The 495,967-nt window shown below is 34.3% G+C and overlaps 1 protein-coding gene, 1 non-coding gene and 2 pseudogenes across 3 annotated transcripts; 2 read left to right on the forward strand and 2 right to left on the reverse strand.

Moving 5' to 3' along the window:
• The first annotated feature begins 15,552 nt into the window (after positions 1-15,552).
• On the forward strand, positions 15,553-484,576 carry Kcnh7 (potassium voltage-gated channel subfamily H member 7). 2 transcript variants are annotated; one of them, XM_042699490.1, is made up of 16 exons: positions 15,553-15,628; positions 17,331-17,561; positions 314,802-314,957; positions 335,165-335,593; positions 340,081-340,101; positions 349,161-349,375; positions 412,011-412,436; positions 424,064-424,463; positions 432,360-432,559; positions 453,548-453,800; positions 456,049-456,254; positions 458,082-458,181; positions 470,511-470,774; positions 475,658-475,826; positions 482,623-482,815; positions 484,310-484,576. In XM_042699490.1, the coding sequence occupies exons 1-16, from the start codon at positions 15,553-15,555 to the stop codon at positions 484,574-484,576; spliced, it is 3,606 nt and encodes a 1,201-aa protein (XP_042555424.1). The 2 variants fall into 2 exon arrangements, with proteins under 2 accessions (XP_042555424.1, XP_042555425.1); XM_042699491.1 differs by having other exon boundaries at positions 470,523-470,774.
• Positions 114,822-117,654, reverse strand: LOC122124964 (annotated as a pseudogene).
• Positions 118,517-118,623, reverse strand: LOC122124976. Its single transcript, XR_006150707.1, has one exon. It is a non-coding gene; the product is annotated as a U6 spliceosomal RNA (small nuclear RNA).
• LOC122124974 lies at positions 441,160-441,302 on the forward strand (annotated as a pseudogene).
• Positions 484,577-495,967: the final 11,391 nt, after the last annotated feature.

The following is a 495,967-nucleotide window of genomic DNA, read 5'->3' on the forward strand; positions in this document are numbered from 1 at the left end:
AAAGACCTCCCATGCTCCTGGATAGGCCGACTTAATATAGTAAAGATGGTGATACTTCCAAAACTAATATACAAATTCAATGCAATTCCTATTAAAATCCCAATGACGTACATCACTGAAATACAGAAAACAGTCCAAAAATTTATATGGAACAACAAAAGACCTAGAATAGCCAAAACAATTCTAGGGGATAAAGACAATATGGGAGGGCTATCCATGCCGAACTTCAAACTCTACTACAGAGCTATAATCACAAAGACAGCATGGTACTGGCACAAAAACAGACCCGAAGACCAATGGAACAGAATAGAAGATCCAGATATAAATCCACAGGCCTACAGCCAGCTGATATTCGACAAAGGAGCCAAAGACATACAATGGAAGAAACACAGCCTCTTCAACCGCTGGTGCTGGGAAAACTGGGCAGCCACATGCAGAAAACTAAAAGTGGACCCCAGCCTATCACCATGCACCAACATCAACTCAAAATGGATTAAAGACCTTAACATTAAACCTGAATCTCTGAAACTACTGCAGGACAGAGTAGGAGAGACACTTGAACTAATAGGCACAGGAAGGAACTTCCTGAACAGAGTCCCAGGGTCACAACAAGTTGGAGAGAGACTCGACAAATGGGACTACCTTAAAATAAAAAGCTTCTGCACAGCTAAATCTATCACAACTAAGCTAGAAAGACAACCAACTAATTGGGAAAAAATATTTACCAGCAATATATCAGACAAGGGGTTAACATCCTGTATATACAGGGAACTCAAGAAACTAATCCCTCCCAAACCTAACAAACCAATTACTAAATGGGCAAGGGAACTAAAGAGGGACTTCTCAAATGAAGAAATAAAAATGGCAAAGAAACACATGAGGAAATGTTCATCATCCCTGGTGGTGAAGGAAATGCAAATAAAGACAACCCTGAGATACCACCTTACCCCAGTCAGAATGTCCCACATCCACAAATCAGCCAACGACAAATGCTGGAGGGGATGTGGAGAAAGAGGAACCCTATTACACTGCTGGTGGGAATGTACACTTATACAACCACTTTGGAAAGCAGTCTGGAGGGTCCTTAGAAAGCTAAAGATTGACCTCCCTTACGACCCAGTCATACCACTTCTAGGCATCTACCCTGAACAACAGGAACCAATATACAAGGACACGTGCACCTCCATGTTTATTGCAGCACTGTTCGCAATAGCTAGGATATGGAAACAACCTAGGTGCCCCACCACAGATGAATGGATCCAAAAATTGTGGTATCTATACACAATGGAATATTATGCAGCCATTAGAAATGACAAAATAATGGCATTTGCAGGGAAATGGATGGAGCTAGAAGGAATCATGTTGAGCGAGGTAAGCTAAGAACGAAGAGACAAACGGTACATGGTCTCCCTCATAAGTGGATGCTAAACCCAAAAGGTTAGGTGATACAACAAAACTAACAGGACTTAAGAAACAAAGAACTCCCGCTCATCTGGTTGAACCACTACTAAATATCCCCATGCTGCTGATCACAAATATGGTATATAACATGTGAACACTGTTATATATTACAGACTGTGGTAGACAATTTGCTCCAGGGAAGTTAGAATGAACTTGTGACTTTGAAATTATGTAATCATTTAATCACAATCAAAAAAAAAAAAAAAAGAACCTCGGGGAAGGGAGGGAGGGAGGGGATGGTAGGGGGAAAACAATGGAGGGGGTAACAATGTTCAAGAGGAAGTGTACTCATTACCTCACTCATGTAACTGTAACCCTCTGTATAGTAGCTTTACAATAAAAAAAAAAAAAGCAGACTCCATGAAACTCTAGGGCTTCTTGGCACAGGCTGAAATTTTCTTAATAGAGAGTCAGAAACACAACAAATCAAAGAAAGATTGGACAAATGGGATTGTATGAAACTGCAGAGCTTCTGCAAGGCAAAGGACATAGCTAGCAAGATCAACAGAAAGCCCATGGACTGGGAGAAGATCTTCACTAGCCATACAACAGACAAAGGTCTCATATCTAAAACATACATAGAACTCAATAATTTAAATCCCCCAACAACAAATCCTCAAAGAAACAACTGTCCGATTAACAAATGGGCTAAAGACTTAAAGAGAGACTTCTCTGAAGAGGAAATAAGAATAGCCAATACATATGAAGAAATGCTCAACCTCTCTAGCCATAAAAGAAATGCAAATCAATACAATGCTTAGATTGCACCTCACCCCAGCTAGAATGGCTATAATCAAGAAATCTAATAACAACAGATTCTGGAGGGGATGTGACCAGATGGGAGCCCTATTGCATTGTTAGTGGGAGTGTAAATTTGATCAACGATTTTGGAAAGCAATATGGAGGTTCCTCAAAAGACTCCACATAGAGCTCCCCTATGACCCAGCAATCCCACTTTGGGGCATTTACCCAAATAATCACAAACAAGAATATACTAAAGCTACCAGCACAACTATGTTTATTGCAGCATTATTTACCATAGCTAAGATATGGAACCAACACAGATGCCCCTCAGTAGAAATTATTTTTATTTAAATTTATAGGGAATTTAAATACTTAGAAAACTGGGTCACTAAAATCTTATATAAATGTTACTAACAGAAAATTTTCTCATGGGAATTATTTGAAAACATGTATGGAATGAGGCCATATCATAAGGCACATAGATAATTATTTGGAAGTTTTGTGTGCAATAGAAAACTGGTGATGTTTCAAATATCAAATAAACTTGTTAAACTCTAGTTACTTTCCAGTCATAGATGGCCATGAGCAAAGAGTCATAAAAGAATATTTGCTAAATAAAATTTTCAAGAACATGAGAAATGTCCTAGTTTAATACAAGACAGAACTACAACTGATTTCTTTTCTCTCTGTTCTTTTTGCCTCCTATTTTTCTTTGTCTTGTAACTCTAAAATTACCTCAGATAGTAGCTACAAGCAAGGATCTGCAATAACTATTTTTCATCCAGACTAGGCAGATTCATACCATAGTAAAAAAGCAAAGTGAAAGAGAGAGAACAACACTGTTTCTAAACGCTTAAGTTCTTCTCCCTAGGATTCCCTAACAGACTCTTATATGGTAGAAGACTGACAGATTTCTATGTGAAGCATGGTAGTATACAGCTTCCTGTTGCATGAAGCCAAATCTAACCTTGGCACATACACTTACACCCCAGGAAGGGAACTACCTCTTCCACAATTTACTAATCTTGTTTCAATGCCAGAGCCAATGAGATAACTTGAACTTCCCAGGAGAATAACAAGGTTACACTGTTTAGTATCAATATTAATGTTGAAAATCTTGGTGAAACTGTCAGACTCTGGAAATATTCTTAGTGATTATCACAGAATCTTTCTTACCAAGGAAGGTACAAAATACAAACACAATAATGCCCAGGGTGATTTCTTTCATGGACTCCTTAAGCAATCCTATTCAAAACAAAGGATTCTCAGCTGTGTAATGTCTCCTTTTTCCTAGTGTTATTTTTACTGTGCTTCATAATGTGATGTCTGCCAGAATAGGGTAGGAGAAACCCCATTTGGGCCCATAATGGTGCATGACAAAATATCATGAAAAAAAAGTGGAAAGATTTGAAAGAGGAGCTTCTGACCTGAATTCATTCTTTAGATTAGAGTCGACAGAATAATGAGACATGACACTGAAATGATCAGCCAGGGAAAATGATCCAGTATTAGTTACTGCTATGTGACATTATGCAGTGAAATAACAATTCAAATAAAAATGGTAAGAAATTGAATCTTAAAAACACAGTAAAAGGGATGTATTTAGTCAAAGCAAATTATTCCTAGTGTTTAAATCTATCTAGGTCTAACAATATTAATGAGTAATTCAATGGAGGGCAGACACCATGGTTTTGTTATTCAGATTAACTTGCTTTATAAAATATATTAACACAATTCAACAAAAGAGTTGAATTTCAAGCACAGGGCTTGAAATGAAAGATTAGTGTTGTATGGATTCTTAAATGTACTTGGTCCAAGACAAGATTAAAATAGTCAATTAGAATAAATTAAAGATAGAAAAACAGAAATTTATCTTAGAAAAGATTAAATATGTCCACATTGGAAAATTCACATAAAAGAATTTTAAGATTCAAAGTGCTGAAAAGCATTACTAAAATGTGCTTAAATGTGCAGCATGGCTCAGATATGTAGTGTTGGTTAAAAGGAAACATTCAAATTAGTTATCAAATTTAGAAGTTTAACAGATTTGGGAGATAGAGTATCTTTCAACAGTTAGAAAGGGCATGAATTCACATATTAGTTACAAGCCTAGTAAATTAACTGAACTGAATGCATTTTATGACCTAAAACAAATGTTTTCCTGTCTCAATTTTCTTAGCTATAAAACTGCTCTGAGACAAATGACAGTTTTTGTTCCCTAGCTTTTCTTACTCTGTGAGTGTCAAGTTCCTTTCAAATGCCATACAAAAGCACTTGAAGAAAACATTAAAGAGTAATCATTACAATCCATGTAATAAATTGTATGAACCCTGACTTAAATAATGATCAAATGTAAGTATGATTATCACTCTGTGTGTGTGTATGTGTGTGTGTGTGTGTGTGTGTGTGTGTGTGTGTGTGTGTATGTAGATACTGGAGCTTGAACTCAAGGCCTGAGTGCTATCCCTTAGCTTTTTTGTTCAAGTATGACACTCTACCACTTAAGTCTAAACTCCATTTCTGGTCTTTTGGTAGTTAATAAGAGATAAAAATCCCACAAAATTTCCTGTCTGAGCTGGTTTCACACTTTTACCCTCAGATCTCAGCCTTCTGTGTAATTAGGATTACAGTTGAGAGCCACTGTGCCCAGCCGATTTTCTTTGATTTATAGTCAAGCATAAGGTATTTAATTGAAAATATATTTCCATTTAGTAGTTTCAAGGTGTAATTGATTTTATGTCACTATGAGTATGTTGCTTTACTGTGTATGTGTATATGTATCTGTTTCTGCATAATGTCATTAAAATGGATTCAATTTCATAGTAAATTATTTATAGACAACTGTAAATTCCAAGAATATGTGATCATTCCTGAATCAAGAAATATCCAGTTTACTTAGATGTAACTTCTTATTGGGATTTGGAAATTAAATTGTTCTTCCATGTTCAAGTGGGGTGGGGTGATAATGGGTATTCTGGATGGTGCCTGTGTTAAATGGTTTCTGGATTCAATAGAGGTAAGGATCACTCATTTTCCTCTTTCCACTGTTCTGTTTTCTTTTGCCCTTCCTTCATTTTTTCTTTCTCCTCTTTTCTCACTTCTCTTCATTCCCTTCCTACCTCTCTTTCTTCCTCTCATTTTTCATCTTCTTTTACTCCTATTCCTAAATCCTATCTTTTCTTCCTTTGTCATAGCTGCCCCAATTGCCATCTTTCTATCTCCGGGGTCTCCTTTCCGTCTACCCATTCACATAACAACACTTATTGGACACCACTATATGCCAGATGGCAGGCTCAATATTAGGAATCCTGAAATAAATAACACATGGTCTCCAAGGAAATGAATGTGCATCTAAAAGGAGGACAGGAATATCTAAAACTTGTTAGTAAAATAATACAGAGGATAATGGAGAAAGATGATAAGTTAGAGAGATAAAACTTGTGTAGTCTTTGATTTCTATCTTCTCATCACTTGCATGAATATAATGTAGGCAACAACTCATACTGTGGTCTACTGTGGTAGTTGTTACCACTACTATTAGGAATTGCTCTCTCGGAAGCCTGAATTCCTTCTTCCATTAGTAGTTCCTCCACTGTCATTAAATGTTCATTCTGAAGAGATTTTTAATTTGTCAAATGCAAGTGAACACTTACCTAGGTTCCTCAAACCTCATACTTTCCCAAGGAAGGCTTGTCTTTTCTGCTGGAAATTGATATCTGAATCCTTGGAATTTTCTCCTTGATAGGATTATTTTTATATGCCTGAGGCCTTGGGTCATACTTCTTCAGTTTGATATCTAAGGCCTACACCAATCAGATGGGCTGTAGATACTTTATTACCAATCTCTAATAAAAGCTGTATCTCAATGTAATCTCAATGAAGTGACAATTCACATGTAGGTAGCACAGCAGTTTGGGAGAAACTAAATCAGTCTCTGGGTTGGCCATCTGAGAAGCTATAGTTGGAAATTTTTTTTAATAAACTTCAGTTATTAAAGGGTACTGAATGAAATCAACAAAGATTTGTTGATTTCATTCAGTACCCTTTAATTATAAAATTCTATATAAAGTATAACAAAGTTAAACAAAGTTGTGGGACATGTTGTTTTAGTTACTAGTCTTTTGTAACCAACAAACATCAGAGTAATTTTTATTTTCTACAAGCTGCATGTAGTAGCAATGGGATAAAGACAAATAATAGCCCTACGTATTATTTTTTTACAACTAGATGAACCTATAATGATGTCAAAATAAAGCAAACTAAAAAATCTTAATCTGTCTGCATTTTATTTAGTATCAAAACTACCTTAACACAATTAACTTAAAATTTTATAAATTTTGATGTAAATATTCTGAGAGTGATGAAAATAATGCTAAATTCTTCAGTAAGATACTTAGACTGAAAAAAGTTCTAAATCACTTAATTATTACATTATTTTCCCTTCACACAATTGCCAGAAACATTTAAGCTTTTCTCTGATAATGGGGATTTTCATACTAAATCAACATTTCATGCTTTTAAACTTAGATTGAATGTGTTCCCTAAAGGCTCTTCAATCTCTCCCACAAACAGGAATCATAAATTGGCCCCATCATTTTGTACAAAGTGCTCAAAGACGTTGCAAACTCAGACTCAAAAATAATACTTCCTTCAAAACAAAGGACAAACTTAACAACCCATAATATTTTTATTAACAATTATTTACCATAGCCAAGACATAGAATTAACCCAGATGCCCCTCAGTAGTTGAATGGATCAAGAAAATGTGATACACACACACACACACACACACACACACACACACACACACACACACACACTGGATTTCAGTTCTTCCGTGAGAAAGAATGACATTGCCCCATTTATAAGGAAATGGAAAAATTTGGAAAAAAATCATATTAAGGGAAGTAAGGCAGATCAAAGAAACAGACTCCATGGTTTCCCTCATTTGTAATAATTGGTATATGTCTAGCGCAGTCCTATCAGAGGATCACAATGTACATATGACCTTATAAAAATCATTTTATAATGAAAATGAACTCCAAGATATGGAAACAAGTTTTCCCCCCTTAGTGTACTGTATGCATTATTTCTTTTTTTTTTTTGTTCTTTGTTTCCTTGGTTTACCCCTGTTGTCACTGTATTTTAAATTTCTGTACACTTTGTATTGTATAAAAATTATCTGATTTGTGGATGGGAATGGGAATCACAGAAATGGTAAGACAAAGGACAAAGGGTGAACCAATGCAGCAGTGATACTCTCTAGATACTATGTTGGAAATGAACTTTACAACTTGTAGGGGATAGGAATTGTGGGGGAAAGGATAGTGGGAGAAAACAAGGAGGGGTTAACAATGTTCAACAAGAATTGTACTCATGTTCTTAGACTTATGTAACTGTAACCCCTCTACACATCACCTTTACAATAAACAATAACAATATTTGATAACTTAATATACATTTACTGAGTGCTTATTTAAGATTGATATTATGTTTAAAATTGTGAAGATTATTATAAAACAAGATTCTCAATGTCATGTGTTATATCATCACTTTGCTATATATTAACTGTGAGATTCTTGGTTGTATTTTCAAGTTAAAATGAATGATTACCACAAAAATAATTTTGATACATATAAAAATAAATATGTCAACTAAAATTATTTTAAGATGTATTGATTTAAAGGAAGTTTATATACTGTCTTAGCCTTCAAAAAGGCAAGATAAGTAATTTTTCCATTTTTGTTCAAAGTACAGAATTACTTTAAAATTTGAGTAAATAATCATCTGCTAGACAAATATTTCCATAATAAACTATCAAATGTATACTTAGTGCACCTATATAAAATTTTATTTTAGCAAACTTATGTTTTCAGGTTTTATTGCACAAATTATGAGAGTTCAATTACGTCACAATCTCATTTGTCAATTATATGAATTATCATCTCCCAGAATCAGTAGAATATTTTAGAGAGTGGAATTATAACACTTCATTTTTCATTGAAGTTTGACAGTATAAGTTTTATATGTTATTAAAGCGTTAAGGTAAGCATTAACAATTTGTATAAAATTTTATATGTAAAGTATGTTCACATAATATGTCTGTGTTAAAAGTAAATAGCAATCATCTGTATTAAAATTAAAATATACATATGCCATCAGTAAATGATCTATATTTTCAAATGAAATATTCATAACTTAAGTGAATATGCTGTGTCAATACATTGTGAACTCTCAGTGGATATTTCCATGATAATTTCACTGGACATGATTTACCTGTTCCATTAAATAACTCACTTCTCTCTTCTCTCTCTCTTGTAGACAGACAGACAGATACACACACACACATACACATACACACATACACACAATCTCAATCTGGATTCATGAATTCCTACATATTAATAGTGTTAATTTAAAAACAATTGAGTATTTATAATGTAGGGCAGCTGATATTTAAATATTCTCTCTATGTTAGATTTTGTGCTAAGTATTTCATGTTTATGTTTCTATTTCTTCTGCACACAAACTACAAAGTTAAAGTTATACTTAATGTAAAAATAAAGCGATAAATAAAATAGTTTGTTTTATTAGTTTCTTCTATAAAGAACAATATTAGATTAGAACTCAGTCTTTTCTTTGACATTTTTCACTCTTCCAAACTGCTAAGAAACCTTGTTGCTTTAATAGTTGTGTTCAAAAAATTTACCACTAATGAGATTCTAGAGCTACATAATATAATACAAATCTGCCTAATTCATAACTATAAAGTCAGATGTTTCTTAAATTAATTGTGACTCCATTTGTAGTATGTAAAATATACAAATCTACATTAGCCTTAGAATATGGCTCCATCAATGTACCCATTGAAACACCTCATTACGGTCATCACACAAATATATTAGCTTTGACAAATCAAGAAAATGTTACATAAACTTTATCAGTTTATATTCTAAACCAACTTAAAATGTTTTCGTTCTCTCTTAATCAAAGAATACAGCTTAAATATGTCATAATTGTAAATCACCCTCTAAAAGATTTAGGTAAAATATATGAAGTTTCAGTTGTTTCTCATAGAACTTTCAAAGCAGGTTTCATTAACTTTGTAAGCTTATATGTAGAATTTCAAGTATACAAAATACATTGACTTATTATTCTGTGATAGGCAGCACTAAAAATATTTACATAAATTTTAGAGAGAAAAAAACCTTAATTTTAAAGCAACATATAATTTAGGTGATTTAGGAAATTAAGTCTAAATTCATCCTGCATCTTTCCAATAATTAGATTTACTAAGTTGTAGGATTTCAACAGTTGTATGTTTTAATCAACATTTGAACTTCCCCCAAAGTAAAAAAAAGTTCGTTATGAATTCTTAAACAACATAAAACCTAAGGTTAGCTTTTGCAGAAGATGAAGATGTTAGGAAAGATAACTTATTACCAATAAGTACTCATGTTAATCACCCACTGGTTTGATTCTAATATTGGCTAACTATAGATTAATATACTTTTCCCCTCTGTACCATTGTATAATGTATGAACATAATTACAGAGATAATTTAGAAAAAGGATGCTGTTAATATTCTTTTCATATCAATCAACTATAATACATAGATTATAGCATGTTTCATGATTTTACATTGAATCATTAAGTGAATTAATCATAGAGCTAAATGTGACTGGACAAAAATGTGAAGCCCACAGTGATTATTCATATAATAAATACAATGGAACTCTCACTAGCATGTGATTGTTTACCCAGTCCTAACAGAGTACATTCTGAAAGTCATAAACAGAGAGTATTTCAGAAACCTGAAAGCTACTTTTACTCTTTGAGAAAGTGGAATTCCAGTATTTTAATATCAGTAAAGTATTGAACCTATTAATAGTACATAATGAATCTAAGTGTTTCACATATTTTGTCATATAAAAGACAATCATTTTCTTTAAAAATATATTTGGAAATACTTATGACTGTAAAAGCAGTATTCAATCATAATTTACATGATTTACAATTGACTTTATGGTTAATACAGTTATAACAGTAGGTTATACAGTCAACTATTATATTAGTAAGTCATTCAATTTAATTACAATGAAACTATGTACAGGAAATCTTAATCACTACCCACACAGTGTGCAGTTTGTTCAGTTTTCTCTTGATGCTTTGGAAGAAAAGGGTGAAACTGGGCTTATTTAAATACCACTTTAAACATCACACAGTGAGAACAAAGAAGGAAATTCTTAGGAAAGGATCACAATGGCTCAATAGCTATGTGCATATGACCATATAAAATGACTTAGAAACATAGGTCCAAAGAAACATAGGTCCAATGGTTTCCCTTATCTGCAATAACTAGTATATGTCTAGGACAAGCAGAAGAGGTCAAAAGTTATGTACATATGACCATATAACCTGATGCTGAGTGAAATGAACACCAAGATAGGGACACAAGAGATTTTATCTTTCTTTTTTTTTTTTAATTTAATTTTATTTTATTTGAGAACATACTGTACAGAGGGGTTACAATTACATGGGCAGGATAATGCATACATTTCTTACCAAGCATTGCAGTCTCCTCCTTTGTTTACCCTTCACCTCCCTTCCCAGCCTCCCCCCTCCCCCCACCCAACCCTTCCCCCCTCCCCCCCCCCCACCGACATTGTAAAGCTCGTTTTTGATATGACATTTTGAAGAGATTTTATCTTTCTTGTTGTTCTTTCTAATGTACTTATACTATATAATTTTTTTTGTTTCTTTGTATGTTCTTACCCCATGGTACAACCCCTGTTGCCACTATATTTGATTCTGGTGTACTGATTCTTTTATATACATTTTTTTCTGATTTGGGGAGGGAAAGGTAAATAACAAAATGCTGAAATAAGGATACAGAATGACCCATTGTAACAACGAGATGTACAAGAAATGTTGAAAATGAACTTTACGACTTTGCGAGGGGGTGGGGGTGAAGGGGTGTTGGGGATGTGGGGAGGAAAGGGATGGTAGGGGAAAAACAAAGGAGGGCATAACAACGCTCCATAGGAAATGGACTCATTGCCTTGCTCATGTAACTGTAACCCCTCTGTACAGTATGTTTACAATAAAACTGTATATTATAAAAAAAGACTAGATTGTAAAAATATAATAAAAATAAAATGATGGTTATCTAAATGAACTCAAAGCAAGGGGAACAAGAGGTTTTTGTTTTTTTTTTTTGTTTTTATTTTTTGTCGGTTATGGGGCCTGAATTCTGCTGAACTCTGGGCCTGGGAGCTGTCCCTCAGCTCTTCAGCTCAAGGCTAGCACTCTACTACTTGAGCCACAGCACTACTTCTGGCTTTTTCTGCTTATGTGGTGCTGAGGAATCCATCCCAGGGCCTCATGCGTGCAAGACAAGCACTCTAACACTGAGCCACCTTCCCATCCCCCAAACAAGAGGGTTTTTTTTTTTTTTTTTGCACTGTTTTCAGGTTTGTATTTCTTTTATTTCCTTTGGTTTATTCCCTATTGTCATTTTTTTAAATTTCTGTACTCTTTGTCTTATATATAAGTTTATCTGGTTTGGGAAGGGAAGGGGAATCACAGAAACAGTGGGACAATGGGTGAACCAATTCAACAGTGATACTCACTAGACACCATGTTGGAAATGAACTTTACAATGCTGGGGGAAAGGGAGGGGAAAGTGGGAGAAAATGAGGGAGGGATAAATAAAATAAAATGTACTCATCACCTTTACAATAAAATTTAAATTAAAAAAGAGGAAGAGCATGGTTGTGTTGGCAGCTTTACTGTGGCCTTTTTGTGATCATTTGGATAAGTGCCCAGGAGTGAAAGTGCTGGATCTTTGGGAAGTTCTATGTTTAGTCTTTTGAGGAGCCTCCATACTGCGTTGCAGAGTGGTTGAACCAGTTTACATTCCCACCAACAATTATGCTTATTGTTTATTACAGTATTATTTACCATAGCTAAGTTATTGACCCAGCCCAGATGCCCTCAGTAGATGAATTGATTAAATATATATATACATAATGGTATATATACATAATGGAATTCAATGTTTCCTTCAAAAAGAATGACATCACCCCATTCAAAAGGAAATGGGAAGACTTGGGGAAAAATCATATTAAGTGAAGTAAGCCAGACCCAAAGAAACACAGACTCCTTCATTTGTAATAATTAGTATATGTCTAGGGTAGCAGAGGATCACAACAGCTCAATAGTTATGTATATATGACCATATAAAATGATACTAATCGAAATGAATTCCAAGGTATGGAAACATGAGATTTTTTTATTTGGTTTTAATATATTGTGTGAAATTATTTATTTTTTCTTTTCTTTTTTCTTTCTGCTATTCTCACTGTTTTTGCTTTTTAGTACCCTGTGATTTGCATATATGTTTATCTGATTTGGGGAAAGGAAGGGAAATAACAAAACTGTGAGACAAAGGACAAATGGTGAACCAATGCAACAGTGATAATCACTAGACACTATGTTGGAAATAAACTTTACAATTTTGCAGGAGGGGAGGAAGGGAGGGAGGGAAAGTGTGAGAAAAATGAGGGAGGGGGTAATAATGTTTGACAAGAAATGTACTCATTACCATACTTACATAACTGTAACCCCACTATACAAAACCCTTACAATAAAATAACAACAAAAAACAAAAAAACTAAAAAGATAAGTAGAAAGAAGGACATATTTTACACATGGGGTGAAATGGTGCTGTGTTTTTCTCTGGGTAATGATAGCTAAGGTTGGTGAATGTGACTTGTCAGAACCTCTTGCCTACGTTTGCATTTCTATTGTCTGGCTGGTTGTAGGCAGAGAGTAGTTTCTAATAGTACTGGAGAGTCAGCACCATGGAGAGCTCCACACATTCATCACTTGGAAGAGGAATGTTCTCAAGTTCAGATGCTGCTAGAGAACTGAATAAATGATCTACTCACAAAGAAAAAGAGGAGGGGAAAAAAAGCAGATGTTAGAAAAAAAACATACTTTTTATATTCTGAGAGAAGCAAATAAATATGCAAATTCAGGAAAACTCAAGTTATCCTAAAAGCCTAGGCTTGTCATAGATGGCTTGGTTGTAACATAATACTAATAACCAGAAAATTCCATATTCTTAGGCAATGTATTCCCTTTGATGCACTTTCATTAGAGTAAGAATTGTCTGGAATCTTGTTTTAGTTGTGTTTTCTTTTTTTCAGCATATGTTTTCTGGAATGTTAAAAAAAAGTTTGTGTTTCTTTCCCTCTTATTTATCACAATCCACATGATTCATCTTCCCAAACTAACTCTGTGTCCTGGCCCTTCTCAGTCCTATCCTTATGCACACACACACACACACACACACACACACACACACACACAAGTAATTTCAAAGTTTAGGCTTTAGCTGAGAAAATAGGAGAACCACCAACTGAAGGCACAGGGGAAAAAAATAAAGGGTTGAAAACCCACCTCACCTAACTGCCCTAAAATGAGACCAGAACTTCATCATGCAATTATGTTTTAATAGAGAGGTGTGGAACTCTATTTCAACGGAAAATAAGACATTTGTACTCGTTCTACTTCTGTCCTGTGAATTGAGAAATACCACTTAGAGAAAGATGGGTGGATAAGTCTACTGAGGAAGGAGGTAACATGAATGGAGAAGAAAGAAGAGAAAAAAGGAAAGAGGAGGAGGAAGAGGAAGAGGAGGAGGAGGAGGAGGAGGGAAAGGGAAATGAAGGGGAAGAAGAAACACCCCTCTGCCTATCAATGCTCGCTGGAGGCATTTGATGTCCTAACTCTTCAGGACTATCTGGACAGCAATGAATGCTCCACGAGATTCCCGCGTTAGCCAGTTTCTGAGAAGCAAGAGCCAAGAGGACTTTATTTTGCCCCTGGAATCTTTTTCTATTCTAAAAGGTAACCTCCCTTAGAAAGGGCACAGGTCGAAGGAGTTGTCTGGCTAGAAGATTCAGAAGATGCATAGCTTGGGAGGTCACTTCCAGGCGGCCAACTCTTAGCTCCACCCACCTTTTGTTCCTCCCCCTCTTCCCCCAACCCCCCAGCCCCTGGCGACCTGCCTCGCCCATCTCAAACTCTCTCCTTGTTTTTTACAGGAGCCTTTTACACAAGCCTGGCCATTTCTCATCGTTCTCACATCCCCGGGTCTCTGGAGCCCCTGTCACCTCCAACCTTGCAACTCTCCTGGGGACTCACGCAGGGACACTGGGCATGCTCTGGCGGTTTGGTCAGCTCTCGGTCTCTCCAATGTGGGAGCTGAGTACCAATTCGGCCCTGGCTTCATCGCCCACCTCCAGGAGCACCCCGAGACGAATCCTGGGCTCTCAGTTGGCTCAACCTCAATCTTCCACCTCTGGAGCGGAGCGCAAACAGACCTTAGAAATACTCCTCCTTGAAGGGCTGTTTTCACACCTGTCAGTTATTTGGTCGCTGAAGGTGTTTGAGCTACAGCAGTACAGCAGCAGCCCGAGGAGCCCGGGGATGATGCCCTGTGGTTCATAGCCGCACCAGATCCCCTTCCCAGAGTGGCTGTTTGTCACTGAGTTTTGGAGATTTCTTGGCTGGCTTTCGCTAAAGCACGCTTGAGTAATCCGAGCTGTGGCGGCGCCCAAGCACCCGGGATAAAGGCTGTGTGTGTGTGTGTGTGTGTGTGTGTGTGTGTGTGTGTGTGTGCAGGGGGAGAGGGCGGGGATAGAAACGTCAACCTTCCTCTCCCCCACCCCAACCCGGCCCCAGCCTCTTTTCTTTTCTTTTTCCCCTTCGTAGAAAAGCCTCACAAGTCCCCCCCCCCTTTCCCCAACACACACACACACACACACACACACACACACACACACACACACACACACACCCCTTTACCCTCCATCCCAGCCATCTCGGGGCTCTGGGCAACAGCCAGGTTAAGCCCATTTGCACTGGGAAATTGGCGCTGCTTGGAAGAAGAGAAACGGATCGATTGCCCTTCTGACTCCCCCGCCACCCCTGCCCACCCCGCCCTCCCACCGCACCCTCCCTCCCACGGCCCTCCCCCGCGCCGCCTCCCCTCACCCCGCCTCCTTCCCGCTCCCCACCCCCCCACCCCCTCGAACCTCTCTCGCCCGCGGCAGTCCGGTGCGAGGTCCCCTCCGGAAGGTGAGCGGAATGGACTGGATTCCAGCGAGGACAGCGTGCATCTGGAAGCGGTGCTAATGGGAAGAGATTTCTGCTTTCCAGAGAGGATGCGCTGCCACAAAGAGCGGCTGGCGCGCTGGCCTGGGCTCTAGCCGAGGAGAGATCCCGGGAGAAGTCCGGAGCTCGCGGGGGAGCGCTCGCAGGAAGACCCGGGGCAACATGCCTGTTCGCAGGGGGCATGTGGCACCGCAGAACACGTTCCTGGGGACCATCATACGGAAATTTGAAGGGCAAAGTAAGTTGATTCGTTCCCTCCTCTCTTGCTCGCTCTCTGCTTTGATAGTGCACTTGGCATCCGCTGCTTACAAGCTGGGGAGACGGGAGACAGGCAACTCCCGGGCTCTGGCAACTTAACAGGCTGTGAAACGCAGCCAGGAGGTTCCAAAGGCAGCGCGAGCGTTCGCTCTCTAATATTAATTTTGATTTACATTTTAGATTACGGTCTCCATTATACAAGGCAATTCGATCCTAGGCTCTTACTGCTCCATTATCTGTCTTGCTACTTAATGCCCTACTATTCTTACTATCTTAAAGGGAACGTGCTTGTAGAAACAGGGGGTATATTTTGAGGCTGTTTTATTGTAGACTTTTTAAAGTCAGAAGGGGAGCCGAGCCATAGTGTGGAAGCACGGGCAGTGTAAATGGAAATAGCGATGTAAATAGCTCATGCAAACTGTAACAACACCACCGCCGCCGCCGCCGCCGCCCCCCCATCCCCCCCCGCCCTGGGCAAATTGCAGGGCTGTAGAATGACAGGGATGCGTGCTTGCTGTTAGCTTCTAGAAGGTAAAGTTTATATTGAATGAATGCAAATATACACAAACGCAATCATTTGGGAAAGCAATATCTCCACTGTGCCTGTTTCCAATGCAAATAGCTGACTATAAGAAGGAGCATTCCCATCTCTTTTGTCTCCCCTTTAATTTCCCCATCTAGAAATTTAAAAATCGAAAAGTATGAAATATCACAGAGACCAAACTGGAAAAAAATCTGATGTAGACTAATGACCAGGAATTAATTATGTAAACATGTAATCCTTTACCTTTGTTAATTTACATTTCACATTTTGTTCATTCTCATGAAGACACATCTGTGTTATGTACTTTGAAATTTTATGGCACTGCATTTAGTGATGTGACAATCTGATACTTTGTTAACCATATAAACTTGCATAGCCTGCTTAACATTCTTTCTGGAAACAGCAAATATTATCTGCGATCAAAATTGCTAAGATCTTTACATCTAAATTTTTACTACTGCACAAAATTTCAAGTTTCTCTTAAAGTAAAAGAAAAAAGGGGGGATGTTAACACAAGGCTTACTACACATGTGTGCAAATATTTTTATCTTTTAGAAAATATACATCACAAAGAGGTGAATCTTTGCATTATTAAACTGCTGGAAAATGTGAAGTAGTTTCATAGCTAAAGCTAGTTGTCCTGTCATTTGTTAATATGATGTGTAGTATGCCTTACAGGAACAGAGAAAAGGCTACATCCAAAAATAATAACTACTTTAAAAAAGTTGTATTTGAAGGCCAAAGTTGAAGTGAGAAATGTGACAGCTAAAAGATGTTTCTGTCTTTTGCCTTAGATAATTGTTATTTTACCATTAAATAGAACTCTGGAAGTGTCAGTGAATCAGCTGTTTGAGTGTCCACTAGGACCCCTTGAAGAACTTCAAAACTAGACTATCAGATTTTTTTTTTTACAATTGCTTAGTGGTTCCTTAATACTTACTGTTAAGATTACTAAGAACTGCTAACTTTATAGCTTTCAGGATATCTATTTTGTGTGCTTATTTTTTGTTCAAAGGTCTAGCACTTGGTAGAAACACCTGCATTTAATCAGACTCTTTATTATGCAACAATTTGTTTCAGTGTTCATAAGAATCTTGTGAAAACAGTTAAATGATGGCTTACTATTTTCTTATTACAGATAAAAAATTTATCATTGCAAATGCCAGAGTGCAGAACTGTGCCATCATCTACTGCAATGATGGGTTCTGTGAGATGACTGGTTTCTCCAGGCCAGATGTCATGCAGAAGCCATGCACCTGCGACTTTCTCCATGGGCCTGAAACCAAGAGGCACGATATTGCCCAAATTGCCCAGGCATTGCTGGGGTCAGAGGAGAGGAAAGTGGAAGTCACCTATTATCACAAAAATGGTAAAGTTTATCTATTTAGTATTCTGTGCATTGAATTCCATTGAAAAGCTGATTTGATTATTGAAAGTTCATATACAGAGAAACCCCATCTATTTCATTGTACACATATGCTTTACTTACACTGCTTTTCTATATAAGCTGTATGGATATTGATATTCTCCTTAGTGAACAAGGGTACTCTGAATTCATCCAAAGGGCAATAACAAAGCCACTGAGGACAAAATGTCACAAGTCAGTTTTGCACAGTTTTTTCTAAAGAATAATATAAAGATAATACTTTAGTGATTGCACTGATGTGCATTTAGAAGAAAGCATAATTTCATTTGCTTCAACTTGAATTATTTCACAAAGTTGTGGTGAGAACTGAATATGAAAACTATTAGTTTATAACTATTAGTTTCTTATCTCTAGATGTTGATTCACAACGCTTGTTTCCTTTCTTGTTTTTTTAAATATATAACATTTACTTAATATATAAGAGCTTCTGAAATTGATAGAGTAAAGTTGTGTGAGTTTTTGTCTTAAAATAAGAAATAGAGAATATGTCATAGTTGTTTATAAAAAAAAATATAGAAAAGGAGCTATAACTCATGATACTATTAGCACTCACTTTTAAAACTGCAGCAGACCTGGCATTTAAAACTTAAGGTCAACCTTGAGGGATACATTTCCTTCTTTCAGGCTTGCCATGGGAGCAATATGTTAATATGTTTCCATTATATATATATATATATATATATATATATATATATATATATATATATATATATATATATATATAACACCAAAATATCTGTGTGCTCCAACTTAGGGCTTAGAGTTAAAATACTTTTAGAAAAATGTTTGACTATAGTTAATTTTGTCAAAATCACATCATCTATTAGATCTGATGACAGAAATCAATGAAGCAGCGGATACCACTGTGATTTTTAGCAAACTCTTAAGTTTTGATAATTGTGTTCTGTGCCAAATAACCTATGTCATACAATGACTCATCATTTGGTAAACTAGAGATAAAATAGCAAAGAACATAGTTCTTTCTCTTATTTCCTTATAAATTAAGTGCTCCATGATGGAAAATATACAACTCTGAATTACTAGAACTTGATTGGACAACCAGCTATGACTGGAAAAAAAAACAGGTTTGTATAAATGTGTGCTAACCTTAAATGAAGTAAATTATATGATGACCAAAAACATAGAAGTTGTTTTAGTCCTTCTATTTTTTATTCCTTTCCTAATAAGCAGTGTTTACAATGTATAAATTGTAGGACTGTTTTTTGTCTTGAAAACATTTATTGGACTGAGGATCTAACTACACAAGTGCACCTTAATCTCTTTTGTCTATCTGATGCAGTCACTGGGCTTTTGAAATAGTTTGAATGTTTGACATTACTTCCTCATCTGACTTAGTTATACAATGTCAACAGTGTATCATGGTTCTTAAAGGTCTGCTGCTCTATTATTGGTCATTATGTCTTGTAGACAATTTCAGAATGTTTTCAGCCTATAGAATTGAAGTATAAAACAAATCTGAACTGCCCAGTCCACTTATATTCTAAGTATAGTTTTTAAATAAAGTGTTTTTGCAACTTTGAATTGATAGTTATGTGAAACCTTGCTAGTCCATATAATGTAACTGTAAAATGTAAAATGACCTGAAACAATTTAAAGATTAATGAATGTACACAGAATCACAAACATAATGATAAAAAATTTCTGTAGCAAAGATGTTAGTAAACTGACTAATAATTTCTTATTTGTGCAGATTAGAATTTCCATCCTTTCATGAAAGAGTAGCTCATTTGGAAGCTCAGTTAGGTATAGACGTATCAAACTTTGGTGACATTTTTGGTTTGATTGGAGTTCTGATTGATGGGATTCAGATTTAAGTATTTGGATATCTTTTGCATTACAAAACAAATATTGTACAGTTATCTGGGATTGATTTGGAAAGCATGAAGTGACTAGAGATCCCCCAAAGAAAAAATGATGAGTTTAAATAACTTCCATAAATTGTGAAAATATGCTGATACTTTCTTGCTCTGAATATAACTAAGGTTTTTTTTTATTTTTTCTGATAGATCAGATATCTTGAATAGAATTATTAGAGGATATTGGTTTTGTTCAATGCAATTGTAAAACAAGTCAGGACTTAAATTCAAATGCATTGACCTCCATTGACCTGCAGGCCACACAACATACATTTACATAATCATAAAGAGAAAAACTTTCATCACTTCCATTCATTTGTTTCCCAAAGTTTCCTTAATAATTCAGTGTTGATTTTCTAGTTAGACAATTTTTAATTTTTTTAAAATTTAATTTTTTTTTTTTGTCGGTCATGGGGCTTGAACTCTGGGCCTGGGCACTGTCCCTCAGCATTTCAGCTCAAGGCTAGTGCCATACCACTTGAGCCACAGCATCACTTCCTAATGTTGATTTTCTTAGTTCTTCTCAGTGCTTGCTTCCATTACTCCAGTATACAGAATTTCACAAAAATATAACAAAGTCATTTAGTGAACATAAGAAGCAAATTAACAAAAACCTGAGTGTTTTGCTTCTACCCTTGTGAATCATTTACAATGGAGTAGCAAAATTCTCAGCAGACATTAAGTCTGAAAACTTATTTGGTAAAGTGACCCTAAGGTTTTATAAGTAGCTTAAGCCTGAGATTTATGCAATGAGTCCCTATTGAGTCAGTGCACCATCATGTCATCCATTGTTCTGCCATAAGTAATCATGTGATTGTGCTAACTATATTTTAACTTGCTATTTACCAGAATATCAATTTTTAAAAAAAACTGAGCTACAGTATTCACAGTAAGAATATTTGACAGCCCTTCCTTTGAGAATTATATTATACAGTTTAAGTCATTATTGCATAAATCACTCTTGGCAGCTGTAAAATATTGCTTAAGGTGATAAAAGTATAAATCTTTTGACATAAAACTCTAATTATACAAAACTATAATTATGCTGAGACTTATGTAAGTATGGGCATATATTTTAATGCAGTAATACAATCATTTAAAAACAATTTTGGGGAGGAGAATGAGAAATAGCAAGTTTCCTGTCATTAAACAATTTATAGTTTGTAGATGATAAGAACTAGAAATAAAACAGGATAGCATAGTTCAGTTAGTCATCTCTTAGTTTGTTTTTCCCTTGACTTGGGGTGCATCAAGGTATAGAGCTAGCTAACTTCATGAGCTTCCAGAATCTCTCTGCCATGTTTGTATATGTGACAGTAAATTTAATTACTAAACAAACTTCAAGAAAAATCAAAGCAGGTTTTTCCCAACAAAATCAAAGACTCTGGCTCAAATGGGAAGGAAGATGTAAACTGGATATTATAAGCAGGATAAATTATATTACTCAAGCAGAATGTGAAATGTATGGTTTATAGAGATCAGGGACATTATGTTTGCAGATGCAATCTGAAGGTAATTTTGTTAACAAATATAGTACAACTTTCCCTATCTTTAGGCTGCTTTTAAATAACTGAAGAATGGAAAGAGGGCTGAGGAAAGTCCTTGTCTAATCCTAACTGTATTAGTGCAAATTTCCAGAAGCAATATTGGTTTTTTTTTATTTACAACTTTTTATTCTGAGAATACTATGGAAAGATAATTTTTAAACTTGTTGGTGTTGATGTTGGTGGTAGTGTGTGTGTTGAAGATGTATACTTAGTGCTCACTTTTTCTGGTAGTACACCGGGCAACTGCAGCACAGAAGCTGAGATGTAAAAGGAGATATTTCATTCTCAGGACATTTGTATTTTAGAATAATTCATGTTCACTTCCACATTCTAAAGCCTAATTGTTTCCATGAAATCATTCTCAAAAACAGATCATATTAATTATAAAACTAAGAAACTTTTAAGAATAGGGAGAACTTATGAAATTCAAGGTGAATTACCACTCTTCTTCTACTCTTTATTGTTAAGATAAAGATGTTCATACACATTTCTTGTCATCATTTGTTACACATAAAAATTTCTGAAAGAAGCAATGCAGTTCAAATAAACTTTAGTCATACATATGTATCTATTATAATAGCTTTATATAATCTTTATGTCACATACTATATGCAGCTCTCCTAATTCTTGGATTGAGTAGTAGAGGTACAGATGGTAGTTTTAAAGACAAGAATAGAAATATAATATATGTATGCGTAATTCAAGCAATAGGGAAGATTTCCAGGGAGTTTGTTGCTTAGAATTTGTTTTAGTGTCACTTTAAATTTCAGTCTATACTTTTTTTCTGTCTTCTTCAATTGGATATTATAAGAGCAGTAATCCTAAAACTCATTTTCTTTCAAATATCTAAATTTTATAGCATCTCTGGTACTCTGGACAGTATGTTTAATCAATTGTACTAGTTGGTAAAATAAATATTTTCAAGAGTTAGTCTTCCTCACGTGTTCAAATTTATTTCATCATTATTTTAAGTGAATATTCGTTGTCCTGAAAATGGTTGTGATCTCTGTTCATCATTCCATGCACCACCCTCCAGCACCATCCCTTTAAGTAAGTAGCTCCCACACTAAAAAGAAGTAATATTTCTGGTGGTCTGAGAGATAAATGCCTCGCTATTTTTATATCCAGAGTCAGTTTAATGAGAGGGGCAATTGATAGGGAACAGGAAGAACTTGCTTTCTGCTGGCTTCAAGGAGTTTTCATTTGTATTTGTTGTTGTTGTTGTTGTTTGTATTTGTATTTGTTGTTGTTGTTTGATATAAATAGTTGCAAGATCAGTAGTTTGCAGCTAGTCTTCCAAGTATGTCTATGGTTTGTTGAGCAACAAGGAATTAGTTTTGGAGTATGAAATATTGGACTTCATCTGTCCATATCAACAGAAATCTTGGGGTAATTTTCTCCCCTCCCACTTTTAAGCCACAAAGATCACTAAATTCTTTCAACACTTACCTCTGAAGTATCCCATAAGGTTCCTCCTGATTCTCTGCATCCACTGTTAAGTACTCTGAGTTAAGTCATCTTGATACTTTTTTCACTTTATTCTCCCCAGTGCCATCACAGAGGGAATCCTGAAGCCTGAGAATAACCTCTCATTTTTTACTCTGATTGAATGTGTTACGTTCAGTATAAGACACAGTAGTATTTCTGGTACAGTTTCTTGCCACAATGTATTTGATGTGTCTCAATTAGTTGAATAAATGGCAAAACATTTTTTTACCTATGAATCTTATGTTTCTATCATATTTTTCATATGAAGGCCCAAGTTACACAGTATGAATATTTTATACCTAGTACCACATCTTATCATTCAGTTTGCTTGAAAATTCCTAACCCACAATGAAGCTTGAATTCAGGGATACAGAATAATGAAAGTGTAAAGTCCAAAGAAATTAAGATAATTATTAATAAAATACAAATTATTATTGTTCAATAAATGTACTCTCTGTCTCTGCTGTGTTGCCTGCAGTTAGCAACAGTACTGATCTACTAAGAAGCAATGGAAATAGGCCGCAATAACACATTAATCTTCATAGTGAGAAACTATGTCCTATTATTGAAAAGTTAAGAAAGAAACTTGTCCCAGGTGAGTTGTGAGAAGAGTATTAGGCTCCTCTTACAATGACTGAACATTTTTTAATATCCTCTTCTTTTTCCTTTAATTTTACTTTAGATTCTAGTTTTAAATAGAAAAGTGCTCTTTCTGTGACAAGACCAGTCATGGCTGAGTCAGCCCTCTATGGCTTTTTCTAGGTTGAAGCTATTCTATTTGTATGCATTTCCACTATTTCGTAGAATGTCTCACACTATTTTTTACAAAGAAAAAGAGAAGAAAAACAGAAGTGAATGATATACGGTATAGAGTGAGTTATATGTAATGGATAGTGAATAAAATGTGATATTCAGTGATTGGTCGGAGGAGGGTAGAGAATGCTGGGAAGGATGGCCGTAAAGTAGCTTGAGTCAGGTGAATCATGCCAGGCTGATTGGGATGGAGTTTTGCCTTTGTTTTACCTGAGTTTTCCTCCAAGTAATCAGAAAACATTATTGCAGTGCATGAGCTTTATTAGTGTTGTCAATTTTTCTTCTTTTTTTCTTCCCTCAACATTATCGAGTGTTTAAATTAGCATTATTTGTTGGTTCTGATAAAATGTTAATTCTGTATGCAGTTTGAAACATCATGGGCTTTAAGAAACATATAATAATTTCATGGGATTAAAGCAACTTGGAATATCTGTCACATTCACACAGTTGGAATATCTGTCACATTCACACAGACCACTTGCATCTACAGTAAAAACATCTTTTTGAATTTTATTCAGTGAAATTGTTTTGATAAACCAACATATGCACACAATGAAGATAATTTAAATATAAAATTAGTGGTGGTTTTGTAGCTATTTTCTCAAAAATCCAGTCAAGGCAAACATTCACGACAAAATAAATAAGGTATTTGTATGTATGTGGAAAAAATTGTTTTGGAAAATATCACATTTGGTACTCACAATAAGTATTTGTACATAGTAATTAAGATCATATCAATCAGCCAAAAACCCACATGAGAGCTATGCAATATTACATAATGAGTAACTAATTTTAAATCATGTTTATATTTGTATTTTTACATTAGCTAAAATTTCTTCTGCTTGTTCAAAAAGCTGACATATAATACCTATTTTACTTAGTAATACCAATCAGCTGATATTTAGCTGTACATTATAATGTGTGGGTGTACCTTCTGGATGCTATTTCTCATTATATTCCGCTATTAAAAACAGATTTTCTCCCAAAGATAAATGCTTTTTGACTTCCAGTTCTGTGACTGGTTCATTGCACAAGTTTCTTCAACTGATTTTTGTGGTAAGTTTTACAGAAGATAGTATCATATTATCCCTATCTACAGATCAGTTCATTTTAGTTTGAGAGAAGGAAAATATTAATGATCACAGAATAAGGTATCTAAGATCTGTCTACACTTAAAAACTCTATATTATTGCATCCACATAATGGGATTTTAAAACTTTACTATCTACTATTTAGCTTCAAACTAGTTTCTAACATAGGCTCTATTGGTAACCTGAACAATAGATATGATCAATGTAACTTGCAGGAGAAACTAAAATAAGGTTCATCATAATTGTTTCATTTAAATATAACTTTATCAGCCAAAATCAATCTATGTCAGTGTATTCAATTTCAGTAGAATAAGGAAGGTTATTACATACAAGTTTTGTATAATCTTTATTAGAGACACTCGTGAAAGAATCTTCATTTTGGATTAGAAATTGTACATCAGTTTAGATTCGAGGACATTTTTAATTAAGGGCTCCATGTATGTTAACTGTGTAGTACTTGTTCAGGAAATCAGGAAGGGATTTCAGATTCTAATGTGATGCATTGGCAATTTTCTTTCTTTTTTGAGTCTAATATGCATTTTTAATAAATAAAAAGTAATAAGAAAGGAATAAGCTAACATTTACTTCACAGTTTTTTGACTTGAATTTCTTTTTTTTATTGTAAAAATACCATATAGAGGGGTTAAAATTACATGGACAATTAAATCCCCCCCCCACGCCAAAGTTATAAAGTTCGTTTTTCGACATAATGACTTGTACAGCTCATTGTTTCAATGGGTCCGCTTGTATCCCTATTTAAACGATTTGTTTTTCCCCTTCCCCTCCACAAATTATATCGACATCAAATACAGTGAAAGCAGGGGTTATACCGTGGGGGAGGGACATACAAAGCAACAAAGAAACCATCTTATAAATATGTTAGAAACAATTGCATGAAAGTAAAAACATTTGAATACTTATCTTGGGGTTCATTTCACCTAACATGTGATTTGACAGAATTCACCACTAGTATTTAAAAGAGAATTATAGACAACCACTGAATAATTATTAAGTATTATTTTTAACACAATATTTAATAATATGTCTTTGCTATATGTTATATTCCATATCTTAATTATAATTATTCCTGGTGTGTTGAAACACTTCCACTTTTCTTCATCTTTGGCTAACCATCACACTCCATACTTGCATTTGACCTCCTCACAGAAACTATCTCCCTTAGGATTCTTCCTTGTACCCTCTGGGCTCCTTCATCCTGGATAACCTTTCTATGTCCTTCACCAGTACTTCTACATTGTTAAGCAAACTTCTGTGCAGTTTTGATCACCACTCCTTCCTAAGCTCTTCTCTAAATCCCTCAGAAACTCAGTTGTTTCTATATTTTCTTTCATTCTATTCATGTCATCATTATAATACTTAGGAAATAATGTAGAAATTTACTTCTATGGCTGTTTCTCACACTGAACACTTAACATTTTGAAGGGACTTATTAAGACACTTAAAAAAACCTAGAGGAAACAGAAGAATAATTTTTTTAACAAAAAATGTATATATAAGATTGTCCAGCTACACAACTATTTTTAGGTGAAAATAGTTGTAAGGTGGCTGTGTCTAGAAAAGTCATATTCATTCATTCATGCAACATCTTAAGCCAATTATTTTGGGAGAGATGAGAACTATAAAAATTAATAACTTGTATTGATTAGTAGTTGAAAAAGAATGTTTTCAACAGCAAAAAAATATTTCTCTCTATAAAAACCTAACCACTTCATAATCTAAGAAAATGAAATGTGGATCATCTGAAGAGTCTGGACAGATCGTGTATACCATCAGCAATTTTGAGGGGTTAATAAAAAGAAGAGAGTCTCCTCATGTCCCTGTGGCAAATTTGCAGCTTGAAAGAACTCGTAATCCTCCCTGCATCACCTTAGTTAAATACACCGGATAAAAATACTCCTGAAATCTTACAAACTGATTTCTTTTTATTCTGATAACTTTTTCTTCCAACATTTTCTATGTACAAGACATGCCTCATCTCTATACTGGTTTTTCATGACAATTATTTTTTTCTTTATATTGCCACAACCTTTGAGTCAGGGGATCGAGAGTGTAAAGCCTGTGTGGTATCAGAAGACACTCATCAGTTCTAACATGTTCAGCATTATTTCAACTCCCCCGCAAGGATTTCGTATCTCTGACAGTCTTTGTCAAAGCAATACAACTCTACATTTGGAACATTGGAAAGAGAGAATAAAGATCTATAACCTTGAAACCAGGAAATGTGAACCATTAAAATGATGTTATCACATTATACCATATGCATTTTTCTGTAATGTTTTCTACATTCACATGTGTGTACAGATATGCATGGGGCATTTTTATCAATACCTGAAAAATGGTATGCTGCATAGGCTAGTAGATGATTGTTTTCCTCACTGACAAATGTATGCTAAATCTACATATAATGTAAAACCTATATAAATTATTTTAGCATTCACAAATAATTTCAATAGATGAAATAGCATATTATCCAAAACACTTTAAGGAACATGTTATAATTTCCAACTTCTTACTATTGTAAATGCACTAAAAAAAACCTGTGTCTGTACTTCTTCTACATTTTCTTCATGTATATGTCCTGCCATTGCTGGATAAAAGAGTAAATGTATCTTAAAAGCATACATGTATTTTTGATACATTTTGCCGAATGATACACTCCTGAAGGGAATTCATGTAATTACAAATTTCATACGCAAAATGAGACTTCTCATTCCATTTTGTATTTTTGTCAATCCCATAATATAATACCTTAAAATTAACTTAATATATTTCCTGAAAATGTATGTGCACATCATTTGAGATAATGTATTTTCATTTTAAAGAAACTAGTGTCAAATATTGTTATACCTAGGGAGCAATGTAAAGTTTTTGAATGACAGTACTTGTAAAAATTGTTCTGCACACACACATGCATACATTTACACACACATTTTTCATCTTTACATTAAACATTTCCATTTTGGTAATGTTCTAGCAATTAATCAAATCTAAAATTCATGAACATAATTGAATTTTCACTAATTTAAACAATTTACAAATTATTGTTTGAAGTTTTTATATGAAATAACTTTGGATTTTATTTATTCATTTACTTTTATTTTTATTTTTGCCACTTCTGGGACTTGAGCACTGGGCCTAGGCTCTGTTCCTGAGCTTCTTTTGTTTGAGACTAGTGTGCTCTACCATGTGAGCCCCAGTGCCACTTCTGGTATTTTCTGAGTAATTTATTGGAGATAAAAGTAGAGTCTCAGTGGGCTGGGAAGGTGGCTCAGTGGTAGAGCGCTTGCCTTGCATGCATGAGGCCCTGGGTTCGATTCCTCAGCACCACATAAGCAAAAAGAAAAAAGCCGGAAGTGGCGCTGTGGCTCAAGTGGTAGAGTGCTGGCCTTGAGCTGAAGAGCTGAGGGACAGCGCCCAGGCCCAGAGTTCAAGTCCCACGACCAGACCCCCCCCCCAAAAAAAAAAGAGTAGAGTCTCACAGACTTTCCTGCCCAGACTGGCTTGGAACAGCAATCCTCAGATCTCAGTCTCTTGAGTAGCTAAGATTACAGGGATGAGCTACCAATGCCCAGCTTAATTTTATTATTTCTTAATGTAATAAGTTTATATATTTGACCACAATTAGAGTGATTAATAGTATGACAATAGTTTTTCAATAGTTTTCATTGAATATATAAATTTTCTGTAGAACATTAGTTTTTCTCAGATGAAAAATGATTACCATAAAAGCAAGTAAACTTGTAAGACATAAATTTTCTGCTAGAACAGACATAACAGAAATCAAATGTACTTACTCACCAAAAGTGACATTCAATGTTCAGAATTACACAAAAATATAAGAGAAAATACGTAAGAAACAGAAACTTCACCTTATCTTGACTAAACCACAAACTTTATCCAAATACTCCAGTATAATACTATTAAGAAGACTGCAGGGAATGATCATTCTATTCCTCAACTGCCTTACTTTCACAAGATGTGTAGATCTCAGGTAATCTGATCTTTCTAGCCATGATGCTGTTCTCAGGTGTTCTCTCCAGGTGTTCTTTCTAACGAATGTCACTTAATCAAGCCTCAGTAGGATTTATGCATTCCCAGATGGCTATTTTCAGAATTTCTTCCCTGAATGAGGAACTATAGAAAAATGCCATTAATGATGCCCAATTTCAACTCTTCTATTAGTCAGTATCTGTTCAGTTCACCTTCTAAAGCTGCAGGACTAATATTCATGCAGTTTATAGTTTTAGAGTAAACAGGTATTCTATGGAAATGTCATACTCACCAGCACTCTTTATTTCGAATATCTTTCCTGGAAATCACACATAATGTGACATATAGAAAATTGTAGGTTAGTTATTGGCTCATTTGGTGTTACAAGTCGCCTCAATGATGAAATTCCATTGGAAAATACTTTTTAAAAAATAGTTTTTTAAAATGTCACCAATACTGACCAAGTTCTCTAAATTCTCAAATAACAGTTTAATTATGTCATCTTATATTGCATCAATTTTAGAAAATACAATTAAGTAGCTGTTAGAACTATATCTCTGCTACTCAAATGAAAATCTCAAGTATAAAAGAATAAAAGTGCCTTGATAAAAGTATTTTCTATAGGATATTTTAAGAATCACAGGTTCCATATATTTCAGATATAAAGAATTAAGGTTAAACTTTCACCTACAGAAGAAATACCTGGAAAATAAACATAAAAGCAATTCCAGAGTTCTCATTTCACTCTAGCAGTAGGTATATGTGCCTACCTCTGCTAAAAGTGCCAAGAAACATACACTCAAAAAGGTCATACAAATTGGTATAGCATTGATACCATAATATAAACACAGAGTTTTGTGGCTGCTCATACTATTGTTCCTGAATTAAAGTAATCAACTCTCCCATGTCTCCAAATATAGTTGACCATAATCCAACTTAAAGTCAGACTACAGCATTGCATTCTTTTGGTTGATACGTATTTCTTTACCTAGACATATGTACAATAGTATTTTCTAAAATATTAACAGATTGGTTTATTCATCTGTAGCAACTTTTATAAGTAATTTTATGCTTGGGAATAATTGGATGATAGTGTTTGGTATGATAATAAAGTATGCTAGGATATGTCATGAGTGTAGCATGTATACTTTAAGTATTATGAACAACAACTCATTTTTGAGTACTTATAATGTGTCCCTTTAAAAAAATAATTAAATTTAAGAAGTAGGAATTCCATTGTTCTCAATTTAAAGATGATAAGGATGAGGCTCAATAAATTGCTATTCGTGGGCACAGCTCTTCTTTTCTAAAATGTTTATTGTAGTTTATTGTAAAGGTGATGTCATAGATGTCCTAGCTCTTCTTTTAAAGCTTGTGCTGCCAGCATACCAGTCCCCTACTGCACACTGTGGGCTCACTGATACACACAATGTACAAGTGGCTGGACATAAGTTGAATCTTGGGAGAACAGTGTGGGCCATTTCTGCGTGTTAAACATTTATATATTTTAAAGTTAGAGACTTCTTTTTTTTCAATAACATTACGGGACTTTTTTTTTTTATTATGAGAATACCATACACAGGAGTTACAATTACATGGGCAAGATAACGAGTACATTTCTTGTCAAGCATTGTCGCCTCCTCTTTGTTTCCCCTTCCCATCCCTAATCTTTGTTTCCATAACTACCATTACATAGGATTTTGCAAGACAGCAAGTTTCAATTTTAGCACTTTATTCTTGTTTTCCTCTTCATATTAGTGATGATAAATGGCTTTGGTGAATTATTTAAAATCTCTCTGCCAATATCATGCATAGAGTAGCTGTTGGACAAACTATTACAGCAAATCTGTGATCTGTCACTCATTTGATAAAATGGTAGTTTCTAGCCTTAGGAAAGAACACAGCATCAAGTTTCAGATCATGGATGTCACAGTGAGATGGCTTGAGTCAAAACCAAAAATATGCATGCAGTATGTGTTTTTCTGAAAATTGCCTTACTACTCTGTTCACAGTCTCCTCATCTGTGAAATGGACATTTTGACCACTGTAGAACAAATGTGGCAGTAATACTCACTAGACATTATGTTGAAAATAAACTATACAACTTGTGGGGGGAAAAGGGTCGGGAGGGAAAAACTAGGAGAAAATGAGGGAAGATGTGACACTGTTAACAGTGAAATGTAGGGGCTGGGAAGGTAGCTCAGTGGTAGAGCACTTGCCTTGCATGCCTGAGGTCCTGGGTTCAGTTCCTCAGCACCCTATAAGCAAAAAGCAAAAAGCCGGAAGTGGCACTATGGCTCAAGTGGTAGAGCGCTAGCCTTGAGCTGAAGAGCTGAGGGACACCGCCCAGGCCCAGAGTTCAGGCCCCACGACCAGACCCCCCCCCCCAAAAAAAAGTGAAATGTACTCCTTTCCCAACTTATGTAACTGCAACACCTTTATGTATCCCCTCTAAAATAACAATAACATATATAATAAATGAATAAATAAAAAGATTCTCTCTTATCAGTGTATATAAAAATAAATGTGATGATAATTACAAAAGAATTTTCAGTAATGCTTTTTCCGTAGTTAATTTAGCATGTGTATGCAAGGGAAAATATTTTAATACAAAAAGTAAAAATTTATATGAAATTCACATGCTTATTAGCTGTTGTGGTTGAGTAAGTAATATTAATTAACGTCTGCTATCAATTGAAATTTGGAAATATAAAATTCCGGAGATATACGTGGAAGATTATGACCTTGAAAATTCTGGGTGATTTCCTTCAATTTAATCTTATTTCAAAATGTAAAGACTTATTTTATGTATGGTTAGTCTGAAAAGGTTCACAATCTGGGGCTTTTTAATAGTTCACAGAGTACATCTTTCTTTCAGCTCTATTGCAACCGATTCTAGTAACAGTGTTTCAGGAACAAGTGTGTTTAGAAACAAAAGTTCCTCAAATGCCACACTAATTTATAAGTTCAGCTTACCCTCATCCATCCAGAATTTAGTAAGAATCAAGATGAATCTTATTTACAGCAAAGATGTGTAAATAACTGAAAGTTATCTACTTTTAGAAAATATGCAAAGCAAAGATCCAAGAATCATAGCTATGGTGGCTGTATAATCTATAATCCTTGAAGGATTTCATTTAATTAATATCTAGCAAGAGATTAGAAAAACAATATAGGATTGTTACAGGTGAACTAGATGGGTGAACATTCCAAGTATTATCTATATCTGATAGTTGTACCACATTTTCAAATACTATAAAGATACAGATATAGATATAGATATCTTATAAGTAGTTTCTACCTTTTCTGAAGAGTCAAAAAATGTAGCCACTCATTCTTGCAATACTTAAAATGCTTTCTGTGTCGACAGTATCTTGGAATCTGGAGAAATGAGTCAGAATTCCTCCAAAGAATACAGTGCACCTGCTGACCTCTTTGAAATAAGACTGCAAATGAATCCTTCTATAAATACCATGTTGATGGTTTTTTGTAAAAGGAATTAACTTTAACCATTTTGTGAACTATTGTGAGCCAGAAAAGGTAAAAGATTGAGTTTATTGTTAAATGCCAATGTTCTATTACAGAATATCTTTTACTTTCAAAAGGAACTTTATCTAGCTTCCATCAAAGAATGGGCACACGGAGGCAATGTGTAGAGCCATCTGATTTGAGTTTCTTTATCAGCTTTGGCTGTATGTATTGGTTTATTTGTAATCATATCATGTAAAATTTGTCTTATTGAGTTGGAAGGCTATTCCCAGAAATGTTGAGACAAATAAAAAGTTACCCATGTTCTAACAAATTCATAAGACATGAATTAATTAATTCAAATTTTGGAATGCAAAACCAATTTATTTGTCTCATGATCTTGAGTAGAAATCCCTTTGTAGACATCAAAAAGCAAAGTGAGAGTAGATTAAATTGTTTTTACAAAGGGAAGATAAACCAAATTGGTACAGCTGGCATTCTCATATTGTTTGTATTTTAGCAGACTCAGTACAAACAAAAAGGAAATTATCTTTTGAAAATTGGAGTTGTAAACAAACTTAATGTTTGTAGTGTTACAATTCAAAAAGAGGGGAAAGCTGTGGATTACAATAGTTATAAATATCTTCCTTACATTTGAGCTTCTACCAATTTTCCCTATAAATTAGCTCTAGTACTATGGTCAGTATACATTATGGGACATTTTAAAAGGGATGTAAAGAAAACAAAGTGAGGTAGGATATGCGAAACTTTCCTTATGTTTGATTTCTTGTTAACTTATGGTGTCTTTTGATTCTGTATTTACTGAATGAATGGTCATGCATTAAAAAGTGCTTGAATGGCTGGACACAAATGTCTCATGTCTGTAATCCTAGCTACTTAAGAGGCTGAGATGCAAGGATCAAGGTACAAAGCCAGCCCATACAGGAAAGTCCATGAAACTCTTATCTCCATTTAACCACCAGAAAACCAGAAAGGTAGCTATTGATCAAATTGATAGAATGCTAATCTTAAACAGAAAAGTTCAAGGACAGGAATAGGTTTTGAGTTCAAGCTCCATGACAAAACAAAAGAGAGAGAGAGAGAAAGAGAAAGATTGAATGAGAGGGGGGACGAGAGAGAGAGACAGAGACAGAGACAGAGACAGAGACTGAGACAGAGACAGAGAGAAAGAATCCAGAGATAAAAATCCCTGGCAATTTCAAAGTAAATGTATACAACTACCTTGCAGAGGACAACTAGTTTAATATGCTTCTAATGAAATTACAAGCAAGAGCGATTCATGTATCTAATGCCATTATTAATACTTGATATAACAAATTATCTATTAAATGATAATCTATTAAACATCAAATAAGTACTTGTACCATTAGATGAGTTGAAAAATATTATTATAGTGAATGTTGCTGTAATCTTCACATGGATTCAGCTATGATTTCAAGTTGCCACATCTTTTTCTCTCTCCACATTTGTCCACACTCTCACACATATACACACCTCATACTGCTTTTATATAGCTACTCACTTATTTTGTTGAGAAATTTCAGTTTGCCTTCAGAGATGCTGACCTATCATGCTTAAATACGTTAAAATTTTACTTTCTAGTGAATAAAATATTTTATGAAATTACAGCTTAATCATCAAATTTTGAAAATTTTACTTTGAAATAATTCTATTTAATGGCATCTTCTCACGTAAAATCCTCACAATCATTCTACTGTTGTCTGTACCATAGTTTGTCTTTATCAATTAGGGATTTAAGCTAGTATATATATTGTCATTTATTACAGCTTCTGTTCAATTTCATTTAGTGTGAATAACTTTGTAGGACTTGTCATTTCATAGCATTTGCTTGAGGGAGAAATTAATTTTATTTTACTGAATGTTCACTTTAAATTGTTTATTCTTCTCAACTTGATATAGTGCATATATAAGTATCATTGTCTTTTCAGCATCACAAAATGTGATGTAAGTTTCTCTCATTATTATTGATATTAATGTCAACCATATTAACTTTAGTAATGTCATTTTTTACACATTTTGACAAGAAAATTGAAAATGAAGATGGAAAAATACCTTTAAATTTCATTAGGAGAACAAATTAACAAAGCATACAAGACTTCTTTACTAAAAGAATTATAATCTTAATTAAGTGAATTTGAAGAAGATATAAATAAAATTAGAGATAATCTGTGTTTATGTATTGAAAATCCCAATGTAATAAAGATGTTCAGTCTTCCAAAATTAATCAGAAACCATAACCCCATGATAGTATAATTAATTTATCAATTTACCACAAAAAATAATGTATGGACATTATTAATAACTAAAATAATCATGGAAAAGGACAATGTGGGAACACCAAAGCAACATCCTTTTAAGAATATAAGCTCCAGCAATCATGGCAGTCTGAAAGGCATGGGATACTTAACTCCAAATTAACAATCAATCAGAACCAAATTTTCTTCATAAATGTAGGCAGTTCAGGAGAATAGATAGCCACAAGTTTCTGGAAGCTCCTGATATGCCCGAAATAATTCTGAAGTCGCTATATTGCTTGTGGCCAGGGGAAGGAGAGGGAAGGAGAGCAAGGAGGAAAGGGAAGAGGAGAGGCAAGTGGAGGAAGAGGAATAGGAGGAGGAAAAGGAGGAAGAGGAAGAAGGAAGAGGAGGAAGAGGAGGAGGAAGAGGAGGAAGAAGAAGGAGGAGGAGGAGGAGGAGGAGGAGGAGGGGGAGGGGGAGGAGGGGGAGGGGGAGGGGGAGGGGGAGGGGGAGGAAAGAGAAAGAAAAGAAAGAAAGAAAGAAAGAAAGAAGCAGCAATGGTAACTTAGAAGCTTCAGGTCATTTGTTTAAGCTGACAAGAAACTGAGGGGTGAGAAGGGTGAGTGTTAGGGGAGCCTTCCAAATCAGGGAAGACACATATCTGAGCACAGAGCTATAGACAGAAAGAACAAATGTGGGACATTATTTTTACTCCTAGGTGCCAAACAGATCTTTAGTAATGAGCAGGCACTTTGGGTAGGGCAATTTCTATAGATTTCTGCTTGTAGTTTTCAATGCTGTTATGGAAAGGAGATTTTAACAAGAGACAATTTCTCTTTGATGCAGATCTAAAGAATTTTACTAAAGTAAAGCATGAAGAAAGGGACATGGACTAATAGAAATGTAAGATGAAATTCTAAGTAAGGTTTTTAAACCTGTAGAGCACCATTTTGTAGATATTTGAGTATATAGTCAGGACCATGCACACATGCTCATCATGTATGCACCAAAATTCTGAATCAGAATGGCACAATTTTATTTGAAAACTGAAGTAAAGTATGTTAATAAAGGTATTCTCCAAAGATGAAATGTCCTTAAAAAGTTCGTTTATGGCCATTGGAACTAATAGACATGTTTGAGATATAAAGTTAATATTTTATTGACTTTTGATCCGTTAGGGTCAACCAGCATTTCTCAATGGAATCTTCTTAGATCCCCTTTGCCTTGCAATGTGTATAAGCATAACTGTAATCCATCTGGTCACACAGACCCAAATGTTGTTTTTCTCACTTTCTTTTGTTCTTTGTTTAATACTTTTATAATCTGCTCCCAAACTATACCTAAACTGAGTACACACATGAATGTGATACTTTTAATGGAAAAATGTTTGTTCACACAGTTAAAGCAAGAATGGCATAGCAATTATATTCTTCTCTAATAAACCGGGAAAACGTATTGAGAGCACATCTGTATATTTCTTGAAGCAATCATTGGATTTATTTTTTTTAATATTTCCCTTCTGATTACATCCCTTTGGAGTCTCTAAAATTTCTTTATTTTGCTATTACGTATTTAGAATAATTTGAAAAGTTAGATACATATTCTCCGTTATCACCTTTATATTTAAAATATTGGAAGAGTCACTTATTCTGTGAGAATCTGAATTTCAAAGTGTAAAGACAAACTTACCAATTTTCAGAGGTTCAGAAAAAGAAACAAAACACAGACAGAAAAGGAGGGAGGATTCAAAGGCAGGAAACGAAACACGCCTTTCAAAAAAATAAATAAATATATGGTCCTAGAATGAAGGGAGTAAGGTAGAAAGACTGCTTCAAGGTAAGAAGAGACTTGTATAAGAAAATATAAAAAAAAAATATAACAAGAAAAAAAAGATGGCTATTTCCCTCCTCCTAAAGGAAGAGTGCTACTGAAATCTCTGACAAGCTTAAGACCAAGAGGGTTATCTGAGACCAGAGACAAGGATCCTAGAAGGATGGATTCTGTAGTGAGTAGAATATTTATTCCTTAGATCTATTTACTGTTCTATTTGGAGCTGAAGCAGGAGTGATGAATAATGGATTGCAGGACACTCTAATTGTCTCTGTAACAAAGGCAGAAGCCCAGGAATTCATTACATCTCATTGTGTGAGAATCATATATTGACAGTTACACAGATGAAAGAGCTCCCAGTCTATAGATAACAGATCTTTGTTCCAAGCAACAGATTTAACTTTCCCAGAAGCTAATACTTGAAGAGTAGTTTGCCTTCTACACCTGTCTATTTGGTAAATTAATGAGATTCTGTTGGAAAACAAGATAGTAACAATAAGGTCATTTCCATCATTCACTCAATTTAAAACGGCATTCCCTTATCTAGAATGGAAATGTAGGGGAATATCATTTTTAATATTCTAAGCTAGTGGACACTTCTATTAAAGTTTCTAGGATATGTCCCAATGGTTTTTGGATCCGAGAGGCCCACAAAAGATGTCACTGTTGTTTTTAAAGTACTATGTGATATTTTTTTCTTTCTTTTGTATGTTCTTCCCCCATGGTATAACCCCTGTTGTCACTATATTTGATTCTGGTGCACTACACCTTGTATTTACATTTTTCTAATTTGGGGAGGGAAAGGGAAATAACAAAATGCTGAAACAAAGATAAAGGTTGACCCATTGTAACAACAATGAGATATACAAGGCACTATGTTGAAAATGAGCTTTACAACTTGGTGAGTAGAGAGAGGAGTTGGGGAGGTGGGGAGGGAAGGGTTAGTTAGGGGAAAAACAAAGGAGGGGGTAAAAACGCCCAATAGGAAATGCACTCATTACCTTACTCATGTAACTATAACACTTCTATACCGCATCTTTACAATAAAATAAAATTTAAAAAAAAAAAAAGATGACATTCCTACCCTAATTCTTGCTGGTCTCGTTTTCTTTCCTACTTCCTACTTTCTTTATTTCCTCCCTTTTTCCTCCTCAAAGCTCTTTGTTTTAGAGAGGTAAAAACCAAAGCCCTGGGAAATGTTTGACATTTTTACATCTTCAAATACTTAAAAGAATATATTTCCTGTTACGAAGTGAAAGCATTGTTATCATGTTCACTTTCTCAAGCAAGAAATATTATTACAAGATCAATAAAGCTTGAGTTGCCTTTTCGTGGAGATAAGGAATACCTTGTCTGAATTTCAAGTTGGCATTTCTCACTGAGTTTGCAACAAATCATACAGCTTTTGATTTCCTCATTGAATTATATTTTTTGCTCTGGTGAGTACTTTTAACACAATCTTTAATGACACCTTTTTAAAAAAATTCAATATAACACATAAAATGCATGAATCTATAAATTGATTTAAAGCTTGATGAGGGATGGGGCAATTTGTACTCTATATTCAAAGATCAAGACATCACTGCTTGCTATAAAATTATATTGTGATGTTCTAAGAGGGAAACTCACATCTTCTCTAGTGCATACAGGAGCATTAAAAATGAAATAGAATTCAGGTCTGTTTGAGTTGTTTAATCTGATTTACTAGGCTTTATGAGTTCATGCAGGTGGTTTTGGGTAATAAGCTCTTGCAAATAGTTTTGGAAAATAGTTTATGTCTATAAGTTTGTTAATGTCATGAAGGCAATTCGTGTTTGCCATGGAAAAATATATAAGTGAGGATCATACATTCTCATTATGGCTGTAATATCTATGTTGTCAGAAATTACAGAAACTGACTTTAAAAAAAACAATACTTAGCAGTTACTCCTGTGCAAAGCACCATGACCCTGCAAAGTGTAGTCTCACACAATACTCTGTGGATTCCAGTAGTGGTTTGGAAGAACCTGGCTGGAAGAACACTGACATAAATCTAGTTATATTCCTCCTGCCTGCTTTGTCTTGCTGATCACATTCCTAATTTGCTGAATTTTGTTGCAAACTGCAACATTTCAGTCTTAAAAATGACATCTTAGAGAATATATGTGTTTTGTTAGAGTCATGGAAACATGCACAATTCCATTTGCTGATACTGCATTGGGTAGCAGCCTTTAGTAAGTTGACAGCTTCATTTTTCAGATGTTCTGTTGAGGTATTTCTGGTGTGTGTGTGTGTGTGTGTGTGTGTGTGTGTGTGAGAGAGAGAGAGAGAGAGAGAGAGAGAGAGAGAGAGGTGTGTGTGAGAGAGATTATAAATAGAGTTGAGAATTGTGTTACTTACTTTAAGAATTTGGTGTCCTTAGTCTGCTTTTTCAAATATTTTTATTTTATTTGGATTTGGAACTGAATCATCAAATTAAGATCAGAAACATTCCAGAAAATTCAGCAATGTAGTTATTCTTTCCAAAGTCACTGTAATGCTGTTTGAGAAATCTGTGCACAGGGAGGGAAACAGTAACAAAATAGTCTCCAATGCAAATCATTCTATTCATTTCATTTGCAATCTAACGAAAACTTTGTATCACTACAAATAAAATACATATCGTGTATCTTAGGACATAAGGAAGTTACCATTTGGTAGTCATAATGACCTAGCTGTTTTTTGTTTGTTTGTTTGTTTTTACATTCATGAGGAGTGAAATATTCATCAGTCTGTAAAGCATGAGCTCACTAAACACCAAACTGACCATCAATCACTGAATTTTCTTCATAAATGTAGGTAGTTCAGGAGAATAGATAGGCACAGGTTTCCTGGTATGCCTAGAATAATTCTGAAGGAGCTGAATTGTTTGTGGCCAGTGGGATATGGTGCAGCCAGGGCTTAGTGCAGAGAATTCAGAGTGCTGAGTTGAATGCCTGTTTTCAAAATTTATAGATGGATTAACAGCTATGGCCATAATGAATATAATGTCTAAATTATCACCTATGCAGATACCAGAAACATTTTTCATTCTATGCCTGCCCATTATGTATTATTTTTATTACCCATAAGGATGTTCTTTTGTATCAACAGTCACTAGAATGCCTACTTGACATAAACTTCCATTGAGAAAGTTACACATCATTTATGACTTAAGTCTTTATTATCTCCTAGTTTTTAGAATTCAGGTATTTATTACGGTGGATTTTCAAAATTCTTTGAAGTGGGAACTTCTAGTGGCTATACAGTTCTTGAGTAAAGTTTGTGTGGTTAATATACTTCACACTTTTGCCCAGTCTGACTGTGAACACACAAAGGTCTTTTACTAAATTTCTAAGAGTAATAGTAAAGAGATCTATATTTTCACTGGCTGCTTTCTGATTTCTTTTCCTTCCATTTCTGTGACTTCTCCTTAATTCTTTTGGTAATCTTCACCTCTCTGTCCATCAGTAAGTCATAGAAATTCTGATTCCTGATACTCTAATGAAACTATACTGACAAATGTGTACAGAGCTGTCTGTAGTGGAAGGTTGTCTTTGGTCAATTCTCCCTTTTTAGCTTCTTGATAATGTGATGTGTCTTCCATTTGTTTCTTTGGTTCCCATTTTCTGCTTGTCATTTGGTGTTGAACTTTTATTGTTATTATTACTATTATTACTACTTTTGATTCTCAGCCATATTTGTACCTCTCATATATAAACTGTAGGACTTTTTCTTTGTCCATAGATAGGTGTTGTATTTTATAACGTTTAATAACTATTTCAACTTCACTGCAACGTTAACTTGGCACAAACACATTTGTCTTTCTCACCTTAAAGGGGGCTCTGATATGCACCATTCTTTTTGGCATGAAAGATTAAAATCTCCATGTCCATGATTTATTTTTGTCTTTATTTTAGCCATTCTTTGCATTAGTGCTGACAGATGTCAATCCTTCCTTTTGCTTTCTTTATCTCTAAATCCAATATATTTGTCTAGACCTTCAATACCTCTCTAGATGATTATAGGAGTCTCCTTATGGTTCTCACTCAGCCTAGTCTTTATATCCCTCCAGTTATCTTCTATCTCCCTACTTGTCTGTTCCCACATTAGCCCTGTTTTCATTGATTCCCTTTTATTTCAAAACATTTCAGACTTCCCATTTATGACTTCTTCCTCTCTAAAGTCTCTACGATTTTGCCAAGTTTCCAGAATCCTTTATAACTACCTCTGCTTTGCATCCTGATGTTTCTTAAACTTTTTAACAGTGACTGGAAAAATTGCCACACACACACACACACACACACACACACACACACACATACACAAACACACACAGAGGCTTCCAAGTTTTCAACAGTATTTTTCCAGTTCAAGTTTCTCAAAATCATGAAGACTTCCCTGCCAATTGTAATGGTTAAAAATCCAGTTTCCTTGAAGAACGTTTCTAAATAGTCCAACATAAGTTATATACAAGCATCTGCTTATATTGTAATGTTTTGGGGGGGTCTGGTTGTGAGGCCTGAACTCTGGGCCTGGGCACTGTCCCCCAGCTCTTCAGCTCAAGGCTAGTGCCCTACCACTTGAGCCACAGCACCACTTCTGGCTTTTTTCTTATGTGGTGCTGAGGAATCGAACCCAAGGCCTCAGGCATGCAAGGCAAGTACTCTACCACTGAACCACCTGTTCCCAGCCCTTTATATTGTAATTTTTAATGGTAGTAAACTGAGTCTTTTCTTACTAGCTTGTAAATTCATTAAGAAATCACCATGTTCTCTACGGGACTTTAAATGATCAGGTCTCAGGTACTGGATTCCTTTTGGCAGAAGTATAAATTCTAATTCTGCTTTTCATAAGTCATGTGATTTGGGCCAAAATCATTAAGATGTCATCCTCAACAGTAAAATAAGAATTATAGAAACCACTTCAACATATTGCCAAAAGAATGAAATTCAATGGCTTGTGAAAATTCCTGGCATATGCTTGAAACCTAATGAATGCTTATTGTAACATACTTTATCCTCAAGCACAACCTTTGCATAACTTTGTCCTGTTTGTCTTCTATTTGTCTTTAAGATTCCCAAATACTTTTTCCCAGTCTTCCTTGTTACACTTTTCCAATTATTCCAGTTACTTCCTACATGCATTTCAAATTTTATATTTGAAATAAAGTCTAATAAAAAACAAAGTTGAAAGTATTCCTCTCTGGAGACTCATGATTCCCTTTGTAATACTAAATGCATGACTAATACTCTAGACAGTAAAGAGTTATAAATATAGCATCTACTATTTTATTTATTATGAAGAAATCATTTTTCATAAGTTTTACTGTAACTAGCTCTGAAAGCTAAATATACCAAAATAAATTGACTTTTAAATTGTTGAAATAATAAAGTAATGCTTTGAATTAACTCTTCAATTTTTTAAGGGTGAGAAGTTGATCTTTAACATAACTAGTTTATCAGCCAGTTACAATTGTGGGTTTTCTTTTTAATTTGTCAGGGGAAGCATTTATATTTTAAGATAAACTAGGACACTAAGTTTTAGAGGCACATATTGCATCAGATTTTAGAACTAAATTTAAATTCATTTTCAACGTTCTGCACACTGATATATGCAGATTCAAAGGAAAGTGACACACATAGAATCATGTCTTTTAAGTGTTTTAAATTTAAAAAAGTAATATTCACTCACCAGCTCTCCCATGAGTGGTACTTGCTGTCATAATTTTTTCACTTAGATGGCATAAAATAATGGAAACTGATAGTAGAAATGAAGAATGCAAAGACAGGTGAGAAAAATAACCATGAAACATGCCTATAATGCTATTTGTGCAGGCATAACTCTCCCCTTTAGCAAATGCAGTTCCCCCTTTTTCCTATTTAATTTGGTATTTTTTAATATATTGTCCTGAGATGTGGAAACAGATTTCTTAGGCGACCTACTGGCACCTGCTTGTGTTTTTATACATACACTTACTTCCCTTTCCTCCATTTCAGAGGTATGTTCCTACTATAATAAATTTACTTTGTATGTTAAAAGCCTAACCTCCATTCATTTCACTGCATTCAGTTATATAAACAGTATAAGATAGATGTACTCTAGTTGCTATTATTATATTATGAATGCATATTAAATTAACAGTAAGTGAGAATGTGTGATCCACAAATGAATTCTGAAATGCATAAATCGATATCATTCAGAAATGATAACTTTTGTGGAGTAAATAAATCATTTGTTATTTTTCTAGCATTAGGTTACTTCATTATATGTTAATATGAAAAATTTGAAGATAATTTGGCTTATGTATTTATTATCCTCAGAATAACTAGAGATATTTTTGTAAGTCATAAAAAGGGATGGGAGTTGGAGCATACTACCCAAAATAGATCTTTGTAAAGATTAAAATTTCTTATTATGCATCCCCAAATGATTCTATCAAATTTCTTTCTGATATACAATCTGACTTAGTTTCTTGCTAAGAGGAGCAATGATAGTCATTCCAGGAGACCTGAGCTCTAAATAAACCTTTCCTTTCAGTGAGGTTAAATTGCATATCAATAAAGCTTGACCTTCTTATTCTAGGATAAGAACAAGAATTTTTTTAAATGTCATTCCAATATTTCTTAGTGTTGGAAGTTAAAGCAATAAAATCTTCTGGGGAAAAATGACTCTTGACAAAGTCATATCACAAAAACACAAGAAGTTTAGGAATGTTAAAAATTGTTATGTAAGCCAATGTAAACTTTTACTTTCTTCAGATTGTTTCAAGAAAAGAGAGGTAGAAGAATGAAGGGGAAAAAGAGGGAAAATGCAAGCAAGAATTTATTGTATATACCACTGAATTGAGAAATACAAGGAAAAGGATGGGTCATAGAGGAATGAAGATGTTGAAGAGATGACACATTTAAAGCTGTATTCTATACATAAAGTACTTTGTTAAAAGGCAAGAAATTAGATAAATAACTTAAAAATTAAGATAACTAAAAGAAGAGGTAGTGTGAGAAGGGTGAGCATGTTAAATGGGTTGACATAGATCAAGATGCACTGTATTCATAAACTGCTTTGGTGAATAGCAATTCCTTTGTACAGCTACTCAAAGAGAATAGAAATGATTTTTGAAAAGAATAGAGACAGTAACCATATATATTTCTCCTTTAACCTTATTTTTTCTATAAATACAGTTTTATACTGATTTAATGCCATATAATCATAAATGCACTGACAATAATCACCTTAAGAAAAAACAACTCTCAGTTGATGGATCTCAAATAAACAAAACTCCATTTAAATCCTGACTATGATTTCTGTCCATAGAATTTCAGTTGTTAATGGTTTAGAAATCAGAAAATCCTGACAAATCACTGTTGTTTACATAGCAGCCTAACTCTCCTGATGCTGTGGTTAACAGAGCAAACACTGGAATGTCCATGTTAAAATTAATGTCATGACTTAGGCAAATTGCAATCACTGACTGCCTCTATTTTGTCATTGGCAATCCTTGTCTTGGTTGTACCCTATTGAAGAGCTACATGTCCTTAATACTAGAAATGAATTCTGAAATTTTTGTATGCAGAATATAATTAGGATTCATTTATTACATGCATGAAGGTATGTGTATGCATAGGTACCCACAAATATATATGTATGTATATATATATATATATATATATATATATCTGTGGATATGTATCTGTGAATATGTGTATGCATATGTACATCTATACCATAACAGAAGTATGCTAGAAGAATGGAATATGAAGAGTGTGAGTCACATCTTTAAAATCTGTTAAAATTTGTGTACATGGTTAGCTTTATTTTGTTTAGCTGGTATTTACCTGTAGATTGACACTTTCTAAATATGAAACAATTAAATACTCAAAAATTAGTATACAAATTGAGAAAAAGTAGTCCAAAAGAACTGGAAAGTCCAAAGTCCTTTCTTATTTCACCAGGAAACACAGTTCTACTGCTTAGTTATTAGCTCCTTTTACTTGTCACCTGATGATTTTCTCCCACCTATACTATAAAGTTGAGCACAGATTGGCGTTGGTAAGGTCTGGAATATATTACCCATGCTCTGAATAGATTCTAAAGAAAGTACAGAACAGGGGAAGAAATTTACTACAAATAGAAAATGTTTTCAAGGCCTGAAGCACATAAATTATTGAAAAATCATTTTCTACAACACTTTTTATTTCCAGCATGCAGAGGAACATTAACTTTGTTTTACAAATAAAAATCAGCCACAAATTTCTTTATAGAATTTACCTTTCCTATGATAAGTAAAACTTAGAGGTCAAAATTTTTAAAGGTTTGATTTCTTTTTTTTCTTTTTATGTAACATGAGGTAGTGATCCATTACATTTCTATTACTATTTCTGTATTTGTACTGCTAAATTTCTGCACCTTACTTTCTATTTCTAAGCCATACTTTTTACTCTTCCTACTTACTGATTTTTACTTAAATTTTGCATAAATAATTTAAGCATAACTTGTGCATTGGTCAACAGCTACTTAGGTATTATATTCAGCTTAATAGTTTATCTTCTTACTAATTTTCTATTATGCTTTAACGTCATTTAAAAATATTCTTTATTTGAAAAATTCTTGTCCATCACAGAGCCCATTGAGCCTTCCCCTTATTAACAGTGGTATGAAAACTACTGGAATCATAAATTATTTTGCCTTTTTTAGGACATTTTATCATCTTCAATTATCAATAATTATTCAACTGTTATCTTTATAAGGAAGGAGATGAGATACAGTCATAAAATTAAATGCATATTATACAAAATTAAGAAAGTTGAGGGAAGAGTTGGGGTTGAGAAGGAAGGGAAGAATGATGGAAGGGGTGATATCGATTAAGATTCATTGCATCCATATACTGTTTTATTGAATAGAGACACATTTGTACAACTGTTAAAAGATAAAAAAAAAATAAAGAGCAAATAGCAGAACTGAGGGCTAGAAGGCCAAATATTTTCTTTTGTATTAACATTAATGACAGCTATTGGTAATTGGCTGCTCTCTAACCATGAAGTATCAAGATAAGGAAATGTATGAACAACAGTAACAATTTGTGTTATTTACCATTCAAAGACATTTACTATTTCTGGTATCATAGAACAGAAAAAAAATAGGAAATTCAGTAAGTGGTGGTTGTTAAGTAATATCCCAAAGTCACTCTGTTCACAGAGATATATGAAAAATGAACTATTATTTTGAAAATAATTTTCTAAATTCACATAGGTCTTTGAAGCAACTAGGAATCTAGATATTTACTTTATCTTAGTCAACAATTGTTTCATAAATATAGTATAATTCTAATTTTATTAACAATGATAGGCATACTCTTTATATCTGAATGGGGGGTGGCAGTCTGGGGGATTGATCGCAGGGCCAGGGCACTGCTCTACCACTGAGCCACAGCTCAACTTCTGGTATTTTGCTGGTTAATTGGAGATAATGAACTTTACATCTCAGGGGAAAGGGAGGTTAGAGAGTAAAGTAGGAGAAAATGAGGGAGGGAATAACATTGTTCAAAAAGAAATTTATTCCTTATTACTACCTATTACTTACTACTTATTACATATGTAACTGTAACCCCACTGTACATCACTTTTACAATAAAATTCAAATTTGAAAAAGAAACAAATCCCACAGACTTTTCTGTTTATACTGGCTTTGAGCTGTGATCCTCAGATCTCATCCTCCTGAGTGGATAGGGTAATAGGCATGAGCCACCAGTATGTGGCTTACTTTTACTTTTTAAGATTGACCTTACACTATTTTAATTTTCAAATACTTTAGAAAGTCAATTCCTTGCTAATATGTGAGATAATTTGAGACATGGAGGAGGTAACAAGTTCAACAAGAAATGCAATCATTACCTTACTTATGTAACTGTAACCTCTCTGAACATCACCTTGACAATAAAATTAAAATTAATAAAATAATAAATAATGGTCAGCATTTACATATTGAGTGTGTCATTGACCACAGGGCCAATCAGTAGAGCACAAACACACATAAAGTCCATAGTGTCTTTCAAGTACAGCTTCCACTGACCTTCAGTGTTCAACAAATTCTCCTGTTGCTTTATTGCTCCAAGTATTGTCCTGAAAATCATATGCCAAAATAAAAATGTTTGGTCCATGTGCTAAGAATCCAGAAATAGTTCTTTCATTAAATAAAATATGCCAATATTTTGTTTACTAGATAATTGACCTATAAATAATAATCTTTGCAATGTGCAATTCTATAATACCTCGTAGTAGTGGAATGTGGCAGTAGAAAGAGCTTAGGCTTCTCCACAGGCAAAATCAGATCATTTTCTAGGAAACTGACCTTTAGAAAATTATGTGCTCTGTCATTTCTCATCTGCAAAACAAGGATGATAACTATCTGAGAGAAGAGAGTTAATCCATGGGACAATGTAATTTAAAAATGGATCATTGTGATAAACCAATTTTTAAATATACCTGTACAGTCATAGTAAACATTGTGATTGGTGGCTATTCCAGAATTGTGTCTAATTCTAATTGTTACTGATTTCTTTTCTCGAATTATAGTTACAATAGCACTGTATTTTCAAAATAGAAATCTTTGAGATCTAAGAACAAAAAATATGATACTAAATTACTTTGTTAAAGAATATATGCTGTCTTTGTTAGACATGCTAAATTGTGCAATATTTTGCACCTCATTTAGACACACATTTAAATATAGCATCAATATTACATTTCAAACATATCACTGAAACATAAAATATCACATTAACAATTATGTGTACTGGAACATGTTGCAGTAATATTATTTTGGATATATTAGGTTAAATGATACATGTTCTTAGAGTTTGTCTTTTTCTTTGTACTTGTTACTGAAGCTACTAGAAGATTAAAATCTCACTGATGGCTTACTTTGCATTTTTGATTGGATAACATTGGTATGGGGAGATGACTGAAGTAAAATCACTTAACTCTAAGTTAAATACCCCATGGAGAATTAGTTGTAAGTCTCAAATAAGTGAGGCTTAGAGTATGACCTGGGAGAGAAAGAGTAGCTTGTTGCAGAATGGAATGAAAGCTACATGCTCTGGAAGATTTTAATAAAGCTGCTGCTTTGGAGTCAGACTTAACAACTAGTTTTCCTTCAGCTGGAGTGCCTCCAAGGGCTCAGGCATATCCAATCCATTTGAATGCTGGTTTGATGTGGGCTCCTCACTCTTTGGAGAAAAACAAGGTAGAAATGAGTTGGAATAGGAGATAAATCTCAAATTAGGTCCAGAAACCACTACATCAACACCAACTGCCTAGCATTATTAGTACAAAGCTCCGACAACATGCCCCATGTATGGATTTGAAATTCAGAGGGGAATGCCGACAGTGCTGAGGTTGAAGCTCTCCAGATGAGTTTACCGCACACTGACTTTACAAACTACTGTCCTGGAATATAAAGTATTCTGGCTAACTGAAGCAAAATTTGTTCTAAGAAGTGGACTGAGATTTCAATAATTTAACAGATATTTATTTATTGAAAAACTATGAGACCTTTGAGAGGACTTGAGGTTCCATGTCTCCTTCTTTCAGCAACTTAAAGCATTAGTATTCAGTATAACTGAAAAAAATCTAAATGACGAATCTCCTTGTTTGGAATTTCATTAAGTGAATTCTTCACGGAATTTTTTTGTCACCCTTTAACAGTTTCTGTTTTATTGTGGTACAAGTACATTTAATCCAATGTCATGCCCTCAGTTTACATAAGGTGCACAGAAGTTTGCTGAATGAGATACTATGGTAGTTTAAAAACATCCTATTGTGCTTCATCCATTTGTGATAAAAAGTGGTCATGCTGCCTGTTGAGAATGTGAGAATGGTTATGTAACATTTTGTGGTTGCTTGGCTATGACATCCGCGATAAGGAAGAACTGTATTTTAGCAACTTACTTCTGAATGGTAATAGTTTTAATTTACTCTAGTTTTGATTGTGCATGTTAACAATAAAAGCCAATAATGATGCTGAAAATTGCTTAAGTATTTAAGTTAAAGTGTATGAGAAGATTTATGTTTAAAAGAACTTGTCTTTTATAATTTAAATTTCCATCAATTTATTTTCTCATTTGCTGTTCATTTATGCTTAGAACGTTTGTCTTTTGTACTATAAAATATTGTGCATTTCTCTGATTATTCCTACCTTCTCCAAGTTAACTCTAAATACATTAATTAAAATGAATTTCTTCTTTAAATATTGAACAGTCTTTGTTTCTCTTCTTGCATAAATACATGCATAAATATGTTAAGGGAAAAATACAAGCATTGTGTTAAATTAATAAAAAGTCATTATCTACATATGGTATATTAGTATATTTGCTGTTTCTTAAAAGGAAGGGAAATTCAGTAAGAGATTTATGCTAACATTTATGTAAAGTCTGTCTTTCCAAAATTACTCCTATACACAGCTTTTTGATCTGATAGACATAAATGATTGCGTTTAGTACTCAGCATTTAGAAGACTTGCAAAGAGCTTTAAACATCATGGAGTTATCAAAAAGACGAGAACATTGTCAATTTATTAACCATGTTCCCATGCACAGTTGCCATGTTTTATAATTGAAAGAATAAGTAATGATTAATAACATTGTAGATTGTTCTATTAGCCATAAGACGTGTTTCCTCTTCCTCTATTCTATGATGTCCAAGAAAAATAGAAATATGCTTTGTTGTATGAATCAACATGGCTTAAATGAAGTATAATTAGGGATTAGGTCTTCAGATCTCGTAGAAAATTTCTTAATTCAGAAATGATGAATAAATTAATTTTAATAATACTACATTCACTACAAGGTTTTCTTGTTGTTGGCATTTCTAGGGTTTGAAATCAAGGCATCCTGTTTATAAGAGAAGCACTCTATTGCTTCAGCCATGCCTCCAAGCTATAGTACAGGTTGTAAAATAGTAACAATGTACATGAGTTTTACTTAAAAATAATATCTGGTAAAAAGCCCTATGACAGTTCAATATTTTCTTCTTTGTATCTGGTCAATTTTTAAAACTGGCTTTAAAAATCTCATTCTTAGTCTCCCTTCTTTCTGGATCTTCCCAAACTTGGCCAGTGGGTTTAGGCATGTTTGTTATGATGGCATGTTAGTAATGTATCTAATTCTCCTGTAAAACACAAAGCATGCACATTGATATTTTCTTATATTGAAAGGCATTGAATTGTTTCTTAGCATTTACTGTATAGATGTTACTGGGTAGATGTGTAGAGCAAAATTTTATTTTTTATGCAACCCCCCCTTACCGTTTGATATCCTATAGTAGAACAGAATACTGATGTGTAATTCATGAATCCTTGGATTTTCTAATGTTTTTGGAAGGAGAACCAGAATTGGAAATTGGTCTGTCCAAAATAAAAATGTCCCCATGAAAAGAGTTTTTCATTTTCACCTGTGATTTTCTATCCATCTCAAAATATCATTTTAGTATTAAACTAGTAAAAAGGGGAAAAGGGGACTTGATCATTTGCCTATTCTCAAAAATGATTTTAGATTAATTATACTTTTATGAATATATGTTTTTGAACGGAATAATTTGACAAAATAGGAAGAGTACTATTCACAGTAACAAACAAATTGGTCTTCTAAACATTTAAGACCAGTTATAGTGAATGATATATCTATAGCATGCTTTTATAATATCAATGCAATAATTACAAAACATTCCATAATTATGACTCCCTTAGCAAAGATATATGGAGTTCAACAAGAATTATCTAAACATTAAGACAGGTGAAATATATTTACCTATTAAGATATTATATAGATAGATAAAGATAGATTTTTTTTATTGGTAGGTGGTGGAGCTTGAACTCAGGGCCTTAGGGAGCTTTAGTGCTCAAGTATAGTTCTCTACACTTCCTGTGTGTGTGTGTGTGTGTGTGTGTGTGTGTGTGTGTGTGTGTCTGCGTGTGTGTGTGTCTGTATGTCTGTGTGTCTCTGTCTGTGTCTGTGTGTGTGTTAAATGGAGATAAGAGATTTTATGGACATTTCTGCCTAGGATGACCTGAACCACAAAGCTTCCTGAGTAGCTAGGATTACAGGTATAAAACACTGGCTTACACCCAGCATGAAATATATTTTAAATAACAGATTCAAAGAGAAAAACAAACACAATTTGTAATCCATTGAGACCCCACAATAAGTACATTTGAGCATTGAATTTGGCACTGCATTTCTTGACAGCTTAAGTAAAATGCAGAAAGTGCCAGTTTTGTTAAAAAGAACACATCTGGTTCTCAGGGGAAAGACAGTTTTTTGTACTTAAAAATAAAGGGTATTTCTCAAGTAGAGCTTTAGGCAAAAGATATTTGACAATAGACATATAACCAATTCTACTCCAATAACATCCTGTCAGCAAATCTGATGTTTCAACTCATTTCGTATAAGATCCATCAATGACAACGAACAACCAAACACTAAGATTCTAGCTTGCTGTTAAACTGAGAATTTCCAGCAAGATCATGTTTCTAAGTAGCTTTTACATTTCTTTCTTCTCTCAGTCAGAGACAATCAAACATGCTCTTTTCTCCAGTGTTAATGATTAAATTGCATTTTGTTTTTGTTGCTTTGCTTAATTGTTTTTATATACATATGAAAATTCAACCAAGAATTTAGCAGTATTAATGCTGAGTGATTAGAGTTTGACTATATGTTTTACTGGGTGTTGCGTATCCATGCTGTAAATGAAATGTTATTTCAGTTCTCCCCCAACTTTACCATTTCTTTGTTTATATTTCTATAAGTATTAGAAAATATTGAACTGGGTGCTTCTTTTGGCTAGAAGCCAAAAGTGTACATTGCCATAGTGTACATTAATACAACATGTAGATTAGTACAAAACACCTTGGGCACTGAATAAGAAAACTAATAAATGTATATTTTGTCCGCTACTTATTGCCCTTGAACACTATTTCTATAAGAAGTAGTCTGTTTCTCAGTCATAAAAATGATATCTCCATGAGGCTGTATTTTAGAAAATATTTGAAAGATGGTTTTATTACTGTTGCTTAATATTTTAGGAAGTAATGGACTCAAATACTGACATCACTGGTCAATATTTATTGCTATTTTGGTTTGAGACAAAATTTCATTTATAATGCATTTGGATTAGGTCTGACACTTGAATTCTGGACAGGAGAAACAATAAAAATCCTGAAAAATGAACCCTAGGAGTTTGCCCAATATTTTATCATGTATATATGTAGAATATATAATGATTATGAAATATTTAGGTATAACTTGCTGATTTTTATGTGTATAATTTTAGAACTCCTGTGATGTTTTATAAGAATATAACAGGTCAAGGTTTTGGCAAAAAAAATGCTTGTGTGAAGTTGGCCAAAAGCGATTACAATATTTCCTTCAGTGAATTTCTTTGGCAGAAAAATCACAAAGAAAAACTATGCAAGATTGATTAATGTTTAGAATTAATAACTTTATGCTTTTCTTAACATATATATTGGAAGGATATGTGAGAACAGACTGAAGTCCAGAGCATATTACTACAGCTATAAGTGGTGACAGGTGATGAGTGATGAGGATTGACCAAACTTTTACAGTCTCAGCATATGAGGGATTTACAGTACTCTATAACAAAGTGAGTTAGATATTTGACATATTGCCCATTATTATCCAAATAGATTGTACCATCAAGGTGAATCTGTACCTTAAATAGCAGTAGGTCCTGTGGTATTTACCTAGAGTTTTACTCATAGAAAACTACCTATATTGTTGGAATGATGTTAATTATCCTTTGGTTTCGAAGAGCAATTCTCTTTGCCAAACCTTATTGGCTTTCAGTTGGTTCTATAGAAGGAGGTTTACTCTGGCTCTTGCACAATCTTATCAAGAGGTTTGGATTATTTTTAGATACTTTACAGATAGTCAAAAATGAAGTTAAAGTAAAGCAAATAATTTCCCTACTGTTACTCACCTACTCAACTGTAGCTACAAAACCAAGGCTCATGAATTCTGGTCCAGTCTAAATCATAGATGTTATTAGTATGGGTAAACTTATCCTACAACTTTAGCTTTTCTGCTCATTCTGCTTATTCATTCCTTGCTTTTGTGAATCTTCAGATTTGCATGTGGAAGTAGCATTTTTTCTTGGGCTTTGTTTCCTGCTTTTTGTTTGTGTTTGTCTTGTGTACTGTGCTTTCTTTTACTTCATAGATACAAACACTCAACAACTCCCTGTGATTCTATACACAGAGTATGTCCATAATCTTCTCTGATCATAGAAAGGGCACAGGCTGCTTTTTCTATGGCTGAAGAAATAGAGAAAGTCAGAGAAAGGAGTATATAAATACCTTAAACTTTGAAAAAGAATACCTTAAACTTTGAATCCTGTGCTGTACCCTCCTTCTCTAGCTGTAACACAAAGAATGAGGAGTAATGACCCCGATGACCACAGTAGCTCTCAGTGACCGAGTCTGAATACAGCCAGACACCAGCTCTCAGCTCTTCTTTCTTTTCATTTGCTCCATAAAGAATTCACAACTATTGGTTTAGTGAGTATCTTAGTGTGAGTCCTGGATATGCCAGCAGCCACTGGGTCAGTGCCAGGAGTATGAACTTTACTGTATGTTAACCAGTGGAGCACCACTGGAATTAGATTGCCTTTTTAAAAAGGACTTTCCCTGAAACTAAGTAAGAATTCTTATGCTGGTCCAGTGTAGTTGAAATTTCTCATTTCTTATTGACCTCTCCTTTCTTTACTGTCCTCTCTCCTTTATAGCAAACTCTTCTGCAAGTATAAAGTTTGAAACAATTTCATTTCAATGTATGCACTGAATTTTAATGAAAGAATGTTATTAGAAATTAATTGTATTATCTACTAAGTGAACCATATAACATTGAATCATTGATAATATGCATGACAAACCTTAATCTACAGCCAATTAATGAGTCCTTTTGTATTAATGAAATGAGTTAGCTGTCAGAGAGTATAGATTCTGTGGTTTCTTATTCACATCAATGATATTAAAACTAAAGTGTGTTCCTAATTATTAGGAAATGCACCAATTAGCAAGAGTACAATGAATATCTAAAGAAAATTTAATTGTGGAATTTCACCAGCTGTATGTATTTTACTCAAGGCCATGAATCAGAACTTTTGAAACTGATAAAATTGAGAATATCTGTAAATAAAAGTGGTGTGTTTCTATACATATTAATAAGATCATCTTCCATATCAAATTCTTTGAGGACCTACACTCTATAACAGTTACATCATCATATTAGTAATAGGAACACACAAATGGTACAACAAAACTTGGTTGAGTAAGCTTAGTTACTAGAGAAATTTCAGGAATTAAGTAATCCTTTGTGGGATTCTATTATTTTTTTCTTTTGTATACATGCCCCTCAACTGTCTTTATTCATATGTTCCTAGGAGTGATTTCAGTTATATGTTAGAAGCAAAAGAGAGATATTTTTTCCAGCTTGCCTGTTGCTTATAAACAAGACTAGAAAATAGTTTTGCCTGCATGGTGATCTAATATGTGATACATCCGAGCAACTGTCAGTTCATAGGTGATGTAAATGATGTGCCTTTTATACTACCACCATCCCTGAACTGAAATCCTCTAGGTGGAATTTGTGCAGATCCCAGTGGTTTTTCTGAGTAGTTTGTTGGAGATAAGAGACTCAAGGACTTTTCTGCCAGGGCGGCTTCAAACCATGGTCCTCAGATCTCAGCCTCCTGAGTAGCTAGGATTACAGGTGTGAACCACTACTAACACCTAGTAGGACTTTTAATAAAGTTAAATCAGCTCACAGGAAAGACATTACCTGACTCCTTCTCTTCTTCTGAATGATGTCCAAAGGGATTAGAAGTTTCACAACAAAAACAAGGTTAAGGCTGGTATTATGGTTCATGCCTATAATTCCAACACTTAGGAGGCTGAAGCCAAATGATCATGAGTTTTGAGGCCAGCCTATGCTACATAATGACTCCCTGTCTCAAAATTAAAACAACATCATAAGCAACGATGTTCACTTGTGTGTCATGCTAAGAAGAATAACCAAAATTTCTGAATTTTCACATCTTTAGAGATAACCATATATTTATTGCTTGTTCTGTTAATGCAGTATATTACATTTTTATTATTGTCATGTATCTTTGGGATAAATCTCATGTGTACATACTGAGTGATCCCGTCAATGTACTGTTCAATTCAATTTGCTAGGTTTTCATGTACGTTTTTTCCATCTATTTCCATAAGAAATATTGACTTGAAATTTTTTTGTATTGTCCTTATCTAATTTTTCAACATGTTAACACTAACCTTTTGTCATGAGTTTGAGAATGATACGTTTTTGTCAATTGCTTATGGAAACTTTTGAAAATATTTTTGTATTAATTTTTTTGAAGGTCAGCCATGGGGCTTGAACTCTGGGCCCGGGTGCTGTCCTTCAGCTCTTCAGTTCAAGGCTAACACTCTACCACCTGAGCTATAGCACCACCTCTGTTTTCTGGTGGTTAATTGGAGATAAGAGTCTTATGGACTATCCTACCAGGGATGGTTTTGAGCCACGATCCTCAGATCTCAGCCTCCTGAGGAGTTAGGATTACAGGCATGAGCCACTGGCACCCGGCCTTTTGTATTAATTTTTTCAGATGTTTGGTGAAGTTTATCAGTGAAGGAAGTATTGTCTCAGCTTTTCTTTTATGGACATTTTAAATTCATTATTTTACTTCCCTTGTAAATTTTCTATTTATATTTTCTATTTCTTCTTCATTGTCCTTGGCAGGTTCATGTTTCTAATATTTATTCTAATTTGTAGTGTATAATTATTCATAGTAATTTCCTATGATTTTTATATCACTTTTTAAAATGTTCTTACATTTCTTATTCAATAATTTTTAAAAATCTTATAATTTCTTCTAAAGAAAACTGCTATTCAGGAATACATTATTGAAAAACCATACATTCTTAGTTTATGGTTTCATTATAATATTCTTAAATTTTCAAAGGATATTTTGTGGCCTATATGTGATCAGTCTTGTAGAATGTTCCCTGTGAGATGGAGATATTTGTGTATTTTGCTATTGTTAGAATGAGTAGTCTAAACATATATTCCATGTTTTTTGATGTTGGTATGTCTGTAGTCCAATACTTCTTAATTAATATTTTGTCTAGAAAATCTATTTATTTTTGAAAGTACAGTGTTAAATTCTTTCATTTTTCATTGCTGCCTAGTTCTCCTTTATGATTATTAAATAAGTTTTATCTACCTAATTACTCCAACATTGACTTCATATATATTCACAATTATTATGGCCTTCTTTGTTTCTTATGACAGGTTTGGACATGTAAATTTTATCCAAGTATTATTACCTAGATCTATTTTTCTGACTACTAACAAAGAATAACCTTTGGCTACTGTTCACCATTAATATTTTTATCATTATATTTTATATTTTATTGTAAAGATATGTATCATTAAAGCTAAAAGGTCTAACAGGTAGTATGCAGTTGATTCTTTCATTTTTAAAATACATACATACTCTCTGTTTTTTTATTGTAGAATTTAATTCATTGAATTAACAATTGAATTTACATTCAATTAACATTGAATTTACAAGAAGTGTTTAAGATAATGATTTAGGATTGTCATTTCATTTTTAATTTTTTCTTTTATAGCTTCTTTTGTTCCTTTTTTTCACTCTTCCTATCTTGCTTTGTGATCTGATTTCCTTACAATGGATGTTTTAAATCTTTCTCTTTTATGAATCTACTATAAGATTTTCATGAAGATTACATAAAAATTCTTCAAGCATATCCAAATAGTTGCTGTCAATCTACTAACTTCCCTTTGACTACATATATAAGTAATATATATTTAACTTCTCATTCAGTTTATGTTATTCATATTGATCAGCTTTTCAAGACTCTGACAAAAAAATAGAAGAAGTCAGCTTATAAGAAGGAGAGGCTTATTTTGGCTCATAGTTTCAGTACATGGTAAGCTTGCACCTTTGCTTTGGACCTGAGGCAAGGTAGAACATCATGGCAAGACAGGCATGATGGAAGAGAGCTGGGCTGGAAATCTAGCTCAATTAGTAGAGTTCTAACTGTGAGCGAGAAAGCCAAAAGATATGTGTCCCCTGAGTTCAAACCACAGTATAATAAAATTAAAAGAAAAACTTCCCCCAAATTATCAAAGGTTAAGGATTTTAAATTCAAGTGTGTTGAATTGGGCTATTGATTATATTTAGAATGTTTAGTTAGTTCAATAAACAGAGTACCTTTTTAACTGTATTTAAAATTTTAAACATTTTTGAATATTCTATGCTAACAATGAGACTTATGCAATTTTTTTCTTTTTTTTCTTTTTTTCTTTTTTTGTGTCTAGCTGGGAAAGAGAGAAAAAAGAGCTAGAAAAGAGAGAAAAGAGCTAGAAATGAAAGCATCTGGGAAAGGTGGGAAAGAGAGAGCTAGGAAAGAGAAGAGAGCTGGGAAAGAGAAGAGAAGGAAAGAGCTGAGAAAGAGCTAGAAAAGAGCAGAGAGACTTATGCAATTTTTAAATATATTTAGTTTACAATATAAATACAAACCCTAAAAGCCATAGCTCCAGGGTTCAATGTCTGGCTTAATAACTTTCTCATTGTTTGCCCTTGGAAAAGTGATCTATGATTGCTTAACCTGTCTATAGACTGGAACACTAGTTTATATGTGTTCTAGTGAGTGGGAGCTGTTATAGATGGGGTTCATAGAACAATGATTGGAATAGAGAACATGTTCCAAGAATTATGACTTCTAATTCTCCAAGTTTCCAGAACCATTAAGAAAGCAGTTTGGTAAATAATTGGGGGAAAAGAAACAGTCCAATGAGTGATATGGTCACCACTTGGTGTTTATTCCTAGAAGGAAACTGGAGTAAAACTGTACTTACAATCTTTATATAACAGTTGACCCTCACAAACCAAACAAAAATTCAAACTGCCAGCAAGACCAACATCCCCTTAAATGTTCCCCTACCAACAAAAATTCCCACATCTACCTTAAAGAGAGTGGAAATGGAAGCCAAAAGAAAAGACACCCAAAATGGAAAAGTTTTCCTTTTGAATCCACTCATTTTGAGTGTTTAAAGTAAGTAAGAGTGAATGCAAAGTAAGATCAATGAAGTAAATTAGAACACCTAAGAAATAGTAAATTATGGTCAAAATCAATAAAGTCAGCAAGATGACTTTTGATATAAAATACTGAATGGTCAATATAAAAACTACAAACATAAAAAGCAAAAGCTGCAATAATAGAACAGAAGAAAAAATAGAACAGTAAAACCATTATTGAAGTGTTTTATTTTATTGAAATCTATAAATTTTAAGGATGGATATTGCCAGCTCTTGTATTTTATCTCTAATGTGACTCATAGCCTTCAAATAAACGACCTTTCCTGTTTTATTGTTGTTTCCATTATCAGCTTTTTTTTTAATTCAAAAGTAAAATCGATGCACTAGTGACAGTATTTTTGGTGGATTTTAAAATCTAAAATTAGGAAATAGTACAGTCACTGAGTCCAGACCAGGCTGTTCCAGCAGCTTGAGAGCTCCTGTTGCAAAGATCTGAGATAAGGCTCTCTCCAAACAACCTCACCTCTTCTCTTCGTTCATCTCTCCTCCACCTCATGGACTGGTTGTAATTACTATAGAGATTTGAGCAGTTACAAACATTATAATTCCCAGTGGTCTATATTCTAAATTAAAACTTTTTCAAAAATAACTGTAGATAACATGAGACAATTTTATCAAAGATTTCATTGACCCTGAAGTACTTGCTGAAAATATCCAGAACAACAACGAATCCAGATTACCACTGGCTTCTGAGTTACTGAGAAACGGAAAGGAATCCAACACTTATTTGCTATATTGCTGCATTTGGGTCTCATTGAAATCATGGGGCAAAGCACATAATGCTGTATGTGTGGATGTGATATAGGAAGCTCAGTGAGAAAGGATGACAACATTGATAGATTTATAAGGTGTTTATTGGAAATCCTCTGGCTTAGATTTTAACCACTACTTTATGGAATTATGAACAAATTTTATTTATCTTTTAGTGCCAGTATTGGGGATTGAACTAGGGGCCTGGGTACTATCGCTGTACTCCTTTGCTCATGGCTAATACTCTGCCATTTGTGCTACAGCTCCATTTCTAGCCTTTTGTGGTTAATTGTAGAAAAAAATGTCTCAGATATACCTGTTAGTGGTTGGATTTTAACTGTGATCCTCAGATCTCAGCCTCTTGATTACAGGATTACAGGGATTACAGGTGTGAGCTACTTAACTAATTTTTTAATACAAGATCATTTAACAAGAAGTTAACTCTATAAAAGTAAAAGGAGAATGCATTTCTGGTAAGAGTTAAATAAGAAATATACATGACATTAAGTCTCATGTGATTATTATTTACCCAACAATTCAGAAGTTGACATAAAAACACTAATTGATCATCAATATAATGGAGACTACCACAGTGTCACTCTGACACTTAGTAATTCTGGAAAAGTAGACAAATTATATAACAATTGTAGCCTCCATTTCCTATAACCAGTGAAGTCATCCAGAGATTTAATTTAATAATGTTACAGGTGATTGCTAATAAATATGAGTGTTCATTAAATGAATACTAACTTTTCTACAATAGTGTTAAGCAAAGTATTATCTTTGTGTTATTAAAGATTTATGTTACTTATTTACATGTGCTTATATTCTATAAAATACAAACACTAGAATGTAGATAAAAACAAAAATTAAGACAAAAGCAGAATTTTACTTAAATTGAAAATGCAAAGGAGTTCCTGACTCTTATTTCTTTAAATGGTATCTCCCTATCTTGTCCTAAGATGTACCAGTTACAAAATCTTTGCACTGCAAGTAGAATGCTCTCAATGCCTTCCAAAAGGAAAAAAAATCAGAGGTCAGGAATCATTGATGAATAAGCCATACATAAGTTTACATTTCAAACTGAAGCAAGCAGACTTAGCTCTCTTCAATGTGGAATCCTTATGTTCGAGGCTGGTCTATTAAAATGTGGAGGCCTTGCTAAGACATAATGACACCATCTTTTGCAGTCATCACTTTACATACGTCATTGTTAGGGGATACTGCTAAAAGGCTGGGCAAAATATACTTAAAGCAGGATATTTATTCAGTTTAATCTCATGTTGTCTTTTCTTCAGAGAGTTGTTTGCGGAGGCATCAGACTGGCAAATATATCTTGTCAACATGTGCTCTCATTTTCAACGTCGACAATAATCGGAAGCAAACGTTGGAATTAAGTGTTATACTTATTGAATCGGGATGTACAAGCACATTCCATGTGCTACACAAAAGCCTTCTTGAAAACATGGGAAAAACATTATTAGCCTGAGCCAAACATATCCTGACAAAGATCATGACATTTTTTAATATTTGAAAAAATTTCCAGCACTTACCAGTTTAGCAAATGTTGAAGCAAGTGAATAAATATATTCTTTTAGTCAGGTCCATACAAAGGAGAGTCACTGATAACTACCATGGGATAAATAATTTACTGTAGAAATTAGATCATACACATTCGTGGAAAGAGCCATGGAACAAAAGGCTAGGCATGATAGTGAGATCATCGGAGAAGCAATCTGAGAAACCAAGCACTTCCAGTTGCCAGTGGGACTGCCAAGAAAGGCGGTGTGAGTATCTGTTGGAAACTATTGCCTCTGATAAGCTGTGAGTCCTGTGAATCCACACTGATTGCTGGTTCTGGCCACTATTAAAAATAGGGTTAGTGTCTGGATGCATAGCACAGACTTGCAAAGCACCAGATAACTTCGTTTTCTATTACAGCAACATCTGACCAGTGGCCTTCAGGTATCAATGAATATTTGAATGCTACACTTTTACCAACAGTTCTCACACATTACCCTTTTAGTCCTTTCTGGAAATTATATGAGGAAGAAGATTTGAGAAAACATATAGTCCAGCTTTACCAGATACCAACAGCAAACATTTTATGCTATTCAAAACTAGCTATCATTTTTTTTTACCATTTGCTGTTAGCCTTAGTAAAGATCTTTAGTCTCCATTGAAGCATCTAAACTATTTTATTCTCATAATAAAGGCATAGAAACACATTCAAAACCATTTGTTATTCCCCACATTTTGTTAGCATCAATTAGGATGTACAAGTCATTTTGGCATGTCCATATTTGTATACAATGTACCCTGATCAAATTTTCATTTTTCTTCCTACTTTCTAAATATAGGCATGTGAAATACCATAGAAAACTCCTTTGTGCAATTGATAAAAATGGATAAAAGAATGACACAAATGTAAAACAGGCTCTGTTGGAGTGCAGGATCCAGTGGGAGCTGAGATGAATGTGGGTGAATGTGGCCCAAATACTTTATATACATGTATATGAATAAAACATTAAAAAAATTTAAATAAAACATTAAAAGCTATTAAATTGTCTTAAGAAAAAGAGAAGAAGGATGAGGGAGAGTGACTAAAAGGGAATGTTTGTTTGGGGCAATTTGTATGCTTGTATAGAAATGCTACAATAAAATACCTCCAGACAACAAGAAGATTCTAATAAAATACAAAGTAATTTTTTAAAAGAAGAAGGAAAAGAGGAGGAGGAGGAGGACAAGGAAGAGGAAGAATTATCCTGGAAAACAAGAATTTAAAAGCGGTCCTGTCGGGCATATGGATATCAGTGGGGGAAGGATAGGGCAAATTGAGCAAGTGATGGAAGACAAATAAGATCATAATACATGATATGTGCAAGGGAATAGAACAATGAAGCTTGTTGACATTTGTTTAGAAAGTGCATATACTTTAGCAATATTGAATTTTTCATTGCTCTCTCCCTCACCACACCTGCCTTTTTATCATATAACAGCTTTCAGTGACATTCTTTATTCCATCTACAAACATTGATATAATATATTCAAATGTCATAATTCTCCATCACTCTGTTTCCTTCCCCCCTTTCTCTTTATCCCTGTAATAGTCCAGATGTAATACTCTTCTATCAACTATTGCACCAGTCTCTCCAGTGGTTCTCTGGATTCTCCTAATGATTGACCTAGACCATAGAGGCACTGAAGACTGAACTCTAATTTTATCTCCCACGTTACTTCTTTTCTCTCCCTCCCTCAGCTCTAGCCACTTCCAGTTTTTCCCCTGGTAGACCTGGCTTCTTAGATTCTGTGAGCTAGCTGGTCTTGGAAGACTTTTCTCTGAAATAGCCATGACTCATTTTCTCACTTCACTTTTGTCTTTCTTCAAAACTCTACTTCTCAGCAAAGCTTTTCATGATTATTTAAAATTTCTCATTTCATTTAATTTTTATCTGAAATGTGAAAGAATATTTATTAAATTTACCCAGCTATGTAGTTTCTATCTATGCAGGGTGACGAACAACCAGTCATAAAAGAACATTTTCTCAGCCATATTTTAAGAACATTATTCACCTCCCAAATCCTTGAGTTAGTCACATTTCTAAGAGATCTACTGGAATAAAAAATGCTTGAGCTTAATGCAAGCAGTCCATAACAGAATGTCTTCCTTAATATATAAGGTAGCTTTTGAAAACAAGGGCCTGCAAGACTGGTGCCTCCAGAGTGAAATGCAAGGAATGAATAGGAAAATGAAGACATTCCATTATGGACTGCTGTCACCCTGGAAGGGAGGGTAGGGGAAAAACAAAGGAAATGGTAACAATGCTTGATAGGAAATGTACTCATTACCTTGCTCAAGTAACTGTAACCCCTCTGTACAGTATTTTACAATAAAAATGTATTTTAAAAAATCTATATAATGAAACCTTAAAAAGAAAACTCACTTATCATACTACTGCCTTGTTTCCTTCTACTATTTTCTTTAGGTTCTCAGGCCAATTTTTATTTTCTTCTTTCACTTCATTCATTTTTTTGCTTTTCATCCTGTTGGTACATGAGAGTATTGGTGAGGAAAGTTGAGAGCTTCTAATAAACATGAAGATTTTTCATAATAAATAACCAACTTAGGGGCTGGGAAGGTGGCTCAGTGGTAGAGCGCTTGCCTTGCATGCCTGAGGCCCTGGGCTCGATTCCTCAGCACCACATAAGCAAAAAGAAAAATAAATAAATAAATAACCAACTTAGTGTCAATACCAACCAGAATTTGGCCTCTGGTTTTATTACTTAAAGCATCTTGACATAATCAAAATGTTTTATATTGGCTAGCTCCATCTGTTGTTAATAATAATAAGAATAATGGCATATAATAACAACTGGTTCTATAAAAGAGGCCTTTATGAGGAATATATGATCCTGAACACAAAATATTTACACAATGTAGAAGAACTAAGATAGAATCTATGTTGTCAATAACATTATTTACAGATGTGGACATAAGCCTAGCAAACAATATCTCAGGAATATAAGAAGTTTGAAGCATGAATAATCTTTATTTCAACTCAAAAATCGAATCCTTAAAATGTAGATAGAATATTTAAATGGCATGTTTAAATAAGTTAATATATGATAGATCCTTGAATTTTTTTCTTGACTATTTGACATCATCTTGAGAGCTTATGGTGATTATTAGGCATGATCCATACACCTTCTCAACCCTTAAGGAAATCAAATCATATTGATTCTACAGAGTATACATCTCTGCATACTTTATGATTTTTTACCTTAATAAGTAGTTAAAATTCATGTCTGCATTAAGTCCCACCCTTACATTCATTCTTACCCCAAAGGTAAATTGTTTGAGAAAGCCACACCTTTTACATACAAGTAACCTTAGGTGAGGTTACTTACAAAGGGAGATACTGTTTCTCCATGTTTGAGATGGGCAGGGGGCGGGGGGGGGGGGGGGGGGCGGTGAAGCAGGTATATTGATTTGTTTGTGATGGTACATATCTGTCATCCCCGGATCAGGAAGGCAGGAGGCCAGTCTGACAAAGTTAGTAAGATCTTCTCTTATACAAAGAAAAACGGTAACTCACTGTGGTTTTGTAGAGGTAAGAGTTTTGTTAAACATTGTCATAAAATTTAGGGCATTGTCTTATTCTCTTTTTCTTAAACTTAAATATGTTAGTAACTTAGGGTTTAATTGATTTTCATTATATATTTCATCTCATTAGAAAATAACTTCTTGTAGTTACCAAAAAGACTAGGAAAAAACTTCAAATATCCTTCTCTGAACTACACGTTCTGTAAATGAAAGCACATCCATGAAGTGAAATACAATATAAGCCTTAAAAACAACAACAGGAAAAAAAAGAAAAAAAGGAAAAATAACAAGAGGGAAGAGGGTGAGCGCATATAGTCACTGTATTCAATATACTCTATGTAAAATGAATAAAGTAACTGTGGATAGGGACAGGAGGGAGAAAATTGGGGAGAACTAAGGAGGAGGTAACACTGTCAAAAAGCATTGTACTATTCATACCCTCACTTACATAACCCCTGTATACAACTACTTAATAATAACTATAAAATTTACAAAAAACCACTTATACATAAATCAACTCCCCCCAAGAAAAAAATTTAACATAGCTTTTTGATAATTACCTGAATATACATTGTCATAGAAGTGAAATGAAGTATATAAACGGCTGTGTAATGAGCTATACTTTTTGTAAAGATCAATAATCATTTATTTCAGTGGATGGTTAACTATAATAGTCTCTAATAAGAGAATTATTTGTTTGGAGATGAGAGAGAGAGAGAGAGACAGAGAGAGATGGAAAGAATGAGAGGGGGAGAAGACTAGATTTGTGTTCTTCTTTATTAAATAAACTCATAAGAAATCTGTTTTATTTTATGGTTTCCCAATCTTTGGATATATTTGCATTATTATTCAAATGTTTTTGTTTCAACAATAAAGGAGAAACAGACATGTATATGCCTTGGTAAATGCATGCAGTAGAAGAGGGAAGGATGAAGATTTAAAGTCATTCATTGTCTATTAACGTTGTTGCTGTTTTGTTCAATTAATCAAAGAAATTAATATATGTTGGATTTAAAGTAAAAGATGGAGGGCATATGTGAGTAAGGCTAATTTAAAGCACAGTGAACACAATCACAGAAGAGAAGCAATATAGTAAATTTTGAGAGTGAACCCTGAGGAAATACCACCGGGTGATAAAGTTTTCATCCACCAGGTGGCATAATCAACCTAAGACAGTTTGGATGCTATTAGAAGTGGGTTAGAGCCAGGAGGGTAAAAAAGAAAGACTTTCACCATCCTGTGTATTTGCGTGTAGATTCATAGGCACATTCTATCTACCACAAATTAAGGAAAGAATGTACCTAATGTTTCTCTAGGTCTGGCTTACTTTGCTTAATTTTTTTTTCCAAGCCTATTTCCTGATGAAGGGTTCTTTCAGATGGTTAAGTAGAATTCCGTTGTGTATACATACCACATTTTCTTGATCCATTCCTCTGTTGAGGGTCATCTGGGCTGATTCTATATCTTGAATATGGTAAATAATGCTGCAATGAACATGGTTGTGCTGGGGTGGCCTTGTTTGTGTTCTATTGCATAAATGCCCAGGAGCTGAATTGGTCAGTCACAGGGAAGCGCTATATTTAGTCTTTTGAGGAACCTCCATACTGCTTTCCAGAGTGGTTGAACAACTTTACATTCCCAGCAACAGTGTAATAGAGTTCCCTTTTTGGCACATCCATGACAGCACTTTTTAGTGTTAGTTTTCTTGATATTGGTCATTCTATCTAGGGTCAGGTGGAATCTCAGCATTATTTACTTTTGTTTGTTTTTGTTTTCCTTTTATGTCATTTCCTTTATGGCCAGAGAAGTTGACCATATCTTACGGTGTTTATACACTTGGACATGATAAATTATACAGACATTCACACACAGTGAGCCCAAAGGAGAATATTCTTAGAAGAGGAACACAAAGGTGCAATACTTGTTTGCATCTGATCATATAAAATAATATTTATTGAAATGAACTCCAGGAAATGGAAATGAAATTTTATTTCTTTGTTGCTGTTTTTAGTTTTATTTTTATCTTGGTTTTCTTTACCTGTCTTTGGGAAGGCAAGGAGGGGCCACAGAATTGGTGTGACAAAGGTTGAACCAATGCAGCAGTGATATTCACTAGACACTATGTTTAAAGTAATCTATACAAGTTGTTGGTGGGAAAATCAGAATAAGCAAGTGAAGGAGTGACACTGTTCAAAAACAAATGTACTGTTTATCCAATTTATGTAACCCTAACCTCTCTGTATATTACTTTTATAATAATAAAAATGCATGAAATTTTGTGTAAAAGCTTTTGGATTAAGGAATGAAGGACATCCAATGTTATGACAAGAATCACACATACAAGTTCTTACATTCATAGTGTTCTCCAGAAAAAAAAGTTATAGTTCTTTTGGCATGTGTATAAAATTATATTGTCTTTTGTAAATGCTATTGTTTTCCTTAATATTGGAAATCAGAATTGGCTTTAAATTGTTGACTCCTTAAAATCTATGAGCAAAATGAGAGAAATTAGACGGCATATTAAAGCAGTTGATTTAAATTGCAAAGATGACAGCAGAGTTTTGGAGTTTAACTAATACTTGATTTAAATAATTGGAAGAACTAAATTCCAGAAAGATACTCCATGCTCTACACTAAGGTACTTAAAATTATCTAGAATGGTGGCTCATACTCATAATCCTAGTAAGCTGAGATCAGTAGAACCACAGTTCAAGGGAAAATTTAAATGGATCTAGCAAGTAGAGTGGAATGGTTCATGAATGTTATTCCAGCTACTGGGGAAGTATAGAAAGAAGGACCACAGTCAGTGGCTGACCCTGGCAATAATAGTAGGCCTTAACTAAAACAACAACCAAATCATGAAAGAAAAAAGATAGGGATATAGTACAAATTATCATCCACCTGCCATGATTTCAAGCACCAGTTTTGAAAAAAAATAGAGAAAAATAAAAAGGCAGTGAGTTGATAACTAACTACATATTAAACACACAAGTCCTGTGAATAAATTTAATCCAGAAGAAATATGGCACATGTCTATTTCAAAACATGCTACATAGTAGTATCTTCCATATGTCTTGTTACCAGTTATGCAATAAAGTAAACATGAATTGTATCACTTTAATTTCTATCAATTCTATTTGCATTATTTGCTATTTTTAAAGAGATGTATCATTTGATATTTATTCTGTACAATGAAGAACCTTGTGAAATTATTCATGAATATTTCCTTGTTATCTACCTGCACTAGTTTCGCAAAATGCACTAATAATAAGATGATGAAAAAAAAATATAGTAGTCCTTCCTTTCCTTGTGCAAGATAACACAAAAGTACTAGATCTGGATCTAGATGAAACTAATACTCCAAGATGCTTCAGCTTGGGAGTGGGACTTGAACACATTAGCCTTCTTATTCTCTAACAATTCAAAAGTAGGTCTAGGGAATCTTCCACATGTCTAGTATAAGTCAACTTGATAGATAAACAAGAATGAATAAAACAAATTAAAATCCATTATTTGGAGGAAATTGCATGATTGATTTCTGTGTCTGATAAGTAAGTTGTAGTATTATAGCAAATAAAGACTAAATGCAAACAACAACAACAACAACAAACATTGTAGAAAGACCTGAAATGAATTTGAGGAAAACAACTTGGATTCAAATAGGGAGACATATTTTATCTTTGATATTCTGCTTTTCAGATTTTTTTTTTAAACCAAACTCCTTAAATAAGAAGGGAAAGCTGTCTTTTCTATGTTTGTATTCAAAATAAAAACTCAATCAAAATTAGCAAAGATGCTATTTTGAGATATGTTAAGACATAGCATTGGAAAGCCAGAAAAGAGACACACACATATGACAGGCTAGATAATCTGAGTGCTGTTCTATAGGTAGCAATAGATAGAAAATAACCTTCACATATACTAGATATTGCAAATAAGGGAAGCTAGTCCTATGTGATTTTTTTTTTGTTTCTTTTGTATGTTCTTCCCCCATGCTATAACCCCTGTTTTTAGTGTATTTAATTCTAGTGCCCTGCATCTTGTATATACTTTTCTAATTTGAGGAGGGGAAGGGAAAAAATAAAACGCTTAAATAGGTATACAGGTTGACTCATTGTAACAATGAGATGTACAAGAGACTATGCTGAAAATGAACCTTACAACTTGTCGGGGGAGGGGAGAAGGGTTTGGGGAGGTGAGGTGGGAAGGGATGGTGAGGAAAAACAATGGAGGAGGTAACAATGCTCAAAGGAAATGTACTCATTACCTTACTCATGTAACTTTAACTATTTTTACAATAAAAAAACATATTCTAAAAAAAGAATCTCAGCAGTATATCAAGACTTCAGATTTGAAAAATTTGAGAAACAACAGGATAGTTATAGTTGAGAACTGAAGGATGAAGATAATAAAGGTCAGAAGAGGTTAGCCTTCTAGGGAGGAAATTCCAGTCCATGATTGGGTTCTATTATGTGCTTGAAGTTCTGGAAGTTCATTGTCAAGGATTGCGCAAGTAATGAGAAAAGATTTGTAGGCTAAAAAGGCTCAGAAATTCAATTATATGAATGTTTATGGAGCACCTACTAATGCTGCATACCCTGGTAAGTGCTGCAGAAATAGTGTTGGATGGAGAGAGGAAACTCACCCCCACCAAAAAAATGGAGACACAAATAAATAAAAGGTGACTTACTGACAAGTAACTCCGAGAGTTGAAGTAGGTTAATATGAGAGAGAGCATCTATAGAGGTAACTTGGTATACATCATCAAAAAGACAGATCAATAGGTCAAGAAAGAGTTGGGTCTGAAAAAATCTAGGGGAAAGCCTATTTTAGTCAGAGGAAGATGTAGAGGGAGCTGTAGAAGAGAATGCTGTCCAAAAGGACTGAGAAGGAGCAGCAAAATAGAGGCTGAAGGACTAAACAATAGCTGTGCAAGATGACAATGAAAATGAAGGATGGTCACCTTAGTCCGATTAAAATACCCAATATAATATTCTCAATTATGTGTGTTAATTGATTACTTTAGAGAGGAAAGGAAAGAGGGGAACTAACATTTATTATCACATAGATTTGCTGCTATGATCATTTCAGTCTATCTAGTATCAATGTTGTTCTCATTTCTATTTTATAGAGGGAAAAATCTAAAATCAGGGATCTGAAATATATTTTACTAAATAGTGAACTGGACTATGAACTCATTTTTTTCTGATCATAAAACTCTCAATGATTACAATATAAATGGACAGTACAGTGAGTACATGTTTGGAGTTGTGGTAAAGTGAGAAACAGTTTGGGGTCAGGAAATTAGAACCTGAAGGAAAAGATTTGTAGCAGCCATTTAATTCATTAGTTTATATGTTTTCTTTAAAAATAATGCTAAGAATGTAGCCAGATGTATATAGATCTAGGAAGAGTCAAGTGAAAATTCTGAATTTTACTATACCTTTAACTAGAGATTGACAGATTACAGCCTGCAGACCCAACTTATTATTTGTTTGTGCAATGGGAAAACAACCTTCTCATCCGTTCACGTAGTATCTATGGCTGGTTTTGCATTACAATGGCAAAGTTGAGCAGTTCCATAAGAGATAGCCTAAGTATTTCCTGACTAGTTTGCCTTAAGAGAAAAATGAAGTGTATTGTATGGGCATATACAAGGTGTAAATAAGTTTAACACAGTTATTTATCCAGGATGGATTTATAGGAAAGAAACTAGTCTTCCAGAAAATACTAGCCTAACCCAGGATAGGAAAACCAGGTGCGGATGTGGCATTGGCAACTGGACGGCAGCGGAAAATGAGGAAGACCACAGGCTGCCCAAGAGCTCCTGATTAAAGGAAGACAGAATAGAGAAGTCATCAAAGGAAGACAGGCAGGAGAAAATGGAAAATTTCATTGGATATAGTGAAAGGAATTGCACATAGCAGAGTGGAAAGAAAGTAGACTTCACATCTCACAGATCATTGTAGATAGCAATTTGTGGTACTGAGAAAAAAAAATTTACCTGGTGTCTTATTTTCCTGTCTGTAAAATAAGGTAATATGCTTGCCTTCAAATCAGTTGATAAAGTGAAAGTGAGATTCCATGAATGTATCTCTGTATTCAGAGTATGTTCCGTGTTTGTAGCACATTTAAGTTTTTGTTATATTATTTTTCATAAAATTTTCAGTTATGCCATTTTAAAGTGCTATATATATATACATATACATACATTAAGCTATCATTGAAAGAATTATGAGCATATTTAATTTTATCTATAATCAAAAGTAAACCTTTAGCTTTTTTTCCTCTTTGTTATTATTCAGTAACCTTTTATATACTTCCTTAATAGACATAAAATTTATCATGTACATGCCCAAATAGGAAATTTGCTAACAAACATTAACTTCCTTGGTATTGAAGAATAAAGTGATGTATGATCGTTCCAGATGTATTTCTTGTAATCAGTATAATTTTCATGAAATTATAGAACATGATCAGATTATGCTCTTCTGAAAGATTATTATCCCAATTTTACATTTATTTTTATTTTTAATAAATGCTTCAATCCCACCATTTGTCTTTCTGGTGCTATCCCAGGTCAGGTCAGAATTACATTGACATAGCTGTCTACCGAGTCACTGGAGTTTTGCTTCAGATTTTTTTTTGCTTTCTTTGCTATTCTAATCCTCACTGGTCATTCTACATAATTTTTCCATATTGCTCACAAAACGAATGCCAAAATTAAAATTAAATAAAAGTCAACAAATTAATGCAAATATCAAGGAAGCTATTGCATATACTCACAAATGGTCATAATGTACAACTTAATTTGAGTGCTTTACACATGCACACACACATCAGTCTTACTTGTTAAATTAAGGGAGAATTAAGTGTGGGATAGCAGATAATTCCATATGGCTAATAAAATCTAAATTTGGTAAATTTAGCTATATTGCTAGTAAATAGACCTTCTATTACTACAAACTTGAATCTTGAATTTCCCTGATAGGAGAGGGATAGGTATTCTAGCAAAGCCCTCCCTGTGGAAACAATAAAAGACTGCAGAAAATGTTCCCTATGATGTCTTCATTCTTCAAAACCCATTTATCCTTAAAAATCATGAGTAGAAAGGAAGCCAGTTAAATAGCTGCAAGTTATTCTGAATCCAAGTAATTAGTGTTTCTCCTATTCTATTTTGGTATCGTATTTCCTGAAGTGCAGTTTTATTTGTTTGCTTTCTTTTTTTTAATGTTTTTTATTGTGAAAATACTGTACGAAGGGGTTACAATCACATGAGCAAGGTAATGAGTACATTTCTTATCAAGGATTGTTGCTCTCTCCTTTGTTTTTCCCCTACCATCCCTTCCCTCCCATCTCCACAACTACACTCCCCCCCACAACTAAACTGTAAAGTCATTTTTCAACATAGCATCTTGTACATCTCATTGTTGCAATGGGTCAACCTGTATGTCTATTTAAACAATTTGTTTTTTCCCCTTCCACTCCCCAAGGCTCTTGAATTTGAACACAAGCCTTGAGGAAGCTAAGCAATTGTACTACCACTTGGTTTACTCTGCCAGACTCTTTGTATTACTTACTTTCAAGCTAGGGTCTTGGAAATTTTACTCATCCATCAGTAAGAATGATATATCATTTGCAAAGAAATGGATGAATCTAGAAAAAAATTATTTTAATTATGCCAATTTCAGAGAGACAAAGGTTACAAGTTTTCTCTCACATGGAGATGATTATATATATATATATATATATATATATACACACACATTTATGTATATAAATATATGCATGGTTACGGTAACTAAAAAGTATGTTATGTGCATGGGAGAATTCCAGTGGTGTAACTCCTTTGAAAAAGTAACATAGTCTAACAAAATGAGTACCATGAATTGAGATGTTGCAGGGATAAGGTGAAGGAGAGAGGGGTAGACAAATGAAAAGAGGAAAGGTGCAAAATTGTAGTCATGACAAATAAAATTAAGAATATTAAAGGTATGGGTGGGGATGGAAGAGTTGGAAGAAGTGAAATTGTTGAACAAGATGCATTATACTCTTGAAGTATTATGTGGAGTTACAACCCTTTGTACTACTTCATAAATACAATAAAATCATGTTACAAAAAATGATAGGGTCTTGCTTTGTGCTTTGGCAGGTATGCACTACAGTCTCCCTATTTATGCTTCCCTTTGTCACTAGGATGTCAGACATATCCACCACTATATCCAACCATTTTTGTCTTCTCCATAGCTTGGAATTACAAGTTTGCTCTACCATACCCAGCCTTTGACTAGTAGAGATAATGATTCATAAATTTTCATTTTTATCTTGATGAACCTCAAATCCTTGTCCCTGATTTTCATCTCCCAAGTAGCTAGGATTACAGACTCAGCCTACCACACCTAGATTTGTTGACTTTTATTGTTTTTGTTTTATTTTTGACAAATGTCTCCTAGCCTTTCAGATATATTCAGTGGACTTTCATGTTTGACCACTTCATTGAAAGTGGTATTTGTTCTGTTGCTAATCTTTTATTTCTTATGTAAACATGGTTTAGTTGCAGCCTGGTATCACTTTACTTGGTGATCTAGTGGCTTTGAGCTTTCCTAATCTTGTTGTATATATACTTTGATACCTTTAGAACATTTTGGCTGAACATCTTAAGAAACTGGCAGTGTTTTTAAGTTTATGACTGAATTCTTTATTAACCGCTTGATTTAATAATTCAGTTATCTAATGTAATCTATAAAATATCTTCATATAAGTCAAAGCTAGTTTTTAAAAATATCATAACTAGTTTTAGAAATGAGCTAAAATCTCTCAACTTAGTATTATATTAAATATGCAACCACCATTAATTCAATTTATGTCGCTAGTATGCCTTCTTTCACACCCAAAAGATATTTATGGCTCTCTTCCCTTTAGCTTCCTCTCATGAATTTAACCATGAATTTAATCAGTTTAATACTGACTCTATTGATAGCCATTAGGCTGCTGGCTAAGTTGTGACTCTCTGACGAGTCTATCCATTTCCCTTTTGTAAAATGATGACATAAACCTCACAAAGTTATTAGGAAAATAAAATCACACCATTAATATATGTAGAGTTTTAGCATAGTACTTAATTTGAGGAGTTACTCAACATACATTTATCTCCTCGATTTCAATATTTACTCTATATTTAATGACACTAAGAGAGTACTATATTTGGTGATTCTTACTGAATAAAAGACCAAAACGTCCAAAGGAATCTTATTAGAATCTTTTTAGAATTTCAGGAACATACTTAAGAGATATTATCTTAATGATATAAAAATAGAAATTAAGAATTATGAAGTCCTGGATGACTGTCGTTTTTAAATGCGTTTATTGTAAAAAATACTGTTCAGAGGGTTTGCAGTTACATGTGTAAGATGATGAATACATTTCAAATCAAGCATTGTTACCTCCTCCTTTGTTTTTCCCCTACCATCCCCAACCCCTCCTTTAACTCCTCCCCCCTCCCCTTCCTATCCCCCACCCCAAGTTGTAAAGTTCCTTTTCAACACAGTGTCTTGTACATCTCATTGTTGCACTGGGTCAACCTGTATCCTTATTTCAGCATTTTGTTATTTCCCTTCCCCTCCCCAAATTAGAAAATATGTATACACAAGATCAAGGCACGGACATCATATACTGTGAAAACAGAGGTTTTACTGTAGGGGAAGAACATACAAGAGAAACAAAAAAAATCACATAGTACATTTTAAATGTTTAAAACAATATCAAGAAAGAAAAAAACACTTGTGTCCTTATGTTGGGGTTCATTTCACTTATCATCTTATATGGTCATGAGTACATAACTTTTGACCTTTTCTGCCTGTCCTAGACTTATGCTAGTTATATGGGGCCTGTTTCTTTGGGCCAGGGTTACTTCACTTAATACTTTCAAAGGCTATATGGTGAACCATGGTCCCATCTTTTCTCCTCTCTTCTAATGTGTCAAGTAACCTCTCTTCCTTTTCCTTTTTTTTTTTTCTCCTTCTTTTCCTTCTTCCTGTTTCTTTTGCTTGCTACCCACCTCCACTAACACTTTAACTGATTTGAAAACCTTGCCTTCAGATGAAATCTTAGCTAAGCATTCAAGGATACCTGGCTCAGTGTTGAATTAATTTAATTACAATTCCCAGAGAGAAACTGGTTTGCCCAACATCACTGAACAATCCAGTGGTTTGACCTCTCTCATGTGAAGATAAGCATTGAGGCTGTGTACATATGCAACCAAATATTAGCCTCCGGACAGAAGCTATAGTGTGGCAATATCATAGGGCAGACAAGAATTATTTTCCAGCACTTCTCAGAAGCTTGGGAAGGTAGTATTTGTGCAGGTTATGTCTACCTAATAAATGACATAATACTGAATTTATACCTCATTTTATTGAATTTATGATTTATTCATAACTTTATTAAATTAACTCATAATTGAGTTAATATAACCAGGTGCCGGGGGCTCACGCCTGTAATCCTAGTTACTTAGGAGGCTGAGATCTGAGGATCACAGTTCAAAGCCAGACCAGGCAGGAAAGTCCATGAGGCTCTTATGTACAGTAAACCACTAGAAAACTGGAATTGGTGCTGTGGCTCAAGTGGTAGAGTGCTTGCCTTGAGCTGAAGAGCGCAGGAACAGTACCCAAGCCCAGAGTTCAAGCCCCACAACCGACCAAAAAAAAAAAACATTTATCAGGAACCAAACATTCTTCAGTGCACTGTCTGTATGCCCACTGTGGAATCCTCTTAGTTGAACTTAGTAAGAGGAGGGTTAAGTAACTTTCCCAAGTTTACAAAGAAAGTAAGTAGTAGAGCCAAGTATCAAGCTGCAGCATTTTCACTCTGCCAAACACAAGCACCTCACACTATGTGGCAGACAATTTAGACCAAGTCTATTTTAACATCTTGGTATTTTAATACTTTGCCACCATTATTTAAAAAATAATAAGGAAACTGAGATATGTTTCATTGAAATCATTTTGAACAGCTATATAGATAAAGGAATAAAAGAATAAAGCTGGAAATAAAAGTAAGGAAATCAAATCAAGGAAGTCAAATGCTTTTGTTGTAACATCTTTTTCTTTATCTCTTTTCATATATTTCCCATTCATTCCTTTTCTACTTGTCCATCTTTTATACTGATAGCCATTTTTATCCAAATTCATTTGATTTTCAGTGTTGTAGTTATGCATGTAGGAACGAGTTTACTCAATTCTGTAACTACAAATTGTAAATTAGCAATAACTTATCAGAAGACATCATGTTAGTAGAAATGGAAATAGGGTCAACTACAAAAGGAAAGTTCTGTTTTTCTAACAAATAATAAATCATACAGCAATGTCTTTTCAAAACTCAACACATCATATAAAACACAAAGACAATGAAATGAAAAGTATAACATTCAAATTGAAATTAGATACAATATTAATAAAAACAACACAAGCATTTTTTTACTATTTATTTTTTATTGTAAAGGTGATGTACAAAGGGGTTACAGTTACATATCTAAGGTATTGAGTAAATATTTTTTCAAGCAATGTTACCTACCTCCCTCGTTTTCTCCCATTCCTCTTCACCACCCAACTCCCCATAGGGGGTACTCTCATCTTGAGTATCTCCGTTGCATTGGTGAACCCTTTGTCCCACCATTTCTGTGATTCTCCTTCCCTTCCCTAAGTCCAATAAACTTATATTCAAGACAAAGTATACCAAAATCAGAAACAGTTACCATGGGGAATAGACCAGAGAGGGGAAAAATGAAAAGCAAAAGAAATAACTGAACACAGTACACTAAAAAAACAACAAAAACCTTCTTGTTTACATATTCTGGAGATCAATTCAATTAGTATCATTTTATGTGGGCATATGTACATAGCTATTAGGCTATCATGAATCTCTGCTAGGACTATCTTAGCTGTCTACAAATTATTACAAAAGAGGGAAACCACGGAGCCTATGTTTCTTTGGGTCTGGCTCACTTCATTTAATGTAATTTTTTCCAACTTTTCCATGTCCTTACAAATGAGACCATTCCATTCTTTCTGATAGAGGCATAGGATCCATTGTGTATATATACCACATTTTCTGAGCCATTCATCTACTGGGGTGCATCTGGGTTGATTCTATATCTTAGCTATGGTAAATAATGCTGCAATAAACATAGTTGTGCTAGTATAACTTTGTTTGTGATCATTTGGGTAAATGTCCAGAAGTGAGATTGCTGGATCATAGGGGAGCTCTATGTTTAGCCTTTTGAGGAACCTCCATACTACTTTACAGAGTGATTGAACCAGTTTATGTTCCCACCAACAGTGTAGTTGCATCCTCTTTTGCTGACATCCCCACCAGCATCTGTTATTTATTTATTTATTTTGATAGTGACCATTCTAACTGGGGTGAGGTAAAATCTCAATGTAGTTTTGATTTTCATCTGACCATTTCATCATGGTCAGAAATGTTGATAATTTCTTTATGTCTGTTAATTATTCTTAGTTCTGCTCCAGAGAAGTCTCTTTTTAAATTATTTAGCCCACTTATTAATGGAGTAATTGTTTCTTTGAGGATTTGTTATTGGGGGGTAATTTTTGAGCTCTAGGCATATTTTAGATATGAGATCCTTTTGTGTTGTGAAGCTAGTGACGATATCTCCATCAACACAGACATTTTCTTAACTAAGAGAATACATTTTTTTAAAAAGTTATATGTTTTCTGATGTAGAGATAGCATAAAATAGGAGAGATAAGTTTTAGGAATACAATATACAGTTTTAGGAAACAGTATAGTAACAAGTATTAGGAGTTGGAAATATTCATTCATTCTTCCTTCCAATTTTGTATTCTAAGAGAACTCATTTTAGTTGTACCTGCCTCTAATCAAGGTCAGTCCAAAGGCTAAGGAAAGTGAAGGATCACAATTTTGAGGCCAAATGGCAATATATACATGGACCTCATTTATAAAAACAAAACAATTTACATCCTAAAAGCATCATTTCTATGGCAGCATAGGGTGGTGTGCAGTACCAGTCACTGTCACATCCTTACAAAGCACAGCCTTGTAATCATTTTAATTTTCAACAATGAATAAATGTTACAATATAGATTGTACAAGCAGAGAAAAGTTTGAATCAAAGAAATAATAAATATTTATAGTGATGTCTCTGCTAGTTGTCATGGTCTGGTAAAACCATTTTCAATACATATATTAAAATGTCACACTGTGACTCTAAATGCATACTTTTTCATCAATTGTAAAATAATAATATTGACTGTACTGAAATTAAATGTATATGAACAAATGTATATGAACTTGAATTGATACATATATTACTTAAAGACATAGATAAATGCATATACATGAATGTTTATAAATAAGAGGACTCAAGAAATTTATCAGTATTTGCAATAATTATCTCAAGTGACTGCCTGTGAGTTCTGGGGCTTGAGCTCAGAGTCTGGGAACTCTCCCTGAGCTATTTTTGCCCAAGCCTAATACTGTACCACTCCGGCCACAGTTCTACATGTGCCTTTGACAGTTAATTGAAAATAAGAATTTCTATTTTGTATGCTTTGATATTCCTAACTTTCTATTTTTACATATTGAAAGCTGATTGCCATTGGCTCACATGGTGTAATTCTACCTACTTGGGAAGCTGAGATTATGATGATTATGGGTTAAGGCCAGTACAAGGAGTAAAGTTTGTAAGACCCTTTCTCAACACATAGCTGAACACATATAATCTTAAACTATGTGGGATACTGAGACTGGGATGATTTCATTTTCAGGTCATTCTGATAGAAACATCCCCCATGATATCATCTCAATGGAGGAAAGCCGAACACCATGTGTTCCTGTAATTCCTGAAATGCTGGGAAACCTAAAACAGGGTATTTGTCATTTAGGTGTATACTCCATCAAGTAGCAGCTTAAAAATCATCAGCAAATCATGTGGACAGAGCTGTGGCTTAGTGATAGAACCATACCCAGAAAATGTGTCGCACTGAGTTTTAACCAGAGGAATGAAAAACAACAACAAAACCAAAATGTTTTCAGGGCCATAGTCAACATTGAATTTGTGTTTCTGGGCTTTCCTTTACTGCTTGACTTGTCACAGCATGCAAACCAAATGCATCCACATGCCGATTCATCTGGGGAACCAGCTTTAACTCTGCACATTTGGCTCGAAATTTTAGTGCTAAAGTTTAAAGAAACCTGTGGTTTGCCAGGCCTACATATTCAGAATAAGAGTTATAATCCTGATAATCCTTCTCAGGATAGAAGTGTTCAGATTGTCAGCACTGAGACCAATGTTCCAGCCACCGCCTTCTAACTGCTATGCTTCCAAACTACCTTTGATTGATGAGTATAAAATGAATTATAAAACCTGAGATGTAAAAGAATAGTTCAAGAATACAAGGTGAAAGGATATACCTTTAAAATGTAATTAAATTCAAAATGAGAGTAAAATTAGATTTTTGTAGAAAACTGAAAGTTAATATTTCTTCTTTGTCTAAAGTACTGTGCACTCATTTTCCTTAGATTTGTATCTTATCATACATTCTTGTTAATTCTCTCCAAAAGGAAGCCAAGGTACAGAGCTATGAGTATTAATTAAATTAGCATCTTACATAATTTTATTAAAACATTTCCTAATGAGAAAAATTCCTTAAAATATTTATACTCAGGTTTTTTAAATGAGTTGTCTATTTATAGTCAGAAACTGATTTATAAAGTATTTTTGCTTGTGTATTTATAGAGAGACACAATCTGCCATTTATTCTATCATCTTATTTCTATTGTAAATAGTGGAGGATAGTTGGGACCAAAACTTTTATGAAATGTTGTTACTTTGCAAAATTGTCTTATCTTATGTAATATTTTTAATGCTAACCATAAGTTAAAAAGTAATTATATCTTCAAAACTAACTTTTGTTTCATAATTTAGTTTTGTTTCCTTAGTTCTTTGCTTTTATTTCTTGAAGTATTGTTTGTTTTACTATCTGAATCATAAGTTAATATAATTCTTATTCCCTCTTTCATTCACTTACCAAAACTTTTAGTTGGCAAATACAATTTTCTAACACCACCCTTCCTTATAATGATATAATTACTTGGAGAAATAAAATTTTGTGACTACAATATCTATAGGACTTTTAGTTTCCTCTGTAATATCTTTCATTGTGCATAGAATTTTGCTATTGAAAACACAGGCAATTTATTTTTACCATGCTAAAGGAATAGTATGAAAACATCCATGACACATTGAGTTAGAAATCTTCTTTTGCAGAAAGGAATTAGTTATAGGTTCTTCAAGTTTGTAAAGTACTGGAAACCCAAGAGTCAATTGTTTGTACAGCAATAAAGCTAATTAATAAAAGCTTACTAAGTTAATAAAATTTCAAGATAATTTTTTTTTTTTTTTTTTTTTAGTTTTTTTTTTTTTTTTTATTGTAAAGCTACTATACAGAGGGTCACAGTTACATGAGTGAGGTTATGAGTACACTTCCTCTTGAACATTGTTACCCCCTCCATTGTTTTCCCCCTACCATCCCCTCCCTCCCTCCCTTCCCCGAGGTTCTTTTTTTTTTTTTTTTTTTTGATTGTGATTAAATGATTACATAATTTCAAAGTCACAAGTTCATTCTAACTTCCCTGGAGCAAATTGTCTACCACAGTCTGTAATATATAACAGTGTTCACATGTTATATACCATATTTGTGATCAGCAGCATGAGGATATTTAGTAGTGGTTCAACCAGATGAGCGGGAGTTCTTTGTTTCTTAAGTCCTGTTAGTTTTGTCGTATCACTAACCTTTTGGATTTAGCATCCACTTATGAGGGAGACCATGTACCGTTTGTCTCTTCGTTCTTGGCTTACCTCGCTCAACATGATTCCTTCTAGCTCCATCCATTTCCCTGCAAATGCCATTATTTTGTCATTTCTAATGGCTGCATAATATTCCATTGTGTATAGATACCACAATTTTTGGATCCATTCATCTGTGGTGGGGCACCTAGGTTGTTTCCATATCCTAGCTATTGCGAACAGTGCTGCAATGAACATGGAGGTGCACGTGTCCTTGTATATTGGTTCCTGTTGTTCAGGGTAGATGCCTAGAAGTGGTATGACTGGGTCGTAAGGGAGGTCAATCTTTAGCTTTCTAAGGACCCTCCAGACTGCTTTCCAAAGTGGTTGTATAAGTGTACATTCCCACCAGCAGTGTAATAGGGTTCCTCTTTCTCCACATCCCCTCCAGCATTTGTCGTTGGCTGATTTGTGGATGTGGGACATTCTGACTGGGGTAAGGTGGTATCTCAGGGTTGTCTTTATTTGCATTTCCTTCACCACCAGGGATGATGAACATTTCCTCATGTGTTTCTTTGCCATTTTTATTTCTTCATTTGAGAAGTCCCTCTTTAGTTCCCTTGCCCATTTAGTAATTGGTTTGTTAGGTTTGGGAGGGATTAGTTTCTTGAGTTCCCTGTATATACAGGATGTTAACCCCTTGTCTGATATATTGCTGGTAAATATTTTTTCCCAATTAGTTGGTTGTCTTTCTAGCTTAGTTGCGATAGATTTAGCTGTGCAGAAGCTTTTTATTTTAAGGTAGTCCCATTTGTCGAGTCTCTCTCCAACTTGTTGTGACCCTGGGACTCTGTTCAGGAAGTTCCTTCCTGTGCCTATTAGTTCAAGTGTCTCTCCTACTCTGTCCTGCAGTAGTTTCAGAGATTCAGGTTTAATGTTAAGGTCTTTAATCCATTTTGAGTTGATGTTGGTGCATGGTGATAGGCTGGGGTCCACTTTTAGTTTTCTGCATGTGGCTGCCCAGTTTTCCCAGCACCAGCGGTTGAAGAGGCTGTGTTTCTTCCATTGTATGTCTTTGGCTCCTTTGTCGAATATCAGCTGGCTGTAGGCCTGTGGATTTATATCTGGATCTTCTATTCTGTTCCATTGGTCTTCGGGTCTGTTTTTGTGCCAGTACCATGCTGTCTTTGTGATTATAGCTCTGTAGTAGAGTTTGAAGTTCGGCATGGATAGCCCTCCCATATTGTCTTTATCCCCTAGAATTGTTTTGGCTATTCTAGGTCTTTTGTTGTTCCATATAAATTTTTGGACTGTTTTCTGTATTTCAGTGATGTACGTCATTGGGATTTTAATAGGAATTGCATTGAATTTGTCTATTAATTTTGGAAGTATCACCATCTTTACTATATTAAGTCGGCCTATCCAGGAGCATGGGAGGTCTTTCCATTTCCTAGTGTCTTCTGCAATTTCTTTCTTTAACTTTTTATAGTTCTCATTAAATAGTTCTTTTACATCTTTGGTTAGGTTAATTCCTAAATATTTTATTTTTTGGGAGGTTATTGTGAATGGGGTTGCTCCCTTTATTTCCCTCTCTTCCTGTGCGTTATCAGTGTATAGGAAGGCAACTGATTTTTGTGGGTTTATTTTGTATCCTGCTATTTTGCCGAAGTGACTTATGATTTCTAAAAGTTTGGGGATGGAGTTTTTGGGATCGTGGAGGTATAGTATCATGTCGTCTGCAAAAAGGGATAGTTTCACTTCTTCTTTCCCTATGCGGATCCCTTTAATGTCTTTTTCTTGCCTTATTGCCCTGGCTAAGGGTTCTAGGACTATGTTGAAGAGGAGTGGAGACAGTGGACATCCTTGCCTTGTTCCTGTTTTTAGGAGGATTGGTTGTAGCTTTTCCCCATTAAGTATAATATTGGCTATTGGTCTGTCATAAATGGCTTTTATTGTTTTTAGAAATGTTCCTTCTATTCCTATTTTCTCCAGAGCTTTTAGCATGAATGAATGTTGAATTTTATCAAAGGCCTTTTCTGCATCTGTGGCGATAATCATGTGATTCTTGACCTTGGCTCTGTTGATATGCTGGATTACATTTATTGACTTACGTATGTTAAACCATCCCTGTGTCTCTGGGATGAAGCCTACCTGATCATAGTGTATTATTTTTTTTATGTGTTTCTGGATTCTGTTAGCTAGAATCTTGTTAAGGATCTTTGCATCTGTGTTCATCAAGGAGATTGGCCTGTAATTCTCCTTTTTGGTTGGGTCTTTGCCTGGTTTGGGGATGAGTGTGATATTGGCTTCGTAGAATGAGTTTGGGATAGCTCCCTCCTTCTCTGTTTCTCTGAAGAGCTTGAGGAGTATGGGTATTAGTTCTTCTTTAAAGGTCTTATAGAATTCTGCTGTGAATCCATCTGGTCCTGGGCTTTTTTTTGTTGGAAGACTTTTGATAGCTTCCTGTATCTCATTATAGGATATTGGCTTATTTAATTGGTTAACTTCTTCTTTGCTCAGTTTGGGTAACTTGTATTTCTCTAAAAATGCATCCATTTCCGCCAGATTTTCTTCCTTTAGAGAGTATAGCTTTTGAAAGTAGTCTGTTAGAATTGTTTGGATATCTTGGGTACGTGTTGTGATGTTTCCCGTGGCATCCCTAATCCTATTAATATGGGTTTCCTCTCTTCTTTTTTTAATTAATCTTGCCAACGGGCCATCAATTTTGTTTATTTTTTCAAAGAACCAGCTTTTTGTTTGGTTTATTTTGGTTATGGTTTTCTGATTTTCTAATTGGTTAATCTCTGCTCTCAATTTGGTTATCTGGCTTCGTCTAGTAGCTTTAGGTCCCATTTTTTCTTGTTTTTCTAGCTGTTTTAGTTGCAACATGAGATTATTTACTTGGTCTGTCTCCATTCTCTTGATGTGGGCACTGAGGGCAATAAATTTGCCCCTCAGGACTGCTTTTGCTGTGTCCCACAAGTTTCTTTGTGAGGTGTTTTCATTTTCATTGAGTTCTAGGAAATGCTTTATTTCTTCTCTGATCTCTTCTGTTACCCAGGCCTTGTTAAGGAGTGTGCTGTTCAATTTCCATGTATTAGAGAAATTTCTGCGGTATGCTTTGTTATTGAGAGCTAGCTTGATTCCACTGTGGTCAGATAGGATACAGGGGATTATGTCGATCCCTTTGTATTTGCTTAAGTTCCTTGAATGAACTATGATATGGTCTATTTTGGAGAAAGTTCCATGAGCTGCTGAGAAGAATGTGTACTGTGTTGTTTTAGGGTGAAATACTCGGTAGATGTCAGTTAATTCCGCTTGAAGTATGGCCTCACTTAATTCGGTAGCTTCTTTGCCAATCCTCTGGTTGGTAGACCTGTCCTTTGGTGAGAGTGGCGTGTTAAAGTCTCCTAGTATTATCGTATTGGGATCTATTTTATTCTGTAAGTTTGAGAGCATTTGTTTAACATATCTGGGTGCACCGATATTTGGGGCATATAAGTTGATGATGGTTATATCCTCCTCTTGGATTGTTCCCTTTATTAATATGTAATGTCCGTCCTTGTCTTTCTGTACTGATTTTAATGAAAAGTTTATTTTGTCAGATATCAGGATAGCTACACCTGCTTTCTTATTGGGGGAATTTGATTGGTAGATCCTTTTCCACCCCTTCACTCTGAGTTTGTTTGTATGTTTGGCTGAGAGGTGGGTCTCCTGAAGGCAACAGATGGATGGGTCTTGTTTTCTGATCCAGTCCTCAGTTCGTTTTCTTTTAATTGGCGAATTCAGCCCATTTATATTAAGAGAAAGTATAGAGAGATGCATTGTTGTCCCTGCTATTCCGTTTTCCTAAGTTTTTCTTCTTTCCTTTCCTCCTGTGCTTGCTCAGTTAGACTTTGAGTAATGCCTGTTTGGGGCAGCTCCCAGTTCCTGGTTGCTTTCTTCAGGTTGTGTCCCCCCTCTTAGAATTCTTTGTAATGCTGGCTTAATGTTTATGTATTCATTTAGTTTTTCTTTGCTATTAAAAGTTTTCAGTTCTCCATCGAATGTGAATGCTAGCTTTGCCGGGTATATCAGTCTGGGTTGGCAGTTATTGGCTCTCAGGGCTCGTATGGTGCTTTCCCAGGCTTTTCTTGCATTCATTGTTTGTGTGGAGAAATCTGCAGTGATTCTAATTTTTTTCCCGTTGTAGTATAGCTCCTTCTTCATTTTTGCTGCATGCAGGATTGTTTCCTTATTATTCAGATCCATCATTGTTACTATTATGTACCTAGAAGTGTTTCTCCTGGGATCTTGCTTGTTGGGTGTTCGATAAGCTTTTGTGATGTAGTTAAGATGGTCGTTTTTGAGGTGGGGAAAATTTTCATTGACTATCTTGTTAAATAGGTGTTGCATTCCCTTGCTCTGGAATTCCTCACCTTCGTCCACTCCGATTATGCGAAGGTTAAATTTTTTAGCATTATCTGCTTGCTCTTGAATTTCCCTTTGGTTTAATTTGAGTGATTTTTCCATATCTGTCACTTTTTGGTCCAGTTGGTGTATTCTGTCTTCTGTATCTGACACTCTACCTTCCATTTCATTCACTCTGTTGACCGTGGCTTCTATTGTGGTTTGCATGATGGAAATGGATCCCTTTATGGATTCAATGTTGGTTCTCAGAGTACTGATCTCACCTCTCAATGAGGTGATATCAGTATGCATTACCTCTAATTTGGCGTTTATCTCACTTCTTACTGAGGTTTGTGCAGCTTCTATTTTTGCATCCAATTTTTGTTTGATATCCTGTATATCTTTTGATAGTTCATCCTTGTGCTCTTTCAATTTCTGATCCATTTCTCGCTTTATTTCTTGAGTCATTGCCTCCAGCAACCCTTGGATGTAGTTTTTGTCTTCCATTCCTGCTTTGCTCCCACTGGGGCTCTCCCCTGCGTGGCTGCTGGCTTTTGAGGTGAGCTTGCTGTCCTGGGTAGTGGTAAACCTTGTGATTTTTCTCTGTGATTTTCGCATGGGGGTTCAGGAGACTGCTCTTCAATCTTGTTTTGGTGTGTCTGTCTTTGCTTGGTTGCTGATTCTCTATTGGTAGAGAGAGTCTGTGTCTGATCTGGATTCTGTTGGGAGCCTATTTCCAGCTGCTATTCACTTAGGATTCTCAGCTCTCTGCTGTAGCAATTCCCGCCTTTGGAAGGGTTGAGCAGCCTAGACTGCTTGTGTTTGCTCCTGCGGGTGCTCTTGGGAAGATCAGATGCTCTGGATGCACTCTCCCAAATACTGGAGTCTGCTATGGGCTCCTGATGTGTTTTTGTTTGTTTTGGGCTGGTTGTGGGCTTGAACTCTAGGTTTGGGTGCTGTCCCTCAGCTCTTCAGCTCAGGGCTGGCACCCTACCATTTGAGCCACAGCCCCACTTCTGACCCTTTTTGCTTTGTTCAGGCGCCGGTCCCCTGGCCTGGTTCCGGCCCCAGCCTGGAGCGCGCTCGTTAGGCCTGTGCTAATGTGTATACCACCTTGGTTATGCAGCCTGGAGGACACAGTTCAAATTTCTTCTACTGTTGGTAGTCTTGACCCAGGGGCACTGTTCCTGGCTTGAGCATTTAAGCTCCCTTCCCGGGGTGCTCTTGCTCTGGCCTGGCCAGCAGAGTGTGCTCCACCGGCTGGTGGGGCTCTTGAACAGTTCCCAGTTTTAGTGGGTCCTGTGGTCCGGGTGTTGGGGTAGGGAGTCTAGGTCAGGGTCTGGGGATTCCCTCCAGCTCTGGTCTCCCTTGATGGATTCCCTGTCCCCTGATGGGTACTCACCCTGTAGGTCGTCAGTTGTTGTTGCAGTCCGTCAGTTGTTGTTGCAGTCCGAGTTCAGTTGGGGTGGTTGCGGGCTGGGTTGGGCGGCCCCCCGCCGGGTCGTTGCGTTCGCGACAGGTCCCTTTGTGGCGCTGCTGGTGCCGGGCGGCTTTGGCGGGATGGAGCCTCTCCGCTCCGGTGGAGAGTGATGGGTGGGGTGGGATCCTCCTGGAGACTCCCGGCTGGTAGGTTTCTCTGTTCCTGGCGATCCGCTGTTCTGCAATCCGGTACCTGGTGATCTGCAAGCAGCCCCCTGTGTCTCTGTGGCTCCGGCAGCCCCTGCCGGGCCGGCTGGCCGGCGGCTTGGCGCACTGCCGCGCGGCCAGTAAAGGTTGGGGGAGGGGTCTTCGCTCTTCTCTGTTCTGAAATTCTTCTTTTCCTCTCTTTCTTTTTTTGTTATTTTCCACCTCTGGTTTTTCTCTGAGTGTTCGTCTTTTTGTTGTTGTCGGTCTCTTGGGGAGATTAAAGGTTGGAACTCGAACTCTCTTTTTGGTTGGAGAGAGCTGTGGCGTTTCCCTACTGCCCCGTCGCCATCTTGAGAACCCAGTCCTCAAAATTTCAAGATAATTTTATGAATTTTGGCTAACGTGTTTCTTCTTTTAATTCCATTTTTAATCAACTTGTGAATATCATAATCTTTAAATTACAAATGTAGAAAGTAGAACATACTGGTTTTAGATTGTTTGAACTTTTAGTAGTTCCAATAACCTCCTTTATTTTTTATTTTATATACATCTATTTACTAAACATATCTTCCATTTTATTTTCTGAAAATTGAAATTTGGAAATCTAGAAATCTGGTATTGTAAAGGTCATGCATATGAGGTCTTTGCACTCAACTTTATTTGCCCTGCATATTCTTATTAAGATTCATCCAAGTTATACATAACATGTACCATCATTTCATTCTTCTTAGAACATTGACTGATACAGCAGATTTCTTCATTCATCAATTCGAGAGCATCTAGCTTGATTCTACTTTTGGGGCATGATGACTAATACTGATAAGAAACATTCTTGCATAATGTTTTGTGTGGACATAAGTTTTCCAGAAGCTGTGGATATCTATCTATCTATCTATCTATCTATCTATCTATCTATCTATCTATCTATCTATCTGTGTGTGTGTGTGTGTACATATACACATACAGGTGTACAACTGCTGGGTCCAATGTGTTCAACTTTTTAAAAATCTTTAAATCATTGTACAAAAGAATTGCATTTAAAAGAACAGTTTATGAATACAATACATTCGATCAATTCTACCCTTTTTAACTTTCTCACCTCTCTTCATTTGTCTACCCCTCTCTTCTTGATCCCACTCCACCTTTCAAGGTTCCATTTTATCTGTATTTATTTTATTGAACTTGGCCTTTGCGATTCTAAGGAATTACACTCTGAGTTCTCCCTTGAATCTACCATGTCAATTAATACAGTTGTGTGCACTGCCATATCACCCAATATAATAGCATATATTTATAAACTAATTATAATATCCACATATGAACAAAAACCTGGAGCTTTTGTCTCTCTGGACCTTACTTCACTTAATTTCATCCAGATTTTTCCATTTATTTGAAAATAAGACAATATTCTTTCTAATAGGTAAGTAAATTCCATTGTATATTTTATAATTTTGCACCACATTTTCTTGGTCCATTTGTCCTTTGAGGGATCTCTGGGAAAATTCCATACCTAGGCTATGGTGAATAGTGCTACATTGACCATGTTTGTGTTGGTAGCTTCACTGTATCCTGGTTTATAATCTTTTGGATAAATGCCTAGGAATTTAATTGTTGAGTCATAAGACAGTTATATGTTTAGATTTCTGAGGAAACTCCATACTGCTTTCCAGAGTGGTTGAAGGAGTTTATATTCCCAGCAACAGTGTATTAAGGTTCCCTTTGGCACATCCTTACCAGCACCTGTAACTGGTTTTTTGATAATGGTCATTCTAACTGGTGTGAGGTGGATTTTCAGTGTTCTTTGACTTGTTTATCTTTTATGGATAGAAATGAGCATTTTGTCATGTGACTGCCATGTTTTATTCTTATGAGACATTTTTCTTTATCTCATTAGATTGTTTATTAATTAAGTTGTTGGTTCTTGAAGAGTTTCATTCTTTAAGCTCTCTGTATATACTGAATATTAAGCCATTGTCTGATATATAGCTTGCAAAAATCCTCTTCCATTAATGTGTTGGCTATATCTTTCGTCACACAGAAACTTTTTAGTTTGAAGCAATCCCATTTATCAAGCCTTTCTTTGATTTTCTATGCTTCTTGATCTTTACTCAGAAAATTTCTATCTGTGCCTTTTCTTACCTATGAGTTTCATGTTTTAGGTCTTACACTGAGGTCTTGATTTACATTGAACTGAGGCTGGTACAAGGTAATAGAGATTCAGTTTCAGTTTTCTGCATTTGGATATCCAGCACCATTTGTTGAAAAGGCTGTCTATCTTCCTGCCTATGTTTTTGACTCCTATTATCAAATATTAAAATTTGCTTCCTCAACTATTAAAAGGTATACTATACCTTTAACAAATTATCTAATTAATAAAAGCAGGTATAATTTGTTTTATAAAGAACTTTGAGTAGGATAAAAAAAGTAAACAAGTCAAATTGGTACTTAAATACATAAACTTTTAGCATAACAGATCCAACTTCTGTGAAACTATATGATAGTGATATACTTTAGAAAAGCTTATGGGAGGGTAAATAGTCACTTAAAACATGGGAACAATTTGTGTTTTTAGAAAATGTGGAAACTGTTATCTTTATATTTTTTTTCTTTGAGTCAGTCATTTTTCCTCAACTGTATTGAGTAGGTAACAAATAATGAAGTGATATATTATTAAATTTGGATTCACTAACTGAATACTTAAGGTATTGATTTGTTTTGGAAGGGAGAAAAATTAGAGAGTCAAAATACTGGGAATGTGGTAGCTAATGTTAAATTTAGTTTAATTGTCATCCAATTAAACATCATTACTTAAATATCATCCAATTAAATAGGCATTGTTTAAATGTCATCCAATTAAAAATTACCATTATTTAAATATCCAATTAAATGTTGTAATTCTTTAATCATTCTCTACTACTTGTTCTGTTTCATCCAACTGGGATTTTTAGAACGTGCAGGTTAAAATAGATTCCAACTGAATCTGATCTGGGGGCTCTGGTGCTAACTTGACCTTAGTAACATTTTTGGCCACTGGAGAGAGGGAGGGAAAGGAAGACATAGTTAATAAATACTCTTAGAAGAGACTGTATACAATACCACATAAATTAGATAAAGTAGAATGTAAAGTAGGAAAATATGAAACTATTTCATTTACATGAAGCCAAATAATTGGAGTAACTGGACAAATTTAAAATAAGAGAGTGCAATGAGGCAATCAACTGAATGTGGTAGAAGGGTGCATTAGAATATAATCATCTTTTTAAACAATTAGAAAGTCCTGGTTCAAGTTCAGAATTCATGTGGCTAGTTCCCATGGCTTTCGTACCCTTCAATCATCTCTTTCCTTGTTTCATTTCTAAGTCTGAATAAATATTAATATTTACATCATAGAATTATTATCACAGCAATTACATGTGGTAATATATGTTGTCATTTTCAAGGGCTGTTTAGACAATATCCTGAATTGTATTTACAAATTCAAATAAAACAGACCTGTATTATAAGATAAAGGACATTCCTTGTATCTTGAAAAGAACATTTTATTTTCCATTATTGTCAGTACTTGAGTGAGCTCCGGACTTGGTAGAGTAACTGACTAGCAAGTCACTCTTATATAAACCACGTCCCTAGCCCTCTTTAATGACTAATTGAAAGAAGTATAGTTTATCTCATAAAAAAGTGAAACTCCATAACTTTTACTCTTTCTCATTTCTCTTTCCCTGTGAACTCATGACTAAGCATTGACTCTTCATGTTAATGAGTGCTTATGCCATTTTTTATCATATTTTTGGCCCAGCATGACCAAAAACCCAATTACAACAAGCTACTCATCATTTCACAATGTTGAAGCCAGAGAAAATTCAGCAATGATAATAACATGAGAAAACAAACACCTAGATATAAGAAAAAGGTAGCAATGGGATTTTTAGAACTTCAGAATAGGAAGAAATGTGATGCCTATGGTTGATGTATGAAATTTATCTAAGATGATATGATGAATTGTTAGATTTGGATCCTATGTGTTTAAGATAACTTATGAAACTTAAAGTACAAGTTTTTGAAAAATCCAGTTCTAGACTTTGTGTTGATAATGCACAAGAAATTAAGTTTTGAGAGGAGGTAAAAATTAAGAAAATGATTTATGAGATAAAAACAAAGTCAATTATTTTCTCTTATTGCTTTATTTATTTATTTAGTCAGTTGTGGGGCTTGAACTCTGGGCCTGAGCGCTGTCCCTCAGCTCTTCAGCACAAAGCAAGCACTCTACCACTTATTGGAGATAAAAGTCTCACAGACTTTCCTGCATGAGCTGGCTTTATACCACGATCCTCATATCTTGGCCTCCTGAGTAGCTAGGATTACAGAGCCTGGCTATATTTATTTTTTATTATCTTGAAATAATTGTACAATGGGCTTTATTTACAACTTGCCTACAGTGTACTTGATCATATTCACACTAGCTATATTATTATTTGCTAACTTCTTACTCTTTTTTCTTCAATTCAACAGTTTTTGGTGTGTTCATCATACCATTTTCATGCATACATTCCTATTATACATTTGGTTATTTTATTAATTGATTTTTTCAATAATATTTCCCAAAAGTGTTAGTATCATATTTTTATAGATTGTGAAATTAATGTTTGAAGATATTACACATTTTTGCCAAGTTATAGGGTCAGAAAATTCAGAAATTCAAACATATGTGACTCTTGGACTCAGAGTCTTACTTTTAAAACCTTGTACTCAACTGAAGTTAATATGAAATCTTTGAACTCTAGAATAGAAGTATGTAACTATATAGAATGAATGAGTATATATATGTTATCCAATAGTAATGCTTAAAAATCCAATGTTTTAATTAAGTAATCTAAACATTTCTAGCATTCTCAAAATTTCAATTCAAAATTAGTCCATTCAGGTTTAACATAATAGAAAAAATAAGTGACTAGATACTTAGGAGAGTTGGGGGAAAATGTGTAAACAGACTTCCATGAGTTAAGTCTTAAGAGGTGGCACCTGTGAACATCCATGGTTGTCAATTTAACCAATCAATTGTTTCATGAAATCTCACTAAAAATTCACAGCTTACAAGTCTCTTGTTGAAAAATGAGAGTATTACTTTGCTTTCATATTTCATATTTCCAATATCCCAAAGGGTTAATTCCACAGCAGTATACTTATCTTCAATATTAATTTGTTTATAAGGACAGCTGCACCTTCTATTTTGCTTATTTGCATCCTAACTTTGTGTATTTATACTATTTGAATATTCTTCTGCAGATGTTGTTTTTACTGTTTAGCTTCAATACTTTTAACCATTTGAGTTTCTATTTTATTCCCCATAGGTCTACAAACATACATAAAACATACATACACACACATATATATACATATATATAAGAACTACTTGAAAAACTGCCATATATTCAATGGATGTATGCATCTCATCTGTTTGTCTACACATACAAATGTATTATATAAAGTACAGTTATTATGAAGACTTTTTAAAACAAATTTCTCCCCCTTTTTCTTAGAGATGACTTTCATCAGTAAGGTCAATCAAAGACTCTAATAAGCTGGTTTCAATAGTCATATGTGGGCAATAGGACTGATCACTTGGTGAAGATTGTTATTTTGTGCATATTCATTAAATTTGTTTTTATGCAGCAATTCAACTTTATAAATGATTTCAGCCAGAAAAATCTCTAATTAGAAGAATTAATTAGGACTTGGAAAGGTGTGCAGATATTTGTGGGCATTTAGAACAGTTATTTTTCTCAACCTGTTAGGGAGCTTACAATGCAGTTTGACTATATACATCAGATGGAAATCAAATGCAGTATTCCAAGTTCTAAAGTCACAAAAAATAGAGGTCTATTTTTGAAGTTAGCACAAGGTATCTTACAGGTCACAGAATAGCTCTGTGTTTCCTGTTGCAATTTAGCAACTGCTAAAAAGACCTTAGACACATTTAACAGCCACATTGAACTCCATATAATGTTAAAACAAGTGAAATAAGTGTAATCTATGACAGCTCTTTTCCCTTATCACAATGGTGCTTCTTTCCCTCTCAGTTACCTCCATCAAATTCCTGCCACCAGAAACCACCAGGAAGCAGCTGCTCTATGTACAAACAAAAGAAGCTGTTTCTATAGCAACCATAGAACCCTGTGGAAATGCGCTCTCCCTTTAGCACTTACCAAGCTCTCCCCTTCATCCCTTCCTTCTTTCATTTTGTGCACCAGCAGACTGCATTTGAACAGAAATGTCCTTTGGGATTTGACTGTATGTGGGGGACCAGGGTAAATACTGAAGCCTGCAATCACTCTGCAAGAACTGGAAGAATTCCTCCTATCTGAAGCACAGCATTCATAGAGCACTAGTTACTAGGAAATTTAAGTTCTGACTCTTCTTTATCTTCATAAAAAAATTCAACTGACCTTTCTCTTTTAGTGCTTGATGAAATAAGGATGTCTTTTTCTCTTCTGTTTTCCCATTAGTTTTTCTTTCTGGTCCACATACATACCCATGAGTCAATGTAAAATGATCGAGAAAGTCTTCAGACTTGGTTGATTTCAATGTTAGATAGGATATCTTTGACTTTAGAGATATATGCAGGATACAAGATGCTCCAGGCTATTGGATTTCTATTTTTTTTTGGATGGGATAGACAATAAAGACATGGTTTTTTAATTTAGGTCATTCCTGAGAAGAACTTTTCCCAAATAATTAGATTTTAGTTATCTTACTCCAAATTTTCTTCATACTTTTATGCTGATGAATTTATTAATTTTATCTTAAATTTTACTTTCAAATGGCATTTCATAGTCAGCTCACAAATTATTCATTGTACCTCCCCACCAAGTGGCCCTTAAATAATTTAGGGACATAAAATTCATGTTCATTAAATAACTTAAAAGAAACATCTTAACTTGGATATTTTTCTATTAACTTGCTACCACAAAGCATAGCTAATTTTTTTTAAAACAACTTATCTATTCCACACTTGACTGAGATTAAAATGTTGAATAATGTAAGAAAATGTTATAAAATGATACTTTATCTTAAACATAATATTCTGGTGTTTTTTAATTTAATTTTATTATCAAGGTGATGTACCAAGGGGTTGCAGTTACATATGTATGTATAATAGAGTATTTTTCTTGTCAAACATTGTTATCCCATTCCCTAAGTTCCAATACTATCCTGAAATAGGCTTTCAAACTGAGGTTAAACTGTATTCGGATTTGTCCATTTAAAATTAAAATCTTGAATAAAGAGTATTACATAGGAAATACTATCTAAATGTTTGAAAGTAAAATGTCAAAAATGAATGAACATTTATATATTAATAGGATGAGTCAAAAGTCAGGACAAGCTCAGTTTAATCTGTAGGTTGCAATATTTGGTAGAAGTACCTTTCAAGCTGGGAAACTGGTTAATTAATGAGTAGTTACCATATGGATGTGGGCCTTAAATTGTATTCATAATTCCAAAAAAATGAGAGAAATGTAAAGAATGAAATTGCAATGAAAAAAATCCATGGAAGAAAGATGTTTAGAACACAGAAAATTTACGTTCTACCTATCAGGTAGGAAGCAATAGTAGGACTCCATGTGATGTTGATGTGAGTGTATGAATTAAGTACTCTTGCCTCTTAATACTGACAGTAAAGACAGATAAAACTTCTGTGAAGCAGAATTCTGTTATTGCTTTTGAAATTTTATAAATGAATACCCTTTAACTGAGAAAAATCTAGTTTCAGAAATATATTTTTCAGGTACAACTTGACATGTTAGGAGCGACAGATTGCATAGCTATTCACTGGAGCAAAAGAAATGCCATTCATACTTATGAATACAGTATAAGTTAAATATGTATTTACAGTCTAGTGGTAGGAGAAAATGCATTATGATAGAGAGGTTTTTATAAACTATAAATGGATGAGGCACAGTCCCAGAGTTCGATCATTGACCGGAGCTTAAACTCAAGGTCTAGACAATGTCCCTGAGCTTTTTTGCTCAAGGCTAGCTAGCACTCTACTAATTGAGTCACAGCTCCATTTCTGGCTTTTTGGCTGGTTAATTGGAGATAAGAGTCTCATAGGCTTTTCTGCCTGGGCTGGCTTTGAATTGAAATCCTCAGATCTCAGCCTCTTGAGTAGCTAGGATAAAGGCATAAACTGCTAGTGCCCAGCTCAATCATCTACCTTTTAAATCAATAAAACAATGCAGTGAGCATTCTTCGTTTGATTAGAAATATGACCATGAATTTATGTTTTAATATCAGAATATCCTCTGAAACCACATAACACACATAATATAAATTATCTTGAGAAGTAACTCAGTATCTATATAACTGGAAAGAGACCTCTTTGAAATATGTTATTTTTTTATTTTATTTTATTGTAAAGTTACAGTGTTACCCCCTCTCTGGTTTCTTCCTGCTTTCCCTCCCACCCCCAGTCTGAAGTTGTAAAGTTCATTTCTAACATAGTGTCTAGTGAGTATCTTGTTGCTTTGGTCCACCCCTTGTCCCACCATTTCTGTGATACCCCTTCCCTTCCCTAAATAAAATAAACTTATATACAAGACAAAGGGTCAGAAACAGTCAGAAACAGTCACCAAGGAGAATAGACCAGAGGAGAAAAAGAAGTGAAAGACAAAAGAAATAACTGCAAACAATACATTTAAAAAGAAAACAACCACAAACATTTCTCTTCTTTCCATATCATGGAGATTATTTAATTAGCATCACTTTACGTGGTCATATATACATAGCTACTGGGCTATTGTAAAGCTCTTCTAGGACTATCCTATGCATACAAAAAGCTATCTACAAATTCAATTTTTAAACATTACTTAATAAATAGTAAATGTATATAACATGATCTGAAAATGATTTCTGTCCAATTAGCATTGCTTCAGTGTTGAACAGAAAGAAAACCAAAAGGATCAAACAGAATAGACTTAAAGAAGAGCAATGCCAACTAAAATAAATAGATGGGAACCAAACTCTAAACTAAAGATAGACTGACCAGGCTCTTTTGTTTTTATTTTGATAAGTAACTGAACTGCTCAGATTCTGGAACGTGAACTTTTTTTGGGGGGGAGGGGGGTAGGAGGGAGTCTGGTCGTGGGGCTTGAACTCTGGGCCTGGGCGCTGTCCCTCAGCTCTTCAGCTCAAGGCTAGCACTCTACCACTTGCGCCACAGTGCCACTTCCGGCTTTTTTCTTTTTGCTTATGTGGTACTGAGGAATCAAACCCAGGGCCTCATGCATGCAAGGCAAGCGCGCTACCACTGAGCCACCTTCCCAGCCCTTGGAACATGAACTTTTAACAAGAAATTTTGACAAAGAGCTGTTCCATAGACTTAGATTCAAAAAGTTAACTGAAGGAATTCCATTTTTCATGTATTATTTTAGACTTTATTTTACCTTATAAGCAGGTCTTTCATAGTTCACAAGTACATTCTCATAGCTGGATTTCTATTGTTTGCATTTACACAATCTTTTTTCCATTAGTATGCTTTGACAAAATACTGTACATAAACAAGTTAAGAAAGAAACAATTTATATTTGCTTGTGGTTTCAAAGGATTCCATCCATGGTAGGCTGGCAGCGTTGTTTCTTGCCCATAGCAAATATGGTATATTGGAGAACAATTGCTTGCCTAATAATAGTCAGGAAGCAAAGAGAGACAGAGTGGGTCAAGAGAAGACAGAGCAAGGAGTGACACATCTACTTCTTCCAAAAGGGTCTTTCTCTGAAGGTTACTATCACCTCCAAATCTACTATTTACACTATCAAATATGAATCCATTGGTAGATTAATGCTGATTAGTTAAAACCTCCATAAACCAATCACTCTTCAATGCCCACTGGGGACCAAGCTTTCTACACATAAGCCCTTAAAGAGGACACTTTATAGGCAAACCATGACAAGGGACATGCACTCCTGAAGATGAAATTTAGTAGCAGAGTGCTTTTCTACTATATGCAATGTCCTGTATATGATCCCAGTGCTCAAAAACAATAAACAAATAATGCTACATGTGCAATGTGGGTACTGGTGACTATAAATGATACTTTTCTATCAAGGAGATTTCATGTGCTTTTGACAAACACACACACACAGACAAACACACAGACACAGACACAGACACACACACACACACACACACACACACACACACACTTAAAAAGAATACATCAGTGAATGAGAAGATAGATGCTGGAACCCAGTGGTTCTGGGCCAGTTTGTAAATACTTGAGAAGCTGTAGTAAAAATTATACCAAGGCACAAGATGAAGGTTAGAACTGCAGAAAGAAACCCAATAGTTCCTGGGAACATGGTTTACTATAAGGGTCTCTGGTTCCAGCTGCTTCAGCTAATTGTAGCCATCAGACAAGCCTACTTATCTTCTGTCTTGTGAGCATGTTTCTTAGATTTCTAGTTGTAGTCTGATATTTTTGCACCTATGTGTCTTTGGTAATTTGATTGAAAGATAGAAAATTTATATAAACTTTTAAGAAAATATAAAAATATAACAAAATATAAAAGAATATAATAATTAAAATATGTAATATATAAGAATTAAGGGAGAATATTAAGGTTTTTTTAATAAAAGGAGGGGAAAAGGGAATAAAAAGGGTATGTTTAATATGAAAAATTGATTGTTCTGTCATCAGGAAATAGAAAAATCCATTATTTTTCATTTCTTACACTTTTAACTATACTTTCGTTTTTTATGTAGTCAACCAGCTCCACAAAAGACATTAAGATTGTCAATTCCAATTTGTAGTAATCTATTGCCATTAGTTAGAATAATGTATTGTCCACAATATAGTTCAAAGACATATCTAGCCCTAATGAAGATAGCTCTCAAGCAGATTACAAAGAAAATAGCCCGTGTTAGAAATCCTGGATAGGAGACCTTTTATTACTTTTACTTGGAAAATTTCAAAAAAGACAAAGATAAAAAATGTGCACGCTTATCTTTATCACTTGCAGTTCTCATATTAAACTTAATGTCAGAAATAAACTGATGGAAATCTCATATTTAGATATGTAAGAAGAATTATTGGACTTACACACCAAAAAGGATTCAAATAGTCATGTCTTAGTAGAATTATGACATTTATGTCCATATCATTTTTCTTTCTCACACCCTAAATTTAGATCTGATCATGTTTTCTTTCCATTCTTTAACCCTGTTTTCTGAAGGGTAATTTCATTGTTGCATTTTAGTAGTAGCATCCTCCTGTTCCATTTAGTGCCCTTCTGCATTTTCACTCATTCATTACCTTTTTCCTACTTACAACACATAAAGTTATATAAATATGTCAGCGTGGTGACATTTTGATATATTTTGAATTTCCTTTTACAGCCTTATTTGATGTTTATATGGTTATATATGCCTAACAATTTAGAAATGTAACAGCTTTAAAAATTATGTTAGCTGACCAAAAGAGGTTGGTTGCCTTTTTGACCATTTAAAGGAAAATTATTATAGCTAGAATAAACTTGATCTATGAGCTTTCAAAATATGTTAAACTATCACAAATTTGAAAAATAATAAAATCGAGTTGAAACTGTGTTTCCTTAGAGATATTTATGAGTACGTCGGGTATAAGCAGACATGTGTGTGTATTTTATTAAATAATATGTAAGTAGATTTTTAAGGCATCTCTATGTAAACTTATTATTTTCTGATAGTTTTGGTCTAGTGCTTGCAGTTTAGTTAATCTGTAGAGGGGGTGATTATTCATGCTTACACATTTTTTAAATAAAAAAAGGAAATTTAGGTCTTATTTTGAAAAGCATTTAAGTATCATTTTTTAAATTTCTAGAACTTATAATAGCACATTATTATTCTTTTTTCATGTAGAATTGTGTTTATTTGTTTTTTTACTGTGAAAATACCATACAGAGGGGTTACAATTACATGGGCAGGGTAATGATAACAATGTATCTTAGTACTTTAGCTAGTATAATCTAGTTGATCCCTCAATGATTACTAATTTTATTAATAGATAATTGGAAGGAGAAAGTATAATATTCTAGTTGTAAAATATTGGTTAGGAGACTACTGGGAGCAATATGCCTTTGGAAATAATTTTCATCTTAATACTTACAGTAAATATTGCAGCATTCTGTTTTGAAATTTATAGACATGTTAACCATAAATATAAAGCATCACTAGCTCTTGTAACTGTCCCTATTATTCTTTTACAAAATGAAACTTTCAGAGACATGATACTGACTATAGATTTTTGAGTTCTTGACTTTCAGTCCTCTGAATTGAGATTTACATGAAATCTTGCAATTGAGTAATATATCCCTGGGAATTATTTACCCATTTGCAATGTTGAAAATGAAAGCAACAGAAATACTAAAGAATGTAAAAAGCTTACAAACACTGCCTACTGATACGAAATCTTCTTTTAATATCAGACATAAATCATATAATACACACCTACAACCTTAAGGTATCTTTAGTAAATTTTTCTCATTGATCCTATTAATAGTACTAGTCACATAGTTTACACAAAGGTAAAAAAGAAATCTACATTTTTGTCCTCAGAAATTAAAGTCACTGACACCCCATAGTTGACAGAGAATAAATATGCAATGTGAAAACCAATAAGTTCAGTAATATGGAATGCTTCTGCAGCAAATACTATCATTCTAGGTTAATATTCCACTAGATACTGCACATAATTCAGGCTCCTGGACATTTATCTCTATTAAACTAATATCTCTTATCCCGTTCCCTTCCCTCATCAGTTCTGTGGAACATGGACAGACCTCCAGTGCCTACATGTTTCCTCCCAAATTTCATCTTATCTGATTTCTTTAAGTTCTTTGAAGTAGTTCTTTGAGTAATTTAAAGTTTTAGATAATGAAAACCAACAGTCTATAGGTGTTATTTTTAATGAAAAAATATTTATTTTGTATAGCCTGAGTGGGAATAACAAAGGAGTACATCAGAATGGTTATAGATGCAGGATGCTTACGGTTGAAACCTGACCAAGTGGAAGATTTTAGAAAATGAGTTAGAAATTAAACTTTTAGTATTACTTCTGTACTCAGAATGACATTCAATGAAACAAGATTCCTCATTCTCTTATGAAAGGTTATTTGTGGGTCAGTCAGTGTGGCATACACCTATAGTACCAAGCAGCAGGGAGGCTGAAGTTGGAAAATTTCAACTGTGAGAAAAAAAGAAAAGGAAGGAAAGGAAAATATAGAAAGAAAAGAAATATAATTATAAACTTCAAAGTTATAGAAATGAAGAAAAGCCTGTCATTTGGGAAATTGCTCCTGAACTATAGAAAAAACAGATGGATAAAAGGAAGAGAAGGGGGCCGGAAGTCAGTGGCTCATGCCTGTAATCCTAGCTACTCAGGGGGCTGAAAGCTTAGAATCACGTTTCAAAGCCAACCCAGGCAGGAAAGTTTGTGAGACTCTTATCTCCAATATTAACCACTCAGAAAACCTGAAGTGGCTCTGTGCCCCAAGTGCTGGAGCGCTTGCCTTGAGCTGAATCGCTGAGGGATAATGCCCAGGCCCAGAGTTCAAGCCCCACGACCAACAAAAAAAACAAAAAACAGAAAACTTCTGAAATAGAGTAGACTATTCTGGATAAAACATAGGTTAAACATGCTTCTCACATTTACTCATATCTTTACAATTTTCTAAATATATTAAAGTTACTCAGTTTTGTATCTAGTTTCAACTTTATAAGGTGGAAAGAGCAGAAGTTATTATGAATTTATTGCATAAAATTAACTATGAGACAGTGATATTATGACAAAAATCCAGGATTCATGGCTCCAACAGGCTTTCTTCAGACAGTCCTTTTTTTTTGACTAAAAATCAAGTTTCTCTATTTCACAAAAATCAGGTTTCTCTATTTCACGTGTGTGATATTTTTCTTTTTTGTACGTTTTTTATTGTAAAAAGAGTGTATAGAGGGGTTACAGTTACATGAGCAAGGTAATGAGTACATTTCCTATCAAGTATTGTTGCCTCTTCCTTTGTTTTTCCCCTACTATCCCTTCCCTCCCATCTCCACAACTACACTTCCCCTACCTTGACTTGTAAAAATGAGATGTAGAAGACACTATGTTGAAGACAGTCCTTTCAAGGGAGCTAAAATCTTCCAAAATATCCATGCACGCGCGTGCACACACTCACATGAAATATTAGAGTAAGTTCTGAATGAATAATGTATAAAATACTACGTGTTGAAAGTTCCATGACTTCTATTGAAGGTAGTCTTGTTGATCATCTTGTGATTATTTTAGGACAGATCTGAACACCACTCACTTTCTCCCAATTCCCCTGGAAGTTATAAGTATTCTCTCCATACCCTCATCAACTAATTCAGTCCTGCTTCCTTTCTCCAAGATCTTTATTCGTGCACTTATTTGTTGCTCAGTTGTGGTAATGAAGACCCATATATGCTATTTCTGGATCCACTTGAAAGGAGTTGTATATTTTTTAGGAAAGCATAAAATAATGGAATAAACAAATTTGAAAACAAAATGAGTTATGGAGAAAAGCACTGGAGAAGAAGAAAAGATCTGCAGTAGAAATAAGCAGAAAGAAGGCTCATTTCATCCCCTGGAAGCAGAGAAAGTAACAATGGCTTTTAGCTTGTTGACTCCTCTGTTCCTCAAGGAGGAACTAATCTTTTCTTTTCCTGAAGTTTCAGCAATTTAAATTCAATGAGTTTTAAAGGAAAAGATACTGATAGTTTTGGGGAGAAAGAAAGAGATTATCAGAATTATAGGAATATTCAAACAACCAAATTGTAGATAGGGCAGAAACAGCTTCAGAAGCAATTATATTCACAAACTCAGATCTAACATTCACTTTTTTTCTAATATCTCATCTAAGTGAGAAAGGATTTTTCTCATAGTAAACTATTAAATTAATACTTACAAGTTGACAGGTTAAAATCAGACTTCAAATAACAGCGTCATTCTACACTTTCACTCAGATTTGAGCAAAGACTAGCCTATTTTGTGCCAACCTGTGATGGTGAATAATAATGAAATTGTTTTAAAGTGTTTAAAGAGCTTACTAGAATCTCTGAACCGATAGTTCTTGTTGAAAATTTGATTTTGTCTTTGGGAACTCCCTTCTCCAACTGATATTATAATTAGTTTTTTAGTCCACATTAAACAATGTACTACTTATAAATGGAAGAGTAAGACTTAGTGTTGATTTTTATAAGAAAGTTTTGTTAGTATACATATCTAGAAATATTAAGCATGCTGTTCAAAATGATTGGATTCATAAATTTAATAACACAGATATTTATAAGAAAATTCTTACAAGCCGGGCGCTGGTGGCTCACGCTTGTAATCCTAGCTACTCAGGAGGCTGAGATCTGAGGATCACGGTTCAAAGCCAGCCCGGGCAGGAGAGACCTTGAGACTCCTATCTCCAATAAACCGCCAGAAAACCGTAAGTGGCGCTGTAGCTCAAGTGGTAGAGCGCTCGCCTTGAGCTGAAGAGCTGAGGGACAGCGCCCAGGCCCAGAGTTCAAGCCCCATGACGGACAAAAAAAAAGAAAAAAAAAAAAAAAAAATTCTTACCAAGCAGATGCTTCACTAAGATAGAATATTGAAGTTGAGCTTATTAGTATGCATACCAGACATTCCTGGTGTAATTAAGCTTTAAAGACAAGTGATTTGCTACTCTGGATCGCATTAACACTAGTGGTATATGGCTCAAGAGACATCATTTAGAAGTATAATGAAAATGGGATCATTAATGCTGCTTTGCCCCAATTCACTTTTAAAGGTAACTAAATGATTAAACTTATCAAACCTATGAGTCACAGACCTTAAGGAGATTCAGTTTTATTGCATGGATTTGATCATCCAGTCAAAATAAGCATTTTCTAAAAGTTAAATTAATAACATGATTCTATTAACTTGTGTTGAATTACTTCCAACGTAAGAGGGAGCTGAGACTGATAAAAACGTACATTTAAAATAGCTATTGAATAAAGATATAGGGGCACTGTTTTCCCCCTAAAGCACAATATAGCAGCACAAAGTAATATGCATGACTTCTAGACAATTTTAAATATATACACAGGTTCTTATACTGAAAAGCATTTGCATTTTTTGCTTTAGATTCCCAAATGAAGTGTTGTATTTTAAAACTCTGGCAGGGGTTGTTAAACATGCATAATAAGTATTTTGCTTAGTGAACATAATCTTTTCTTATTTTAACATTAAATCACTGTCACACGCTAATGAAAGCATTTTGAATTTATTGTTGAATTTTCATTAAATATTATATACTGTTATATAGTGTGTTATTTTTTAGATTTTTTTTGTATTGGTAGAATGCTTTAATAGCCAGACTCAAAAATACATTTTGGTAATATTAGTAACAAATTTGAGAACAATTACTATGAAAGAATGCTCATTCTAATCTAAGCAATTACTGACCCATTTTAAATTATTTTAAATTTAAATTATTTGCGAATTCTCTAGTTTTACACATGTAAACCTTTTCTTTGCTCTTTTGTTGTTTGATTTGTTTGAGTGTTCTGTTGATTAAACCTAGGGCATTGTACATCCTAGGCCGTCCTCATATAGCCACACTCCACACCTCTTTTTTCTTTTCTTTTGATTCTTTCTCACCCCACCTTCATCCTTCTTTCTTTTTGTCTTCATCCTTCTCTTTCTGCTCTCATTCCTTTTGTGTCTTACATTTGGGTTGTGTTCAACATCTCAAGAGCAACCATTTTATGTGCCCTTACGCTTCCTGAGAAGGACAAGCACCAGATATATGTTGTCTAAGAAACTGGACCATGAAGATTCAATTTTTAAAATCATTGTGCTCATCAGTGCAAATGGACTTTGATTTGTTCTAGGATGAAGCATGACCTTGGAAAATGACCTATCAAGTTAATTCCCTCAGTGCCAGGCTGGATTCTGTCCCCTGGCCCCCTGTCACCCATGTGGTTTTTCTTCTTAGGGGACATTTCAGCTCCTTCTCCCTGTTTATGAAGTGAGATCACAATTCTCCACCACTGACAGAAAGGGCAACTCAATTTATTTCTCTGACTGGGGTCACTTACCTTTCAATCCAAATATCCTAAGATCTGTATTCACCTCATTAAGTGGGATACAGTTTAATAATCTCTTTAAGGATATAAATTTTCCAGTATGTAGAAGATGTTAACGCTGGAAGTCCAGAAACCTAAACCAAAGGTTTAGATTCCCTGTGGATAGGAAAATATTACTTTTTTGAGGAGATAAGAGTTTTATTCTTGGAAGAAGATCCAAGAATTTTATTCTTTCTGAGGAATTGCCATCAAATTGTTTTATATTTGAACATTCTTTTTGTCATCCTCTGTTTCTTTAAATAATTATCCACCTTTTCTTCTTAATCTGTTGGTCTCAAAATGATTTCATAAAGCTGTCCTTAAATTCTCTCCTGTGCATAGTAAATCATGAGTGTTCAAGGCTTAGCTAATAGACAATAAGGTTTTGATTGCTTATTTATCTTTCATGTTTTTATAGAATGTTCTGAATCATACAGTGTTCTCACATTAAATATACTTAGTAAAACTATCAATGGGAATCAATGATAAAGGATTTAGTACAGAAAATAATCCTTACAAGATGCAATACATGTATCTAAAGTATTATCACACCTCTGGATATATATATATATATATATATATATATATATATATATATATATATACATACACATAATACACATATATGTACATATGTATTCACTTATTTAACTAATCAAGATTACTAAAATTACAATGTCTTCAACATGTTTGGCCTAGTGCTTATATCAGAAATCAGCTGCTTTTAGTTTCACTAAACAGCATATCTTATAATAACAGTACATTGTGTCTACTTTTATTGGACTTTGTTCAAACTTTATGTCTCACCAATACTTTTGAGAACCATTACTCTCTCCAGGGAGTTTACTCTGGCTTTTCTATTAGCTCAAAGTCTTGTTTCCCTGGAACATCCTCATTAAATTTCTACTATTTTATTCACTAAGTATTTACTCAGCTCTTAGTAGGTTATTTTTATAGTTTTTCTCGCATGTTAAAAGACAAGTGTTATATATAATATCACCAGGTTTCCTTGTTGTACTACTTCTAGCTTTAATTCATCCAAGTACAAAAAAATAGGAAATATGTCTTATTAGGGAATGGTAAGAATTCACATAAACTGTATGGTTAAGAGAATAAAAGAATGGCTAATGTGGTATGATGTCTGTTAAGGATTAGATTATTGGAGAAACTGATAGTTTGTCTCTATTTGTCTCGGTAGAGAAGATCGTTAGCTGCTATTTACTTGTGCTATATACACATGTTCCCATTCCTACTGTGAGAAATCTAGAGTAAGATGTCACATGCTCTCAGGGCATAGAGGAGAAATCTTTTTACATCATTCTCTGTAGCACATTTGTGAACCCTGAAGAAATAATCATCTCTGCAACTCCAATTTATTTTATAACAAATCTGCCACCTGAGATCTAGTCATTTAGTGGTCAGAAGCTCTTGGAGGAGGTTGGGAGGAGAAATGTCTAACTCTATACTATTTTCAGGGAAATTTTGAATTGTCCTGTATCCTTCACCAAATTTAAATTCTAACAATAAAGTGACTTCATTTGATTAAAACTGCAGTTTTAGAAAGGAAAAATGCATTAGACTAATTGGGAATCCTGAAGGGTAGTCATTAAAATCAGCTGCCTTTTCAATACTGAGATTTGTCTGGAAGCCTTTCTTTCAAATTGTACTATTTCAATCATGTCTAACATTTAAATCTCCAAATACTGATATTCCCATTTTAATTTTAGCTGGCACCAGAAGGGTATGGTAAAACAGCAGATGATTACCTCAATAATTTATTCCATATTTTCTAACAGCTCTACAGATTCAAATGAAAAATAATAATCTAAAAATGAAAAATGTACAACTAAAATTAAACATAGAAAATATTCTTAAACCAAGAGGGATTTTTTTTCTTTGTAAACTCCCAAATGATGGAAAGTAAATTTCACAGCAAAATGTAAACAGGACCTGATTTTACCACTGCTTATATTTTGATGACTAACATGAGCGTGGAAGGAATTGATATTGGCTCAGACCCTATTTATTTGATTTTATGATTAGTTATCAAAGGGATTAGTTGATATTTGCTTTTGATGTTGTGTTATCTAAGAACAAATCCCATTTTAGAAACATGTATATATTAGATGGTTTCAGTTTTGTCTAGTTAATTTTCTACTGAAAGGAACAGATGGAAATTTTTATCTGGTAAAATAGAAAGACTGCATTGGAAGAGGTATTACATCAGCAAGGTGAATTTATTGAGAGGCTAATTTATGAAGTTCTGGGACTATCAACAAATAGACACAGTCATTACTCTAACAGAATTTATAGTCAAACCTGAGACCTTTACTAGAGTCTGGCAGGGCTTTCCTTCTCTGTTTGTTGTTCAGAACAGATTGACCTGTTGAGTTCATGCTGTTGGAATATTGATTTCCCTTCAAAGTATATAAAATTTGATCAGCCTTTTAAAGTCTACTGAAGAATGAAACTAGGTTTTTTTAGTTTCACTTACAACTTATTTATCAATAATAATTTGTGAAAACTCAGATTTTTATCAGAGTGAAAAATGTCCATTAAAATTAAAGTAAAATGTCAAACATTGATTTTAAAATATGACTTGCTTCTCTTCATTTATCTTCAGTTAGATTTGTGATAAGGCTAAGATCCTAATTTATATGATTCAACAAACCATATATGCATGAGACTATTGCTCTGGCTGCAGCATGTACTATGTATTCCTAGATTGGTTTGATATTTTCATTTAGATGTACCAAAGACCAAGCTGGTGGTTTTATTTCCAAAAGTGTAAGTTGGCTACAGCCAGTAGTTGATATTGCATGCTATAACAAAAGTAATATACTAAATATCTTTATAACACGATAGTGAAATTGTAATATTTGTCTGGATGCATCTTTTTTAATTAAAATCTCTGTCCATAATTATATCTTAGAAATATTAAGTATGAGATATTTAAAAGAAATCATCTGCATTTATAATGTCATGAAGGATTCCAAATAAATACTGCTTAGGAAAGCTGCAGTAAGACAACATGCTACATTAGATTACAGAAAATTGGTAATTTATTTATTTCGTGTGTGTGTGTGTGTGTGTGTGTGTGTGTGTGTGTGTGTGTGTGTGTGTGTGTTGGTAACTAGGCTTGAACCCAAGACCTCTATTTCTTGCTCTGGCTAGCATTCTCCTACTTGCGCTATCACGATAGTTCAGTCTTTTTGGTTTATTAATGGCAGATAAGTGTCTTAAGGTTTTGTCTACCCAGACTGGCTCTCAAACATAGACCTTAGATCTTCCTAAGAGATACAATCTTCCATATGAGCCACCAGCTTGCAATTGGAAATAATTGGGGATTTATTTGCTTAATATATAATAAATACATTTTTAACATCAACTATGTGGAAATTATCCACTCATCAAATGCCTGTTGTATGTTCATTAACTTCAGTTTTTCACTAGATGCCTTAATTATTTCTATATTCCTGTGCTTCCACTTCTGTGTATGAGTGGATTTCTTCTATTTCTGCTTTGTTTGTTGGTTTGTTTAAACTCGGGCATGATTACATTATCACTTGATTCATATCTTCAGCCCTTTTACTTTAGATTATGTTTTAGATAGGGTTGATTTTTGCTGGGATGGCTTGGGACCATGATATTCCTAATGCTTTCCATATAGCAAGGATGTTATCACACCTGGCTCTCCCATCTCTTCTTATGAAAGCAAGTGCCAATGTCATTGATTTATTTTCTATGATGTTACTTTTATTCCCTTTTATTTTTAATTTTTCTTAATGCCACAACTATTGTATGGTAGGTATATGGTGTCTTGACCTTTTACAACAATTTAATTTCTCTTATTCTTAATTTTTATGTATATGTATAAAACCTTATTGTTGTAAGATACACAACAAAATTTACCATCACAGCCAATGTGAAGTATACCAAATACACTTTCAGTGCTATTGAATGCATTCATATTATTATACAGCCTTCATTACTTTCATTTCCAGAACTTTTTCAACTCTTAAAACTATGGAGGTTCCTCAAAAGACTAAACATAGAGCTTCCCTACGACCCAGCAATTCCACTTCTGGACATTTATTCAATAGAACACAAACAAGGCCACACTAAAGCTACCAGTACAACCATGTTTGTTGTAAATTCTGTGCCTTAGTTAATTTAAAGAATCAACCCAGATGCCCCTCAGTTGACAAATGGATCAAAAACATATGGTATATATACACAATAGAGTTCTGCGCTTCCATCACAAAGGATGATATTACACAATTTGCAAGGAAAAGGAAAGAATTGAAAAATTATATTAAATGAAGTAAGCCAGACCCTAAGGAAACAGATTGCATAGTTTTCCTTATTTGAAGTAATTAGAATGCCCCTATAAATCTATACGAAAACACAATGTATGGTAAAAGACAGAAAACTACACTTGAATGTGGTAAATTAAACAGGACTCTAAGCATGCACACAGTGAGACCAAATGAGGATAATCTTAGGAGAGGATCACAAAGGCTCAATAGCTATGCATGTATGATAATATAAAATGATCTTTATTGAAATGAACTCCAAGAAAGGCAAACCAGAGGCTTTTCTGTTATTCTCTTTTTGCTTTTTGGTGTTTTTTTTCTGCTTTGTCACTATTTTTGATTTTTTTTATTGTCTTGTGTGTAAGGTTATCTGTTTGGAGGAAGGTAAGGGGCAGCACAGAAATGGTGGGACAAAGGATGAATAGATGCAGCAATGATACTCACTAGACATTATGTTGAAAATGAACTATATAACTTGTGGGAGAGGGATTTGGAAGGAAATAAAAAACTGAGAACCAAGAGAACAGGTGTTAAAAAAGAAATATATTCATTACCTGACTTATGTAACTATAACCCCTCTGTACATCACCTTTACAATATTAAAAAAACCCACCTCTACTGGGTAGCTAGTAAATATAACTTTCCAGTTGTACTGGTAACCAAACAACAAGCTGGTTTCCAGAGAGAGGACCTCTGGTTTCCCTATCCTCTATCCCCTGCCTCTGCCCCTTGTCACTAACCCAATTTCCCACTGTTATTCTGTCATTCTTGTAATGTTATTTCACAAACAGACATAGGCTGAGACAGTATGCTGTTTGGCTATACTTATTTTCAAAATCTATAAAAATGATGTATGAATTCTTTTTTTTGTTTTTGGTCCGGTCCTGGGGCTTGAACTCTGGGCCTCGAGCATGCAAGGCAAGTGCTCTACCACTGAGCCAGCTTCCCAGCCCTTATGTATGCATTCTTTTGTCACGTGTTTGTGTTTTTATTTTTTTAATTTTTATTCAATATAATATATTAAAGATTTATCAATATTATTGAATGAAACTAAAGTTGAAATCCTTTTACTTATACAAGATGTGTCACTGTGTGACTCTGCCAAGCCTATAATAATGTGTCTATTCTTCTGCTAGTGAATTTATGAACTATTTCTTGTTGTTTTTGTAAACATTATATCTATTAACATTAATACAATTATTGTATGTTGGGAAATTTCTGGAGAGCATTTACTTAGGATATGCTTAATCTCTAGTTGTGAAGTATAAGAATGCCAGTTTGTTTTCTGTTTACTTTTTTTTTCATCAATTTCTGAGTATTCATCGATCTATATTCTCTCAAACACTTGTATTTTTTAACTTCTCAATTTTTTTCCAGTTTAAAAAATATATAATAGTATTCTGTTTTGGTTTTGTTAGTTCTGTACTTACTAATGCTGCTGAGCCCCTTTTTTGTGTTTATGTTTGATTTCCTTTTGGGGAAAATAACTGGTTCTTTTGGTCATTTTATATAAATATAGATGTAGACATTGGAACATTAATTTTAGTAAACTTCATATGTTGCAAAAAATTAATCTCTTTTGAAAATATTGGTAGCCTTCCTTTCACTGTGTGTGTGTGTGTGTGTGTGTGTGTGTGTGTGTGTGTGTGTGTGTGTGTGCGTGTGCACGTGTACATGTGCACTGGTCCTGGGGCTTGAACTTATGGTGTGGGCACTGTTGCTGAGGTAATTTGCTCAAGGCCATTGTTCTACCACTTGACCCAATCCTTTATGTCTAGCTTTTGGTGATTAATTGGATGGATACAAGATTCATACAACTTTCCTTTTCTTGCTGGCTTCAAACTGCAATCCTCAGATTTCAGCTTCCTGAGTAGCTAGGATTTACAGGCATGAGTCACAGACAGTACACAGCTATTTTCACATTTTCAATGTGATTTACTTCAATGATATATTTTGATTATCAAAAGTTCCTAAAGACTTTGAATTTTTCATACTTAAGTATTAATTAAGTTCATCTAGAATTTACTTTTATGTAACTCATGTTAAAAATTTTTATTTTGTCTTATGTAAACATAGTCTTATATAAATTCCAGACTAGGAGAGATGGAGGGGGTGAGCTGAGTCAGGGCGTATTGTATGTATGCATGGAAATATCACAATGAAACTACTCCTGGATCATACAACCTAAAAGAATATTTCTGAAGGGAAAGGAATAGACCATCAAGAAACAGACCCATATATTTACAGAATTTTGATGTGAACAAATAACAAATCTAATCAGTCAGAAAGAATGAACTATTTAATATTTGATTCTCAGAGTATTTATTTTGTCATAATTAAATCTCCTCCTGAGACAGGACGATTTCTTCCTGTTTTCAATTTTTTTTCTTTCTTGGCATTCTCTTCCTTTAATATGGCAGTCACTGTATTGGTGACACACACTTTGTATAAATGGCTATTACGTTTTTTATAGTTTATTGTAAAGATATTGTACAGAGGGGTTGCAATTACATGAATAAGGTAATGAGAACATTTCCTATCAAGCATTGTTACCACCTTCTTTATTTTTTCCCTACCATCCCTTTCTTCCCACTTTCTCAACTTCTCCCTCCCCACCCCAAGTTGTAAAGTTCATTTTCAACATAGTGTCTTGTACATATCATTGTTACAATGGATCAACCTGTATCCTTGTTTCAGAATTTTATTATTTCCTTCCCCCTCCTCAAATTAGAAACATGTATATAAAAGATGCAGGACATCAGAATGAAATACAGTGTAAACAGGGGTTATACTATGAGGGAAGAACATACAGAAGAAACAAACAAAAAAAATCACAGCCACAAAGATAAAACCTCTTGTGTTGCTATCTTAGGGTTCATTTCACTTAACATCATCTTATATGGTCATATGTGCATACCTTTTGACCTTTTCTTGTCTAGTAAGATTATCCTAGACGTACACTAATTATTGCAAATTAGGGAAGCCATGGGACCTATGTTTCTTTGGTTCTGGCTTATTTCACTTAGTATATATATATATACATATATATACATATATATATGTATATATATATATATATATGTATATATATGTATATATATATATATGTATATATTACATTTTCTTGATGCATTCATCTACTGAGGGGCATCTGGGTTGGTTCCATATCTTAGTTATTGTAAATAATGCTGCAATAAACATAGTTGTGCTGGTAGCTTAAGTATGGCCTTGTTTGTGATCATTTGGGTAAATGCCCAAAAGTGGAATTGCTAGGTCATAAGGGAACTCTATGTGTAGTCTTTTGAGGAAACTGAACAAGTTTACACTCCTACCAACAATGCAGTAGGGTTCCCTTCTGGCCACATCCCCTCCAGCATCTGTTGTTATTAGAGTTCTTGATTATAGCCATCTAACTGGGGTGAGGTGGAATCTCAATGCTGTTTTGATTTGCATTTTTTATGGCTAGAGAGGTTGAGCATTTCTTCATGTGTCTATTGTCCATTCTTATTTCCTCTTCAGGAAAGTTTCTCTTTAAATCATTAGCCCACTTATTTATTGGGCAGTTGTTTCTTTGAGGATTTGTTGTTGGGGGTAAAAGTCTATTTCTAATGATAGATTAGTGAAACAATAAATACCATTATCATTTACAGATAAACCAGTGAGCTCATTGGTGTGCATTTGGAGAGTATCTTACCCTTTTCATAATACTTTTAAACTCATGATCAATATAGATTATTCCAAAGACTATAAATAAAACTATTATTTTATATAATTTTCTAAGTTAAAATGCATAGAATATACATAAACGTGAGCTGTTTGCTTTTCTGTTAAGTCTTTTACAACTTAAATACAGACCATCTATAAACATGAAGATTTTAGAGAGGAGAAGAAAGTACAAAGGGAAACTAAGCAGGAAGGAACATTAATCCTTGAACCCAAAGTCACTCATCTAGCAAATCTTATTAGCAAAGGGTGAGCAGCTTGTTCCAAACTAATTTAAAAATTATAAAAATGGAGTAGCCCCATCTGCAGCAGTGCCTCAAGGATACCAACTGGGAGATTACAGAATTAGAGTTTGAGATTTCAACAAAACTGACTCCAGTTTACATAAATGAAAAGAAAATTGTTGAAAGAACATTAGGCATTCAACAATTCAACCTTGGTGGTATTTACTTTTACACTACGGTTTGGGTAAAATTCAGCACCCAATATCTTCAGGTTTTGGGTTTTGTTTTGTTTTTGTTTTTGTTTTGTTTTGGGGTTTTTTTTTGTTTTTTTCCCTTCTCAGTCTCTGCTCTTGATTCTTATTTTAGGGAGAGAGTTCCCACATGCTCTGGTTTAAGTCATAGTTCCCATCTGCATGCACTTATGTGAAATTAAAAGTTATATTTCAAGTTTAGAAAATAATCATGAACAAAACTGTGTTAAGGGAAATTGAAATTGTATATGAGTATTTTCTCTATCTAGCCAGACCAAATTAAACAACACATATATAATTTCGGGATGACCCAAAAGAATGGATCTTAGAATATTCCCCCTAACTGTGCTATAGCCTCACAATGAGCAAAGAAGAAAGGAAGAAATCATGATAGAGCTTCAGTATAAGCATGTTTTTATATTTTAAAAAGTGGTGCTGATCCTTAATGGTTAAATTTATTATGAAGTGGGGTTCTATTATTAATCAGGTGTTCATCTACTGTGACTTGTGCTTATTCAACATTCTAATGAGGACTTTAAATCCCAAGTTGGAATACTTCTTCAAGTGGAAAAAATAAAATCCATAACATACAAGTGTTCTTTAAGTGGTTTTCAGAATATGAAATCATAGCTTGACATATATATACTTGGTGTTCTTTAGTAAAACATTAAATAAGGCCCTAAGCTGATAACTTCTAAAACGTGACAAGTGTCAATAATATATTGGAGTATCTATTACATTGTAGTTAATTTTATACTACTAATTTGCTATTGGTAAAAAAGTGGTAGAAATATCTAATGGCATTGTAATGGAAATTTTTCCATTGAAAGTTAATGGACTTACTGAACCACAGTTGTTGTTTTTTTTTAAATCTCTAACCTAGAACAAGGAAACTGAGACATTTGGAAATCTGATGGGACTGAACGTCACACCAATGCATATCTTTTGTGAGAATGTACAGTGATGGTAAAAGAATACTAAATGAAAATTGTGTGCTCAGGAAGTAATTCATTATTATTATTGTCCTGAATATTAAATTATTTTAGTTTTTTCAACATGCCCTAGAAGTTTAATACAAGGCTAATTCGTAGTGAGTTCAGACATAAAAGGATAATTGGAAAAAAAAATCTCAACTTCAGAACTAAGTAAATTAGACTTAAAAAAGGAAAAAAAATGAAAAAGTATATTTATTATAGTATGAAAAAAGGAAATAAATAAGCTCAAAAAGCTTATGAATTTAGTTTGGTTTCTACATAAATATTAAGAGACATATTTTCTTTCTCATTTGTATGCATGATAATTTGAACAAAACTAATTCCAAGGTGATACATTCTTTTATACATCCTCTAAAATTTCTAAGTTGAAAAAAAGTTTAACTGCTGATTATAATCACATAAATTAAATCCTTACAATGTCATATATATATGTATATATATTAACTTGTACTTTAACCTTAATAAATGATTTAATGTGTCTCTTGTTCCTCTATAAATTATCTCTGGCATAGTTATGTCTTGTAAATTCATTCATTAAATATGATTTTAACTTGGGAAGCATTTTATAAATGCTCTGGTATACAAAATCTGTGACTTGATAATTTTTTTTTCACTTTAACATGAAGCTTATTTAGTCTAATAATGTATTATTCTTTTCTAAAACTATCAAGAATTACTCAAGCATATATTTCATTTAATATACAAACTATAACCTATATATACATATTTTTGGGTCCATTCGTGGGACCTGAACTCTGGCCTGGGCGCTGTCCCTCAGCTCTTCAGCTCAAGGCTAGCGCTCTACCACTTGAGCCACAGCGCCACTTCCGGCTTTTTTCTTTTTGCTTATGTGGTGCTGAGGAATCAAACCCAGGGCCTTGAGCATGCAAGGCAAGCGCTCTACCACTGAAGCCACCTTCCCAGCCCCTATAACCTATATGTTATAGAGACAAACTTCATCTAGATTTTACTCTCCTTGCATGCCATCCTATTTTCACCATCTTGGTTGGGCGCTTGCCTGAAGCTAATGTGCTTTTGTGTTTTGTTTATTCTTTGGCTTTGTAAAGGTTGGTTTTCTGTCATTTATAATTCTCAAATTTTTACTATTATAGTAAGGGTTTAAATCCAGAGCTGGTTTGCCTTTTAATTAACTTCATTAAGATTCCTAGGAACACATAAGTCCCATGTGGAAGTTACATGTTTAAAACGAGAGATGTACTTCTTTGACAGTCTTTCTAGGTCAACAGTAGTATATAATTAAGCATACTCATTAAGAAAACTTATCCATTTCTATCATTTCACTTATTTCTTTCTATCTTCAAGTTTTACCTGACTCTCAGTAAGGGATGCTCTCTTCTCTCCATTCAATCCTCATTATCATCTTTGGTTTCTTAAAACTTCTTTATTGCACATTGCTTAATTTTGTCTTTGCTACCAATTTTCCTTTGCAATATGTTGCTTTTTGGTATTTTCTGTCAAGTTTGGTATACCTAATTTACTTCCTGTCCAATGTAATTTCAAGTTATTTGTTATGATGCTTACAGTCTATCTAGCTCACTAAATGTAAACCTTAAATGGAAAGAGATTTTTGGTATTTATTCACTAATATATCCATCAATCTGGAAGAACACCTAACATGTAGAATTGTGTGCTCCAGAAATAGCTGTTGAATTAATGGATATTTGCCTTGCTTTTGGTCATATTTCCATATTCCTTAGCAGGCTATTCAGTGTGTATCCAAAAAATTACCCCATAGTCTTTCCCTCAGAAAGATTAAGGAGGGTATATTGGCTTTAGGTTTGTTAGTATTCCTTAGTAACATTACATCTTCTTTACTCATGATTGTATTTCCAGAATTTATAGGACACTTTAGAATGTTTTATAGAAGGAAAATAATTACATAGAAACTCTATTAGAAAAAAATGTCCAACTTAAATTTTGGGGGAAAATGATAGAATTAGAAGGATGGAGGTAGATGCCTGCTGTGCCTGCTGGATCAAGTGAACCAATGTTAATTTAACTATGTTAATTTTCTTCCTACTCAGTCCTATGGCTTTGGTATGCAATATTTTATATACATATGAAAGGATTATATATTAAGCAGCTTACTTACATGCAAAATTATATATGTATAAGATGCAAAAAGAATTGGAGAAAGGGCAGTATCACATGTCAGAATAAAGATCATTGTTCCAAGTTAAAGGTAGAGAACATGAGAAATTCAACCTGTGTCTTACTGTGTACCATATCAGACATGATACTTAACACACATTTCAGAGAACCTATCATAAAACTTTATTCATGAAGAGTCCTACAAAATGCTCTTAGTAGCTTGTTATACAGGACTTCCCTGAGGGCTATGAAATAATGAGGCTGCAAGGGCATTTGCATTTCCTTTGTGAAAGTCTAACAGACCGTGTTGAGTGTCTTTTAAAGAATTTTTAGAGCAAAATGTTTTTAAATTGATTTGCAAAGATGATCATTTCAAGTTAACTCTCAGACAGTCAGACAAACCATAGTATTTCTAAATTTTAGAGGGGCCTATTAAGAAAGGTGTGAAGGAAAAAACAATGTTCACAGGGAAGGCAAGCACACTTTATAAATGACTTCTTTTTCAGGGCTCCTGACTGAAGTATTATTAGTTATTTTTAAGAATCATGTAGATCATGAAATAAAATATTTCTCCTTTAAAAAGAAATTATAACTATAATGACTTCTATAATTGTCAAAATTCCATTCTACAATAGATTTTATAATCATCAGATACCTGATGGTTGTAGCTTTTCATCATCTCAGTGTAAGTTCATATTCTGAAAAGCTTTTATATTCAGTCTTACTGATGGGAAGATTTCAATTAGTGAACACACAATCCCCTTGAACTAGCTTATTGGGTATGATATTTAGTTCAATTGCCCCCCACCTATTTATTGTCATTCCCCCAAATTCCAGCTGTTCAAACCATACCCAATTAGAATATACAAATAAAACTTGTTTAAAATACCAACAATAAGCTATCAACACAGGATCACTTTGCACTTAAATTACAGAATAGGCATTTTTGAAAACTGTTGTAAATAATTCTCAGCAACTAAGATACTGGTTTCTTTTCAAGACTGAAGGATCAAAGTTTTTGATTTTTTTTTCCTACTGTTTTAACCTCATTTCTATTTGAGCCTCAAAATCTAACACTAGATAAATCTTTTTGAGATTCATAAGTTTCATTCATCCAAAAGTTGTTCATATTTCTACCATTTTATTTTAAACCAGAACATTTATTGTATGGCTAATCTTTTAAATTCTCAAGATGAACCGGATGCTGCAACAGCTGCTCTCTTGGGTTTAGGTGTTGATCCTTCACAGAATCCATGCCTGAATCTACGATAGACAATTTTTAGATGCCTCATCCAACCTGACCCCGTAGTATTTCGTCTCTTGGACTTGGTACTCCGGTTATCCTTTCTCTTTGCGTTTTGCAGGGTAGCCACATTAGCCACATGTCGGACTTCTGAGGTGGTAGGCCTTAGAACCGCAGTGGCGGCACAACGTGTGCGTCTTATTGTGAAACTTTCCAAAGGATGAGGTTCCCTTGTCATCTCACCTCTGTCCCTGAGACCAAAGAGCTATTCCTACCAAATTTTCACACATTCTTATATTCAACTCCTCTTCCATTCAGTCAGCTATGCTCAAGAGGTAAAAGTTTCTAGGTGCCTAAGGCTTATGGCAATAATCTTAGCTACTCAGAAAGATGATATGTGAGGATCACAGTATAAAGCTACCTCAGGTAGAAAAATCTATGACACTATTAACTCTAACCAGAAAAAGCCAGAAATGGACCCTTCAGCAAGACAGCTAAGAGACATTACCCAGACCCTGAGTTGAAGATTCAGTACCAGCACACACACACACACACACACACACACACACACACACACACACACACACACCACAAATTAAGTTTTAAACTTAAACATCTATATTCAGTAAAATATTTTCTAGTTATTTCTCTGTACTTTAGACCTATTCTTACTCTGAAATGAGTAGAAAAAATGATTTTTTCACCATCTGGTGCTGATAATATCAAGCATCATGCTAACTAAAAAGTAGAGAACAGTCTTTTCTTTTTCTCTTACCCTATCTTCTTTTTTTTTGTTGGTGGTTGTGGTGCTTGAATTCTGGGCCTGTGTGCTATACATGAGTTCTTCAGCTCAAGGCAAGTGCCCTACCACTTGAGCCACATCACCACTTCCAGTTTTCTGATGGTTAATTGGAGATAAGAGACTCACAGACTTTCCTACTTAGGCTGGCTTTGAACCGGGATCCTCAGATCTCAGCCTCCTGAGTAGCTAGGATTAAAAGTGTGAGCCAATGGCACCAGACTTACCTTATTTTATTCTGTTTTGAGTATTTTGAGGAGGTTTCATTGAAAAACCCAAGTTCTTATTTAAAATGTTATCATTTAAATGTTCAATGCTATCTTTGCTATCATCATCATTTGTCTTTGTAGAAATCAGGATAAGAAAAGATAATTTACTATTTTCTTCTATTAGACTGTAGGAATTTATTTGTATTTTCCTAATTAAAACAAATTCCATACCTGCTTATGCTTATCATAAGCTTAATTATGTTTTCAGGGCCTTGACAATTTTATGAAGTTTGAATTTTCAACAAATCTGGGCTAAATTTCAAGTTTATTATTTTGAGCACATACCATGTAAAGCTTGTCCAAGCCAGATGAGGCTGAGGTTGAGTTTTATGGTTCATTTAAGCCTAGATCTCAAGGAAAACCTCAAGAGATAAGCACACACAGAACTTAAACCTATAAATATTTCAAAGACAAAAATATTTTCTGACCTCTAACACAAAGTCTTTTTTATATATTATCACTTATTACTATCCAAATCCATATTTTTTACAGGTAAGGAAGCAAATTACTATATAAAGATTATGAATCTTGGTTTAACCTTACTAGGAATGGATCAAACTGAAATGCAGAGTGTTAGTTTTGTCATTATTAAATCCATTTACAGAAGTATTAATTTCTTTATATTACAGCTCTAGCTTAAGAATCTGAAAATGAAACTATTATAAGAAGGTAGGTATAAGGAAAATAATTGTCTAATAGTTGATTTTAAAGATATTCAGATTTAAGATTAGAATATCTGCACTTTATATTTATAATATAGCAACTTTTTCATTTTATATTAGTTCCAAGTATCAGTGTATTATCTGAGCTCAAAGTGGCTAACTGGCTTGTAAGTAAGGAAGAAACAAATAAAAGACGGAACAAATGGTGAACAGAACCCATTCATTTAAGTGCTCTTCCCCCTTCCTAACTGCCAACCAGATGTGGATCCTGGGACTTTTTATTGAAATTACCTACTAAGATTGTAATCTTCAAAGTAAAGGAACCTCTAGGGTAGGATACTAAACAACATCAGTTCATACAGGTTTTGTCTAATGTTTATGATCACTTTTCAATGCTATGCAATAAGTTCATTGGTCAGAAACTCTTTACAGGTAAATATTTATTTTATCAAGCTACAGTATGCAAGGTAGATCAAATATAAAAGTGAGTCTCCTTAAAGACAAGCCCAGATTGGTCTGACAAATGCCTGCTAAATTATTATGTATATCATGATTGTTGACAAGACCCCTGCATGCTGTTTTTTCTATGATCATCTAGAAACTCAGCTAGTCAAGCTCATATTAAGTCAAAGAGTTGTGGAAAGATATTCTCAAAGTTCATTGTTTTAGTGACTTCCAAGGATAAAACATCTTCAAGCATTTTGGTGACTTGAGTATCAAAAAGTAAGTAAGGAAAAAAAAAAAGATTGTGATGAGCTGTACTGACTCTTGATAAAGTGCTTGTTTCCTTGATTATGGGAATCAGTCAAAGATTAAGTGGGGTCCGAATATCAGCAGGACACACCAGTCTCTTTTCTGAAATCATGGGTTACAGTGGTAATTAAAAGTTCTGTAAATTAGAATAAAATTGCATGTGTGGAATTTAACTTGTCAGGACTGAGCTAGTGAGACTATGGTGATTAACGACAGGAGGAACTGGGAATACCTACCTTGTAGGGAAGCATGCTTGCCTGTGGAGAAGTTAATTACTGTAAGAGGCAAAATAACAGATCCATGTTAAAAAAAAAAAAAAAAAGGAAAAAAGCTCTTGCATAATGTTAAAAGGTTTTATTGGCAACACTTACATGTCTATCAAAAAATGGATATCTCTTTAATACTCTCAATAAAAATGCTACCAGGATTTTGGACAATATTTTTGAACTATTATGGTACACTCAATAAAAAATGCTATCAGGTTTTCTTGACAGTTAGTATTTGGGAATTATTTGTAGTGTATTTAGTACAGAAGACCCTATATCCTTTAGAACCTCTGTGTTTTGGGAAACATTTTTCATATTTGTCATAGTTCCACAATCTGATGAATGGATTTAGGTAGAAGAATGAATTTGTTCATGATTCTTTATTTATGGAGTAAAATCCCTATTGGGATTTCTGGGTCCTCAATATTTTTCAGGGGGATATGAATTCTTGAGCATTGCTGTGAATATAAGCTGTTTTGAATGAATAACATCACCAGAATTTAAATGAATGTAAAGTTTATGATTTTTTAAAAAATGAATCATTGCTTTCTCCACTAGTATAAATATTTGTAGAAACATTACTAAATGTCCTTACCTTTTAGGTGTATTGTTTTTTTTGTTTTGTTTTGTTTTTTTGGGTCCGGTCATGGGGCCTGAACTCTGGGCCTGAGCACTATCCCTCAGCTCTTCAACTCAAGGCTAGTGCTCTACCACTTGAGCCACAGAACCACTTCTGGCTTTTTTCTTTTTGCTTATGTGGTGCTGAGGAATCGAACCCATGGCCTCAGGCATGCAAGGCAAGAGCTCTACCACTGAGCCAACTTCCCAGCCCTTTTTTTTTTTTCTTTTTTTTATGGAACGCTTCACGAATTTGCGTATCATCCTTGCGCAGGGGCCATGCTAATCTTCTCTGTATGGTTCCAATTTTAGTATATGTGCTGCCGAAGGGAACACTAGGTGTATTGTTTGATAACGTGTTGTATGTATTATTCTGTGATTAAAGTTTTATGCATGGCTTAGAATATGCCACTTCAAGACTACATTATTTTTAGTTATGAGATTTTTCATAATCTGTATTTTTTATTTTAATTATTGTTATTATTTCCCATTGGCTCTAGACCACTAAAACTAGCTTCCATTCATGTCCATTAAGTACAGTGTTACTTTGTTAACATGTATCACATACCTCTAATGTGTGTATGGATATGTGTGTGAGTGTGTATGTTTATGTGTGCATGCATGTGTGTGCATATGTTGCTACTGGGACTTGAAATCAGGGCCTCACAGTTTTGCTTGTTTTTCTCAAGGCAGACACTCTACCACTTGAGCCACACCTCTACTTCTGGCTTTTTGATCACACATCTCTAAATTTAATACAAGAAATATAACATCTGGTATTTTTTTTAACAGACTTGCATCCTGCTTTTAATTCTTAAATAATTTTTACTTAGCCTATGATTGTATATTCTGTCATTTTTTTCAGTTTACCTTTAATAAAATTCTGCATTAAATCTTGATTTTGAAAACATATCTTGCTTGTTTTACTCATTTAATGTATTCATTTAATTATTGTTTTATTTCCTTTTCACTTTCTCATCTTCTTCATGATGTTATCACTTAGGGATTGTTTTATCCCTTTTATTTAGTAAATTCATGTTAAGAATAAATGCACTATACAGATTTCAAAATGTTGAAAGTGGTATACAGTAAACCTCTCATTTGTGGACCTTATCCACCATTTCCTCTTCTCAAAAGTTACCAATCTAACAAGTTATAGAGAAATGCACATTGTAGTATCTAACCAAGTGTGCTGCAGTAAATAATACCGAAGAGTAGAGATTGAGAGAATCAACAAATAAAGGAGAATGAAGCCCAAAATAGTGAAAGAATCACAGAAGCAAATGTATTCCCAATACATGATAACTAAAGAATCACAGAGTGTCTGGAACTTGTATCTGATTGTAGGAAACAAAAAACAACATCCCATTTTACTTAGGACCTGAATGTGTTATTCTTGAGATATGTCTTAGTCTCTTGTACTTCGAATCCCGATAACAAGATTTCACTACTTGAAGTGATTGTGTCATGGCTCTAATTCTTGTTGTAAGTGCTATTAAAACATTTCACAAGTTAGACATATATTTTTGTTGAATTTCAAATTCATCATCAATTTTGGATAGGTCTTTTAATATCTGCTTCTTTCATCCACAGGATTAGAAGGATATCAGATGGGTTAAATACTCTAAACTTATTTCAATAATAGATATAAGGTAATACTTAAATTATAAAAACAAGAAAAGTTGTTCTATAGTCAACCAAAGGATAGGAAGAAAACTGTGAAGTGAAGTAAGGGGAAGATCATTTTGTAATCACTAACTACAAAATCATAAAGGAAAGATGCTCTCATTAAAAGCTAAATTAAGCCATTTCCCTCTATCATACCAATTATAACCATAGCTGAGGGCCACTTTGGAGTGACTTGGAGATTAAATATTTATACAATACTTGGTGAAGGGTTCTTTCATTCCTTCAAACAATGTCTCTGGTAGAACCAAACAAAGCAAAATTTTGAGATATGGCTTTCACACTCAGAACTTTCTAAGGCCCTATTTGGACTTGAAGCAATCTCTCCTCCTTGGGTCAACATTTAGAATTCTTTATGCAATTATTTTGAAGACATTGTCCCATATCATGTTATAAAGGTATTTTCCAAACAAAGCCCTCTATCTCAACCATCTTTTACATTCACAAATATATGCATAACTAACATAACTGCTTAAAAGGAAATATGATATAACTACAAGAAAACATGCTTTTTGAAGTTTAAAAGGTTTTAGCATCCTATACACATCTCATATTGCTTGATAAAGGCAAGAGTATATTTGTAAATGTTTTTAATAATGTGTGTCTTAAGAAATAAAATTTTATATTTCTACATAATTGCAAGCTATTGTTATTTTACTCTATTAACCCTTCCAGTTGTTTGTATATCTTAAGCAGAACATGTTATTATTTGTTATAAAAACTGAAACTTCCATACTTGAAGTTGAAAATCTAAATTCAATTACCAAGATTTGAACTAGCATGAAACTAAACCCTGGATTTGTTGGTAAGACAGTGTTGATAGATGAATAAATATAACAAAAGATATAAACATAACATGTTGACTCATAATCAGTACATAAAATAATATATTCTATATTAATGTCTGTTCTATTTAATATAGTAATTGTGATTTTTTTATTTTAACTTAACCTGAAACTAACACATATGATGCATATAATCTATAAAATCAGTACGGTATGGTTTAAAACTAAACACCCTTCCTCAAATTGCTTCTTTAATTTTTTCCCTTCAGAAGACTTGCATATTAACACCATATGCTTACTTAGGAGTGAAAAATTACAGCAAAGTCTTTTTGCAATACATCTTGGAATCTACATTTATCTCCAACTTTCTTTTTCTGAATCATGTGTTTCTGCTTCCTGACTCTAGGTTGGGGTCATTGTACAGATGACCCAACTGGACCACTGATACCTGACTCCGGGGCAATGATGCCTTAACTAACCACCTGTCCCCTAGTCATTATTTTTGTGTACCAACCACTGACCCTGAAACCACCCCAGCTACTGACATGCTGTAACTCGTTTGGAAATCCTGTCATACTATCTCTCGGGAATTGTTTTGTGAACAATTTGGCTCCTCTTGTCTAGATTAGTTTCTGCAGTCCAGTTAATTTTCCCTGTACATAATGCTTTAGTGAATAAGCACTTTGCAGACTCAAATTAACACACAGCCCTTTACACATAAACTGCTACCCTAATGGCAATATTGCATAGTAGTGTCTTCATATTAAGTATGATGGTACCTTTTGATGTGTCTATTCAATTTATATTCTTTGTAGTAATAAATAAATAAATAGTTTACAGATTAGTGTTTTGATCCCTCCTTGAAACTAGCTCAAACCTTATGGGAAAATTAGAGGAGGTTATCAACTTCCAAAGATCAAGACTCACACAGGAAAATAACTAGGCCTGGGGTGCCCTAAGTGATGTGCTAGCTTATAAGAACAACCTTTAAAGATGTCAGGGATGAGAGTCATCTGATGTATGGACTGAAAGTAAGATCCAGAGAAACTCATCCCAGTAGTTCATAATAGTTCAAAATGTTAGTAGAGATTTAAACTAGTAAGAAGAAAAAGTCTGACTATCAATTTGATAATGTAACATTGAGAACTGATGATGACCTTCATCATCAAAACAATTGCAAAGACCTGTCCAATTAGCCATGGTAGCAATACTCGTAAAAGGGGCTAGAGAGCTGGCCTTAGGAATAATAACATCTGATAGGTGGAACAGCCATGTTTCAGGAATGTGTACATGGTTCAGAGCTCTTAAGAATAGGAGCACAGTGAGTTTAGTGAGAAGGAAAATGAGGGCTAAGAGTAGGAGTGTGCAAAGGAAGTTTCAAGAAAAGAATTACAAAAGTAGGGATCAAGATGGAAGTTCATTTATAAGAAGCAGAACACATAGGAATGAAAGTGTCTAAGGATCGAAGAGAAGGTGCCTTCTGGAACTTCAGAAGGCTGTGAGACTAGCAGGCTTGAGGAACTTAGGGTGAGTTCTCACATCATTAGGGTTAGTATTCTGAAGCAAAGGCAAAGCCAACTGTGTTTCAATGGAGATCTATTGAGGAGGGCTCATGGACCAGAAATCAGGCTCACCTGGAATATCCTGTGAGAGGTGTACACTTCTTAGACCACAGTGAGTTTGCAAAAGAGCTTACCCTAGTTCTAGGTTGATGCTGGTAAATACTTTAGTAATCAAGTTCTCAAGAAAGGATTGGTAATTAAAATATTAATTACAGCCTTAAATATAGAAATTCTTTTATTTATTATCTGAATGTGACCAATGGCTTGGATATTAGCCCTTAAGTTTATAATTTCATCGAAAGATGGCATAATATGAATAACAGAATAGAGCTCTTTTTTTCTTTACAGCTACTTTCAAAAGCCAATAAGAGGCATTATCCTCATTTTATGGATTAATCTCCAAAGGATTAGAACTTGCCTAAATACCAGAGAGATATTACTTGGGTAAAAAATTACACAAAAGGTTTACGTTTTGATTTTTAACATTTGCCCAGTAATTTTCCTTAGTATCAACTTAGTTCCAGTGTTTCCTTTAGCTTCCTGTTCCCTGGGTGGAACTAGGTCAGATTAGGCAGCATTCGGCATAAAGCTCCGAGTTCAGAAGCCTCCTGACTAAATTTGAAAGCTTCTGTCAGCAAGTTCTGGAAAACCAAGGAAAACTTGTCCTTTGCAAAATGTCAAATTAGGGCACTGATCATCTTAATGGATGTGGGCTGAACTATTCTGTGCTGAGGAAATTTGACATACTTCTTGGCAGTTAGCAAGGAAGAATCAGTAAAGCCTGACTCAACAAGAGTTACACACAGAGGAAGCGGGTCGTTGACAAAATAATTAATAATAATAATAATAAAACATAACAATAATAAAAAGGGCTTGTAATATGTGTGTGCATGTGCACGGTCATGCCTCTATCAATACTATACTTTCTGTATATACAGAATAAACTAAGCATGGATCAAAAATATTTCATAGATTGTCAAATTGCAACTTACTGACAAAGATGACCTAAAAATTCAATCATTTAAAAAAAAATTCAAGCCTGGCACCAGTGGCTCACGCCTGTAATTCTGGCTACTCAGAGGCTGAGATCTGAGGATTGCGGTTCAAAGCCAGCCCAGGCAGGAAAATCCATGAAACTCTTATCTCCAATAAACCTGAAGTGGCACTGTGGCTCAAGTGGTAGAGCCCTTACCTTGCGCTGAAGAGCTGAGAGACAGCACTCAGGCCCAGAGTTCAAGCCCCACGACTGGAAAAAAAAAAAAACCCAACCCAGCAAGGAATCACTATCTTGGTACTTGTGTCTTGGTATTTCAGAACTTAAAACCAGTGAGACAGACTAAAATACCCAGAAAGGAACCCATACACCCACAGCCATCTGATTTTTGACAAAGGAATCAAAAGTATATGCTAAAATTAAAAAAAAAAAAGGCCAGACTCCTCAACAAATCAAGTTGGAAAAACTGTATATCCATACACAGAAGACTGAAATTGTATCTTTGTCTCTCATCTTGTAGTATTCAAAGTAAATCAAAATCCTCAATGTAAGACTGGAACCATTGCAACTTCAATAGGAAGGAGTAGAGAAAACACTAGAATTTATCGATGTTGGCAGAAACTCCCTGAATAGAATTCTAGGGAGTAGGAGAATTGATAAATGTCATTTCATTACATGAAAATGTTTCTGTGAAACAAAGAATCTAGTCACTATGCTAAAAAGAAAGCCTGAAGAACTGAAGATCTTTGCTACTTACGTATGGAGAATAGGAACTATATGTAGGTATTGGAACCACACATCATCTTCATCATCCTCACATTCAGAACACAGCTTTAGTTTTTAAGCCTGGATTTCTTCAATGCATTTTTATTGTTATTGTAAAGATGATGTACAGAGGAGTTATAGTTGTATAAGTTAGAAAATGAGTACATTTCTTCTTGAACAATGTCACCTATTCCCTTACTCTGTTCCAGTTTTACCCTTCCTTCCCCATCCAAAATTTGTATTAGCTCATCAAGTCCAGTGACTATCACTGCTACATTTGCTTACCCTTTGTCCCACCATTTTTGTACATTCCTTTATCCGCCCAAAGATAGATAAATGAACACACAAGACAAAAGGAAAGGAAAATAAAAACAACAACATTAAAAAACTGTTTCCATTTCCTGGAGTTTATTTCAATAAATATTATTTTTGATCATATACACATAGCTATTGTTCCTCTCCTACGAATATGCTCCTTTGGTCTCACACTATGTGAATGCTGAGACTTGTATAATTTATCATGTCCCAGTGTATTTATTCTACCTTCCAGTGTGTTTACTTGTGAATTTATAGGTACAACAAATGAGGGGAAACCATGCAATATGTGTTTCTCTGGGTCTGGCCTACTTTGCTTAATATGGTTTTTTTCCAAGTCTTTTCATTTCCTTATAAATGTTACAATATCATTCTTTCTGATGGAAGCATAGAATTCCATTTTCTGTCTGTCTGTCTATCTGTCTATCTCACATTTTCTTGATCCATTCATAGAGTGAGAGGCATCTATATTGATTCCATGTATTGGCTGCATAGAAAAAGCAATCCAAAATTCATATGGAATAATGAAAGACTCTGAGTAGCCAAAACAATCCTTAGCAGGAAGAAAGGCTGGAGGAATATCAATGTCAAACTTCAAACTCTTATTACAAAACCATAGTAATAAACACAGCTTGGTACTGGCACAAGAACAGGCCTAAGGACCAAGGCAACAGAAAAAGAGACCCAGAAATGATCCCATGTATACATATATATATACATATGTATATATACACACATATATATGTCCATACATATTATATGTGACATGAATGACAGCAGAACCTTGATGTCTTCTTCAAGCAGTTCTGACGATACTGGGAAGACTCTTACTTTTACTCTGCCCTTGCAGCTATGTCTCTTTTCTTCCTTCTTGCTCTGGAGCTCTCACCTTGCTCTGTGTTAGTCATAAGCTTGTTCACTCTGCTCTGATCTGTAAGCATAGCAAGGGCTTCTCCGAAGCCATTAATTCACCAGTTCTTATTAAAGCTCAGAACTCCTTCTGTTTGGGGAACTATCATTTTATTCCCATTTTATTGATTGAATTAAAGAGATGTCATTTGCCTTTGATTTATTTCACAAAATACCAGTTATGACTGTATATAATGTGAGGGTATTTGTTGTCCTTCTATTTGTCCCCAAACAACAATCATGTTCACATTTTTTTTTCTTGTGACAAAAATGGTCACATTACTTTTCATATCTAGAAACAGAACTTCAAAGTTCCTCCTACCTGGGCACTTGATTTCAGGATATAAATTTATAGAGAGGTGGAAATCGGCTTCATGAATCACTGGGAAGTTGTACACCTGTTTTTATAACTGTTACCTAGAAAATAAGATTCTAGATCTCATGCAAAATTCTTTCTCAGAGTTTGGGGTACCTTCTTTACTGAAACTCTAATTATTTTGTTGTTAAATGCGTAGATCTATGAATATAGTTGAGTAAAAATGGACTCTTATCTCCTTAGCAAACTACTTTAGTTGCCAGCTCTTCAAAAGAAAAAGCATGGATCCTTGTGCTGTCCTTGAGCTCAAAGCTAGTACTCTACTACTTAAGCACAGCCCTACTTCTGGCTTTTTGGTGGTTAAATGGAGATAAGAGTCTATGCACTTTCCTTCCTGGGCTGGCTTTGTAACACAGTCCTCAGATCTCTACCTCCTAAAGGGCTAGTATTACAGGCATGAACCACTGGTGCCTAGCAGCATATGAGTCCTTTTGAAAAGTATTTAATTACCAATAAAGATGAGGAACTATAACTAAGGTAATTAAAACAAAGATAAATAATGGAATTCCTACAAAGTCTATGGGATTGGATTTGGTTCTATATTCCTGCTTTGGGTTTTTTGTTTGTTTTTAGAAGCCCTTATGCTTTTTCTGTCATTCTTTCTTTCTGAAGATGTTCTTAATAATGTTCTTAATCCTTCTCTGAATGATCTGTGATTTTTATTACCTCAAAAATTATAGTAATTCTTGTATTGGAAAATATTGCATCATCTGTGGTGAGTGAGCTGTTCAGGTGTTCCTTAGCTATAAATGGATCATTTATCTCCTGGGTGACTTCCAAGCAGCAGTCTACTATAGTTTCTCACCTTCAGTGAAAAGGGTAAGTCACCTTGAGGCATTTATTATGCAGAACACTCTTCTTAAAACTCTACTTTGATATAAGTCATACCTAATAGATTCCTCTAGACAAGCAGGCCTCAAAATATGTATATTCTTTGATGTTTGAAGCTTACATATGATATGTAAATCATTTAGAGTTCTCAGTGTGGTATATGTAGAACATAACTTTGCTTCTTTTACTGAGAAAATCATTTCATTGAAGAATTTCTTGTTGGTATCAGGAATTTCAGAAAGTAGGGTATTCTTTGCACTTGGGATGTGCTGCTGGACCTATGGAATAAAAAGTGGTACTCATTCTTCACTAATTCATTCTTTATCTGGGCTGGTCTTAGCTAATAGGCAATTTGCCCTGATTTATTAGATTGTTTGTTTCTTATTATTATTAATTACCACTATTATTAGTCATGACAATCAGTTAAACACACATTGCCCATAATGTCCTTTCTTTTCAGGGGTAGTCATTGGCTCAGTCCAGTTACCAGGTATTCCCTGAGGTGTATCAGTCCCAGTGATCTCTACCATACCCATCTCAATGACTGTTCACAGGCTGCAAAATGATTGGTGGAATTTCTATCAAGTCTTGCTTGCCTAGACACAACATAGCCATTTCTTTGTTTTATACCTTACTCATCATTTTCTAGGAATTGAAACATATATTCTGTTGGACTTAGATGCCAAATATCAGGCTTAGATGCCAAGCAATATAAAATAAAACATTATAAATAGGAAAGGATCATAACTACTTAAAAAAATCCCTATCAACACCTGAATCTGTTTCTTTACCCTGGGATCCTTCTCTTAACATCACCTGATCTAGTGTTTATTTTATTTGTTAATTTAAGAATTCTGATAAGAATGAGTGTTACCAAGATTTTTTTTTAGTTATTATGACTTATGGTATACAATTTATCTGTCGACTCCTAAGAAACATTGACATTTTATATTTAAAATAATGATCTTGAAATTTAAGAACAAAATTACTTTCTAATTATATATACAGTGAAATTGAAAAGTCCATTTAAAAATGTAAAGCTCTCAATGTGTGTTTAATTTTCCCTTGAGGTAGACTGCAGGACTTTCATGTTAAAGAGGAATCATAAGCAGGATCCATTTTTTATTGTTTCAACATGCATGCCATCTCATATGGAGAGATTGAAATAAAACCAAACATACAGAAGGACATCATGTTGCCTAATGATTCCAGAACTAACTCTATATCAATATATGTGACTACCAACATTTCTTGTAGGAAAATGTTCATTCATAAAAAAATAAAGATCATAATCTAAAAATAAAAAAATAGTTTCAATTATTAAGCTTGCTTTATAGATGATATGAAACTTTATTTTAAAAAATAAGAACCACCCTGTATCTTATTCATCTTTTTTTCCATGTCCTGTGAGGGTAATAAAACCAAAATTTTATATTTCACAGATCCAAAAATGGATCTATCTTTACTCAGAATTATGTTTATTATCATGAAACACAAACTTCCGAAGAACAACAGTTCAATGATGGAAAGGCATTATCAAAAAATTACTTAACCATACACATACACACACATCTATCTATCCATCTATCTATCTATCTATCTATCTATCATCTATCTATCTATCTATCTATCTATCTATCTATCTATCTATTTATCTGTCTATCTCTATCTATATTTGCTAAATTTCCAAGTTCAAAGCTTCATTTTATTAATTTGAAAACTGAGGAGATGAACAAGACACATTTAGTACTCTTGAGTGTTTTCAAAGTGATGAAGTATGAAAAATATTTGGTACATGAAGAGACTGGAATTAATAAAAATTTTAATATTTTTATTCTAGAGGGTGAAAGGAAGAGGGAAACTCTTACGCCATCTTACATAACAATTGGACCCTTCCATCTTGTTCTGCTCATTTTCCTTTCAAAAGAATTTCAGATTTAGATCACTGCATCAAATGTTCTTTCTTTTCAGGCCAGCAGGAGGTTGTGCTGATGTTCAACAAAAGAAATGTACCAAGGAGCTAAAAGGCTGAATGTGTTAGCTTACTCTGAGTTCAGCTGTGATTGAAAATGGCAGCATAATCTCAGGGGCTCACAGGATAAATCTTTTACTTTATAGCCATGTTGTACACATACCCTTATTCTGTTTCAGCTCTGCTCCACATCATCCTCATTCTGGCTTTTAACTGAAGGAGTAGGCACCATCAGGTCAAGCCTACCTCTCCTGGTTGAAGGAAAAAGACAAAAGGCAGAGCCACATGATAACTCAGTGTTTTTGCTTGGAAGTAGTATGCTCCCTACTCCATTGGTCAGAGCATATTATGTGGCCAAGTGAGCTTTCAACAAGGTGGGGAGAAATAATCTTGCAATATAGAGGAGTAAATTTTTGAACAATAACATAATCTAACAGACTGGGCAAAAGAATTTAAGACAAGAAATTGACAATAGAAAACTCTAGGCACAATTGTCAGCTAACTGTTTGACTTTAATTACTGGCTTCCATATGGGATTGACAATCCAATTGCCAAATCTGTTTTGTTAAAATTTCTGATTCTGCTGGGTATGGGTGGCTCAGGCCTATAATCTTAGTTACTCAAGGAGGTTGAAATCTGAGGGCTGCAGTTTGAACCCAGTCCATGAGACTCTTATCTCCAGTTAACTACTAAAAAGCCAGAAGTAGAGCTGTGGCTTAAGTGGTGAAGTGCTAGCCTTCAGTAATAAAAGCTTAGGGTCAGTCCCAAGGCCCTGATTTCAAACCATAGGACCAGCAAAAATAAAATAAAATAAAAATGAAACTTCTGCTTCTGAAGATGAATGATTGTGCCAGCTCACAGTTATGTAAGCCAATCCCACCTTGTAAAAGTTCTTAAATCTCCAGATTTTAATACTATGTATTTTGTAATACATCAAGATGAAAGGAATGGATTCCAAGCGTTGCTAAACATGCCAAAAAATCCAGTGTTACCAATGGATTTAACTACTTGAAAAAGACTCTGAAAATATCAAAACAGGACTTGAAGGAAACTATGCATCATTTCTGAATAATACTGGTGGAGTAGACAAAGCCTGAATTCATGGCTTTGGAGTGACAGAAATCCTTATCTGTAAAATGTCATAACAGAAGTACAAAATAGTTTTATGGATTTCTTTCCCATATATGATCATATCCTGCTAGTCTGTCAGTAAGGCTTATGAGGTATATACTAAAAATGACATTTTTTCCTGCTACAAATTGAATGTATTTTATATCTACAAATGCAGATGATTGGATTCCCATTTTCTTTCCATTTTACCATGTATCAGTATATTTCCATCTGATAGATCCTTATAATGTGGCTTTAAAATCATCTACCTTTTGTCTTTGGCCAGTAACTAAATACAAATGAAGCCCTGCTGATACACATGGACAATCAACTCAAATGAAAGATATCTTCTGAAGATAGATACAGAGGAAATAAAAATGTCTGGTATATCAAGTGCCTGTTTATGTTTATTTTTCTATTTAGAATTTTTGGGCTTCTAAAGTCCTCAGTCACTGGTTGCATTCAGTACTACAACCTGCATCAGACAGAGACTGCCCCATCATTTGTTCACGGTTCCTTTATCTCCCAGTATTTGCTAAAGACAATAATTTGCTACAGAAAAGGAAAAAGAAAATCTCCTTCTTCCTTAAAGTCAGTCTAAATGGTTCTATAATCAATCTAAATGGCTCTGGGACCTTCCCTTCCCAGGGTACCTTGCCCCCAAAGCCACAGCAGTAGCACTGACTTTCTCAGAGCTGAAGACAGAGACTACAGAACCACACGGCTTCCTCATTTATTCTTCTGCTTATTCTGTCTTTGATGCGAAAACTCAACTGTCTTAATTCTGCCAACTCTTATGTAATTGACAAAATACTGCAAGCAATAGAGCAAAAATACCTATAAGTACCATCCAATTTTACCACATTTATACCTATAGGTACCATCCAGTTTTACCACATTTAAATTGTGTTACCCTGCACCAGATTCAATTCCAAATGGATCAAAGACTTCAGTGTAAGACCAGATACTCTGAAATTATTACAGGAAGGGATAGGGGAAACACTTGGTTCTTGGCATAGGATGAAACTTCTTAAAGTCTAGAAAAATCCACAAATCAAAGAAAGGCTGAATAAATGGGATTTCATTAAACTGAACAGTTCCTGAATGTCAAAGGACATAACTAGCAGGATAAATAGAAAGCCCACTGATTAGGAGAAGGTTTATACTGGCTATATATCAGACAAGGAGCTCATATCTAAAATATACTTAAAGCTCAAAAAGTTACCCCCACACACACACCGAAAAAAATTCTCAAAGAAACAACAAGCCCATCAATAAGTAGGCTAAAGACTTAAAGAGACTTCTCTGAAGAAGAAATAAGAATGGTCAGTAGCCAAATGAAAAAATGTTCAACATCTCTGGCCATAAAAGAAATGCAAATCAAAACAACATTGCGATTCCACCTCACCCCAGTTAGAATGGCCATTATCAAGAAAATGAATGATAACAGATGCTGGTGAGGATGTGGCCCAAAGGGAACACCACTAAACTGTTGGTAGGAATGTTCAACCACTCTGGAAAGAAGTATAAAGATTCCTCAAAAGAGTAAACGTAGAACTTCCCTGTGGTCCAGCAATCTCACTTCTGGGCATTTATCTAAAGAGCTACAATCAGCCAGCACTAATGCCACCACACAACCATGTTCATCACAGCATTATTCATCATAGTTAAGATATTGAATCAACCCAGATGCCTGTCAGGGGATGAATGGTTCAAGAAAATGTATGCAAACTCAATGCAATTCTATGCTTCCAGAAGAAAGAATGACATTCCCCCATTTGTAAGGAAATGGAAAGATTTGAAAAAAGTTGTATTAAGTGAAGTAAGCCATAACCAAAGGAACAGGCTGCATGGATTCCCTCATTTGTAATAAGTAGACTGTCCATAAATCTACAAGTATATCCAATGTATGGTAAAAGACAAACAATTACACTTGGATATGATTAATTAAACAGCATGATAAGAACCAAGGAGGAAATTCTGTAGAGAGAATCACAATGGCTCAATAGTAAAGTGCATATGACTATATAAAATGATGCTTATTGAAATGAATTCCAAGAAATGGAAACAAGACAGTTTTTTTTTATTGTACTGTTTGCAATTTTTTTTCTTTTTTCTCTCATTTGGTTTATTCCTGTTGTCACTGTTTTTTTGTTTCTGTTTTTGTTTTTTAAATCTCTGTACCCTCTGTCTTTTATATAATTTTATATGATCTGGGGAGTCACAGAAATGTGGGCAAAAGGATGAAGCAATTAAACAGTGATATTCAGTAGACACTATGTTGTGATATTCACTAGACACTCCCCTTGGGGGGAGGGGAAGGGGAAGGAAGTGGAAGAAAATGGAGGAAGAGGTAATGCTGTTCAAAAAGTAATGTACTAATTATCTTACTTATGTAATTGTAATCTGCTGTACATCACCTTTACAATAAAATTTTAAAAATGAAAGAAATGCTCACACCCTCTTTTAGTATCCTTAAGACGCAATCAGCCAAATCCAATTGTTGCAATCTCTAAAAACAAATGACTCAGAAAAACAGTGTAAGTCTATAGATAAGACCAAAATTTAAAATGCATATTTAAGTCTAAATCAAAGGAGATAATACATATCTAGTACATATTAAATACAGTGAGTTGACTCCATTATACCCCACCCAAACTAATTCTTTTAAAAAAGAAATAGCATATCATTAAATGATATTAAGAAAATTTGCTAATTTTAAAAATATGATAATAGTATTGTGGTTATGTGTTTTGAAAGGCCATATTGTGTTAAACATACATGCTGGAATCTGTTTAGATGAAATATGTTATCTAACAATGGATGCTCCAAAATTTGGTGGGTATAAATGAAATGTTACTTATGACTAGATAAATACATTAGCTATGTGTGGATTGAGATCAGATTCAGTTTCTTGCACATTTAATTCCATTATATATATATATATATAGTTGGCTACATATATAGTTGGCTACATAAAATGAGTAATAGCTTTCTCTCTTCCTGTTTAAGATTTATCTATCTATGTGAATACAGTGTGTGTTTAATATAATAAGAAAAGTTTTATAGTAGGGCAAAGTAGTTAAATCTTGGATAATAGAGTACTTTTTAAAAAATACTTCATGAAAATTGTATGCACATATTGGGAAGATAGTTTCTGAATGTCTATGTCATTCAGAGAAGATTTTGAGGATCTTTCCTTATAATTATATATTTGAAAAGAAAAAGAAATCCTATCTTATTATGTTTATTGTAAGATAGAATCAAAGTAGCAATAAATTTTTTTTTCAAATTTAGTGACAATTTGGAAAAAATTTAAGACAAATCTCAACATCAATGTAATTTCACTTACATGAAATATTAAACTATTACAATAGTTATAGTCTATGTGAATGTAAAGCATCAAAGCAGATATTACCAAAATATTTGTGTTTGCATTAATAATGTTTAAAGTTGTAAATAAATCCTACCATGTCTTGAAACCCATTTGACTTAGTCTTCTAATCTAAATACAATGGAATTGAGAAAAATAGTTATGGCTAAAATTAGATTTATGAACTCTCTTCTTCAAATTACAGAAAGGTTTACTAGCAAGAAGTTGGTTAATGTGACCTTGGCTTTTCAGAAGATAGTCCTAAAATAAAACACATTATCAATGAGTCATGAAATATGAAGTAATATTCAGAGATTTTTATAGCATTTAAGAAAGCAGCCCTTTCCACTAATATAGTCCATCACTATAGTATGTATTTGACTATCTTAATTCCTGAGTCTCTGTGGTGTGCACAGAAACCAAAAGTTATCTATGCCAACATATCTCCAAATTAAATAATTTTTTTAAGAATAAGGATATTAGACAGGCTGAACTAATCATACTTCATTGTTATAGTAATGACTGGTAACATTAACTTTGAAAAAGACCAATAGAAGGAACTTGATCCACTGTATCTGTTAGACTGTAAAGCAAAAGGAAAAACATACCTTTAATCTAGAGTAAGAAAACAAAAGGACAGATATATCAATAAAATAATCATAGTCTGTAGAGATAGTTTCTACTCATGTAGATATTCAACTATAATAATCACTAAATGATAATAATCACTAAAGAAACACTTTAAATATGAAATGTGTGTTGATTTACATATGTAAGTAATATGTAAAGATGTCTCCAGAAACTAATAGGGAACAGATTGATTTATATATCATCTGTTAAAACTAACTCCGTCTATAAAGGAAAACAAAATTCCTGTTTATTACATAGATGCTTATTAATAAATGGTACAATTTTTTTCTTTTTTTTTGAGGGGGGGAGTCCAGTCGTGGGGCCTGAACTCTGGGCCTGGGTGCTGTCTCTCAACTCAAGGCTAGTGCTCTACCACTTGAGCCACAGCGCCACTTCTGGCTTTTTTCTTTTTGCTTATGTGGTGCTGAGGAATTGAACCCAGGGCCTCAGGCATGCAAGGCAAGTGCTCTACCACTGAGCCACCTTCCCAGCTCTACAATTTCTTAATACTTGTATAATTGAGATCAAATCCAATTTCTCACTCATAAAATTCCATTTTATGGATTTGCTGCTGTCATTACATGAATTTGATGAAATAAGTGACAGTTTTTAGTCTTTTTGTTTTAGACCTAAAGAAATCCCAGGAATTAGTTCTAAATTGTATTATCTCCTTTGTATATACCCCAGTTCTTTGTAAGAAAGATATTTCAATATTTGAAGATGATTCATGTGTTCAATATTTTTCTTATTGTACTACTCTGTAAATGTTAAATCCTTTACACATAGAAGCTTTTCTTCTAGATTTTAAAGTTTATTGGATTCTATATTTTCAGAATACTTTTTAAATTTTCTTGATCTGTACTGTTCTATATTATAACTCATGATGAAGGTTATTTTTTTTAGTCTTCTGGACTAAATAAACCTGTCATTTCAGCAAATAATTTTTGTAAAGAAACAAATCAGTCAGATCTAGGGTAAGTTATGCAAATAAAAATACTTAATTTTGGGGGCTGGGAAGGTGGCTCAGGGGTAGAGTACTTGCTCACATTCATGAGGCCCTGGGTTCGATTCCTCAGCACCACATAAGCAGAAAAAGCCAGAAGTGGTACTGTGGCTCAAGTGTCAGAGTGCTCGCCTTGAGCTGAAGAGTGGAAGGACAGCACCCAGGCCCAGAGTTCAAGCCTCACAACCCATGACAAAAAAAAAAATTGATTTTTGTACTTCTTAATAAAGCATGTCTTCAGGTAGCAGAAAAAGCTATTAATTTTTGATAAAATTTTCAACTTCTAAGGTGAGAAATATCTTGATTGATAAGATTCAGGACTTCAACATTTTCTTGGCCAGAGATAACATGTCCTAGTATTATGTAGTATATGATTGAATATATCCACAATTATTCTGTTAAAAATTACCTTTCAGGGAAGCACTCAAACACAAGTTATCAATACAATTGGAAAGTCTGGCTGGCAAAATAAGGTCCACCTTTTCTGCCTTCAGCTTTATTTATTTGTTTGTTTCTTCTTGAATCTGAGGGTGTTGACTGAAAATAGCAAACAGTTTTGATAGTGAGTAGGTTGAAGTCATGTTTTAATATTTAGTATCTACCCACATATTCCTATTTAAATACATACTTATAAAAATTAGGATTTTTACTCCATCTGTTTAAAGCTGCTATTTGCTATTTGCTTAGTCAGGGAGTTCTTTTATAATATCATTAAATGTTTTTGCTAGAACATGACAAAACTTTCACTCCTAAGGAATTAGGATTCATTTGTGGATATCTAGAAAGAAAAGAGCATGAGTCAGTTCATTTCAAAAGACATTCTCTCATAATTATACTTGTTATTTAACACACCAATATTTCAATGTTTAATGAGTGCAATTTAGGAAATATAAGATGTCATTCACTAAGAATAAACACAAACTGAAGTTTACACATTCCACATACATAATGAAAATAAACCACAGCACTCTGCCATGTTTTATCAGATTCACTGTTTTTCTTAGGATAAGTATATATGTTCATCTTCTGAGGTTCTGTGAAATAACTATTTCCAGATAGAATGGAGAGGAATATAATCAATGGCCCTTGATTCACAATGACATAAGCTCGCTCACTTGAAGCCCTAAAGCAATTATTCATCTTCTCTAAAATGTATCTCCAGCCTATATGAATGTTCAAGAATTTTTCTCCTGAGTTCCAGTCTTACAGAGAAAGTAAAATTATCATGAAATTGGAGGACAGCTGGGAGATCTTGATTCCAAATTCTTTTCTACATTTAAAATTGCATCTCTCTGACTCCTAAAATTGGGTTGCTATACAAGTCAGAAACACATCTACTGGGAGAAATAGAGTTTATTTATATGCATAGCTAATAAGATTTTAGCTAGTAAAATCAACTAAAAGATATCCTTGTAAAGAATTAGTGGTATTGAAATATTAAATGTTTCTGAGTAACTAGAAATAAAACTTTCAATTTTGACTTTTACCTGTTTGCTGTATATTACATATAATGTGTGCATTTATGTATCTGTATATAAACATATAAATATAGATCGGATATATGTGTGCATTTAAATACTTATACATCAAATATAAAATAAACAAAATTAATATTGACCCATTCAATATCATCATATTGAACATTATACTATCATATTGAACAAAAACCTGACAGTCTGATATTGAACAAAGTTCTTCCAGACACACTTTATGAGCAGTGAAATGAGAACTTCATTATATTCCAGTTACATTGCTTTCTGATGAAATATTTGTGAAGTCTGGTCTGTTTGTGCTATCTTTCCCCACAGTGGGCTTTAAAAGGGTACTTGCAAAACCATGCCCACTCACAAACAGATATAAATATATTGATGAATTATTAACATTATAAAGTTTAAAATTTTGTAAATAATTGTAACTAGTTGCCACAGGAAATACATTTGGACATTGAATTCAGTGTACAGTCTGCACCTAAGTTGATTTTGAGGTGAAAATACTACTTGAGAGTTAAAGTGTGGTATGAAAAGAATCTACACTGAATCTTTATGCATACAACAATAGTTAAATATGACAAGATATTTTTAATCAGTTATTGATACCTTGAATTTATAGAGCTTTAAATTTAATGGTTTCCATTATTTAGGATCATTTATATAATTCTGTCCTTAGATACTTACTGAGTGCATTTGCACAGGCAGTTAATATCCTGTTTGTCAATTTCTTCAACAGTTAGGAATATAAGTGGAAAGGACAGGTGCTTATCTTCTTTCGTGGATTAAACTGACTAGAAAACAATATATAGTGTCAGGTGATGAGAAGTACAGGGTGGAAAACTAAGTCAAGATAGGCTGACATTAAAATTTCTAATTCATCTGAATCTTACTATGCTGTGTGGTTAAATAGGAACCTAACACTTGAACATGTTTCTCTCAAAAGGGAAATACATTACCCCTAAATTAGAGAGCAATCTATGCATAAAAAGTGCATATGTCTGTTTTTAGACTTTTATTCTTGAGCTGTTTATTTTTGACCCAATAAAATATTATTATAACAATTCCATACAAGATTAATTGTGTTACATAATGAAAATATCACAAACATTTAACTTATTGTAGTAAATTTACCACAAAGTATTGCAATACAATACTTTGGCCTACTCAGTCTGTTAAACTTACATGCTTATTTGATTTAAAATTTGGAAGTAGTATTTAGGGGAGTGTAATTGGAATTGTATTAAACATAAACATATTTGGGAGTTCTGAGATTTTTACATCAGAATACGTATCATACAGGAATAACCTCTATGTGTGTCTTCTTTTACTAAAATTCATTTATTTATGAAGCAGATTTCATTATTCCTTATTCCTCTTAATAAAAACTTCAATATCATTGATTATTGGAAAAAGGCAAATTAACACAATAATGCACGAAAAACATGCACATATCAAATGTGTAAATTAAAAAGAAAGCAACATCACCAAATATTAACAAGGATGCGCAGAATCTGTGTCATGCATAAATTGTTCATGTGAGCAAAAAAATGAAACTACCCTGCTGGAAAACAGTTTTCTAGTTGCTTTAAAAATTAAATAAGCCATTACTATAGGATGTAGAAGTTGGAATCTTAGTCATTTGTCCATCAGAAATAAACAATTGTACAAAGTTCTTAACTGAAAATTTTTAGTATAAAGTTTTATTCATACTAGCCACTGGCTGAAAAGAAACCATATGTTCTTCAGTGCATGAGTATTTAAACATCAGGAAAACATGTCTAAAAAACACAAACAAAATTACTCAGATTTCACAATACAAAGATAAGCTACCATTAATGAGTGTCCTAATACATACCTATTGATTCTTTAGGTGAAAAAAGTCAATTATTGTCTCTTATACTACAGTACTTTGATAAATGAATCTATAAAGTTTGCTTTGAAAATATATTTATAAAAGTATTAAATACAAACACAAATTTCTATCCCTCTAGGGGAAATCATTTTGGATCTCCCTAAAATACTTCTTTGTACATTCTTCAAACTAGTTAACACTTTTGTCTCTTTTATCTTTTGAAATTTAACTTTGAATTTAAATTTGCTATTTAAAGAACTTAAAAACTGTTCCCCACAATTCTAATTTACCAGGTTTTTTTGTTTTTGTTTGTTTTGTTTGTTTGTTTGTCGTGGGGATTTGGGCCTGAGCACTTTCCCTTGCTCTTCAGCTCAAGGCTGGCGCTCTACCACTTGAGCTACAGCGCCACTTCCGGTTTTCTGGTGATTTATTGGAGATAAGAGTTTCACGGACTTTCCTGCCCGGGCTGGCTTTGAACCGGGATCCTCAGATCTCAGCCTCCTGAGTAGCTAGGATTACAGGCTTGAGCCACCGGCACCTGGCCCAACTTACTAGTTTTATGGCTCAGGGTAATCCGTAAATCTAGTTTGAAAAGATTATTTTTAGAAAATGTTCTAAATTTCTAAACTTAATATGTTTTACAAATTTATTTTAGACTCTAGCTCTTTGAACATTTGTGAAACATGTCATAAACTCTACCCTAATATATTACTGTTATATCATCATAATTATGTTGAATAATAAGTACCCACAAGTTTCAAGCTATAAATATTTATTTCACTCACAAATATGCACCGTTCAAATGATCTTACATAACTAAGTTACTCACATAACTAAGATTTGTTGTGCATTAGTAAGTTGGTATTACTGGTGTGTAGTGAATTTTCTCACATGTCTAAGGTTGGCCCGACAGCTAACTAATCTATGATACCCTTGAATAAGACTATGGGGTTTGTGTTCTGTTCCATGTGTCCTCCATTCTCAGCAGTGCCCTGCATGTCCTCACAGAACCACAGGAATTTTTATGGAGTGAAAACACTAATGTGTTTTTCAAGTTTTTCATGTCTCAACTGTTAACACACTTTTCCAAAGCAAATCATATGGCTCAACTTAGCATAAGAGGCAGGGGAATATACCCCAACCTCTTGCTCAAAACTTTTTCAAATTCTTGTCAAAGGTCATGTATACCAACATAACTGAAGACCTGAAGTGATCATGTGCCCTCCATGCCAACTTAGTCCACAGGTCTGCTATGAAGGAAGATTAAATACTGTATTTGGCAGACTTACTATATTACATTTAACACATTTTTATGTCAAGGTGATATACAGAGGGGTTACAGTTACATAAGTAAGGTAATAAGTACATTTCTTGTCAAATTAGTTACCCCTTCCCTCATTTTTCTCCCACTTTCCCTCCCCCCTACCTCCACCCCAAGTTGTACAATCATTTCCAACATATTGCTGTTGAATTGGTTCCCCCTTTGTCTTTTGTCTCATCATTCTGTTGTTCCCCTCCCTTCCCTTCCTTAATTCAAATAAATGTATATATACACTATCAGAGTACCAGACATTTGACAGGTTTTGTAATGCTGTGCTCATCATTATCCTGATATATAGGTATGTTGACTTAGGCCTTAGCATAAGGATAATCAAAGGTTGGAATACATCTGACCCATGGTCTCATTTTACAAAGTCTACTAGATAGGCATGTTTACTTTTATAAGTAGGAAAAGCAAAATTTAAGAATTTAGTGTCGAATTCCATTGTGTGTATATACCACATTTTCTTGATCCATTTGATCATAGAAAGACATCTAGACTGATTCCATATTATAGCTATGATAACTAATGCTGTAATGAACATGTTTGTGCTGGTAGCTTTAGTGTGATTGTGTTTGTATTCTATTGGATAGATGCCCACGTACAGAATTGTTGAGTCATAGGATAGTTCTATGTTTAGTCTTTAGGAATTGAACAAGTTTACCTTCCCTGATTCCATCAGTGTAATAGTGTCCCTTTTGGCCACATCCACACCATTCTAAGGATGGAATCTCAATGTTGTTTTAGATTTTATTTCTTCTGTGGCCAGAGATGTTGAATGTTTCTTCATGTTTCTGATGGCTATTATTACTTCTGAGAAATCTCTCTTTAAGTCATTAGTCCATTTATCAATTGGGTTGTTATTTCTTTGAGGGTTTATTTTTCGAGGGTATTAATTTTTCAAGCTCTGAATATATCAGAAAGAATAATATTGTACCATCTGTAAGGAAATGGAAGCACCTGGAGTAAAATTATATTGTGTAGCAAGCCATACCCAGAAAAACATAGCTTGCATGGTTTCCATCATTGGTGGAGACTATAATGTACATAGAAATCGACAGGTAAACACACTGGGTGGTAAGTAAGTGTTTACAAATGAATTAACTGAAGTAGACTGTGGGGAGCACTAATAGTGTAATTCTAAAAAAAATAAAATAAAACGAAGTCGAAACCCAACAAAATAAGTACCAGGAAATGGGTACTCAAAAGAGAGTTGATAGGGCCAAGGGGAGAGTTTTGGAAGAAAGAAATGGGGTAGAAGGGAGAATGCAGGCAAGAATCATTGTATATACCACAGAACTGACAAATAAAAGGGAGAAGGTGAGGTCGAGAGGAAAGAGTGACGTTGAAGTGATGACAGATCAAAATGTATTATACACATAAATTGCTTTGTTAAAAGGCAATGTATACTCTATATGAAGATAGGTAATGGAAGGAATGGGTCAGGAGGACTGGGTGAGAATGTTGAAAGGAATGGCAACGATCAAAATGCACTGTATTCATAACCTGCTTTGGAAAATGGCTCTGTTGTAAACTACTTAAAGATAATAAAATATTCAAAAAGGACAAAAATAGTATAGTGTTTTATTTTAAAATTTTATGAAATTCAAATTCTAGTACCTATCTAAAACATTTTATGGAGACACAGACATCTTCGTTAGCTAATAGCTTGCGCAATCCTTGATTTGAATTACAATCAAGTGATAAGGTACTCCAGTCCTACAATGCATAAAGCAACAACAAAAAGTCTTGTCCAGCCTGTTATAGAAAATATAAATGTTTACCCTTCAATGTTAGAATACTTACATGGATCTCCCTATGTTGTTGTTGTTGCTATTATTATTACTATTATCTTTAGGTAGTTGTACAAAAGTGTTTCATTCAATATAACAATTTGTGAGTAACTTTCATCTAAATTTTAAACAGATATTTCTGATAAAGCCAGATTTTGTTATTAGATCACTTCTTTAATAGTGAGTACTGAAGGATCTGCACTTTAAACACTACTCGGACTTTACTCTTTCCTTATTTCTCTTTTGGTTAGGATGTTAATTTCACCCTTACTGGTTGTCTCCTCTATATTGGCCTTGCTGCTAATGTTAGCACTATTATTTGATGTGATTAATTATCTCCAACAGTGAGTTCTGGAAGGAAAAAGTCCAGTTCTAGAAACATCTGTAGATACAGGCTACAGAGCTTACCCCACGCTGAAACCTGCTGGTTGTGCCCAAATGAAGCTCAAACTAGATATAACCCTTCAGAAGTTAGTAGAAAGCCAGTAAAAGGAATACTTTGATACTGGACTAATATATATTAATTCTAAATATTAGAATATATTGTATCATTTTATAAATGTTATATTATACCATCAGTTACATTTTCAATCAAATTTTAAAAAATCAATTTTTTTTTTGTACCAGTCCTGAATCCTGAACTCAGATCTTGGGCACTATCTCTTAGCATTTTTACTCAAAGCTAGTGCTGTATCACTTGAGCCACAGCCCCACTTCTGCTTTTTATTTGTTTTATTTTTATATTTTGGCAGTTAATTGGTGATAAGAATCTCACAGACTTTTCTGCTCAGGCTGGCTTTGAACCACAGTCCTCAGATCTCAACCTCCTTAGCAGCTAGGATTACAGGAATGAGCCACGGCACCTAGTTCAAATATATTTTTTTATAAAAATAGGCATGTTAAAATTAAAACCTTACACTTAACCATAGCATTTTTAATATACTACCTTGAAGGTTTTAGCTGCATTTAGTAATCTATATTAGCGTACTATAGATTACTACTAACAATATTTATAATCTATACATATAGTTAACTAGCAAGAGTAATTATATAAAATTCTATTTTATGTTATCAAGTTACTTTCTAGCTCACCTCTGTTTCTTCGCTTATCTTAGAATGCTAATATCAAGTACTTGATAGTCAGTGAAACAAGATCAAAATACTACCAATTATTCCCACAGATAGCAGCCCCAAGTCATGCCCTGTGCCTGTCAGAGATTTTTCTCAGGCAATAGATTTCTTATTTGAAAACTTACCTTTCTAGTCATTCTCTGTCTCCACAGATGAAAGAATTTCTATCACTTCTCTCTTTGGCAGAGAATATCTTACCTGTGATGACTCTCTCCAAGTAAGAGGAACTGTCATTCCAAAATTGTGAATCAATTCTCTCCACTGTGAGAATACCTTTCATTCAACATGCCTAAAAGAGGAGAGTGCTTCTAGCAAGGTAGCTACTACATCTTGTAACAACAGATGTTGTCATTGTCATTTGACAGCCAAATGTGAACACTTTTCCTCTTTAAATCAAGTAGGAAAAAATTTTCGCTTTAACCTGCTCTGATAAGTGATGCTTACAAGTCAACGCAGAAATTACTTGAAAGCTGTTTCAAAATTTTCATGATTTAAGGGCTGGGAAGGTGGCTCAGTGGTAGAATGCTTGCCTTGAATGCTTGAGGCCCTGGGTTCGATTCCTCAGCACCACATAAGCAGAAAAAAAAAGCCAGAAGTGGCACTGTGGTTCAATTGGTAGAGCGCTAGGCTTGAGCTGAAGAGCTGAGGGACAGCGCCGAGGCCCAGAGTTCAGGCCCACAACTGGACCCCAAAAAAATAAATTAATTAAATTAAAAAAATCATGATTTAAAGCCATTCTGAGTTTAGATGTCTAATTATATTTCAACCTCTCTTCCCTTATATGTCAACAAGATGTCCTTGTTCATTAAAAGTCAGGGAAAGTGGAAGGGCTACAGAGTTGGACTGTTCAAGAGCTTTTGCCAGTATGAGAGTGACTTATTTTCTGGGGCAGAGATGAGCTTGGGTGTTGATGATAAAGTACGTCAGGAGTAGTTCTCAGGAGGAAAAACCAGCGGGTGTGCTTAGAATTTCCTTGGAAAGAGTGTGAAACACAGTAGCATTTTCCCTTGGGCCTCAAAACTCTGCTTTTGTTCAGCTGACAGTAAAATTGTTCAATTTGCTTTCTAATTCTAAAGATGCCAAGAATTCACTGGCTACATACTATGATGGGAAAAGCCAAACTGAAAATGTGAGTCACTTTAAATATCTCTTAAACAGGAGGGCAAAGCATACTTTGATCAAAGTATTGGAAGACCCATTGTGAAATTAGGGGTGAAAATGTTACATCCTAAAAGAAAACAATTAAAAAGACATAATGGGAAATGGGATGAGAGAACAAGGAAAATACTTTACCATCTACTAATTCTTTACCCTTTCATATTGCTTTGACCATTATTAATTGTATGGTGTTTCCTTTTGAAGGAAATAGCTAATATAAACCTGCTTCAACTGTAGGCACTGAGGCTTCTGCTAGGTGCTCTTCCTTTTCTAGGAAGACGGAAACACTTGTGCATGAAACATTCAGAAACTCTCTGCTTATCTAACTTTTGATTCAAAAGTATATTTTACCCACTGCAATTTTTGCATTCCATTAGCTTTCAAAAAGAAATATAGATCTGGGGCATTAAAAAAAGGCCTGTGGGGTTGTACAGGCACAAAAATAGCCATTCAAGAATTACTCTTAAAATGAAAGAAACTCTGAAATAAATTCTCTTTTAAAATTTCCTTACTAAATGTGCAGGCTCTTGACGAAGACGGAACAATTTTTTTGTGATTAATTTCCTTAGGCAATACACATTTGGAAAGTCCTTTAAATGTGTACATGCTTTCTTTTCCTTTCTTTTTTTTTCTTTAATTTTCTACTTTACTTATTTTTGTGTCTGTGCGTGTGCCAGTACAGGAGCTTGAACTCAGGGCCTGCATGCTCTCCCTTAGCATTTTTATTCATGGCTGGAACTCTCCTACTTGAGCAACACTTCCATTTTTGGCTTTTTGATAGTTAAGTAGAAATAAAAGTCTCATGTAAGAGTCTTACAGTCTTGGGCTGGGTTCAAACTGTAATCTTCAGATCTTGGCCTGAAACATTTTATATATACAGCCTGAAACATTGGCTAGAAACATTATTTTATTGTTGTTGTTGTTATTATTATTATTATCACTATTATGAATCAAATCGAAGACCTTATACTAACTAACCAAGTGTCCTTCCTTATGCTACATGTCTACCATGTGAAAGATCTGTAACATGCAAAAGAATACAGTATGACCTGATTCCCCAAAGGTCAACCGTTCCTCCCATTTGCATTTTGTCAGTGGATTACTGCTCAGAGACCATTTTTAATTGCCTTCCTGGAAAGGCTAGAGATTAGCAGATTAGTGGTGGTAATAGAAGCTTCAGTGAGAATTCTAAAAATACAATGCATTTCAAAGTTTCTGCTGAAACAAAAAGCTTAGCAATGACATCTGGATTATTGCTCTGGAAATATATCTAGAACAAAGGGCATGCACTAAATAAAACAGGGGCAAGAATCTCATGTAATCTACATTTCCCCTTGAAAAACTCCTGCCCCTTGCCTCTTCATTCCCTCATATCATCTCAAAGGCTTTCTGATATTTTTAGATAAAGATTTTTTCTAGTCATGTGGAACTGTATTATAAAAAGTATAATGGTTATTTTTAACATCTTACAGGTACAATTTCCCCCTAAGGCTATTAAGGTGACAGAGAAAAGGACCATCATCTTAAGCCAAAGATAAACTTGCAAAAAAAGAGCTTTTCAGTCCATAAGACATGTAGCCTATTTTATTGATAATATTTTAGAAGATTCTGAGTTAAACTTAACTATATACATTTCACATTAAAAGGTAAGTTGCCAGTTGTTGGTAGCTCACACCTGCAATTCTAACTACTCAGGAGGCTAAAATCTGAGGAACATGATCTAAAGCTATACAGGATAGAAAAGGCCTTGAGATTCGTATCTCCTAACATAATGCTAGGGTAGTAGTGTGGCTTAAGTGCTTAAGGATCAGCTTTGCAATAAAAAGAAGCAAGTGAGAGCATAAGGCAGAAGTCTACACATTGAAACTTTGACGTCACACCACACACACACACACACACACACACACACATGCACACACATACACAATGACATTCATATATGACTAAAATGTAGCCAAAGCGAAGTAAAAACATCTCCTATAGCTGCCAGAATTCTTGCCACCCACCTGCATCCCTGCACGTTTGATGTATAGTATACCTGGTCTCCTCTCTAAGCACATGCAGTTTACTTCCTTTGAATTACTTTGAGTTTATGATCGTTGTTTCAAAAGAGTTCTAAAGTACAATATCTATTGCCTCAAATACTAATGGAAACTACTTTTAATATGCCTGCTTTCTTTGACTCCTTCTTTTTTCTCTTTCCTCTTTTCCATCCTTTGTTCCTTGGTTCCTTCCTTCCTTCGTTCCTTCCTTTGTTCCTTTGTTCCTTCCTTCCTTCCCTCCTTTTCTCTCTTTCGGTCTGTCTGTCTGTCTGTCTGTCTGTCTGTCTCTCTCTCTCTCTCTCTCTCTCTCTACCTCTACCTCTCTTCCTCTCTCTCTGCCTACCTTTCTGAACATGGTTTATCATTTCTCATTGAGTAATGTCACTACTGCATAGCATATAAAATATTCTGCACTTACTACAGTTATGAACTTAGCCCCCCAAAAATTGAAAACAAGATGCTCTAATTGTATCATACATGGAAGATTTTTTTAAAATTTTACAGCCCAGCATTTTTATTCAAATTAATATCACAGTTCACATACTTATTTTACTGACATAAAAATCCATAAAACCTTTTTCAAAATGATTCTGGACAGCTGACTTTCAAAGCCCTCTTTGAGTCTTAGAAATATTTTTGTATATATGGTTTGATTCACATGACTACAAAGAATAGCTACTTTGACCTTTGACCACTTCTACTGATATGATTGACAAGTCCTTGGCTGTTACCCTTGGAAAGCAATATATTTCTAATTGTTATATTCTCTTTCCTTGTTACTATCTTTCTTAATTTGTAGCTATGTATGTATAGAAAATGAAGTTTCCTTCAGAATCCACTGCTAATATCCCCTAATACCCACTACTGAATGACCATCCTGAACGTGTTCATAGTTTAGCAGAAGGGCATATTTGGAGTACCAAGTACATATTGGATAATTACAGATTTTAAGTACAACCAACATTCAGAATGTTATCACTAAACATTGGGAAAGACAAAAGTGCTTAAGGGAATTATAGCAACTAAAAATACTTAAAGGCAATTATAATAATTTATAATATATAATAATAAAATTAGAATAAGTAAAAATATTTTCTGAATGTAAGTAATAGAAAAAACCCTTAGTGAAACTTGGGTAGTGTAAAAAAAAAAAACTAATTGACTCAAAGCAAGTTTTGCAAGTGAAGTTTTAAGGTAACTTAATTGAGTCATTGATCCTGAAAAGTCAATGATCCACACTTTTTTTAATTTTTCTTTCAATTTACAAATTCTGTTCTCTTAACTCTAAAGTGTCAACTGACTTTCTGCATTAGCTTCAACTACATAGCCAAGATTTTCAAATGGCATAATTTTTAATGTTTTATAGATGCAGAGATTTGGATTATCCTCCATTGATTTCCAAATATAAGGAGAATAAATGTCTTCCTTTGAATATGAAGTTACTTAAGGGAAAATTGGACTGTCAGAAGATATGTTACTAAATTCTGTGCTTGGGCTTATGTGAATGCATATTTTAGTGTGCTACTAGGGAACACCATGGAACTGGATATATTTTTGGCTTTTAGAAATAGAAAGCTCCCCTCTCCAACTGTGCTTACTAAAGAGCTCAATATCACACACTGTAAAACTAAAGTGTTGGCTGAAATAACCAGACCAACCTCTAACTGTGGTTATTGCCTTTTAAACATGAGACACAATGTTAAACAGTTTTCATTTTCTATGTGGCCAGCATCATTCCAAGCCTTTTCCTTCGTACAGGTTGCTGCATTTGAGAGGTGATTGATATTACTTCCCTGTGGGCAGAGGCAAACAGTGTCTCAAGAGCCCTGTAATCATCAGAAATAAAAACATAGCATAGAGACACCAGACACAGAAATATAGTTGGAGAAGTTTGACCACCCTTGATTGTGCCAATGGCAGAATGATTGAGGATAAAAACCTGTAGTAAGTCATGTCTGAGCCTCTGACATGGCTCTGTCATGTTACCTACAACTACAACTTGTGAACATTGCTCTTCTCATCTGTAAAATGGAAACGTTGAGACCTAACATGATATTGTTATGAAGATCTAATTGGTGTTCATGGCTTATACAACAGTCATTGAGTACATTGGAATTGTTGGTCTCACAGTCACCATGATCAATCACTTATATCACTCACATTGACATTGTGTGTCTATGTAGATGAACATAATGATATATATATGTGTGTATACATAACTTTTATTATATATATCTTCAGTGATATAATATATTGTATAAGTGTGTACAACCACTAAAACTTTTTAAAAATAGTTTCCCCACTCCAGTTTCTCATTTGGGGAAACTTTTTAGTTTCCTAATCTTTGTAGGTTAAAAGAGGGAACTTTAAATAAATTTCTAACATTTCTTAGGTTGGCTAGGCTATCCTAACTGCAGAAAAGCAGCCTTCCCAAGCAATGCCCCCTGACTTCTTAAGTTTACATAATGAATTACAAAAGATGCCACATCTAGCTGATACTCCTCTCTGACTTGAAAGTGTATCGCTGCTGGCATGCACAGCAGAAACTCATCTGAAATATCAGGAACTTTGAAATGTGAAGTCTGACTTATAAATCATGCACACTTGTGTAGAACATTTTCTTTCCAACTTTCTAATCGAATTGCTTCATGATGACTCCAGCTGGAAGCAACAGTTAACAGTTGGTTTAGATGGTTTAAAGCTAATTTTTAATGTACTTTAGATTTTATTCATTTTTGTTCCCGAAATTCATTGATAAGTAAACATATTATTGACTTTATTATTACATTCCAACTTCTGTCTGGATCCTCTCATAAGGTGTTAGATAGGCAAAAGACTAGTGTAAAACTTGCAAATACTAGAGATGAATGGTTACTAACAAAGCTTAGTGTATTTCATTAACATAGGATAGCCATGAGTATCATTAATTGGGCCAATCTCCATAGATCACTTTAACAGGTTTTCAGAATCTATACTACAACAAACTTACACTAGAGAATATACCACATAGCTATTTCCAGACATAATTTCCCAGTGAGAATGGAGAAAATGACTTGAATTCACCTTGCTATTTCAGTGCTCTGGGAAGTCAAATGTTATGTAATGTACCAGTCTTCCCTTAAGCTCTAATTCTGTATATCCTGTCTATTTGAGCAGAAGGCTAAGATAATAAAATCCCTTATTACATCTTTTACTTGCACAAGTCTTCTACTTTCAAAATGTTATAAAATATGCCATCCTGTATCTGCTTTCACTTAAGCAGATATTATTTCAGATTTCTTGATTAAGAAATGGGATCAAAGTGAGTAGGGGAGAAAGAAAAGAAATAGGCTTAAAATGTGACTATGATTCTATTACAATGGTGACTGAATTAGGAATGAATTGTGATTTCAGGGTTTGGTGTCATAGTGTTTTGTTTGCATATGAGAAAGTTCCCAATATTATAAATAATTATAAAATGAATTATGACTTAAATTATATGTTGAATTCACAATGGAAAAAATGACCCATTTATTTTATATTTTATTTACATTAGTTTTGGCAAAACAGATTTTTTCCAAATAAGAACTTTATAGATATTTCCATGTATTTTCTTTTCCTTATTACTAATGCTACTTTAATAAAACTAGGTGAAAGTTCATAAGGAAAATATTTTAATAAATGTCTTATATCTGAACACTCTGTGAGTCCTCAAAACCATTTTGTCTTCAGTCACTACAGATGCCAAGTGCAGTCCTGGTAGAGACAGCTGGTTAATGCTCAGGCTCAAAGCAGCAGGGAAGCTGGGTAAGGAGATTGCAAGAAATTGGCTCTCCCATAGCTCAGTAGGGTTCTTTTCCTGTTTTCTCCAACTGGAGATAGAAACTCTAGGTAAATGAGCCTGTGAAATTTTGAATCACATATTTGGAAATAATGTCTTCAAAAAGACGAATGCTTTGGAAATGTTGACCCATACTTTCACCTTAAACCAGAGCAAAACAACTCAGAAAATACAGACTATAATTGCCACACAACCAAATGTTGCATTTCAAGTCAAGTTAAACTCATGGGAGGGAAAAAAATATTGTTTGTAATGTCTTTCCCTAAGATTTCAATAATTGGATTGTTCCCTAATTGACTTTTTTATTGTTGTTGCCAACATATTAAAATAAGAATGTTTTACTATTATTTTATACCTTTTAATTTTCAAATTTATTAACACCTGCCCACCCTGGAAGCAGGTACATTTCCCTAGGGAACTAACACTGAGGAAATTTACATGATATACTCAAGGTCAAACCTAATTTCAGTGAAATCAGAGGCATATCAGGACATTTGAAACTATATTTTGGCTCTGGGAAACGTTACTATATTCCATTGGGTATATATTGCATATGATGGCATAAAATTATTCACTAATATTATGGTGTTTACATTTACATTAAAACTATATATAAAAATATATAAATAGCAAAAATCACAGTATTATTATGAACTAATATTTTTATTCTTTAACAAAAGCCTTTCTATGATTCCTTCTTTTTAAAAGGGGGAAGCAGTAACTCACATATAATTTTCAACTGTTGGAAATTTGATTGCTTGATTAAAGAACCTTTTTTTTTTCTTTTTTGGTCAGTCATGGGGCTTGAACTCTAGGCTGGGTGCTGCCCCTCAGCTCTTTAACTCAAGGAGAGTGCTCTATCTCTTGAGCCATAGCATCACTTTGGGTTTTGTGGTGGTTAATTGGATATAAGAGTCTCAGGGACTTTCCTGCCCTGGCTGGCTTTGAACTGCAATCCTCAGATCTCAGCCTTCTGAATAGCTAGGATTACAGGTGTAAGCCACCAGTATCTGGCTAAAGAAGCTTTTTTATCTATCATTTTATTAAAAATCACACACATTCTGATATGTTTTCAAATGCTTGTTGCAAGAGAATGGAGTCAGTATTTCAAGTGTCTATTACTCTTCTAGTAGATGAGTTTGGTGACAGATAATGCTTGTCTTGAGAAGCAAAGTCAGTTGTAGGCCAAAATATGAAGTTGGCAACTTTAGTTTTTTGTTGTTTTTGTTTTGTGGTTGGTCATGAGTCTTGAACTCTGAGCCTAGACCCTGTGTCCCTGAGTTCTTCAGCTCAAGGCTAGTACTCTTCGACTTGAGCCAGTGCTACTTCCAGTTTTCTGGTGGTTAATTAGAGATAAGAGTCTCATGGACGTTTCTTCCTAGGCTGCTTTGAACCACAATTTTCAGGTCTCAGCTTCTTGAGTAGCTAAGATTACAACCATAAGCCACTGGTATCTGGCTGGTAATTTTAGTTTTTATGCTTTATTTCTTTAACGGATTTTAAAATATATGCTTCTGAGAAATCAATTGGATATTTCATGGGCATATGCATATTGTTTAATAATATCTATGTCTGGATTTTTATATAATTTGGATTTTTAATTAACATGCAGAAATTTATAATATAATAATGACTACATATTTTTCAAGTGTGTGTTTGATATTTCAAATTTCTTCTATTCTCTGACATACAGTTTCATAAATCCTTAGAGTCATGTGACTCTTCTTTTAGAAAAGCAAAGTGAATAGGTTAGGTGTTCATCCATTGGTATTATATAGTTTGAATTCAAATCCACAGCTATTTCTTAGAATTCATTATCTTTTTGAAGTTGTTTAACCTCAAAGTAATTCAGGTGTCTCATGTACTCAAAGTAGCATAGGTTTTATAAGGATCAAATGCAATCTTGTGTAATGAATGAAATGTCATTTACTGATAATATGACTACATATTTTCAAAATATACATAATGAAATATGAAAATCCCTCATTCTTTTAAATACCTATTACTTCCAACATTCAAAATATTATTCCTATATTGCTGATGATAATCTAGGTCCTCACTACATTTCTGAACACCTGCCATACTAGTCCTGTTTACAACGCATTTGTGGAATCCTCACAAATTTCAGTTGAGAAAGTTCATAATTGCAAAAGTGAATCAAACACTGTCATCAAGGAATATGCAACCTAACTAGGAAGAATTAAAAATGCAGAGATTTATAATTAATATTACTAGTAAGGATTAGAAAAATATGCCTGGAAGAGATACGTTCCCTGTAAAGGTTTAGAGCACAAATAGAAATTCACCTGGTAAACTCAATTATAAGAAGAAGGGATCCCAGAACCAGAGATCAGCTTCTGCAAGGATGGAATGCTGATAGAGAAAGAAGTAGAGACATGCTTCTTTAAAAGCATACATAGTAATGTAAGTAGAAATTTGTCTTCTTTTTCTTAAAATGTTGGAACACATGTTGGATTCTTTCCTAGCATATACACAGTGCACTATGTGACAGACTATCATGGTATCATTGTTGAAATTATTTTTAGAATATTTTAAGTAATTTAAGCAAGTGATGAGTAATGTTCTCAGGCACAGCATTTCATTGAATCTATTAAAGTGAGGAAGCATGCAGAGTATAAACCAGATGTATACCTGACACTTTGTCACTCATTTGAAAGAACAAAATGATGCTATACAGCTAACTTCACTATCAGAGATAGTCTATACATACTCTGATATAATAGGCCCAAATTGTTAGTAACTTGATTTTTAAAAAGGGAGATAATGATTACATTCCTACTTCTGTCTAAATAGCAAAAAGAATGCTGAGATTACTACAGTTATTAATAATAATAAAATAGCAGGTATGGTTTATGATTTATATTACCTTTTAATTGTTCTTTATTTTATTTTATTTATTTTTGGGGGGGGGAGGGGTTCGGTCATGGGGCCTGAACTCTGGAACTGGGCGGTGTCCCTCAGCTCTTCAGCTCAAGGCTAGCGCTCTGCCACTTGAGCCACAGCACCACTTCCGGCTTTTTTCTTTTTGCTTATGTGGTGCTGAGGAATTGAACCCAGGGCTTCATGCATGCAAGGCAAGCGCTCTACCACTGAGCCACCTTCCCAGCCCTGTTCTTTATTTTAAAAGGAATTTACCTTTTGAAAATAATAATTTTCATATGAAATGCCTTCTAGAAAAAATCAAAATAAAACTATAATTCCAATGAGCACTAAAATTGAATCTTTAAGTTGATTTTATATGTATGTGAATCTAAACTCTAATCATTTTTAACTCATACTTCAAATTATTTAGTTAATATTAAATAAATGAAGGGTGTTAGAGGAGCAGTTATATTATAATTTTGAATCTAGTGTTTTCTGTTCAACAAAATAGCTATTTCTAATGGAATCATATACAGAAAATCTTCTGTCAGTTTCAGTAGTTTCTGGTTGTGTAGCACGGAAAGCTGTATTTTAAAAATATGAAAATAAAGTGACTTGAACCACATTAAATAATTGGAATATATTGTAGGCATTTATCAAGGATTTACAATTTATAGAATATCATGAATAAGATGCTAAATATAATAATTATCCAGGTATTATATCAGTGAAACACCACTGGCTACATTCTACTATGTCCTACATTAATTTTTTATAAGTAAATACATGGTAAACTACAAATAAGTGCTAAGCAACAAGAATTATAAAATTACTTTTTAATCTCTAATAGTTTTCAAAAGACTGCTCTTTTCCTATTATGGTTTTATTAGATTATTTTACTTTACTCTTTCCTTAGAAACATTTTACCGAATATATTTGGACTATGCCTCTGATTGTGTGAACAACTGTTGCCTAGTTCGTTATGAAACTATTGCCTAAGCATACAAAAAAAGTGATTTCTAAAGGACAACCCCAAACTCTTAAAGAGAGCAACCAATATTTAACTATTTTAATAAGCCAAACTCTAATTTTGAAGACACCAAAACAGATTTGTTGTATCATGTTCATCCAGGAAAGAAAAAAAAAACAGTCTAACTGAATGAGCAACAATTTTCCAATTTGTTAAAAGCTTTTGACAGACTTAAAAAAAGAAACAGATTCTTAAATGTTAAGGAAAAAACTGAGAGCAACAGTTTTTAAACCTCTGACACAATCACTAGGAAACAGATTCTGTTAGCTTCAAAGAAGTTGGAGATGATCTTTGCTTTTCAAATATGCTAACAGTCATAAAGTAATAGATATTTAAAAGCTGGGAATTGTTGCACATATTTACATTTTTATATGAGTTCTCTATGGTGAAGGAAAGGCTGTGCCATCATGTGTAACTCAATCATGTTCCCTTTCCCATGCACATTAAAATATGTATTTCAAATCATGATTCATACTTACTAGCAACATTCCCACTGAAAGGAAACAACAGCTGGTCCAAGAGCATCTCTCCCTGGCAGTCTTTCCAACATGAACAGGGGCTCTCTTTATCTTTCTCTTCCTCTCCCTCCCTCTTTCTCTCTCTCTCTTCCTCTCTCTTTCTTCCTCTCTCTCTCTTCCTCTCTCTCTCTCTTGCTCTCTTTCTCTCTCACTCTCTCTCTCTTGCTATTATAGTTAAGTAACACCAACTCCAAGCTACACTTTGAAGAAATATGCCTTACTGTCACTACAGTTATTCTAGCTATAGAGAAGGTAATCTTGACTTACAAATACTTCTTGTGTATTAAACTCATTTGTATATTAATAGGAAGATCTGTGGAAAACTTAGGAATTTATATTTATATAAATATAAATGAGTATTGCTTCCTTTTGAATTTGGGGTCCTTTCTACTGCAGCTAGAAGCATACTATTGAGGTGGAAGATATTACATTTACTTATAATGGGAGAAAGACTCATATTTTTCCTTTTGCTTGGCTTTTGAGGTCATATTATTTGCTTTCCTTCCTTTCCCTTATCACTTATTTACTTCACAAAACAGGCAGTACAGGGGACAGGGAAGCACATTCTCTTAAAATTGCAGACCTTAGCTCCAGTGGTGACTCATGCCTTTAATTCTAGCTATTCACAAGGCTAAAATCTGAGTATCAGAGTTCACAGCCAGCCCAGACAGGAAAGTCCAGGAGATCCTTATCTGCAATTATACACCAAAAAGTTAGAAATGGGGCCACTACTCATGTGGAAGAACATTAGCTTTGAGCAAAAACAGCTCAGGGACAGTAGCTGAGTTCAAGTCCTACAACTGGCACCAGGAAAGGAGGAAGGAAGGAAGGAAGGAAGGAAGGAAGGAAGGAAGGAAGGAAATAAAGGGAGTAAAAAAAAGAAGCTTCTTTTTGGTGCTATTCAAAGAGAAATTTCCCATTTTAAGCATCTCATTTAAAAAAGGAAGCAATACTCACCACAGGAAGCTGTCATTAAGTTGCGGAAGGTGATTATTTGTGAACCATTAGTTCACCTTATGAATTTAAGAGCAAATTGAAGATAGCTATCAGATTTCAAAAATAACATAAATATAGCAATTTTAAAAGCTTCAATGTTTGAAAAGAGATTGCATCTGAAAAAGTAGGATTTATCCCTATGGAATTTGGTTTATAAGTTACTGTAGATACTTCAGATACCTTTCTTCTATGTCTTCTCAATAGAAGACATATTCTAATTGTTAGATAATGAAAATAGAAAGAAGTTTGAAACTGTTTAAACTTGAAAATATACACAGTAACATGTTGCTCAACCATTAAAAGATGATATCCTGATATTTGTGATAATATGGATGGTTCTGGAAGACATTTTTATAAATACAATAGCTAAACATGAAAACCAAATATTGGATGATTTTATGTGAAATTTAAACAAATTTAACTTACAGGAACAGCTAGAATGGTGGTTATCAGAGATGTGGAGCAAAGATAGTAGGAGATACTGAGCAGAGAATACAGAAGACAGAATTCTCATTAGGAAACACACACTCAAAAGTTCTATTATATAGCACAGTGACTTGATTGCAGAATGTACTATGTACTGCACTCTTGAAAACTGCTGAGACATTTTTAGTGTTTGAACTACAAAACCTGACAGTACATAATATTATCTACTAGATAGATATTGTTGGGAAAAAAAAGGTGAACAGAAAAGGAATAGGCTGGACTAGTTCGTCAATAGGTGGGGACTGTTCATTAAGGGGTCACAGACCTTCCTGTGGGTTTAGAGGTTGTGTGAGGAACCGGATTTAGGGGTGAGCTTATAGAAAGCTTAACAAGGAAGCAGAGAATAAAAAATGGGCTGCGGCCTCCTTGGGATCAAGGGCCATGTCCTTGGCCAGGCCCACAGTGGAATGCTGGGTGTGGGGGCTATTATCTCCTGGGGACCAAGATCGAAATGAACTGCCTGTGGACAAGCGCTTGAGCACACACCTGGTGCTTTGCTTGTCCTTGAGGAATAAGGCAGGACTCAATCCTTCATATTCCATCTTTAGATACATAAATAGGTTGGGCTGAGATGGAAGAGGCAGATCCTTCCGATATAAATATATCAATATTATATATACAAATTTTATTTTTCATTAAAACCCTTATAATATGCCTGCATATATAGAATATTTTGCTGCCTCGTTGTTTTCACAATCAAAACCACTTGAGCACAAAAGGTAAATGAGAAAATAATGACAGGTAAATGAAAATATAATCATTTACAAGTTACTGAACATTCACCAAATATTTTAGATGTGGTCCTCTCATGTTTATCCTATTATATCTATCTTACAGATGAAGAACTTTTGCTTCTTGGAGATAAATTATCTCTCAGTAAATGCAGAACCTATGGCTAAATTACAGGTCCACTTGTCTGTATTTACCAACTTAATTGAATTGAGAAGTCAAACCTAGGAAAGGATAACTTTGGGTGTGTTTGTGAGACCCACAGAGGATTAAACATGGGGCAAACACCCAACCTGGATATGGAGAGCAGTAATCTCACAGGCTGAGGACCCAGATGGAATCAAATTGTACTAAAGGAATGCTGGACAGAGCACAAGATTTCTCTCTGCTTCCTGACCATTATCATGTGAGCTGTTCTGCTCTATCCTGCCTTTCTAACCATGGGAGAATAAAACCACTGAAACCATAAACCATAAGGAAAAAGAAATAATTTATCCCATTAAGTTATTATATATCAGGTATTTTGTCAAAGTAACAAATAATCTGAAGCAACAGAAAACCAATATCAGAAGTGGGATGTTGCGGTTTAACCAATTATATGATTTGGATGCCTTTGGAACTAGTTTGTGAGAGGAAATTAGAAATGTTTACAGAAGCAATCAAAACAAAGCCTAGAATAACGTAAGAGTTTAATAGCCAATACTAGAGGTTTCTCAGAAATCCAGAATGTCAATAAGAAAATGGAAAGAAGATAATAGATTCTTAAGATTTCACATAGCAACATGAACCCTATTGAGAACAGGAGCCATCCATAGTATGTGGCAAAGAACTTGTCTACATTTTGTCTATGTCTTGAGATTTTGTGAGAGACAAAATTTAAAGGTGATGGGCTAATTACTTTGACAAAGGAAATTTCAAGGCAGCCTATGGTTTACAGTGAAAATTAGCAGGGGGAGGCAGAGACAGACAGACAGACAGGGACAGAGAGAGAGAGAGAGAGAGAGAAAGAGAGAGAGAAGAGCAGAAGGGTTTGAGTAACTTGCAGTTTTCCAAGAAAAGAAGCACCTATAAAAGAAGCACCTATAAAATTAGAGCCAAAGTATGGCTGATGAATAGAATACTTCCTTTAAAAAGAAAATAACTGGTAGAGGAAATAGGGGAAATTGCTTTGAAGTAATCTTACCCCACCCAACACAATCTCCCACCTGTGGAATTTCAACTCATTTGAAAGACTTCCTCTTTAGAACAGAGGAATGCTGGTTAATCCTGCTCCCCAACGTTGCCTAGGAAAATGTTTCCCTTCAATCAAGTATTCAAACACTCTAAGGCTAAGGCAGTTGTGTTTCAAGAGAACTCAACTATTGCTCAAGTGGGCAACAGATAATAGTATCATACACATGATGCTGGTGTGGAGGTATATAGAATGCAGGTGTTATGGAGTGAAGGAGGCTTCCGTGTGAATTTCAAAGGAAAACCTAGAAGGCTAAGTAATGTGTGTTTCTGCAGGAATCTCTTAAAAGTGTGTTGCCTGAAGCTATAGCCTATAGCTATGGCAACATAAGCAAATTAAGAGACACCAGCAGTGTGGGATGCCTGTCTAGAAAAGCTTCAGGTAGAAGCTGTGTAAAGGGCTGTGTGGGCTGGAAAAGGCCAAGCTTTAAGGGAAAGGCTTCTCAAGCTCCTGAGATCTCACATCATATTATCATCTGCCACATGCTAGATGTGGAGCTGCAGGATTTAATGTTTGCTCTACTTGGGATGTTTTTCCTTTGGTCCATCCAATCTTTCCATATTCCTCTTCTATTCTTCCCTTATGCAATGGAAGTGATTATGCCAATGTATATTAGAAACAGATAACTTATTATTTTTAAAATTACAGTTAAGAGTTTCTCTTGAGTGATATAGACTATGAACTTTTGAAAAATGTTGGCGCCAATAAGACTAAAAAGACCTTTGGAGAAGTACTAAATGTATCCTTTATTGTGCCAATTCTGGTGTTTGAACTGAGTGAGGGCTTAGGGGATGAACCTTAACTTTTTGCCCAGGAAGGTTCTCTGCCACTTGACCCACAGCTCCACTTAAGGCATTTTGGTGGTTAATTGGAGATATGAGTGTCATTATCTGTCCTGCCCAGTCTAGCTTTGAATATTGATCCTCGGATCTCAACCTCCAAGGATTACAGGCATGACTTATCACTAGCTGGTTGAAAACAATAACATTTTGCAATATGACATATTTGGAGACAAGGGTAGAATAGATCATGATTTAAGTATGTGTTTGCATATTAAGTTGGCAAGGAGAAAATGGATTTGTCATGGTTAATATTATCAAATATCTTGGAATAAGAAGCACTGAAGACATCAGCAGTGCTCAGTGCCCTTTCTCTAAGTGACCTTATCCTGTAGGTTAAGGACCCAGATACAATGAAAGCAGAAAAAGAAGAAAGCCAATAGAGCAGAGCTGTTTTCTTTCTGCTTCCTGGCTGCCAGGATATAAGTTGTTCTGCTCTGCCATAACCTCCTCACTCTCAAGAGCTGAATATTATTAAAACCATGAGGAAAAATAAGCACTTCCTTCTTTTACAATGATCTGATATGTATTGACACATTGAGGAAAAGTCTGACCAACAGAGGGCTAAATGTAATTGATTCTTAGTGGTCTGTGATTTGAAGCTGTTATTAAAGTAATGAAACTCATTGTTGAAATATAAAGCCACTTTGGGGAATATATAGCATGCTCATAAACTTGAGGGAAAGTTATATAATGAAAAATAGTGAGATGAGAGAGAGAGAAGAGAGAAAGATCATAGTTATTCTGTAAAAAGTAAAATACAATGATTCAGAGCAAAAAACTCAAAGAGAGAAGGAAAAATTAAAGGAGAGATTTTGTGCTTACAAGTTGTGATGTCTTTCAATTCATAATATTAAGTGCTAGGTTATATCTCATTTTCAGACAGAGGCATTAATTTAACAGGATAAAACTCAATGTTATCTGTAGTATTCCAATGTTGTATAAAATGTTATCTTCTTACAGGAATTAAATATTTTATGAATATGAAGGAGACACTCAATAGCAGACTTAGGCATTGAGAGGAGGGAATTAGGGAAAAGATAAACTTGATCCCATTATTTTCCATGTTTCTACACAACAAACGCTTTGAATTTAGTCTGTATATATTAACAAAACTATGAAAATAACAGAGTAGTATTCATCTTAGGAAACCTTGCAGTAACTGTTCTCAATTTATCCTGGACAAATAAGTTGTTGTTTTAATTCAGCCACAAGTAATATGAAATTATTTTCATTGAGATATCAGAAATAAGAGATTAAAGCTAGTAAGCAGCTAAAATGAACTGAAGCTAAGTTGTCATTGAACTCATTCCAGTAATAAAATTATCATTTTTGTGATTTTTTGTTAAAAATAAAGTACATTTACAGAATACAAATGTATGTGAGAAGTTACAAGGGCATATATTCTTTATATATAGCATATTCTTTTTATATACTCTTTATATATCATATATTACAGGGTATATATTCTTTTTGTATGGACCTAGGTTTAGAAAAATAAATTTACCTCCTTCAAAAACCCTTCCCATGACCTAGATCAATCTCAGTCACCTCTACTCTCACTCTAAAATAATCATTACCCTGACTTAAATGTGACACACTTCTAAAAATTTTTTATGTTTATCACCCAGGTAATAGGCACCATATTAGTAGGCACCTTACTTACTGTTTTTCCATTTAAGGAGTGAATAAATTGATTCCAATCTATAGGTACTCCAAGTCCTTCATTTTTCTGACAGTTTATTTGTATAAGTGCTAGTAGCCTTAGCCTCTATAATTTGATAGTCTGTGGTTTTCTGATTGCATGCTTGCATAGAGGGCACATGTTCTCTGTCCTCTAATTTCTGCAAGTTGGCAGATGGATTTGGAGGCTGATCACCCTCAGCTCCACCCTGTTGGCAAGAATATGCACGGCATCATATTCTTTTCACAGAAGGTACATAATGGTTGCTTTTCCTTGGCAATATCATTGGTGCACTCCTAGTAGTTACACACTTCTAGCATTTCATCTTCTAATGTATTCATTGAAAGAACTGTATAAAGCAATTTCACCCACATTTATTTAGCCTTATAAGAACACTTCCCTCAATGGAAGGAGCCAAGAGTGTCCTCTCCTTTATTTAAAAGATTTTGAAATTTATTATCTGGAGGATCATACTTTGAAATCAGCCCAGGCAAGTAACTCTGTAAGATTGTCTCCAAAAGAACCAGACAAAAAGAGCCTGTGTGAACATAAACCTCAAGTGGTAGAGGGTCGGCTCAGTAAATAAAGCCAGAGTAAGCATGAAGCTCTGAGTTCAAACCCAGTATTACACACACACACACACACACACACACACACACACACACACACACACACACACAATGTCAATGTTTTGGGGTTTTTTTATGGATGAGGTAAGGCATATCTATCTTTTCTACTTGGAACACTTGTGTTGTTTTCTTGCATGGTTCCAAAATATAATATATCTTGTCCTCCAAGATTCCATAGATTTTTTTCACTTATTTGTAACTTTTCTTCAAGAATATCAATATGCCAATTTTGAGATTTTGTACTTCAGACTCTTACTGCTCCTTGTGCTATAAAATGGACAAGCCAATTTGTTTCAGCTGTTCTGAAACTGGCCCAACTGAGTTGTCCAATGAAAACATCTGAACTATTCCATGATTATCAGAGCCATCTGGGGCTACAGGACTTTCCACTTCTTCCTCCCACAAATACTTAAATTACCTTTCCATTTCTTCCTCCCACAAATACTTAAATTACTTATCAGCCTGTGGTAGCAGTAAGTTGTCCTCAGAATCTCCTATCAGGGGCTCATGAGGACACCTTACAACATAGCTTTGTTGTTATTGTTGTCTCTGAGTTTCTGATACTGCTACCTCGTTAACTGGCTTGTTTTTATGTGGAGATTCAGAGAACATTAGAACTGCTGTTGATCCTGTCTTTGTCAACCACCTCAGGTCCTATATAGTGTCTCTTAGAAACAGCCCAAACACCGTTCCTTCAAATGCAACTGGTGTTAAATACACTGAATTTAAGGATGGCTAGATTCTGTGAGGATATTCAACATTAACTGAGAAAAATAATAACTGCAACAACTACAGGGTCTCTTTTTTATGTTAAGCTAGTTAGGAGTTGTATTACAAGAGATTTCCTGCCTACGAGGAATGCTTCTAGTTTTCTACCTTGTCTGGGTAATTTTACCAAAAGCTCATCCCCAATCCCCAGGGAGCCACATTTCAAGAAACAACAGGAAGCAGACTTAGCTTCTGTGAACACAATACTCCTTGCTGGGTAGTATACCCTCAGAATCTCAAGTGAGACCTTATGGGATCATCAAAGCTACTCACAAAGGCACTTGCTCTTTATCTCTTTATCTCCCTCATCTCTATCTTATCACTACCCTGCCCCACTCCCTTTCACAAATACCCAATAAGAACTTTAGGATTTGTGAATGTCCATAGTTTCTCTGGGAAAGCACAACAACCCTATTTAAAGCTGAACTATCAGGGTGCAGGACCAAATTTGATCCTGAGATAGTTTTTTTCTTTGTTTGTGTGTTTTAGTTTGGGCCATTTTATTATTTATTTATTTTTATTATTATGTTTGAAGAGTTATACAGAAGAATTGCCATTTAACAAAACAGTTTATCAATATAATGTATCATGTTCAATATTATTCCTTCCAACAATCACACTCATCCCTCACAACCCACCCTTTCCCTTACTTTTCTTAATTTTGTAGTGTATACACTGAATTCTTGACCACAGTTTCCCCTCTTCTCTTCTTCATTTGTCTTCCCTACTTGGCCCCACTCCATTTCTTTTTACTATTGATTTCCTGATGCTTACTTTGTTGGGCTTTGTCTTTGCCTTTTTAAGAAATTACATTATTTGAGTTCTCCTGTGAATCTTCTATATTTCAGTCAATACATTTGTATATACTTCCACTTCACCCAATGTGTTCACTTATAATTCTAGCTTCCTCTTATGAGGGAAAACATTGAAACTTCGAATTTCTGGGTCTGATTTATTTTACTTCATATACATTTTTTCTACATTTTTCCATTTGTTTCCAAAGGGTACAATAACATTCTTTGTGATGGAAGCATAGAATTTCATTGTGTGTACATATACCAGATTGTCTTGATCCATTCACCTATTGAAGGATATTCTGGGCTGATTCCATATCGTGACTATGGTGAATGGTACTGCAACAAATATAATGGCTTTACTGTTACCTGGTTTGTATTCTTAATTGCTGCAGTATTGACCTATTGAAGATGACTTTTTCAATGTTATTAAATGTCTTTCTTTGTTAGCTGTCACAGTCCAGCCACCAAACCACAGAGGAATGTTCATTAATCTCAAGTTCTCAAATACTGATGAGAGTTCTCCAAAAATATATATCCTGAATAAAAGACAAGATAGTTAAAATTGCAGTGACTAATCATAGTTCTTAAAGTATAGTATCAGAATGAGAACATAGATTATTAAAATATATAGACACTTGTTAATAGCTAGATTTTCTATTCTTATAATAGTTTTCTCTAGAAGACTGAAGATATTATCTCATTAATCCTCACAGGATCTTAACTTATGAAATCACTGTACCATTAAAAATGAACAGCAAAAGAATATTATTTCTTCCATTGATAATAGCTTAATTGAGTTCTTATTATCTGTAGTCTTCTATGAAAGACAGCTTTTATTTTATCATTATTTATGTTATTTTATCATTATTTAATATTTCTTTTCACTTTCTATTTCTGCATGTTTTTCAGACTAATGGAAATTATCTTAATTGTTTTTTAGGCACTAAAAAGAAATATCATCTACTTTTTTTTTTTTGGGGGGTCCGGTCATGGGGCCTGAACTCTGGGCCTGGGTGCTGTCCCTCAGCTCTTCAGCTCAAGGCTAGTGCTCTACCACTTGAGCCACAGCACCACTTCTGGCTTTTTTCTTTTTGCTTATGTGGTGCTGAGGAATCAAACCCAGGGCCTCAGGCATGCAAGGCAACCACTCTACCATTGAGCCACCTTCCCAGCCCTGTCATCTTCTTTTAAATGTTCTTCATTTCATATTTTTCAGTCACTTGGCCAATAGTTTACCATGTTACTTATCTAGTTACATTAATTCATTTATATATTTTGTTTTTTCTCATGGTTACATTAAAGATTTCTTGGAAATGCTTGTCAGTGATTATCTTTCCTTCCTTTGTTTTTATTGCTATTGTAAAGGTGATTTATAGAGATGAGTTACAATTACATAAGTTAGGTAATGAGTATATGTCTTTTTTAAGTTTCACCTCTTCTCTTGCTTTCTCTCAGTTTTTCCCTCCTGATCTTCCCCTCCACACAAGTTATAAAGGTAATTTTCAACATAGTATCACTGCTGCATTTATTCAAACTTTGTCCTATTATTTCTATACTTCTCCTTACCCTCCCCAAAACAGATAAACTTACAAAAGGTACTGAAATAAAAAACAGCAACCACAAAAGAGAGAAAAAATAACCAAAAAAGTCCTGTTCCCTTTTACTGGAGTTCATTCCAATAAATGTCATTTTAAATGATCCTATGCATATAGCTATTGAGCTTCTGATTTTCTCCTAAGAATATCCTCATTTGGTTTCACTGTTTAAGTGCCAGGAGTCCTGTATAATTCATCTTGTTCAAGTGTATTTTTTGTCTTTTCTCTTCCATTGTATTTGCTTGTAGATTTATAGGCACATTCTATTTACCACAAATGAGGGAAAATATGCAGCTATGTTTCTTTGGATCTGGCTTACTTTGCTTAGTATAATTTTCCCTCAAGTTGTCCGGATGGGAGCATAGAATTCCATTATGTATATATACATCATTTTCTGAATCTATGTGTCCACTGAGGAGATCTGGGTTGATTCCATACCATCACTATGGGAAACAACGCTACAATGAACATGGTTGTGCTGGTAGCTTTAGTAGGGTCTGTTTTTGTGGGTTTTTCCTTCTTTTGCAAGAGTTTTTTGCCACATGTTTGCTATTTTATGATGTCTAATTTTATCAGACTACCTCTACTTTTTTTCAAGTGGCTTCTAAATCCTCACAATTATTAAATACAAATATATTTTACTTTCCTGATGACTGAAAATTAGTGCCGGGTGCCAATGGCTTGTAATCATAGCTATTCTGGATGCTGAAATCTGAGCTCTTCCTGGCTTGAAGCCAGTGAGAAAGTCTTTGAGACACTAATTTCCAATTAACCATCTAAAAACAGGAAGTGGAGCTGAGGCTTTAGTGGTAGCAAGTTAGCCTTGTGCAAAGAAAAGATCAGGGGTAACACCCAGGCTCTGAGTTCAAGCCTTAGAACTGCACAGAACAAAAGAAAAAAGGACAAAAGGAAGGAAGGAAAGAAATTAATCACAAGTATAAACTTTTATCAGTATTTATCAACTTACATGTAAAATCTTGCTCTTTTCTGTAAAATGTCAAGAAGGAAAAACAAAACACACAGACTACCTATAGATTTATACTAAATTTTCCAGTGACAAATGCATTGTATAATCTCTACTATTATATCTACTCTTCAAGAGGTAACACCCTAACATTTTAAAAATTACTCAAATGCTTTAGGTGACATTTCAGAGTTGAACACATTTGTGTATGTATATGCATGTGTGTATTAGTTAGTGTATGTTTATGTATGTGTGTGCTTTGGACGTTTTTCTTTTGATAAATCTGACATGAATTCTAAGCTCCTAATTCTAAATTCATCAAGGCTATGGTTTGACATCACTTATGAAGTCTACTACTACTCATCAGAATTAATTTCCTGCCTGGCACAAACTACTCAGGCAGCAGAGATTTAATGAGCATGGTTTTAAGCCATCTTGGTCAGGAAAGTTCATGAGATTCCTATCGCCAGTTAACTACCAAAAAAAAAAAAAAAAAAAAAACATGTAAAATAAAATTAAACAAAACAAAAAAATCCAGAAGTGGAGCTGTGGCTCTAGTGGTAGAATGTTATTCTTGAGCAAAGAAAGGTCAGGAAAGGATCCTAGACCTTCAATTCAAGCTCCAGGACAAGCACAAAAGTAAGTAAGCAAGCAAGCATGCCTGCATGCATGTAAGGAAGAAAGAAAGAAAGGAAAAAGGAAAGAAAGAAAGAAAGAAAGAAGAGAGAGAGAGAGAGAGAGAGAGAGGAAGGAAGGAAGGAAGGAAGGAAGGAGGAAGGAAGGAAGGATGGAAGGAAGGAAGGAAGGAAGGAAAGAAGGAAAGATAGAAAAAAGAATTTCCCTTAGAGAGTACCAATATCTTGATAAGTAGCTATAGGCTATCATATTTTCAAAACCAGTCAAAATGAATTAAATCAAAATTTCAATAGATCAGCAGCAGTACACATCATAAAAGTAAAATAAAGGTGAGCTTTTTTCTTTAAGCTAGCAAAACATTATTATCAAATCCGAACAAACTCATGTATTGGTTTTTTTGATGTCTTCCTCAAAGGCCAGAATTGTTTCATAGTTCTTCAAGTGAGCAGTATCATCATTGTAAATTCACTGATAGAAAAAGTAATTGAACGTCAGTATTCGACTTGAAGAAATATGAAATCTGCTAAAATAATCAGTATAGAGATGAGAAAAAAATTATATATGCATTCTTAGTTTACTATATGAGGGATGAGCTATGGAAATGTAGAATCAAGGGGCTGTTTTTAGCCTTACTATAATGGAATTTTAAAGTGGGTATTGTACTTATGTGGAAAATTTAACATCCACATCTGTGTCTATATTTAGCTATGGCCTTATCATCTATATTTCTCTTGAACTTATTATAATGGACTGACTACAGTTATAAATGGTTGATCATATAAAATATTTATTATTTTCCCCATCTTTCATCATTTTAAAAGTTTGCTACTGCAAAACTTTTAAAAGAGAATTGAATGAGCTTGAATCTCTCTTCAGTTACCTGCTATAAAATGCGTCTTTGATCAATCCTTAAATTGAGTTTGTAATAAAAGTTCACAAAAAGTAAGGCCTTTACAGGTTAAAATAAAAAAATTAACTGCTAGCCTAAAAAGTAATAAACAACCCCTAAAATTTAAAACTTAATAAAATAGAATCTTAAGAAGCTAATCTATGCAATGATCTTAGAAAAAATAATTAATTAAAAGTAATCCAGAAAAATCTTTACATTATCTTTTATTTTTCACCCATCAATACACACTGTTACAGTTTTGTTATCTTTTTATTTCATCTCAAATGTAATATGTAGAAGTAATTTAAGCATGTTTGTTTTTTTTATTAATAGTCTATTTTATATTAATAAATAAAACTAATAGAATGATAATAAAACAAATGAAATAATAAAACTAATGAAAATTTTCCTCTGGACATAGAAATATTCCTGTTAACAGGTGTTATTTATTGAAAATGAGCTATCTTTCAGAAATAGACTTGGTTAGAGGAACATTCTATCTCTCTCTCTCTCCGTCACTCTCCCTCTCCCTCCCTCTCTTTTCCACCACCTCTGGCAGTACCAGAGCTTTCCACTCACTAGACAGACACACTATCACTTTAGTTTTGCCTGCATTATATTTCCTTTTTTAATTTAGTTTCCTTTTTAAAAAATTGTCAAGATGATATACAGAGGGTTTACAGCTACATAAGTAAGGTATGGAGTACATTTCTTTTTGAATAGTGTTACATCCTCCCTTATTTTCTTCTACTCCCTTGGAAGTGGCGCTGTCGCTCAAGCGGTAGAGCGCTTGCCTTGAGCTGAAGAGCACAGGGACAGCGCCCAAGCCCAGAGTTCAAGCCCCACAACCAACAACAACAACAAAAAAAGTCTTTTAGTATCTACCACTCCCCTAACTCTCATCCCACCCAAGTTGTAAAGTTCATTTCCAAAATAGTGTCTAGTGAGTATCACTGTTGCATTGGTTCACCCTTTGTCCCATCTGTTCCTGATTCCCCTTCCTTCCCCAAATCAGATGCACTTACATACCAAAAAAAGAAGAAAAAAATGAGGAAAGGAATGGAAGGAAGGAAGAAAAGGAAAGGAAGAAAAGGAAAGAAAAGAAAAGAAGGAAGGAGAAATAATTGCAAACAGCACATTTAGCCTCCTCCCACCATCTCCTCCCCCCCCCAAAAGAAAACCTCTTGATTCCATTTCCTGGATTTCATTTCAATAAGCATCATTTTATATGGCCATATAAACATAGTTATTGAGCTATTGTGATCCCCTGCTAAGAATATCCTAGACATATTCCAGTTATTACAAATGAGGAAAACCATGCAACCCATGTTTCTTTGGGTCTGGCTTACTTAGCTTAAAATATTTTTTTTCCAAGTCTTTATTTCCTTATGAATAGTATAATATCATTCTTTCTGATGGAAGCATAGAATTCCATGTGTACATATACCACATTTTCTTGATCCATTCATTCCCTGAGAGACATCTGGGTTGATTCCATATCTTAGATATGGTAAATAATACTACAATTAACCTGGTTATGTTTAAAGTTTCAGTGTGACCTTGTTTGTGGTCTTTTGGGTAAATGCCCAGGAGTGGGACTGCTGGATTATACACAACAAATCAAAGAAAGGCTGGGAAAATGGAATTACATTAAACTGCAGTTTCTGCATGGCAAAGGACATAGCTAGAAAGACAAATAGAAAGCTCACAGATTGGGAAAAGATTTGTACTAGCTATACAACAAAAGCCTCATATCTACAATACACTTAGAGCTCAAAAAATTAAACCCCAAAACAAATCCTCAAAGAAACAACAACCCCATTAATAAGTGGGATAAATACATAAAGAAAGACTTTGCTGGCCCATAGACACATTAAGCAATGTTCAACATCTCTGGCTATAAAAGAAATGCAAATCAAAACAATATTGTGATTCCGCATCACCCCAGTTAGAATGGAAATTATCAAGAAAACTAATAATAGCAGATGCTGGTGGGGATGTGGCCAAAAGGGAACACTACTATACTGTTGATAGGAATATAAATTTGTTCAACCACTCTGGAAAGCAGTATGGAGGCTCCTCCAAAGGCTAACCATAGTTTAGTTTTCATAGAGGGTCTTACACTAATTTTGACCTGCTACCTATGCCTTAGGTATCCTGCTACCTATGCCTTCCATGTAACTAGGACAACAACCTTGTACCACAATGACTGTCTTTTTCTAAAGACATATGCTCTGACATTTGTGTGGACTGGCCTTGAACTTATATTCTCCTATCTCTGCTTTTTGATTAACTGGGCTTATAGGCATGAACCCATATACCAAGTTTACATTATTACCTTTGTACTAATTACAACTATGGTAAGATTAGAGCCAGTGTGTGCACCTGTATATATAGGAAAACTGAGGCTCAAAAATTAGCCCTTAATAAGTAATAGATATGAATACAAAAGAGATTCATCGCAGTTCTTCTGACTCTATCTTTTACCTTTTTCACTGTAGCAGCTTATTAAAGAAATCTAGAGCATATTATTACATAGCAATGTAAACAGCACAGACCAAAAGAGAAGAGAAAGAGATGGGAGGAGTAGCTCATACTTGAGCAGGTAATGCTATAGAAACTGAATTATGTTAAAAAGTACCCCATGAAAATGATTTCCATGCTTCCCTGATTCTAGCAACAATGTGATGGTATGAATTTGGGCAAAACACAGATGCATGGAATTCCATATGTACAACGTTGTTATACATTGAACTGAATGTGTAATTTTAAGGTTTCAAAATTATGGTTACTAATTGAACTAAAAGAGACATGCTCTCATGTGTCTACAATTGCAAGCCTTAATCTTTATTTTACTCCCCATTTGCGGAGGCAATCAAATTTGTTTGTCTTCCTTGATATGCAACTGAGGGTGACACAAGGAAAGCATAGGCCTGGTTCACAACCGTGTAGCTATGGGTGGTTTCTCTGTGCCTGTATTGATATAACACTGAAATCCATGTCAGTCTCCTAAATTTCAACTTGGCAATACATATGAATGTCACGTTCAGGAACTCAGCTTGTGCTCATTCCCTAGGTTACTCTACCCATATGTTTATAATTCTTAACAGCAAAATGAGACAAGAGTTGCTGAGTGCATCTGGAGTCTTTCATGAATTAGAACTCCATTTGAAACATTGATTTGACTTTAAATGGAATGCCTTTAGTTGAGTTAGCCCTAGGTTCTCATCTCATGCAGTAATTTAGATTGGTAGGAATTTGAAACCTCCCAAATGCTTAACAAGTTTTTATTTCATCCTGTAAACCTTTGTTAGTCCAACATATTATAAATTAGCACTAGTTCATCTGATTTTTAACTATTCCCTCATGCAATAAAATATGCCTTGATTAAAATCTATTAATGAAATGCTTGAAAAAAAGGAAGATGAAGTGGGCGCACACAGAATTTTTCTTTACTGGAAAATCATGGCATATTTTGTTTGAAAATATCCCTCTTTTGAATATATTTTTTTAAAAGAACCAGTCTGGCTATGTTGACATATCAGCATGTGTAAATACCTGCTGATATTCAAATGAGTATATTCTTCCTCTTGACTGATGGTAAGTGATTTTACTGGACATTGGAATAATTATTTAATCACTGATTTTTTAATTAATTTTTTAAATAATTATTTAATCACTAAATAATAATTATTTAATCACTGATATTCTAATGGCAGGAAAAGTGATGGTGATGGTGTTTTGTTTATATTATTAGCCAATTTCTGTGGTGAAAATACATTCTAACATTTCTCATCTGTGTGTACCATCACTGGGTGTATACTTGGAGAAAAAAGTGCATACATTTTATTTCCTACTAAAGTATTTCTACTGTATAGATTCAATAGTCATGAATAATGTGAGATGCAAAACTGTCAAGAATAATTGGAAAATGGGAGTTTTACATATTTGCTACCTTTTTTTCAATACTTTTTTTGTTTTTTTTGTTTTTCATTTCTTTTATTATTGTGAAAAATGTGTAAACTTTATTTTTAAGGAACTATCTCACAACAGTGCTGGATATCAATCTTGGGAACTAGTATGAACTGTATGAGACAAGGAAATAGCTCCGTGGTTACCTGTTCTATTTCAGGACAATGAAAAACATCAATGTTTAGAAAGAGCTCTGTCTAGTATTCAGTCTCTGATCAATTTTATGAATGAGATTGTTACCAGCTATTTGGTTTCTGAAGATTATTTTCATTACAAAGGAAAATACTGAACATTATTTCTTTTGATTTGCTTTTGCTGCTCTTGTGGATCAGCAGTTATAAGCACTTTTTCATTCTTTCCTTTTAGCTATTCTTTTTTGGGAAGGGGCAGTATTAAGTTTTGAACTCAGTCTCAAGAGGCTTATTTTACCACATGAATCATGCTTTAGTGATTATTTTTCAGAGAAGAATATGAGTGTTTTCCCCAGGCTGGCCTAGATATGATTCTCTTTCAACTCCCACATAGTTGGGATGACATGTGTGTGCCATTGCTTCTGGCCAATAACTGCTTTTGATACAAATACTTTTCTCTCTTGTATTAAACATGGTCTTTTCAGGAATCTGGAGTATTTGAATGAACAGATAATTTATCTCCAATAAAGCAAGTGTTGAAACTTCATTCATGCCTGCTTTATTCCAGAAAGACTAGTAGCTCAAAAGAATTTGTTCTGGCATGGATATGTTTGATGTTAAACAACTTTAGATATAAAAGTTTTGCTGTTTTGTTCCATTCTATCCTATTCTGCACAACTGTATGAGCAATAATTAGGTGCTTTTCAAGTTTAGATAAAAATTCAGTCTAGGTCAAATTTTCCCCCTTTTAATTTTAATTTGCTCTCATTATTACTTTTGTTCCATCCCTCCTATACTATGGGGAAGGCCCTGAATTAATCCATCTTGAATGAGTCCATTTGTTTCTCAAATTGCTTTTGCTAATACACTTAAGTTAATCCTTCAAAGTAGGCAATTCCATTCCTCTCCTTAAATATAAACTATGCAGTCCCTTGTTGTTTGTTTACGTCCATTGTATTGCTAATATGTTATTCCATCTTAAAAATTTGAAGGTCTTCTAGCATCATCTGTACTCCAGATTCATTAAAGTCATTCTCAGAAATCCACATACTCTATCGAACATTCATACAAGTAATTATCTTGCTAAAATCTTGTCACTGAGCATGGTCAGTAGGCTTTTGTTGCGTATTATCTTGCACTGTGCACATTTTCTAATTGTAAAATTTATCTCCTAATTAATGTATGAAGTTTCTGAGGATATATTGGTTGGGCTGCCTAATAATTCTTTTGACACTAGGCATAGAATAAACGTTTACTTTTGATTCCAGTAAGTAAATGCTATGGCTGAATTAGAAAACATTTAATTTTTTTTTTTTACTTTTAGTGTATAGTCAAGTGACCCAATATAATATGCATATACATACATACAGATGTATATATAATTATGATTTTAGGAAAGGTCTTTCTATTCTAAAGACCTAAAACCTTTCCTGATGTGAACCCAGCATGCCTTTTATAGAAATATCTTTACTCTGCTTTATGTTTGTGAATTCTAACATGCTGGAAAAGTGTTCTTGAAAGCTGGGATTGCTCTTGAGTACAGATCAAGTATGACTCACACACTGAAATATTTCAGAATTCAAGGGAGAAGGGTGCTTACAAAGAGCAAGCTGGCATAGCAATTAATTCAAAGAGGATAGATGAACATTTAGAAAATGCTTTTTGACAACTTTAACAGACAAATACCAGGCTAGAAACAGAAAGCATTGTTCAATAGTGAATTTTGCCACTTACCCATTTATTAATTCAGGAGGAGACATCTAATTGACTAATCTCAATGATTGCATTTCAAAACATTTCCAAACATGAAGAAATTCTATGGATGAATTTGGGGAAGCTATCCAAACAAATTTAGGGATATTTTTAGATCTAAAATATCATAATTTTAAAATGAGTAATTTGTAAATTAGGAACTTTTATTTTGAGATGTAAAGATACTAAATTATTTTTTAAATATTTAGTAGGGTAACATGAGCTTTCCTTGAATATTAAGTGTATATTTAGAATAGCTAACATGATTTGCAATACAGAAAGAGGTATAAATATCTACATACAAAAACTTAATGCATTTCTCTCTAAAGGAATGGACAGCATTCGCTTGTCATGCCGTGTAATCAAGTGTTCTGGCTTACTCAGCAGGAAAATCATTTATACATTGCATTTCCTACAATGCTGCCAACAATGCTTTAAAGTTATAAGCTTCAATAATTCCTTTTCAAAACTACTTTCTGTCCCTCCTTTGAATTCATGCCCTTGGGAGGAGTAAATAAAAAAAGTTCAAAAATTTTGTATACTACTCAAGATAAACTCAAGAATTTATATAAAAGAATAAGACTTAACTACATTGCCTGTGTTTTTTCTTCAAAATGAACACCGTACCTAAATGGTTGTACCTAAATGTCATGAATATTAAACATAATAGATACAGACAACTCTATTTGGTCCCAGTTCTATTTATTCAACCCAGCCCAGAAAGTCCCTTCTCTTTTTATCTTCTAAATCTTTCAGATTTGGTATCACTCCTCATTATGTCCTCCCTGCCTTGTTCTCTGACTGTAGACTTCCAGACTGCTTTGATGTGAATGGAAATGGCATTAGAGGGAAAGTGGTCACAGTGTGATCATTACGCACTTTCATTCTCCTCTGAGAACATGATACAGACCAAAGTGAAAGCATAAAACAGAGGCCATAATGTTGAATACTTATAAATCATTGAAAGTCATGTAGCTATGCATGTCTCTCTTCCTATAGAGGAGTGGTATTCTTTTTTGTTTTTTTTGCTGTCCGTCATGGGCTTTGAACTCTGGGTCTGGGGGCACTGTCCCTCAGCTCTTCAGCTCAAGGCTAGCACACTACCACTTGAACTACAGCGCCACTTCCAGTTTTCTGGTGGTTTATTGGAGATAAGAGTCTTATGGACTTTCCTGCCTGGGCTGGCTTTGAACTGCGATCCTCAGATCTCAGCCCCCTGAGTAGCTAAGATTACGGCGTGAGCCACCAGCGTCCGGTTATGACTTCTACATCTGTAAAAGAAATCTTTAATTTTCTATGTTCTAAGATTAAAAGGCTTTTAAGTCTCTACTGGGGCTTGAACTCATGGCCTTGAACTTTTGCTTGGCTTTTTTACCCAAAGCTTGGCATTCTGCCTTGAGCCACAACAATCATAATACTTGAAGCATAGTCTATGAAACTAGGAAAATTGAGAGAGTGGTAGATGGATTTGAGAGGGATAGGAGAAAATGGCAAAAGGGATGACATACACAATGCATGTAATCATAAACTGACATGTTGAATGATACCCTCCTTCTACAATTACTTAAAGATAATAAAAATTTTAAAAAGTATAAGACACAGTAAAAATAAACTAAAATTGTTTTTGAAATGCAAGTTAAACCAAATTATTTCACAAGGTCAAATGAAATTGAGAAATATGAGGCATAGAGATGTTAGTTTGCCTTAGGTTTGTCTTGAATGAATGATTATAAAGAACAATACTAGGAAGTATTTTCATAAGACTCTGAGTAGCAAATGTGGAGAAATAAAAAATTAATATATTGGAAAAGTTGAATACAAAGCTCTGAGATTCATTGCACAAAAATAAAAGAAAATGCATAGGTTGAGGTTGTATTTGATTCTGTGTTTAACTCTCCAAATTACTTGCATTTTCATACCAATTGCTCAGAATGGATTAGTAATTAGTGCATGAGCGATGTTCAATATAGAATGATTCTCTTATCTCCAGGAATATTTTAAGCTTTAGTATTTCCCTTCCCCAAAGCATAACAAACCAATATACTTCCATCATCTACCAATATGTTCCAAGATATTAAATATACACAAGCATATCAACTGACACACACAAGTCTACGATTTATTGTGATGTTAATTGTTGAGCAATTCCCCAGGATAGCTAAATATATGGCAACATGTTGACAAGTCTTACTGCACCTAACACAAGCAAGACAGCTGTTTTGGGAAACTGCCATCTGCCTGCTTCTACCATATGAAGCTCTTCCTTGTACATCTTAAGGAGTGTTTCTCCACTAGGCTATAAATGGTCATGCTGCTTTCATCACAATAATATATATGCTGCTGGTATTTCTATTTTCATACCCATGTCCTGTTATTTCCAATTTGGCTCCGTATATATTTACATTTCTTAAAAATCTGGGTTGAAATATAAAACTCTTGGATTCAAATTTTCTATAAAGGCATACAGTTGTATTCAATTGATTTGTTAAAATCAATTGTATTTCTCATGTTCAATGTAATTTAACATTGATCACTGTACTATTTGGGCAAATACCCATATGCAAACGTTACCCAATTCCCTAATTATGCCTGTTATCTTCTATGAAAATACTCCATGCCCCAAATCATGAAAATCCTGGGGCTACAGTCTTCAAGGAATTAGGTCATCTAGCCTATGAATATATTTACAAAATTGGTTAACATTACAGGTAAAAGAATTTCTGTTTTCTTTCTTTTTGTCAGATCTGGTATTTGATCTCAGGACTTCATGCTTGTTAGACAAATGTTTTAACACTTGAAACATACCTATAGCCCCAAGAGTTTACATATCTAAAGCAAAAATCTATCCAAAGTTCCCTAACATACTCTTTTGAATTTGACAAGTTCTGCAATATTGCAGAGGAAGCCATAATATTCAAGGTGCTGGCATTCCCATAACCTGTGAGGTTATTGTTAAATTTTATACTTTAACACCCCTCTCAGATGCATGCAATGTTTCAAGGAAAGTTTTAGTAGACATGAATTTTATTGGTATCAAAGATTTTTTTGTCTTTGATCATTTATCAGCTGTTCATCCAGTCTGTTGGATATTGAACTCCATGTCATATCATCTGTCTCTAAAGCATTATTATTAAGTCCTGTTCTTAATGTTGAAAACTCAAGTGAATGTGTCATACTTCTTGGGCATTTGTACTTTTATAAAGTGCTTGTTAAATTCATTTGCCCATTTATTGGTTATTTATTCTATAGAGTTTAATATTTGTTAGTGATTCTGATGTTTCAATTCAGTGATTTGTGATTGCTAGTCCACTGATCTATTAGTTCAGCCATGCCTCCAGTCCTTTTGTTTTCAATGATTTTCCAAATAGGCTCTTCCAACTGTTGCCTGGGTTAACAAAGGATTGTTATAATTTTACCTGCTCTTCTTGCCTAATTGAGTTTAGTGCTTTCCTTTTGTGTGTCTCAAAAAATAATTCATATTTTCACAAATGATTGCTATATGTGTCATATAGGCAATCATTTTCATTTGTTTCTAATTGTCCTCATTATACCTTAAAATTTGAAAATATATGCAGTATATTTTAATATGTTGAGTATTCTGTTATACAACATACCTATTCCTTTCCTTTATCTTAATTATACTTTTATTTTAGTCTTACTTGTAAGATTATGTATTCCCTCTATCTTTCAATATTTTCTTAGTTATTTCTTGCAAATATATTTGCCCAATGTGTATCTTACCCTTTCATTTTCTTTTTTCTTATATTGGAATGTAATAAATGGGTCAATGGTCTCTTCTATGGTTAATGATTTTGGAGCTATGGTTAATAAATCTTTCCTTATTTCAAATCATAAAGATGTTTTTTCAAATTATCTTCCAAAAGTTTTAGTTTGCCTATTATATTTGATCTTTAAGTGCCTTAGGTTGATTTTCAAGAGTTATTCGGTTTAGATATCCATATTTTTCAAAAAAATGATCAGCATTTTATTTACTGCTGAGTGTTCTGTGATTCATACAAATTTCCTTATATGTGGAAATGTTCATATATATATATATATATATTTTTTTTTTTTTTTTTTTTGGTCAGTCATGGGACTTGAACTCTGGGCTTGGGCGCTGTCCCCAGGGCTCTTCAGCTCAAGGCAAGCACTCTACAGCTTAAGCCACAGCACCACTTCCTATTTCCTAGTGGTTTATTGGAGATAAGAGTCTCACTGAGTTTCCTGCTCAGGCTGGCTTTGAACTGTAATCTTCAGATATCAGCCTCCTGAGTAGCTAGGATTACAGGCATGAGCCACCAGTTCCTGGCCTTGTTCATGTATATTCTGTTTAAATCATCACTCATTGGTTAGCACCCTGACTACATCAAAACTTTTAGTTCTTGTTTGCAACAAATATTGATAATTGCCAAAACAATTTATCCATCTTCATCATTATCAACTTTTAATTCTCATACATTTTTCTTTGTGCATATATGAATTATGTTGTTGAATTCAAGAAGAAAAAATTGTGAGAAAAATTGTTTTTTCCAAGTTAAGACCATGAGTATTACTTCATCACTCAGGTATACATCAATAATTTTCATGAAAATTTAAAATTATCTGTAAAAGATTATTACATTATTACACTATTACATTGAATCTAAATACTTAATACTGCTGTTGTTATAATTTTGCTACTTTATGTAACACTATTTTTATAGTATACTTAAATCCAATTGGTTTTATATTAGTCTGTACTCAACGTAACTTTTTTTTATTGTGAAAATACTGTACAGAGGGGTTACAATTACATGGGCAAGATAATGAGTACATTTCTTATCAAGCATTGTTGCCTCCTCCTTTGTTTCCCCTTCCCGTACCTTCCCATCACCTCCCTCCCCCTTCCCCCCTCCCCCGTCTCCCCTTCTACCTCCTCCCCACCAAAGTTGTAAAGTTCGTTTTTTGACATAACTACTTGTACATCTCATTGTTTAATGGGTCCACCTGTATCCCTATTTAAACAATTTGTTGTTCCCCTTCCCCTCCACAAATTATACTAACATCAAATACAGTGAAAGCAGGGGTTATACCGTGGGGGAGGGACATACAAAGCAATATAGAAATCATCTTATAAATATGTTAGAAACAATTTCATGAAAGCAAAAACATTTGAATACTTGTCAGCATAACCTCTAATCTCTTTTTTAATTCTAAGAAAATTATCAGAACATTTTTGCAATGTGTATCATATGCAAATCTTTTTACTCTTTGTTTTTCCGGGGTTTTGTTTTGTTTGTTTTTTGGTCGGGCCTGGGGCTTGAACTCTGGGTTTGGGCGATGTCCTTGAGCCCTTCAGTTCAAGGCCAGCACTCTACCACTTGAGCCAAGCGCCACTATCAGGTTTCTGGTGGTTAATTGGATATAAGAGTCTCACAAACTTTCCTGCCCAGGCTGAATTTGAACAGTGATCTTCAGATTTCAGCCTCCTGAGTCGCAAGGATTACAAGCATGAGCCAGGGTTCTTTTTACATTCAGGCTTTTGATGTTTTTTGTTGTTGTTGTTTTAAATTTTTGTCTTACTGAACTATATAACCCACCTTGATGTTTACTATTAATGGACCCATCTCTTATTCCAATTGTAAAGATAAAAGTTTCAACTTTTCATTACTAAACTAAGCATGAAATATTTTAAAGAGTGACTGTTCTCCTTATTTCAGGAGTTTACATATCAGTGTTTAGAAACTTGCTTAACTTTTTAATTTTCTAAGATATTTCATTAAATTCATAACCCATGTTGAATTTTTATACTATTATTAGAAATTAACTTTTAAGGTTTAATCTATTTTGCTATATTAGCCAAGAGTCTGAGTGTCTCTGTGGCTTAGAACAACAAAAACTTACTTGTTTCAAGTATTACATGGCTTATGTGTGTATAGTGTACAATAAATGGAGTTCAAATTTCTCCAGTGTGCAAGGGCTGTACTAAATGATCAACCTCTGAGACATCCTGTTATTACTATATAGAGTCTGAAGGCACAAGGGAGAAATCCAGGTCATACAAGTGGAAATAGTGTATTAAATATCTCATTCTTCTTGTTGAAATAAATCATATTACCAAATCCTAGATGATAAAACAAGGAAGCATGGCAGTTCCAAAAACAAATGAATTACCTTGAACACATAATCCGTTACGTGGTGGATTATATTAACTGACTTTATAGTTTTGATCCAATATTGAATTGTTAGGCCTACTCTACATGTTAATGGTTTTTCAACTTTTTCAAACATTGCTGCATATGATTTGCTGTATTTTATAGATAATTGTAACATATATGTGTGTGTGTGTGTGTGTGTGTGTACACACACACACCTTTAAGTGCCACTGGTCAGTACTTTTCCTGTATACTCTTGTTTTTATCTCATTTTATCACCATTAATGTATCCAGGAGGCAAAAGGTGGTTTTCTAACCCTTTCTTTTAGAATTCTTTAATATAATTTCGTTTTAAATTTATTTTATTGTCAAAGTGATGTACAGAGGGGTTACAATTACATAAGTAAGGGAATGAGTACCTTTCTTTTTTCTCCCACAATTCCTCTCCCCCCCCATTCCCCTCCAAGTTGTAAAGTTCATTTACAACATATTGTCTTGTGAGTATCTCTGTTGCATTGGTTCACCCTTTGTCCTTTGTCTCACCATTTTATTGTGAGATAAAACATTCAGATAAAATATATACAAGGCACAGGGTACCAAAACCAAATATTGTTACAACAGGGGATAAACCAAAGGAGGAAAGATCCCACAAAATTTTAAGAGTGCAATTAGCTATTTTTCCACTCTTTGATGAAATTGTCTGATAAGCACACTTGATTGCATGTGGAAATGTAATAAAATATTTGTACATGTTATTAATTATTATTGCCCATTCTATTTTCTCATTTAGTCTGTTATCTCTATTTAAATCAATTAGGGCAAATATATTTTTATAAGAAATTAGTTCAATCTCCTTAAGTTTTATTTTATTTTCAAAATACTGTTTGGTATACCATCTTAATTTTTAGATTTTTTTCACATTAATAGTTTGGTCTGTTTCCATTCTGTTCTTTTCTTTCTTTCCTCCCTTCCTCCCTTCCTTCTTTCCTCCCTCCCTTCCTCCCTCCCTCCCTCCCTCCCTCTCTCTCTCTCTCTCTTTCTTTCTTTCTTTCTTTCTGCCTTTTCTTTCTTTCTTCTTTCTTTCTTTTGCCAGTCCTGGGGCTTGAACTCAGGACCTAGGCATTGTTCCTGAGCTTCTTTTGCTCCAGACTATAGCACTTTGCTACTTGAGCCACCGAACCACTTCTGGCTTTTTCTTTGTATGTGGTAGTGAGGAATTGAACCCAGGGCATCATGCATGTTAGGCAAGCACTCCACCACTAAACCATCTTCCCAGCCCATTTCCATTCTTCTTATTATTTATTATAGTTTTCTTTTATTCTTAGGACATATCATCAGATTTTGTGTATTTTGTCATATAATTTTCAAGAATGCCTGAATTTAGTTATATTTTTAGTCAATATATCTTTTCCTGAACTTTAAAAGGTTTTTCGAGGGGTTATAATTTAACGTTTTTAAAAGTGCCCAGTGTTTCTTCACAAGTCACTTCTGAATTTATGATCAAGAAACATTATAACTTTATATTCTGCTTAATAATTTATCACATTACTAATATGAAGAATTTAAAGTTAACAAAAGTAGGTGACTTATAATACCTGACATACAATTATGTCTACATGAGTGCTAAGTATTTATACCATTTCTAAATTTCTATTCATTCATACTTGTTTTATTTTCATAAGGCTTTAAAGTTTAATGCTGAGTTTATTAATCATTGAAAAACCAATGTATTTAGGGTTATATCACTCTAGCTATATGCACACATTTTATTTTAATTTTTGTTATTGACCATTTACAAATATATTCTAAGTTACATTGCTTTTTGTGTTTGAGCCATAAATTACATTGACAACTGTGATTCTAGATCCTCAAGTATAAAAACATTATTTTTTCCAATGATTTTAAGAGAATCACATAGTGATTATGAAAGGTGGTGTGAATCACTTCAACCTCTTAAAAATTTTTTGAGACTCATTTTATACCTACAGTTTAGTCACATTTTATATATGCATGGAAGAGGTATATGTGCCAGGTTTGACACCGTTTATTAAATCAAGATTGTTTTTTGTGTTGTTCAATATCATTTCATTGCTCATATATGATTAGCATGTTTTGCTGTTTGATTTACTTATCTAATATGCTAAAATCTTTCATAAAGGCAGTGGATTTATAAATATTTACTTCATTTTTTTTGCTGTTTCTTTTGTATGTTTGTAGAAGTATACATTAGCTGCATCAAGTAGTTATACATTTTTTACAAGAAATTAAAATTCCCTGGGAATCATTGCATTAGAAGTTTTTTTTTTTTTGTCAATTTAATAAGTTCTATGATTTCTTTTTCTGAAATATCCTTATCTTGCCCTTGGATTGTTAAGGAAAAAAAACTTAAAGACTAAACATAAAATGTTAGGTTGAGAGTCATTGTTATCTGAAATTTAAAGCTTATTTCCACTAATTTTAGGTTTCTATTGCTGCTGTTGAACAGCTGGAATTTCTTTGAAAATAAGTGTTGGCTTTACCACCTTGCAGTTTGAGAGAGGTTGCTCTCTGTCCAAATATTTACATTTTCTAATGCTTCTAGAAGATTGGTAGTCATTTTTTTATTTCCAACCTATTTTTCTCTATTGTCTTACTCAACATACAACTGAATATATGGCATTGCTTCTCATTCTGTCCTCTGTAATCGTTACACTGACTTATGAACTTTAAATCCCTGTCATTAGAAGCTGAACACAATGATTGACTTCTACCATCCTAACTACTCCAGAGATCAGGAGAATCAGGGCTTGAGATCAGCCCAGCAAAATTTTCAGCAAGACAGCATCAGATTCAATAAGCTAGGTAGATGGCAAACATAGATCCCAGCAACATGACAGATCATTTATAGGAGGAACACAAAAGAATCTGATGCCAGTCCAAAGAAAATGTGAGCTCTTATCTGAAAATTAACTAAAGCAAAATGGGCAGTGGACATAGGTCAAATGATAAAGTGCTCGCCTACAAAGCCTAGGGCTCTGAATTCAAATGGTCATAGTATAGAAATACAAAACCCGAAGAACTGTGCCTACCAAGGCTTCTTTTTAGGTTATTTTTTTATTATTTGTCTTCTAACTTTCAGAAAGTGGTTTTTTTTGCCTTACTACACTACTTAAGAATTTTTTTAGTTTTTAACTTTAATATCATTAATTGCATTTGGCAGGCTTTCCAAAAAATATTATCCAGTCACTTTAAAAGTGTATGAATCTTTGTATGTGCTTACAACATTTTTATTTCATATATATTTAAAATTTCTTTTAACCGATACATAAAGTTACTACAGGTTCATGTTAATGGAGTACCATATAATGTAAATATATGCATGTATGTGTAATATCTAGATCAGTTTTAACTTTTATGCCCTCAAATGTTTATCATTCTTTAAGTCCCTTAAGTTTTTAAAAATATATGGTAATGTCAGGCTCCAATGGCTCACATATGTAATCCTAGCTACTGGGGAAGCTGAGATCAGAGGATTGTGGTTTGAAACCAGCCCACGTCTGAAAGGTGTTTCTCACTATGTATATAAAATAAGCTAGAGGATTCAAGGGCAAAAGTAAACTAGCAAAAAAATATTGATTTCAATTCACACAAAGTCATAGAAAAACTTGCATTATGGTTGGAAAGAATATTGAGCAGGGTTGGTTTGAGATACATATGGAAAGATATCTGATAGATTAAATATATGGAAAAGCAGCAATGAAGGCTGATTCTATTTAGACACATGCTATTTCATTGAGGTTTTAAGTTTAAAATGGTTATTCACTATGCAATTTGTTACATTAAGGAACTAGAGCCGGGCGCCTGTGGCTCACGCCTGTAATCCTAGCTACTCAGGAGGCTGAGGTCTGAGGGTTGTGGTTCAAAGCCAGCCCTGGCAGGAAAGTCCATGAGACGCTTATCTCCAATAAAAACCACTAGAAAACCGGAAATGGCACTATGACTCAAGCGGTAGAGCTCTCGCCTTGAGCTGAAGAGTGCAGGGACAGAGCCTATGCCTAGAGTTCAATCCCCATGACCGACCAAAAAAAAAAAAAAAAGAAAAGAAAAAAAAAAGAAATAGTCACACATTCTGAAACTATGGGGAAATTTAAGATGAAGTTAACATATTGAATTGTTATTAGTCAAGTGCCAGTGTCTCATGCCTGTAATCCTAGCTGCTTGAGAGTCTGAAATCTTGGGATCATGGTTTGAACCAGCCAAACAAGAAAGTATGTGAGAATCTTATCTTCAGTTAAGCACCAAAAAAGCCAGAAATGAAGCTGAGGCTTTACATGTAACATGCTAGCCTTGAGCAAAGAAGCTCAGAGACAATGTTTAAGTTAGTCCTGAGGCTTGAACTCTGGGCCTGGGCCCTGTCCCTGAGCTCCTTTTTACTTAAGGCTAGCACTCTGCCACTTAAGCCACAGTGCCACTTCTGTCTTTTTCTGATGGTTTATTGGAAATTAGAGTCTTACAGCCTTTCCTGTCTGGGCTGGCTTTGAACTGCTGCAATCCTCAGACCTCAGCTTCTGGAGTAGCTAAGATTACAGGCTTAAGCCACCAGCGCCCAGCTTAAAAGCACAACTTTTAATATGATTTAAAGTGATTCAAATAAACTCTGTGACCTAATATTTCTAGCAATTTCCACTGACAATGATGTAGTTGAAGAATAAGGTCATTGCTTGATTAATCAGAGTTGCGGTTTATTAGGTCTGATAGTGGTGAGTATTGGCTAGGTAGTTGTTGTGTTTGGGTCATGACCCATACTATTTGATGATGAAATTAAGGCAATTGAAGGTAAGGGGTTATGAACTGGGAGACTTACTATATAAAGGAATTCCTAGTTAAATGTGTTAGAATAAAATAAATCTAGAGCTACATACCAGTGGTGCATGCCAGTTCTCCTAGCTACCGGGATCTGAGGATCACTGTTCAAAGCCAGACAAGGAGGAAATCCCTAAGACTCTTACCTCTAATTAACCACTAAAAAGTCAGAAGTGGAGCTCTGGTAAAGCAATAGCTTGAGCAAAAGATCTAGAAGCAAAGGATGTAATTTCCAGTGAGTAGAATATTAAAGTTCATCTTGAAGGAAACATGGCTCTAAGTGTGATGACAGGATCTCAGCCAAAAAGGTAGTATGACAGAGGTGTGGGAAGTAAATGGGTAAGTGCGAAGTTAAGGAGCTCAAATATAAACTCAGAATATAGTAGACATTAAAGAGAAAAGTGTAATAAAAGATCATTATTATTAAGGATTAGAAGTTATCTAAAACTAAGAAAAACATGTTGATGGAATGATAAAAGCAAAACATATGAAAATATAATTATCCAAACTTGGAAAATAAAGACATAAAATTATAGAATTAATAATAGAGAACGTATTTCCTGAATATACATATTCAAAGGACATTTGGGGTGTATTATCTCTGCACTAAGCACAGAACTTAAGGAAACATATTTTACTGTCACAATTATTCATCACTGGTATTACAGATGAACAAATGACAGAGGTAGGGTTATGATGTACCTAAAGCCCCACAGAAACATTAACTACCACTTACTAACATGTAAGACATTGACTCACATGTTAGAGCTTCTATCCACCATCTCAAAGAAGCTATATGTTCTTACTTACAAATGGAACTATTTACAAGACAAGTTATGTAAGTTGACTATGAAGAGAGAAACTGGAGTAAAAGTACATGCCCCTTGAGTTCAAATTCAAAGCTCTATATACCATACCATAGTTACTCATTTACTTATTCTCAAAACAAATATTGATGGGAAGATGGCTCAGTGGTAGAGTGACTGCCTTGCATGCAGGAGGCCCTGGGTTCGATTCCTCAGCAACATATAAGCAGAAAAGGCTAGAAGTAGTGCTGTGGCGTAAGTGCTAGAGCGCTAGCCTTGAGCTGAAGAGTTCAGGGACAGCACCCAGGCCCAGCGCCCAGGCACCACGACTGACCAAAAAAAAAACAAAAAAACAAAAAAAAACCCACAAATATTGATTATCTACCAAATATTTGCCAGGCATTTAGATAAAAGCTATGCATATCATCGTGATGAGCAATATTATCATGGTCCTTATTCCAATGAGTTTTACACTGTTAGGTGAAGAAATTTTAAATAATCAAGCAAAGAAAGGCAACAAATAAAAATAGATTATTGAGAGCAATAAATGCGGTGATCAGAAAAAAAAACTTTTGAAGGTAAAGTTATGATGCATAAAATTATTGGAGATCAATAATTTAAGCAAAATAAACTAAGTTTAGAAGGACAATGGTTACTTGTTTGTAAACAGAACCTAGACCTAAAATTATATATAGCATGAACTTAATTGTTGGACTATCTTGAAGAATGAGGCAGGCAAAAGGAAAGAGAATGATGGAGACTGGGTTATACATTGAATTTATGTATAAAGATGACGTAAAGAAATACATTGAAAAGTATTGAAAAATAAAATAAGAGGAAGTCCATAGATTTGCCTCAAATGGTAAGAGCACTTAACTATCAAACAAGAGTCTATGAGTTCAATTGCTACTACTACAAGAGGAGGAAATAAAAAGATTAAGCAATAATGTGGATAAAATAACAAAATAGAATTTGTGTGATTAGTATCCATTAATAAAAATAGCAAAAAGAAAAAGAAAGAAGAAGCAGGAGTTGTTAGATTAGCTTCAATAAACACAATAATTAGAAAACTTGTTCACATAGGATAAAAATAGACTTTTACAGAGAGAGCTCAAGTAAACTGATTAACTAATACATTACATATCTGCCATAAATTTGTTTTGCCTAAAAACAAGCTTAATTCAAAATGGCAATCTAATTTCCTTTAAAATCATACAACTAATCATACAAAGTTTGATATTTTTATTTTCCTAAAACCAAAACTACTTATCTCTAGAACCTGTTATCAAAACATCTGCATGTACCAAAGCACAAATGATGCCACAGCTTCTTGGAACCATCTGTTAGTGTCATTGAACGGTTCTTGCCTCTCATTTCCATTCTAAATCTGGACTCTCCTAGGTTTTACATGATCTTTATTTCATAAAATGTATGAGATTTTCATGACTGCGAATAGCTCCTTACAGTCATTTTTGATCTATTACAATTCACAACAGTTTATCCAAACCACAGAGATGGCCATGATATTCACAGTCGCTACTCTTCACCGACCTGAAAATTGGTGATTCAGAAGAGTGTAGGTTTTAGACACCTAGATGCAGAATCTTGTATAATAAATAATAACCATTTATGTTCATAAAAATACACAGTTCTCTGAGAAAAAGTATTTCCAACTATATTTGCTAAAAAAATATAAAAAATACCATCCCCATTTTCTATTTAGCATCCAAATTATCTTTTATAAACATTCTTGCTTGTTCTTTTTTATTTTCCTCCAGATTAAATTTTCTAGTTACTGTCTTAAGAGTAGCTGTTAACATTTTAATAACTCTCTAAGAAAGTGAAAAATAGAAAGAGATTTTGATTTGTTGACAGATAAGTTGTTTCTACTGATGGAACATGTCCCTTGTGCAAAAAGCAGGAAGGAAGGAGTGCATGTACATAATGATGTATATTATATAGAATTAGAAATATAATATTGCCATTCATTCTTGTCTTTGAAAATTTCATTCTTCAATGGATATTATTTTAGTTGGTGATAGTTTTTTTGCAAAATATTGCTAAATCCATGAAAAGTTTATAGTAAAGATTTGTCAAAAAAAACTAAGTAGTCATCAAAATATTGATATAGAAGAAACAAAACTGAAGTCCAAGAGCAGAGCATACAATGAATAAAGTCATTGTCTCTATCCATTCTGAAATGAATGGGCAAATAATTTACCATCAGTTGGTCTTATTTCCTAAATACACAATCTGAACCATGTGTGGCTTTGTGATACACTTTAAGGTTTCATAGCAGCATCTCTGTTTTCCTGGTTTGCTAATGTATAAAAATAACTAAATTAGAAGCAGAAAAATAGTTTTTTTTCTAGTAGGTAGTAATCAGTAAGGATGTAGTTTAACTGACATGCCTGATCATCAATATAACTGATGTCTTTAGAATAGTTTAGCAACAGTTGAATTGTTTCCTTAAGTAGATACACATCATTCACTAAGACAGATAACATTAGAAACCATAAAATACTCTTTATCATAAGAATCATTGAATTTATTCACTTATTCTCCAAAATTATGGATTGAGGAAGAGATTCCAAGAGAAATATTCCAAGAGAAATAAAGTACTTTTAAATGAGAAGAAATGAAACTAATTTGTCAAAATGTGTAGGATGGTTGCAAAGTACTGTTTCTAGGTACTAAATAGCAATGAATACATACATTAAAGAAATTCAGTAATTAGAAGAATTTTCTAATTTACAGTAATTAAAAGAAATTTCTAATTTAATAATCTTTAGAGGGATGAATATAATCAATGTACAATATCACAATAAAATTATTTTGTACAATAACATATACTAATCAAATAAATAAATAAAAACTTAATTAGAATTCTAAGCTCCACTATATAGTAAAATATGAAATTAAGAACAAATCAATAAATTTGAAAGCTGATTTTATTGTAAAGGTCAAGGAAATTTATAAGCCCCTAGACTTATAGTAGAAGACATAAATTGCAAACAACTAAAATGAAAGATGACACACTACTCTAAATCACATACGTATTTGTAAGAGAAAGGAATTTTGTGAACATCTCTATGTTCATAAGTTTCTAAATATATGGGAAATCATTTTAAACACAAAAAAATGTGTGTTTTGAAATTTGTGCAAGGATTATAAATTAATGCATATTCTTTGTTTAAAATTTCTCAAAACAGGAAATATTCATATCATATGATTTTATTGATAGATACTAAAAGGTCCAAAAAGGAAATGACACAAATTCTTCAAAATCTCTTCTACAACATAGAAGCAGAAAGAAAAGTTCCTAAATTACAATATGAATTTAGTGTAGAAATAATGCTAAAAGCATATGAAGATATTTTGAACATAAGAAAATTTCAAATAACTTCCATAAACTTAGATGCAAAAATTCTCAATGAAGTATTATCAAATGAAAAACAATAATATCTGAAAGGATTATACACCACTACAAATTGAGCACAGTTATGAAAAGCAAGCTTAGCATTACAATATATCAGTTAATGCAATCTCTCATATTAACAAGCTAAATTTTAAAAATGCTGTGATTGTATCAGTAGTGAAGGGAAATCTTTTTAATAATACATCTATTTATGATCAAAGCTCCCATCACAATAGATATAGAGAATAATCTACTTGATACATACACCTACAGAAAGGCTAAAGATAATATCATACTTAATTGTGAGAAATTAGTAAGTTACTTCCTAAGTTACTTCTTCTCTTGTCATTCCTTTTCAGTTTCACTCCAAGTCTTCATGAATATTGTAAAATAAGGGAAGGAAATAAATTCTATAGAAATTGAGAAAGAGGAAATACCATTTTAAAGTCACATGATTGGATAATGCATCTAAAAAACTGACTAAAAATTAATCAATATCTGATCATATCTTGATTGTAAAATGTAAAAATGTGTATTGCCTTTCTATATGACAGGAATAAACAATTGTAATTAAAGTTCAGAGCAGAATGACATCTACATTAACACTCCCAAAACAAAATTTTTGATATAAAGCTAGCAAAATATTTTTTCAAAAGATCTGTATGAAAAAAGCTAGTAAATTGAGATGAAATAGACCAAGTAACTAAATAGAAAATTTTCTTATGTTCATAATTAGGAAGCCTTTCCAACTTGAACAACATAAAAGGAACTATTCCAATCAATTTTTAAATGATAATAATTCTAGTAAGTCAAGATATTTGAAGTTATTTTGAAGGTATCAACAAACTTAAAGTTTGTATGAAGTACAAAAGACAGAGCAGCCAAACAATACTGAAGGAAAAGAATAAAGCCAGAAAATGAACACTGATTTGAATATTTACTACAAAGTTCTAGTAATTGAGGGAGTAGAATATTGGTAACACACACACACACACACACACACACACACACAATTAAATAGACCCGAAATTCTAGAATCAGAACAGACAATACATTCAACTGTTTTTGACAAAGAACAAAAAGAAATAAAGGAGTGAATATTTTTAACCAACAGTTCTGGAATAACTGGACTTGTAAATCCTCCACTGAGTATAAAGTCATATTTTTCTCCCTTTATAAAATTTAACTCAATAGAGTAATTGTTCTGAACTAAAACTATTAATATCAAGAAGTACTCATTTAAGAATATGTTTTTTTGCTTTAGGTCATTTTTTTTTCAAAGTCATCCATTAAGATATTTTACTCCCACAACTTATAGATATTTATATTTTGGAATTATAGATATTCATAATTTGGAATTGAGCTCAAGAAAGCAGAATAAACTGGCAAAGTATAATTTTAGTAATTAAAAACTGTTTGATATGCCTTTGGTAATGCTCTTATTCCAAGGAAAAGAAAGGCTTGAATAACTTAGTGGTTTGGCTTCTTGATATTTGGCAGAGTCTCCATAAGCCTTCCCAGGCTCCTCTTTTTAATAATTACTTACTAAATACTGATGAAGTGCCTACTACATAATAGATATTATGCTAGGAGATGCAACACAATACTTAGTCAGTGCTTTGGTGGAGCTGAAAGCCTAGTGGGAGACACAGGCATTGCATAAATAATAGCACTAATCCTAATGGGATGAAAATGGACATCTGAGATAAGTTCCAAGTGGAATCACTACCCAGTGGTGAGAGCACCTGACAGAAGAATGCACCCTTGTCAGGAATGTTAGAGATGGCTTTGCTGAAGAGATAACATTCAAATGTAGGCCAGAGGGACAAAAAAGAGCAGGTCAAGTGATAAGAGAAGAAAGAGTTCTTGTAGCAGCAGCACTCCCAAGCCTTTCTTTTACCTTCTTTTGTGGTAGAAAAGTACCATGCATTGAAACAGAGCAGGTCTATTTCATTGTGTTTATTCTTTTTCCAATACTCTACTCTCTCAATTACTAGAACTTTGTAGTAAATATTCAAATCAGTGTTCATTTTCTGACTTTGTTCTTTTCCTTCAGTATTGTTTGGCTGCTCTTCATAAATATTGCTGAACATCTCGGTTCAGAATTACAAGGAAAAGTTTTACCATAGAGTTAAAAATAAACTGCTACAGTCATATTTCTTCACATACATATTTTTTTAAAATACTGTGTTGGAAATGATTGCATGTTTCTGTTACATATAAGACCACTGTACCATATGATTTATGATTTTGGATAAATGTAATAAGCTTTCATCTTGTGGAATTCTCCAAAGACCTCACAAATTTCTTCCATGTCCTAAGAATTGTGCTATCCTTTCAAGATTTAAATAAATATAAAGCAATGCCCTACTATCTGAAAGTTCACAATTAAACCAAGGGCTGTACGATTAGTGAGATGTATCATCTAATATGTAAAGGGTCACATGCTTTAACTTAGGTAAGTTCCATAGGAACACAATTATTTGAACAGCTATCATTTTATAACATACTTTGTCATTGTCTGGTTTTAACTAATGCTAACATGTTAGAAATACATATATTAATTAACATATAAGTAAGCATGCTACCAAGAACATGGGTTTGTTACAATAAAAATGCAGGGTTTTTTGCTCTTTATTTGTATATGAATGTAAATATATTATGGCTATTTATGCTCTCTAACAGAGAAGAATAAAATAACCCAGTGTCTCCATTAGTGTCTCTGTGTCTCTGTTTCTGTGATCTCTCTCTCTCTCTCTCTCTCTCTCTCTCACACACACACACACACACACACACACACCCTCCTTTCTCCCTCATTCTCTCCCTCTGTTTTCTCTCTCTCCCTCTCCTTCCTTCCCTCATAAAAGAATTCTATGGCAATAGGTCACCTTTCAATACAGAAATGAGAGGTCAAGACTCAGAACTTGTCTCGGTTTTCTCTGAATTCTCACAAGAATCATCTCTCTGAGTTAATGGCAAAATGAAAAGGCACATACTATTATTATGCTCAGGGATATGACTTGTTAGAAGATAATTAATATTTAAGTGGCTTCAAAGTAAAAAGTGAATATAAAAATTCCATTAAATGCAAAATAGTACTACATGGCTATTATTACAAAACCGAAGTTAACATTCATTTTCAAAATTTTCTGGCATGATTTTATTCTCTAAAAATCTGTCATTTGTATAGATTTGAGCTTTTGTGAAAACAAAAGACTGTGACATAATTCTTCAGATATAATCTTCAGGAAATCTTTAAGCACACAAAGAAGGCTTGGGTGGCTTTTATCTTAAAATCCACACATTCATCTAGGAACATACTCTTCCTTTGAGAGTTTTTTTTCATTGAGCAGGCAGGAAAAAATACTCTGGTGAATTTATTTAATTATTGATGGTGGAAATAGAGTCTTAATGAAATTTCCAGCTTCTTGAAACATGAACTCTGAATTTATTACTTTTATTATTACCTAATACTGACTTGTACAGTTACCTGATAAAATCAAACTAGAACTCCTAATAGCAATATAAAACACTTGTTTTGGAAAAAACAACTAATCTTTCCTATTAGTTTCAAACAGAATGATATAAATAGTAATGAGAAAATTCTTGTGACGGAAGCACCCGTGCTTCCTCACACATTGTAATTTAAGTCCTTGTGTGTTTTCCAGCTTCAGAGACAGGGAATTCTTGATGTTAATAGTATTTGGTCAAAAATGATAGTTGCTTTTCTGTATTTCCTTTTTCTAAGCCACCTCAAAGCCACCTTTCATCTTAAAATAGGTTAAATTTATTTCATCATACAAAATGCACAAAACAATCATTAACAATATCATAATAACATTTGAAGAAGGTCTTCAAATAATAGGACAGTCCTCCATCAAATCATTTGATTTGGGAGATAGGAAGACACTCAGGTCCCAAAGGAAATGGCCTTCAATGGCTTCACATTCTGGACCTACTAAATCAGACTATTAAAAATGTTCACATATACATATATGTTATTGTGTGTGTGTGTGTGTGTGTGTGTGTGTGTGTGTGTGTGTGTGTGTGTGTTGTGTGTGTGCCTGTCCTGAGGCTTGAACTCAGGGCCAAGGCACTGTCCCTAAGATTATTTTTCTTAAGGCTGGTACTCTACCACTTAAGCCACAGAACCACTTCTGGTATTTTCTGAGTTTATTGAAGATATGAGTCTCATCGACTTTCCTGCTGAAGCCTCCAGAGTTGCTAAGATTACAGATATGAGCCACCTGTGCCCAGCTCAAAATATTTTAAGCAGGGGCTGGGAATGTGGCTCAGAGGTAGAGTGCTTGCCTCGCGTGCATGAGGCCCTGAGTTTAATTCCTCAGCACCACATATGCAGAAAAAGCTGGAAGTGGCACTATGGCTCAAGTGTTAGAGTACTAGCCTTGAGCTGAAGAGCTCAGGGACAACACCCAGCTCAGAGTTCAGGCCCCACGACCGACAAAAAAAATACATATATTTTAAGCAAAACTGGACTTGGGAAAGAAATACTAGGGGACTGATTTTAATGTCCTAGTTAACATCATGGAGCAGTAGGAAGTTCATACCTCATTTTGAGAATGGGGTGGTAAAATGTTCATTGAGTTTTTAATTCATATTTTTATCATTTTACTCACTTAAAACATATTTTATGTTTGCCCAAATATGTTAGAGAAGTAATACATAGATAAATAAACCATAGTGTCTGTCTGTAACAACTTATAATCACAGAAGGAGAATAAGTATTGTGAGCAATTATTATTACTAAGCTCTTAGAAAAAAACTACACTTGTAATGTCTTAATCGTTGTTCATAAATCAATGGTACATTGTCCTCTGTAGCTTTGTGATTGACTCCCATGTGACCTAACTCCAGGAAGTGAAGGAATATTGGTGGCTCTGGTGTAAATGTCTGTTTCTCAAATCCTCAGCTTCTTTCTAATTAGATTATCTTCTGGGTTCTTGCTTTGACTACAACTCCTATAAACAGAAAATTCATGTCATAGACAGCAGGTGATTGAAACATTCTGTCATTATGTGCACTTATCTGATATGTCTGTCCAAATCTGAGCTCCAACATCACATACTTATGGCATAGTTCTGTTTTGCTTCTTTATGGTTGTTAATTATATGCTGATGTCAGGGTTTGAACGCAGTACATCACACTCTCATATCACTTGCTTGCTCACAGCTGGTGCTCCACCATTTGAGCCATGACTCTATCAAGCATAGCATTATTTTTGATATCACAATTTCCATTTTATTGAGTATTGGTATCCAGTAGTGTTGTTTGTCTATATTAAAGTGTTTAATTCCTTCCTATTCAGCCATAATTAATAAATAAAAGTTAGATATCCTTAGCAATTTAAAAATCATCCCATGCCTACCAATCTACCTACATATTACCTACTATAAATGAACACTCATGATAGGTATGTGTTTCCTGCCTGTCTAAATATTCATTGTCAAGGATTACATGTGAAAACAATGTACTGCTAAACCAAGAAAACTCTGCTTGAGATAGGCAAAGCAGTGTGAAATAAATGCTTAATAAGACTCCAAGCAATTAATTAAAAATACACATACAAAGACTTTTTGCCTGGAAAAAATGTATTGGTGAAGATGATATTTGAATTGGACTTGTGACAGGGATGAACAAAGTTTCTATAAAACACAGTAAATATTTAAGGTTCTAGGAATAGAGGCAAAACAGAATTATATGGATGCATTGATACTGTGAAAATATTTAAGATGTAACTATTAAAACTATATTCAAAAAGAACCTTTCTAGAGAACTGGAGAATAGCAGAACATCTGGTGTGCAGGGACTCCATGCTTAGTTTGTAAACTGGACCAAAAATAGGTGGGATGCTAGATTTGGGTATGAGACATAATTTCTTAACTCCTGATTTATAGTGAAGCATGGATTGAAGTAATACAGTTTCAATTGAGAAGAAGCATAAGCAAATCATAGACAGGTGTGCCCACAGAAAGTGACAGGACTTGGTGGAAGGAGGCACAGAACAAACTGGGAATGAACTACACACTGACTCATGAGGACTTAACATTCATTATATCCTAAAGTTCATTACAAAGCTCAGATCTATGATAGATGAGTTATTAGTGTCTCTGATTGACCACTTATTATGCTGTCTGAAGCAATACTCCAGATTCTCTAACTTCTTTGATTTACTGCTTCTTATGAAGATGATTTAATAAGCAATTCTTTATTTATTGACTACTACAACTAATTAGTGATATGGCAATATATATACATATATAATGCAGTTCTTTGTCTCAGGTTCTATGGTCTAATGAAGGAATCATAGAATACAAAAAGATATAACTATGGAAAACTTGTAAATGTGACCATATGAATTTAGAAATAACACAATTTTTATGTTTTCTTTTTATGCCAGACATGTTACAGAAGTTTCACATGTAGTAGCAATTAGTTATGTTTTACTGTGTGTCCTAAGAACAACCATCCCTTCAAAACATTTGAATAAAGCTGGTAGCTGATAGTTCATGCTGGTAATCCTAGCTGTTCAGAAGACTGAGACCTGACGATCATGGTTCAAAGCCAGTCCAGACAGGAAAGGCCATGAAACTCTTACCTCCATTTAACCACTAAGACGCTTGTAGTGAAGCTGTAGTTCAAGTGGTAGAATATAAGCCTTGAGCAAAAGGTAGCTCAGGGACAGTACCAAGACCTTGAATTCAAGCCCTAAGATCAGCACACACACACACACACACACACACACACACACACACACACACACACACACATTTGAATACACTGACATCGTTGCCTTGATTGGGAAAGAAACATTAATTAGAGACTGCGGGGATGTCAGGAAGCTATAAATCCCTCAGAAGCTTTAGTGAAAGGCTATTTAACAAGTAGCAGGTCCACATATGCCACCAGGAAGACTCGTAGACCATGATTGCTTAATTATATTTTTTAAAGCCAGCAGCCACTTAACCCTAGTAATCAACCACCAAAGCTTCTTAGTGCTTATTGGTGTCACTGATAGGCTGAAGACAAAATTCATATGAACTTGTTTCAGATTGCTAATAGGTTCTGTGGATAAGTGTGCAGGATGGACTCAACTAAGGGTGTCTGCTCAAGATCTCACAAGGCTGAAATAAAGACGTCACCCAATATAGATGGGTTATTGTCTTTGGGTTTGTGAAAGAAATCTATTCTGACCTTGTTAAGGTTCTAAGCAGAATACAGTCTCCTGAAGAGAATTCAGTTATAGATTTCTAAGATTTCACAAAGAAAATCAATGTCTTATTTACAATCCTTGTGATGTTAGAGATGAACATAAATGAAACCCTCAAATGATCTTATACAGAGAGACTTATTTTATATTTCATACGGTTTATTTTCCTTAAAAGGTATATATTATAAAAATGCTTCCTGTATGTTATGACCTAAAGGTCTTACTGCATTATGATTTGTGTGTTTACATTAATAACGAATTCCTTTGTTTGAAAAAAGATTCACTAAACATAAAATCAGTCAGAGAGAAAGAAGAAAAATAAAATAATGACTTTATGTCATATTTTCTAGGCATATGGAACTCAGAAATCTGAAGTGGGAGATAGCTTGAGCCCATTAGTTGGAAGGAACACAGAGCAATCCTGACTCAAAACAAAAGTTTCAGTTTAACTAGTTTGCTAATCCAGAGCAGAAAAAATTTAGTAATGTTCAGGGTCACAAGATAAATACAAGTAAGCAAAATGTTTATGACTTTTAGAAAGAAACCACACAAGTGTATTGACTCCAATTTCTGGACTCCAATGATTCTGCTATCTCAGCCTCCTGAGTAGCTAGGACTGCAGGCATATGCTTATGAAGATTTATAAGTTAAAAAATACTCATAGCAGTTTTTGTTTTGCCTCCATTTGGTCCATTTTAAACATGTACATACATACATACATACACATACAGAATTGTACTTACAGATTTATTTTTAAAGCAAAATGATTCTATCAAATAAGCATTTTCATTATGTATAAGTATTTAAGATTTAATAAAGCAATACACTCCTCATTTACTGCAAGGCTATTCAAAGATTTTCAAATAAAATAAATTCAAATAATTAAAGAAGAAATTGTATCTTGAATCTTTGAGGAAAGCAACTAGTTCCATTTAGTTTGGAAAAGCAAGTGATTATTGCTTTCTTGGTATGTGACACATTAGGGTGAATAAAGCTTATTCAGAATTTGTGACTTCTTATCTGTAACTAAATAATTATTAAAGTGAGCAATTATAGTGATATTAAAAAATGAAATCCTATATGTATGCTTTGGGTAAACTGTAGTATTGGTCAGATTTAAAACCACTGTCTTTTCTGTCATAGCAAGATGTTTTGATTTAGGTAATCATTTTGATCAGAAATGAGATGTACAAAACACTATGGTGAAAATGAACTTTACAACTTCAGAGGTGGGTAGTTGTGGAGGTGGGAAGGAAGGGATGGTAGGGGAAAAACAAAGAAGGAGGCAACAAAACTCAATAAGAAATGTACTTGTTACGCTGCTCATGTAACTATAACCTCTTTGTACAGTATTTTTTACAATAAAAAACATACAAAAAAAAGAAGTAGAAAAAAGAAAAAAAGAAAGAATTCTTCATATAATAAAGTATATTGTGATGTATCTTAAAGGATATATATGTATGTATATACTTTATATGAAAAGAACATTCTAGCTGATAAAAATGAATGTATTTCACCTATAAAGTTATTGAATATTGTTTTGTAATACTACTACCAACTTACTTTCATTTAAATAATATTTAAATGATATTTTGTTTTCTTTCAAAGTTCATCATTGTAAAAAGCTTAGAGATTTTTCCATCAAGCCTACATTTACCCCCAAAGGATTTCCTTGAATTTTAGACAGAAAATAGAGAAGAAATACAAACAAGTAAGATAAAAAAAAAAGTAGAATAGTATATAATAAGTAAGGCAGAAAAACCCACAATATTCTGTGAACCCTAAGCCTATCAACTAAGGAACCACATTATCTACTCTCTGAAGAGTTATTTAGAATTTTTCTTTATATCCTCCCCACTGAGATGCAGATTTACTTTCACAGGTCAGATAAATCTAACCTACAATATAGTGACATGTTTCTTTGAGCATTTTTATTTAAACAATCAAATGTATTTCACTGTTTTTCATAATGCAAATGAAATTTCTCTTTTCAACCACAAAATTTTGCATATGCTTTTTCCTAGACACATGCCTTAATTTGCTGTGTAATTAGAGTGATGTAACATATTCAAAGAGGTCTTTTGTAAGAAGGCTGTGATATATTGCACAGCATTATATTTAAAACAAAATAAATAGTCTAAATGAGACCACTTAGGTGTGCTATGATATGGCCTGCTGTCCCGATGGATACACATTTGGAAAGTAGGCTTAGCACTATTTGATAAAAATTATCCAGAAACACTGGGAGGGAGTTCTTAGAGTCAGTAAAATGCTTTAAAAGAAGAAATTCTGTGAAATAAGGATTTTCCTTCAGTAACAACTTAGGCAGTAAGCAGTTTCAAGTTTTTCTTGTATAAATATTTCTATGCTCTCTCCAATGCACTCCATAAGATACTTTAAAATTTCTTACACTAAGCCAGGCCCTGGTGGCTCACACCTGTAATTCTAGCTACCCAGGAGGCCAAGATCTGAGGAGGATCATGGCTCAAAGCCAGCCCAAGCAGGAAAGTCAGTGAGACTCATTTGCTGTGGCTCACGTGATAAAGTGCTCACCTTAAGCTGAAGAGATGAGGGACAATGTCCAGGCCCAGAGTTCAAACCCCTCTCACACCATATGCATTCTTTCACTTTATAATTTCCCATACGCTCATCATTTGACCAGTATATTTTACTCTGTTCAAATGTTTCAGTCTAATAGTAAACATATACTGAAATGTCTGGGACATTATTGATTACTTTTCTCGTTACTTATCAGTACCCTTAACCTCCAGATTTCTGCCCTTCATTCTCTAAGAATAACAAGAGTGTAACTGCATGCTATGTGGATATTAAGCTCAGCAAGTAGCACTGCAACTCTAAAAAGCATCTGTGGTTTCCAATGTAGGCATACAGGGGTTTCTACTGGCAGGTGCTCTACTGTTCCTAGGAATCACCACAGTGTGTTACAAATGAAAGAAGCATTGTAATTAGATTAGGATCCTACCAAGACATTTAACACTGGCAATGTTATTAGAGTCCACAACACATGTTATTCTTTCAGCTAAGTTGAGAACCTCTTAGTGTATCAAGTAAGTCAGCAATATGTCCCATTTGTCTGGTGCCTAAGACATTTGGATAGCATCATGCTGAATACATAGGCAACATTCAGACAGCAGAATCAAAGTGAAGGACTATACAACCTACTTGTTAAATTATGTAAAAGATATCTGAAATTAAAATTAAACAAAGGACGAATGACAGGATAGTCATGTGTTGTATATTCTAGCTTATGCATTCTTGCTCAGTGCCTTCTTTACTCTATATTCTGTAGTTCCTATATTCTAGCTCAGTGCCTTTCAATCAGTGATATTGACTATATTTATTTCTATGATTAATAGTCTACTTGGTGCATACAAGTAAGTCCCTGAAGGGTCCATACAAACAAAAACTACCACTGTAAAGTGTAATGTTAGTAATGAAGAGGGGTAATTCTTTTTTTCAATTTAACTTATTTACTGTTATAATAAAGGTGATATACACATGGGTCACAGTTAAATGGTCAGATAAAGAGTCCAAAGAAAGGGTGACATTGTCCAAAAGGGGGGACATAATTCTTTAAAAAGTGAATTTAACTAAAATAATGACCCTCATATCTTATTAATATCTATTGAAATTTACTGGTGGAGGAAACTTTATTTTCACTGGAAAGATGTCCTCAAAGTGACCGAACCTTTGTCCTTCCTTAAACACATAATAAAATAAATAAAAGAAATGCCCATTTGGGTTTCATTGGAAAAGAAATAATTAAAATTTGGTTTTAGGCCTTTCAGTTATCAAACTAAACTAAGCTAAATATCCAAGCTTCTAATCTGTTTCTTATTTTATATATTCTGTATTGTAGATTATTACACAAACATAATTATTAGCCAGGGATCCAGTGACTCATGCCTATAATTGTAGCTACTCGAGAGGTTGGAATCTGAGGATGGAGGTTCAAAGCCAGCCCAGGCAGAAAAACTTGTAATACTCATCTCTAACTACCTAAAAGCATAAGTAAAGGTATGGCTCAAGTGGTAAAATGCCAGCCTTGGGAAAAAAAAGCTAAGGGAAAGCACAAAAGCCTTGAGTTCTATTACCACTATGACCCCAAATAAATTTGTAATTATAAGAAATAATGCATAAAGATTCTGTGTATCTTTTACATAGTTTTTTGTAGTGATTATTTTTCAAAGCTGAACTGTAAAGCTGTAGCAGGATTTAATTATTGATGCAATCAAGATACAAAACATTTCCACTGGGACTAGATTTCCCTTATAATCATGGCTCTGACCCCTCCTCTGTTAACACTACCTTATCCCTCTAAGGTCTTAGGCACTGCTATAAATTGTCACTTCAAGAACATTACACAATGACTCATACTGTATGTATCCTTTTGGTATTGGCTCTTTTCAGCCAGCATAATTCCCATGGTAGTCATTGAAATGTTTGCATATGTGCATCTATATTTCATTTTATTGTGAAACTGCAGGGCAAATGAAAAAGGCAAGCTTTTTAAACCATAGTTTCCAATGAGTTTTGATCCTGAACTTCCCAAAGACAAGCAGCTGGCTCAGCATTTTGATAAAACCTTGAGCCATGTGTGCTTGACCTTCAGTACTGGCAGGTAACCCTGCATGTAGCCTTAAGGCTAGTTACACACCTTTATACTTGTGGTCATCCTTGACTAGATGTCACTTTTGCCTGGGTTTAGCATAAGCTGGCACTGTCCTGAAGGACAGGGAAACAACAATGACGTGGTACCACTATAGGATAGTGAACTTCTACTGGAAGAAGAGGTGCAATGTGTGTTCTGCTGGTGAACAGAATGAATCTAATGCTTCTGGGCAGAGTCTATAAGTCCATGCTGGGGTAAGTGTGCTGTTATGCTTTGTATTTCTGCTTTGCTGCTATCATTGTTGTCACTAGTAATGAGTCTATGGATAAAGATCTATATCCCCATCTTGCCTGGCATCTCTCTATGACCTGCTCAAATCAAAGAGGAGCTTAAGAAGAACTTGCAACACTCTATCATTTATTGTAAGGCATCACCATCATTTTTGGATTTGTACTACTATGATTTGAGTTGTTGTGAACATCCATGTATAGTTGGTATATAAATAACAAATTCCAAAGCAGTATAATTTCTAAATCATATGTAGTTGCATATGTAGTTTTTGAGAAACTATAAAAATAATTTCTAGATGAGTATAATATTTTATATGCACAACAATATCTAAGTGACCAGTTACCCTAAATACAAGCATTTTTTGTTTTATATTAGGATTTTTTTAAATGATATGTAGTGATTTCTTGGGCTAGAAGTGTGGCTCACCTAGCTTACCTAGCAAGCATGAAGCCTGTGTTCAAGCCTCAGTAAAAGGAAGAAAGGGAAGGGAAGGCAGGGAAGGGAAGGCTGATGGATGATATGCAATGACATCTCATTGTGGTTTTAGCTTGTATTTCCCTAGTAAGTAATGAGGTCAAGTATCTTTTCCGTGATTGTTTGCCACCTGTACCTTTCCTTTCTGAGATACTCCCCAAGCCTTGCATCTACTGCCTAATTTAGTTTTTGTTTGTTTTGCTGCTAAGTTTTAACAGTTCTTTATTCAAGATAATGTGCTTTTTTCAGGCAGGTTGTTTGTAAATATTTTCTCTCACATTTTAGCATATCTTTTTTTAACATTTCTTTTAAGTAGCACACAAAACACAAAAATATACATTTTAATGGGATACTGTGTTGTGCTTTGATATGCCTGCATATATTTAATCATGTTATACATACCCACCTTCTGCAAATATTTAATCATTTTATATATACCTGCCTTCTCACATGTTTATAATACCTTTATAGTGAAACCATAAAGCTTTTTTGGATGAATAGTACATAACTGATTTCTATAGTCAACTTTGCTGTAGACTAGAGCACTAGACTTTCTTATTTCTATCCATCTGCAAGTTAGGAACCATGACCAACCTTTCCCCAGCTCCTTGCCATCTACACTCCTCAGGCAGGAAACCAACATTCCACTCTCATTTTTTATGCCCTGTATATAAGTGAGATCTCATGGAACTTGTCTTTCTGTAACTGTCTCATTTCATTTAACATAATGGTCACTAGTTCAATCCATTGTTATAATAGATGCCCGGATTTCATTCTCAATTATGGCTTCATAATATTTTTGTGCGTTTTTTTATTATAAAATGCTGTACAAAGGGGCTACAGTTACATGAGCAAGGTAATGAGTATGTTTCCTATTGAGCATTGTTACCTCCTCATATATCCACTCCTCAATGGATAGACATTTAGGTTGTTTCCATTTTTTTCTTTACTATGAATACTGCTCAATAAATATGGGATTTTGATTTCTCTTTATAAGACTCATTTCATTTCTTTTTATTAATATGGGATTGCTGGATCATATGCTGGATCAATAAAAAAATCTATTTTTATTTGGCGAGAAAATCCAGTTGGATTTTTGGTAATAGCTGCATTAATTTACCTTCTTTCCACAGTATGAAAGGGTTCCCTTTCTTTTCAGCTTTGACCATGTTTGTTATTTTTGTCTTGGGCAGTAGCTATTCTTTTGGAGTGAAATGATAACTCACTGTGGATTTTGTTTGCATTTTTCTAATTATTAGTGATGTCAAGCTTCTACTCATATACCTGTCGGCTGTAAGTATATATGCTTTTGAGAAACACATGTTTAAAGCTATTAATTATTTTAACTAGATTTTTATTTAGTGTTACTCTTGCTCAGAGTTCTGAATATATTCTCTGTGTCTACTCCCAATCAGATGTGTAGATCAGAAATAGTTTACTTACTCTGTTATTTCATCCCTATAAAGACTGTTTCCTTTAGTGAACAAAACCTTTTGAGTTTGATGAAACTCCATTTGCCTGTTTATCTTTGTTTCCATTGCTCTTGGGGTCTTTTCAAATTTGTCATTATATCCTATGAAGTAGCATTTGGTAGTAAGTCTAAAAACTTCTTGCCTAATCTAGAGGCTCAGGACATTTCTATGTGTTTTATCTAAAATTTTTGTAGAATTGCATTTTACATTTAAGTCAGTGATATATTCTTTTTGAACTGAGAATGGGATGTCCAATTGCTCTAGCTCCATTCGTTGAAAATATTGCATCTGTATGCGGAGTTGGTTCTGTACTTTTGTGAAAAATCCTTTTGACATATGTTTGTGCATCTATTTTTGAGTTCTCTCTTCTGTTCCTTTGACCTATGTACCTTTGGTTTCAGTAATACCACACAGTCTTGATTAACATGGTTATGTAAGGTTTTATAATCAGGCAGACTGCTTGCTTGTACTTTAAATTTCCAACTATTTTTTATAAGCTTAATCCATGATTTACTATTAGAACTTGTTTAAGAAGAAATGGAAATAAAATAATCTCATTTTGATATTAAGATTAAAAAGTGGTAGATCATTCAATTAAACTACTGAGTATAAATCCTTTCCAAGTAATAACAGTCTATTGCATAAACTGAATTAATGTACCTGTAAATACTATGAGGTCTCCTGTGAAATTTTGTTTCTAACCATATGCACTTTGTCAGCATAACTCCTCTTCTTGGAAGGAAAGGCCATCGAGCTTCAGGTGCTATGTCTACATCATATTGGAACTAGCACGTTGATATCAAGAGCTAAATCAGCCAAGAACTTTATCTACAACTATCAGATTTATTGTTATAGTGTTCATCTTTGAATTACAAAATTTGCATCAGGAAATGAAGTATTATATGGTTTTCTCTTGTATGTGTACAGTAGGGGAGAAAAAATATTAAAATAGATGTGAGACTATTAGGGAATAAAAAGAGGGTCAGAGAGAAGGGTGATGGATAAGAAGGAAAATGAGGGGTTGAATATGATCATAATATATGATATGTATGTAATAAGACCCATTATTTTAAACAATTAGCGTATGCTAACAAAAATATTAAAAATCTTTGAGGGATATATCCTGTTTTAAAAATATTCCTTCAAGGACTTATTAAGCCTAAATTCTCTCTATAATAGCAAACCACTTGAGTATATCTTCTAAGCTATCAAAGGATAATTCAAATATGAACACTGCGTGAAGAAACACTCTCAAATTTAGCTTTCTTTTTTCTCTGTCTCTGCCTTTGTCTCTGTCTCTCACTGTCTGTCTGTGTCTCTGTCTGTCTGATCTATCTATCTCTCTCTCTGTCTGTCTCTCTGTCGGTCTCTCTGTCTCTGTCTGTCTCTGTGTCTGTGTCTGTGTGTGTTTCTGTCTGTGTCTGTGTCTCTGTCTCTCTCTGTCTTTCTCTGTCTCTGTCTGTCTCTCTGTCCCTCTTGTCTCTGTCTCTCTGTCTCTGTCTGTCTCTGTCTGTCTGTCTCTCTCTCTTTCTTTCTCTCTCTCTCTCTCCTCTCTCTCTCTCTCTCTCTCTCTCTCTCTCTCTCTCTCTCTCTCTCTCTCTCTCTCTCTCTCTCTTAGCAGTAGCAGGGTTGAAACCAGAACCTCATGCTTGACTGGTACTCTATAATGAAAGCCATGTCTCTGGTATCATTTTCTTTTCTTTAAATAAAAATATTTTTATTTATAGAGTATAACATGATGTTTTACATATTATATATTGTAAAAATGCCACATCATATTAATGAACCTATATTATTTCACCTACTTAATATTTTGTGGTAAGAACATTTAACATCAACTTGCAACTTTCAAGTGTACAATACAGTATTATTAGCCATAGCCATCATGGTATAAATACTCTTCTTAGATTTCTCTTTTCTAACTGAAATTTTTATCCTTCTATTAACATAACCAATCAAAGGATTACACTACAGCATACCTCACAAGTTTTTCAATGGTTCAAAAGGCTAGAAATGTGTCTGCTCTGAACTATTGGCTATGATTTATTCACTAATGGAAGATATTCTAAAGGCTAGTCCTCTCTTCACATCTACATTTTAATGTATGAGGAGAATCACCGTCTTACAACACAGGTCCTGACCAAGGAGACAAAAGGTTAAGGTTGCATAGGATTAATTATTAGAGACAAGCTAGACATGTGAGAAGTCTCCAAATGAAAACAAAAGATGAGATCTCCCTGACAACTAACATGGGAAAAGGCACTATCAGCTTTTAGGGATATCTAGAAGAGGAACAGGAAATGTGCATTTAACGTTGGCAAAGTTCGTAGATGCTGTGAAGCATAAAGAAACAAGAAAAATTGGCATTGGATCTTCTTGATTAAGACCCTAATAAATTCTCTTAGAGTGTAAGAACTTGCTTGGAATACTTTGTTTCCAGGTGGAATTAAGTTAAAAAATACTGAACAGTCTAAAGAAAATGTGGAGAGGGTGAACTTTCAATATTCAAGACAAGATCGATATTCACTAGTGAGAATCAGGCTGAATTTGCAGCACATTTTGCAAAACCTGGGCTTTTAGAAGAAATAGAAGAAGTAACTTCGTTTTCTATTCTCAAGAAATTGTAGGAGTAACAATGCTCGACAAGAAATGTACTCATTACCTTACTTTTGACATCACTAATCCCTTTGACATCACCCTCACAATAAAATATTTAAAACAAATTTTTCAATTTAATCCAGTGAGATTATGTTCTTCCATGAATACCAGCAAACTGTGTTACTTCAAAGTATATGGATAAAAATAATAACCCCAAAAGCAACTGACTATGACCAGTCTGTTTGAAAAATGTATCTGTAATATGTAATACATGAAGTCTGCATTTTATTACTTGAAGGTTCACACTCAATCATTGTGCGGCATTAGGATGATGGAGCTTTGAATCATCCAGACTCACAAATAAAAGAGAAAAATGATAGTCAAACAAGGAAGAAAATAGAGCAAGAGAAGCTACCTAAGGCTAATTTTTCATACATGAGGGAACACAATGTGGATCCTGACAAGGAACATGGAGAAGCAGTAATCAACACACCATTGATTCTCTGGGTGACAGCACTAGCTATGATAATGACATTCTATAAACAGACAGAATGATCCAGGTAAAAGTTCCATATCAGTGACAAAATTCTTCATTCTGAAGATAGATATCTTAGATACATTTGATAATTTCTATCCTTGGCAGACATACTCTTTTACTTTCTGTTTGATAGGTAATTTGAAGCTAATTTTGTAAAATAACACCATTCTATAAAATCACGCTGCAAACTAGCAAAAATATGTTAAATTAATACTTCTAAATAGTAGTTTAGATATGTAGAGTGCAGGCTTATTGTGAATAGATTCAAGAAATCCTGAAATCACAAGAGAAACACGAAGGAAGCTCTAATGAGATGTCATGGTCTCAAAGGAAAGAGGTAGTAAACTGCTGTACTTTGTAAGGTAAGAAACAAAATCATTCTTATTAAGAGCAGATAAGGAGAAAAGCCTCATAAGGGAAATGTTTGATAGCTTATCCTGACAGAAAGTATTACTATAAACCCCTCTGGCATGTGTTTGAAAAATTCATTAAGAAGTTTAAATTTTTTTTCCTATATAAACAAGAGGGATTTCCAGCCGTTTCTCGTAAGTGACCAATTTCAAACATTTAACAGTGTGTAACTGGACTGGATTTTTTTTGTTTTTTTGTTTTTTTTTTATTGTGAAAATACTGTACAGAGGGGTTACAATTACATGGGCAAGATAGTGAGTACATTTCTTATCAAGCATTGTAGCCTCCTCCTTTGTTTCCCCTTCCCATTCCTTCCCAGTCTCCTCCCCTTACCCCCCCCCCCCCCCCCCCCCGCCCTCCCCCCCCCACCAAAGTTGTAAAGTTCGTTTTCCACGTGACAACTTGTACTTCTCATTGTTGCAACGGGTCCACCTGTATCCTTATTTAAACGACTTGTTTCTCCCCTTCCCTTCCACAAATTATACCAACATCAAATACAGTGAAAGCAGGGGTTATACTACAAAGAAATAATCTTATAAATGCATTAGAAACAAATGCATGAAAGAAAAAAAAGATTTAAATACATATCTTAGGGTTCATTTTCCTAACATCACCTTATCTGACCTTTTCTGCTTGACTCATACATATACTAGATATTGCAAATAAGGGAAACCATGGGACCTAGGTTTCTTTGGGTTTGACTTACTTCACTTCATATAATTTTTTCCAAGTCTTTCCATTTCCTAACAAATGGGGCAATGCCATTCTTTCTGATGGAGGCATAGAATTCCATTTGTATATATACCACATTTTCTTGATCCATTCATCTACTGAGGGGCATCTGGGTTGGTTCCATATCTTAGCTATGATAAATAATGCTGCAATAAACATAGTTGTGCTGGTAGCTTTAGTGTGGTCTTATTTGTAAACATTTGGATAAATGCCCAAAAGTGGGATTGCTCTGTCATAGGGGAGCTCTATGTGGAGTCTTTTGAGGAACCTCCCTACTACTTTCCAAAGTGGTTGAACAAGTTTACACTCCTACCAACAATGAAGTAAGGTTCCCTTCTGTCCACATCCCCTCCAGCATCTGTTGTTATTAGGAACTGGACTGTTTTGCTGATAATTCAGTGCAAGATAAATGTGAAGAATTCTAGGTCAAAGTTTCCTCATTCTATAGCAACAAAGACAAAGAAGCATGGATTGATTGCCTTAGACTTGGTTTCTTTGCAAAAAGAACTTGTAGAAACTGTGATTCAGATGCAAAGCCAATAGTTCTGGCCTGAGTGAGTGGTGTAAAAATCAGTACACTGAGATTTACACAACTCTAAAGTAAAATTTCCAGTTTAGATTAATAAATTCTTCATACAATAAGTAAGTCAGATCAATCTCAAGTAAGAAATGACTATATGCTATTAACTAAGTAAAGATTTGTATCCAACCAAATCTTGTTTCTAGATGAAAGATTAAACACTGTTGTACAGAAACATAATCTTTTTCTAAATCAATGGTGTGGAGAATTTCCAGGAAATTTCTGAAAAATAATAAGCTTATCCTAGCAAGTATTAAAACAAATTGCACAGCTTTAGCAAGTCAGTCAAATTTATACAGGCACAAGATTAGATACATAATAAGTGGAAGAAAATGGACACATTCAGAAACATTGAAACAGGAAAACATTCACCTGCATAGAGAAATATAAGGTTACCATTTTAACTCACAGTATCCCAAAAAAGAATTGTAAATGGCTTAGTGAGTGGAGTGAAATGACACCAAAAATCAAGATGCCAATATTGTTTACTTGTTATACACAATGCATATGAAATGTTAACTGAATTAAATCACATTCATGGAAGTTACATATTGATAGAATATTCGAACCTTTTCCATCATAGCCATATAAACAAAATTAATTGATGGCCAGTAAACAAAAGTTCATTTTCAAAAGAAATGTCACATAGTATATGGGAATTAGGGAACTTTACTTCAAGACTAGAGACTGATTAAATAATACCCAGGACAGAAGCAACTAAACAACTTTAGGGAGATTCTTTTAGCTGCAAATATATTTTTACATTTAAAATAGAAATAAGAGGACTGAGTGAAAGGGAAGCTCTGCTCTTAGATTCTTTCTTAGCTTGCTTGAGTCCCTTGGTGTAATCACTAGCACTACTCCCTTCCCACATACAATGAGAAGAGAAGCGGTGAAGAGAGGATAGAGGAAGGGATGAAAAAGATGTATATCTAACATGATAATTTTAAATTTGATGATGTATTGGTTTATTACCTACAATAAAGTGTTCAATAAGCGATAGCCTGCAAGTAAAAAGGGTTAAAACCTTTATTCTTTAATTTTATAAATAATGTATATAATTAACAACAAAATTAGTATCTTGTTCTTTCTAATACGAAACCTGAAAATAGTCTATTAATATATGAATATATATATATATATGTATATATAGTCCAGGGGGTTGAACTCTGGGCCTAGGCACTTACCTCAGCTCTTTAGCTCAAGGCTAGCACTCTACTACTTGAGCCACAGCACCACTTCTGGCTTTTTCTGTTTTGTTTATGTGGTGCTGAGGAATCGAACCCAAGGCCTCATGCATGGGAGGCAAGCACTCTACCACTGAGCCACCTTCCCAGCCCCTAGTTTATTAATATTTTAAGAGAGTAATTTTGTATCTTTTCTACACTTTTGATGGGATGAATTAGTTGTACAAGGTGATTTTCTTTTATACATATTCTTACATGTATAACATACACTGAAACACTTTGTCACTCTCCCCCATTGCCTCCCCATCTTCCCAACCATTATCAACAGTCTTCGTTATCCATTTTCACACACGTACATAAAATGTACTCACCTTTCTTCACCCTCTTCACCTTTTGAAAACGTTCAATCCCTAAAGTCTAAACATATAATTATTGCTTATCTATTACATTAATTCATTCAGACTTGAATATGATGACTACAAAACTTAGCTCCATTTTACTGATACCTAAGGTTTTTACCATCATCTTTAGTTATTTTTTGTCTATAAGTCAACTTTCCAGACCCTAAGCTTTGTTGTGTCTTGGCTGCCTCAGTTTCTTTGATCTTCACATTTATTCTCCTTTTGTTAATCATTTTACCACTACATCACTTGCACACTTTCTACTGCTAAAATAACAACATTTTATTTCAGTTAAGAAAATCATTAAAATCCAAACTTCCTCCTAGACTTCCAAGTTATTATTTAACTAGGATTTCATGGAAATATCCAGAATCATTATTGCTAGCTGTATCAATATTTATAATTGTCTATGCATTTTGTCAAAATTGCCATAAACTGGTCAATATTTAATAACTGGCAACATGAAAAAGGAAATTCTTGGTATGTAGAATTGTCATGTTTCTGTGCTGTAAATCTTTCCACCACAGCTAATCTCAAGTTACCGTATGGTACTGCATGTGGGCTGGGGAAATCCCACATTCATGTCCAGAGATCTTGTATGTGGCAAGGTTTTTTCTTTACATGACCCATGTACTTTTCTTATTTATTACCCTTTCCCCTTCCTCCTAGCTCCTAATAGATTCTAAACCACATCATGATTCAACTGACAAGTGAGAGACCAGAAACCATGTGTAAACTACTTGCTACTGGTGTCTTTGCCCACTTCCACTCACTGACTTTGTTAGGAGTTTCTGAATTTTAACTAACATATCTCAATTGTAGTCATGTCTGTCAATATCCAGTGCTTGCATCATCACTTCGAAACACTCATCAGATCTCTTATATGAAGGCATTTTTCTTATTCATCAGCCCAGGGTGAATGGGCAAGTCAGTCTTGGCCCAGCTAACATTTCTAGGCCTATGGGGGAAATTCATATTATATGATTTACATCATCACCCCATCTTTGTGCAGTTCTTGGATTTACAAACAGTTTGTATAGTCATTAGTGGGAAGCATAATTGATGTTTGCCTTGTTCTAACTCTCCATGCTATATTACTAAATTTCTACTGCCCTCACTTCTCACTGTAAGAATGTTCTTAGGCCAGGCACCAGTGCCTCACACCTGTAATCCTAGCTACTCAGGAGGCTGAGATCTGAGTATCACAGTTCAAAGCCAGCCTGGGCAGGAAAGTCCATGAGACTCTTATCTCCAATAAACAACTAGAAAACTGGAAGTGGCACTATGGCTTAAGCGGTAGAGTGTTCGCCTTGAGCTGAAGAGCACAGGGACAGTGCCCAGGCCCAGCGTTCAAGCTCCACAACCGACCAAAAAAAAAAGAATGTTCTTAATCCTCTGTGATCTCCCATTTATGAAACAAAGTATGGAATACTCTATCTTGATAAAATGAGGAATAAACTTTCCTGGTACAGATAAAGGAATGTTCCTTACTTATAACAAGGAAGGAAAAAAATGTCTTTCTCTTGTTCTATGCTTTTCACAAACTTTTATTTTATAGTAAAATGAATGACAAAAGAAAATTTATTTTTCTTAATTTCAATACAATTCTGAAAAGTTTCTCATCTATTTATATAATCAGATAGACATACAGATATTACTTACTAGAATTGTTATTCTTTTATTTTATAACTACTTCAACTCATGTTTGTTATTTTTTTATAAATTCGGACCTTTCAATATAATCACTGAAGACAAGTATACATATGTGTGATTTTATTAAAATATGTAGCCAAAAATCATTCTCTTTTATTGTTGTTATTGTTTGTTTTATGTTTTTCTGTTTCCAGACAGTATCCAATTTTATTGGCAGCCTGGCTTTTAACTCAGTCTATGACTTGGGTTTATAAACATGTACCACCACACCTGGCTTTCATTCTTTGGATTAATAATTCTTATCTCCCATTCAGTTCTAGTCATAGTCCAAAGTAAGAGAGAGGAATTATGGTAGTTTCTTATGGATCTTATTCACTAGATAAATTTTATTGCCCTTGTCAATCATTGAGTTACCCACAGCTGAAAAACTGTGACAGATGTCATGGCCAGATTACTCGAGAGTCCAGACCAATTGCAGAGTCACCATGAGTCCTTTACTAGTTCCAACTCAAATAAACTAAAATTTCATGATGTAAATTACAAACTATGAATATCATGTGTAGTCTCATATCCTTAAGTGTTTATTTCACTCAAAAACATTTAACTATGACCTTTAAATTATCCTTATAAATGAAGGATTATATATGATCCAGAAAATTAAAAATTTCCAGGTTCAAATGTTTTGCCTTCATACATCTTTAGAAACATAGTTAACAAAAAGCATATAAATTTGACTTCAAAGTTGAAGGATTCCATTTTTCTCATATGTTTAACCAAGACATTGCTATTTACCTGGGTTGGACACTCTTTCTCAGGATCTAACTCTCATTTTTATATCAATTATAATATAGACCATGTGGTGAATCACCAACCAATTATAGACCACTAAAATGACTAAATGTAACCATGAGTAAATTCAGCATTCAATGTACTCTCAATGTTCAAAGATGTTAGAAAAATTAAATCTTCTGCTTTTGACAAATGTGAGAGTATCCATTTCAGTTTCCCTGTAATATAATTCAGGTGGCTTAAAAGCCTCTCCCCCAAATATCAATAATTAATACACTAATGGCTAAATATGTTAACTATATTTACTTCTATAATCATCATCTTTCCAGTTGACATAGTGTAGGAATTCAATGACAAAATATCCTTAACACTCTGCCCTTTGATGGCATAGTCTTTACATAAAGGAAGAAAGACAACTCGCTCACTCATGGTAGTTTGGAGAAATGACTCAATATATAAAAAGAAAAATTCTCTAAGATTTTATTTCTTCTTTCATATTATTCTTTCAACAAATTATCTTTACTGTATCTATCTAGTTTTCTTACAAACTATTTTACTCTCAATTTTTAAAATCATGCATTCCATAAATTTTCTGTACTATTCAAGCAATTGATATACTTGAATTTGGCTATGCAGCACTATTAGCTATTCTCAATGATGTTTGTACTAGTCTCGAATACAGGCAAATTCATTCAGATATTAACTATTTTTTTCTCAAATCATCTACTTCTCATAAATTTATGTATATTAACATATAACAAATATAGCAATCACATATTTTTGCACGTAAAGGAAACTATCTCCAATCACAGAAAATCAGTCTACTTATTGACATTTATAATTCCAGTTTGCTGTGTGGAGAAATGATCTTTTCTAACAAATAATTTTATGGTTTGTGCTAATATGATAATTCATTCATCAGAATTTGGGACTGAGCTATAACAACTATAAAATGTAATATTTTCATAAGACTTTTATTCAAATAATGCTAAAACATTCTGCAGGCATTACATTTCTTTAAGTATTTTTTTAATTAATAATGGCTTCTGTTTGTTAACATTTTTGTTCAGTTGGTATTTTGTTTTTGAAAAAGTAACTAAAACTGCATATCATTGTATCTATCTGTCTGTCTTTCTGTATGTCTGTCAATCAATCAATCAATCTATCTACCTACCTACCTACCTACCTACCTATCTACATATATATTTAATAAGCATTTATAAATATAAATAAAAATTTAAATTTACAGCAGTTCATATAAGCTTATATAAGCCACACAAAAGTTAAACCATAATGTAACTAGGCTTCCTCTTAATTCCTAGATTGTGGTAACATTGCATTCTATTGAATTCGATTTGCAACTGTTAAACCTGAACCATGGCACCCATAGCAGGACTCCTTAGAAGCCTTTCCCCAGGTGTCCAAACACTCCCCTCATCTCACCACTCAACTATTTGTCTTTGTTTTTCACCTCCTCTTCTGTTTTTCTTGCTTATTCGTTCCTTTTATAAAACATATTCTTTATGACAATATAAAGTATCCAGTGTAATTCTCAAGTCTGCAGTTCTTTCTGCCTCTTACCCAAGTGCATCATGGAAAATGAAACAAGAAAACACAGAATGCTAGAGTAAGTGACTAACAACTATTTGCTTCTAAGAAAACCTACAGATATGGGCACATATGATCAACTTTTGAGGGTTAATATTATGCAAAATTTCCATCCTTAGTATGAATCACTGCTTCTTGAAAACAGAATATAAAACTAGACAGTCTATGAAGTTTGTAAAAATGCTTGTAGCTGATAAGGTGATGAATGTTTTGAAGTCCAAAAATTCATATAAACATATTGTTTCCTACTCATCTTGGCCACAAATAATGTAGAAAATTCTCTAAAGCAGAAATTTACTTACACTTTTCCATCTTCAAAGTAAGGATTACAGGATAAAAATATGAACTACCAGTCTAGCTCTTCTTTGCTTCACAAGTAGAGCAGCCAAAATCAGTGAAACAAAATGTGTTAGAAGGAAATTAAAGACTCAAAGCACAAATTCCTCAGCAATGACCCTGGCTTACTTTCTTCTTATACAATCTCATAGTTGTTCATTCTCTGAACATCTTCAATTGAAACTTACTACTGAGCCAGGTTCTGGTGGCTGGTGCGTATAATTCAAGCTACTCAGGAGGCTGAGATATGAGGATCCCAGTTTGAAGCCAGCTTGGGCAAGAAAGGTCTGTGAGACAGTTATCTCCAATTAATCACTGAAAAAGGCTGGAAGTGGAGTTGTGGCTCAAGAAGTAGAGTGTTATCCATGAACACAGAAACTCGGGGACAGTGCCCAGGCCTTGAGTTGAAGAAGAAGGAGGAGGAGGAAAAGGAAGAGGAGGAGGAAGAGGGAGAGGAGGAGGGGAGGAGGAGGGAGAGGAGGGGGGGATGAGGAGAAGGAGAAAGAGGAGGAGGAAGAAGAGGATGAGGAGGAGAGACTTGCTTTGCATGTCTACTAATACACTATATGACCATTTACAAATGGCCCCTAGTGTAACCTGAATGAAAGTAAATTAAAGATTCTACCATTCCAATATAGGATTGTAGGCATTCAAGAGAGAAGATTTGAAGCCTACAAGGAAACATCAGTCCCTTCTTTCACCCACCCCCAATAACGAAGACACTGAAACCTAGGAAAGCAGTGAAATTTCTATTGAAACAAGATAATTAATAATATTCTTTGATTAAAAAAAAACTAGTTGGAATTCATTTGACATCAACCAGTTCTGAAGAGTCTATTTGGCAACATTTGAAACTGATTTCCAATAAAGGAATGAACAAAAGAACTAAAAAAAAAAAAAGCACCCAATAACCCACTGTCCTGTGCATCCCGTTGCTTGCTTCTCATCATCCGTCTCTAGCCCACATACAAGCAAAGCTTGAATGACATCACATGAAGGGATAATACTGACCCAATTTTGAGACTCTCTCCCATGTGTACACAATTGATCAGTCTTACCACCAAGGCAAGACATCTAGGAGTAGTCCATGGAATATTGTATATTTAATGCCTATATAAAAGAACGGCAGTTAATACTTTAGTTTAATTTAAGCCTTTCTGTGGTTTCCAAAAGTAAGTGGGAGAATGAATAGAACAGAATGTTCTCATTTTGCAGAAATAGCAAACTCTATATCAAGAGAGAAATTAGACTGAATAGTCTTTAAAAGGAGACACATGAGTAGTGACAAAAGGGAAATATCCTTTAATAGCTATTTTATCTTTTGGTATTCTGGTTGCTTTTCTCATAAAAGAGATATTTGCTTTTGTAACTAATGATATGGAGATGAAAACAAAATGATTTTTTAGAAAATATAACTAAGTGAATAATTTCACTTAGCTAGAACAAAAGTCAGTGCATATGTTACAGAGCACATGGTTAATATTCTCCCTTCCAAAAGAAAAATTGACATAAAATTTCAGCCAGTGGAAGAATCTTCAGGCTAATTCACATTTTCTTTTTTTTTTTAATTTTTATTTATTTTTCATTGTGAAAATACTGTACAGAGGGGTTACAATTAGATGGGCAAGATAATGAGTACTTTTCTTATCAAGCATTGTAGCCTCCTCCTTTGTTTCCCCTTCCCATTCCTTCCCAGCCTCCCCCCACCCCCCCCACCCAATCTTACCGCCCCCCCCCCCCCACCAAAGTTGTAAACTTCGTTTTCGACATGACAACTTGTACTTCTCATTGTTGCAACGGGTCCACTTGTATCCTTATTTAAACGACTTGTTTTTCCCCTTCCCCTCCACAAATTATACCAACATCAAATACAGTGAAAGCAGGGGTTATACTATGAGGGAGGGACATACAAAGCAACAAAGAAATAATCTTATAAATGTGTTAATAACAAATGCATGAAAGAAAAAAAAACATTTGAATACATATCCTAGCGTTCATTTTCCTAACATCACCTTATCTGACCTTTTCTGCTTGACTCGTACATATACTAGATATTGCAAATAAGGGAAACCATGGGACCTATGTTTCTTTGGGCTTGACTTTCTTCACTTAATATAATTTTTTCCAAGTCTTTCCATTTCCTAACAAATGGGGCAATGTCATTCTTTCTGATGGAGGCATAGAATTCCATTGTGTATATATACCAAATTTTCTTGATCCATCTAATTCACATTTTCAATACATGTATACACTGACATAAGAATTAATAAATATGTACCTACTGAGCTTTTTGCTTTGTCTAAGAAATAAGTATATATATAACTACCCCTGTATGGGTTTATCCAGCTACATATTTAATAGTATATTATCAGCCAGCAAGAAAAGTGTTTTAAGTACAGATTATGTTCAGACTCCCACAGAAGCATACGATAGGTCAACATTACCTATACAAAGCCTTTCGCCCTCTTCATTCCACATATTCAAACCTTCCATGTTAAATTGCTAGTGGTGGCTGAAAAAGGAATATTCTAGTTACGAAACTTGTTGGTATGTTTTGGTTCTCCATCGAGCTAGAAGGTCTTTGCCTGCTGAACCTGTCTGTGGTATTCTCCATGCCATGGATTGTCCTTACACAAACTGACTTTAAGTATAGCTTTACTCAGAGTGTGAAACTTATGGAAAGCAAGAACTTGCAAAAATAAAATCATATCATTACCTGTATATAAGCAACAAAATTCAAAATTAGCAATATCCTTTGAAGGCAACTAAACTATTTGCTTAAGTATAAGAATATATATGCTTACACACATGCACATGTGTCCACACACATATACACACACACATGTCTAAAATGAAACAGAACATGAAAGAAGCATAGTTAGTGAATCCTGGAAATCGGATAGAGGCTTATGTCTTTTGTATTTAGAGTGACCACGTGTCCCCTTTACCATCAGTGCCAGCTTGTTTCTTTTTCAGATATTAATAATAATGTGTTCATCTGTCACAAATAAGTCCTCATATTAGATAATCTGTGAATGTGTATGTCATACTATGCTGGGTAAAGAAATTTCCTCTACCTTACTGAGCCAAGAAATTCTATTACAAGAAGTCCGTGACAGAAAGATTGTAGTATGAGTTCTTCATGATCGAGAAAAAAGCCAGCAAGAAAAACTCTCAGGAAGTTTTAATATAACACACATACACACACACACACAAACACAATAACCTATATATATATATAAATGCATATCATATGTATCCATATACAGGATATCACACATATGCATATCATATACAGATGATATATGATATGATATACACATATATATGATATTTATACATATATACACATATATAACATACAGTTATGATATATGTGTATATATTCAATTAAAGATTGAAGATAAGAAATGAGAATGACACATAAAACTTCATAAGGAATCACTGATAAAATTTTTAAAATAATTGAAAATAAAATACAATGGTTAAACTTAAAAGTAGATATATGTTGTCAGTTTAAGAATGTTTTAAGAAAATAAGGAGCTAAGGAAACCTTCATTTAACATACTTGCAGGAAATAAAATAAACTAGGCCATCGGGGTTCAGTGTTGCATTTCTATTACCCAAGCTGCTCAAAAAGGATGGTTGCAGTTTGATACTAGTGAGAAGAAAGTTAGACAAACTATTTCTCAACAAATAGGAGTGTCTATGATCCCAATTAGAAGGTAGACATAGATAGGAGGATTACAGTCCAAGGTCTGTCCTAGAAAAAAGGCAACATTCTACTTGAAAACACATCTAAAGCAAGAAAACGCATCTAAAGAACAAAGAACATATCTTAACTGGGAAACTACTTCCCTAGTAAGGATAAAACCTTGTGTCTAAGGCTCTAGTACCAAGAAAAAGAAACAACAGTCAAAGCAATCAAGTTTTATATTAATTATATTGTATCATATATCATATAATTATACTTTTATATTACTCAACAAATATAACTCTACAGAAGCCAGAAATCAATGATCAGGATAGCAGTTATTCTTAGGCATTTTTAAATTTCTAGATCAAGATAATATTTAAATTTCTAGAAAAGATCTGTGAGAATATGAAGTCATATATTCATGGTGGAATTATACATATATAAATATATCAAATGTCTAAATTAGGCATTAATTATATAAGAACATTGCAAAATCAGCTAGCTACAAAGCAATGGGTCTGAGAACTAATTAGTTCTATCCCCATTCTAGTATTTTGTAGTCAACGCTTCACTAAAATTCAACTAACCTCTTACAAGTTATGGTAAAATTCCCAGAGCTTAAAGGTTAATAAGCATTGTACTTAATCTAAATAGTAATGCAATATTAAGCCCTTAAAAATTAAGGTGTTAAATTAAAAAAATAAATAATAAACAAATAACCATTTAGATTACTAGTCTCTTCTCTGGAACTAGGTTTCTAAAAACAGATGTGTTTAATTACCTCTGAAGTCTCTTTCAGGATTTAGAGATTAATTTACAATTGTCAGCAATGTCTTAAATTGTCAGCAAATACTTAAAAGAACAGAGAATTATTTCACCAGTGATAGGCATATATATTGGCTTATTTATAAAATAATATCCCTTTGGGAGAAGGAGATAATTTTCTTTGGCTCTGTTTTCAGGTTGTGCTGTCACAGAGGAAAACATTCACAGATCAGCTGTCCTCTGGCATTGATTTTGGAGGATTTTCTAGAGGGACGCTCAGGAAAGTGGAGTTGATCTTGGAAAGATTCATTAACCTGTATCAAAGGGCAATTCTTTTTGTTATTCTATCTTAAAGAGAAGTAGAACAGATTTAAATATTTATCCTCAAAGAAATTGCTAATATAATTCAGGTCCTTCATTTTGATTGTCTGTAGACTATGCCATGCTTAAAACCCTTTGTACAATTATTTAAAGATAATTTTAAATGTAAATAAGAATGAAAAAGTAAACTAAAGGACATACCAAATTAATGAAATTTTAATGTTTTGATGTTATATTTATTTTCTTAGCAATGCCTTTTCAGACCTTTCTACTCCTTTTACATGCATGCCAAAGTCAAGTATATATTATTCCTCAAAAATTAATAACTGTTCTAATCAATTGAATTGTACTCTACATGGTTAGAGATGGAATGAATAGGCAAGTATAGATTTAAGCATATGACAATTAATGAAGACTAATGGAAAGAAGGAATATTGAATGAAGAGGCAGAAGAATTAAACAGTTAATAAAAGGTGCTCAAGTTTATAACTTCCCCAAGTACAATACTTCCTTTTGCATTTCTTTCTTTCTAAAATAGAAGGATTACACTCAGAAAATTTCCAAATAATTGCTGAATTAAGTATGCATTAAGAAATACGTTAATGAAGCATTGCAGCAATACTTGATCTAATGTCTGCTAATTTAAGTTATCTACAATTTTGAATCCTTACCTAATTAATCTATATAGAAACATACTTTAAAAATTGCCTGTGGTTTTAGATAATTTCCCACACATTCTATGAACACATAGAAGAACATGAGACTTTATAGAGCTGATACAACTAGTTTGAGGAATGAACTCAAGTTATCGATCCATTTACATCTGTAACCATAAACCCATACATTTCTATAAATCACAGATAAGGAAAAATGAGAAATAGTAAGTGTAATAAAGGGGAAGAATGTAATTATCAGGTCTATTACAAACATGTATAGTAACACAACAAAGAATCCCCTATGTACAAGTAACATAGGAAATAAATAAAATGACATTGCCTTATTCATAAGGAAATTGAAAGATTTGGGAAAATCATATTAAGTGAAGTAAGCAAAGAAACATAGGAACAATTATTTCCCTCAGTAGCAGTAATTAGTATATGTCTAGGATAGTCCTAACAGAGGTTCCCAATAGCTCAATAGCTATGTAATATCACTATCTAAAATGATGCCAATCAAAATGAACTCCAAGATATGCAAACAAGAGTTTTTGTGGGGGTTGTTTGTTTGTTTTTCAGTGTACTGTTTGCAGTTATTTCTTTTTTCTTTCATTCTTTATTTTTCCTTTGGTTTACTTCTGTTGTCACTGGTTTTTTGTTTGTTTTTAAATTTTGGTACCCTTTGTCTTGTTTGTTAGTTTTTCTGAAGGGCAGTGAAGAGGAAACACAAAAACTGTGGGACAAAGGACAAAGGGTGAACCATTGCAACAGTGATACTCATAAGCACTATGTTGGAAACTTTACAACTTGGGGGAGATGGAAGTTAAGAGAAACTGGAGAAAATGAGGAAGGGGGTAACACTGTTTGAAAAAAAAATGTACTCATTACCTTACTTATATAACTTTGGCCCCTCTGCACATCAGCTTTACAATAAACTAAACTTTAAAAATAGAAACTGAAAGTTAAATATAGCAGTTTATAAAGAATTAAAATGTAGGCTAAATTAATTTTATTGTGCCAATTTAAATGTGAATATAATCATAGTAAGGGTGTTTTAAAGTAGCGACTCTTGCACACATTTAGTTAACATTCTATTCAATCACTTGTATATCGTTTAATGTTTAAAGAGGCTTATTTTATAATAAATTAGCTTATTTACTGTCACTGAACCATATGTGCTACAAGAATAAGTATTAAGGATTATAAAAATCATTTGTTTTTATCTTTCCTAGTCTTACTGAAAGGCCTGAAAGACAACCCAGCATTTCTCACAAAACAAAGAAGCTGGGAACTAAACAGTGAAAAGATGAGACAGATAAAGCCCTTTAGCTGCAATAATCTATAGCTATGTGACCTGGTAATCAGGCCTATTACTGTGCAGCATTTACTCAAAAAATCACATCCATCTTTTTCTTTTATTTCTGCAGTTGTGAAGATAAATTAATAATTCATATCTCTTTAGCAAAGAGATATGATTCATATCTCCTTAAGCTTAACTGGAAATAATATCATTCATCTTATCATTCATTTCTTTAATCAAAATTTACATAAAATATAATTTAATAGAATTTATAGTTTAAGTACTTTTAAGTACATATTTCTTATCTTTATCATTTTATTTCTGTTTTTAAAACCTTATTTCCATGATATGTATAAGAGCTTTAAAGAGAAGCAAGACATTAGAAAAAGTGCTCAAAACTGCATATCATTTTAATGGGTTTATATTATTTTTCTCCTTGGAGTCTGTAATCATTATACTGTGACTAATTTAGAACTAATTTTACAATGACTGATTTAGAACCGATTTACATTAGAGTTCTGAAAGTGTTAGTTTTTTTGTAAATAAAAGTGAATTTAAATCATCAGAAATTTTATATTGATTGCAAGGTAGAGTTTTTTAAGCAATTTTTGTACAGCTCATTTGAGACTGGTATCAATGCTCTGCAGAATTCTAAGTCAGATCAACACCTGTATCATTTAGAAAGAACTGCTTTTTTGCTCTGTTGTATTCTCATTTCCTTACTGTTAATGTTTGACTCATTCCCATTCCTGTTCGAGGCCCATTGATTTTGTTTTTCTAAATTATTAATGCTGACTGATTACTTACCCAGTTCGTCTATGCTGTGCTTCTTTCTAAACTTCACTTTGTTACTTGTGAGTCAGTACAACTCTCTACCTCTGTTTACCAAGACAAGAATTCAGGCAAGATGAAAAAAAAATTGTTTTGAAAGGACTGTCAGGTCTGGCCATTCACCTCATATGACAAGAGACATTAGGAAAGGTGGATAAAGGAAATTCATTGTTAGCATGGCTGTGCCATGGGAAGAAAACACATTATTTAGCCATTTCTGGGGTATAGCCATAAACATCACGTTTAAACAGAGGTAGCATTAGGATCCTGGCAAAAGAATATGTCAAAAGGGTCTCCATTGCAAATGTTCCCTGGGAGTCATTATCTCAGTTCTTATTATTAGAGGGGAGCTGAGTGCCATGAGACAATCCATCATTTAAGTTTTTTTTGTATCTATATTGCTCATGGCTAGCTAATAATAATCAATATTTTGGACAACCCGTTTCTCAAACCCAGCTCTCTCTAACTTTAAACTTTACCATCTCAGGTCCATCTGTATTGCAGATGGAGAAACATATTTACCAAAAAGAGAGAGAGAGACCTTGTGAGAGACAGGAGACAGCGATAAACAAACTAAAATTCAAGCTACCAGACGTAAGTAGGACTACTGAAATTTCACTTTACCATTTTAAACAGGTAAAGAATTAGTGATTTTCCAAGTATAAACAAACTGTCTTTGCAATACTAGTTGGAAAAATGTTCTCTACATTTTATGTTTTACCCATTTTACAGAGCACCCCAGACAGAGTTTAACGCTATTGACTTTCATTGAGTTTGTATTTCTAAGCTCTTTGAATTTGCATGCTCTTCTTATGTAGGCTTCAACATGCTATAGGATAATAATGAGGTTAAAGATACATCCTAAATAAGGACCTAGAGTCCAAAGAAATCTATGTAAGAACACTGGAAGGGAATTTAAAGATCATATAAACTGGCCTGATCTTTGTACAGATGAAGGAAACAAATACAAGGAGGTTAAATATAATGTTTGAACCAAATCATACAACTATTAATGATCAAAAACATCCCAGTTTTTCAGCAGTCTCGATAACTACTCTACACAACAAAATATGACACATTTGTATGTGTGTGTGTGTGTGTGTGTGAAATGATTTTATATTCCCAAGTCTTGTTTCTCTCTCCAAAGTTAAATGTCCAGGTAAGGAGGCCTATGTCAGCCACAATAATTTCAGACTTTTCAAAGGTCAAAATGCAAAAGAATCTGGGCACCTGTGGCTCACACCCATAATCCTAGCTACTCAGGAAGCTGAGATATGAGGATTGTGGTTCAAAGACATCCCAGGCAAGAGAGTCCATGAGACCCTTATCTCCAATTAACCATCAGAAAGCCAGAGGTGGTGCTGTGGCTCAAGTGGTAGAAAGCGAGGCTTGAGCTTGAATTGCTGAGACACAGCACGCAGGCCCAGAGTTCAAGACCCATGACTGACAAAAAAAAAAAAGCAAGAGAATTTGGATTCATTTCATAGACTTGAATTAAATCAAGTTTCATCTTTTAATCTCATGTGTGATTTTTAAAATGATGTCCTCATATAAAACTAAGAAAATCAAATTTAGGAAGAATGGAAATCTGGCTAATGTGGAAAAATGCAACAAGATAAACTATATCATGAAATACTGTACAATCAGAATCTTTGATATTTTTTGAAGACATATGTGTAATTTCCACTCCAGAGACACTTTGGATTTGAAGGCAGTTTAGAAAGCCATAAGGTTAGAAAAACATCTCAGCAATTTTCCTCTCTGTAATTTGGTCACTTCTTATTTGAGTGTGAAATAAAAATTAGTTTGTTAATTACCCAAAAACGAACATAAGCAATCCCAGAGAAAACTTGTACTTTCTTGCCAATGTATTTAAAATATGGGCCATTTGTATATTTTGCCTGTGCATTCATAATTATATAATTACTTTCATAAACATTTTCCAAGAGCTGGAGCTTTTTGCTGATCAAATCTTTTAAAAAGAAAAAATAGAGTAAAGCAATTTAAACAGAATTTAATAACCTCATTATTTTACTACCTTAGCAAAATAAAATAACTAAAAGAATGAAGAGTGTTGCATAAATGATAATTATAATTAAAGTAATAATAGATAACAGTTTTGCATAAAATGTAACATGATTCTCAAGGGAAGATTGTGTCTTTGCCTTAGCATTTGAGACCTTAATAAATTTTTTAAGCCTTCAGAGACCGTAATAAAGAATGTACAGCTCACTGTGACCACCAAAGCAAACCCTGTCTAATTTTAATTTGTTCATTGTGTCCCTTGAGTTATATATTTTTAATGTTATTTTATTTATGAAAATATAGAGCAGAGCACAGCAATTGCCCATATATTTATAATGAACATATCTGTAAATAATGTTTGAAATGTAGAATGAAAAACTTGGGAAGCAGTTAACTGGTTTACAACTATAAGGCAGAGCAATATTCTGTGTTTGTTAGGAGTTACCTGTAAAATCTCTTCTGCTTGGGTACCATCTTACAGCATATTGGCTCTTATAGGGCAAGTATTTTGTACAAACATAAGACTCAGAACATGGAATATGAGTAAACAAAAAATATAGTTTTAGGCAAATCTATATTATACATATACATATATACATAACTAGTTTGAGATATTAGCAAGACAAGTACAGAACAAAACTCAAGTATGTAACAGACTGGATGATTTGAAAGACTGCTTGGATTTAAACTGTATGGATATAATTTTGAACTTCTCAATTTAAGAAATACTTTACAAATTACATTTTTACTTTTTGATTATAAATTGTTTCAGATATGCAGATAGTATGACAAAATTAAAATAATGACACTGACTCTGCTGTTCTGAAATATAATAAAAATGCCATTCAAGAGCCAATACAACATTGCCTTTTCTCCTACCATCCAGAAGTAGTAACTATTCTGAATTTATAATATTTTACAGTTACTACAATTTCGTGTACCCTCCTAGAAATTATAGCACAATTTTCTGTTATAAAATACTAACACATAATATATATTGTTTTGCAAATTGCTTCTTCTACTCAGATATTTCTATTTTTTTCTACCTCAATAGGTGTAACTCTAGTTCATACCCATACATATTTCACGAATTTCCTTCAATTTATTAGCTATCATTTAGCTAGAAGACATTTAACTACTCCATTTTTATTGCTATTAAAATACTTCCACTCTGATTATTCTGTTTCTTCTTGGATCTGTGTTGAAAACATTATGCTTAACTTGTGCAGGTATTGGGTCTTAAATTCAAGACTACACACTGTTGTTAAACATTTTTGCTTAACACTGACACTGTACCAATTGAGCCACAACTCTACGTCTTGCTTCTTGGTGGTTAATTGAAAGTTGAGTCACAGGGACTTTGTTACTCAGGCTAGTTTTAATTTGTGATCCTCACTCATACTTCCAAGTAACGCAGATTACAGGCATAACTCAGCTCTTGTGTTGATAACTTTTAAGAGAGAAATAAGTAGTTAAGTACAATCTCTAAAAGAAAGTAATCTCTAAGCAGAAAGTAATAGTGTATGTTTGGAACTCATAATTTTGAAATACATTTTCATAAATGAAAAAAATCAATTAAAAACTAATCCAGTAGAGTGCCAGAATAAAGGTTACAATGGCCTTCTGTAATAATTTTATTCTCACTAATTCAAAAGTTTTTCATGTTTTAGTGTTTTTTTCCTTTAGAATGTGTTAAATTTCTCAATTTTATTTTGATTAAAATATATATTGTTTCTCTGAACAAATTGTAGGTGGCATTATGTCCTCTTTATATATTGAGCATTGCTCTTCTGTTGTCAAGCCTCTATTGATGCTACAGAGAAATTTATGGTCAATCTAATTACAGTCCTTCAGGGAAAAATACCTACCTATCTGGCTACTTCTGAAATATTTTAATTTGTAATTAGTGTTCTGCAGTTTCACATAATAGGTTCCCATGGATTTCTTTAAATTTCTTTGATTGAAATTTGAGTATTGTGTCTTGCTAGAACTCTTAAATGGTGAATAAGTAATGTAAGCCTCATCTCCTTCGACTTTGACTGGAAAACATTGATAAACTGATATACTCCCCACGTGTTCCACTGCCTGGTGGCCCATTCAAATGCCAGCATCTCTGGACTTATGATGATGGGTCCTCAAGTTCTCAAAGTTGTATGTATACCTAGTATGACTGAGATGATTTGGAAGAAATAAAGCTTATAACATTTCTCTGTACTCAGAAGGCTGTCTTCATCTGCAGCTTCAATTAGTAAGGGACAGAGAGTGGTTTCTTCTTAATGCTCCTATTTGGGATATCATAATGTTTTCACTGAACCCGATGTTCACAGGTCACCAAAGTATGTCATTTAGTACTGTCTATACCGATCATAATTCATGCTACGTTCCTGTAAAACTGGGCTCCCAGGGCATTCAGTGTGATCCAAGTACTAAGGAGGCTGTAGTAGATGGATCCTGAGTTTGAGGTCAGCCTAGCATTCATAGCAAGGACCTTCCAGGGACCAAGAAGGGGTAGGGGGAAAGGGGGAGAGACTGTTAATCGAAGTGTGACTTTAATAACATATTAAAGACAAGAAGAATAAAGATATAATTAGTTAAATCACCATTCTGATGCCCAGTTTCCTTCTAGGTACACTATAAATTCACTTACATGATGTTGGTAGATTAAGGCTAAGCCATTGGAAGAGGATTTAATAAATTGCAGATGTAATATAAGTGAACCAAATTAGAAAATACATGCTCTTTTTTTTCTAGAAACAATCCTCTAGCAATGTTTATGTTCTAGTTATGCAGTGCAATATCGTTGCATTCAGTGAATATGGATGATCTTCCTGAGCCCTAGGCTTTGGGAGAACTATCCATCATAGAAGCAATGTTTCTTGAAGATGGTGTAGTGAGCCAGAACTAGATGGAGAAAATAACTATTTTCTTTGTTCCCTAAAGGAACTGTGGAACATAAAATAAAAATATAAATGTTTGAGGGAATCAGATGGGACTGGCTTGCTTGGACTTCATATCCCAAGATTTTATTTTTGTATGTAGTTTTATCTAGAGAAAGTTAAAAGGGAAGTAAGTCAGGCCCAGAAAGACAAAAGGACACATGTTTTGTCTCATATATGGAAATTGTAAGTATATATGAGAACATAGAGTCATGAATATATACACAAATATAAGTATTGTAGGTCTATGAGTAGAACTCCAATATGTTATTTCTTTGAACAGTTAACTCACAGATTAACAAAATGAATACTGGAAGCTAGAACTTGTGGTGTCAGTGTGGTAAGACCATGGGGAGGGATTAAACAAAAGAAGACAGGAAGAGTAGATGATTATAGTCATAATATTCAATGTATAATTGTGAAAATAGAACTATGAAAATGGGTAGGATTGAGAGAGAAGGAGGGTATATTATTAAAGGGATGGCATTGATCAAGATTCCATATACTCAAGCTGACATTGTGAAGTGAAACCTTTACGTGAAGATAATTTTTAATAAAGTTTTAAAAAAATGATACAGGGCTGTAATCTGGGGCCCAGAGTTCTTTTTGCCTTTTCTACTCAAATCTGAAGCTCTTCCCAAGACAAAATGAGCATCCAGATCACTTTCAGCAGCCTCTTCTGCACTTCATACTTCTCCCTTCCTTGTTTCCACCTCCTGCCAAATGGCCCTTCTGAAAGAAGGAAAAAGTGGTACGAAGTTTGCCTTAACTTCGTTTATGCACTCTTAGCACTTTCTCCCTTAAGTAACTAATCTTGCCTCTGGGCCAAAATACCTAAAATATCTTCACAGTAAAAGCTAAAAGAAATATCAATGCAAAGACTAGACTAAGTGATCTCCCAGGGCACTCTAGAAATGAATTATGTGACTTCATATGAGGACAATAATGCAAAGGAAAAATCCAAGCTAGTTTTTAAAACACATTTCTATAAGTATTGCAAAGCCCATGAGTACATAATATGACTTGGTGGCAAAATCAACAATTGTAAAAGATGAATTCCTGGGCCTCCATGGCCCTATAAGTATCAAGATGTACATGCATACACATATTTAGTGGGCTGGGAAGGTGGCTCAGTGGTAGAGCGCTTGCCTTGCATGCATGAGGCCCTGGGTTCAATTCCTCAGCACCACATAAGCAGGAAAAAAAAGCCTGAAGTGGCACTGTGGCTCAAGTGGTAGAGCATTCACCTTGAGCTAAAGAGCTGAGGGACAGTGCCCAGGCCCAGAATACAGGCCCCACAACTGGACCCCCCCAAAAAAAATATTTAGTAACAGTTGAGGTATCCATTAACTTATTAATTTATTATAAGTGATAAATGAGATCTTATTCTTGTAGGGTTAGCAATTACAAGGGGTCCCAAAAAATGAGGTTTCAGTTGACTCTTGGAGAATGTGTATGTGTGTTGATGGGGTAAAAGTTGTGTGAGATAAATAGAATGTTATACATTCTGAGAATGAATAACAGAAGTTACTCAAAATGAACTACACTTACACAACAGAAAGGTAAGTAATAAGTTATTTCTACTACTGTTAACAGTATGATCAAAAGCAAAGTCATAATCAGGCAAAGAATTTCATTGGGCTATAGGTAAAGTAAGCCCAGGTGACCAAACTCAGGATATGAATAGATATTTCAATAGACAAATTCATCTCCAAATATACCTTTCTCCTAATACTGAACCAACAGAAGAATTTTGATATCTCCACTCTGTGGAGTTCTCCACTAAGAGGAAACTCTACCTTAGTACATCAGAAAGACAATGGCTTCTGAGTACAGAATTGAGTCCAAAAACACTAGAGCTGCTCCATTCACCTCCCAAAAGGGCATTGTTCTATGACTGTAATATGATTCAATACTAGTGAAATAAAATTTATATTGATTTTATTAAGGTGGATGCTTCATTAGGGTATCTCCCTACACATGTATTCACCCCCTCTCGTATCTTTTCTTATCCTCTCACTCCTTATTACAATCCAAATCCCAATTAGTTCTCCTTAAAAGTATCTGATTATGTTGTTGTGGTGGGTCTCTTGTAGGTCGGTAGTCATGCCAGCAACCTCTCACATCGGATCCCGGTTGTCTGTGGGTCAAAACCACCTCTCTCCAGCTGAGTTGACTTTTTAATACATAGTGTATAGATTCAACCCATGCAGACATGTTACAGTGAATTTGATGCTTCTGTGGAGACCCTAGCCTAAGGTCAAATGGTGGATTTGAGGCCTAATAGAATAGAAAAGAAGAGATTGACAAGGAGATTTAGGTATTGTATTAGATTCAGAAACTTCTGGAAAAATGAATCTGATTCTGTAAATTAAGCAAACTGGTAAGGCAGTAGCATCTGTATTTTTGTAAAATTATATTCATATCTTCAAGCTGCCTGAATTAATGAGATTTGAAGGAGCTGAAAGTATTGTTTTCTGGAAAATCTAGTGCTTTAAAACTCTATGTTTTATTCAAAGATACAGGAAATGTAGAATTTTAGCTATTATATATTCAGGACATAATTTGTACTAATTATAATTAGTTTTAAATCTTCATTCATCCTAACTCCATAACTAATAATAATGAAACATTACTTACTAATAAAAAGAATTATTTTCTTTGTTTCAAATATTTATTATGCTATCTCTAAATTTAATAATGATATAGCCAATAAACCACTCTTAATCTTCAACAACACTTTTATTTCTAATCCTACCATGAATGCACACTCAATAACAAATAATGACATGAATAAAATATAATTTTATTCTTATCACACACAAATAATCCCTGTTCATAGTTTGATACAATGATTTCCATACGTATTCAAATCCATTATTAATTTTAAATACTGTTTTCAGCTGAGCAAAGTGTTGTATATTTGTAGTTCCAGCTGCTCAGTAAGTTGGGGTAAAAGGAACAATTGAATCCAGGATTTGGAGACCAGCCTGGGCAGCACGACAGCATCCTGTCTCACAAAAAAAACAAAGAGCAGGGCTCATTATACCTATATGTCTCATCAGTTTTAATTTCACATTCTACTCTTCTCACATTATCCAAAGTAAATGCACATTTACCAATTTTGACAATAATGTAAGATTATAAATTAGGGAAAAAGGGAAAGCATGATTTCAGCCACTTTGAATGACAATAAGTATTAGTTTGTTTTTCAGTTACTTTTTTCATTAAAAATAACATTTCAGCCAGTTGCAGGTGGCTCACACCTGTAATCCTAACTATTCAGGAGACTGATATTCCAAGATTGCTGTTGGAAGCCAGTTCTGGCAGGAAATTCTGTGAGACTCTTATCTCCATTAAACAATTCAGAAAAAGCTAGAAGTGGTGCTATGCCTGAAGTGGTAGAGTGCTCAGCTTGTGTCTAAGGGGCTCATGGACAGTACCCTGATTCAGAGTCCAAACATCAGGACCAGCAGAAATAGTAATAATAATCATTTCTTAAAAATGATTACTATTAAAGTATTATCATTAAATAGTTTAACAGAACGATGACAATTCTGTAATTCAGGTTATGAGTACAATTTTCTTGGTCAATGTCACCTTTTACTTCCTTTCTCTCCCATTTCTTCTTTTTGTTAATTTTTTTTTCATTGTGAAAATACCGTACAGAGGGGTTACAATTACATGGGTAAGGTAATGAGTACATTTCTTATCAAGCATTGTTGTCTTTGTTTCCATCCCTTCCCATTTCCCCTCCCCCTCGCCCCTCGCCCCCCCCCCCCCCCCCCCCCCCCCCCCCCCCCCCCGCCAAAGTTGTAAAGTTCATTTTTCAACATAATATCTTGTACATCTCATGGTTGCAATGGGTCCACCTGTATCCCTATTTAAACAATTTGTTTTTGCCCTTCCCCTTCACAATTATACCAACATCAAATACAATGAAAACAGGGGTTATACCGTGCGGGGGAGGGCATACAAAGGAACAAGAAATACCTTATAGATATGTTAGAAAAAATAGCAAGAAAAAAAAAAGCATTTGAGTCCTTATCTTGTGGTTCATTTCGCCTAACATCAACTTATTTGACCATTTCTTTTTTTTTTTTTTTTTGGTTCGGTTGTAGGGCCTGAACTCTGGGCCTGAGTACTGTCCCTCAGCAATTCAGCTCAGGGCTAGCGCTCTACCACTTGAGCCACAGCGCCACTTCCGGCTTTTTTCTTTTTGCTTATGTGGTGCTGAGGAACCGAACCCAGGGCCTCAGGCATGCAAGGCAAGCGCTCTACCACTGAGCCAACTTCCCAGCCCTTATTTGACCATTTCTGTTGTCTCAGACATATACTAGTTATTGCAAATAAGGGAAACCATGGGACCTATGTTTCTTTGGGCCTGGCTTACTTCACTTATTAAATATTTTTCCAAGTCTTTCCATTTTCTAACAAATGGGGCAATGTCATTCTTTGTGATGGAGGCATAGAATTCCATTGTGTATATATACCATATTTTCTTAATTCATCCAAAAAATCATACACCACGATCAAACAGGATTCATTTCAGGGATGCAAAGCTGGTTCAATATATGCAAATCAATTAATATAATTCATCACATCAACAAGAGCAAGGACAAGAACCACATGGTTATCTCAATAGATGCAGAAAAAGCATTTGACAAGATCCAATACCCCTTTATGATGAAGGTTCTGGAAAAATTAGGAATCCAGGGAACATACAATAAAGGCTATATATGACAAACCTACAGCCATGGTGAAAAACTAAAGCAATTTCCTCTTTTTTTTATATTGTGAAAATACTGTACAGGGGGTTACAATTACATGGGCAAGATAATGAGTACATTTCTTATCTAGCATTGTAGCCTCCTCCTTTGTTTCCCCTTCCCATCCCATCCTCCCCGCACCGCCCTACCCAACCCTCCTCCCCCCCCCACCACCAAAGTTGTAAAGTTAGTTTTGGACATAACGACTTGTACATCTCATTGTTGCAATGGGTCCATCTGTATCCCTATTTAAATGATTTGTTTTTTCCCTTCCCCTCCACAAATTATACCAACATCAAATACAGTGAAAGCAGGGGTTATGCCATGGGAGAGGGACATACAAGCCACAAAGAAATAATCTTTTCTTTTTTTTACTTTTTTAATTTACATTTATTGTCAAGGTGATGTACAGAAGAGTTACAGTTACATATGTAAGGTAATGAGTACATTTCTTGTGGAATGAGGATGAAGACAACAATGTTCAACAAGAAATTTATTTCTTTATGACCATTTACCACACATTAACTTTGCCATCACAAAGAAATAATCTTATAAATGTGTTAGAAACAATCGCATGAAAGAAAAAAACATTTGAATTCATATCTTAGGGTTCATTTCCCTAACATCAACTTATCTGACCTTTTCTGCTTGTCTCAGACATACACTAGTTTTTTGCAAATAAGGGAAACCATGGGACCTATGTTTCTTTGGGCCTGGCTTACTTCACTTAATATAATTTTTCCAAGTCTTTCCCTTCTTTCCTAACAAATGGGGCAATGCCATTCTTTCTGATGGAGGCATAGAATTCCATTGTGTATATACCACATTTTCTTGATCCATTCATCTACTAAGGGGCATCTGGGTTGGTTCCATATCTTAGCTATGGTAAATAAGGCTGCAATAAACATAGTCGTGCTGGTAGCTTTAGTGTGATCTTGTTTGTGAGCATTTGGGTAAATGCCCAAAAATGGGATTGCTGGGTCATAGGGGAGCTCTATGTGGAGTCTTTTGAGGAACCTCCATACTGCTTTCCAAAGTGGTTGAACAAGTTTACACTCCCACCAATAATGCAGTAAGGTTCCCTTCTTTCCACATTCCCTCCAGCATCTGTTGTTATTAGAGTTCTTGATTATAGCCATTCTAACTGGGGTGAGGTGGAATCTCAAGGTTGTTTAATGGCTAGAGAGGTTGAGCATTTCTTCATGTATCTATTGGCCATCCTTCTTTCTTCTGAGAAGTTTCACTTAAGTCTTTAGTCCACTTATTTATTGGGCAGTTGTTTCTTTGAAGATTTGTTGTTGGGGGATTTAATTTTTTGAGTTCCAGGTATATTTTAGATATGAGACCCTTGTCCGTTGTATGGCTAGTGAAGATCTTCTCCCAATCCATGGGCTTTCTATTGATCTTGCTATCTATGTCCTTTGCCATGCAGAAACCATTTCCTCTTAATTCAGGAAGGAGACAAGGATGTCCACTCTCTCCACTTCTCTTCAATTTAGTATTAGAATGCCTAGCTACAGCAATAAGACAAGATGCAAACATAAAAGGGATCCAAATAGGGCAAGATGAAGTAAAACTCTCCCTCTTTGCAGATGACAGGATCTTGTATTTAAAGAATCCTATGGACTCCACTCCCAAATTACTCAAACTGATTCAAAACTTTGGCAAAGTAGCAGGGTATAAAATTAACCCTCAAAAATCAATGGCTTTTCTGTATGCCAACAATGAGAAAAGCGTGGCTGAAATCAGGAAAGAAACTCCATTCGTAATAGCCCCACAACAAATAAATTAAACAAAGAAGTGAAGGACCTCTATAATGAAAACTTTAAAAACCTGAAAAAAGAAATTAAAACAGAACTTAGAAAGTGGAAAAACCTTCCATGCTCCTGGATTGGGAAGATTAATATCGTGAAAATGACAATACTTCCCAAGGCTATCTACAAATTCAATGCAATACCTATCAATATTCCAACCTCATCCTTCAAGGAAATAGAAGAGGCAATCCAAAAATTCATATGGAACAATAAAAGACCCCAAATAGCAAAAACAATCCTTAATAGAAAGAACAGTGCTGGAGGAATATCAATACCAAATTTCAAACTCTCCTACAAAGCCATAGTAATCAAAACAGCTTGGTACTGGCACAAGAACAGACCCCAGGACCAGTGGAATAGAATTGAAAACCCTGCAATGAATCCACAGACCTATAGCCATCTAATCTTTGATAAGGGAGTTAAAAAGATAGAATGCAAGAAAGACAGTATCTTCAGTAAATGGTGCTGGCAAAATTGGTTAATCACTTGTGGAAAACTAAAGCTAGCCTCAGACGTATACTAGTTATTGCAAATAAGGGAAACCATGGGACCTATGTTTCTTTGGGCCTGGCTTACTTCACTTAATATAATTTTTTTCAAGTCTTTCTGATAAGTTGATGTTAGGGGAATGAGCCCCAAGGTAAGTATTCAAATGTTTTTTTTTTCTTTCATGCAATTGTTTCTAACATATTTATAAGATGATTTCTATGTTGTTTTGTATGTCCCTCCGCCACAGTATAACCCCTGCTTTCACTGTATTTGATGTTGGTATAATTTGTGGAGGGGAAGGGAAAAAACAAATCGTTTAACTAGGGATACAGGTGGACCCATTGGAACAATGAGATGTACAAGTGGTTATGTTGAAAAACGAACTTACAACTTTGGTGGGGGGATGGGGTGGGGGGAAGTGGAGGGAATATGGGAAGGGATGATGGGAAGGGGAAACAAAGAGGAGGCAACAATGCTTGATAAGAAATGAACTCATTATCTTGCCCATGTAATTGTAACTCCTCTGTACGGTATTTTCACAATAAAAAGAAAGAAAACTAAAGCTAGATCCTTATATATCACCCCTGCACCAGAATCAACTCCAAATGGATCAAAGACCTCGGAGTCAAAGCAGACACTCTGGAAACATTACAGGATGGAATAGGAGAAACCTTAGGTCTCCTTGGCACAGGCCAAAATTTTCTTAATAAAGACCTAGAAACACAACAAATCAAAGAAAGATTGGACAAATGGGATTGCATGAAATTGCAGAGCTTCTGCATGGCAAAGGACATAGCTAGCAAGATCAATAGAAATTCCATTTCGTTCTCTAGTCCCTACCCTCAACTTATACAATTCATTTTTCCCCATAATATACATGAAATATAATGACAACATTTGTTCACCCTTTCTCCCTCCATTCCTGTGCCCTGCCTCTTTGTTCACTCCCCAAAACATGCTTCTACTTTCTGGTGCTCATTTGGATAAACAGCACATTCATTGTTCATAGATACTGCATCATTGTACATCCCACTAAATATATCTTCCTTTAGTGAATTTGTACGTAAGGGCATAGAGTCCTGTATAAGTTATCGTGCATACCTGTATTTTAGATCTAGCTTCCACATATGAGAGAAAGCTCACAACATTTGTCTTTCTGAGCTTGGCTTATTTCACTTAACATTATTCATTCTAGGCCCATCCATTTCCCTGCAAATGACAAAATATTCTTTCTAAGAAATGAGTAAAATTCGTTGTGCATGTGCACCACAATTTCTCAATCTAGTAAACATTTTGAATGGCAATGTATCAACTTCAAATATAATAATGTCACATTTTTTCCATAGGAAAATTATGTATTTGTGATCCAATTCATACCAAGGTACATGGAATTGAAATGTACTTATTTAGTCGTTTTCTTTTCCATTTTTTGTTGTCTTATTTTTATTTGTTTTTATTCTCTTTTTCTTCTTTTTTCTTTTCTTTTTTGTTGCCAGTCCTAGGGCTTGAACTTAGGGTGTGGGCCCTGTCCCTGAGCTTCTTTTGCTTAAGGCTATCACTCTACCACTTAAGCCACAGTTCCACTTCCAGTCTTTTCTGTTTATGTGGTACTGAGAAACTGAACCCAGGGTTTCATTCATGCTAGGCAAGCACTCTACCACTAAGCCACATTCCCAGCGCTATCTATTTTTATTGTAAAGTTGATATACAGAGGGGTTACAGTTATATGAGTCAAGGTATGAGCACATTTCCTTTTTAACTAGTTCCCTTGTTTTCTCCCAGATTTTTCACTCCCAACCCCTCTTGCTCACAATTGTATAGCTCATTTTCAACATAATGTCAATTGAGTATCACTGCTGCATCACTTCACCCTTTGTCTCATTATTTCAGAGCTCCCCCTTACCCTCCCCAAAGCAGCTAAACTTACATACAAGACTAAAAGTAAAGAAATGGAAAATAGTGGCAAAGGGTGAAAAAAATTAAAATAACAAAAAACCTCTTGTTTCCATTCTTGGAGTTCATTTCAATAAACATCATAAACACTCTAGAAAGCAGTATAGTTTCCTCAAAAGATTAAACATAGAGTTTCTGTATGACACAGCAATCTCACTCTTAGCATTTATTCAATTGACCACAAACCAGGCTACACTAAAACAGCCAGCACAACCACAGTCATTGCAGCACTGTTTACTGTAGCCAAGATAGAGAATCAACCCAGATGCCCCTCTGTGGTTGAATGTATCAAGAAAATGTAACACACACACACACACACACACACACACACACACACACACACACCAGAATTCTATGCTTCCATCAGAAAGAATGTTATTTTCCCATTTGTAGGGAAATGGAAAGACTTGGAAAAATTAAATTATGTGAAGTAAGCCATACCCAAAGAAATATAGGTTGCATGGTTTCCCTCATTTGTAGTAATTAGAATGTGCCTACAAATTACAAGTAAACACAATGGATAGTAAAAGATAAAAACTTACTCTTGGGCATGATAAATTAAACAGGACTCTAAACAATCACACAGTGAGACCAAAGGAGGGTATTTTTAGGAGAGAATTATAAAGGCTCAATAGTTAGTGCATATAATCACTTTAGCCCTTTTCTAATCAATCATATATATATATATATATATATATATATATATATATACACACACATATATAATCTTTAGCTTTTCTCTTCAAAATAATAAATATCTTAATTACACAATACTTTTAATAATTTGAATTACAAAATACTTTTTAACTCAAATAACTTTTGCTTGTGTCTTAGCGTTCACTTTTGAGTGCCTATGTCAGATTTCTCACTTCACATTTGTACTTTGCCACTTATTTTCACTCATGCCCACTCTCATTTAACCATGCCATGTGTACAAATATATCACATAGAAACAGCCAAAAAGGTCTAAAAGAAAAAACTCATAAGCCAGAGGAATGACTCTTCTATAAGGAGTGTTTTGATTCATATAAAAAGCTTCTTCTTCCACTATGTAGTAAATCATCACTACTAAAGTCTAAACTGCACAAAGTAGAAACAACAACAACAACAAAAAGAAAATGATACTTGGTGAGGAATTTACTAAGAAACCATGCAACATGTTTGGTAAAATGAAGTAAAATTTAAATAACTATCCTGAACTTAAGTTATGTCAGAAACTCAGATTTTTTAGACTTGTAGAAATTAGGGATATGTTCTCTGTAACTTGGTTATTGGCTTAGTTCAGAAACAAGGAAAGCATATTTTCAAGCTCAGCACAGGGTTGTTGCAAGTTTTCAAGGGGAAAAGGTCAAAACTGCAAAGGAAACTTTAAACTTTTAACCAGAATGTATTTTTATAGTTAGAATATTTTCCATCATAAAAATAATAATTTTTAAATCAATATTAAAGAATTTCAGTACTCTTTATCTATCAACTTCATGACATCTAAAAGAATCAAAGCAAGAGAAATTTTTCACAAAGGTGGGATTTCAAATTTCTATCTAAATATTTGAAAAATATAAATGCATTCTGCCTTCCTCTCTCAATGATTCCTACTTGTATCTCTCTAGGTATGTATTTCCTGACTACTGGACCATTATATGTCTGATAACTGTTGACAAAGAAAAAAAAAAAAAAAACCTTCCAATCAGATTTAATAGAGCTTCTCTGAAATGCTGCATCTTATCATACCTATAGAGAACACTAAATTGAAAAGCAAAATTAACCTGCCTATTTAAAGTGAATTGTAGCCCATCATGGAATCTGTGACAACAATTAATGCTGCTTTCATTTTCTTTCCAAGCTAAGCTCAAGAAAACTAGGACTATACAGGTGAATGGAAGAGTTTTCTTTATTTCAGCCACACAGCATGAAGAAAGATTGGCATGTTTGCATACTTCTAATTTTACCCACAAAGCTTTTGATAGGCATTTCCTCTTTACAATTCTCATTTCAGTTGCAGGTGAGAGTAGATGGGTTTCTATTTTCTAATGATTTAAAATAAGAACAATCTGTATGGTTACTTGTAAAAATTTTGATGAGTTGATATATTTGAAGACATTCAGGCATAGTTAGTAACATCTGAAGTATTTTCCCTACAAGTATTTTCCCTACATTCTAATTTTAATACAGGTAGCACCTTTTTTTTCTATTTTACAGCATTCAATTCTCCCTACTATCTCTGTAATTTTACTTTCAGCTTGGTTTTCTTGTGTTGTAGTGCTGTGACATTGTTCTTTTTTATATTAGCATAAAATAATTCTATGAAGATGTTTCATTGTGCTATTTACATATCCATATGATACTTGGATCAAATTTATTCTTTACATGTTCTTTTTCTCCTATTTAAGAGTTTGTAGAGGAGTTCATTATCCTATTTTTATACATTGATCATCAATCATAGTCATTCTCTATCACCATCTATTTTGCCCTGTCTCTGACTGAACAGTACCTTTTTTAATGTAATTATTATTGCTATTGTTGTTACTAATATTTTAAGATCTATGTCATTTATGAGAGAAAACATGCAACATTTGTTCTTCTGTGCTGGACTTTCTGATGAACTTTTCTCTTTTCCTAAGGCAACAAAATTTCAACTAAGACCATAGCACAGGGTAACAGAAGATAGATATATGAAATTTATAGAAAATAAAAACCTAATCATCAAATTATTTGAAGTGAAGCAAGTGAGGAAGAGCAATGTTTTCAAAATAGTTTCTTGTTTCCATCTGTACTCACTGGGTAGTCAAAGTCATTTTCAGCAAGCAAGATGCAGAAAAAGAGAAAAGCTTTACAAGAGGGAAAACATTCCATATTGTGCCTACTGTTTGTGAGGGGTGTTTGGAACAGGCAGTACAATATGAAAAAAGTATGTGCAAATTTGCGGCAGGATTCAAAGATTTCAGCATCTTCAACACAAGGGATTGACTGGAACTAGTGGAGAAGAAGATCAATCATTTATAAAGTGATGGATTTTATTTTTTTTTATTATGAAAATACCATACAGAGCGGTTACAATTACATGAGCAAGGTAATGAATATATTTCTTATCAAGCATTGTTGCTTCCTCTTTTGTTTCCCCTTACCATCCCTTCCCATGTCCCCTGCCACACTCGCCCCCCACTCCCCAACACACACCAAAGTTGTAAAGTTCATTAGGACCACCAAAGAAGTTATTATGGGACATTCTGAAACACATATATCTAGTTGTTACTATCTTTCTGTTTTCTTTTTCTTGGGGGGGGGGGGGGTCCGGTTGTGGGGCCTGAACTCTGGGCCTGGGCACTGTCCCTCAGCTCTTCAGCTCAAGGCTAGCGCTCTACCACTTGAGCCACAGCGCCACTTCCGGCTTTTTTCTTTTTTTTTCTGTGGTGCTGAGGAATCGAACCCAGGGCCTCAGGCATGCAAGGCAAGCGCTCTACCACTGAGCCATCTTCCCAGCCCCTATCTTTCTGTTTTCTAAGAAGCAATATAAGCATATTCTTATTTATTTACATCTTTGACAATATTTGTTGTTTTTCTTGAAGATTGCCATTCTTAATAGAGTAAAATGCAATGGTAGGAAAGATTAGGCTTATTTTGGTCTCATAGCTCAGAATGTTGAGCATTTGTGTATATATTTATAAGACATTTGTGTTTCTTCCTCTGAGAACTATCTCTTCAATTTGTCCATTTATTTCATATTATTCCTTTCTCTGTTGAGTAGTTGGTTAATATTTCTCCCACTCTATAGGGTGTTTCTTGGTTCTGATAATTGTTTCTTTTGATATGGAAAAATTCTTACATACCTGTAGGAGTTTCAAAGTTTCTTATATTAAGGGGTGTGTGTGTGTGTGTGCGCGCGCGTGCATGCACATACATGCTAGTACTGGAGCTTAAACTCAGGGCCTTGTGCTCTTGTTCATCTTTTTTACTCACAGTACTCTATTACTTGAGCCAAACATCTGATTCCTGCATTTTGCAGGTTGATTTGAGATATGAGTCTCTAGCATTTGTCTGGCTGGCTGGCTGATGCCAAACCAAGGTTCTTAAATTTTAATTTCCTGATTAGCTATGATTTTAGGTGTGAGCCACCAACACCCAGCTCATTCTGTTGCGATCTTTGATTGTGTTGAGTGCTTGTGAATCACACCTCTAATCCTAGTTTATTGGGATGCTGAAAATGAAAAGATCACAGGACAAAGCCAGTATAGATAAAGAAAAGTTACATCACCACTCCTCAATAAATAATTACACTACAAGATTGTAGTTCCTGCCCAGCCAAGGTAGAGGAATATGCAAGTCTCCATCTCAGTGGAGAAAAATAGGATGCACTGGCACATAGCTCCATCTCAATAACCACAGGAAATCTGAAATAGATAGGCTGTAATCCAGGCATTCGCTGAAAAAGGAAATGAGACCTTGTCTTAAAAATAACAAGCAATTACAGAGCTGGCCAAAAAGGAAAGTAAACGCAACCCTTTAAGTTCAAATCATAAGACAAAAATCTTTCATCTGTTTGGAGTTGGTTCCTGAACAAGTTGAGAGACACAGGGATCCAGTTTCAGTTTTCTGAATATAGAGAAATACTTTTTTTTTCCCCAGCACTACTTTTATGATTCTTTTGTTAAAGATCAGATGCCTGTAACTGTGTGGTTTTATTTCTGTGACTTCTATTCTATTCAGTTGATTTTCCATGATGATTTTGTTACTATGGCTTTGTAGTTTAAGTTGAAATCTTGTATTTTGATAGTATAAAAGGTAGCATTTTTATTCTGGATTAATTTCTATTAAAGGACTTGTCTGTTTCGTATGAAATTTAAGCAATTTAAGATTGACTTTCCTATTTCTGCAGCATGATATTGGGATTTTGATTGTTCTTCAACTGACTCCAGATTTCTTTCAGTAGCATAAATATGTTCACAATGTTAATACTGGAAATCCAAAAATGTGTGAAGATTTCCATTATTTGATGTCTCCTTTAATTGTTTTTTTCTTTAGAACCTCATAGCTTTCACTGGAGACATTTCTCACCTTTCCTTGGTTAATTCTACATTTAGGTACTTTATTATGGTAGCCTACAAATTTTAGAACTTAATCTTTCCAGTCTAGATTAAGAAGACAATGAGGACAAAGTTAAATCACATTCCACTTTGAGAATAGGAAAAATGATTTGTAGTAGGTGTAAATATTTTCTGGATGGTGAAGTTTGATTGCTTCTTATATGGAAAGTGTATAAAATGATACTTCTGGATTTTAAAATTCTGAGTCTCTTATCTTTAGTTAAGATTGTGAAAGTAACATTTTATAGCCCACTTTTGCAACTTTAATTCTAACTTCAAAATATCTCATAAGAAGAAATACTTACCTATATAATAAAATCACAATATTCATACAGAAACACTCTTCCAAAAATACTATGAATATTATGAATATAAGAACAAAATGAGACTGTGGGAGTATCATCAATACCCTCATAGAGAATAGATTTGTGAAAAATTCAAAATAAATAAGCTGGCACCAGTGTCTCATGTATATGAACATGGCTATTTGGGAGGCCAAGAATGAAAAGATCATGGTTCAAAGCAGTCCAGGTAGAAAAGTTCACCAGATCCTTTCTCAACCAATAGCTGAGCTCAATAGTACCTACACTTCACCTTATGCTATTTGATTCAGAAAAGCCCGGGCAGAAATTCTGAGAGACTCCATCTCAGATGAAAGATGCTAAGTGTGGTTGCATATGCCTATCATCCCAGCTAGGAAAGGAAGCCAGAAAAGTGGATCATGATCTAGTCATGTGCATGGGAAGAAAGTAAAACCCTGTCTCAAAACACCCAGCGCAAAAAAGAATAAGAGAGTTGGCTTAGCAAAAAACTGGGAAAATAAATGAATGAATGACTAAACAGTGAAAAAGCAGTATGATATATTTTATTAGATTATAATCCATTTTCCTGAAATCTATAGATCCTAAACTCTGATTCTAGGTTGGTACATATTTCATTCTGCAATGTTTTTAATCATTGTGTATGTGCCACTGCTGGAGCTTGAACACAGGCCTGACCTGGATGCTGTCCTTGAGCTTTTTTTTTTTTTTCTCTACCACTTGAATCACAGCTCCTCTTCCAGGGTTTAGGTTGTTAATTAGAGATAAAGTGTTAAAAGTGTTATGGACTGTCCTGCCTAGGCTGGCTTTGATTACTAGCTGCTAGGATAACAAGTGTGAGCCACCCTTGTCCAGCTTCTTTTGTCCATTGTATGCTTTAATCTTGGGTTCCAGAACTAACTCAGCAATAATGAAAAGCAGCCAAATCTTGAACCGCAAATATCACAGTTTTGACATCACAACTCAGTCTTCAACTCCTGCACTCTTTCTTTTTTAAAAAAATTTTTATCATGCAAATACCATACAGAGGGGTTATAATTACATGGGCAAGATAATGAGTACATTTCTTATCAAGCATTGTTGCCTCCTCCTTTGTTTCTCCTTCCCATCCCCACCCCCAAGTGTAAAGTTCATTTCGACATACCATCTTGTACATCTTATTGTTGCAATGGGCCCACCTGTACAATGCTCTCTATCTTTCTGATTTTCCAAATATCTCCTGAGCATCATAAGGCTCAATTCCAAGTCTGTCATTGTTTGGGCCCTGCTGTAGTCCCAAACAAATCTTGATGTCAGTCTTCGGGGATATTACACAAGGGATCCTGGCTCCCAGGCCACTTTTCAATGTCTTCATCCTTTAAGGTTAAATTATGACCGTTTTTAGGCCTTAGCCTTTGTCATTTATAATATGGCAATAGGAGTTACTAAAAAATAATTCACAGCAATGGAAGAGATAGTATTGAAATAAAATCTTGAAATAAAATGGGCACAGTGATACTTTCTAAAATAATAATAAAAAAAGATTGGTATAACAGAATGTTTCTAAAATAAAGAGAAAGGGTGAAGAGTGGGAAAGGAAATGCAGGAGCATCAACAGGCACAATGCTTGACATGCTTAGGGAAAGAAGGAAGCTGGACCTCAGTAGGGAGAGGGATACAGAATACAGAAAAAAGAATAGCCAAAGGCCAGATCACTTAGTGTTTTGCAGGCTGTGGGGAGCATCTTCCTCAGATTTCTAGCCTTGGTGCAATTCCCAACGTGATTTGGATTTTCCTGTCATTTGCCTTGCCTCAGGCTTCCTTGGTTAGATGTATTGAAGAGTCTTCCAGTTCAGCAAGGGCCTAGACACCATGCCTGCCTGCTCCTCTCAGGGTTTGGCTCTCATTCAGAAGATCCCCACTGGAATTTTGTTATTAGATCTTCTAAATATTATTGCCAGCCAAACTTACTGGACTTTTTTCGTCACCCAGCTTGAAATAAATGATAAAATAGGATAAAATGGTATTTCATTCCAAAATACTATAATAGATTCTGCCCATGTGCCCCTTCTTTGTGCCCACACATAGGTCCCTTTTGTAATAGTTCACATCCAAAGTAACATGTCTAGTTCCACTGGTAGAACATGGCTATTCATATTTTATATTTAGCCTATATTATTGCATAATACCATTTTAACTCATAGTTGATCTATTCTTACTTTTCTTTTGAAATATGACATGAATCCATATGAATTCAAAAATACTACAAGCCATTCAGACTTTGTAAAGGTAATGAGGTACTTGTCATAAAATGATTACCAGGAATAAGAAGAGAAGCTCATAGTTGACACATGAAATGGAACATTCCGCCCCAGTATATGTAGCATGTAATACTTCTTCATAAGATTAAGTATTCCAAAATTCCTTACACAAATAATCATATGAATTATTATTATGTTTGTTTCCATGTTTGGCAGTAGGGACTTGTGATCATTAGGCAGGTATTATATAGACTAACAACTTTCTCCATGCCTTCAAGGCTCTTTGCCTTAAGTTGTTTTTCATGTAGTATCTACCTTTCAACTAAAGCTACATTTAAATGTGCAATTTTCCAACCTATATCTTCTACATATCAAAAATTACAGTTATAAACCATCACACTATGCTTGTTTGCTCAAGTAAGGTCTCCCATTTTGCCTGGGCTGGCTTTAAGCCATCATCTTCCAGGTCTCTGCTTCCTGATAATCCAGTATTACCAGCCTGAGCCACCAGGCCCAGGCCAACTGCATAAATTATTAACCTACAAAGAAGAGACATTGGTATCATTATAATCACTTATAATCCAAGCAAAATGTTAAAGGGATTAATTGCATAGTTTTGTTAGAAAGTATGATATTTAAGTACTAACTGAGTAATGGAAAGATCATTGCAGGTTATTTGTGCTTTGACTTAGAAATTCCAATGGAAAATTGTTAAAAACTTATAAGCTATAGAAGGAAAAAATTGTTTTTAATTGGGAACTTATTGGCAAAAAGAAAAAATCAGAGAAAAATCTACAGAATCTATACAAGTAAATGAATAGTCTCATCTTAAATAAAAGGACCTCCAGTCAATTGACAGTGTTGCTCTGAGATCAGTAAACTACTGGCCACATACTTCCACTGGAATGTTTAGAACAGAGATATTCTTTACCAGATAACAGAACAGAACTCCAACCAGATTCTGTTCGCTCAGGAGTACAGATGTGAATAATATGAGTTATCTACGTTTTCCTTTCCTTTTGGCTAAGTTGTTAGGCCACTTAGGGAAAAAGAAGACTTTAAAAATACTCAGCACAGGAGTAAAAATATAAAATATGCCTTCTCCCTGTTTTTATTTTCTCCACATGGGAGACATCACTATGACATAGAAAGTCTTTTTCTTTAGACATAGAATAAATCTCACAGTTTCCAGGAGGTCACTTAAAGCAACTTCTTCTCCTCAACTGGAAACCCAGGCAAAATCTATTTACCAGGAGAAGGGATAGAATACTGTGATGGAGTACTTGCCTAGCATGTGTGAGGCTCTGAGTTTGATTCCTGACAATGCCAAACAACTCTCACTCTTCCACAAAAAGAAGCAAATACTTACTGTACCTACTCTGATCTAAAATTCCATTTTATAGTTCAGGAAATATTACACACAGTTATTTGCAATTGAGATTGACTCAACTTGTACTGTTGAAATGTATCTATTGAAGATAGTTTCAGTTATGTTGGAGATATTAATCCATACAAGCAGAAAATCTCCAAGATTCTTGATCAATATACCACAATCCTAAACCAAGATATGTACACTGTTCAGTACAGAACTGGTTTTATAAGGCTTATTTTGTTATCATTTCTTTTCTACACAAAATTATTACAGCGTTTCGGAAGTTGTCACTTCAAGCCAATTCTTTTCATGTGGCCAAAATAAAATTTTCCTAAATACTGAATGACTTGTTGCTGTCTTGGAAATCATGAGTACAGTAAAACCACGGCAGCTGCAGATTGTCCACTGCCAAATTACATGGTTTGTTTCAATCAATGGGAAAGCAGTATGCCTTTAGGAAGTGTACTTGTAAGCACTTTGTAAAGTGCTCTTTAGGAAGGTGCCAGACCTATCTGTGATCGAATTCCTACATCTGCTTGTTCTCATTTAATTCAGAAAGCTTTCTATTTGTCTTTCTCTAAGACACAGTGTGAAGAATAAGGTAATCACCAGAATTTTAAAATAACATGATGTAGAGCCATTGCCCCCAAGCTCAGAACAGGTGATATTCTGCAGAGAGTTGTCCTGGGTGCATTTAACACCTCTCCATTTGATTGATTACGAGCTGGAGAGGGTATCATTAAGTTTGCCAAGTACATCACATCATCAGTTTGGGGCGAGCACCTTGCAAGACAGAATTAGAATTAAAAATGACCTTGACAGGTTGAAAAATGATTACAAGCAAATGAAATTGAGTTCCCTAGAATCAACTGTGCAGAAACATACTAAAGAGACCTCCACTTGTAAAAATTCAAGTTTGAAATGGATGAGCAGGCTGAATACATGTAGCTTCCTGGTGAGACTATTTTGGTCCACATTGTTTTTACTAATTAGAAAGTGAGTGAGTATAATTCTGTATTGTTCAATTAATTATTATTTGATTAAGAACAACATAGTAATATATGCTTCATGAAGTATAAATATATATATATATATATATATATATATGATTTTATTGTAAAGGTTATGTGCAGAGGGTTACAGTTATATAAGTAAGGTAATGAATACATTTCTTGTTGAATAGTGCTACCCCCTTGAATTAGGTAATTTAATATGCTTTTAAATCTGGTGTATAATTTTGCTAGTGAGCATCTGGAATTATAGATGCTACTAACATTTCCAAATTAATATATGAGTATAAAAATCAGAAAGGCAAGCCAGGCACAGATGGCCAATGCTTGTAATCTTTGCTATTCAGGAGGTTGAGATTTGAGAATCACAGGTCAAAACCAGCCTGGGCAGGACAGTCTATGAAATTCATATTTCCAATTAACCACTAAAAACCTGAGAGTGGAGCTGTGACTCAAGCGGTAGAGCACTAGCCTCAAGGGAGAAAAAGAATAGTACCCAGGAACTGGGTTCAAACTCCAGTACCAGCACTAATAATAATAATTAACAATAATAATTGAAGAGGAAGAAAAAGAGGAAGAAAAGGAAGAGGAAAAAGGAGGAGGAACAGCAGCTGGAGGAAGAGCAGGAGGAGGAGAAAGAAGAGGAGGAAGAAGAGGGAGAAGAAGAAAAAAAGGAGAGGAAGAGTAAGAAGAGAAAGAGGAGGTGAAGAGGAAAAGAAGGAAAATGAGGAAAAGGAGGAGGAGGAAGAGGAGGTGGGGGGGGGGAGGAGGAGCAGGAGCAGCAGCAGCAACAACAACAACAACAACAACAACAACAACAAAGACCTGGGAGAGATGGAAATAATTATAAGGGTAGACATTAGAAAACACTAGTATAATTACCATAGATGAAATATGGAACCAACCCAGATACCCCTCAGTAGATAAATGGATCAAAAAATGTGATATATATATATGTATGTATATATAATGGAATTCTATATCTCCATCAGAAAGAATGACATCTCCCCATTTGTTAGGAAATAGAAAGACTTGGAAAAAGTATATTAAATGAAGTAAGCCAGGCCCAAAGAAACATAGGCCCCATGGTTTCCCTTATTTATAATAACTAATATATGTCTAGGACAAGCAGAAAAGGCCAAAAGCTATGTACAAATGGCGAGGTAAGATGATGTTAAGTGAAAAGAACCCCAAGATAGGGACACAAGTGGTTTTTATTCTTTCTTGCTATTGTTTTTTTAACGTATTTAAAATGTACTATGTGATTTTTTTTTGCTTCTTTTGTATGTTCTTCCCCCACGGTATAATCCCTGTTTTCATTGTATTTGATTACAGTGCCCTGCATCTTGTATATACATTTTTCCAATTAAGGAAGGGGAATGGAAATAACAAAATGCTGAAATAAGGATACAGGTTGACCCATTGTAACAATGAGATGTACAAGATATTATGTTGAAAACAAACTTTACAACTTTGGGTGGGGGGGGTAGAGGGAGGAGTTGGGGAGGTAGGGAGAGAAAGGATGGTAGGGGAAAAACAAAGGAGGGGGTAACAATGCTGAACAGGAAATGTACTAATCAACTTACTCATGTAACTGTAATCCCTCTGTGCAGTATTTTTACAATAAACATATTAAAAAAAGAACACACTAGTAGATAAATGTTAACAAAATAAATTGGAACTGTTGGGAATGAAAAGCTGGTGGTTGCTGTCCAAATGAGAAATGAAGAGATAATATTTTAACATCATAAATGATTTAATTCATAGATTTTGGACACTATGGATTTTAATTTGATTTAATAATAATATTCCACAAGACTAATGCCCATATAAATCATTAATTTATAGCTTTGCCTTGATATAACAGTGCAGACCTACAAGTCAACGACATTGTAAAGGTATAATATTTATATATGGAAAATTCATTTTCATCTGACACTATGCTAATTTCTGAGATTAGTTTAAATCATGTAAGCTTTCACAATGAATGATTATAAGGTTCTTGCTTCAGCACTTAAAATTATCAAATTCTTTCAAAATCTCCATTTTTAATAAACCCTTAAATGAGCATTATTCCTTTAGAAGTTCATGAAGTACATGTGACGTTCCTTAATAATGTTGGCTACTATGTAAGATCTTTTCTGTTTAAAGCAAAGAAAACATATGGGATCTTTCTCTCTCTGTGTCGTCTTTCTCTCTCTCTGTCTCTGTCTCTCTCTCTGTTTTTTTCTCTCTCTCTTTCTATCTCTCTGCCTCTGTGTGTGTGTGTGTGTGATCCTTTTGTGCTTGTAAAGACTTTTGAACTAGTCCCAGAGAAGAACTGCATTCAGTGTATTTGGTTGCTTGTAGAAATCATAAATATGGGATGTTGAATGGACAGTATGTTTCAATGTGCAAATGACCTTGTAAAACTGACCTAATCATTCAGTATTAGAACCATTGACTTAAATGGTCCAGGTACTTATTTAGAGCTCCTTCTGTGATTTTCTTAAAACTAAAATAAATTCCAGGAGGAATCTTTGTCTATCTTCTTTATTACATGAACCTCAGTGTCTAGAAAAAGTGCCTGGCACATAGTAGGTGCTCCTAAAAATACATATAAATAAAATTCAGTGATTCTTTCTAAAGAAAGAATCTATATCTATAGTCTGTCATGCAAACAACATCTTTGAAATATGTTTGTATAATCAGAGGACTTTTTATCCTGTGTGTTTTATTGTGAGTTTAATTTTGTTTTTAGGATAAACATTTGGTTACAAAGCCTGGACTGGCCCAGCCAGTCTTTCCTTCTTTTTCCTCCCTAGTGCCAGGATCACAGGTGTGAGTCACCTCCTTTGACCATACTCTGTTGTTAATTTCCTGCAAGGTATCATTATTTTTTTCCATGTTTCCATCTATGATGTTTTGCCATATGTTATGAACAAAGGAAAAGCTAGATGGTAACTTCCTCATTAATTTTAAAAGTTATTCTAATGTAATTATTCAAAAATGTCTTTCATCCACCTAGATTTGGAACACTTTAACTATGTGTAATGCTAGTTTCAGCAGCCTCTCCATTACTATGAAAACATTTTCTATCTCTATTATCAGCTGTCTTCAAAGTCTGGGAGCAAGAAAAGAGAAAGTAGAAAAAGAAATGAATGCAGTTACAGGAAGAACAAAAATGCTATAAATTGCCCAAAAATGCCAGGATTTGGAGGCAGAAAGATTCTCTGGGACACAGAGTACCAACAAAACACAACCTTAGATTTCACACTTGCATACTTGATTCAAAGAAAACTGGAAAATAATCTTGTTTCTGATCGTAGAAAAAAAAAGAGTATCTCAGCAACAAATAGATTCTTGTTTGCCTGGGTTCTCTCCCTAAGACACCACTCAAAAAGCCCTAAGATTCTTATCTCCACTAAACTACCAAAAAGCTGGAAGGTGGCTCAGTGTTTAACAGTGCTTGCCTTACATGCATGAGGCCCCTGGTTCGATTCCTCAGCACCACATAAGGAGAAAAAACAGGAAGTGGCTCTGTGGCTCAAGTGGTAGAGTACTAGGCTTGAGCTAAAGAGCTGAGGGCCCAGAGTTCAGGCCCCATGACAGACCAGAAAAAAAAAAAAAAAAAAAAAGAATCTTAGGGACTTTCCTGCCTAGGCTGATTTCAAACCTTGATCCTCAGATCTCAGCCTCCTGAGTTGCTGGGATTATAGCCATGAGCCACCAGTGCCTAGTTAATTTCTTATTTTTAATCATAAAATAGCAAATATATGTATTCATGATATATGATGTAATATTTTGACACAAATACAATGGAAAATGAGAAAACTCCAGCTACTTAACATGTTCATCACCCATGTGCTGGTCATTTTTTTTCTGATGAGTATATTTTAAAAATCACTTTTAGCAATTTTGAAATACACACTATTATTATTCTATACTGCTATACAATAGATCTCGAGTACTCATTCTCCCTACGCTAAACTTTGTACCCTTTGACTGAAATTTCTTCTTTCCTTATCTATCTTAATCTACCAGTTGAGAAACACCATTCCACTCTGCTTCTGTTTGAATTTTTATATTTTGCATATAAGTGATAGTGTATTAAATTTGTATTTTTTCTCTAGCTTCTTTGACTTGATATAAATTTACCTGTGACCTCACAAATGACAAAATTGTATTTTTATAAAGTTTGAAATTGTATGTACATTTCATTTTATATTCACATATTGATAGACATGGGTTGTTGTAGTATCTGGCTGTTGTAGATAGAACTGTACTGATCATGGGAGTGCAGGATCATAAGGTAATTCTGTGTTTAGCTTTTGGGCAAATTCTACCTTGTTATCTACAATGGCTGTCACACCTCTCATCTGGATTGATGGCATACAAAAGTTGTCTTTTCTTCATATCCTTACCAACATTGACCTTTTGCCCTTTGGCTAACAGCCATTCTAACAGATGTGAAGCAGTGTCTCATTGCGGATTTAATTTTTGTAATCTTACTGGTGAGGATAGCTATTAGCCATTGCTTGTTTATTTCAAGTAACACCCCATTTTTTAACCCTGTTGCTTTCTTGCTATTGTTTTATTTCTTTGGGGTATTAATCCCATATCAGATTATATAGTTACAAATAATTTCTCTCATTAATTAGATTGTTTGTGCACTCTATTAATCGTGTTCTTTGCTCTGCAGACACATTTTTTTTAAATAATCTCATTTATTTTTATTTGAATTTACGTTGCTTGTGTTTTGGGAGGCAAGTTAAGAAAAATTGTTTATGAGACCATGTTTCATAGCTTTCCTCTGATACTTTCTACATATATTCTATACTTCCTGATACTAAATTTAAGTCTTTAATCAGTTTTGTGTTATTCTTGAATAAGGGATGAAGTATAGGACCAACTTCATTTTTCCTACATGTGCATAGCCAGTTTCTCCAGCACTACTTGTTAAATAAGTGGTCGATGACCTACTGTGTGCTTTTGACACATTTGTCACAAATAAGTTTATTTCTGGACTTTGCATTGTGTCTGTTGGTACTATGTTGTTTAGTTTTGATTAAATAGCTTTGTGGTATGTATGAGATGATGCTATAATTACTTTTACTTCAAGACACTTATGGGAGCTAGGAAGGTGGCTCAGTGGCAGAGTGCTTGCCTTGCATGCATTATGCCCTGGGTTCAATTCCTCAGCACCACATAAGCAGAAAAAGCAGGAAGTGGTGCTGTGGCTCAAGTGGTAGAGCGCTCACCTTGAGCTGAAGAGCTGAGGGACAGTGCCCAGGCCCAGAGTTCAGGCCCCATGACCAGACCCCTTCCCCCCCCAAAAAAAGATACTTGTAATTTTTCTGTGAAAAAACTGACATTAAAACTATAATCTGAAGATCAGGATATCTTTCCATTTTGTGTTATTACCAATCTTTTAATCAATTCTTTAGAGTTTTCAGATACTCTTTTATTTCCTTAGTTATGTTTGCTCCTAAGCATTTTTGATGCTATGGTAAATGAGTCATTTCTCTAAAAATTTATTTTTCAGATATTTCACTGTTAGTATACATTCTATTTTTTTTAATTGTGAAAATACTGTACAGAGGGGTTACAATTACATGGGCAAGATAATGAGTACATTTCTTATCAAGCATTGTAGCCTCCTCCTTTGTCCAAAGTTGTAAAGTTCGGTTTTCTACATAACGACTTGTACATCTCATTGTTGCAATGGGTCCACCTGTATCCTTAGTTAAGCGATTTGTTTTTTCCCTTCCCCTCCACAAATTTTTTTTTTCCTAGAACTTTTACTTCACTTATCAGATCTGACAATTTTAGTAAAGTCATTAGGATTTTGTGTATTTAAAATTCTGTTTTCAACAAAGAGATATTTTACTTCTACATTTTCTGTTTAGGTTTTTAGGCTGGTATCACTTTATTTTCTTTCCTACTTGATCTGGTAGGACTTGCATTAATATGGTAATTGAAAAGGAGGGGAAGTTTCTTGTTTGTCCCTGATGAAATAGGACAAAAGTACTTTGAGGGAAAAACTTTCAACTTTTCACTCTTGAGTATGAGGTTACGAGTGTGTTTGTCATATATTACCTTTATTGATTTACATATATATTGAACTATACTTGCATCTCTGGAATAGATGCAATCTGATCATGGTGAAACTTCCCTTTGTTGTAATGTTTTGTTAAGGATTATTGTGTCTGTATTCATGAAGCATATGGGCTTGTAGTTTTTCTTACAGTGTCCTTTTCTATTATTAGTATTAAGGTAATTGTGACTTTATAAAACGAGTTTGGAGGAATTTGTTTCCATTACAATTATCAAAATGTTAATTTGGGCATGTCACTGGTGGGTCAGGCTTGGATTCCTATCTACTGAAGAGGCTGAGATCTGAAGATCAAGGTTGGAAGCCAGACAAGGAAAAAAAGTCTTTGAGACTCTTATCACCAATAAACTACTCAGAAAAGGCCAGAGCAGTCGTGCTGTGGCTTTAGTGGTAGAGTGCTAGCCTTGTGAACAAAGAGGTTCAAGCCTTAGGACTGGCCAAAAAAAAAAAAAAAAGTCAATTTTGATTGAATAGGTAACATACCACTTTACCCCTCTTTCTAAGAAGGAAAAAATAGGCAAGAATAGACTAGACTATGATAGTGAAATAGAGAAAGAGATAATTAACTTTGTTTATATATATATATTTATATCTCCAGTGATCCTAAGAGAAACTAGCTAGCTTATCTGTGAGCTCACCCAGAATGTTCTGATTAACATTAGTATGATGTGTCTCTATATCCTCTAAATTTTTATGGCCTTGACCAAATTACAAGTGTAATATGGAACGTCTTCATGATATCATACTATGCAATAATGGCAAATGATTCTATCCAATGTTATTGCACAAAACCATGATACAAATACAATTATTTTTCCTTTATATTTATTGATAATATTTGTCATCAAATTTCATAGCAGAAAGGTAAACAGTAGATGGAGCATACAAAACTTATGCATGATCATGTGTAATATCTGTGTACTTCTCTGTTGATCTATTGAATCAATAAATATGTAAGTCAGTATGTTTTGAAGATTATTTGATTTAACTATTTACTTTTAATTTGAGAATGAATCTTTGACAAGTATCATACATATAAATATATATATAGAGAGAGAGAGAGAGAGAGAGAGAGAAATCAAATCACCTTAATTTTCACTTAAGAACGAGCTTTGCAAATGATAAAATGTCAAACAGATGAATGGCATTATTATTGTTACTTAATAGATATCAAAATTAAAAATGTGGCATGGAATTAGGGAAAATAATTGGGAACTACATTATCCCATTTGAGGACTGGCAATTCTAATCCTTGTTCAGATTATTTCAGTTAAATTACCAAAGAGCAATGCTGAGGACAGCAGATCAAAGTTACATAGGAGCTTTTTGTGGAAGCCAAAAAAATATGATAAACTGCGGATCATTGCTTTTCCAATTTTAAATGCAAACTAGGACTAAACTCAGACTGGTTGTGGGAATACTTAATGACTATTCCTAAAGATAAATCTCTCTTTTTAAAGAAAGTATCTTTTAGTTCTGTCTGTATCATTGTCCCTCTAGGCTGATGAAAAAAGTTACAGCTAACTTGATGGAAACAAGCCCAATCCTTCAACATAACTTTCTTTGCTTATGCTAGAAGTCAAAAAAAAAAAAATTAAAGCCCATAAGTCATGTTCAATGTATAAGTCAAGAGGTGTTTTTATCATCCTGGGACGAAGGTTATTGTTTTAATATTTAAATAGTTTTCAAGAAATTATCTATTGACAGAGATCTTGTATGTTTCTCCAACTATTTATCCTTTGTCAGTTTACAAGGACATTTGTGTCATAGTTCCTCCAATATATAAAACTTGGGTGGTTATTAGTAAGCTAAACGATATGAATAAAAATGAAATGTATCTATTTAAATCTAGAAAACAGAAGTTTGATACATTTTATTCCACCTATATAGACTGATAATATGCTTTTTTGATAAAGAGTTTGTTGAGGAGATGTCAAAAATACATCAATATTTTGATATCAAGAGGAAAGAAGCATATCTGTGTGAATAAGCCTGGCCAGCACAACAGAAGCTGAATAACTTGATAAGGCAAAGCCTTGCCACTTAGTCAATAAACACAAATCACAAAATCAAAACGATATTCATGTGAGCATCATAAGGATAACACATACATTTAAAGTAATGTTGAACACTTTCAGTAAGTATTCAAGTATTCTGAGGTTGCTACATGGAGAGACAGACCAAAGTTTGAAGCCTCATCTGCTCCTTTTGAATCATATCTTCTAAGTCTTAACTCAATTTTCTGCCACTAAATTTCTCTGTCTTCCCATTGCCAGTAGCCGAGAGGCCATTTTCTCAAAGCACTCCAGTTTGTGATGAGAAGTCATGTAGAATCTTTGATTAAAGTGTCCTCGTTGTTTTTCCAGCCTCCCACACACCCCTCTGGGGATTATATTTTACTAGGCTGGACTATGTAATATTTAATGATGGCCTCCTGGCTCTGACGGCTTCCATCCCTTTTCTTGATGATGTACTTACAAGCACATCAGCCTCCTTGCCTTAATATAACTGGTGCTGATTGCAGATTGTGGGTGAAACCTTTGTCTATCAGGATGCTAGGAATAGATCAGGACACTCAGCACAACTCTGAATTAAGTAACCTTTCAGCTGTGGGAGACTTGAATCACCCCACCAACCTAGCACACTATTCTTAACTGTTTCTTTGTCAGTATTTTGTTAAATAGGAAAGGATAAGACTGCTTCTTCTGAGCCTTCTTCTTGATCAGATTAATAGAATGAAATATTTTAAACTGAAATTACATTAATTCTGCATGGTATTTTTACCATTACTTCAACATTCACAAGTTGATAAGCAGGTTTCTCAGCAAGTTATTCACTGGGTATATGAACTCACTTTTAACACCTTGGAACTAGGACTGCAATCCATGGGAGGAAGAGAAAGGGGAGCTGACAGGAGAAACCGATGTGTTGACTTAATTGTGTAGAAAATGTGGGCTAAACTTCAAAATGGAAAATGAATTTCTTCACTACTAAAATATGTAAAATTATTCGAGGATAATTTAATTTTAATGACATAGCCATTCCATAGATGGTACATGAGAGCCAAATACCTATGGTTACCATTTTTTGATGACGTGATACAACAGAATGAAGTGATCTAACTCCACTAAGGACTCGCTTTCCAGTAGCTGCATGTAAATTACACAACTAATTATAGAAGTATTTGTTTTGTTTTGTTCTTTTAATTCCTAGCCTGGATCCTGTTTTATTTTTTATGTCTTCCACACGAGAAATAGAATTTTGATTCTGAGGGGGGAAAAATTCCCTTATGTAAAGGTTAGAAACTTCCTAAACCTATTTGATTGAGGTGACATAAAACTGTCTTCAAATGTATTTGTACACAAAAGACTTGGAAAAGATTACTTTCCTCATTTTCTTCCATGTTCAGTTATTTAATATCCCCTTTCCTTTCCATGTTCCTTGTATCCAAAGCTTCTCACTTAGTCTCCATCTGAGTTTCTGTCAGGGGTTTTAACATGGGGTTAACAAATGCTTCTGGCATTGAATTAGCCCAAACTAGTTTATTTTTAATTCATTTTTTACTTGTCTTTAAGTAGTTGTCTTAAGGAGTAGCATTTAACAAAGCAATTTGTGAACACAGTACATCTAGTTTCTATATTATATACAAGCCTATTATGTTCTTCTGTTTCTTTGATGTATCACTTCTTAGCAGAATAAGATTTCAAAAGCACACTGCATGTTTAAGGGAACATGTGTGTCCATGGACTTAAGAGTAGCGGTAAAGATAATGGTACCTTTAAAAGAATTAGTACTTGTTGCCATTTGTATTAAAAATGAACAAAATATGAAACTGGAAAATTAGTTTCTTCTTATACTTTTGTTTTAAAAGAAAGAGCCCTGCTGAAGGAAAAGATACCCTTCAGCTCCACCTGGGCCCCTGGTCTGAGGCTTCTGATATGTAGCCATATGAAATCTTATTTTCTACAAAATGCACTTGGAAACCTTAATGCCAAAAGTTATTACATGTCTGTATTTTTACATGTCCCAGAGGGAAGCTTTCCTGTTTCTTCCACTTAACATGACTATTGTTGTTTTCCAGTCTTGATGATGGATGTCACGCACAGACACCATATACCTCAAAGCTGTTTGTCCCAGGGTCATGACAATGCATTTAAACAAGCAAGAAAAATGCTCCATGCTCTGCCTGTGGTTAAGCAGTCAAGAAACCATCTTTTTCATGTGTAAAATTTCTTTCATAAAATACTGAACCTAACTGTCTTGGCCTTCCTTAATATGCCACATGAGATATATAACGTACACCTTCCATGGGGTGGGAAGGGGTGAAGTTGGTCCAGAAAACACCCAGAGTACCAGGGCCATCTTGCTGTTCTCCTTTAGAATTATTGTAATTCCTTCTATGTCAGTCATATGCACTAAGGAGACATAGCATATATTCAGAAGTAAAGCATTTAGGCCACATTTAATAATTTTAGTCATTCAAATCAACCATGATGGATTCAGATGATACACTCATGAAAAGATCAATGGAGTGAAGATGGATATGTGAAAAATCACCAGACTGGTCTTGGGATATTGCCTAGCCAAATGCTCCCTCATTAAGGTAGTAATATATGTGTAGGATTACACCTGCCATCAACCTATGGAAGGGCATAGATAGGTTAACTGATAATAGTCATCATCAGGAATGTGAGTTTATATCAAATAAAAAGTGGAGTAAGAGAAGAAACTTTAGTTTCAATAAAGGGATTCATAAATTTGTTACTTACATCTCAATCTAACAAGACAAATATCTATGTTTTATGTTTGGAAGTTATGAAGAACAAAATCATACTAAAAGAAACATATAAATTATTGGCAAAATATTAGGAAGGTAAGTAACAGTGATATTAATACAAAGTTATATCTGCTTTACATTAAATCTGATAATGAAGCTACTAGAATCAGTACTACAGATTACAAATTAAACAAAGCTACCATAGAATACAGTTGTTTTTGTACATTAAAGTAACTGATGCTAGGTGCTGGTGCCTCACACCAATAAGCTACTAAGAAGGCTGAGATATAACTATCCTAGTTTGAAGCCAACCTGAGCAGAAAAATCCATTAGACTCTTACTTCCTGTTAACCAGAAAAAAGAAGCAGAGGTATGGCTCACATAGCAGAGCACCAGCCTTGAGCAGAACTGCCAAGTAAAAATTGAGGCCCAAAGTTCAAACTCCCATGATAAGAGGAGGAGGAAGAGAAGGAGGAGGAGGAGGAGGAGGGAGAAGAAGGAGGGAGAAGGAGAAAGTAGGAGGATGGAGAAGGAGAAAGATGGAGAAGGACAAAGAAGGAGGAGGAGGAGAGGAGGAGGGGAGAGAAGGAGAAAGTAAGAGGATAGAAAAGGAGGAAGAGGAAGAAAAGAAGAAGAAGAGGAGGAGGAGGAGGAGGAGGAGGAGGAGGAGGAGAAGGAGAGGAAGAAAAAGAAGAGAGGAAGAAGAAGAAGAAGAAGAAGAAGAAGAAGAAGAGAAGAAGAAGAAGAAGAAGAAGAAGAAGAAGAAGAAGAAGAAGAAGAAGAAGAAGAAGAAGAAGAAGAAGAAGAAGAAGAAGAAGAAGAAGAAGAAGAAGAAGAAGAAGAAGAAGAAGAAGAAGAAGAAGAAGAAGAAAGAAGAAGAAGAAGAAAGAAGAAGAAGAAGAAGAAGAAGAAGAAGAGACGATGACGACGACGACAGAAGAAAACGAGGAAACAGATTTGTAATCATTTCTGTAACTTTCCTTTTTTTAAAAAATAGGTAATATTCAGAGGTGGTATAGTAAAGAATTGAGTAGTAGTGGTTCTTACAGCTTTTTGTGGGTACCCATTTGACCATGGTTTATTTGCTGTTTATTCAGTGTGGGAACAGTGGGAAGAGAAATCAGATTGCCAGGGCCACCATTGTTTCTATTCATCAGTTTCACAGACTTCCTTGTCATGCCAACAATTACAGATGTGCCTGTTTTCCTGGGAAATGCACTTTTAGGCATATTCAGTAGAATTTCTATGTATATAATGTCCCCCTGTTTTCTTGCACACACTGATTCATCATGTGTTCTTTGTGTGAAAAAGATTGCCCTAAATGAAGTTGCGACCTTGTGAACACAAAGTAAGCCAAATGAAAGTAATAATATTGTGGGGCAAAGTAAATATTTGGTTACTTCATAGATAGAAACATTCACTACAATGGAAAAAAAATTTCCATACAAGTTTATTTGTTTTGTTGTTGTTTCCTGGCTTGCTTACTTTTTTGAGAAAACAAGGCCTTGCTATATTTCCCAAGAAATGTAACCTTCCTGCCTCATTCTCCACAATAGATGAAATTATGATCATGCAGTACTACTCACAGCCTTGTTTGCTATTTACCAACATATATGCTAATCTCTTTTTTATGGAGGGTGGGGAATGTTAAAAGGAAATTATATAACTTAAAATAGACTCAAAAAGACACAAAGATGGTTTAGATAACCTAGCATGGTTGGACATGTGTGTATGTATGTATAAACATAAACTTTTTGTTACTGCTTCCTCTATCTTAATGTTTTTAATCTAACTGTTATAAGGACAGTGCTTTAGAAAAATGGTAGCAATTTTTGTAGCATAGTCTATGTATTAGTTCTTTCAGAGCAAGCTTGTGAAAGTTATTGTAAGTCTGTGTCATATTGAAGACATAGAAAAGGAAGTATAGACTCTATGGGAAAATTATTGTATTCTAAACAATGTTTTGTGTTTTAGCCCAACTTCCCAAATACAGTCCCACTCCCCCCAAAAATTATAATCTCTGGACTGGACCTTAAATTATCTACCGAACTGAAATGCAGTAGTCAAAGTGTTTGATGAAACCTACATGTTTCCCTAATGGGAATGGCAAACCACTCATAAATATAAAGTAAATAGCATAATAGACAAGCAGAAAATTAAATGCATAAATTACAGGCAAAAAATATAGCTGCACCATCATAGAATCTGTGTATATGAATTCATTTAATAACAACTGAGAGCTTTGCAGGAAAAAACATACCATGCAAGCAATGGAATTAGAAATGGAAGAAAAGAAAACATTACTTTATGAGGCAAAATTATGCTTCAGTAAATGAAATAGGGTTTTAGTCACAATTTTGGTTGAAGTAGGTAAATCATAGCATAGGTAACTGTAAATGTAAAATTAATACAAACATTTCTTATTTTTTTAACTTTCATCTTTATGACATGGTAATATTATTATACCAAGAATTCCATGCATATCAAACTACTAGCTGGGTGCCAGTGGCTTACAACTGTAATCCTAGCTACTCAGAAGGCTGACATCAGAGGATCATGATACAAAGCCAGCCAGGGCAGATTAATCAAAGAGATTCCTATCTCCAATTAACTAGCAAAAATCAAACAATCATAAAGTAGAAGTAGAGGTGAGGTTCAAGTGGTAGAGGGCCAACCTTGAGCTCAAATACCAAGTAAGAGCATAAAGCCCTGTGTTCAAGCCCCAGAGTCAGCAGATACACACACACACACACACACACACACACACACACACACACACATTAATAAAAAGGAAGAGTAACTATATTTTTGTTTCTAAATTTATCACTTGTAAATCCCTTGATTAAAAGAAGCAAGATTGAAGAGGGAATTAGAAGTACATATCTAGAAGTTAAATTTACATTGTGGTTGACCCATAGTGTACGCCAGCAGCAGGGATATATTTTCTGCTCTTGATTCAGAGTTGTGTCGACTGATAAATAAATATTCAGCTGAATGTTAACAGTGCATTTTATTTCACAGAGCCCTTCCATAAACTCATAGTTTCAGTAAGTGCCACCATACTTAGTGAAACAGAGTTCTTGTTTTAGAGATAAAACAGCCAGGAAAGGATTAGAGAAAGTGACTTGCTCAGGGTTAAACCAATAGCAACCCAAAAAAACCCCAAAAAACAAAATGACACAGAATTAGGGCCAAATCTAAGCTTTTCTTATTAGTCCCATGTCTTTCTTCTTTTCTCTTGGAGCAAATTGGGAAAAAAAAAAAACTAATGAGTAAAAGCTTCATGTTGGAATAGCTTTAACTAGATCACAAGCATAACAAAATGCCATATCATTGACCTGTAAAGTTAGGTGACTTTGAAATCCTGGGTTTCCTTTCCTTTTACTCTGTGTTTAGGGGTGTGTGTGTGTGTGTGTGTGTGTGTGTGTGAGTGTGTGTGAGTGTGTGTGTGTGTAGCCAGGCCTGAACTAAGGGCCTTTGCCCACAGCTGGCACTCTATCACTTGAGCCATGGTCAAGTATATTTTGTCAGGTATTTTGTTAGTTATTTGGAGACAGACTCTCAAACACTTTTCTCAAAGCATAATGCTCTAAATCTCAGCTTCCTGAATAGCTTGGATGTCAGTCTTGAGTAATCAGCACCTGGCTAAAAATTCTGGAAATTCTAGGTTTCCCATGGAGGACTATATTTAAAGACCTAAGAATAAGTTCTGCCATGAGATGGCTTCTCAACTACTTTTACTCACCTTTTATAGCTCCAGGATTTAAGTTCTAAGGTCACCAATCACAGCTTTGCAATAAGATCCTTTTGGGATCCCGTTAGTGGCATGTAGGGCCCACCTTCTTAGCTCTTCAGTTTCTTGACTATTTCTAAAACTAGAATCTAAAACTCTCTAAATTTCAAGAACATATTCTTGGGAATTAGAGAACAATCTACAAGAATTACTTCAAGCATATTAAAACTACTAACAGAAGTCAGTTACTGGTGGCTCTTGCCTAGAATCCTAGCTACTCAGGAGGCTGAGATGTAAGGGTTACAGTTCAAAACAGCCCAAGCATGAAAGTTTAGAAGATTCTTACCCACCAAACCACCAGAAGAGGACCTGTGACTTGAGTGGTAGAATGATAGCCTTGAGAATAAAAGATCGGGCCCTGAATTCTAGCCCCATGGCAACCCTACACACACACATACACACATACACACACACACACACACACACACACACACACAATGGAAATGGAATTAATGCATATATAATTCTACAGATACTAAATTCTGAAAGCACAAAAGCATAATGTAAATGATTTTGACCCATTAAGCAGGAAAACTTGACCTACATGAGTATGATTCTACTTACGGTTTCATTTTGTATTTTCTACTGTGGATATTCATGTATACCTATATTTTTATGCAAATAACTGCAGGTGGGATTAATTATTGTGTATTGTCTTTTAAAAAACATAAAGGTTTTATATCCTGAGATAGTTCTTGTTCTTATGGCTTCAAAAAGCTTATGAACTCATCATCAGGTATCTATGAACTGTTTTGTGTGTGTGTGTGTGTGTGTGTGTGTGTGTGTGTGTGTGTGTGTGTTGTGTATGTGTGTGTGGTGTGTGTGTGTGTGTGTGTGAGTATGACATTTCTAATGACACATTGGTGCCTTATTTTTACTCTGGTATTTGTTGCAACAAGGAAAATCCAATGATTCTATGAGGTTACTATTATGGATTTCAATTACACTGTTTTCATGGTATTGAACTTGAAAATGTATTTCAGTTGTAAATCTATTGAGGACAATACACACTAAATGAATTCTGCATTTTATGCAGTCAAGTATTTCAAATATTGTCTCACCAAAAGTATGTTAAGTCAACCCCAAAGGGGTCACAAGAGGTTTTTTTCTTGGTTTGTTTTAATATAGGTTTGTTAATCATAGTTAAGGAACATGAACATTGTTCTTAGTACCTAGAACAGGGGAGCAAGGTAAAAGTTTAGAGTGACTTTCAGTCTATTTCTGCTTTGTTATACTGACATATTTACTCTGGGGAAAATGGTTTTATGACTCTGATGTTCTGCTATGTATCAGGGCAAACAATTTTTGCTATTGAAAATGCTAATGAAAGTATATTTAAAATTCCCCTTTAAAGAAAGAATTCTCTGTACTACAGGAAATCTGTATCCTTCTTTGTAGCAAACAAATATGCAACCCTATATTTGCTACTGACCATCTGTTCATCTACCCCAAGCCTCTGTATGTAGTTTTTGTGCAAAGTGAAAGTTTCTCTAAATATGTCATAACCAAACAACAATCAGTTTATAGCTATTAGTCAAGCAGCCTGGTTTAAATAGGTAGAGTGTTTTAAAACTTCAAAAATATAACCAGGGATGCAATCCTGAAATTTAGCATTTACTGCAGAAATGTCCTCATTGTTTATACTAAAAATAGATTTAAAATGTCTCACTCTTACTAAGCAACTAAAATATAACATTTAAAATGCTACAGAGCGTGGGAAGATCATGAGCAAGCACTTATATGGAACTCACATTGGGTTTTTGCTAGCTTTACTTCCTAGATACAGGGGTCATCTGATTTCCAATGAATAAAGAACAATTGAGATTGATCTTGATCCAGGGAAAAACAAAGTTTGAGAAGCTGCCTAAGTTGTGCAAAATCACTCAGCTAATTAGTGTTAGAGTCAGACCCCCTTCCCTTAAGTCAAAGTATTTGAATTGTTTGTTGTCACTAGAGATACACTGTTCTAAAGCTAAGGAGGAAGTGACCTTATCTGCCCCAAGGCTTGCAAATCACTTGTCTGCTCCTGGCAATACAACAGGCAGGCTGAGAACAAAGAGTGTGACTCAGCCAGGGCCCCTTAAGCTGGAATGTCTTCAAAGCTGAGTCACTGAACATTAGATTGCAGAGTAAAGGCAATCATAGTGCCTGGCTTGATCCCACAAGGAACTGGGCAGAAATATTTAACAAAGCTAAGAAATAAAAGAGTTTCTTTCAGGGAAGATTCTGCTAATCCCAAAGTGATGGTTTTATATTTTATCCCTGCTATTTCTTACTACTAAATTATTGAACACTAACATATCACACCACATAGAAGAATGTGGGATAGACTCCTGTGTTTATTCATATTTTTATAAAAGATTTCAGAAGTTTCTCTTTAACCCTGAAAAAGAATACCAGGTATAGTTACTGTTTGAGGATAGAATATCTCAGATAAACGAACCCTAAAAACAAGCCAGATGGACAGTTTAACTCCAAATGGAGTTTCACAGAGTACTCCAGCAGGGATGATCTTGACCTTTCAGCAACACCTTTCTCATAAATCTCAAGCTGCAAGTACAACCATTCTTATCCAGCCATGCAACCATCTATGTCAAGTCACCCTCCAGTTTATTCAACTTATTTTGCTTTGCAGGGTGATTTGTACATGGAGATCTCCTAAGTGCTCCAAGAGAGACACTACTAATCATCTTCCCATGAGAAGCATAAGGGGAATGAAAGAGATACCTACTCAGCAGTTAATTCTGTGATCCTAAGCATCTCACCTTTGCTTTTTGTTGTTGTTCTCTAACTGGGTGGATTATTTGAGGCATCTCTCTGGATTATGGCAGTTTTCTTATTTATAAAGCAAACTACATCATAATCAATTAAGATGTATAAAATTATATAGTACTTCTCGTATTTGGTATTATATACCCCCAATTGTAAATATTACCCAACAAAATAAATATAAGTTTTAGTAATTCTAGTAACATAGAACAATAACATAATGTAAAGTTTGCATTTATATTTGAATATACTTTTGGAGAAGAGAAAAAGATAAACAGCCAGAGAGTTTGAGTAAAGCAAGAGGTATTTTTCCATGCTTAGAAAGGACAAGTCAGGGGTATGACCTGCAAATGTCTTTCTTGTAATAAAGTAAAGAATAAGCTATCACTACCAAAAGGCTGTGCCCCAAATACCTTGGAAGTGGCTATAATAAAACAATGAGTCTATTTTTTGCTAAGCTGTTATAGTAGTGATCCTTGTATTGTTCAGCCATTCTTATATTTCACACCCTTCTGAAAATAGCTATTCATTGTTGTTTGATTTATTAAAGCTCTTTTCATCATTTAGGGACACAAAAGTGCAATTATGAGCAAAGTGACTTGTATAATATGCCATACTGCAACTTGGACTTTAATAAAATTTTATTAAATGGGATGTAGGTATATACATATTTTTTTTTCTGTGCTGGACTTCATCATACAAATAATAGCAACCATTATTATTTAAATATAAAGTGGAAATTTTTCTGCTTAGAAACTAGTAAAACCTCCAAGGGGCTTTTCAAATTTCACTTGTCTGGAACTTATCATCATTGCTCATTATGACCTCTTCTCCCCATCATTCTTTAAACTGGGAAATCATGTTACTATGTAACTTTTCTTTTTATGAACTTTAATTGTGGAGAAACAATATCAATAAATGTTACATAACTTTCATTGAGCAGAGTTACTATAAGGACTTGAACTTTAAAAAAAACACAATTGTTTATTCACCTCATTTTTTCCTCTATATTATTTTGGCCTCTTGATACCTTGAATTCATTTCTATGTAGAGATAATAGGTATTTCTGCATTTATATATATATATATATATATATATATATATATATATATATATTCCATAGTTCCCACAGGGATGCTCTGTGAGAGATTGTGCCTTTTTTTTTCTTTTTTGGTTTTTACCTTGCACCAACAAATGGCATCTCTTATGGTGGAATGGCTTAGATTCTTCTCTTATCCTATCCTGTTTCTCAAACCAAGAAACTTCTTGCTTCCAATTATATTTTGAAGAAACTTCCTTTTTACAGCAATGTATGGGGATCTTATGATTTAAAAAATAGTGAATTGAATTGCAGCAAACAAACCTCCAGTGAATTTAACTGACTTGCATGTTGAGGAATAGATTAAATACAGTGAGATAAATTGTTGGACCTCTCCTTTTAGACAAACTCTTGTTCAAACTCTTGTCGTGAACCCAAGATTCATTTCTCAGAATGATAGTTTCTTCCATGTTTTGGCTTTTATTCTAAAAATTACTGTCATAAAATATGTCTGCCTAAAGGATAGGAATGAAGACTTATTCATTGTTGTCATAGTTTGGGAATGTGGTGATTCTTTTTGTCTGAAAATCAGCTTATATACCAATTCTAAATGATGGGCATGTGCTATAACCCATGAATAATGTAAACAAGTTAACATTGCTAGAGGACAAGAGTTCAGTTATAACTTAGAAAGACCATCCTAACTTTGAGCTATGATGCCTCTAGCACAAGCTAGAAAAGGTCATAGAGTTTTGTTTTTGATATATTTTCAAGAAAATAGCCTGGCCCATAATCAAGGCTGCTTTTAGTGAAGGCAGAGAACTATATGGCATGGTAGCAGCTTCCATTAGGATATTGCTACATATTTTATTAATCCACAGAAAATTAAGGTCTACTTTTCCCTTAATGTTCATTTTAAAATCATCAGGGTATTTCACAAATAAAAAAATGATCATCACTGTGTAAAGAATTTTCCACATGTTTCTAGTTAACAACTTTCTAACCAAAAAGTATTTATACTATATATTGCAAGTCTATCTTGGTTAAGGTTCCTCATTAAGCCTTCTGTTATTTGGCCTTTATATGATAGATAAATCTTTAGAAAGATTTGCACAGATTTCAGATGGGTCCTCCCTATTAAATAAATACTATTCCTCTCTCCCTTTTATTCTTGCTGAGTTCTCACCCTTGAACTTGGGCCCTTATTCTTTCACTGTGTTGGAGCTAGGTACCCTGTGGTAAGTGTGCTGCAACTTTTATATATCAGACACTAGAGAATGGCTCATTGACACTGAGGGAAACATAACTTGGATGTTGGTGTCACAATAATCATGAAGGACATTGCCACCTTGGAAATGCAATTGCAGTTGTCCTTTCTATCAACCAAGAAATGCTGCATCTCCCTCTACAGGAGCTGAAGTAGAATAAATCTCTATTAAAACTGATTTCCCATTCTATTTCTCAAGAGGGGTTATAGATTATCTCTAGCCTAGAAGGGAGCCAAGGGAGCAGTTTAAAGTGGTCTTGACCCTTAGAGAGAAATAAGCATCATATGTAGAAGCAGTGATTCTCTGAGCTTCCCTTTTTTCAGTCAACACAAATATGGAATGCTTTGGCTTCCTGCCTGAATTATTCATAGGACTGTTAAGGATTCACAAAACCATCCTAAGCTTTATCAATGAGCAAGCCTGGCGGGGTGGGGAGGTGCGGGGTGGGGAATACATCTCACACTTTTCATTCACTAATAAATATAACTACTTTTTCTAGTCAGTTCCAATATAAGCATTTCAGGAGACATATACACTAAGTATAAAATTGGTACTTACCACACAAAAGAATCTTAAAGACTTAAATGAAATCTAGTTCTTATTTTGGAGAACTAAGTAATAATAAGAAGAAAAAACTTACCATAACTTTTCTCATGGAAAGACTATTTATCTTAAGATCTAGTTTGTTTCACTCTTTGTTTGTTTGTTTTGTTTTTCTACTATTGGTATTTGCACTCAGGTATTCTCCCTTGTCTAGCTGGCATTCTACCAGTCTTTAGCCCTGCTTTTATTTGTTGTTTTGTAGAGAGACTCTCATAGACTTTTTTGCCCAGGCTTATCTTAAATTGTGATCCTGTGTATCTCAGCCGCCTGAGTAGCAAGTATTACAGGCCTAGCTACTATTGCCCAATGCTAACTTTCAGTTCTGAGACCAAGAATGAACAAGATCTTTCCAGATGCTACCTTTAAGGCAAACACAAGGCAAAACCCTAAAGTGACCCATTACAGAATTTTCTTCTGTCATTGTCATCTAACTTTGACTCTGGTTTTCTAAAGTTGTAATTACACTGCAATATTCTAGTCTGCCTTATTTGTGCACTGACACAATCTTTGGACAACAGCAAGTCAATATTGGCGGTCAGAAGCCTTAGTTGTATCACTAACCGGTTTGCTGTTAAGTAAATGGGTCATTGGCTTTTCTCTGTGAACCGGGGGAAATGGTCTTCTTTTCCAGATACATGATAAAGAAAAATATGTAGATGTATATATATATATATATATATATATATATATATATATATATATATATATATATAAACAAAGTGGAGAGCTTAAGACACAAAATGAAAGATTTAAGCACCTTGACATAATTTATATTAAATAGTTCAATAGATGTTCCAATGCTTAAAAGATACTACTAAATAAATGTTGCTTTCATATTTCTTCCTTCACTCCCAACTCAACTAGAATCAAAGAAGTCCCTGACTTCTAGAAGTCATATATAACATACATGTATTGCAAATATACGTGCTTGCTTGTACATTTATTTCATAGATTTGCAATGTCACTAACTTTTCATAGTATAACGTTCTTTCTTGATATTCATCACCTATGGTTTGAAATTACTTTTTTATTTTCTTCCTTATTTGAACTTAAGATGTGTAAGGGCAAGAATCATGTCTATTTTGTTGGCCTTTGTCTTGTCGAGCCCTGACGTTTGAAGGTACTTACTGGATAAATTAATAAATAAGTGAATTAATAATATACAGATATACACATACATGCACACACATACATACCTACACAAATATCACTCCAAACCTTGCATGAAATAATTCTACTTAGGATAAATGTTATCACTCTAATTGCAGATAATGAATATTTCCTGGGCAGGATGGTTTAACACCTGAAATTCACAGTAAGATATAAGTAATTAAAAAGAGATGCCTATGAGAAACACTTGATAGCAAGAGTTCAAAAGAGGATGAACATAAGGAAAGAAGTACTACAAACTGAGCTTTCAGAACAGGCAGCAAACACCAGACTCACATGCATATTTGCCTCAAATCATGCCCCCTCCTCTCTTAGGGGTTCTGCATTTTGTTCTATTTTGCTCCCTGTCTTGATTGAACTTAGTGATGGACAGTATCAGAGTCAACACTAAGTAACTCATTGCAAAGAGCTGGGGAAGAGACTCTGCTAACTACCATGGGTTGAGATAAAGTAAAAACACTTTCTGAGCACAATGTCCCAAATCACTACCAGCACGTTTGACTCCAAAGCATAGGGACTGTCTGTTTCCATAGACCTACTGAAAGACTCCTGGGTTTTGAAATTAGATAGAATTGCATTCACATTTCAGCTCAGCCACTTATGAGTTCTATGACCTTGGCTAGGAGACAGTGATGCCTGTAAGAAAAGAGCTTAGTACTGGTAAGAAGGAATACATGGATTTCTTTTTATTTTCTTAATGTGTAACCTAAGGAAACTTCTAGTAACAACAGCTTTTTAAATAAAATTATGCTAACTTAATGAGCATTAGACAAGTCTGCTCTATAAAGGAAAAAAAAAAGTACTTAATGCTGACTCAAGTCTTTTGCACCTTATAAAGCATTTTTCGAGATCTTCTTTGATGTGTGTGTGACAGGAAAGACAGGAGCAGGTATCTATCTCCGCTTTACAGACATAGTTGAAATTAGGTTATGTTTCTTGGCTAAAATGTTACAAACCTCTGTAGTGGAAAAGATGGAACCAGAACTCAGAGCCCAAACTTCTTCTTTTTTTTTTTTTAAATTTTATTTTATTTTATTTGAGAACATACTGTACAGAGGGGTTACAATTACATGGGCAAGATAATGCATACATTTCTTACCAAGCATTGCAGCCTCCTCCTTTGTTTACCCTTCACCTCCCTTCCCAGCCTCCCCCCTCCCCCCCACCCAATCATACCCCCCCTCCCCCCCCCCCCCCACACCGACATTGTAAAGCTGGTTTTGACATGACATTTTGTACTTCTCATTGTTGCAACAGGTCCACCTGAATCCTTAAACGACTTGTTTGTCCCCATCTCCTCCACATGTTATACTGACATCAAATATAGTGAAAGCAGGGGTTACACTGTGGGGGAGGGACATACAAAACAACAAAGAAATAATCTTATAAATGCGTTAGAAACACATGCATGAAAGAAACAAAAACATTAAAATACATATTTGAGGGTTCGTTTTCCTAACATCACATTCTCTGACTTTTTCTGCTTGACTCATACCTATACTAGATATTGCAAATAAGGGAAACCATGGGACCTATGTTTCTTTGGGCCTGGATTACTTCACTTAATACAATTTTTTCCAAGCCTTTCCATTTCCTAACAAATGGGGAAATGTCATTCTTTCTGATGGAGGCATAGAATTCCATTGTGTATATATACCACATTTTCTTGATCCATTCATCTACTGAGGGGCATCTGGGTTGGTTCCATATCTTAGCTATGGTAAATAATGCAGAGCCCAAACTTCTAAGCCTTAGACTAAGACCTGTCAGTCTTTCCCAACTACCAGAATAAAAGTGAACCAAGCAGCAATCTTGGACAGTTCTTTAGTTCCTTAACATATGAATCCTATTTTCATCTTCTGCTTAAAAAGCAAAAAAGATTAAAATGAGTTAATGAGGTATAGAAAGTTCATTACCAGTTTAGAGTAAATAATCCTAATGAACAAATTTCAATTCTGAATATTAGAAAGTATAATCATAAACATTTTTTTCTTCATCCCATGTTTTCATCTCTTTCTCTTACAATATACTTTTAGTCTCCATTTTTCCTTCAGTTCCAAAATTTAATTTTGCTCACTGTTTTTGATATCTTGTTGTTAATGACAACAACCAAAAACCCCACAAAAGTCCTCAATACTACAAATATTTTATATTATAGCAAACTTTTTTGGCAGGTGTTAAGACATTGATAAGGACAAATAATTTAAGTGACAGAAAAGGCTGCATGTAGACAAAAGAAGGCATATTTAATTTCATTTACAGCCCTAGGTTTGCTTCCTCTTAGCTAAGTTCTCACTGGTGACTAGGTTCTATTTTGAGGATTGCCCTGACTTCTTAAATGTGGGCTTGTTAGCTTTGGTAGACATCACATTTCCTTCCTTCTCACTGCCCCTTAGCCTCCACTTTTACACATAAAGAAATGAAAGTTAGACAGTTTATATAACAAGCAAAGTTCCCCAAAAGTTTAGAAAACAACAATTAATGCTTGTCTTTTACATCAAGAATTCTGAATCTGCTTTTCTTAAATAGAGTTAAAAAATAGCAAAGCAAATGTTAGTAAAGTCACAGGGAAAATCCTGAGAGGATTTAAATTCTTCACATTATGTTTTTTTTTTAATTACTGGTTACTTGGTGTACAGCCACGACCTCTCCTTACAGGATATTACTATTAGAAAAATGCACTTTTGCCAAATTCAGACATCTTTCGTACTGATGGCTTCAGTTTTAAATCAAACTCCAATTATGTAGTTTTAAAAGTTATTTATGCATGGCATAATTCCATTTCCTTCAAGTGAGTCAGCTATCTGATAGATCATTCATAATTTTTGAAGCACTGCAGAAGTAATTGTTTAGTTTAAATTAATTTTACAGCTCTATGGCTGAGAATTTCAGTTGTAAAATGTCTCTATGATATAGTTTTAAACATTTTTAACTGGCGATTCAATCAGAGTACTTTTTCTAAAACTTTCATGAGTTTATTATATTTCTGATTATATTTTAGTAGTAAAAATTAGTTCTCAAAAACATAATTTCCTTAGTTCCAATGTAAAACAGTAATTCTGGTTAACTCATAAATGGTATTGTTTAGAAAAGACAGAGATAGCATTTGGAAATGCTATTCATTGGTATACAGTCTGGCTGGGAAGAATCGTGAAGAAGAATTAGGCATGTAATAGCAGCTAGAACCTAAAATTGAATTTATCTCCTGGAAAATCCATCTCTGTTGTGTCAGAATCAATTACTGGTGAAATAATACATGTTTCATATAAGAAATGTGGCCACAGGCAAGTGCTGATGATCCTCTAGGACAGCACTTGGAGTCTGGAGATATAGCAGAGGTGAAGAGAGTGAGTCAAGAGGCAGTAGAGCTTTGAATGAGTGCTGCTTCAGAAATTCCAGGCAGGCAGGTGGGAAGTTAGCCTCAGGTAAATCTGAGGACAAAAAGCAGAACACCAGATATTAGAAAGGCAGTTTTCATCAGTTGTAGGAAACTATCCTAGAAGGGCAGAGAACAAAGGAACTTTCAAAGACCAGGATTTTAGACCAAAAAGAATAGAGTAAATGTGAGAAGGCAACCAGATTAGAAGAATAGGGATAAAGAAAGATGTCCCAATAGTCAACCTGATTTGCAAGGTCAGAAGCAACATGGAGGTGAGTGTGATATGATTCTGTGACCTTCCAGGATAAATTTTACATGCTCTATACTCTTCCCACCTGGATCAGATTCCCAGTTGCTATTTTCAGCTAAGATTATTTGCCAAGCAACTTAACTAAAAGAGGAGAGATTAATATGCACAGAGGTGCTAATTCGTTGGACCATAATAGTTTTCAATTTACTCAAAAGTCAGTGAAGTAAATGTCTTGGTAGAAACAGTCATACTAGCCATTGTTAAAATTTGCCAAGGACACTTCTCAAACCTTTAAGCTAATAAGTTTAAGAATCTGGAAGAAATGGATGATTTTCTAGCAAATATCAACATGCCAAAACTAAACCAAGATAATTTAAACCAACTTAACAGATCCATATCAAGCATCGAAATAGAAACAGCAATAAGAGACGTCCCACCCAAGAAAAGCCCAAGACCAGATTGATTTACAACTGAATTCTACAAGGCTTTCAAAGCAGAACTCACACCAATACTTCTCCAACTCTTCAAAGAAATTGAAAATGAAAGCTCACTACCGAACTCTTTCTATGAAGCCATCATAACCCTCATCCCCAAACCGGGCAGAGACTCAACAATGAAAGAGAACTATAGATCCATTTCCTTGATGAACATCAATTCAAAACTTCTCAACTAGATTTTGGCCAATCGACTTCAACAACTCATCAAAAAAATCATACACCATAATCAAACAGGATTCATTTCAGGGATGCAAAGTTGGATCAATATACACAAATCAATTCATATAATTCATCACATCAACAAGAGTAAGGATAAGAACCACATGATTATCTCAATAGATGCAGAAAAAGCATTTGACAAGATCCAACACTCCTTTATGATGAAGGCTCTAGAAAAACTAGGAATCCATGGAACAGTCCTCAATACAATAAAGACTGTATGACAAACCTACAGCCAGTATTATACATAATGGTGAAAAGCTAAATCTACTTCCTCTAAACTTAGGAATGAGACAAGGATGTCCACTCTCTCCACTTCTCTTCAATTTAGTATTAGAATGCCTAGCTACAGCAATAAGACAAGATGTAAACATAAAGGGGATCCAAATAGGGAAAGATGAAGTAAAACTCTCCCTCTTTGTAGATGACATAATCTTGCATTTAAAAAACCCATGGACTCCACTCCCAAGTTATTGGAGCTGATAGGAAACATTGGCAAAGTAGTAGGGCATAAAATTAACCCTCAAAAATCAATGGCTTTTCTGCATGAGAATGAGAAGAGCACAGCTGAAATCAAGAAAGCAACTTCTTTTGTAATAGCCCCACAAAAAATAAAATACCTAGGAGTTAACTAAAGAAGTAAAGGACCTCTATGATGAAAATTTTAAAACCTAAAGAAGGAAATTGAAGCAGAACTCAGATAAGTGGATAAACCTCCCATGCTCCTAGTTGGGAAGATTAACATCGTGAAAATGGCAATACTTCCCAAGGCTATCTACAAATTCAATGTGATACCTATCAATATTCCAACCTTATTCTTCAAAGAAATAGAAGAAGCAACCCAAAAATTCATATGGAACAATAAAAGACCCCAAATAGCAAAAAAAGTCTTTAGCAGAAAGAACAGTGCTTGAGGAATATCAATACCAAATTTCAAACTCTACTACAAAGCCATAGTAATCAAAACAGCTTGGTACTGGCACAAGAACAGACCTTAGGACCAATGGAATAGAACTGAAGACCCAGAAATGGACCCACAGACCTATAGCACCTAATCTTTGATAAGGGAGCTAAAAAAAATATAATGGAAGAAAGACAGCCTCTTCAGTAAATGGTGCTGGAAAAATTAGTTAAACACCTGTAGAAAACTAAAGCTAGATCCCTATATATCACCCTGCACCAGAATCAACTCCAAATGGATCAAAGACCTTGAAGTCAATCCAGACATCCTGAAACATTACAGGAAGGAATAGGGGAAACTCTAGGTCTCCTTGGCACAGGCCAAAATTTTCTTAATAAAAATCCAGAAACACAACAAATCAAAGAAAGGTTGGACAAATGGGATTGCATGAAACTGCAGAGCTTCTGCATGGCAAAGGACAAAAGATCAACAGAGAGGGGAGGAAGAAGTTTAGGAGGTTGGGAAAAAGGGATGGTAGGGGAAAAATAAAGGAAGGTGTAACAATGCTCCATAGGAAATGGACTCATTACCTCGTTCATGTAACTGTAACCCCTCTGTACAGTATCTATACAATAAAAAAAAATTTAAAAATTTTTAAAAAGAATAGAAAAAGTCACCTTTGCAAATATTGAGCAAAAGTAATAAATTTCACATTTAAGAAAAGCTTATAAGAAACAAAGAAGGGCATTAAAATTCAATGAATATCTTACAAAATTCAGAAAACTGAGGGAGTAGAGTTGGGAGGGATGGGGAAGAATAGTAAAAGGGGAGACTGATCAAAATTCATTGCATTCATAAACTGCTTTGTTGAATGTTTAATACAAAAGATGAATATTATAAACATTTATGTATCTAGTAAGGCAAAAAAGATCAATAAAAAGCTTACAGACTGGGAGAAGATCTTCACTAGCTACACAACGGACAAGGGTCTCTCAAATATACTTAGTAGTCAAAAAACTAAATCCCCCAATAACAAATTCCTCAAAGAAACAACTGCCCATTAAATACATGGGCTAAAGACCTAAAGAGAAACTTCTCTGAAGGAAATAAGATGGCCAATAGACACATGAAGATATGTTCAACTTCTCTAGCAATAAAAGAAATGAAAATCAAAACAACATTGAGATTCCACCTCACCCCAGTTAGAAATCTAATAACAACAGATACTGGAGGCCAAAAGGGAACCCTACTGCACTATTGGCAGGACTGTAAACTTGTCCAACCCCTTTGGAAAGCAGTAAGGAGGATCCTCAAAGACTCCACATAGAACTCCCTATGATCCAGCAATCCCACTTTTGGGTATTTATCCAAACTATCACAAACAAGGCTATATTAAAGCTACCAGCACAACCATGTTTATTGCAGCATTATTCACCATAGCTAAGATATGGAACCAACCCAGATGCCCCTCAGTAGATGAATGGATCAAGAAAATGTGGTATATTTATACAATTGAATTCTATGCCTCCATCAGAAAGAATGGCACTACCCCATTTGTTAGGAAATGGAAAGACTTGGAAAAAAATCATATTAAGTGAAGTAAGCCAGGCCCAAAGAAACATAGGCCCCATGGTTTCCCTTATTTCCAATAACTAGTATAAATCGAGGACAAGCAGAAAAGGTCAAAAGCTATGCATGTATGACCATATAAGATGATGTTAAGTGAAATGAACCCCAAGAGAGGTTTTCTTTCTTGCTATTGTTTTTTAATGTATTTAAAAGATACTATGTGATTTTTTTTGTTTCTCTTGTATGTTCTTCTGCCATGGTATAACCCCTGTTTTCACTGTATTTGATGTTGGTATCTTGTATATACATTTTTCTAATTTGGGGAAGGGAAGGGAAATAACAAAATGCTGAAATAAGGATACAGGTTGACTCATTGTAACAATGAGATGTACAAGACACTATGTTGAAAACTAACTTTACAACTTGGTGGGGTGGGGAGTTAATGAGGTGGGGAGGGAAGGGATGGTAAAGGAAAAACAAAGGAGGAGGTAACAATGCTCATGTAACTGTAACCCCTATATACAGTATTTTTCCAATTAAAAAAACATGTAAAATAGTTGAAAAATATGCAAAGGAGAGCACATCAAATTCACCATTTTTGTTTACCTGACCATGTAGCATTCCACCTACATACATTCGATCTTATGGTGAAACTACAATAATTGGTTTGCTTTTAAAATACAAATTCTTTCTTCCTTAACCTAACCATAAAGAACACAGAGCTGAATCTCCTATGAATAGTCTTTTGGTCATGGGCCTGGCTGATGTTGTCTGTGGTGTCTTGGCTGCCACCTACTTTCACTCTCATCATGTGAGCACCAGAAGAATGAGCTCATGGACTCCTTTAGTTTCAGCCTTCTATATTTGATTCTGAGACACTAAAGATTATTATTCAAATATGAAGGAATTCTTCTAGACAGTTCACATGACATCTGTAGCACTGAGTACTTAAGTGAAAAACAAATAAAATACTTTGTACTCAGTGATTACAAAAAGTCATTGTCATGTTAAGTAAAAAGCTTATACCTCAAATTCATGTATACAGCTGTATTAAGAAACTATCATAAAGGAACAGTTATGATTCTATTGAACTACCCGTCTCACAGGTACATGATTGAGCTTTTGTTCCTCTATTTTTTTACAAAAAGGAAGAAATTAAGACATTTAGAATTTACTATGGTGAAATTAAAAAGAAGCTATGGAAGTCTTGAAATAACAGGTTCGGACAAAGTCTTCAAATGTCAACTGGAATAATAGTTAATACGAAGTCAGAACAACACAGTCCCAGCTCCTTCCATTATATTTACATTTTATTAAAGCTATGTTTATTAATCCTCTGTGTGTTTTGTGGTGCCCTTTGAAAATTAGACACATTCATAACATATAGATTCAGAGTTCATCAATATTACATTGTTATATAGATTTGTTTACAGATACTGAAAATTGTTGAGATTATTAAGATAATTAAAATAATGACTATCAATATCTAATACAAATTTCAAATTAATTTGCTCACATAGGAGTAAGAAATCTGTGCATGCTAAGACCAGCTGGCTTATGCCTATAATCCTAGCTACTTAGGAAGCTGAGATCTAAGCCAGGCCAGGTGGAAAAGTCCATAAGACTCTCATTTCCCATTAATCAAAAAAAGCCAGAAATGGAGGCCTGGCTTAAATATTAGAGCACTAGCCTCCAGCAACATAAAAGCCAAGGGAATCCATCCAGACTCTAAGATTGCCCAGTATGAGCACAATAAGAAAATTTTAAAAAAGAAAGAAAATAAATATTAAATGAAATAGTATGGCTTACAAATTTGTTCTTTTAGTAGCATCATCATGGTTTTTATAGCTCTGAACCCAGAGGCATTTGTTACTGGTGAACATATGCAGTGATGTAATTGCATATGATTAAACTAGCATCCAAATAGCTCTTCTCCCTTGAGAAGATGGAAACCAGAAGCTCCCTGACAATTAAATATCTAACAATATTTATATAAAACAGTTAAAAATAACTTATTGAGCACAACAACATGGTGGCCCATTCCTTCATAGCAGTGCATAGAATAAATCTGCTAATTTTAGCTTATATTTATGCAACATAAACACAAAATAATATGTATACACAATAGATAGAAGAAAACAATACTATTCACTACTGATAAATTAATAGATAATTAATATATTATAATTATAAGTATGTAGTTAATTAATATAATTATAATTAATATGATTAATTAATATATAATCTGCTAATCTTAATTTACATTTATTATGCCCCATAAACAAAATAATCTACATACACAATGGATGAAAGAAAACAATATTATTCACTACTATTAAATATAACAAATCTGTTATACATGTAATGAGTAAGTCAAATAGACATTTGACATTCCTAGGTTATGCAATCTTACAAATTGTTATTTTCTAATATATTTTCACTTAAATCACTTCTCTGTGCCTTACTTTCACTTAATTGTGGCTACTGATAATGCCTTTTTACATTGAAATTTTCATTGTTATTTAATTTTTAGTTACTCATTGTTCTCAAATTATGAGACTAAACTACTTTATCTTTGAGGATCATACACCCAACCATGACTTGATTTCATAATTCCTTCATTTTCTATAATGATTTTCCTTTTGAGTATACAGTTTGATGCTATTTTAAAATATTTCAACTTATTTGCATTAAGTGTTTTTTCCTATACCATAACAATTTTTAAAGGAATTAGTTTCAATGTGTATTTAGATCAAATCTGAAATGTATTAAGTTGTATTATGTGTTTTATGTCAATTATTTTTCAAACCTTGAGATTATATATATATATATATATACATATATATATATATACATATATATATATATATATATATATATATATATATATATATATATATTTCCCCCCAACCCTGATCGTGGGGCCTGAACTCTGGGCCTGGGCACTGTCCCTCAGCTCTTCAGCTCAAAGCAAGAGCTCTACCACTTGACCCACAGCCCAGCTTTTTCTGCTTATGTGGTGCTGAGAAATCAAATGCAGGGCCTCATGCATGCAAGGCAAGCATTCTAACACTGAGCCACCTTCCCAGCCCCAAGAGAGATCATAAGTTTTGAGCACATTGTCATGTATTTCTGTCAATGTGCAACATCTAAGAAAAAGTATACTCTATGAAACCCTAAATAGTAGTTATAAATAAATATCATTACCTTTGATTTTAATTTAACTTCTCATCTTATTTTAAATTTTATTTAAATTTTACTTATAATCCTCCTCATAAAATTCCTAAAATTTTGTACTTTTCTGCCTCTGTTGAGACTTCTTTATGTCTTTTTTCTTTTTTTAAATTTAGTTTAATTTTATTGTAAAAGTGATGTACCGAGGGGTTACAGTTGCATAAATGAGTACATTTCTAGTCCATTTATTTCCAATTTATACTCTATCTGGAAATCCTACCTACATTCTTTAGTCCATAGATGCCTAAAACATTGAATTTTTTGTCAGACAACCCCAAAACACATATTGAACAAAAACAAAACACTCATTAAGATATATGTAAACTTTACATGATTATATCAATATTATTCAATAAATGGATTCATTTTTCATATACATTCATAGTGTCTAAACCATTTGAAAATTATTTACTGAGCTCTATTGTATGCCAGGCAGTACTCTAGGCAGTGAGTAAGTCAAAACAACAACAACAACAAAAAGCCTTAAAATTTTGCATCCTGTAGAACAACACAAATAATAAGACTATAAACTGAGTATCCCTTATCCAAATTACTTGGGCTCCAAAGTGTTTCAGTTTTCACACTTTTTTCAGATTTTGGAAAATGCACAAATAAGTCTAGGGATTTGCTTAGGCCTATATTGAGAATGGGAACCGAATAAGCACAATATTCATTTATTTTTCATGTGCATCTTAATTAAAAAGAATGAACATAATTTTGTACAATATTTTCAGTGCATCTATATTTTGAATGTAACCCATAAAATGAGATATGATGTGACATTTCCACTTGTGGAAATTTCTACTTGTGTCAACTCTAAAAGTTTGGGATTATTTTGAATATTTTAATTAAGGATGATGGAATGTATATAATTTATAGCATATACTACATAGTCATTTTGGCATTTTTCCTTAGGCCATTACTTCCATTCTTCCCAGCTTTAATAAAGAAGACTAAAACGACTTTTGCTCCTGAGTTCATTTACTAGGTGCGCAAAGAAGACACTACTATATTCACTTTAATTCAACTCCATTTGGTAATTTTGTGAAGCTGACAATCTTGTACTTCCTCACCTAATGGTTCGTTGACAGTTATTTAACACTGAAGCCAGTAACAAGAAAGAAAATCCTCTTATGTCCTTGTCTAAGAGTTCATTTCACTTAGCATCATCTTATATGGTCATATGAACATAGCTTTTGAGCTATTATGCTCATCTGCTAAGATTATCTTAGATGTATACTAATTATTGGAAATAAGGCAAACCATGGGAACTATGTTTCCTTAGGTCTGGCTTACTTCACTTAATATTATTTTTTCTAAATCTCCATTTCCTTACAAATGGGGCCGTGTCATTCTTTCTGATGGAAGCATAGAATGTCATTGTATATATACCACATTTACTTGATCCATTCACCTACTGAGGGGCATCTGGGCTGGTTCCATATATAAAAAATTTTATACTTCCCTCCTTCCTCTTAAGGAATAGATATTTCATATTTATTCCAACATTGGCTTTAGAAGAAACTTGTTATAAATTTGACATTTTAATTTTTCAGTTATCTTCGTGCTTTGTATCTTCTTACTTCCGGCCACATACACATATGACAGTGGTCCTTTGTTCAGTGAAAACCTATAATATTGGTGTTACCATTAGCATAAACTGAGTACTCAAATCTTTCCCTCCTGTCCAGTTGATCAAATAATACTCATCTTTTTAGTTCATGCTCTGCTGACTTGCTGACACTCAACCATCGAGGTGGAATTGCTTTACATTTTCTTTGGGTACTTGTGTTCAGTATGGATCTACTGGAACAAACAAAAAAATCACTTTTAGATGTTTCCCTTTGTTTATAGGAAGCCTTTGAGTGATGATGACTTTGTATTTTTTTTTCGTCTCTATAACCTCAAGCAAAAAGTACAAGAGTTTTACTAAGTGCTTAAGCTGCAATTCCCCACTGGGTACTTGATTAGTGCATCTTGATTAAATAAAGAATACAATGGGTAAAATGTTGTTTATATGAGGTGGCAAATTAATGATCTCTTATTTGTCCCACTTGCACTTAATGATCATATTTTCTAGACAACTCATTCAATTTAGCAGGTCATTTATGACTATAAACTAAGCCATTTGGAACTGAACCTGTGAGCTGAGCCTCATTTGTACCTTGTTATAAATAAATGAACTGAAAATTGTTTAAAAAAATGTATTGGGTACCTAAAAGTCCTGAAATGTTATACTGTCCCTAAATAAAATTGGACTGGGATGAAGTGGCCATACTTTATACTAAAATAGGCTTTAGGGAAGACATTAAACTTAGGTAATTATTCTGTCTACTAGACTTGTAAAGGCCATGAAATATGATGGAAAGCACAGAATAATGAATGACAAGAGGCAGTAGCCTCTTAGGTTGATGATGTTCTGAGACTTTCAGTCCTTGACTATGAGCATTAATGTGGAAGGGCATAGCTCCTAGATCAAGGAAGGTGACTAATAAATATCTGAAGTCATTAAATAATAATCCCATATTTTAAAGTATTTAGGATAAGATGTACTTTGTTGCTGTTATTTTATGTAGCCCCACAAAACCTATTTGTCCTCCGATGTTGAATAGATTTCAAAACAGAAGCACCAAAGGCTCAGTAATTTGTCCAAGGTCACACACATCAAAATAAAAAAATTAATATTTCAATGCAGTAGACTGTCACCAAGGTATTTCTCTATTCTTTGCCAGTATTCTTTTCTCATACTTAAAATACATCAAGGAAACTCTTCAGAAGGCAAAAATCTATGAATACAGTTTTACACATTTGTAATGGTCTTGTGAAATCTAGAGCTGAATTCAAATGTTCAGTGTTCTATTATGTGTTTACAATCACAGAGACAAGGCTTCCCCTATAAACATAAAGATACCTAAACTACCATTTTGTAAGTGATTGCTTAATAACATAGGTTAAGAACTTTTCTAAAGCAACATAAAATACTAGCTTCTTTTTTTTCCATTTTATTTTGTTAGTCAATAAAAAGTTTTCATGTTTTTGAGTTTATTTCAAATATTATTCTATGCTACTATTTTCCCTCAACATTTATGTGTCAACTTTAAATGTTGATGACAGTATATATTAATTTTTATTTAAATATCATATACTATTTAACCTATGTAAGTATGCATATATTCTGCTGCTACTTATCTATTTCAAACAAAATCAGCTTAATTAACTAATTTTTGTTTTCTTTTTTGTTTTTAATTTTATTTTATTGTAAAGATGCCGTATAGAGGGGTTACAGTTACATGAGTAAGGTAATGAGTACATTTCTTGTTAAGCTTTGTTACCACCTCCTTTGTTGTTCCCCTACTGTCCCTTCCCTCTCCTACTTCTTCACTCCTCCTCCCCCCCAAAGTTGTAAAGTTAATTTCCAATACAGTGTCTTGTGGGTATCATTGTTGCAATGGGTCATCCTGTGTCCTTGTTTCAGCATTTTATTATTCCCCTTCCCCTACCCAAATTAGACAAATGTATATACAAGATGCAGTGACAACAGGGAATATACCATAGGGGGAAGAACTTACTAAGGAAACAAAAAAATCACATAGTACATAAAACAAAAACAAAACAGGGAAGAAAGACCTCTTGTGTCCCTATCTTGGGGTTCATTTCACTTAGCATTATCTTATATGGTCAAAGGTACATAGCTTTTGAACTTTTTTGCTCATCTGATAAAATTATCCTAGATGTATACTGATTATTGCAAAGGAGAAGCTGAGAGAGCACAAAGTGGTCTAGGTAGCATGGGCTTCCTCATAAGCAGAGTACTGTTGAGAAAAAGTGTCCTGAGAATGAGTACATATATATGTCTTAAGTAGTTGAATAAAGAGGTTTCAATTCTACATGTTAATCAAACAAAATCATTTTGAAAATGTTACTCAAGCAAATGCTGATTGAGAAAAATATATTTTATGTTAGTGTAGTCCTCACAATGTACCAAAAATACCTACAGGAAAAATTATAACAACTAACAGAGGTTGAATGTTATTACTCGTTCCAAATGAGGAATATTAAGATATGATGACATACATTTTTCAGGCCTATTGTTTGGACATTTAGAGGTCCCTTCTTGTTGGTATGCACTATTGATAGGAAGGGCATAATTCCAACCTAAAAACAGAAACAAATTACTTTAGAAGTTAAGGGACTATACCATTATTAATCCAGCTCTGAACTGAAATAGCCTTCAAAAATAAAAATGGCTTCCAATAATATGTCTAGTTTAACCAAGCAATGTTTTACAAAGTGGGTGGAGAGCTATCAGGATTTTCCAAATTCATGAAATATGGAATAATCAGCCAGATGCAGAAATCAATTTATTGACCTGGAAATGCTAAACATGAACAGAGTAAGCATGAATCCTCAAATGAACTTCAGAAATGAAATCATGTAGCAATTTTACAGATGCAAAAATATGATGTTACAATTCCTTAATCCTAAACCAATAATCCTTCTTATCCTTAATGTTACAAAGAATTAGTGGTCAAGGTCATCTCAAAATTCCTCATGTAACAGAGGGGAAAATAACCTGTATAAATGTCTCTTTAAATTTACCACAAAGGATCTTCCAAAGGAGAAAAAAAAGTAGAACCGATTAAGGGTATAGACAATTTTAGGGGTTAGCGAATTCCCTTTCACCTCCACAGACCTCAATTTTCTGAGAGGTACACGGCCTACATCATGTTGGCAGAGCTAAGAAAATTTATTGAAAAGAATTCTGCAAATGTAATTTTCTGTTCCAAGCTCCTTGCTAATACTTTAGACTGGGATTCAGTGCCTGTGAAATTTCTGTCTGGTACCTTAAACTTTTGTCAAGTCATTTATGATTTCTGTAGATGAAGTAGAAAACAACGAGGTACTAATTGAAAAGTTGGGCAAGGTGACAGAAAATCCAAAGCAAAAAAGCAATATATTCAGTGACTTTTGTAAAAAGAATTATATAATAATTAGTAATTATTTCAATTAGATGTAGAAAAAGTATAGAGAGAAAAAAATGAGACTTTTTTAAAGTTTTGAAATAAAATAGTTTTGAAGTTTACCCCAGTTTATTGTAGTCAGAGAATAAATGTCCAGTGAAAACTTCATCCTAATTTTTAAACCTCTGCTATGTATAAGTGTGAATTTTATTGGGAAAACTTTTTCCCAAACAATCCCATAATAAATTATTGCTCTTCACACTAAGTATAGGAGAATCTTAAGGAAATGAAAGAAGTTGAAGTTAATGACATTTAGTAAATTTTAACATTGTCAGATTCAGATGCTGTCTATAACCATAGACAGTGTTATGAAGTCATGTTCTATCTAACAGTTTTTCATTTGCAGAACTCTAATTATATAGCTTCCATCTTGAGCCATTTTTCTTCGTTTCCTTTGTAAAGTCTGAATTCAGTTTCCTTTGCTTATTTTAAGCATAGTCAGCAAACACTGATACCTGACAAATTGAAGTAAGGATATAAGATGATTTTGAATGTTTATAATTGCATTCCTTGTCTGATAGACTTATGACATCTAATCTTGGATTCGCACTTGACTAGAAAATGTCTAAGTGCTCCACATTCTCAACAACAAAAAAACAACTACCACTTAGAAGTGTGTGTGTGTGTGTGTGTGTGTGTGTGTGTACACACACGTACACACATTTTTATGTTGTGTTTAGAAATACAAGTTGGAAACCATTTGCTTGTGGCTCACACTTATAGTCAGTTCTAGGTATTCAGTAGGCTGAGATCCGAAGAATCATTAAATGAGCCCTGCTCAGGCAGAAAACCCCTGAGACTCCATCTCCAATTTATCAGCCAAAAAGCTGGGCTGGAGACATGGCTCACAATGCACCTGCCCAGCAAGTATGAAGTTCTAAGTTTAAACTGCAGTCACTTACCCTTTATGTATATAATAGTTTTATATGTTATAATATAATGCTAATATGAAAATAACCCACAAGGGAGTTGATATTAACCACATGCTCAAATGAAGAAAGATGATTTCCTTAGTAATAGGCAGAGCTCAGACTTAATGTGTCTACCTGGAGGATGTTAATGCCTGTACACTTAAACTAAGAAGAGATGCCCTCTTTTATTCAGTTGCTTAAATTGAAATTGGCAAAATAGTTACCATATAAATGATTCTTCAGATAAACAAAAAAACAAAAAATCAAAACAAACAAGACAAAGAAAAAAAGGGAAAAAAATCTTCAAGACTTACCAAAAATGAAAATGGTTGGATTCCACCAAGCCAGGCATTCTTCTATGCTACCACCACCACTGGGCCATGTGAAATGAGAGTGTAAATAAAACTCCATAGAGGGATCCTAGAAGGCTAGTTCATGCCAGAATATTTAAATCGGTCTCTGCAAGAAAGACAGAGAAGGCAACAGGGACATTTAAGGGCTGGATTGCTGTTGAGATTCCCTAGCAAGCTGATTCTTATAGGAGGGTTGATGTGGGGGAGAGATGGGGGGTAGGGGGGAAGGGAGTCTCTATCTTGTCATCCTCTCAGCTTTCTGAAGGCTTAACTGATAGAACTCCATATTTGAGTGAAAAAGCTAAGGAAGAGCACAAGGTCCTGAGTTCGAGCCCCAGTCCCAACCCCTGAGGTGAGGGAAGGGGAAGGGGAAAATGGAAAGGAGAAGGAATGGGATGAGGAAGGAAAAGGCAAAGGGAGAGAAAAGAATGGAAAGAAAGAGAAAGGAAAATAAAAAGAAAGATAAGCTTAGTTCTCAGTTCTAACATTTGATCTAAGAACCCTGCTCTCTTTCTTGGGTTAACACTATCAATACCCACTCACTTCTCTGGAACCTTTGGGATTACTGTAAAGCCTCTGTATGACTAGCTAAGAACACTCCATGGGCTGTCCACTGGACACTCAGATACATACATCCCCCAGAAGGAACTGTTTTTATTACTATGGCACTGTAATATAAAGTCTGGTATTACGACACCTCCAGTGTTGGCATTATTGCTCAGGATTACTTTTGCTAGCTGAGGTCTTTCTGTTTCCATATGAATATTCGGGTTATTTTTTCTATTTTTGTACAGAATGACATAGAGGCTTTAAAAGGTTTTACATTGAAATTATAGGTGTCAGTATAGGTGAATTATGACAGTATGGCCATTTTCAGGATGCTAATTCTGGTATTACATGAACATCGGAGATCTTCCCATCATCTGGGATATTCTTCAATATCGCCAAGGTTTCATATATTGGGGGAAGGGTAAAAATGTCACAATTGTCCCCACCCCTCTTTGCATACCTAATGTATGCTAATAAATATCTTTTTAAACCCCACCAAATTCAAATAGGATCAAAAGAGAGATTTTTACAAGAAACACTGAGTCTGACCTTGGACCATAGTTTTGACCAACCTATTCTTAATAAGATTTGTTATGGCTTTTTCTCAGATTAATTTTCAGTCTCACAAAGCCAAAACCTACCAGAGCCAACCATGCATGTGTCATCCGATACAATTACTCAAGGTAGGTAGTGACAGCTGAATGGAGAAGGAAGGATTGCTCTATCAACTAAGTCAGATTCTACTATAGTTCTGGAGGAAGAGAAGGACTCAGAATTTGGGCAAGAGTTAAAGAAATTCTCCAAGAATGTCACTAACAATAGGCAAGCAGCTGAAATCAAGATTAGTGCTCTGTTGGTAACAAGAAAAGAAAAACAACTAGAAAGAATCCTTGCTCCTGCATGCTAAGAATAGAGTAGACCCCGCCCATCAATGTGGACAAAGAGGCCATACCAGCATGCCCACCTCATTTTTACCATGACCTCTGGGTTCAAAATACCTCGTCTTAGCCAGGACTACAAAAGAGTCATTTAGATTCGCTTCTCCTTTATTTATTTTTATTTACAGCATTACTCTGTCATATATGAGAGGAAAAAAATCTGTTTAAAATACAGTTACAAACTTCTAGAAAATAAGTCTTCATCAACCAGAATATCCAAACTCAAATAATTGATTTGTAAAAAAGCTTATGTATGTATTTCTTTTTATTAATGAGAAGAAAACATTCTGTCAGGAACAGAAATCAAATGAGCTATTGTAGAGAATGTTTGTAAAATGTGAAACTGTTGTGCCTATTACTGTCAAGTCTTTTGTTATTTGTTCTGATGTTATTAGACATTTTGAACAGCTAAACCTTTACTTGCTTTTTGTAAAATGCTAGGAAGAAAGTTTGAAATGATGTGTATTTGTTGACATCTTATTTGCATCATAGTAAAAATTAGGCTAGGGAATATTTCTCTTATTTCTAGTAATAATCACACCATTCCTTCAGTAGTCTCTGGACAGATCCTGGATATACAGCTGGGAGATGTCCTTCTTGGTTAAGGAAAGGGCTGAAGTGGAACTGTGACTCAAATGGTAGAGCACTAGCCTTGAGTATAGTCTCAGGGACAGCCCCATGGGCCGGGGAGCCAGGGAGAAGGAAAGGAAAGAAAAGGCAATGGAAATTTTGTCAATGTGGTCTCATTGAAGAGGATGTGCTGATGAAAACACTATTTTACTCTTCTGGCTTACCCATACGGACAAAGGCGTTTAAAATCCTCTCTATATACTTGGTGGTGGGGAGGGAAGAGATGGGGAGGTGAGGAGGGAAAGGATGGTAGGGGGAAAACAAAGGAGGAGATAACAACTCTCAATAGGAAATGTACTCATTACCTTACTCATGTAACTGTAACCCCTCTGTACAGTACTTTTACAATAAAAAATATATACAAAAAAAAGGATGATAAAAGTTTTAGAGGTTAAACTTTAATTCCTTCATACACAATGAGTATACTTTTCAATAGCTACTTTCTGTCACATATAAGAATTTTTTTCAGGGAAGTGGCGCTGTAGCTCAAACAGTAGAGCGCTCATCTTGAGCTGAAGAGCTGAGGGACAGCGCCCAGGCCCAGAGTTCAAGACCCACGACCAACCAAAAAAAAAAAAAAGAATTTTTTTTCAGGATTTATATAGCTTTTTTTGCAGATGTCTCTAAATGGCGTGCTGCCTCTCATTTTTAAGAAAACTGTGGATAACAGCCAGATTCTTCAGATTGTGTAGACTATTCAGAGAAAGTAGTTTACTAAATAAAATATAGTTGCACACACAGCTACTCCACACACACTTTAGAGCCTCAAAGTAAAACTTTCTTTGAGCCTGATGAATTTTTACTATATTTAAAGCAAGAATTAGAATGGAGTGTTACTCATCTTTAAATATGTTGTTCATTGCCTGATACAGATAAAGCTCTAGTAGCTTACTTTAACAATCAATTTGTTGAATGAATAAATGAACTATTTTAACTTGATCTAACTGCCTATAATAGCCTGCTCTCTGTAATGATTGCAATTCAATAAAGGGCAATTTATTCATTTTCTGAGTATGTTTGAATACACATTTAGATTAACAACAGAATTTAAATTTTAATCAATGCTTCTTCAGTTTGGAGGATGGGGAAATAAAGGTCACAGTACAAGGGTTTGCTACATGTTAATCTTTGCCTATATAATGAATTCACTGATTAATATTTAATACATACTCTCTACATTGTATGAAACTGTGTATTGGACACTGAGAAGTTAATATTTTAAACTATTTCAGATACTGTTTTTTGCCTCCAGGAATCTCAGTCTAGCAGCCATACCATTCCTCTCCTGGACTACAGTAACTGCTTTATTGTTCCTAATTATTTAATCACCTTCTTATAAGAGAAATGATGTTCAGTTTAATGCACAATATACCTTGGATAAAAGTGATATCTGTAGTATTTGGACAAAAATTACAAGACTTGAATTTTTCCTTCATAAGATCAGTATATCTTCTATAGGGACAACTCCATTATCCTGGCATAAAGAAAGATAAAGGAGAAAAGCTAGATAAACTACAGCTTTGCTACACTACAATCAATAAAAGCAAAATGATAAGACATTTTTTAGTATACCATGGAAATAAGAGAATACCTTTTCCATAGTATAGGCTTCTAATGGTATGTAAGATATATGGACAAAAACTTTTTTGGGGGGCTGGGAAGGTGGCTCAGTGGTAGAGCACTTGCCTTGCATGCCTGAGGCCCTGGGTTCGATTCCTCAGCACCACATAAGCAAAAAGAAAAAAGCCAGAAATGGCGCTGTGGCTCAAGTGGTAGAGCGCTAGCCTTGAGCTGAAGTGCTGAGGGACAGTGCCCAGGCCCAGAGTTCAGGCCCCACGACCAGACCAAAAAAAAAAAAAAAAAAGTTTAAAAAAAAATTTTTTTTTGGATTTTTAAAAATTGTGAATGAGATGTACAAGTCATTATGTCAAAAAACAAATTTTACAAATATGGACAAATTTTAATAATAGCTTAACAATTTTAATGTCAGGAAAATATTATCATCAGTTGATTTTCTACCCAAAGATTATAGCAATTTCATCCATTGTATTGAAAAATAAAAACTAGATCTACTTGTCTGAATATATTTTTTCTATTGTAGCATGGTGTCTTTTTAAAGTAATAAGAATAATTATAATCCCATAGTGAGAAAATGAAATGGCCCTTATCAAAGACTACATTTGACTCTATCACACTCTCCTATTTACTTCTCCTAACAATTACTCATAGGACAGCCGTTATCATCTCCAATTTACTATTTTTCCTCACCAAAAGGTCAAGTGCTATACTCCAAATCAAGAGTTTTTCTCTCACTGTTGAGACTCATTCTTTCTCTACCTGCTTTTCAAAAAAAATTTTTTTATTTGCTTTGTTTCGCTTTGTTCTTTGTTTTTATCAGTCCCAAGGGTTGATCTCTGGGTCTGTGTGCTGTCCCTGAGCTTCTTTTGCTCAAGGCAAGTGCTCTACCACTGGAGCCACAGTGCCACTTCCAGCTTTTTTGAATAGTTTATTGGAGATGAAAGTCTCACAAACTTTCCTGCCCAGGCTGGCTTTGACCTGCGACTCAGATCTCAGCCTCCTGAGTAGCTAAGATTACATGTGTCAGCCACTAGTGCCCAGCTTCAAAGAGTTTTAACAACAAAAGCCTCCCAGGTAGATATAGTTATAAAGGGTCTACAGACAGAAGACCTTTAAATTCTCTTTGGCTATGTGCCTTTAAGAATAAGAATCATTTACATGGCTTATTCTTTCAATTTCTCATTCTGTAAAACAAGTTGTATACAAGTTCAAATAAAAAAACATATGTAAAATTATGCATATAATAATGTATGTAAACCTTAATAAACTGTAGAATATACAACACATCTATTGAGAAAGGATTATCTTTCTTCATTCACTTACAAACCTTGGATGTGTTAGCTCACATTGTTGTGGGATCTTGGCCCCAAACATCCTGGAATGCCCTGCTCCTGTGGCCTTGCTGTTTGCAGCAGCCTCTTCTCTCACACATTGGTTTTGTCTAACACCTTCAGTAGAGATTTTATGTTCCTACTTCTCAATTGTATGTTGGGCTTCAAGCTCACATCTTGACATATTATGCCTTCTCAGGTGCTGTCTGAAGGGATTTTAACCCCCACATATCGTCTGGCCTTTGAGAAGTACCTTTAAAATCTGAATGGAAGTGTCCATGATCCTGTAATTCTTAAACTGTACATACCTGCAAAGCCAGCATTACATGGGTGATGACTTAGTCTACCATCAAATGGAGTCCTCTGGGTGTCTGAGCAGCAGAGCTGAGTAAGGAAAACCCTTGGAAATAACTGTCCATTTAACCCTTTATGGACAGGGTGTCCTGAGGACACTATTTTCTCAATGGAAAGGTTTTCAAATGTGTTTACACTTCTTTTTAACAGTGTTTCCCCCCCACCCCAAAACCTGTATCTGCCCTTGTGCTAACTTTTTTTTGGGTTTTGTGACCAAACTAAGTTTTCTAAGTCTTTCTGCTCTTCATTTGCTTTCAGTTCTCACTGTAAACCTAGCTAAAAGGACTTGGTGATCTGTTCCCCTTCCACACAATGAATGCTGGGCTACCCTGAAATTTCCTCCACCATCTTAATTAACCCATCACCTTCAAATTCAGCCCCAAAGTTACAAGACAGGGACAAAATGTAGATCACTTCTTTACCAGACTATAATTTGAATGGCATTTAGGGTAGATACTGAAAGAACCCACATTACTATTTGAAACCTCATGAACATAGTTTTCATATCTGCATTCTCATTGCCAATGTGGGTTTTCTGAGCTACCATCACAATCAGCCATATAGATCCACTTACAGTACTCTAGATTTTTTTCTATCCTCTTCTCCAAAACTCCCGTAAATCTTTCTGTGGGTTTTCCTCTCTTAGTTAATCTCTTCTGGAAATACTATCACAGATACACTCAGAATTTAATTCATTCATCTCTTACCAACTTGACAATTGAGAAAGATACTAGTGGGAGGAGTGGAAAGTGAATATGGTTGAAATTCTCTGTGTGCATGTGTGAAAATAGAGCAGTGAATCATGTGATTGATTTATGAAAGAGAATGGGGGAATTTGGGAGAATGATGGAATGAATCTGATCAAGTTACATTGTGTGTAAATATGGATATGTCAAAATGAAACCCATTTTTACAACTAACTACCGGTAATTAAAATGTGGAAAAAAGATTTCAATAATAAACTATTGGTAAACTTCATTTATATTTGCACCAGACATTTCTCTATATAGTCATATTTAACTGCCAATCTTTTCTTTGAGTGTGTATGTGTGTGTGTGTGTGTGTGTGTGTGTGAGAGAGAGAGAGAGAGAGAGAGAGAGAGAGAGAGAGAGAGAGAGTCGTGAAGCTTGAACTCAGGGCTTGGGCGCTGTCCTTCAGCTCTTCAGCTCAAGGCTAGTGCTCTACCACTGCAGCCACAGTGTCACTCCTGGTTTTCTGGTGGTTAATTGGAGATAAGAGTTTCATGGGGGGGAGGGTGTACAGAGGGGGGCTGGGGAGGGGGAAGGGGGAGATGGGAAGGGATGGGAAGAAGAAACAAAGGAGGAGGCAACAAAGCTTGATAAGAAAGGCACTCATTACCTTGCTCATGTAATTGTAACTCCTCTGTATGGTATTTTCACAATTAAAAAAAAAAAAAAGAGTTTCACGGACTTTCCTGCCCAGGCTGACTTTAAATCACATCCTCAGATCTCCTTAGTAGCTAGGATTACAGGCATGAGCCACTGGCACCCGGCTTACCTGCCAATTTTTAACCTCACTCTCTCTATCTCCATCCTTAAGCATCAACAATCAATCTTCTTTAAAAAAAGAAACTGAGACCAAAAAATTACTCTCAGAAACGTAAAGTGGCATATACCTCATTGTTTACATAATCACTATTCATTAAGATCCACTAAAGTAAGTAAGCTCATATTTCCAGAAAAATCAATCCTTCCCTCTCATTAATATAATAAATCTTATATCAAATATATATATATCAAAGAGGAGTTTAATGTAACTTTTAAAACAAGTTACATCCTGGCACTTTTCCAAAGACATATTGAAGAATATGTCTCCAGTTTCTCTTCTCTTGGCACTGATCTATCCATAAAGAGAGTCTATATCTCTAAATATTTGCCTCGAGGTAAACTCTGGAGCCTCTTTAATCAATGGGATGCATAAGAACGGATGCTGCCCTGATTTGGGGCCTACCCTTCATTTGACCCAATTGCTTCTATATTCTATCTCTTGAACCTTTTTCGATTGAATGCTAAGTTTTCAATTGAGTACTCTTGCCTCTCCTAGATACTTAGACATTCTCTGAGAAGCCCAAGTCACTTCAAGGCACATGTCAATGGTGGTCACTGACAATACCTGAGGTCCCAACAATCTTCCAGTTGTACTGGCCACCATAGGAACACAGAACTTAGATGTCTAAGCCAGTCCTTTTGATGACAACAGTCACAAGATACTAACTATATGAACAAGAAGACAACTAGACTAAAGCCAGATGCTTTAGAACTAAACATACAGAGCAATTTGAGGTATAATAAATTGTTTTAAGGCATAGAATATTAGTGCTATATAGCAGTAAATAATTAAAATATCAACTGATCTGTAGCATGATTTTCCAAATGTTACGGTCTTTTGTTTCTTTTCTGTGAATCCATTATCACAACTTTAACTGAGCAACACAATGTTTTTAAAAGAATTCCTTTGTAGCTTAATTAGTTGGTGTTAACTTTTTTTTAAGTCTGTAAACTAAAACCCAGGCATCCATGGTTCATGCTTGAAATCCTAGTTATTCAGAAGGCTAAATTCTGAGGATCACAGTTCAAGCTAACCTAGATAGGAAAAATCTGTGAGCCTCTTATCTCCAATTAACTACTAAAAAGTTGGAAAAGAGCAGTGGCTCTCAGTGATAGAATGCTAATTTTGAGCACAAAACTCAGAGCACAAAAGAAATGGGACCTGAATTCCAGTCCCAGGAACACCATAAAAATAAATGAGTAAATGATTCTGTAGACTAATTTATAAAGGAATATTTTTCTTCTTGTGTTTGGCAAGTTACCATGAAAATTATTTAGGGAGAAAAAATGGAATTTTCATGTGAAGATTAATATTACTGAATGTTTATTTTTGTATCTGTGTGGAAGATTAAAGGATCTAATTTGAAGTTATTTTCAAAAATATAGATGTCCTCCATTGTGGATAAGAGTTCCTTCCCTCCAAACTCCCCTAAGCATTGTGGGTATATTTTTAATGAATGGGGTGAATATAGTTTGAATATTGTTTGAATTTACATTTTCCTGAGGGCTAGAAATGATGAACATGCATGCTGTGTGTGTGTGTGTGTGTGTGTGTGTGTGTGTGTGTGTGTGTGTGTGTGTCTGTGTGTCAGTGTGTCTGGTGTCTGTGTGTCTGTGTGTTTAGCCCTGCAGATCAAATCTAGGGATTTTTTACATGACATTTTGGGAAATAATTTAAGTAATATCTAAAATTATAAGAAACATTTTTATTTTGAAAATTATGCAGGAAAACTATAAATATTACCTTCTTAACATATACAAAAACTTTTACTCAAGTAAATGAGAATATAGCAAATACATTATTTCTTTGAACAGTCTGTTTAGTTCCATTGCTAGTTATTTATTTAAATTTTTTGTTTTTTATTTTTTTAGTTCTTTATGTATTCTAACTTTCTTGTAATAATATTCTCTCATTCCTTAGGCTGTCCTTTATTGTTGTTGTTTTTGTTGTTGTTGTGCATGGGTTTTAAATTTCGTATAATCCTCTTTGGCAATTTTCGCTGATTTATGTAACTAGAGGTTACCATGTTATGTGAAATGAGAACTACAAAGATAAGAATTATGTTTTCCTTTTTGGAAGCTACTAGGAAAATTCTTCAAAAACTACAAAAACAAGATCACGAAAGTGAAGGAGGAGACTACAAGAAGTAGAAGTGCAAGAGAAAAAAAAGCAGGAGGGAAAATAAGAAAGACAATAGAGTGAGTAAACATGTCCACATTAGTTGAAAGTCATAATAAAATCCCTTAATTTGTACAATTAATATATGTTAATAAACAATTAGACCAAAAAAATAATAGAATTTGAAGAGTTAGGTGACTGCAATTAATATCCTCTTATGGGAATTGTTTATTCTCCAAATGAAAACCATACTTCTTTTGTTCTGTAACTGTATAAGTAATACAAACTAATTATTTTGAAATTTAGCATAATATGAAGAAAATGAAGCTTAACGGTTTCTGATCCACAGCTGAAAGTAAATATTAAATACCCAAAGACCTATGGGAAGTTATTTCATCTCCCTATCATTTTATTTCATATATTAAATGAAGATAGCAATAATAATTCTTTATAAGGCTACTTTGAAAAGGCAAAAAATGGCAAATATTAAATATTTTAAACACGGCTGAATAAACATTCAATAAATTTTATGCATAAAACATGTTTCCTCAATATTCTAAGTACTTATAATTATACACATACACACATATATATCTTCCACAAGAAAATTTATAATAAACATTCAGATTCCAACTCATTATGAATTTACACTATAAAATGAACATTGTTTCCACAAGTTCAAAAATATCTCATTTAACTTCATTGATTATGAAGTTAACATTTTAGTTTAACGCATTATTAGAAAAATATATGTGCAAATATAATATATACATGAAAAATATCTAGGATATTATTTCATTAAATTTGTGCATATGCATGTGTGCATGCTGTGTGTGTGTGTGTGTGTGTGTGTGTGTGTGTGTGTGTGTGTGTGTGTGTGTGTGTCTGTGTGTCAGTGTGTCTGGTGTCTGTGTGTCTGTGTGTTTAGCTCTGCAGATCAAATCTAGGGATTTTTTACATGACATTTTGGGAAATAATTTAAGTAATATCTAAAATTATAAGAAACATTTTTATTTTGAAAATTATGCAGGAAAACTATAAATATTACCTTCTTAACATATACAAAAACTTTTACTCAAGTAAATGAGAATATAGCAAATACATTATTAACTCTAAATGCTTACAGACAATATGAGACTGCTAATATACTGCTGTGTGTATTTACAGAAAAGAAGTTGGCCTGGAAATAATTTTAAAGAGAAATAGGGAAGTCTAACAATCCCATAATATGGTCACCAATGGGCTTTCTAAGCAGTCCTATGTAGTTCAGAACTCAGCTAGCCTACATTAAATTTAGCAAGCCACACAGAACCTTTATTTTATTATGTCAAATAAAAGTCAGATTTAAGAATTCTCTATTGAATTCAAAATATACATGTGTATGTAAAGACTCTATTTGGTAAAGGATACCAAAGCTTAGATAACAAGAAATCAAGCAAAATTTAAGACATTGACACACAAATACCAAGTTGTTATCGGAGGCCTACGAATGCATGGTGTCTCTTAGAAGCTAGAAAAGTCAAAGGAAGTAAGTTTACCCCTAGCATCTCTAGTAGGAGATTAGAGATTTCTGATTCCAGAACTACAGAATAATAAATTTATACTGCTTTAAGCGACTAAATTTATTGTAATTGATTATAGCAGTAACAGGAAGCTGATGTATTCCCAATGAGTTTTGTTAGGATAAAAAATTTCATAGCTCACTTCTTTGTAGTAAAGTAGTCATACATGTAAATTTTGTTGCGGAAGAGTATAAAGATATGAAATTGCTCATTATACAAGTACTCATTATGTGTTAAGTTCCGATTAGAACAGGACTATATGTTCTACTTCTTTTTCTTCATCTTCATATTCATTCTATTCATTCCTGTTTTTCTATAAGCTGTCCTTCCAGTTGTACCTATCCAAAGTGGTACAAAGCATACAAATTGAAGTTCTTCTTGTTTTATTGGGTTTTTATTACAATGAATTTTATCTCTGTAGTTAAAGCAAAGATGAAATCTTATTTTCTTGAAGCTAGAATCCCTAAACAACAAAACCCAATATCCCAGCCGGGACCCTTGGCTCATACCTGTAATCTTAGCTACTCAGGAGGCTGAGATCTGAGGATCACAATTCAAAGCCATCCCGGGCAAGAAAGTCCTTGAAACTCTTATCTCTAATAAACTATCAGAAAACCGGCAGTGGCGCTATAGCTCAAGTGGTAGAGCTCTAGCATTGAGCTGAAGAGCTGAGGGACAGTGCCCAGGCCCAGAGTTGAAGATGCATGACCGACAAAAAAAAACAAAAATATATATATATATATCCCCTATACATCACAAAGAAATACAAGATTATGTAGACAAATGCTATCAGCATAATTACTTTGAGTTATAAAACATAGCTCTGTAATTTCTGGTAGGCTTATTAAGGAAAATTTATTTACTACTTAAACTTGAATTAATATCATTGTCCAAGATGGGTTTTGTGTCATTAAAAACATAAACAAGCAAATAGAGTAGCATGATTTCAACTTACAACATTTGAAACTTATTATATGAAAATAATGAATGCTTTTTTATTTATTTATTTTTTATTGTGAAAATACTGTACAGAGGGGTTACAATTACATGGGCAAGAAAATGAGTACATTTCTCATCAAGCATTGTAACCTCCTCCTTTGTTTCCCCTTCCAATCACTTCCCATCCTCCCCCGACCTAATTAATGAATGCTTTTCTAAAATAAACTGGACATGTTCAACAGCATATAAAAGTGCAGCATCTTTTAAAAGGGAGAAAATGACATGTAGATGAAAGATAATTAGAATCATTTGGAGTTATCCAACACATGCCTCCTTTAGTTTCCTAAAGGAAATAGAAAAATATCATTTTTACATTTTGTTTATAGGATGAATACAGGAAGTTCCTTTGTCATCCTGTGGTCCAGGGAACTTTGAAAATGAGATGCCTTACATGGCCAAATAATCAAGAAATTAATTTTAGAATGATTTTCTAGTACTGAAAAACATTTCAGGTATGAAAAGTATATAGCAGTTTACACTATTTTATGAGTAAATGGCCAGGTAAATTTCCATGAATACAACAGGAAATGATATAATACCTCTATTATGTGACCTGAGAAACATAGAACTGAAACGCAAGCCCTGTTGTTTTATACTTTTAAAATTGATTGAAAATTGCTTGAAAATTGCATGAAGACTTATTTCATCTCATGCGACATTTTTATATGATAATGGTGAATTAAATCCAGACCTCTCACACATGTTAAATAAATAATATTCTGAACTACATTCCCAGCCTTATACAAATTCTTTTTTTTATTGTGAAAATACTGTACAGAGGGGTTACAATTACATGGGAAAGATAATGAGTACATTTCTTATCAAGCATTGTAGCTCCTCCTTTGTTTCCCCTTCCCATCCTTTCCCATCCTCTACCCGCCCACCACCCAATCCTCCTTCCCCCTCTCCCTGGCCCCACCAAAGTTGTAAAGTTTGTTTTTGACATAACGACTTGTACATCTCATTGTTGCAATGGGTTCACCTGTATCCCTAGTTAAACAATTTGTTTTTGCCCTTCCCCTCCACAAATTATACCAACATCAACTACAGTGAAAATAGGGGTTATACCATGGGGGAGGGATATAAAAAGCAACAAAGAAATAATCTTATAAATGTGTTAGAAAAAATCACATGAAAGATAAAAAACATTTGAATAAATCTCTTAGGGTTCATTTCCGTAACATAACTTATCTGACCTTTTCTGCTTGACTCAGACATATACTAGTTATTGCAAATAAGAGAAACCATAGGACCTATGTTTATTTGCCCCTAGCTTACTTCACTTACTATAATTTTTTCCAAGTCTTTCCATTTCCTAATAAATGGAGCAATGTCATTCTTTCTGATGGAGGCATAGAATTCCATTGTGTATATATACACATTTTCTTGCTCCATTCATCTACTGAGGGGCATCTGGGTTGGTTCCATATCTTAGCTATGGTAAATAATGCTGCAATAAACACAGTCGTGCTGGTAGCCTTTAGTATGGTCTTGTTTGTGAACATTTGGGTAAATGCCCAAAAGTGGGATTGCTGGGTCATAGGGGAATTTTATGTGGAATCTTTTGAGGAATCTCCATACTGCTTTCCAAAGTGGTTGAACAAGTTTACACTCTCACCAACAATGCAATAAGGTTCCCTTCACATCCCCTCCAGCATCTGTTGTTATTAGAGTTCTTGATTATAGCCATTCTAACTGGAGTGAGGCAGACCTATAGCCATATAATCTTCGATAAGGGAGCTAAAATAAAATAGAATGGAAGAAAGTCAGCATCTGCAGTAAATGGTGCTGGCAAAATTGGTTAACTACTTGTAGAAAACTAAAGCTAGGTCCTTATATATCACTCTGCACCAGAATCAACTCCAAATGGATTAAAGACCTTGGAGTCAAAGCATACACCATGAAAACATTATAGGAGGGAATAGGAGAAACTCTAGATCTCCTTGGAACAGGCTGAAATTTTCTTAATAGAGACCCAGAAACACAATAAATCAAAGAAAGGTTGGACAAATGGGATTACATGAAGCTGCAGAGCTTCTGCATGGCAAAGGACATAGCTAGCAAGATCAATAGAAAGCCCATGGATTGGGAGAAGATCTTCACTAGCCATACAACAGACAAGGGTCTCATATCTAAAACATACTTGGAACTCAAAAAATTAAATCCCCCAGCAACAAATCCTCAAAGAAACAACGGCTCAATAAATAAGTGGGCTAAAGACTTAAAGAGAAACTTCTCTAAAGAGGAAAGAAGGATGGCCAATAGACACATGAAGAAATACTCAACCACCCTAGCCATAAAAGAAATGCAAATACAAATTCTTTAAAATAGGAAAGTTTTCAAATTTGCAAGTAATTACAAATAAAACTGTTTTGTTTTAATTTCTATTGCTAAAGGTTTTTGTAACATTAGACGGAGTCTACTATATCTTCAGACCTTTGGTCCAATGAATGAGACTCTTCCACTCAACACACAGCATACCTGAAAACAGTTTTGAGACTAAGACATAATTGGAGCCCATTTTCACCTTTATTACTTAGGGAAAAAATAGGTACAGTCTATAAATGCTATTTTGGAAGGTTTAAACTGAACTTCCTCAAAACTGAAACCAAAAAGTGAAAATTTATCTTCTCAGACATATGTAGAGAAGAAAAGATGAACTCTGTCTAGGTTTGTTCTTAATAGGTAGAAAGGAGAGCTGAAATAGAAATGCTTTTTATAACTGCACAAAGTTTTCCCATCATGCTTTTCCCACAGGGCAATATTGAGTAAAGGGATGAAGAGGGATCAAGAATGTTCTACTGAGCTAACTCTGATACATGAGAGGGAATATCAGAAATGGAGACAAGGAAGCAGACCCCAGTATTTTTATTCCAATATTGTTGCCAACACACTCTCTGTGAACTCCTTTTATTCTTTTCTTTTTCTTTTTGCTTTCACAAACTCTGTATTTAATGCTGCAGAAAAATAACATATCTGTAACAAGTTTGACAAGATATGTACTTATTACTTTACTTATATAACTGTGTACATCACCTTGACAATAAAAAAAATAGAATATATCTGTAAACAACTTTCCCTAGCTATGTCTGTCTTGGGACTCATTTTAGATTCTCACGTGGGGACCATTTATTTTTAATCTCTATTTTGTATTCTGATGTCTAGCTAAGAGTCAATTCACATTATTATAGGAGCCAATTAGCTATGCATTTTGTAGACATTTTCTAATGACCTCAGGAGACTGCTTAGTTAAAAAAAATTTTAAACAGTTTTTGATCTTCTCAACGTTAGTGTGTTGTCAAGGACCAAAGCGATAGTGAAAATGCCCCTTGTCTCCTATGACTTCGTAGTGAATCATAGCTGTTGATTAAGACCCACCCATCATTTTGCAAAATTCATCTGGATTAATTCTTCCTGAATTGCCTTACTGTCTTTCCACAATGAAACTTCTACCAGACAATGGAACTCAATCTCTATACCAAAGTATTCCCCACAGACTAAACTTGATGAACAAACTTTCTGCTACTCTACTGTTTAATAGCCTGAATTGTAGTAGAAATGTTAGATAAGATGAATTCTATAAGGAAATTCTCCTGGGTATTACTTTTCTACCAGCAAATGATAAAATTCAATCAATCAACAGCTTTAAATAATGTCTACTTAATTTGTTTACAGTTCTATAGGTCAGAAATCTTCATAGACTGTGACTAGCTCCCTTTATAGCTTTAAAAGACTAATATCAAGCTGTCATTGAAGGGGTGCAGTTGGACTCTGTTACAAATGTGGTAGTTAATTGCAAAATTAATTCCCTGTGGACCCTATTGAGTCCTCCCAATTCTCACTAGTCCATTCACCAGCTCATTTAGATACTTGGGGGCTTTGCTTCTCTATGAGAAGGGAAATCAAACTTGGCTGTTTACTTTTCAAGATTTTGTGTGATTAAATTATACAACTTTCTGAAAGCCAATTATATTTTACAATAATATAAACTAATTAGGGGAACCTTAAATCCATTACAGTCACAATTCTAGAATTATACAGAGTCTCTGAAAGAGCCTGAAATGTGGGGCAACAGTTTTGGATTCTGTCTGAGATATACTAATAGTATACTGATAGATATCCTGATATTTTACCTTGTTTTAAAACTACTATCAATCTATTAACCAGAGAATGATGATTTCCTAGTCTTTATTTCTTTATGTTTAAATCATCTCTTACCTTTGCAATCTCTTTCTAAATGGGACTGTGATTGAGTGTTTAAAGCCTTATAAAACTGCAGATAAATATCTAGAATGTTTTAGGAGTCTAAATAAGATAGTGAAATAAAAAGAATAATAAGAACCACACAGACTTAAGCAAGCCTCTCATTTCTACATCTTTTAAATATATATATATATATACATATATACGTATACATATACATGTATAGTTATTGTAGAGGTGAGATATCGAGGTGTTAGTTATATAAGTGAGATAATGAGTACATTTCTTGGTGACCAATGTTACTCCTTCCCTTGCTTCTCTCAGAGTTTTTCCTTCCCAAACCCACCCACAAATTGCATAGTTCATTTTCCACATAGTGTCTCAAGAATACCACTGCTGAATCCCCTTTACCCTCACAGATACAAATAAAAATAGGAAAAGACAACATACACAGCAACAATAACAAAAATCTCATTTCCATTTCTTAGAGTTCATTTCAAAAATATTATTTTATATGATCATATACACAGATACTGAGCCTTTGTGATATGTTCCTATTAATATCCTATTTGATCTCACTGTGTGAACATCTGGAGACATTTATAACTTATCATGTCCCACTATATATATATATATATATATATATATATATATATATATATTCATACACACACATATACACTGTATATGTAGAAATATATATATACTTCCATCTTACCATCCAGTGTATTTACTTGCAGATTTATAGGCACACTGTTGTTACCACAAATGAGGGAAACTAGGCAACTATTTTCTACATCTTAATAGAATTTAGAGTTTGGTCAGTTATCAAGCTACATATTGAGCCCTTTTATTTGGCTCAGAAAAAAATCCTCTGAAAAATCCTGACAAAAATTTCTTCCCTTAGAATATGGACAGGACTTAATCAATGTATAAAATTCTTATCCCAAAATTAAACCCAGAGTGGTCAACTAACAATTTTTGTCCTGTTAATTTGCTTTTCAGGTCTAGTTGGATTTTATTTAAGTGCAAACATGTCGAATAGATGAAGCAGACAGATTTTTCCTTAAAGAAAAATGTTACCGATCTACCAACATATTATTTTCAATGGGCTTTAGAATCTTACAATGTATCTCCAGTTCCAAGAGCTTGCTTGATACAGAAAAGCTGCTCTAATCTGTTGTTCTCTTGAATGCTTATAATGAGAATCACATGGACCAGTGCATTGATCATCAAAATAATAAATTACATACTTAGAGAACTAGCACCGAACTTGGAGCATTTTAAAAATTGATTATAGAAGATGATTTATTTACACTGTTTCTATCCAACACATCTAATGTGTTCTAGTTATATTTTACCTTGTTTTAAAACTACTATCAATCTAGAACCACATTGTTATGAGTTTCCTTCAGCTTAACTTTTCTGTCTTTAAGCACTTCCTTTGTGATAGGTTTTTGTTGTTGTTCCTTTTCCTGTTGTTGGTCATAAGGCTTGAAGTCAACACCTGGACACTGTCCCTGAGCTCATTTGTTGAAGGCTAGTGCTTTACCAGTTTGAGCCACAGCTCTACTTCTTGTTTTCTGGTGGTTAATTGTAGATAAGTCTCACAGACTTTCTTGCCCTGGGCTGGCTTTGAACCTTGATCCTCATATCTCAGTCTCCTGAGTAGCTAGGATTATAGGCACCAGACACCAGTGCCCAGCTATTTTTAAAAATTTTTTGTCACTTTCACTAATATTTTGAATTTGATCATGTTAAAAGTTCGCCTTAGTAATTTGCTGCTACTTTCTCCAAAGCACAGGGACAAATCTATTGTATTTCCTCAGTCTAAAAATTCTAAAGGAATTTTAATCTTAGAAAGTTGGTTATCATATGTGAATTACCTACTATTCATATTTGCCTGTTTAATATTTCTACCAATTTATCCACAAATAAACATAGTGCATGTCATTATTGGCAAAACAATAGTTTTTTTCAGCTTGGCTAGAAATACACAACTGAATGGCATCATCCTAGAATTTTACTGAGTCTTTACTTTTTAAATATAGAATACTACTTACCAAGGTTTTATTTACTTTCTTTGATAATATTTCTATGTGCACTGAGAACCAAACCTTGGCTAGTTTGGGGAGCATTGATGAACTAACTGTTTAAAAATACATGAACAAGGTTAAGGAGACATAACATAGAACAATGACACCTCCTGGGTTAGTAACAGTCACGAGCTGGCAGAAGGAGCAAGTGGAAAGAGTGACAATTATTGGAACCCTGAAATAGAGCTACATGCTGAGGACTGACAGAAACTAGAAGCTTTAGTAACAAATGCAGCCAACCCTTTGCAAGTCTGTAGGGCTAGAGCCTAGTAACTACATACTCCAACAATCCTTCTCTTTCTTTACTCAATTTATTTCTATCTGAAACTCCCATTTATAACTCATGTGGAAACAAATAAAGGCAGACATGTCTGTGGCTTTTTATGTCCAATATTAGCAGAAGAAAGCAAAAGGTGAGCCTAGAATGACAAACAGATGCAATATATTGTTAATTATACCATCATCCCAATTATTTCCTAGAAAGGTTATGGCTTAGACACAGCACAGGACATCATTCAATTATTTTTCTTGAAGGTAGGCTCCAAAATAACACTTGATTTCACTGTATTTTGCCAAGCACTCCACACTATCTTGCCTTCTGAAGTTAGTTTGGAAATATTTTTTTTCCTTTTCCTCATTAAGAGGTGACATGACTTCATTTCTTTGAGAAATATCACATAAAATCCACAGTCTAAAATATTCATTGCTTCTCGGGAACAGTTATTAAAAGCAGTAGCATTTTGAAGAACATAAATGAACCAGAAATGGTGGTATATGCCTTCATTCCCAGAATTCCCTGAAAGCTAAAGTAGCCTATTTCAAGCAAGCAACTAATAGAAACACACATATATACGTGCATTTGAGCATGCATGAATGCACGCGCACACACACTTACAAACAAACAAGTATTAATGAAATAAATTTAGTCTCTTTCTGTCCACTGACGTTTTGTTATAGGATAACCATACTATATTTTTTTTAAAATAATCTTATGGCCAAAATTTGGCTCCTTCCTGGTTCTTACAGCACTTATGCTACAATATTATCTACTTTCTTAGTCTTTAGCAATTTACAATGTCAGGAAGAAAAAATAATGTAGGAAATTAATTCCTTTCATCCTAAAGCTTCAGTCTTTGTTCTCAGATATATGATAAGCCGTCATTACTAGTGGCCTTCAGTTTTCCATTGTAATCACACTGGTCCATATGTTAAGTAAGTATTCTAATACTTCAAGTATCACTTATTATTTGGAGGCTGATAAAATATTTCACTGAAATAAAATGGATTGTGCCATTGTCTTATCATAGTGCCTGAATTTCCACAATTAAAGAAACATTTCTTATATAGGAATTTATTTCAAGTCAAGTTAGATTAAGAGAAGTCAAATATTGACACACATTGATCAGCTTCACAGTTACCAGGTAAAAATATAAAGTCTTTGGTACTCTGGTTTAGAAAGGCTAAAAGGTTAATCTTCAGCTGATGGAATTCTGATTCTTTTTTTAAAGTATTTTTATATAAGTAGTTGTGCAAAGGAGTTGTCATTCACCAAAGCAGTGTATGAATTCAGTGCATCTTGATCACTGTCACCCCTTTCAATGTTCTCACCCACCCCTCCTAACCCACCCCTCCTAACCCCTCAAGGTTAGGTTGCTGATTATGAATTTAATTTTTTGCCTTTGATTCAGATGATTATACCCAACCCATTTCTCGTTAAAGTTTAAAACTAGAAGCACATAAGGTTACCAACAATTCTAACACAAAGCTGAGATGTATTCTGCTATCAAAAGATTAGGCCCAGTGTATCTATGAAGTCAGGGTGTACTAATGAAAAGATGATTGGAAAATATGTGATCTGGTAAATTTTCATAAGGAAAACAAAAATCAGGAGAACTTCATGACCAAAGGCAAGGTGCAGATGCAGTCTAACAGGACTGAAGTTAAGGAATGTAGGGCTGGCAACGAGTGTGCATAAATGAAGTATACTACATGTACATTTTCCCTTTCTCTCCAATTAAAAGAGATTGCTCATTATCACTCAGCCAATTCTTATGACAGAAAGTAAAATTATTCTCTGATACTTCCTTTCTTTTATGATAATAATAATTCATAATTTTTCATGTACAAAGCATTATTATAAGCTTTCTACAGATAATTGATACTTTAATCCTTGTTACTCCATGAAGTGAATGATATTAACATCTCCATGTTACAGATTAGGAAAAACTAACTATCACAGCTGTTACATAATTTATTCCAAGTTTAAACACTGGGAAGTGGCAGATCCAGGATTTGGGTTTAGCTGATACCCTATACAGGCTCTATATCCAGCTACTCAAATAAGCCTATGCTACTGTACAAACAAATCAGATCATCCCCATCCTGCATTGTTTCCTATGGTTTCTATGCTGCCATTCCACAGCAGATATTCCTCTGTGTTACTCTGAAGAGGTACTAGACTAAATAATACAGCCTAATAAAAGTAAGTTATGTAAACAAAAATGCATGTGTTCTTTTCCTCTTGTTGCATTTGAAAAAAACATATCTAGGGCAAGATGAGCCATTGCAATGTAATCCTAGGCATGAGTCATCTGCTGCAAGCCTGACTGCAACAGCCTTAGGGAGCAGGGAACATCTGTAGCAGCCATATGCCCCAAGGCCTGGTGTCAAAGCCCAGGAGAGGGTATTCCCCACTAATGCTGGTCATGCAACACCACCAATAGGAAAACAACTCTCAGTTATTGTTAGTTTTCCAGAGCATCTCTCCTGCTGCCCTCACTGCAAAAACATCCTAGGCATTAAAAATATGAAATATAAATTCCAATTTACAATGCTTAAACAAGATAGCCTTTATTATGTAAAAAGACTAAGGCATCAAAGAAAACAAGAACCTTTCTACTTTTATGATATGTATCCCTTACATTCATAAATAACTTATTGGTGACTCCAATACCATCTTAGAACATTTCTGAGGTCTCCAAGAAGTCTGAGAAAGTTTCAGTGATTTACTTGTTTTTTATAATTATTCTTTTTATTCTACATTGGGTGAGAAAGAGAATCATAAAGATTATGCTGAAGTGAAAGTTTAGATAAAATACCTACTGCTGTGTGTCAGGTCACTCCTATTACCTATAAATAGGTAGACATAAGAGCCTCATTATGTTGACATGAATTAGCCCAAGTAGAATAGAATCCTGACAGATGAGCTGTATGACTTAGGGGAAGTCTCTTGTTCTGTTCGTGTCTGAAGTTCTACCTTGAAATGGAGATATTTATGATACTGTTTCTGTAAGTACTTTGTGATGAGTATATGATATAAATTATATAAATGATTCTGCATAATAAATGAGCTTGCTACGTGCTGATTTAAGCACCTAGTATGAGGACAAGTAACTTGATATTCTGGAAAGGGCCACACACCACTTGGTTGTCTCAAGAGTTATCAAATTTCTCATTGTTCATATTTTCCTTCATCTTGAAGAGTTTTGCTTCTGATTCCTGCCTGTCATAACCATTTAAAACTCAACCTACATGATACTTCGCCCATGAAACTGTCAACATAACCAGAAGAAATCGTGTTCCTCTCCTCACACTCCATCAACACTCTAAGAGAATTTTCCATTTGATTAGTGGTCCTTGACTTTAATTATGTTTGTTAACCCTAAAATTTATGACATGGTACCTTGAACATGGTAGATACCCAACACATTCTTGTTAAATTGTATTAATACAAATCATGTATTTGTACAGTCTAAGATGTTTTCACATTACTTTGTAATTTTTGTCTCTGCTCTAAAGTTGCAAGCATAAAAAGAAACAAGAAATATGTTTATTTTTTTCAACAGCCACACATACATCCTGGACAGGATTTGTCACGCACATAGCCATAGAGAGCCTTACCTGGAAGTCACATCCGCACTGTGGATCCACACTATGATTCTCAGAGTACTTGTGCCCTGGCCAGCTTTTACACTTAACATGGTGATGTACATATTTGCAGAGATTCTCAGTCAGCTCAATGTTAACATAATTTGACTGAACAAATGGCAGTTTAGTGAAATGAGCCTGCATTCAGTATTTGAGGCTTGCGAACATCAACATGTCTTATTCAAACATTTTGAACCAATAAGCAAATATTTACAATGTATTAAACACAATGTATTAAAATGGTCACAAACATGTCCTAAACTTCCTAATAATAAATATCCATTTGGTTTACCAGGACACAGTGTGGCACTTTACATACGCCTCAACTTATTCTAAGGTTCATGTTTTCTACTCCATTAATTCAATACAACAGCTCCAAGATTCTTATCACCACACTGCCTTGAAACTTGCTTCCAGTGCTGATTACGACTTGTAACAATGAGATGTTCAAGACACTATGTTGAAAACAAACTCTACAACTTCGGGGGGCAGGGGAAGAGGGAAGGGTCGGGAAGGTGAGGAGGGAAGGGATGGTAGGGGAAAAACAAAAGAGGAGGTAACAGTGCTCGATAGGAAATGGACTCAGTACCTTACTCATGTAACTGTAACCCCTCTGTACACTATCTTTGCAATAAAAAATATATACAACAAAAGATAGACCTAGACTTCCAGAAATAAAGATAGTTTCATATACTTCTAATGTGTACATAATACCCTTAACTGTGGAAATTTCCAAAAATAATAAACAAATGACAAGTCTGCTATCATAAAAGTTATCCAGTATATTACCTACTAAAAAATAATTGGGACAGAAATATGTAAGAAATAAGCCATGATCTCCTCACCTCAAATTTAAGACCTATTTTAAACAATAGATGATAAAAGACCTCTACTGGATTTCTTGCAAATAGAGTTTTCATTTGAATAAAGTCATGAACCTGGTAAGTCCATCTCTCAAGCTCTTTAAATACTGTTTACATACTGACATATATAACTGTAATCTCTCTGGTTTTTTAGCGTTTTCAAATAAACATAATTTGTCAGTACAATATAGAATATTTGGAAATTTGGCTACTAAGAAATTATTTTTCCTACCCCTCATTAATAACGTTGTTATTTCTCCCTTCCTACATGCCAAGATCTTTCCTTAATGTATCACTGCATTTCACTTTCCCAGTACCTTTCTTCATTTTAGAAATGAGGAATTCTGCATACTATGGAAATTAATGAAGTAGCCCATCCTATATCCTCACTCAATAACAGTAGAATCAGATTTGTACATCTCTACAGGCTACACGGAGTTCCACAGACAAGAAACTTAACTACCCAGTAGTGGTATCTTTTTTTCTTAAGACATAATTAAAATTAGATCATAACTGCTGTTGAAATTCTAAACACTACACAATAGCACATGAATCTGATAGCCAGATAAGCAGAAACTTAGACAAATCCTCCAGCTTCCATATGGTAATATATAGACTGTGTCCTGGAATTTCTAAAAGTGTAATTCTAGCTCAGTGTTACTTTATCAGAGACAGAAACTCTCTAAATTTGTTTGTGGTTTCTTTGATTTACTGATGACTGAATGTAAGTAATATGTAAAGGGTATTTCCTATGTATTCTCAGATACATAGCCAACAGTTGGTAAATTCAGAAAATTCTTCTATATAAAGCATCTTTATTAATTCACATGAATATTTCTGACTTGTTTTCAGGTAAATCTTTCAGACTTAATCAGGTGACTGGCTAGATAAGAGCAATGACCAACTAGTCTATGGATGGTCTCTTGCCTTCAACAGTAATCAGTCTTTACCCAATCTGTCAGTAAAACAGACCATAAGTACTCACTAGAACTGGCTATTTCATTTATTCTTGCTGATAGGATGTTGCACAAGAGTTATTAAATAGTCTTTCTAAATGTGTTTCTGTCCCTTCAATCAAATAAATATCCCTTATATTTGAATTTATGTATCCTCTAAGACATTACTAGTACCTACCACAGCCTATATCTAAGTTCTTTGCACAGTGAAATCCTTCTTTCACAGACCCTGCCCCACTGAAAATCTTGTTATCTCTCTAACACATCAATGTGATGGTCCATGCATGCTACCTATATGGGAAATATGGGTAGGAAGATTTTAGTCCCAAGCAACTCCAGGAGAAAATCCTGAGACCGTGTCTAAAAATTAAAAGAATGAAAGAGCTGGGAGTGTGACTTAAAAGGTGGAGTTCCTGTGTAGAAAGCCCAAGGTCCTGAGCTTAAACTCAAGTACTGCCACATACACACAAAAAAACTAAATTTCCAGAACAAAGAATGCCAGAAGGCTTCCTACCAATCCAGACTCATTTCTCATTTTCCAGTTAAATCTATATATCTTACTAATATTAATTAGTATCTTGCTAATATTAATATGCTAAGCATTTTAATATATTCGAATAGTCTGTTAGAAGAAAGTTATTTGACAGATTAACATAAATATTTCTTGTGCCTACCTCCTTATTACATGCAACATGATATTATTTTGCCCAAGTTGCAAAACAAAATATTGCAGATTCTGAAGCTAAAATAACAGAATTTTGTCTTCTCATAGTTCTAGAGGCTTAAGTTCAAGGTCAAGATGCAGGGTTTGGTTTGTCAGGAAGTTTCTTGTTCTCCAATGTATGCTAAAAAAAACCCTTTGCTCTGGGTAGGAGCATTCCTGCTGTCTCTTCCTCTTTCTACAAGGACAGTTTACTGAAATATAGTTTCTTCTTTACGACCATATTACTCTTCTTTGCTTCCTTAAAAGGCCGGTGTCTAAATATAGTCACATGGGAGGTTAGCAAGTCACAATATGAATTCTAGGCTGAATATATTGTTTACTCTTTCCCTAGTCATGTTTATGTCCTATTGTTTATTTTCCTCAGTTCTTTACCAAAACGTGATTATTTCAGCAAGCTTTCTCCATTTTCTTCAAAGTCACAAACTTTTTCTACCTCAGTATTCAACTGTCCTCTGACATTCTATAGTATTTTAATCTACTATGTAATTACATATTCACATTGTCTCCTCTACCTTCTCCACTATATTGGAAGCACAGTTTCACAAGAATTTCAATGTGTTTTGTGCGCCAAGGAACGTATCAGTACATAGAACACTGTCTAGCACAACTAGGCTCTAAATAAGCAATTGTAAAAGTTGTTACCTTGTACTATACACGTTTTTCTTAAACTACTCCTTCAAAATTTAGGCCCAATATTTCCAGGACTCATAAGAATACCTATATGGACATATATAGCTCTTACATCTAGTACATTATATTAAAATAGTTTCTTCTCATGAGTTATTATACAATTGAAGCTCTACTTTGAGCTAAGCATTGTACCATTGGGGTATTCTGTTCACTGATGTTTTAAATTTTAAAACTAAGATAAGATTATCATAAAACTGCAGTAGAAAAGACCAGATGAAGAAAACCTAGATAATTTTGTTAGGTTTAAAACCCAGGTTCAAACTCTGACTCCCAAGTCTACCTTTTTCAAGACTTAAGGCTATTTAACCCAACATGATCACAAATGTGGCTCTGGCCTGGCTCAAGGGTGCCCTCCTGTGGACAGCTTTCTGTGAACCATTTCACTCTGGGAGAAAAAGGATTAACAAATATTTACTGAGTTGCAGTATGTGTTGACATCTGTGTGCATAGATTGGTAACACTTTGTCTTTGTGGACTCTACATTCTTGTAGTAATATGCTATGAAATGGAATATTGCTGTATTCTGCAAATGTTTTGATAAATTCTGGAAGTGAATTATAAGTGTGTAGTATCTCTCTTGTATTTACTTTTCCTATTAAGAATATGATAACAGCTGAGCATTAGTGGCTCACACCTATAATCCTAGCTATTCAGGAGGCTGAGATCTGAGGATCTCAGTTCAAATCCAGGTGAAAAGTCCCCATGAGACTATTATCTTCAATTAACCACTCAAATACTGGAAGTGGACCTATGACTCAAAATGGTAGAGTGCTAGGCTCAGCAGAATTTTCAGGGAAACTGCCCAGAGTTTGAGTTCAAGTCCCATGACCAACAAAAAAAATATGATAACATCTGTTTTTAAAAGTGTGTATAGCTAAACGATTCCAAACCTTTGAATTACTTTTAGTTCCTTTTCTAAAACTATCGCTCCTGCTTTTTAGGTTATAACTTGTTGAATGATATTGATATTACATTGAGAAAAAGTTACTTATAAGTTATGAATTGAGGAATGCTGTGAAGATTCTAGCTACACAGCAAAATATTTCAGAGATTCTGCATAAAGGTTCTACGTTAGGTGGTCATTTATCACTGCCCTTTAAGAAAACTCTCCGAAAGTGATAATCAAATATTATAATTACTAGTTCTATGGAAAGTTACTATTACTCATAGTATTCCTCCCTGATATGTGACAGTCTAACTATGAGAAAATTACTGTACAAAATCTGTTTCTCATATGCGTCTCCTTTGGGCTCCACTTAAGTAATTCTTCTTCTAGAAGGGGAAACAATTCCCTTTGCTTTGAGAATAGAGCCTTCTATTCACAAGGAACTGTGATGCCTCCTGGATGAAACCTTTTTATCCTGAGATTGCTGTTTTATTTATCTTCTGGGGCAGGTTTTCAATGATACTTTTTCATCTTCAAAGGACCTCCCAGTCTATGAGAAAGAAAGGAATAAAAATTCCCAGGCATTTATTAACCTGATCAGCTCAGAAAAGAATAATCCCTACTGTGGCCACAAAAGATGAATAAACACAGAAGGTTGTGTTTGCAAGACTGTGTTTTCCCGCAGAACTGGAGAAAAGTACATACAGAGTCTTGAGAGGTACCCTGCCCTCTGGAGACCCTCCAACAATACACAAATACAATGGCTCACATTATTGAGTTTTGCTTCATGCCAAATATTTTTGTAAGAGCTTTATATGTGTGAGTGTTCTATTGAACAGTGCAAAGCTGGCACTGTGATCAAAATACCACTTACATTTGTTTTGTATCATCTCATGAACTTTACTCACAGGGAGTAATTGACTACTATTTTGGATAATGATTTGGCAGATTCTTTGTTGGGTCATTCTCAGCTAATATACTTCTGATAACTTTCTGTTGTAAAAATAGTCTCAGAATTAAAGCTATAACTTCTGAGCTGCTTTAGGTCAGGCTGCAGTAGGCACTGACACTCAGCTCTCTACTGTTTCCAGGCTCCCCACAATCTGGTTGCTATTTATTTCACTCAGGTATAAAGTCAGAGGAAAGAAAGGTTATAACCCAGGGCAGTTCTTACCTGGCTACCCTGTTGACCCTCTCTCAGTCTAGCAGGTGGTCAGGGCTAACATTGTTTGTCCTAGGTACCTGGGTGGCCCTGCCAGGCCCATCCCTCCTTTCAGCTCCCTGTATACTATACTAGAGTGATTCACTCATTCTTCTTTTGGACTCCATCGTCAGGTGATTTATCAATTAAGTCACTAAGCATCCCTTCTGCTGACCCTGGTCCAGGTCTCTACATGTCACTAGTCATTGCATCTTTGGCTCTGAGGAAGAAGATAGGAGACTTCACATTCTCCTTTCTCTAGCCCACAGCCAACCTATCCTTCAAATGCCTGTCCTCTACATCCAGCCTACAAGAGTGAAGTGAGTGGAAGGGAAGCTCACAGCCACTAACAATTCTCTCCAAGGAAATACAAAGGGACTTCTTTCTTTCACACCATTGCCCTCTTCACCTCCAGGCAGGTTTCTAACTTTATGAAGGTTTTGTAGCCTGCCTATATATCTATATGTAAAGACTCATTGTCACAGTAGTTCCCTGATATCTATTGTATTAGCAGATTATCCCATCCTAATATCATGCCTGAAAGGGATGAACTCATGTAATCCCAGAACAAGTCTAAGAAACAGGTAGTGTCACCTTTTAAAGATAAGAAAACTTGGAGGATTTCCCACTTGATAAATAACTGGAAGTTTACTCAGCAGGAATGGAACAGAACCTAGATTTAGATTCAGTGTGATTGGAGAGTTGGTATTGTTACATAATAGCCTGTATGGTATTTTGTACAGACATGGTGTACATAAAATAGACATTAATACTGAAGTGAATTGAATTTGTTCAAAGGGAGAAAAATGTCTTGGAATGAAATTGTCCTTAGACTTGAGCCTCACTAGGAGCACAATTTTCTATAAATGAAATTTAAATGGAGTTATTGGAAAATAATTTGATCCACTTTATGTAAATATCCAAATATGTTACAATATTTCTAACATAGAATGTATGTCTTTAAACTTTCTTCAGTTACCATCACATGTTTAAATTCATCTATTTATAAAAGTCTTCAAAAGAATTTTCTATAAATGTATCTGTTTCCTGGAGTATCATCCACTCTTGAATGTATTCCAACAAGTTTCCTAGTGACTATTCTACCAAAATGTCTCTTAAGGAAGTTATCTCCAGCACTGCAATGTTTCCTCAGTTCTCACAGTGCCTACTAGCCTGATTTATCTGCTTAATGGTGCTACTTTTTGAAATACTTTCCTCTCTTAAGCACAATCTCAATTTTCTCTCATCTCACTCTGTTGTTTCACAAGCTTTGGTGTCTCTCCTTCTGTTTTCTCCTTGACTCTACAGTACATCTGGAACCAGGCCAGAAACTTTCCCATTTGCATGCCCCATCTCATCAAACTTTAAAATTTTATTGTTCTCAAAAGGACAACTATGGTTTAGGTGACTTCCTGAGCTAAACTCAGCTCTTTTCTCCCATATCCAAATGCATTTTTATATTGCCACTTTAATATAAACAATTTCAAATTTATCATATTCAAAGCCTATGAATATTCACAATATCCAAACCCACCCCTCTCACACGATTCCACATTTCTGCCAGCTACTTCCACAATAAATGTGAAAATGTTGACACGTTCGAACTTTACAACGGGTTGAGGGGAGTTGAGGAGATGGGGAGGGAAGGGATGGTAGGAGAAAAACAAAGGAGGAGGTGACAATGCTTCATAGGAAATGTGCTCATTACCTTACTCATGTAACTGTAACCCCTTTGTATACTATTTTTACAATAAAAATATTTCAAAAGTCAAAAAATGTGAATTCAGCTGTGATTGTATCTTAGTTTCCTTTTAATCCTGTCTAAGATTCTATCATTTCTACTTTTCCTGTGTATATGGGGAGGGGGTCGTTTGTTTTTTCACTGTTTTTTTTTTTTTTTGTCATTTCTTTTCTTGGTAATGGGGATCAAACCCAGGACATTGCACTTGCTAAGCAAGCACTTTGCAACTATATCTCTGCCCTCTTTTTGCAATATGTATACAAGTCCTGGAGCTTGAACTCAGGGCCTGGCTACTGCTCCTAACCATTTTTGCTCAAGGCTAGTGCTCTACCACTTGAACCACAGCTCTATTTCAGGCTTTTTGGTAGTTAAGTGAAAATTAGAGTCTTACAGACTTTCCTGCCAAGGCTGTCTTTGAACTGTGATTCTCAGATCTTAGCCTACGAAATAGCTAGGCTTAGTCATTTCTATTTTTTTTAATTTAACTTTATTTTCAAAGATGTACAGAGGTTCTACGGTTACATACATAAGGTAGTGAGTACATTTCTTGTTGAACATTGTTACCTGTCCCTTGTTTTTCTCCTACTTCCCTTCCCCCAAGTTGTAAAGTTCATGAGGACAGAGAAAGCATTACAGAAGTGTAGATAACTTCCTTAAGAGACATTGTCTTCTGAGTATTGCAGTTGCATTAGTTCCCCCTTTCCTTTGTCTCATCATTTTGTTGTTCCCCTTTCCTTCTCTAATTCAGATACACATATACAATACACAGTGTACCAAAATCAAGTACAGTGACAATAAGGGCTTAAATCATAGAGAAAAAAAATGAAAGAAAAAGAAATAACTTCAGCCACTCTGGACAGCAATATGGAGGTTCCTCAAAAGAGTCCACATAGAGCTCCCTTATGACCCAGCAATTCCACTTCTGGGCATTTACCCAAATAACCACAAATGGGGCCATACTAAGGCTACCAGCATAACCATGTTCATTGCAGCATTATTTTCCCAGAGCAAAGATGCCCCTTAGTAGATGTGTAGATCAAGAAAATATAATACATATACATAATGGAATTCTATGCTTCCATCAGGAAGAGTGGCATTGCCCCATTTGTAAAGAAATGGAAAGACTTGGAAAATAATCATATTAAGTGAAGTCAATCATATCCAAAGAAACATAGATTGCACGGTTTTCCTCATTTGTGATGATTAGTATATATCTAGGATAGTCCTAGCAGAGGATCACAATAGCTCTATTCATATGACTATATAAGATGATGCTACTAAAATGAACTACAAGATATGTAAACAAGATGTTTTTCTTCGTTGTTGCTGTTTTTAATGTACTATGTGAAGTAATTTCTAATTTTAACATATCTTATATGAAATCTGAAGCACCTTTACCTCCACCACAATGGTCCAAACCATTAAAATTGCAATGCCAGTCCTGTTGCAATATTTTCCTAAGTGTCTTTATTACTTCTATCTTGGCCTTCCCAACAAGACAAATTTTAAACAACACCAGTCTTCACAAATAACTTTACAATATCTTTCAGCCTGAAAGAAAAATTCCAGATCCATATCTTAGCCTTCTACAAGTTGTGGCTCCCTGCCTTACCTATTCACCACACCACACCACCATCACACTGCTTTAGGTATGACTTCTGTGTTGTTTCTTAAGGACAGAGGATGTACTGTGAACACAGACAGTACAATACAATACCTTGACACAGTGCCATTGGTTTACACTTCTAAACCTAGGTACCCACTGGAGGATCACAGTTTAGAGTCAGGCTGGGCAGAAAAGTCTGAGTAATTACATTTCCAATTAATTGGTAGCATGACTCAAGTAATAGAATTCTAATCATGATCAAGAAAGCAAGCAAGCTCAAACTCTGGTACTAACAGAGAAAGAAAGAAAGAGACAGAGAGAGAAGAAGATGTTACCTTCGAAGTAGCTAAGAAGGAAAGTCATAAATTGCAGAAAAATTGATGACACTGACAGCAATAGGTAATTTTCATAATTATTCTATTAGCCTATGTTCCCTGCTCAATGGCAAGTTAAAAATTTTAAATCCCAGAAATGTTATTAAAATGATCATTATTCCTCCTAAATAGTCTTTCCTACTTAGGGAATGTTTGTGCTCAGGACATAAAATGTGGACTTGAACCTGAGTCAAATAAATATTAATATAGTATAATTATATAAGAAACTTTATAAGTAATAATGTTAATGTAAATTTTCTGCTTCTTCAACATAATTACTTTTATTTGAATACAAGTTGCAATTTAATAAGATCTTAAATTTCCCAGATTTGGTGAGTTCTCTTCTTTAAACATTGAATATGTCTGTTTTCTCTTCATTGATAAGTTAGTGTTTGCTGGATTATCTTTCCATTGCTTTGACTGTCAGTGTTTCATTAGAACAATGTTTAGGATCAGGTGGTAATGATTTGTTAGAGACATGTCACATTACCACAGCAGTATCTTGACAGAATTTGATAGTTGTGGACTTACATAGGCTAAAACAGTTCTTCTCCATATACATTCTGTTTTCTTTGTTTTCTAAATTCCATGTAACTTTTGACTGACTGATTTTCCAGGAGGCTATTCAGGACTGACAGAGATATTCAATCCTAAAACTAAAAGTGAAGATCATGTCAATGTGAATCTTCACCTGAGAGATTATTGCTTAACAGAAACACATAGGAGACAATGATAATGGACATTAAATCTAAGATTCTTTACACTTCTTATTCAGTAGGCTACAGAGAGAGTGCATATATGCATTGCTCTGTTTTTTTCTGAAGTTCTGTACACTTTTATTAGATAGTAAATTTGAAAGTATTTGTATTGAAAGGCATGAATTTTCCCTGTATTACTAAAATAAATTTACTGTATTCTATTATAAACCTATTAGTTCTCTCTCCTTGCATCTTTTATTTATTGCTTTCTTAAAAATCTGTGTTTTGCTTTACAATCAACAGTATATCCCCAAATGTTGAAAGATTTGAAACTGCTAAGTAACAAATCTGTGATTTCATAATGATATTCAAAATGATCCAGAAAATGTCATCTTAAGTGGTAAAATCAATATGTATTTTGGTTCATTAGGAAAGTACATCATGGGTTTTTCTCACATCTCTTCAGACTCTCTGTTTAACCAGTGTGTATTGTGATGCCTGGCCTGAAGCAGTTCTATATTTAGTTCTAATGGAACACTCTTAAATTGCTTATTTTGTGTTTACTAAAGTCAGCCCATTTGTTACCATGGAAACTATGACAAGTGCTCTAGCTAACTATTTTATTAAATGAATTGAAGATATAGTTGAAGACTGAGGATGCAGCAAATCATTCTTAGAGCTATTTTCCAACATCTGCTATCTTGTATAAAATATGAAATCAATTATAACAAGAGCTTCTCTGTTTGAAATTTGGTTATGTATATTTGAAAAGCTAAATTATAACTAACACATAAGCATCCTTAAGTTACAGAGTCTGTATGCCTTGACAATGTGTTTCTAAATTAGGTATTTGGACAATGGAATTAGGTATTTGGACAATGGAATATATTGAAATTGAAGCAATTTTACAAATAATAATTGGATCAACAGTGTCATTCTGCAGAGCCCTAACTTGTGACAGCTTCAATCCAGTGCAACATGAAGAATAGCCTTTGTTTCCAGCCTTGGAAGCAGAAACCAGAATTAAGGGATCAAAAAGGAGTAAAGCATTATCTCACATAGTACTGGTTTTGTTTGTAATATTCAGCATTTATGTAGACACTGTTTTAGAATGCCACCAAACACTGGCTTCTTCTAGTGTTGGAGCTTCAGCTGCTTCCTCTGTGATCTTTCAGTGTCCCTGTCCCCAGCCCTGCTCCTAACCTACTCCTGTCTCTATATTGAACCCTCATTCTCCTCCTATTCAAGATCATTTTTTGCTGCTCCTTAAAAAGGAAAGCAGCATGTGGATGTTGAGATCATCTACAAAATCAAGACTCCTCCCTTAAATTTTTTTCTTTACAAGACTAATAAACCTAAGCAAATTCCTATTGTGTGAGACTGTAATCATTTACAATTAAAGAACAAAAGTATTCCAAATGAAAGACATGATGAAAGTGTCCAAAGGGACTACTAGAAGTCAGATCTAAGGAGTCAGAAGTCAGTTGATTTAAAAGAGGGTACCTCTTCAACTATATTCATGTAACATTGATTTTGAAAGGAAGGGTTAAGTTATCTCCATTATTCATACTGGCAGATTTTATGAAGATTTGCTACCAATTTATAAGCAAAGGATGAGAATACCTTCCTTCTATATTAATTACTATAGGGGATGGGGGTGATATTAACAAGACTTGATATTCTGTTTTTCAACAGTATAGTAATGAAATTAGCTAGTAGTCTTCATGTATGTTCCTGTACAGGTATGTGATAGAATGTAAGTAGATATGTAATCAAAGGAAAAAATTAAATTACTTTTCTTAAATTTCAGTGGTCATTTAAGCTATTAAATTCTCTGAGAACTGTATTTCAACTCTACTATTACTGACAGCTCAAAAGGGATGTGTTTGATCTAACAGTCATTTTTCATTCCCTTAGGATCCACTTTCATTTGTAACACTCACATAATTCCTGTGAAAAACCAAGAGGGTGTGGCTATGATGTTCATCATTAATTTTGAATATGTGACAGATGAAGAAAGTGCTGCCTCCTCAGAGAGGGTAAACCCAATCTTACCAGTCAAAACTGTAAACCGTAAGTAAGAGGCCACATGTGCAAACGCTGTTGACATTCTCTTACTTCAATAGTTTCAAACACTTCGTTATTATTTTCTCAAAATATATTTATATTATAAAGTCTTATGTAAGAAATCCATCCTGTTAATGGATGGATCGTTGACACATTGCAGAATTTATCAACATGATAGAAGTCATATTTACCAATAATTTACTGATGGACATTTAGGTTATTTCCAACATTGACTTATTATAGATAGTGTCTGTAGTTTATACCTGTAATCACAGCTACTCAGAAAGAAGAGGTCTGCATCAAGGCCAGCACTGTATAAAAGTTAGCAAGACAACAGCTCAATATATAACTTGGTTGTGATAGCACATATCTATAATCAAGAAATGATTGTAACTAGGAGGACAATGATCAGAGGACAATCCTAAGCAAAATTATGAGAGCATATCTCCAAAATGGATAATGCAAAGAAGGGTGAGAGTTGGCTCAAGTGGTACAGCATTTGCATGGTCTGCCTGTAAAATGTTCATAAAAATGAATTACAATGAGTGGAAACAAGAGGTTCTTTATTTCACTTTCTGTGATTTTTTTTGTTTTGCTTTTGCTTTTTGCCTTTTGTTGCTGTTTTTTAGTTTGTACTTTTTGTTTTGTATATAAGTTTATCTGTTTGAGGGAAGGGAAGGGGAAGCACAGAAATAGTGGGACAAAGGGTGAACTAATTCAGCAATAACACTACTAGATACTATGTTGAAAATGAATTATATAACTTGGGGAGGGGAGATGGGGAAGGAAAAATTGGAAGAAAAATGATGGAAGAAATGACACTTCAAAAAGAAATGTACTCATTATGTGACTTAAGCAACTGTAACCCTTCTGTACATCACCTTTACAATAAAAATGAATTTTCAAAAAAGAGAAAGATCTACAATTCAAACCCCAATACTAAATTAAAAAAGGAAAAACACATAGTACATATGTATTTGCATGTAGAAGATAAACACAGACACATACACACACACTCTAGACAAAACTATCATCAAGAATCCTAAGGATCAAATGGTGATTTTATATATAATCTTTTCAAATACTCACAAATTTCACCTCATGTTTGAATTATTTTACACTATCTCTAGAAATGTACTAGCTCTATTATCAAAAACAATGGCAACTGAATGAATCAGAGTCAATCTTACTGATTTTGTTATAATAAATGAAAAGTAATATTTTATTTGCTTTTAGCATATATGTCTCATTATGACTAAGGATCATTTACATACAATAAACATTTCTTGTTTTGACAACTGTTCATTTCTTTCCTTTAATTGTGAAAATACTGTACAGAGGGGTTACAATTACATGAGCAAGGTAATGAGTACATTTTTTATCAAGCATTGTTGCCTCCTCCTTTGTTTCCTTACCATCCCTTCCCATCTCCTCCCCCCTGCCCCAGGACCCCCCTTCCCCGCCCCACGCCAAAGTTGTAAAGTTTGTTTTCGACATCAAGTCTTGTACATCTCATTGTTGCAATGGGTCCACCTGTATCCCTATTTAAACAATTTGTTTTTTTTCCTCCCCTCCCCAAATTATACCAACATCAAATACAGTGAAACTTGTTCAACCACTTTGGAAAGCAGTATGGAGGTTCCTCAAAAGACTCCACATAGAGCTCCCCTATGACCCAGCAATCCCACTTTTGGGCATTTACCCAAATGATCACAAACAAGACCATACTAACGCTACCAGCATAACTATGTTTTTTGCAGCATTATTGACCATAGCTAAGATATGGAACCAACCCAGATACCCCTCAGTAGATGAATGGATCAAGAAAATGTGGTACATATACACAATGGAATTCTATGCCTCCATCAGAAAAAGCGATATTGCCCCATTTGTTAGGCAATGGAAAGACTGGGGAAAAAAATTATTTTAAGTGAAGTAAGCCAGGCCCAAAGAAACATAGACCCCATGGTTTCCCTTATTTGCAATAACTAGTATTTATCTATGTATAGTTTCTATGATTTTTCTCTTTTGCTATAAATTTGTAAAATAAGCTGCAAATACATTCTCAGAGAATGTCGTTTTTGTTTTCATTAATTAGTTATGGGGTTTTTTTGTCAGATGGTCACTTTTGATTTGTTGAGTCATAACTATGATAAAAGTGGTAAATAATTTATATTCTTGGAACTCATTTTTAAAGAACTTTGATTAATTCTGAGTTGACATGGCTGCACTATAGGTATATACACATATGTATGTTTACATATATATATTTGTTATCTTCTGTCAGCAGCTGTCCAGTTCCAATAAAATTTACTAAAGAGTCTCACTTAATAAATTGTGCAAAATCATCTTTTATAAGATTTTCATTTTCCTCTGTTTCTAGATAATACCTTTCTGAAAATTTTTTATCATTTTTTATTTAAAACTTCTGTTTTAGACATTTTCCACAAATAAATATGTATTAATTTATTAATTCTTCCAGTTTTATAGTTGCAAAGTTTTTTGGGCTTTTTTGTTTTTTTATTTTTTTGGGCCGCTGTGGGCCTGAACTCTGGGGCCTGGGCACTGTCCCTCAGCTCTTCAGCTCAAGGTTAGCCCTCTACCACTTGAGCCACAGCTCCACTTCCGGCTTTTTCTGCTTATGTGGTGCTGAAGAATCGAACCCAGGGCCTCATGCATGCAAGGCAAGTGCTCTACCACTGGGCCACCTTCCTGCTTATATTTACAAAGTTTTGTGAATATTTTGATTACTTAAGTTTTACAGTTTGTTTTGTTGCATATTTCCACTGCATTGGTTTTTCACTTTTCTAGTATTTTCATCTATAATCTTAAGAACACTTAAGCATTTAGTAAGCTATTACCACACAAATTATTTTATTTTCTTTTAAAAAGCTATTTAATATAAAACTGAATTTTCTGTAGGAAAGGTGTTTTTATGTTTTATTTTTGTTAATATTTCTGGTATTTTTAGATTCACAAAATGCTGTTTATTATTTCTCCACCTTTAATTTTTCAAGATTTGCTTTCTGCCTTATTATTTTATTTGCTTTCATAAATGTTTTATGTAGAAGTGAAATAAAAGTGATATTAACTACAAAATCTGCTCTCTACTATTTAAAAGTCTATCTTACATGTGTTCTATTTTTTGACTTATTCTTTATTCACATATTTCTTATATTTTGAATGTATTAAACTTAGGATATTTCTCTTTATCTCTTTGGATATTCCTTATAGTTTCTACTTGATGAATATGGATGCTGTTTTTTGTTGTTGTTGTTTGTTTTTGTTGTTATTTTTTGTTTTATTTGTCAGTCGTGGGGCTTGGACTCTGGGCCTCGGTGTTGTCCCTCAGCTCTTCAGCTCAAGGCCAGCGCTCTACCACTTGAGCTACAAAGCCACTTCCGGTTTTCTAGTGGTTTATTGGAGATAAGAGTCTCATGGTCTTTCCTGCCGGGGCTGGCTTTGAACCGCAATCCTCAGATCTCAGCCTCCTGAGTAGCTAGGATTACAGGAATTACAGGTGTGAGCCACGGGCACCCGGCTTGGATGCTGGGTTTTTGGGTTTTTTTTTAATCTAAGATGCTTACATTTCATTGATATTTATATAATTTTATAAGTTAACTCATCATTAGAAGATTACTTATTTGCTTTTCTTTAATGTTCCTCCAATCCAAATTACTATGTCTTAAATCATGACACTCATCCCTCCCCACCCCCCCCACCCCTCCACCCCCGCTCATTTTCCTTCTATAGTTTTAAACCATCATTTAGTATTTAATTTAATTGTAGCTTTTATACTGAGTGATGTTTTATACTGAGTGGGTTTTCTTTGTTATTTATAACAAAATGATACTTCTCTTTTAATGTGATATTTATTCTAGTAAGCATGTACATTTACTGATAACATTAATTTTTTTTAATTGTGAAAATACTGTACAGAGGGGTTACAATTACATGGGCAAGGTAATGAGTACATTTCTTATCAAGCATTGTTGCCTCCTCCTTTATTTCTCCTTCCTATCCCCTCACCCACCCTCCATTAACCGCCCCCCCACCCCACCAAAGTTGTAAAGTTCATTTTTCGACATAATGACTTGTACATCTCATTGTTGCAATGAGTCCACCTGTATCCCTAGTTAAACGATTTGTTTTTTTCCCTTCCCCTCCACAAATTATGCCAACATCAAATATAATGAAAGTAGAGATTATACCGTGGGGGAGGGACATACAAAGCAACAAAGAAATCATCTTATACATAAGTTAGAAACAATCACAAGAAAGAAAAAAACATTTGGATACTTATCTTGGAGTTCATTTCACCTAATATCAAATTATCTGACCTTTTTTGATTGACTCAGACATATACTAGTTTTTGCAAATAAGGAAAACCATGGGGCCTATGTTTCTTTGGGCCTGGCTTACTTCACTTAATATTTTTTCCAAATCTTTCCGTTTCCTAACAAATGGGGCAATGTCATTCTTTCTGATGGAGGCATAGAATTCCATTGTGTATATATACCACATTTTCTTAATCCATTCATCTACTGAGGGGTATCTGGGTTAGTTCTATATCTTAGCTATGGTAAATAAGGCTGCAATAAACAGTCCTGTTGGTACCTTTAGTATGGTCTTGTTTGTGATCATTTGGGTAAATGCCCAAAAGTGGGATTGCTGGGTCATAGGGGAGCTCTATGTGGAGTCTTTTGAGGAACCTCCATACTACTTTCCAAAATGGTTGAACAAGTTTACACTCCCACCAACAATGCAGTAAAGTTCCCTTCTGTCCACATCCCCTCCAGCATTTGTTGTTCTTGGAGTTCTTGATTATGGCCATTCTAACTAGGGTGAGGTGGTATCTCAATGTTGTTTTGATTTGCATTTCTTTTATGGCTAGAGAGGTTGAGCATTTCTTCATGTGTCTATTGGCCATCCTTCTTTCCTCTTCAGAGAAGTTTCTCTTTAAGTCTTTAGCCCACTTATTTATTGGGCAGTTGATAACATTAATTTTTAATTGGTGCTAGCATATTTTATGGTCAATATTCTCAAATTACTTCATAATGTTTTCTTTAGACTGTTTTTTGTTTTGTTTCCTTATATGTTTGCTTTCTGTTCAGTATTTGATTATATTTATATTTGTTTTCTAGTGATTATTTTAATAATACAATTTAATGTTATCAAGTGTTATTCATCTGAAATTAGTTTCTAGAATTCATGGATTAAGTTCTGAGAAAAAGTATATAATTTCCTTAACCCCTTCTCTTTTCTCTCAGGCTATGTATTTTGAGCAAGAATAAAATTAACTTACTCTTTCTCTTTTCTCATCATGAAATGTTACTCAGTAATGCTTTTCTTAATACTCAAGTATCCTTATTCTTCTATCATTCAGCTTGTTAGTCGTTATACTATTTTGACTTCTAACTATTGCCAATATATCACTATATTACCTTCCTTTACTTGTGTTCATGTTTTCTCCTGATTTCTTTGGTAATTTAATTTGTCAAGTATATATTGTGATTATATTTGTCATTTTTGTTTTCATCTTAAATTTCTAGTGAAATGTATATATACATGCATGTATATATATCATATATGTATTAACCTTTTGCCAATATTTTCATAAATCTATCTTTAGTTCTCATTTTCTTAGGCAAAAGTTTCTAATTAATGTATTTTCAGAGATTTTTCATACTCAACACCCTTTTCTCCTCTTTCCTTAACTTTAAGGACAAGTTAGGTAGATCAGTTTTGTCTTGTAAATCTTGTTCCATTCTTTTCTAGCTAATATCCTCCTAAAGGAATTTTGTAGCTAATATTAATATAATACAGATCCAATATTCTGCATGATTACCCTTAACAATATCATACATTAGAATAATTATCAAAGTCACCAACTTATCAAAGTCACCAACTCCAAATGTTACGTATAGAAACAAATTGAAAATAAAATACTTTTCTGACCTCATAGTATTATTCTTTACAGTCTATATCTGTTTTATATTGCTTTTATTTTTCCACTGACATATTTAGCCATTATTGAATGATTCCTGGGAACACACTTCAGCTGAAGTCATCCTTTATTTATAACATAAATATCAAAAGAATCAATTTGTTTAGGAGTGTGTGATTCCTAGTATATGTTCTTCATTCTCTTCTCAATATCTTTCCTTTTCCTCCATGGAATAGTTGTCTCATATAGCTCATTAAATATTGTGAAAATAAAATGTAAGGGATTTCACCAGCAGAAAGGCATGGATAGAGATTTAGAAAGGGATTTAAATTGCTTATTTAAAACTGAAATACAAATGTACACTTAAAATTTTGGTGTTATAAATATGAGAAAATCTATATATGTACTCTCAGAATATAATATACAAACTATGTAACTTTATATTCATGAAAGTACCTCCTGGTGTGAAAGTTATGATGATCTCAGTAGAGATAGTGTTCCTTCATTTGTGAACATCAGTAATTCCTCTGTGCCATGGCTGTCACATAAAGAATACTAAAGGGAATATAAATATGCAGATAAAAATCATTTCTAGTACATTCCAAAGTCCCATTGTTTACAGCCAGAATAACAGTTTTGATGACACACTTTCTGTCATTATATGATCTACATTTTCTTTCATTTTGTTTAAAATTTTGAATAACTGATTGTTAAATCAAGCAGAAAAGTTAAAAAGGATCTAAATTACTTTGGATAGCTTCTAATATTATCCAATTTATTCTTCATATAATATGTCATCTTTGAAAATCCCTGCTGATTTCTTTCTTTAAAACAATTATTGTAAGGGTGATGTCACAGGGGTTACAGTTACATAGGCAAGGTACTGAGTACATTTTTTGTGGAAGAGTGTTACCTCCTCCCTCGTTTTCTCCCATTTTCCCTCCCCCTCACGCTCCTCTTCCAAGTTGTAAAGTTAAGTTCCCACATAGTGTCTTGTGAGTACAACTGTCGTAGTGGTTCACCCTTTGTCCTTTGGCTCACCACTGTGGCCCAAGTGGTAGAGTATTATCTTTGAGCACAAAAAGGCTCAGGGACAGTGAGTAGACCCTGAGTGCAAGTCCCAGGACCAGCAAAAGATACATACCGATTTATTTCTTTTAAAGTAAAATTTTACTAGTAAGATAAAATAATGACATAGGCTATTTAACACATCTTTTAGAAGTAGACAAAATCAAGTAGACCCTGAGTGCAAGTCCCAGGACCAGCAAAAGATACATAGCGATTTATTTCTTTTAAAGTAAAATTTTACTAGTAAGATAAAATAATGACATAGGCTATTTAAGACATTTTTTAGAAGTAGACAAAATCAAGGAAGGATGGAAGGAAGAGAAGGAGGGAGGGAGAAAGACAGGGTTTGAACTTAGTTCTTTAAACTATTGTTCAACTTCCTAGCTTAAGGCTGACGTGTTGAGCTGTGCCTCCAGCCCAGTTTTATGCTGGTTAAGTGAAGATGGAGTTTTGCAGAGTTTTCTTGCTGAACTGGCTTTGATCCAACCAACATCTGTGTCTCAGGATCTAAGATTACAGATATAAGTCACTACTATCAAACAAGACATATTCTGATGCAAACCCTCAAAATAATAATATTACATCAGCCCTACAGTCCAACTGTAAGCTTACATATCAGATAAGAGGATCTACACGGAAGTGTGGTTTAAAGCCAGACACCATTATGCACCCAATAAACATTTTAAACTGGCATTTCTTTCATCAGTAAGTAGTATGTGTAATTATGTAAGAATATCTATGCGTGTCTGTATGCATGCACACATTATGCCATTGGCCAGTAGGATTTCACTGAGAAATCTTTTCAATGGTAAAACCTTTCAGTAAAAGGCTATTGTTTGTTTAAGAAGATGCATATTTTCAGGGCTGGGAAGGTGGCTCAGTGGTAGAGGCTTTGTCTTGCATGCATGAGGCCCTGGGTTCGATTCCCCAGTTCCACATAAGCAAAATGAAAAAAAGCCGGAAGTGGGGCTGTGGCTCAAGTAGTAGAGTGCTAGCCTTGAGCTGAAGAGCTGAGGGACAGTGCTCAGGCCCAGAGTTCAGGCCCCACGACTGGACCCTCCTCCCCAAAAAAAGAAGATGCATATTTTCATAAATTTAAGTACTTCTCCAAAGATACAAATAAAATGTGAAATGAAGACATAAACAGCCTGGATTCTTTTAATGAAGTATTACATTGATATGTTTAAAGGTGAACAAAAGGTACTAAATACACAATAGAAAAGATAGATCACAGAAAGGGATTATGATAAATTAAGCTGAATAAGTTCTGGATACCAGAGACTTGTTTAGTAGAGAATGCAGTGGTAAGTCATTTCTCAGTATTAGGAGCTCTACAGAAGAAAAGTGGGCAGCTTTCTTTGGGAAAATAAAATTTTTCACAAACATATTACCTGCAAAAGATAGGATCTGCCACAAATAATAATTTGTGTCCTCTAGAATGAAACAAGTACAGAAGTAGCTGTATCTATCAAATTGATAAAATGCCAACTAACTGAGCCAATTAGCTTCTACAAATGAATATAAATACCAAATAAAGGATATAATTCATTACATTTTCAGATTGATGGCTTCTGTAAAAATATCTACAATCTAAACAATGGAAATGTCACATACTAAATAAGAAAATTTTACTTTTTCTATCAACTATACATTTGTGATATGTTAAGATTCCATTGAAAGTTAGAAATTTATAGTTATGTTCTCTTTACTCACTGAAAGATAATTAATTAATGTTTTCAAGATATTAAATAACTATGTTGCCTGTCAAATCTACAGAAGTGTTTTTTTTCCCTTATTCTTCACTTTTTCCCATATCTTGAATTACAAACGATCTCTAGACTTTTCATGACTCTAACTTCAAATCTACTCTTTGTTCCTCTATAGATTTACTCCCTCTGTACCTCATAGTAGGAGTGGGGGAAACTATTGGGTGGGAATTCCCTAATCAGCCTGCCCCCAGGAAATATATTTCCCCTCCTGACAAGCAACTCTTAGAAAAGTTCAAATCTTCTCTTGAGAAGATATTCTCTTCATTTTCTTCAAAATCTGCCTTCACCAATGGCCTCCTCACTTGCCAATGTTTAATACTGGCTTCTTTCTCTGTTGATTATACTCATGTTGCTGAGAATAAATAGCCTACACATCAACAGACACATTTTGTTTATATCACATCATATTTTTTAAAGTTTTAATTAGTTGAAATTTTTGCCAGCATTTTAAAAATGGAATGTTGCACATTAAAATTAGGATATCTAGCTTAATTTTTTCAAAAAATATGAGTATCTAACTATATATCCCACATGTTCAAAATAAGCTGGCACCAAATACTAGCCACTTTTCAGATGGGGCCTGTGCTTTTCAGTTTGATGCGTGTCACCCTTCTTCTTAATTTTTGTATGTAGCTGGTAGCTACTTCTCTTTATTTCTAGTACTTGCCTCTTTCAATAGGCATTTTGATTTCCCACCCCTACTCACCTGTTTTCATTATATCCATGCTTCCTTAGCCCACTAATTGACTTCTGTGTGTTACTCTATATGCTGAATGTCCCATATTAAGTGGATTCCCTTCTTTTCCTGCTTTTACTCTCGATGTTACCATACTCCCTGCATCTTTCATCTGTAAAGCTAGTTAAGTAAAATATTTCCTTGCCCCTTCTCCCCACTTTCTCTGTATTTCTCCTTTGATTCTTGGAATCCAGCATCCAAGGTCTTGTACAAGGTAGAAAAGCATTTCACTACTGAAGTACATCCCCAGTACATACTTGACTCTATTGCTGCCTGCCTCACATCTGCTTGTCTAGAAGACAAATAAAAAATGAATACTACAAGAAATAAAAGGGAACACTAAGTTACTCTTAAACGCTGTTTACCTTCCCAGAGCTATTTTAGCATCCATTACTTTCACAGTTATCTCTAGACATCCAGATTGGGTGTTATTATTTGTTACTTACAGAATAAAGGCTTCACAAATCAGTATCTTCAAGTCATAACTCAAACTTTTATCATTACCTGGAATTTCCCCTGTCCTTTCAAAGATGATTAGTATTTCTGGAAAATTCAGCCTTTTTAGCTGAAACTTTTCTTCCTAGCTACCATAGATGGTAGCTCATCAAAAACTCTCATCAAAAACTCTCCTCTTTATTCATCATGAATGATGACTCACTACAAGCCAGAAAGCAAAGCTTCTCCTATTTGCCAATCCTCTCTTCTTCCTATAGAGGTGGACCAGGCATATGAAAGCAGATCTCTGAATCTCTCTTTCACAAAGCCCACTTCAATTGTCTTTTTCAGACATCCAATGCATCTGGTTTGGGCTGATGTTGTTAGCTTGGAGTGGTTTTTCTCATTTTCAGCTTCTCTTCTTCATATTCCATGCACTACTACCACATATCAGATAATAAAATTCTCTCATATTCTTTCCAGTTGTTTGTACCATTGTCTACTAATATCTAAAACACCAATGCCTTATATTCTTTTGTTTTCTATTGCTTAAAAATATTTAAAACTCCAAAGCATTATGTTTTCATAACGTAACATACCTATCCCAGTAAGCATCTTGGTATTTTTAGCTTCACATCCCATCATATCTCATAGTTTATTAAAGAGTATGTGAAGCCACCATTCTTTCCATGTTGCATTATTTTCATCTCATGACATCATCTCTCCTAGAGCAAATCTATCCTGGAGAACATTTCTCCAGTGTATGTTTCCTTCACCCAAACAGATCTACACGATTATTCTCTATTACAATAGCATTTCATACTTGACTCTATTGCTGCCTGCCTCACATCTGCTTGTCTAGAAGACAAATAAAAAATGAATACTACAAGAAATAAAAGAGAAGGAAATATCATGAAGGGAGGTTGTGGAAAACTGAAGAACACTAAGTTTAAAGTGGCCAATAATAACCTTCAGTTCTACTGCATATTAAGGAATTGTATGCACTTTTACATGTTTATCATATGTACCAACAATAAGTATTCAAACCTATTTTAGAAACATAAATATTATTATATTAAGTAATTAAACTATTGTTTCCTACTATATGAACATTAGTGAATTTTATAATTAATGATAAGCAGCACCTTTCAAGATAGTTGAAATTCAAATTATTTTGCCTCACATCAGAAACACGGAAATTCTTCAGTGTGTTTTTTATCACATTGTTTAAGTCATTCTATTGCACACAGAAGTTTGAAAATCATAGTCTAATTTCACTGATGTTTATCTAAAGTTAAAATATGGATTTTATGTCAAATAAATATAATCATACACCAAAATAATTATGAATTTCTATAGCATATTATTTATTTTTTATTATATATAGATATTTATTGTAAACATGTACAGAAGGGTTATAATTACATGAGTAGGGTAATGAGTACATTTCATAGCGAGCACTGTTACCTCCTCCTTTGTTTTCCCCCTATTATCACTTCCCTCCCCACCTCCCCAATGCCTCCCACCACCCCCCATCCCGACATTGTAAAGTTTGTTTTCAACATAGTGTCCTGTACATCTCATCCTCATAATGGGTCAGCCTACATCCCCATTTAAGCATTCCATTATAACCCTTCCCCTCCCAAAATTACAAAAATGCATATACAAGATGCAAAACACCAGAATCAAATACAGTGAAAACAGGGGTTATACAGTGGGGGAAGAACATACAAAAGAAACAAAAGAATCACATAGTGCATTACAAGTACATTTAAAACACTAACAAGAAAAAAAATATTTGAATTCCTGACTTGGATTACATTTTGCTTCACATTGTAGTAGAGTTTGAAATTTGTTATTGACATTCCTCCAGCGCTGTTCTTTCTACTAAGGATTGTTTTTGCTATTTGGGGGTCTCTTATTGTTTTATATGAATTTTTTGATTGCTTCTTCCATTTCATTGAAGAATGAGGTTGGGATATTGATAGGTATCACATTGAATTTTTAGATAGCCTTTGGCAGTATTGCCATTTTCATGAGGTAGCATATTATTTCTGACAGTACCTTTCAGAGTTTCAGAAGTGAACTTTTTCATTTAATCTTATTAAGATATGTAAAGGAGATCCCATTATCTTTCAAAAGGTTAAAATTGCACTTTTCAAATAAAAGAGAATTTCACTTTTATGCTTACTAAAATCAAAGTTTAAATTATTCTGAAAGCTACAACAGAAGCTAAGTTTATATACACAAAATGCAGTCCATAATTTAGGCAATTATCTTTCTAATTTAAGCCACTAAAATGTATTCATATGCTTTGGATTCACTCACGGTAATTAACACATAAAATATATATTTGCCTCAACAGTTACATTACTCTCTCAAATTTGTATCTCAGTTTTCAGACCCCCAAGCTAAAGATCAAAGAAATTTTCTGTACAGTTCATTTACAAAAGGGCTTTCACAGTGTTTTTGCTGTTTTCCATCGGAGATTAAGGTCATTCTCTAATTCAAAGACAAAGAGAGCTGAGGAATAATGCAGAGTTTTCCACCTAGCAAGCATTACTATCAAAACAATCTATTATTCAGATGAATTTAATTAAAGGTTTTACAATGTAACCAATGTTTACTATTATTATGTGTTTCAGAAGTCTCTTCTCTTAGTGATTGTTTGGTATAGGGAAAGGATTTATGACATGGTTGCAAAAATCAATCAGAGAAAAATTCAGACATAGTTGCAATAAATTTTATATCTATCCCCTTCCAAGTATTTGGATTAAGTACATACTTCTAAGCTGAAGAAAACCACTGATAGATGAAAAATGTGCACAATTCCTATGTTAACAATGAATGTCCAGAACACCATATATGCATTAGACAGGCCTCATGTGAAGAACCATTTGTAAGATTTTGCTACCTAGCTAATATCAAATCAGGGACTATCTCTATTTATATAGCATTTGGGAAACTGGTGTATGCTTCATTTGTGTTGAAAAATTCCACCATTCCCTGTCAATGTGATGACCATATGATCATTCAGACTCAACCTGAGTCAAGTTACTGTCAATTCCGCATGACTTGAATGTACTTTTTCCCTTGGCATTTGGAAAAGGAAGAAATCAATGAAAGAGAAACTAAATCACAGCATGGATAAGTCATGCATTTATTTATTAAGCAGTTATTTTAAGCACCTGGAGATTGAATTAGGTACATGTAATACTGGTGTGTTTGCTTTAGTTTTGCTATTCTCCTCACTGAGGAATTTTAACCTTGAGTGTCTAAAAACAATCTATCACCATGCCCTGTTCCCTAATCTTGCTTATCCAATTCTATTTGTCTAATTCTTTCCTGATACACTGGCTGAGTTGGATACAGTGTCACTTAGACAACAGCAGGATTTGTGAACATGTTCTCAAAAGTGCCCTGTTGCAGCTTCTACTATGATTGTTCTCATGTATTACCATGACCCTTTCACCTGACCTTCCCCTGACCTGGCTTCCAGTGCCACATCAGAATTCACATTACTTCACAATTCCAATTTCTTTCTAGGCTTGCTGCCATTCTGAAAGAACTTGCTTTTTCCTCTCCATTTTTACCTTAGGCAAAGTCATGAAAGTCTTGGTCTTTCAAGGCATTACTGATGACCAATGTTTCTTTAAATCTCTCCCCAGCCCTCATCATATTTACCTTTAGGTTCACAGAGTCATTAGATTTCTTGGAGATCCTTTACTTTCACTAGACCCAAAACAGCACTAGCTAAACTGGCTCATTTGTTGCTCACTAATCAGGCTAGTTAATCAATCAGTACTAAATTCAAGTTGTATGGTACTTATTCCCAGGCTTTCTGCCGATGATAGCTTTCTTTGGCAATGCTCTGGATTGTCCTAGGAGCCCGTAAATCACATCAACCACTTCCATTTCTATTTAAGTGTAGGAAATATTTATCCTTTTGCAGGGGGCCTCTGAAAGTACCCCCCCCAAATGCCTAAGGCTGATATATCTATCATCTTCCCTGTTTCTCCCACCAAATTTGACCCCTTCTTGTTGTTGTTTGATGAGGGACTATAATAATCTCCCTCCTTACATCTAGGAATATAGCTAGAGAAACTGCTCCCACTGATTTTTTTTGAAACAGAAGGCATTTTTATTTGACATTGTTTCTGTCTCTTTTTCTCTTTACCTTTTCTCTTGCTTGTTTTTTGGGTGGGTATGAGAGGGCTCATAAAGGTGGAACAAAGATAATCAAGTACAACAGTGATACTCACTAGAAACTATGTGGAAAATGAACTGGCCATTTGTGAGTGATTTTTAAGGTTCCCATCTCATGTGCCAGATATGTGAGTACCCTGATTTCATCCAAGCACGTTAATACAAATTTATATGTTCTTATTTCAGGTGATAATAGCTGACAGTATAATTAATTCACAGAATAACTGTTTTAGATTCACAGGTAGCTATCCTTGCCTTTTCTAAACCTCTGTGGCATGCAGTCTGGATACTTTAATTTTGCACAGCTGGTGGAAATATTGGCTGACGTTCTGCCTCTCTCAGGGAGCTGTAATTGGGCAAGGAACTGCCTTACCTAACTTTAAGGCTTTTTACCATAAAAATGCCAAACACCTCCAACTTGGATTTAGCAGCAATGGATGTAGGACCAAATTGGCATCTGGAAAGAATGTGAAACCTAAGGCAGTAAGTAGGCTGAGGCCAGGGACAAGATAATACTGCAGCACAGCCTGAGAAAGATCCTTGCGGACAAGAGTACCTTGTTATAGCAGCCTTGGTAACCTTACTGTTATCCCAGTGAAGCTACAATTGAGTTTAAAGAGTTTACTTTCCTCTTCCCAATCCTGTATTCTTTCTAGACATTATTTTCTGAGAGTACTCCCCATTAAATCTATTAGAAAGTCAATTTTCAGGGAATCAATTTAAAATATTCTCCCACCTCCCACCACCGGCTCATGAATGGAAATATCTGGGCTTATGGCCTTAATAATATCCCCACTCCCCTTCTCTCCAAACTCTTCTCCATGCCTTACTGCAGAGTCTAGCTTGCACGACCACTTACATTTACGATTCTCTCTACCTTCAGGCCATGATTCAATAAGAAGAGCCTAGTAGTAAATTTGTTAGATTAACAAAATTCTAACAAATGACTAAGTATTTACTGTTTTACTGTAAAGAAATTCAATGATTAAAAGTATATAGGGAATTTTGCAGAAATATTTTCCTCCAAGAAAGATTGTTTCTAATATTAATGGATACTAGCAATGGTATGTTTTTTTGGATGAAATGTGTTCAAACAAAATTATGTTTGTATAAGTGGGTTTGTGTGTGTGTGTGTGTGTGTGTGTGTGTGTGTGTGTGTGTGTGTGTGTGTGCCAGTTCTGAAGCTTCAACTCAGGTTCTGGGCTCTGTCCCTGACCTTTTTGCTTTGCTCTACCACCTGAGTCACAGCTCCATTTCTAGCTATTTTTGGTGGTTAATTGGAGATTACAGGCTAACAGACTTTCCTGCTTGAATGGGCTCTGAACCACAATCTTCAAATATCAACCTCCTGAGTAGCAAGGATTACCGGGCTAAACAACTGGCACCTGGATTCATATAAGTAGCTTATTACAATGTATCATTTTTTCTAACAATGTGGGTGAAAAAACTTACTCTATTTTTTCCTATTTCAGATTTATTGAGATTTTTAGTAGATATGAGACTAAATATTATCTGTTGCAATTATTCAAGCTACAACAGAAATATGCTAAAATATGGAGATTTAACTTACAAGTATATTTTAATGTTAAGTACACAATACAACTATACCCAATATGCTTTCTTAAGTTTATGCCAGAAAATGCTAGCATTGAGCAAATTTCTCAATGTGTATTCTTTCCAGATGAACTACAGTTAGACAACTAAATCTGTAATGAAATATAACATGGTCATATTAACCTATTGATGCAGAAAAGACCATCTGTTACCACCTTGAGTATGACTAAACTATAGGAGTAAACTAAATGCTAGTGTGGTCATTAATTTAAGAAAGCCAGCAAGCTGTTTTTAAAGGACGATGGTAATGTAACCAATGAAGAATGAATGTAATTAGGTATTGACCTTCAATGCATAGTAATGAGCTTGTAAAATTGATTTGTAAACCACTTTATAATTCAATTTCATGAGCATTAAAAGCTAATCGAATAGCTTTGATACAGCTCACCAATTTTTACTTGGCAATTTACTAGAGCATATGAAGTTATTAGAAGAAATGTGTAAGAATATTTGTAAAACAATTATTGTCATGCACTGATATTTAATCATATTTGTACAGATTATTTGCTCTTCTTAGTTTATTAATCCAGAATTTCATGTTCAATATGGTTGTGGTTTATCTTCACATTGGGTTAGTTGATTCTGAAGAGAAAAATTTTATTTCAATTATATTTGACACTCTTCACTCACAGAGCACAAACATAAAGTTATTTATTATAAAATAAATACCCTACTTAATTCTGAGATGTTCTATAATGGACATTTTTATATAAAAGTTATTGAATGATGAGGAGCTTAGAAACACTTGTATTGCATATTCCAGATTAGTAGCTATTAATAATCTGAATAAATATATGAAAATGAGATTTACAAGATATGGTTTAGAGTTCACTGTGTATATCTGCCATTAAGCTCTATTCAACCCATCATTATTAATAAATAGAAGTCAATACTATCCTAGGAGATTCTAGGAGGTTAAGATAATCTAATTATAATGATCAGAGCAACTAAATACTCTAGTTTTTCCACAACAAAATTGAATACATAATTATCTCAGTTTAGAGTCTGACTTCAGTGTCATTTGCCATGCTCAGACATTCTATGAGGGCAAGAGTTCAATAGTTAACAAAACAGATGGAGGATCCTTCTTTTCAAGACTTCCACTAAAGTAGGGGAGAAAAACGTTAATCAGAAAATCACTAAGTCAAGGTTACAAATGAATTAGCTGAAGTATAATAGACTCTATGGAGAGTTCAAATAGTATAATCTTTTAGGGGCACTAGGGGAAAGCCCAACAAAATTAACACAGGAAATGGCTACATCTAAGGGGAGAGGGATAGCCAAATGAAGCAGGGGAGACGAGAGAATAACAAAGGATGAACTAATGCAAAAATGATACTCACTTGACACTGGGTTGGAAATGAACGATACAACTTGAGGGATGGGAGGAATAGGGAGGGATAAGCAATTCATTGTATAGAGTACAGAATTAAGAAAAGTAGGGGAAGGGGTGGATTGAAGTGGGAGGGTTAGAATGTTGAAGGTGTGACACTGATGAAGATGCATTGTATTTATAAACTGCTTTGTTATACAGCTCTTCTCTTTTACAATTACTTAAAGATAATCTTTTCAATCACTCAATCTATAATTATTAGGTATAGTAGAAAATTATGAAGGGGAAATGACTTGGCTCAGAAGGAAAGAAAAGCTTCTGTAATAAATAAATTTTAGGTTAAAGCCAAAAGGGTAAGCCTAACAGGCAGAAAGAAAGAAATGAAACAGAAGGAAGTTCTAAATGCTGAATAACTACAGGTCTCCAGAGAAATTAAAAATTCTTTATGGCTTGATTCTAGATTACATGGAGGAAAGTTGAACACAAGATAGAGATACTACAATTCTCACTGAAGTATCTTGTTTGGGGAGCAGTTTAGGTAATAGTTTGTGCTATCAGAGGTATTTTTTAAGATAAAAACTATTATTTACTAGCACTGGGGACTCACACCTATAATCCTAGCTATTCAGCAGGCTGAGAGCTGAAGATCTCATTGTGAAGCCAGCCTGGGCAAGAAAAGACTGTGAGACTTTGGTCTCTAATTAAGTACCAATAAGCTGGAAGGTGGAGCTGTGGCTCAATGACAGAGTGCTGGCCTTGAGAATGACAGTGCCCAGCTCTGGAGTTTAAGCCTCAGAGCCTCAAAACCAGCACACACACACACACACACACACACACACACACACACACACACACACACACACACTCACACACTCACACACTGATAGATTGATTGTGCCATACAAACAACAAAATCTCTGCAGAGGTAAACCATGGTGTTAGAACCTACTATGAGATTTTGAAGTGTCTAACTGATACCTCCTGGGAAATGTTGAGAATACCATTAGATACTCAGGTTTAGAAAACAGAATATAGATCTGAGTTAGAAACTGAAGTTTAGGTCATGAATTAAAGACAAAAATGAAAACAAATATTTAAATAAGACTATCCACTAGGATAATGTAATCAAAATGGAGAGAATTTCAGAAGATTTAAGAATGTCTTCCATGCATTGAGAAGTCCATAGTAAATATATTAAAATTTTGAGAAGTGTCTTCAATGCATTAAGAAGCTCATAGGAAATATATTAGAAAATAGCATTCATTATATTTGATTACTGCTATTTTATGAATGTAAGGGAGTATGATATATTGTAACCTAGAGACAAAAGGTGGATGACAATATATAATGGTAAAAATGGTATAATGGAGATTCAACTATTATACTAGCAATAAAATTATGTATTTTGAATTTTGTATAAATAATGCTTAGAGAAACTTGGATTCCTGATTATTGTTTGTGTGCTTTCTATTATCCTTTGATTTTCTTTTCAGGGTAAATTTTTATTTTTTTTTTATTGTGAGAATACCATTCAGAGGAGTTACAATTACATGGGCAAGATAACGAGTACATTTCTTATCAAGCATTGCTGCCTCCTCTTTGTTTCCCCTTCCCATCCCTTCCCATACTTCCCCACCTCCTCCCACCTGATCCTCACCCCCCCCCCCATTGTAAAGTTCGTTTTTGGACATAACGACTTGTACATCTCATTGTTGCAATGGGTCTACCTGTATACCTATTTAAACGATTTGTTTTTGCCATTCCCCATTTTTATAATTTATCATTCATGTTCAAAATATCATTAAGATTATATAAAGAATGAATTACCTGATAACTCCACTTCCAAACCAGTGAGCTCTTCAACATTCAAATTTTGGAGTGTGTTTTCTTTGGTCTTTCTCTGCTGTCATTCAACTCAAACAAACAATACAAGTTTTTATTGGTTTTAATAATGTCATAAATACATAAGGTGAAGTCTTGGTTTTTAACTTTGTGCAACATTTAAATATCTTTTAATTAAACCATATGTTTTTAAGTATAGCATAATATTCTAGAGTGTATACATGTCTTGATTTAAATCCAAGCATTCTTCTAATGGACATTTAGATTGCTTTTACTTTTGATGCCTTTGCAGTATGGCATTTGTGAATTGCTGAGTCCGATATAAAAGTATACTGTAAAAAATATTATAGATGAGTTTTCAAAGAGTTAATAGAATCTGCCACCCACCAGCAAAGTATCACAGTGAGCATGATTGTTTGTAGTATTAAATATGGTGCTCTTGTCTCTCTCTCTCTCTCTGTTTTTTTCTGTCCATTTACTGCTAAAGTGAAGGGTGAAAAAATAATACCTTCTTTGTTTAATTTTCCATTTAGCATATGTATTCAGCTAATATTTTCATATTGAATGTGTTAATATTTATGTTGATTAGCTAATCTTTACATGTGTAATATTTACCACTGAATGTTTATATTAGCTGACCTCTTCTGCAGTGTCTGCTCTCAGATACATCTCACATGTCATGCCCCACGCTTGGATTTTGAAACAACAGTAACACGTACTGCAAAACTAAATTCATATCTTCACATGTATTTTGGAAACCAAAGGTCTTCAAGCATTTAAGATGGAATGAGGAATTTGTGGTACACAGTTGACCACATTTCCCCATTGAAACTCAATTTTCAACATTATGAATGCAGACTTTTATGATTTGTTGAGCCTATATCATACCAACCTCCATTTTCCATCCCTTTTATTCCCATTACATTAACCATACTCCCCACCCCACATACTCATTCCTGCATCTGTCTCTTGACATGAGGCACTGTTCTTTACCTGTTTTTACCATGGATTAAAAAAAAAGTTCATTTCATTAAAACAAATCAGTTAATAAATTCATGTTAATTGGGTTATTGTCTAAACATGAAAAATATAACATGTTTATTATCATCTTAGTACTTATGTACTTCTTCATATTGGTCTCATTCCAATTAAGCTGATTAATGATCATGTTTGGTATTTTAATATGAGTCAACAATGTTTGTTTTTTGTTGAAGTACGTATTCACTATCTTCTGGTAAAGCTTTTTCCTGTTTCCCTTTGTAGGGAAACTTTTTGGCTTCAAATTTCCTGGTCTGAGAGTTCTCACTTACAGAAAGCAGTCCTTACCACAGGAAGACCCAGATGTCGTAGTCATCGATTCATCGAAACACAGCGATGATTCCGTAGCCATGAAGCACTTTAAGTCTCCAACAAAAGAAAGCTGCAGCCCCTCTGAAGCTGATGATACAAAAGCCTTGATACAGCCCAGCAAATGTTCTCCCTTGGTGAACATATCTGGTCCTCTTGACCATTCCTCTCCCAAAAGGCAATGGGACCGACTCTACCCTGACATGCTGCAGTCAAGTTCCCAGCTAACACATTCCAGATCCAGGGAAAGCATTTGTAGTATCAGAAGAGCATCTTCAGTGCATGATATAGAAGGATTCAGTGTCCACCCCAAGAACATATTTAGAGACCGACATGCCAGTGAAGGTATGTTTGACTTTTTTTTTTCTACTATGGAACATGATGAGTAATAAAAGGTCACTTTCATATTGTTTTTAATTCCATTCTTATGCTTTGGAAGAAAAAATAAGTAATCCTCTTCATGGATTTATTTGCTTATGTTTATTATCTTTAGTTGTGCAAAAGGATTTTATATCAACGTGTCGGTTTGATACTCACCTAATGAATAATTTAATTTATTTTCTCTGGATCTTTTTATCTGTAGTTCTGAAGTAGTATGATGGACATTATCTTCCTACTTTACAGTGTCAATACCTAACATAAATAAGATGAATTCAGGTGATAAGTAGTGTCTTCTCAAACATTACCACCCCTACTGCTTCTCTATCCTAAGCCAGTTCCCAAACATCTTCTGTGCATGTTCCACCATTTCTTTCTTTGCTTAAAGTCCCCTCCCCACTTGTTCTTTTTCATACTACTTACATAGAGCCTGCTCATCTGTCAGCACTTCTTTTTCCCTCCTCACACCAGAATCCAATGATTTCAGACCTGAGTTTTCTGCTTTGAAATTATATGAACCATAGAATTTTTACATTCCACATATTCATATCTAGCCATACATTTTGTATACATGTTGTACACATGTATGGCTAGATATGAATATAATAGTGTTGACAGAGCTGCCCTGGCATAGGAGCTTTGGCATATCTTGTCCTACGATTATAGAATGCATCACAATTGTCTAATTCATGGAAGATACTCAATAATGTTGTTTTGACATTTAGAAAAGCATACTCACAATTTATATTCCAAAGTTACATCTATCAAGAAGCAATGAGTTATCTCCTTCACAGTGCTTTGAATTTAAATCAGTGTCAGATCTGTTATCTAAAGAGTACAGTGAAACAAAAAATCAAAGGAGTTGAACAAAAGATGTTAGCAAGGAAAAAAAATACTCAGAAAGATAAATCCATATTGCAGAAACAGAGAGAACAGTTTGAAATATGTCAAAAAAGACATAATTGAGGAACTGTGTACTTCATGAGAACAATTAGTGCATGCATTTTAATCTGTGGTTCCAAAAAGGTCAAAAGTAAAATAAAATCAAATACAATTCATGAGACAATTATTTCAGGCTTCTACCATCTAGAAATGGTGGGCTCAATATTTTCTGCCAGAAAGACTCCTCTAATTTGATCTTTGAGAAGCAGATTCTCTGCCTTAACAATAAAAATAAATTCAGAAGGATAATGCAAATAGTCCAAATGCTTTAGCTATTAATTCAGCTAGTGTGATGAGCTTAGAAAATACACCAGCTTTCCAGAGACTTCCCTTTCAGAGGTTCCCCATAAGGGCCTGAGGTACAGGATAATAACAAGTCCAAACAATACCTTCGAAAAATCAAACTGAAAAATAATCATTACATTTTAAAATGCTTTGTCTGTGTTTTAATAGTATTTCTAAGGAGCTTAACTCAAATTTCATCAACTTGGGTTTATCATTGTCAATGTACGTATCTCCATTTAGTACACAGTTACTGACACAATTATAGGAAAGGGTGATTTAATCTTTTTCAGGTTTCTTAGTACAGTACAGTACTATACATGTCCTATCCAGTCTAGGCTATTTTCAGAAAATGTATCACTTTTGTACAGATGCTATAGTCAACATATGACTTTAGACTGATATATTTAAAAGGCATTTCATATTTCAGCTTCAGAGCAATTTTAGCTACTAAATCACTTTAAGAACTGAGCATTGTCAAGATTAGATGGAAAATACTAATGGTTGATTTTTGTTTTATGAATCTATGAAACTGGGTACCAGATTAAAGCCTACCTGCAGACTGTGGGTTCATTCCAATAAATCTCCTCTGACATTACTAGTCTTTGCAGAACTTTAAATATATTGCAAACATACTAGGTACAATATTTTAACCAATCCTTTCATTTAATGGACATTATGAAGTACCTCAGAGCTATACTTTAGAATAATCTGTAGTAAAGTTTCCATTTTTTTTCTTATTCAATCTATCCCAGACAGATACATTTATAAATTTTTTATTTAATATATATTTTTATTCTAAAGATACTGTACAGAGAGGTTACAGTTACATGAGTAAGGAGGTAATGAGTACATTTCCTATTAAGCATTGTTACACCCGTCTTTGTTTTTCCCCTGCCTTCCCTTCCCTCCCCACTTCCCCAACTCCTCCCCCCCCCCCCCAAAGCCTGCAGTTGTAAAGTTCGTTTTCAACAAAGTGTCTTGTACTTCTCATTGTTACAATGGGCCAACCTGTATCCCTACTTAAGCATTTTGTTTTTTTCCCTTCCCCTCCCCAAATTAGAAAAATGTACATACAAGATGCAGGGCATCGACATCAAATACAGTAAAAACAGGGGTTATGTTTCCAAATTAGTTGTGCTGGACTATGCTTGGGTAAATGAGTAAATAACACAATTACATGGAAGGCAGAATTGGAAGGATCAAAGTAAAAAGCTAGGTCATGCAAAAAAAATCAAAAAAGTGGGCATGATGGTGCAAGTGCACTTGTTTGCAAACAAGTGAGATTACACTTGTAATTCTAGGTATTCAAGAGCAGCAGTTAGGAGGATAGCAGTCCGAGTTATATCCAACAAAAGCCAAAGACTATATATAAAGACAAACTAAAATACAAAGTGCTGGGGATGAATATTCAGAAATAGAATACTTCCTATCAAGAGTGAACCCTGGGTTCAAATTATAGTACCTAACTGTGCAAATGTAAAGTTCAATTATTTTGTCATTATATTCAACAGATGCTAATTTACTCTGTCAATTTGCTACAAAAAATGTAGCGAATATAAATTTCTGTACATGAAGAAATGATAGCATCGTCTCAGATGAGCACAATGCCCAAACTTATCAGTCTTTGAAAGTCAAAGCTTTATTAATTTTGTGTTACCTTTTTCTGGGTTTATACATTATTACTTGTAACTTCTAGATTTATTGAGTAAAAATGTGTGTGTGTGTGTGTGTGTGTGTGTGTGTGTGTGTGTGTATTTTCAGGGCTGGGGACCTTGTGCATATTAGGCATGTGCTGAGATATACCAATATTTCCAGTTACTGTGTTTTTAATATGTACAAAGCAATCATTACTTTAGCAATTGTTTTGGGGTCATGTTACTAATAGAAACATTATTTCAGTGCAACCAAGATGTCCTCCTGGACCCCTGTACACTTGTGATTATTCAAAGATAGAAGAGAGTTGTCATCAAAACCATGTTTTATTTTTGCTTATTTCTGTCCTAATGATGCCACTTGAAACAATTACAATATATCTCAAGATTTAGGGCAATGTTGCTGATACTGGAGCTTCAACTTATGGCCTGGTTGCTGTAGCCTTGCTTTTCACTTTTTCACTTAAGACTTGCATTTTACCACTTGAGCCACAACTCCATTTCCTGTGATTTTTTTGTCATTAATTGGAGATAAGAGTGTCATATATAGGCCTGTTACACTTGACTTCAAACTTCTAACCTCAAATCTGACTCCTGAGTAGCTAGAACTACAAACATGAGCCTCCAGTGTCCAGCAATATATATCAATATTTAAAATGGGTTTGCTAGTATATTGAAATTTTGAACAATTTTTTCAATCTTAGATATACTTAAATGGCTTAGTATGACTCCATTTATTTAAAGCCTGTATGTTTTGAACCTAATAATACAGATTTTATTCATAGCAAGTGTGCACATTGTCATCCTCAAAATTAATCTGAAAACTTCCCACAGAAAGACTTGAAAAATAGACCATTTTAATATAAATGAATTTCCTAAATATTGGAAGTATGCTGTGCTGTGATGATATAATAAAACACCAGTTTCATTTACACAGAAAAATAGTTATACTGAGTTTTTTTGCAATTATACACTTGCATAAGATTGACTTTGTTTTATATTTGCTATTTTCCATTTATACATTGAGAATTTTTTCAATATACTTAATAATGCAATGTAGTTTAGTAAATAAAACTGCATTAATATATTAATGTGGAAAATATTTAATTACTATATGGAAAATATTATGTGGAAATTTGATGTATAAGTTCTAATGGAAAAATTACTTAACATGCAAGATGTAACACATTTGTGTCGGTTTGTGTGAGTTTTGTGATGATTGAGAAAGAATTTTAGCCTTTTGACAAGGTGGGAAATGGTTACAATTGCAGGTAGCTGCAGACATTTTTCTCTAAACTGTCATAATCGTAAAATCTTGAACTTGGAATCTATTTGAATGAGATGAACACACTTGACTTACATAAATACAAATGTTTATCTCAGCAGATATTCTTATGTACTCATTTTACCTGGATGAAATTCATATTGTTTGTGTCAGTCAATGAGAAGTCTTCAATCATTATGTCCTGTTTTCTTTGATTGTTTTGATGAAGGTAATTCAGTGTACATAAACAGAATTTTAGTCTTTTTTATATATATTTCTCTCTTTTTTTTATCCTTATATGCTCAAAACAGACAATGGGCGCAATGTCAAAGGTAAAGTACTAGCTCAAGTGTCCATCTGATGCTTAAAGTGCCCCATGACCTGGCATGTGAACTTGCCTGCTGCCCACCCTGTCCAGTGCAACATCTTCATGCTGCCCTGAGCTAGTCCAGGTCCCTGGTGGAGACGTCATGGCTTGATTTGGCTGGAAACATTGTTACCTCCTCAGCTGGGTCATTAAAGCGATCATTTGTGATTTTTTAAAAAATGGTGGTGTGTTTGTTTTTCCTGTAAGAAGTGTAACCTTAGGTTGACAATGAACACTTCATAACTATTTAAAGCATTTGAAAAAATACAAAGATCAGGCTCAGTATGTTCCGGTGTAAAATACCACATAAGCCTAATTTAGGGGAAACTTGTCTATATTGAGTACAAGATTAAATAACATGAACCACGGGCTATTTGTCAGCATTACTTCACTTGTCCCTCTTTTGTCTCCCTAACACTAGTTTCACGTTCCTGGATGGCAGGGGGTATGGTTTTAAGCTTACTGTAGTAGTATATTGTGCATGCATGAAAGTCGTTTTCTATTTTTCCTCTATTATATTTTAATCATTTTAACTTGTGGTCCATATTAGTCTAAAATCACTGGCATGACCTACAGGGACCATAAAATAATGTTTAATTGGGTCTGAGTCCATTCAGATTCAGCTAAAACTTTGAAATTCACTTCTGTGTTCCACTATCTCAAAATAGATGAAAGGATTTTTTTAATGTAATAGTCACATAGTCTCATTAAGTTGAAACCTCCTTGGCTTGGTCTTTTACCAGGCTGTGCATGCTGCTGTGGGTGTGAAGTTGGTGGCAGTGACTACCTTGTGCATGTGTGTTGCATGTAAGTCTCCACCAGTACCATCATGACTCAGTTTCCTGTTTGGGCCTTTTTTGAATGTCATTAGTACTTGACCACTGTGAAATTTTGTGGACTGATTTCTTCTTTTCCTAATTAGTTCAGATCTAATGGTGATTATGAATTAATAGTCCCAGAAACTAGGATGATATCTTATCAGCAGCCTGAGTAATTTGAAAATATGGGAATTTGCACCCTGCCTTTATTTTGTGAGCACTTCAAAGAGTCTATACAGAGGATCTTCAATTCTAGGGTGGAATTTCATTTGCATGATTATTCTTCCAGTAGCCTTTTCACTGTGATTTCTAAAAGAGAGTGAATATTGTCAGCAGTAGTCGGTGGTTTTAGTTGACATAATTCAGAATGTAACCTCAAAACACCTAGCTCTTGACAATTTGCTTATGGGAAATGAGACTTATTTCAAATTTAACAATTTAATAATTATCTATGAATCAGCACACAGTAATTTGCCAGTGATTTACAAAAAAACTTCAAAAAAAGAAACTTCATTGATGAACCCACATTTTCCCAAATAATTGGAAAATTAGGATGGCTTATCTTGCCAACTTGTAATCAGAGTTGTAGATATAGTTCAGTAATACAGTGATTCTGGTAGTCTATTCACAGCCCTGATTTGAATCACAGCACCACAAAAATTAGCTAATACTAACTTAATTAAGTAAATGCAAGTAATTAGTTCACTTGTCAAAATAAATATTGTTTTCATTTCATAAGATAATCCATTAACCAATTCTTCATCCTCAATTCACCGTTGTGCAGTATCAGTTGTGTAAACAAAATTTCCCTTTCTTCTTAACAGAGATGTCAGGTGGTGAATCAATTTTAAATCACAGTTTTTAAAGAACAACTAATATGCTAGAAAGTGTAAATTATTTCCATATTTTGTCTTTGCTTCTAAGCCATGTTTAAATGAGGGAAAGGTTAAGAAATCAAAGGCATATTTACATACAACTTAACATGACAAATACATGATTATATTAAATGATTCCAATACCTAGTTGATCCAGGCATTATTTATTTACAAATTAAATAACTCAAGGATGCATTTGGAAGGGCTTCAAAATGTCTGGATTATTCCTTTTCCCTGAGGTGCTTGTCCACTCTTAGCTCAAGACACAGACATCTTTAAGTCCAGAGGGTACAGTAACTTCAGGGAGGCCTGGTTTAGCTCCTATTACATACGATCATAGCCTAACTCCTTCCTGAAGTGCACTTGTCTTTTTATCCCCATATCCCTAGGAGACAGATATTTTCTGGCCACTAATCTTCACATGAAATATCATAATATAAAGACAACAAATTGGTACTCAATCTCTTCTAAAATAAAATAATTTCTACCTAACCTTTTTTGTAAAGATCTGTTTCCTTTCCTTTAATTAATTTCTTTAATACTCTGACACTTTAAAATAAATAAAACCTCAAATCTCTAGAAAGCATAATCCATTTTTAATTAATGGATTGTGTTTTAATGAATAGATGTGTTTAAAAAATTTGAATGACTTATCTAAGATTCAGGAGAGGTATTTCAACTTAACTCAGTAATTCCTATACTTATTTTTACCTGTACTGAATGGTTTGTCTCCCTAGTTTTCCAAATCACCAATTTAAAAAAATTCACTCTGAGGTAGGCACTGGTGACTCCCGCCTGAAATCCTAGCTACTCAGGAGGCAGTTCAAAGCCAGCCCAGTAGGAAAGCCTATGAGACTCTTATCTCCAAAAAGTATGAAATGGAGCTTTGGCTCAAGTGTTAGCATTGAGCAAAGAAGCTCAGGAACAGCACTCAGGTCTTGAGTTCAAGCCCCAGGAGTGCCCCTCCCCCCCAAAAATCACTGTGCTTAACCTCCTTAACCTCCCTAATAAATAATTCTCATAAAAGTTTGCTCTTTTACTGTTTCCACTTCATTTTTTATTTCAAATAAGTCTTCATTTCTCTAACATTGGTATGTTCTGCTTCCCACTGTCTATGAATTTGTAATATCAGTCAGAAACCAATTCAATCTCAACATTTGTAACAGCTTTCACCTCCTCTTTTAGCAGGAAACTATCAGACTTATAAATGAATAGATCTGACACAATTTGTTTTTGAAAAGTCCCACTGGATATTACCCAGAATCTTGTGATATTACAAGGATTGGCAAATTGATTTTCTGTGACAAAAATTTTCTTTTATAACTTATATGTCATTCAGTGAAACAGGAAATGTGGATATTTAATATAACTAATTTGATGAGAACTTCCTATATATATTTCTAAGTGTTAATCTTGTTGCCTTATGCTTATTGGCAGGCTTCTTTGGCAAAGCATAATTACCAAATGCTACATTTGCATTTTCTTTAGTGCTAAGGTGCTTCTGCTATTTGAGCTGTATTAAAATTTAACCAAATTAAACCAAATATCCAACAAACACTGTATAAAGACAGAGTGATTTTAAAGCCACCTATTTTACAGTTCACAATATGTACTTATATTTTAACACCAACTTTTGATTGTTTGTTTGTCGGTCATGGGGCTTGAACTCTGGGCCTGGGTGCTGTTCCCCAAGCTCTTCAGCTCAAGAGTCTCACAGACTTTCCTGCCCGAGCTGGATTTTAACCGAGATCCTTGGATCTTGGTCTCCTGAGTGGCTAGGATTACAGGCGTGAGCCACCAGCGCTCAGCTCTTAACAACATCTTAAAGAGCAAATATTCTCCTTTACTATGCTGTAACTCATGATACATGTAAATAGCCACACATCAGTATACTTTACAAATATTTTTCATGTAAACTTTTCCCCAGTTGTTATTTTGTAGTTTCATCTCTAAACATACAGATATTCCTTCATACTAAGAAATTGGCTTACTTTAATTTAGTCAGACACTTGTCACATATAAAAACTTTATTCAAGTGTTCAATAAACAAGTGACTACTTGTCAGTTGTTTTCTGTCTTTTACTAAATACAGTGAAAAATTAATCTGGGCATCTATCCTGCAATGTTTTACTAAAGAGCATCAAATACTCTGATATTCATTTGAGTTTTACATTTCTTTCACTTGACTGTATTATTTTTCCTTATTTCTGCCCACTCATCATTGTAAAAATAATTTACTTTGCTTTACAGGCTATTTTCCTTTCATTTCATTAGAACCTAAATCCTATCTGTTCATGATAACTGTTAGTGAGGCTTTCACCATTAAGACCTCCCTGATTATAGGCTTCGGAGGTAGGAAAGCTGGTATTTTGAGCTCTAATCCTTGAATCTCATGCCCTTCTGGCATCATATTCTGTCAAGGTAGGTTTAGCATTGTTGAGAAAAGTTACTGTTGGCTGGTGGTTACATCGGTAATCCTAGCTACTCAGGAGGCTGAGATTTGAGCATTGCTGTTCAAAGCAATGCTCATGGACAATGCTCATGGACAGGAAAGTCCATGAGACTCTTATCTCCAATAAACTGCTCAGAAAACGCCAGAAGGGAGATGGTGGCTCAAGTGGTAGAGTGCTACCCTTGAACACAAAGAGGCTCTGTCAGGTATAGTGCCCAGGCCTCGAATTCAAAAGAGAGAGATAAAGAGAGAGAGAGAGAGAAAGAGAGAGAGAGAGAGAGAGAGAGGAGAGAGAGAGAGAGGCTATTGTTAATTCCTATTTTAAAGTGTTAGAATATTTTTCCATTAGAATTTAGACAGTTTTTTTAAATTACCCAAGTGAATATCTTGTATGCTCTGAATTCTACATATAAATATATTACTCAAAAACATTGAAATATAGTCATCTTTGTTATATAGGATAAAATAAATTGTAAGAGTTTTATCCAAATAGCATGCACAATTGATTATGGATATACTAAGTATTTTCAAATTATTTAAAAGAAAGTCTAAGTTGATCATCTAAAGCCAATAATTTAAAAGAAAATTGAGTATTTAAAATATTCTCCATGGTAGGGAAAAAACAAAAGAGGAGGCAACAATGCTTGAGAAATGTACTCATTACCTTTCTAATGTAATCGTAACCCCTCTGTACAGGATTTTCACAATAAAAGACTTATTAAAAACAAAAAAAAATAAAATATTCTCCACTAGTTTAACTAGTTAAACTAATTTGAGTGTGACATTTTATCAGTTTCTCAATTGTATTAGATCTTATGTTTCATTGTGTCAACAATACTTTACAATACTGTCTTTGCTATCCTGAAATGATATTCAGAGATCATTTAACATTTTTGGAAATTCAAGATGATCTATTAACTATAACATAAAGGGGAAATAAAAGAATATCAATTTATGATCAAATAATATTTATTTTAATGTTTATGTTCAAATATGATGCAAGAACATAAACTGTAATAATATATATGTTGAAGTCGGCTTTAAAGGCATTAGAGATATAATAAAACATCCCAAATAAGAAAAAAATTAAAATAATAGGGCAGAAACATACATGGATAGCAAAATATAACATGACATTACAATCAACCATGATAGATTGAACCTTAGTATGAATTTTAATAAGTGAAAAAATCAACATAAAATATATGCAGAAAACTGAGGAGAAAATAGAAAGTATTGTAATAAGTGTTCTAGAATTCAAACATGATTCTCAATGTGACAAAATATAGTAAATTATACAGAAGAAATACTGCTAAATGTTAGGACTTATATCTCCTTTCTGTTAAAGATCATATTCATTATTAAGTAATGAGAAATAGAAGACTTGTTAGAAAAAAATGGAAATAGAGACACTGTAGAGAAATTTAGAAGATTTCTTAGGAATTATAGCATGAGATTGCAAGCCAGTAGATGACCCCAAGACAAATAAACAAATACAAATGTTTAATTTTTAACACACATATTTCCTTTCATCATGCCATGTTTCATTTTATATGGGTAGAGGGATAATATTGAAAAATATGTTTGGACTGGGAAGGTAGCTCAGTGGTACAGTGCTTGCCTTGCATGCCTGAAGCTCTGGGTTCGATTCCTCAGCACCACATTAGCAGAAAAGGCTGGAAGTGGCACTGTGGCTCAAGTGGTAGAGTGCTAGCCTTGAGCTGAAGAGCTGAGGGACAGTGCCCAAGCCCAGAGTTCAGGCCCCACGACCAGGAAAAAAAAGAAGAAGAAAAATGTTTAATAGAAATTTTATTTATGATCTTAGTGTGATTAATGAAACTACGAACAAAGTCTTATCCATTCCAATATAGATAAAATAGGCTTCAGATCGTTTAGTTTACAATATTTCTACCAGATAAGCACTGTAAATTCAACACTGTCTAGGTCTCTCAAACTCCATAGAGTAAAGGTCTAGGTAATGTAATTTCCCCAAATAATTTACAATCTTAATAAAGTTATAAACAAAGCAATGTATAATCTTCACTTATCAGGGTAGTTGTAAATTTGGAAATTATAATGTATATTGAAACTATGTTAAAAATCACATCTTGTTGGTTTATTTGAAACAAAGATTACTTCAAGGCTTAGATCATTATAAACAAAAGTTTTTAACAATATGGAGGTCTTGTGGGATATTTGGGACAATTTTTCAAGGTGAGCAAATGATCATTTTAATTTCCTCCATCATGATGACACCATATGTCCTCACAGATGAAGTACTACAGAGACTATATTATAATCAGTGCAACCAAAGCAATGGAGTTCATTAAAGATTCCTCATCACAATAACAATTTAAAAAACTGCAAATAGTATTCCCTACCTATGAACAGCACAGATGTAGACAGCTCTGAAGACAGTTTGCTACAGAAATCCAGAATAATGGACACTACAGAAGTAGATTGAAAAAGGATATAAAGAATTTCAATATAGTTTAGCTTTACAGTGTTATATATTCTTTTGTCCCTATTCCCCATGTGATGTTAAATTGCTGAAGGAGTAAAATATTGCATTACAGCTGGGGAAAAGACAATGTCTAAGAAGTCTGAAGTCCCTGTATATTTTGCAATGCTTAAATGCTAATATGTACCCCCATGATACAGAAATTGAAGGGTCTAGCCCAGTATTGGTTGTCCCACTTGTGACCCTAGCTACTCTGGAGGTTTGAGATTTGAGGATCATCATTCAAAGCCAGCCCACCAACGAATGACTGAGGGACTCTTATCTCCAAAGTAACCACCAGAAAAAGCTGAAAATGGAGCTGTGGCTTAAGTGGAAGAGCACTAGAGATATTGCCCAAGCTTGAATTCAAGCCATAGAAATAGAACAAATAAGGATTTTTTTCTGAACTATTTTTGATAATTAACAATTATATGGGCTAGTAATTCTACAAGGACCTAAGGAGTGGGTTTTCTGTCAGAAGCTTAGAGTAATTTGGTTCAACTTTGGCTCTTATGTATACCCTTGTTAAATAAGAGGGACTATTGATACGCAAATAAGCATAGGGAAGGCAATAAATACCCAGAGCTCAATGACAGTTTTCATCTAGATGGACCTGGTTATCATCATGGGAGTGACCCAGGCCCCTGGAAGAAAATGCAACTCATGTAAGGGAAATGAAAAATTGATGTGGAAGTGAATTTGGTCAGTGTTCATTGTTTACATATATAAAAATATTCCAATAAAATCTCTTCATACTACAAAATGAAATCATTTTGGCTGGAGACTTGGTTTAAATAGTAGAATAGTTTCCTAGCAAAAATGCCTAGTCCTGAGTTCAAATCCTATCATCAAACTAAAATTAAAAGGAAAATAAATTTCAAAACTGGACAAAAAGTATGTTTTTAAAAATACCTGAAAATGCACTGAAATTTACTTTAAACTTTTATGATAGCATAATCATTTATAAATAAATGTAATGTGATTTTTTCCTCCCATTAACTATAAATAAAATGATAAATAACATTTCTCAACATTATATTTTGATCTGAATTATTTGAGTCAAAAGTGCAAACTCTGTAGTGCTAAAAAATGTATACTCTGGGGCTGGGAAAGTGGCTTAGTGGAAGTGCATGCTTAGCATGCATGGGTATCACATAAACAGAAAAGGCCAGAAGTAGTTCTATGGCTCAAGTGGTAGAGTGCTAACCTTGAGCAAAAGAAGCTCAGGGACAGTGCCCAGGCCCTGAGTTCAAGCCCCAGGACTGGCTAAAAAATGTATTCCCTATTTGGCAATTAAAATATATTTTAATCTTTAAAATATGTGCATCTTATTGTTGACAGGGAAAATGCATAAGCAAAATATGTTGAGTAGCTAGATCATTCATACAAGTTGTATATTTTACCAGTCCTTCCAACACAATGATAATATAAAATATTAGCAGACTTAGGGTTTTTATAACTACTCTCCCTCCACAAGAAAAACACAGGTATAATACCTTTCCAAATTATCTTTATGTGAAATGTCTAGCAAGTAACAACCCCACACACAGTCTCTTATCTATCCTTGATTATTTTTTGTCGTAGTAGTCAGAAAAGAGCATTTTTCTTTCCTGATTTCTTTTTCAGTCTTTGGGATATTTGCTTAGAAAGTGGCCAGTCTTAAATGTAAATGTAATATTTAAAAGTCTCAATTAGGTTCCTAAGGTTTTCAATAGATGTGCACAGACACGTACACGTGCATGTGCGTGCGCCCAAGCGTGCGCGCGCGCACACACACACACACACACACACACGAACATTTTGTCCTTCTCAGTTCTGTTGGTTTAACACTTTTCAAGTCTCTGTAGAGGATTTTATATGGATATTGAAAGCATGTGAAGGAACTGATGGCTGGACCTTTCACAGAGACACAGAGAAGGGTGTGAACTGGATCAGGGTAGATGATCTGTTCATAAATTTAATAGCCAATATGGCATTTCCCATAGGTAGCTTTTCTTTTTACCTGTCACATTATAAAACAAAATTCATTAAAACTTTGAAAGTAGGATTTGACTAGTTATTTGAGTGTAGAGTTTAATAGTTTTATTTATGAAAACAAACAGGTACACACTGAAGTTATTCTTTGCTGTCTCAAGGCAAATCTAAGGCCTAGCTAGGGTTTTATCTTTTTTTTCTGCTTTTGCTTTTTTTTCTTCTTGAGACTCACATGTTGCTTTGTGTGGCAAAACATTACCCAAACTTCTGTGTTCATATATTATCAGGTATGTTTAGTCACATCTGGGCCACATTGCTCATGAGTCATTAACAGAGCATTCAGATCATCTCTTTTTTTTATTCTTCTTCCAATGTTGTTTTTATAAATACTTTTTAATTTTTTAGGGCCTTTTAATCATATCAAGTCAAGCCTCCTGGGGTCTACATCGGATTCGAACCTCAACAAATACAGCACCATTAACAAGATTCCACAGCTCACTCTGAATTTTTCAGATGTCAAAACTGAAAAAAAGAATACATCCCCTCCTTCTTCGGATAAAACTATTATTGCACCCAAGGTTAAAGATCGAACGCACAATGTGACTGAAAAAGTTACGCAGGTATGACATACTTTTACTATCAATTTCAACTGCTTTGGAAATTATTTTCTGTACCATAAAGTAGTTGTATTATCATTGGCAGAAAAATGATTGCCAGTGGTTGTGAGATATCTATACTTCTATTTATCACAAGATGTTGTATGGCTCCTTGAAAACAACAGATAAAGATATATAACTGTAGTTTTTAGTCTGTTACTAGACTAAGTGTAACTGGGCTAAGCTGATATGATATTCTGTGCTTTAGATGGGGACAAGCCTGTGAGTCATCATGTTTGGACATTTATTGTTTTACTGACAACTCTCCTGTTATTAAAAATGGTGTTTCTAATGTAATGAATGTCTATTGAATTGGGATTTACTCTTAGTGGTGGCCTCCTTTTTGTGCATACTCTGCTAAAAAAAAAGTCAGATAATAGTCAGTTGACTTGGGGGAAGACTTGTCAGAGATGATGAAAAGCCAGAGCGAAATAATGTATTTTAGAAGAAAAAATACTTCATTGTATTCAAATAATATTGCACCTTGAACTATGATACAGAGCTATTATGTAGGAAAAGTCTTGCCTCAAAGAATAAAGATGATTTGTAGTTATTACATCAAAATACTAAGCTAAGCAATACCTACATTTTGCTTATAATGCATTTACATTGTTAGGAATTCATAACTCTAAAAATTGTCAAGTAAACAGTTCTTGTACAAACAACTTGTTTAGTATATTTGTGTAGCAATTCATTGCATTAACTACCCACAATCTCAAGGCATAGCTTGACAAGCACTGAAGATTTTGACTTAGGAAGGTTTTACTACAACTGTAATCACTACAAATAGTACTGTACTTCTATTATGTACTTCTTATATGTGTGAACTGAAATAGCTATGAGAAGGAATGAATCTGTTATATATAGAATCAATTTTAACTTTAGAAAGTAAATTATGTCTATCATTTTTAGCATCCCTAGTGCACATTTTAATATTCATGTAGTAATGAAAAATACTACTTAAGGTAGTTTACTTTTCTTAGCTTACATAGGTAAAATAGGTTTAACTGTGGTATGTAGATAGTTTATTGTACATATTGTACTGATACCATATTGATAGCTTTGAATTTTTAGGTTCTTATTTTATGTTTTTATTGTAAAAATAGTATACAAGGGATTACAGTTACATGAGTAAGGTAATGAGTACATTTCCTATCGAGCATTGCTACCTCCTCCTTTCTTTTACCCCTACCTTCCCTTCCCCACCTCCCTAATTCCCACCCCCTCTAATTGTAAAGTTCATTTTCTATATAGTGTCTTGAACATCTCATTGATACAATGGGTCAACCAGTATCCTTGTTGTAGCATTTTGTTGTAGCATTTCCCTACCCCTCCTCAAATTAGAAAGATGTATATACAAGATGCAGGACACCACAATTCAAATACAGTGAAAACAGGGTGGTGGAAACACATACAAGAGAAACAAAAAAATCACATAGTACATTTTAGATACATTCAAAATAATAGCAAGAACAAAAAACAAGTTGTGTCCCTATCTTGGGGTTCATTTCATTTAACAACATCTTATATGGTCATATGTACATAACTTTTTACCTTTTCTGCTTGTCCTTGACTTATACTAGTTACTGCAAATAAGGGAGGTCATGGGACCCATGTTTCTTTGGGCCTGGCTTACATCACTTAATATATATTTTTCCAAATCTTTCCATATCATAACAAATGGGGCAATATCATTCTTTCTGATGGAGGCATAGAATTCCATTGTGTATATATACCACATTTTCTTGATCCATTCATCTGCTGAGGGGCATCTGGGTTGGTTCCATATCTTAGCTATGGTACATAATGCTGCAATTAACATAGTTGTGCTGGTAGCTTTAGTATAGCCTTGTTTGTGATCATTTGGGTAAATGCCCAAAAGTGGGATTGCTGGGTCATAGGGAAGCTCTATGTGAAGTCTTTTGAGGAACCTCCATACTGCTTTCCAAAGTGGTTGAACAAGTTTACACTCCCAAAAACAATGCAGTACGGTTCCCTTTTGGCCACATCCACTCCAGCATCTGTTGTTATTAGAGTTCTTGATTATAGCCATTCTAACTAGGGTGAGGTGGAATCTTAATGTGTCTATTGGCCATTCTTATTTCTTCTTCAGAGAAGTTTCTCTTTAAGTCTTTAGCCCACTTAATGGGGCAGTTGTTTCTTTGAGGATTTGTTGTTAGGGGTTTAATCTTTTGAGTTCTATGTATATTTTAGATATGAGACCCTTATCCATTGTATGGCTAGTAAAGATATTCTCTGAATCCCTGAGCTTTCTTTCTATTGATCTTGCTAGCTATGTCCTTTGCCATGCAGAAACTCTGCAATTTCATGCAATCCCATTTGTCCAAACTTTCTTTGATTTGTTGTGTTTCTGGGTCTTTATTAAGAAAATTTCGGCCTGTGCCAAGGTGCCCTAGTTTCTCCTATTCCATCCTGTAATATTTTCAGGGTGTCTACTTTGACATCAAAGTCTTTGATCCATTTGGAGTTGATTCTGGTGCAGGGTGGTATATGGGGATCTAGCTTTAGTTTTCTACAGGTGTTTAAACAATTTTGCCAGCACTATTTACTGAAGAGGCTGTCTTTTTTTCCATTCTATTTTTTTTAGCTCCCTTATCGAAGATTAGGTGACTATAGGTCTGTGGGTTCATTTCTGGGTCTTCAGTTCTATTTCATTGGTCTTCAGGTCCGTTCTTGTACCAGTGCCAAGCTGTTTTCATTATTGTGGTTTTGTAGAAGAGTTTGAAATTTGGTATTGCTATTCCTCCAGCACTGTTCTTTCTGATAAGGATTGTTTTTTGAGATTCTTTTTTAAAAAGTATCTTATTGTAATTGTAGAGGGGATGTACAGAGGGGTTAGAGTTATATAACGCAGATACATTTCTTATTGAACCATGTCATCTCTTCCTTTGTTCTCTCCCAATTTTACCCTCCAATACCCACCCATATGTTAGATTGTTCATTTTCCACATAGAATTGAGTTAGTACCACTGCTATATTTGTTCACTCTTAGTCCCACCTTTTCTGTGTCCATCATTACCCTCCCAAAGACAAATACACTAAAAAAACAGACAAAAGGAAAAGAAAACTACAACAACATTTCATTTCTATTTCTTGAAGTTCATTTTGTAATTTTTGAGCTCTTCAGCTCAAGGCTAGTGTTCTACCACTTGAGCCATAGTGCCACTTTCAGCTTTTTCTGCTTTATGTGGTGCTGAGAAATCGAACTCAGGGCCTCATGCATGCAAGGCAAGTACTCTACTACTGAGCCACCTTCCCAGTCTGTAAAATATTATTTTATAAGATCATATACACATAGCTATTGAGACTTTGTGATCTGCTTTATGGTTTCACTGTGTGAATGTCCAGAGGCCCATAATTAATCATGTCTCAGTGCATTTTCTTTTTACCATCCAGGGTGTTTACTTATAGATTTATGGATACATTCTAGTTATAACAAATTAGGGAAACCATGCAACCTATATTTCTTTGTGTCCGGCTTACTCTATTTAATCGAATTTTCCAAGTCTTTTCATTTCCTTACTAATGGTTTAATATCATTCTTTCTGATGGAAGCATTGAATTCCATTATCTATATATACCACATTGTCCATTTATCCAGAGAGAGGCATCTGGGTCACTTCCATATGTTAGCTTTGGTAAACAATGCTACAATGAATATGGTTGTGCTGGTAGCATTGTTTGTGTTCTATTTGATAAATGCCCAGGAGCAGAATTGCTGAGTCATAGGCTAGTCTTTTGAAAAACTTCCATCCTCCTTTCCAGAGTGGTTGAACAAGTTTACATTCCCATAAACAGTGTAGAGTTGTGTTTTTTGTTGTTGTTTTTTGCCACATCTCAGGCAACATTTATTATTGTTAGTTTTCTTGATAATTGCCATTCTAAGTGGGGTGAAATACATTCCCAGTTTTGTTTTAATTTCCATTTCTTTTATGGCTATAGATGTGAAACATTCCTTCATGTGTTTATTGGACATTCTTACTTTTTCCTCTGTAAGTCTCTCTTTACATCTTTCACCCATTGGTTAAATGGGTAGTTGAGTTTTTGAGGGTTTATTTGAGAAAGGGTTAATTTTCGGAGCTCTAAGTATATTTTAGATATAAGGCGTTATCTGATGCATAGCTGGCTTTCTATTCATCTTGTTAGCTATTCAGAAGAGCAGAAACACTTCAGTTTGATACAATCCCATTTATCCAGTCCTTCTTTTATCTATTTATTCTCATTATTGATGTACAGAAATGGTAATGAGTTTTGTTGGTTGATTTTATACACTGCTATTTTCCAAACTTTAGAATCAGTTTGGGTAACTGAAATCTATAGGATTCTTTAAATATAGGATCATATCACCTGCAAAGAGGGAGAGTTTTACTTCTTTCTATTTATGGATCCCTTTGATACTTTTATATTGCTGTATTACTGTTGCTAGAGTTGCAGTACTATGCTGAAGAGGAGTGGAGAGAGTGGCATCCTTATCTCATTCCTGATGTTAGAGGAAATTGTTTTAACTTTTCCCTACTAAGTATAAAGCTGGCTGTGATTTGTCATATACAGCCCTTCATATATTGAGAAATGTTTCATGGATTCCTAGCTTCTCCAGAACTTTTATCATAAAGAGGTGTTAACTCTTGTCAAATGCTTTTTCTGCATATATTGAGATGATCATATAGTTCTTGTCTTGCTTTTGATGATATGTTGAATTACATTTATTGATTTGTGTTTATTGAACCAACTTTACATCCCTGAATTGAATCATGAATCCTGTTTGATCTTAGTGTATGGTTTTGTTTTTTGTTTTTTGTTTTTTTTGGTTAGTTGTTGAATTCAGTTGGCCAGAATTTTACTGAGAAGTTTTGCTTTAGTGTTCATAAAAAAGATGAGTCTATAGTTCTTTTTATTTGGCTTTTTTCTTTTTGCTTATGTGGTGTTAAGGAATTGAACCCAGTGCCTCAAGCATGCAAGGCAAGCACTCTATCACTGAGCCACCTTCCCAGCCCAATTGGGATGAGTGTTATCTGGTGTTGGGAATTTGTTTAGTAGTGATCTTTTCCTTTCTATTTCATTTAAGAATTTGAGAAGTATTGGAGTGAGTTTTCCTTTAAAGGTCTTATGGAATTCAGCTATAAATCTATTAGGTTATGGGCTTTTCTTGGATTGGAGATCTTTTATTGCCAGTTTTTATCCTCTTTATGATTTTTTATTTTATTTTATAATAAAGGTAATGTACAGAGGGGTACAGAGAAGGCATTCTCTCCCAGTTTTTTTTCCCTCCCAACTTTCCTTCCTCTAAAGTTGTATCAATCATTTTCAACATAGTGACAAGTGGGTTTCACTGCTGATTTGGTTCCCTTTTGTCCCACCGTTTCTGTGCTTCCCCTTTCCCTCCCAAAGTCAGAGTAACTTATACACAAGACAAAGGGTACAGAAATCAAAAACAGTAAGAGAAGGAGAGAAAAAAAAGAACTGAAAATTCTAATTAAAAAAAACCTTATTTCCATTTCTTGGGGTTCATTTCAATAAGCATAATTTTATATGACCCCTTGCACATAGCTATTGAGCCCTTGTGATGCTTGCCTAAGATTATCAATAGAGTACTCCCCCATGACCTGGAAATCCCAGTTCTGGACATCTATCCAACTGACCACAAACCAGGCCACCAACACAATCATGTTCATTGCACCTAGATATAGAATCAACCAGATGCCCCTTAGCAGATGAATGGATCAAGAAAATGTGGTATATATATGCAACGTAATTCTATGTTTCCATCAGACATACTGACATTGCCTCACTTGTAAGGAAATGGAAAGACTGAAAAAATATTAAGCAAAGTAAGCCAGACCCAAAGAAACTTAGGCTTCATGGTTTCCCTCATTTGTTGTAACTAGAATGTGCCCACAAATCTACAAGTAAGCCCAATGGATACTAAAAGACAAATAATTACACCTGGACATGATTAATTAAACGTTGATTTTATTGTTATTTCAATTCCATTATTTGTTATGGGTCAATTTAATTAGTTTAAAACTTGGTTTAGTTTGGAAATGTCAATGTTTTCTAGGAATGCTTCCATTTCTCCCAGATTCTCCACATGTTGGCATAAAGGTTGAAAACAATTTCCTTATTTTATTGTAATCTTGCTTATTTCTGTTGTGATGTTCCCATTTTTATCTCTAGTTTTATTGAGTGTGTTCTCTTTCTTTTTTAATCAGATTTATTAAACATCTGCCAATTTTATTTTTTTTTCAAAGAACTAACTTAGCATTCTTTCTAGGTTTGTTTAGTCTCTAATTTATTTATTTATGGCTTAATTTTCTTTATTTGTTTCCATCTACTAGTTTAGAGTTTGATTTGTTCCTGATTTTCAAGTCGCTTTAAGTGTATCAAAAAGTGTTGATTCGAGATTTCCCCAATTTGTTGATGTAGGCTTTCAGAGCTATACACTTTCCTGAGTATGGCCTTTGTTGTGTCTCAGAGGAACTGGTATTGTCTTTTATTGTGACAATTCTTTTTTGTACAGAGGGATTACAGTTACATGAGCAAGGTAATGAGTACATTTCTTATCAAGCATTGTGGCCTCCTCCCTTGATTTTCCCCTACCATCCCTTCCTTCCCACCTCTACAACTACAGCCCTGCACTATGCCTAAATTGTAAAGTTTGTTTTTCAACATAGTGTCTTGTATATCTCATTGTTACAATGTGTCAACCTGTATCCCTATTTAAACATTCCCCTCCCCAAATTATACCAACATCAAATACAGTGAAAACAGGGGTTATACCATGTGGGGTGGGGACATGCAAAGCAACAAAAAAATCACATGGTACCTTATAAATATATTAGAAAAATAGCAAAAAAAGATAAAAACACTTGTGTCCCTATCTTTGGGCACATTTTGCATAACTTCATCTTATCTGGTCATATATATATAGCTTTTGATCTTTTCTACTTGTCCCAGACATATACTTGTTATTGCAAATAAGGGAAACCATGGGACCTATGTTTCTTTGGGATTGGCTTACTTCACTAATATAATTTTTTCCAAGTCTTTCCATTTCCTAACAATGGAGCTATGTCATTCTTTCTATTGGAGGCATAGAATTCCATTATATATATATATATATATATATATATATATATATATATATATATATACACACACACATACATACATACATACCAAATTTTCTTGATCCATTCATTTACTGAGGGACTGAGGGGCATCTGGGTTGGTTCCATATCTTAGCTATGGTACATAATGCTGCAATAAACATAGTAGTGCTGGTAGCTTTAGTATGGTCTTGTTTGTGATCATTTGGGTAAATGCCTAAAAGTGGGATTGCTGGGTCTTAGCAGAACTCTATGTGGAGCCTTTTGAGGAACCTCCATACTGCTCTCCAAAGGGGTTGAACAAGTTTATACCCCACCAACAATGCAGTAAGGTTCCCTTCTGTTCACATCCCCTCCAGCATCTGTTGTTATTAGATTTCTTTATTATAGCCATTCTAACTAGGGTGAGGTGGAATCTCAATATTGTTTTGATTTGCATTTCTTTTTTGGCTAGAAAGATTGAGCATTTCTTCATGTGTCTATTGGCCATTCTTATTTCCTCTTCAGAAAAGTTTCTCTTTAAGTCTTTAGTTCACATATTTATTGGGCAGTTGTTTCTTTGAGGATTTGTTGTTGGGGGATTTAATTTTTTGAGTTCCAAGTATATTTTAGATATGAGACCAGTGTCCGTTGTATGGCTAGTGAAGATCTTCTCCCAATCCGTGGGCTTTCTATTGACCTTGCTCGCTATGTTCTTTGCCATGCAGAAGCTCTGCAACTTTATGCAGTCTCATCTGTCCAACCTTTCTTTGATTTGTTGTGTTTCTGGGTCTCTATTAAAAAAATTTCAGCCTGTGCCAAAGGGACCTATGGTTTCTCCTATTCCATCCTGTAATGTTTTCAACGTGTCTGCTTTGACTCCGAGGTCTTTGATCCACTTGGAGTTCATTCTGCTGCAGGGTTATATACAAGGATCTGGCTTTAGTTTTCTACAAGTGATTAACCAATTTTACCAGCACCATTTACTGAAGAGGCTTTCTTCCATTCTTTTTTTTTAGCTCCCTTATTTTGGAAGAATAGGTGGCTATAGGTCTTTGGGTTCATTTCTGGATTTTCAATTCTATTCCATTGGTCCTGAGGTCTTTTCTTGTGACAGTACTAAGCTTTTTTGATTCCTATGGCTTTATAGTTTGAAATTTGGTATTGATATTCCTCCAGCACTGTTCTTTCTGTTAAGGATGTTAAGGATCATTCTTGCTAGTCAGGGTCTTTTATTGTTCCATATGAATTTTTCGATTGAGGTTCTAATACTGATAGGTATCGCATTGAATTTGTAGATAGCCTTGGAAAGTATTGCCATTTCCATGATGTTGATGCTTCCGATCCAGGAGCATGGGAGGTTTTTCCACTTCCTAAGGTCTGCTTTGAGTTCCTTTTTCAAGTTTTTTAAGTTTTCATCGTAGAGGTCCTTTACCTCTTTAGTTAATTCCTAGGTATTTTATTTTCTGTGGGGCTATTACAAAGGGAGTTGCTTTCCTGATTTCAGTGTGCTCTTCTCATTGTTTGCATACAGAAAAGCCATTGATTTTTGAGGGTTAATATTATACCCTGCTACTTTGCCAAAGTTTCGCATCAACTCGAGTAACTTGGGAGTGGAGTCTGTAGGATTCTTTAAATACAAGATCATGTCATCTGCACAGAAGGATTTTTACTTCATGTTTCCCTATTTGGATCCCCTTTATGTTTGCATCTTGTCTTATTCTTATAGCTAGGCATTCTAATACTAAATTGAAGAGAAGTAAAGAGAGTGGACATCCTTGTCTTGTTCCTGTGTTAAGAGGAAATAGTTTTAGTTTTTCACCATTAAGTATAATGCTGGCTGTAGGTTTGCCATATACAGCTTTTATTGTATTGACGAATGTCCTATGGATTCCTAATTTTTCCAGAACCTTCCTCATAAAGAATTGTTGGATCTTGTCAAATGCTTTTTTCTGCATCTATTGAGATAAACATGTGGTTTTTTTCCTTACTCTTGTTGATGTGATGAATTATATTAGTTGATTTGGGTATATTGAACCAGCTTTGCATCTCTGAAATGAATCCTGTTTGATCATGGTGTATGATTTTTTGGTTGAATTATTGAAGTTGATTGGCACAATTTTGTTGAGAAGTTTTGCATCCAAGTTTTGCATCATGAAAGAAATGGGTTTATAGTTCTCTTTCTTTGATGAGTCCCTGTCTGGATTGGGGATGAGGGATATGGTAGCTTCATAGAAAGAGTTCAATAGTGAACTTTCTCTTTCAATTTCATTGAAGAGTTGGAGGAGTATTGGTGTGAGTTCTGCCTTGAAGGCCTTGTAGAATTCTCCTGTAAATCCATCCAGTCCTAGGCTTTTCTTAGATGGGAGGTTTCTTACTGTTCTTTATATTTCAATGCTAGATATGGACCCGTAAAGTTGGGTTAACTCACAGTACTTTAGTCGATATTTGCTAGGAAATCATCTATTTCTTCCAGATTCTCAATTTTATCAGCATAAAGGTTTTAGAAGTATTCCCTTAGAGTTCAGAATCTTGGTTGTTTCTGTGGTGATGTTTTCATTCTCATCTCTGAGTTTGTTTTATTGGGTATGTTCTCTTCGTTTTCTGATAAGATTTGCTAAGGATCTGGCAATTTTCTTAATTTTTTCAAAGAACTAACTGTTTTGTTGATTCTTTCTATTTTTTAAAAAATTCTAATTCATTTAATTCTGATTTAATTTTAATTATTTCTTTATGTCTACTGTATTGGGATTTAGCTTGCTGCTCTTTTTCAAGGAGATTCAGATGTCTCATTAAATTGTTGGTTTCAGATCACTCCAATTTGTTGATGTAGGAACTCAGAGCTATAAACTTGCCTCTGAGTACTGCCTTTGCTGTTTCCCAGAGAAGCTGGTAATCTGTATGTTCATTTTTGTTGAATACCATGAACATTTGAATTTCCTTTCTGAGCTCTTCCATAATCCACTGGTGACTCAACAGTGTGTTGTTCAGCCTCCATGTGTTACAAAACTTTCTTTGGTGGCTTTTGAGTTCTAATTTTATTTCCTTGTGGTCTGAGAGAATGCAGGGCATAACTTCAATGTTTCTGAATTTGGACAAGTTTGCTTTGTGACCTAAATTTTGGAAAATGTTCTGTGTGCTACTGAGAAAAACGTGTATTCTGATGCTGCTGGGTAAAATATTTGGTAGATGTCTGTTAAATCTAGTTGATGTATGCAGTTGTTTAGATCTACAATTTCTCTGTAGAGCTTTTGCTGAGTTGATCTATCTAGTAGGGATAGTGGTGTGTTAAAATTCCCAACAATGAATGTCTCTGGATCTATGTGAGATTTGAGGGAAAATAGTGCTTCTTGGATAAATTTGGGTGCTCCACTGTTTGGGGAATAGATAGTTAGAATTGTAATGTCCTCCTAAAGGAGAGATCCCTTAATTAGTATATAGTGAACTTCTTTATCTCTTCTAATTTTAATTTGAAGCCTATTTTATCTGATATTAGGATTGTAACTCCTGCCTGTTTATATGAGCCATTTGCTTGGTAGATTTTATTCTAGCCTTTCACTTTCAAAAACTGTTTGTTTTAGTGGGGGCAAGGTGTGACTTTTGAAGGCAGCAGATAGAAGGATCTTGCTTTTCAATCCAACTAGACATTCCATGTCACTTAATTGGAGAGTTAAGTCCATTAATGTTGAGAGTTAGGACTGAGAGGTGTTTGGTAGTTCGTGTCTTGTTATCCACCTTCTTGGGGGCTGTAACAACTGGGTTCCTCCTATGGTTCTTGGATTCTCCGTTTGGGTGCGGTTTCTTGGCCTTTATTGTGGTCTTGTTGGTTTTCTATGTGTAGGATATCTTAAAGTATCTTTTGGAGGGATGGTTTGGTGGAGATATGTGTGTCAGTTTTTCTTTGCTGTGAAAGGTTTTTATTTGACCTTTGGTTATGAAGGAGAGTTTAGCTGGGTACAGTATTCTTGGTTGATAGCTGTTTGTCTTTAGGGCATGGCATACATCGTTCCAGGCTTTTCTTGCTTTATTGTCTCTGTTATGAAATCTGAGGATATTCTTATTATTTTCCCTTTTTAGGTGATTGATCTTTTCTCCTTGACAGCTTTAAGGATCCTTTCCTTGGTCAGAATTGATCCTGTTCAGATTATAATGTGACGGTGGGATGTTCTGTTCTGTTCTGGTCTATTTGGGGTTCTAAAAGCTTCTTGTATCTGAATAGGCCTATCTTTTTGCATGTTTGGGAAATTCTCTGCTAGGATCCTGTTAAATAAATTTCCTAGACCATTAACTTCTGTCTCTAGGTGCTCCTCTACTCCTCAGATTAGGCCTTCTGATGATAGATGTATCATATTTATTGGATTTGTTTTGGATAGTTGTATGTTCTTTCTCTATAATATCTAAGCTGTCTTCAATCCCCAAGATTTGATCTTCTGAATGGTCTAACCTACTGTCAAGACTTCTTTGTTTTTTATTTCTTTTCCTTCTTATTGGTTGGCTTTGATGGCTTTAAATTCTTTGTTGGAGCTTTGTTTTAGATCTTGTATGAACTTCTATACTTCCTTAATTTGGTGTTCAGTGTTTATTCTCCAAATACTTAGTTGATTGGTTATGGCTTCCTTGGATTCCCTTTCCTTCTGTCGGGCTCATTCAGCATTCCCTTTGTGGTCTCCCTGGATTCCTTCAGCTGTCTGTTTATGGATTACATGAATTCCTCTATTGATCTTTGTCTATTCTCATCCCTCTCATTCAATTCCTGTATTACTCTTTGCTTAACTTCCTCATGCTCACGCAATTCCTGCATATTACTTTGATGGTTCTCAACCTGCTCAAGCAATTCCTGTATTTCTCTTTGGCTGTTCTCAGCCTGCTCATGCAATTCCTGTGTTTCTCTTTGACTGTTCTCAACCTGCTCACACAATTCCTGTATTTCTCTTTGACTGTTCTCAGCCTACTCATGCAATTCCTGTATTAGTCTTTGATTAGCTTCCTCATGTTCATGAGATTCCTGTATTAACTCACTCCCTATCACGCTCACACTGAGTCCTTTGCTGGTTTTCAATTTTTTCATTCATGTTTACCAGTAGTGTTTGTAGAGCTTTTTGGGAACTCTCTTCTGCATTATTCATTAATTGTTCTGTCACCTAAGTATCTTTTGTGAGTGGGAGTTGATATACCTGGACTTGCCACTTTTTTCTTGTGTTTCTCTTGCTTGTTCTGCCTTTTTGGTATGAAACTAACACCAATTTTGTGCTAGACCACTATAATTTTAAGGCAAACATCAACCAGAGTCCTGTAGTTGCACAGTGAAAATGGCTGCAGATAAAATCTAGTTCAACTGATACAATCTATTCAACATCAAACAACTATGGATTAGTGGGCTAAGAACATCAAAGAGGGATTCAGCAGACCCGAAATTAATAGGTTTAAGGAGAATTGTGGGGAAAAATAGGATTAAAGGGATATAGAGAGGTAAAAAGAGTGAATTTAACCAAGTCTTAATCTCAGAGAGGGAATGGGTAGGACAAAATGAAAGGAGAGAGATAAAAAAAAGAAGAAGAAAAAATGAAAAAGCAAAAATTTAAATTTAAAAAATGAAACACTTAAAAATTATGTAACTATAAAGAAATGATGAGAGAAGACAAAGATAGTGTGAGAGGAGGAAAGAGATAAAAAGGAAAAATGAAAAAAATTAAAAAATCGTAAAATTGGCAAACTTAAAAATTATATAGGTATAAAGAAATAATACTGCTATTAAATAAGTTAAGCCTAAGAAGTTGTGAATTAAGTTATAAATTTCTGAATTAAGTATGTACACAATGAGGGATAATGTCTAATAATAGACAATGGGTATATATCTGAGGATGAGCAGAACAGCAATTAAGTCACACAAAAAAGAAAAAAAAAGGACCAGTCAAAAGAGACTTAAACACATACACACACATACACACACACACACACACACACACACACACACCTAAAATAAAAATTATGAAAGAAAAAAATAGAAAACAATTTTTTTTTAAATAGGTAGAAAAAGGAGTCCTTTTTTTTTTTTTTGGTGTGGGGGGTGGGGATGATCTTGTATCTTCCTTGTGTCTGTAACCAGTCTCTTGATGGAGTCTCTGGTCTGCTGTGATGGTTGGTTTTCCTGTGGCTTGATTGGTTTATTTAAGTCACTTTATTTGAGCAGGCAGAAAAATGTGATACTCCTCCCAGGCTTGTTCAGTGGGAGGGAGATCTGCTTTGAGAATCAAAAAAGAGGGAGATGGCTATTTCCTCTAGCTTGGAGTTGATGTGATGAGGCTAGGTTCTGGGTAGGGTTGAGGCCTATCAGCAATCAGTAGCTTTTCTGTGATAGGCTAGCTCCTGAGACACTCACAGAGCCCATCCTGGAGCCATTCTCAAGGTTTATGTTTACTGAGTTTCAATTGTTTGGGCTGCAGTGGGGAGGGGCAGCCTCTGGCTCTGTTTACCCAGTGAAGAAAGTCACTCCTAGGTATGGAGCTTCCTCTGCCTGGGCAGGGTGATTTTCCCCTGGGTGGAGCTGAGCCTGGCAGGTCAGGTCAGGTTCCTGTGACCTGATGAATGGCTCCTACTGTTTTCTTCCAAGGCCTGAGTTGGAGCTAGCTGCTTGGCTGGGCCTTTGTCAGTATCAAAAATGGAGATCTTCTCCGGTGGTGGGGGAGGGGCTACCTTCCCACCGCTGCTCTGTGAGGAGTGAGGATGTCAGGGTTCTACTCATGCCTGACTCTTGGTTCCTGGGCTGTCCCTGGTCTGCAATCATCAGGATGAAGGTTTCTGCTCCTTGTCAGTTCTTGCTGGTGGTGAGTAGAATCCTCTCATGCACCACCTCTGGTGTCTTTGTCCCGGACTCTCCCTGTTGATATGGCAGTCTCTGTAGCTGCTGCCACCGCAGCTGTGGCTACCAGCAAGTTTTCAGATCTATCTCCTTGACAAAGCTGCCTGAATTTTCCCTCTCTGGCTAAACTCTCTGTACTGTGATGGAACACTTGGTGGGATTCTCTAGCCTAGGACTGCTCATTGGAGCACTAAAGCTGCTTTCTATGGGGAGCTTGTTTAGCCCCCAGCTTCTCCTCTGCCATCTTCCTCTGGATCTTGGAACTGGTATTTTATATGTTCATTTTTATTAAATTACATGAACATTTGAATTTCCCTACTAATCTCTTCAGTGACCCACTGACTATTCAGCATTGTGTTGCCCAGTCTCCAGGAGTTATTTTTAATGATAGCTTTTGTCATTGAGCTCTCATTTTATTCCATTGTGGTCTGACAGGATGCAAGGAAATCTTTCAAATTCTGGAATTTGCACAGGTTTACTTTGTGACCTAAAATATGATCTATTTTCGAAACTGTTCCATGCATTGCTGAAAAGAATGTATATTCTGATGTTGCTGGATAATTTATTCTATAGATGTCTTTTAAGTTTATTTGATTAATGCAATTACTTTGGTCTGAGCTTTCTTTGCTGAGATTTTGTCTAGATAATCTATCCATAAGTGAAAATGATAATGTATTATGAATATTGTACTGATAAAATTTTGATAGCTTTGAATTATAGTTGATATTATCTTTAAGTTTTCTTATTTTATATTTTACTTTATTTTTATTTCATTTCTTTTCGTTGGTTGTGGGGCTTGATCTCTGGGCCTGGGCAATGTCCCTGAGTTCTTCAACTCAAGGCAAGCACTCTACCACTTGAGCCATAGCTCCACTTCCTACTTTATTTTTATTCACTTATTATTTCTTTATTTTTCTTGGTCCTGTGTTTATTACTCATGGCCTGGGCACTGTCTCTGAGATTTTTTGTCTAAAGACTAGCCTTCTAACATTTGAGCCACAGCTCCATTTTCTGTATTTTTGGTTTTTTAGAAATTAATTGGAGCTGGGTGCCAGCTCATGCCTGTAATCTTAGCTACTAAGGAGGCTGAGATCTAAGGATCACGGTTCAAAGCCAGCCCAGTAAGAAAAGTCCATGAGACTTTTATCTCCAATTAACCACTAGAAAACCTGAAGTGGCACTGTGGCTCAAGCACTAGAATGCTTGCTTTGAGTCAGAGTGCAGGGATAGCACCCAAGCCCAGAGTTCAAGTCTTATGACCAACAAACAAACAACAAAAAAGCAAAAAAAGAAAAAGAAATTAATTGGAGATAAGAGTCTCAGGCCTCAAATCATCTTCAGATCTCAGCCTCCTAAGTAACTAGGATTGCAGGCTTGAACCATGGGCACCTATCTCTTTTAAAAACTTTTATGAAGCGCCGGGCGCTGGTGGCTCATGCCTGTAATCCTAGCTACTCAGGAGGCTGAGATCTGAGGAATGCGGTTCAAAGCCAGCCTGGGCAGGAGAGACCGTGAGACTCCTGTCTCCAATAAACCACCAAAAAACCGGAAGTGGCACTATAGCTCAAGTGGTAGAGCGCTCACCTTGAGCTGAAGAGCTGAGGGACAAGGCCCAGGCCCAGAGTTCAAAGCCCCACAACCGACAAAAAAAAAAAAAAAGCTTTTATGAAGCATATCCATTATGTTGCTATTCAGATATTAGGGGTTTCGAGGAAGTATATAATAAAGGTTAGAGCTAATAGGGTTAGAACTCTACAAATAGAACAAGTTAAGTTTAGAAGGAATCACAGTTTGAGAAATGGACATTCAAGGACTGTTGAGGATGGTATATTTCAGACCTGTTGGGAGCAGATGACTGCCTTCACCTCAGCCCACAATTGTCAGGGAAGAATGTTTGAGAGTTACAAATAAATGTCTCTAAGTCTTCCCAGCTACACTGGAACCCTAATATTTAAGATGAATGTTTCTTTTTCGCCAATTGACAAACTAATCTCAAAAATATATTTGAATTCTTTCTGGAACACCCATGAGTAGCCAAGCTTTCAGATGTCATACCAGTGGTCCTTATTCAGCCGCACTTACAAATCTGTTGTGCAGGAGTTGGTCAGAAATGTGGGTCAAAACTGACTCCTTACTTGTAAGCTTTCTGATGTACTGTACTAAAAGCAGATATATCAAAAGTCATAATAAACTGCATGCTAGTAAAGACTATGGGAACACAGTGTGAGTGGGTAGAACTATTCTGTAAAGGTAAAAATTTCAGAGAAATCAAGACAAGGTTGATTAAACATTTAAGCTGCATGTGAGGGTGACTTATCTGGAAACTTAACTAGGAATTGGTATTGACTTTTTTGTCAGTCATGGGCCTGAACTCTAGGCCTGTGTGCTGTCCCTCAGCTCTTCAGCTCAAGGTTAGTGCTCTACCACTTGAGCCACAGCACCACTTCTGGCTTTTTCTGCTTATGTGATGCTAAGGAATCAAACCCATGTCCTATGACAAGCACTCTACCATTGAGCCACCTTCCCAGCCCTTACTATTGATATTTAAGTGTATAAAAAATGTGTTTTAGTTCCATTTACATCATATATTGTGCCCTAGAGACAAGTGGCATTTGTTTCATGATGCCTAGACAAGTTTAAAGACACACAAAGCTAATTTCTTATAGTCAAGATGATGTTTAAAAAGAAAAAAATATGTGGAAGGTAGTCATGATAATGCTAAGTATGTAATGAGCAATGTCTGTCACTGATATGTTTATAAATGTTATTGACTATTTGCCCTCATCACCTTGGAAGGTTCCATTTCTGCATTTGTAGGGCCTCCTTTGCTGAGTGGATTTTAATGAAACCAATACTGATAGCAAAAAGGCAAGAAAGAATACAAGAGGAAGGGAGAGAAGGAGGGGAAGAACGAAAGAAGGAAAGGGAGAGAAGGAAGGAGGGAAAAAAGGAAGAGAGGAAAGGAGGGAGAGAGGGAGGGGGGAGGGAGAGAGGGAAGGAGGGAGTGAGGTAGAGGAGGGGAGAGAGAGAAGGAGGGAGGGAGGGAGGAAGGAAAAAAATGAAGGTAGTTAAATAAAGATGAAGGGATAGAAATTTCATGTAGAAAAATTTAGAAAAATTACAGAGAAAAAAATTGTTTCTTTTTCAAAAATATCAGATGATTTCCGAGACCAATGAGACACATGCTAAGGACTTTCTTTCTGCATATTTCTTTACAATATCACATGAGGACCTTGGTAAATACAGCAGAGTCAATCAAAAGCTTGATATGTTTTCATGTCTTATCCTTCAACTTTAAAATCCTTGTGCTTTTATATTTAACTCTACTATATGGCAATAGTTTGTAACACAGGCTAACAGTTTCTACTAATTCATTCATTATATTCACACAGTAGTTATGCAAATTAATAACTAACTGTGATATGATATTTCATTTTATATAAAGAGCATATCCATCCAGTCTTCTATCTACATCTTACCTACCCACTACCTCCCAACCCTTCCCAGTTCCTACTAATCTCACATACTTTTAAATCATCCTTTTTGTGTTTCATTTCACATGACTACCAAATTGTGATGCTTATAATTCTGTGTCTGTCTTACTTTGCTTAGCATTATAGCTTCCATTTTACTTAATTTCTCAACAAGTTATAGGATTTCATTCTTCTTATTGATTACGACTTCATTGCATATACATATTGTATTTTCTGTACACATAGTGTCCTAAAATGTCTATATTTTACCTATTTGAGCAATTATATAATAAATAGGTATCTAGATACCTTTCATATGCTGACACCCTATACTTTAAATATATTCACAAGAGTGGGAAAACTAGAACTTACAAATTTTCTGTTCTAGAACATTGCATGTTTGTGAGTTTGCCTTTCTAATTACATTGATTTCTCCCCTTAATCAACCATATTTTCGTTAATACACTTGTGTAAACTTGAACACCACCTAGAAGTGTCTATATACATATTTTTTCAAGAACTTCCCTTTTTTAACCAAATGATGTAATATCATTGCTTCTAACGGATGAGTAAAATGCCATTGTGTGTATGTACATCATTTTCTTGATACATTCATCCATTAAGGGGCATATGGCCTAATTCCATACCTAGCCTATGTTGAATAGTGATATAATGAACATGATTAGAAAGACTAACTCATTGTCCAACAAAATAAATGGTAGAAATTGAGTACTCAGAAGTAAAAAGTTAGATTCACAGGGAGGGTGTTGGATAAGGAGAGGAAGTAAAGGCAATCATGCATAAAATTCAATGCATATGCTAAAAACATTAATAAAATTGGGAGGGATTGGAGAGAACATTGAAAGGGGTGACAATCAAGAATCATTGAATTTATAAACTAGTTTGTTTAATAATAGCTTCTTTGTACAACTAAAGATAAAAATAAAATTTTTTTAAAGTTTTCTCTAACAATTTATCTACCCAGTGTAACATTTCAAAATTCATCTGATCTGAAGTAAATTAGCTATTTTGCAAAACATTGTAGAGAAACACCTCCTTTCCTCAAATGTATGTGGCTTAAATCTTTAGGCACCTATTTTTCTCAAGCAGCAGGTCTCAGGGATAATGTATTTCCTTTTAACACTGAGTTGTCACACATCTTCTGAGACTTGAGGAATGTAGAAAGATTTCTCAGTGATTGGATAACTTGATTTACTCCATCCTAAGTGTACTTTCCTTGAAATGCTCTCTCACATTCTTTTCATACATCTTCTTTCTCATCAGTCTCCATTTGCTTGTATATTGTTAAAACTGAGGATGCACTGAAAACAAAACTCCATTCATGTCATCACAAGAGGTTTCCATTCATCTTGAGTTCTCTTGCAATTTCTAAAGCCCAGAGTTTTCCCACAGACACCACACATGGAGCATTTTTTTTTCCCAATATGTGTTCTTTGCTGAACAGGAAGATTACAGTTTACACTAAATTTTTTTTCCTACACTAGTTACACACATATGGCTTCTCTGTTTTGTGAATTCTCATGTGCTTCATAAAATGTATGGTAACATCTTTTATGAAAGTTTTAAACTTCTGCTGTTTGCTGGATGTTTGTGCTCATCTCCTTGATTCCTAAGTTCATAACCTGTTTTTCAGTGTAATGAGAAAGAATGAGGGACTTTGAAAAAATATAGGTTATAAGATGGAGTCTTCCTGAAAGAGCTTCTTGGCCCCATTTGGTCTTGTAATACCTAGTGAAAAGATGGTCATCTATAAACAGTTGGCAAGTGCCAAATCTGCCAGTGACTTGGTCTTGGATTCCCCTAACTCATAAATAAGAAAATGCATTCATGCTGTATAGAAACCAACATTTGATATTTTATAACAAACTGTTATTGCCCACATGTCAAACTAAACACAGTAAATTACATATGTTCAGAAATTCCTTGCATAGATAGTGTCTGGATATTTCATTTATTAAAGTGCTTGAAAGCAAGTTTATCCTCTTAATTATTCCTTTTATATTTCTGCTGTTTCCTAATAATTGTTCTTAGAAATTTCCTTATACACTACGTACAACATCATTTGTCCCACAGTCATTAAAAATAACTTAGTTATGACACAAAACTTCATTATTCTTCTACATATTCCTTTAGTTAAGGGAGATTCTCTGTCAGAAATTCCCAAAATATTGTCAGCAGTATTTCCTTATGAAACATTCTTGTATATTTTATCTGCTGGTTAGATTTGTGCAGTTATGCTATCTTTAAGTCATGTTTTGTTCATAGATCATTGAATGATCATTCAGTGAATTTTAATCACTTTTCAATACACAAATGATAGGACAAACATCAACATAAAGTGAAAAATTAAAAGAAGAATTCATCTCAGTTCATTCATTCTTTGTTCAGTCTTACAATTTAGACTTTATCTCTATTGCCCAATGAATTATAATTGTCAAATTAGCTATTTGTATTCATAGCTAAATTGAACTTCTACATAGTAGGGACCATATTGTAATTCATAAATCAATCCATTTAATCAATTATGAATTTTTTTATTCATTCAAAAAATATTTGTGAAATCTTCCCAGTTTTATGGTATTGGTAAAATAAACTGTTATGGTTAATTTTGAAGCTTGAGACATTTCCAAGGTTAAGAATCCAAGTCTGAATCAGGGCACATGTGAGAAGGGAACTACAGGGTGCAACGTAAGTTGTTTTATCACCAAGAATCAGCATAACTCATGACAGAGTTTTAAAAATTAGAAATAAACTACTAAGGCAACTTATTAAATAAGGATGAGAATGATATCAAACAAAAGTAAATCTGCATTAAAGAGTTTTAAAGGTAAACACTTGCCTTCCAGTTCTTGCTGTTATTTGGTTCCATAGACTTGTGTCATTGGTTTATAGGGTAAATGTCTGGGATACACCAGTCTCTAATATTTCATCATACTTTCACTATTCATTTGTAGGATATTGAAAATAATGCTTAGAAGATATATGTGTTTGTGTGTCTCTATAATTACAATCTAGCAGTTACTGGGAAATATTTTAGAGAGGCAAAGCATTGGCTCTTCATTTCTACCAATTCTAAGAGAGGGAGGGAGGGAGGGAGGCACAGAGAGAGACAGAGAGAGAGACAGACAGAGAGAGAGTAATATATTGCTTTAAAAAAGATGCCAGAGAATAAATGGAAGTTTTTTCTTAACATGCATTTTTTATTTTCATAGAAGGATCAAATTCCTGTCTATAACTAACCAATTGTAAAGAAGAGTAAACTATGCCTTAGAATGTTAGTAGGATATCATAACTGAGGCTATGTCAAACATTTTCCTAGTCTTAAGATAAAATGTATCATTCTGTTTTGATGATCAGATTTGATAAGATTTGTGTTAATCATCTCCTTTGATAAGCCTGTAAGTATCAGCAGCTTAAGATGTCACTGAAAATCTCAAAGCTATATTACTTTGTGATGTGAGAGTCTATCACTCAATATCATAGTGTACATAACAAACAGAACCCCAACTTGAAGCACCTCAACTAACAATTGAAGAAGGAAGAGTATTGGTCACATAGCTATAAAGTAATGGGACAGATCTTTCTTGGGGCTGACTGCATTTATTATATAACTGAGAACTCTGTAACCGTCTTTTATAACTGAGAACTCTGTAACCGTCTTTGGACCCTGTTCCTTCTCTGGGAAATACTTCCTTCTTATTGACTTCATTCTCCACCTAGTGGAAACAAGTTTTTCAGACTCTACTGTCTTGAACAATTCTCACAGCTAGTTATCTGATGAGAGAGCTCTACTTTCTTCCATTGTCCTTAAAATGTCCAGGGATAGAGGATCCAGATTGGCTAACTTGAATCCAATGTTCATCTATGCAGGGGAAGAACTGAAAGTCCTTTTCTGACAGGTGGCCCAGATAAAGGAAACAGAGAATGATTCCTAGGTAGAAACAAACAGTTATCAATTACAAATCAGAAACAGTTATTCAGACATCCATTATACATACAAGTGCACAGAATACACGCACTGAATACACATTATGTGCTGGATACATTCTGGAGACATAGACATAAAAACAGTATTGAGAGATTGAAAGGTAAAAGAGAGATGAACAAACTTCCCCCCTGGAGGAAACTGAAAAATTGAACACCTCAGATTTGCTTAACATGGTAAAAAATAAAATCAGCACAGTATCAAGGGTATAATACTAGAATATATAGTAAAATTGTATAATATTATACTCAGTACTGGTAAAAATGAGATAGCAGTAATATGTGGTGGTCTTTATTACTTAAGAGCAATGCCTGATAAGTTTAATGGAATGCCACAGAAACATCATTAGACAATAAGATATATGATGGAGCCTAGTTAATTAGAATATTTTAATCTGATGAAGAGAAAATAAAAAAGATCTACTATTAGTCCAAAAATGTATTTTTCCTAGATCTTTACTGAGGAGAGTACTTTTAGAAAGTTTTAAATTTTAACTGTAACCATCAAAAAAGCTACATCATCAAAAGAATATTCTAAGTAATTGAAAGACCATATGATTTTTTTCCATTTTTGTATATCTTTAAACCAAGATAGTGTTGAGTAGTATATAGGATTCATATTGAGCATATTATTGTCATTAAAATAGAATTATGGTAAATTTAATAATAGCTGAAATGGACTATTTACTAGGTTGCAGACCATTAAATGGTTCAATGGAATATTAATTTTAATCTTCATAACATTTGGTACTATTAGCATCACTCATGTTTCATAGAGAAAGAGCTAAATTTAAAGCTTTTGCACAACGCATAGTAAAAAGTGGCTGACTCTTCAAACCAAGGCCACCGACTTCAGATATGCATCTTATAATATTCTCTTCTTTAGGATGCTCTTTTGTTCCTCTACATGTCTGTTAAATCTACTCAGAAGTTAGCATGGCAAATTTGGACATGCTGTAACATGTGTAGATAAGTATCATAATTAGAAGGCTTAGTATGAAGTAATATAAGAAGTGAAGCTAATAATATGGAACCTAATGTGGCAAATTTTCTCCTTGTCCTCCAAAAGCCTTGGCCGAAGAGCATCATTTCCAGCATCACCTATTTATCTATTTATTTATCTAGTTTATGCTAATTTTAGATGAGGATAACAGGATTTCGGTTTTGGAATACCATCAAGTTGCCTGAAAAGTAAAATGATATCTTTAGTAATGACATAAAGAAGAGTTCCAGGATAATAGCAATTGACTTTCTATTGAAAAATGTTCATTGAAGATTTGTTAACTATCTTTTCATTGTGAGTCAGAGACTACCAAACAAGTTTTTACAACTTAGTTTTTCTTTGTGGACATGGAATTATAATGAGGGAGTCTTAATCAAAGAGAAATAGTATTGTTTTCATCTTACTAAATTATACATCTTTAACATTATTTGTCATCTCAAGATTGATAGGACAGAAATTCTTAGCACATTTTGTAGTTTCCCTCAAACCAGATAAATATAGTCCTAATTTTTTCAGTGAAAATATTTTTAAAATATTATAGACACACACAAATGTAAGTTGAGTGATTTTTATATTTTATCTAGAAATATTTTTAGTAATGTCAGGAGTGAAAAAAAATACACTTACTCAAAAGATCTAATTTTTCAATTATTTTTTATAAGGATTCACTGGCTCATTTTTGTAGTTATAAAAATTCACAATACTTCTGTCATATGATAAATAATGTATTCCTCAATTTTATTTTATATCTAAACTATAATCTAAATCTTATACAATCCTCAGTAGAACTGTACAGATCCTCTTGAGCTGCCAGAAATAGTCATAATCACTAAATTCCAAATTGAACTTGAAATGCAATGCAGGAAAAACAAAATTGCTTCTGAACACTACCAGTTTCTATGACTTTTTTTGCATTAATTATCTTGCTTTTATTTTTGGAGTACCACCAAACTTGGTTTAGCAAAAATAGAAATCCCCATCCAATATTTTCCCCATACTCTATGTTTGATTTGTAAACTATGTCTATACATGCTGCAAGTACATGTAAAAATGCATTCTTAGTCTAACTAGGGATTCAATATTGGTGAGTATTTAATGTAATGCAGTGTTGGGCAATATGTCAATACAACAACATGTAAACCATGGTCTTTGTCTATGAGGACATTTGATTAAATATAAATCTTTAAGATCCTGGAAGATGTTTGAAGTATTTCTCTGGTAAAATAAATTCTGTAATCAACACAACCATGTGAAAAATCTCAAATTTAACTACAAATATTTCTATGGTATATGATAACTATAAGAATATTGCATGCTACATACATATTAAATATAAGATGATGGCAGTTAGTTTTAAAACACAAATGTGGATTTCTTTTAGAAAGCCATAAAATAATTTTCTGCCTTTTTTTTACATAATATAGGCATATAAATACTTACAAATTGCTTACTGACATTCTAAATTTTCATTTAAAGTTATAATATTTTAGCTCAAAAATGTATAGCTTTTCATATTGTAGATGTTGAAATTATATTTTTATGAAATTCTGGGGGCTTTGAGGGAAACATTTAAGAACAATTTATTTTCTTTAATATGTATATATTTATTGTAAAGATACTATACAGAGGGGCTATAGTTATATGAGTAAGGTAATAAGTACATTTCCTCTTGAGCAGTTACCCGCTCCTTTGTTACTCCTTATGATCCCTTTCTTCCCCACCTCCCCAACTCCTCCCTCCCCCAACCCTGAAGTTGTAAAGTTTATTTTCACCATAGTGTCTTGTACATCTCATTGTTACAATGGGTCAGCCTGTATCCTTATTTCAGCATTTTGTTGTTTCCCTTCCCCTCCCCAAATATGAAAAATGAATGTACAAGATGCAGGGCACCAGAATCAAACACAGTGAAAACGGGGGGGAAGAACATACAAAAGAAACCAAAAAAATCACATAGTACATTAGAAGTACATTAAAAACAACAGCAACAAAGATAAAACCTCTCGTGTCCCTATTTTGGGGTTCATTTAAGTTAGCATCGTCTTATATTTCTTTATAAAAAGAACACCTGTTTGATCTTATATGCCACCACACATTTTAAAAAGAAGGAAAGAAAAAAATACCACTTCATTTAAAACTTGTGTCAGCCAAGGAAGTTGGGTTAAAAATAGATAGTTGAAGTAAAGAAGTAAAATATGAGTGGTCAGAAGAGACAGGTAAAAATAACTAAGCTTGGAGTACATAGCAATAACTGGGTTGCTATGGCAACTGAGACTCAGAAAATTGTGGATATCTGTTGCCAAGATGATTCGGTTTGCTCTCAACCACCCCTCTAGTTAGCATGAGCTGTGAAATAAAAGTCAAACTTAGGGACACAAAGGAGACACAGAAGAGTTCCTTTGCTCTCTTGCCCTCCTGGTTTAACTACTCTGAGTGTGCTGTATAATGAGAATATGAGCACCTGAAGTAAGTTTTTCATGTTTCACTGGATGAAAACAAAAGATAGCCACCAAATATGAAATTACCAGAGAACACATGGTATTCTCATACACTCAAACCACAAAAGGCTGGTTGACTTAGAAAGGGAATCCAAACATAGAATTACATTTTAAAAGAAATCTAAAATAAAATATTAAAAGTTTCACTGAGTATCCTACTGGAGATATATTTCTTCCCCTAGCTCTATTCTACATTTTGAAGACCTCATTTATAGTGGAAGATAGGTAGTTAAATAATATACCCTCTTACACTTGTTTCTAAAAATTCATTATAAAAGTTAATCATCACCAATTGAAATTCAAATCAATCTTAATACCATTTCTACCTCTGACTGTATCTACCTTTGTGTGTTATGTGTGTGTATGTGTCTCTCCTTCAGAAATTCAATGAAATGTGAAGCCTGGGGATTCTTAATTTTTAACCATCTTCATCCCATTTGCACTCTCTACTCCTATATTATTAAAATCAGGCAAACTTATAAAAGAGGAACATAGCTCAGTCGTTTAATTCTTTAGTTAAGAGTGAAAGGAAAATCTAATTAGACTCAGGCTTATATTTCTTTGTTACAATCTGTAGGTTTTATGAGATAAGTGAATCTGTTCAATTTCCTTATGTTATTCTTCTTATCGCAGTTTGAAGAAAAAAATGACAAGATGTGTTCATTCTTATTTCAATAACTATTAGAGAAATTCATATTCCAGGGACAGCTAGTGAATCCGGAGGGCAGCTGGTGGCATATTGAATCACTGTACACGCCTTTGAGGAGCCACCTCCACGTAACAGAGCTTGCCTTGGTTACAACATTCTAAGTGTCTCAGAACACTGATCTCACAATTGTTTCCTTTGAAAAAAAAGATTTTTAATTACAAATTCAATTTAACACCAGATGGAAACTTCATACGTTAAAGGTCTTGAAAATGCATAACTTAAATGTTCAGTAAATTTTTGCTTGGTCCGTTTTTTCTTAAATATTTTGATAGCAGTCTATTTAATCACATTTGCTTACACATAATATTGATGCCCTGAGGAATTAACATGGGTGAGGCGGTGCTTTGGGAAATATTGGATTTGACATATGATTGATTTTTCCCAGGTAACTGTGTGAAGTCTATGCTTAACTCAAACAAGAATATGTTAGCATATGTTTTTAAAGGGCAAAAGATTGATGTTTTTAAAAATAGTAGCTGGATGAAGGTTGAATGAATAACAGCAATATTCTTTTCCTTCTCATTTTAATGAAGTCAATTTAGGTTTCTATGCTGTGTCACAAACATAGATTTTTAGCTAAGAAGAGGTGAAGAAAATTCCATGTATATTTCCTTTTCTGTCTTAAATATTCCTTAAAAGCACACCTGTGTTTTGAAGTAGATTCTTTTAGAATCACTTAAGGAAAAAGGAAAAAAAAATGTGATACAGGATAATGGGGGAAAGGGTTATAGTTTCTAAATCTCCTTATTGAGGGGTCTGTGGCTGAAGTTAACGTATTGTATTTTAGTGGTTAGAGCTCAGAATGGAGACCCTCTTTTTCTGTACCCCTGTGGTAGTGATAGAGATTAGTGTCATAAAAATAAGACTTTACTGGGCAGAGGATAACATCTCTCTCTTTTTTTTCCCAACACTTTCTTTTCAAATGTAGCGGGAAAAATTACCGAACATCCTGCACAGGTCCAATTCCTGGTGACAGTTGAATGTCCTTATTTTTGAAATGAAGAGTCAAGCTGTCAGTTCCCTATGCCATATCCAAAAAAAGATCTTAATTCACAGGTCAGGGAATTAAAGCTCAGTGATACTGAGTGAGCTGAGTGAAAATAAACAAAAGGAATGCAATACAAACACTCAAGTGTTCTTTCTTAGATGACTGGTAGCTGAACCACCCATTCTCAGAGCAAGTAACCTGTCATTTGTAAATTATTCCCATAGCTAAATACATTATTCATAGCTTTATACTGGAAAATAGTGATTTCAGACCTTGAAAATTTCCTACCTGCAGGCATCTAAATTACTTACAAAATTATTCATTATGATCCTATTTCTTGTGCTTTTTCTCTCTCTTTATCTCTGTCTCTTACAAATACACACACATGCCACCACCACCACCTACACCAACTGACTTTTATTTCCCTTGAAGTAAAACTTTTCTTTTCTTCTAATTTCCCTCCCTAAACATGAATGTGAATTGTATTTTCTTTCATCCTAGTAATAAATGGCACAGGTATAAAAATTTAGTAGCAAGTTAACTGTTAAGAAAACAAAACAATTTTTATCTTCCAAAGAATGAGTATCACTGTTTTCTATCCTACATACTAATATTGAAAGTTGTTGAAAATAAAGTCTAAATATACTATTTTATAAGGGCATGATCATTGTTTGACATTTGTTAATCTAGAATTAATATGAATAAAAGTCTAATGACCTACTTTAATATTTTGAGTACTTTTCTACCAGAGTTTCCTTCACATTTGCATACATTTTGAAATTAAATTACTTTATAGAATCATTAAGGAAGAGAAGAATTTTGATAGGTACCAGTGGCTCACTTCTATAATCTAGCCACTGAGAAGGTTGAGATGTGGAGGAAGATAGGTCAAGCTACCCTGAGGCAGAAAAGTCCTGGAAATCCCATCTCCAAAATAGCAAGTAGAAGTTCTGAATGAGGTATAACTCAAATAGTAGACTACCATCCAAACAAACAAATTGAGCAAGCTGAAGACCCGGCACTCTGAATAAATTTGCTCTAATTATTTTATTTACTTTATGCTTTCCCTTATCAAGAATTCTATGACTTTAGCATTGATTGTACTAAAAAAGTATTTCTTTTCTTAGTGACCTTTCAGTTAAGAAAATATGCATATGTCATTACACTAACTGCACAACCAAGAATTAAACTTAATTTTTGAACTTAGAGTCTAATGCTCATACTACTTGGCATTCCATTCAGTACAAGACTGTTTTAATTCCTGCATGCTTTGCTTTTCACAAAAGCTCACTGAGTCCCAGAAATATACCCATCTCCTAGTCTTTCTACACCAGACTTTCTTTTCTGCAAGATTATTGTCTTAAGAATACAGAGTTGCTACAGAATTGTGTTTCATACCCAATGAAACCAAGTACCAAATGGAGTCTTTTAGTAGATGAACACTACTACCCAACTCAAAAGTAGTTCAGAAAATGAAGTTTTAGAAAAGCAAAAGATTTCTAAAGACAGTCAACATTTTATAACTATTATTCATTTGTTCTGAGAATATTCTCAAAAGAAACCTCTGATGCTACCTTTGTGCCAAGATTCAAAAGTAGAACTTGTATTATCAAAAAGAAGTACAATATCCAAGTGTGTAAAAATGACAACAATGAAATTAGTGAACACTTGTTTATAAGAAGTTAATTTTATACTTTATAAGAAAGAATCCTTAATAGTATCAAAAATGGTAATACCACATTGCAGAATCCTTTTTTTGTTCTGTTTGAAAGGCCCTATAGCACTATTCAAATTGTATACTGTCTGGTGGGAAGAGTAGCCTGAAACATGATCTAACTCTTCATCAATTGTATCTTGAGGAGAATACAAAGTACAAATGTCCAAGTAATTGATTTAAATAATTTAAAAAACAGTTCTCATGCACTTAAATTAATATACTCATCTGTTTCTCTCTAACATGAAATATTAAATTAACTACTTGAACATTTATGAAATTCAAGAATGAAATCTGAGAATATACTAAGATAAGAAATATGATTTGCTATTTATTCTGCATTCAACTTTTATTTCCTTTCTTATATAAAGTTAAATATTTATTATTAGGAACTCTTCCCAAACCTCAGCCATTAAGAATAAATCCATAATGCAATTACCAGTACATAATAGTAATTTTATTATAAGAGAAATTTTCATTTACAACAGGTGAAAATTAACTTACTAAAAACTGAAATACAATTATAGCCACTTGGCAATTGACATTCACTGTGTACAAGAAACATTATTAAGGATATTAATTTTTATAGTGAAACTTTTTTATTTTTATTTTATTTATTTTTTTTTTGTCGGTCATGGGGCTTGAACTCTAGGCCTGGGTGCGGTCCTTCAGTTCTTCAGCTCAAAGCTAGCGCTCTACCACAGCACCACTTCTGGTTTTCTGAGTGGTTTATTGGAGATAAGAGTCCAGGGTCTTTCCTGCCTGGGCTGGCTTTGAACTGCAATCCTCAGATCTCAGCCTCCTGATTAGCTAGGATTACAGGCATGAACCAATGGCACCCGGTCTAATGAAACATTTTTTTAATGCCATACTTACCCAGTGGAGGATAGAAAGAGCCTATAAAGTTCAGGTAAAACTACAAAGTTCAGGTAAAATTACTTCCACCAAAACTAATTTCCCAAAATTCTGAAAGTGTATAATCCTCTTCTCTTTGGTTTAATGCTTAATCCAAGTGACCTGCAGTATACCTTGGTTTGGGTTCAACCAGTAAACTTCATAGGTGTTTAAAAGTACTGGAATCATTTGGAACATGTATTCCCAGTGCTGAGAGACATCATAGTTTGTTTTCATAGCTTAATTCCTCTGTTGAACTATTACCCACGTGAATTATTTCTCAAAATCAACTCTTCTTATCTTCCTGGAAAATACTCCTGTACATGAACCTTTCACATCTCTCTGGTCTCTCCTTTCTCTCTCTCTCTCTCCCTCTCCCTCTTTTACCCTCCCCTTTTTCTCTCAGACAATTCCTCATTTTGAAGTTCTTTTATATGACATGTCCTTTCCCCCTTCCCTCTCATATTCACATTCTCACTCTTCATCAGCACACACGTTTATTATGATCCAACAGTTGCCTTTCAGCCCGCTCTGTCCTTCTCTTGATGTAAATGTGACCTGGCAGTTTGATCTCACCATTCTAACCATCTCACTATTCATTTCCATAAAGGAAATCTTTCTCACTGCTGAGGTTTAGAAAATCTCCTAGTGAATTTGTCAGGCCTCCCAGTTTGTGTCACACCCTCTCATCCCTAAATTCAATGGATAGTTATTCTCTTATTTCATAATTAAACAATCCATATACATACTGTCTTTGGTAAATGGCAAGATAATTATGATGATGATGATAATAATGGTGATGGTAGTGGTGTTGGTGGTGGGCATGATGGTCATGGTGTTGAAAGTGAAAGAATATATCATATGTGGATAGCATGAATATTTATACAAATAGATTTTTTAATTTAAATATACTTTAAAAGAGCATGATATATTTTAACATATTGCCCAAACATCCTAATGAAACACTCAAATTAAATGAGAGTGAATATACTGTATTCTTCACAATCACAAGAGAAAATTCTAGCATCTGATATTACTTCTGTGGTAAAGGAGAATAACAAATTCATGTATCCATTCATATAAGATTATTAAGCTCCTACTAAATTACAGGTAGGTAAAATAAGATGTGAAAGTGAATTTTATGTCTCCTTTTATAGACTCTGTACTTTTTCATGTTTTACCAGTAAAGAAAAAGCAAACTGAAAAAATTGAGTGAACCATTGTACTCCATAAAGCACCTAAGATATGTCCAGCCTGGTATAAATTGTTAAAGGATCATACTCTGTTCTCTTTAGCTTCCAAATGGGAGTTAAGAAACTATCAGCTAAATTTAAAAGCCAACCAATAAGTATAAATCTCTGTATAATTATAGCTTACGTGGCATGACTCTCTAGACTCGGAAAGCCTAGTGGGACCCTAAAACTCTGCTTCTTTGGAGAAAGCTTAGTTGGTTCCCTGTTATCTTTCCACCGTCTTCTCCAAATTACACTAAAGCAAAGAATGCCAGACCCAAAAAAACATAAGCAACATGGTTTCCCTCATTTGTAATGATTAGAATGTGCCTATAAATCTACAAGTAAACCCACTGGATAATAAAAGACAAATAATTACATGACATAATTAACTAAACAGCAGTATAACATTCACATCATGAGAACAAAGCATGATATTCTTGAGAGCATCACAATGTCTCAGTAGCTATGATCATATAAAATGATGCTTATCAAAATTAACTCCAAGAAGTAGAAGCAAGAAGGTTTTTTTATTGTATTGTTTGTAGTTCTTTTTATTTCTTTTCTTCTTTCCTTTTTTCTTGTCTTATTCCCTTCTGTCACTGTTTTTGGTGTATCCTTTGGTCTTGTGAAGCAGATAAACAGTGGCACAAAGGGTGAACCAATTCATCAGTGAAACTCACTAGACCCTATGTTGGAAATGAACAATACAACTTGCAGGGTGAGGAAAATTGGGAGGGAATAAATTGGGAGAGAATGAGGGAGGGGGTGACAATGTTCCAAAGGAAATGTACTCATTACCTAACTCATGTAACTTTAACCCTTCTGTATACCAACTTTACAATATTTTTTAATCCTATCATTTAATACTAAAAATGTTCTTTACTGAATTGTTTGACCTTTGTTTCAGATAACTGATTTGTAAACCTAATTTGTAATTTGTACACCTTACAAAATATTTAGCTTCAGTTCTAGGGCAAATCAGCAAGTGTTTCACTTACATTTTACATACCTACATAATATCTACTTTGAGAAGGATGCTGAATTATAAACTCTGGTTGCAATGATGACCTACAACTGGTATCTAGCACAGTTGATAAGATAGAACAAAATATGTCATAAAGGTTACACTGTGATGCAAAGGGTGAAATCCGAATCAGAACTCCGAAAGGACCCAAAGGAAGTGGTGTCTCTGTTGCACTAAGGAGAAAGCCACAAGTTAGAAGAAGCTAGCCTTCTAGAGATCCTGAAAATGAAGATACAAACAGACACAAATATCATCACATAATGAACAATGGAGAAAAGATCCAGAAGGGGCTAGGAAAAGAGTAGCAAGAGACAACTTTAATATCTGAACCCATTTCCTGCCTCCTTTTCCTTTTCCCTCTCCAGTATTTTCCATCCTTTTCTGGATGACTGAGACATTACTCAAATATTTCTAAAGTAATACACAAATTATAGAGTTTATTTTTTGTAATCCCCTTGGCTGTGCCCATTGTAATTTTTCTGAATGCTGTTAATTTGATTAGAAGATTTCATATAAAAAGCTGCATGAAAAAAATTATCTTTATTCTCAATGGGATTTTTGCATCTTGAATGCAAAACTCATTAACTGAAATGAATATTGAAGGAAGCATAGGAGACAGAGGTGAAGAGATGATAGGTGAATGGAAAGACTTTTTTTTTTTTAACAAAAAGTCCTCCTGGTTCTATTTGCAGGCTTCCAACTTCCCTGCTTGCTCACTTTCCCTAGACATAGTCAATCTCCTGGCCATAGTCATGGCCCTTATTCATCTTCAGAGGGGACTGGGATTTAGGCGTCTCTTTAAGGGTTGGTACTTTTTGGAACTCAGAATACAGTTGTGAATTAATTGGGCTTTCTCTGCTTACTGAACTGAACCATTTGCAATGTGTTTGTTGGCCAGCAAAAACTAAGACACTTGTAAGTAAAATAGATATTTATTTTAAATAATAGCATTTCAGTGTTAGCTTAAAAAAACAATTCTAATATTGTTATTGTAACTTTGATTTTGCAGCTTAATTCAATGCCTGCCTTCAGTTGGACATTTTTCCTCTCTTAACATCCTGAAATAGCTTCACTACACATTTTAAGAAATTATGGTTTCCACTCTCCACAGAATATCAGGTTACATTTGTAATATCTTCCAATAAAATCCAAGATGACATTGTCATGAAGTATAAATGAAAATGCCTCATCTCATGAGAATCAGCCAAGCTATACTTATATTCATTTGAAAAATAACTAGTTTAATAACTACAGGGATCAGTAACTAAATTGAACATTGAGAGAAAGAGACTCTTGGTTATATCTTACCAAAGGAATGTCTGTGTAAGTAGAAACATTATTTACCTTCAGTTCCAGACATCTGCTTTCACTCTCTACTTCAGTCATAACATCATCAACAATCTATCTCTCTTTTACACACACATACATCTTTATTTTGTAATCTGCATTTAATCCCCTTGCTTCTATTTTAAGAAAAAAATATTGAGTTTCTTCAAATGACTATTTTGTTAAAAAATTACTGTTCTATGGGTAAACATTTTTCATTTCCAATCTATAAAAATTGAAAAAGTAACAAATCATATCATTAGCTGATTTCTGCTTAAATTATAAAAGCTAATTACTCTGAATTGAATCCTGAGCTCTGCATTGGGTATTGAACAAATTCTTTCATTGATGAATAAATATGCTTGTTTGGAGTCCATAAGACTGTATAAAGTATACCAGTCTTCCATTACACCAAAAATTCAAGTTCTGCCTGATATTTTTATAATAAAACCTTTGATCACTGAATAGTTATGCTCCCTATCTAATAAATAAGGGGAAGAAAGGGTGACAGTTCAAAAAGTAATGTACTCATTTCCTGACTTATGTATCTGTAATCCCTCTGTATATCACATCTACAGTAACAATAAAATTAAAAATAGATAATTTTGATTCATCAACAAAAATGTTATTGGTAAATGAAGGTCTGTATTCCAGATATTGGATGACTTTTTATAAAATTTGTTAAAGTCTTGAAAATCCTCATTCCCATTAGGCAGCTCCAACCTGTTATTCAAGAGAATTTTTTATAATAATTGAATCACTTCCCAGTCGTGTAAATTTTCAGAACATTTCCTCTATGCCCTCCCTTGTGATATCTATGAACGGATCTGAAGCTTTTAAAATAAGAATTCCCCCACATATTTTATTTGTATCAGTTCTGTTTTAGTCTCAAAAGTGCCAGGAAAGCCTCAGGAGTCATGATGATTAATGACTTGTTCTAGAGTTTAAACTGCTCTCTAAAATGTGATCCCTATAGAGCATAAAAGAAACTCTGAAGTAGATCAGGAGCTTAAGCTGCCCAAAAGTCAACCTTACACTACAGGTGATGAGGAGATTTGAAATTAAATTAGTGCCAGAAATATCAATGGATCGTGATTCAGTGGCTTCATATTTGACTAGAAGGTGGAGAAAAACAATCTTCATCAATAAGGCCTAAAAAGCTTTATTAGTTCTGATTTTTTCAATTTCAAATTTGAATTAATTGAGAAAATGAAAGTAGTTTTGAAATCTATTTTGTGCTTTCTCTGAAGTTGGTTGGTGTGGTGAGGGAGAGGAGAATTTATTAAATGAGTAAGGAAAAAGTTATCCCATAATGTCTGAGATTGCAAAATATGTTCAAGGAATACTTTGCAGAGTCACAGATAGGGTACTGATTACGAACACTTATTAAAATTGTGTATCAGGCAAGTAGGTTAAATCAACAACATGCTCTTCATTGAGGTAATTAATACATGATGCTCTGTAATCTTCATTAGGTCACAGATACTTGCTAGACAACCGTTTGGTCCACATCTATTCTTAGTAGTCTATAGTAGTATGAAGAACAACCAGGTGAGCATTAAGTGGAACTGGCAAAGGGAAATGTCCTTAACTCCATACTAGAGAAGTCTAGGTTCCTAGGTTCCTAGGTCTAGTGAATGATGTGAAATCCCAAGGAAACTATTTCAAGTGTATGAAGAATTTAACAAATCCTGCCCAGAAAACTTAATCTATGTGTCCATATGCCAGTCATTCTGAGCCTACTATATCCTAATTGACTTTTGAGAATGCTTTCATTAATATAAATTAAATTCACCAGTGTTGTGCTGTACCCTTGATCTTTTACTACCCAATTGTCATTTTAAAAACCTATTTTATATTTTTTAGTTTATTTTTGTTTTTGTTTTAATGTCATTCCTGTCTTCCTTTCCTACTGGAAAAGATCTTTGAGACAAAGGCCTGTGCCTTTATGCGTTCTTCATGGAATTTTAGTGTATGCTAGACTGTAGCTACTAAATAAATGTTAAATGAATGGAAGAATAAATAGATGGGTAAATGACTATTTAGGAAGAGTAAACAAATGTATGAAAGGTCAAAAAATACGCAGAACCAAATAAATTATTGGCCCTTCATGAATCCATTGTCAGGTTTGACTTTTAATAACAGAAAATATAGCTTAAATAATAGTAATCTAGTAATACAGATTAAACATAAGGATGCACTAGAACAAGTTTTCATATAATTTATATATTAATTTCAATGATGATAGACATGACAGGACTTATTTTTAAGGACTTGCCTACTGAAAGTGAAAAATAAAGAAGTAATGGAAGAAGGAAACTTTATTTAAATTTCATCCTTTTCCATTCTGTCTCTGAAGTCTCCAGAAAAGAAAAGGAAAAAAATAGTGTTAACTTCCTATCTACATCCTGCTTCCTGAGGCTGATGGAACTGGAAAGAGAGCCAAGGGAGTAAGAAGGCGGCTGGTGAGGAAGACAGGCAGTCTGTGCTGGGTCTTGATTTTGCCTCTCAAACTTGTTTCACCTTTCTATACCAAGGCATGTTGAGCTCTGAACACTTGCAACTCTCGCAGGTCTTGATACCATTCTGGGAGAGTCCATGCCAGTAAGTGAAGAGATATCATGGCAGGTAAACCTTTATAAAATCAGAAACAGTCACAAAACCTTTCTAGATACTACTTTTACTTAATGTCACACAAGAATTTCATACTTCTTTTTTCACTCATATTAGAACTAGATACTACTTTTACTTAATGTCACACAAGAATTTCATACTTCTTTTTTCACTCATATTAGAAAATTCATGAGGCTTAATAGAAGTCACTGGGTGACAAAGTATTTGTGACCAGTTTAATCTCTAGCTGTTCTGTTTCCTGGAATTCCTGAAACAATTATCTTGTACTTCTGATCTTGATCAATGATGATTTTTATTACTATCACTTATTGCAAATGGGCTACTCATTTATAAATTTTTATAATTATATTTATAATGACATTTTATATCCCAGAAGTTGTATTTCTCCTTAAGATAAAAATAAGATCCTATATTTTCAAACATTCTCTAGAAAGATTTTTTTCAACTCATAACAAAGTGAGACATTGTGTTCTTCTTATAAAAATAGTACTGTGCCTAGCTCCTGTCTCTTTGATTATGTCAATATTAGTTGGATTTAAAGTATTTAAGTATATTTAATAAAAAAAGCTAATGAACCTTTACATTTGAAATTTAAAACATGATCTAGCATTGTAAAATGAAAATAATTTAAAATGAACTCGTAAGAAAATTTTTCATTAAAGATTAATAACCTTTAAATATATATTAAACTAAAAAAATATAAAATGTGCAGCACCTTTCCATAATAAGGCAAATGATAGTTTCAAGATAATGAGTTTTTGGAATTAGTGAATGGATTATGGTGCTCTGAGGTATTCTCATTTTGTGCTAATGCCAAGCAAATATTAATGTTTTGATACAGCCCCTGCTATAATGAATATGTCTTAAAAGATTAATACTACAGGTTTGCTCTGTATATAGTTCCAGTAGAATTTGGAGCAGAAAGTTTACAGGACATTATTTCAGCAAGTTACATTGAAAAAGCTGAGTATTGATTAATTGAGTTTCATTAATGGGCACCGGGCTCCTTTAATGAGATTCCAGGCTTGGAGAGGCTTCAGCTGGGTTCTAAATGTTCAGGAAAAGGCTTGCCAATTTCTTCACTAAAGACACAGAAGGTCCCCATAAGAAGGGTCTTCTTCAGTTGCAGTTTTCTGGGTTAATGTATTCTGGGGGGAATTATCTCACCCATTGATTGCTGCCCTGGGAATTTCAGTGTTCATACAAACTAACAAACTTGCACCAGACAAGCACCAGCAATGCCCAGCTGGCTCTTTGTCCCCCTTGGGAAATTTTCTCAGTTAGAGCTTGGTAATTGTTTAGTGCAGCTGCCGCAGTTTCAAGGGTGCCAGCTCATCTGAGCCAACTGTATGCACACAGCCCATGACTCATGAATCTGAGAAAGTACACATCCTGGGTGGGTGTGGTACTTTAAGGACTCCATTTTAAATCTTTTTGTCTACTGTTTTCAGCATAATGCATCATGAGAGGCAGTTATTTCAGCAACATAAATATTCTATAGAGCAATGAAATTCATCTGTAAAATTGCTCAATCTCATCTTTATCAAAAGTATTTTCTGTGTTTATCTCCATGGCCACTTACTTGGCTGCATTGTATGTGCAAAAATAGCATCCTGATATCATAAGACTTGTGGTTTGTTTTACACACACACACACACACACACACACACACACACACACATTGATATTGGTAAAAAGCCAGCCTGATATTCAGAATGAGGGACAAGTGGCTAGACACCAGATATGGAAGTCCTAATAACGGACTTCAAGCCATGCTAACTGCCAAGAGAGTTCATTATCAGATCTTTCGAAATTATTTTAAATATACCAGAAATATAGTTTGTGAAAAATAATATCACAAGGTTATTTGAATTCATTAGGGCTTTATTGTTACTGAGAGATAGTAATATCCTTCTGGAAAAATTTGCCTAAGTAGTAAGCAAATGGCATAATTAAATAGCATCAACCAGGCACATATATACAAAGTGGTTAAGAGTTCTAATAATAGAGTAGTTATCTATTGCTGAGTAAGAAATTAACCCCAATTTCAGTGCTTGCAACTATAAGTTTCAGAAACTCTGTTTCTGAGAATCAGAGACTTAGTTGGTCCTGGTTCAGTTTGAAGATTGTGGTGAGGTTTCTGTCAAGCATGGCTGCCATTGTATCAATGCTGAGTAGGAAGAGTACTTGCAAGTGGCAAGGCCGCTAGCTAGACTTAAAAAACCTTTTTGGATCCTTTCAGCACAACTGCCTCATACCACACCAACCAACTTCCTCCAGAGCAGCAGGTAACACAGAATGAGAGAGAGAATACACACAAGATAGATGTCACAGTATTTCCATAGCTTAACAGCGGATATGACATTCATCACTCTGCTATATTCTACAAACCAAAAATCTTACTAGTATTTAACAGCAACTAATTTTCTTCAATAGAATAGATATAATTTATACATAGTGTATAAAAACACTATTAAATATATTTTTAAGATCAGGAGCTTTAAAGACAAGCTGTCTGAATTCTAAACATGACTCTGCCATTTGTCACTTTGATATCCTAATGAAAGTTTGTTAAATTTATGGGGTTCAAGTTCTTCATTGAAGCTAAATCAGTAGCTACTTTACAGAGTTATTCTCAGATTCAGATTCAATGGTGATACAGTTATTGGCAAAGTGTCTATTACATAGAAATAGCATAAGAACTTTGTTGTTATAATTTCTCCATTATTAGTCAACCAAACAGATGTAGAGTGCTGAGGTAATTTTGAAACCTTACCAAACTGTTGGCTATTGTCAATTCGTGAAAAGTGTTTCTCTCAGATTCCTCCATCTGAAGAACTCACATTTATTTTCAAAACTCAATTCATAAACACACACACACACACACACACACACACACACACACACACACACACACACACACACACACACACTAACAATTCCACACCAAATGATCCTTCTCCTTACTTCTTTAGCACCTGTGCCTAATTCTATCATTGTATTCACTATACTGCATTATTTGTTTATTTCCCTACTTCTAGACATGTTTCTATTTCTCTATGGCCCCTGTTCAAACCTGTTAAAATGTGAGTTCTCAGAAGAAATAATGAGTCTTTCATATCTGCATCCAGAGGACATAAGTCACTGCCTGGCATATAGTATACTCTTAGTATGTGTTGACTGATTTGGTGAATAGATTATCTGAGATATTTCTGATGCAATTGCTTTCCTTTTTTCTCCATTCCTTGATCCTGCTCTCATACCTTCTAGAAACCCCAGGCCCTGATTCCATAAAGATGTTTCAACTATTGCTTTGAAGAAATGACTGTTCAAACAAGAGTTGTTTAGATCAAAGAACATGCTTCTTTTCACTTGTACTTCTTAAGACACAATTTAGATAAAAGTCAGTATTTCACTGACTTCCTGTTATTTTGGTGTTTTGAAGTCTACATCTGGTAATAACTGCATCATTTCTCAAGTATAGCTCCTCAATCAGGAATTTAAAACTCCTCAGAAATTACACTTGCCATCCCTCTTCATAAACAAGCCTCCTTCCAAATCTCTTCTTCCTCTGCCTGCTCTCAAACATGTATACAAATACACAAATACTAAAGACAAACTAGCATATACATGTGCATGCATACACACAAACATACTCACACAAACACACACACAAATTCACAGGTACACAATTTGGCAAGCTGCATTGAGTTTCCTATTGATGCTGGTTTAAATTCAAATTTCTCCTCATTGCTTATACTCTAGAGCAAAAAACTGGAAATAAATCTGTAGACAACATTTCTACATCATCCTAAAAAATAAAACTGTGCAAAGGAGTTTTTTGTTTAAATATGTGCAAATGACTACTGCATATCATTGTAGTAATTCCAAAATATGAGCCTAGTTAGCCCTTGACACATAAGTGTATACTTGCACTAGCTGATAACACAGGCGAATTACATTGATAGTCCAACCACCATTGCCCTCACAACCTGTGGTAAGAGAACCACTGTGAACTCAGTAACATGGTAACTACTTCTGCTGACTGAACAGTTCCCTTCAGTGTGGGATCCTTGAGGCTGAATCATTTTCTATTAGCGTTTTGAGAATTCTGAAAAATAAGACTTCCACTGTCACAGGAAGGAGGTACAATTCATTGAACTCTTAAGAGAAATATTTGGAAATGACTTGCTGGTTATGGCAATCATCTCTCCCTCCAGAGCAGATGCAAGCAAAACTTGCCCCAAATGAGGCATCTCTTCATTTCTTAGTGATCTTTCTCCCCTAGAATTCTCTGCCACTCCCAATTGGTTGACTTTTAAGAGATCTGCATCCTTGCTCCTCAATCCAGAACACTTCACTTATAGCATCACTATCAAATTAAATTGCTCCAAAATTGACTGGAAATTAGATAAATTTGAGTACTTTTGCTAACTGTTGACTAACAGCTATTACATGGTTTTAAACTGTTTGTGTGTTTATAGGAATGGTAGGAAAATAGTGAAAACAAAGCCCAAAGATCTGTACTTACAAAAAAAATGTAATGAGGGAACAAATTAGTTACCAGTTAGGTACCACTAAACAAGATGGCAAATGAACAGTACATGCTCTTAAAGAATAATTCATTCTGAATCTACAGCAAATACAACCGGCACAGAAGGGTGTTTTATTTTCATAATATTCACAAGATGCCCAGTACATTTAACCTATTGGGTCCTCTTTTTTGCTATTTACAGAATATAGACAGCATATCCACATTTGTATCTATATAAATATATTTATATGTACATATGCAGAGAAAGAAACAGATATTAGTGACATAGGTGTAAACTTACCTTTAACTCTGACGTAAGAGAGGTAAAGATGTACATGTACTCAATTAAGCAAAGTCAGTTAAGACAACCCATGAATGACACGTTAAATATAATTTTATGCAACACAGACGGATTAAGTTCTGATTATTTTTACAGGTTCAATTTAGTTCAAGAAATATATCACCCATTGAAATATTGACAGTGGGTTTGAAGAATAATAAATGATAGCTAACCTATCATTTATTAAAACAGAATGTTCTTAGATTCATAGCTACTTAAATATTCAGAGTAAAAGATGAAAATGGCAAAGAGATTGAATGACTGGGCAATGGGATGCATGTTTACATGATACTCATACTGTATTGTTTTGGTAAATGCCTGATCATAGAGTACAATCAGACCCTGCCAAAATCTTCAACAAGGGAACAATGTTTTCCATAAGTTAATATGACTCACTGCATTTGGTAACTATGTTATCAAATGATGGATGGATGGCAAGTTTTACAATGGTACAGTTGAGATAAACACAAGCTCAGGCAGAAATCTTGGTGCCAGTTAATTTGTTCATACAATAGTTGCCTATCTGTTAAGTGTTTGAGAGTTATGCTTATGCTTTTGGCATTTAAATTTATAACACAATCAGATCAAATTTTAACTTTTTTAGCCAAAAATTTCCTTTCACCACCAAGACTGTATTTAATATCATGAACAAATTAACTGTTACTCACTAATGTAACAATTTTCAGTATGGAAAATTCAGAAACAATCAGAAACTCAATATCATAGAGCACGAAGGGAATAAGATATCATTTAACTGAACCAACTATTTTATAGTTGAGTTAATTTAATTGCAGACCTTGGTCTGCAAAACAGTTCTATTTAATAATAGGACATACTGTCCAAAACTAAAGGAGAAGGATGAGGCAATATAATACAATAAATTTCATAAAGTTGAACCCACTTATGGCAATGATTACCTTATATTGTTTCTCTACATTTTTTCAGAAAATGTTCTTTTCTGAGATGATAATGATAAAGTCAATTTTTCTAACATTCATCATCAATTAAAGAAAAACTTTGCATCATTGTTTTTCAAATTTTACTGGGCTATGAAATCCTAAATTAAGGAGCCTCACTTTTGGAAGTTGATATACTATAGAGTCCATCAATTGTCTTACCTACGAGAGGTTCTGAGAAATTGAGTATAAGACAAAATTAGTGAAAAATGTGTGAAATGAGTTATATTAAAAGATTTTTTTCATATTTGCCATGTAAATATGACAAAAAATTTCAAAGAAAAATGCATCTTTCATTATTCATATGTCTCTGATCATAAATTAGATACATTAATTGTAGCTGTGTTAAAAGAAAAACTAGCATATTTTCTGTAATAGTGAGATGCCAAAGTGATAAGAATGAAGGAATCAAGGAAATTGAGGCATGGATGTAATCATACTATCACACATTGATTAAATGTTATCAAAGGAGTACTACTTGTCATCAGGAGGCATGAACTGGCTTGATTTCCACTTGTTCTTTGGAATGCATGGTGCATTTTATTGCAGTTGGGTATTATCAAAAACAGGACTCACCATAGGAGGCATAGAGAGAAGTAAAAAATCTTAGGAATTTTTTCTAAAAATGTCAAAGCTAAAAACATTTTTCATTAGACATGAAGTATAATATCAGCCAAATAGGAATTCAAGGATCATTTGGAATCAAGAGAAATTACCTCCTAGGAAGAAGTTATCACTGAGTAGCGATTCAGAAAAAAAATAGGAAACTAATGAATCTTTGGTAGAAATTTATGCTTCTACATCAAGCTTTCCAGATAAGCAAGAATGTAATATTTTTTTCATTTATTTCAGATGACTCACACATCTATTAGTTTAAAGTCACTAAAAAGTTCAAAGTTGATTTTTAATAAACTACATCAAGATTCCTCTGCATGACTTTGAAAGAGATTAGTTATTTAAAAGACACTGATTGACAGTTGATTAAGAAAAAAACTATCGTATTGATATTTCTAGCGAATGCTAGTATAATTCTTATTTGAATATTATAGAATCAGTCTCAGATTAATTCAGTGGAATATGTAGTTTGTTTTTTTTTCTATTGGAAGAACCAAAAATATATGGTAATGATAATCTAATGTAATTTTTGAATTTTCTCTTATTGTAAAATTTTGTGCTGTATATTTGAAAAAGTGATGGCTTCCTAACCATTTCATTGCAATTATTTATTTTGCTATTTGTAATAGTTTGTAGAAATGACAATTCAGAGTTTTAGTAATAGGTTTTCCATATAACATTGAGGGAGTTTTTGAAACCTAGAAACAAATTTTTCAAAGAACTTTTCATATTACAAACAACATAAAGTAACCAGCCCCCTCTCCTTATATAAATTTGAACCCTTGGATCAAAAGTTGGTCATCCAATAGAAAATATAACGGTGTATTTATTGTTTGAGCAACAATGAATTTGGAGGATACAAGAACAGAAAGTAGAATAGACATGGTTAAAGCTATCAAGTAGTATAAACTCTGGAAAACAACTCTACAGCATAAACTTTCCTCAGGATAGTGAGTTTCTGTTAAACTTTATAATTGGGGAAGAATTGAAAGAGAAAAGGGGAAAGTAATGAGAAAGTAAAAGGAAAAAGAGGTAGATACAAGATTTAGTATATGATTTTGTAGAAATAGTCTTCTTTTACTTCTTTTGGTTCTTCTGAGTAGTCTGATATTCTGGTATTTTCTATCCCATGCTTTTTTGGGTTCCTCGTGAAGTTTGTCATATCTCCAAAAAGAGTAAGTCCAGGAGGCAATGACAACATTCCAAGAATTTGTTACTAAAGAGAATGACGATTATATTCTGCAGTCAGAATAAAGTTTTACTGACTCTTAGTCATCAGATATGTTTCAATCAATTTAGATTCATCCACGACAAATACGACAGATATATCACATTTGCTAAAGGTATTTATTAGCAAAAGTTACTGGAGTCCTCATAAGAAGGATTTTTTGTGGAGATTTATCACAAATGAGAAATTATTTTTTCTTAATTTTGGCTTATTTGACAAATAATTCTATACATTTATGGAATAAATAGGAATTCTTAATACTTTTATGCCCCTTGTACACTGGTTAAATTAGACTTATCAATATATCCATCACAAAGCCAATTTATTGAAAAGCAAAGCTCAGGATTAGGAAGTGGCAGAACTTTTTACCTTGTGAAGATTCAATCTCTGTAAATATAGAAATCTAATTGTGCATTAGGCAAGATGCCATTTTTGGCTTCATTGTGACATTGAATACATTTTATACTAATACTATCTACCTTTCTTTATGTTCTTTATGTTTCATCTTCTCTTTAAATATTTCTTGTACTTATTCTTTTGCATCTATCTCCTATTTGGTACTATAATTGTGTTTTCGTCCTAAGACTTCACATACCTGTCAGAGTTCATGCCCTAATCCAGGGTTAACTTCCTAAAGGTAATAGAATACTAATAATCAAATAAAAAGAATAACTATCTATTTCTTGAGAAATAAAGAGCACTTTATTCAAATTCTTTAAATAGTTTCAGAATACACAAAAGCCCACCTGAAATAAATGATGATGTGCTACCATGTGCCTGCTTATGAATGTAGGCACTCATCTACTTTCCCTCACCATCCTGATCTTCTTAAAGATAGTGTTTCTGATTTCTTTCTTTAATACACATTAATCTTTAATTTGTACATGGTGAAAACATAATAAAATCATGCTAAATTATGATAACTGAGTAAAAGTCTATGTGAGTTAAAATATAATAGAATGTTAGAACATCAGAAGTCATCTGCACTGATCTTATTTTGCTTTATATATCATTTCCACAGAATCACTGGAAAATATATTGAAACTTTAAAATGGATAGAACCTCCATAAGTACCCCATAAATTAATTTTAAGTAAGTACCATTTCACTACCAAAATATAAGCACTTCATACAGTCTCCAACTCCATTCAGATGTTCCATTCTCTTTATAAGAGGAATTTTACCTAAATAAATGTATTGTTCCTCAATTCTAGGATAATTGCTTTTATGAAAACATATCCAATCACTTACTAAAACTGTGTTCTTTCAAAGTGTTTGAAGGCTTTAAAACACGGTTATTAACTTCTTTATACATAGCTCATAGACTAATTCATTATTACTTAGAGGTCCACAATAACAATTTTTATCTTGCTAGCAAACAAGAAATCAATAGGCCTAAACAATCAATAGGCCTATCTTTGGACATCTTTCTTTTTGCATAGTTTGCTTGCTCCAAGAGTAACATTAGGGAGCTAGGTTCCCTAGTGACCTTCCTCCAACAAAGCCCTAATAAAGTTTCCAGCTTTGCTCAAAAAAGTGCCAGTAGCTAAAGACCGATCCTTCAACTAAGAGTCTGCAGAAGATACTTCATATTCAAACCATATCACAACCCATGACTCCATATGGCTGTCCTTCTCAACAAAAAACAGGTAGGCTCTTGCAAAGAAGTACATTTGTATCATTCTATTCATTCATTATTTTATCATAGTTGGATCCAACTGCATTAAAACTATAAAGTATTTACACAGATCATTTTTACAAGAAAATAGTTTCTACTTCTTGTGAAAATAGTATGTTCAGCAAATAGCATAGGCATTACTCCCACAGAAAAATGAATTAAGTTCTTACGTGCTATTGGAAAAGAACACAGGCCCTACAGACTTGACAGTAAATTTAGCTAACCTTAGATTGCATAACTATAAAGTTTAATAAGCAACAACTCTACGTTAGCTTTCCCAAAGCTGCCTGAAAAAATCACCATAAACTATTAGCTTCAAGCAACAGATATTCTCCTAAAGTTCTAGAGACTACCTGGGAAATACATTCTGGGCATTCCTTCAGCTTCTGGTATTGCCGGAAATTTTGGTGATTCTTGACTTGCAACCTCTTCCTCGACATGGTGTTCATGTGTTTCTGTCAGCTTCAATGAGATGAGATAATTCCACACAGAATAATTAAACCCCCAAGCAAGAAATAATCCTTTGGGATAGGAGACCCAGCCTTTAGCAAAATAAATTAATTAGCTTTGTATCTACCTCTATATGATTTAATGCCTTCAAGGTATCCGCTTTCCTGCACAGAAACCAAAATGAGATCAGGCATAGAAGCTTTAGTCGGAAAGAGCCACTTACCAAGACATGATTATATCTAATTGTAAATGGAGCTGGGAAATGTAGTTCTCAGCTATGTAGACACATACTGACAACAATTCTATCCATAGAAAGGAGAACAACACATTTTGGTTCATAGCAGCTTATCTGCAGAATAATCTTTTCTCTCTTAAATTTTCTGTATTGCTATCTGTTGGAATTTTTTAACTGCAAAGTTTTGTGGTCTCATGATATATAGCCCAGGTGCCTAGGAATACTAGTTATGAGTTCTTTCTCCATTTCCATTAATGTATTTATGAGTGCTCTCCCCCTCTCTCTACAGTCTCCTGGCAAATTATGAACATTACAGACCTCCAGCTACCACTTTTGCAGGATAGTCTCTAGCTCTGTCTCCAGAGCTCCAGCCTAGAACTTCCAACTTCTTGCTAAACATTACTATTGGCACCGGCCTATTTACCTGAAATTGTCCTAGCCAAACCTTTATCTCCCTCCATCAACTCTAAGCCTGCTCCTCCATCACCTATACTTTATATTTAATTTTTTAAATGTATTTTTATTTTAAAGGTGAGGTATAGAGGGGTTGCAGTTACATAGGTCAGGTAATTTTTGGACAGTGTCATTTCTTCCCTCATTTTCTCCCAATTTTTTCACTCCTGAACTCCCCCGCCCCACACACATTGTATTGTTAATTTTTAACATAGTGAATATCACTGCTGAATTAGTTCTCCCTTTGTCCCACTATTTCAGTGCTTCCCTGTCTTCCCCAAACAGATAAAACTTATATACAAGACAAAAAGTACGGAAATCAAATACAGAAAAAAGGAGAGGAACAAAAACTCAAATCACAAAAAGCAATGTGAAAAAACTCATGTTTCCATTTTGGGGGTTTCATTTCAATAAAGATCATTTTATATAATCACATGCATATAGCTATTGAGCCTTTGTGATCCTCTTCTAAGAATATCCTCCTTTGGTCTTGCAACTTGAATGCTTAGAGTCCTGTTGAATTTGTCATGCCCAAGTGTAATTTTTTGTGTTTTACCATATATTGCATTATTATAAATCTGTGTGGATTTATATGTACATTCTTATTACTACATATGAGGGAAAACAAGCAACGTATGTTTCTTGGAGTCTGGCTTAATTCACTTAATATAAATTTTTCCAAGTCTTTCCATTTCCTTACAAATGGGGAAATAGCATACTTTTCTGTATATGTACTGCATTCTCTCAGTTTGTCCACTGAGGAGCATCTAGGTTGATTCTACATCTTGGCTTTGGTAAACAATACTGCAATGAGCATGGTTGGGCTGGGAGATTGAGTATGGTGTGGTTTATTGTCAATTGCCCAGGAGTGAAATTGCTGGGTCATAGGGAAGCACTATGTTTAGTCATTTAAGAAAGTACCATAATGCTATACAGAGTGGTTGAATGAGTTTTCATACTCACCAACAGTGGAGGAGCATTGCCTTTTGGCCATATCCCCACCAGCATGTGTTATTGTTAGATTTCTTGATGATGACCATTTAACTGTGAGGAGATGGAATCTCAGTGTTATTTTGATTTACATTTTTTTTTAACTTTTTTTGAGAAAATACCATACAGAGGGGTTACAATTACATGGACAAGGTAATGAGTACATTTCTTATCAAGCATTGTTGTCTCCTCCTTTGTTTCCCCTTACCATTCCTTCACATCTATCTCTCCCATCCCCCCCCCCCACAGCCCAGAGTTGTAAAGTTCGTTTTTTGACATAACATGTTGTACATCCCATTGTTGCAATGGGTCCACCTTCCCCTCCATAAATTTTACCAACTTCAAATACAGTAAAAATAGGGGTTATACCTTGGGAGAGGGACATACAAAGAAACAAATAAATGTCTTATAAATAATGTTAGAAACAATAGCAAGAAAGGAAAACCATTTGAGTCCTTATCTTGGGGTTCATTTTGCCTAACATCAACTTATCTGACCTTTTCTGCTTGTCTCAGACATATACTAGTTATTGCAAACAAGGGAAACCATGAGACCTATGTTTCTTTGGGCCTGGCTTACTTCACTTAACAAAATTTTTCCAAGTCTTTCCATTTCCTAACAAATGGGGCAATGTCATTCTTTCTGGTTGAGGCATAGAATTACATTGTGTATATACACATTTTCTTGATCCATTCATCTACTGAGGGGCATCTGGGTTGGTTCCATATCTTAGCTATGGTAAATAATGCTGCAAATAAACATAGTTGTGCTGGTAGGTTTAGTATGGTCTTGTTTGTGATCACTTGGGTAAATGCCCAAAAGTGGGATTGCTGGGTCATAGGGTAGCTCCATGTGGAGTCTTTTGAGGAAGCTCCATACTACTTTCCAAAGTGGTTGAATAAGTTTACACTCCTAACAACAATGCAGTAGGGTTCCCTTCTGTCCACATCCCCTCCAGCATCTGTTGTTATTAGAGTTCTTGATTATAGCCATTCTAACTGGGATGAGGTGGTATCTCAATGTTGTTTTGATTTGCATTTCTTTTAGGGCTAGGGAGGTTGAGCATTTCTTCATGTGTCTATTGGCCATCCTTCTTTCCTCTTCAGAGAAGTTTCTCTTTAAGTCTTTAGCCCACTTATTTATTGGGCAGTTGTTTCTTTGAGGATTTGTTGTTGGGAGATTTAATTTTTTGAGTTCCAGCTATATTTCAGATATGAGACCCTTGTCTGCTGTATGAATAGTGAAAATCTTCTCCCAATCCGTGGGCTTTGCATTTCTATTATGGACAGGGATATCAAATATTTCTTCATGTGTCTATTGGCCATTCTTTTTTTAAATTTAATTTTATTGTAAAGGTGAAGTACAGAGGGGTTACAGTTAGATATTAAGATCGTGAGTACATTTCTTGTGGAAATTTTACCCCCTCACTCATTTTTCTTCCATTTTTCTTCCCACACACTTCCTCCCAAGTTGTACTGCTAAGCAAAATGAACTCCAAGATATGGAAACAAGGTTTTTCTTTCTTACTTGTTGTTTTAATGTAATACATGATTTCTTTTTCCTTTTTTTAACCCTATGGCTTAACCCTTGTTATTGTATTTGATTTTGGCATCCTGTGTATACATTTATCTGAATTAGGGAAGAGAAGGAGAACATCAAAATGAGGAGACAAAGGATAAAGGGTGAACCAAATGCAGTGGTGATACTCACAATACAATATGTTGCAAAGGAACTATTGGCCCTTCTTACTTTAAAGACTTCTCTTTAAGTCTTTATCCCATGTATTAATTGAGTTGTGGTTTTTTTTTGAGGTTTTTCTTATGGGGTTTAATTATTGAGCTGTAAGTGTAGTTTAGATATGAGGCCCTTGTCTTTTGCAAAGCTAGTAAACTCATTCTGTGGGTTTTCTTTGCCATGTAATCCCATTTATCCAGTCTTCTTGATTTTTTGAGATTATGGATCTTTACTTAGCAAATTTTGACCTAGGACTAGGAACCCTAGTGTTTCCCCTATCCCATTCTGTAATATTTTCATTGTATCTGGCTTCAGTGTTCTGCATGTATATAGCCAATTCTGCTAGCACCATTTGTTGAAGATGCTGTCTTTCTTCCATCTGAGAATTTAGGCTCCCTTATCAAATATTAGGTGGTTTTAGGTCTATGAGTTCATTTCTGGGTCTCTGTTCCACCCATTGGTCCTCAGGCCTATTCATGTGCCAGTACCAAACTTTTTTTTAAATTACTACAGCTTTGTAAGAGAGTTTGAAATTTGATATTGATATTCCTCCAGTACTGTTATTCCTGCTAAGGATTGTTTTTGATCTTTGGGGTCTTCTATTATTCCATATGAATTTTTGGATTGCTCCCTGCATATCATTGGAGATTGTTGTTGGGATTTTGAGGGGTACTGAATTGAATTTGTAGATAGTTTTGGCCAGTATTGCCATTTTCAAGATGTTAGTCCTCTAATCTACAAACATAGGAGGTTTTTTCCATTTCCTTAAATTTACTTTAATTTTTCAGGTTTTTAAAGTTTTCATCATAGAAGTCCTTCCCATCTGTCATTAATTCCTAGGTGTTTGTTTTGTTTTTGAGGCTAATACAAAGAGAGTTGATTTCCTGATTTCAGTCTCACTCTTCTCATTGTTGGCATACAGAAAAGTGACTGTGGCTTAATTTTATGCCCTGCTACTTTTTCAAACTTTTGGGTTAGTGCAAGTAACTAGGAAATCTTGTACTATATTGAAGAGGAGTGGAGGGAGTGGACTTCCTTGTCTCATTCCTGATTTTAAAGGAAATAGTTTTAGTAGTGATCATTCTCTTTCAATTTAATTGAAGAGTTTGAGATATATGGGAGTAAGTTCTCCTCTGAAGGCCTTCAGAAATTGGTTGTTAATCCATCTGGTCCTGAGCTTTTCTTGGATGGAAGTCTTTTATTGTTTCAATTTAATTTCTTGCTAGGATTTAAATGCTCTTGGTGTAGTTTGGGGTATATCGATAGGCTGTAAGAATTCTTCCATTTCTTCCAGATTCTCCAATTTGTTAACATAAAGATTTGCAGAGTATCTCCTTATATTGTTCTGAATCTTATTTCCTTCTTTCATGATATTTTCATCTTCAACTCTAATTTTATTTGAGAGTGTTTTCTTCTTTTTTAATCAGGTTTGCTTAGAGTCTGTCATTTCTATTAATTTTTTCAAAGAAATATTTGTTTGGTTGATTCTATGTTTTTTAGTCTAATTTATTTATTTATTTTGCTTTAATGTCTAAATGTTTTATTTCCAGTTTTTAAAAAATTTTATTGTAAAGGTAATGTACAGTGGAGTTTGAGTTACATAAATAAAGTAATGAATGCATTTCTTTTTGAACAATATTACCCCCCACTCAGTTTCTCCCACTTTGCTTCCAAACTCTGCCCTCCACCAAGATGTAGAGTTTATTTCCAACATAATGTCCCATGACTGTCATTGTTGCATTGGTTCACCCTTTGTCACACACTGATTCTGTGATTTTCCTTCAGTTTCCCAAATCAGATAAACATATAAAAGACACTGGACACAGGAATCAAAAACAATGTCAACAGGGAATACATCAAATTAGGGACAAAGAGAAAGAAAAAAGAAATAACTGCAAATGGTGCACTAAAAAATCTTTTCTCCACATTTTGGAGTTCATTTTGATAAGTATGTGCATATGGTCATATGCACATAGGTATTGAAACATTGTGATCCTTTGCTAGTACTATCCTAGAAATATTCTAGTTTTTACAAATGAGGGAAACTACACAGCCTGTGTTTCTTTGAGTCTAGATTACTTCCCTTAATATAATTTTTCCAAGTCCTTTCATTTCCCTACAAATGAGGCAATGTCATTCCTTTTCTGATTTAATTGTAATTATTTTTTTCCATCTGATTTAATTGTGATTATTTGTTTCCATCTACTGGTTTGGACTTTGGCTTGTTCCTGTCTTTCAGGGTACTCAAGGTGCATCATTAAAATGTTGATTTGAGATTTTTCCAATTTGTTGATGTGTACACTCAGAGCTATAAATTTGCCTCTGAGTACTGTGTTGGATGTGTCTCAGAGGAGCTGATATTTTGTGTGTTCATTTTTTTAATCCACAAATGTTTGAAATTCCATTATGATCACTTTGAAGACCCACTGGTCATTCAACAATGTGTTGTTCATTCTCCATGAGTGAGAGGATTTTTGTGATGGCTTTCAGTGTTGACGTCTAAATTTATTCCATTATGGTCTGACAGGATGCAGGGAATGATTTCAGTTTTGCTGAGTTTGTACCAGTTTGCTTTGTGATCTAAAATATGATCTATTTTGAAAAATGTTCCATGAGCTGCTTAGCAGAATGTATATTATGATGCTGCTAGGTGAAATATTCTGTAGATGTCTGTTAAGTCTAGTTGGTCAGTGCAGTTATTTTGGTCTGAGGTTTCTCTGTTGAGTTTTTGCTGGGACAATCTGTCCAGAGGCGAAAATTATGTGTAGAAGTCACCAATAACCAATGTGTTTGAATGTATGTGTGATTGTAGGTTAAGTAATATTTGATGAAATTGGGCACTGCAGCATTTGGTGTATAAATATTTAGAATTGTTATATCCTCCTGTAGTAGATTGTTTTATTAGTATGCAATATCTTTTTTTGTCTCTCCTTGCTAATTATAATTTGAAGCCTATTTTATCTGATATTAGTATTGCTACTCTGGCCTATTTTGGGGAGGCCATATTCTTAAAAGATTTTGTTCCAGTCTTTCACTTCTTTCTTTTTTTTTTTTTGAGGGGGGAGGGGGTGTCCAGGCATGTGGCTTGAACTCTGGGCCTGGGCGCTGTCCCTCAGCTCTTCAGCTCAAGCCTAGCACTCTACCACTTGAGCCACAGCACCACTTCCAGCTTTTTTTTCTGCTTATGTGGTGCTGAGGAATCGAACCCAGGGCCTCATGCATGCAAGGCAAGCGCTCTACCACTGAGCCACCTGCCCAGCCCCAGTCATTCACTTTCAGAATATGTTTATTTTTGTTTTTAAGTTGTGTCTCTTAAAGACAGAAGATAGATGGGTCTTGCTTTTTGATCCAACAAGTCAATCTATGTCATTTAATTGTAGAATTAAGTCCACTAATATTGAAAGTTAGATCTGAGAAGTGTTTGGTAATTCCTGACATCAGTTTTTTTAGAGTCTGTGCCTTATCTTTGCTTACTATATTTTTATCTGGTTCTTTAGTAAGGGGCCTTTTCTCTCCCACTGTTGTGTTCTTATTGGTTTTCTATATGTAGGTCATCTTTAAGTATGTTCTGTAGTGCTGTTTTTGTGGAGAAAAATTGTTTTAATTTTTCCTTTTTATGCAGTTTTTACTTGCCCCTCAGTTATGAAGGAGAGTTTTTCTGGGTACAGTATTCTTGGTTTGTAGATGTTTGCCTTTAAGATGTGACATACAGCATTCCAGGATCTCCTAGATTTCATGATCTTAGCTGATAAATCTAGTTATTCTGACTAATTTTGATTCATAAGTGATTAATATTTTCTCTCTGACAGTTTTAAGGATCCTTTCCTTGGTCTCTGTTGATCCCATATGGTGGGATGCTCTTTTCTGGTCTGGTTTTTTTTGGAGTTCAAAAGACTATTTGTATCTGTGTGGGCTTATCATTTTGGATGTTCAGAAAGTTCTCTGATAGAATTCTGTTTAATATGTATCCTAACCCTTTACTTGCTATTCTTCTCCTTCTGAATACCTATCAGTCTTAAATTAGCTCTTCTGATTGAAGCCTGAAGTTCTTGCAAGCTCATTTTTTTCTCTTTTTCATTATCAAGGAGATATACAGAAAGGTTATAGTTACATAAGAAACAAGTACATTTCATGTCAAACTTGTTACCCCTTCCCTTATGTTTCTCCTACTTTCCGTCTCTCCAACCCCCCACCCCAAGTTGTACAAAATATCACTGTTGCATTGGTTCCCTCCTTGTCCTTTGTTTCACCATTCTATTGTTCTCCTTCCCTTCCCTAATCCAGATAAAAGTATATACAATACCAGGGTACCAAAATCAAATACCATAGGGGGAAGAGCAAACAAAAGAAACAAGAAAACACATAGTACACTAAAAACAACAAAGATAAACCTCTTGTGTCCATGTCTTGGAGTTTATTTTGCTTAGCATCATCTTATATGGTAATATGTACACAAGCTCATTTCTTCTTTCTTGGATTTGTTCTTTATAATTGCGTCATCTTTCTGTATAATAAGTAAGCTATCCTTGATTCCTGAGACTCTGTCTTCTATGTCATCTATCTGCTGTCAAGACTTTATACTTTGTTTTTCATTTCTCTTTTTCTATTTAATCATTTTTGATGGTTTCTATCTCTTTATTGAAGCTTTCCTTAGGTCTTGTATGGACTTCCTTACTTCCTTGATTTATCTGTCTCTCTCACATTCTTTAGCTGGTATCCTTTTCCTTCTCTTGGAATTCATTTAGCTTCCTGTTTGTTAACTCCATGAGTTTCTCTAATAATCTTGGGTAATCTGACTATTCTCATGAATTGATGTGTGAAGGCTTCTATCTCTTCATTAAACATATTTATCAGCAGTGTTTTTCAAGCATTTTGAGATCTATCTTCTAGATTATTCATTGTCTGCTGTATAGTCTGGTTATTTCCTGTGGGAGTTGAGTTTGACTTGTCATTGTGTGTATGTGTTTCGATGTTTTGTTCTGCCTTTTTGAAAACAAAACAACAAACAAACATCTCTTAGGTTGCTCCTCCATAATCTGTGCCTAAAAATCAACAACAATGACAACAACAAAAACATACAGTCTTACTCACACATCTGTGTGCTCTGTGTTCTTTTCCTCAAATTCTATTTGTTCCTAAGTTATATTAATTTTCAAATAAAGATAAAGGAGACAGAGAAAAGAATGAAGAAAGAGGAAGCATGGAAACAAGCATAAATTAGAAGAACTTTGGTGTCAGATTCAAGGCCTGACCACAATCCACTCAGCAGTCTGATATCTGAGCAGTGAGGCCAAAGTGCAGGTAGACTTCTGTCTTACCACAGACATCCCTGGAAGTGAAGAAGCTTAAGTATTTGAAAGAAAAGAATCTATACTAGAAATTTACAAATACTTATAATAATTGATAAAAATATGTGCTTAAGATGTTATACAAACTACTTCTCATATTTTGAGTCAAATATATCTTTAAAAAAACAGCTGTTTTCACATTAACATATAGTACACACCAAAGGCTAAACATGACACTTAGTGAAAGTTAAATCTAAGTGATTCTGTTGTTCACATAATCATGCAAATATTCACACACAATCCAATGTACATACGCCCAAATGTCTGTTTTAAACTGTTAGAAAATTGTATCTTGAAAGGCTACAATAATTCTATTGCCTAATTTTAGCATTTTATTTAAGTATAAAAAGCTCCTTTGTGTCAGTTCTGATTGATTCTGTGATTATTTTCCATCTTTTAATTTGAATATCTGGGTAGTCATCAGTTGGAATGCTTGTTTCCATGATAATTACTCAGGTTTGGCTCTGCTTCTCAAGTCAGACACTGCAAAGCCGGGGGAGTTTAAATCTTTCCTAATGCTATATAATCTATCTGATTCAGTTTGTTACTGAGTACTCTTCCTGATAGATAAAAATACAGCTAGCCTATTAGTTAAGTGCAAGTCCCAAGTAAAAGATAAATAACAGACAAACAGGCCCTACCAACACCTCAGCATGGCGTTTAAGAACTGCCAAAAGTACTATATAATCTCTTGGAAGGCTTAATCGTTCCCTATTGCACTTTTCAAAGGAGAAGGGTAGTTATTAATCCTGCTGTTCACACAAAATTTTAACCGTAGATCTTCATTGAATAAATAGTGTTGTTTCACATAAGATTTTGGTTTTATATAACAACTATCAGAGGTTAGACAAATATCAATGCGCTAACAAGAGGAAAATTGTATTTGGTAAAGAAAATCATATTTTAGTCTGTATAAACTGTACATTTAATTGGTAGTTTGAGAAAAGAGAAAAGAGAAATATCTTTCTGGAAACCACAGAATTTCCATTTTTATGCAGTGAGGGTTTATATCCTTTTTTCCTTTCTCTCTAAAAAAGAAATTCTTATAATAGTTCAATTAATTTTGTTTTATCTTTCAAAGTATGTTATTTCTCAAATGTCTGGAGATAGTTGGCTCTCTTAAGGAAATACAGTACACTGCGTAGCAAAATTCTGTTTTTTTCCACTTATTCACCTCTTAGAATTATATTCACACTTATAAAACAAATATTTACTCACCTAATATTTCATTTTTGAAAACAGTGGCTCCAAATCACTTTAATGATGGATTTCAGGTTACTTTTTACTTAAAGTTTATGCATTTATATCTAACTATACAATTATACCCAACTAATCTTGTTTTGTTGTGTTTTAATTTTGTTCTTCAGAAAGGCTCTCTTAACATTGCCAAAAAGACATAATTTAATGTTATAAAATATTTTTTGTTTAGACTGAAAATAAAATAATTAAAACAATGTTTTTAAAAATCTAGATAGGGCTGGGAAGGTGGCTCAGTGGTGGAGCACTTGCCTTGCATGCCTGAGGCCCTGGGTTCGATTCCTCAGCACCACATAAGCAGAAAAAGCTGGAAGTGGCACTGTGGCTCAAGTGGTAGAGCGCTAGCCTTGAGCTGAAGAGCTGAGGGACAGCGCCCAGGCCCAGAGTTCAGGCCCCACGACCAGACCCCCCAAAAAAAATATCTAGATAAATAGTTCCCCCTCCTTTTTCTGTTTTGATGCTAGTCTTTGGGTTTGAGCTCAGGTCTTGCGCACTGTCTTTGATCTTTTATGCTCAAAGTTAGTTCACTACCACTTGAGCTACAGCTACACCTCTGGCTTTCTTTCTCTCTCTCTTTCTTTCTTTTTTTCTTTCTTTCTTTCTCTCTCTCTTTCTCTCTTTCTTTCTTTCTCGCTCTCTCTTCCTTTCTTCCTTCTTTTATTTCTTTCTTTCTCTCTCTTTCTCTTTCTTTCTTTCTTTCTTTCTTTACTTTCTTTCTTTCTTTCTTTCTTTTCTTTCTTTCTTTCTTTCTTTCTTTCTTTCTTTCTTTCTTTCTTTCTTTCTTTCTTTCTTTCTTTCTTTCCTTCTTTCTTTCTGTTTTGGTGGTAAATTGGAAATAAGAATGGGAGTCTCATAGACTGTCCTGCTTGGGCTGGCTTTGAACTTTGATTCTTAGATCTCAGCCTGAGGAGTAGCTATGATTATAGGAATGATCAACAGGTGCCCAAACTTGCTTGTCATTTTTAAGCAAAAACAAACAAAAAAGAACAGAAGGAAATTTTGATAAGAGACCAATTCCTTTTTGGAAAGAAAGCCTAAAACAGTATAATCTAAATATCTATAAAAATGAGAATAAATATCATAAATATCAAATGTACTTCTGTGAGAAAAGTGCGAAAGCGTAATTCTTAGATATTCAATTCAAAAAGTATCCTAAAAGTTAGAAGTATTACAATAAGAGACTTAACCTGATGAAACTCTGAAATGTAGTTATGTATTACTCTAATAGGATGTAATGTAGCTAACGAATCTTACAGAAAAGACCATCTCCATTAACATTTCCAACTGTGTCCTTTTTTTCCCCATTTCTTGGGAATGAATTCACAGCCTTGCACATGCTAGATAAACACTCTACCTCTGGACACAGACCAAATACCTATTTATTTATTTATTGTGCCAATCATGGAACTTCAGTTCAGGGCCTAGGCAGTGTCTCTGAGCTTTTTTTCTCAAGACTATTGCTCTGTCATTGAGCAACCACTCCACTTCTGGCTTTTTGGTGCTTAACTTGAAATAAGAGTCTCATGGGCTTTCCTGTCTGAGCTGGCTTCAAATTGTAATCCTCAGCACCCTGTTGAATAGCTAGGATTAGGCATGAGCCACTACTACCTGACTAATTTTCTTTTATTATGTTTTAATTTTGTTATTGAGAAAGGCTCTCTTAACACTGCTTTGCCCATTTGGCTTCCCACTGAAGCCTCTTTTGCCTCTACATTTTGAGTAGATAGCAATTGCAGGTGTGAGTTCAACATGCCCACTACCAGATACCTTCTGAAAGACAATTTGTCCCAGCCAACAATTTGATGGAAATTTAAGAACAAAGAGTTCAAGACTGGTAAAAGTAAATATTGGGCACAATCTATGTTTGTAAAAGCAGATATACACAATATGAACTAAATTTTGCTGTGTAAACAGAAGCGCGTATCTGCTTAATATGAAATTGAGTAGGTCTATGGGCACAACTCAAATGGCAAAGTAATTTTCTAAGTAGCATGAGACACTGTGTTCCATCCCAAACATGGGGAGGAACAGAAACAATGGTAAGAAACGAACCTTCATGATGTTAGGAAACATGAGTTTGTTTTTGTTTTGTCAATCAAGAAAAGTAATTCTCAAATATATTAGACAATTCTGTGTGAAGGGGTATTATCTAGCTTTGCCTCAACTTAATTTCTAATCTGTAAAGTAATTAAAAATAAAAATTTCTCTAGCAAGTCCTCAAATTTGAATTCTGTTTAATGTAACAAATAGGTAAACCTTACTATTACCATATCCAATCAATGTTCAATTTTTCAGATTGGTTTATAAATATTTTTATAATAGTTAACTTATCTGAATTAAAATGAAAAACCCAGTACTCTACATAAAAATGAAAGTCTTTTATATGAATGTAAACATTTCCCATTTTATCACTCTATTTTGCAAAAGTTATATGATGTTCTACTATATCTCTTTATTGGCAGGTAGTCTGGGCAAGGACAAAATGTTGAGATGCAGAAAGATGAAAGAATTCGCAGAAAAAAATCATATATGGAATTTAAATTTAGGTCTTCATATTTATGAAGTGTGATTGAAGCTTCAGAGCTTTATACAATCATGGCTAAGCCTAATAAGACTAGTTACTATTAGACCCATAAAGAAAATTGCTTCTCAAGTCTTGTTTCTTTTTTTCTTTTTTTTTGGGTCCAGTTGTGGGGCCTGAACTCTGGGCCTGGGCGCTGTCCCTCAGCTCTTCAGCTAAAGGCTAGCGCTCTACCACTTGAGCCACAGCGCCACTTCCCGCTTTTTTTCTTTTTGCTTATGTGGTGCTGAGGGATCAAACCCAGGGCCTCATGCATGCAAGGCAAGCATTCTACCACTGAGCTACCTTCCCAGCCCAAGTCTTCTTTCTTGTATCATAAGAAGCATTTATTTCTCAACTATCTCCTGTCTTCTCTATCTCTGCTGTGTTGATGTCTAGTATAGCTTTTTCTATAATTCTGAGCTGCTGATGTCAATGAAATGAGGGAGAAAATGGGGGAAGGAATAATTCTGATTGAGAAAAGATTTCTAAATATTTCACTCTGTAGTGAAATAATTATGAGGCTCAAAAGAAAATATTTAATTGAGATAGCTCTAGTCTCTTTTATTTATTTCTTTTAATTGTCAGGCTCATCTGTCCGCAAGCAAACATGACAACTTAACCTCCCCACCTAGTAACCATCAATAAATCTCAAACTGACATCCACAGAAGGGAATATTCTTAAAAAGTAATGGGGTTTCTTTGAAACCCTAAAATATTCCTCTCAGTGAAAAATAATTACAATAATTTTCTGAATCATTAAAGTAATTATTTATAACAGTGTACTGTCACCCAAATAATTTTAATACCTGAGATTAATTACTTTTGGATTTATAAGTAAATGCATATAATGTTAAACATCTTCTGTAGATAGGAATTGTTTAAATTATTTGACCAGAAAAATCACGTGATGATTGAGTGGTCATATATCGTAGGCATAGACAAGCTGAAGTCAAAAGAACCTGTACTATAACATTTGGAACCATACTAATTACTAGCTGACCACTGTACATTACAAACTGTAATAGTCCTGTATACTGGAATATAACAAATAAATTACCTATTTAAACTTATCTACAGAGATAATTTGAGTAGGTAACCACTTGATGTAGAATTCAGTAATACGCTCAAGCTAAAGTTAACTTCAAGTAAACAAAACCTCATAGAGTTACCAAGTAATGCCATTTAAATTGGTTTTTCTAAGCCTAGTAGGAGCAGAGTTTGTCTTAAGGATTAAGTTAGATTATGCTAACATACCAATTAAATCTTTGAAGTTGGTAATACTATTTTGACAATATGCTTTTTAAAAAAGGCATTGAGCTTAGAAATGAAAAATGTATTTACCTATTATATTAAATCATACAAAGAATTAAGTTCAATGAGTCTTGATGCAGAGAATTTTCAAATGGTGAATCAATGAACAATTATAGCTTAAGTTCATTGGTTTAGTGAAATATCTTACAATTATTACATTTTCATTTTCATTATTATATTCATATCTTATAGCTGTCTTAATAAAATACCAATAAGTGCATATCTTAAAAATAATTAAAATTTATTTTTTCACCATTTGGGTATCTAGTAGTCCAGAATCAAACTGCTGGTAAGATTGGCATCTTCTAGAACTTCTGGTGGAAAAATCTATCTAGTTTTCTTTTTTATTCTAATGGCTACTGGCAATGTAACCTATCTTAGCTCAAAACTGTACCCTCCTCATTGTCATATGATATTTTTCTTGTGTGTCTTTATGTCTGTATCCAAATCTCTCTTTCTCTTCTTCTAAGGACATTCATTCTAACCTTTATGGCTGCATCTAAAGTTGATTATATCAACCAAGGTATTAAAAAGTTGTATTTGTAATTACTAGGAATCAGAAGTTCTGCATATAACTTGGGGACATACCATTTAACCCATAATAGTCATATTATGAAGTATAAGTAAACAGAATTTCAAGTTTATTATATTTTTGAACATTATAAATAAATCTAAACAAAGTTGGTTCCAAAATAATTGTAGTCCTCTTTAAAACAGAACTAAGTGTGAGAAATTTTGACCTAAGTCTCAGAGACTGAGGTCTTGATCATAAAACATTAGATTTGGACAGTCTGGCTCCACCGGAAGTTACTATATTGGGCTTCTTTAACTTTATTGATTATATTCCCCTCCTTGTACAATGTTCTTCCTTTTCTGACTTCTTTATCCCCAAAGAGCATGAACTTCTAATCTGTCCCGTCTTCCAGAAAGATCTCCTAACCCTCCAATCAGCCCCAGAGCCAGCCATTGAATGAAGCTAACCTCAACAATGCTCCCATTCTCCTGCAATCTGTCTCCCAACAGACCATACATTCCACACTGTCAGCAACAGTCTTCTCTATTTTGCAAATTCCAGCTCTTGGCACAGTGGACATCTAAATGTTAAATGCAAAGAGTTTCAGCTATACTTTACTATTCAAAAGAGGTTCTGATATGACACATGCATTATTACTTTTACTTGTAACACACAGCATTCACATTTCCCATGTGAGAGGTTGGTTTCAGAAGCATGACACTTGAGTATAAAAAAATCACTTTTTTTAAATGACCCTTGTATTGTTCTCTTTGCATAACCACATATCCCTTCCATGAGATAAATTTGTAAATTTAGAGATTTACAAAGACATAAGTAGCTCAAAAATCTTACTCTTGTTTTGCTAGAGTAATTTGTTTACACAAAGAACTCTAATGGGAAATTGCCTGGAATCATAGAAAAAGGTCTGTATTTTTTTAGATGATTTTTGAAAGCCAAAATGAGGTTTGGGGTTTTACTTCTCACAAACTGAATAACACCTAAGTTTTGAAGAAAGGGACATTACATGAAATAATGATACTTTCATAGATGTTGCCATCTTATAGACAAAAATGTCATGCACTGGTTTGCTAAACTCAACACAGTGGTGCAATTTATCAAATGATAGATAAGCCAAATGTTTGTCATATTGGGGTTTTGGAAGTTATGTTCTAACATATTTATATATCTTGGAATCTTACAATTTTTAATATTTCCTAATGATACAATTGCTTTTTCACACATATTTTTTCCTAAAACTTAGTTCTTCATTTCTCCTAATGGTTTGTTTACTCTGAAGATTTGTTGGTTTGGATTTATTCTGGGCCCACTAAATTACCAGTTTCGTTATTAGCTGTTATCTGAAAGAATTTCGCATACTTCAGATGAATTCCTATGTTTTAGTTAAGTGCTACATGACATATCATCTGGCACAAGATTTTCAGTCCTTTCACAATAGAAATGGTATCTTCCTAAATGGGGAAACGAGACATGTGATATGACAATAAAGATAAGCTTTAAAATTATAAACTTTCCTAGGTAGTACATTGGTACAGTCAAGATAAAAGTAATATGGATAGAATTACCAAAATTACACAGAATACTCTCTCTAATGGGAGATTACCTGAACTCTGTGCTGCAATGCCAATAATGATATATTTGCTATTTAGAAGCATCTAGTTTAAGGTATGAGTAATGCAAGATTATATCTCACATTTCTCTCTAAAAGGACTTTCTTTACTGCCCATAGTACATAGAAAGTCATTTGACTTTCATGTTTTGAAATTTGGTATAACATCACAAAAGCATGGATTTTTTTCCTTACTAGGGATACAATTAAATTTATGTCTTGTATTTTCATATAAACCAAAACTCTAAAAGTTGAATTAATATATTTTAAGTAATGGCTTATTAGGTACAATGAATCTGAAGAGTTTACAAACTGCTTTGTGGATACAAATCTTGTTTCAACACTTCCAATAATTACTCTAAATGTGTCTTGCAGAATTTTCCTCTCACGATTCTACTTCTCACAGAAACATTTGAAGGAAAGTATATTTGTCCAGAGGGAAAAGTGAAAAGAGAAATTACATTGCCCAAGAAGCATTTTACTCATAAAAATGGCTTATAGAATTTTAACCCTTTGTACAACTCCTTAATAATACCAATTTTAAAAGTATATTTGTCCAGAATATACTGTCATCATATAGGAAAGATGTGTTTACTTTAATCACATTTTCTATTTTCCTGTAATGTTAAAAGTAAATTCCAATGGAAAAATTCTACTTGAGAATTAAAAACTTGAATTTAATTTGTGAAGATTTAGCTATTAAATTTGAGTAAATGGATATGATCATGAAATAAAATAGATGTCTTTCCATAATAGTCAATCCTGTCTTAGATTTGAGAACTCAATAACCAAGCAGTTACTTGTATATAAATGCTGAAATGTTGGTGTTACACTTTTCTCCCTCCCTTCCTCCCTCCCTCCTTTCCCTCTCTCTCTCTCTCTCTCTCTCTCTCTCTCTCTCTCTCTCTCTCTCTCTCTCTTCTCTCTCTCGCTCTCTCTCTCTCTCTCTCTCTCTCTCTCTCTCTCTCTCTCTCTCTCTCTCTTCTTCTCTCTTTCTTTTTTTTTTTTGGTCAGTCCTGGGGCTTGAACTCGGGGCCTGGTTTCTGTCCCTGAGCTTTCATGTGCAAATTTAGTGCTCTACCAACTTAATCCTCAGCTTTACTTCCAGTTTTCTGGTGCTTAATTGGAGATAAGAGTCTCACAGACTTTCCATGATCCTCAGATTTCAGCCTCCTCCTGAGTAGCTTGTATTATAGACATGAGACACCAGCACCTGATACTATTTTCTAAAAACAATTCATAGATTGACAGACTAATTAATGACATTGGTAGTTCATATATGCTTTTCTTTTCTACACTCAGGTTCTTTCTCTGGGAGCAGATGTCCTGCCAGAATACAAACTGCAGACACCACGCATCAACAAGTTTACAATATTGCATTACAGCCCCTTCAAGGCAGTCTGGGATTGGCTTATTCTGCTCTTGGTCATATACACTGCTATATTCACTCCCTACTCTGCAGCCTTTCTCCTCAATGACAGAGAAGAACAGAAAAGACGAGAATGTGGCTACTCTTGTAGCCCCTTGAATGTAGTAGACTTGATTGTGGATATCATGTTTATCATAGATATTCTAATAAACTTCAGAACAACATATGTAAATCAGAATGAAGAAGTGGTAAGTGATCCTGCCAAAATAGCAATACACTACTTCAAAGGCTGGTTCCTGATTGACATGGTTGCAGCCATTCCTTTTGACTTGCTGATTTTTGGATCAGGTTCTGATGAGGTAAGAGTTGCTTATCTTATTTTCTGATTGATTACAGTTTTATTTATTTATTTATTTAAATGCCTATCAATAAGAAGAAGAAGAAGAACAACAACAGTTGTTTTATAGATTTACTATATCTTACAGATAAAATTCATTTTTACTTGGAAATGCTAGAAAATGAAATGGAAACATTTTATCCACTGAAAATAATCTAAGCTCTATCCATATTTGCTGAGAAATGCAAAACTTTATATATCTCTGAACTAACCAAACTGAAATAATTGGTACATATTCTTCAGTGTATTTTTAGTACGTAAAACCTTCTCGGTGTTAAGTCTGCAGTTAACACATAAAATGGTTTCTCTTTTTTTCTCACAACTGGCATTTGAGGCAGAACAGATTTATTGTTTATTTAAATTTTGTAGAAGAGGGCTCTCTATGAAATGTCTTGTTTATATTCCAGATATTTCTCTTAAATATCAGCCAGTTTGGTAAATATTTATTATATGTTCCCAATACCTTATAAAGTTGAAAATCATTAGAAAATAAGAAGTGTGTGTATACTAACTACACTTTCTGTGTATGTAAGTATAATCAGCTACTTAAAGGTGTCTGGTCAAAATAAAGATAAATTACAAGTCCCTTCCATTTAATCATCACAAAATGTACTGTGTTTCTTGAAGTATGTAATGGGAAGATTTCTAGAATATGTGAAGTACCTGGTGTGTTTGTGTGTGTGTGTGTGTGTGTGTGTGTGTGTGTGTGCGCACATGCATGTACACACGGTATTCCTGGTTTGAACTCAGAGGCTGGTGCTGTTCCTGAGCTTCTTTGCTTACGACAGTAACTCTGACTTGAGCCATAGCTCTGCTTTCACATTTTTTGGTGGTTAATTGGAGATGAGAGTATTATGAACATTTTGGTCTGGGCTGGCTTTGAACCATGATCTTTCGGTCTCAGTCTCCTGAATAGCTAAGATTCCAGGTGTGAGCCAACAGTGACTGGCACTTATTTGGTATTTTAAGGCAGTAGGTTGAAAAGGACAAAATCAATGTACAGCATTTAAAATAATTCGTTGTCATATTCTGACTAAGAACCACCCCCCATCTTCTTTGATTTATTTTGTCTTTTCTTTTTAAAAAAATTATATACTTGGGGCAGGGAAGAATAGTGGTAGACTGCTTGCTTTGCATGCATGAACCCCTGGGCTTGATGCCTCAGCACCACAGAAGCAGAAAAAGCCACAAGTGGTGCTGTGGCTCAAGTGGTAGAGCACTAGCCTTGAGCTGAAGAGCTGAGGGACAGCGCTCAAACCCACAGTTCAGGGCCCACGACTGGCAAAAATAAAATAAAATAAAATAAGATATATATTTGTTAATTTTATTTTCAAGGTGATAGGATTACAGTTACATAGGGTTAGAGTTACATAAGTAAGGTAGTGAATACATTTCTTGTCAAACTTGTTACCCCTCCCTCATTTTTCTCCCACTTTCCCCTAACCCTCCATCCCCCAGCTGGGGCTTGAACTCAGGGCCTGGGCACGGTCTCTCCTTGAGCCTCTTTGTACTCAAGGCTAGGCTCTCCACTTGAGCCACAGCACCACTTCTGGATTTTTTAAGTAGCTTATTGGGGGTAAAAATCTCATGGAGATTTTCTGCCTCTCGGCCTCCTGAGTAGTTAGGAATGCAGAGGTCAGCCACCAGCACCTGCCCTTTTTTTTTTTTTTTTTTTTTTAAGTGAAGAATAGATCTCAGGCTGGGAAGGTGGCTCAGTGGTAGAGTGCTTATCTTGCATCATGAGGCTCTGGGTTCAATTTCTCAGCACCACATAAGCAGAAAACGTCAGAAGTAGAGCCATGGTTCGAGTGGTAGAGTGCTAGCCTTGAGCTGAATAACTGAGGGACAGCACCCAGGCTCCATGACTGGAAGAAGAAAGAGAGAGAAGAGTAGATCTCAGCACATGGTTGCACTCTAAGTATCTAAGGCTCTATAACAAGAAAATTTGCCAAGAAGAATGTATATGTTTAGAATTATATCTTCCCTACCTACTAAAAATGTGGTCAAACTGGGGGTCAGCACCATGGAACAGACATTTTTTCCTACAAGACAAACCTTACACAAAACTTAAAGACTGAATTTCTTCATCTGTAAAATAATGATAATATAACCTTCTTTGTTACTTAATTTGAGACACAGGTGAGATAATACATGTGAAAAAATCCAAAAGAATATTAACTGATGTTAAACTAGGTAAGTTCTTCATAGGTACTTCTAACTTGAGGTTTAACTAAAAAGCAGTAAGTAAAATGCTTTATTACTAATATTTACATCACCTAGTGGAAGACTTCTTTAATTATATTATGTAGGCTTGCACATATAAACATAGAATAAAACTTCTCTGTTAGAATAAATATGCGTACACCAACAACACATTAATTAATTCCCTTAATAGGATTATTAAGGGAAAGTGAAGTGTTTACCATATTTAATCAGTAATGATTAAGTTGATAAATAAGCATCAAGAAGCCTAAAGCATACAGAAAAGATAAAGTGTGCTTCAAGAAAGTAATGACAGTTCTTAACTGGTATATGATTTCCTGGATTTGCTTACATTCCCAAAGCTGCTTTGTTTAAGATATGATAGGATAAGGGAAAGTATTATCCAGGATTAATTATTTGCACTACTTACTTGTACTTATTTAACCCATTTAAGATTTTTTTGTAAAATGATGAGATATGTGTTATGGTTTTTAAAAATAAGCTAACATTATATGGAAAGATTGCTCCAGTTTCAGATAATATTAATTACTTATCAAAAGAGCTTTCTGTTTCCTTTCCTGTCTCTCTGGATTAATGTTTCTATTTCCTAATGAAACTAGTCTTTGAAAACTTACATGTAGACAAGATTAGTCAGAAAATGTTCTTTTTATTTTTTAATTGTATTGTCAAAGTGATGTACTGAGGGGTTACAGTTACATAAGCAAGGTAGTGAGGACATTGTCTAACTTGTTACCCCTACCCTCATTTTTCTCCCTCTTACCCCCCTTCCCAGGTTGTACAGTTCATTTCCAACATATGGTCTTGTGAGTATCACTATTGCATAGGTTCCCCCTTTGTCCCTTGTCTAACCATGTCTTTGTTCATCTTCCCTTCCCTAATTCAGATAAGCGTATATATAATACTCAGGGTATCAAAATCAAATAGTGACAACAGGGGATAAACCATAGGGGGAAAACTAAAAAAGAAACAAGATATCACATAGTACCCAGTATTTACCTATCATCTATTAGAAAATAGCAGTTGTTAAATCAGCTAGTTACAGCAAAAAGAAATTTTGAAAAACTGAGAGGAAGTGTTTGAAGGAAAACTGATGGTTTGCAAAGATCAGAGACACAGGGTATGTAATGGGACAAAGTAGATAGCCATCAATGATAGCCAGTAGTGTTCAGGAATCAGATATTACACCAGATCTAACATACATTTGATCTGTGAAAAGAGAGAAATAAAATCATGATAGACTTGGAAAACTTTATGTTTTGCAAGATAGACAATGAAGCTAGTTCTTTATCCATAAGCTATAATATATGCTCATATAATGGTATTTCAGGATACTACTTTTAATATGCATTTTGCAATCAGTGTACAGCAAATATTCACCATCTATTTTTGTTTTTGACAAAACTTTCAAGAAAATCTTAAATTCAAATACATTGATTTGGTAAGTTTTAGCACACAAATAGGAAAAATGTAATTTAGATATTCTAATGAAACAAAAAATAATAGATTATCATATCATAATGCTACAGGTTACTCTGAAGACATATTATCTAGCCAATTGTTTCTGAACTAAAGTTCAGGGTGATGCCTTAAGTTTCAAAACCCCAAACGGTAATTTTTCTCTTAATCAGTAAAGCCAGCTGTTTAAAACTCAGAGCAAACATCTCTACTACAAAATAATAGTCTGGTTGCATCTGCTGTGTTGATTAGAGTCCTACATGAATATTTTAAAGTTTATCTAATTCATTTGCAGAAAGGAATCTTTTATCAAAATATTACTATGCATCTTATTCTGACAGAAGAGATTAACTCAAGAACCTACTGACTGGGATCTTCTAAAGACCCGTGGATGGAAAACTAGAATTCCACCCAATAAGTACTTTACTGGCACCACAAATGAGGAGAGATGAATGCATGGAAAAGGAGAATTTCTACAGGGCTGGGAAGGTGGCTCAGTGGTAGAGTGATTGCCTTGCATGCATGAGGCCCTGGGTTTGATTCCTTCCTCAGCACCACATAAGCAGAAAAAGCCAGAAGTGGTGCTGTGACTCAAGTGGTAGAGCACTAGCCTTGAGCTGAAGAGCTAAAGGACAGCGTCCAGGCCCAAAGTTCAAGCCCCATGACCGACAAAAAAAACGGAAAGTTTCTGGTTGTCACTGGAAGCTTTCTAGGAAGCATAAGACAGAAGAAATGTTCTGATTAGAGGGAAAGCCCATTACGTGCACGATAGTTCCCATCAAACTTAACATCTACTTCAAGAAAAATTATTTTAATGTTCTATTTGATTATCAAATTAAATTAATATATAATATTAAATGCTTAGACATGTAATTTCATGAGTATACTACATAATTCACTACATGATATAGGAAGAAATAAACATTATCATAAAATAAGCTCACTATCCATAAACCTTAGAGATTACATAAATATATATATTAAAACATACACACATACATTTAGATATGTTTGAAATGCCACAAGTTGTCAGGATTATGCAACTAGTTTTAATGTTTTTTGTTTAAACCACAAGTTCAATATGCAAATGAATATTATTAGTTTCTTTGGAAATATGGTTGTAAGTTTATATACTCATGCATACTAATATGCAGGTATATGCATATTTATTTTATATATTTATATATACACCTAGATATATAATCACAGAGTTGACTAATAATAATTTAGTAATAATTTAGCCATAACTTAGTAATAATTTAGGCTGGTGCTCTAATATACTAAATAAATCCCAGAAGACTTATTGTCACTGATGAAGTAATATTATAGGATAAATGAACAACTCAGTAGAAATCCAAATAGAATAATTTAGTCATCACCCAATTTACATGATAGTCAAATTCCTGATAGTTAAATGTATTAACCTGTACAAAAGTTAACTTCTGCTTAAGTTTGAAACTCAGTTTCATAGCTGAATGACTAACATTTTGATTTGTTTGTATATGAATGACTGGAAGGCCATTGAAAAGCTATATAGGATGTAAAAACCTGTGTCGATGGAGACAGTTCCAAGCCTCTGTAAATTCCTATGACTTTTAACTAGCTCACTAAACTAGGAAGTAAAGGAAATGTTAGAAAAGAGTGTGGAATATTGTAAAGACGTAAGTCCAGTGAGGACACAAAACAAGTCAATCAATTGTGTATAATTCTCTTTATTATTAGTTCAGATATTAGCCACAATGCCAAACTAAAGTGACTTGTACAATTCACAATAATTAGAGCCCTGCTTGCCAGTACCTTGAAAGTGAATGGCAAGAGACAATAGAGTGCTGAAAGACTGCACATGGTGAAGGAAATCAAGTAGGAGAATTGTGTATGGGGACTGGGAATCGTTGGAATGGGAATAACTTTGATTAACACTTTGAAAGAGTGAATAAGCTGTTGTCTGCATGGTAGAGAATACAGTAAGATCAAAGTGGTCAGAAAAATGCAATCCTATTACAGGAAGTACAAAACGGCAGTGTGGAAGTGGAAATAAAGATTAAGAGAAGTATTTAAATTTGTGTTGTACTTTGGAGATCAGCTGTATTATTGATTAAATACAGAATTAATTAATTAATTAGAGAAAAGAATTCGGGATAGTTCAAATATGTCTTTGATGCTTAGACAATTTTTTAATAGATGATAATATATTTACCCACTCAGTTAAAACCTAATGAGAATATGGTATGCTATCGTGGAGAAATTCTTGTTTTGGCCATCTTAAGTTTGAGACACCTATTATTCAGCCAAGTGCAGATGACTTGTAGGCAAGCTGGATACCCCATTAGCAAATAGAAAGATGCATATTATGGTTGTTGTTCTCAATGCACTACATGATTTCTCTGTGTGTGTGTGTGTGTGTGTGTGTGTGTGTGTGTGTGTGTGTGTGTGATTTTTTCCCCCATATGGTTTATCCCCTGTTGTCACTGCATTCAATTTTGGTACCCTGGGTATTTTGTATATATATATACTATATTATATATATACATATATATATATAATATAGTATATATATTATACATGAACTAGAGAAGGGAAAGGGAGCAACAAAATGGTGAGACAAAGGGCAAAGGGGGAACCAGTGGAATAGCAATACTAATAAGACACTATATTGGAAATGATCTGTACAACTTACGCAGTGTGGTTTGGGGAGGGAAAGGGGAAGAAAAATGAGGTTAGGGGTAACAAGTTAGACAGGAAATGTACTCACTACCTTGTTATATAACTGTAATGCCTCTGTAGATCTCCTTAACAATAATTTTTTAAAGAGAAAGAAAGTTCGTTAAAGTAAAATGTAAATATAATTATATCAAAGGGTTGCTCAAATCAATGTTTCTATACGGGGATTATGTACCAGTTTTTGTAGCTTGTGTATAAGTGTCTGGAGATTAATATTTGGTAGGTCTGCAGGAAACCCTTGAAATGCAAGTTTTTAATTGCTGGAATTATTCTACAGTTGAGATATACAAACTGTGTCAGCTATATCTAGAACAAAGACGTCTAGGGAAAGCTTTCATGTGCTAATGGGAAAACATTTCCACCAGACAAATGCAAAAATACATAAACAATGAAGACATGTGTTCTACTAATGATAAGAAAAGAAGTGATTTCTTAATTACTGAACTTTTATTGGCTTATTCAAATGTTTTTTCCCGAGCATGATAGCCTCACAAATTAGGGCAGAAAACAAAATCTTGTCAAAGTCAATTTAAACATTGATGTTTGCCTTTCCAATTTCCCTAAATATTAAATTACTATAACATTTTTATTTAAAATCAATTCTAAAATTAAAAAACTCCATTTGGGGCTGGGAAGGTGGCTCAGTGGTAGAGTGCTTGCCTTGCATGCCTGAGGCCCTGGGTTCGATTCCTCAGCACCACATAAGCAAAAAGAAAAAAGCCAGAAGTTGTGCTATTGCTCAAGTGGTATTGCGCTAGCCTTGAGCTGAAGAGCTGAGGGACAGCACCCAGGCCCAGAGTTCAGGCCCCACGACCGGACCCAAAAAAAAAAAAAACCCAAAGACTCCATTTTATGTTAATGTCATTTTGTCTATAAAACATTTATCTTAAGCCAGGCGCCGGTGGCTCACGGTAATCCTAGCTACTCAGGAGGCTGAGATCTGAGGATCACGGTTCAAAGCCAGCCCAGGCAGGAAAGTCCGAGAAACTCTTATCTCCAATAAACTACCAGAAAACTGGAAGTGGTGCTGTAGCTTAAGTGGTAGAGCACTAGCCTTGAGCTGAAGAGCTGAGGGATAGCACCCAGAGTTCAAGCCCCATGATCAACCAAAAAAAAAAAAAAAAAGTATCTTAATTCTAAAACCATAACTTTTTTCTAAAGATGACATAATAGCTCTTATTTTTTAAATAAACATTTAGTATTTTTCCATAAGTAAATGTGATTCTCCTGGTAGTACCAGTAGAAGACATTCTGCAATATTATATGCATGTTGGAAAAAAAAGAATATTGATATTACTGGGTATGCCTTTGTTCTTGTTATCTTGCTGATGTTAATGTCATCCTGAATTTTACATCCTTAAGCATCAGGCAACCCATTGCAGATTACCTCAATATCTTTGATGCAAAGAAATAACATGATACTCTCCTGAACATCAACTTTTCATCATCTGTTTAAATTTCCATAGTTAGCTTATCTGTAACAAATCTTAATTTCTTAAGTATTAACAGTTAGATTCCAGAGAACTCTGCTTAGTTGCATACTTCATTAGCTCCTTCTTCCCCTGATACTTAGAATTCTTGATTGTTTGTATTTTGTTCTTTTTTTTCTACTTTTCTGCCCTTTCTTCTTTCACATTTGGTATTTTTCATTAATTTTGAATGCAAGCAGAAAAGTCTTGTGTGATATAAATAATTAAGAGTACTTTGAGGGAAATCTCAATAGAGAAGAATTTCTGCTCACATTAATATGCCTTATATTAGCCTGAGAGATGAATTTTGGAGTGAATATGAGAAAATTTTAGCAGATATTCATACAAAAGTGCTGATTGTCTTGTAGACTGCTTTCTCCAAGCCTGATCACTATCATAGATATAAATAGTATCTGAAACAAATGACATATTCATGTTCAACTCAACAAATCTTGTTTTAAAAACAAATTTAAATATGTATGTCTATAATACAGTTGGTATCTCTCTATTCAGAGTCTTTGTCTTATACTTGACAGCGCTTCCAATAGCTTCTATTCAAATTTATTCATGCCTATGAAATTCTGTACCATGATTAGCAAAAGATATTGGTTGACCAATTATTTTCCTTTATCATTTACTCATTTAATTTTGTTTATATATGCTTCATTGCATATTGCTAGTAATAAAGTATGGTACAATTTTTCTCAGGAAAAAGCCAAATTTCTATTTTTATAGCATCCTTAGTTATTTGATGTAACATTTGCCTACCATAGATTAGAATCATTTGGTCAATTTTCTGTGTCACTGGGAGGAAAGACAAAGTGAATTTAAATGACAGCATGATATAATGTTAAGTATAAAAGCAAAAAAAAAAAAAGTAATGTGCCAATTGGAAGAAACTTCCCAATCTGGTTGTAAATGTCTTTGTTAAAAGCCACAGTTGGTAGAAGTAATTGGGAAGTTTGGTACAAATAAAGTAATGACAAGCTAGGAAATTCTCAGGTCCTATACAGGCTTATACATATTCAAAGTATAGCTCTTTGGTTGAATTACTAAATATGCCCTTGTAAATATTGAAATGCTGAACCAAGGACTTGAATCTAGTTCTAATATTACTAAATATTTTGAGATAACTAATACGTTGAACGATGTAAATAAGACTAAAGTTACCTGGGTGCTGGTGGCTCCCACCTGTAATTCTAGCTACTCAGGAGGTTAATACCTGAGGGCTGCAGTTCAAAGCCAGCCTGGGCAGGAATGTCCATGAGACTCTTATCTCCAATAAACCACTCAGAAAACTGGAAGTGGCGCTGTGGCTCAAGTGGTAGAGCACTGGACTTGAGCTGCAGAGCTGAAGGATAGCGCCCAGGCCCAGAGTTCAAGCCCATGACTGTCCAAAAAAAAGCATGAAAGAGATTTTTATGGTATGTCTAATATATGCAACCATGTAAGCTGCAATATAAATATATATACATTCTTGTATCAATTATCTTCAGTCAAACGAGTTTACACTGTATTATAAGGTAAATTTTGTCCCATTTTTTTACTTTAAAGTCATGATTATACTCTGCCTATTTAATTGAAAAAAATTGAAGCACTTCATATAGTTCAAGCAACTATCTAGTTTTTATTGTATTTCACTTATTTTGAGAATTTTTTTTCCTAAACTAACAATAATTCCAAGATTTGAAAAATAATCTTCAAATATTTCTGATTTCTCAACACAAGTGAACAGCAGAAATAGAAAAAGAAGCACAGGATTTTGAACTGTAAAAAAAAAGTGAAATATTGAATTGAGGGTACTGAGAAGTCATACAGATATACTTCTTATCTTTCAATGTCCCTGTTTTGTTCATGATGAGTTTGCATAGCCAATATTGAAAGTCTTCCAGTTGGAACTGCAAAAATCTAAGTAATGCATCTGGAGATTAAAGGAATTTCATCAACCCATTTCACAACATACAGGTCTTGCCCACTAGTAGAAACAAAAATGTAGGGATGTTTAAATAGAGACATAAAGAACTGGTATCTATTGAGCATTATCAACCATTGGGTAAGGTAAAACATTGTTATTCTCACAGATGAAAAAACTGAAGGTCAAGATTATATGAGTAATTTGTCTAAGGTAACATACTGGTATGGAACCAAATTTAATCATATTTTTTAGCTCTTCAGTACTAAAAAATATTTATAATACAAGGAGAGAATGTTTGCATTTCTTTAAGGAACACCTAATATTGTCTTCAATCTCCTCATCATTCATTGAAAGGAGATATGTTTTTAAATATATGAGGAAAACACTCCTATCTTCATTGACTCTTAAAAGGAATAACAACATTGAAAATAAAGGACATTTCTCTTTGTGAAGAAAACTTGTTTTAATAGCCAGAATCTAGTTGTAATAAGTTCATCTAAACTACAAATACTTGTCTCACTTTTGTAGTGTTTCAGTCTTACAGAAAAAAATTCAAAGGAAACTAATTAATTTTCCTCCTGTGACCACTGTGGCATAAGAAGGAAAACAAAGCAGAACTCATTGTAACAATTATTAAAACAGTTATTAATCCATTTTAATGGAAAATTTTTCTCTAGCAATTATTTTTCACAAATAATATTAATAGACATGGAGTCATAGTTATTCCTAAGCTGTTTCTTTAATTAAGATGTACATGTTCTTAACACAGTTGGATACAATTTGTAAAATAAACACCAACAATGAACAGATAAAAATGACTCAATAATTGATTGGTAAATACCATGTAACTATAGAATAATTATATGCCCTGTGAATTATATAGTACTTATAGTAGACATTATTTAGGAAACCTAAGACATGAACTTGTAATTTGTACTTAACAGATTTCAAGTCCAAATAACTGGTTAAGTATCCTGTAATTATATAAAAATATCCTATTATTAGATACCTGGTCAGTAATAATCATGCAATTAATTACAGAAATCATACCTGAAAGCAAAATACAATTATAATGTCATTGGAATATCAAGAAACAATTACCAATGAAGGAAAAAAGGAGAAACATATTCAAATATAGAGTGTAATTAATGCATGCAATTATCCAATAAATGTTCCTACACTTACACTTACTTAATTATTCAGATCTTTCTCAATTTCAATGTAAGCTACTTACCAAGACTTTCTTCACCTGCCTTTTCAAAATGATCACTACCATAATACATCCCTCTCTGACAAACCTTCTTTCATACTCTTCTGTTTAACACCATTGTCATATTTTTCATTCCATCTCTCCTCAATAGTCAGCAGTTCTTGTTTCTCCACCTAAGATTAGAAAAGTAAGATTTTATGTTTTACAGTATAATCTTAATGTGTAGGACTTCTAGGCATCAAAGAAACTCATTGGAATGCTTATGGGTGAATGAATGCATTAGTGACTGTCCTTGAAGTATGAGGTTCTTGCTTGGATCTTAAAAGTCAGTTCAAAAAAGAAAAAAAAAGTCAGGTTCTGTGGCCATGGATCTTACATGCAAAGATATTTAAGTAATATCTCATTTATTTTTCAAAGTATTTTCCAAAACAGGTTTCAGTTCTTTTTCTTAAAGAATCAACTTAGTCCTTAATTTAAAGTTTCAGTTATTCTCAATGTTGTCATATTTTAATGTTTCTAACAACTGTGTTTCATGCAAACACACTCTGAATTGCTTACCAAAATCTCTGTGTAACCGTACACACTTATTTCCACAGACGACCACATTAATTGGCCTTTTGAAGACTGCTCGTCTCCTTCGTCTTGTGAGAGTGGCCAGGAAGCTGGACAGATATTCTGAATATGGAGCTGCTGTTCTAATGCTCTTAATGTGCATATTTGCCCTGATTGCTCACTGGCTGGCTTGCATTTGGTATGCCATTGGGAATGTAGAAAGGCCGTATCTGACTGACAAAATTGGATGGTTGGATTCCTTAGGACAACAAATTGGGAAACGGTACAATGACAGTGACTCCAGTTCTGGACCGTCCATTAAAGACAAATACGTCACAGCACTTTATTTTACCTTCAGCAGTTTAACCAGTGTAGGATTTGGAAATGTGTCTCCTAACACCAATTCGGAGAAAATCTTTTCAATTTGTGTCATGTTGATTGGCTGTAAGTAGATTTCTCTTTTGCTATCTGTTAGGATAAAATATACAACAAAATTAATATATCTAGAATATTGAGTATAAAGCAAAGAAAAAAAAGTATAGAAAATCATGCATATAACAAGAGTACATATGTGGGTACCGTATTCCATCAGATCCCAATCTATTTGTAAGGACACAAATGAAATCATGGGTATGTAATTTGTCTTTGGATTCAGAAGCTGAAAATTATATTTCATTCAAATTACTACATTAAGAGATGCTTTTAATTTATTGCTAATGGTTGTTTTATATTTCAAGCAAAAGTCAAGTTATGATTGAAAATATCTTAAATTATCCTATAAATATAGGTAAAGGGATAGATACAAAGATAAAATCATATTCATCCACACAGATATTTAATTGTAATACTATATATATATATTGCCTTCATATATATATACATATAATGTATGTGTATGCACATACATACACAACACATTTCTATGCAGTGCTTTTCTCTGTTATTTTCCAGTTCCTTTGACATTATGGCAAAACCTAAGTCATGGATTTTTACCTGTTATGTAATGTAATTTATTATATATTATTTATAATAAAAAGATTAGGATAAGGTAAAGAAATTTTAAATTAATATTGATGTGTTTTAATTTACTCTGTCAAATCATTGGAGGTAACCTTGATGATACCAGGAGGCAATCCCCAATAGCATGATTGATTTTTTTTACAGCTTCAAAAAAAGCATCACCTTTAGATTGCATACAGATCTTAGATGGAAAACAGATAAGTGATTTTTAATGGTACAACTTACTGATTTTTGAAATGTGCTTAGATAAGACTTATTTATGAAATTTGTATTTAAATTTATATTTACCCAGTTTATCCTCTATTTTCTAATTGTATTTTATATTTATGTGTTTTTACTTTAATAATAGTTGCATAAGAAAATAGCATTCTTTAAGCCCTTAAAATAGTCTACAAATTCAATCCAAGTGTTGGCTATAATTGCAGAGGTAGCATTATATGCGCAAGTAAATAGAAATGTAAGCAACTAAAACATATAGAAATATAAATTCCAGACACATTGAGTCTCCAAAAGTAAACATGGACCAACAATTTTGTGATTATATCTGGACTACATCTGGACTATCTCTCTCTCTTTTTTTTTTTTTTTTGTCGGTCTTGAGGCTTGAACTCTGGGCCTGGGCACAGTCCCTCAGCTCTTCATCTCAATCTAATGGTCCACCACTTGAGCCACAGCACCACTTCTGGCCTCATAGACTTTCCTGTTTGGGCTGGCTTTGAACTGCAATTCTCAGATCTCAGCCTCCCAGGTAGCTAGAATTACAGGCATATCTTGTAATCATAAATTTTGGCACCATATGTAGCAAATAAGAAAAGAAAAATATTCAGGAATGAGAAACACTTTTTCTTCCAAAGGCTATTTCGATATTTATAACATTATTCAAGGCCATGTAAAATTAACAATACTGACGGTCAGGCAGCCAATAAGAAGCATAACAAGAAGCGCACATTGCTGTCCTGCATGTACTAAAAGACTTTTTAGGCCTTATATGGCCTGAGACATTCTCTGTCTCTAAAACTACCCTTGCATACTTAAAAATTTAGAATATTCAAGTGAGTTAAAAATATATACTTAAGTTAAAGCAACTCATCACTTAGTATGAAGATTAAGTGAAATTAATGGGGATATTTGTTATTTTGTTTAGTTTCAATTAAAGAAATCACAATTCTTTATTTGGCCTAAGCCTCTAAATCAAGGAAATGTTGGCAATTCTTTTGATTCATTGCCTGATTCCCTTCCCTCCCCTCCTTACCCCTCTTCTCTCTTTCGTTTCCTGCTTTCCTTCTTTCCTCCCTCCTCCAACTCCTTCTCTCCCTTTTTCCTTTTTCTTTCTTTGTAAATTGTACACTACATTATTTTTTTTAATTTTCGCTTTGTTCTTTCAGTGCTGGGGCTTGTATTCAGGACCTCACACACGATAGGCTAGCCTTCTACCACTCAAGTCATACCTTCAAGCCATGCTTTTTGCTGGTTATTCTGAAGATAAAATCTAATGATCTTTTCTGACTGAACTATCTTCCAACCATAATTCCAACCATAAAAGAGGAAAAACACAAGTCAAACTGGATATAGTAAAATAACTCTCACCCTATTAAAAAAGAGTCTCATAATAAAACACTTGGTTCTGTAAACCCTAATCAAATAAATTATATGAAGTTTAATATTAATAGGAAAAGATATAAGTATTCCTTGAGAAATGTAGTACACATTTTATAAAATAAATAAAATAAAAGATATAATTAAGACTTGAAACTCAGCAATAATAATCCTGAAGTTTTGTATTTATGTAGGTATGTATATTTATTCTTAATATTCCCAAAAGATCTAAGTGTATTAAAAATGACTTGATTTTCCCTGTTTGCTATATTTGTATACAAAGTAATAGTCCCAATACCTGTGTGAAGGCTTATATTTTTTACCTTAAAGCACAACCAAAAATTTAATATAATATATTATATATGTGCCAATTATAACTACAGAAATTATCAGGTGAAACCCTAATTGTCAGTTTCTTTAAGCTTAACCTTTATTATAGAAAATGTTTCGAAGCCAAATTGTGACAAATAGACAATTCATCATGCATATTATATATATAATTCAAAAATATGAAAAGAAATTAAACTTATTACCTAAAGCTGTCCATGATAGCAGATATCTGTAATACTTTGAGAGGGTCAGACAGGAGGATGACAGATTTAATTATAACTGAGTTACCTAGTAAGTTACAGCCTGTGCTATGTAGCAAGAATTGGTCCCAGGGAAAAAGTATTATCTCACTAGTGCAAATAACCCAAATATGTATAGAAGCATTTTCACAAGTTACTATTTAAATGTACTTTCAATTGTGAATAAAAAATAGACACCAGATAATTTATTTTAAAAATAGTCAAAATAAGCCGGGTGCTGGTGGCCCACACCTGTAATCCTAGCTACACAGGAGGCTGAGATCTGAGGCTTAAGGTTCAAAGCCAGCCCAGGCAGGAAAGTCCATGAAACTCTTATTAACCACCAGAAAACCAAAAGTGGTGCTGTGGCACTAGTCTTGAGCTGAAGAGCTCAGGGACAGCACCTAGGCCCAGAGTTCAAGTCCCACCACTGAAAAAGAGAAAAACTAAAGTCAAAATAAAATATAAAGGAAAAATGTAAACAATCATGGAAAAAGTATAAAAATGTTATATATCTGTCTATATTTTAAGATTATAGTATAACTTCGTGTTTATTCAATTTCTAGCAATTTCTAGAAATATAACATATGCGTATATATGTGTATATGTATATATACATGTTACATAAAAGTTATATATTGTAAATTACATAATTTATGTAGACATACATATTTTGAAAAGACACACAAGCTAACAAAATAAGAGTAAATGTCTTCCATCTCTGGCTTGCTTACCAACCTAACAGAATTTCTTGATTTTATAGAAAGTATAAAATAGTTACTGCAGTTGCCTTCTACCTGATGAAGTCATTAGAACCTCATTCTCTCCCTACTAATCAGAAAAGCAAACAAACAACAGAAAACTAAACAAAGCCACTCAGGTTTCTGGAAGAGAAGCATTAAAGTGCAATTCTGAGAAAAGGAACAAGATGGCCCAGGACAGCTTTTGCCTCCTGTCTGAAGGCACCTTCTGGACAGCACTGAATACTGAATGGAAAAACAATCCAAGCAGACCGCAACAGTTCATTAGATTTAGAAAATAAGTTCAGAGGCATTGGAGACTAAGGTGTTGGAATCTGCAATACAGAAAACTTAGAAGATGATCACTAAGACGCAAATTCATAGGAATGGGGTTTTCAAATCTGGCAAAGAAACATAAGTAATGAAAACTGAACACTTGTCAGAGCTCAAAGAGGTATGAGAGACACACAAATTACAACCAGCAGAATAGAAACCTCTCAATTTACCAGAGTATTCAGTAAAAATCTCAGAAAAACAAAGGCACAGTACTAGGACCTATCTAGTTGTATCAAAATTTTAAAAAATAGCCTTGAGTTACAACCTGATTTCCAAAGTAGTCTATCTCTCCACAAAAGCAAAGTCTAATGGCCAAGATTTATTGGACAAAATCCTCAAAGTACAGGAAAAAAGTAATAGACAAATGGGATTACATTAAATGAACATGTTTCTAGACGGCAGAAGATGTAAACAACAAAGGAAAAGATAGCCTACAGTTTGAGAGAAGATATTTGCAAACTATACATCTGACAAGGTTTACTTTCCAGAACGCATGCACACGTGTGCATGCATACACACACACACACACACACACACACACACACACACAAAGCAAAAATACTAATGCAACTAAAAATAATCAATAGAATAAAAAATTATTTCTCAAAAGAAACATACAAATGACAAGTATATAAAATGCATTACTAATCATTAAAGAAATTTCAATCAAAATCCTAATGAGATATTTATTACCTTATTCTAGTAAGAATATTATTAAAATTACTAAAGATAACAAGTGCTAAAAAAAAAGATGTGAAGAATGGGGGAAATGTATACATTGTTGGTGACAGTGTAGTAGTTATATCATGGAACCAGCATGGCATAATCAGAAATAGAACTACCACGGGATCCAGTACTGAGTATAGCCAAAGAAACAAAACCAGTCTATCAGAACATACCCCACTACTCTGTTCATTGTGCCGTTATCCTCAAGACAAGAAATAGCAACAAATGTCCACTAACCAATGAAGGGATTAAGAAAATATGGGACCTATCCACATCAGATTGCAATTTGCCCATAAAAAATGAATCAAATTCAGTCATTTGCAAAATCATGAATGAAACCGGAGACCATTATGATAAAGAAAAGAAATGTGGCACAAAGAGATGAGAATTTCACAATTTCATCTATATGTGAATATATATATATATATATATATATATATATTTCACACACATTTCACAGGATTTGAGAGTGGAATGGTAGTTTGAAGTAGAGTACAAAAATAGAAAGAATGTAAAGAGCTTGATCAATACGTAACTAGTTATGGCTAGATAGGCATAAGAGGGATTTTGTATGTTTTCACTATAAAAGAATGCTATGTTTAAGAAGATAGACATGAGTAATATGATTAATGCATTGTGCAATATATACATGTACCAAAATAGTGCCCATAAAATCTGCAGTTTTTACATTTCTATGTTTGGTTAATATGATTTTTAAAAATAGCACTGTCTAGCATTTTAAAGGGGAAACAGCATAATATTGAAGACTTATTTTTTAATTAGGCAGTACCAATTAAAAATAATAGATTTAAAAATAATAGATATGGTTAAAAGCTGAAAAATAACTTTAGCCTTTAACAGGAGAGAATCCAATAAACCAAACCCAGAACTGACAGAGATAATAGAATTTACAGGCAAGACTAGTCACTTGAACAAATGTGTGTATGGACTACCCCCAAAAAAGAAGAAGCAAGCAGAAAAATAATGGCTGTTTTTTCCCCAAGACTTATGAAAATGATGAGATACAGAGCCAGGAGTTCAGTGAATCTCAAACAGGTTAAATATAAACAATTATATCAAAGCTTATTATAATCAAGTTGATCAAAACTAGTTTTAAGGGGAAATCTTAGAAGTCACTAGAGAGAAAAAAAAGTCATTATGCATAACAGAACATGATAGAAGTTTTTCTATGAGAAATGACAGAAGCAAAAAGATCATGGACTAAGACATTTAAATTACTAAACTAAAAACAAAATCTGTCAACATAGAAATTTTATGTTTAATTAAAATAATCCTTCAAAACTGACATAAAAATCTAGCATGATTTATCATGAGAAGACCCTCAGAAAATGCATAAAGTTCTCCAAGTGACAGGAGAATTATAAAACCTGGAACACAGTGGCTGGGAAGGTGGCTCAGTGGTAGAGCGCTTGCCTTGTATGCATGAGGCCCTGGGTTCGATTCCGCAGCACCACATAAGCAGAAAAAGCCAGAAGTGATGCTGTGGCTCTTCAGCCTTGAGCTGAAGAGCTGAGGGACAGTGCCCTGGTCCAGAGTTCAGGCCCCACAACTGACAAAAAAAAAAAAAAAAGAACACAAAGGAATAGTAACCAAGAAATAGTAAATGTATGAATAAATTTAAAATATTCTCCCTCACTGTTAAATACATTCAAAATAATTGAATATTTATGCTGAACATGTTATCAGTGACATCACATTTGATTTATAGCTTTTGAGTCATGTGTGCAAGGAGAAATTGTAATGACAATGAGACATAGGGCAAAACGTATGCAATGAGAAGTATGCTTCTTGTAGTCTATATGTGGCCAGTCTGCATGTATTGATAATTATATCATTTGTATGGGCTAAAAATGATGTGATATGCTATCCAAAAATGTTCTGTCTTTAGAAGAAAAAATGTTTTCCTAACATCTGATTCTTTCCCAGGGTTTTTCTCCCAAGCCTTATAAGATATACAAAGAAACTAAGCTGAAAAGGAAAACAAATGACCAAGAAAGCTTTTTAGGTTAACAGAGCCTAAATCTACTTTTTTTTTTAAGTGAACAAGTGCCTTACATTAAAAAACAATGATTGTAGTATGTTTCAAAAAAATGTTGGTTGAACATAGTTGAATCAGATATTTTATGATTTTTTTTTCCTTTCTGGGCTGTTGCTTTTCCCCTCTGCCTGGTAATCTGCTCTACCAGTCCCTGAAACATGTATTACCACATCTCTAGGTTCCTAACAGATCCTAAACATCAAATACAGACCATGTATCATGTTCTTTTCTGTTTAGAGTAAAACAATTCTTTGCTAAAAATTTTGAATCTAAGTACAAAATGAAATATATTTTAAATCATGAAAATTAGCCCAAAATGCAAAAATAATAGTATCTACCCAAGCATTGAAAGGATACCAAGGGACATCATAGCATTTTTGCCCCATATTTTTTTTCCCCCACTGGGTACCAGTGACTCAGTAGGCTGAGATCTGAGGATCACAGTTCAAAGCCAGCCTGGTCAGGAACATTGAGACCTTCCTGTGGCTCAAGTGGGAGAGCACTAACCTTGAGCTCAAGGACAGGGCCCAGCTCCAGAGGTCAAGTCCCATGACTAGCAATATAAATATATTTTTCTTACAAAACACTATGATGAATTATTTGGAATACATTATTGACAATATAATAATGTGTAGATTCCTTAAACAGTTGGTCATCTCTTTAAAAATTGAAAAAGTGTTCAAAATAAAATTAAAATTTATAATAGATGTTGATTTATAAAAAGGTTAGATTTATAGTGAAGAGATGATACATAATATTTTTATCAAAAATAAATATTTTTACTTCAATTCAAACAAAAATTAGCTTTAAGATCATCTCTGAAAGGTATTTTTATGTCAGAAATTTTTCAAGACAAAGTATTCATGGCTGGAAGCACAGACCAGAGGTGTAGTGCCTTACTAGTAAACAGAAGACCCTCAGTTAAGACTCTAGTATTATCAAAAGAGGAAGGGGGGAGAAGAGAGAGAAGAGAAGGAGAAAGAGGAAGAGGAGGAAGAGTATGATGACCCATGATATGACTTGCACACTCCTCCTGTGTATAACCTGAAATTACAAGCAGTTTTTACTTTAATTTAGAATCCACGACGAATTTGAGTATTCTCTGTCTTTAGATGTCAGCCTGTCAGTTACACATGCATATTAGTTTGACTTCTTTTTGCGGGAGAGGGGCAGTGGTACATTGGCACAACTGGATTAAGGTAATCACAGTCTCCATGATTGAAAGTATGAAAAGAATATTACATCCAAGTACAGTGTTCTCCCATAATTTTGTTTTTTTTTCTATCTAATCCAGCTCTAATGTATGCAAGCATTTTTGGAAATGTTTCTGCAATTATCCAAAGACTCTACTCGGGAACTGCCAGGTACCATATGCAGATGCTTCGAGTAAAAGAATTTATTCGCTTCCACCAAATCCCCAACCCTCTGAGGCAGCGGCTTGAAGAGTATTTCCAGCATGCGTGGACATACACCAATGGCATTGACATGAACATGGTATGTATTTCTGTTTCCCAAAAAAAAGAAGTGCCAGAGGCACTATAGCTAGTCAAAGCGGAAAAAATCCCAGTCTCACCAGCTTTGAACCCCTTGCTTTTGTTTTTTCTTTTTCTCTCTCGGATGTTTATTTTCTCCCCTGGAGATAGTGTCTCATTCTCAATTCATGGCATTGCATGGTGCTATATCTAGTTATACTGTGTGGCGAAGGCATTATAACATGATGCAAACTGATATAGCTGGGTGTGGTAGAGCTCCCCTGCTGGTTACAGAAAGCACTGCGTTAACCAGCGCTTGGGTTTTCACGACAGAAATTATTTTCCTGAATGCAAAGAAATTGCTAGACCAGTGTCTAATTAAAATTTAGCAACTACAATTCCCCCAGAGATCCAAGAGTTAGCCAATTTAAAAAAAAAAAAGACCTTTTGAAAATTTATGGGAGAGGTTAGGGAACTTAAGTACATCATGAGCACTTTCAGATAGGAAGTTCATGCTTCTTTGAACATCTTCTGTCCTATATTTCAAACAATTGACATTGTGCACCTCTGATATACTTGATTTAATGAATCTTTTCTTTCAAGGGGGGATATAGATTCCTTCATATCTTTTTAAGCAAATTCAACATCAAAAAATCACTTGTCATCACCTCACCTCCTGTATCACTGCTCAAAACTCCACATAATTAAAACTAATGTGGTCCAAAGGGATCCTCTTTATTACTAGCAGTATTTCCCATAGCATTTACCTTGCTGTTTTGATTTAAAGATAGATTGCTGAAGATAAGTTATGCAATAAACCCAAATACTATGGTACACCATAGAGAAAATAAATCAAGATCTGGTACCTATGAGACTGACTAGTCTTCCGAAGGGCAAAAAGTGTTTGAGAATTTTTTTAGAAAACAAAATAAATTGCATTTAATGACACCAAATGCATAGTATAATTTTATGTTGGATCTTAGTGTATAATTTAGCTTAATATTTTATTCTCACCATACGTTTTCTTACACAAATGCAAAAGTTTCAGAGAGCAGCAATGGTATACATTGGAATATTGCCCAAATTATGAAACATAAATTGTGAATAAGTTTATCAAAGTTGTGTGTGATTTATCTGAAAAATAAAGACATAAGCTTTTTAAGTTCAAGAGCTAATCAAATTATCACATAATGGAAAATGCTACAGCTAAATTCAATGAGTTATTTCAAATTATCTCAAAGTTCATAGTAAAATAATTCATTTAATAAATTGACTTCTCTAAGAGAATATTTTAATCTTGTAAGACAGAGCACTTATATGTTGATTACTTTCATATATTTCCATCAGTATGACTGATTAGCAAAAGTATCAGCATTCAAAAATTCTTGAGGAAATCTCTTCTGCTGGGTTGGCTGAAGCAGGGTCAGGAATTTTTAACCAAAATATGTATCACTCAATTTTATCATTCCATACTTTCAGATTATTTCAATAAATGTACTAAAATAATTTATTTTACCTCCTCTCCATGAACTCGTTTTATGACCATTTTTTTGATAAAGTCTATTTTGTGACAACTATTTACCTTTCATTGTTTGACTCTATTACCTATGAATATGGTTTAGATACCACTTGCCTATTTACAATGTACTTATGAAAGATTTATCTCTTTCCTGTCTGCTTCACACCTTAATACATGGAATCACAACACCCACCGGTAAGAACAGGAGGTATTTATATACAATTTAATTCTCGTGTAAATTGTGGAGAATTCCCTTGTTTATCTGTCAGGTTTAGAGCTTGTTAAATGATTTCCAATGTAGTTTTGATCTTTTTTTTGCATGATATAATGGAGGAAAAACAAAGCAAGAAACTGGGGAAGAGAATTTGGAGGAGGCCAAGTACAGAACAGAATTTTTTTTAATCTTATCAACAACTTGACCTCTAATAATGTTTATATATAGTGTCCCATGCTCCACAAAAATATATTCCTCTGCCCTTATTTCCACTCTGGTAAAGGTTATGGGTATACGGTTTGCATTAGATAATTGTCATAAAGAAAATGTCATTCTCTTTCATCATTCTCTATTTTCATGATGTAGGTGCTTTTCTTTCCTCTCATCTGCATGCCAGTGTTACATGATCCTGGAGTGCGTGAGCTCTAAACCATGTGCCGCTGAGTCTTGCATGTGGTTTTGAGAACTTGACTTTGCACGAACTTCTTGTTTGTACACAGTGTCTACATTTTTCATTTTGTGACTGCAAAGTGAGTAAAAAAAAATCAAAGATCAAGATAACTCTGGAAACTTGGCAAATGGAAGATGCTTGCTTATTAACCATGATATGTGAAACAAAGTTGATTAGAGAAAAGTAACTGTACTCTTAGAATATTGAGAGGTAAAAAAAACAATCAAAGTGGACATTTTTTTTACCTCCAAAACCACATTGTTACAGTCATTAAAATCCTTGTGTCCTGAATATTTACTATTAAATAACTTTAATTTAATAACAGTTGAAAATGATTTAAATTTATGTGATACATAAATTTATTGTGATACATAAAAATACATCAAACTGTTGTATTTTGCATCAGCATTCCATGTTATCTCATTTAATTATAATCTTAAATATAATTTCTCATAAAACATTTCAGGTCATTTTTACTGTTCAACCATGTTCAAGTGAAGTACAAGTTTTTTCAGTCAAAGTTTATTATTAAGTACTCTAAAATTAGTTTCATAACCTAAAGCATTTGGTTTCTTGGTAGATTACATAAAAATAGGAATTGACTTTCTTTTTTTAAAAAAAAGAGACATTATATTACTAATTGCCTGTATTTTTACTTTTCTGAAACTTATTGCTGGAAACTTATGTTCTAGAATTAAAACATATTGGGAACAGTAATAGATCTCTCTCAGTTCAAACAAAAATGGTTCAGAGAACATGAAGAAAAGAAACCAAATAATGAAGATAGTGAAAGGAACATGTTCTTTAAAGTCTGATTTCAGACAAGATTGTAAAAAATAATCAAAAAATGTGCACAAGTTAATTCTTGAGACTCTCATTATTCCTGCAGAAATTTTCCTTGCTAGGAGTCAAAAGGCCCTTTCTCAAGTTACACCTTGTAGTTTCTCAAATAAAACTATATTTTTACTTATCCTGAACCATTTGAGGTTACACTGCCATTGATTTAGTTATATCACTGCCAAGAAAGTGAAAATAATCTTCCATGTCACATCACACGTAAGAGCCTGCCCTGAATGAAGATGACCCTGAGGGCCCATATATCATTCTGGATAGAAGGGAGCAATCTCTTTAGGATGGAATCATCTTTGATATTAGATATAATGGCATGGAAGAAAATCCTTTATGGACATTTAATGGAGCATTTCTTTCTTGCCTAAAAACACTCTTTCCATACCAAACAAGAAACACCTGAATGACAGAAATGAATACAGAATAGGGAATCAGAAGATACAAGTACTCTCTCTTAATCTGCCACTAATCTCGGGCAAGTCACTTAATTTCTCCTCACTTTTTGTAAGCTCATTGCTTTCAAATTATAAGCACCAGTTCTCAAATATGGTGAATGTGTATTCCAACCTGTCTGTTGCCCACCTCCCTCCTCCACTTTCTATACTGAGAATCTGACCTTGCCTTATTTATGAAGCATCTGCTTCTCCATGGACTGTTGTTATTACAAAACCACTGGTCTAAGTTGATGATAGAATTATTAATGAGAGAGAACCAAGGAGACCATTTCAGATACAGACAAGGTTAGGAGTCAAAGCAGAAATATAGGCAAAATTTGATGTATAATATAGAAGTAACTTTAGTTTAGGAAGACAGGAGAATGATTGAATACTTTTTAGGTTGGAACACTAATAGAGGAGATAGTGAGTGACAGGTTAAAAAGGTGGTTGGAAGAATAGCTTGGAAATAGTGATGAATGGATAAATTTTCTTTAATGACAAGCAAGAAAGCAAAGAGAAAGTAGGTGTTGGCTTTCAGGATCAAAGGAGAAAAATTGACAGCAGAGCACTACCTCATCCAGGCTCCCAGGTCAGGCAGAGAATTAATAGTGGACAAAAGGGGAGGGAGGAAAGGTTTATGGAGATTTTAATCAAGAATCAGACTAGTAGGCTAAAAATACTTAGAATTGAAGTAGTCTGAGTAAAATAGAATTTGTAATGGAAATGACAAACAAAGCCAATCAAGGTGGGCAAAATAATAATAAATGGTGGCCTACTCAATAAAAAAAATCATGTCTTGAAACTAAAATGATGTGTAGGGGGAGATTTAATGAAAATTTTATTTCCTTTCTTTTACAACATGTTTCTAGTTTCTCTGTTGTCTGTCAGAATGTTTCTCTATTGTCTGTCTCTGTCTCTCTGATCTAACTCTATACCATTTTGATCTCTGTGACACTTTTTCTATATTCTTTACTAAATGATGTTGTATGGGCAAAACCTTCAAATCACAGTTTTGATGCACCATAGTGAAATGTTGTAAGATCTTGTAGTTACATTCAACAACTCAACAACAGTTTCATGACAATATATTCTATCACTTGCATAAAAAAAAATTTACAAGGTAACATCACATGCTTTTGAGACTGCTTCATATTTCTCCCCCTAACTTTTTCTAAAGCTCATTTACATGTGGCAATTTATAGGTATAATCACTGAAAAATACATAATTGATCACTGTATGATAGAGTTGCATTAAAACTATTAAAAGTGTTCCCTCATAGCTGACTAAATTTCTACACTTTAAAGGGGGTCATGGAGATTTGCAAAAACTGTTCATTTTAGTGATAATGAGCCACAAAACTGGCAACAATAGTTTGGTTTTCTCTAAATAAAAACCATTTAAGAATTGATTTAAGGACAGTTTTTGCACAGTGCAATTGAGAGGTCATTTTCTTCTGTTTGTTGATTCATTGACAGGGATTGCTTGGTTCTGAAGAACTGGATCTATAACACTAATAAGAAGCCTACAATTAACACAAAGTCTGTCTCTCTTGATCACCTACTATAATCAGCCCTGAATAAGAGGTGCTTGATAAAGGGCACAGTTCCTTTGGCCTCCCTATTTTGCATCAAGTCTTTTTACCCTAAGCATCTTGAAAATACCACAGAGAATGGTGCATACTTTCTAGCTTCCTGATATGGAGAGTGCCAGGCTCAGGACAGGCTCTGGTGCTTTGGGGTCACAAATGATTCCTGCTCAGTCAGCTTTCACAAGTGCTGATAGTCCTTTCATTCTGGTCTCCAACTATCATCAGTAAGGACTTAATACACAGAAGGCATCGAGCTACTCCCTGACAAAGTGCATTCTTTAGTGAAGGGATCCAGGATTTTATCAGTCCTGAAACAAGAGAAAGAAGGACAGCATTATCCTTGGCTTTACACAGGATCCACAGTTATTGCAGAGACACAGCTGGGATAGTGGAAACACTTAGAGGCTCAGTTTTCTCCATTTGTTTCTAATGTTTCTCTTACAGGAGTAGGACAGTGAGGATGATGTCCCGAACTGTTTGAAACTTCTTAAAATAATGATGCTGTAGATTAGAGATCTACTGTACAGCCCCTTATACTAAAGGGCACAATGTGGTTTGAGAAGCTTTTTGGAAGAGGCAGGAAGGAGGACTCATTCAAAACGAATTCTGCTTCAGGCCATTTAATCCATGCAGGTTAATCCAATAATAAATCATCAAATTCAGTTATACAATAGTCTTCAGGCTGGACACCAGTAGCTCACACCTGTAATCCTAGCTATTCAGGAGGCTGAATCTGAAGATCACATTTCAAAGCCAGCCTGCAGGAAAATCCATGAGTCTCTTATCTCCAATTAACCACCAGAAAACCCAAAGTGGCGCTGTGGCTCAAGTTACAGAATGGTAGCCTTGAGCTGAAGAGCTCAGGGACAGTCAGTGCTCAGGCCCAGAGGTCAAGCCCTTGACTGACAAAAATAAACAAACAAACCAAATAGTCCTCAGAAATATGACTTTATATCTCTTTTAGTTCAAAAATTACAGTAATTCAGCCTTTCTCAAACTTATGGGAAGCAAACCATCCTCAGTCTTCTTCAGAATATAAACCAGATACTTTCTTCAGTGGAAAGCATTCCTAGGGGACTTATGATTTATATTATTAATGGACATGTATATGTCTTACTAATGTATCAAGTTTTTTTATTCTTTATTAAAGTTGAAAATTAGCAGAAGTAATTCATACAAGCCAAATGACCATATATGGCCCAAAGTGATCCTTTAACTCAGGATATTCAAATATATTGCTTTTCTTCCATTAGACATGTTGTTATCCATGGATAGGGAAAACACATAATTATTACAACTTTTGAAGAACACATTTTAGTTTGCATCTTGGCTCCTATTTTGCCAGGAGGATCATTTTCTTTTACATTTAAACAGTCATATAAACATTATATTTATCTTAGGAACATCTGAATGGTATTTTCTTTATAATGAAGGCCATTGACTCTGATAATGTATTCCTAACTCTTTATAATAATGCTAGGTGGTATTTATTTATGTTGTAGTTCATATTGCCCTCTCTACTGGTAATCTTTATAGAGCAGTATGTTCTACCACCCTTACAGAGCTAAAATATGTCTACATTTATAAAGACATACTCCACTGTGAAAACAAATCATGAGTTTACTATATGTTGTTGAGACAGTTATTTTCTTTGAATAGTTGGATTTCATTTCTAGGTATCCTTTCCTTTTACACTGTGAATCACAGCTTGTGAATGTCAGGAATATTAGTGATATTTTCCAAGATGGGAATTATAGTCCATAATTTAATTGCATTTGTTTGATCTACCAGCCATTAAAAAATTAACAGTAAATAATACCAGCAATAATACCTCAACCTGAAGCCAATTTCTTCTGACTAGATATTTGAAGAACAGACTGGGATATAATGTCAGAAAAAAAGTTTAAAAGCACAGCTAATAAAAGGGAAAACAAATCATGTGGACTAAACCATCAGAGATAGTAACCTTCTTAAAGCATAGAGGAGGTATTTGTATAATGGTCAAAAAACAATAGGGAAAAGGGGAATATAAGTAATAATAGGGAATATATTATAAGTAATAATATACTTATATGATATAATATTATAAGTAATAATGTACCTCATTCTTTTAAGCATAAAAATAATGTAAGTGAAATTTTAAAATAAATGTATTTCTTTATTATCTTGCCTTTCATTTTCACCCATCAAAGCACAAAGTTACCTAAAAATGTCCTTTAGTAATATTTTTATTAAATATAACAAATGGTTCCTGTGAGTTTATGGATTTTATACTGTCAGTCCTTAACTGGAAAGACAGGATTTGTTTAATCATTAAAGCAAATGAAACACTAAGATCTACCTTTTTAAAGTTTAATTATGTAATATATATTCTATATAATTATCAAATTATAATTATCAAATTATAGAATTATACAGAATATATATAATGCCATAATTATAATATATAATTTTAGAATTATATATTATATATCAATAATATATATTATTGATATCCTATCAATAACCCTTGAACACAACATCTAATTAATCATAATTGCTGAAATCATACTTACCTAATTTTAACTTTTCTCACATATCATAGCCTGATTGATTTTTCTCAGGTTTGAAATTATCTTCTTTGATAGTAGATGTGTCACATACATAAGCACCTCCATATTTACCGTATATTACCTAAGTATATACATATCCACATCCTTTTATGTTCTAAGCATACATATATACCTACCCCACTCATACATGTGTTTACTAGGAACATGTCACAAAGCCTTGCTATTTCTTGACACTTCATTCCAGGGTTCTTCAGGAATAAATAGATAATGAACTTCAAACAGCTGTAATCCTTTCCTTTCAGCAAACTGTGTATTTTTTTCTAACCTTGGAATTTTAATATTGTTATTGTCCTTGCTGAATATCTGAAATATTTTAATGAAATTTCAGTGCTTCAGATCTACCCTACAACAGTTAAAATAAGAACTGCTTTAGCAACATCAAGACTTTTGCCTGTCTATTCTAATATTTGGCCAGGGACACAACCACTAATTCACACCTTTAAAAAAAACTCTATTAATTTTCATTAGTTTCTTCTCAGAAATTCTTATCTTTATAATTAAACTTATCCTTGTATTTTGTGTATTTTAGTCAGATGAAATATACTACAAATTTTCATGTTTACCTATCAATGAGTAAGGTAAAATTAAACTACCTTCTACACAGTTGGTTTAACACATTCTTTGCCTTGATCTAGTAGGCCATTTTTTAAGACTGTTTTAGTTTGCTTTTTTTTGGTTTGTGTTATAGAGGAGTTCTCTTGAATATGGACTTTTTGTATGTACTAAGAATAAAATCCTAACAGTAACCAAAAGGCAAAATTTTATTTTCTCTTTTTAAGTAATGCATTTTTTTTAGTTCACTATAATCTCTAAAACAATTATAATGAAAAAATCCCCATCATAAAAATCAATGCTCTTAAAATGTTCTTTCTCAAATACATAGTGCTTTGTAAAATACTGTAATATATTGTCAATTTTACTAATCAGCAACTGTTTAGAATTCTGTGTACGATCGCTTCTCGGCCTTTTGGCTAAGATCAAGTGTAGAATTCTGTGTACGATTTTTAACAATAAATAAATAAATATATATATATATGCTCTTTATGTGTTAGAAATGAACTAGGTGTAAAGTCATCTGGTCCTGCTAGTTTTAATAGGTGTTTAGCCATCATTCCTGTTCTATTGTAGCAGTGATTTATAATAATGGTTTGTTTGCTAATGATTTCTATTTTGTAAAAGATGCATATATTTCATTTTGCTAAAGGATTATAAGAAAGTTTCTCTAATAAGGCATTTAATCTTTTTTTCTATCTGTTCATACATCTTCTATATCATCTATAACCTTGTAGAATTTTGCTTATTCTTTGTTCTTAAGAAATCTTAGAAAGGTGTACATATTTTCATTTTATTTTTAGAGGAATAATCCTTGGATATATGATTTCCTGATACTATTCTTTTCATTTTTAGTATCTCCTTGAATATGTTCTCTTTTTGGCTAATTCTGGCATTCTTAATATTTGTATTATGTCTTTTGGATTTCAATCTTCCTTTAATAACAAAGGCATTAAGAGTAAACATTTTACTTTTTTACAATTTTACTTGTTACAGTTTTTCTGATTTCCATGGATTTTGATATGAAGTGTTCTTTCAGTAATTCCTAAACCGTTTCTTCTTTGTTCTGAATATTATCAGAGTATGATTTTCATTTCCAAATATTTCTAATTTTGAGTCACTTTTAAGGTGAGGCATATTATAAGTCTAGTTCATGGATGACATATTTCTACTTTTCAAATATGTAGTCTCCTATTTAATTCAGCAATGTGTTGCATTTTAAAAAGTGATTCACTATTATACAACTTTTCCAAAGAATTCATCTCTGTTTTCATAGTTGGAGAGGTAGGAATTGTTCTCTCTTGTACAAAATGTCATTATTTTATGTATTATGTGGTTGAATTATGTAATCCCACTAGCTGGTAGAACTGGCACAAATAGGTGCTGGCATATGACTCAGTGGTTGGAGCAGATGTGTGAAGAGACACAACAGTACCTGGAATGTTCAGCAAACCAGGTATCACTCAGTGATTTTCATAGGAGGGGCCATCTGCTTGGTGAAGGGGAGAATTTCCATTTTGAAATGCTGTTTTACACAAGGCAGACAGTTCCTCATATGGCTATCACTTTTAATACAAAACAACTGCATTTTTGTCTGGCCTTAACATTTCCAAGGAGCAAATATCCCATCTGGTACAGAATGAAGAAAGCAGCTATGCTAAATCTCTGTCTTTCGTTATTGATCCTTGAAACCAAGAATTAAAATGAACGAGAACTGTTTGGTGTTCTCATTGTACTGCTAGCATCTTTGGAAGTCCAAATTGATGGATAACTATGTGAAATAAAAATAGCTTACATGAACTCTGGATTAAATTTGAAAGCTTAGTTCTTCCACAAATATTGGATTAAGTTTGAAATCTTAGTTCTTCCACAAATATCCCTTGATATGGTATATCTTAGCTTTCACATTTTTTTTTCTGGTCATGGGGTTTGAACTCGGCCTGGGCGCTGTCCTTCAGCTCTTCCCCTCAAGGAGAATCGCTCTACCACTTAAGCCACAGCGCCACTTTCACTTTGCTGGTGGTTTACTGGAGCTAAGAGTATCACGGACTTTTCCTGCCCAGGTTGGCTTTGAGTCTTTTTTTTTTTTTTTTAATTTTATTTGCGAGCATACTGTACAGAGGGGTTACAATTACATGGGCAGGATAATGCATACATTTCTTACTAAGCATTGCAGCCTCCTCCTTTGTTTACCCTTCACCTCCCTTCCCAGCCTCCCCCTCCCCCCCCCCACCCAATCCTTCCCCCTCTTCCCCCCCCCCCCACACCGACATTGTAAAGCTCGTTTTTGACATGACATTTTGTACTTCTCATTGTTGCAACAGGTCCACCTGAATCCTTAAACGACTTGTTTGTCCCCATCTCCTCCACAAGTTATACTGACATCAAAAATAGTGAAAGCGGGGGTTACACTGTGGGGGAGGGACATACAAAGCAACAAAGAAATAATCTTATAAATGCGTTAGAAACACATGCATGAAAGAAAAAAAAACATTAAAATACATATTTAAGGGATCGTTTTCCTAACATCACATTATCTGACCTTTTCCGCTTGACTCATACCTATACTAGATATTGCAAATAAGGGAAACCATGGGACCTATGTTTCTTTGGGCCTGGCTTACTTCACTTAATATAATTTTTTCCAAGCCTTTCCATTTCCTAACAAATGGGGAAATGTCATTCTTTCTGATGCAGGCATAGAATTCCATTGTGTATATATACCACATTTTCTTGATCCATTCATCTACTGAGGGGCATCTGGGTTGGTTCCATATCTTAGCTATGGTAAATAATGCTGCAATAAACATAGTTGTGCTGGTAGCTTTAGTGTGGTCTTGTTTGTAAACATTTGGGTAAATGCCCAAAAGTGGGATTGCTGGGTCATAGGGGAGTTTTATGTGTAGTCTTTTGAGGAACCTCCATACTGCTTTCCAAAGTGGTTGAACAAGTTTACATTCCCACCAACAATGAAGTAAGGTTCCTTTCTGTCCACATCCCCTCCAGCATCTGTTGTTGTTAGAGTTCTTGATTTTTGCCGTTCTAACTGGGGTGAGGTGATATCTCAATGTTGTTTTGATTTGCATTTCTTTTATGGCTAGGGATGTTGAACATTTTTTCATGTGTCTATTGGCCATCCTTCTTTCTTCTTCAGAGAAGTTTCTCTTTAAGTCTTTCGCCCACTTATTTATTGGGCAGTTGTTTCTTTGAGGATTTGTTGTTGGGGGGTTTAATTTTTTGAGTTCCAAGTATATTTTAGATATGAGACCCTTGTCCGTTGTATGGCTAGTAAAGATCTTCTCCCAATCCGTGGGCTTTCTATTGATCTTGCTAGATGGAATAGGAGAAACCCTAGGTCTCCTTGGCTCAAACCGAAATTTTTTGAATAGAGACCCGGAAACACAACAAGTCAAAGAAAGGTTGGACAAATGGGATTGCATAAAGTTGCAGAGCTTCTGCAGGGCAAATGACATAGCTGGCTTTGAGTCTTGATCCTCAGATCTCAGCTTCCTGAGTAGCTAGAATTACAGGCGTGAGCCACTGGCTAGCTGTCACATCTGAAGAGTGGGATGATTACAACTCTATAGTTTACATAATGTTCACCACTCAATAAAAAGTTTGATGGTAGAGTTCGATGCATGGAAAACGTTTCTGAAAATATAAAACTTAATTCAGATTTGAGATAGTATTTTAAGTGCAGGGTGGTATTTTAAATCTTTTCTTTTTTCATTTGGCAGACAGTATTTTTCTTTTTTTCACTGGGCAAGCAAGCACAGGTCATCTATAATCAATCCATTTGGAAAAAATAATTTGTTCAGCATCCAACAGAACCAACTATTGCTATATTTTGTTCATTCCTACCTCTACTACCTCTCTCATCTAACCTGCTGGGGTTAAGGGAGGGGTGTGAAACTGATCTGAAGGATGGCGATCTTTCCTGTTGCTTTAGATACTTAATAGTTTTCCAAGTTTCTACTGAGGTCTCATGTCAGATACCCTGATGCACTACACTTTCTCAGTTCAGCTTTTGCTGAGTGAGCATGATTCCAGAGCTTGGGTAAATAGGACATATAAAAGCAATCAATCTCATCTACTCCTCCATCCTTATCCACACACCAACTCACTCTTGGCTGTACATTACTTTGAGTTATGTTAAAGTTTCAGTCCCCTTTTGCAAAGAAGAAAAAAGTTGAGAAGAAAGATATAAGGTGATACATGAAGAATTCTCTTTCATTTTTTATATACATTTACCAGTACCAAAACTGATTCAAGATTTTTTTACTTTGGCCTTCACATTTATGAAAGAGAGGGTTTTCTCCTACACATATGTATGTCACATATGCTTTGCTTCCTAAGTGGCATAAACTACATGTCTGTATATATGTATATGTTTGTGTGTTTATATAAACTATGTGGATAAATTACATGCAGAAAATCCATTTTTCAATGCTTAAAAATATTCCCACAATGATGGATTCTCCAATGTTGTCTTTTCCCAATAAAACTGGCCAATTATGACAGCCTTATAAAGTAAAATAATTCCTGATTCTTATCAGCCACATGAAGAGACAATAAGACAGTAGATGACAATCCATTTCGAGCTTCAGACTAGAGAACATGTAGGGTTAAAATGACTGAAAGTCCACTTGTCATCATCATTTGTTAAGATGTAATATTAAACATTTAATCACAGAAGAAATAAAAAATGCTTACTACTTGTCCTAATGCTTACTACTTGTCTATAGAAAACAAAATCTATAATAATCTGAAATGATATTAGCTTAGGACACTCATTTCTAGAAACAACAGAAATCAAAGTTCATTTGTTTACAAGTGCTAGAAAATTATCAACAGCCAAATACCTACATGAAAACAATGATTCCATCAGAATCAGTGATGTTGTTAACTCTTAAAGCTGTCCCCTAGGGTAGGGATGTAAGATTTAATACACTGCTTGCATAATCTATTTTATGATCATGCTTAAGGCTTAGTGTTTTCATGGGGAATGTTAATTTGTGTTTTGATTAATCCTAATTTGTCACAATTTAAGTATATCTAATGAGGCAGAGAATTTCCTTAGAAAATTTCCTGACAGTTAACACAGCCACCAAAGTTGTCCATATGATTAATCTGCACTTTAGGAGAACATTTGCTACATTCTAAATGTACCCAGTTAGGCCTGCCTTTGGGAATGTTCTCTTCTGTACCCACACTAACTGAAGTGAATTTTAAAAACATTCGTTGCAAAATAGATCAACCTTCCACACTTTCAGAATATGAGGCATATTTTAGGGAATGCATTATGATTTATTTTTAAAGAAAAAAGTGACTTAAAACACTGTAGAAGAAGCCTGGAAAGACTTGTTTTAAAAAAGAAATTACTAACACTCTTCCAAACAGAATCTACAAGGTATATGCACAATGACACAATGTTTTGCAACTCAACATAAAAAATAGCAAACTTCACATCTGGTATCTTAAATTTAAGGAAACAGTGATCATTTTCTGATAATATCTTGGGAATACTTAACATTATTTGAGAATATTTAATCTTCTTAGCAGCCAGGTAAAATTTGATTAGGGAAATAATTATCTCCTTTTTTCCAACAGAAAGTTGATATAATAATGACATGCCCAAAGAAACCACTAATTTAGCAGATATATCTCTCTGTTCAAATGCTACTAACCAAAGTCCAAGAAAGTATTCTTAGTGTGGTGGCATAGCCCTGGATCAAAATTCTTTTTTTATTTTTATTTTATTGTCAAGGTGATATACAGAAAGGTTACTATTACATAAGCAAGGTAGTGAGTACATTTCTTGTTGAACTTGTTACTTCCTCCCTCATTTTTTTCTCCCTCTTTCCTTTCCCCCCGTACTCCCCCCAAAATTGTACAGATCATTTCCAATGCAGTTTCTTGTGAGTATTGCTGTTGCATTGGTTCCCCTTTGTCCTTTGCTCACCATTTTTTGTTTTCCTTCCCTTCCCTAATTCAGATGAACATATATTCAATACACAGGGTACCAAAATCAAATACAGTAACAACAGGGGATAAATCATAGCAGGAGAACACAATAGAAAAAAAGAAAGCATTACTACATTAAAAACAACAACAAAAAAGTAAAACCTCTTGTGTAATCAAAACAGCTTGGTAATGGCACAAGAACAGACCTGAGGACCAATGGAATAGAACTGAAGACCCAAAATGAACCCGCAGATCTATGGGTCTTTGATAAGAGAGCCAAAAAACACCAGGATAGAAGAAAAACAGCCTCTTCAGTAAATGGTGCTGACAAAATTGCTGAAGCACCTGTAGAAAATGAAAAAGTTAGATCCTTATATATTACTCTGCACCAGAATCAACTCCAAATGGATCAAAGACCTCCTGAACCATTACAGGAAGGAGTAGGGGACACTCTAGGGCTCCTTGGCACAGGCCAAAATTTTCTTTTTCTTTTTTTTTTTTTTTTGGGTCCTGTCGTGGGCCTGAACTCTGGGCCTGGGCGCTGTCCCTCAGCACTTCAGCTCAAGGCTAGCGCTCTACCACTTGAGCCACAGCGCCACTTCTGGCTTTTTTCTTTTTTGCTTATGTGGTGCTGGGGAATCGAACCCAGGGGCTCATGCATGCAAAGCAAGTGCTCTACCACTGAGCCACCTTCCCAGCCCAGCCAAAATTTTCTTAATAAAGACCTACAAACAAATCAAAGTAAGGTTGAACAAATGGGATTGCATTAAACTGCAAAACTTCAGCATCGCAAGGACATAGCAAAATCAATAGAAAGCCCACAGATTGGGAGATCTTCCCTAGCCATACAACAGACAAGGGCCTCATTTCTAAAGTGTACTTAGAACTCAAAAAATTAAATCCCCCCAAATCAACATTCTTTTTATTTTGTGCTCCAATATATAAAATAGGGAACATAATTGTTCCATTAGTATAGGCAACTTTGCATTTAAAGATTTACTTGGGTCAAGGAAGGGAGTTAGGGATGATAGGAATATCTGTAATATTTGCAATACCAGCAGTGTAGGAGATGGAGGTGGGAGGACCACAACATAAGACTAGCTCAGGCAAAATATAGGAAAATCTATCTGAAAAATAACTAAGGCAGAAAATTGTCCGTGGCATGGCTCAAGTAGTACAGTGCCTGCCTAGCAAGTATATAATCCTGAGTGCAAACTCCAGTGCTGCTAAAAAAATAATAACAATAAGTTAATAAAATTTATATAAAGTTGGGTACCAGTAGCCCGGTGGCTCACGCCTGTAATCCTGGCTACTCAGGAGGCTAAGACCTGAGGATCACAGTTCAAAGCCAGGCAGGGCAAGAATATCCATAAGACTCTTAGCTACAATAAACTACGAGAAAATCAGAAGTGGTAAAACACTAGCCTTGAGCTGAAGAGCTGATGGACAGCTCCCAGGCCCAGAGTTCAAGCCCCATGACAAATAAACCAATAAATAAACAAACAAATATATATATATATACATACCATTTTGTTTAGCATTTATGTCAATTCAGATGTTTCAGCCTCCAATCAGTTGTAAAGTTTATATTCATTACTTAACATAGAAAATTTTTGAATTTACGTACTTTGTAATTGCAAATCTACTATAAAGTGTGCCTTAGCACATATAACTTTTAGGAAAGCTTAAAGATTAAGTGCAGTACTTCTGATAGTGTTTCTATGTGGTCATTTTTTCTCTCCAATGTTTTGTGTTATATCTTGAATGAATTTTATTTGACTTAATGATGCTACCTTGTTTATTGTTATGATTGGATTATTCATGTTTGAAACCTTTAGTATCTGCTGATACTGAAGTATGAGACTGATTTTTTTTCCTTTTCTTTTCTTTTCTTTTGATCTTTTTTTTTTTTGTTGTTGTTGTTGTTGTAGGGCTTGAACTCTGGGACTAGGCATTGTCCCTGAGCTCTTTAGCTCAAGGCAAGTGCTCTATCCCTTGACCTACAGTTCCACTTCTGGTTTTCTGGTGGTTAATTGGAGATAAGGGTCTCAGGGACTTTCCTGTCTGGGCTGGCTTTGAATGGCGATCCTCAGATCTCAGCCTTCTGAGTAGCTAGGATTGAAACTGGTTTCTTTTAACACCCACAAAAACCATTCTGTGCTCATTTAAATGAACAAATTCTCATTTGCAAGTCATAATTTGATTTTAAGTTTTAAGTTATATTCACATACATTAAGTAAAGGGAAGAAAATATTCAAGGGACTATATCATAGCAGAGATATGGGATTTCCAACAAACTTGAAAAGAAAATTTCTGGAATGGCAGACAGTTTTAAAAATCAGTTCTGTGCCAGCCAGTAGAAAGATGAAGTTAGAGCTTTAACTCGTCTTCACTTATGTGTCAGTTGAGGATCCATTTAAACAACTACTAACATTACAAATTCACACTGCAAATATCCAAGTTTGGCATTAGGAACAGAGTGTGGAAAACTCTAGTGAACCCTGTAACAAATTAGTTTCACTGGGATACTTAGGAGATAAGCTTGAGGATCAGGTGCACTATCTGAACATGTTGTATTCCTGTGATACTCTTTTGTCTAGTGCTTGGCAAATAGTAAATAATTAAGAAGTATTTATTAAAAGGATAAGAGCTGGTTTTTCAGACTAACCTGATTCTGAGTAATGTTTTTTTGGTTTTTAAACTTAGACCAACTAAATAAAACAAAACTCCAAAAGCACAGAGTCACAAGCAGAAGGGCGTAAGTACCCTAGCAACATACAATTTAAGGAAAAGAAGACTGTAGAGTGCAATATGTATTAATACAACAAGCACCAATCTGTCTTATTTTGTACTTATGTACTTAACACACAAGCCCTACTATTAAATGTACTGGGCCTGGTGAAATACTAGTAGATGAGTAGGAAATTTGGAGGTTTAAATTCAAGAAGTTTGGCAAACCTAAAAGAAGAATGGTAATGGTATGCTAAGTAGGCAGAAAAGAAGTCAACCTAGTTGGTCCCAATGAAGAAGTGGTGCCTGGATAAATTATCATCTAAAAATTATCACTTACTTTCCATTGTATCAATCTTCTTGTAATCCATAAATACTCCCTCCTGATGAGAAACCCTTTAAAGGGCACATACAGATACATAAAACAGATTTCAAAGCTGCTAATTTATGTGGGACATCCAAATTAAAGGACTAGTATGAGATTTTAAAACTTGAGTCCTAGCTACTCAGAAGACTGAGATCTGAAGATTGTGGTTCAGAGCTGGCCAGGGCAGGAAAATCTGCAAAACTTTTATGTACGATTAACCACAAGAAAACCAGAAGTGAAGCTGTGGCTCAAAGTGGTACAGTGCCAGCCCCAAACACAGGGACAGCATCCAAGCCCTGATTTCAAGCCCCACTATCAATAGCAACAACAAAAAAACCTTAATCTTACATTTTATTATATTTTACATGAATGACATGACATGACTCAAGAAGACTAAGAAAGTCAAGTACTACCACCACAGAAAGATTCTTTAATTAGGACAATTATATGTCATTATCTGTGTAAAGTTGTACCTGTGTGAACAAAGGCTATAGAATACTTCCAACTCAATGCAGTCCTTTCCAGCAGGCATCAGGAGATTAGAACCAATGCTAGGGACTGGTGAAATTTAACAAGGAAAAGCTTTCCCAAGTGAACTTAAAGTTTGTAGATAATTCCAAAACAGCTAGAGGTCTAAGAACAGACTTTCAGATTTATTTTTTTAATTGCCTACTTTGTAACAAAGATTTAAGGTAAGTTCCAGTGAAAACCTAGGTGCAAATAAACCAGAACATTTAAGAAGCCAAAAATAGAAAATGAGAATTATAGAGAGATATGAAAAAAGAAAGGAGTTCTTAAGTTGTTGATATATGACATATAAAACATTTAAACTCTGCTGAGTCTGTAGCATATAAAGCCAGGTGGAGAATTTCCTATCCCACAGGCTGAAGAGAAAAGAATATGTATAATTCCTCTTAATTTCTACTTAAAATGACCATACTAGTTCTTCTTCAGGACCAAGAAATATATGTAAGAGAGAAGAGAATATCAATTGAGTATGTTTAGTATGAATTATATGTTTATATAAATATAAAACAATATTTAATTATAATCACAATTCTGCAGAACTGTGGCAAATAACTTTCGAATTGAGCACTAGTGGCTCAAGCTTGTAATCTTATTTAATCATGAGACTGAGATCCAGAGGATAGAGGATTCACCAACCTGGGCAGAATAGTTCAATCAACTCCATTTCCAAAATAACCAGCAAAATGCCTGTTGGAAGGTGAGGCTCAAGTGATAAAACATTAGCTGAGCAACCAAGCTGAGCAAGCAAGAGTCACAGTGTTCAAACCCCAGTAACTACCCCAAAACTAACTTTATAAAAGAGAAAACTGAATCTGAAATTTAAGTAATTTCACCAAATTCACAGCTACTAAGTGTTGATGTTAACACTTTAGTCATGCCTAATTCCATGAATTATATAACAAACTCAATTAAATGGGAAACCTCGTCTCTGTCTCATCTCTGTCTTCTACTTCAATCCATGTCAATACAGATATCTGCATGAACACACACACAAATAATGATACATTCATGCACAGACACAAGTTATATTTTTATTATGATGAAGTTAAAATTCTCAGGAAAACAACATTGATAATGTCAGATATAACAATTCCAAGCTTACTAAATTCATCCCAACTAATGAGTAGGAATATCCTCCATTGTATGAAGTTTAAAATGCCTTTGTTTATCTTATTACAGCTATAATTTAGGAGAAGGTAGATATAGCTAATTTGTTACTTGATATAATGCTCTATTCATCTTTAAGGGGTTATTTGAGAATTATGCTGAGACGACAGTAGTGGGCTTCATAAAGAAGTAAGTCTTATGCAAAAGCCAGTAAACTAGGATATTATTCTCCTGTACAACCCACAAATAGAGTCATTCATAGCTCTAAAACCCGCCTATGCTAAGGTCAATAGTCTGGCACAAACTGCCAAACAATCTACTGTGATAATTTAGGTAGTGGAAGAAATCAGTGATCCAGAAGTTTGGGTTCTATCAAGGAAGAGAAAGCTATCAATCTTGGAGGCAGAACTCTCAGATTGGCAGATTATATTGGATAGGTCTTCAGCTCAAGAAGGTAATATGGCAGGAGTCTAGTTATATAAGCAATTCCTGATAGTTACAGGCCAAGAATTTGCAGATACATTTCCAGGATCTCCTACTTCAGGAAGGCTCATAATGTCTGAATCTGTGTCAGAGAATACAGTACATTAGGGATGAAAGTGTGAGTCCCAGGGCTTTGGGCAAACAGTGTCTAATGGTTGGTACTCTATTTACTGCTGATAGCTAACTTCAATGTTGTGAAAACTTAACTGCATAGCAGAGAAACAGACTCGAATGAAGTGACTTGCTCAAGAGTGAACCTGTGGCAAATGGACCACCAGAATCCAGTTCCATGGATTTGATCCTAAATTGCCTCTACCCATTTCTGTAGGTGACCCCTATGAAATGCTATAAACTCAAGCAAAACCTTGTGCCTGGTGCATTTATATCTATTATTATTCTTCCATATTATATAAAAGATAATCTGAGCAATCACATTATAAAATGGTCCTATAGTAAAAAGTTCCCTGAAACTGTTTTAAATTCCTAATAATTAAGGTCACTTAAAATATTTTAATGTGGGTTAAAGATGTTTGAATTGCTTTATAAACAATTCATTGTTACTTTGAAATGCCGTACTAAAATTAAGTTTAAAAAAGAAAAGCAAAAAAACCCCTCTAAATCATTTTCACACTATAAATTGCAGTTCATACTTCCCTCCTTCCATCCCATAAATTGTTATTTATACTAGCAGAGATATTCAATATAAAAATTAAATCTACATATAATTCCCAAAATAGCTAAATACAGAGAGGCAAGAGTTGGAGTGCCTTGAATATATTACATAAAGAATTTTATAAAAATAACAAAATTTTATACAGTTCAAATTGAGCAGCACTTGTCACAAGCTATTGTTGAATCCATTCCTCAAGTTTTAAATTAAGAATTGGTTGTCAAAACAGTAGCAATTTAGGAGCTTAATTGTATGCACAGTAAATTCCAGCACAATTTCCACTTTGGAAAATGCAACTATACTTTTAAAGTATGTTTGCGGCTTTCCTTTCCTTTCTCTATTTTCACTGTTTATCAAAACCTTGAGTGTTTTTGTATGTATAGAAACATAAATATCCCAAATACTGTTGTTTTTAGAACAGGGCCTGGCATATGACATTCATAAATACCATGGCTATTTCAGGATTGATATTTTCACTAATCATAGCTAAGGTCTATACAAGATGAAAATCCAAATTGACTTGAAATTTCTTCAAAAGGTTGCTTATTTTTCTAGTTGTACTGCCTTCATTAGTTATGTCTTATTGTTTCAGTACACAATACCTGTATGCAGTATGATGGTAGACAGAAACTACACAGCAACAGCAGGGAAAGAGAAGCAATGCGAAAGTTGTAGGCATAACATTTTAATGAGACAGGATTTGTGTTGAGTCTGACTGTCTGAATTTAATTCAGAGAAAAAGGTTTGAGTTTGAAAAAATTCTGACATGTTTAGCAAACCAAGTACTCATTAAAGTAGGTGCGGCAGAAGCACTGTAAGAATTCCCATGTGACAGAAACTACACCTGCAGATCTGTGAGCAAGAAATATACTTTTTAGTTCAGGTTGAAATACCCAGTGCACTGGTAGTATGAGACTTTTCATTTTTTTCTTCTTCAGGTCTTAAAGGGTTTCCCAGAATGCTTACAAGCTGACATTTGCCTACATCTGAATCAGACTTTGCTACAAAACTGCAAAGCTTTTCGGGGGGCAAGTAAAGGTTGCCTTAGAGCTTTGGCAATGAAGTTCAAGACCACCCATGCACCTCCAGGAGACACCCTCGTTCATTGTGGGGATGTCCTCACTGCTCTGTATTTCTTATCCAGAGGCTCTATCGAAATCCTCAAAGATGACATTGTGGTAGCTATTTTGGGTGAGTTAAAACTGGATTTGACAAATTCAGTTATTAGCAATTGCAGCATTTTCTTAGAAGTATAAGAATGAAGCCAATTACCATTCTACCTTATGACCTAACCAGTCTGCCCATGGTTAACACTAACTACCCTCAGTGTCTGAAAACTTGTTATTTTTTTCTCTTATGGCTTTAATGCTATTCCATTTAAATAATGCACGCAATTCAATTATTTTCTTGACTACTCATGGTCACCTCTGACTGTCAGCTCCAAAAGAACAAGGATGCTGGGAGTTTTCTTTGCTGTTGTATAAAACCAGAATATGTCACAGCAGTGGATCTAAATATATAAATGAAGATGCTTGAGTTATTCCCTACCTGTTTTAATAATTTTGTTAGCATTGTAATTGTTAAAATATTTTTCTAAAGTTGACAATGCATATCATTTAGTTTCCAGTCCACTGAATTGTTTAAAAAAGGAAAATATATTCTAAGTCATTTCATTGCTACCCAACAATGTTGGGTTTTTCCTGAGATTTGGTCTTGACAGTTTGTCCTGCTATCTTGCCAGAGAAGTATAATTCTCTGGCATTTCTCATTTTCCAGATGTAGCTTCTACAAAAGGTAACAACAAGCTCTTTTGCATTATAAACTAGGAATTATAGAGTACTGCTAATCTGTCCCTATTCATTTATAGTCATGGAAGCTAATTAATATATAAATATTATTTTAACTTCATTCAGAATTTTTATAAGCAGAGTGTTTATACTAATTATGAAAACTAAGAAAAATTTAAATTGTATTTTTTTCCTATAAAAGGTGTCTGTTTTGGATGTAAGTCAGGACATAAAATCCTAACAAAATAAGATTATTCATTTTATTTTGAAAGACTAATATTTAAACTATGTTAATACCATCATTTCATTGTCAATTTTTCTTATGTACTTAAGATATAGTATTTTAAGTTTTAACATTAGATTTTTCTCATTTAAAAATGAGAGAATATTAGAGCAAATTTGACCTGTGAGTCAAAATTTTTAAAATTTTAAAAACTTTCATTGATCCCCAAATGTGATTTTCTACCAAAAATTAAAATAAGACACAGAAATTTTTTACCATTTATTTATATCATCATTAATCATCTTTAAAAGTAGTCTATCAGTATTTATTAAGTACATATATCATACAAATGACTTGATTGATATTCAGGAAAAGAAAAATAGCAATGACATTTGGAAATTTTAAGGAGGAGATTAGTATGTCAAGTATGTAGGGACAACGAATCAGTCAGAATGCATGATATTTAATCCTGGCTACTTCCTCTTTCCATTTCACCCAACTAAGGTGCCCATGGGCTTATCATTTTACCTCTTTAATCTTCTTTTAGTGTTTATAAAATCTGAATAATAATAGTAACTTCTACATGAAATTTGGTTAGGGATAATGTGAGGTAACTTCCAAAAGAGTTTGGCACAGTGCCTGACATCTACTTAGTCCATAAAACCACCAATATTTTTTGTTTTTTCTTCTTTTACTTATCATTGAATAAAAGTGAAGATCAGGGTTACTTAGCCAGGCAGAAGTGGTGGAGAGGGCCTATTATAAACCAGATATTGAAATGACCTAAACTTTGCAGAAGAACCAAAAGAACAAATGGCTCAGAACAAAGAGCAATTAACAGAAATCTACATATCTTTAGGAAATATAATAAATATTTTAAATATTGAAAAAATCCATTATGAATAAATTAAAAATGGTTATTATAGGAAATAAGAGAACTGCTCCCTCGAGTTTCTAAGTATTGAAATAAGGTGGAAACCTCAGCTACACCATAAGTTCTTAATTGGAACAACCTCCAAACATGATCCTAAGACAGGAATCTGACTCCATGAAGACTCTCATACTCCTGGGTTGAACAAATTAGATCATTATCTATCTTCAGTATCTTTAAAATAATGTATGGCAAGACACTTAGGGTCATATAAGACTACAGTCATACAACATTCTACAAGGTTAAACAACAAAAAATAAGAAAATGAGAGAGATTATACCAGGACCCATTATTTTTGCCTACAAAAAACCCACTCCAAAAACATAATCTGGGACAAACTAGTCTAGCTAATTCAATTTTGCTGTCTAAGATCATGAGAATTATTTAAAATCTTTGGTTTCAGACATGGGTCTGTTGATCCATTTTAGAAAGATAATGATGTTTGCATTCTTTCTCTCCTTTTTTTCTCTTTTTTCCTTATGCTTCTTTTATTTTTAGGAAAAAATGATATATTTGGAGAAATGGTTCATCTCTATGCCAAACCTGGCAAGTCAAACGCAGATGTAAGAGCTCTCACATATTGTGACTTGCACAAGATTCAACGAGAAGATTTGTTAGAAGTACTGGATATGTATCCAGAGTTTTCTGATCACTTTCTAACAAACCTGGAATTGACTTTCAACCTAAGGCATGAGAATGCAAAGGTATATGTTAAATATGTGCTTTTTAATTTCTGGTATCTTATTCTTGGATTGAACAAAAATATTTCAGTAAAAGTTATCAGTTCTGAATATTCAGAAGGAAAGGCAAATTGAATGCTGAAAATTACAAATTATAAGGAAGGAATTAGGCCTAATTACTTTCAATTGTGTTGAATAGGTTTAAGCAGGTATTTTAAGTTTGACCTCATAGGAATGCTTAGCTGATACTCTTAGCTTGAAATATTATTGGTTATATTGTGGGAAATTAGTTTATTATTTGTTAGAAATGGGTTATCTAAAGCTATTGAAAATCTTTTAAAAGAGTTAATTTTATATAGAGGAGAGAATATTATTTCAGCTATTATTTATATCATCTATGACAGCCATTGACCTCTCAATAATAAAGAAAAGATAAAGCTCCCTCAAGTTTAACATAATGATCAGTCAAAAAAGATAACTTAATCATATTTAATAGTAGAGTCAAATTAATTCTGAAAAATTAATAAAATATGGTCCAATAGAAATATTTTAATTATTTTAGTAACCTAGAATGAATATTGAGAGCATAACTCTTAAGTCCTTAACCTTAAATTCTGCCTTTTAGTGCCCTTTTGAACTACTGTCAGTATATTCCATGAATACAGAACTTTCATGAGAGACTTCAGTTTATACCTAGGTTATTCCTAGTATATTTTTCTTACTCCAAAGCCCAGAAACAGTATTCCAAATCCAAATCTTTTTATTGGATATTTTGTATTTCAAGTGAATTTATACATATATAAACATTTTACACATGTAATTACATTGTATTTACACACCTATTATATTTTCTAGAACAAAGATAACAAAGGATAAAAGTTGATAATTTATTTATCTCTGGACTTACAGTTATTTCCAGGCACTCTGAAGGAATTAAAGAGAAAGAGCAAGTCAAAGGACACTTTTATCACAATCTTAGTCAAATGTTACTGACCTTATTCTGGGTTTGCCTTGAAAAGCACTAATTATCTACCTCAAAAGATTGCTTTACATAAAATTCATGTAACATCCAAATAAATAAAGCAAAATTTCCATTTTCATTTAAAGAATATTATGCAGAATGAACCAAAGAGGGTAGAGAAGATAATAACAAGCAGAATAAATAGCTCTAATCCTGAAATTTATTGAAATTAGCATTAGAGTTACTGTTGTGAAATTTAGATTCACTCCCATGTAATTTAAAAATAGCTTTTTTTGGGTCCAGTCGTGGGGCCTGAACTCTGGGCCTGGGCGCTGTCCCTCAGCTCTTCAGCTCAAGGCTAGCACTCTACCACTTGAGCCACAGCACCACTTCTGGCTTTTTTTCTTTTTGCTTATGTGGTGCTGTGGAATCAAACCCAGGGCCTCAGGCATGCAAGGCAAGCGCTCTACCACTGAGCCACCTTCCCTGCCTCCCCATAGCTTTTTTTAATTAGTTGATACATTTTTTCTGTAGTATTCTCCAAAGTTTTATAAATTATTATTAATTTATTTTAACTTTGCCAAATTATGTAAAGAATGTCCATACAAAGAAAAAATTTTATCTCTAAATGCTAATATTCATTCCAAATAATTATAATAAATGCTTCATATAATCAAGATTTCCTCATGGACTAGTGGAAGTACTAGAATTATTCTAGTAATCTATTTTACAACTTAGAAACTTCCATTAAGCAGATATTATAGGAATCTGTCTGAGATACAATTAACCCTCAATAGGATTGTGGTAATGCAACATAGCAATGCTACTGACAGTACTTCTTTGTCAAATCAAGTAATCTTTGCTCTTACCCTAACTTCCCTTTCATAAAGGCTGATCTTTTGCTACGATCACAATCTATGAATGATTCTGATGGAGACAACTGCAAACTTCGAAGAAGGAGATTGTCCTTTGAAAGTGCAGGAGAAAAAGGTAATTCACTCTACTTATAAGACTTGAATAAATATCCTGTAATTTCTTTTCTTACTTAAATTATGATTTTAGTTCTGATTTCAACCGTAAATAACATTCAAGCTTTATTCATTATAGCAAATTCTTCACATTAATCAACAATTGATCATCTAACTTCTCTTTTTTATTGCTATCACTCAACTATGTCATTGACCAAACTTTTTATTTCCAAAGACATCAACAATAGACTGGTTTTAAAATGAAGACTAATTAATAATAGTTGATGATCCTCAGAGTGTTAAACAGAATGTTCTGGAAGGAGGACTCTCATTTTAGAGCTCAATCCACTCATGCCCTCATACATGTATGATGTAGACAAACATACTTTTGTGTCTTCCCTGGAGATGGAGACAGACAAATCTTCAAGCAATAACAGAAATAAGCATAACTGAGTAGGAACTGGGGTGGGTATATATTTAAATATGTCTGCAAATATGAAACTTTGATGAAGAAACTTCTATTTTTACTCCATTCTGATCCCTCAAATATTTTAATCTCAATATAGTTAGTGCCATCGCAATATCTGACACTATGGATCAATTTCATCTTATTTTGTGATTATTTTCTGGCAACTTACTTTTCATATATTTCTTCTGCCCTCACTCACAGGTTTATTTGTAGTTTGAGTTTTTTAGGACATCATCTTGGCCTCTTTTCTTTTCATTCTACATCATACTCTTTCCCTAAGTGATCTCATTTCTCCCTAGCATTTAATTATGTCTCAGATGGAAACTTCATGTACATTTTTAAAATTTTAACCACCAACTTCCTGAGCTTCAACACCATATTTTGAAGTCCATCATAGTAGCTTGAGATTTCCACCATTGACTTGATATATCAAAGGCAACTCAGATTCAACAACTCCTAAATTGAACTAAGGATGCTTGTTTGAAAGGTATTTTTCTTTCAATATCCTGACTCAGTTGCACAAAGGAGTATCTAGGAATAAACTTTCTCTCAAAGTCTACATCATGAGTTTTGCTACTGCAACTTCTAAGTAGATTTCCACTAATCTTTGAGTTCTCCTGTTGCTTTAATTCTATCACCATAGCCATGACATGAGTTAAAAGCTACCATAATTTACCCCTAGAATAGAAATTACCTTTACACTTACCTTCCCAGAGACAACTAACTCTTCTTTTATCTGTTCTGTACTGCACACTGAACCACTGGTGATCTTATCCCTGAGTTGTTTAGTCACCCACAGAACCAAAACTCTCCAAGGACTTCGTAATTCTCAAGTTCTTAATAGTGTTGTTTTCTTCATACTTCTTCAGTCTTATCAGTTTATATCTTTTTTTTATTCCCTCCCAACCCCGGTTATGGTGCTTGAACTCTGGGCCTGGGCGCTTTCTTTGCCTGTGCTCTTCAGCTCAAGGGGAATGCTCTACTACTTGAGCTACAGCACCACTTCGGGTTTTCTAGTGCTTTATTGGAGATAAGAGTATCATGGAGTTTCCTGCCCGGACTGGCTTTGAACCGTGATCCTGAGATCTCAGCCTCCTAAGTAGCTAAGATTACAGGCGTGAGTCACCAGCCAAGCCAGTCTATATCTTAATGTCATCAACTTCAGCCTTTACCTTAATGCCATCAAGTCCTCTCCTCTTAGAATTTTCTAGAGGTAGTATTATCCAGCTCTCAATTGTTCAGTTCCATGGAGGTAGGAAATAGGTGATATATGTTTCTGTACAGCATATGTGCAATCCTTTCTGGGGAAAGAATGAATGAAATAAAATTTAGCATTCGTTTTATGCATTTATCCTTAGGTCTTTTAAATTCAAATTTTTTGCTTAACTTTCTTTGGCTGAATATTTTTCCTGAGAAAGATCATCTAGGAATTGAACAAATGAACAAAAGAATAGAACTCTCTTCATTGCCAAGTATACTGTTTTTATGTTTGGTTTATATCACCTTCTCTTACCTCACATACACATTTAGACACACGTATGCACTTAACACAAACAACTAAATATTCTAACCACTGAAATCATATATTGTTTTATCTTGGTCAATCACTAATGATATATTAACATGAAGTATTTTTTCTTAATCATTTTAAATATTTCAGGTTTTTTATTTAAGAATGCCCACGGCACTTTCCTCGTGATATTTTCAAAGTCTGTCCTGTGCAGTAGTGTATTTGCCCTTTTCCTCTACCATACTCTAAACTACATCTGCAAAAAATGTTTTATAAATATTCATTGAGTTGAGCTAATTTTTAAAGCCTTTGGCCAATTGTATAACAACAAATCTGTCATGGATAGACAATATTATTTCCTCTGAAATGGCCTTCTTTATTCTCTTGGTGACTTTTTCTAAAAATCAGAACTATTACTATTAAGCTTTTTCCCAGGAAGTTAATCTAAATCCCTTATCCTGCAGTTAATCTCTTCTTTTATCTCACTGGAAATGAAGAACAGCTTGACAATGTGGCCTATATAATAATGTTCCCATGCCATTTAAGATTTATTAAATCTCCTTTCAATCTTGTTCCATTTCCTCATTCTCAAGCTAACTAATCTAGTACTTTATCTCTTGGAAAAGCCCTGAAATCATGTCATGATTCATATTGTGTTCATGTAACCAGATATTTCTGTTGATTTTTAAAACTTCCCCTTTAATCAGAAGAGTCTATGAAATCCAATTTTATATAAAGTATGGATAGTAGAAATTTGCTGACCTACAGTTTTCCCAAGTCTCCAGGTGTGACCAGGAGTTATAGTAAGTTAAATAATGAGAAAATAAAATTAACTGAAACTATCCAGATCTTAGGAGCTTATTCCAAAGTCCTCAGGATTCCTATGTGCCACCGACAACTTTGCTGAAAAACATTCCATTCCTGTCACCCTGTTCTCAAATTATATTGCTAATTATTTATTTTTTTACTTATTTAAAGGGTGATGTACAGAGGTGTACAGTTACATATCTAAGGAAATGAATACAATTCTCGAACATTGTTACCCCCTCACTCATTTTCTCCCACTACCTCTACCCCCATTTCTTTCTCCCCCATGTAGTAAAGTTCATTTCCAACATAGTGTCTTGTGAGTATCACTGCTGCATTGGTTCATCCTTTTTCCTTTGTCTCACCATTTTTGTGATTCCCTTTTCCATCTCCAAATCAGATAAACTTATATATGATGCAAAGGATAATGAATCAAAATCAATAACAACTGGAGGTAAACCAAAAAGAGAAAAGAAAGAAAGAAAAAAAGAAATAACTGCATATAGTACACTAAGAAAAATCCCCTCTTGTTTCCGTATCTTGCAGTTTATTTCAATTAACATCATTTTATACGGTTATATTGAAGTAAGGAGACTGGGTCTAACGCAAAAGACCTTCATAATAGGGTACATTCTTTAATTAAAAATGTGTCTAGAGGTTGGGAAGGTGGCTCAATGGTAGTGTACTTACCTTGCATGCATGAGGCCCTGGGTTCGATTTCTCAGCACCACATAAGCAGAAAAAGCCGGAAGTGGCGCTGTGGCTCAAGTGGTAGAGCGCTAGCCTTGAGCTGAAGAGATGAGGGACAATGCCCAGGCCCAGATTTCAGGCCCCTTGACCGACCAAAAATAAATAAATAAAAGTAAATGTGTTTTGAGTTGGTATGCTCCAGAAAATTCTTACTCTCCTTTTATGATTGGATTTGGATTTCCTTTCCTTGTATCCACATTTGTTATTTTTTGGCTTATATTCAACATCTTTGTTAGATTTGAGTGTTCACTGGTTGTTCTTGTTTTTCTTTTTTTCATTTACTTTGATTATATTTGCATCTGATTTGTTTTCTACTTTGTTAAGATTAATTCCATGCACCTTGTGTGGCTTTTAGCCATATAAGCGATGTGTTAGTTGTTTCCAGGGTGGTAGGGCTTTGTGACAAGACTCCTCTTGTTGCCAGCTAGTGCTCCAATAAAGACTCCAAATTCCACCTTTTAAGTGGTGGCTTCTCTGTTCTCCAGACTGGCTCTACCATACAACGATATGTACATAGCTATAGAGCTATTGTGATCCTCTGCTAGAACTATCCTAGACATTTTCTAATTATTACAAATGAGGGAATCAAAAGATATGGAGGAGAAAACAAACATGCAAGTATGTATAAAGAACAAAGAACTATGGGGCTGGGAAGGTGGCTCAGTGGTAGAGTGTTTCTCTTGCATGCATGAGGCCCTGGGTTTGATTCCTCAGCACCACATAATCAGAAAAATCAAGAAGTGGCACTGTGGCTCAAATGGAAGAGTGTTCACCTTGAGCTGAAGAGCTGAGGGACAGCACCCAGGCCCAGAGTTCAGGCCCCACAACCAACAAGAAAAAAGAAAGAAAGAAAGAAAGAAAGAAAGAAAGAAAGAAAGAAAGAAAGAAAGAAAGAAAGAAAGAAAGAAAGAAAGAAAGAAAGAAAGAAAGAAAGAAAGAGAAAGAAAGAAAAAGAAAGAAAGAAAGAAAAGAAGAAAGGAAGGAAGGAAGGAAGGAAGGAAGGAAGGAAGGAAGGAAGGAAGGAAGGAAGGAAGGAAGGAAGGAAGGAAGGAAAGAAAGAATTCAAAGGATTCACTAATAATGCTAAGTGGCAGCTAGGTACATAAACTAAAAGCTTCCCATGAAATGCACTGAGTATTTTAGTGGTAGATTACTATTTATTTGTAGCAAATCTGTGAAGGGAGAATTCCAAGAGCACCTGACTGTGCAGTCAAGTAGCAGAGGCAGCAGGCACTAGAGGGAAACCATGTGGCTAAGCAGTGGAGTCAGGTAAAGCTTTGAGTGATGCATCATGTCACACTATCCATAGAACAAGACACAAAAACTGTTTAGATTTTATTCCCCTACCCACATACCCCTTCTAGTCATGCCTACAACATGATGCTAAGGATCTCTCATTCAACAAGGTATACGTTAAAAATAAATGAGAAATGCACAGAAACTCTGGCAAGGTGACTCCATTGTAACGAATTTGCTAATGAAGATAGTTTTCTTTCCTGAGTTTCATGCTGAGGATATAACCCCACTTCCTCAAAGTAGAGAAAGTTATTAGTTCAAGTACAAATATTAGTATACCTTGTTATATTACTTTAGTGTACCCTAAAATAGCTTCTTTTTTCCTTTCTTTTTCTTTTTAGTTTGGTTATGGGGCTTGAACTCTGGGCCTGCTAAAATAGCTTCTTTCCTTCATAAAATTTTAGCATGGAGTCACCCAAGGTCTCTCTCACATGGCTAGGGTAATTCTAGGATGAAGTACTATAGTTCCTGAGATGAAAACAATCCACAAAAAGAAAGGATCATTAAAAAGTTACTTCAGAGATATATTTTGTAGCCATGGAAGTTGTTAAGATCGCTTGGCCAAACTGAAATAAATGAAGGAAACAGAGAAGAATGAACTTCATAGAGTGGTCTTCAAAGTTGGATTGTGCTTACTTCCAGGTATACTAAAATAATTCATTGCATACTGGGAGTAATAATCTTTTAGAATTGTATATGATCTATATTATATACATAATAACATTAAATATATATGTGTTATATATAGACTACTATAGGATATTATAAACTGTTTTATAGGTAGGTTATTATAAACCATATAGGTATATGTGTCTGTGTATATTATACACATATGTGTGTGTGTGTGTATATATTTATATATTTTTATGCCATGTAAATGCTCTCATGTATTCACACACATACACATTTTTTTTCTGATAGGACTTAAAAGACCAAATTTTTGTACTGTGCTACTACACTCTTTCTGTGAATAGGAAAGACAGCATGAAAGTAGCTACTAACAGCTGATAAATAGTCAAAGGACCATTTGGCAATAAATAATCCAATGATTATTATTCATTACCACAATCACTATTTATTTATTACCCAGACATTGTGTAATCACTATGTACTCCTAGTATTTCTTTATCATTGTTTATCTTTTAGATTTTTTTAAGTTTGTCTCTACTTCATTAAGAAAACCATTATTGATGTTAGTTAGCAGGGAGACCAACAGAATTTTTTCTAAATTATAATGTCTACATGCATATGCTTTCAAGTTTTATTATACTTTCTTGATCTTTGAATAGAATAAAGAACAGAGACTTCCAAAGAGTCTTGCAGAATTCAGATTTACATTTTGTAAAAGTAGAGATCCATGCAGAAGAGAGCTTAGAAGGTACTCTGATTGGCTTTACTTTTTAGAAACTGAAAGTAACAGGAAATGCAAGATAAAATGTAATGTTGTGAGGATTGAGAAAAAGCCCATTCGTGGATGTTTTTCACAATAAAGTATCAAGGGCACTCTGCAGTACTATCAAAAAAGAATACGGGGACAAAAGAACAGGTCTAGATTTGTAGATTTGTTTCAATTACTCATCAGACCCTGACAGAAGTATCTCTCCCTTTCTCTGCATCATTTTTCTTTTTTAATTTTATTTTATTGTAAAGATGCTTTACAGAGAGGTTACACTTACGCATATAAGGTACATTTCTCATTGAACATTGTTACCCACTCCACTATCCCTCCCCTCCCCTCATTCTGACTTCATTTTCTAAAACCATAAAATTCAATGACATTAAATGTCATCTGAAAATTGTATGTAGCAAGAGAGATATTGAGTGTTTTTAGACACTGACCTACAAAATTAAAGTTTACTGAGTTTATCCTGCCTAATCAAAAAAATATTTTCTTGATTTTGAAAACTTCAGTAACAAGTGTTCCAAGCTTGTACAACTCCATCACTCTTGCTAGTAATCAAATTAAACTTCACTATAAAGAATAGCAAAAAAACCACAAACAGGATAATAAAAAGCCTCTTGCTCTATTTCTTGGAGTTCATTTCAATAAGCATTATTTTATATGACCATATGCACATAGATATTGAGCCGTTGTGATTCTCTCCTTAGAATATCCTTCTTTGTTCTCACCATGTGAATTTTTAGACTACCGTTTAATTAATCGTGTCCAGATGCAATAATTTGTCTTTTACTATCCATTGAGTTTATTTGTAGATTTATGGGCACATTCTAATTATTACAAATGAAGGAAACCATGCACACTATGTTTGTTTGGGTCTGGCTTACTTGTTTCTTTTTTGTCTGGCTTACTTGTTTCTTTTTTTTTTCTTTTCTTTTCTTCTTTCCTTTTCTTTTCCTTTAGTTTATTCCCTTCTGTTACATTTTTCTTTTAAATTCTGTACCTTTGTCTTGTATATAAGTTCACCTGATTTGGGGAGGGGAAGGGGAAACACAGAACTACTGGGACAAAGGGCGAATCAATTCAGCAGTGAAACCCACTGGACACTTTGTTGGAAATGAACTATGCAACTTGCAGGAGGTGGGGGAGGGAGGGAACACTGGAGGTGAAAAACTGGAAGAGAATGATGGAGGGAGTGACACTGTTTGAAAGGAAATGTACTTTTTACCTGACTTATGTAACAGTAATCCCTCTGTACATCAACTTAATACAATTTTAAAAATCAAAAACAAAGAAAAGGAACAGGATGCAAAGTAGAACATGTTTAAAAAAGAAGCAATAGCAGGAGGAATTTAATAAAATTCAAGAAAAAATAAAAATAAAGAAAAATAAATAATGTAAAAACAGCTAAAACAGGAAAAAATAACAAATTTAGGTAAACACAGAGAAAACAGTAAAAGTGTTAAGGATGTGTCTGTAAAGACAAGACGGTTGAAAATCAAGGTGAATGCATGTTCAATATGCTCTTTTTACTGGACTTATATTATTCCACATATTTTAAGAGACCTATACATCCCAAGGATAGGATAGGAAAGAGAGACATATTTTTTCATCAAAACTCCAATGTTACAGAAAATGGAGTGAAAATACTTGGAGCTCATCACACATTGCATCTGAACTGAGAACAGTAAACATGATTACTCTGCAGTATATATTTAATGATTTCATATTTCCATCCAAAGACTTGTAACTTTGAAGTGGTTATTCCAAAATAAAATAATTTTTATAAAAGTAAGTGAAGTGAAGGGTAAATATATACACTAAGAAACTTATAAAGGGAGATCTCATTATAAATGTTATTAAATTAATTGTTTATATTGCTTTGGTGTCTCAGTGTACTATCCTCACCAGGAACAAATACTTACCTAGACATTTATTACCCATTTAATGATACTTAGATATATCTTTTCTATCTTTTATTATGGTATATTTAAAAACTAAAAGCCATACACCAGAACAGTTTAATAGATGTTCTGCTATATGTACACACTTTGTAATGAATGTCATAATTAAACACATCAATATATCTATTCACATGGTCATCTTTTCTTTAAATGTGGTGAGAATATTTAAGACCTTATTTCAATAATTTTCAAGTATATCTTCAATGAATTTCAGTAATATGATGAACCTCTAGAAGTAATTTGTCTTAAATGGAACTTTGTACCAAAACACTTTAAATCTTTGATTCATAATGGTTTAATCTTTTATTTATATAGAAAAGGAGTTGCATGGCCCCCTTTCAATATCACCTTCAAATATAAAAAATCCAGCATCCTTGATCACATCTGAGAAATTTATTTCAGCTTCCAAACTTTGCAATGCAATGTTTTTATTTAATAAATGTCACCAGTGGGGGATATAAAACAAAAATATCAGGAAAGTACACTAAATGTCTCTCCTTGACCAAAAGTTATGTCTCCCTATTGAGTCCAACAAATAAAAATGATAATTAATCTGAAAAGATGATTTCAACAAATGGAATGTACACAAATGTTCATTCTTAGATTGATGCAGGTGGGTTTAGCTCTCCATCAGAACTCTTTTATTATGTGATCCTGAATGCCTTCTGAGCAAGGGAGACCCACAAGATTACATCATGTGGCAAAATAGAAGATGAATTATCAGCAAAGTTCTTAGTCATTGATTCAGAAAGTAAATTTGATGATTAACTAAACTGATAAAACATATTCTTAGCTGGCACTGGTGTCTCATGTCTGTAATTTTAGGTACTTGAGAGACTGAGATCTGAGCTTCTTGGTCCAAAGTCAGCCTGAGCAGGAAATCCGTAAGACTCTTATCTCCAATTAACTCCAGAAAAGCGGAAGTGGCACTGTGGCTCAAAGTGGTAAAGTGCTATCCTTGAGCAAAAATTGCTCAGGGACAGCACTCAGTCCCCAATTTCAAGCCCCATGACCAAAACAAAACAAAACAAAACAACAAAAAAACACAAAAAAACCTGTTCTTTGTATAATAGTAACAGGAAACAGGAATGAATATGCAACCTCATTTCTAGGAAATAGAAAAAAATGTTAAATTCTCTCAAACTCTATCCTCCTAATATTGCTTCCACATAGACTATGAAGAGCTTTAGAGGAAAAAATGGTATCTAATACATTTTAATATTTATCAAGTAATTCAGTTTGCCTAGGAAACACAAGTCAGAATTGGAACAGCCTATCGAGGTCTAGAAGTACCTGGCGGCTAATTATAATGCATTTCAGCTGCCCAATTTTATGTTATAATTACCAACATCCACACTAAGCCCAAGCAGTTTCCATTTTTAATTCACAAATAGATTGCCATTTCAACTTTCATTTTATGTGACAGCAAATGAAGCTTTAATGTATCTAGTATGGAATAGAAAAAAGTTGTTGGAATAAAAAAATATGTAGCAGTAGTGCTACATCAAATCAAGTGCTCATATGGCCAGGGTGATAAGCTAGTAGAACAGAAATAAATGTGAGACTTTTTCTCCATTCAGAATGTATTCTAAAGGACTTAAGTTCTATGTATATGAAGTGATTGACTTTATTTTACCACAGAACTAAATATTAGTAATTCCTTACCTTCTACCTAGAATCATCAGGTTATCATTCAAGATAACAATTTAAATTATAACTCTTGGTTCTAAGCTTCCAAAATTGAATCATAAGAAAGGAGGCTACTTAGCAAGTAAAACAAAGCATTCTGCTACTTGCAAGGATTTAAATTTTCCCAGAGAACACCAAGGCCTCTCAAGGAAAAGATATAAAATGACTTACTAACTTCTGATGTGTATTCAATATAATTACCCACATTAGCATTACCAACACTTAGAGTGGAGGCAGATGAATTAACGGTTCAGTTTAAATTTAATTCTACTAGGAGAGACAGGAGGGAAGTGTTTAAAAAAAATAAAAGCATTTTCAGAAGGTTGAGAAGTCTGAACTGAGTCAAATCCCACTAGTGCTCAGTTTGTGGATAGGAAAACACTCTACGTAGGAACAGCAAACAGTTCCCATTTCTAACCCTATAGGAGGATAATTTAGAAAAATGAAGCTTTTTTCTTTTCATTAATATAAAATGTGTAACCTTTTTGATGAATGAATGATATATTCAGAAGAGAGGGATGCTGATCGAATTCTCAAAAGACCTTGCAAGAAGAAACTAAGAAATAAGGGAGGAAAATAACAAGAACAAAGTTTATCAGTTCAAAAAGGATTACGTCAAACTGAGTGTAGATTGCTCACACCTATAATCTTAGCTGCTTAGAAACTGAAACCTGAAGGTTTCTTTTTAAAGGCAGTACAGGTAAACAAATAGGAAAGACCCTTCTCTCCAATTAACCTGCACCAAAACTGGAACTAGAGTTATGGCCCAAGTACTAGCATGTTTTTTATGAATGGAAAAAGCTAAACGGCAGTGCAAAGTCCTGAGTTCAAGCCCTAGAATGGACTTAAAGGAGCCAGGGGTCTAACACTGATAATGCAAGAGAAATTAACTTCTGTAAGAAGAGCTCATCTGAATATTCATGATATTGATTGGGTGAGATCAGGTAAATCTACTGAGTAATCCACAATAGCTACAAAGCTTGAGACTGAAAAGTCTTTGGGCTTCTCAGCAATAGTGAAATAATTAACAAATATGTCTTCAGGGAAATAAATTAATAAATCTCTGCTAGCTATCATTTTGACTGAAAGAGCATAAATTCTTTAATAATAATTTAAAATAGAGCTTATATTTTTAAATTCTGTTCATTTTTACCTTGGGCTGCTCTGTAGTTTTTCATATTTTGTATTATTTTTAAGAAAAGAAAAGAAAAACATATTTGTTTAACTCCTGCACCATATGGGAAATTTAAAAGGCAGTTGGAAGTTTCTCTGGAGTGGCCTCAGATCAGTTCCTAGGTCTTCTATAAATAACAGAGTAAGCACACACAGGCCAAGGGTAGATGGGCAATAGTTTCACCATTTCTTTAGAAAATGATATACCTCTTGGAGTTTTGTGGTTTAGTTATTAGCAGGAAGCAGATGGAAAATTATACTGTCTCCCCAGGACACTAATAGAAACAAATTCTGAGATTTTTCTCTGAGCTTTTCCTGTTGTTATAGTGTTCTAACACAACCTTCAGGGCTGAAATTATCCTGGCATTTCAGTATGAAACAGCCAATATGCACTAGGGGTTTCAATGTAATTAGGTAAAAACCTACCACAATTACTGTATTTAAGCTTTATATTCTGTGCAATATGCTACCCAACCAAACTAACTGCAATGTCAAAGCCATTACTGGCATGGAACCTAGGCTGAAGGCCAGCCCTAGCTAGCCTTTTCTGTGAGAAGGCTTGCAGTTTTGACCGAGGCAATATGTGAAAATTGTCGTATGCCACATGATATGATGTAGAGGATAAACATAAGCAGCTTGCATGGAGCTGATACATTAGGAAAGGAACTTATCTTCCTTTGCCTGCTTCATTTTCCCAAAGAGGTAATGAACCAGATTCTAAGATTATAAAAGACAGTTGAACATATATACTAAAAATAAGTTTAAGTTTATGACTTACCCAATGGCTTTCTCAGAATTCTAAACTTATTTTTTTCTTAATTTCGAAATTAATGATTTAATTCAGTAAGATAATCGAACAACTTTTGAATTAAAAAAATGTCTTTACAATTTGGGGGAACTTGAATGAGAAAAACTGGGAGAAAACAAAGGAGGAGGGGATACTGTTCAAAATAAATGTACTCAATACTTGACATACGTAACTGTAACCCTTCTTTATGTGACCTTTACAATCACAGTAAAAAGACTGAAATTAAAATGAGCATACCTATAGTAGCATAGTTTGTATAACCAAACCAAGATCATAGGTTAAATGCTTGTAATCCCTGTGATATGCTGGAGATCATTTGATTAGCAAACATTTCTAAATGTATGGAATTGAATTGTTTAATATCCTTCTTAAATTAAAAAAGAAGTCTCCAAAACTGCATTTTAATAGGAAAATTAAACTTTACATATTCATGACATACAGAATCTCATATTTGAATATCTTCTATAAAATAACTTTTATTTATAGATTTTGGCAAAGAAAACAGTACAAATGATCCTGAAGACTCTGTGGATACCATACGTCATTATCAGAGTTCCAGGAAACACTTTGAAGAGAAAAAAAGCAGATCATCATCTTTCATCTCTTCCATTGATGACGAACAAAAGCCGCTCTTCTCAGGAATAGCAGACTCTACTCCAAAAATAGGGAAAGCAACTGGACTCCACTTTGAAGAAACATTATCCACCTCAGGAAGAATTCACATAGATAAAAGAAGTCACTCTTGCAAAGGTAATCAAGAACTGGGAATCAGGTTGTCTTCTCTCAAAGAGACACATAAAATGGCAACCTTTCACAAATTAAGAGCTACATCAGCACATGTTAATCTAACTTTTTCAATTCATATAGTGTTTTTGCAAAATGTTCAGATTTTAGATTCTCTACAGGGTGTTTGCATAGTTCTGTCATAAGTGGCAATGATTCAAAAAAAAAAAAATGTAAGCCTGAGGGGTTTTTGTGGCTAACCTGACAATACCACAAAGAGAAATGTAGAAAAGTCTATGGAAGCAATTTATTCCAATGAAGAAAAAAAAGTCAGTGATTATTTTAAGAGAACCTATTGCTTAGTTCTTTATATATACCTTCTGTACTCATATTTTTACCACCAATCCTGTAGTATTATAGTATGAAATGTCAGCTCAATGACACTGAAATATATGCCAAAAAAATGTATGTTACTGTGAAAGAGGAGAACTATCCTACAATAAAATTTATTCTTCATAACTTTTATCTACTAAAAGGAAGACCTAAATCTTGTAAAAGAAAATTTACAAGATGAGTAAAAATGCTTGGTTAAACCATGCAGAATTTATAGAAAAGATGTGAAACCAAATAAAAATCATTACAAATTTAATATAATACAAGCTAGGTCTACGTATGTAACTAAACCTAGCCATGAAATGATTGAGCTATACCCATAAGAGACATAGTCATACTACCTATGTTCCAAGACCAACTCTGTCACTTGCTCCCTTTATGACTTTGGATTCTGCTAGCCCACAGTTTGCATGTTGCTAGATAAGGAATAATATCATGAACAAGTTCGTTGGTTATGATTATAAATAATATTTAGAAAACTCTGGAATAAAAGTCTTACAACTAGGATTTTCTTATAAGTTGTATTTCCCAACCTTTTAATTATTAACATGTACCTGGATACATAAAATGTAAAAGATTAAGACAGTATAAGAAAGTACCCAAGGAATCAGAAAAAAAATTAATGTTTTGACTTGACCCAGAGTAAGTAAATATTAGTTATTATCATCACCATTATTTCAAAAGATAATATACAACAAGGTTTTATTAAAATTAGAGTTTTAAGACTTTATATTTTTCCAGGTTACTCTACTCATCATGTGAAATCAACTTTTGCCATGCAGTCACTTGGAAATAAGCTAATACAGGCAAAAGTCTTCTGAATGATCTAACATCTTGATGAAGTGCATGAAAATAGTACCTCATTTATCATAATGGAAGAATAGAATATTAGATGTGATTGCCAAATGTCCTATTTTATTTATTTATGAAATGGATTCTGGAAAGTTGTAAAAATAGAAATAGGTTGTATCATACAAGTCAAAATCTCTGAAGCATTTGTGATCTAAAATGCAGAATAATGTGGGCTTGCTTTGTAAAAAAAAAAAAATTTCTTCTTGAATTTTAGACCCTCAATTGACAAATCTATTAAAGATATCTATTGATAATTTTACTGACTTTCTAATGATTCTGCTTGACACTGAATTTTAATGACCTACATTCAATATTTCTTTTACCCCCTCATTTTTAATCAGCTATTCTACTTGGCTCCCAAATGGTAATTTAAAATGACTTTAAAATATCTCCAACTTTATAATATTTCAGAACTTATCATTATGATTCATTTAATAATTACCTTGAATAGCTACACATAAATGTCATTTAACAAACATGGCTGATATATGACTGATACCATATAGCTTCAATCAGGGTGACACACATTAAACATGATTAATGAAGAAAACTTACAAATGGAAAATTTAGCAATGTGATTCACTGCAAGTTTCATTTCTTAATGAATTTTAAACAGAAAGATTGTATAATGTTCAAGAACTGTTCTAATAATTGAGATGTAACTGTAATTGGTGTGAGCTGAACAATGAAATTCCAAACTGAGTTTCACCATCAACAAGAACTTTTAATCCCTCACATCCCTAAAATTTATCATACTGAATTTGAAAGAAGACTGTATCTCCACAAAATTAAATAATAATAAAAATAAAATAGCCTATGATCCAATGTTCATTGAGGCCAAAAGTTGACCCTAGGCAAATTTCTGTATCCAGAGAAAGTTTATTTATCCAGAGCAAAAGGGAAGTTTATGTTCATCATTTGCAGAAATGTATCCTGCAACTATAGCAACATTTGCCAAGGTAACCAAGTACAGACTTCTCCTGAGCTATATTTAGAAAGTGTCTACAAGGATACTCATTTGATTAGGACCACTAACAAGGCTTTCCTCCTTGGAACTCTTCATTTTATATTGCCATTAAAACAGGCAAGTCACAGGTCTCTAGATTTTAATAAGAGTAGATTATAATCACGGAGGCCTTTGGTACATAGAACAGATATTACTGAAGTTTCCTAAAATAAATACTTTTTCTTATGCATGGGAGGAAAAAACACTATCCTCCAAAATTCATTGCATTTGATTCACCATTACCATTTAAAAATCCATTTATTATATATTTGGTCTGTAAAGCAAGTAAGAGAGGCATTAAATATATACATGAATTACATGGTTTTGGAAGAAGAACCTTAGCCTATGCTTATTATCACTATCAATGGTAACATAGCTTTTATGAAGAAATATGCAGTCAGAAACATTATAGAGATAAAAGTGTTTAATAAGAATAATCTGAAAATAAAATTTTCCAGTTTCATACCTGTATTAGAAAATTCATTGCTTTTATAGTCATATTTCTTTATCATTAGTGATAAACACCATGCTAAAAATTATTAGAAAATTATTGGTAATGACATAAAACTGTATAGATATAATTGTACACATCTGGTAAAGAAATTACTACCATGCAAACATCTTAAATATCTTTTGTCATATCCTAAATCAGTGTCCTTACATGGCTATTCAAAAGTAATTATGTGTGCTTTCTTGGCCCAAAGTTCAATATATAACCTCAATCCTATCAAATCTTGTATTCTCTAAAGAAATCTTCTTACATGAGCTAGATATTGAAAGAATAGCATAGAAAAGCACTCTCATCACCAAATCATTTTCATGTGTTCTAAGTTCTTGTTTGACATAGAAAACCCAACGGTGAAAACCTAGTTTGCATTTTGGACAGATTCATATGTGAATAACAAATCACACTTCAGTAAAATCTGATATTTTACTTAAGAAGAGATGAAGCAATATAGTTTTCCTACTTAGATTTTTCACTTGTATTTTGTACTGTTTGGTAAAACAGCAAAAGTAAAACATAAACTTCCAATTTGGAAAACAAAACTGAACCCCGGGGTATTGTAGAATACGAATGTGAAAATCAGGAACCTTTCTAGAGTATACTTGAACATCTTTGAGTTCTGTTAGCCCTTCTTACAGGGCTAACCAGGAAACGCAAGCCCTCTTTGGATATGTTAAGTTCTTTGGGATAGCTTCCCAGACTGAGGCAGAACTCATTAGAGAAACTTCTGTGTATTCCCTGAGAAAAAATTCACAAAGTAACCATGTAATTTATTGTTTGTCTTAGAATTTGAGAAAGGGTATGCATTGGAGATCCCTAACTGGACTTTTAAGAAAAATGTAGGAAGTCCTGAAATTCCCTTCCCTATTTCTACAGTCAAAACTAATCTAGCCCAATTCAGTTGTAGCCTATTTATATTTTTTTAAAGCAGAAGATGCAAATTCCATAACCATATTGAATAGCTGGTGTCAGTGTTTAATCATTGCTAGATTTAAAAATAAAATCTTGCTATCAAACCAAGTCACACTCTGTGATTCAAATCTGATTCCATGTGAAAATAATGGCCAGCTTGAGTAATCCTTCCCTTCCACCAGTCCTTCACTGAGTGATGTGTCTCTTTATCTCTGAAATTAATTCTCAATTCTATTCAAATTTTTTCATGGATTTTATTTTGCAACATTTTAGTCATTTCACCGAAGTTAAGAAAACATAGCAAAAGCATGGAAGGTATGTGACTAAATCAAGAAGTAGGATGTATCTGTCCCCAAATATTAGTAGCTTAAAAGTGCCGATTGTTAGGAGGAACTATAAATTATAATGGGCTAAGAAAACGAATCTCTCTATGAAAAATTATCCTAAGCTTACTAGACTAAATTCTTCAAATTAACAGTCTCTGTCTTAAATCTTCCACATTTAGCATTGTCTGGCACATAGCAGACACTCAGAGCACGAGTAGTCTTCAACAGATAAACTGTTTTAATGTATAGTACCATCACAATATTCATAATAAAAGAGCCATCTGGAAAACAAGACAATGTGATCATAATAAAAAGGACAGATGCAGTTACAAGAAGCACAAAAACATGGAACACTAGCTTGGTTTCAGTAAATTTGAATCCAAGTCCATTGAAGACTTCTTATCTTTAATGGTTATCGCTCCTTGGCCCAATTTTGAGGACCAAGAGAATGGACTAAGAAAGTCACACAGCAAGCCTTCACTTTCTTCAGAGCGTTCTCCTCGGACCTACTATAAGTCACAAGGTATCCAAATTGCCCTAAAAAGAGGGCAGTAAAAACCTCAAGTCTTTGGGAAAGCAATAGAGAGACAAAATGTGCTGTTTCCTTCCCAACTCAAAAGCATAAAATCAACTACCTGATCAATTATACCTTGCTTTACTTAGTACAAACAGAAAATACAAAATTATAATAAATCCTATGTAAATCCTATGAAAATACATAGGGACATAATCCAGACTGGATAAGAGTTAGACTCTGTGACCAATTGGTGGTAGGTTATGTCCCTGAACACCTTTAGTTCTTTGTCTCCTAGGATGCACCCAGATAACCTTTTCTGCTTGTCTTGTAGTCCTCTGTGTGTTACTGAAGGAAAGGAGAATCCACTGAAGCTGACATTTCTCTTGCTCTTTCCCACAGATATCACTGACATGCAGAGCTGGGAGAGAGAGCAGGCCCGAGCTCAGCCTGAAGAGTGCAGTGCCTCAGCAATGCAGGGTGCTGCCTGGGGGATCTCTGAAACAGAAAGTGACCTCACCTATGGGGAAGTGGAGCAAAGACTAGATTTGCTTCAAGAACAACTAAACAGGTATCAGCAGTAGCAGAGCAAAAGGAAAATGTGATCAGGAAAATTCTTCTTCCCTGAATCCCATATTTTCCATATACACCATATTTAAACTAAGATTCAAAGTTGACAGAATTACCAGTTGATTGGCAACAAATGCTTAGGTAAAACACTTTATACTTTTAGGGACACACATTTCATTCTATCATCAGAGCTACCTTAGAAAGCTTCCTTTTTCCCCTTAAAATAATTTATATGTAGATTGTTGTTGGACACCTTTTCTTTCTTTTTTTAATCATCTCATGCTACTTAGTTCCTCTTGGTGATTTAATGATACTTTAAAGTATTAAAAAGTGAAGTAAATGATTATTTAGCCAGCCTGTCAAAACTATGAATGAATTGAAAATCCCATAAGCGAAAGGCCAGAGCCTCTCCATTTTCCCTCGCCTTGATTTAAACCATCCAATTATAAGAAGTGCATTTTGGTTTTAGGGAGGAGGTAACCCTTTCACTCAAGTCTGCGTAGGTTCTTTAAAGTTAGGTTGGTCAAAAAGATTCAAGGGAAAAAATTGTTGTGCCTGAAATAGCTGTTTTGGTTGTGTTGTTTGGGATTTCTCTGATATAATGAAGGCCTAATGCTTATAGGCAGAAAATTGCATGAACTAAACTGAAACACCAACAATACATGACTTACTAAATCCATTTGCACTATGTAATGGGAAATAAGGAGAACAAGATGGGGATAGTTAGCATATCAAATGAGCACCAAGCCTGGTAAAAGGTCTGTACCTAATTTGCACCCTAATCTAGACAAAGTTTATGTATTTGCCTCATCAACCTTTCCTGCCTGGCCTCTAGAGGAGTCAAAAACCAGAATCTCTGTGCCAAGGGTAATAACTGCCTGTATCTCAACATCTGTATCCCCTAGACACACCTGTGGATCTCTAGTTAGTTTTTGTGTGTTTAGAGGAGCATATGGAGGAACAGATGAGATACTATTGGATGTCACCAATCATATCACCAAATTTGGGAGACAGATTTTTTTTTTCAGAACGGACATGAAAACACGTTGTTTCCATCTCTTTCTATGTATGTGTCACTTTTATTTTTTACGTTGCATTCTCATTCTATCTTTGGTATGACTTGCTGGTTAGTAATATGTGCATGTTTCCATTTAATGTACTTATGAATTCTGCCCATATCCAATAAGTTATTTTCTCCATCTGTGAGCTTTGCCTTTACTACATACACTGTCGATATACTCCATATCTATTCCGAATATTTTCTATGTATTCCATCCATCTAGTGATGATGATGGTAGTGAAGGGAGTAGATGGGTGAATGCTAAGGGCAATAGCGATTCCTTAAGCACAGTACTAACAAAGTACTTGCAATTGGATAGCCTAGATAAAAAGTCTTAGGCAGCTAATGGCCATTTCCAAAATGAATAGGTCAAGTCAAACCCTTTCCTAACTTCATTTTTGTGCTTCAATCTGTATCTACCTGCAATGCTTTTGTAGGAACAGAAATAATAAATAAATGACCCCTTGTCAACCATAGCAGGTTAGTCCCAGGACCAAACTTGAATACCCAAATCCCTAGGTTGTTAAGTCCCTTCAGTAAAAAGAATAGTATTTGCGCATATCTTACAAAAAACCCTCCCACGTACTTTAAATCTTCTCTAGATTACTTACAAAGTTTATTACTTACAAATACTATGTAATTGTTCTGCTGAATTGTTTAGTATATAATAATAAGACAAAAGGTATCTCCATGTGCAGTACAGACACAGTTTCTGAAACCGCAGATTCACTGGCCAACTGGACATAGACTGTACTTGTTATACACAAAGCAAGATGAATTAGGATTACTGATTAACTTCACTGGTGTTGATGACACCATTTTTTCTCTCTACCAAATAAGGAATTATGAGGGAGAAGAAGTTTATTTGAAAGTGGATAAGGCTGTAGAGAGGATGAAGAGAGCCTCTTACCTATTGGTGGATTGGTATGAGCTACCTGCTTCTTGGGCAAGGGGGAGAAGGAGAGTGGGAGTTCAGATTTCTCAGTATGAGGGTGAGAAGTGGGGACGTTAGTCTAATGTATGTTCGTGGGGTCCCTCTTTGATAGCCCTTTTGGGGAGTCTCAGCTGTTCTGCATTCTGATTGGATCAGTGCCCACCTTATCCAAAAGGAAGGGCCACCTGACCCTCTTCAGGTCTGCTCCAGGGTCTTCGGGGGCTTTAGGAAGAAGGAGCTTTGTCTGCATCAGGCTGTTATATGGGTATTTGTCAAGTACCTATTGGGTTTGTAACCACTAATTACTAGAACACTTATTAGTATTGTTATTACATTAATATTTTAATAAGAAAATTTTCACAGCCAAAATGCAATTAAATCTTGAGACATTCCCAGCATTTGCATGTGCTTTTTGAACATGTTTTGAATTGTTCCAATGACTACTCTTCCTTTGAATAATTTTCTATAATTGTCGATGATATTTTCACAAATATTTTATTGCCTGTCAGATTATCCTATTTATTTTTTAATTGCCTCCTTACTTCTATCTCCAATAGCTTCTTTCTCTAGTTTGCTTATAAGGCAAAAAAAAAAAAATGGAAACAAGTTTGGAAAGGCCCCCTATCTCAATTTTTCAGAGTGAGAATCTCAGGACATGTTTTTGGGTTGAGTATAATCTGAGCATTTGTTGAAGTATAGACTTGTGGGGTCCTATACCACTGTCAAATCCAAATACGCATATCAAGTGGACATGGAAATCAAAACCAATATACACAAAATATCTTGAATGGTCCTTGCTATTGCCATTGTTTCTGCCTTCATAACCAATTGAGCTATATTTAAAGTGAAGGTTTACAAGAGAAATGCTCTTCCATGTTCATATATTGTGCTTAGAGATATGCATAGCTAAGGAAATTATTAACAATTCTACAGCAGTGCTTCTCATACTTTAACATGTACTCAGATCACCAGGGGATCTTGTTAAGCTGCAGATTCTGTCAAGTGGTCTAGAGTTGGGGAGTCTACTGTAGACCCCATTCTTCCAGGCATGCCCAATGTTATTAAAGGAATACTTAAGATGAGGAGAAAGGAGGAGGGATAAAAATTGTTAGTAATGACTCATTGCAGAATCCCCAAAGCAATTTGTCTGTGTGTTTCTAATATAACACTGAGGACTTGTTTCATCTAGCATTATGGCTGTTTGTTCTTGCCCTTCATTGTCCTTCTCAAGTGAGCAGCTTCTGTCATCACTGAGAGCTCTATTCCACACGTATTTATCACGTTCCACCTAGTTTTCTTAAGAAAATCATGCATGGGGTCCTTATCTTGGGGTTCATTTCGCCTAACATCAACTTATCTGACCATTTCTGCTGGTCTCAGACATAAGGACTCAAACGTTTTTTCTTTCTTGCTATTGTTTTTAACATATTTATAAGGTATTTCTTTGTATGTCCCTTCCCCACGGTATAACCCCTGTTTTCACTGTATTTGATGTTGGTATACTTTGTGGAGGGGAAGGGAAAAAACAATTTGTTTAAATAGGGTGGACCCATTGCAACAATGAGATGTACAAGAAATTATGTTGAAAAACGAACTTTACAATTTGCAGGGGGAGAGATGGAAAGAGATGGAAAGTGGAAACAAAGGAGGAGGTAACAATGCTTGATAAGAAATGTACTCATTACCTTGCTCATGTAATTGTAACCCCTCTGTATGGTATTTTCACTATATAAAAAGAAAAGAAAAGCCTGCCTGGTACACAGAAGGTCTTGACTGAAGGTATTAAAAAACAATACCAAAACTTGGTATATGTTTCTGTTTAAAATGAAAACGATGCTTGATTTTTATTTCATTTTCTAAAATTTTAACTGAGTAAAGCAGATTGTTTAGTCTCTAAAATAATTCATTCATTTGTGACTAAACCTTAGTCATAAAATATGAAAATACAACCTATGCATAGTAAACAAATTTCTTACAACAAAGGACTCTTTTGTTGATGTACTGAATATAGAAAGCAATAAGTTAAATAAAAATAAACTAAATATTCAAAATATGTGGAATGAGAGATTGTCAACTACACAGTGTCAGTAGAAACCATAAGAAAGATGATACTTACAGTACTTTGAAACCTGGGCCTTTTAAAATAGTGATCTGTGCTACTCAGTATTATTATATAGCTGTGTCAAACACTTTGCAGAAGTTGGGAAATTTTTTTCTGTCAAGGTCCATTTAGATGTTGGTGTATGTGTGTGTATGTGTGTGTATGTGTGTGTGTGTAGATTTATGTTTATGTTTGAACTCAGGACCTCAAGCTCTGACTTGGATTTTTTGCTCACTGCTGGCACAATACCACTGGAGCCACACCTCTACTGCATTCTGATGGTTATTTGAAGATAAGCATCTCTCAGATTTATCTAGTCCGCCTGGCTTTGAACCATATTTCTCAGGTTTCTGCCTTCTCAGTAGCTAGGATTATAAACCTGAGCCACTCCCAGCTGAGTCCCATTTGAATATTGATAACATATTCCCAAGGGCCTAAGAAAGTATCCCTACAAGCAGGTGGTAACAGGCAGCCAACAACAAGCATATGAAAAACATGTGTGTCCTGTCCTTTACTAAATGATTTTAAAGGACTTTTGTGGCCCACTGATCTGATGTTCTTCACTACTATAAGAAACAAATGTTGAGAAATATATTTTGGTACATGGTTTCAGAAGTTACTGTCCCCAGTTGGTAGCTCTGTAGCTTTGGAGATTCTGCAATGAGTCATTACTAACAGTTTTTACCCCTTCTCCTTCTTCCTCATCTTAAGTATTCCTTTAAACTAATAACATTGGGCATGCCTGGAAGAATGGGGGTCTACAGTAGACTCCCCAACTCTAGACTATTGAATTAGAATCTGCAGCTTAACAAGATCCCCAGGTGAGATATAACATCATGGTGAAAGAGCACACACTTTCCATGGCAGCCAGAAAGCAGAAAACACAAGGGAAGCAACCCCCAAGGCAATAGCCTCAAGGGACCTATCTGCACCAAACTAGCTCCACCTTCAATAGTTTTTCTTTGCCCAATAATGCCTTTAGATTGTAGATCCATTGGTGGATTAGTCCATGGAATAGGAAATAGCACTTTTAATTCAATCATTTCTCAAAGATTTTGTCAAACCCTTAACACGTGTCTTTTAGGGGAAACTTCATACCAAACTGTAATAGGAGCCAATAAGAGACAGCCAGACATATGGACATTATGATACATTATTCAGCATTTATGGGCATAGGAAGGTGAGAGCCTTGAAGCAAGTCTTGATAAATAAATTTTGTCTTTTGATTAAGTTGTTCAGCTGTACACACAGATGTCTTCAATGAATTGATATGTAGAAAATAACTGAAGGCCCCAAGTTAGTAACTGACTTCTTGTTATTTTTCCCATCAAGTTTTTTCTAGACCACAGAACCAAGTCATGGGGCAAAAACTGTTCTTCATTGTGGTCTCAACTCTTACTCTGCATGAGCCACTTGACCTGCATAATATATTCTTGTATGCATGAGTCACATGTACATGTGCACACTAAAGTCTTACCTTTTAATAGGTAGAGTCTATGAGAAATCGAGATAGGATATATTAGAAATCAAGGTACAACACAAGATAAATGGATCCTATATTCTTAGAGATTGCTGCTATTTAACAAATATTTCAGGAATCAAAAATATCAACATAATTTTTGACTTCCTATTGCATAGAAATCATTGATAAAGTTTTTTTTTTAATACTTATTACAAATTTGTGCTTATTCAGCAGTCTGTCTTATTAATAATGGTAATGCAGAAACCATTCATTAAATGGCAATTCATCAAATGCTGTGATTATGGGGTAACTGTACAGTTATTTATGATGATCTTTGATTGTAGAGTTTTATCCGCTGGTAATCTTGAGCTTTAAGAAACAACAACAACAATATTTTGCAAGTCAAATGGGTCATAGAAGCAAGTGAACTTGTAAATTTTGCCTGTTACTTAAACATCAGAGCTCTGAACTACAAATTGGAAAGTAATTTAACCTCTAGTAGCATTTACACTCCTTAACTATACATACACACAAACACATACATACAAATAATATACTTACTATAAATAGAAGAAAGTTATCTAATGTTAAATAATGATCATGTAAATTTTCCCCAGAAATTTTTTAATTAAGTAGTTGTACAAAATGGCTTCAATTTGAGAAGTCAAGTTATGAGAGCAATGCTCCTTGATCAATGCCATGCCTTCCCCATCTTACTCCATCCTGCCCTACCCTACAGTTACATAGTTCAATTTTTACATAATGTGCATTGGATATAATGACTGTAATATAAAGTTAAAACACAAAAGAAACATTTCCCAGATGACTTAACAATAAATGAAATTTTACTTATTTCTCTTTTAAAAAGTTAATACAATGTTAATAAGAAATTGAGTCAAAGCCGGAGCAAAATTTAAAGGTAATTTTTGGTTAAAAATAGATTCTAAGCATGTTATACATGTTAAAAATCAATACAAGTTAGTAAAATATGTGATTTGTTCAATTCATTCTGTTAATTCTTTGTAAGTGAATGAGAGAGTAATCATCCTTATCAGGATCATTAGTGAGATGTAGAGAGTATCCGCCAGGAAAGAGTCTCTGTGCTCCCTCTCCTGTCCTTCCTGTTTAAAGCAGGACCATAATTTCATTTTTTCGTAATGCTGATGGTTTTCTTAGATGCCCTTGAAATTCTGAACCATTTTAGGACCGTCTTGCCCTTTTCTGTCTGTCTGTCCTGCAGACTTGAATCCCAAATGACAACAGACATCCAAACCATATTACAGCTGCTACAGAAACAAACTACTGTGGTCCCTCCAGCCTACAGCATGGTAACTGCGGGAACAGAGTACCCGAGACCCATCCTCCGTCTGATGAGAGCAAGTCCTCCGGTTGCTTCCATTAAGACAGACCGAAGCTTCAGCCCCTCCTCACAAGTGAGTGTACGTACTGTGCTTCCATGTTTCCAAGGGCTCACCTTAATAAGGACTCCCCCAAGATGGAGAGGAAAAATACAAACTTCCATCCCATCCCATCCCCATTCCTGTTACATTAGAGTATCTACAGATGAGTCCTGTGGTCTGTTATGTCTTACATGTTTTAAAAGTTTGAAATCAATAGAACTAAAATTACATAATTTTAAACATCAGCATTTTTAAAGTATTTTTTTCTGATTATTCAGTGAATGATAAGCTCCTGAATCTTTCTGCCCCTGGCTGGCTTTAAAGTGTCATCTTCTGCTATCCTCCCAAGTAGCTAGTATTACAGACTTGAGCCACTGAAGCCAGGCTAAAGCAAAAGTTTTGTTTCTTGTCTTTTTTTTAAATTAATTTACTTTTATGTTGATTATTGAGGTGATATACAGAGGGATTACAATTATGTGAGTCACATAATGAGTACATTTCCTTTCATACGGTGTCTTCTGTTCCCTCTTTATCTCCCTGCTATCTTCGTTCTTTTCAAGAATTAACCAGTAAAAATTTACATTCTATATAGATATAAAAACTAAGGGATATCTCTAGAGTTCAATTAAAGATCATAAAGTCTGTAAGTTCCTGTAGTGACAAGAGGCAACACTGGATCTCAGAAAGAAAACACAGTCGACCAGATTAGAGTTGAGGTTCAAATGCAGTCAGACTGGTAAACTCCTTTTGCCCCATTCATCACAAGAGATCTCTACATTGTTTCTCCATGGCCTGGCAAACATGGTAAGGCAAAAGACATAAAAGTATCCTTTAATTTTCCTGTACAACCCTTGAAAGAGGCCCCTTTAATTTATATCTAATTCCCTTCAACTCTTATCCTGAACACCATGTCCCACTGAACCTACAAAAGATGATTTCAGTGAGGATTCATAGAACAATCTAATGAATGTTCTATATGGTTAGGGACTTGGAAAAACAAAACAACTTTAAGAATTGAAAATACATGAATACAGATAGGGTAATGTATCCAAAGGAAAATGGTTGTGAACTTTCATGTCCATTTACTTTTAACAAGTTTTTACTGGCTGGTAAAAGTAAACATATGTATTTCATTCTTTGTTTATATTGGTTTTAGATAATCTGACAGAAACACTGACTTTACTTCCTTTCCAATTTTTTTTCTTTCCTTCTGATCATGTTTCCTATTCCATTCTTTGTCTTAGATTTTGAGTTAAAATTTAATAAGGAAACTCAAACCAAAACAATATATTTTAGAAATCTGACCTTGTTAATCTGACTTCACAGTAAAATTAAAATACTTGGAATTGTTGTTTAAGATTATCTGAATTGACACTTGTCTTTCTTATTTGTTTAGATAAGATAATGGGGAGGGGGGAGGAGAATAAGATGATGGTAAGAAAAAAAATCACATCTGGATTTTGAATGAAATTTTAGATGATTGTTGATATAATTTTTAAAAATGCAATTTCTTTTTCTTCCTATCAGTGTCCTGAATTTCTGGACCTTGAAAAATCAAAACTTAAGCCCAAAGAATCCCTCTCAAGTGGGATGCATCTCAACACAGCTTCGGAAGACAACTTGACTTCCCGGTTAAAACAAGACACTGATGTCTCTTTAGAGCTTCACCTGCGGCAAAGAAAAACTTACCTTCACCCGATTAGGCATCCTTCTTTGCCAGAATCTTCTCTAAGCACTGTAGGAATCTTGGGTCTTCATAGGCATGTTTCTGATCCTGGTCTTCCAGGGAAATAATCATTTTGTACTATTTACTCCACACACAATGTAAGTGCTTTTAATGGCTGTTTTCCTTTTTGTATTTAAATCTTCTCTACTTGACTCAGGGGCTCACAAGGTACCATTATATGCAAAAGTACTGTATATTTTCCTAAATTGAAGCTTGTAAGGTAAAATTGAGCAGTTAGGATGTAAATATTCATAAGAACTTTTGGTTCCAAATGTTTAAACTGCCAGCATCTCAAGGCACTTTATTTTTTATTTTTATTTTTTAAAACATGTGCATGTTAGGAAACTCCAATTTCTCTTGCATGGAGACTCCTATTTATTGCTTTTATTAAACCAGTACATTGTTATGAAAACGCCTTCCAAGCAAATAAGAAACCAAGGGATAAAAGTATCCATGGATACAATACAGATGATCCTCAACTTATGGAAGTTCAAGGGGCACAAAGGAAACGGTTCTGATAACAGATACCTTTCTGTTTTGAGATGTTTATGGCTACTTCTATTTATTTCTCATACAGGAATAAAAGATGAAAATCATAGATCTCAAAGAGTAAAGGGAGATAACCACCATATATATTGAAAGGGAGAAAATGTAATTTTTAATCAACCTTTGAAGTCTGTAGTAGGACAAAACTCCACAACAAATGGCAGGTCCACAAGAAAAACAAACAAATATAATTAATGAATACACTGCATACAGTACAGGGGAAACTCTGAGATTTTTGAAAGTAACTCAAGATAGTTCCTTAATGTCCTAGTGTATAGAGGAATTCAGAAAAAAAAGCAATATATGTTACTAAAGTGACAGGACAAAGAAGAGAGCAGTCTCAAGTTTCCAAAGGTAGGAATACTGTGGGGAAATGTTAACTGTAAACTCTTCCCCATCCAGTCCCCCACCATTTCTAGAGCTGCTGAGAAATCCCTTATGAAAGGAGAATTTACATGCTGGTTTTCAGCAGGAAAGTGGGAGAATAGAAAGACCTCATGTCTTTGTGAATCATTGTCCTGGTTTTCCAAACACAGATTAAGAAAGCTTGCGTGTTTTTTGTTTTGGTTTTTTTCCCCTGTCAGCTAAACAACCATCCAAATATTGGGGAGAAATATTTTGGTTTCTTTCTATCTGAATTAGGCCCAACATTGAGAATAAAAAGGTCTTTCTATTAAGGTCTTGTCACTGGTTGCACACAAACCATATAAAATATTTTACACTGGTATATATAAGTTTTTGGCCGGTAGTAGAGTCTGAACTGGGAGCTGTCTCTCAGCTCTTCAGCTTAAGGGTAGCACTCTACCATTTGAGCCATAGCACCACTTTCAGCTTTTTCTGCTTATGTGGTGCTGAGGAATCAAACCCATTCCTCATGCATGCAAGGCAAACATTCTACCACTAAGCCACCTTCCCATCCCCATCCTTGAAGAGTTTAACATGCTTTTCATTGATACTGTTTTAAGGATGCTTCCCTTTAAGAACTGCTAACAAGTGATGGACACAAATAGATTTCCAGAGCTTTCTTCTAATTCAAATGTTAGAGTAATTCTGAATTTAATCAAGGCAGTACTAGATGCACACAGTTTTGTAAGAACATGCAATTTCAGTGGATTTGCATGGTAAAACCATCTTTCATTAAGTCCTCCAGCTTTCTAATTCCAGATGTGGACAAAAACTAATGCACATTTATCTGCCTAGAAAGAAAATTCACAAGTCAATAGTAAAATTTCCATTTTTTGCCACCTAAATATTTTTGATATTTGAAAATTAAGCAAAAATCTATTATCTAGGATATGGATTGAATGAATATATATTGACCCCAGAATATCAATACATACAGAGGAATATATTTTAATATCTTCAATTATTAGCTTGAAGGGTAGGGTAGCCCATGGTTCTCATATGCTCAGAGTACAGAAAAAAAAAATTACGATGTTGATCACTCAAGTTCTAGTTTGGAAATTTTATTTCAAATCAAATATAATTTTGCTATTATTAGGGAATATTATACCATTTTCTTCTTGAAATGACTGAAATTTATTGATGGCTTCTTTGATAAGAGTAATATAGTTTTAAAGAAATATGTTGGCACATTATTAATAGGGTTGATTTCTACCTTTTCAGGAGAAAAGTATGATTTCCCTTAATTCTTTTTTTTTTTTTTTTTTTTGTCAATCATGGGGCTTGAACTCTGGGCCTGAGTGCTGTCCCTCAGCTCTTCAGCTCAAGGCTGGCTCTCTACCACTTGAGCCACTTCTGGTTTTCTGGTGGTTTATTGGAGATAAGAGTTTCACCGGCTTTCCTGCCCAGGCTGGCTTTGAACGGTGATCCTCAGATCTCAGCCTCCTGAGTAGTTATGATTAAGGCATGAGCCACCGGCACCTGGCTGATTTCCCTTCATTCTTTTCCCTTCATTCTTTTTAGCCCTTCACCTTTAACATTAATCAGCTTCAAATGAAAGCAATTCAAATTTGCATGAAACTATTGCACTATCAAAATGTGTTTAAAGTGACCTTATTTTAAACTGCTTAGTTTAAACTGCTCCATATATATATATATATATATATATATACCCTTCACCCTGCACCCATGAACCTGGAGCTTGCATTCAGGATCTGGGTGCTGTCCTTGAGCTTTTTGCTCAAGGTTTGCTCTATACCTTTGGAGTCACAGCTCCATATCTGGCTTTTTGGTGGTTAATTGCCAATATGAGCCACAAAAACTTTCTTGAGTGGGCTGGCTTTGCACTGTGATCCTCAGATCTCAGCCTCCTAAGTAGGAAGTATTGCAGGCTTGAGCCACCTGTGCCCAAATATATTTTTAAACAGTCACAGAAGTTGCTAAATTGTGTAAGTAGCAATCTGTAGTCACAAAGTCTTATCCTTATATTTTTAAAGACATGAGTAATTGGGTACAAATGGTAAAAGACTAGTCAACAATTGTTATAATTATAATTAAAGTAAGTATCTCAAATATTTTGTGTTATGTAGATACAAACACAGGGACTACATTCTTATTGCAGTCAAACATTATTATTTTATTATTTATCATATTTCAACAAACATTTAGTGGGTGCATGATTGGGGAGAGTTTCACAATAATGGTTAACTGATTCGGAGACTTATTTGGGGATATTTATATCCAAATTGGAGCACATTTTTGCAGCTGCAAAAATTTCTTTTGGACTGCCTAAGTTCTAGGAACATTCAGAGTAAATTCACCAGAGATTGCTCATTTGTATGTAGGAAAGAGGATTTTGCAGGTGAGGAACTGAGGTCTAATTGATTAGTCAATGCTTCAGATGCAACATTTGGTATGGCATGCATAAAATGTCAGGCTTCCATCCATAAACAGCCTCAATTTATGCCTCCTTATAAAAACTGAACTCTAGGAATTGAAAGATGGTGAATGGCATGCAAAAATCAGACTGTTTAGAGTCTAGCAAAATAGAAGTGTTTTTGCTACTTAATTTCTTGGTCATAAAACAATTGCTTGATACGCAAAAAAATTCTGTCTCAGAGCTGGGCAAGATGAAAAAAGTCTGAACAATATGATTTGTGACTAGTCAGGAAGAAACATCAGAAGACTCGGTAGTTAAATGGACGTTGAGCTGATCAAACCAATTATCTTGGTGTGCAAACACCATCCTTTTCCTGCTAATGATCAAATCCCTAAAATTGTCATCACCCTCCACAGTAGCCCCAGCAGAAACAAACTGACACTTCTATCTTGGGATCCCACTGAAGGCCAGGTCTTGCTGCAATTGCCAGTCAAAAGCAGCATAACAACTACTTTCCCGTCAGGGGATTAGAAGCACTAATATAACACCTTTTGATATTTACCTAAAATGTTATCTGGTCCCTTGACCTGAATAAAATGCCATGTTAAATCTAATGCTTGTTGCATTAGATGCTTTCCTGCGGTTATTAATTGCTGGATAGAGAGCTGAAACAGACTTGTCGTTTTTACCCCCAGAAGGGAGTCTCCTGCTTTAATTAGTTGATGAGAAAATCAGGAATACAAATTCTGAAGCAATGTTTCACACAGTTCTTAATTTAATAATCACTAATTCAATAAACATGGAAAAGCAGGGGACCAATTTGGGAGAGTATAATTTGTAATTCCATTGTAACCAATTGGTCATCAGAGTTGAACTTTCTATCCATCAGGAAATAGAAAAATTAAGTCAGGAATCAAATGAAATTGGGAGCCAAGTTTAATATGTATTGGAATTGTTTAGAATGTCTTTTGAGGGGTAGGTCTTCAGTAATGATTCCAAAGTTCCCAGAAGAAAAAAAGTTCTTCCCAAATTTCATTTTAAAGCTTATCAGCCACTATACAAAGAATAAAATTGATCACTTCGTCAGTCTACCTACAATAATAATTATTAAGAGATATCAGTATGCTTCTTTTGAATGTCTTCACGATTACAGGAAATTCAGATGATTCAGTTACTAGAAGTGAATGATGACACTATAATTAAATGTAGAGAAGTCTTCAAAAACATTTATTCATGGTAAAACCCAAAGAAGATAAATGGATGCTTCTTATAGATTATTCTACAGACAAAAATTCTATAGATGATTCAAAGTTCAAATGTCACTAAGTTTCTAACCACATTTTTGTAAATGACAAAGTTCAAGGAACACTTGGAAAGCAGGACAGTGTAAGACATAGGCCCTCCAATCCTAATCCTTAAGTTAGGAGTACTAGCATCACCTGGGAACTTGTTAGAAATATATGTCCTTAGGCTACGTCCCCTCTAGTATATCAGAAAGATTGAGGTTAGGACCAGCTCTCCTCCTCGTGATTCTTACGTACACCAAAATGAGGTCATCAATGGAGAAAAAGCAGCACAGGCTCTGCAGTCAGACTAACTTGGTCCCAATAGAAGCTCTTCTTAATATGTTGTGTGACCTGAAGCCAATTAATTAACCTTTCTGAGTCTCTTTCCTGATTTTGTAAAAAAAAAAAAAAAAAAAGAATGGTAGTACCTACCTCATCAAAGCTTGAGGTAAAAATGAGACAGAACATAGCAAAATGCCTGACACATAATAGGTAATAAAAAATGCTGTCTTTATTTCTTTCCCAGAAACATGACATAAAAAATAGTAATAATCAGAAAAACAAAACATTTTCCACACAATGTGCTACGTCTCCAACTAAATAATTATTATGTAAACTAAAGATTTTGATTTATCCAATCTTATCTCTTGCAATTGCATTTTGCAGTATTAGGTTTATAGTTTTAAAGTTATACTACTTATAATAAGAATAGTAACTAATAATCTCATTGCTCAAAACATATCAGTTGATAATTAAATTCTAAGTACTCAAAGGTGATCTGACTAACTCAGTATTAGTAGAATGAAGTCTATAAAGATGGTGTTCTGTGCAAGTCCATCTTTGGACATGATATACTTCCCAGATGGATATTTGGAGATATATTTATAAAATACAATTTTCACAGTAAATACACTATTTTCATAAGAAAAAATGGACTCTCACAATTATAATGGTTCTCTTCAGGCAGCTCCACCCATTCCCACGTGGCTGAGATTATAGATGCCTAAGCTGTCAGTGTGAAATAGTGGTAGGGGAGTCAATATGGTAAACCTGGATGCAATCCTACCTTCTCCATGTACTCTTGAGACAAACTCTCAGTAAGACTCCATGTCCAAAATGATTCAAACAAAGGTAATTATGGACATATATCAAAGGATTTTTGTTCAGAGTCTTTGAAATATGTGTAGGCATTTTACATAACACAAAGTACAGCAAAACCAGAAGGCTATAGAACGACTTGGGCATTATCACAGATAGTAGTGTCTCTGAGCATCTTCCATTCCTCTTTCCTCAACTCAATATTCTCCACCCATACACTCTGCAACAAAAATCTATAAATGGGTATCCATTGAACTTCCCAATGATATTATTTATTAATGAAAGAACATCAATGCTAGAGAAGCTAATTCTTGCTTAGCAATTGAATATGTGTGTCCAGTATTGCTTTTGTCTACCATTCAAAATAATTACATACCACATTTGCAACTGCTTTCTAATGTAACAGCTTCCACCTCTCTTTCTCTGTCTATCGCTCTCTCACTCATTTCTTTCATCTCAATTTTCTTGTGGTATTGTTTAACTTAAAATGAAGTGATGTAATACTCTCAAGAACTAAAAGAATATTTGAATTGCTTTCTAAAATATTACATAGTGTGAATTGCTTTCTAAAATATTAGGTAGTGTGAGTAACCTGTGCTCAAGCCTAGAGTAATTCATTAATTGTCTTTTGATACAAAAATACTTTGGTTGAATGTCTAATACAGAAAATTTACAAAAGACATGCACTATTAATAATTGACAGCATAGAAAGACATTATTAAAAGGCTTATTTATATAGACAATTAAGTGGAGGCTGAGAAATGACTAACCAGAATTTATTTAAAACTATCATGTTATTATTATGGAGAATAAAATGCACAGAACCAAAACCTCAATTGATCAACTTAATTGCTCTACCACCAATCATAATTAAATGCTTAAATAATAACAGCAAAAATTATTACAGAAATGCTCCCAATAAAATGTCTTTATTATGAGAAGAATCAACATTAACATAGTTATTCTTACATAGCTCATGTAAAAAATCTAGATGAATTCCTACTGTGAACTCATGATATCTGTGGCTTACCTCCATTGATTTATATTTTAAAAGATGTGAAAATGTTGCACCTGTGGTTATAAAGCACTGTATGTTTAACCTATATATGCTGGACTTCCTCAATGTGTATATTGGTATTTTAAAGTTTGTAACTGTAACAACAGCTGTGAGCATTTTAAATGTATTATTGTTCATAAATACTTGTATTGTGTGAGTACACACAATTTTCATCATCCATATTTAGCGGGAAAATTGAAGGAGCAGCAGTCTTATAAATAACTCTTCCATGGAGTTTTCTCCAATGGCCATGTAATTACAGCAGCACTGAAATGATATGGCATCCTCTTCAAAGTGTTAAATAAGTTAAAGTTATTGAAAAATCTTCAGTAGTTCCCAAGGTTTCTACTGATTTGAACTAAACACAATTACCTCTTTTTAAATGAAATCTTTAATTCACAACTTTTGGTAAGAAAATGTATGATATCAGAATGTTTGCTAGTCAAAGGATAATGTGTTTCAGAAACAAATATGTGTGGTGACTTGAAAATGTCAGTCATCTGATATAGAGCTCACTCACATCCAGTTAAGTAGTGCTCTGGAATGCTTAAACTATGTGAAACGATCTACCAAAACACATACTACTTCGTAGACTTTATGCACATTATGTAGCATGGAATCATGACGCTTTTGAAATAATCTGTGCAGAAATATTTATTTTTAGCAGATATTTTCTTCAAAGATTGGTATGTGGTGTTGACAGTGTAATCTACTTGCACAACTAGTTTTGCAATAACCTTATACAAATAACTGTATATAAGAAACATGTAAATTTCATGTAAAAATGGTTGCAATTTTTGGTAGCTAAAAGAAGTGTACAAGTTGTATTGAAATATAATATATATACATAATTTAAGAATGGAGCATATAATTTCTGATCTATTTATACATGAAAAATTCAAGAATTTGTAAAAAGAAATTATTTTGGGGAAAAAAAGAAAGTAAATTTCATTAGCTAACTAGATACTTTTACTAGAGAAGCCAACTATTTCCAACATTTAACTAGGTACAGAACTACATTTAGGCATGGTGGTGCTGCTGCATTTCACACAATCACACAATTGTAACATTGCTACAGTTTTTCTGAGTTCCATTAGGTCACTAGTAACTTGGACTGAGTGGTTAAAAAAATGTTCACGGTAAAATTAAAGAAATAGAAAATCATTCCAGTTAATGCCCTTCAAGACCACAGCCGTAACTGACTAAAATAGTGACTTGATGGGTAAACAGGTCCTAACCTTCAGATAAATAATTTACTTTATAATGAGTGCTTGATTCATTTTTTTAATCCAAACATGAAAGTATCCAGATTATTATTTTATTTGGTCTAAGTTTCATACCTCCTTCACACCCTTCTCTAGTTGCTTCTCTAACATGTAGGAAAAAGAAAAAAGTATTTTCACAAAGTTTTTGCATAAAATTTGCCGGTCATAGTGTAGCTTGTACTAAGCATAGGATCATTTGTTGTATTTAGAGGCATGGATTTCCTCACCATCAATTTTGTAAAAACCAAGAGAACACACCTTGTGTGATAAATAAAAAATTATATCAAACTGTAAGTGAAGCTGATCAGAAATGTGAATCTAAGTACAGCAAGCAAAATGCCTTAAAATTGCCATAAGGTAAAATATTTATTAAGTTTAGATAAGTTGAGGGCCTTTCATTTCATAGTTGTGGGAACTAAACTATGCATTCACAATTCAGTAAATCCTAAGATTATTTTTAAAAGGCCTACAATTTTCAAAAGAATATTATTCTTTAATTACTATATTTCTGGAGCCATCACATGAGCATTGTTTATTCAGATTATCTTTTGAAAGTTCCATAATCAGAGAAAATAGGATTAATACAGTCAACTAAAATGACATAATTATGTGCATGTAGCTGTAAGTCTTTATATTTTTATGCTTAAAAGAAAAGTTGGGAACCCTTACAATGTAGCAGAACCACAAATTGACATATTAATATATGTCTCTAAGTATAAAACGTGTCTCTATTGGTCTTAATCTCTATTAGCTTTACAAGTGTTACTAAAGGAGCACACATGAAGGCATAATAACACATAGGCACAAGCCCTATCCCTAACTCTCTTGCACACCATAGTGATGTAGGTAGGAATGCTGCCCATATCTTTTTACTATACAGTCAAATATACAGAAGCAAGCCTGAGTTTTGAATGATCTCAAAATGATACACAAAGATACATATTATCACGCTACTTGTATAAAACGAAAGTTAAATACATACATCACTTTTTCTTATATGCCTGAAAAGTACATGTTTCAAAACAAGTAGGAAGTGACATGACAGGAAATCATTAAAAGCACAGTGTTTCATTAGTGAGCTGATCATGAATCAGAAATTTTTTTCTAAATTTCCCAAAATTTACCTGAAAAGTGGTTTTGTGCTCAGTATTCTAAATTAGATAACAATTTAAATGTAATATTTGGACAGATACTTTGTTTTGATCTCATTCTAGACCGTAAATGATTTGAGTAGATCTCAATTAAAATCTCTGCATTCATTACTACAGCAGAAGTTCCAATTGGCTTTTTGTTTTTATCATCTCATACTATGTATATATGCTAAATATACTCTTAGGTGATACTCATGCCTTTATTTTATATGGATGTGTTCAATTCACATAGAAACAATTAAATTAACACAAATACTTTAGTACAAGTTGGAAGAGAAAAATACTTTTGGTTACATTTCAAAGTTTAAGGAAAAGAATGCATTAACCTAAGAGAAGTATTTAATGGTATACAACAGAATGGTTTTATCTGATTTTTAACAAATTTATTTCTGTCAATTTCCTAGAAACTTAAATATAAAGAAAAAACATATCATTTATTTGTTAAACATAGGAAATAGAAAAGCACATTTCTGACAAAAGGTTTTTGATTTAGTAACTACCTAAATTTGCAAGTAAACTTAATCTGTATATTTTAATTAAACAAATAATCACAAATTGATGTTTTTGTTATTTTTAATTGCACAGAGTTTAAACTATCTAAACAAATTCTACTTTATTCCAGGGTAAATAAATTCATTTTATGAAAATAAATATATAACTTTACTATATTTTTGTTACTATTTTTTTTTCTGGGTGCATGCTTAGAATAGACTAATAAGCACATTCATTAAAATTACATTTAAGTGGACCAAATTAAGATTATTCACATAGTATTGACTTTTTCCCATGATGTAATTTGAAATGTGTAAACTGCCACTCAAAATAGAAGTGCAATACTTGATATTTAATCATTTGGCAATCCTTTAGATCTAGGGAAATTAATGCACCATTGTTTGAAGTGAAGCTTCTCATCATGATAGCATATACGTAACAAATTTTGTATGATACAAACTTTACAGCAAGCTATTTGAATGTTTATTTTAAAAATCTCAAAATGACATGGAAACATGTTTACTGTATAAATAAAAGCACTTATACATTAAGAGTGTACATTATTTGATAATTTACCTTATCATAAGGAAAGTGGGGTATGAGTTAGCCAGTACAAACTAATCCTATTTTCACATTGTAGCAGTATTTTTCCCTTAAACTTTACCTAAAAGCATCCCAAAAATGAACCAGGTTTCAACAGAAAAATCTTGGTAAAATATCATTTATACTTAAGTGCTTGAAAGTTGTTCATTTTAAAACTGTAAAATAAGCCGGGCACCAGTGGTTCACACCTGTAATCCTAGCTACTCAGAAGGCTGAGATCTGAGGATAACAGTTCAAAACCAGCCCAAGCAGGAAAATCCATGAGACTCTTATTTCCAATTAACCATAAGAAAACCTGAAGTGGTGCTGTGGCTCAAGTGATAGAGCATTCACTTTGAGCTGAAGAGCTCTGAAACAGCACCCAGGCCTAGAGTTCAAGCCCCATGACCAACAAAAAAACAAACAAACAAAAAATATACAATAATTGTCTGAGAAGATTATATCATCATGGTACTCAAGTTTGGCCAAAAAATGAGGCTGTATGATCAAAATTTTGTAATAAATAAGCTGGGCCATATAAAATCCCACATGAATGTATGAACTTTAGGTTTCTATGTGCTAGTGTACTTTATTAAAGCTCCTTGGGGGAGGTGTAACTTCTAGGTGTTTGGCCATAAAAATGCTGCACAGATCTCCTAAGACCAAAATTCAAAGAAACATCTTTCAAGAAAGATGGGTTATGGCACAGACACGTCTATGAATAATATTATGTAGCACTTGTAAGTTGAAATGCCAGGTTGTTGGAGTCACACCATCACCATTCTACAACATGCATAGTATTCTGTGTGTTTACACTACATTACCATTTTTTCCTAGGAAATTTTCAATTAGAAGGGATATATTTTATGGCCAAGTTAATGTTAAGTTAATATGTAAGTCTATAAACAACATCCAGAGAGGACAAGTATATAATGTACTAACCCCTTCTTATATAACTGACCAAGCAATTTTGATGACAAGGATGCTATAACATAATACCAATGTCAGAGGGACTCTACATTACTCCCTTTCTAAGACTTTAAAAGCAAAACCTGATTTAAAATCCTGTATATTTGTAAAAGGTTTTTGTCAAGATACAGCTATCCACCTTCATTCTCAAGAAACATGGAGGTTCATAAAAACTATATATTATTTTATCACATCATGATAAAATTATCTTCATTTGTATTCATTTTTAGC

Source organism: Dipodomys spectabilis, unplaced genomic scaffold (assembly GCF_019054845.1).
Source record: "Dipodomys spectabilis isolate Male_0828 unplaced genomic scaffold, ASM1905484v1 ptg000256l, whole genome shotgun sequence".
NCBI lineage: Eukaryota > Metazoa > Chordata > Mammalia > Rodentia > Heteromyidae > Dipodomys > Dipodomys spectabilis.

Bases quoted from the DNA above. Each gene is read 5' to 3' on its own strand.
- Kcnh7 (XM_042699490.1), top strand. From the start codon at position 15,553: ATGCCTGTTCGCAGGGGGCATGTGGCACCGCAGAACACGTTCCTGGGG. The intron at 340,102-349,160 runs GTAAAGTACTAG...TTAATTTTTTAG, and splicing joins CAATGGGCGCAATGTCAAAG to GGCCTTTTAATCATATCAAG. The intron at 412,437-424,063 runs GTAAGAGTTGCT...TTATTTCCACAG, and splicing joins TTGGATCAGGTTCTGATGAG to ACGACCACATTAATTGGCCT.